Below are 447,042 nucleotides of genomic sequence, written 5' to 3' on the forward strand. Positions count from 1 at the left end.
ACATAATACACTATGTCCCTCTTACTTAAATCAGTGCTGGCAAAGATCTTAGCACTAATTTAATGCTTTGCTCACTTGCCTTGGAGAGACGTGTGGATTAAATATTTCTCAGAAGAAATGTGAAGCCCCATGATCATACCACTGGGCTCCAGGTCACTTTTCAGGGAGAAAAGCCAACAGGAGTAGGAATTGCTGTCCAGGACTACAGGGACACAAGATTTTGTGGAAGTAGGAGGGGAAAGAAGAAACAGACTTTGAAAATAAGGAGAACTGATAGCCTGTCAGCAAGACAAAGAATTGTGGGTTTCAAACAACTTACAAGTCCAATGTTTTTCAAAATCCAACAAACCCACATACATGAAGATGAAAAGAGATTTAAAGAGTGTGCTGCAGCACAGGTTTTGAGCACTAGTCAAACTACAAACAAGCCTGCTCAAGGCATAAAGCACTGGATAAAGTTTCTTAAGATGTGTGGACGGACAGTTAGGGCACTCCAGTTCTCACTATGCAACAGAGAAACACAGATTTCTTGCTCAGTTTTTTCACACAAGCTGATTTTGTAAGGTAGCCTAAGCTATAAAGTGTCCAAAACTGTTTTCTGCTAACAGTTTAACTGAAGCTTAAATTTTTACCTCATCTTGATGCTTCTATCCCCTTTAGGGTAATTAGACAAGCTCAACCCAGAAAGATTAAGTTTATTGAGTACTCTCTGCATTTGCACCTCCGCTTCAGCAAATTTTCATCTGTTCATTGCATTACTTGTCTGTAGCCCAAAACAGTAGTGAAGTCATTACAAAATGCTAACATTTAAAATAGTGTATATGACAAACCTAGAGACACATCACTGACACCAGTACCACTGACCCATCCCTGTGAAATGGTGCCTCTCCACTGCCTGCCACTAAGATCAAGAAACTGCAATTAACAATTAGGACTGGCCTGGAGAGTAAGTTTCTTTTCAACTCTTATTAATGGTTGCTTTATGTCACAGTGTATTTGCCTCTGAAAAATTAGATTATGTAATCCTTTTTGCATCTAATAAAGTTTGGTGGTTTTAAGTTACAGCCTTTTTCAAGGCAAATCTCTCAGCACTAATAGTAGCATATGTATACAATGTGGCATAATTATGTATCACACAACAAAAACTTTTTAGTATACTGGTGTTAAAGCATATAGCTTTAAACCATGAAACATAATAAACCAAAGGACTTGGTTTAGACTCCTCTGAGCTAATCAGTACATTTGTTCATGTCGTATCTTATTACTATTTACTAGTTGAGATAGTCCTGCTGATGATCCTCCTACCAATTCATATTATTCACTCTTTGTGTAAAAAATTTTTGAGGTATCTTAAGATCACCAGAATTATACACTAAACCACTTCACCCATTGACAGCATTAACCTTGAAGTATTACTCTATTCCACTCTTTCACTTTCTGGTGTTCCAGTTTCTTCCCTTTGATGCTGCTTTGCACTGAACAAGACATTTAGCAGACACTTGATGACAAACAAGTACAACATTTTATTGCTCCTAATGAAAGCATATTCACATATGCCACAGTGGTGTGTTCACTCAATTCAGTCATAACTGGGCCTTTCTGTTGAATGCTTCCAATTTCATTCTAGGACCTGAAAGCATTTATAAAGTCTCCAAATGAGGTTTATTAGGTCATTTTGGAGAATCTGCATTAAAGGACTCTTTCTTGTTCCTTCCTTCCACTGCCCCCCACTCTGGGCTAAGACAGAAAATAGGCTTAACTATTCATTCTGTTCTCTACCTTTCTAAATATTTTTACCTGCTGTGAAGCATGCAGTTCTGTCTAAATGGGTGGCATAAGACTGCATCATTTTTCCATATACAATGTCATATACATGTACGAGATATCCACCCAGCTACAGATAGGGCTATAAAGAGTGAGATGGGAATGCTGCAGCAAGAACACCCCAACACCTGGCAGCTCTGCCCATCTTTTTGTTTTTCAATGATCAGTCTAGTTTGGGGTGGGTTTGCATGAAAGTGCTAGCAAAAAATCAGAATATGCAAAGTTGAATTCTTTGAGAACTTCCCAAAGATGAGAAAGGTGTTAGCAAGTAAAATGCAATTTTCTAATTTTATCTAATAACCAAACAATAATGGGAGTTGAAGTCTTTCACTGTCAGGGACTAAGGTGGGTGCTCTATCAGCTACACATGTCCCTTTCTGCACAAATCTACCAACTGCCCTCTGATCTTGCAAGTCTTGTGAGGAGTTTAAAACATTTAATTGCTAACTCTGTTATTAAGGAATCTACCCTGTCAAACTGCAGATCCTAACAACATTAAGTCTCTTAAAGCAAATCAGTTTTGATACTGATGTTTCTCAGAGGTGCAGCATTTAATCCTCAAATTACAACACAAGTTTTAACAGGCAGTTTCTGCCTGTCACCAAGATTTAGTATTGACAAAAAAATTCAAACCCCTTTCTAACACTAATGGTTTATCAAAAGAATACCAGTAATTTCAGTCAAACCATTCTGATGAACCAGGCAGAAATACAATGGGGAGACAGACATGTTTATGCTATCTGATTGAAAGGGCTGAGACAGAATTCCAGAGACTTGGTGTTGTCATAAGAGGAACAGTCAGGAACCACGATTGTGCCCTGAGGCCAAAGGGTGTGACATTGGGCCAGAGGTGTGTCAAAGTCAGAATAAAATGCCTGCCATAAAACTGGTAGCCACTTACATTCACATGGTTAAAGACAGTTGGCAATGTAACACCTGAAACAGTAATGTTCTTTGTTCTTTTTTCCCCAAAAGATGATGAATCCTACCAATACAGAAGATCCTTCACCTATTCTATGGAGATTTGTATTTATTTTCAAAGCCTCCAGCCTCTTCCTTCCTTTTGGTTATGGCTTTGTTTTTTATTTTCTCCTCTTTTTTCTGTCCTTCTTGTTCTGTAATACCAGGTAGTGGTTTTTAACCGTTTAAACCACGGCATATAATAACTGATGAGTAACACAGCGGTAATACCAGTGGTGGCAATTTTGTTTGTTTCATGGGAGTGTTAGAGTATTAGAGAGATGACTAGGACATGTCTCAGTGTCAGACTGATAAAATGAAAGATGAATTTTCCCTGCCTACAGCTCTTGCCAAGTTTTAATCGTAAACATCAAACAAGTTACAGGACACATTTTTCCCAGGCAATGAAATAAAAAGCAAACAGTCTGTATTTTTTAAACAAATTTTGGATAAAGAATTCTTGCAAAAAAAAGTCACTAATTTATCTACTCTAGATTCTTTTGCAAGCTCATCAGCTACAAATTTCTGACCAGTTGAGTTTAACAACCATACTTAAAGTACTGTTGTCTCTATGACAATCAATGCTTGTCATAGAGGCTTATTTACCAGGTCTCCCAACTCTGTTAAAGACTTTTCTTACAGCTTTATGCTTTAACCAAAACCTTAATTCTCAGTTATCTTCTCATCTACATACTCTTTTAATTGATTGGGAGAAAATTTCAGTTCCTATTTTACGGTGCCATTTCCAAGAAAATTTCCTTGAAAGCATTACCCATCCACCATTAGTAGATTTCTTCAAAGCTGCCTCTTTTACTAACTTACTCCAGACATGTGCCTGTTCTTTTTATGTCTAGAATGTGTTAAACTTCTGAAGTTTACCCAAGAGTGAAAACAGAAGGCATAGCAATGTCCTGGAGTAGCATCTGACTACCCCCTCCGACCGGGATAGCACATCGATACCAGGATGGTTTGCAGTGAGCTGTTTTTAATGGACAGCTCCCAGGTGACACCAGACACTGCTGCAGCAGCAGCCGCAATATCATACATCCTTGATTGAACTTTGATTAATTTTCCAGACTTTCAGAGCCTGTGGCAAAAGGATCCACAGCGGTAGCCGCAGCCATTAACTCCATCTTTTGTGATTTCTCCTTCTTCATTATGTTTGGGTCATGATTGAACTTTGTTCCAAGTTAGTAGCTTTTGGCTATGGACAAGGGAGATAAGACTTTAGAAATGGAGTGCAGAAGGATAGTATGTGAGAAACTTGCAGTGAAAGCTGCCCGGCTACTTGATGGTAGCTTTGGATATACCTTGATGATGTGAGTGGCATTAACAAAAATGTTGGAACTCTGGCTAACACAAACCATCACTTTATGCAGTCACAGTCCAAATGTCTTCCAACATTCATGCATAGCAGATGCTATTTTATTATGCTGAACAAATTCAAAGTTACTGTATTCACATATTGAATAAAACTACCATTCCTGGTCAAAACTGTAACTCTGCAGAAACACTTGTTAAAATAAATTAACAGTCCTAGTCGCCTCCAAAGATTATTTACAGAGCTTGTTGTTAAATTGTGCAAGCAACCATCCACTATTGGTATGGTTAATAGGAAAATTTTATACTGTACAGTCAACATAGTGTCTGTTAGATTATCATATCCTAAAAAACAGCTTAGCAACAGCTAGGACAAATCCTACTGCTACTGGGGAAAAATTAAAACTGGTAATATTTAATTGAAAATGTTACACTGAGTTTTTCCAAAAGATGCTCCAGTGTTTTCATCACATTTCTGCCTCCTTCATTTTTGGTCACAGAATGTCTAAATACTTTGTTAGCAAAGGGACATTTCAATTCCAAGATCACAAAAAAAGAATTCTCATTTTCTTACTCTTTTTACAGTTACTGTTACATTCAAATCTCCCACTGTGATACATTTTCAGAATCACTTATGTCTAGTTTTACTCCCTACTGTTGGTATTTGCCAATGATGGTATATAGAAATTGTATGCAAAAGTGGCTGTAGTGATCTACAGAAATTTTTGCCCAAACCTAGAAAAGCCCTTTCAAAGCCCCTTTCAAAGCATGAAAACTGAAACTTACTGATGGGAAAAAATATTAAACTATTAAGGGTGATTCAAAATCCACTATAAATCAAAGATATACATGATGTTTCCATAACATCTGACACAATGGGGCTTTGTCCCTACAAGAAGCCTCTGGGCTTTCCTGTGATATAAGCTATAATAGATTTGTCTCTGTGAAGCTTTGAGTTATTGTGGCACCTCCAATAGAGGCAGCGTCTGAAATAATTTAGAACCTGGAAATAAGAGAAACCTTTAAAAAATAAAATACATACATACATATATATATATACATACACACGCACATATAAAAATAAATATAGCTTTGCCTTGCTTTAAGCTTTGTATTCCTTGCCAAGAATAGCTGGCTGAGGAATTGGCATCTGCCGTGAGCTCTCATTTATTTTCCGATGCTGCCTTGCCCCATTGCCCAGGCAGCCTCCGCAGTTCCCCTCCTCTCATCTCCTCACCACTTTGCCTTCCCCTGAACCCAGGATACAGAGCAGACTTCCAGCACAGAGCCCTTCTCTGCTTACAGGCTTTCCAGCCCCTTTCCTCCTTCTGCCAATCCCTGTCTCAGCTTTCTGACAGGAGACTGTATAGAAAAAACAGAACCTCTCCTACCTGGTATTTAGGCAGCATTAACAACAGACTTGCATACTAGAAATTATCAGCTTAAATGTGTTCAGACTGGAGCTAAACTGTCAGCTCAAGCTGTATCTATCTGGGTGATCTGGACACTAGACTTGGTTAAGTGGCTGGGATGCCACAGACAGCTAGCAACTTTGGGAAGTAAATAACTTGTGGGAATATTTGAGTGTTGCAACACAGAAAAGCAATTGAAGAAACACAAAGCTGATGTGAATTATGTATTGTATTGGCTACCGAGTCCCTTAAATTTTATCACTGATGCCTCTTGAAATGCACTTGAGCAAGCACATACCTATTTTAGGGTGAAACCAGAGCTGCCCTGTTAATAATTTTCAAGCCCTAGACTGGTTATCTGGGCTTTCCCTCCATTAATACAGTGGTTTAAAATAATAGGGAAGCATGCATAGCATAAAAAGTGGAAAAGAAGCAAAGTGCTCCAAGACCAACCACTTTTTAGTGCACGTTTGGGAACTGCTTGGAGGAGTGCCAGGGCTAGAACAAGGTGCGAAATCATACAATTATTAGAAGGGTGGCAGGTGTAAAACAGAAGTCTCTTATGGAGCAGGGGTTTGGGGTAAAATATCTGCAGGAAGCTGACTGCCCGACCAACACAGAAGTGATTGAAGGAGGAGGCCTGGCAGGATTACCACAAGGAAGTAACGAGCCTTCAGGTATACTAAACACACACACGGTTTGTGTGACTTTTCACAAACCTCCTTTGCTCTTTTATGTTGTCCTAGTGTTAAAATAAACCATACCGTGGTGGTGAGAAGGAGCCTGGGGCTCCTAGAGAGAAGAGCTGAATGGTCACTGCCCTATAGCACGTAAAGGCTGCTACCCTGCCACAGCCCTACCAGAGCAGCATGGGGTTAATGGCAGCTCAGGATTACTTTTGATGCCTTTTTCAATGGCTGGGACAGGTGTCCCCTCCTGCTGAGGGTGTCCACAAGCTGAAAGACTTTATCCTGCCTTTGCACAGCGACTTGTGTCGCTTGCTTGAAGTGAAGCAGGATCAAGCCCTCCAGCAGTAAACTGTGAGACATTTTTATTAGTCCAGCCACATGCTTTGCTCCAAAGCCCCTAGCTTGTCATAAATTTTTCTGCATTAAACTCTTCACCCAGATATGGCTCTAACATAAGCTCCTTGTCCAACAGATTATTAAGAGAATATTCTTTTTGAACTGTCTCTTCAACAAACAGGAGATGCAGCTGGCATCCAGCCTCTGACTTCTGATTAAAGGAGCACTAAAACTCCACAGACAAAAATCTGAAGAGGGAAGAAACACTAAATTCAGCCTGAGCATTTAGTGCTACCTTCTTCTGAAATCCCTCATGCTAAAATGAGGCTGTGGTATTGTCAGCACAACCTCTATTAAAAGACTGTTACAATTTCAAATAGAAATTAAATACTTGGTGTGATCTTTAATTTTCACTATAGTAAAGAAAGACTACTAAAGAGGCACCCTTTTATACTCTGAATACATTCAAATCCTCATTGCTATAAATCTGTTTAGTTCCCAGAAACACAATTTATACCAGATCTGTAATAAACTCCATATACCTCTAACACCATTCTTTTCAAGTAATTTCAACACATTTTATTTAAAAACCCCACTAATAAAACATCACAACGCTCATTGAAAGCATGTTCTCCCTTGATCCATAAGGTAAATCTGTGATTTACCCAAATTTATACAATAAACCTGGGACAGAGATAGCCTGTCATTCAGTCAGTTTTGTAGCTTCATCCTCTTCCCAAGAACAGGACTTTTTCCAGAGCTCCATTTTAGGAAGTGAGTGGCAACTGCTGCTTATAAAACCAGCAGAGTACAGGTATAGTCCCAATTGCCTTTACAAACTCTTCCTCTATACACTTGGAAAAAGATGTCTTTGTCCTGAGCCATCATATTATACTGGCTTGTAAAGAGGAATAGAAGAGCCTACACAATACATCTATTTTAAAAAATAGGCTTCTTTAGAAAGCTCTAAAAATTTGTTTCTAGCCATAGAAATTTCATATTCTGTTTATCAAGATGCTTTCTCCAAAATACATTACCTGGATGACATTCACTGTGAAGTGTTAGCCTCACAGAACGAGAAACACGTGTTTACAAGGAAGGGGGGATGCAAGCTACTTTCATATCCACATTTTGTGATGTAGACAAGTAGCTGGAAGGCCAGTTTGTGATAATGCCACTATTTAGAGTTTCTTTAATCTAATTAGGAACTGCTCAATACAGTACAACCATTAACAATGGAACATGCTGCTTATTTTATGTACCAATTAAAGTGTTGCATCGCACCTAGCCAGTTATCAGAAAAACTGGCCCAAGGAGTCTATGGAAACAACATTTGTGACCAGGAGTACAGTACAGATACCTGCTTTATCATCTCTCTACTAAATAAATGCAGTTTGAAACAAGTGTTTACCAAAGACCTGCAGTTCTTGCAAATCTCAGGTGTCTAACAACCATACCCAGGACTGGAAATTACCAAGCTCTGAATACTCAGATGGACTTTGAAACATGACTGACAAATAAATGAGTTGATAAAATAACAGTGATCATGTGAAAAGAAAGACATCCATACTAAAGAGCATTTGCTCCTCCTCTCTGAAATCAAAGCCCAAGCAACACTCAAGCACACATGTAGGGAACATGGAGGGGACACTAGGTCCAGCATCCTGCTGTGCTGCCTTAGGCAAAACTGCACCCAATTAGCAAAGCCAGTACCTGGCCCCAAGCAGCTACAGCAGGACTGATCTCCTTCTAACTTGCCTATCAGTATTTCAGATGAAAAGAAAATTATTATAATTACATTTTTAAGAACAATGAATTAGACTTATATTAACAGCAAAAAGATAGACAAGTTATTTTCCAGTTACAGTTTGGAAAAGGTATTTGAGCACCTCTTCATCAATTTATTTTGGATCAAACTGCTTCATTTTTGTGAAGAATATTTTATTTCAGATTCAGATGGTTTCTTTAAAGCTAAGTTTATGCATAAACATTGTTAACATTTTTTAAATACGTAATTGACTTGTGTGTCGCTTTTAAATTTTTACTTTACAGATGAAACTGCATAAAGGATGCCATTGAACCTGAAATTAAAACCCACCTGAACAAATGTAAATAATATGAAAGTTTTTCTCTACTTCTTGCAAAAAGTTCTCTGGCTACTCATACAACAAAATCCACAGGGCCTATGATAGCACAAGCAGGTATTTTAAAATTATGTCTTATTTTAGCTATTGAGGAAAGGCATCACACAGACATTTTGAGGGGCCTGCAGACAGTGCATGCTTTCCCACCCTGTCCCATCTACCACCCAAATCTTGCCCTGGAAAGCCAACCATAAGAAAAATGTGTTTTCTTTTCACAGCTCACTCAAATCCTTGTTTTCCCTGATCCTGTTGAACACGATTCCATTTATCAGGAAAAAATAAAAAAAATCCAAGAAAAAAGATGCAAGCTTGAGCAATGTGAGAACTAAAATGAATCCATACGAGAACTGAACTGAGACCAGTCATCATTACTGAGGTTAGAAGAACTCAGTAATCCATCCCATTTTAGTCACTTGCATTATGTTTTGCAAAATTCATTCTGCTGTGCAATGATCTCATGTGGAAGAGTGATGAGCCACAAGTTCTCTGTAGAACAACAATGGATTTTATTTGAGGAAGATGTATTTCATCTCTATGTATTGCAACACCAATAGACTATTGGAACAGATGTCTCATGTTTGTACACTTACACAGCCATGCAAGGGGTGTTATGCACTTCTTTTTACACCTGGATTGCCAATGATCTATCAAAAATAATCAAGAACAACAGGAGGGTGAACTTGAAAGTGAAGCAAGGCAGGTTTTGATGAACCTTTGTGCTTATGCTCACTCATTTTACCATCAGTAAATTACTTCCATCACTTCCATCAGTAACATGGTGAGAGCATCAGCTTTTTAATGTCTGGGGACAGTAACTGACACTGAGTAGAGGAGTACACTGGAAAAGGGACACAAAGCACTGCGGGAAAGGAATTACAACAGTGATGCATTTGACTTGCAGGTTTGCTTCATTTATTTATTTGGGAGGTTTATTACTTGGGGTTTTTTTAGTAGTTCCTGGATGCCTCAGTCCAAGCTCTTTTTGGTTTTATGTATGTGCTAAAACACATACAGACATGCACACACATTCCCCTTTTAAGATGGATGTATGTGCTGCAAAGCACACCCTTGGGCAGCAGTTGGTATCCCAGAAGAGCCTGCATTCCTCTGACCTCCCTACTGTGTCTGTCAAAGGCCACTGAAAGGGATGGGCACCTATTTTCATCTGCAGTGCCACATTAGCAGGCAGATAGTGTGCAGCCATAGATCCATTCCTCAGTGCCTGACAAAGACAGGAAACTTTATGAAATAATCTGACGGTGAGTCATTTCACGTTAGCTACAAGAGATTGGGGTTTTTGGCTGGAGAAGTGTTTGGAGGACTGAGCAGGAACACTGCCTGATATACATATGCACTACCTATTCTTGGCTTGAGGGTTTATATACAGCAGTGCTCATCTAGAGAGATGCCTGTTCATGGCTGGGGAAGAGACCCTGCCGATTCACCTTGCCTTGGTCACCTCTGTACAAGATTAATGCAGTGCATTCCTCTGCGCTGGGCTGAAAGTAGAGCAGGTGCAGAAAAGCATCTGTTTTCCTCTGGAGCAAAGAGAACCTCTGTGAGCAGGCAACACCTGCACATTGCCCGGTTGCTGGGCTCGGGTGGCTTCCTGGAGCCATTCATTGTGTTACAAAAGTTTCTTCCAAGTCCTGTGTAGTTCTAGACTCACTCCTAAGTGATATCCTTGCACTCAAAGTACTGTCACAGCTATTAAGATCTGCCAGGAAGCTCTTGCTCTAAGACTGAGGTAAGACCTCCTGGGACTGGCAGGCTCTCAGCTAATAGTCTCAGTCTTTGAAATTCATTCCCTTTGGCAGCTTCCCAAAGCCAGATGCTAATGACCTTAGGCATGATGCAAGACCTTTTTATTGGTGTAATTTAAATTTTTTTTCTTTTTTTTTTAGTTTCTGAAGTAGCAGTGAAACCAGACTATCTCCTCTTCTGAGAAAATGTCCATTTTAGCATTGCAAGTAAACACCTAACTTTTGCAGAAACATTATCTGAATCCATCTTACATGTGAAAATGTAACTCACCTCAGCAGCAGTCAACTACAAAACTTTTGGAATGGTTCTCTACATAACAAAGGAAGAATTTTTAATGCAAGTTTAAGCTCAAATACCTTTGGACTTATTTCTATTTATTAGACAGTTTTCCAAAGGATTTGGCCTAATGAGCTGAATGCTGACTTTGGATCACATTTCCAACCTTCTGCCAGGCAATTATGTGACTACAGGCAGGGATACCTCTCTCCACCCTACTGCCTGTGTGGGGATCTGCCCTATTGCAGAATCAAGAAATACCTTGGGCTGCACTAAGGGCTGTTTCAGAGCCAGCTAGCCTCACACTGTTGTGCCATTACTTAACTGCTTGTAAAGTTTTGAAAACCATACATTGAAATGAATGCAACTTGAGTAAGCTTTTTTTAGGACAACAGTTTCCTGACTTCTTTAACAATTAGTAAGCATCAGCAGAGGATATTCTGAAAGTTTATTCTGTCCAGGCTTCCTCTATCTGCAGGGCAGAGGGAGAGGCTCCTTCTGTGGGTGTTTCAAAGCGGGAGCCTAAAGCAGATATTCTGCCTAGTAGTGCACAGGACTCTACAGAAATGTTGATACATGGGGGCCTAGGAAGATTAGCTTCAGTAAGCATCATCTTTTCTCCCTTCTCTCTTGCCTCCAGACATACTGAAGAAAACACTAGCAGATCAAGGTAATAGCATAAAACTTCCGATTTCTTAGTTTAAATTCCCTTTCAAACTTATTTAAATTTAGCTCCTAGTACGTTATCAGTGCTAGAAGTGGCAATAGTGACTGTGTGCCTACACAAAGACACAGTAAGTAATAACAAGACAGTGTTATTTTGTGGTAAATAAATTTTAGTTTGAGACTTAATTATTAACTATTTTCTTGGATGGGTATTTTATAACAAGTCCACAAATGCTACAAACATTAGAAATTCTAAGGTTTGCTTTGCATTTCAATAAACTGCCATAAATGTAAGAAAAGCATATGTAACTCACAAGAAAGTAGACACAATAAACAGGTTTTTTTCTCCTACTGCAGGAAACTTCAGTTTCTAAACAGACCAGCTACCAAGCTAATGTAGAACAGACAATGAAAGACTCATCTATGTGTAAAACAGCTCTGCAATTTTAATCAGAAACAAATTCAGTCATTTTCCTTTTAGTTTAAAGCTGGCGAGCAGCAAATTGTTATTTTTGGGGTGCTTCTACATCTCAGCATTAGGCCATCAGTGCACAAACCCTCAGTGGCAGCACTACAAAGATGCTGCAGCACTAATAGATGAGCACAAAAAGGAATGCTCCTGCAATCAGGAAATCACTTTCAAGACCAAAGGGGAGGAAGTAAAATATGTTTACAAATCTTCATCTTTAGAGATTTGAGCCTATTGACAAATCTGTATTTTTTTTGAATGGGAAATAATTCATTCAGCAACTTCTCTCTCAAATTCAGTGGGCTGCATCTGTTCATCTCCACCAGGAACCTACACAGGTATCAGTATGGAGCTCCAGTTAAAGGTTTGGAAAAACAGCCACCACATTAGCTGTTATCTGGAAATGAGGTAAGATCACGAGCTCTGCAGCTGGAGCCAAAGGATGGAGCCTCCCGCCGCATTCCAGTGGCAAGCTCCTGATCTCTGTGCATTAAAGAAATGTAACCTCAGCTGAACACTGGGGTTATGCTGGACTTCCTGTACTTGACTATGAGAAGTACCCAGCACAGTTTGCCACACTAATGGTATTTAAGCTCTTTGCAGAGGTTGGTCCCCAAGGATGTGACCGGGGACTTTTCCCACCCTGCTTTTATGCTGGCTGGAGGAGCTGGTGTTGCAGAGGAAGGCAAGCACTCGCTGTTAAATATTCTCTCCCTGACAGGCACTGCTGCAGCACTCAGTAGGATTCTGATCACTCATACTGCTTTTAGAGTTCAGTTGTGGATACTTTCAGAGTATTTCTAATGATCTATTATTAATTGCCAAGAATTACATTCCAGTCTTAAATTCAGAGAATGTGCAACTTTCAGCTGTCAAGGACAGTAATTCAGTACTTAAATTGTGTCAAAAACTGTAAGTGGACTGATTTATACTAATTTGAACAAGCTTGTTCATCTAGATGAAAGAATGAAACAAAAGCAGGGAAAAGGCATTTGAGTAACTGGTGTCACTAAACCAGCATACAAGTGATTAACTCAATGAAGTATGCTGGTCTCAGTATTTCAGTGAGAAATGAGGACTACAAGCTGACCACAAAGTGTAAAGAAAATTTATTTAGAAAAGGTCAAATAAAAGGAAAAATTCAGATTTACAAGCCAGATCTTTAGTACACCTCAGAATGGTATAACACCACTAAAGTTAGTTAAACCATGCCATTTCCCACTGAGTAGAGATTTTGCCCTGTGTTTGTGCAAAAGAAAATTATGTTGTTAACTAATTTGTAAAGTAAAAACCTGGCAGATCTGCAAAACACTCTGTTGCTTGACTCTTTGGTTAGGGTATGTATTCCATGGCTGCATAAAGAAAAGAAGAAAAAAAAAAAGGAAAGCAAAAAAAAAAGAGGACTGGAAAATCCACCTGGATGCTATCAGTCTTGCCCAAGTAAACAGTACTGACATTAGTGCTAGCCTGCTGAGTGGTACAGGTTAGAAAGGGTCACAAAGGCAAAATGGTGACCAAACGTGCCTTGAGGTAGAGATGCTCTGGAATCTGTCACAAAAGGAGAGAGCTGAAAGCTCATTTTATCTAGAAGTCATTTCATTTTAGAGTTCAAAACAATTAAAAGACATTGAAAGAGTTGTACAAACATGGATTACAGCAAGACAGAAACAATCTCCTTTCTCATATAAACATGCCCTCAACTACATGCATACAGTGTGATGTGTATTGTTCTTGAGATAACAGTGCAGCACACCATAAAATGACAAGGGAATGTGTAAGAAGGATAGCAAAAAATATAAAAAGTTTTCCTCATAATATTAAACAAATACTCATACCCATAACATAACTAAAAAAATTTGTATAAAGCAAAGAAAAGCAAGCAAATGCCAAAGAATTTAGTTGTGATGTCCCAATACCTAAATGAAGTTTTTTTTCTGAAGTCCTTTGAGATAAACTTTCTTTTGCCACTAAACTTGTTAAGTTGCACCTAAATTTGCAAACTAGAGAAATATCTATTAGTATATAATAATCACTTACCTGTTAGCATAAAATAATCACTGAGTTGTAATAATTTTTTTTATGAGTATTTTTTTCATGTAGCTTTACATTCACTTGAAAACATTAAGGGAAACAACCTACAATAATTACTTGAATTTTCTAGTTTTTCTTTCTTTTTTGTCTACAAAAGCAACCTTGAAACCACATCTGGAAGTCCCATCTCCCAAAAAATAAATTTTTGTAAGAAAAACTACATAAATGAAGGATTTTTTTAAGGTCACTTCCAGTTATCTCTCAATGTTTTAGTCCATACCAAGGAAGCAGAACAAAGCATAAAAGATACTTGCACTTGGCATTAAGCAACAAGACCCAGTCTTCACAGATTTTGACAACTGTACAAGTCCACAACCAGGCTGAGAGTCTATGGCCCACTCAGAAATGAAATGGTTAATAAATCTTAAACACTGATCCTTTTCCAGGCATGTTCAAATAGCACAGGGAAAAAAAAAGCCGCAACAGTAAAGTGAAGTTCTGAACTAATTTTACTTCTCCTACAGCATGCCAGGAAGCGTATTACATGCCATTGGCGAGATACCAAACCTGTGACTCTGGGGGGATGACTGAAGGAATCCTCACAATTCTACATCTTGGAAATAAATTCTGTGCTAGAAGGAAAAGCTCTGTAACACAAGCCATCTAGTACCCTTTGCCTTCTTTTTATGAAAAGGGAGAAAAGAGAGAGAGAGGCTGCTTCCTCAAGTATAGACCAAGACAAGGTGGGCCAAAACCAGCTTGGGGTAAGAACAGCAGAAAGAGCAACTCAGCTGGTGCTTTTCTCTCCCTGTTGCATCTCTGCTGAACAGGGCATTTCCCTAAGTCTCAGTATCAATCTCAGTTATCTCAGATGCAAATCAGGAAGCTTACTATAATAAGTGGGAGTGTCATCTGGCCCATTAATTGTGGGAGAATAGCACCTAATTGTACTGTAAATGGTAAAGGTTATGCTGAAGCCATTATATTGCACTGAACTCTGCTCTCAGCTATTGCATGATTCTTCCTTTAAAATATTATTTGTAATGTGTCATAAGCAAAATCCAGAACTATGCTCAAAATTTAAAAGCAACTATTTTATTTAACTTTCAAATAAGTAAATAAAAGCTCAATTGAAATCAACATCGTATCATATTCTGAGAATCCAGATGAGAAGCAATTACTGCTTCAGGATTAGATTACCAAAAGGATAGCTCAGTAATTCTTAGAGAAACACTTTCTTTAAGTAGCAGAGAAAAATTCAAATACAGGTAAAATGCATATCCAGACAAGCAAATACTGTCTACCATTCATTCCCAGTGCCCCAGTAAGCTGTCCTAACTCTTCTTTATCCTTCTAGGAGTTAAAGTAGAAATGGCTCTGAGCCAGCATGAGTTAGCCCCAAGGAAATTCCTGCAGAGTAGCAGGAGGCATATTGGGGACTGGCTTGAGCTTTTCTGCATTCCAGCTCTCTCCAGTGGCAGTAATGACCCAGCAGAGCCATCTGCAGCCACATTTCAGTTTGGGCAACACCCAGGCTGCTCTAACCTGGGGAATGGGCCGAAGTACCTCATCTGGCTGAGCAAACGGGCATTGAAGTGATACAAAGCTCCTTTCTGTGGATACAGACACTGCACTGATACAGTGATTTATCTGGGTCATTCCTTAAACTCTTGTAGGACTTGTCCCATATAACTTAAAGTTAGTGTTCAAATCTCATGAGACAAAGAACACGATAGGAAATCAGCAGCATAATAAAAATCAATAATTTATATTGTAAGACCTTGTAATGCAATTGTAGCAGCTAGTTCCACAATAAGGCAGTAAAAGCTATTAAACAAGCAATGCTTATTTATATTATGTAATATAAGCAGTTTGTATCATATCTAGGGTCTATTTTCCTCTGAGTGCAAATATTTAACTCCCATTAGTGTTAACAAGAGGTTACCTAGCATGTACTTTGGCAAGAGAATAAAACCTGAATTTTAACATTAATCTTAAGCAAGCTTTCAACTTGAAAGAATCTTGAGAGTACCTTGTATTAACACTATCTTAATTGCCCTGAAATCTGGATTTTGCGAGAAGCATATACACAGATAAAACTAACTTGTGTTAACTTTAAATTGCACATTTTAGGATAATGGGAAATAACTGTGTCACCTTTCTGTAAACTGCATAGCTTGCACTGTGAAGGCACTGTTAGCAGAGACAGTGATAACATCTTTGAAGAATTCTCACAGTTTCAAAGACTATTTTTTCCCGAGCTTTGCTCCCCAGCAGAAAATTAACTCACACTATTTTTCACAGTAATAGTGGGGGAAATTCCTACTACATTTGCAAATGAAACAACTTTTTGGCATTCTCTATTTACAGTTTGGGGAATCTCCTTGTTCACATTCACACTCTCAGTGAGGACAGTGAGGTAGCATAGATACATAGCACGAGTAGAATCTGGCCCTTTTCATTTTGTGAAACTGCTTTGATCATGATTCTCTCAAGACATTATTTTAAACTCGAATGCAATTGACCGCTATTGCACCATATGTTCCTTATGTGTGAGCTCTGTCTTGTTCATTAATTTTTATGCCACTACTGTTGGAATTCAGCCAGTGTAATGTGGAGGCAATTAGCAATGTCAGAGTGTTCATGCCAGCATATAATGAGAGAGAGAGAAGGAGAGAGAAATGGGGAGATTATGCTTCCTGCTACAGGCAAGGGTCCTTTTCAGAGGCTTTTTCTTTTTGAAATGTTATTTGAAAACTGAAATATCTAATAAAAACTAGTGTCAAGAAATAAAAGTCTTGTTACAGAGGTAAAATTTACTCACTTATAAAAACTCTCCTACAACTTCTTAGTATGTTCACCTATTTTCAGAGAATGAAACTGAAGATTCCCTGTGGCCTGATGACCTTGTCTTTTAATCTTACAAACACTGTGGTCTGCTAAAACTGTATCAAAATGTTCAATTTTAGCCTGCAAAAAGAGATGTATGCATATACTAGAACAGAAACGTGCATTAAATAATACATGTTCCAGTGACATGATCAAATCTTGGCCATGGCTTCTTGTTTTCTTACCAAATCCCTACTACTGCAAATCTTGCAATCTGAGATTTATGCCATTTGCCATTCTTGTTGCTATTTGTGTTCTTTAAGTTCACAAGATAAAGTATGCCATATGTCTGAAGTCGCAGGGAGTACTGGAGACCGCACTAAAGTCTCCACCTTTTCCCATTCTCAGTGTCACACACACAGACACCCCCACCTTTCCTTACAGTGAGACAGTTTCTGAATAGTTTTTGCCTATCTCAGAATACAAATGCAGCTAACAAAAACTACAAAAACTCTGCAGTACTAGAAATCTTGTGCCCTTAAGTCTAGAAGCAGGACTGCACTAGAATTCTCTCTCACAGTATATTCCCATTGAACTCCATATTATTCTCCCATGAAAGCAAAGACAGAAACCACTATATACACAGAATGCCCTTCATAGAGCAAGACTTGATGGAAATTTGTTATTCTTGTGTAAACATCTACAGGTATGTTTACAAAACAGGTAATTCAAAAACCTGACTAATCAGGAGAATGGCTCAAGCTGAAGAATCTAGTTCTATATTCTCCAATGGTTCCTTCCACTTCACATTGTGATTCAGACCCAGGCTTGGCTTTCACAGTCCATTAAGAAGACAGACAACTTTGAAGTTCGCTGGGGACATGGTTCTCAGTTCTGTAGTGTTTAATGGTTTAATTATCTATTTGCCTGTGAAGTCATTAAGCAACTCTGTACTAATATGGTTATTAAGAGATACCTCCCACTGCAATCATTTAAATAACAGTTACAGTAGCATAGTGCTGTCTGTGGTAAGGGTCTTGTGACTTAATGGCAGCCCCTCACTTTTGAAAGCTTGGCAACTGTATAAAGGTAGTTTGACTAATCCACCTTAACTTGTCTCACATATTTACTCTCATCACAAAAATCACAGCATCTGTCCAGTTTTGTAGTGTACAGTCATCTTTACAGAACCTCAATTCAGAGTTCTGCAAAGGCTTTGCTGCCCCTGAATTAAGGCACAAAGAACCTGCTCCAAAGCCCATGGAGGTCCAAGTCACGGTTAATTGGGCTCAGAAGACATTTATGCACTTTGGCAGCATGGCCTGCCTAGGATCCAGCTACTGTCGTTTGTCAACTAAATTATCAAAGCAATACAGTTCAGCTAACAGGAGTGAGCAAAGCAGTGATATTTGAAGAGTATGTTTCTTACTTCCATGTTATTTACAGTAATAATATAGGAGAGTTTCATTTTAATTGCATGTTAAGAATAGAAAAGTAAGGGGAAACCTTAAAGAGCAATCACAAGGTAACTGGATTAAGAAACAAACTCAAGCACTACTGAATAGCAGGGTAATTCTTCAGTGAAACATCATTAGAACAGCTAATGGAGTCCCTATACTGCAAACTAATCCAGTGATTTTGGTTTCTTCTGTTAAGGTTTTTTAAGAAGTTGGTATGTTTGCATGTTGTATGCAAGACCAATTTAGACAAAAACTTCTGTAGCTTCACAGAAGTCTCACATTAGCAGCTAGATCTAACTCATCGATCATATTAGCCAATGGTGTCTCAGGCATGTCCACCACAGTTTTAACAAGGTGTCCTCCAAGAGGAGCCACAGGGAACTCTGCTCACTAAGGCTGCACAGTTGTGTGCCTGTGGCTTTCCCCCCTGGCACTCACTGCCAAGGCCCTCCTCCCCTCAATGTTCCTAATGTGCTCAGACACCCAGGATGCAGGGAGAGGCTGTGCATTCAGCACAAGGCATGACAGAAATGCCAGCTACAGTCACAAACTTGCCCCAACCAATTCCGCTTCCGATATAAATTGTGCGTCAGATGCAGAGTTGGCAGGAGGCAGTTTCATAGGGAAATGGCAACAAGGACAGCAGAATTTTATTTCTGAAGCTAATCTCTATTTCCTCCTGTCTTTGTCTAGGGCTCTCTCCAAACCCAAAGAATTCACACAGTGTGAAAGGCAAACTCCAGTTTTTCTGCCTCAAAATCTAAGGAATGTGCTGCATGCTGCAAAATTGCAAGTGAGCAGAAACAGTGCAAGGAGTCTCTGTTTCTGTGGAGACCCAGGCACAGATAACATTTGGTTGCCGAAAAGACACCTCCGAACATGTAACGTATAATCCTCTCAAACCATGTATACAACGTGACACTGGCACCTAGTTGGGACAGGACAAGTCTTCCCAAGCTCATACTTAAGGGTATTTGATAATTAATTGAGGATTGCTTTCTAGCTGTAGATTTGTCAGCACAGGTTCCTTTGTCCTTTCTGAGCCCCAACCAACACATGCACAGCAGATACAGGGTATCTGTTCAGACAGGCTGGCTGAATTCCGACCACTTCTTTCCACTGCTGGATTTCGTGGCTCAAGCCCTCAGTAGCACTGGACACTGCCAGCAGCACACTGAGCAGTGCAGGTATGTTCCAGAGCTATTGCCTATGAATCGCTGCTATGGAAACTACCATACCTTCCAAATCTATTCTCAGGAGGCATTTTCAAATTTTCCCCCTCAAAGCAAAGACCAAAAGGACACTCAATTCAGAATATGAACTGAAATTCAGAAATAATCAATCAATTTCAAAAGAAGTCCAAGGCACAAACTTATCTAGTTGCACATTAATGTGATTCACAGAAGCAGCTGGCAGAAAAAATCCAGAGGTCATCCTTTTGCCCACAGATTTCAGAGGAAGGAACTGTGGTATTTACCATCTAGCTTAGTTCTGAAATTAATCTGCTACACACTTTTGAGCACACCACTTAAAATTTCCATACTCTTCTTTTCTCATATAAAAAATAATGGATATTATCTATCATCTGGTCCACTGATCAGGTCTGATTTCTTTTTTATGAAGAACTTGAGATCCTTTGGGTTAAGGTGCTGTATAGGTGAAAACTATTACTACTCTATTCTTGTAATAACTCCAGGACAGCCCAGGGAGTCAAACAGCAAGGCTGTCCCACTAAACACAAAAACAGCTTTACAAGAAGTAACATTTTAAATAATAAAATCTGGACATTCAGGAGAATTAAATAAGAGACCAGCTTGTAGTTTTCAAGTGCAGTCATCTGAGTCAGCTCTCTAAGGAGTGCCAAGGGCTAAATTCATCCCTGAGCTATGCCGGCTTCTGCCAATGTAAACCAGGACACGCGGCCTCTGCCAGCAAAGCAGGGAGAGGCAGCAGCAGTGGAAAGCACCCAGTGCCTTCCTCTTTGTTGGGGGTCTAAATGCAGTGGCAGCAGCACTAAGAGAGGCCTGGCAAGGCAGGTTCACAGCTGTGGCAGCCCAAGGTGTCATAGTGTATACATGGGAACATCTTTTACTCTAGGCTCTGTTACAGCGGTTTAAGAAGATTCTAAAACAGTCTTTGGCAGAGCCTGCTATAACCAAACCTTTTTCAAATCAAGGCAGGGGCTTATAATGGAAGTGTCACTGACACAAAGAAGAGTAAACCCTTGAGAGGAATGGGATTTTGTCCATCTTCAGATTCCTCTGTGCAATTTGTATCAGTGGACAAGTTTGCCAGTCTGTGTTGCATAACACAACTTAATGTACAGTGAGATTGAGTCTGTGATTTAACTGGGAAACAGCTGTGTGACTCAGATGTTTTAAGGGAAAGGCAGAATACTGTGTACAGAAAACTGTCCTCATTCCCCTGTGAACAAAGAGTGGCAAAAACACAGGCACCTCCAGTATGCCAGCTGCAGTGTAGCAGTCCTCACTTGGCAAGATATAAAAAAGAAGATTACCAAGTATAATAGCGTTTTACTGTGCTCTTTAGAGTGAAAAATCATTTGTATGTTACCACTACTGATGGTCCAAAACCACAATGCTGAAACCAAACAGACCATACAGATCTGAACCTTCATCCAAACCCCACCCTCAGTTCTTTGTTAGATCCGAGACTGGAAGGTACCTATTTTTTCTCTTCTGGAGGCTGGTGTTTTGCACGGCCTCAAATTCATATGCTTCTCAGCTGAAAAACTTGAGAGAAGCTCAATCTTGATTGCCACAAACTAGACTTGCCAACCTAACTGGTAAGCCCCAAACTAAGCCTCAACCCAAAGCATGCACCGCTGCCCAGTCTTTCCCAGGCTGGAGCTCTGCCAGGAGATGAGGCCAGAAGCCGCCCAGGTATACCTTACATTATGAGGATGGCTCCAAGTATAATCCAGAGGAATATACAAAGATTTGGCTTTATGTAAAGGCTAAGTTGTGACTGAGTGTCTCATCTTGGTCCCCGTTGGAGCTGAGCCCAAAACCACCACACGCTTTGGCACTGTTTGTTGTACTTGGCAATCCTCGCTCAAGCTAGGTGGGTGCATTGGCAGCACTTGTGAGGAACCCCTCCTCTTTAATTGGTGGGAATGTACCTGTAAGGCTGAGCTGTGTTTGGTAAGGCTAAGTGTTCCCGCAAGGGAAAACGACTCGAGACAATGCAGTTGGTGTTTAGAGTAACAAGACAGAGGATGACTGAGGCACTCTTTCATGTTACCTGGAGGGCCCTGTTAAGCTCTTACTGCTTTCTGTTGTTTCACCATGAAACTGTGTCCCTTACTTTAGTTAAAGGGAAAGCTGATGAAATAGTGAGACAGCCCGAAAGAGTTTTTCCCCAGTATTTGAGAGAGGCCTAGACCACATTTAGCTTCAGTCACTATTTTGCTCCATGTCAGAGGTTTAAAAACCACAAATACGGTTTTTTGTCTTGAACAGTCTAAAGCAAAGAAATTAAAAACTACAACTGCTGCTCTTTTTAATTGATTAAAATAATTTCTTAAAAACTGGAACATTACATGAAAATTAAACTTTGTTCTGCTTACAGGCTGCCTAGTGCTTTGTTTTGATTTTTTTATGTAGAAGAATTGGTGACATTTCCTAAAGCAAGCCATACATTGCATGCATTAACTTGAGAGCTATTATTTCTCCATGCACAAAATTATAAGGTGTTTAAATGGCGATGTGATTTGAACATTAATAGGAGTGTTTTCTCCAAGCTCTGTGCCTTTGCATTACATGACAGAAGGCTGTTTATCACTTCCTGCAAAAAATAAAAGATGTCCAGAAGTATGTGACCTCTACTGTCTGGTCTAATGGAGTCTCAGACACCTCAAGACTGAAATTACTACAGAAACAGATAGGTGAAAAATCCTCTCTCCTATTCAGTAGAGGGCAGTGGCAGATAAAAGCCGTGCACGCCTATTAACCTGTGTAAAGTCCTGTCTCCAGGCTGGTTGGCTGCCATGAATCTAATGGCAGCAAACACACCAGGAAGGCAGAAAGAAAATGGTGGATTCAGTGCTTTTGGTCACGATCCTTCACTCACTCTTTCCCATCTCCCCCCTTACCCTCACCACTCTTATTTTTTCATTCTGCAATGAGCGTTATCATCAAGACCAAATGCCTTCTACAAGGTGTTCCCCCTGAAAAGCCGGCAGGAAATAAAAACGCTCAGAACCTTATGGGATCAAGTTCTTAATGGCTCTAAATGAGAGTAAAATAAACACATGCACATGTGCATGCATGCACACACACACCCAGCACCTATTTGTCAGACCTATTTACCAGACAAGGAGAACACAAGCTGGAAAAAGGCTGTTGCCTAGTGGCAAAAGCACTCAGAGACATGGGAGAGTAAGTTTTAGCACAGTCCTTGCACTTAGCAAAGTAATCAATTAATTTTTACGTTTATAATTAAATGCAAGTGCCAAGAAATACAGCAAAAATGTTACATTTTTCTCCATTACCTTAAAATTACACATGCAGTGTCACTTCACAACCACTCATTTCTCAACCTGTGCAACTGAGTAAGAAAAAGAAGCATACATTCATTGTTAATAGCATGTACTGTTGGACATCTAAATGCACACATGAATATATATGAACAACTGTATATATCCCAACCTTTCCTGATCTAAAATAACTTACCTTGACAATCTTAAAGCATACAAGAAAAGAAGGAAAGCCCTGTTGTATAACCAAGATTCCAAGTTTGAGCGCAAGACCAAAAGAAAACAGAGGCCAGGTAGGGAACACTGAAAACAGGAATTCTGAAACAGCTCTATTTGTTCTCAGAGAAAATGTGCAGTTCCACTTCTTTTATTACAGGTACAGAACAATTCTGCTACAATGGAGTGTATCTTTATGACTTATTACAATTATCTCAAAGAGAATTACTTGAATGAATGCAAGAAGTACAGCGCTTGTATGTCTTTACATTCTTGTGTAAGCTGCTAAACGCTGATTCATTAAAAAAAAAATCCCCCGCACTGTAACTGGTGGGGGGAAAAAAGGCAATGACTACTACATGGACAGATTGTCATAAGTGCAAGTCACTGCAGCATTTCTAAAGATCAGGCATTTACCTGTCTGGCTGCAGAATGGACAAGACAGACGAGTGGCACTCGGGTCTGCCTGCCGAGTGCTGTCCTGTCAGGCTTTGCCTCAGCATGCCTCCACCTGCATCCCCTCCTGGGCTCCCTCTGGCCTACAGCCTTCACAGAGACCTATCTGCAACTGCCAGCCTTTATAACTGCCAAATGACACTTCCTATCAGCAGCTACTTAATGAAAGAGGCTTTCCAAGAGAAGGATCAAGTGTCAGCCAGCTTCATCCTTCTCCTCTTCTGGAAAACCATACAGGTCCAAATGAGAGCCTTTTTAGCTGCCCTGCCACAGGGCTCTACTGCAGTGCTTTAGATGTGGCCCAGTTTCATCACTGGGCTGTCAACTCTTCAGCTGGAAGGGATTTGCTGGGGGAAAGTGCAACAGCCTTTCCTTCAACCCCACAGCACTGCTGGGGGCACTGCTTGTGTTTGGGCTCACTTGGAAAAGTTACAGCTAAGTAGCTCTGCCAACCTAAACCCAAATGATAGCTGCATCTATCCCTGCTCTTTAGAGCTCCATCCCAATGCCTTCACCAACAGAGCTCATGAGTCAGAAACATGTTTGGGAAAGATTCCAAGTGTGCAATGACTTCTTAAAAAATAGGCAGATTGTACTTCAGTACCCAAACAGTGAAGTACAGCTTTGCTCTCATTTCAAGCAGTCAGTATTTTGAGCTAAATTTAGCTGCAGAACTTTATTTGCATTAAGAAACAAACCCCATCTTTACTATGCTGGATGATTCCATTCTGCTTACATATGTACTTGTATATAAACAAGAATATCATTCACTTTTTATCTCCAATAGGCTTTGAAAGAAAAAAAATCACAAAATGAACAAATGCACACTGGTGCAATCTACTGAAGCATACTCTGAAATAAAGTACCTATTACAGCAGTAAAGAGATAAAAAGGCATGAAAATAATACTGAACAGGTAAAAATAAACCTTTGGGTTTTAGCAAGGTACAACTGTCAGAGCCCCAAAGAAGATTGTTGTTAGCAAGCTGGGAGGATTTGAAGTATTATATCTTGATTAAATTGATAGCTAGCATTCATTGCAATCATTTGAGGCTATCTTAGAATCCTGTGCAATTTTAACTCCTCCATAAAAATATCTGGAAGAAAACCTTTCAGGCTTACATTGACTCAGCTGCTTGGTGACCAGCTGCTTTGCTGTGGTAGCAGTAAACAGCAAAGTCCTGTACTTAGAGAACACACTAAACACCAAACCTTTGTTAAGTACAGAAACAACACACTCAGCAACTATTTATTTGCCACCTTGTCTCTCTGGGAAAAGCCCTGCAACTTTCTCATAGCCTCCCTAGCCAAAGCCCTGCATGGATTTCCTTCTACATGATACATAGGAACCTTTCTCAGGAAGAGCCATAACTTGTACTCTTTGCCCAGATTTGTACATCCAGACATGGGGCTGGGGCTTGGCAGTGGTCAATATGCAAAATGCTCCCACACATCTAACCTCAGAGGGAAAATTCATAGAGAATCCACCCTGTGTAGCCAGCAGAGGCAAAGCACAGCTGTCTGCAACCATCTGAACATCTCAGCCTTGGTCATCTTGATCTTTTTAATGACCCCGCGTATCAGCGGAACACAGGCATCTGTTCAAAAGAACCTCGCAGCTCCTGACAGAGCAGAGCACACATCAAAGCCGAGTGGGTCAGATTCTGCCCTCACTAGATACATTAATTCAGAATAACTCAAATGAAATCAACAGAATTACCCGTCATTAACACTACAGTAACCAAGAACTAAATTTGCATAGTTGTCTTTGCACTGTAACTTACACAGATGTGCTACTTTTTGTACTTCAAAATACCTATATGCTTTTTCACCTAAATATTTTTCATTTTCCTCTGGCAAAATAAAGGGTAGTTTCTAAAGAAGATGAGACTGATGATATTTCTATAAGAATTTTTTGTTGCTGGCAATACTGAAATGACAGCAAATGCAACAGATCTATAACACATCTCAGGGTACAAAGAGTTAATCTCCTTTCTTACAGATCATCTGTATCAGTCCAGATGTTTGGTTGGAAGGAAATATAACCCAAGTGCCTGGTCTAGTAGAGCAGACTAAAGAATAAAAATATTTTTATGTTCTGTGCTTATAAAATATTCTATTTGCTGTGTAGTACCAGTCATGTTTGGGATCTCCCTTTAAAGATTTTCTTTTCATATTGAGAAAATAGATCCATACACTCCTTGTTAAAAAACACCTCTGCCTAAATGCCTGACCTCCACTGTGAAAACTGATCCTTTGGTGTTGGTCTGCATCTTTATTGTGCCTTCAAACTTAAACATTAAAATAAAACCAAGACAATAGAAATCACAGTAAAGTGCCACTTAATGTAAAGTTTATAATCCTATGCAGTCCATTCTTCTTTTATGCTGTTGACAAGTTAATTTGGCTGATAAAAGGGAAACAAAAAGCAAGGAAGTAATCCTGTTTTACAGAATATTATTCAAACAATAATAACTTCCCTTGCATAACACTTATTTCATTCCATCATTACTACTATTATTACTACTATCTTAAGCTATGACAGATTGTGAAGGGTCAGAGATAATTTTTATCAATCAGCCTCCCTTTGTCTTTGGCAAGTTTAATCATGTCACTTGGAATGTAGCATGAGGGGCCTGATGAAATTGGAAAAGCATGTGAAGATAAAAATCACTCTCAGATGAATTCAGACACTTCCTGCCACTCTGCAGATGCCACAGTGCTGCAAGCCACCCTCCCAGGAGAGATGATTCACCTGGAAGGAGGGCCAGGCTCTGCCAGATGTGTAGGAGGCTGCCTGAGACCCACATGCTAACACTGTCTCAATTGTATGAAGCATATGCTTTCAGTCAAGGGTGAAAAATGCAGGCACCAGCACATGCCAAAAGTCTTTCAAGCATGGCCCACCAGTCAGCCTGAAGCTTAATGCACTGATCCATCGAGTCAGCAGATGTGTGTCACCACGGTACAAGTTGAAGCTGGTTAAAACTATAAAAGAGTGAAGTGACCTAATCCAGACATTCAAATCTCACAAAGAAAACCATATTGTTGTCACTTTGGGGGCCTTAATGTGGGACTTTAAGCACAAACACTGAAAGCCTTCTTGGAGTAAAAAGGTATGTTGCTGCGAAAACATAAATCCCAACCCTAAGCTACACTTGTACTGATTTCAAGTTGATCTGATAAAAGCATAGCACAGCTTTCCTTTTTAGTACTGCACATACAAAAAAGAACATCTGCAGAATTTTATTGCTAGAGCCATAAATGCTCCTTATCCGCTTGGTTTGAGGCAGAAGTCCAAAAATACCTTGATAGAAAGTTTATTTGCAGAGTACCAAGACGTACTTGGTAGAGCCAGTGAGTTATACAACATATTCTTCCACCCCTGGTTAAGTGCTGTCGGTGTCAGCTAGGAGTCCAGCTGTAGAACCTGGCTCCATAATGCCTGGGAACTCCTCCCTCCTTTCCATTTAATAATCATTTAGTGGGTACAGTATTTCCCGACACACTCAAGTCAAAGCACACTTTACAATGAAAATATTCACCTTGTTCACATGCAGAATGATTTGTTTAAAGAAACCAGATCTCCTTAGCACTCAGAGATCAACCCAACACTGGACGTGTGCAAACCCACTTCACTGTCAACACAGTTGCTTCAAACAGCTTGTTCAGAGGTGGGTGATAAGATGTAGTTCTCACTGGGCAAACACAATTAGGCAGACAAAGATTTTTCTTGAAGTCTTTTCTGTCTATCATCTGCAATCCGGTCTACAGATCTTTCTTAAGTATTCCTGTCTGTAACAGCCAGGTCTCTGAAAGAATACTGATGTTTCACAATGACCTCATTGTGCTTTGACACAGCTTTCCCGAGCTGTGGCCTGTGGCAAACGCACACCTGCTCTATTTATGCCCAAGAGGCCAAAAAAAAAAAAAAACAACAAACCAACCCAACTTCAAATAATATTCAAGTTCAAACAACAAGCAGAGTTCTCCTGCCTTAAGAAAAGGCCATCTTGCAACCCACTTTGCAAGACATGATAGCTGGTCATTTAAAAGCTAATTCTTAGGAACCACTGGAGATAAGAGCTATGAAAACTCATGCCAGATTAAAGGGGGAAAACAGCCACAGTGCATCTGAAGTTTTGTCACAATCCATTCCCCCCCACCCCATTTCTCCATTTACAAGTGTTGCTTATTACCACTGATTCATAGCAGGGGCTTCCCTGCAATGTAGGACTAAGTGTAGGACTAAGATGAGACTGCATCAGGAATCAAACATCTGCATCACAAAAGAGAAGGTCACAAAACTAAAATCTATGTAAGTACAGGATGAAAGGCAACAAGAGACACAGGGCACAGATGCCAATGCCAGGAACTGAGGTAAAACACACAAAAAAAAAAATAAATTAACATAAACAGATACACACACGTACTTGTGCCCTCTGTATTAATCCTATCCAGATAATGAAAAATGTTTTAAATTATGTTTATACAAAAGGTTTTTAATTAATTGGGTTGTGTTTTGGGGTTCTTTCAGTTTTTTGATTTTTTCATTGCTGTCCTCACATGGAAGTTACACTGGGCTAAAAAAGACTTCTGGCAACTACCCTTACACTAAATACCTCCTGCATATCAGCTTTGCAATATTTTGCATCATCCATAGTCTTCATTAGCAAATTTGCCCTTTCACCTCAAGAGCACCCATCTGACATTTCCATAGCTTCAGAAGCTTTTCTTCCTCCACCAAAGCATGTTTTGGAGTGGTTTCAGGGCAAATTCTTTGATTCTGGTACTGAAGCATTAGTGAGAAAAAAAAATAAATAGGAGAGAACAATTGAATATTCCAAGAGAAAATGAATAAGACACAAGTAGAGCTCCAGAACTACGGTTTTTCACAACTCCATTTCTCATGTCTTTTGTGAAAAAATTGCTGCATGCTAGTTTCCGTACTCAAAAAGCTTTTACTCCTCAAGAGGAATAAATGTGCTGTGACTCCAATGGAAGAATAACTAAGAGACTAAGAGAGGAATGAAAGTAAAGGGTGCTCAAGACATCCCTGGTGGTGCTCCAAGGTTTTGTCTTTGGCTGCCTGGGTAAGAGTGGGCTCCACAGGAGACAAAATAACAGTATCAATACTTGTGCAACCTAACAAAAGTGTAAACGGAGTTAGAAGGGAAAAGACAGCAGTGAAACAACAGAACACAATGAAACAGCAGGTATCAAATTGAGGGGTTTTTTTTAGTCTAAGACAAACTATACCTCTGCACTACCTAAATACCATTGAAAGCTCACATGATAGCATTTGTTTTCATGGCTTATATAAAACCATACATGCTGCCTCATATAAACCATATGAAACCATATTAAAATGCCATAGAAAACCATATTAAAAACCCCACATAAAACCATATAAAGCCATGTAAAACCATATGCCTCCTTCATTATTAGCTAGGGTAAAATTAACTTATTATTCATTCATAAGATATTCATCATTTTTCTGTACTATGTGCTATAGAAGCATTCACTGCTCATTTCTTTCTTGGGACTAATCTGGAGAGCATAAACTAGAGCTCTTCAGGCTTTACAACTTCTTCCTCCCCAAGTGAGTGGACATGAGGAAGCATCACAGATATACTGCTATGACCCTGCTACCAGCTCATGCTCATGAAGAACTTAAAATAAGAAATTCTGTGAACAATGAAAGTGTATTGATTGAGATATGTTCAGGCCTTTCTTTTTTTTACAAAAATAACTGTTATTAAAGAGTTAAGCCACTGTATGTGTGGGCGAACCACTTTTTGTAATTGCTATCTACCTACAGATCTTGAGAGAGATGTTGATCTTCTGAAATGAAGGGTGCAGACACAAGTATTTTTAAACCAATAAAAATACCTACATTTAAGTGGGGTTTTTTTTGCCATGAATCCTTTGTATGCAAATCACTCAGATCAGATAGACAGAAAATTAAAGACTTCTCCTTGGACACAACATTGTCATTTGAATTTGAGAAAATATATGATTGCCAGAAATCTAAACTGTATTTGACAAAGTTCTTCACTTTCCCATCACAATTTCACTGTATGATTTTATTTGCAATGTACACATGTCAATATAAAAAAAACCAAACATATCTATAATTTTCCTGCTTCTTCAGAATAAGCCATTCTGTAGCACTCAGTGTGTTATATCCACCAACAAAATCCTCTAGCTCTGCAGTGCAAGAAATCTCCCTCCAACCATGAAAAAAAAAAAGTTCTTTCAAAACTTGTCTCTTGCATCCCAGTCAAAACATGGTGATGTGTGTACACAATGCTGCTTTATTTCAGAGGGCTCTGAAATATCCCAAATAAATAAATATTTTAAGGGCTTGTCCTACTTGTGGATGTAAACCAGTATTTCTACATGGCAATGGAAGAGCTATGTAGGAAGAGGTTAAAGACTGAAATAAGACCCAACTGCTGCCAGTTTTGGAACCTCTCAGTGCTCTGTTTTCCAGAGCTTTTCTTCTGTAATGCCATATTCAATACAACTTTGGTGTACATACACACTTGATAGCTTATATTCAGTGTGACCACAGTTTCCTTTTCCTGTCTTTGTGCTTGATCCTAGCAAATGTTTTCTTCCATAAGTAACTGTTGCTCACAAAAGGTGTATCATGGAGGTCTGCACTTGTATAGGCACAATAGTGCTGAGGATGTAATTAGAGCACAAATGTCAAGCAAACAACTGGTGGGATTACTCCTGCAAAATAGCTCCTTGCCCATGGACTCCACATAAATGTTAGCTCATGTCAAAAGTGCATAGTAGTGCATGGAGCAGAGTGCTGACTCACACAGCAAGATTTCACAGAGCTCTGCAGACCTTTCTGCAGGTACCAGTTGAAGCCTGGAAGCAGTAAAGTCACATTTGCATTCAGTCTTCCTCATAGGGTTTAAGCCAGGACAAAACTATGCAAGGGTAGCTCTGCCACTTCCCCAAAGCAAATCAGCCCCAAACTGGTTCAGGCAGTGCCAAATATCAAGGAGCAGTATATTGGTATTCAAATTTAGATTTTATCTATGTGTAACTGTGCAGAATTTTGTAACTTTGCTGTAAGTGGTCCTTCTACACGCCAGAACATAAAGCAGATTTGGCATCTTTGGATACAGACTGGTGCCTGCAGCTTGCAATTCCACGGTTTGCTTTGAAGCTTCAGCTTCTTCCCTTGCGGTGGTTTGACAACGGTCATGATTCAGCACATTCAACATGCTTAGATCAAGATGGCTTTTCCTTTATCTTATAGAATGGAAAGAAAACAAGGACTTCTTTTAGCCTTCTGTCACATTAATGGGCCAGTCAAGATTTTACAACCTTTGCACTCTTCCAAGGACACAAACTAATCCCTGCTCCTTTCTTGCACCCCAAGAGGAGTGTTACAATCAGATATAAATACATCTAATTTTTCATCCAACCAGAACTACTAAAGTAGACAGAAGATGGAGCAACACTTGTGCTTCCCAGGAATGTCAGTATTCAAACAACACTCAGCAGAACCACCCTGAGGGTACTCTGCTCCATATTGTTCCCAGCACCAGACAGGCCCCCAAATTAACTGTGATCCGTTATTTCATTGAATGTGACCATGAGGTCAGTGGGAGTTGTCAGGACCAGCTTTCCTACATTTGTGGAAGGAAATATTTCCTTTTCTTTAATACTTATCTCTCCTACCTGTATACATAACATCTGCAAGAGGTTGAATCAATTAATTAGGAGTATTTCTCTTAAAACCCACATTAACTCACTGACTGGAATCTACTGATTTTCCAAATACTTTATATGTTACTCTTTAGATTCAGTATATGTTACACTTTAGATTTTTTTATTCCTGCAAAATGATCTGGATGTGCTTGTAGCTTTCTGACAATCATTTACTCCACATAGGGCACAGTCCCTCAGAGTGTGATTAATAACAAATTGATCTGAGTGCAAATAGTCTAGTACAGACTCTTGGATTCTTTCACTTCAAACTTGAGTTTGAAGTGTCACAACTGCAGTGTCACAACTTTGCACAGCTGTAAAGAAGATGAACATATTGCATATTTCAGAAAGGACTATTTATGCCATAGCACACAAGTTGCATTAAGTCCTAAGAAAGAAGCTGTGACCTCACAGGGTTATTTTAGGGAACCTTCTACACTTTTGAATGCTAGGGCTGCACTTAGGCACAATATATATTATAGTATTTCTAATACATTATTGGCCTCCTTATGTACATGCTGCTCCCTCAATTGAATTGCAGGCAACAAGAAACTGTCTTAGATATGCTCTTGTAACTAGAAAGAATCTGTGGAAGGAAACAATTCAGGGAGCAGATAATGGTTTGGAGGCTTTTACAGTGGTCTAGGGATCAGTGTTTCAGTTTGACTTGCATTTCACTTAAGCCTTTACAGTGTCCTTCATGACCCAAGTGCAAACTGAGTCCTCACAGTTATGTTGGTCCCATAGCCAAGAAAGCTATCTCGGCTTTGAGAGAAAAGTAATTTTTTTCTCATATATGTGATGAGGTACAAGTTTTGAAGTCAAAGCATTATTAGAAAAATGCCAAAATTGACTTCACTCCCTGCTGAATACCGACCCTCCAGGTACATTCAGCAACTGCTATAACTAAATGCAACTGGCCATAGCTGGCATGCCCTGATACTACATTTGTTCAAACAGATATTCCACGTAGACTGGTGCCAGAACTCACGCGTGTTCCAACAGTGAAGGCTGTGAAACATCAGGTTGTGACAGCTGGCTTTAAAAGAAAAACTGTCCAATGAAATATATGAAAACATAAACAAGAGGACTCTTGTTAGCCCAGAGAATTCAGTCATTTTCTCAAGGCTAGTTTTAAGTTTACTACATTTATCAAATGTATGCCTTTAACGCATACATAGTTCCACCAATTTATATAGTGAACAGCTGAGTACAAACTGAGGAGTACCTTCTCTGCAGAGAACTAAAAGATAGTATCTCTCAGCTTCCTCATTACTGTAACCACTATAACCTGCAGAAAGCAAGTAAGAGGTCATGAAAATGCTGTGGCAGTGCTCCATTTTCATATTACAAATTCAGAATTTGGAACTTCAAGGTCAAAGTGTTCACTGTATTTCAGCTTTTCTCACAGATATCTCCTTGCACAAACCAGAGCAAGTACAAGACATGTAGTCATCTATAATTGTAGAACTACAAGACACTAAGACAGCAATTAAGAGTTGCATTTTCTAGAAACATTTCACCTGCAGACAACCTAGAACGCAGCTGCTCCTCTGATGCAGAAGGATCCACAACTCCAGTTGCTTTCACTCTAAAATCCTCTTCTATGTACTAATGAGAAGAAGGCAGATAGGCTGAAAGTTCCTGCCAGAGCAATCATGACTACAGCTAGGAAAACCATGACACTGCTTGAAGGCTCTTTAGGAAAAAGGGCTCCAGTTTTCCAAGGATCTCATTTCAGCCTGTGAGATGAACCAGATCCTTCCAGGGAATACCTACACACTACTTCTAAATTTTGAAATATCTTTGTTGATATTTAATAATTCAGAATCACTTTAAAAGTAATGCTGTAATTTCCATTAGATGCCAAAATTACCTCTAAATTTTTGTCTCTAACGTAATATTTCCTGTGCACTGTGTTGTAGACCATTGAGTGCTGTAAAAAAGCTCAAACAGCTCTTCCCCTAGGGTGTAAAAGACCAAAGGAGAAAACCCACCCAAATATCCTTTCCTCTACAGATGAATAATAATTGCAAAATGACATGCTTAGGCTTATGAAGAACAGTAGATTCAAAGGATAATTTTATATAATTTACAGTCTTTTCATGATTATTTTTGTCTAAAGGTGGAGCTCCTCTAGCAAGGAGGGTGATCATTAAAGAAGAATTGAGAGAAAACTCTGTATAACTACTTTTTCTGTCTTATAAGCTCCTTTAGCACTCATTTTTCCAGTCATGAAGTGTCTATTTGATCTTTTTCTTCATGTGACATGCAAGAGTGCTTTTTCTTGCCTTACAGCATCATTCTAAATAAACCATCAAGCACTATTTGATTTCTCACCTTAAACAAGAAACATCTGCATCTCAGTCTTCTTCAGCCTACAAAAAACCCTCATTACACAGCATCCTGCAAAAGCTGATTCAGAGAAATAATCATTATTTCCCGTCTGGCCCACGCCAGTTATTGCTATTTCTTTACTGTCATATCCTCCACTCATATTCTGAAAAGAAATACCTACTTGAGGAGCCTTTTTTTTTTTTTGGTTGGCAATCTTGAGGAAAACCTTCATGAGGAATCTACAAGAAAAACCTATTGTTTGTGAGTTTTAATTAAGGGTAAGTTACACAAACTCTCAGTTTGAAGTATACAAGTGGTTTAGATTTTTGGAAGGAAACAAACCCATTATGTCCTAGGAAACAGTTTAGTGATTGAATTGATCCAAAACAATCTTTTCATTAAGTGCTAAAATTTCTTCAAATATAAATCTTATTAAGATTGCAAGCTTTGTTTTGTATACACAGTCAAGTATTACACCTGTATTCTGTAGGTACAACATTAGTCTACTGGAAAAGATAAGATACAGGTTACGGTTCCTTCCCAGAGGAAAATGCACCTGCAACTCTGACTGTACCAGGGGTATGAATAGGGTAAATGGTCAGAGTTAGCTTATCCACTCAACAAGCTTGAGGGCAAATGTCTTTTGTTTGGTCCAAACCCACAACAGGTTATTTTCACTGGCAAAGTGAACTGCTCTGGACCCACTGTAAGAGGGACTGAGGCAGGCTGGGGCTAAGCTGCCCTTCCCCTTTTGGGTGCTAGAGTCACCTGGAAAGGCAAACAACAGAGGATGGATGCAGTATTCCCTAAGGAATACTGCAGCTCACAGAAAGCCCTGTGTGAGGCACCCAGGTGGTAAAAGAGCCTGTCTACAAAGTCCCCCTTTACATCTGCAAAAGATTTAGTCCATGTCTGAGAAGCCTTCACTGCAATAAAGCATTGGATACAGCAATTCCTATCCCTGATTTACATCAATACAGCTTTGATGACAGTGGAGATACTTGTGCTTCAAAACTGAGCACTTTGACACAAGACCTCTACTAGAGGTAGAAGCACTTAGAAGCACTAAGATAGACTTAATGTATATTTTACACTCTACTGTACAGCCCATTCACTAAACAGTACACTTAGAAAACCTAGTTCAAAAAAGGCTTCTCTAACTTTGTAGTACCAATTACACCATAAAAATGCACTTATGAGAGATGTGAAAAACTAATTTTTAGACAACATTTGTTAATATGTATTTTAGAATAGCCAATGTTTTTATAAATATTTAAATTACATCAGACATCACACAGTCGTTATATTTTTTACTTTGAACTGCCCAGCCATGGCATGCTTTTGTCATTGTTACAGCAGAGCGAGTCTGGTATTTCAGATCAAACATGGTATGTAGTCCAGATGTTTTAGCTGTCACTCTGTGAGTAAACATTTCTGATGGACAGTGTGTTAACAACAGATTATTACTCATGATGTTGCATGATGGTTACAAAAAGTTAGCCTGAGTGTCAGAGATAACACCAGTGAGAACTGCTGGTGGAAGTGATGCAGACTGGTATGTTTACAATCATTTTTGTCATGTGTGCCCCCCATTTTCTCTTCAAGGGAAAGCCAAATATGGTTTGAACAACTCCCTATGGGGATGATGGTGGAAATACAGAGCTATTTGATATGAAGGGCAGGATTCTTACTGCAAAACTATCAAGAATGTTAGGCAATGCAATATTAAATACATAATTGTGCAATTGAACTATTAAATACATGCAGATTGACCTGAAGTGCTAACCACATGAATTTATACTGTCATTTATGAGCCCTTTTAAGAGGGTACCTGTGGGTTATCTTAGATTAGCAGATGTTAAATGGCAAAATATTTATCAGTCCCTACAACAAAAGCAGTACAAGCAACAGTATCTGCAATTTTAGTTTCTCTTTGCACAGGCAGACCTCAGTCTGGGCCAGAAGAGACTCTTCCAAGACATGTTAACAATTTATCATCTGCAAACACTCACACATCAGCTTCCCTCCCGTCACAGGGAGAAGGGGTGTCCAACTGATAGCACAGAATTGTGCCTTTGTGTCCCTGGCACATCTCCAGAAAAACAGGATGGAGGGTTGGGACACAGCATGGAGATGTGCAGATTCCAGCAACTGTGCAGTGGGCATCTCCTGCTGTGCATGTACAGCCCAAACAAAGCCAGCTCTGCTGGACCTGTGCTGGCTTCACAGGGGGCCAGGCTGGGAGTGTCTGCATCTTGCTCCTCACACTGAACCAGTGGTGGCAGAAGCTTTGCTGGCAGTGGCAAAGGTTTATAGTGACAGAAGTGCAAGGCAAAGGTCAGTAGACCTGGAAAGCATGAAAGGTGTTTTTTCTAGCCTGGTTAGACCTCAACTAATTGAGAACAGTTAGCAGAGATCCCTAAATTGTGCTCACAGCCATGACTTCTGGCTGTTGAGCTGAATACAAGCCATTTCAAAGGACTTTTTCATCCCCCCCAATTTTTAAGATATGACTGTTTTGATACTCTGCTCCACTTGTCACTCCTGACAACTGAAAATAACAGGCAGTATGTAACATGCAATATGTGCCTGCCAAAGACCTAGAATCCCAAGGCTAGATGTGTTACACCATAGAGAATTACAGGTGGTTATATAAAGAATTGCACATTCATATGCTAACAGGTATCATGAGACACACATGAGAAGAGAAGATGACACTGGTCTATTCTCACCCAAATCTGTCACTATACAATTTAAAATTTGACTGGCAGGATATTGTGTCCTTGGGACTACCCAGCAGCTCAGGCCCTCTAGGTCTGATGTAAGATTACATAGCATTTTTATTTTTCTTCAACAACCCACAGAAAGGATAAGTTGGCATGAAATGTGGTTAAGGAAGCTGCTCTTTTTTTTTTTACTGAAAGATGTTTCCTAGTACAAAATGTGACTGGAAATTTCAAGACACTTTCAGTATTATTGTACATAAAAAAACAAACCCAAAACCTATCAAACATACTCATCTATTCCACCTGAAAAAACAGAAGCTCCCTACATGTTACAAACACACTTTTAAAATTTATTATGCCACTCTGTCACCTCAGGCTAATCTACACAGTACCACTGCCTCCAACTGAATCACTGCCTTATGCCAATTGTAGATAGCCCATCCTTAATGTGACAAACTGTAATTCTCAGATTTCTCCAACATTGCAGAAAACTGCAGGAAGCATAAAGTCCACTGCCTAACATACTAGAGTATAATTTTATTCTTAAAAATGGCAGCAATGTATGCTTCTGCTTGTGGAGGTGTGCCAGTAGTGCTACAATTAGGGTTGTGCTGTCACTTCAATTATAAACCTGATTTTTTGAGGGTGTACTGAAACTCCAGATTAAACAGAAAAGCTTGCTGCAGGCTGAAATGTTTTGTATAAGATCTCAGCCAGGGGACAACTTGTTTCCAACATTTTGAAAAAATTAATCAGGTGCTTCAAATGTTAAAATTTAAATGTGCTTGAAGAAGCAAAATACTAAAAAAGAACATTTAGTTATAAATTCTCAGTGCAAAGCAAGTTGCTTCCTAGTTCCTATCAGAAATGCTATGCAGAAGAATGTCTGCAGATTAGGCAAGTAGAAAAGAGGAATGCAGAGAACAAAAGCCCATATGTTTGGGGGTGTTTTTGTACTGTTTGGGTTTTTTCCTATTTTTTCTTTTTTTTTTTCCTTTTAAAAAAGCAACAAGCAACTGGGATTAGTTTGATCACAAAGAGACTTATCTATGCAATTTTAGGGATGAAGGAAAAACCACCTTTTAAAAATGAGAAGTAGGGCAAGGACCACAAGAGCAGTACAGGCTTCCCTCACTGGACTGAGGGATGAGGCACAGGTGTGACAGTTTTCACACGTGCACACTGTATTCCATGGGATTGGCAATGAGCGTCAACACTCCTCAGACTAATCTTAAACCAAAAACAATGTAGTGGAAGATGCACAAAGCTGAGTGTGGGTTGCAAAATTCAAGTGAGCAGGCAGATTTATAGTGACAAGGTTATCTTGCCATGACTATCTGAAAATGCTGTATCTGAATAAAGCAGTTCTTTAAAGCCAACCCTGTTGAATCTGCATCCCTGCTCCTGACTGCAGCAAGGGCACACTGTCCCAGGCTGAAGACCTTTAGTTAAACACAGAAATGGTATCACACATTGCATAGTCGTGGTTTCTCCATGCTGCCTTTGCTCTCTTCTACAAACACTTCTTACAGAGAAGGGATATCTTTTGCCCTGAAAATTTATTCCTTGATCTATCATGCTGGCAGAGTGGTGACACTGACACCTCTTTGCTATTCAAGTACTATAAAACACATCCATGCAATATAAACAGACCCTTGTTTCTGCATCTCCTACAGTTTAGAAAGTTCCAGGTCCCACACATTCATTTTTGCCAAATTGGCAGTTGCTAGGAAGCAAAAGAAAAATGCTGGCAATGGTTCTGTGGAACTGGGGAACATGCAGACAGTTTTCCTGCAGCACAGGAAAACAGACAGGAATTCTCAAATGACTTCTCGGGCTTGAGACATCCAGGGATGTCTACTAATAAGAAAAGCAAAGTAACTTCAAGGGATGATGGGAATGAGCTAAACAATAATAATGCAATTTTTGTAATGAATTTAAATTGGACACTTGGATTTACTTACCTACTGTAGCTGAGGAGTCTATAGAGGCAGAGAAGTTACTTCAATACTAGGAGCCTGCACATCTACACTGTGCAGCAGAAACAAGTTTTTAAATAGAAAGTAGTCAGCCTGAGCTGAAATACAAAGAGATAAATTGCAACCAATAACTTTGATTACCCTCCATTAATAGATGATAAACAGTTTAAAAACTCTTCAGAAAAATAAAGTAACACTACTGCTGCTACACTAACAGTAACTTTTTGCAAAGTTTGAAGTGGGACCAAGCAGAGGCTGTTAGAAACCTGCAAGGTTAAAAGTATACCAATAAATGGAGAGGTCAAAAACCTATTTTTACAGAGCACCATGCCTAGCTATTTATTGCTTTGTACTTTTGGGAGAGGGGGTTGTGAAAAAAAAATAAAAATCTGATACCAAGACACAAGATCAAGCAACTGTATCGACTGCTTTTCCAAAATATTCTTCTCATGCAATAATGAAAAATTGCATGGGCAACTGCGCTGGGGAGCAAATGAAGTGCAATGGTTTCTGCCCATTAAAGCTCATTGCAGTGTGTCATAAAGGTGAATTCCTGCAATTTAAAATATAAGGCTTAAACATAGAAAAAAAGTATTTTAAGTTCACATTACATATGCTGTATATAATATACTTTTATCTTTGATCAGATCATACAGTAATTGATTATACCTAGCCCTCTACCAGCAGGAGCCTTCATTCCAGCTGCTTGATTCTTGCAAGAAGGTCCATCAGGGCTCTCAAAAGCAACCATAAGCTTCACACTCTGCCACAGCTGAGATTTTGCTCAGGGTGTTTAAGATCTGCAGAATTATTTTTCCCCCCGCTCCACTTCCTTCACAGTGCTCATTTATAGTAAAATAGGGAAAAATGCTGTTGGCAAGAAGATATAAGAATGATTTCCTTCTCTTGCTACTTTGATGATTCCCCTTAGGGAACACAGAACAAAGAAAATCAACATTGGCGGTAGTGGGGAAGATCCAAAAGTCTTTTAGGGCAAAGGACACAGGTTGTGAAACAGCTCCCTTCTTCTGGATCTATTCAATACAATTCAATTGTCAACTCTATGCACCTTCTTTTATGTTGCTGCAATGCCTGATGCCTCATGCAACAGGGCACTACACAACCTCTACTTCTGACAGGCAACACAAGAGATAATAAACAATACCCCCCACCCTGAAAGGAGAGTTAACTACAGAAGAGGGAATTTTCTTCCTTCAACAAATACCAATATTTTCTTAAATTCTGGGATGTTTGTAGACATTCACAAAGAACTGCTGTCTCTAGTGAAACTTTACATTTCAATGCTGCAAGCATTGAATATCTTTCTTAACCCAGGTTTAAGATGACTAAGTATATACAGGCCATTTTGCAAAAAGCAACAAATACCTGAAATGCACACTGTTTTCTTGTTAGTTGTTGACTAGAAGACACTGCCTAACAGATAACATGGGCAAGCTCATCAGGAAAGCAGAGTGATTCGTGGCACCTCCAATCTCAGAGTTCTGTATTTGCCACACTTCAGGAAATCTAAAGCCTGGAAGTTCAGGAAGGCTGTCTGCTGGACTTTCAGCTCTGTGACCTGTATACAGAAACACTGTACCACAGCTGACTTCTGAAAACTGTGATTATTTACTACATACACTGCATAGCAACAAGTCTCTTCCAAAAAAGACAAGAAAAAATTAGTTTTATAGTTGTCAGCTATTTAATTTTGAGCACCAACACAACACTCAATCAACCTGCACCAGGAAAGGCCAGGCTGGGGTGAATCATGCTGCACAATTCCTGATCCTTTCGGGTCCTCAGTGAGATACCCTGAGGTAGCTTAAACTGTCTTCATGAAGTCAAAAATGGGCAAAGTATTTCTTAACAATTTTAAGATCAAAGATGCTTGATCCAAGACCTTTCACAAGTTTTGAGACAAAGCAAAGCTAACTGAAAAGCTGATCGATACAATAGCATTGAGTCAGATACCCCACTTCATTTAGAGTGCTATAAATGCAGAATGAATAATTTAATTGGGAAACTCATGCCCTCACGGCTGTTTGTGTGCACACACGTATACACAAGCATGTTTACACACATCAAAAATGAGTCCAAGACATAGGGCTACTTGACTAACAAAAGAATATTCATGTTTTGGCAAAATACTACTTTGCTTTTACTGGCATGTAAGCCCAGGCTGCACTAGGCATATTTTAGCAATAATGATCAAAGCAAAGGCTTTCCCTGAAGATTAATGACTGGCTAAGAGGATAGTTTGAGGTCTGTTTACCCCAGCTGGTCCTTAATTCCCAGGAAAAGCATCTGCAAGGCTTATTATTGCTATAAACTTAAGATGGAGGGGGGGGTTATGCTGTTTCAAATGATACATACAATGACTTTTTAGAGACTTAATGTCTTGCATATTAGCCAGAATGTTTAACCCATCTCTTTAAAAACTATTCATCTTGAAAGTAAATAACTTCAAACTTCCGTAGCGGCACACTTCATGCGAGCACTGCAAACTCCTCTACCAGCAATTCATTACCCCCCCCACCCCCCCAACCACTTCTATGGCAAGGGAGGAAAGAGATACACAAGGATCACTTCCCTCTTCACTGAAATACAGATACATCTGCGTGGAGAACAAGAGCTTTTTAACAGCAGACAGAACTCCTACGTAATATATAAGACAGAAAGCAAAGAATACCACCTTTAAACCGAGGAGGATTTAGCCACAGAGAAAGCAACTGCTTGACTGAACAGAAGCTAATGTGCAACACTCTTGGAAAATATGCATGTGGTTTTTCAGACAGATTGTGAATCTCTTATCCGACACTCAAAGGAGTAATTTCCCTGATTCAATGGAGGAACAGTTCCAGTTTGAGTAAGTAGTTTCCAACCTGAATCTTATTTATCACAGTGGTCACGAACATCATGGCTCACCAGAAGATCCCAAAAGCCTGCACTTAAGTTCAAAATGTTATCGCTTTAAATGTTATCCCCTAAAATGCAGAATTTTCAGTTATGGTGAAGTTGCATCTTAAAATACAAAACCCCAAAAAACCAAACATAATATGTTCATCTTAAATTTCCAGCAAATTTTGGATTATTAATAGTAACTGGCCCAAGGAAGGTCTATGGATTTTAGATTATTGTAATGTGGCAACTGACAGACAGGTTAGATTCAAATCTTGAAGGTGTTTCATTTCACTCTATATATGCTAGCAATCATGTTTAGACTTGAAGTAGGCTATATACTATACTTTCCTGTATACTTTCCCACAGACGTACTCTAAACAACAACAAAACAAGTTGTTTTTAGCATCATTATGAAAAAAGAAAACAAAACTGGATGCTCCAAATTAAGCATGTGATTCAGTGTCTTTATAAAAAGGATGAATAAACCAAACAGGATTAATTTCTTAGGACTCAGATGATCGAAAGCCTATTCACAGCCAGCAGTAATACTTGTGGTCTTGAATGGGCTTTGCATGAGAAAAACCCATGTTCTAAAAAAATTTTACATTCCTTGCACAAATAAAGCTGCTTTGCTAAGTAGAGCAAGATTCAGAGATGTGTGCAATATTTTTAAAAATTAACAACTCTTCTCAGCTGTCATCCTTCTGAAATTTTCGTATCTGTATGAAGATAGGTATAAGAATTAAGACACCCTCACTTTAGGTCTATAGATCCTTCATTAGCAGTGTGTAAGGCAGTGAGTAGACTAAATAAATAAAAACAACTCAGTGAAAAATGATGTACAAATGCTTTTCTCATAATCTGAAACTAAGCTCTTAATAAATACATAAAACTTCCTCAAGAGGTGTACTCACTTTGGAAATAGGTGATTTTGAAAACATCCAAAGACTTTGGAAACCAACTTCCAACATGTCTGAATTTCTGTGTTTGCCTAGATCCTTTCCTATAATTAAAATGGCCTTTCAAACTGTTAGCCTATAGACTTTCTGTACCTATCAGGAACAATCCTACTATCTATGACAATTTTTAGCTTGTTTCAACATTATCTCCTAAATGAAGCCATCCATATGCAGAAAGGAATCTGATCTAATTTTTGCAGGTAGGTATGATGCAAAACAGCAGAGAAGCCTGGTTGTTAGAAACCCATACCTGTATTTAACAGGAAAACCCTCTTTGGACATGAAAAAGGGCAACTGACTGATCATGACAAGACATGAGTAACAACTTGTGTCTGACAGACAGTAGTGCCACTCATACACACAACTGTGGAGACACCAAAGGAAGCAGAAGACTCTGCTGGTACAGGGTTTCTCAAACTTTTACTTTCATGCAGACAGCAAGATACCAAAACTAGGACTTCTGTTTCTGAAAAATGCCAATATTTATGTTATTATAAACACACTGTGTCTATGAGAGATGCTGGGTAGGCTGACAGTATTTATTAGCACATCATTGTCTGATCTTACAGCTCATCACTCTGTTCACTTGGTTTATGCATATATAATGAATCCATGTAGCTGTCTTATTTTCATTTAGCCTTGTATAGCTGAGCAATTTTCTCTGGCTTCAAACTCTCTCCAGATGTCCTGACCAGTACAAACATATATTATTTTGAGAGAATACCTACAATACTGTGATCCTACTTTTTTATTTTTACAACCAGTACATTGTTACAAGAAAATCTTACTGGCTCCATATTCCACTATTCCAGACTTCTTCATACAGTTACAGCTGATGAGCTCAGATGGTACTACATGACAACAAAAGAAGGTAAAGGTAAGATTATACAAAGATCCCAACACGCTAACTGAAACAAAATGACCTGGTAACCCAAACAAGATTCAGACTGCAGAGATATTCAGAAAGATAATTCACTGAGTAACACATATTTGATACCTAAATCTTCACTGCCCCTCAGCTTCTATTGCATCAGCTAGATCTGTGCAAAGTTAATATAAAGCAATGACAAGACAGGCTAATGTATAAAGGTACCAGAAAAGCAGCTACTTTCTGCTTTGAAGCAGGTTAATGTGGAACCCCAATGCAATTCCAGCTGTAGAACTTTTGAGGGAACACAATGTCAGCAACATTTCAAAACACAATCCTACTCCAAACCTCAGAAAATTCTGCAAATTTCTTATACATATTTGATAAATCACGTCTAAAGCCAGTAGTTCCACAGATATTCCTGAGTGTATAAACTGAGCTGTAGCATTTTTCTCATACATCCGGGTGCATTAAGATGAAAACAACTTCCCAGCTGTCAGTGTGAGGAAATGTCTCTGGCAAAGATCCAACCAATTTAAAATACATCATTAACAGCAAAACACTACTTCTGTCCTTTAAAATAACTGCAAACTCAACAAATCAGATGACAAAAAAACAAACTACAACAAAAAAACAGGAAAAAACCCATAAATATGGCTTTAAACAACATATTGTTTTATATGTTACACATTGTATTTTAAAAACCTAATTCATTTTTTCCTCAACAGAAATTTAGCACTGTTTTTTCTCCCCAGCACAAATACCCTTTATTCCTTTGGTCATTCATACCTGAATCCAACAAAATGCATTTCCTAATCTGGAACTTATTAATCATGAATTTCTGCATCAACTAGCTAAATTACAGCTTATTCAAGCATACATTTTACATTAAGATCTTAGATATTTTTCAAAAAAGTGCTGTTTTAGAAACTGAATTGCAGAGAGCAGTTTAATTCAAAATAAACAGCATTTATTGATAATAACAGAATTATCATCCAACCAAATAATACATATATTCCAAAAGAATAGAACTTCACCCATGAGACTTTATACACATCACATCTGGTGTATCAGAAAATGTTTTACATGCTAGATATGATTAGTTGATACTTTAAGTTGACACTTAAGTATTAACAGCTTCTATGACTAAGACATCTATAGTCTACCATTATTAAAGTACAGTCCTATGCATCATTATGCTTTAAGAAAGTGAAACAAGAAAAACAATTTTATGCAATAAACTTGTTTCAGTTAGTTAACATTTATTACATAGGGATACTTTGACAAAAAAATCCACAGTACTCGCTTTGGTCCAACTATTGTAATTACAGAGTATTTACCTGTGTCAGATAGAAGAAAGTAAAGTAAAAAATCAATTTCATTATGAAAAAACTGCATGCAAATTTTTTCTGAACCTTAGCTTCTTATCAATGTCAGATTCAAAGAGATGCCAAACCATGAACACGATATCGTTATATTTGAGCTCTGTTAATTTATCAGTTATTTATCAAAACTCTCTTTACTGAAGACAGTTAATTCCTTATTTTTTCATCTACTGTTCCTGTTATATTTATTTGCAAATGAAAGACCAGAAAGCACATTTATTTAAATGTTATTTACAAGCACCTTCAATGTGCTTCCAATGTAATATATCATCAGCGCAGTCTTTGATTTAATTGTTGCCGTCACTCATTTTTGTGCACTAACACATGTAAGAGTTCCAAACGCCAAAATATTCTTGCCTTTTTTTTGTGCTACATACCAGATTTTGTAACCTGTGTCAAGCTACCTCCAATGCTTACAACTTGTGAACAGAGGCCAACAATGAGCCTCCCCAGACACTAAATCATAATCTTCATGTTTTTCGTATTTCACATTCTAGCCACAGTTTCAACATCCATACCCCGTGACATTAGGGAAGGATAAATCAAGGAGGATGACAGCTCCCTTGTAGAGACTGGTACGGCCCTGGGATCTGCCACACCCAACACCCACAGCTTCTGCCAGATGTCTCCAAAAGTTTTGCTGCATTAACCCCTTCAGGAGTAACTGAGGACTTTGTGCTGAACCTTTTTTTAAATAATCGCTCTACTTTTTTTTTTTGTTTGGTCAGAGGGAAAAAAAAAATCAAACTTTTCTTCCAGGAACTTTGACTAACTAAAGCACAGACAGAGGGCTATTAGTGACAATTAGCAAATCCATCCTTGTTATTCCTTAAAGACAGGAATTAGAAGTTAAGGGTTAGCATCAGATAACATTCCAGTTTTCATACCATGCTGTGGTCCCATACCTAACATGGCACAGTAAAAACTTCTTAGCAGTTTTATGTTCACGTTTTCAGACCCAGGACACCGCTTTACCCTCTTGGAATCAGAATACCCATTAACTGCCCTTCAGGCAAACAGGCTATTCAGGCCTTAAATCAACAGGATTTCTAATCCAAAAGGCATACGGCAAACTCCACAACTCTTTCTCTGGGTCTGATCTGGCCCCAGGGACATAAATTTGCATGCAGCTTCTAAGTTTGTGAATAGTCCCTGGGCTCAAAGTTGCACATGTGTTTAAGTACTTTGTTCAGTCTGGGTCTAAACCAGCTACTTTAAAATAAAAACAGCAGCCATGCAAAAGAATAACATAGTTAAAAATATTTTTCCTCTGTAAATATCATACCAAAGGGAAAAAATGCAACAAAATAAACATACTGATTCCTAGAAGCATATACTGACCTACCAGTAGTTAAACGGCAGCTAAAAGCCATCAGCAAATATAAATGCATGCCGCTTCATATAAAAAGGCAAAACCAATTTTATTTCAAAATAATAACAATAGTAGATGTCAAGTGTATCAAAGATTCTTTGTAAACTACTGCAGGTGAAAGCATCCATGGCTATAAGCAGCAAGCAAATGGTCATGGCCCTTAGGGTAGGACTGGCCCCTATTCTTCACCAGGTTTATTCTGTGAATTTGAATGCAGCTTTATAGGCATTTGTTACTCCTGTGCAAAATGTGTTCAAATTTCCAGTTTGTGTGTGGCTTTTTATAAAAAAAAATGAAAGCAGTAAAAAGTACGGCAAGGCTTGCACTATCAACAAATGTACTTATGAATATTGCAATTCCTAAGACTATTTCCAATTTGCTTTCCACTAGGTTAAGATGCAAGTTGAGTATCAGTATTTCATTAAAGGGTTTAAGGAATACACTTTAGGTTTCCATCTGTGGAAGAAATCACACAGAGTAATACAGTTATTGCAGCTCTTGTTGAAAACAAATATACAATAATCAAGGTTGGACTTGGGCAGAAAAGCCTGCAACTATTTTTCATTTGGGGAACATGCCACCAATAATGTTAAAAACACTTGAAATAACTATCCACAGTTCACAAGAAACAAATTCAGATGCAGTTTTTATAAATTAAATAAATTGCTCATAAATATCAGCAGTGATGGGATGAGGGTTTGCTCTCATGTACAAGCATTTCAAGACAGAATTAGTATTTCTTCTTGAGAAGGATTTTTTCCTCCTGTTTGTCCTTCATACACGTGCTCACTGAGTTAAAGGGTTAAGTAACCATTATATTCTAAAGAGCAAACTGTTTGCCTTAGGGCCATCTCCTCCTTACTCCTGATGAATTGCCTGACACTTCATGTATCATACATTACTTTTCATTATGAACCAGCATTTGTTTCTAGTCATGGTGTAAGATACTTTGGAAGTATGAAGCCATGTTGGATAGACCAAAAAAACTGAATTACATCATGATCTACTAAACAGTCTACACCAAAATAATGATACATATAAATATGCTTGTACTTAAAAAATAGGCACAGAAGTATATATAAAAAAAATTCTATGCATACTAAGATGAATAAAATGCCAACTGTGAGAATCAATATTCTGAGTAACAAGACACTTTTCTGGACTAAAATGAAAGAAATGCAAATGTAATTGAGTGCTTTGCACTAGAAGCATTTGTTAGATGTAAGCTGAACACATGCATCCAAGCCCCTGGCCCAGTTCCCTCTGTGATCTTAGAAAAACTTGTCTGTAAGACACCAGGGGTTTCATGTGCAGGTCCTGCCAGTGCTTCACACCTCTGACTCATCGGTGCACCTTCCTCTCTCTCTTCTCTGTGTGGGAAAATGAATACTTCCTTACCCCAGTGGTAAAGCAAGGGTTAAGTCAAACATTTATAAAGGAGTAGAGACTGCAGAAGCTCTGGACTGCAGGGTATGCTGTGACTGAACATAAATTTTAATCAAAATACTTCTACTGGCTTAAAGAAGTGGCCAGTGTAACAACAGGTACCAGAACAGAGAGGAGAATGAATGCCTTCACACAACAGATTCAAAACATTCAGATGGTGTAGAAGAAGAAAAATAAATTTCCTTCTGCAAGTTCCCCCCTCCCTGGAGAACAGAGGACAAGAAACATACTTGGGTGACAGATTTGAAGGGACAAGAACAGATGGGGGCCAATGCAAAAGGGTAAAGAGCTCAGGAATAGAGATTTCTCAAACAAGTTGTCAGCAAACAGCTACAAAACCCATTTACAAAAGAGAAGTCTGCTCTCTCTCCCTAGTTATCCTTTCAGCAGTCTGTTTTTTGTTACCAATAAGCCCAGTGAAATGAAGATCCAATGTGTGATGTTCCTTCAATAGGCTCTGCCCTTTGAATCCCATCATATTCCCAAGGAGTATGGTTCTACGAGTTTTACTGAAGTATTTTCCTTGTGTGAAAAATAACATCAAAATACACATTGAAAAAAACTCCACAAAACAGGTTGCAAAACTGAAACTTCCCATTAAGAAATGCCAAAGGACTTGCATGTATCTGTGCACCACAATTCAGTTTAATGTCTTACAGTATGATTATCTGATTATCCCATTACAGAGGGCAGAAGACAAACCAAAGATCTGCAGTAAGTCAGCATTATCCTTTTATATGAGATGAGCAAACCATGTCCCTGGAAAGGCACATAATGAGAAAAAATTAAAAGAATTCCATAATACAGAAGGTAACAGACTCAAGATTGTCTAGGCAAACAGCATTTTTAACTTGAGAACCAGGTTTTGCCGCCTTTTGCATTTGCCTTCCCTCAAACAAAACTTTCTGCATTAGCAAGATGGTCATTTATTTGGAATGGTCTGTGGCATTCACAAAATGCTCAAAACTTACATCCAGTCTTCTTTCCCAACTAAGAATTCCCTTCATGGAAGGCCTCCAAAGCTGTCTTTGTCATTCTGACTTCAAACAATAGAGTTTTGTGATTTATCTGTCATAGGCTCTTGTCCAGCTGTAAGTCTGCACATATGACTATCATACTGCTCTATTACCTAAATTCATTAAATCCTGCACATGCTTGTATTTTTTGTTTGCTATTGCAGCTGGAATTAATACTATCACACTTAATCTATTTACAATGGTTTACAAATAACAAAGAATTAAAAAAAAAAAAAAGAATGAAGACAGCCATTATACACACCAACAGCTGATTAAATATCTTTTATCCACTCCTTTACTCACATGTGACTATAAAGGAGTCAGAGGAGTGGCAGTTTCCCCCTTTTTTGTAGAAGCATCCCGAATCCCTGAAAGATTAAAAACACTGACTATTTCTAAACTGTCCCTCAAAGCAAACATACAGCAACTGAAAAACTGACTAACAGAAACATACATCAAATGAAATGGTATAATTAAGACCATCTATTTCACAGATAAGCCATTCATTTTTTGGAAGGTAACACGTTATCCTCGATTTGGCCACAAGAAGAATCACAGAGAACATTCTAAGAGCAAATGTACTAGGATGTAAAGGGGAAACAAAGATATTAACGCATTTTTGCACATCCTTTAGAGCTGCCTTTTTGTAGACATCTTTATACAGGACAAAAAGTCATATTCACCTGTAAGTAATAAGCATTATAAGAAGGCTTGCTCTCAAGAGCTCTACTGTGTTCCAGCCTCTTGGTAATTGAAAAACAAAAGGCACTACCAAACCTCAAGACGGTATGTTGGAATGGAGGAGGAAATCGACCTTAAAAAGTTAACTCATATGACACAAAAATACAGTTGGTGTATTTCATTGAAAGCTCAAGAATCAAAGCCAAATCTGAGAATTTACCCTAAATAGCAGAATGAGTAAAATGAAACCAGAGGATCTTCCAGAAGGCTTCAGATGATACCGTGGTACTACTGTCAATTTCTCACTGATCTTGTAAATATACGTGTTTATTTCAGTAAGTTAGTACCACGGAAACACCTCCCCGACTACTATCAAAAGCTTTACAAGGCAGCAATTAACCATCACCTAAATGCGCAATGCCCAAGCTTAGTAATAGAAAGGGCAAAAAAATCGTGCCCCCTGGTAGTTACGAAAAAACCCCAAAACACATACACACAAAAAGTCAAAAAGTTAAGGCCAGAAGCCGCCCCGTGCTCCCTGGGGCTCGGGCAGGGCCAGCTCGTCGTGAGGCGCCGCTCCCCACGAAGCCTCCCCGCTGTGGCGGCGCTGCCACGAGCGGCCGGCGGGAGACGGGAGGCCGCGGCCGATCCGGCCCCGCCGCACGGGCCCCTCAGGAGCGGGGGACCTCCAGCAAGGCCTAGGGCTCCAGGGGGGCTTCCTCCCATCCCAACACCACATAACCCCGAGGGGTCGAAGCCGCCCGCCGGGACGGTACTCACAGGTTCCATGTCCGACGGGACCACAAGGCACCCGGCGCTGGTGCGAGCCCTGAGGCGACCCGAACCGCCGGCGACGCCCCCGGTGCCCCAGGACGGGCAGCTCTGCCCCCTCACTATTTAACGCTGCCGCCCCGGGCCGGCAGTCACAGGTGGGCTGTCACGGCTGGGCTGTGACCCCGCTCCGCCCCGCCACACCTGGGCAGCGCCCCGGGTCCGCCCCGTCCCTCGGTGTCCGCAGCGCGGGCTGAGGGCAGGAGCCGCGCCCCGGGTGCCCCGCCAGGCTTGGGGGGCCACGGTGCACATGGAGGCAGCGCTCCGGCCTTGGAGGAGGCCGCTGCTCCGGCACCATGAGGAGAACAGTCCTTGACTGCTCCAAGAAGTCAAGAGGTGGCCTTTCCTGTCAGTATAGCAAGAGTTCGATGGAAAGTCTGAATTGGACTTCTAGCTCTGTGGAAAGGGGAAGTCATCCCACAGCAATGTGCGAAGCTACATCAGTGTAAAACTTGGGCAAGTGAAAAGAAAGTGAACCTTTTCCTTCTCTTTTTCTAGAAGCTTCCACAGCTAAGAAGAACCATCAGTGAAAGAATCAGAAAATTTAATAGTTGTCTGAATTTGATTTATCTTCCCAAGAAGTTAAAATAATTTAATAGTGACTCAAAGATGCAGATCCTACAAATCACTCTGTATAAAAAGAGACTATGGTGTATTCATTGTGTGATATACACAAACTATAATTGTGCATATTATACACACAAAGCACAGGGAAAAAATACTTTAGTACTTTTTTTGCCAAAATAGCTAGTATCTTTTTGTCCAGGCTAAAAGGTTGTTACGCAGTTCTGGAAGAGCAGTTTGAATAGGTGTGGTTACAGCCTTACAGTTCCATTATTACCACTGTATATTATTTCATATAGCAACAAGCAAATGTAATTAGATGCTTATATGATGTATAGAACTTGAATCCTTTAATCACTTTATGTGCTTTGCAATCTTATTGAGTCTTAGTGGAAGCAGTAACTAATGTCAACCAACTGTCCGCAGTTAATCACATAAAAAACTGTTTACAGAACCAACTTATTAATCAGTTCAAATAATTAAATAAATTAAGCATGTTACAACGGGCAATCTGAGAACATAATATGAGGTTTTGGTATCTATAATGTCTATACTGAAATTCTATAGTGCCAAGTGTTATAACTATTAAGAAAGGAAGCACCTTTGGGGGAAAAAACATCATATTGATTTAATGCTACATGTGAACTTATTACTGCTACTTTTTATTTGGTCTTGCAATAATAATGTAGGAAATACAAACAGAAAAAGTCTCTTAAATGAATCTTTTGTAAATGTGTAGTGTACAATTACCAAAATATTGAAGTAAATATTGCTTCAAGTAAATGGTTCTTTTCAAATTCAAAAGGTTTAAAATATGTATGAATAATAGAGATCTTACAGACAACTCATTTTACACACAGCTCTCCTGTTTTATGTCATGATCATCATGATTTTGAAACAGAATCAAAGAATCTTCAATTCTGTAAACAGGAATTTGAAGACACATTACTTTCCTCTTTGAAATGTGTTGATGCTCTAAAAGCATGGTGCTGAAAGGCTGCCAAACTAATAGGCCAGTGAGCCCTAGGAAGAGATTAATTTTATACCTTGATTCAGTGTATACAGTTTCCATGCTATTTAGTGAGAGGGCTGGAATGTGAACTAGTTTCCTTCATGGTGCAATGTAATGTTAAACCCTGGAGTTATGAGCTAGCCTCTACAACAGAGAGTCTCAATTCAGCACCGGGACCACCTACAGATGTTAGTCCACAAGAAAGTAAATCAAAATGGGATGTTTGAGATGCTTACTTGCATTTTTTTCCCCCAGTGTTATGTTGAATACTGGTGCTGTTATGCCAAAATCAATGTGAATATTTGGGAATGCAAATATGTTATGAGCAGTTCTGTTTATTTTGAAACAAGCATATATTAAAATGGAGATGTGTGTGCTAGCTACCACAATCCCATCACTAGAGAGCTCTGCCTGAGGTATAGCCACAGTTGCAGTCTCCAGGTGTGTTCTTTCTACTTTTCAAGGGATCCTGATCAATAAAAAGAGACAGAGTGAAGGCAAGACAATGGATCTACTTCCACAAGTTTTATTAATCAGCAGTGATTAGGAGAGGACACTCAGAGTTCCAGACCAGTTTTGAAAACTGTTTCTTTAAAGGTTTTCCAGAAAAGTTTTATTAAATTAGCTTTTGCTTTCCTGTAGCTCACTGTTGACTGTTCAGAATGGATTTCTGGAAAAAAAAAAAAAAAAAAGAAATGTACCAGCAAACAAAAGCCAAGCCTTTTTATTATTGATGACTGTAAGATATTTTGGTCCAGTATATTACATTTTACTACCAGAATCTGCATATTGGATCATCCTACTGGGAAAATTCCAATTTGTCATTCATTGTGAGGAAGATGACTTCTCCATGCCTTTTCTGGGTCAGCTGGAAAAGAAGCCAAAAATTTGCAGTATGCTGAGTTCAGTCCAGATTACTGAGCAGGAAGAACAATGATGAAGGAGGATTTTTTTTCCTAAGCAAAACTGTGAGTAAATTATATTCCTGAAAAAATTATCACTTCCTAAATGACATTCTTAGTCAGACATAGTTGACATAGGACACCATGAATATTTGGAATGTGAAAGAATGGTCAGAAAGAGCAAAAACATCTTTTATTTTATGCTGCATGTCACGAGAAGTTGCTACCCCAGACAGAAACACACTGAAGTAGGTGACCACACCTTGAATTCGTATGAGAAGAGGCATTGAGTCATCCATTTTGTCCAAGAAAATATCCACAGGCAACAGTTACAGCTGTTGATATAACATAGTCATACACCTAGAGACATGCACAAGTAAACAAATTGACTGCTAAATCAAGAAATTGATAAGCCAAAGAAGGCCCATTTAAAAGTATTTGAGAGAACAGCTGGGCCTAGTGGAGTGCTTAACACTCAATATCAAATAAATAACCAAACTTCACAGTTCATTTTAATATTTGGCTGAGGAGGAAATATGAAGAACTATACTCACAGAAAGTTTCATCAGTAATCACTTAGAACCTTTTTCTGTTGTGTTGACGTTCAAATTACGCAATACTAAATACAATCCTGGATAAAGTATTCTTTATTTTTGGGGGTCTTTGAGTTTTAAGTATGACTAAATACGACTTTGAAGTAAAAACACAAGGATATATATAAAACCTAAGTCTAGAGATTTCATTAGTTTGTGTTCAAATGCATTGCCTTTTATTCTTACTTTTGTTTTAATTCATTCATACACTGCCACTGCAGACCCCAGCAGCCAAGGAGACCTTCTGGATCCTAGAACAGATAATTTTCTGACTCCATTCACCCTCAGGTTATTTCCTATTCTCCAGCTGTGATGACTTTGCTCAATTATAGCCACTCAGATGCTATTGCATACTGCATATGGGAGAAGAAACATTTGTCCATAATTTGTTTAGAGCTACTTTAGAAAAAAAAAGAGTTGTACTTATCAGAAGAATAAAAGGCACAGGGGTAGTTCTGTTGGGAATCAGTTAGCCTTATCATGTAATAATTATTGTATTGTAACTTCATGATAAACTTTAGCTATAGCATTTGATAAGCAAAGTTGTGTTTTGTATTCTAGAATCTTTTGAAAATGCATCTAAGAGTAATTAATCACAGTTCTAACCACTAGAACTTTTCACTAGGGAAAAAAATCATGTGATCTATGCCACCTGCACGTTTTTGTTCAGCCACTGAGGAGTCTCCCTGCATGAATCTTTGGTTGAGGTTGGATTTTTATCATCTGTCAGTATATAAATTCAATAGAATGAACAGCATGTCTTTCTTTTTCTTCAGTAAAAAAATTGACTAGTGCCACAGTGACCTCATACAGCTATGTTTTATGCTTTTGGCATTTTGGCTCAGCTCAGTAAGTAGATAAGAAGGATACATGTCCAGTTGTAAAGAAATAAGCAATCTAATCATACTGCTGAAAATGATATGGTTCTGTTTCACTTCTGGTTCATCTTGTTTCCTCTTGTACCTCTGTTAAGGAGTGAACATGTCAGGCTACGCTATCATTCATCAGGAAGGCCATGCCAGCTACAGTCTCTGTCTTGAGCCAGCTGAGAGATTCTTCTCTTTGTGAGACCATTCATGTGAGTGGCAATGGTGAAATTGGAATTGCAGGAGCACAAACTTTTTGTTTGTATTTACTTCAATATTTAGTTGTTGGCAGATGGAATACTGCATCATACAGTGGACCATATAAAGTGCAGAAATAAGAAGAAAATATGAATGAATGGTACTTTTCATTAAGCTGTATGAATATATTCTTTTCAATGATATTAATTTGATTTTGCTAATGTCAATGGTGTATTAATCCAGAGGAAGCAGAAGGCATTTTGCATTTTTTTTGCTGACTCTAGCGATTAGTTTTGTGGGGAACAGGTTTGTGGCCCTTTTCCTTTCTATTGGCTATCTCTGTAACAAAGGTAGCAAACAGGAGTACTCTGCAATATTGTTTTCTTCAGGTCATATAAAACAATTGAGATTCCTTGGGGGCTTCTCTCTGCCCAGGCACTCTGAGTGCTCCTTTAAAGGTGGCCAGGAACCATTGCAACTCCAATGTTTAAAAAGACAGAAGCAAGTTTGAGTCCTTATGACATGGTAACTCTTTCTGAGGCAAATGAGGACTTTTCTGACTATTACATCTCAACAAGCAGTGTATGTCAAGCCCTCGCAAATTACATGCTCTTCTCTATCATTACTTTATTTCACTTTAAGCTTTCTTTAATAAAGATCTTACCATGTGGCATTAGACCAGTTAGGCTCATTTCATCTGGAGGAAAGACATTTGAAAGAATTTTAACAGATTAGGGGAAGGAGTATCTTGTAAAAGCATCCTTCAGCCTGATTAGTTGTATACACATGCTTTAGGGAAAAAAAAAAAGTCATGCTTCACTAGCCTTCTGGAACTCTTTGAAGATAACGCTGCCAAGATAGAGTATAGCATGGACATTATATTTTTAGATTTTCAGGAGTCATTTGACAATGTTTCACCCAGAGATTAATGCTTAAAGAGAGGGGAGTGAAGGGGCAAGAGAAAAGTTTGCTCATTAAATTGAAAAGTAGCTCTAAGCAAGAGCAATGAGGAGCTAGAAGTGTCATTTTTAGAGGTGGGGGGGAAGTAGAATTTTTAAGGTTGCAGCACCTCAGTGTTTCAAGTTAACTTATTTACATAAATGGCTTGGATGGATGTAGTCCTCTGAAACTATAACAGGCGTATTATTATTCATTTACTGCACTAAGAAACTCTTAACAGAGTTTGTAATCCCACTATGCTGAACACTGTATTTTTTGAAACTGTCTCAGCCCCCTTCTAGACACTGTGGAACAAAAGCAGAAGGCAAATGTTGTTTTCCTGATTACACAGAGGAGATTCTGAGGCCTGGACAGACTTGATCCAAGCCACAGAGGATAATCAGTAGATCTGAGGAGTGAATGTGTTTTCTTAGTCATAAGATGAGATTTCTGACTGGGAGATGATAGTTCATAGGAAACAGTAAATTCCAAAAATCAGTGAAGTGATGAATAGCAAATATTGCCAGGTCAACAAATGTGAAATGCATCTCCAAATGCAGTCTAATTAGAAAAGAAATTTAAAGTTTATTGTAAAAGCATGTCTTTTAGCATAACTTATGTATCTGTAAGAAATATTATTTTATATAGAAATTACTTCAAAGAACATAGAAGAGTTCTCTCTCCATGATTTATTTAAAAAAACCTTAAAAAATGGTGCAATACTCCTAATTAAAATTTGCTTAGTTCAAATATAACTTAATAAATTAAAGCTCTATCTTAATTATTTCTATCTGTTACAGAAAAAGAACTAAGCAGAAAGAAGCACTTATTTTGGCCCATGGCATATATGTAATGATACAGTAGTGACAAATGGTGTGTGAGCACAACCGTGTCTACTACTTTGAAATATTAAGCTTACCAAGTTGTGAAAATGACCGCACACATCAAAAGGATGTTCCAAGATGCTGCCCACCTCTTTCTGTGCATCCACTTCCCAGGATGCTAAGCTTAAACTTGTAAGTGGTAGATGAAATTTTTGAAGGAACTACCTATACTGTAAAAAAAAATCTCTTTTTAGATCAGAAATGTACCTTGCATTTCTATATGTCTCTCCTCGTTTAAATATCCTCTTTCACAAAACCAAGACCCTACCCTTCTACTTTGTTTTTGAGTTCCTAGAAGTCTTACCTGACTGTACTTCCAATACAAGATCTGAATTTACTCTTGCAAAGGAGGCTTCATAAGACTCCAGCACAGGTAATACTGATTTACCCAGCTGTGAAATGGAACAGATTGAGATATTTCATTTTAAAAATGTCTCGTCTCTCTTCCCATTCTGCTTATCTCCCTCAAAATTTACTGAGGGTTCTTGGAACTACTCAGGGCTCCTCTCTGCCTGTTTATAGGCCCTTGCTTTGTGCATATAGAACTTAACTGGAATGTAGCTGTAGGAACAAATTTGTGTGAGGCAAGTTAGGGTGGTAGTTTGTAGATGTGATACTGCATGCTTAATAATTAGGGTACGTGCTTTTACGTCTTGGTAAACATAAGGTAAGTTCAGGTAGTTTGATGGTCAATGGAAGTGGGCTAATCAACCTTGTACCCACCACAGGAAAACAATGTGTGCATGAACAGCTGCCATGGATTACGTAATGCAGTCATTTTTACCGTCTCTTACTTCACTGTTTATGCCTGGAAATAACTTGTTCTGGTTGCTGTATCTGACTTGTTGAATGACTGAGTGACTGTAGGAACTCATCTGTGTATTACCTATAAAAGCTCTTGAGCTGGAGTTGTGCATGCTAAGGATTTTTATCTAAAAGACAAAGGCTCTAATCCCTTTATTGATGTCATTAAAGTAATTATGTATGTTTGGGACCACCATATTCTTTATGCAAGTTGGCTGTGGTAGGGTCTTTTATACTAAAGCTCCAATACAGACCTTACCCATGCCTGGGTTGGAAGGGCCACACCTCTTAGATGGCATAAAGAGGTATCTAAGCTAGAAAAGCTGCTCAGTGTGCTGTTATTGCTTGTGTTATGTCCTAAAGGAACATGAGTCAATCAATAATTAAGCCACAAAGTACTGCCTGTTGACATGGCAACATGTTCACAGATGTGACGTGAACTTAATGTCCTTCTTTCATGTCTCCTGTGAAAGTAAGAGTCTCCTAAACTCAGTAACAAAGAATTGGAACAGACATTGCCAGGGGAAAAGGAGAAAATACAAAAATTAGATTATTTGTTTTATAAAAATGGATGCCTTGGAACCCTTTCTCTCTCAAATCTACTGTAGTAAATGGTCTCTCTCTTTTTTTTTAGTACAAGGATCTTTCCCTGATCAAAAAAATCCCCAATTCCTTATTGCCAAACCCTTTTAGAAGCAAGAAATGAACTTCCTTATGGATCGCTTTCATGATTGCTTCTTTCCCATGTATTTCACCCCACCCACATTTTTTAATGGAAGTGAACACACTCCTTTAGGTTACTGCTGGTTAGGCAAGACTCTGTCTAGCTCCAAGAATAACATTAGCTGCCGCACCACAGATTAAGGGTTGGCATGAAGGTCCAAATGTGAATTTGTCATCGTCGGTTGGTGCCTGTTGTTCTGAAGACGAAAGAAGCACAAGTCTGTGTGACATCAACTTCCGTACGTTGGGATCGGCTGTTTCTGCAGTTTCCCTGCACGTGCTCCCACTCTCACACTCTCTCTGCTTGCCAGTTACCCTATTCTCCTCTTGGCTTGTGTGTATTTCTTCCAAGCTTTCTGCAGCAGATGTTAATGGGTCTCGCCAACACGTTTTGTTTGCCACATGTGTTGCTACCTGTGTCACAATGGGTGAGGTTAATTTTTCTTTTTTTCCAGGGCATCTTTTTGCTTCTGCTTGAGTTGGTCTCTTGATCTTTCACACATTAAAAGTTTACTACACGTTCTTTCCTTTGGGAGCTTGGTGTCCTCCATGCAAAGGACATGTCCAGTCCAGCAGAAATACGCTTTTATAAGATTGCTTCAACACTGTTTGTGCAACCACTTTGCAGAACTTTGTTATTCATGATTTTATCTTGCCACTTGATATGCATAATAGCTTGAAGGTGCCGTTGATTAAATTTTTCCAATGCTTTGATGTACCAGCACTAGCATTTCCACGTTTCTCAGCTCTAGAGTGAGGTAAAATTTAGAACACTACAGAAAAGCCAGGGTTTGGTCTTATGTCTAATAATGTACTAATTCCAGATTTATTGGATGTAATTCTCTATCTCAATATACAGACACTAATTGATGTATAAAAGCCAAATTTTTTGAAACTCACATGAGGAAGAGACATTGGAAGCAGGGTTTAAAATTGTTGTGTATTCCTTGCCCTTTAAGAAACCAGGTAACAATTTTGATAACTTAAATTTTATAAAAGTACAAATCTCAGCTGCAGACTACTGGGCAGCTGGGCAGTCTGAATGTTTTGTGGACCCTACACCCTTCAGCAAGTATTTAATCCTAACCTTACAGACATAAAATATGTGGAAAAGTAATACCTAAGTACAGTGATAAAAAGAGACAGACAAGATTGCTGAGACAGCAGGGTGACCTCATACTTTATGAAATACATCCCTTCATTTCTCCTTGGCTGCTTTCTTTTTAATGCTTTTCTTCAGCATCCTATGTGAGTTGAGATCTCTGAGCAGATGAAATTTTATTTTTAAACAAGAAACTTCTTTCTGCTTCTATCACTTCTCAAATCAATTTTGATTAAATAGTGTACTCTAGCAATATATTTTGATAGGATGAGGAGCAATCCAAGAATTTAAGGTCCTCAACAGCATCTTTATGTTTAGATTTGGGCAAAGTCTGCAGCTGAATGACATGTTTGCTGTGCCCTTAATAAATAAATTGCTCGCTGGCCGTGCTGCTTGCAAACAGACAGCCTTTGGGCAATGCCCAATTGTCCTTTGTAATATTTGAAAGGCAGGTTCAGTAGAGCTGGAGAAAAGGGCCCAAATCTCCATTTTAAAATACTGACATGCTATTTTCATTTATTGAAAAATAATACTCTAAGGCTCTTGACTTGGAATTCTTCTGTGAATTTTTACACGCAAATCAGTTCATAAACCTTACGATACATATAATTTACAAACAAAAGCTAGACATTTAATGGGATTTCTGCAGGCATATTGTAATTATACCTGAACAATAGTCAACAGGGAAGGGAGTGATGGTAGCACCATTAGGAAAAGAGAAGCATGACTGCTACCTCTGCAAGACTTAACTTGATGGGAACTCAGCTATTCCCATGGCAATTCAAAACACTGAAATTATGCTGATTTAATACTTGGTGTGCATTTATGACACATTTTTGTCGAGTTTTTTTTTTTTTTAGATCTTACTTGCAAAGTGTCACACTGATATAAGTGGACCTCACCACATGCAATAAAATTCCACCCATACAAAAGAAATTAGTATGTGCAATACCTTTGGTTCACTCTCCAGCATATGCACATGGAAAAAAATACAGTAAATTATTGTACCATTGACTGCATTCAGATCTCTTCTAAGCTGTAAAGTATACTTTATTCTGACCTTTAGTACTCAGAGACTTTCATTAATTTTGCAAATTACAGTGTTTCTCTGTTTCATTCCTGTGACTTTAATAGCCCCATCTGCTGGCTGAGCACCAGGTACGAGAACGAGCATGTACCTTTGAAAGCCTCTTGTTGTAACAGGGCTTCCATAAACTTGCTGCTGAAGTGTTCTGGTTTTTTCCTAAGTGGGACAAAAGAGAGAAAATTGGAAAACTGCATTTTATAGATGCATATTATCTCACAATGTTGTGGAATTAATTTTGTGTTTGCAAAGTTCTTTGTTTCTGCCAGAGTCAGTCTGCTTTGCTAATGATAAAGGTTCGCTTTTGTTGTTGTGGGAACTTAATTTCCTAAAACAATTTTCAGTTTGCTAAAGTGTAAAGTCAGGAAACTGTAGAAACTGGAAGAAAATATGAGATTAAATGTAAATGGCAATGCTCACTGGGAAAGGAGCTAATCAAAGATTGGCCTTCAGAGGCAGTACATCAGCAGCATTGAGACTGTTGTGTTCTGGAGTTTGTCTCATTGCTACTCTTCCCTCGGCATCCATTTGTGTACAAGGAAGGATACAGGGCAGGAGGGACTCCTGATGTGGCTCAGTAGGCTCATTTTCATGTTCTAGTGTTCTTTTAATGGAAATAGATGTGACAGATCTCCCAGAATTGAGAGAGGCTTGATTCATCCCCTCATTCTTTAAATGGAACTACTCTGTACTGCTTTTTGAGGGAAAGCTTTTCATGTTCCATGTACAGCCATGGTACTATTTGTTCTACATGGATGTAAAGAAAGTAGTGTATAAGATAGCTAAAGAATATGAGCACATGTTTCCTGTACATCACTGAAACTGACACAAATTTGATGTTCCTTCTGCAGATTGCCCTAAAAAAGTGTTGTTACTATAAACCTGTGATTTATCTGTCTATTAATACAGCAAATGACTATTAGATTTCAGTGATATTTAAAACTATTTTCTCTACAAAACCTGTCAAATGGCCTGGGAAAGGAAAATCCTGAAAATAACAATGTTGGAGGAGGATATACATTGGAGGAATATACCAGACATCTGATTGTGGTCACTATGAAGGAACAAAAACTTGAGGAGGAACGGAAAAGTACTAATGAATGTACAATGAATAAGAGCCTAAAATGTATTACAATTTTGATGCTGTCCATTGCAATAAAGATCACCTTAATTCTTTTGCAATGTTCAGTAAAGAAAACTATGCTGAATAAGAGCAATTTGTCTTTTTCAAACTTTAAGACAGTGACTGAAGACAGAGAGAATGATTTAACAGAGCTTAAACAAGCACTAACAGAAAAATAAGTTACTACAGCCATCCTATTAATCAGTGGATTCTCTTCTGATAAGGTACTTGAGTGTTTTTTTAGAGCAGTGAAATGTACAAGACAAGTCAAAATCACTTATGATATGGTGGACTCACCAATATAGCAATCTGCATTTTCTTATGACTGAAGATGTTCAGTAAGTCCTTACAACGAAATCACAGTGAAACTATTACTGTCTTAGTAAATTAATGTTTACAAATCCTCATGAGCTCAAATTGGTAAGTAAGAGTTATCTTTTCTTACAGCCTGGTCGAAAATGCAGAGGGATTGAGTATCAAAAATAAGTAAAAGATTTATTTCATAAAGACTAAGTACAGGATTGTGTTCATGCTTTTTTAAAAAGCTTGTTCAAAACTCAGCTGCTGAAATTTTCAAAATATTTAAGTGTTTCAGAGGAGTTTTACTGAAAGGCTAAGGAGCTTGTGGTCCCCATTCACATAATTGCTTGGGAAAATATCAGCTCCTATCCTACTTCTATAATAAATAGCACATGGCTTAGGAGACCAAAGGAGAGCTTCCTGCTGAAGATCATGCACAAATACTAGCATACCATGGAAAATTTTCTGGTGGCGTCAGTGCAGAAGATACAACACAGGATGCCTTTAAGCGCATTAAAAGAACACAGATGATTTTAAAAGGAAACCTGGGAAATACATCGGTCATATGTTCAAGATCAGCATTTTCCAGTTAGTAGGAGTGTTCCTGTAACGTCTTTCTACTTGTGCTTTTTTGCCTTCCAAATGCATTTAACACAGTGATCCAAGGAAATCCACCCTGCTGCAGCTTTCCCAGCCTCTGTGCTGCTCCTCTCCTGCAGAGGTGTTCTTTAATGAGCACATGTTTCTCGGTCACAGGTAGTCCATGTTATGCCTGACTGCATTTCTTTACAGGCTTTAAAACCCTAAGCCTGAGGGCACAAGTGCCATATGTACACTGGATGGAAGCCTGATCCTTCAGTGGACAGCTCAAGTGATTATGAATTAGTCACTTGTGAAATCCTAGAGTGATATAAACAAAAGGACTGGTGAATCATTAAAAAAACCTGATTTTTGTTTTTAAAACAGTTTAGTTCATTTTATAATAAAGTTTTAAAGTTAGCTGAAATATTTCTAACCGATTATCCTGTCTACCTTGAGAAAAAAAAAAAGTATATGTATATAAAGAGCTTACATAAATAATTGTTACCTTTTAAATACTACATAAAGACATGTAGAGAGGTAACCATCAAAGTAAGTGTTACAAACAGCAGACCCTAAACTTTGTTTTGGTAGGATTGGCAGCTAACACTGACCATTTCTGCTCAGCAAATATCTGGATCTGTCTTTTCCTAAGACCAGCTAATCCGTGCTCTCTTCTTCAGGAACTACACTCGCATCTTTCTGTATCCACTTGAAGAACAGGTGGCTCAGATCAGCCAAACCTTAATCCTAGCAGACCTTGAACTTACTGGAACACTATTGCTCTTGAATTGGCTTAGAAGTTTTCTTTTTTTCCCCTGCCATTACTATGATTAATAATGATCTTGAAGCACAGACACAGATGCACTTATATATACATTAATAAACACAAATAGGAAACATAATATGTTAAGATATTTAAACCAGAAATCAGTCAGGAAGGCTAACCAGCAGGTTTTTTTTAATGTGATAGGCAAAAAATCATATTTTTGCTAAACAAAGACAGAGTTAGTATTTTAGATAGTCTTACAAGTAAGAGACAAATGCTCTTCATTATCCATTGATTAAAGGAAAGGTGGTTTTCTATTCTACGTTAATTTACTGAACAGCTGGACAAATCTCCAAGACTTAAGAAAGATTATTACCAAATGTTTTGAAATATATTGTGCTTCGCCTGTCCTAAATCTGAATGTTGTACAATTTGATGATCTGAGATAACCAATTTGTACTCATAGTAGTACAGAGCCCGTGACAACACACCTCTTGTTATTGTCTGTACTTAGTAACTGTTTCTAAAATCCTAAACTGTCCACTATGAGCTTGGAGTACTGAGACCACTTACAGACACTTTTCCAAATTATGACTCATTATGTTAAGCCTTCTTTTCATGAAACTCTGCTTAACTGTGCATGTGCTGATTGTTTTCTTTGTCATCTGACTTTCAGACTGGTTACTGATCTCCTTTGATATACTGTACATGACATCCTAACAAAACCAAGTCTTTAATCAAAATGATGAGGATTCAAATGTGTGCCACTGTCAGACAGCAGGGTAAGGCTAACATGCAGCAGATGTGTACTTGCAGGTCAGATGGAATGAATGGATTTAAGACATACAGTTGGTACAATATTTAGTTTAACCCTAGATCTGATTTTAAAATCCAGGCAAAACATTTTCACAATGAGCTATGTTGGTTTGAACTGCCAGCTGGCAAAAGACTGGCACAAATATTTTATACATGGATAGTCCTGACAAGCCCTGATTGTCACAATCTAGAAAGCAGCAGGAATTCATTGCAGAGAAAGAGATTGATGGCTCTTGATGACAAAAAAACACTTTATGACAAAAATCACTTGCATTAGTAGTTCTGTGTCAGTATTTTCTCTTTCATGCTGCTAATCTACAAGATCAAGATGTAGAAAAGCAAAAGGCAGGTGATTACTTCTAACAGATTTCATTAATACAAACCCAAAACACTGAGATTGCATAAATGAAATCTGCAGCTGTGTATCAAAAATAACACTCAAGGGTCAGGAGGCTCCAAGAGGAAATACGTCAGAATATGATCTGCTTTAATATAGTTTAGAAAAGAGCCTGCAAATTTAAACATTTATTTGTGTGAGCTGAACTTTCCTCAAGAAAACAATATATGTGTGTGGGATAGACTAATCTATTTTTCTCTTACACATATACAAAAATTTAAAACCATGCCAGCCTTACTGAGCTCAGTGGGAGTTATGGTGTTCCATACTTTGAGGAGATGCTTTTGCTGCAAACCAGTTCTGAAGTGACTGATGACACTAGTGTTTAAGCTACAGCATGATTAGTTTTCTTAAGGTCATTACAGGAATTGAATTTACAGTAGTAAAGACTGTTGAAGGCATTGCTATTTATTAGGGAAAGTGTTACCAGATTGTATTTTTATTATAAGGAAGTACAGTAGATATAACTTAATGGACTATAAAAAGAAACAAGTAGGTTATGTTTTTTGTTCTGCTCTGGGAAAATACAGATTTTTGTGCACTGTAGTGATATTTATTTAAAATTGTTGATTTTGAGCTGTCCCCATTGCTATTGGTACATGCCAAGATTTTGTGGATTCAAGCTGAGCACTGGTTAATTGTAAATTCACTGAAAGATCCATGAGAAATGCTGATGGCAATAATAATGCTCAACTGAATAAGCAGTTAAGCACTTCTTAACAAGTTATCTTGTTGATGAACCCAGTAGAAATACTGAGATGGATAAATTAATCAGGGGCTAATTCCTGCTCAAGAGCTCTGAGTGGAATGTGCTGTTCCAGGGGCACAAAGGAACAGAGAGTTCAGAGGTACCTCCAGATGTCGATTCCTATTGTATAAGAATTTTTCCTATACAGCATTTCCAGCAGTGCCACTGGTGTGCATGGCTGCTGATCTCCAGCTGGAACATCAGTCCTTTGATGGTTATAGGTGGAGGGATTGAATTCACAGCAACCCTGACGGCACTCTAATATATACCAGACAATGAAATGGCTTTTGTCAGCCACGAGTTTGGGGAAATGTTACCATTTGCAGACTAATCTTTCACTGAGAATAGTTTTTACCCTGAAAACAGAGGTGAATGAGTCCACTGAGGTTAATGAATTCATGAACATGAGTCAGAGATGTAGATCAAAACTCCTGCCTTTATTCTCTTACTGTATGCTGAAGTATTTGTACAGTCATTGCTTTCCTTTTACATGGAGAAAATAGCATGATGATAACTTTTTTTAAGTCATCATAAGAAAAGTATCCCTGTTGTTTAGTCATGTAGTATAGTGGGTTTACCCATGTTTGTCATGTATCAAAAATGTTTTTCAAGAGCACTCAGAGACTACAGTACCCAGGTTTGTACTTGGGTACCCCAGTCAAAATCAGTAGAACTATTTTCAGAAGAAACCCCTGCATGACCATTTCCTTTATGATAGCTCTGCTTATCATATTGCAGTTCATCTGCAGCCTGGGATCTTTGGGCAAAGAAAATAATACAATTCTACATTTTTCCTCATTCTATTGGGAAGAATTGAAGCTTTGGATGAGAAAGGGTAACAAATGAAAATGTAACTTCACCTTTGTGATCTTAGTGCATTTTCCTCAGTTCTGTTCAGCACACTGAAAACTAACAACTAGAGGTCATGGTGAGAATATCCACGGTTGTCAGAGAGTAAAGAATAGTATGCACAGTGCTATAATAGTTGGAGAGGGGAATTTATTCTTCTCTTTGTGACCCCTGTATTTAGGTTATACAACAAATACCTTAATAAGTTAGTATAGTCACATATTGCTGCAGAGCTATTAATTCCCACAGTGTTTACATCTATATTATCATAGAGCGTTACAGTGGCATCAGGTATACTCTGTTTGCTTCTCATAAAATACCTAGATAGGTGATGTAGTGTAGCTTCAAACATCTGTTTAACCTAGAAGGTAACCTGTGTATATGATGTCCAGCACAGTGAATGCCAGTGGAAAGTCCCTATTTTGCCATTGCAAAATGTTCTAAATCCCAGTCCTGTTCTTGGTGACATCTTTGAAATGGTACAGTTTGCAGTAGGGTTGACATAGCACGGTCAGTGAAGGATTTGCTTTTAAAATGCAAAATTAAAATTTGCATAAATTAAAATTAAAATAAAAACTGTGAAAAATCTCTGGTTTAGCTTATAAATGTTTTGTGGAGAATATTGTCTTAGCTCTCACTGTGCCATCTTTGGTCTCTGCAGTTGCATATAGATGCACTGATTTCTGACTGAGCATCTAACAGATCTGATTCTCAGATATGCATTATTGTCTCAAAAATCAAAAAGGAAGAGTTGCACATTATTGATAATCATAAACTACACACCTTCCTGGTGATGAAGAATGTTGTCGTGAGTCAATGTCTACACTTTTGTCTTTCAATCTTATGATTCTGTAAGGCTCCACAATAGTGACATCAGGTGCTTCCTCTCATGTACCTTATGATTCTTCTATCCCGGACCTCAAATATTCCACCTGTGCTTTCTTGTCCTCTCTTGCTGTCCATACACAGCATCCTGAGGTCTCAGTGCTGTACCTAATTACTAGCTGGGCAAGAGGCAGCATGTCCTGTGGCTGTTTGTGTGTTGATTGTCCAACTGGTGAGCCAGACAAAACAGAACTTTTAAGTTCACGTTGCAGTTTTTCTCTTAATGAGGCCAGTCATCTATCTAGTCATCAGTTTTCATGTAGCTGGGTAGAACTTAATATCTTGGAGATCGCTGCTCTTCTATCGAATTTATTTGAGATTGGCCAATAGATTCAAAAGTTAGTGGGAAAGACAGAAAACACAGTTGCATAAGCTTGGGATGATCAGGTTAGGAACAAAGTAATGCTTTCTGAATGCCAGACCAGACTAGTGCACTATTTAGGTGTGTACTCACTAGACTGAAGGAGACAAACAGATTTGGAGATCAGATAGTTTCCTAAACACTGTTAATAATGCTGTCCCAGGAATGGGTCAAGGAGACCTGCTTGTGTCAGCATATTCACACTGCCTCTCCTTCCACATTCTGCATCATGGAAATGACTTTGACTCTAGAATGGTCTTTAAGGCTAATTACACCAGCATCCAGGGAAAAATTTTGACATTGTGGAGATGTGCAGTGGAATCCTCATATGCAGATCACAAACTTGTAGGTGCCTATATTGAACTCATGGGAAGTCTCTGAGATTTCATGCATCTATTCCTTCAGCTTAGGTTATCTAGAGGCAAAATCATTCAAATGTGTGAAATTTAGACTCAGAGTTCACAGACTTTCCTTTGCAGAAAAAAATACAATGAATTCTCTGAATAAGCCAAGTAATCACATTTATTATAATTATGTTATCTATTATTATTATCTAATTATTATTAATAATATTATTAATATTATTATTATCTAATAACCCAAATAATCACACCAGATTCAGGATGGTGTGCTAATGCTGCTGGATTCCTGCAGGACCAATCTCAATGGGCCATTAATTTTCATTTGCACTTCCTCAACACAAACCATGCTTGATGCTACATTAATGGGCAGCCCAGAGGTTCACAATGTGCTGGGGAGTCCAGGTGGTGCAGCTCTGGTTCACAGGCTCATATAGTTCCTTCCTAGCAGGTCTGCTGTAGATGTTGAGCAACAGAGGGTGAGCAAAAGCAGGAGCAGATGAACTTCTCTGTATAATTTTCTTCTTTAACTCACAGCTTCCAAAATTCTGTGGTTAGGTAAGAATCTCCGCTTTCATTTAAAAATTAAATCTGAGAAGCCATAAAGTAAATCAAAAGAAAAACAAACAGATATTAGTCTTGTGATGTTTGATCCAATTTTGTGTTTTGGGAACTGTCTTCTGGTTTTTGAACACCTGGATTTGGCAAGGCTGCTATCATGCCTGGAACAACACACATGAAGAGTTTTCTTACTATCACTATTCCCCTCCCACTCCCTTTCAGGCAAATGAACTAATTTGGACACAAAATTTCAACACATTTTTTTGCATTGAAGGTGGCTAATAGCCTGCTACAGAAGGAATATATCAAAAAGCCCAAATAAATACTTGAAAAATGTGCTCTTCATGAAGCAAATAATTGAAATCTATAGTAAACCAAAATATTTAAAATTAATTTCTCTACTTACATACCAAGCCTGAGTTTAGGATTTAGTATTTAAAAAATACAAGGGTGGCATAGCTGCTATGCTAGGGGCTATGAATTCTCCTGCTTTAATGAGTATCTTGTCAATTTTAGGACATTTACATTAGAAATCTTTTATATTGTAGTACAGATAACGTGGGAAAGAACTTAGAGTTCATGATTTTGTACTATTTATCATCTTAAGGAAAATAAAAAGCTGAGTGTATACATTTATTTAAATTAGATAGACTTTAAAGACCTTGAATTCCTAGATCTGTTAGAACTAAATCCTAAAATGTGTTCTGGCATAAATCCGCAGTTTAACTGAATTGAAGCATGCATTTGCAATTTCTTTGCTGGATCACTATCACATTAAAGGTATCCTGCAGATTTGAGTCCTTTCTGTCTAAATGTCCTGAGACTTTACAACAGTTATTTACAATCCCAAAATACAAAACAAAAATATTGCACAAGAACCTGAAATGGGGGAAAAGAATTTAAAATCTCATTTTTGAATAATGGGATCTTATTTTGATATTTGCAAACGCCCTTCATTATTATCTTTGAAGCTAAGAAAAAGAAATTACTTTAAAATTTACAGTTTATCTGGGTATGACTTAATGAAGATGTTGAAATGCATTTTCTTCTGTTAAAAAGCACTTGAGGGGCTTCTGTGAATCTTTTTATTTACTGAGCACACCAGAGTGACTCACTCAGAAAAGTTAGGGGCTGCCAAGTAAAAAAGTATTTAGGAATTCCTCTAAATGTTTGTTATTTGCTCAATAGACTGGAGATGCTTCTCTATCATGGTAATTTCTAGTTGCTAGTTTTTTAGCTGTTTTGTATAAGAAGGTATCTGTATGCTGAGAATGCATTATCAGATTGTGAGTGGAATTATTTCATTCTCTGGATGGTGTTTATTGTGGTCATATACCACATATGCATTTTACTGAAATACCTGGTTTAGTTTCCTGATATGCTTTTTCTTTCTTTTTTTTTTTTTTTTTTACTTAAAGACCTGAATGCAGTGGTCAGAGGGACTGGAGAGCTCAGAATGTTAGCAATGAGATATGGAGCCCTTTTCTTCTAGGTCACTGGCATGAATGTGACCCTGGCTAGTAATAACCAAGAGTCATTATCAGCTGTTTGGTGGCCTACGACACACAAGCTGGTGGTTTCACTTTGTGTAATGACCCATGGCTGCATACACATATACACAATCTTCAGTTAAAACATGTGCAAATAGCTCGGGAAATACCATATATCTCATCACTGAACTTCAAAACTCAGGCTTAAAGGTCATCTATGGTGGCAATTAAGAGTGACAGGCTTTATACCCTGCCAGCCACAGAGAACAAGGTGCTCACCAGCATTCACACAGGTCATTTGCTCCTGCTTGGACAGTGGAACTCACACATTTAAAGCAGAATAAAACACAATAATGGATAAGTACTAAATTAATTCTGCACAAGACAAAGTGACAAAGCAAAGTCCTTATAGATAGGGAGTCTGCAAGCAAAAGGAGAGAAGCAGAAAGTAAAGGGGAAGGCAATGTGAAAAAAAAAAAAAGTAGTGGAAAAGGGAAGATAGGGAATGGTGAAACAGAGAATGTAGAGAAATGACAGCAAATACACTGATGGCCCATGCTTCCCAAAACTCCTCTTCTTTCCTCCTTTTCAGAGTTCACCTACTTCCTGTGAAAAAATTACTTTTTTGATAAGATTAAAAATACAGCAGAGTATTTAGGCACATTCTTCACTTCTAGCATGTGCTGCTTGTTTCAGCAGGATGTGTGTTGTTCCTTACAGTAGGTATTTGCTTATCTACCTTACCAAAGTGAAGGTTTATAATTAAGCTGTGTAGACTCAGCAATAGGGTTTGGTTATGATGATGGATGTGGTTTTACTACATCTGCAGCATGATGACCAGGAAATTAGCAAGGAGTAACAAAGAAATAAGATCTCCACTGATGTGACAGGAGCTTTAGAGAGGGTTGGGAGGGCTTTTGGAGCAAATGCATGCTGGGTCAGGATTTTCCACAAACTCGTTCATCCATCTCTACAGTTACTGTTAAATATCTGTGACACATGTATGTTGATTCAATGGTGAAAGGCTTAAAGATCAGGCTGGGTTGACATTTCTTCTTGTAAGGCTCAATATCATGAAAACATTTGAAGTGTAAAGAGCTGTAGAACTGGCTAGTTTCACATGTCATACTGATGCTGTGTGGCTTTGTAAAAGAACTGATACACTTTGACGCTCTGGGCCTGAAGCAAATACAAAGCATAGGACTTCTGAGCATGGCAAGAGACCGTGAAGCAGCAGCACAGAGCACCAGGTAAGATCAAATTCCTGGCTATCTTCCATTTCCCTGTCACACTGTGTATGCTTAATAAACTGCTTTTTCAATAGTGATAGGATATGACTGCCACCTGCATGCTATGTAATGTGTATCCTCTACAGAAAGAGCATTTCGCAGCTGCAAGAGGTAAGTACTTTAAGCCTAGAATACCTGGATGTTCTAAGGTGAGCTCACTGCTTTCTAAGCTGTAAAAATGCTTAATCCCTGTGTCACTTTATATTATTTTGTAGTTAATGTTGTCAGTGGGTTGACAAAGGCTCATAACCAGGGGCAGAATCTGGCCTATCATATTTATTTAGGATGCGATTCCTCAACTAGACATTACAGCCTCGTAGTGCTGGCAGGGCTCATCCTCTGCCTTATTTTTGCATCTGAAATGTGAGGGAGTAGACCTTGACTTGCAAAGCTGTAATTGCCAACTCTGTGACAATTATATGTGAGCTCAGTGCTGTTCATGATAACCTGCAGATGCTAAGACCAGTTTGATTTAAGAACTTTAAACAAACCAAATTGACCACTTAGTAATATATTCTTGTCTGACTCTTTTGAATGACGCTTAGATAGGAAGCAGGAAATCATCTCTTATTTGACAATTTTACAAAGCCCCATTTCTAACTGAATTTTCTACTGAAAAATTAGAATATTGTTTAATGACTTTTTAAAACTTAGAATAGTGCAAGCACTGTACATAGCTTCCTTTAAGTGCTGAGACTTATTAATTGCTGCTGTGTATAAATACCTTTCTCTCTAATTCTCTTCTCCTCTGCAGTCACTTTTTTTAAGCTTTAGTTATATTACCCTTTAGCTTTTTCTTGTTTTGCAGAAGTAGATTCTGCTCTGCTCAAAGGCAAACCTTTGTGCTGTAGTTAGCAGGGGACTGTTTGCATGTAGGTCTTCACCTCCTCCTCATTCTTGCTTCTTGCAATAAACTAAGGATTATTATATTCTTTAGTCAACTTTGTTTTTGTCTTTTGCAGTCCTTCACTGCTATATAAGAAAGCCAAGATTCTTTCACAAACTCAAGAAGCATATTGCTGCTTTCCAATAGGTAACCACAGCTACTTCATACGTAACCATTGATTTTCTATCCAGGGATATGTAGGAAGTCTTACAAAGAGCATGAGTAAGGACGCATCTAATAACATGTCAGACTTTTCCTGTTTCCACACTTGAGTGCTCAGTCCAGAATACTGATCCCCGCACCAGAGAACAACCACAGTTTACAAAGTCAATATATACTGTATGAAGTAGCTGTATAGTTATGATAGTTACCACAGGGAATGAAACCTAAAATTTTTAGATGCAAGCAGAGGGCATAGGCAGGATCTGACTTTTCTCTGAAGTAGGCTCAGCTAGAGGAAAAATATTGATTTTCACCACAGCCATCCTTCCTTCAGAAGTTATTTCATGTTTGAAAGGAATGCATGAGGCTATAGAGAAAAAGAAAAAGGGTGGTATTTTATCTTAATTTATAATTTTATTTTATTTACAGGGTTCAGTTATTTTATGTGTTCTCTTCCTGAAATAAAAGCAAATAAACCAGAAGATTTTCTTTAACTGCAGTGTTTGATGTATACTGCATTGGAAGTTATTAATTAGTATCAGTGCTCAGTCTTGGCAGTCATGATTACTTCCAAGCAGGTATTGAAGAAATCAAACAAAGAAAAGTAAAAATAAATTAAACTTGAGACTTCTATTTGTGTAAAGTACCTAAACATTAACAAATTTCTCTGAACGAACTTCTACATCCTAAATCTCTAAAGTCTGAAACCAGTTTTTCTAAGACTGCATGGAAACAGCCAACTTCAGTTCAGGAGGTCTTTGCTGAAATCAATTGCTTGGCTTCAAAACCCTGTAGTCAATACTGGCTTTTCTGGGAGAAGGGCTGCTGGGCTTGGTGGGACACTGATCAGATGCACAACGAGGTTGCAGTTGGGTGGGTTTTGGTAGAACACATTTATGCTGAAATGCAGGTGTTCCTTTCAAATGGGTGAAAGGAAAAGTGGAAGAAGGCACTGGGCAAGTAGACATGCAGATTCCATTCTGTAAGCCCTCTGGAAAATCTAGTCTTGCCTGAGTTCTTGCACTCATTTTTTCAACGTGCACAATTGACAGCTTGATTATCATGAGTGCTATGAAAAAAAAAAAAAAGAAACAAAATCAATTCTAAACTAGTATCGTATCTAATTCTCATGTTATGGCATTTACTTGAGATAATTTTAATAAAAGCAGAATTTCACAGTGTACCCAAATGAAAATATATTTCTATTTCAGTATATATGTCTATTAACTCTAGTACTATTTCTTCCCCTTTTTTTTTAAAAAAAGAAGTAACTAATTTCGGTTTTTTTAATTTAAACCATTTTATTTTGTATTCTTTTTCCTCATTCATCTGAAGAATTTCTGCCTGAAGCACAGCTACATTACAGTCATAAAACATATCAAGGTATCAGCATTCTCCAGTACTCCAACCACTGCTGTGTGAACAGCTGCGAGTGCATTTTTTTAATATTTTCAACTGAACATACTTCTGTGCTTAAAAGTGTCTAGTTCTGCAAGCCTTCCTTGGCCAGGACACTTCTCAAATATTCAGTGAAATTCTAAACCCAGTAGGACTCCAGATTGAAAATCAAAATCTTGGGAATGTACTTCATGGGTACTTTTGTTTTTTTACAAACCAAAGCAATAAATAAACTTTGAGGGAAAAAAATCCTTTTTGGTTAGGAAAGTGAAAAACAAATTCTTAAAAATATCAACTGTCAAAACCCAGCTCTGTATTTCTGAGAGAGGAATTCTTCATGCAGGAAATACCTGTGTAATTAGCATTTACTAAAGCAAAAGCTCAAACCTGCGCTCTGCACATTCCAATCTACTGCTGACTTCATGCGAACATAAGTGTTCTGAAGTGTCCTACTTTCTTATAAAGAACAAATGTAGATTTTATAATAGTGTAGGGAAGCATAAATATTTCTAATACAATAGCCATATAAAATTACTAATAATTGTGTTAGCATAGGTAGTATGAAATAAGCAACAAAAGATGCTGGTTATTAATAGAAATTCCAGTGGGATTGCAGTGATGGACCATGGCACATTTTGCTAAAGATGTCTGCCTGCAAAGCCAGGGAGTCCAGCAGAGCCAGTTAGGGGCACTGAAGGCAAGGGTATTCATTCCTCAGTGAAATGATTCTGCATGAAATGAATGTACCAGGGTTTTCAGTCACTGATACTTAGAAAACTTAATATTTGAAATATTAAATATTTACATGTTATTAGGTGAGTAAATAGTTTTCTGCTTATTCGGCTGCTAATAGTAATTAAAAACCATTAGAAACAAATATGCTACACCTATCAATAGAGGTATATATACTGAGACTGCTTCACAAAGCACTGTCACAGAGGTACATGAATAGTGATTTGGTACCTCAATTGTAATTTTAAGCATGGCAGTTTGTGAATCCTAAAATTGGGTAAAAATGAATGCAACTGTAAAGAGAATATCTAGACATTTAATTAACTCATAAGTTGAAATGCATTTTGTTATTATTAGTTCAATTTATAAAAGCACCATGTTTAAATTAGTTTGTTTTATGTGTAGTTCTTCCCTACTTTCTATACCTACTTAGCAACACAAGAGATTTTTAAAAGATAATGAGAAAAAGGTTTTCCCTTTCATTTTCAGCTGATTTTGATTTGTGATTACCACAGCAGTCTCATTTGAACTGATGGAGTCATAGGTTGTAAGGTATGAGGTATAGAATGAGATTTTATATTTTCTATGTCACTCAACAGCCAATTACAGCCCTAAATCAGTTTATGAAGGAAAAGAACTCAGTTACTCTTTTCACAGCACACAGAGTAAAAAATGGGTCCAAACATTTTAGATCTTCATATTTGTTTTCATTTCTTGAGGTAATTAATCTAGACAGTTGCAAAAATGGCAGGGGAACGAGCCTTCATATTGAACTCTTGAGTCTTTCATTGAAGTTCAGAAGTTCATTATGGGAACAATGTTGTGATGCATCAGCAGTAGAGCAAAATTGCGTATTAGTTCTTGTCTACTCAGTTATTCATTCCTCCAGCAAATCTACATAATTTTCTACTTGTTTCAGTAGCTCCTATATTTAAGACAGACCAAAAGATGTAGATGTTCAGGGGTTTAAAGCTCCTTCTTAAAAATGGCTCACAAAACACCTCTGACTATGTCTCATCCATCAAATAGCAAACAATGAAAATCTGTGGCATGAAATTGCACCTTGTGGAGCTTCTTGTTGAAGGCAAAGAACTATAAAAGGAGAGGAAACCAGCAGTTTCATTATTGAAACAATTGGAGTAACTAGTCTAAGGATACTCCATCTACTCTTAAAATACTGTTTCTATTCCAGCATAAAATGTAAATCCCCCACTGCTCTATGAGTAAATCTGTTCCAGATTCACATGGCAAGCAGCGCTGTGCTCAGTTGTAGAGTAGTTCAGCTGTTTCTAAGCCACGGTAATTTCAATGCCACAAGGAACATAGACTATTAAGTAAGTGGTAGAACCTGGCTAATTCACATCAGTAGTTCAAAGCACCAATGTCTATTACTAAAATTTGTAAATTAGTAAGTTATCAACCAGCATAGCCCATTTTCACGATTTTCCCATGAGCGTTAATGATATTTGATGTTTTCCTAAAGTCTGCTCCTGCAGGCTAGTGAGTAGATGCAAACTTTAGCTTCCATCAAAAAAGAGTTCTCGCCTTTATGGTTAGAGATAAAACGTGAAAACATGAGCCAGCTGAACCCTGGAGTATCAAAAACCAGAAGGCAAATAAGCAGAGCCCAAATTTTATTTATTTATTTCTTAAAGATCTGGCAAGCATAAAGCTAATCTTTTGATATTTGATGGACCACTTTATGCTTTTTAAACACCTGTAGTTAGCAATATTGAACTGGCACAGTATGAAACAGAAGTGCTCTCCAAATACCATTGTACCAGGTCCTGATTTTGCAAGTCGATAAACACCATCCAGTGGGAGCTTACGGCACTGTGCAAGTTTCAACCTTTATTTAATAGATGCAGGTTAATATTAATTATTTATTAAAATATAGTGTAAAATATTCTTTTTTTCCTTTATAGAATTAAAGTAATCCTTGTAATATGAAACCTGAGCACAGCTCTCTAATTTAGCACAGCACATAATTATGGAGTTAAGCACGTGTGAAAACGCTGATTCAGCTTTCTTCTTCTGTGTGTGCTGAGAACTAGGGAAGAATCTCCAAATTATTTAAAGTTTTATTTTGTTATTCACTTAAGAAATGACAAAAAATGAAAAGGACACTGAAAGTGTTGGAGGCACAAATCTTGTGACTTTCTTTCATGTGAGAGGTCGTCAAACTCCTCTGAATGCATCCATGAACAAAATCATGAAATAAGTTTCTGTATGCAGATTCCAATTTTTGCAAATGATGAAGTAACGTTTGTAACAGATTTGCGTTTTTGAGTCTTGTTGACCTAGTGGAATATGGCTCATTTTCCTTCAGGATCATTGCAGGAATCTCAGCTAAAATCTTACATCTGCCAGAATAGAGGATTAGACAAATTGGCAGGTGGTAATAGATTCAGAAGTTAAAAGGAAACAAACTGAGCAGCAGGATAAAATCAGGGCAAAGTAATTAACATTCTGTTTATATTTTCAAAGAAGAAACAACAGGAAAAGAAGAGATGCCGGTTCAGATTTGTGGACACTCCCAGGAATTTTTTGCTTTAGGTAAAACAGTAAGAACTGCCCAGAACCCGTGGGACTCAACTGGCCACTCTGGTGAAAGGGGTCAGATTGCACTGGGACACAAGTCCCACAGAAGGGTGTCATTTAATACACATGGTTGCTTCCTGCACAGAACTGCTTCTCAGCTCCAGATGCGCTTGTGGAAAAAAAAAAAAAAGTCACAAGGGAACAACCAGAATTTAGAAATTATAATATAAATTAAAAGTGATATCAGAGCTATTGGGAATTTGTTTAAGGCAAATTTTAGTCTGGCATTTTACCATGGTACCTTAACACACCTGAAGATATATAGCCCAAGAGCTACAGGGGAAAACAGAACAATCATGCAGCAATCAGTCATTTTCTAAAATCCCACATGGGGCATATGGCAGAGAACAAAGATTATTCTGTGCACAGTTCCTACTGCCAATGCAGTGTTCTTTGAGGGGCTGATTCAGAAGTCAGATGATGCAGAAGGGACTGGGTTTATATCAAAATATGTAAGTTTTTGGGGACCTTACCGAAGAAAAGAGAAATAATAAAAATTGCTGGCTCTAGTGAGGACTACTACAAAATTCCCAGCTGCCCAAGGTGGACTAGATTGTTCATTAGTGATTGTGCCCCTGCAGCTTTGCAGAAGTTGAATACCTTCAGTTTCACCCTGTTGGTCACAGACTTGACCTAGTGAGAGCTGAAATCTTTGTTTCTTTCAATAATCTCAGAGTTCTTTAAAACATACACCCGTCTGCAGCCTTTCACCTCTAGTGAGCAGAAGAACTACCTGTGCATCTGATTTTCGTGTCTATACAAGCAACATTAAAATCATTTTACCAGTTTGTTTGAAATATATCAGTAGTTTTATTTAGGCCTGTAAGTATATAGCTGTTGTATCTGAATATCCTAGCAGAGGTGATTTCATGCAGAAAGAGAAATTACTGCTTTTGCTCTGTGTAGCAATTTATACTGAAGTATGATCATGTTCCACTCTAGGGAAAAGATAAAAAAGTTTAAATATCAGTGAAAGGAATTTTGAGGCAAGATGCCTTACAAAATTGTCTCTGCAGACTCAAAAAGTGATAATTGTACCTGTAATTTCACATTTGTTTAGGGTGAAACTCTGGACAAAAGAGTGAAACCCTGTGAAATACTGTTAGGGAGGTGTGGTCTGAACACCAGGTAGGGGCAAATCATTTGGCTTAGGCACAGCTGTGGAACCTGAGAGAGATGTTCAGTACCCATTTCTGAAGAACTTTTGAGGTACCTCAATCCCTTCAGTGGTAAAATATGGATCATATTCCTCAACTACATGAACAGTTAAATATCACATCAGCCTTAACACTTATGAATTCTTGTAATCATTCACTGTGAGATCATAGAGTCTTGCAAGGTAAAATATAATCCAGATACGAGGTAATCAAAGTCCAAGCCTTCCATGCAGTAGGAATAGCTGGTATTACTCATTGGGAATAAATTGCCATTCCAGCCTATTTCAAATGTCCTTGCAATGTTGCTGTTATGCCATCTGAAGTTTCTTATGGGAATATTAATTCCTTTGCAATGGATTTTGTCATGGAGCTAGAAGGGATTCTTGCCTAGAAGAGGGAACTCATTGATTTTCCTGTCTATTAATCCAGTGTAGCACTCATAGCATGGGTTTATTTTACATGAACAGATTTGGTTGTTAAGGTAGCAGAGTGTGTTTGCTGTTGTTTTTCTTTGTTGTTGTTTTAAGATAGGTGGTGAACCATAAAATATTTCAGGACTTTTAGCTATATATTTTATAGTTTAACTGTGTCTTTTATAGTGAGCTAATTTTACTCTAAGATATCATTACATTAATTTTTGAAGTCTTCAAATTTTCTTTTTTTTTAAACAAGAGACATAAAGGGAGATTAAAAGCAAATTTGATTTTTACTTTTAAAAGCTATTTTTTTCTATGTAGATATATGTTATATATTATGTCCATGTAGAATTCCCACTGTGAGGTACATGGGCAGAAGAAGTTTAGACATAAAGCAGAGATTTACATTTCTCCCCCTTTATTTGTTAATATTTTAACTTGTTTTTAGCTGCAGTGTGCATAACTCCATGCTATATAATATAAGAAACATTTTTATTGAAATCAAGTTCCCCTAATTGCCAAGCATACTAAATTAGAAAGACAATAATCTTTCTTTTGCTAACATGATTCTTTCTAACCCAGTGACCCAGATCCCAATGAGTTTGCTTAAGCTCAGAAATATGATTTCACAGAACAGTATGTACATTGGTACTAGTTCTACCTTTTTAAAATTGTTTTCCTTATGGATGGTATTTTCATCTGTTTGGTTGCATATTCTTTCTGTTTGTTTCAAAGCAAAGCTAAGATAATAATAATTCCTAATTCATCAGCATGGCCCTAATTGATTTCTCATCATACTTTTATTAAAATTTTCAAGGGAATTTTAAAATATATTTGTTATTGAAAAATAATATTATGTTAATATTAAAAAATTCTGGGCATCATCCTACAGCATAAGGCTAGATTTAAAGGACATTTACCCAACTTAAACAAGCAGAATAGCAACAGGCAGAAGATATTTCACTGTAAATTGGAAGGAAATCAGTAGAAGCTAATTGATTTATAAAATAAATGATTGGAATGATTTTTAAATAAATAATGAGCAGGTATACTACAGCTTATAAATAAACTCCATATCCCTCTGTATAGGCTAATCTTAGGAAACTAAGTATCAGTAAATCAGAGCAAGGATGCTGTAATATTGCATGCATAGTCATTCCCTGACACTCTTGGCATGTACCAGATGTTATTTCATGTATGGAAACTAAATTTCGGAACAGACAGCACTGCTCTTCTCATAGTGACAAAATGCTCCATGTGCCATTCCAAAAAAAGACGTGTTTTAAGACTTCCAGGGAAACTGCAATAAGCTTCCCACTCGCTGGAGGTCAGGAAATCTAAAGCTGGTGGAACTGCTACAAGTTTTGTACTGAATCAGCTTTTGCAGAAAAGTTTAAACAGTAGGAGGTACCAGGGAGTTCTGAATTACCCCTTTCAATCATTTCCTACTGGATTCATGTGCCGAACAATTTTTCGCCAGTTTACCTGGAATTCTATGTATTGATTCAAGTCATGCTCCAGTAGATGTTCCACATGACTTCAATGGATGAGTGAGTTTACATTTAGGGTTGCTCAGTTTAGTAGCAGGCAGCACTTCTAATCCCTGTGGAGCTGCTATAAGCCATTGGTTGACCTGAAATTCACATGAGTTGGCTTTAATTCAGAGCCTGGTTTGCTCTGCCTGGTTTGCTGCTTTGGGTGGGTTTTTAAAATTTGGACTAGTCACTAAAGCCAGTTTTTCTTGAGTTTTTCTTCTTACTCTTGAGAAATCAACATATTTTCAACAGTATTTTCAAGCACTCCTCTATGATCATGCTATTTCTTGTGCTGATTTTCTTTAGGGCTTGGCCAGAGCAGTAGGGAGGGCTGGGGACAAGAGGATGGGCAGGAGGAATGCTTTCAGTGTGGCCTCTAACATCAGCATGTTTTGTTCCTTGCCTAAGAGGAATACCCTGAGTGTCCAGACAGTGTGCAATTAAATTCCAAAGGTACTGGAGGGAACATTCCACATGTTTTTAATAATGACCCTTAGAAATGTAATGTGACCTTTTTTTTTAGTATCATTTGGGATCTGGCAGTCTAACTTTTGATTAGGTTGCAGAAGGGTTGCATTTTATATCAGAAAAAAAATTGTGTCTGTATTTGGCTCTCAGAAAAGTAGTTGAAATCTGTGTGCAATTCTCAGCAAAGAGAAGTTCTCTTTTATGAATGCAATATTTAACAAGAAAATACATTTCATCTGCTTTTTTAACAATGGGAATATTGCTGTGATTTTAAAAATCTGAGATATTTTCTGGGAGTATTTCTCTATGTTCTCACTACAGATTTCTTTGTATTTATCTGACTGGGAACTACTAGTTGATGGGACAAAATGCTATTGCAAGATCTTTTAGCTTTAGAAGGTCTTATTCAGTGTTCCCCATGTGTGAAAATCTCACTAGCTGGCATTACAAGGGCAGAATCTTAATGCACTTCTTTGGGTTTGTTGTGGAGAGTGTTGGTTTGATGTGGCCTCTGCCTTTTTACTGGCTAATCAAGGTCCACTGGGACTGGAGATGGGTAAGTAGCTATTTCACTTATCTTGTACGTGTCCATATACAAAGATACATGGTTACTTACCACGGAGATGGACAGGAAATAACAGGGAGGGGGGAGATCTTTACCTCATTAGTAACATTACATTTCCTATAGTGCATATTTTTCATATATTAAAAGTTAATAAGCTGGTGTTGGCTTACAAGACTTAAAGAGGGATGTGATCATAGTAAATATGTCTAGAACTTCAGAAATTATTACTAAGGTATTTTAAATCATTTCCAGAACTCTTTCCTTCATATTCTTTATATGTCAAATAGTAGTATTTTTTTATTCTTTGTTTAAAGTCTTAGTGCCTGCAGCTACCATAATAAAATTAATGTTTCATATTATATTGGATATAACAGTTACAGTTTGAGCCCCCAGTCTTGACTAGGGCTGCGGAGTAGCAGGGGTGGAGCAACACCCATAGCAGGATAGCTCCTCTCAGAAGACACTGAAATGTGCCTGGACACGACTCAGAGAAGTCCTGATGCATCCCTTTTATAGATAAGGAATTGATAGATTAAATTATACACTAAATTAATAACTAAGTTACAACAGAAGTGAATAAAATCTTCTTTGGAGAAAGCTCTGTTTATCATTCCTATAGGTACTGTGTATGTTTTGCAGTGGGCACACTGTCAACCAAAGCTAAGTTTAACATACACATAAAAGGTACTTTGCTGGCATCTTTTCATTGCCATTATATCAAAATTACTGTAGCTCAGATGCTGTGGCTTCAAATTGCTTCTTCCATATATGAACAGAGTGCTGCTTGCAGGAACAGATAAGAACCAAGAATATAGTTGGCACTAAATAAATAATACTTAATATTTTCATCCTTTTATAAATAGCTCCCTTGCATTCTTCTCTCAAGTTTACACACATACCTGGATGGGGATTTGTTTAACATAGATATTTTTTCCATTATTTTAGAGAAAATATATCAAAGGGAGAACTTTTTAATTAAGTGCACATACTCCAAGAGTTAGAAATGTAAGTCACTTCTCAGGAAGCTTTGGAACTCCTGTAAAATGCTTCTATATATTTATGTACTTGAAAATATGATGCAAAAGATAGATCAACAAAAATGTTGAGAAAGAGAATTGCTCAGAGAGTAAAAAAATAAGGAAAAACCCCATCATGGAAGTAAGTGGCATCATCTCAAGCCTAGTTCAGTGTGGGAGACTGCCAGCCTTTGCACACTGACTGCATTGCTCGTTTCCTTTGTGCAAAAGGTAATTTTTGAGGAAGTTTTGGAGGAAAAATCCACTGAGGTGCAATAGCCTTTGTGTTATATTCAGAGTATGAACAGCTAATATTGGTTATTTTTGTTAGTGCTTAGCATGAAACACACTTCTTGAAACTACCTGGACTGAGCTCCTTGCAGAGCATCTGACTGTGCAGTCCGCAGCTGTGATTGCTGAGAGGGTGGTGATGACACTACTCTCCTTACTGCCTCTCTCTAGTACAAAACATTGAGCATAAATACAATACATAAATAAAATACATCTCTAGTTTTGTGGCTGACTTTAGGTAGTTTGGCATAGAGGTGATAGAGCAAATTTCTGCAAAATTTCAGCATGCAGAACAAGTCCCTGATGAGATGTCTGATAAGATTTTAAATATCTTTTGTAGCCTGTAGAAATGCTACTTTCACAGTTCTTTGATAGGTCTAGAAACTTTTGATTTTGCTGCAATGTTTTTAACACTGAACAGAAAAAAGCACTGAACTGATTTACTGAAAAAAGGCTTTCTTGTGCAATACCCATCAAATTTACAAGGACTCTAAATTAACCTTTTCTTCTTAGTGTTGACATTGTATCTTGCCTTATTTTTACACAGTTCAGTGGAAATTATGCTTGCAGCAGAATTCAGGCTCTTTCTGCATGCCAGTTTTGAAAGATTTTCACTAGGCAAAACAGTTTGAATCCCAAGAATAGGAGATATAGGCTCACTACCAGAGTAGCTTTACACAAACATTTAATTTGTTACTTTTCTGTTATCTTTTTTTTTTTTCCATCCTTTTTTAGACTTAATTTATATAGTGACTGTATTTGGTCTGCAGAAAAGTGCAGAAGTAATCAGAATGTTTATTTTATCACCAAGTTTGTATGATAACGTCTGCTATAAACCAATTGTTTTAGGTTCCAAGAGAGTACAATTGATTAGATGCATATTTTCTGCATTATCCAACAGATCACACCCAGCTGCACAGCTTTCCTCAGGTAAGTAAGCTATTATATATTCCCCTTTTTCTTCCCTTCCCCAACTCCCTTAATTAATAAGAAAATCCAGACATCTATCTGCATGAGGCTTGTTTTAAAGTCAGTACATATATCCATGGAAAATAAATATCTAGTTACTAGGATTTATTCACTGGGGCCAGCTCTAATAATGAATTTGAAATAGGATTTCCTTACTACAGAAAAAAAAATAAAATCCTCAGACTCAAAGATAAATCAAAGGGAAGTGGCACCCCGGTGGACCAGACAACCCATTGGCAGCACAGTCACATGAAAGCCTCAGAGGTCACTACCTCAGTATCAGCAGAGCTATTTGTAGAGCTCACTGTGGAGTTTCACATAGTGGCTTAATCAGAATACTTAAAAACCTGGCACCCAAATTTCACGTGTTGCCAGCCTCAGTCCTTATGTGAGGCTTCCTTTCACTGCTTTGGAAGCCTCCCCTTTGAGCTGTAAAACATGGATACACAGTCCTAGGTTTTGACAACTCCAAAGAAATTAATTTAGGACCAGCATTAAGAGACTTACTGTGTGGATGTACAGGTAAGTGAATTTTATTGCAAAAAGCATGCTGGCTACATCTACAGTAGATACTGTGAAATGAGAAGGACAAGATAACTAATAAAATCTTAGATACATGCTTTTCTTCCAGTCTATGATACAACTAGAGCAATTACAGAATTTTCTTCAGAAGCCAGCATTTTTAACTGAATCATTAACAAGATCATTAACTGTTTATGGGTAAAATACCTGTTTTGCATAAATATTTTTTTCTTTTTCTTTTTATTTTTTTTTTTTTTTTTTATTTTAGGATGCTTTGGTTTCTTTTGGGGGAATGGAAATGTAGGTCAGACACTCAGACATTTGAACTCATTCCCACACACATTCTCTTTTCTACCCATCCATTAATTTTGATTTTGAAAAGTTGTAATGGGATTTTCTGAAATTTCTGAATTTGTGTCTCATGTCCCTGTTCTAATGTAAGAAGAGTCTCCCCAGCCAATTTGTATCTCCCAGAAGCCAAAAATACTGGAGTAATGGCCTGTCCTCACTTCGAAAAGAGACTGTGGTGCACTGCAGGAGATGTAGTTCGACAGGAATGTTCAATCTATACAGCAGATCAGGAGCCAAGAAATACTTGAATAGAGCTCCCACGGCTAAGCAGGGCTCTGAGCACCTCACTTCATCTACAGCGTGACCACTCCCCACCTGTAAATTGACACACACTTCCTTGTTTCACAAAGGCTTCAGAAGGATAAAAATCTGTGAAAGTTATGAGATTGTCAGATACTGTGATAAGTCCCAGGATAAACAAATGTTGAATGCAAAACAGCAGCTTGCATGGTACATATTCAAGGGCATGTGGAATGAATTAGAAAGATTAATAGAGGGAGCAAAAGAATGAGAATGGGAAGAAGCAGAAGGGAGGAAGGATAGACAAAAACACTGCAAGTCAGGCAGTGTCACTGGAAGCTATGGCAGAGTTCCACTGAGTCCCTGCACACTTTGAGTTCAAACTGTGAATAATCTTGGAAGTAGATATAAAGCAAACTGAGCCAACAGCTCACTAAATGTGTTTCTTGCAAAATTCCAATGTTGACATTTTTGTGAAGGGACCAAAAGCAACTCCCAAAGAAGGGATCTGTGTGTATTTAGAGCATGAGTAGAGATATTAAACCTAGGTTTCATTTAATATCTCACAATTTTCTTTTTTGGATGGAGAACAATGTAAGCAGGTGAAGAATATGAATTTTCTGTACTGTGCCCTGCCAGTGGTGTGAGGGAAAAGAATGGATATAGACATGTGTGGATCTGTAAATAATAGGTAATAAGGCCATACACAATTCCTTAGCTGGCCTTTTTCTTTTCTTTTTTTTTTTTTTTAGAGAATGCATAATATGAAACTACTGGAAACATATTAATAGATTATTTTTCTGACAATGAAATATAAAGATTAACCATTCACTCATTAAAAAAATTAATTTTTAGAACTGCAGTTTAGCAATATGACAGATCAGTTAGAGAAACTCCTGCTGCTTTTCAAAGAACTGAAGAGTGTAGTCAGTAAAGAAGAGAAAAAGCCATTTGGCATGGCAAGAAAGAGGTGACAAAACTCAGAGGAGAAAATGTAGGATTCATTCATAGAAAGCTTTCATACAGTGATGCCAGGTAGATGACTTTGTATTACTACAGGAAGGTATGGAAAGCCTGCCATTGGGATGGAGAGTGTGTCTCCTTTTTCCTCCAGAACATACTGGATGTGATACATTCCTGTGCAGAAGGAAAAACTCCCAGCTAAGCTTTCCAAAAAGGATTTAGGCAATGCACAGTAATTTATGCAGGCTTTCTGCACTAGAGGTCAAAATTGCCACTGGTCATACTAATGACAAGCCTCTGCTCGACTGCAGCGAAACAACAGTGGCTGCAGATCAGGTGTGTTGATATTGCAAAATCTTTCTGCAGCAAGGAATGAAATGGCTTAGTGTTAAATAGAAGGGCCTGAAACAGAGAGTTGCTCATGATTTGCTGAGGAATGTCTCAAAGTCACTCTAAGCTATCTGATGCTCATACCATTTACACTAGGCTGGGTTGCCTTAGAAGCAGATGAGTATTTTGGGTTTTTTTTTGTCTTTGCAGTGATTCACTTTCTACTAAAAACAATGGCTCTTAAGAAATAACTGGCTTAGGTACTTTGTGTCCACTGTGCATATACATGCAGTGTAGGCATCTTCATCCCCACAATACCCAAAATCTCCTTGATATTTATAAACTTCAGAAGCAAATTTTAAAATGCTATATAGACGGTGTTTGAAATCTTATTAAACATCTCATGTGCATTTGTGTGTCTAGATTCCATTTAAAATCTGATGCTAGAAGCCCATGTGACACTCGAAATAGAACTTTTAAAATGTAGTTTTTATAGTCTGATCTTCATGAAAATATTATATTTTGAAATTCTTTGGCAGAACTGTTGAGATAAAAACAATCCATAACTGAAAATAGTGACTTTATGTTGTATTTTGAAGATTATCTCTGCTGGTCACCAAGCATGTTAGATTTTGAGAGGCAAGATTGCAAGATTACTGAAATTAATAAGATCTCTTGGATTTCAGTGAGCTTCACATCTCACCCTTCACTGAAGTATATCCAGATAGACTTACACTGTTTACTGCATTTTATTTGAATGAAAGTGAAAACTAATGCAAGTGTCAAGAGAAAAACAGCTAAAAATTAAATGGGTAATAGACCTGCTGAACAACTGATGAAGGAGGTAGCTAAGTACCCAGAGGGGTTTGGAAGGAAAACAGCAGGTATTATTTGAATAAACATGTTTAAAATAATGAGAAGTGTATAAGGTGCGTACAAGAAGTCCAGAAAGCCAACAAAGGGTTTTAATCATAGATAAATTTCAAAACACAGTATTCTGGAATTTATTCTCAAAATCCTTTGGTACAGAAATTTATAGATTATAAATGGCATGACACATCTTCTCATCACACAAATGAAATACAATAAAACATATACTTTCCCATACCTTATGACTTCTCTTCCCCACATCTGTTTTGCACAGTGGTTTTTAATTTCAGGATTTCATCACCGCCACCATTCCCCCTTTCCTCCTGAAGCAGGCAGTGGGAGATCACTGCCATCTACAGATAGAAGATAGTATCACTAATATTAGAGCAAATTGTTGGAACGGTTTCATGTTGGAACATCTTTCTCTTTTTCCCTTGAGCACTTGTCTCCTCAACCCTGCTTTCCTCTTCAAAAAACCCCACAAAGTCACCCAACACAGGCTGTCATTTCTTTGGCACCATGATCATAATCACCCTCATTAAAGAAAAAGCATGGTACTTCAAGAATCTTAGAAGCTCTGTAATATTTTAAGTCAAAGTTGAAAGAAAAAAAAATAGCAGGATTCACAAATGTGATTTCCATTACTTATAATATTTTTCAGAATTAAGTAAACATGTCAAAATTATAAATGGCTTCTTACAGCTTTCTCAGGAGGCAGCCGAGAGAAATAACAAACTCTGTGGACATTTGTATAGATGGACTGAGTGGGTACCTGCTTTCCACGTATCACTGCCTGGGTTTCAAGATGACACATCAGGAAAGACAAGCAAGTATGGCACTGTAGGAACAGCACAGATACAGCTTAATCTCAATTTAATCTGTCTTTTATTTTCTTCCTCCAAAGAAGGGAGTAAGAAAATTGATAAAGCTTCATGTTATTTTTATTTTTTTGTAGAAGAACCACACATCTGCAGCCTATCAAAACTGATTACAATTACTATAACTTTAAAAATGAAAAAGAATAAAAGTCATAATCTCCATTCTGTATCTTCTGTATTTAAATAGGAAGTTTTTAATTGTAACAAAAATGTTTATCAAACATGCCAGATATCCATTAGTAAGATACAACAGCATTATTTTTTAACCTCTTCCAATAGCTGCTGTTTCACTGAATTTTTGAAATTACTGCCTTTCTGACAACATTAAAACATATTAGAATCACAGATTTGGCAAATTAAAAGCAGTCCAGTGTCCCCATTAAGGGTAAGTGATTTGGCAGCATTCATTTCCATTTCTGCCCCATTATACTTGATGGAGTAAAGAAACTGATGGGCAGAACGAAAAGGAACCCAGTTCCCTCTGAAATACCTAGGTGTAGGATTGGGCTAACTGAAATTATTTTTATCTATTAACTTGAGGATTTAAGTCTGCAAGAGATCACACAGCTGTAATATTTAGGTAAAAAAAAACCAACCAAAAACCAAAAGAGAAGGCTATATGCAGTAGAGTTAAAGTAATTTGTAATTGTAGGGGCTTTCATTTGCTGTCTGCCCAAATAATCTTCTTCATGCACTGGAGAAATGCTTCTTATCTGCTTTCCAGGTGAGAGAAATTCCCTGGCTTGTTTGTCCTGCTGTTTGTATATCATCCTAGCAGCCAGAGTAGAATTCTGCTTTGATTCGGGAATCCATTGCAGCATAATAATATGATTGTTTCAAGTAATATATTCCTGTAGTAGCAACACCAAACAAGTCTATTTTTGGACAAGTAGAAGGAATAAAAAAAACAGTTAATCTGGTCTGATACTAGGGAAGGGGAGATCTCTGACTCTGAAAACCTTTACCATCATTGTTTTGCAGTTTCCTCTTTAAAATCCTGTGTCCACTGTGAATTGCAGAAAATATGACTGGTTTCCTTTAAAACATCTAAGTTTGAACCCAGTTCATAAGAGCAACTTTTAAAAAATACTGGCTGAAAGTTTAGGCCCCACTGAAGTCAGTGGCAAAAGTTCTGTCAGCTTTCAGCAAGGTCAGATTTTCATTCCTGATATTGATTCAGCTGCTACCTTTAGATACAACAGTTTTAAGGTTGTTTCTACAGAAAGTCAGTGTCAGGTGTGTTTATTATTTTAAACCACACCATTTCTTTAGAAAAGTAAATATCTGAGTACCTTTGCATTTCACTGAGCAAGATAGGAAGTCTGACAGGAGGCATGCCTGTGTTTCACACACTTTTAACATATATTTAATTGAAATGGCTTTATGGAAACTACAGAATGAAAGCTGCTTTTATTCTCCTCTTCCTCTGAAAGGGTGTTTCTATATGTAACCAGGAGGTGGCATTCCTGGGTAAAAGTTAAAGAAACTCAGACACAAAATTTCTCTTTTGCATATGAGAGAGAAAAAGGTTTCTTACTGTAGTGGAAGTTAGTCAATTACCTGAGGCTTAAAGTAATGCAATAAATTTGCTTTCTGTAGTCTTTGTTTTATGAGAAGTGGCAGAGTTATCCAGTAGTAGACATTAATCTTCATGATGAGACAGCAGGGATCTGGCAAGTTATATTCATCTTCCTGTAAAGTATTTGATAGTAAAAGTCCTAGTCTTCAGTTATGTCGTTTTGTTCCTCCAAATAAGCCAGTTTGCAATAATTCATTGACCACAATAGTACCCACTATAATACTGTTATAAGAACAGTTAGAAAAAATGAGGGGGAAAAAAACCCAGCTGAATTTTATCCAGTCAATGAATCTTAATCAGATTTTTCAAAGTCTGATCATTCCCATTTGTGATCCAGTTGGTCTATGGAGTATTGCCATATTTAACATCTGTGTCACATCATGCCTTTCCTGTTGCCTCATTGATCAACAGACAACATGTGATGTTTCCCAGATGTTCAAACACGGCAGATCCCAAAAGACCTATTAAATTACACTGAAAGCAAAACAACATCTATGTTGTAAAAGTTTTCTTAAATTCAGGTATGCCTGAATATTCACAAACTTGCTACAAGATACTTACTGATATTCAAATTGCTTTCAAAAATCAGTCAAACTCTTTGAAATGTCCACATTGTGTATTATATAAGGACGTCGTGTCACAGAGTAGATAAAATTTTCTGTTCTGCAATATAAATCAATTAAAATAGAATTAAGCATCTACTTACCCATGGGATAAGATAAACCACTGGAGTTTTTACTTAATTTTACTATTTGTCTCCTCTCAATACATGCAATCTGTGTCCTTGCAGATTTTTACTCAGATTTCTTGATGATTATATATTTTTTCTCAGATAAAGCTGAATAAATAAAGATTTTTAAAAGCTTGTGCATTGCATTTTCCAAGCAAGGCAAGGCAGTATGTGCTGTTGTTCAATGTGGTCTTTTTCCACTGAAAAAAATCATTATAAAGATCAGGACTTACTAAGATGTTACTTAAGCCTTTGTTCTGTACATGAATAACAGTGACATGAAATTCTAGATTGGATTTCAGACAGCAAATGTGATCCAGTTTACACAAGCATGGTACGACATTCTGCTTTGAAACTGAATGATACAGTAGTTTATGATACAGTAATTTTAACATTACTATGAATATCCTTCACACCTTTCTGAAGCTAGTGCTACTCTTCTAGCAACATTACAAATTCAAATTTTGTGCAAGCATTTTCAGCCATGACAGTCTCAGCATTTTCTGATGAACACAAGCAGCTGTATGCAAAAAATCAGTACCTTTATTTTGTCACCTGTGAATCAGCAGCACAGAGAACTCAAGTGCCATCTGTTTAAATTAAAGCAACGTTTCCCCACATTACTATGACTCATCAAAAGTTTATTTTGCCTTACTCTTTAATATGAAGGAACATAGCTTCTTTAGAAAGGCCACCTCAAAGAGAGATGTTCCTTCCGTGCTTATTGATGATACCATCAACATTTGTTTACAAAAGATTGGTTTTTTCTTCCCCAGAAAAGAGGTTAAGAAATTTCAGTTCAGAAATGGCCAGACATTTCTTTTTGGTATTTTCCAGTAGCAGAAGGGTTTGTATTTTTCCATCCCAGCCTTTCCTGGTGGATTTGTTACCTTGCTGTACCCCCATGAAGCAGCTCCTGCTGGCACCCAGGCTCGGTTCCCACTGCTGTGCTCAGACTGCAGCTCCCACGCTGCTCCCAGTGCAGCCCCACGCAGGGGGGAATGCAGTCCCTGGAGACAACACATCCACAAAGGGATCAAACAGCCACACCAGCTGCTTGTCTGAAGTACTGCTGCTTCACTGACAATGATGAGATTTGAAGTTTAAGTGATGTTTTCTCTGATTTGGTCAGAAAATAGAAATGTTTCCATTTAGGGCAATAGATTTATATAAAAGAAAACATCTTACAGGTTTTTTCCAATGGTTTATCAAGTCGAAAACTGCAAGTAAGGAGGAAATAAAAATGTTCTGGGTATCTTGGATTAGTAATGCTCCAGTATTTTCAGGTTTGTCTCCACTGTGGAGTAATTTTGTGGAGTCACATCTTTATTTCAATTTATATACATAACTAATTTTTGTTGAGTAGTCTAGCATCATCTGAGAGCACTGAGTGCCAAGTATATGTTAATTACAAAACTATTTTTTTTTTAGTAATAAGAACAGGAACAACATAGGCACCTAAAAGTTACAAGACCTCCAAGTTGGAGCTGTCCAGGAGTCCATCCACATGGTATAATTTGCAAGATTAGGATTGCTAACTTTTAGAAGCTTCAGAATGACAGAGCTGCATACACAAAAAAGTAGGTTGTAGAGTTTTTAAAATTAGAGTATCTACTTATAGTACAGGCATATGTAACTTAAAAAAAATCTCTGTCTAGATTTTGAACTCACCTAAATTGTTTATATGTATTTTTAAAAGAAATACATAATTAGAACCATCTTTATTACTTAATGGCATAAGACCTAACAAACTTTTGTTTTGTTATTGACACTTGCAGAACAGTCAGAGATTTAGCAAAGTGAGGACAGAAGGTATGTGCAGTATCACGGAGAAGCATGTGGAATACAAACACAGGAAGGAGACAAGAAAAGCAAAGATCTGGATAATGGTAAAGCAACGCATATGGAAAGTCAGCTTGAGAAGAACAGTCACATATGCCAAAAATAATTCACTAGCTACATTTAGTTAGAAGATCTGGGGAGCAAACATAAGCATCCTAAACAACGGCAGTAGGTTAGCCAGAGTGTCTGCTGGCCCCAGGGTCACATATTCCTGCTCTAACCGCCAGCAGAGGCTGTTTGGAATGAGGAGCTTTCCAAGTGCTGGCCAGTGCTGGCTGTGCAGAGAAAACTGTCTGTTCTTTTCCGTTTCTCATGATTTCTTATGAAATGTATACTGCAATGTAAAGCCCTGTCAGAAATACCTGAGCCAGTTGATCTGTGCAGAATGTGCTGATATACAGAACTGCTTGGTTGTGTTCTAGAAACAAAAATGTACTGTTTGCCTTCTGCACTTGAACATATCTTCATATCACCAATTCTTTTTGTTTAATTACAAATAATTATTTCATTTAAATATATAGAAAGGCTGCTAAAACAGGCACATGAGATATCCTTACTATCCTGGGCATGTTTTGCAGGAGGATTTTCTTCTGGTTATTGGGGTCATTTGCTGTTTGCATTGCTTTCACACTGTCAGCTCCCAAGTTTGTTGTGACATCTGTAAAATAATGAGATGGATGACATTTGGGACTAATTTCACCGAGTCTTCTAGTCTTTTGGATTTCACTCTGGAATACTATATTTTATATTACATCATTTGCTTGGATCAAAACTTAAGAATCAGTGTCGATTGAGTTTAGTAACCCCTCTTTTTTCTAGGATTGTCAACCTAGATGAATCTGAGCCTGCTTTATTCTGAAGGCTTCCTGTAAGTTTGCTCTGGTAGAGTGGGTTACTGGCCAACTGTTCTTTCCAAATGGCATAGTTTTCCTAGAGGATCATCTTTTCAAAATGCTTGTTTTCTAAACAATAATTTTCAAGTTTCAAGTATGTTCTCTTGCCACAATTTTGATGTCTAACATGAAAACTAACTAGGCAATCTGCATTTTCATTACATACTGATAATCCTTACAGACCATAAATGGATATCACATCACATCTGATTGTCTTGGTCATTGCTGTTTGTAGTTGCACTTGTCCTGGATGTCCAGGTGAGTACATCCAAAGTCTCCTTCTAATGCCTTGTGTTGAAATGTATTTCATTACTGATGCACTGAAATTTATCTTTCCCTTAAGGCCTAAATATTAAAAAAAGTGCTTTAATAATGTAGTCAGCATGGCCCAGAATAAAATACAATAGAGTCTCATTGTAAACTCATCTTTCCTCCCTTTTTTATGTTTTCTTTTATGGCAGTAACCACCAAAGACCTAGATTATATTTCAGTGACAGTTTTCATTTTTTCTAAGAGACATTCAAATGAATGTGGAAGTAGTTGGCTTCAAATTCTTAGTAATTTCAAATGCTAAGATGCTTCTAGAGAATTTTAAAAATACTTCTAATTTTTATTTTGCTGGAAACCTAATACTTCGTGTGGCTGCTGCTGCAATTTCAGCTGTTCCAGGTAAGATGATTTGTTCATTGAAAACCAAACACCTATGAGATTGTTTGCCATATCTTTAGATTGAGTTTCTGATGACAGTGTTTTTCCCATAGTATTAGCTACACTGAAATGCAAGTGAATTATAAATTTAACCTTTATCCAAGACTCTATCTTGTTTGAATTTTGCAGGACTAACTTTCAAGCACAGTATGCCCATGTAAGTAGTCAGTGCATGTTTTCTAGTCATTACCTTGATCTGAGCCCCACTAGGAGTTCTCAGTTTGTACAAATTCCATTGTCCATTTTAGCACACCTGATTCAGTAACGTGTTGGAGCCATTAAGAATTCCTCTCATGCACTTTAATGTTTCCTGAGTAGTAGAACTGTAATTGTTGTTTAAATATCCAGATATCTAGAACTTTTGCCCTGAAGGCCCCCTCTATGAAGCATTTTTCACTCTGTCCTTGTAGTACTATGCCCTACCCTGTCTCCCACAACTGTAATAGAAGTTTTTTTTCATCATATCAGCATTTATCTGAATCACTTCCCAAATTTTTTGCAGTATTTCTCATTTCTCTTATTTTATAGACTAAATCACTTACTTTGCATAAAACTTAAGGATTATCATCCACCAATAACAATCCTTTTTTTTCCCATGAGATATAACTATGTGATTATAAAGCCTTCTAGACATTCCTCAACCACTATGTATTGCTGGCTACAAGCTATAACTTTTACTTGTATCTGAACTGAATACCAGTGTCTTTAAGGGTACCTCTACCAAGACATCAACACCTGGACTATGCAAGTTGGCATTTAATTTAATTAGATTTCCACCTTGTCTGTATCATTGAGCAATTAGGCTATGAAGTGAAGTTTCCACAGGGTATTTCCCACTTACAAATTCTTGTACCACTTCAGCAGAGACAACATGGCTGCTATCCTCAGGCTACAAGCAGGATTGTTAAAAAACAGAGGTTGTAGACATACAGCCTTACTAAAGTTCTTTATCTAATCCAATTTTACAGCTAACAGCCACAGCAACTCCATAATCCATTCATTCCCCTCCACAGCGATTTATTTCAAACTCCTTCCTTCTTTACTCTGGTCCAGCCGTTCCTAAAGCTGAAGATTAGCCAAAGCTGCCTTGTCTCCCTAATTCCATAGCACAGTAAGAGCTTGCTTTAATTCCTTTTATGGTGCTCCAATATCCCAGTTTAGGCCTTATTTCCTCACCTGAAGTGTCTACAAACATGTCACTAATTTAAGCCATAGCTAATTTGGCCCTGACAGTTAACATCTTGCTGCCAGTTTCAATTAGTGAGGAGAAACAACTGCTGAAATCGGGTGTCTGTGACGTAAACATGTTTACTTGTAAGGAGGCCAAAAATGCTCTTTTCCCTAGACACAGGTGGCACTAGATAACATGGTGATAGCAGGCTTCTTTCAAACATTTCCAAAAACCTGAAGGTCTTCACCTAACAGTTTGTCTACCAGAGCAAATGTTGACTGATGCTTTCCCCTTTGCTTTCTCTTCCACCTCTCCTCTACAGAGAGTCCTTTGTCAAGTAACAGCCAGATCCTTAACTCATTAATGTGTTTGTCTTTACACTTTGTTTCTTAGTGGTATAATATTTTTTTCTAAGAAGTGGGAACAGTGATTCCTTTCTCCCAGATTACAGTGTAACAACCAGTATGAAAGTTCTTATATTTTTTTCTTCTAAAGAAGTAACTCTAACGCACTCTGAAAATATCTTTCCCAACCCAATCAAAATGCAGTGAGCATGACAGTGAGTAACAGAGAGCCCTGCTGCAGTCAGCAAAGCTTATCTATGAGCTGCTCCCCAGGTCCCTGCATAAGTTTCAGCTGAATCATAACTCCCAAGTATCCTTACAGCCAGGATCAAGCAGCATTATCATAGAGCTTATCTTCCCCAGAATCTAAGCATCGCTTGGCATTGCTTTACCATGAGGGCAGAACCACATGTCTAATTTATATTAGCACATTGCTGATACACAGTCATACTTCAGTATATCATCAATAAATCCCTCATATAACAACCAACCAAACAACTACAACATCCTTTCAGCAGAGCTCTTTCTAGCCTATCTGCTTTTCTGAGTGAGAGACTGTGCCCTTTGGAGCCCTGAGCAGCATCACTGCAGGTATGGGGCCACACTACCAAGTGGATTTTTTCTGGGGCACAGCACCAGCCAGGTGTGCTCTGGACTGCAGCAAGAGCTCTCATGTTTGAAGAGCTATAATTAAATTACCACCTTCAATAAAAGACCTGAGGTTAATGAGCTCAGACAGAGAAGCTACGTTGAACCACAAGAAATGAGACAGACCCATAATGAGACATTTTCAGCTTATTAGAAATAAGACAGATGAAACCAGGCAGCTTTTGGTGCCGGAGCTGTGCTCCCCACTGGCAGGGTGCCCCGTGGGTGCTCCCCGCGGGCAGGGTGCCCCGTGGGTGCTCCCCGCGGGCAGGGTGCCCCGTGGGTGCCCGGTGGGTGGCCTGTGGGTGCTCCCCGCCGCCGCCGTGCCCTTGCGGGGCCGGCGTTGCCCCCGCCCGGCTCCCGCCGCTGTCTCCATGCGACAGTGCAGCGTGGGCGTCTCCCAGCGCTCTCATTTGCATAGCCCTGCGAGTGGCCAATGGGCGGGCGCGCTGCCGCTGCTATTTGCATGTGGCCGGGCGGCGGCCAATGGGGCGGCGGCGGCCGGGCGCGCGGAGGGCGATGCTGCCGGCGGCGCGCGGGCGGCGCAGCGCGAGGCCGGGCCGGGCGCGGGGACCTGCCGGGCGCGGGCGGCCCTGGGCCCGGGCGGCCGCGGGGCAGCGGCGGCGGGACCATGTCGGTGGCGGGGCTCAAGAAGCAGTTTCACAAAGCCAGCCAGGTAGGGCGGCGGCCGCGGGGCCCGGGCGGGCTTTGCTGTTGATGGGCGTTTCGCCCGGTGCCCGCTCCCGCACGAGGCGGCGGGTCCCTCCTCCGTCTGTGGCAGCATCACCCTGGCACCTCCGGGGAGTGTTTCCTTCGGCGTTACCTCCGGCTGCCGTGCTTGTGTTTTTGCCTGTCAGCTTTCTGTGCTGCTCTCACAAGAGGAGGTTGCCCGCTCCATTCTTTTGCTCGGGGCTTCAGGTCTTTAGTTATTAGCGTTTGTTATTTAGTGATGGGTTCGCATTCGTGTTTTGAGGCCTCATTAAAGCTACCGCCTGTCTGGTACCAGCTTTCTCCTAAAGAGCTCATTGTTTTGATCTTCCACGAATTGCTGGTTTATTATCCTACCTGGAATGCCATGTATTTGTCCTGTAGAGGGTATCAGATGTTTCTAGAGTTTTCCCTCCTTTTCTGGATGCTGTACTCTTCATCTTCTCTAGAGTGCATCTTCTTTTTCTTCTGATCCCTTTATCTCTTTTCTCTTTTGTATGTGCTTTGCTTTAATAGTTTATGTGTTTTTTTTAAAGAGAGAAACGCCTTTCTGCCAAGCAGGTAGACTGGTTGAATTCCATGGCAGGATGGTGCCAGCACCAAACCCTGCATTGATGCAGGGGCTTCAGGATGTGGCTGCAGTGGGATTCTTCCACTGAAGGTTTTTGGAAGTCTCAGCTGCTATTCTTGCTCATTCCAAGTCAAAGAGATACGTATTTCTGCTGGCTGTCATTAATAATAATGGTAATATCAAAATTAGTGCTCCTGACCTATTCAGTAAATTTTGACAACTGCTCTTGTCTTGATGAGAGTGAAGAAAATAAAGGTTCATTGAGTACTTGGCTGTCGTCTTTCTAGGTCTTCTTTCAGCTGTGTAGCTTGTCAGCAGCCCAAGTGCAGAATCTGCACTTTGTTTGGATACAGAGATGCTAAATATTTGTATCTAATGTTTCAGCAGTGTACTCTCTTTCATGGAATGTCCTGATCCTGAAAAATGTTGTGAATTGGTATCTTTTAGTTAACTTTCACTGTTCCTTTGAGAAAATGTTGGACCTGTAGAGTAAACAAATTCAAGGACAATTTATTAAAGATTTTGGCTTGTTTTGCATCTTATTGCTGGAAAAATGATGCAGCCTTTGCTCTAGTGAGCTTGTAACTCAGGAAGCAGAAGATACATAACTGAGGAAGTTCAAGAGGTAACCACAGCAAGAATCCTCTTGTATAGCAGCTGGTAACAGTGCAGGTTACTTAATCCTGCCTAGATGACAGGTAAACAAACAAACAAAAGGATGGATGTGATCTGATAAAGGGAGTAGCAATAGCAGAAAGGAGCTGTAGAATATATTGAATTTTACTGCATTTATTGGAAAGTTGTGGTATGACTTCCAATATTCAATACAGTAAGGAACTGCAATGTATAACTCATAAGAATATTCTTCTTCTCAGGGTGGGTCAAAGGTAAAGTTTCAACTTATTTTCAAATGCAGAAATGAGCAAGAAATTTTAAATCAGTTGATTGAAAAAGCCTGTCATTATGGAAATGTATTTATTAGGAAATTAAAGTTCAGGAATATGATACTGGAATTTCTTTTCTTTTTTTTTTTTTGTACATAAAGTAACATAACACACTTCTTATGAGCTCATTCTATAAGAATTCAGACAAGATGTTGGGCAAAATAAAAGTGGGAAAATAACAGAAGAAATAGCACATATATATATGTAGTGGATCAAAACAGCCATGTCTGAACAATGAAACTGTTTATCTGTGACACACAGAGACACAGTCATGCCTAGATATATAAAGTTGTTGAACTATCAGAAGTAAGGTGGAACATGAAAAATGGTGATACTGGGATTCCATCTTTTAGGAGAATTCTTCTACAAAATGGTAAAGTAAGCAAATGCTGAGGGTGAGAGGTATTTCTCGACAGAAGACTCGTTTAATTTCCAAGTTCTGTGGGATCACTTAAGGAGACGTGGACCTTTGTGTATTGAGTGGATGAAAGATGCCAGTGGTCACTGTTAACAGCAGAGACAGGCATTGCTTGGGGGAAGAATGAAATTAATTCCTTTAGTGTTCCCAAAGGAGAATAGGGGCAGATGACAAAAACTGGCAAATGTCCCAGAGGACATTGAGGAATACTGGAGGGAATGAGACTACTGTCAGGACATGTGATTAAGCAATAAGAATAATGCTTGAAAGCTGACAGAACCAAAGGACAAAAATATCTGAAGGCTGAAGCAAGTGTATTAAGACAGTCTGTATTTAACAGTTCATTCAGAAATATGAATAAATATCAAAAAATTGACAAGATATATATACTATTTCCATGCTAAAATATACTTCTGTTCAGTGGAAATAAGTTACAATTCTAAATGAAATATGGAGTAGTAAAGATTCATATAACTCATATAACTGAATAACTCATCAGAGTTATTCTAAACTCTGTTTACTCTTACTGAGCTTTTTTTGTAAAAGAACTGCATTTCAGGTTTTTTTCTTGTAAAAAGCCTTTGTGTCTATGTACAGCTTTTGTGTTGACTAGTGGTGATCATCTTTGTGTGTAGGTCTAAATTCTAAGTGCAGGGAAAACAAAAATTGCTTATGATTTTATACATGTAGTTGAGGTTTCTGGGATGTTTGTCTGGTGCTTTTCAGCTTGGTTTGTCTGAAGTTACACTTAAGTAAATGAATGTTTGCTTTATGAAAGGTCAGTAACTAACTTTTTATGGTTACTAATGCCCTTGCCAAAATCAGGCATGACAAGCTATTGCAGACTTGGTGTAGTAAAAAGTCACCATGGTCTGTCTGTTTGTAATCCAGTAATTCATGAGCTGGAATGGTGAATTCCATTAATGAAGTTTGGATGGTTTTCCCCTAGAATTTTTTTACCCAATTGGGTTTTTTCTCCCACTGAAAATTGCATGTTTGTTGGTTTTCACTGAAGTGTCAGGCAGTGAGATCTAGAAGGCAACTCTTGTGTTATTGTTGAAATTACTGCAGTGAGGTTTGTACCCCAGAGGGAGTAGAGTTTGAGCTGTTTTTCTGTACATTCCAGTGTACAAAGCTGCAGTGCTACTCCATTATCTGTCCCCTAATGATTGCTTCCCCTGGTGTCATGGAATGGATAAACCCGAAGCTTGGATGTATCTCGAAGTTTGTGTGTCTGTTAGGTAGTGATAACACCCTTCATGTTATAAGAATTTCCTTTACTATGCTTTCTTCTTAGGTTATAAGTTTAACTGAAGTTCTTTAGTTGAAAGTGCACTGCAATGAGGATCACTTCCATTCTCTCCATTAAATATCAGTGATGAATCCTTGAGTATAACTCATTTGACTCATGAAATACCAAGCACAATGTATGAAGTGTCTTACCACCTCTCACTGGCTGATAAGCGAGGGCAGGTTGTTTCTCAGGGCTGATTAGTTCATGTCCAACTCCCATGAAATTCAGCTTTTTTTTTAATATATATTTTTTCAGATATAATTTTTAATTAAGTTTTGTGGAGTTGTTTGCAATGAGAGTTTGTGTGCTGTTACTTTCAGCCTCTGCCAGATCTGATCTGTTTTCCTGTTTTCAGTTTGAAAGCTTTTGATGTAGGTGTGTGTGTATCTCTTTCTGCTGGTTCTGCAGGCCTTGTTCTCATGGTGGCTGTGCCTGTGGGATAACCCAGTGGTGGGAGGACTGCATCTTCTGGTGCATACTGGGAGTGTTTTTAGAGTTTAGAAAAGCAGGAAGTACAGAGAGTGAATAAGAAAGCCTGAATAGGTGTTGGATGCATTTCTAGATTCTGCTGTGCTCTAAAACCACAGCCAGGCTGGGATCCCTGTGTAAAGATGTGTGGTTTTTTCAAAGTTCTTGGAGGCTGGTGAGCTCAGAACCTCACTCCCTTAGGGTGTTTTGAAAGCTCAGCCATGATACTGGCATAGGAAATCTGCTGTTGAGTTTGAATTCACACATTTTTTCATATATATTTTTTAATTAGTTGTAGCTGAAGGCTGTGTATAGAAGCAGTTTCACTCTCAACAGCTTATTAATGTTGTATTTCTTAGGCTTGGTTTCTCAGAGGTAGTAGAAAGTAATGCTTTTCTGAGGAAACACAACTGGCAATATTCACAATTATTGTGAATGTCTTATTTGTAATGTGGTCATCAACAGCTACTGTAGCCTCAGCAGACTGGGTTCTTAAACCTTCTGCTATTGTCAGTGAAGAAAGAGGCTCCAAGAGAGTGGGAATCAGGAGCTGGTTCTATTGTCTATAGATAGAGCCTAAGGGGAAGTAGATTTTCTAACCAAAACAATCAAAATCTGTTACTATTTTGCTTTCTGAAAGTGATTTAACCTGTGTAATAAATATATTAATAATATGCTCTTTGTTTTAATTTCTCATGTATCCTGAATGGCATTTCTCTTTTCAAGTGCTGCAATTTTAAGCAATTTTAAAGCAATTTTAAATGGCCTTTTTATGTTTTTTATTATTTTTTAAACTTTCAGCTATCACCAACAGTTGCAAGAATGCTGCTTCCTGTGTCCTAGATTTTTGCTTTTTCTCTATTGATTTATGTGGCATCCAATCTGTTGGAGTGAAGACCAGATCAGAATCAAGACCACCTTGTTCCCCAGACAGAATAAGTTGTGTGATTGGATTTTGTTGTTAGGTAATTAGGGGTGGTGGTGATGTATTTTGGTGATTTTTTTTTTCCTCTCTTGACTATTTGTTTTCTGTTGTAGATACTAGCCTAGACATAATATTTAAGCCTTTTTTAAAGTCTGTGTTGACATGGAGTTAATACACAAAAGACTTCAATTACACAAATGCTTGATAGGAAAGGAAGTGCTTTCGTAAACTTTATACAAGGAGAACTTAAACTTCACAATGAGACATGAAAGGAAACTTTATTGCCTACATCCAGCTATATTTATTTCTTAGGACTATAAGCTGTTATCTCAGTCTGTTAGAGATACTGTCCTTTCACAGCCACTGTGAACTGGGCATGGTAAATCCATGACAGTAGTACAGAGAAAGCTTCTGTCCTGTTCCTAGTTTTTATTAGATAATTGGATTTACTTCACTTTAAATATTACAGAATTGTGGAAGAAGGACAGTGGTGAAAAGGACATTAGAATTTAGTTTCTTATCTAATATGTTTTAAAATAAATAAGTGTACTTCTACAGTTGTATTTATCAGCTTTTAGGTGGCCTGGCAGTAAGGCAGAAGTGTAGCAAAAAAGAAACTGAGTGCTTCAGTTAGCATATCACAAGTTAGCAGAAGGTAGAGGTCATGTGCTCTGCAGCCTTTAACAATGCAGCTCCCAGCGCCTGCCAGATCATAATGCAGTAACTTGGAAACCTAGCAGAGATTCAGATGCAATTTGGTAGGAGGTTATTTATATTTTACAAATAAAATATTTAATATATGAAAGTCTGAATGGTGTTGCAAAAGAATAGAGAGTGGCATAATATAATGGGAGCTGAACTTTCTCCTTGAATTCATCTCCTTTTATAGCTTCTTGGCTTTGCTGTAGAGTTTTGCACAGGCATCGTGAAGTTCGACTGAGAGCTGGCACTCCATCCCAAACTCCTGCTGTTGCCTGAGTCACTGCGGCACATGCTGGGTAATACATTGCAGTGCAGGCTCCTGAGACTCCTGCAATGCTGAAAAACAAACAGCCAAGTGGAGCCCAGCAGCAGCACTGCATTGAGATTTTATTTAGCAGCACTTGGAGTTGCTTGAAGTTGTAGTGCACCTGCGCTTTGTGTAAACACACATGTAATTCAAATATAAAATGCATCCCATTCTTCACAGCTGCTGTAAAAACCATCTAAAACCCCAAGTTGGTCTTATAATGATATTGTTGAGGACAAAATGCTTCTGTTTATGTTAATGCCACTTTCACCCCTGTTTACTGCCATAGTCTAATTCTATATTGTGCTGAGTTCTCATTGTTGGTCTCTTTTCTGTTCAAGGACAGGAAGGCAGTGCTGGAGTTTTATAACTAGTTGAGAGTTGAAGCTGTGGATTTTAACAATATTTTTGACAAGTTCACTTAGAGAAGAGCTATTCAAATAGGTTACACCTACAATTTGATTTTCTAGTGTCCTAATGTCCTTTCACTGTTTCTGTTATCAGAGTTACTAAGGGTTTTATGCATTGATGGGAGAATATACCAGTTAATTTCCTACAACATCTCAGATGGCAGCGGCTGTGCACGTGAAACACAAAAATAACTTGGCCTTACATACTTGCTATTCAAAGGACAATGCCAAGCCTCTGAGGAGAATCAATTCTGTTTCTTTACTACCCTAATTAAGGTGCATTTTTGATACTGTACTTGTGTTTGATGAATGGTAATGACTACAGTGAAATTAGGCTGGTTGACAGCTGAACATGACTTAAGAATCCAGGACTCAAAGGAAATCAAGGGGATCTAAAATTCTGTTTTCAATGATTGCCAGTGTTTATGTTCTTATGCAGTCATGTTACAGATCTAAGGTGAAAAAGAAAAGGTACTTTAAATTTTTTTTCTTATCAAGCAAAAAAAGAAATTAAATATAAAAAACAAATGTTAATGGTCCTAGGTAGTAACAGCCCCTTTATTCCCTTGTATGTTGCAAATGCTGTTAGGTCTTACTGTTCTCATTCTTTTTCTTACAGATGCCAATAAATATGGTACTAGAAAGTGACATAGGATAAAGAACTGGTCAGTGACAGAACCAAATTAAATTATGTGCTTCTAGACTGGACAGATGCAATGTTCAGTCACTGTGGGTTTGTTGTTTTTTTTTTTTAATATTTATTGTTTTTAAAATTTATTTTGCATATGCATTGATGAATGCAACATGTAGATATGAGTTTGGCTTAAAGTTTCCATACAAATCTGATGTAATTTCACTGACTGAAAGTTTGGCAAAGCTGAAACATGGTATCTTCAATTACCCTTACTGTATTTAATACCCTTCTAGAATGGGCAAGAAATCTTTTAGAAACTGGGATTTTGGTGTAATAGTATCTCCTCAGCAGGGAATGAGAGAGTGTGTGTGTGTATGAAATGTTCTTTGTGCCATAAACAAAATGTTGGATTTGGAGTCACAAAGTCAATGTTTTGAGTCAAAATTACGATTTTGTCTTTTGCAATCCTGTTGAGAGAGCTAGAAAGTGAAATTTGGTGCCTGTGCCATCTGTATGGTCAGAGAATGCCACAAACACGGGAACGCTTTGTCTTTCTTTCCCGCAGAGAACGTAGCACCTGCCAGCTTGGCATCTGGGTCACAATAGATGTGTGCAGGGTGAGGGGGGAAGGAGACCCATTAAATGAAGAAATTGGTAATCAAAGACCTTTCATCAATTCAGAACCAGCAGTTCCAGTCTGCTCTTCTGAAATTTCTTCCAAAGAAAATAATATTTTTAAAGATCTTGGGATGAATTCTGTGTTTTGTGTGATCTGCTCAGATGACTGCCTGAGGCACTGGAACATAGCAACTGTTACTTACCTTTAAGATTAACTGTTTATCATTTTATGGCTTTAGCTTCTGAATAATCCAAACTTGCCTTTTTCCCCTGTACGTTGTAGTAACTACCTAGGATTCAAAGGACCATATCTACTGCTTTGTTTTGTATGGAGAATGCAAGAATCATGGCATTTTCATTGTGAGTTTGATGATTAAGAGTTTCACTTCAGTGATCTCTTCAGCTGGGGTTGAAGGCTTCTGTTTCATGGCATTTGGCTTGTTTTGCTACTGATGGATATACTGCCTTTTTTGTAGGAATTTCTTGCTGCAAAGCCATGTGCCCCCCCCAGAGGAGGACAGACACTTTTAACCTCATTTGCACTAGTGATTTCTAGCTCTTTGGGGAATTCTGCAGGGGTCTGTATTTTGTGTGCAAATTATACTTGGAAATTATTTCAGTTTTCTCTGTCTTTTGTTTAATTTGATAACAATGTAAGCCAATTCTGGATGCATGCTGAGGGAAGTTATTTTCTGCCCCCATGGATGAAGTCAGTGGTGCATTTCTGCAGTGCTGCTCTTACTAGCAGAAAGACTTGTGCCTTGTGGAGATCCAGGACAGTGTGCGTCTTTCTTAGAAATGGAGTTGAGGAGCCCTGTTATCCCCAATTGCATTTGAGTTTGTGGTGTTATGTGTAACAATGTCTTGCTGCCTAAAACCACTGGCATGTTTTGAAATGGAGTTACGAAAATAAGGCAAAAATGTACAGTGACTTCCTTTCCAAACTAGTCATGGTGAACAAAGTGATGAAATAATGGTTGTGGGTTGTTTTTCTTCACTTTTCACTGTGATACATAGAGGTTTTCTATTAAGTGAATGAAGGGAGCATGGATTATTAAACTTTGTGATAAAAGAAAGTGTTTGAGACTTGTTCCCTTTAGATCTTCCAATTCATGATGAGCATAGGTTGCATTAGCAAAGAGTGAGATATCTTAAGTTCTTTCTTTTTTCTCATGGGAAGTGTTTCTAAGGGCCTCCATGGATCCTAGCTAAGTGAGCAGTGCTTCTAGGAGCACATAGATGGATTTTTCAAAATATTTGAGGAATGAGACTTTTAAGACCATTAAAAATTCAGTTGCATTTGTAGTAGACCCTGGAATTGGAAGCACTACACAGTGCTCTTATACTGGATGGGAACTTAGACTTGAGAAAACATTGAACTAAAATGCCTTAAAAAAAAAGAAAAAGAAAAGAAACAAGAAACCTCTCAAGCAGTGCAGACAATATGCTTGCTGATTCAAAGGGAAAGTGTGCAATCCAAGTACAGCAGAACCAGGTGGATTGCCTTGAGTAGCAAGTAATGGGGGCTGACTGTGTGGCAGAAGAATGTGGGTGTTTCTCACTGTACCAAAAGCACAGGAAGCTACAGGACTGGCAGCTCAGATAAGTAGAAATGATGCCATTTAAATCAACATAGTGTGCAGTAAAAAGTAAGAATAGGAGAAGGAGGTCTTGGTCCATTTTATAGTGATTTAAAATCCACACAGCTTGTCTAAGTGGTAAAACACGTAAGCAGCAGTTTAATAACATTGAAGGACAAATTTTTGACTTGATTATGTGGAATGGAATTCTGTGAAAATTACTGCTTGGAAAGTAGTTTCTGAAAGAGCAATAAACAGATTATTTGTCACTTTTCATGCAGAAAAAGTAGACTTGCTGATAAACATGCAGCCGTGGTGATGAGAAATAGCATGTTAATGTGAGGAGAAGTTAATTGTAAAGCAAATCAACTTAAAATTACAATTTTTGACTGTTGGTGTATCTGGCTGTGTACAGCTTCTGTTGACAGTCTTACTCTGCTTCCTCTGCACAGCTTGCCTGGGGCTCTGTAGTGAATGATCTTGACCACATTTTTGCTGGTAATGGATTCACTAAAACTGTCACTTTAAAACTATGGCACTGCCAAGGAAGTTTTTCCTTTAGATAAATATGTGGTTGTATAGTAACTTTTCAAACTAATGCTCCTAAATATTTGCAACATATATTTTGGTATTGAGCTCTTGAACTTTGACAAATTTAAAAATATTTGTCCCAAATACATAAGCTTTGAGCTTGAAGCTGTAAGTCACTATTAGAAATGCTCACATCTTGTCGGTGTTATTTCTCCTGTACTTAGTTTGCACTGGTTCTTAAAACTATTTGCTAAGAAATTGCTAAGACTCAAATAAACTGCTTTGGTAATGAATGTAAATGAATAGGTGTGATTTCAGCAAAGGTGATGTGAATATATTCTGGCTTTACAGAAATCAAATTAGGTTATCCATGACTTTTTCCTGCATTTTGACAGGGCTCTCTGACATCACTTGTGTGTAAGTGATCTTTCTAATCATGCTTGGTGTCCTAATAAGGTGGTCCAATGTATCCAGCCTAAAAAAAAAAAAAGTAAATTAACTTTTGGATCAGCTGATTTGTATTTAAATGGATTTTCAGTAAAGCCATCAAATAAGCAGAAATCTCTGGTGGTGGGAATGCAGGAAGGAAGTTGGATGGTCATGAATTATGCAGTGCAGTTACATGTTTTAAGAAAAAAATATTTACATGTTTTAAGGATTTTAATTTCTTATTCTGCATATGCAGGCTATGATCTTTGTGTTGCTTGATCTCTCCTATTTGAAAAACTAGGATTTTTTTTATTTTTTTTTTAAAGAAATACCAACAAAGCATGTTACTTTCACAGATAACTGGTGCAATTGGTATTCTAGTGCAACTCTAACCTAGTCAGACTTCATGCAGGACCCAGGTACAGGGTGCCATGCTGGGTTATGGTTACAGTAAGTTGTGAAATACTTGTACAGCTTTACATCTGTGGATAGGTCTGTAACTCTTGATGTGCTGAAAGCTGACTGGTCCCTCCTGAGTTCAGGCCTGTGCTACAATCAGTGATGTATTTAAGGTTAGTTTGTGCAAGAGTCAGTGAGAGCCATCTTCCTAAATAAGCTAGAGTAGTTTAACCTGAGAACAAACAGAGTGAAGTTTCTGGGTTTAATTCCAGGGTGTTGTGCTGGAACTGGTCACATAATGTTCTGGGAACACAAAGTGTATTCAGTTCCTCTTAGGAGCTGTGAATCAGAGTAGTGCTCTATTCCAGAGCTATGACAATATGCCAACATTCTCTAGAACAAGGCAGAGTGTAGATTTTCACTAGACTGGTGGCAGTTGCAGTTGTTAAGTTAGCAGAAATTAAGAGGTATTGAATGGACAAGGTAAAGTAAAGCATACTGATTTAGAGCAGAGAGGTTGTTAAAGAAGTCAGACCCCCTCATTGTACACACACCTTTCCACTGCATGTGCAGGAACAATGTTTGTGCAGTCAGCTTTAACAGCTGGAAGCCATCAGATGCAGCATAAAGTTCCAAGGCAACTTGTATCACGCTAATTCTAGGTTTTGGTTGCCTTGCTCTACCTTCAGGGTAAGGTCCTGTCCACCTCCTTGAGTCAGCTCTGGGTGTTTGTGTGATCACACACACTAAGCTGTTAGAGGCAGCTTATCCATCTCAAAATCAACCCAGCTGCAATGTGTGAGCAGCTTTGAGGTGGATTAACCCACTGAAGAGCTCACAGCACACAAGAGTTGCTGCTACCAGTGCAAGGGAGGTGAAGGGAATGTCTCTACAGGGTTGAAAAGGTTTTAGAGAAGGCTAAGCAGCTATGGAAAAGTACCTTAATGATTATTAGCATGTTTTGTTCAGAAAGTAGAATAAACTCTGCTTATTCTACTTTCTAACATCTGCTTATTAAGGGATTTGTATCTCACTGAAGTTCTGAATGACGAGCCCACAATGACTCTCCCTCACCCCAGCTTACCCTGGGTTAATGGTGAATATTGAGATTATGATCACATATCATGTGAGGGCAAAGAGCTCTATCCCTAATGCAGCAAGCCCAGAATCCAAACAGGACAGTTGAGTGGTTTAGGTAAATGTTGATCAACCTGGATGTAGGTAAAAGCAATGTTCCTGATGAAAGCAGCAGCTCAGGCTATGTGGGGGTGTACACAGTGAGGTGTGAGAGGCTTCAGTGAAAGGCTGAGAATGCTGTTGGAGAAGGAACACATTTCTTCAGTGGAGGAAAGAGTGCCTTTATTTCACCTGAGAAGAGTGTCTGGGGAAGGAAATTGTGCTCAGCTGGGTAAGTACTGCTGAGACAAATGATGTACAGCAGAGACACAGGTTAGGGTGATATTAAAGGTAGCAAGAGGCAAGCTAATCAGTAAAAAATGTGGTTCTCTCAATACTCTGGGCAAAAGAGAACATTTTAAGGAACTTCTATGACAATTACTTATTAGCATCTGTAAAAGCTATTTTTAAATACAGTCATGAGAGACATTCAATGTAGAAACAAATCACACAGGAGTGAGGAGTAAGAAGATAAAATGAAAGTTTCTTATATTATTTGGAAAGGAAGTGTGTAAAGGGGTTATTTAAATCTCTGATTTTAAGGATTTTGGTTTCTAGTAGTCACCCTTTCTCATCTTTATATTGGGTATATATGAGTATGTCAAAAGGAAGCCACACCTTCCTTACAAGCACAGGGAACAATTTCAGAAAGGGGGATTGTTTTAAGGCCAAATCAGAATGGTATTGCTGCCAAGTGAAATTTTGCACTTGGAACATGTGGAGGGAGGAAGAAGTGTTAATGTGGTAACAGCCAGTGGAATGCATGCAGTGTGTAACTTGTCATTCACAGCTCCAACTCCTCTCCATGCAGAGCAAACAGGATGAAATATTGCCCAGTTGTACCTGAAACAAGATGCTGAAAGAGAGGCAGAAAATGGTTCCAACAGGCACTGAGGTGCTGCTTTGTCCTCGTCACCCTGGGGAGGATGGGCTGTCTCTGTGGGATGCACCCACTACCTCTGCCTGTCTGCAGTGCTCTTGCACATTCTGTCTTACTATATTGGCTGGAGAAGCAGCTGCCAGAATAATGAGATGGAAGACCATAATTTAGAGTAAAAAATCCAAAAATTTACTTTTCAAAGAAATTTAGAATTTTTTTTTAAGCCAAGAGTTTGGAAGTGAGTGAGGGGTCAGTGAAATTGAAAAGTGAGGAAGGATAATCACTACAGGTATCCTTTTATGGCCCTTTGCTGGTTTTAGATTTCTCTTTTTAGGATATGCTCACCTTCACAAACAAGATTTTAAACAGATTAGGGAACCACAGTATTTTAGATTTGAAAAATGAAATATGGAAGTAAAAGTGGGATTCTGTCAGCATGGAGATTTATGGTTTTAGGTGTGTCATTGTTCTTGGCTATTTGAACTCTTACGTCAATTAATCTAAATTACTGTGAGAGACTTCAATGTAATCAGATTTTCTCATTAAAGGCACCCATGTCTTTTCTTCTGAAAAGTGGACAGTCTTGTCTGACACTTACATTTTTTTAAGTAAACTGTCAGAGCAAATAATGTGTTTGTGTCCAAAAATTTAGATAGGTTAGTTTATTACATTTGAATTCTTACAAAGATGTTTTCCCTTAGATGTGTGTACAGTAATGATGACTTCAAATTTCCAGATGTATAAATGCATGTGTAAGCATCACTGCTGAGTTCTTTAGGAAACAGTGGAAGTTTGTCAGGAAGAGTTCAAGGTTTTGCAGTACAAAGTAGTTTTTATTGTACAATGCATGGGCTAAAGAATAGCTGTAGCAGACAAGTTGGACTAAAATGCTCATTAACAGTGTGACGTGTCACTGCCTGGTGCAAAATGAGTCACTCTCTATAGAAATGCAAAATCACATTATAGAGTCTAGAGTCTTGTACTTCATTCATATATGAACAAGACTGTCCTTTGTCCATGATAATGGTTTTCTTCAATATCTGTATGCATCTAATTTAAGCTCTTAGACAGCATTTCATTGGTGTATGTACCATTTAATGCTAATGATCTGTGTGATTGGTGCCATTTGCCTCCATTTTCTCAGGGTTCAGAATCCTACTCTCCTTTTCCAATACTTTTTTAGATCTGATTAAAGACTTAAGTATAGTCAAACTGGAGTGGCTGTTTTGTCATATGTAGAAATACTCGCCTCAGAGCTGTATTTGTTTGGACTTGCTTCAGAACAATTGTTTATGTTCTGACTGAACAGTTACAATAAGTAGGAAAGATCACTTAGTGCTGCTTGGAAAAGCCACATTTGAAGTCATCAAAGGGCAGCGGGAAATCATTCTGTGCAGAGAATTGGAACAAGTCTGGAGAAAGTATGAGAGAGTTACTGGAGCTCTGTGGTTTATACAACGGCATAGAGATGAAGGGTGTATTTAGGAATATGATTTTTGTTGTTGAAATGTGTCTGGATTTTGCCACAAATTGAATTTATAGGCAAGGAGGAATAGGTGGCTTGTAGGTAGCCTGAAAAATTGAGTTTGCCATGAGATGGACGCAGTTTCTGGCAGGTATTTCTCCGTGTTTTTGCTGCCTCCAAAGTTCAGTAGCTGCCACAGGCATCAAGTGTAAAAGCACTGTGGTTTAGAAGTGCCTTTGTGAAGCCTGTGTTTCTTACCTTTTCATCCCACTGGTGTGGTCAAGCAGTTAAAGTGAAAATTGCAGTGTTAGTGGGTGCTCTCAGAAAGCCAGTGTAGTTACCTGGGAAGGATGCCAAGTTTGATAGGGATTTCGAGTTTAAAGCATTTAAGACTTTAGACAATCACTATGTGTCTCAGAATTACAGAGCTAGAAGCAGTGGCTGTGCCCCAGTTCAGCTGGTTTAAGAGCCTGTAGGACCCAGAGGTAAAAGTCCAATTTCAGGATAATGATATTACTTCAGCAGATTGTCTGGGCAAGTTCATAACAAGTTCCATTAATCACTGGGTGAAGAGACTGTGAGGGACAGAGGGAGAAGAATTGTATTGGAATTGCTCTTTATTGGAGCAAGTGCTGGGCCACTGCCATTGAGATGTTCTTCTTGGTCTCTGTGGCTGGAATCAGGCGTCTGCTTTATGACAGCTGCTCTTCTTTCCTCTAAATGTACAACACATTTCCTTTCACATTCTTCAGTGGCTAATGTGTAAACTCTGTGCTAGTGGTTAAAAAGGATAAGGAATGCGTATAATTAGGAAGCAGAGAAAGCTGCTCTATATTATGGAAAGAAATAAAAGACACTTTTTACAACTACAGTTGAGGGTCCTGCCATAATGATCTGCATGTGATTATTGATTGCTTAATATTTTTCTGTCAAAAAACTTTGTAAAGAAAATTATCTCAAAACAAATATTGTATGCATTGTAAGAGAAAGTACTTAGCCCTTTAGGTTTATTAAGTGGTGGAATACATTCCTTTAATCATTTTCTGCTACAATTACATTAAACATTTTGTGTATTTTTAGCTCATGTATTTAACATTGCCTGGTAGAGCTATAGGTCTCACCTAAAGCTTAAATCAAAAAGTGTTTTGTTGCTGACAGGCCTGAAGGCAGGAGGAAACCCTGTACCTCCTGTACCATCCCATGTACAAAGTAAAGGGTTTAATACATGCTGATGATATTTTGTCTAAGTGATAGATTTCTCTTCAAAATTTTTCAAATGGTGCAGGTGGAACTAAGGTGTATTGCATTTTCTAAGCCTGGCACTCAGTACTTTATAAACCATTTGGCAAGTGTTCACAGTCAGTGCAAGTGGTGATGCTTATCTGTTGTGTTCTTAAGTTCAGGTGTCCGGGCATCTGAGGGAAAGTGTTTTTGCAGTTTGAAGGCAGAAGGTCAAATTTAATGAAATGTGGAGTCATAAAGGGTGCATATCTTACCTGTGATAAGAAGAAAAGCTGATAGAAAGTGGGTTTTCAAGGAAAGGTTTATTGCAATCCTCCTTGAAAGCAAAGGTAGTTTTTATCTCTTTCTGGCTGTTTTCTTTCTGCTCCTTTTGTTATTTTCTGCTTCTCAAAATAACAGCAAGTACATGATCTTCTCTGGGCTGTTCTCTACAGTATTTCTGTCCTAGGACTCTTTATTCTTTTAACCTTGAGTTGAAATTATAAATTACCAGGATAAACCAGCCTTGTACTTTGATAAAAGAACATGAGAGTGTACCAATAAATGACTCCTGAACAGAGCACTGAAGAGAACAAAAGTATATGCATCTCTTGATAGGAAAAGAGACACTATCAGGAAAAAGGGAAGGAGGGGCTGGCTTATGAGAGAGAATATTTAGGATGGAAGATTGAGAGAGTTGTTATCATCCGTAGATGCACAAAGTAACTGGTCATTCTAAAATGTTTCATTTCCTGCCTAAGTATCATTTCTCTGAACAATTTATCAAGCCACTGCTCCTAGCTGTGGGAACATTTTTTGTGACACTTTATGCAACAAAAATGGAACAACAGCTGGACAATTCTGGTCTCTCTGAGTTAGGCTGAGTGTTGGAGCTAACATCATGATTTGACCTTCTTCTGGAAATAGTGTGTGTGTATGTATGAGATTTGCTCAGGTTTTGAGCAGGCCATATATCCAGCAGAGGTGGAGAGAAGTGTGTGTTAGGACAAAATGAAAACTGAAAGAAACCTAAGGCAAAGAGAGGTAAGTGATAATGAACAGTGAGGCAATTGAGAGAGAAACTAAAAGGAAGCAGTACTAGTGAAAAGAGACTAAAATGAAAAAAGAAAGGTGCTAAGGTACCAGTGATGAGTAAATGAGGAGAAAACATGCACAGCTAGCTTAATGTCTCTGTGAGAGAGAAAAACATACAAAGCTTAGTAGAAATACTCAAGAGATGGGTGACAGTGACAGCTCTGCACTCCTGTGCTGCAAGGTGAGCTGAGCATACCCAGAGCACTGCCAGGAAAGCCTGCAGGTGAGCTGGGTGTGATACAGTCAGTGGCAGTGGCAAAGTGATTTCCTTGCTCTGCCCTTCCCTCCTTCTTGTTTCAGTTTTTGAGCACCAAGCCAAACTCTTCCCTTTCTCAATCTCAGAGATGATGATAGCCTAACAAAGAGCAGCCTTTGTCCTGGTGTTTGAACCTGTGGCATTGATTTAACCTTGATGGGACAGAGGAGCATCACTTTTGCTGCCTCTCCCAGGAAGGCAAGCAATGTTTGTACTTCAGCCTTGCACAGGGGCTTCAGCAGTCTTTAAATTGTTACTGGTTCCCTAAGTGGCTGCTTAGGGAATGCTCTGAGTTGCTACACCCCTTCTTGCCAGAGGCATGTTCCATTCCAGCTCTTCTCCAGTGTCTGAGCTGTGATGGTTGGTATGTTTTCAGGCCACCTCTCATCACAGGCTCTGAAACTGGGATCTTCAGGCTGAAAGAAGAAATTGTAGAAAACCTCTTTGAAAATAGAGCTAAATTCAAATAGGTTCATAAATGAAATACAGGAATTTTAAGTGCTAATGTTTTAAATAGGACTTGGAATTAAACTTTTATGGCACATTCAATATACTACTCTTTCAAAAGCAGTAATAGCTGCCATGGTTACCTTTAAAATTTCATTTTTGCAAACTCTGGCACTGGTCATACTGGTGAGAGGTGTGCCAGCTTGAGCTAATTTTGGAAGTGCAGAGAACTGGGATTTAAGAAGTAACAAAAGGAGGCATATAGTGGACTCCGGGAAGAAATCAGTGCATTCATTGCAGAAAACAAAATGCTGTAAAAATGGGACTTCTGTGTATAATTTGATATTATTACATGTGCCTTTTGGGTAGGTAGGATTGCCATTGCTTTGCAAATAATCATACAGTGTTTCTTTGCAAAAATTATCTTTTCATTTGCACTGTCAGAGCGCTGCCAAGCCAGGAGCCATCAATCTGAGCTTGTGCAAGTCTGCCTTCTTTCTAGAGCATTCAACTTTTTGTGTACTTTTTAAGTATCTAGCTCATTTTTGTGAAAAAAGTATTTGCTGATTTTCAGAATTCATAATCCTGTGTGAAATGTATTAGGCCACAGTGCTGTGGATCTTGCCATATACATTGTAGTTTGCAAGTGATGGGTCCAAAGATACACAGGTAAGTCCATAGCCAAGCAATAGTTTAAATATTGGCAATTTCTCTAGTGTTCTCTTTGTGATAACTGTAGACCATACACAGAAGCTGCCCTAAAGAAGCTGCATCTTCCCTAGTCATCAGTAGATAATTCTTTGAGTTGGATGTATAGATTGATTAAGAAAACACCCACAAGCTCTCCGGCAATTATTTTTGAATGTAAATAACAGAAGCCTTTGCTCTGCTGTGCCAGATGAAACTCAAGGACAAAATACTTCTTGAAATGAAGACATTAAGTGATAGTAATGCAGTAGTAGTAGTTTAGCTGCTCTCATCTGTTTATGACTAGAATCTGAAATGAAACAGAGCTCATATCTTGGCAGTGTTGAGCCCTGTGTGCTTTTCTATGAGTCTCTTGGGTTAGACTCTTAAGAAATATTTACATGCCCAGATATTTAGATAAGCACTTAGTGGGGTGTTCAAAAGCATCCAGGTCTCGTGTATGTGCACATGTGTGTGTTGATTAATTCTGTCATTTTGAAGAAAAAACACATAAAATTCAACAGGCAATAGCATTCCAAACACTGAGTTATTTCACAAATACCACTATGCTTGTATCTTCTTTTCCTATAATTTTTATGTTCTATTCTTGTTTTTCATTGCTTGCCTGTCTTTGTTGAAGCAAAAGTTGTTAATCCTTGGGCCTTCTGACCTGCATGGAAAAGAATGTCCTTTGACACATCATTTTGCAGAATTTAAGTGCTATCACTCAAAAGTTTGAAAACTTGACCATCTAGTCATACATATTTTAACATGGAAAATAAATATTAACACTTAAATTAAAAAATTTCTCTTGCATAGATTGTACATTCATCTCTTAATTTTGGTGACAAAATCTGGAATTACATTCTCAAAATAAATTCTATTCCCATAATAAATAATTGTGCAACTCACAATTTGTGTCCTGTAAACATAATTTGTGTCCCATAAACTTTCCCTTGTTTTGCCTGCTCAGAAATGCAGATAGAATATTTTATTTAAGACTGCATTCCTCAGGGCAAAGAGTGAAGATCTGGGACTCTGGCACTCTCATTTCAGAGTTAGCAGTTGTTTACTCTGTGGCCAAGGACAAGTCAGTTTAACCCAAAATAAGTATTTAGTCTTTTACTTCCTCCCTTACATTAATGTATTAGGAGCTTGGATGTGTGGTTTCAGCCTGTGTGAATTTGTTCCCCATGTTTCCTGAAGCATCCAAAGCTGTAGCAGCGGCTAAAAAGTGGCTTTTGCTGAGAGCAGAAAGTCTGGGATTCAGACATGGAAAAACAGCACAAGTAGCACAGGCTTGCTTTTAATGAGACACTTGAGACCTTTGGAGTGTCACAGAAAGAGTGAAGCTGTCCATTACATTGTGAGGATAAAATATTCTGAAATATGCTAACACCTTTCAAAGGACATGCTTGCTTTAGAGCAAGAGACAGTGCCCTTCTCAATGTGCAGACTTCTTTGTAAGTCTAGATTACACAGTCTATATTTACACATACTTTGGCTGGATTTGGTTAATAAGGTTAATTTAAAAGGCTGCATGATTGTGTGCAGACTAGATCAGCTGGGTACAGGATTTTGAGTGTTGACTAAGGAACATCAAGTGCCCAGCATTCCTTACCCTACTTAAAATTCTCTTTGTGGTGTAGACTTACTTGTAGAAAAACTTTAAGTGGTATCAGAGCTAGAATTCAGTGTCTGATGTTTCTGTTACTAAATTAATTTAAAAAAACCACCCAAACCAAGCCATATGTAATTTTGTGCCTAATTCTGGCAAAAAGTTACATACAATAAATAAACTAGGAAGAGTACAGGAATCATATGTGGTAAGTTCTCAGTATCGCTGTCAAAAAATGAGATTTTTTTTTTTTTTTAACAGATATAGTAAATATCAAATTGATTAATAAATCTTTCAGGAGGTGTTATTATCGACTTTTATAAAATGCAGGACCATGTCTGGCATATTGGCCTGTTTTTACAGATGACTTGGCTATCAAATGCCAGGTACTTCATCTTACCTAATTGATTGTAGACCTTTTCTGAGACCAAGAGGTGTTACTGTATCTTTTGCTGCTTTCTTGAGAGATGATCGCTTTCTAAAGTACATGCACAGAATTTTTCAGTCTGTCAAGACCTTTAATATACTGAGGTCTGTTTCCTTTTTGTTTTCTTTTTCCTTGAAAAAGCAGGAATCGAAAACTATTTAATGCATCCTAGAGTTCCTGTCAGCAGAAAGAATTGCAAGGATGCTGGGAACTTAGAGCTCTGGTCAGACACCCACATCACAGACATTGTGTGGCAGATCTGTTTGTAAAGCCCTCATTAGCTTGGTTAAAATGGCCACCCTTCTCTTTTGAAAAATTTCTGTTGTGATAATCCTCCCACATGGCAGAATCTTTTGTTTAGACTATGTAAAAGCAGGCTGCTCAACTAATAACAATCTAAACTATTTTCTTCCTTTTTTAGTTGGATTGTGTAAGTCCTTTTCAAGAAAAGCCACATTCCTCAACCAGTAACCTCATTTGTCATGTTCTTGGGGTCTGTGCCTTTTCCTTTTTCTTTGATGGGGTTTCCCAAGCAAAGGCTGTTAAGTTGATTAATTTACATGTCCCCAGTTGTCTTCAGCAGTCTTATTCATACAAATTGATCTAAGTTAGGAGAGTTCACACTAAATGGTAGAGCACAACTGTTTATAAAAGAGTTGGAAGCAGCAGAAGTTCTTGTCTGCATAGGTATGAGTGTCCCACATAATCAGTGGGAAAGCAGAACCTCCAGCTGATGGGTTGGTGAGGGGATTTTGCTGAAAGACATTTTGGATTGTGAGGTGTATCTGGATTGCCTGCTGAAACTCCTCCATCAGTGGTGAGTGCTGTCATTGCTCAGTCTTCCTGTATGTGCCAGGGTTGTCAGGGCTTTCTGTAATCCAGAATACATGGATTGCACTGTTGGAGCTTCTGTTCTGAGCAGAACCAAGCAGAACTTGTGAGCCTTTGCCAGGGCTGTGCTGTTGTTACTCTCCAGCTGTGGCTGTTCATTGATTCCATGTGGGAGCTGCAGGCCTGATGTTCCCTGGTGTCAATGGGCACTTTTCTCTGTGGGAGCATACGGGGAGTTGTGATGGACTGGGTCCATTCCTGTTGATGCTGGCAGCTGAGGGTTGACTGTAGAGGTCTCAGCTGGTTGCCTGGCTGGGCTTTTTAGGGTCATGCTTGGCTCTGAAGAGTTTGCTCCATGTTGGAAAGTAGATTGAATAATAATGCTTGGTGTAGAGCTGCACAGGACCCTTCAACAGTGAGGTCTTGATGCTGAGCTCGTGTTCCCCTGGCAGCTCAGAGAACATCTCCATGTGGGAAAGATGTGTTTGGGGGTACCCTTGGATCCCCCTTCCCAGGCAAGCCACGTTGCAAACCTTTCTTTCTCTTCTGTTCCTCTCTAGCTGGCGTATCCTTGTGTAACTCAGTTCATCTGTCTTCCTAAAAATAATATTCTGTGATCTTGGTGCTCCTGTTTGCCTGAGAAGTTACAAGTAATAAAGTAGTATTGGGTTCATAAGTATTAGTGAGATAGGAATGTTCTTGTGAATGTAAACACTCTGGCAGTACACCCATGCATTTTCTTAACTTTGTTTGTATGATTCAGAGTTCTCTTGGTAGAAAAAGTATGTTTTCCTTCTTGGGAAACAGGCTCTTGAGATTCCTAGTGTCCTTTAGATGGCCTGAGTTTTGGTTTGTTTTTTCTTTTTGTGTAAAGGAATTTCCTACCAAAAACTGGGCTCTAAAAAATGAGATTGGGCTCAATTTTTATATTTCTTAGGTTGTATGAAATTTTAAACATGAGAAAATATGTAAAAAATATTTTAATATTTATCTTGGTGTGTCTTTAAATGTAACACATTTCTCTACATATATTTAAAATCCTTACTAGTTTACAAAAATAGTAATATTTTTTGTATTTTAATTTTGTTGGCTGCTGGGACAAGATTTGCTATTGGGTCCATCAGAAATCCCTAAGGAAGTTGATAGTATGAGCATAGTAATGAGGTGTCTTTGAAGTACAAGCATGTCCCACAGTTCTTTATGTTTCTCCTTTAAATATCTGAGAATAGATATTTTCAGTGAAACATTAGGATGTGAATTCCTCTAACCATGGATGTATTTTTTTGTAGTTCTGGTTCAGCTGCTTGTTATAGGTAATGAATTCTGGGTGAATCATCCAATTTTATGCAACACTTCTTTGTTTCCCTGAATTTCTATAGACATGTACTCTGCCATGGATACTGACAGAATGCTGCTTGAACTGTGTGTCCTCAATATGATTATAATTTTTAATGTGTTTATGTCTCACATAAATTCCCAAATGTTTTTAAGTTTTATACTTATGTATGAACTGTTACCAAAAGAGAAAGCTACATTTTTTTAAATACCTGTGCACACACATTATTAAATTCAGAGATATTTTTAGCACTTATGCAGCCATGGGAGCAATAACAAGTATTTGACTTCTAGGGCACAGCTTCTTACACACCATAATTTTGATTAAATAGCAGTAGGACCCAATTCAGCTGCTTGATTAATTTTTTCAAAAAAATCCCCAGTTCCCGCTGCTGCTGTCAGAAATCTTTTCTACCATTTTGCCAAATGCTATGGGGAAATCTGTGCCACTGTTAGCTGAAAGTTTAGTAGAAGAAAAAGTTACAAAATGCTTCATATGAAGGTGATGACACTCTGAGCTTGATACTGTGAGGTGCTGAGCACTCGTGGCTTCATCCAGAAAAGCACTTTAGTACCTACTGAGGATGAACTTAAATGATTTGGTGGAGGAGAGCCAGAGTGCTCTGTATTTGTGTGACTGAAACATCTGCACTTTGTAGTAGACCTTTTATTTATTTTGGAGAGCAGAATAAATCTTTTTCCTTTAAAGTACATCAGAGCAAGAGAATTTTTGTTTTCTTTGAAAACACAATGTACTGAGGTGACTCCAGAGTTCCTGCCATCGTTGAGTGCTTAACCTCTAAAATGAGGGATTTGTATTTTCTCCAAAGCATTAGGATAGAATGAGCTATGTCAGTTTAATTAAAAGAAGAGGTCCAAATACCAGTACACTTTCATGATTTTTTTCCTTTATTGTTGTAAGGGTATTTTAGGAGAAAATACCTATTTAGGTATATATTACCCAATTTCCTTTGCAGATGATTTTATACCCAAGGTCCATTTGTTTAGATCTATGTTTGAAAATGTGCATCTTAGTTTCATTTCTCAGTGTGGGGTGCTGCTTTTTCTTCTGAGCATCCAGACCTTTAGAAAATCTCTAGAAGTCAATCATAGGGCTGCCTAATAGCTGCCCATTTACCTGGTTGGTAAAGAAGAATATTTTATTCTTTTTTAAAAAAAATATTTTTCTATCATGGTGGCAAACTTTGTGCAGCTGGTGCTGCCAGTGTGTATTCCTTTAAAGGGTTACTAAGATGCAAGACATGAAGCTGTAGTAGTTGTGTAAGTGTTGTAAGTCAAATTATTGGTGGTCTGCAATACGTGAAGTAGTGGGAACCACTTTTTGAGTGTGAGAGTTAGCAATTTATATGAAATATAGCAATCAGAAAAGAACAAAAACAAGTAATATGCATAGCATTGTAGTAGAATTTTGAAGGACAAAACAGGGAATTGCAGATACTTGAGGTTAAACTATTTTTGATCAAGAAAAGAAGATGAAATGTTGGTCTGTAATCTGATAGATCATTCTGGAAGAGGACAAAGAAGAAAATCTCCCCCTCCCCTCAGGATGCTGAACATTGCAAGGAGATTTGATTTTGTCTTCCAGCTACCTTATTCTTCCCTTTGTTTATTACAGGCTTAAATAAGATCCTTGAGGAAGCTGTTAGTATTGTCACATTGCATTAAACCAAATCAAACACTTACATGGCAGCAGGGAAATCGCTGGAACTTTTAATGATTTATTAAGAGAAGTGTAACTACTATGCGTTAACCATACTGGAATGTAGTATTTTGTACTAGGTACTGTAGCTAAGCTGTATTTAATGCAATTGTGCAGTTTGGCCCTGTTCTGTTTCTAGGGGAAACTTAGCCATCCAGTTACATTATTTCCTGGCTCTCCATGTGTTAACTTTGGGATGAATATATTCACTTTCCCAGTAGATTGCTTGCTTCCTTTTTAGAGAGAGAGGGAAATAAATTTAAAATCTTTTCATAGCCTTGGCTTTTTTTGTCAGAATAAAAAAATCTAGGTTTTGCCTCATGGGTTTGACAGCGTGCATATTTATGACAAATGTAGGAATTTTCTACCCCATTAAAGTTTCAACAGATAATTTCAGCAGCTAGTCCTTCAGAACAAAATAAATGCTATAACTTTGTAAAGAGTCATTAAAAGCCCTTAAGCCTTTAATAGAATATGATACCTTTCATTCAGCCTTTAAATAGCATGGGCTGATTTCCTGGCCAGGTATGTACAAGAGAGTTTTGCTGGCCAGCCACTTCTTTCAAGTGTAGCTGAATAACAACAAAAGAACTGTGATTGTTCAATCCTTGTTAGTGAGTGTTGCAAAAGAAGGGCAAAAAACAGAAGGTCAGAGCATGTGTGCAAGTATTGGCTTGTATTATGAAATACCCAGTGGATATATTAAAAAAAAATAGGGTAATTGTTTTGAGAGTTTTATCAGCTCTCTGTTGATCTGGGATATTTTTGGCAGCTTCTGATATTCAGTAACCTTCTATAGTGAAATATGAAAAACTAGTGTAATTTACTGGATATGATATGCAAAGCATTAGTAAAATATGGCATTTTTTCTGAAGCTTGTTTGTTACAATCCATGTAACAATGGGGAAATGTACTATTCCTGTGCAATAGGGATAAATATTAGTATTCTTAACATAATTTTTCAGTATTTTTATTTTAAATCTTGAGATATTTTTAGTTTAGAGTTTTGGTTGAGCTGTATATTTTACTTTAAAGTATGGACAGCTTATGTTCTGTGTTCATGGAATCACAGAGTGGTAAGGGGCTGGAATGGACCTTAAAGATCATCCAGTGCCAAAACCCCTTGCCATGGACAGGGATACCTCCCCCTACACCAGATTGCTCAAGGCCATCGCCAGGTTTTGAACACTGTCAGGGTTGAGGCAATGCTTCATCGTAACAAAACACATCAAAAGAAAATTATATTAACTGAAAAAAAGTAGAATAACAAAGAACTATCATGAGAACAAAATCTCAGTATTAGATTTGTATAAAAAAAAATTCTCAGAGAATTTCTTGGAATATAAATGCCTTAGCAGATTAAATATTTAGTCTTTTAAGACTGTAACAAAATTGCAGGTCACATTTTGAATTGTAGCTGGATATACAGAACTAACATAGAAATCATAATATCTGAAGGGGTTTCTTTCAAAGCCTATTTGTTTTATTCCACATTTTTATTCATATAAAATTCTACATAAGCCCACCAGAGACTTTCAGCTTGTTTATAATACAACATCATATTTAATTTTTCAGTTTTAAAAAGAACAGTAGGATCTAGCAAGAAATAACAAGCAAGGAGCATTTGTGTACAAACAGCAATGTTTCTTCAGGCAAAAAGGTCTCCTATTATATAGAGGATGCAAGTTTTACCACTGAAGGTAGTCTGCTATCATATGTAACTTGAAATGATAGGTGATTATACAAATGGCTGATTTGAAAGTATTTTCATGTTCATAATTTAGCTTTGTTTCTTTTTTTTCTTCTTCTCACTAACTCTAACATAAGTGTGATAGAGGGAGTTGAACAGGTACCTGACAGGAAGAAATCTTTCCTATTGCAGCTGTTAGGAGTGCAGGTTTTGATCCAGAGGAAGCCTAGTTAGCTTTACCAGAAGCAGGACTAATGAAAGGCTTTAGCTTCTGACCTACAGTGGGATCGTAAAGAGGTGGTGCCCCCCTGGTGGGAACTGGTTTTTTTCATAGCCATGAATTGTGGCCCTGTCTAGTGAAATGGTGCTGAATCCATGGTGCCCAGGTTCTGAATTTGGAGGTGAAGGATTCTTCCTGTAGAAGGAATTCCAAACTCCCTTGAAGTACACACCTTGTGTGCTGGCAGCAATTTTGTCTTTGATGGGGTGATTTGTGAAGCCTGATAGATATTCCCACATAACTACACAGCCCCTCAGCTGGACATCCTCTGCTTATGTTCAAAGCATTTTGCAGCTTGATATAATGCATGTAAACGATGCTCAGCAAATTGTCAGGGAACTAAAACTCAGCAGCTGTCTCCTTTGTGCATCCATTTTCAATAATTAATTGGCTATCCTGTGACTTTTAATTGTGAGAAGGGTGATGCTAGTTTTACAGCTCCTAAATTCAGTATGATCAGAATAAAAGCTTTTTTGTTCCTAAATGCGAGACTAATACAGCTATTCCCAATTATACCAATATGAAATAAACTGTAGAGGTGTAAAATTTAATTATAACCATTAGAACTTTACACCAATTTTTAGTGTTGGTAGCTCAGACAACATGCAGACTTTAAGGAATCATTCTTTATGGAGCGTTGTTTTTCAAAGGACATGAGAGCTTAGGGTAAATGTCATTGAAGTGTGTCCTTGGGCCAGAAATTGCAGTATCATTAGTGTTTGCATAGAATTGGGAAAGCATGTTAAAATATATTTTTTTTTTATGATCAGTTCTTTTTTCCTCAGGTGTAGGTGTGTATTAGGTTGTCTTCAGAGTCTGTATGAAATGGTATCTGCAGATCCTGTGGCTGGCTCTGAGGAGTTCATCCATAAGTCACTGTAAAATAGATTTAGAATTTTATTATTGATTACACTTTCACAGTCAAGCAATCATGTTACTTCTTCAGGTTTATTTTTTACCAAAAATTCAATTTATTTAAAAAAAAAAAATTATTTATTTTCCACCAAATGGATAATCTGTAATGGGGCAGCTATGGGGTGCTGCTGAATGTGGCTTTTGCAACTTAAGTGTAATTCTCCCACTGCACTCAGCCTTTGAAAAGGGTTTTGGGAAACCACAGATCTCCTCCTTGCCTGCTGGAGAAAGAAGACATGTGTGAAGCTGTGGAAAATGGCTTGTTTTGTTTTTTTCTTTGAATTAACAGTACACAGAAAGGAGACAGAAACTGTTGTTGTATAGGAGCTGCAGAATTCCTGATAGGAATTCCTGCTTTTCATGCTGCCTTGTCATGTACCTTTCTCCATCTGCTCAAGGACTCCTCAGACATTCCTGCAGAGACCAGGGCAGTGTCCTGTTTTATGTGTGACCTCAGGTCACTTCTCTGCTGTCATGTCTTACAGCAGCAAGATGATGACCCACAGGAACTCACTGGTACTTGGGCTTCTCCATCTGTTTTATCTGCTTTTGTGCTCGTTCTCAGTGCTCTGGAAGAGAAATGATCCTGACAAGTGTGTGTGCTGCTTGGCATATTACGCATGAAGATTGTGAGTGCTGCTGTAAAGCCAATGGAAATAATTAGCTGTAGGTCTCTCTTTGAACTCACCTTTTCCCTTAAGCAGGACTGTTCTCTGACTGTGTGGTAGCGGTGATATTGATGCAAGGTCAGCCACTGCTGAGCTCCCAGCTCTGCTTCATCAACTCCTTGCTGCTTTTTGGCAGGGCAGTGTCCTCCCCCCACACCTGTGCCGTGCAGGCAGTGACCGAGAACAGGGAGCCATTGCACTGCTCAGAGCCCTGACCCATTTTCAGGTTATGCAAGTCCCCAAGGCCCTTCTAATTCAGTGAGATGAATTCCCTTTTAGAAGGTGCTGAGGACAAACAAAATGCTTTATTTGGAACAGGTTTGGGGACTGGCAGCAGTCAATGAGCTAGGCCTGGATTTCACACTACTCTGTTACACTTTCAGTGATTAAAAACCAATTAAACCAGAGAAATGTCAGGTATTTTTGAAGGAATTTAATGTTGAATATGAGTTAAATCACTGTTGTAGTGGAGAGATGCTTTCAAAGGCTGTTTCACACTGGGTGAGGATCTGGCTTTCTTTTCATGTTGTCACAGTGCAGGTACCATGCACTGCAAGAAGCAGATGGCTGAGTCCTGCTCGGTGGCTGATTCCTGGCCATGATTTACTCAGTGAGGACCACAGTCAGGTCTGACAGCCTGGAGTTCTCACACAGAAGTCATTTAACTTTTAGCCTTTTCAGAAGGTTTACTGAAATCCATCTGAAACTGGTGCTTCTAGTTTTTGAAGAATAGCTGGCATTCTTGTTTTGATGATAAAGGCTCTCAGTCTCACAGGTGAGTCACAGTGAAGCATTTTTCACAAGTCTGTTCCTTCCACAGACTTGCACACAACTCCAGTGGCAGCAATGGGAGTTACATCCCTGAGCCTGCTGGTGCACAGGGCAGAAGGTGCTCAGAAGCACAGAGCTGCAGAGACACCTTTGGAAAGGTTCCAGTGGATTTACCTGCAGCCAGACTCTGTGCTGGAATCTGCAGTGTAGCTCATGCCAGTAGAGTACAAATTCTTCAAGCATGAGAAATCATTTGTTTGCTTGTTTCTTGAAGGGAGTGCTTCACTTCCAAGACTTTACTTTTGTCCTGCATTGTTACCTCAAATGGATATTTTCTGATCTGGAGTCAATTCCTGTAACTCTCAGTTATATTTATTCTGTAATTAAATAAAAATACCTTATTTTGTGTGTTAAATTTATCTTTTTACAGTTATTCAGTGAAAAAATAAGTGGAGCAGAAGGAACAAAGTTAGATGAGGAATTCCAAGAGATGGAAAGGGTAAGAAAAGTCATGTTATTTTATTCAATATTAAGCTATTACAGAATCAAAAATATTTCATGTTCCAAGTGATTGAAAGATAATGTAGATTTACCTGGGGGAAGAAATCCTCTAATATGCTTTCAAACAGAAAGATAAAAGGAAAAATAGAAATGTTTCCTTAAACCTTGTCAGCTCAGCCAAGGGAAAAGAGACATCCACAAAGGCTGTGTGAACAGAGGGTCAGGTTCCACTGATACCTCTCAACAGGAAAGAGAAATTCCTCCAAGAAGGGTGCAAAGCATCAGAAGGAACCTTCCCCTGCCTGTGGGGGAGTTTAGAGAAGTCTGTAGTGTTAGTGAGGATTTGTAAATATCACAAAGCCTTTGCATCTGATAAAATTTATGATAGGTCTGACTACGTGGGCCAGATTATCTCCTGGTAAAAGATTCTGATTTTTAGTTTAAATCCATGTTCAGAAATTTACATTAAATTGACTGATGAGTTGTGTTGCAAATTAAACAATGTTACTGGCAGTTTCTGCTTTTACAATTATTATGGTTTTTTTTTAATTGTCCTTGCCTTTTTGTATATTTTTAACATTCATAGTAGACTTACTTTTCTTTTTCAGAAAATTGATGTTACTAATAAAGCTGTAACAGAGCTTCTGTCCAAATCCACAGAGTATCTTCAGCCAAATCCAGGTAGGATAGGAACAGTAGGTGTTGGATTTTGATGAACGTTATTTTATTACTTGGAAATTAATTTTATGTAAATAAAAGCTAATTAGGTCATTATTGTGATGTTTCTGTGCGGAGTTCTACAAAGTTCTTCTAAGCAAGAGGGGGAGAGAGAGAGGAAGTTGCTTTGGCTGTTGCTTGTATCTTGCATTTGCTTTCTGCAATATTTCTAATCAAGGCACTCACAAACAGAACTATTTAAAGGAATGTGAGTGTTGGTGAATATTTGCCTGGAGAAATGATGCTTTTTCAGTTGGGAATAAAAGCTAGTTTCATATGACCCATATTGTTGAATGGGATCTTATTTCAGCTTTGGACTATGGGTGGACTAATTGACTAAAATGACCAGTCTGAGATGAGCTTTGTGACTTTGCTTTTGAAATGATTTATTGCTTTAAATAGATTAATTTTAAAACTGGTTTTATGACTTTTTAAGATGTTTTTATTTTTCTATGCTCCTCTTAGCATACAGGGCCAAGCTGGGAATGCTGAACACTATGTCAAAGATCAGAGGACAAGTTAAAACCACAGGCTACCCCCAGACAGAGGGACTCCTGGGAGACTGCATGATACGGTATGGCAGAGAGCTGGGCGATGATTCTATGTTTGGTGAGTTTGTGCATCTCCTCTGCCAATATTTCAGCATAAAGTCCTTTGCAAAGTATTACTCACTGACATAACCTGTGTAGTTGGCCACTGCAGGTAAGAGGGAAAGTTAAGTGTAGGGATCAGGGGGTGATTGATACAGCTCAGAAACAGAATGCTCCTGCACGTTTGTCTGCCTCTGTTGCAGGTGGGTTTGATAATACTGTTACTGATGCTGTCTGATCATCCCTGTTATTAAGCATTTTGGTTTCTAAGATGCCAAACCTAAATAATTTAGGGTGATTCTTAAATGCAGTTTATTTCTTTTAACCTTTATATAAAAATGGCTATACTCAATTTGAAAAGTAAACTAAGGGGAAAAATTCTTGTAGGAAGAAATAAACAATAACACTGAATAATTTTTATTTATTTTTTTTTTAGTAATGACCTATGCAAATACAGTAGGGAGAAAGAAATCTTTTCCCCCGATATCTGGTCGGGGAAAAAGAAACTCCAAAATGCAATTCAGAACAAAAAATCTTCTAGTTCCAGTTTTGTATAGAGAACAAGTATAGCTTGCATTATTTTCTTTTTTACTTTTCATGGGACTGCAGCAGATACAAAGATACCTATTTGAAAGGGCTGTTTTAAAACACAAATTTTCTGCTTTTACATATCTTGAGATATAAGAGCCTATTCTTTTACCACAGGCCTTGCACTGCTGGATGCTGGTGAGAGCATGAAGCAAATGGCAGAAGTGAAGGACTCTCTTGATATTAATGTCAAACAAAATTTTATTGATCCTCTACAATTATTGCAGGACAAAGATTTAAAAGAGATTGGGGTAAGTTTTCCAGAGTAGAGCTTCACTTAGCAATAATCAGAGTCAAATCAAACCCTAGTTCCCTGAGATATTTTCCTTGAAAGCAATAAGGTAAATAAATTTTATTGTAATAGATTTTCTCTCTAGCAAAACAGTGATAAAATCTGCTTAGAATCAATGCCTGACTATTTCTCCTTTGTCTAACTTACTCAATTTGCTATATTGCTTACAATATATGCAGTACAATCATAGTGAAAAGAACTATATTCTTTATTTTTCTGCTGTTTTATTTTAATGAACATTTTTTATTAATGCTTATGAACACATGAGTGGGCTGTGATTTACTGCTAGTGATTATCCTACCTTACCATTTCTGTCAGCCTAAAGCTGTTTATAATGGAGAATTAATATAACTGTTAAAAAAGGCTTTTCAGGGCAAACACAGAATGATCTGAATAGTGTCATAAAATGTTGAAGTGCCATATGCCACTATAGGAAAAATAGAGGACACTACAGAACACATTTTTAACCTTTAGAGTTAAGTTTTTCAGTGTTTTTGTTTACAAAGTGACAATTCAAAGAAATCCAGGCAGTCTTATTCTGTTGATTCCAATGAATTTGGGTAATAAGCAAGTTAAAACCCAAGTTAAAGGCAGAAATTAAAGTTATTTTATTTGTTTACACATAAATGAATGTGGAAAGCATAGTGAAAAGGTAGCAGTAATGTCTGTAGCTGTCTTCTTTGAAGCAAAGCTGTTTTCAGTTGTGTTCTTCTGAACTGATGAAAGGAAATTGTTTGATGTTAGCTTTAATGAGCATTTTGTACTGTCACTTTGAGTCCATTCTGTGAGTCTCTCAGTCCCAGGATTTTTGGCAACAGAAAAGCTTGCATAGTTTTATCAGATAGAAGTGTCAAGTTGATACCTAACAAGGATAGCAAGAATACATGATACGTTGGAGCACTGCTTTATGAGGGGAATATAACCCTTTGACTTTTAGTTGTCATATTGCAGATAATTCAAGATGTAAAATTGAATTGCATGTAGAATATGGGAACACACAAATATTTAGGTTGGATCCTGCATCTCTGAATAGCTCAGAGAATCTGTGCTGTTGCACATTTAGTGAACTCTGTGAGGTGGATAACTTAAGACAGGTAAATCAAGGTTGCCAGTACCCCAAGTGCTACCAAAGGGCACTTTATTTAAAATTTCATTCATGTATGTGGCCCTACACTTACCTGCTGCTGCCTTGGGTAAAAGGGATGGACTATACAAGTCCCTGAGCCTTCTGTTTCTTTAAGTCTTCATATGTTTGCATCCATCACTGGTATTTCCTTAGATCACAATGTGTTTGTTTGGGCATGTCCCATTTGGTCCTTCTCATAAATGTTCTGTCTCTTGTAGCATCACTTGAAGAAACTGGAAGGGCGCCGCTTGGATTATGATTATAAGAAGAAGCGTTTTGGAAAGATACCGGATGAAGAAGTTAAACAAGCAGTAGAAAAATTTGAAGAGTCGAAGGAACTGGCTGAAAGAAGCATGTTCAATTTCTTAGAAAATGATGTAAGTCTGTGCTGCATCTTTGTTTGCTGCAGTACATCCTGGAGGGGCAAATGTGTGGGATTGGTTAAAGCCAGTCCCATCCTTCACAGGACAGAAACTCTGCCTCTTCCCACTTCAAATCCCCTGTCCAAGAAGAACATGATGTACAGCAGAGAATGTGAGAACTCTAGAATTTGGGGATTTTTCTGGAAATACAGTGAGTCAGACAAGATGGCCACAGTGGTCTCAAGTAGGACTAGCTGAGAGTAAAATGAAGTTTGGTCAGTGAGAGGGTGAAGGTTGGGAAATCAGTATAGGCAAGACCTGCTGCTGAAAGTATAAGCAAGGGCATGTATCCTCTGAGCTTTTTGAATTTTAGCTCACTTATAGTCAAAACTTCACTGCTCATACGGAGTCTCTGAACGATTTTACCTCGGAAAATCATTACTATTACTCTTTGGCTCTGCAAAGTCCATAGAGTGAATTTGTGGCTTGGACTCAGGTATGTGGGCTTTGGCTCAGAGTCCAAGTCCATCATGAAATTGTGTCTGAATATGGAGCAGCTGTGGCCATTCAGGATAATCCTCTCTTCTGTCCACACACAGAGGATTAGGGGGATGTGCTTTCTCCTGCACAATCATGGGGTTGTAGGAAAAGAGAGCTGGGCCTATTTGGGCCTATTCCAAAGTTTTCTCTTCTCATGTGGATGCAGCATCACAGAAAACACACAAAAAAGTGTGCTGCCTTCTGTTAGCAAACTGCAACAGTGAGGAGCTGTAAAGTGGGAATATTTAACTGCAAGCAGCTTCTCTCTTATGCACACCCAGTTATAAAGCAGCCTGTAGCTCCTGAACTGTTTGTAAGTGGGACACATTTGTTACAGCAGTGTATAGTGTAAGGCAGTTACCCCTCTTGCTGTTTTACCAGTGTAAGTTAATGAGGGCAGCAAAAGCTGGAACATGCTCTTATCAACAATTTCAGCAGTGTTCCACTCTAGGCTCTACCAGTTGCCTGGTTGCAGTGGATGTGTGTTTTAGAATTCTGTCTTGCAGGGGCAGCTGAGAAAAGTTTCAGGTACTGTTTATCATTAGTCAGAGCACCAAACTGAGGATAAAAGAGGGCAGGAATTCAACTGAGCTCAGCCACCAGAAGAGGGATGAGTTACATGTTCTAGTGTAAGTAATTCTGCCTTTGGGAGGGGGTGAAGTGGATATCCCTCTGAAGTTTTTTCTGTACCCATTTCCTATTGTTTCTGTTTGAAGAAAACTCTGTGCTCTTTCCATTTTCATGCTACCCAGTCTGTCTGTCCTCCCAGAACTTCTCATTACCGCCTTGTTGTCTAACCCCAAATGGTCTCACTATGTGTGCAGAGATCTTAACTGCAATCACGTCCTTCTGATCCTTTCCAGTTTCCCAAGTGTCTCCCTCTCTTGGTCTTCTTGCCCTGAAGTCTGTTCTCTGAGCCCTGGTTCCCAGCCATCTTGCCAGGTGCCTTTCCCAGGCTCAATCCGATCCCCACCTTTCTCAGGTTTTTGCACAGCCAGTTCCAGACCTCCCACATCGACACTTGCATGCACTTCTTATCAGATCCATCTTCCTGCCATTCCCACACAGCCAGTCCCAGGTTCATCTTCCTAAGTAGCTTTTAGTCCCTCAAGTTTCTCTGGCTCTTTCCCAGTCTCTCTTCTAATCCACAGTTCCATATTTCTCCTGGCTCTTAGTTGTCTTGTTTGGACGGTCATTTATCCATTTTCTCTGATCACACATCCAAACCCCAGGCACTCTGTGTGTTGTCCTCAGCTGTTTATATTACTCTCTTCTGACTGTGATGGGATTGTATCAGCTGTTGGTTTGGTTCTGAAATTTCATTTCTTTGTGCTATGTGACAGTGTTTGGCGCTCTTGGAGTCCTGGCAGAATTTTTAATGATCTTTCTAACTGAGTAAAAGCAGACAAAATATAACACAAAACTGCCATGGTTCCATAAAACATTTGTAGAAAGTTTACTCAGATATTTTCTTATGATCCAATGTCTGAAGACATCATGATGGAATGGAAAGATGTCAGACTTCTTGGGGTCTGTCTTCTTAACGTTGTCTTGAGGAAGACAGATATCTGTTACTGCTCCATACCCCATACAGCTTGAACTTTTCAGCTTGTGTTAGGGGAATGAGATTATTTGTTACCTCATGAATAAAATTTTTTGGTTTTTTCTTTCTCCTTCATATTCTCCCTTTCCTCATCATTCATGTTTTTGAATGATTGGCTAATATGTTTTAAATCCAAGTAGATAAATCATGTCTCATTTATCAGTTTATAAATGCTGCCATCTAGTGAGGTAAATCCAGATCATTTCAGAGCTGCACTTTGTAAACATTGATAATAAACACTAATGGGTCTGAGTCATAAGAGCTGTCACAGTATAATTTCTTCCAGCATTGATCAGAAAAGCTCCACTTTCACCTGCTAAGGGGTCATGTCCTATTAAATGTTTTGGGTTTGGGTGTTGACAGACAGCTGGCTTGGAAGTTGAAAGCAGAAGGGATTTGCACATTGTGAAAGGAAATGACTCAAGGACCCAGCCCCGAGCTAGTGAACTAGAAGTTACACCTCAGTTTTGTTCAGTTTCCAACTGGCAGTTTCTTTGATAGAATCACATGTGCTCTTTTCCAATAACCTCTACAAGGTACTGTGGTCTTTTGAGATACCAGGTCTGTTTTAAATGATCTGTTTGTTTATCCTTCTGCTGAATGTACTACAGTGCCCTTACAGCTATTTTCCTCTCTGTCTTTCAGGTAGAACAAGTCAGCCAGTTGGCTGTGTTTGTAGAAGCAGCACTTGATTACCATAAACAATCCACAGACATTTTGGAGGACCTGCAGAGCAAGCTGCAAAACCGGTAAGATGGAGCCCCTCAGAAAATGTTGAACCCTTTTTGCAGCCGAGGTTCACAATGTTGGAAAGTCACTGAAGCAAGAGATCTTGTAGCACCACCTCCCAGATGCACATTTGCTGTGCTTTGTGCCAGACTGAGCTCCATGGCTTTAAACTCCTGCCACCTGGCAGCTTCTCGCTGTGCTGGGAGACTTTAATGTAACACAGGATCTGCCCAGGGAGCTCTGAGTGTGTGCAGAGTCTCTCCCATCTGTGGAGGTTAGTGGGGACAGCCTCCCTTTGTTTAGAGGTTTATTTCAACTTGCATGTTACAAGTTGAGTTTTGGAGGATTTGCTTGGCAGTTGGCCTGTTTTTATTGAGATTAAGGGGTATAACAAAATTCTGCAGCGCAGTAAGGAACCAGCCAGCTGGCCAGGAACAGAGCTGTGATGTAACATACGTATGAAAGGCCCAGGTACTTTGTGTTAGCCTGAAAAAAGGGAGAAATGCTGTCATTAATGTGTTACTCAGAGAACCTGAGTGCCACTGTGGTGTAGGCAGTCAGGAGAACTGCTTGGGGGCTGTCAGCTCAGGGTGGCCATGGCAGCTGTGAGCACGGGATGAGGGCAGCTGTATCTGCAGACACCCTGTGCTATCCCAGCTGGAGAGGGACTGGGAGGACAAGGAGCTCTCAGCTGGGGCACACACAGCAAGGGGTGCTAGACAGTTTTGCTGGGTAAATGTTTTTTTCCTGTCTTCCCTAATAAAAAGGCCACGTGTGAGATGCAGTCCCTGGGCCTCTGTCCTGGATGTGTTTTTCCATATGTCATTTGCAGTTAAGCTTTCCAGAGAGCTCATTCCTGCAACTTGTGCTGAGCTCAGTGGCAGCCGTGGGTGCTCATCACTTCTCAAACTCAGGCTGTTAAGCTTTATGCCTTTGCCAACAGGAACAAAGTATTAAATAAATTAGGGACTTGATGAAGTTCAAGTATTGCATGAGAATTGAGCAGCTTTTAGTAAAAACACACACTATCCCCAGAAAAACTCAAACCAACCAACCAAAAAATCCAACACTATCAAACCAAAACACAAACTGACCAAAAGAAGCCTGAAACCAAAACCAGCAGATTTTCTTACTCTACCTTTCAAACAGCAAAGCAAATAACCTGAGCTTAATTTTTGTAAGTATTTGTTCCTTCTTTCTTCTTAAGTAAATCTCTTGCTGCTCTTCTCTGTGTTACAGAATAAATGTAGCATCTAGTCGGCCTAAGCGTGAATATAAGCCAAAGCCTGTAATAACTACAACTCTGGAAATTGGTGATAATCAGCAGCACAATGGGATTGCCTATAGTTCTTCCATAAAATCATCAGGTGAGTCTGTCACCACAGAATTAATGTCTCTAGATGTTTAGCCAGATTTTTACTTGAGTTATTTCTCCTACCGTGAGAACAGTGGATCCATCAGGCGTAAGTATCTGTACATCTGACTCCAGATTGTTTCCCAGATTTGAAAACATAATTGTGAAGTAGGGTTCCTCTCAACAGACTCTCACCCATCTGTAATTTAGGTGTGGTATTCTCCTTAGTCTTTTAGATCTCTGAATTGCCACTGAGGGTGGGAGGAGAGAGAGGGAGAGGCACTTGCAGAAAACAGTTCATTTAGTGCAAAGACAGATGCCTACAGTGGGTGTGTTAGATCACAGGCTGGACTATCTCCAGGTGCTAATTTTTCTCCACAGTCTCAGAACATAAATGATCTGTACAGGATCTCAAATATTAGCTATGTAAAATTCAGAGACATGACTCTCACCCTTACTGGTCTTAACATCTTTACTGTCCCCTAAATCATGCACTGAAGTCTGTGCATTAATGAACAGAAGTACTTCAGGTACCTGCTGGTGGGGGCTTAGGACCCTTTCCTTTGATTAGGCCCTGATTTCACAAAAAAAACCAAAAGTCAAATTTTGAAAGTTGTGCAAATAGTAATAACCAGTAATGTTACACTACTTATTGAAACAGCTTTTCCTCATCTCATGAATAAAATTATGTTGCCCTGTCTCCTTGATAGCTGCATTGTATGATGAGATGAGCCCAGTTTAAAAACCAAACCAATAAACTCCCCCTAAAAACAAAAAACCCCAAACAAAACCCATATGATAATATGCAAAGAAAAGAGATTTTCTTCTGAGATTTTTCTAGAAACATTGTTTGGAGGGAAAAGAGAGGAGAAGTAGTAAGCCAAAGGTTCCCTTCTGTGCTTGGCATGGCATCTAGGATCTTTTCCTGAAGGTTTGTTGGTTTGTTTTTTTTTTTCCTAACTCTCCAATTTCTTTTTCCCTCTAGTCATGTTCCTTTTTTAAAGGTTGTTGGGAGAGAAATGAGAGAACTAAAAGTGAAAGAATAAAGCTTGGAGCTGTAACTTCATGCTCCTTCTAATGTCTTCAATTTTCTTGCACTGTGCTAGAAGAGGAAACCATTAAACAATCTATACTGAAGGGGATTTTCAGCAGTTTGCAGCATAAATCCCAGTGCAATCTAATTCCTTGATTTGTTTGAAGTTCCTTGTGCTGCCTGAATGCTAAGATGAGCTTTTGTGTTGCTGTCAAATGTGGGATGGAGGGAGACAACCCCCTCTGCACATTCTCTCAGGTCACACCAGTCATTCCTAAGACTTGTGACACAAGGTCACATTTCATCCAAAGCACTGGAGATGTTCGCAGGGATCAGTAAATTTGGTATTTTCATCCAGCACATCTGGATGAAAGTAGCAAAAACATAGCAACGTTATTAAAAACCACCATAAAACTTTTTGGCCCTATCAACTACTTACCAAGTTATATAGGGGTTTTTTTTGCCTGTTTTGCATGTGCAGGGGAGAAAGGAGATTCAGATTCACTGTTTGTATATAAACTAGTGTGTCAAACCACATTACAGTGGTTATCATTGCCATCCAGCAGTTGTTCCAAGATGTCCTTTAAGGATAATCAATCCTGCCTTTGGGAGAAAGACAGATGATGACTTCTCCAGGTTGCTTCCAGCCCACTTAGTTAAAGGAAAATCTCAGCTGAAATTCAGTGAAAATGGGAAAATAAATGACCCCTGGTCACTAAGACAGGGAAGGAATGAGGCACTTCCACTCAGTGACTCCATTCATGGACTGTTGCAGCAATTGTTTGCATATCACTAAATGAGAGGTTGTCACTGCTTCACTCAGTGCTGTCAGAATGGAAAAGAAATAAAACCACCATAAAAGAGATGACAAGGAGAAATAGTATATATGTAATACTTGTTGCCATACTGAAGTGTTACTAATAACATTAGAAAGACAATGTATGCTTGTTTTTTAACTCCTGACAAAGCTGTGGATGCTGTACTTAACCTCCCCAGCAGGTACAAATCATCACTGAAATCACTGTTCATTCTCTTTTCTTTTCCTATTCCTACTCAAATGTTGTCCATATGCATATCTGTGAACTGCAGTGGGCTCAATATGCCCTGCTCATAATTGGGATAACCTTTCTGTCCCTTTTTAAAATTAGAATCATGAAACAGGTTTGATTTTTTTTTTTTTTTTATTATCTGTGATTTAGATATGAGAACCAGGCAGTTCTAAGCAAAGCTGCTAAATGTCTTAAAGTCTCCATGAGATGGGGAGATAGCATTTATAATCACCACCTTTTTTCTTAGGAAACTGAGCTTCCCATCCTACACAAACAAGTACTTCCATGCTTTATTTTCTCTGCTTCCATATTGACCCTATCTAAATAAAGATCTTTTATTTCTCTGACTGTGTCCCTCAGGGTAAGTAGTGTCTTGTTATTCAGCAAACCCATGGTGATCTGCAGGACAGTTCAAAGCAAGATGTGACACATTCAGCACAACTACCATGGTACAGTTCTGAGCATGGAAATTACTTTTCCCATGTTCCACAAAAGTTTTTCAACAATCAGCTTCTTGGACCAGAATTAGTATTTTCCTTTGTATAGTCTCTAACATGTGAGGATTATTTACTACTTATGACTTGCACACATTTGCAGGGCTACACTCACATAAACCTAATTTTTTATGTTGTTGTGAGTTTTTTGGCTGCTTCGAGTAAATGCAGATAAAAAAATCTCTAGTTCTAATTCATTGTTATCCTCATTAATGAGCTGCAGCTGTGAGCATCATCTGGCTCATTTTAGAACTCTTTAATTGCTGTATTACATCATGCCTTTCACTCAGTTTGTTTGTCAGGTTTGACTGTGATATGAAATATATGGATCTGCTTGCCACATGCTGGAATTTAACATAAACATCTAAGTGTTTACTCACTTCAGCAATGAGGGAGACTGGGATTAATTATCTTAGCAAGCTTCCAGTTTGTGATTATTAAAGTACAGTCTTGCTACCTGATGTATACAGCATGGTATAGAAGGCAGAATAGATGCAAATACAGGCAATAGCACACTCCCTTTGGGGAAAACAAACAAAAAACCCAAACCATCATTAAATGGCATTTTGGTTTCATCCTGTAACACTCCAGGAATCACAGACAGCTTCTTGCTTACCCTGATTATGTGCTGTCCAGATCTGAGTGGTTTGGAAATTAATGACAGTTTTTTTGACTGTGACAGGGAAGTAAACTGGAGAAATAAAGGAGGTGCATATGGAGTTGCAAATTAACATAAACTCTGTTGGCAGAAATAGAAGAGTGCAATTTATTTAGCTGAAACCTCTGCAACATTTGTGCAAGGAGACAGCAAAAGGCTGGAGTGGTGCCAGCAGTTCTGTGATGTTAAGCAGTGTGTGTTGCAGACTGTCAGGCAGTGCTGCCCCCTTACCTTTGTCAGGGAAGCTTTGTCTCATTGGATTACACAGTAGCAGCAGCTGCCTGACTCTAATGAAGACTTTGACTGATCCTGCAGCCTGGAGTGAAACCGGTTGTGCTGGCTGTGGCCATTATTTAAAAACCTTTCCAGGCTGCCAGACGTTTCTTTGCAGTTCTTTGGAGCTTAAAATGAACCAAATGTGATCCATCTCAGATCAGGTACCTCACTGTCAGAAATTAACGGGTTTGCAGTAACAGATTAGCCCCATCAGAGCAGCTGGTGAAGGCGAGGAACTCTGTCAATTTTTGCAATTGCTGCCTTCTGCTGTTGACAGTTCCGGAGAGCTGGTACCAGTTCTACCTTGGCAAAGGCTGAAAGTAACTCGGCTATTTTTAAACACAATCAGTCCATCTTTGGTTTCAAACATAAGTCCATTTCTGTTGGGCAACTGGCTCATCATCTCTTTTTCTGCTTGGAGTCCTTCAGCAAATATACGACAACCAAGCTTTCACCTGTACCAGTGTATTAGAGTGGCTCTAATTTAGTTGGTTCTTGTAGGACTTTGTCACTACCCTGAGCCTTCCACTGGGAGAGGATGAGTCTGACATTGTGACAGTGCTGCTCTGGGAAGGTTTGCTTAGTCTCTGTTGGCACTTCTCTTTCATTGTTATAAATAAAAGCTCTCTTCTGTTGCTATCAAGGGTAAAATGTACCCACAAAAGAAAAAATCAATTCCTGCTTTCCAGTTTTAACACCAGATATTGCCCCCAATTGTATTATTGTCAATTAAAAAGATGCTTTCACCTGCCTGTTCTCACTAAGTGATCACCACTGGTTCTTACCTGGTTTCCCTTAGAGACTTCTCCTAATTTCTTTATCTAGAAAATGCCCAAGCAGTTAGTTTTTAATAGTTTCCTATGCATTACCATGATTAACAGATAAAAATCCATTTTTGCCATTTTAGCTGTTAAATCTGTATTGCATTATAAATTGCATTCAGGTTTACCCAGTAAAAAATGATAGCTGGGAGAGTCAAGACTGGAATATTTGCATGTTGCTGCAATGTTCCCAATATGACAACCTGAATAATTTAAGTACTAGTGTTCTAGAAGTGTCATGCTATAAGGTGTGGTACTTCTCTTTACAAGGCAGCAATATTAAGTCTTTTCTCCAATTCTTCATTTATAAATGTATGTCAAATTACCAGACCTGTACTTGGATACATTACATATGTTGTTAAAAAATCTGTTATGGCTGAACTACAGTTGAACCAGGTCCTTGACCACAGCTTTGAGCTGTACAATTTGAACATAAATTATTCTAATATATTCTAATTATTCATAAATATGAATGCTACATATACATTGGTACCACAAATCCAAGCTAAATAACACTCCTCCATGAGAATATCTTTTAAAAAGTTATTTACTGCATTAACAAGATTCATGTATTTTTTTAATGTTTAAGTGTGATTTGGAATTAAGATCTTTTTTAGGATAAACAATTTAATCACAAGAACAGCCAGATACTGTATCAGAAAACTGTTTTCATCCCTAAAATAATTTGACAGGTGCCTTTGTTCCTGCCATAGCCTTTGCCTTTGTTCAGATGGAGGAGGTGTAAGATAAAGGTCTGGGGCACACGAGCTCAGGGAGCAGTAACCCAGAACTGTCACTGCTCAGGTGAGGGTGGAGGCCTCACTCCTGCCAGGGCACATGTGGTGTGAAAATCCAAGTGTCTGCCTCAGGCTGCAGGGCTGTGTTTGTAGGACAGAACAGGGGCCCTGCCCTCTGGGAGGTGTTCCCACAGGATCAATGTGCTGCAGTGCCATTTGTTTAAAGCATTCCTTGTCATTTCCCCTGTTGACTCTTCTGCTTCCTCAACTCCTGCCCTTCCGATTCCTCTGGCAGCTGCTTCACAGAGAGCACATGGGTTTTGACAACTGATTACTCAAACCCTCAGCTGGAAATAAACATCCTTTTGAGAGGGAAGGCAACTAGGAATGAGAGGAGTAGCATCTGAACTTAAGGGACAAACAATTAATTATGCTTTAAACTTATTGTCAGTAGTCTTGTATTTTATATGTAGAAGCACCAGATGTTAATGAATAAAAGCAATGGAAAAGCTGTTGCTGTTGACATGACAGCAGAGCTACATTTTTGACCCCTTGTTTTGTGCCTAGTGGATGGTGGGATGCTGTGAAACTCAAATTAATGTGGTTGTTTTTTCTGTCACTGGGACAGGTTCTTCAGTGCACATGGATCAGCCTTGCTGCCAAGCTCTCTATGACTTTGAGCCAGAAAATGAAGGCGAGCTTGGGTTTAAGGAAGGGGACATCATAACTTTGACCAATCAGATTGATGAGAATTGGTATGAGGGGATGTTAAATGGAGAGTCTGGCTTCTTCCCCATTAATTATGTTGAAGTGATAGTTCCCTTGCCTCAGTGATTGTGTCATTTGAGCTGTGAACATGATTTCATGACTGAAATGGATTCACAAATGTTCTGTCAGTGTGGCATTCTGTGAAAGCCTTGCTGTTTGACTGACTTACTGACTTTTGTATGCGTCTTTTTAAAATGTATTTATTTTATATTCAAAAAAATTTCACTTTCCCTGATTTGTCAACCTGCAAAAAAACCCATACCCAGTTTTTTTGCTTTGTGCCTTGAAGATCACTGTATGAAGTGTTTACTGGTAGCTCACTGTTGCTCCAAAAATGCATTTCCTTGCTATTATTGTATGTGGATTTTTTTTTATCTTTGGCTGCAATGATTTTACTATTGAAAACCATTTTAAAAAGTACTGTTAGTGAAGCTAACTGTAACCAGTTCCTAAGTTACTGATGTCATTGAGCTGTTTTCATCTATCACACCGTAATTTATTGTGCACAAGTTAATTCATCTTTTGCATTGTATGTTGACAAAAGGCAAAATGGTTGTTGTCAATATTAAGATGATGTTGTACTAAGTACAAGTTCTCAGCATTGAAAATTGGTATAATTTACTGATCAAACTGAATAAATATTTCTGTGGGATAAGAAGAGTGGTTGCTGCTTCTCTACTGGTGGTGCTGGCACTTGTTTGAGCAGGAGGCCACTTTTGCTGAACAGATCAGCTTTCAGTGACAAAAACAATGCCAAGTTAAAAAATACATGAATAAGGAAAGTATTAGTTTGATGACACCTTCTGCACTGTAATTTTAATAATCTTGCTCTTTTTCTGTTGATAGTTTAGCATTTATGTCTGTTAACATCTTTTTCTAGCAGAAGAGGGACATTCCTTGGAATTAAGTATAAACTGCTCCTAGTTCCATAGGGTTTGTATGGGATTCCAGTGAGAGAAAGGCACTGGTGCCTGCTGCACACAAATGAAGTTAGTACATTTCTATTTCTTATATTTAGTTGAAAGGGATGGAAAGGAAGAGAAAGGGAAGAATAGGCAGTGATGGAAAGACATGTAATAACTAAAAAAATACTAGAAAAGCTTCAAAATTAAGGAAGAATTCTGGCATCGGAAGTACTTTCCAAATGAAGATAGAAAAACAGTGATTCTGTTTACCATCTCTGCTTTGCTTTGTAATGGAGTAGTGACCAAAGAAAGTGAGCAGCCCTGGAGGAACATGTAGCCTTTTGCTAATTGTTCTCTACATAAGACAAATAGATGAGAAATTAATTCTTTACAGCCACGCTTGCTACTGAAGATTCCTCCTAAGCACATAGCAGTTCAGCTCCAGTTCCAGTATGTGATAAACAGGAGAGCAGAGTGCATTGCTGAACATTTCTTCACTCTACAGTCTCTAAAATTACCACTTTTACTACTTCACAGTATTTTGAACCACTCAACAGAAATAAGTGAACAGACAGACCTTTATTATTTAATCTACAAATACTTAAATCCAAGACTGCTTTTATATACATGAAAAATATCTTTAATAGTTAAAAAAGTTTTAAGAAATAAAGATAAATACAGCAAAGTTAGAGCAGCAGCTATTTATATTGTTTGAGGTGGAACAACAATTTGGATCTGCTAAAATCCAAGTCTTAAACCAGCATCTACTCTTGATGTCTCAAAATTAGAATTTTTAAATAATGTAAGAGTTTAAGCTAGCATAAGGATAACCTCACCTTAACACCTGCATCCTAACACAAAGCAGGTCTTGAATTTGGAACTGAACACTTTGGCAAGTTAAGAGAATCAGAACACTATTCCAGCATTGAGAGAAAGCTGCAGGCTCAGCTGCTGCTCAGCTGCTCCCCTCCTGCTCTCAGGTGGAAGTTTACTTCATGTGGCTCAAGGCCCTTTCTTTCCTCCAGGGCCAGCAGGGGAGCAGTTTGGAGAGACAGAGTGACTGCAGTGGCCCCGAGGCTGACTGTCCCCTCCCAGGGGTTACAGGACAGGCTTTCCATGGAGCACAGAGCTACCAGAGTGACAGGGAGCTGCAAACTGGCCCATAACCAGTTTTCCCCAGCAGTCCCATCAGACACAGCTGCTGCCTGCATGGAGATTTAGCACATAAGGGCTCCCAGAGCAAGGAGTTTGATGTTTTTCACTGAAGTTGGGGCTTTCTAGCTCTGATTTTTTAGTTAGCATATTTTTCTCTCTAGCCCCTTGGAAAGCTGTTTGGACCAATCAAACAGTACTAGCAGCACTGGTCTCAGTACCTGCTCTGTCAGAATGAGATGTTTTTTCACATTTCCAGGATACATTTTTCCAAGTTAAGGCTGGCACAGCTCTGCTGTGATACCCTGCATCTAGGAATATATAATACTGAAACAGGGACTTCCAGCTGCTGGGCTACAGAAACAGTACATTTAATACCTTTATACTTTATAATTTTATAACTTGAACTTTTGAATATTTTTTACAATTTGCTTTTAATTCTAAAGTGTTTCACTCTAGGAAGTGATCCAGACCATGTAGTATGTATTTCTGCATCAGGAGCTGAGCAGGAAACATTTCAGACACTCATCACTCTTCTGGACAATGTTTTACTTCAGAATTGCTCAAGGTGCAAGGGTGTGATCAGTCCATGTTTCCCACTCAGGCTGGAAAGAGAAGTTACCTTTGGAGAACACCCTATCAGAATATTGAGAAAGCTGAGGCAGCCTCATGTTCATTGTCAAGTGTTTAAGATCCTGTTAGGGCACATGTTTAGAAGCTTTGTAAACTCTGTACCCTCCACTGTTTCAGCAGGTCAGAGAAACCAGATCCTTGTGTAAAAGTAAAAATAAAAAATAACTTCACATGGAGCTTGTATTCTACTGCTCTTTGTGTATCAGTGAATCCAAGGGCAGGGTCCAGTATCAGAAGGTAGGAAATTCCATCATGTTATGGACAATGCTTCTCAAAGACATCAGATGGAATATGTGAATTCCAAATTTCAGATATTACAGAAGATACCAACACACATACAGTCTATGTCACCTAGCACTGAGAGGTGTTTTCAGATGGTTGTCCATGTTACATGACAGAACAGCTGGGATCTTCATTTTGCTGCAGAGAGAGAACATGAAAACGTTAGGTTAATTAGCATGTGTACAAACTTAATATTTCTTGCTGGTTACCTACTTGATCCTCATATAGGCAGGAGGGTTTTTAGCACTTTGTAGGTTTAGTTACTTATTAATAAAGCAAAGCAGATTTTCAAGAGGCAGTACATGTACCGAACTACACAAGTCTAAGTCCATGCAATACATGAGCCTGTGCCTTCATTAATGGACGGCTGTCAGACTGCCCATCACTCTCTCACTTCCCAAGCATCAGGACCCAAGTGGCATGCAGATATGTGCTGCTCTCATTAGGATGGTAAAAGCAGAAGCAAAACATGGAAACACTGCCTTTCTTTAAAGCACAGCATGCATTCTTCCCATTATTTTACTGCATGCAATAAGTTAACTTCTGTTTACTAAGCAGCCATTTCAGTACTACCAAGGCAACAGAAGCATATAGGTACTAATGTCAAAAGTTTGATAGAAATTCAGCAAACAGGAATTACATTAAAATTTGATTGAAAGTATGAGAACTGACTCTTACCATAAATGGCACACAACTGTATTGTAAAGTTGCTGATAAAACAGATTAGAAGTGTAAGGAAAAAAGTTACTTTTGCTTTCCATCACTGATTATTAAAGAAGTCATAAGTGAACTCAAAAAATGCCTTTTAAAATAAAAAGAAGCCACCCTTGAGGAGAGGCCCTACTCTGAGCATGAAAAGAAGCTTGTATCACTAAGAGCCCAAAGGGCAGAACAGCATTATAGACCTTCTCAACAGCCTGTTTAATGGGGTCTCACCATCCTAAATGAGACTGAAAATATTACAAGAATGTGCATGCAAGTCAGGAGACTGATAAACATCCTTTAAGCTACATGATATTGTAGTAACAGATTTATCCAGATTTTCTGTTTGAAAGGACAATAAAATAAAAAACCAGCAGGCAGTAACTGCCTGTGTAGGTACATTTTTTTCCAAAGGTACTTTTAAGTTAGTTTTCAGACAGATACATTATGAAAATATCTAGGAAAGGGTGGTGGGGGCTTTAACCTAGTTCAGTAAGATATGACTCCTCCTTGTAACTGTGTAGCATCAGTTTTTGGAAGAGCTGTGGTAGCTGAACATTTGTCAGCAGGAAGGACAGTTTTTAGCTAAGCATCCCCTTGCTCTCAGGCTTTGGAGTTTGTACTATAGTACCATTTCAGGTCAAGACACAAACCAACTTGAGTCAAGTACAGTCTATAATTGTTTGGTTAGGACCAACTTAAAGCCCTTATTAATTGGTTTAGACTACATCAGCAGTTAAAGATAGCTAATAGCATATAAAATACAGTAGGAGCATCCAAAATGCATCAGTTCAGACTTGTATTATGGTCAGTCAAAAGCCATTTGCAGGGGCTGGATAGTCTTGCACAGGGTATTACACCATGCAAGTTTGTAGCCAAAAGTTTTTAAGTATATTGACCTTAAGTTCACACTGCAATCATCTTAAAAACAAGCCAGGGACACTGGAGTGTAAAGTCATTTCATCCCAGAGATGTAGTTAGTGTTTGCATTCTGTTCTGGGATGACAGCTTTAACCCACAGTGAGATATTTAGATGAAACGGACATTAAAGGTTCTATTTCCAGTGTGTCAGTAATAAGATCTTAAATAATTAATGAGTTTGATCATACTCAGAGAATTAGCAAAACTTTTGTTGCATTTCTGATGCAAAGCCATGCAAGCTACATCCTACGTGGGACAAGAGACTGCAGCACTACTGATGAAGCAAGTTTTCTATGAGGTGACAAGCATGATTCTCACCATCTCACCTGCTTAAGGATGCTCACAGGAACCACTATCATGAAACCAAACAACATTTCTTTTTTCTTCTTCTTTTGGTCTGACATCAAGAAAAACATTAAGAGTTGCGGGATGTGAAGAGTACTTGAAGCAGTATTTTCATTTAGTAAGGAAAAGAAGTGGCCATTGAATGACTGCTGACAGCACGTATTTAAACTTCAGGCAGCTTACCTGAGATGCAAACTCTGCTTCACTTCCAGTTATGTCTTCATAATCATCATCATGCTCACTTTCTTCTCTGGGTACAAGCATTATCTTCCTCTCTGCGAGTTCCTAGAATACAATTGAATTGCCATTAGGACCCCTCAGGAATGAAACACAGACAAATTTAGCATTAGGACAGTATAGAAGTGTTCTATTGTTTCACTTACCTCACCATCATCTGTGATGAGTGTAACACCAATATTATCACCAGTTCCCCAAGACCTCTGAGACTTCCAGACCAGATCACTAGGACCTGGGCTTACACCAGCAGCTGCACCCCAGATCTGCAACAGATTTACAGTGAGCTTCTGAAGAATCTTTTTCTGTGTTAGATTACAATTCAGTCTAACATAATAATTATATAAGTATTTTAATACCAAAAACAACCAGTAGGAGAAACTGAACCATGTAATCCCTGGCAAGTTAGTTCTTTTCAGGGCTACCAAGAATGGTGGTAAAGCTTTTCCCAGCTGAAGACTGTAAAACAGAAAAGGCTATCAACAGCTTCTGTCCAATGTAGAGGTAGCCCTGGTTGGCCATACAGAACATCTGAGTCACAGAGCCAAACCACAGTCACAGACATGCTTGGGGCAGCAACTTGTGCGTGCAAGAGCCTCTCACCTGGGATCACTCAGATCTGTTGAACAAACTCCTCCACAGTTTGGAGCAGCAAGTATAGAGTTCACTCTTTGATCATCATCTACATGTACTTGGAGTATAGAGCTTGTATGTCGCTTAGTACTACAAATAATGAGTTCAGCATTGCTAACCTGGAGTAGACTAAAGACTTGAGTAAGAGTGTGAGTCTCTACATAACTTTTATCAAATTACAGGTATATGGGAAACCCTAAGAAAAATCTAGAAATTTAGAATACAACAATTCTGTTTACAATTAGAGAACACTCCAGTCTGGGATTATCCAAGATTATCCAAGCTTTAAAGGAAATGTAATTAGCATTTCAGATCAAGTTGTTTTAAGGATTTTCCCCATACCTATACTGAAACAGGGACTCTCCATACCTATCTCCACATAAAAGCTTTTCTTTAGACACTTGGAGTATCTCTTTAGTTTTCCATATTACAGGAATCTCTACTGACATGTAACATATGAACAGAGCTCTGAGGAAGTTTCACAAACCCAATACCTACTGTAACTTCTTGGCCTGCCTGAAGAGTGAACCGTGAAGGAAACTTGTAAGTAACATCTGCCACGCTTCCAATTCGTCGTCTCAGCACCCAGCCATGTAGAGGTTGATCCTGTGAGACAAGAAATTTCTCTCAGCATTACAGAGCAACACTATATAATACAAATACAAGGTTCTCTCCAGACTCATGGGCCAGTTTTAATCCCACTCATGTAGCATCCAAGTATCTTGACAATTTTGAGGAAGCAGCTGCATTTCCATTAAAACCTCCCTGTTTTCTCCCTATACTTTAGGATTAATCTTAGTCAAGTTAAGCCACACCTATTCTCTTACCTTCCATTAATGGGAGGGTCATGGTACTCTTTACCAGAGAGATTCTGAAATAAAGTTTGCCGTGGCCACCTACCAACTATACATATAAACACCTTAAAACTTCACAGGTCATTCTGTATTTCAGGCTGAAATGGCTAAACTACAATCCATATGTTTTGAAGTCCTGATGATGAATTCTAATAGTTCTGGATTTGCAAACTAAACTAGTGGAAGAATTAGCTAATTGGCCAGATAAACCCTCTGCATAGATTAGATATCACCAACTCTATTCAACCTTTTTAGCTGCTTTAAGTATTTTTGACTAACACAAAGCCATCATTATCCAATTTACTAGAGCTCCCTATATAGTTCATCAAGGGTAAGCAGTAATGCTGGTAGTGCTAGCCTGAATCTGATGACAAACTGCTGAAGGTGTTCAATTTCTGCATAATAGAACCCTCTGCGCCTCCACCCAAAAGCACCTCCAGACATCCCTGGGAACAGAGCACCTGCAGTACCAAAAGGTCTGTCACTAAGCTAAAGCCATCCCCAGGCAGTCATACATTGCAATGCAGTCTTGAAAATGGAATTACCTCAGCAGAGTGGTTTTTAAGCCTGACAAATTTCCCATCTGCATCAATCTCTTCAATAGATATATTTCCAGTAGCTGAAACATGCTGAATAGTCTTAAATGCAGCACTATGCTCTCTCTTTTTGGTTTCTTTGATCTTCCTTTTCTTCCCATGCAGGAATCGTCGCCCCTGACTTGCTGCTTGAGTTGCTGTGCTGTGTGAAGATGGACTGGGGGACAGCTTTAGCCTAGAAGAGAGTCATTTATAACATTCACCTGAGTGAGCACCTGATGTGCTTTGTTTCTTCTCATGCCTACCCTCCCACTACATCCAAGCCTAACAGCTTTCTATATCGAAGCTTTCCATGGGGTCTTGAATACAAAATTTTACCTTTTTTGGCACGAGTAGCTAAGTAGTTTCTTAAGTTTGGAAGACAGCCTCAGAGTTCAGAGCAAGCTTATATCGATAAGAGAAGATTCACAACTGCACTAAGTATTCCTTTAAAGTCTCAGCAGACACAAACTTTAGCAAAAGTAATTTTAACTTTTTGACCCTTCTTAGCATGTACTGAGAGTTCATGTTCTCACCATGCATGCAAGATACCACATCTTGATCCAAGTTCCCAGCTTCATTCTTGGAACTTGAATGCTCTTTAAGATGTAGCACAAAGCTTTGAGAGAGTTGAGGAATGTTTAATGGACCTTTTGAGTTTTATCAGCTGGATTTATGAAGCTACTTCATCTTATTATACCATATGGTAGATATGGGATATAAATAACATTTACAGAAGATGATGCTTCAGTAACTGAATTACTATATTAATTACATGCTCAGTGTTTGTTTCTTGTCCCCCCACATTCTGAAGGATAAAGAGTTAGAGGTCTTGAATGAAGCAAGTTCTCATAATGAAGGTCTTGTCATAGCCTACCTCTGTTCCTCTCCTTCCAACATCTTTCTGTATGCATTTATTTCCAAGTCTAGAGCCAGTTTCACATCTAAGAGATGCTCATACTCTTCTAGCTGTGCTTGTGCCTGCTTCTGAGCTTGTGCCATTTCTTCCTCCTTTTCAGCCATACGCCTTCGATGGAGATCACGATCATAATCCAGCAAATTCTGTAGCTCCTTTATTCTGCTCTCCAAAGCAACATTCTAAAATTAGGGAAGGGGGGGTGGGAATAAATAAATCAAACCGTAAGTGAAGATTAGAGGGAAGAGGCCAATATTTTGAATTAAGAGTAAATTAAAGTAATTATAAGGTTATACAAATAAAGACAGAACCTGGCTTTGATATTGATTAACTTGAGACACCAGAGTATCAACTCTCTTCTGTGTTTCCATCAGCTCCTCCCGAGCAGCATTGGCAAACTCACTGTTTCTTGCTGCATCTAGCTGGGCATTCTCCACCTGTGGATAAGTCACTGTTAGTTCTGAGTTACACATTAGCATGTATTATAAAGGAGGAAGGAAAACCAAGTAATTTTCGCCTTTTACACCTGGAAGTAGTTATCTTTTACTGAGGTGTGCAGATACCAATAAAGTCCAGGTCAGAAAGTTCTGCATTGCTCTCCAGGGAGGTTTACACAAGTTGGACTTTTTTTTCTGAAAAAGTCAGCAATAATCAGGTAGTGAAAATTTCTGGATTAGGCTATTTCAGTTAGTAATGTATGAGGACTGTGTATGGATATTAAGTAAATTGATTCTCCAGAAGACCAATGGAGAATATGTTTAAAAGCTGCTTGTCAAAGCATAGAGCTGCAGGATATTGGGTGTACAAATCAAACTATTATCACTCTTCTCCAAAAGGTCTATTAAAGAGTTCCTGCATCTTTACAAGCAGCATTGAATTGCTCTACAAATACTTCAATTCTGAAATGTCCCAAGAAAGGATAAAGTGTTCAAGAGGCACTTACAGAATTTTCAGTAGAAACAGCAACACAGTCATCCAAAGGAATTCCCTGAGTTGGCATGCAAGTTGGTGTGTAGGAAAAGTTAAGTTTTATCCAAGACTGAAATTGCTTAATACAAACAACACATCTTGGTCCTGAATTTGTCAGAAGTCTGAAATATGATCAATTTCTCTTAATCACTCCCTGTAGTTATGCTTGAACCAGTTTTGTTTGGGATCAAAAGTTTGCAGAATCCTACTGTCAAGTTTGACACTGCTTTGAAATTCCTTAACTTATGCCAAGAAGCTCTGCAGTGAATGCAAGGCTCCATCCATCCGCTGTCTATGCCACTGTGACCTTAATTATGTCAAGGTGCAGAGAACTTCAGTTTTGTTTTACTGTCATCTGCTACAAACTCACCTTTGCATTGAATGTTCGCTCCATCTCCTCTTTGTAACCTTGAATTTGTTCTTCGTGTTGTTTTCTGAGGCCCTGCAGAGCATCTGAGAGCTTACTCTCAAATTCCCTTTGACGACCAGATTCTACTTCTGCTATCCTGCTTTCATGGACTCTTTTTGTCTCTTTGAGCTCCTAGGAGGAGAAATCTCTCAGAATAAACAAGCCAATACAGTTTGAAACTGGATTTAGTGTACCAGCTTCACAAGTCCTTTCCTGTTGAAGGAGATTTATCATTGAGTACACAGTAATTCATCTTTATGCATATCGTACTAATTCATTAAATCTGGTACATCCACCTTGCTGCCTCACTATTGTTTTTCCACCTCACTGCCAATATTGCTTAAACTAATAAATGTAGTAAATAATTTGTAAGACTGATTCTTTGAACTACATAGTTTGTTTTTTTTAAACTTAGAACACATGCATTTACAGTTCAGTTTCTTCAAGCACTGTTACTTCACCTATTCTTGCTTTATTCAAAAACTAATAGCAGTTGGATAGAAAAATTAGAATTATCTATCAGGCCATACACTTTGAGATTCCTACCAGCGAGAAGGAAGTTGGTTTACAATCATATGTAAACTATTCATTTAGTTGTATGTATCAACTTCTCTCCCAAAGGTTACCAGACACCTCTGAGAAGTGTTAAGGAAGTTGGGAAAACAAGCTGCTTAAAGGAGATCTAACTTCTTCACTTAATTTAGGCTTCAAGTAAACATCTGGAATCATTTAACAGTAACTAATATATGCACATCACTTACACAAAGTAATATATTTGGATTTCAGTTATCTTTAGAAGAGCAGCCTAAGAAATTTCTCATATCCCAGATACCTATTGGTACTATCCCAGTTAACATGAGGTTGGGTACTTTCTTGAGCCTTCCTAGTTAGGTGGATGTTATGAGCTGATGGGCTGCCATAGGTTACTAGTTACCTTTTTAGAGACAATAGCAATGTTAAGAAGGGCTTTAAGTGCATCCAGGGATCATGGACACCTAAAAAGATGCCATGTTAATAAGCTAAAACATACATCTTCATGAAGGCGCTTCTGGAACGTCATTTCTTCCTGCAAAGTTTTCATATGGTTTTCTAGGTCCACCCTCCTCAACATTTCGCTGTGGAGATGCTTTTTAGTATCCTCCAGTGACAGATTCAGCTAGAAAAGACAGACAACAGGGTTATCAAAATTAAGAGGTATTTTTTTCAAATTAGGTAGCCCATTTGTTACAGGTCATTCAACTTAATTACAGTAATCAAAACACACTGGTTGAGTGAAGTAGGTTACTCTGTGTAAATTCTTATGTCATGGGATCAAAATATCAGCAACAGATAGAATCCTATTTAATTGTTATGTACCAGATTTCCCACAAGGCAAATGTAGAACAGCCCTTAATCCTACCACCTATATTGGAGTCCTCAAAGTAGACTTCTGATGAATCAATTGTACTATCCATATATATTCCTCCCCTTTAAAACTGTAATTATTCCAAACTTCTAACACAATTTTTTGATAATTAATCTTCCAAATACACCCTATGTTGACAAACTAATATACACTTTCAGTATCATACACTTCCCTGATATGTCAGAGAATGCTACAGGGACTATAGCAGTACATTTCATCTTGCTTTGACTTTAGAACAAGAAACATTACATCCAATGGTCATAGAATTAAAGGTACCTACAACAGGTAGAAGTTTTAAGGAAACCACCATCAGCAGCATTTGCTGTCAGCAAGATTGTGGAAATCTGTCTACCTGTCACTGTCATAGTTGCAAGGCTTTCTCTGCTTTTAAATATCAATAACTAATTGAGAGAAATCAAGCAAAAAAACTCCAGGAGCAAAAAGCAAAGTTCAGCTTCCAATAGCAAGCCTTACACTGAGTACTTGATCCTTTAATTCACGGAGCTCATTCTCCAAAGTCCGGTTCTCATTCAGGGCTGTTGCTAAATCAGCTTCCTTTGCATTTAGCTGGGCATCGAGGTCTCTCAGACGAGCCTGGGCCAGGTTTAAATCACTTTCTTTTTTGGAATTCCTACAAGGGAGAGTTTTACGCTGTTAAGTGCAGCTAGTGAGGGAGAGTTTGTTCTAATGCGTTTCCCTTCAGAGGGGTCTGCGGTTAAACACAGGAGAGGTTTGTCAGGCTCACGGTGAGAGCACAAAACAAACCAGACAGGGCCCTCCGACAAGCATCATTTGTTATACCAGAGAGATTCCTGACCCATTTTCCAGCTCGTTCTGTGCGAAGCCCATGCGGAAGCCAGCTATTTTCCACGGCATTCCCAGAGGGAGAGGGAAGGGACGCCACAGGCCCCCGGCTGCACGGGGAGGGCCGGGCACGCTCAGCGACCGGGGCCGGCCGATCCTTCACGGCCACCCCCGCAGCAGAGGCGGCCCCAGCCCCGCAGGAAGCGCCTGAGGGCAGCCGGGCCCCGAGCCCACACGCCTCCGGCAGGCCGGGCCTGGCCGGGCAGGGCCGTGAGGGCAGCCGGGGCCGCCGCGCCGGTCCCTGACGGGGCGGAGCGCGGCTGGGACTGCCGGCAGTGCCGCTCCTCCTCCCCGTGCCCCGGGATGTCCTGGCCGCAGCACACAGCAGCTTTGTCCCAGCCCGGGGAGCTGCCCCGCTGCGGCTTTGCCTCCTGCAGCCCCTTAGCAGCGAGCGACTCCCTCCCTCCCTCCGCCGTGGAGGAACAGGGTGAGGGGACCTTTGCTCTCAGAGACGAGACCATCCCCAGACCAACAGCGGGGCAGTGGAACCGCAGGTACCACCTGGATGGCCAACACTCTTCAGTTGCCATTGGCCCCAGAGTGGAGAAGTGCGAGAAGAGCCCACAGCGAGTTCCTGTCAGGAAAGAAGACTGTGATAATCCCCAGACTGCTCCAACTTTTAATGTCCTTGCAGTTGCCTGCCCACTATCCAGAGTCTGAATCTCTGCTCAAAACACATATTTGAGATTACAAAGAGTAAAGGAAGTTCTCCATTTTGGCCACATCAGTTCTGCCAAGTGGCAAAGTTGTGTCAACTCATACAATGAGTTTTCCAATGGACAACTGAGACCAGTTGGCAAGAGTCCAAAGTAATTCTGCAGAATTGATCAACTCTAGAAAGCTTGAACTGCAAGGAAAGACTGGAAAATACAAAAGGTTGTTTAGTCTAGAGAAGCGAAAAGTGACAAGAGACAGAAGCATTTTTAAATATGTGAAGGACTGCTGCATAGAGTTACAGAATGTGTTTTCCATGTCTATTGTGGAAAAGACAGGAAGCTTAAATTGCAGGGAGGAATACCTGGGTTAGATGTTAAGGAGAGGAAACTGACAGTTCACCACTGCCTAGGGGGGGATATTCTGGAATCTCCATCATCTGGAATTTAAAATAAGGGTTACACAAATCTGCTGGAAGAGATGCAGGTATGGCTGGTTCCAGCACAGGCCTGGGGCATGGGGCAACGTCAGGTGCTCGCTCAAGGCCTTTTCCAGCCCTGCTCTTCAGAGGCATTTGTTGAATGTGTTGTGCTAGAAGTTATTTACTCTTTACTCAGACTCTAAGAGAAACATAGCTCTGCTAACAGTGAAAAACAAGATAATGCACTGTAGTTTTAGTGTTTATGGTTTCTTTTTTTTCTAGGTACTAATTATTTACCTTCCTTTTGGGATCTCTGCTACCGTTTACTATATTACATATGATATTAATTATGTCAATAACACTATGTAATATTGACTGTTTCATCCTACAGTAAAAAAAATTTCATTCTGCAATCAGAGTGTGTGCAAAACTGAAATTCCATTAGTATCTGTTTTAACAGTTCACTTTCCAATGTAAGCATCTGACAGCCAGGCTCAGGTTTCCTGGATTCTTTCCTGAAAAATATCATTTTCAAAGAAGCCTAGAATGAGACATTTCATCTTTAAGAACAACAATGTAACAAGTATGACTTTGACGAGAGCATTTACTACCCTTTTAATCCAAGTTTGGGGTTCAGAACACCACTTTACACCCCCATGGAGCAAGCAGTGACAGTTACAGTACCCTGCAACATTCCATATACCAACCATGCCAGAGCTAAGTGTGGCCTACAGACTATCAATTACAAGCAAAAACTTTGAGGCACTGCCAATCATGTTCCTTGTAAATCAGGATGTCACACAGGCTTGATCTGGAGAATTTAAATAACTTTACCAAAATATTTCAGGTATGTTTGAAACAGGCTCCTGTTTGTCAAGGCCAGAGGATGTCAGCAGCAGGTACAGAATCCATTCTTACAACCTCAGCTGCTACACTGTGTGTGGCACATTCAGGAGCAAAATGTACATCCACACTAGGACTCAGAAAGGAACTGGTCTTGTCTTTCTCTGCTGTGTTAGTGCAGTTGCTTTGACCTTCCTGAGGCTGTGAATTCAACCAATATGCTTATCTACAACTTCTCCTCCTCAAACATCTTTGGCCTGCTTCCAGTCACCATTGTTTAAGAAAAAGCCAAATGCAGTTTATTGTCAAAAACCTTGAGTCTCTTATTCAGTTATTATTAAGAGCCAATAGTTAATGCTGTTGGGAAATTATCTGGTGACATTTCATTCTATAAGAGTTAAACAGCCACCAGGTTATTTAAAGGGTGTATATATCTAAGGACACGATACCCTCAAAGTTTGTTCCAAGTTATCTGAGACATTTGCAGTTAGGCAGCCCAGATACAACAGACATTAATATTAGGACTTCAGTCTAGTCCTTTCAGAAACCAATATGTACCATGTATCATTTCCCATAGGCTGTAAATTTAACCACTTCTAAGACCTAGTTACTGTAAAGGAAAAAAACCCAACCCAACAGTATAGAGGATTGCATATCTGCCAAGTCTAAAGCTTTACAAACAAAGCCAGAGTTATACAAACACAGAGCAGCAGAAAAGTCTTAGAACAGGCATTACCCCTCTCCTCACTGTCCACTCAAGTGGCTGGTTAGATTTATGAAACATATCTCTGAGCCAAAACCCAGCACGACAGAGACAAGCCCAACAACTATGCAGCTGAAAACAGAAGCTTACAGTAAAAACATGTTTTATTCCCAACTAGAACAGCTACTTGAGTCCTACTGAGTCTATGAAGGGGCAATACTTCCTCCAGGCACTAAAAGAAGCTGGTGCCTAAATTTCCTCTGATACAGGTTTATAACAAGATGTAAGCGGCCTAGACAAGAAAGTGGACATCCAAATTATTACAAGTCTATAACTGACATAGGGGTACAAAGCAGTGCTAGAAGGCTCTGTATTTCTATAGAGGAAGCTTGTTGGGATTGGGCACTTGTTCACACATCTCTTCCTTTTTCTGGAGGATGGGGCAGCACTTACAGTACCTTTGCTCAGGCTAGATAAGATGATGATTCCAGCCTCAAGATACACAGCTTACAAGAAAGTCAAGCTAAAACAGCAGGCAGCTCTTCTCAGGCTTAAAAGCAACTACAAAAACTTCTGAGCAGCACCAGCCTAGACCAGGTAAGTCATGCTGCTCCCAGAACTATCTTCTCTCTGTATTCCCCTCTGGGCAAAGTCTGAACTAAACAGCCAAAAAAAGATGCACTCTGACTCCATATAAACATTCTCCATAACTTTCTAGATACTTGCCAGCATCTTGAGTGTTTGTAAACACAGATGTGGTGCCCAAACCCATACAGCCACATATTCATAGCCCAGAAGGGCACCCAGGCCCCCACGTTTGGCAGGAGCCCCATGCCCATCAGGCAGGTGCTGATGTGACCCCATAGCATCAGAGGTACTCGGTAACATCGCTCCAGAACACATTCGGCATCCAGACGTCTCCTAACCCCAGAGGGCAACACCTTCGGGGTTATCATGCCTGCACGACCTGGACATAAAACCGCGCGCTCCTCCCACATCCCAAGGGCTCCTGCCAGAAGCATCCCCTTCCCCTCGCCCTGCAGGAGCCCCGAAGAGGCGGCTCCCCGGGGTGTCCCCGGGCAGGGAGGCCTGCTCGGGGCCGGAGCACCGACCTGACGTGCAGCTGCCGGTGCTCCTCGCCAATCTTGCCCAGCTCCACCTGCAGCGTGGCCCGCTCGATGGCGATGTCGTCCAGCGCCCGGCGGGCGTCGGCCAGCTCCGCCTCGTAGCGGAGCCGCAGGCAGCCCAGTTCCCGGTCGCTGCCCGCCTGGTGCTCGCTCAGCCGCTGCTGCAGCGCCGACTTGTCGGCCTCCAGCGCCCGCACCCGCTCGATGTAGGCGGCCAGGCGGTCATTGAGCTGCCGCAGCTCCTCCTTCTCCTGCAGCCGGCTCAGCCGCGCCGGGCTGAGCGGGGACTCGGCGGCGCGGCTGGCGGAGCGGCTCCCGCCGGCCGGCGCGGGGGGCAGCGCCGTGGCCATGGCAGCCTCCGCTGCGGGCCCCGCCGCGCCGGGACCGCCCCGCGCAGGACACCCAGCGCCCGCCGCCGCCCAGTATAAATAGCCTCCAGCTGCCGCCGGCCAGCGCCCACCGTGGGCAGCTTAAAGGGCTCGGGCCGCACCTCGCGGCCGGCCCGGCCGAGCCCTGTACAGAACTCTTATTTTTTTTTTTTTTTTTTTTTTTTTTTCTTCTCTTCCCTCTCTGCTTTATTTTAAGATGCCCTGCTGCATCTTATCAGTCCAACGGTGCTGCCTGGAGAAGGCGGGGAAGGAAAAGCCTACCGCAGCCCTGCGTTCTCACAGGCCGGTGCAAGGGGTCGGGGCGAACCCAAAATCGCAGCTTTAGGAAGATGCATGACAGCTGCAGTGATGCTCGCTCTCCAGCATGCTGCTGCGTCAGGCTGTTGTGTCTGAGAATTATTTTTTTTTTTTGCAAATCGTTCAGCTGATGAAAATAACCGATTTTGTTCTGCTCTTTGTGGGCGTTTTTAGCTTTCCTATCAGCCATCCCACTTATATAGTATTCTGGTTAAAATCTGATGTGTGAGTAAAAGGAAGAATAGAGGTAGAAAGAGAACCTGCATGAAGACAAATGTATGAAGCAGTCTTTAAAGCCTTACACTAATTACATTTAATAAAAATCAGTGTTTAGTAAGAAGGTTGCTTCAGCACTTCTTTAGTAGTGATGAGAAGAGTGATAATTGTCAGTTTTCTCCACCAGCTAATTAATTTATCTTTTTTTTTACTTCCATTTTTGAGCAGATACTGTAGGAAACTCATTCAGTATGAGCATAAAAATCTCTGAATGTTGCTATAACTGTAAATTACAGTGTTGTAGCAGTTAGAAGAAATGCCAATTAAGATCTTGTCTTAAGCTGCTATTTTCTACACAGAAAGATAATCTTGGCATCCTCTTAGAGTTTTTTAAATGTAAAGATAGATTGTGATGAAGACTGTAGGCATAAATTCAAGCTCTTCTTTATAGGTAGACAGTCAGGTAACACAGGAGAACAACATAGTTTGTCCCAAGAGTGTAGCTCTGGAGTTTAGAATTAAGTCATTTATACCTCTGGATACAAAGTTCCAGAGTAGATAAAGATACAGACTAAGGTGTGAATCCACAACAAAGATTTTTTTTTTTCTGAGCATCTTTACACAATTTTATGAAAACCCAAAACATAATTTTAAGATTCTAAAGCTATATGCAGCATGGGAGTGACATAGAGCCAGATTAAGATACTCTGGTTCTTGTCTGAGCAACACCACCAGGAAATTCTTTCCTGCAGAGCTGTTCCAGCATTTTATTTTGATATGAGTACTTGTTTGTCCTTCGTTGCCAATAGACAGCTCAATTCAAGAAAAATAAAAAGCACGGTTTAAATCTGAACATGTACCTCTAAGACCTGAAAGGTGTGTACATCTGAGGGTTTATTTCAGCTTTGAAACCTCGGTCATCTACAAAGAACACTGTGATTGTGTGTCATTGCCATGCTTGATCATTGCATGTTACTGGCCAGCTGTTCAAATACATTGTATGGTTTTGGAACAGATGCAGGACAAAGCAAGAAAGCTGCTATTCTAAGAATACTTTTTCTTGTCTGCCAAGGCTTTGTAATAGTGCAAACAAAAACAGCTGAAAGAAATAGTTCAAAAATAGTCCAAGCTAGTTTTATCTTTTGTATTCTTTACCTACACTCCCTGTGTGAGAACAGAAGGAGGCAACTTAAGAAAAGCATAATGGAAGTATGTTGCTGATTCTTCTCTTTGTGACATTTATCTTCTTTGATAGTCTGTATTGCTTAGACCACAAATATAGCTGAGGAATTCCTGCAGAGATAAGTCTGTGCCATCCTTTCCTACTGTTTCATGTATAAAGATATAAGGAATGTTCCAGGATTAAGAGATGGGGGGGGGGAAGGAATGTGGGAAAAGGTACATATCCCAGAATAAATCACATTAAAAATTATTCTACAAGTAGTACTTTTACAGTAAAATGTAGATATGGGAGATTTAAATGGTATTAGCAGATGCCACAAAGTTGGAATAAAAAACATTGTGGTTTTTTTTCAAGTATCTTAATAAGTCCTTGATCTTGAGTTGGTGAAATTAGGTGGAAAAAAAGAATACAGCAATGAAGTAGTCCAATAAAAAACAGAAAAAAAATCATGTAAACTTTTTGTTAGCTTTTTCCATAAGTATCTTCTAACTAACTCCAGCCAGGTGTAAGCAATGTGTCTGTATTGGTCCCAAAACTTAGTCAGGGCTCCCAGGGTGCTAACAGTCATCAGGACCTTGCCCAGCCTCAGCTGATGCTTCTGCCCATGCTGCTGCTCAGGGCTGCAGGAGCTCCATTTAAGCTCTGGCCTGGCCCTTTACCTCTCTTTTGAGCTCTTTGTTGCTCTGCTGAGCTGTGGGCAGTGGTGGCCCATGTACTGACTTTCTGGTTTGGTTTGTACCAGCCTGGTTACTGAACTTTGCCTGTGTTCTCTGCACCCTGACTGTCCCCTCTAGCCTCCTGTGTGTCTCACCTAGGAGCAATGGGACAGTGGCTCCTGCCCTGCAGCCTGCCCACCCACTGGGCTCTCTGTCCCTTGGGAAGCAGCTGGACTTTGCCACTCCTTGGATGACAGTTTGTTAGAGCCATGACTGCTACATACTTCGGTAAGGTGAAGTTTATTGATAGTAGTATCTCTTTTTAAAATTCCATTTTTGTGACCCAATACAAAATGCTTGAATTCATATCTACTTTTCAAGGCTTAAATGCAATTGGGGCGGTACATAGCAAGCAGTCAGGCTTGACTATTGTGACAATATTGTGCTGAAAAATATAGGCACAGATGCAGAATCAGCATAAACAATGGAAAATTGTGTAGCATTCTGGTGTTTTTCTCTGGATATTATTCTGCTCTGAAAGTCATGAGGGTCTTTTCCTAAACACCCACCGGAAGCATATCAAGATATCACTGGGCAGTATAATAATACTTTAAGTACCTACTACATATAGCAGTAATACTGTTTCAAATGCTATTACCCTGAGGTATTGGAATGTATTGATAAATACCTTCCTAAGCAGTCTGTTTACACAGACCTGTTAGTGACTCATACATGACCAGAGCTAATGAGGACAAATTGAGTTCTGCTAATGGCTGCCACGGTGCCAGAGTAGGTAGTTTTCCATGATAAAATTAGAGATCACCCACCAGAAAGGTTAAAGGGCAGTTTCTGTGTCATTGGTGGTGGTACATGGAGATGGGAAAGGCCTTTGCAGGGCACATCACTGCACAAGTGCTCCCTCTCTGCACTACTCCAGCCTATGCCTCTATTTGCCTGGTTAAATTAAGCAGGACAAGTCAGTTGGCTTAGAGTGGCTTTTGTCTGCTTTGGAACAACAGCATTCTATAAGTTGGTAACGGGAAAAATTTATTTGTGGCCTTACCTGATGGAAAAGTAAACAATAGATTTTGTTTGGTAGAATATGAAATGGATAAAATACACTTGATAATAGCCTGTAGGTGACACTGGGCAAGATCCTTGCTTAGGCTGTCCTGGTTTCCCACTGCCAGTGCCCAATCTCAGCTCTTGGCTACAAACACAGAAGCAGTTGCTATTCCTGGCCTGGATTGGTGCTGCTGTGCCCAGCACCCAGCTCGCTGTGTGAAGGTGCACAATAAAGTGTGCATTCATCTTCTCTTTCCACAACCTCACTCTGTGTGCCACTAGTATTCATCACAATGATGTATCAGTGTTTCTTCCAACCTTTTATTTTTTCTATTCCTTCTCCCTGTTTGCTCTTTGCTTATGTTCTCTTCCATTTCCACATTGGTGTGCATCATGGTGGATGTTTTTGTAGTCACCTGCACAAGCCATCTTGTGGCCCACAGGCCAGCTGCTTTGCTCTTGCTCTTCCCCAGTGAGCCATTACAGTGAGGGCAGGTCCTGCTGACCTTTGTCTGTTGCTCATGACTTGCAATATAATTGATTTCCTCAGAGCCCTTGTTTATTCACCAAATATTGCCTCTTCTACATAGCACTCAATGACATTTTGTTTTCCACAATCACAGAGGTAAGGGCCATCACAGAAGGAAGAAAACAGGTCATTGTCACTGGTGCATGAGAAGAAAATGGCAGACAAGTTCAGGATTCAGTATGCCATATCCACAGTCTCACATGGTTATGTCATTTTGCAAGGTAGAAAGAATATCTTTTAACACATAGTTATTTGTAGATAAAATATTTTACCTCTGCAATAAGTTTTTAATTTTGCCTTATCTGCATTCAACCTTTATCTATACAAATTCATATTTTCTAATTATACCCAACATAATCACCTAAATCCTTTTGAAAATATATTTTGAAAACCCAAAAAATGCTTGTGTAAGTGTATTATAAGTTTATTTAAAAATGTTGATTCTAACATTTTAATTAAGGCTGTGAACTAGGACAAAAAGTAAGTTTGTGCCATTTGAAGAAGTGTTAGTTTGCTCCTACTGTATCAGATCATAAATATGCAAATGAGCCACAAGTTGTTTTGCTTAAGCACCAAAAGGAATTTGAAAGACAAGAAAGAGCAAGTATTTATTAAAATACTTGAACTAATGGCCATTTGAATATATTGTTTTGGTTACTTCTAGAGTCATTTGACCACAAACCAAGAGGGAGATGGTACTTCTATAATGTTTATATCTATGCATAAGTAGCTTTTCTTTCTGTTAGCCTCGAGGATTTTTTTCCACTTACTATATTGATGGAGCTGTTTCCAAAGCCCAGGGCAAGGATCTACATGGAATACAATGGGTTCCATAACACCAAGAAATAAAAGACAGGGTGCTGTGGCTGAACTTTGCACCTTTATACTCAGAGAGGCTTTACTCTTTATAGTGTATAACATACTTGTGAAGGGTGACAGTGTGTGATTGCTCTCTGCCCTGGAGGGCTTTTTATTTCAGGGTAAACAAGCACCCTGTGCACATACAATGCAGGGCCAAAGAACTGATTAGACTGTGTCAGGGTTCTCATTACTCTAGTTACAGAAAATGTAACATTTTGCTTTCATTAATCAATCAGGTGCAGCTCTATTACTGATAATGTTGAGACACTGAACCAAAACGCAGTTTCTGCATGGGGCCTCTGCAGGATACTTCCAATTTTGCTGTAAGTTATTCAGAATGCTGATTTATGAGCCAAATATTGTTCTGCACTGTTTCAATTGATTTTAAATTTGTTATTTTAAATTTAGCCAAACATATTTTCTCTTGAGCAGCAAAGACTTGTGATGAAAGAATGGCCTCCATGATCATCAGATTTTCTTACTGGAACTTGTTTTGGGGAAATGATTATATATGAGTGGAATCTGTTAAAGAGGTATGTGTACCTGCATTTCAGGACAAAGATAAAGAGAGAAGTGTTTGGTTTCTCTTTTCAGTAGGAAGGTTTTCTATTAATGTTCAAGGAGTGAAATTTTGTGGTTATCATGTGATTTAACATAGGCTTTTTGGTTGCCAGACCAGAGATGATTTTTTTTTTTTTCAGTTTGGCCCTTTGGCAGCTGTATCTTGCAGAATCTTTTTTCACTGCCACTTCTGCCTGTACTGTTGAGTACTGTACACTTGCCTGTACTGTGATAGTTGAAATTTTCTGTTACAATTGAATATAAATCAAGAAATTACAAAATACTTCATGGTTATGTTTGATAGTGAAGACACATGTCTTAAGTCTGTGTAAAACAAAAGATTATACCATCATATTTCCAACCCTCTTCCTCATGAGAGCCCATGCCAGCTGTACAGATGGATGACATTGCTGTTGTGTTCAATGAAATAATAATTGCAAATGCCCTTATTTAACAACTTTATGAAGAGTAAAGGCTTTAGAGTTGTCATTTTCCATGTAATTTAAATTATACATGTTTCAGAGACCAGCAAAAACAAAGCACATGTGGAATAAAAAAGCCTTGCTAAAAGCAAAAGACAAATACAGTTTATTATTCAAAAATCTTATACTGATACTGCTGGGCTAATGTGGCATGAATTGGAATTAAAGACTGTGGTAAAAACTGCTCCTAAGGTAATACCTAAAGCACTTGACACTGGACCAGGTGTGTACAAACATAATGTAATAGGCAAAGAACAGAAATTCTGCCTTGAGGAGTTTATAATCCATACAGACAAGACACAGTAAGCAAAAAGGAAGTCAAAGGTTTCCTTAAAAAAAAAAAAAAAGGTTTTATTTTAAATTCAAGTGGTTAATTAGTTTTTGCAGAGTTGCTGATGAACTTCTCCAGGTTTGAAAACCAGGCAACAAGAACCTTTAAATTTGTGGTCCTTTTGACTTTAGGGTGTGTGTTAAGGAGTCTGCTGTGGAGCTGCGGGTGCTGTGAATTTTGAAGTGCTTCTTTTCAATCACATCTTGCCTGGATACCTGAATTGCATTCGGTTTTTGCTTGGCTCAGCAGAAGAGGTTATGAAGACCTCCAACAGGAGTCAAAATTTCAAAGCTTCCAGATTCACTGGAAGTTTGGAGAGAAGAGTAAAGTTACAGGAGTGTGTAGTGAGGCTGAGGTGAAAATATTAAATTGGATAGAAAAGATTGAAGTCAGCATTCAATGAGAATGAGATTCACATAGGAAAATGCCCTGTTTTCACATAGAAAAGTGCTGTCCAAAACCCTGTACAGTTTCTAGTATTAGGCTAAGGCTACTTCTATGCTCCAAATACTGTTATTTTCTGGGTGCTCATCTTCCTTGCAAAAAGGATGATTTCAGTGTAACATAATGAGACACATGGATTATGGGGGAGAATAGAATTAGCAACACTTCAGTCATTTCAGCAGTTGGGGTAAGACCTTCCTGATCTGTTTTCCAAGGTAGGTACCACGAGTTAATTGTGTTGTTTACTGTAATGCTGCTTTCTGAAATCTCCCTGGGGGCTAATGCTTGTGGGTGCTTATCTCCAGTTTCTTATGTGCTGTAAAAATTCAGACATAGGATCTCTAACCTGGGACCAGGACTACATGAGGAATTACATATGTGTATGAACAGCAGCCTCGCTCGAGTTGATGGATCTGATGTGAGCTAATCTAGCTAATCTACTGTTTTCTAATACACAATTTTTCTACACTTAAATTTATTGCAGATGGACAAATGTTTATAACACTTGCATATATTAATTACAAAAGAAAAGATATTCTAAGTAAGGATGGTGCCAGCTGGGTACATTCCTAAGAAGATAGCAGGTTTTGAGAGTTTGCTTCATCTCCGTGGTTTTTGCAAAGGAAAATGCACTTTCTACGTTAGATGATCTAATGACTAAATTCTGGCTTTAAAATCACCTGTGATCAAGTCTGAAGTATATGCTGCCTGCATAATTTTGGAAGATAACAATTGCAGGGTTAGTAGTTAATATACTTGTAGGTAGTTAACAATAGCTGATATCATAGTTAAAGGACTGCTCAAGTAACTGTGGCAACTGAAATGGATGGAAAGCCAGGCTTTACAGGAAGCTGATACACTTTCAGCTGAGCCGTATTAGAAAAATAGAAGGTCGGGCCCTTAGCAGCACTCTTGCCTGTTACACAGCCTATTGCCGTAATGTACAGACTGGGAAGAACAGCTCGCCTCAGGGCACAGCTGGCACAGAGCAGGCTGTGAGCTGCAGCGGCACGGGCAGCGCTGATGTCTCTGTGAGGAACCAGCGGGGAGGCTCCGCTCCGCTCCCGGCCGGGCGTGCGGCTCCCCCGCCCTGTGTGCCGGGCTCTGCAGCCTGCGTTCAGCAGAGGGCACTCTGTTCCTAACCATCGAGGAGCCGCCTTCCCGTGCTGGTGAGAAACCTAAACAGATTGGAAAAGTTTCCAGTGCAACATATTTGAACAAACTCTTCATCGGTTATGTTTAGTTCACTGGAGCATATTTTTAACTTCAGTGGCAGGGATCAGAGCCCTTTCTCTACGTGCTGCTCTTAGCGGACTCGACGAAAGCTTGGAACATCAGTGGAAGCCGTAGTGCAAAGGTAGAGGATTTTGGCGTTCCTGCTTAGCAGCTCGAAGCTCAGAGGGAGAACGAGAGCAAAACTGTCGTACGAGACATATTCGCCAGATTTACAGTAGGAAACCTAAAAATATTGTAGAGGGCAACATGATTAAAGACCTACTCGGTGTGCGAGCAGATTTGCAGCTGTATAGTGAGAGTTGCTTGCAGATGAGACACAGGATGGTTGTGGTTTTGGAAGCTGCTTTGCATCAGATTCGGGGGCTGACTTCACGGTAGCTTTCGCCCCTCGGGGGAAGACGAACCGCTTAGTCCCGGGCTGCCGGGGTCTCGGCCCCCGGCATCGGAGCGTCGCCAGTGCCTCGGCAGCCGGGGGGGGAGGACGGGCCCGCTTGGCCGGCAGCCCGCTCTGGCTGGCCGGGGAGGCCGGGGCTGTGCTGGGGGTGCCGAGCCGGGCCGGGCCCCGCAGGTGGAGGCGGCTCCGGCCGGGGCCGGGCTGCGGCGGGCGGGGGCGGCCCGCTGCCAGCAGCCTGTAGGACCTTGGCTGAGGCGCGGCGGTGGGCTGGAGCCTGGCGTGAGGGAGGGGCCGCGGCTGGCGGGGCAGGATGCTGCATCCCCGGTGCCGTGACAGGCGAGGCTCTCCCCTGCGCCGGCGGTGCCCGGCCCGCTCCCCGCCGCCCTCCCGGCTCCCCGGCGAGCCGCACCAGGTGGGTCAGCTCCGGGGACGGGGCAGGGCAGCCCCCGAGCCTCTGCCCCGAGCGGGCTCCCTCGGCCGGGGCGGTGCTGGGCGAGGGTCGCTGTGCGGGAGCGTCCGTGAGGGCACGGAGTGAGGAGAGCCCGGACAGCGGCACCTGGGAAACACCGCAGCCCGATGGCTTCGGCCCTCGGGGCGCTCGGCACTGCCTGGACAGGCGAGGGGAAGTTAGAAATCTTCCTTCTTTTATTATCATAGTTATATTATATTGAATGACAAAAGTATCGGGAGTGCTAATGGTTTTGGGAGGGAGGGGAACTTGAGGATGTTTTTGGAGGGAGGGAATAAAACGCTTCTTTCTGTAAGGAATTTTAATTATGTTCAGTTGACAGGTGCAAGAGCTGTTTGGATAGATAGTTTTCCTTGGGATGCCTGCTTTTTTAGAAAGGAGCACTTTATTTGGAGGAGAAGTTTGCATTCGCTGTGGGACTTGGCAAACTTGTGGGGTGTTGGCTGAGGGGAGGGCTGTTTGTGTGTATCGGGGTGCATAAAATTTGCACTGTTTTGAGATCACTCTGGTAGTGTATAGTATAAGGTGATAAAGTGCATTGACACAAGGAATTAACAGAATTAGTAATATTATTACATGATAGGGTTTTTGGCAATTTTAATTTTTTAAGCCCATGCTGGCATTGTAATTTTGATGATCACCACGGATTTATTTATTTTTTTTCCTAAACTCTGACTAAGTCCTGATTGTTTAATCACTGAGCTTTCAAAGGCAGTGCAAATGACTGCTGAAATCCCAGGTCTGGGCTTTCATCTTTGAGTGGGTGAAAGTGCTGGAAAGTACATCAGAAATTTTATGCTCCTTGGATTTTACCTTCTAGAGATCAAGATATCAAAGATTCCCAATTTGATAAATTCTTTTACTTTCAGGAGATACTCAAACTTGTCCACTGTTGCCTGCTTCCCCAAACCTCTCATTTTGGTCCTATTTTGTGCCCTAATTGGAGCTGCCTCACCCTGCAGGCTGTGCTCATGGCATGCGCTGCGCTCCTGCTGCTCTGGCCAGCACAGCACTCCGGTGTTTGCATTGCACTGCTTCCAGCGGCCGGCCCAGTTTGCTTTAGTCATTGAAATTCTGGCGGAGCCTACTCGATTTTGTTTGTAACTTGAAACAATTTCTCTCAGCAGAGCCCCGAGGCATGAGGATGGCCAGCCCTAAAACCCCTGGGCTGTCCTGGGAGATCACTTGGCTTGCTTTTGCTCTCTATGCTCATCTACAGGTAGGTCATGAACTTGTTGCTGTTTTCATTCCTGGTCCTGCATCAGGTGATCTTCCTGCACATTTTACATTGCTGTTTTAAAACAGAAAACTGCTGAAGGAGCTGCTCTGTAATGAAAAGTCTCCCAAAGGGAGCATTTTCCTTTTACCAAACTTTCAAAGGCATCCATGTGGGAAATGAATATTCTCTCCCTTGCTCAATATACTGTACCTGACTTTACCAAAGGGTGACCAAAGGGAGATCTTGCCAGATGTGTAATGCTGTGGGTCTTTCTAGGCAGGACAATTGTTCTTTGCCCCCAGGAGTTTAAGCACCTGATAAATGTTAAGGTGGTGTAAGTGACAAGGATTGTAGAAATACCTGGGTAGAAATATCTAAAGCATTAGAAAGTGGGAAGGCAGGGGAGGTGGCCCAAAATGGTGTTTGCTCCGTGTTCAATGAGTGCAGGAATGATAGAGGAAAAACCATAGCTGCCATCTGATCTATTGCCTGACACATGAGCCTGATCAGTTCCAAGAGGTGAGTACTTCAAGAAATATGGTGTGCTGGTGTGCCATGAAGATGTTGTTGCAGTATGTCATGCTCTATACTGAGAGTTCCCACAGCACAAAATGTTTCAAGGATTCTTCAGTCTTAAATGCACACAAACCCATAAATCCTTAGGAAAAAAAAATGGCTAAATAAACTGAGATTTATTTTTTTTAAATGAATAGGAACCTTTTTTTGAAGCACTGTAGTAGTTTTCAACAAAAAAGTAAAATCTTTACATAAAATCAGTGTTGTGTACTGCTGGTAGTATTGCAATGCTGAAAAAATGGAGCCTGATGTTCTGGGCATTATATACACATACATCCTGAAGAATTTTGGATTGAAGAACAATAGAGAGGGCAAAAGTAAAACCAAAAGGAGTATGAAGAACTGAGATAAGTGTGATCAGTTTATGGTGGACTTTGAGGTTCAAGATAGTGGGAATGGGGCTCCAGTGCATCCTCAGAGCTGAGTGCTCTGTATGCTGTGGGTGATTTGGCAGCAGGTGAACTCCTCTGTGGATTATGCTTTCAGCTAACCAGTACACTGGTTACTTGAGTAAAGAACTTGCCATTAAAGTAGAAATTTACATCTGTATTAATTATGCAGTAAAACACAGTGCATTCAACACATGTCTGAGCAGATAAGACCACAGTGGGATCTGCTTTTTGCCTGCATGTTTCTTATGCAAGGACAAAAATGTTACAGATTTTCTATGCCTGTTCAGCTTGTATTTTTGTGTGCAAGCAATTGAGTGATGCTATAATAACCAGCCCTGTAAAACACTCAGAAAATAGTTCATGAAGTTCCGTTAATAGTTCTGTTCAAGATAAGAATAGAAGCTCAGAGAAGGGAAGTGTCATTTTTGGTCTTGGACCTCTTGGTTATGAAGGGACCATTTTTCTTGCTTTTGCAGAATTTTTTGTATATTTTTTCTTTCATATTTTTCTTATTGCAGAGCTGGAACCAGTAGTGGCATAGTTTCCTCTTCTCCACAAATGGTTTGGCATAGCTTCACTTGTCTCTTTATAATAAAAACAACCCAAACACATTGTAGTAATCAATTTGCTATTGTGAGTAGCTTTATGAACACTTCAATCCAGGTCAAATTTTATGGTCTTAATTGTCCTTTAAAATACTGTAATCTGTGAGGCGTATTTGAGTCATTAGCACTTAACCCCAATCTTGTAGGAGGCCTTTTTGCTCCTAAGTTTTAGATATTTTATCACAATTTCAGGCACATTAAAGATAGTTTATATTATTTAGCATAACATTTTTGGTATCCAATAACCATTAATTCTTTAATTGGTTGCTTGGGGCCATACTAAATGGACCACACACAGTCATTTTACTCTAATATTGTACCATAACTTCCACTTCTGTTGTTTTTGGCTATTAAAGTGCTTATGTCTGGAGCTAATCAATTAGAAACAATTGGATGCTGGGCAAGGTCACAAGTCTATGTCATATCACTTATGTGCAATTGATTAATTTCATCCTGCTTGAGGCAGGTACAGAATGAAAAAATGACCATTTAAAAAGAATGTGGTGGGAATGTGGTATGAATGTAATGCAAAGAAAACTTTACCACGAGAAGTTGTGAAAAAGAGGTTGCTGTTCCTGAGAACCAGTGGAACTTAGCTTTGGTTATAGGAGCCCTTTCTGATTCTTCTCAACGTGGTAACAAGCAGTGTGATGTTCAGCTGGGCTCCAAAATTATCTGCCCTTGCAGATGTGCTGTGTCTCAAATTTGACAGAATTATTTTGTCAATGGCAAATTAGTTTTTGTACCAGTAGGTAAATTAGGTTTTCTAGCATAACGCAGGGAATTGTTTACCCCTGAGCATTGTTGAGATGCCCAATTGTTAAATCTGGTCTGTGACCAAGAGCAGTGGCATAAATCACTTGGGAAGAGATCACTTTTGAGTAAGGCTTGGCCATGTTCTTTTGCAAGTACAGAGCTGACCTTTTATTGTATGTGCCAATATAAATGAAATTAATGGAACTACATTAGTCTAAAGCCAGTGGTAATACAAGCAGATTATGTATGTATCTTTTTCTTGAAAACAAACAAGCTATTTGTCTATCAAATGGCAGCAGCATCTTGGAGTAACTCATTGTTTATAAAGATTCAAATGATGACTCTATCCAAAGAAATTACTGTATTCTACAGATTGTGTATTTGGGAATGTTAACTACATCCCTAGCCTTGATTTTATTGCTAAATATTGTTTAAAAGGCTCCTCATTTTTCCTCACATTGTAGCAGGAGGGCTATTAATTCTGCAGATTTTTGGAGATGGTTAAGCTAACAAAGTAGAAGTGTCCAAACCCTGTTCTGCTGTTTTGAAGTGATCTCTTGAGTAAACATAGCTTCATATTGGTAATTGAAAAGGCAGTATGTTCAGCCTGGTAATCAACTCTTTCTTAACCTTGTGATGATATTTTATTACATCATTCAGCTAGATGCTGTTATATTTGTTATGAAATGTATGTAGGACTGTATATCTTTATAGTCTTACTAATGGATTACTGGCAGGAAGAAATGATGGCTAGCAGATTTGTATGGGCAAATATATATCAAGAATTTTACACATGGATTCATTTTAGATTTATTCTCTGGTATGTTGCTTTCAAATCAGGAATATGCTGATATTTTCTTAGGTTCCTATAGTCCAAATTAAACACTCTACAAGTCAGTACATTTTGCCCCCAAAGACCATGGGGTTGGTAATGTGTGCAGAGGGAGTAACAGCAAAGACACCATGTCTGGATATTTAAGAAGCATTAGGTCTTGGTTTCTGTGGGAGAGAAGGTTTCATAGGTCATATATTCATTCAATAAACTGTTGGTTGCTTCCATGATTTATGTTCCTGCAATTCCTGCCTGCATTATGGTCTTTTCTATCTGTGATATTTTGGAAATGAAGGATATACATACTGAAAACATTATTGTCTTCAAAATGATTCTGCCATAACCAATCTGCCAAAAACTACCAACATAGTAAATGTCTTTAAAAAACTAAGCTTTGCAAGGCCAAAAATCTGATGTCCATTATATGACATAGTGGACTTGGAGACCATCTTTGTGGAAAACCTTTGGATTATTGTTTTACAGTCTCTGAATGTATTGCACACTGATGTCCAGAAAACAGATTATGAACTACATGCCATACAACGTTTTTAAGTCTTCAGTAACCTTGATCAGAAGAATCAGGGTGAGATTGGCAAGTCCTGATTAAATCTGAAGCAGTTTTCTGTTTCTGTAGGCAGGTGGCAATTCTGCACCCATCTGGAGTTTTACCATCAGCCTCAAAAGGCCTGTGGTTTTATTCTTAGTGTGGAGATTGAGTTGCTGCTTCTAAAGACAAATAACACATCTGAGACTCTGTACAAGTATTCTGACTTAAAATATTCATTGCTATTGACAAGGTTGCAACTCAGTGACTGCATTACCAGAAAACTTGTTTAAGTTTCTGAATGTGTTTTAAATTTATGACAGATAATGATTGCTCAGCCAGTGCTCATAGAATCTGAACTGCTGTTACCCTCAGTTTACAATCCAATAGTGGAATTGCCTGAAAGGTTGATGCATGTGTCTTGTGACTTGAGACACAAACTATGTATCAATGCTTGCTTTTTAAAATGTGTCATAAAAAAAGTCAGCTATGGGAGAGGACCAAGAGTACAGATGTCATCAGTGAAGGTACCCCTTTACTATCGAAGTTATTTGTTACAATGATAATTTCTTGTGAAGTTACACTGAAAGTTGGACAGAAATTCTCAGATCAGTTATGTGTAGAGCTGCAAATTTTTTGTTTCCAAAACCAGATATCTGTGGGTCTGGTACGCTTAGAGAAGCTTCAAGAATAAGAATTATTTCTGACAACTGCCAGTGACTTCTAATTTCTCTTGAAAGAGTAGTCAAGAAACAAAAGAATGGCTCTTCGATGATCTTTGGTTTAGAAGACACTTGAACTCTTAGTCACTGATAATTACTCATTCAGGTCTGCTTGGTGTGGCTGTATCCTTCATATTCCTTACCAAACTGGGCCATAAATGGCATTGAGGTGGCAGTTTTGCACAGTGCACCAAATTCCATTCGTCCCTTTGTATCACAGAAAATACACGATTGATTGTACTGATGTTTAAGTTCTTACTCTTCATCCAGAATTCAAGACTTAGCCATTCAAAATAATGCATTTTGCTTCAAAAGAACATACATTTTAAAATCAGACTCCTTTTTATTGTGCAAATATTGTACTTTAGTCAAATCTGAGTGTTATTACAGTTCTGTACAGTTAATAATTCTGTGGCTGTGGGCAGTCCAACACAGTCACACTTGAACAATTCCAGTAGAATTCTTATTAGGCAAAATCTCCGCAGAACAGGGACAGTTTGTGCATGGTTAAAGAATGGGATTGTTTTTGAAGTACAGTTTGATAGTGAGCACAGCATTCCAGAAAGGACACTGGAGATAGCCATGGCAGCTGCAGAGAGACTACCAAGAGCCAGGTAGGAACCATACAGCACTGCACTTCTGGTATGCTCCATGCACTCACTTTACGGCAGGTGATAGAAAATAGCTGCTTTAGGTTTTGAAATCATTCACATAACTTTCTTTCCTGTAAGGGGAGGACTTCATGTTAGCTGAAGACTGTGGACTATCAAGTGGTCCTGCTTTTAAGAGTCAGATTTTCAAAATGCCCTCACTCCAACTTGGAGGAGGAAGGACAGTTTTATCACTCCATATTGGATGGTGACAGCCACACAAGGGTGCTAAATTAATGCAGATAGAGCAGCATTTCCAGAAGGGTTTGTGGAGTCTTTGTTTTGATGACTTTAAGTAAGACCTGAGTCATTAAACACAAACACTGTTAAGTACTCAAATGCATTTGTAAGTGCTGAGCTGGATTTTTCAAAGCAAGGTAAATTTCAATTAACCTAATGAGAGCCAGGCATTAGGTGCCTTAGGCACTTCTAAATAGTCTGGCTAAATATTTTTCATCATATTTAGCTGATTAAACCAAAACTTTCATCCTAAAATTCCTTTGAAATAATAGGTTTCTGGTGTGTAGGTTCTAGTACTCAAGTGCATATTTGATAATATTTGAGAAGTGCAAGTACAAGTGTCACGTGTTTACAAAAGGAGGGCAGTTTTTGAGAACTTGGCCTAATAAATCCCTTCCAGACAGCATATTACATAAAGTGTTTAGCAACAATGTTATTTCTGTTTCTAATTTTGTATTTATTAGATTTAACATCATTATGGAGGGAAAATGGGAACAATATTTTCAGTCTGTTTTGAGAAATGTGGTTTCCAAGAATTGTCAGTTTGTCATGCTTCTGGATGCACTGGAAACACAGTGAATTCAAGTAAGCTCAACAAAATTGTGAAACAATATTGAAACTGCATTTATGATTGCAGTTACTAGATTGTTGCTGTATGCTAATGGTTGTCATTGGTGTCCTGGTGGGAGGTCCCAACTGGTTAATAAAGCTGATTTGTAGCATTAAATAAGTGGGACGTTTTTCTGTATGTAGAATCATGTACTTCTGTGTAATGGTGTTTTTCTGTCATCAGATTCTTTGCCAAAAATTGAAGCTGCTTAAAATTTCTAGGACTCAGTCACCTGTTAGTGCATGCAAGCAAAACAGGGCAACATTTACAGTGTGTATATTGAAAGGACCTATAGAGACTCACTGCATGGTAAATTAAGGTGTGGAGGAGAATTTTGGTTGACTCATCTTCTGCCTTTTAGAACCAATGAAATAAAGTGACATGGACACACCTGTGCTGCTACAGAATGTGAAGAGTGAGGGATTGTGTTTTCTCAGGCTCTGGCAATAAGTGTTTCCTAGCCTGCACCTTGCTGAAGCTCTGAGAAGATTGCTGGCTTTAATCCCAGCTGGCTGATTCAGCAAGAAATTAACCAACTGCAACCCCCCTGTTTTTGTTGCATTTTCCCTGCTTATATACGTGGCTGTTCCAGGCTGTCTGCTGGGATGGAGAAATGTGAAGGGACAAGTTCTGGTTTTGATAAATTCAGATTTCCCTCTTCTGATGGATATTTTCTTTCTGACTACTGCAGCCTCTTGTGGTGTAGCAGTGGTGTGGAAGCAGAAGGCTGAACAAACTCAGGGCTCTCTGTGGATTTATAAAGAATGAAATATGCTAATATATGATTTGTCTTCCTCTCCTGAGAGTCCTCTCTTGTTAGATGCTTTCAAGGTCTCATTACTAATTTGGTGCTTTGTTTTCTCGAGTATTTAAATACATTTAAACAGTTCCCTGGCTGAGTAATAGGGATGTGGGCTGAAAAGCCCAATAGCACAGTAATGTCTTGAGTATTGTCTGCTTGCTAGGTAATATCCTAGTTGTAAACTGCCAGGTACATGTGGCATAATATGGCTTCTTCAGCTGGTCTCATCAACACTTGTGTTGAAAGCAGGACAGAGAATACATCTATCCATGGAGAGGTGGGCTGTGAGCTGGATGCTATGGAGGGGATTTTGCTAAAGCCACTAAGGGATGGGACTGCTTGAATGGGCTCTGGTTTTGTCCCCTGATTTTATAACTTTATTTATATGAATATTAGGTGCTTTATGTGACTAACAAATTGCATGTTTCTTCTAGACTGGTGATTCTCAGGTAAGTCTTTATACAGAACAATAGTTAACAGTGCTAATTGAACATTAGGAATTGATGTGTAAGGGAGGTGTAAGATAAAGCAAAGAGCATCATCCTTTCACTGTAGGAATTCCTGGTTTGCCTGTGCTGGTGCACTGTATACAGTTCAGATCCCTTTATGAATGGGGTGAAAAGGTTAGGCAGGAATCAGCTGATGACTTCTTTCTTTCAGTGTAAGATCTGAGTGCCTTTTAATAAAAGTACTAGGAGGGAGATGGAAAACAGTGAAATGTGGGTTTCTTCCATGTAAGGATAATGATAATTGGCACTCCTTCCCATACTTTTTGAATAGAAGGTTCCATGGATGTCAGGGGAGACAGGATGTATAGTGGGCAGGTCCCCTTCACAGTACTATACAGATGAACTCCAGCAGGCTGGGAAGGTGAGTCCAGGAAGGTGTTGCAGCATTCTTGCTCTGGAAATGCTTTTTTGGGTGTCCAGTTACTGGCTGCTGTTGGAAGCTGATAGACTGGATGGTTCCTTGGTCTGAATCAGTTCAGCTGTTCTTAGGTCATTTTGGTGTTCCTTGGGGCTACACTTGAGCATCGTTGAACTAGAACCAGTTCTGAATTTACTGGCACTTATGAATCGTCATTTAGAAATTAACAAAGAAATACATGCTCCAAACTCCAGGAGTATCTGGATGATTGTCCTGGATGTGAGAAATTGCTCTAAACTTAAATGGGTGTCTACATTCTGAGCTTCTTTGTGTCTGCTGGGAATATTTTTTTATTTTTATATTGTTATTAATTTTTTCATGTGAATATTTTTTTGATATTTCTGATATATTTTCAAATGTTAGAATTTTAGAATGATTTTTCAAGCATGGAAGGAAATTCAGGCTTAATTAGTGGAAAAAAAACTTTTTATTTTTAAACCAACACTAGTATTTTCTTGAGGAAGACAAATAGAGAAACAGCTTCTGATATTTTATTAAATATGGCTTGGCTTAAGTTCCACTTTCATTATGTGATCAGTTCTTCTGTAAAACACAAATACTCCAGATATTTTCTCTGCATGAGAGAGCACTTGCCTTCCCCTCAGTGTGAAACTGCACACCCAAATGCTTTTCCTGTTTCCTTTTCCTCCCTCTTTCAGTTAAATTTGGAACACAATAGGTTGGTTAAAACTATAAGGAAAAGCTCCAGAATGCTATCTTAACATATGGGGTTTTACCATGCAGCTGTTTATCTTCTGCTAGAAGGGAACTATAAATGTATTTTTAATGCCAGGAGCTGGGCTTAAAATGCCATTAGTTATCTGGTGGGAATAGATTTGAAAATTAGTAAGCAATTAGATCAGTGGGCAAATACATTTTACTTAATATTGTAAGTCTCATGGGCCTTTCCAATATCCTGTTAGCATCACCTGTTCTTAACACTCAACCTTTTAAAGCTTTTCCCTTATGCAGTGTGACAATAAAAGGGAAAACTTTGTTTAACTCCTAAGTAAAAATTAAGAATTTAATTTTAATTTTAAAACCCCCAACCTGCCTGGTTTCTCCAAGGGAAACAGAGAAGTTCTTGGAACACTAAGCTTTTCTTGGAGAAAATTTCTTCCTGTAGATAACCATCTTGAGAAGGGCCTTAGTTGGGATAACAAAACATGTGGGTTTTGTTCTGATCTTTTGAACTTGCTTGAATTATGTCCTTAGCAGACACTGGTGATGCATTTGTTTGTAATTGCATATTTTTCTTGCTGAATTTAGACCTGTGTGAGCCATCTGTAATGTGTCACATGGGTGCCACTATTTAGAAATGGGGGAAATGTAGGAATTAGAAACTTTTTTTTGCTATTTCAAATATAAAGGCCAGTCTTTGAGAACACTGAGGAAAAGACCTAGTTCTCTTCAGCTGTCCTGTTGAGTGTCTCATCATCCCTTCTCTGCCAAAAGCTCACTTTAAGTCAGTGATAGTATGAGGGCTCTTGTACTCTAGGCACTACAAGATCTCAGGTCTGAAAAAAAATCCTTCATGAGGTTGCTGTGCCACAAGTGAGACCTTATTTTGTAAAATTCTGGCTTTCTACTTCAACAGTACAGTATTCTGCACTTGAGTAACAAGTGAAGTCTGCAGACACTGCCTGAGACATCAGTGGGAGTTTTTCTGGAGTAAGACTTGCCCTTAGGAAACAAACAGAGGCTGACTTTTATTAGTGCTAACTAGCTGGCTATCATATTTCCTGTTGTGTGGTGTGAATCAGTCCATCTCTTCATCATAAAGACAGATGGCATTAAATGTTGCCTGCAGCTGCTTTCTTGAAAAATGACTCTATTTGTATCTCTGGAAAAAAAAAACAAAACCAAAAAACAGAGATAATAAAGATAATTTTCTTGTTGCTTATAAACCTTGCAGGACTTGAAGTGATTTCCACTTTTTTACATGTCACTTTTTTATTTTGTGTCACTGAAGACCATTTTATCAGGCATTACTCTCCATCCCTGTTGGCAGGGATTCCTCTCAACTGCTGTAGAGGGAAACATCAAAACTGGTCCTTAGAGCATGTGCATTGTTTTTCAGGAGAACTGAAGCAGAACGTGGAAACTCTTTTTAACAATCAATGCAGGTTTTTGTCAGAATTATTATCTTCAGAAGATGTCTCTGAATCTTTTAAGGGGTTGCCCTCTTCACTGCATGGTGCAGAGTGAAAATTGAGACACAAGTACACCACCAGTGAGGAAGACAGAGCTGATTTCTACATGTAGCAGCATTTTGTCTGTGCGTATGAAAATTGACATCATGGTGTAGGAATGTTGACCGTGTTTTGCATTTTGCTAGCTGCACTTACTGGAAAGCATGTGTTTCAAAGGGAGTTTTCAATTTTTATAAGTCTTTGCTTCCATAATAGCCCAGTCTTATTTTGAATGTAGACTTGAGCTATGAATAAAATTTAACTCATGGAGTAAGATTCCTCTGGCACAAAATGTGAATGAATTATGCAAACGTTAACTAGTAATGTACATGTCTGGGTCAGAGTAGTCACAGCCAGCCTTTAGGTTCTACTGTTGCCACTCAGCATTGTCTTACTCTGTTCAAGAATGCCTTATTCTCAGAGTAAGGATGCTGAGTTTGGATGATCTTCTCCCAAGGAAAGTGTGTGTTCCCAAGAAAAGTCTGCACTAAGTGTGGAGAAAGCTTAGCTGGCTGCACAAAACCAACCCTTTGGTTGTGGGAAACTTCCACTAATGTGATTTCTTAGTTCCAGATGAGTCTGTGAAATAAATGAGCTGAGAAGTGAAGAAAAAAAAAGACTAGCAGCAATAAAAAAGTGGCACTAGCTCTTCATCTGGAGACTAATCATTCAGACAAAATTAGCAAAAACCAATTTGATTATCTTTCAATAATAGGCTGGCCTCTCTCTTTGACCTTCATAATCCAATTAATCTTCCCAGAGTTATATACTATGTAGAAAGTTGGCAACCCAAATTTCCCATGTCATCGACTCTGTCCAGTCTCCTGAGAAAGTTTCCTAAGTGCAACATCCTTGCACCTGCTAGTTCTTCCCCAGCTCTTCCCAAAATCAGACTGCTCTGAACACCTTCATGAATTTATTCCATGTTATTGAAGCAATTTACTGACTTTAATAATGGGATTCCCTAGCTGATAGGAGACAGGTCCAGTTCCATTAACCTGTTCTTTTATTGAAAGACCCAATTCTTTTTTCAGTGTCTGGGAGAGATGGATTTGAAAGAGTTAGACATCTGCACTCTGAGAAATTACATCTGTGTCTTTAGGTGAAATCAGAAGTACCTAGGACCTGTCAAAGAGTCTATTCCTTCGCCTGCAGAGAAAAGTTAGCACATCTTTTCATGAGGGACATTTAACAACCCTAGAAAAATACAACTCTCTGTTTCAGGTGTGCAGTGTCTCAATTCACTGCTGAAACTCTAAACTTTGTTCCTATGTGTATGCTATATGGAAATACGTGCCTGTGTAGCATATGTGATTGCACTAACAACGTCTCAGGCAAACTGAGATTGTCTCTAGCTGGATTTTAGTCTGAATCAAGTGTTAGAAACCTGCAGGTTCCTCATGGACTCTTCCCTATGTATAAGTTACAGTGCTGCTGCATAAAACAATGATTTAACCCAGCATTATTTTTAGTTGAGAAATGAGACACAATCAGAACTTTTTGAACAGCTGAGTAAGAACATGGGTTGAGAAAAATGAGGACTGATGCTTTATATTAAGGGTGATGCATTTTGCTAGGCTGAATGCCTGCTCTGGGTCTTGCAGTGGCATGATAACTTTTGTAAAATAGGGGCCTGCTTGCATCGTTTTGTGTTGGAAATGACTCTTTTAATAAAGTAGCTTAGAAAAAAATTCCTGTTCAGAGCTGCATAATTAACACCAGATAGGTCAGAAATAATGTATGGAGCACCTGAGTAGAAATAAAATTTAGATTTCTGGGGACATTCTTGATTCTAATGGGTCTTGCTTTCAGCAACTTATTACTCTGTGCAGGTATTTGTGTTGAAATTTATCCAGTTCTCTTCATTGATACTTACTCTGTTCAGCTTTTAAAATGCTGGTGTAGCTCATCTGTGTCTACTGCTCTTTTTGGAGAGCTGCCCTAGCAGTGCAGCTCCTGTGGGCTGTCAGTACCAGAGGATCTCTGCTGCAGAAGGGATTTTTCCCTCTGTGGATTTTGGTGAGGCTTGGTGTGGTACTCAGCCCTTCCCCAAGGCTCTGGAGCTGCAGAGAGCTCTCAGTGGGGTCAGTCCTGGCTGCTCTGAAGTTTTTCAGAGGCATGTAAGCCAAACTGCAGGGCTCTCAGCTAGCTGATATTGATATCCTACATCTTGGTAATTTTTACTCGATTTTTTTATTTGCCAACTGCAAAGAATTTAATGATTACTCTTAATATTTCATCAGAACATTTCCACATAAGCAGCTGTATTTCAAATATATCTCAAATGTTCAATTTGTAATTGTCATTATACCTACCTATGACTATAATTGTTTATTTCTAGAATCTGATTTCAAGTAGAGCAAGAACTGTACAAGCTTTATTGTTAGGGGTGAAATTTAAACTTTATTGGGATTAAGTGTTTAATAGTATAATTTGCTGCATATGTTGCAAATACAAACTGCTATGAATAGATCCTCTGTAGAAAAAAAAAGCATTTGATATGTTATATATGGACTTAAATCCAATATGTTGTTATCTTTAACTAAAGGAAATTATAAGAAGAGATTTACAGAGGAGGGTTTATTCTATTAACTTTAATTTCTTTAAAACTTTTCTCAACTGAACTGAATTTAGTTTCTGTATTTTGACTTTGTTTAAAATGTGCTGTACATAACTTCCTCTGTTCCTTGAATATTATTCTGAAAATAGTACAAATTGGCTGTTTTTCATCTACATGAGAAGAGAAAAATATAATTAGTAGCAGTAGGTGGATTATTTATTTAAGTGGGGTGCCCTGATTTTCTGTTTGTCTGCTCACAGTAGACTTGAGGATTTAAGCACAAGGTTTTCTGTTACATTACTAGATTTTTTAAGATGTAATTTCTGTACCTTGCAAATAACTGAGAGGAAGACTCCCCCTTTTCTACATGTCTTTGGCCCCTAGCCTCCCAGAAAGTAGTAGTACAGAACACACTGATTTAGAATAGATATTGGTTTGGATTCTTATGACTTTTAGGTAATTTGGAATGACTCTGTGTTTGTAAATATATTGCAGAAATATAGAAATTTACTTTGAGATTTAGAGACCCTATTCTTGGCCTAGAACTTTTGATTTAGAGATTTAATTATTGTCCCACACTTCCTTTTAAAGGGTGTAGCTGTTTCTTAGAGGGTTTTATATAAATAGGTAATCAGGGTTTTTAAAAACAAAATTGGTTGTATTTTTTTATAGAACAATTTGCAGTCAGTACCTTTTTTATTGAAGTACACACAATTTTTATTGGAGTAACACAAAATGTGGGAAATTGCTGCATGAATTATCATAACTCTAAGAAAGAGCAATCATATAGGGAAGGGATAAATCTCATTCAGTCATATTTAAATGGTTTTCTGTTAGAGGGCAAAAAATTTTAGACCTTGTGTAGGATTTCCTTCAGCCTTTCCACCAGGAACTATAAAAAGGTTGTATAAAGACACAGAATAATTACAGCCTGAGTCAGGCCAGCAAGTTGGCTTTTTTCACTATAATCACAATAAAAGAACATCTATCTTGGCCAAAAGAACTGGGCTCTGAAATAGAGATGTTCTGGACTGATAATCCCAAGTGCAGCCAATCTTGCAGAGAAATACACAGGTTAGTATTTATATTTGGTTCTTTTTATTTAAAATGGATGCTGTTTAGGCTTCTTACAATAGCAATTTACTCTGTGTAGGGTGCAGAGGAAACCAGGCCTGTAAAACATGCAAATGAAAATAGGAATACTGCCACAGATAACTCCAACATGGCTTAACAGTGAGACTCTTATTGTTTTCAATTTGCAAAGCAGTGGAGAATGTGAAGAAATGTATAATTATGCAGGATAAGAATAGATCAGCTGAATCAGTAAGATCACACTATCTCACACCTCTGCAAATTCACCAGGTTGTGAAGGTTCCAGCTTCAGTAGTTACTTGTGTCGTGGTTGTCTTTAGTCTGAGAAGTTATAGATGTGTAGGGCAAAAGCAATCTTCTACAATTAAAAAAAAAGGGCAGATGAATTTATTTCCCTCCCTTTGCACAGTCCATTGTTCTTGGATGCTGTCTGTATTTTGAAAAGTCTTAGAATGCTAAAGACAAACATATGAGAATCTGGAACCATGCTAAAGCTTTAGATACTGAGCTGTTAGGGTTGGCCTCCGAGCTCACTTTAGCTTGTACTGGCAAACTAAGAGCTGACTGCGGATAAGAAAATTCAGGGGAGGTTATTGCCATGGATCCTTCCAAAAGTGCTCAGGAGTAGTTGAAAAATATTCTGTAGGAATAGTGCCCCTCTGTAAATCTTTAAAATTAAACTATGCTGTCAGGAATTCTGTTTAACCTTAAGTGCAAATGCTGGTGGTAAAAGAGCAGCTGCTAGATACACAAGAGTAGATGATGTTTCACCACTGGTTGGGCATGAGGCATGTATGAGGGGACTCGACATTTCCTCTGGCCTTTACTGGTTTTAAAAGTAGTCAGCAGAGTATCCCATGTCCCACAAGAGGCATGAGTTTTTTCAAAAGACAAGGTCAAGGGGAAAAACCAAGATTATGTGTACTCGTTAGAATTCAGTATCTTTTTGAAAAGCTTTTCCTTAGTAGTCATCCTACTTCTGAGCAAAATAGTGGTGTTTTCCACTTGGCTGGAGCAGGAGAGGCCGAATGAGTCATCTTGTAAAGGATGTCCATGGCACTTAGAGCTGATTGCTTGTTTTGTGTGAAGGCAAATGTGTTAAGAGATTTGACTGTACCAGCAGCAACAGCAATAAGAGTCAGTCCCTCCACAGCCTTTACTGTTCAACCAGGAGGGTTTTCCAGCAGCTGAACTACAGTGCTTCGTATTCAGTTGTGGATCTCTACGTTTCAGCTGCTGGTAGGTCCAGTGAAATGCCAATATCTTGGTATCTGCTGGAAAGTTATCACTTCCTCCAGTTAGTGTCTTCAAACTGCTGGCAACGAGAAGGAAATGACCATTTATCCTACTGTCCATCTGCTATGCCATCATAAACTCCAGAGCGATATTCGGAGTCAAATTATTCTGTTAAATTTCCTGTAGAAAGATAATCATAATTGGAAAGCAGTGCATGACTTATGACATGTCTCAGTTCATCTGTCCTGGGAACTATCCATTGTACACACACATCTGCTTCTGTACACCCACACAGGATGGGAAGATATTCCTCCACAGGAAGGTCTTCCGTTCCCTCAGAATGCAGGTGGTATGTATTGGCAAATCACGTATTGTGGATGTGGGGGCCAAGTTCCCAGAGCAATGCACACAGAGTGAAGCAATTCACTCAGCTGCTGGAATGAGAATACAAGATGGGTGAGTAGGAATACAATTGCAGGGCCCATCTTCCCCTCTTCCTTCTGTGATAACTGTTTCACTCACTTCTACTTGCCACTTGTTGCATTTGAAATATTGATCTTTGAAGACTAAAATTACTATATAATGAGATCAGTCACAAGGAAGACATGGCGCTTAAAATATTTAAAGGAAATGCAGCGCATTTAATAGGGCATCATACATTTTTAATTTCCAAAACTCTAGACAATGTCTTGCCTTTGAATTACAGATGTTCCTAAGTGCTGTCCATTTCTTATCCTTTATCTATTCATTGAATGTCTTTCTGTAATCACCTGGATCATTTTAAAATTGCTTAATATAATTTCTTTGCTGGGCATAGAAGACAGGTGATAGAGTTGTAGAGTTGAAGCTATCCTGATTAGAGCAGGCACCCTGTTCTGAATTAGAAGTTTCTATTTTCATTTTATGTCTGACTTGCTCAGCTGTGTCTTTTAACATTTCAGCAATTCTAGTTCATTCAGAGGATTTATTTCATTCTTTCCAGCAGCAGGGTCTGTGTTTATCTTTTCTCACCCCAGTAAGAGCCCTTTCCCCTTCACCATATCAGTCCTCCAGCATTACTGTACACATTGTATAGAAGGACAAAAATGAGTCATTAAACTAATGACCATTAGTCTTAACAGTTGTCACTGAACAGAGGCCTGCAGTGCCTGTCATGTGAGCTTTTAATTGCTCTGGGGTTTGCTGCTAAAGCAGAGTAATCTAAGTGGTGGCTTATTAGTGAGTGTACACGTGAAATGCTGTCAGTTAATGCTGGTAAATGAGTTGTGACCAGGAAGGGAACAATCTTCAGATTAATGGTATGTCCTCTTACACTGTTGCATTATTGGGGTTTTTTTCAGTTATTGAACCTTTTTCTAGTTAGTTTAATTTTTAATGCTGCGTAGTGTGTCTGGCTCGGTACAACAGAGTTAAAACTTTGCCCTGCTTGAGATGCTTTCACTGGCAAGAGAGAGAGATGAAATATACTTGAACAACCACCCTTTCTCCCTTGCAAAAAGTGAGAGGAAGCTGAAAAATGGATGGATTATAAATATCAAGACTGGCATCGCTGAAGGAGCAGTTAAGCTGAGATTTAAACGTAGCTAAATTAGAGTGCTTGGAGAAGTGAGTTGCAGTGTTTGAACAGTGGGCCTCAGTCTGGGAAACCATTTCAGGTTTCCCAGGTTTCAGCACATCAGGTGGGAATGAAGATACTGGAAGTCACTGTCAATAATCTCAAAGTGGCAGATGAATGATAGGACAGAAGTAATTTCTTAGGGAAAAGTGGTTTACTGTGAAGTAGCATACTTTGCCTCATGGTTGGTGTATCAGAATTCCTGACACCAGTAAAGCACAGAAAGCTTAAAACCTTTAGAGTATTTTCAGAAATGTGTTTGAGACTTAGAAACTGCGTGCTATGAACAGTTTCTTTCGGGAATTTCTTTTTAAAATCATGCTGAAACAGGTGTGCACACGTGGAGGGAGCTTGGCTGAAAGGCATTCACCTCATGTGCCTTATTAATAGCCTTAAACCAACATTCCTACAGCAGAACCATGACCATTTAACTGCTTCCTCATTGTGAAAATGTGCCTGACCAACTCAATGTGCAAGGCTGCTCAGTCCATAAACCCTGCAAAGGGACTTACTGCAGTGGAGAAAGAAGAGTAGACAAAGAACTGGGTTAATATCACTAAAATTATCAGAAGTAGTGGAAAACTAACAGTGGAAAAATCACATTTTCCTCACCATATGGTGAACGCATTCATGTGCTGAGCTTTTGGAAATCCTAAGTGATCCTGGGAGTGAACATCTGGCTGGGGCATTTCTCTACAGTCTGCTTTCTTCCAGGTGAGAGAGGATTTGTCAGCTAGAGGTAACAGGGAGGAGAACCACTTTGATTATTTACACTCTTATTCGGGGTGGTCTGTCTTTTTAAGTAGAATTTTGGGATACACCCCTCTCTGCAGCCCCTTTTAAAAAATGTTGACAAGATGTAGCACTCGGTGCTCTGCTGAGAAAGGTGGATGAAGAGCAGTGTTAGTCCAAGCTCTCCTGTGGCACTTACAGGACTATTCAGTCATTGAGAAACTTTCTGATGGTAGATGTGGATTATCAGAAGCTTTCTATCTTTCTGACCTGTCAAAGTTGCTTAGTTACATGCCCTTTGGGTTCCCCTACTTGAGTTTTGGGCTATTAAAGAGAGTTGTGCCAAAGATGTGTTTTCTTGCTGAGAAATGATTCCAGGTCTTGGTGGCTGAGAGTTTGCCCATTTCCAGGTCAATTTCTATTATGAGAATTTGTAGTCATTTACAGTAGCAGAGCAATTCCATCCATTTCATCTACCTGTTTAGTTCATGATAAACACCACACTGTTGCTGATGACAACATTGTATAAACAGTATGCAATGAAGAAAAATTACCAGTTCTAGGGCAGCCTTTTCTGGGGGTTGAATGCTGCTGATTTTTCCCTGCCACCTGAATCAGAAGCAGATGTACAGAGATTGAGGGCAGGGAGAAAACTCCCTGTCATTAGCAATGAAAGGCATGGCAGTGCCCTGCAATGTATGATGGAATCACAGTTCAGGTTTCCTCACATGACAAAAGTCTCTGGTTTTAACTGCACTCATGAACAACTTTAATGTCAAAATCTTCAGCATTTAGCTCTGAAGTGTATAGCGGTTTAGGATTCTTTTTTTTCCCCCTAAGTGCCGTGGTTTTAATACCATTCCATCACCCCACACATTTCCCCTCTTTGTGTTTTCATTATGCAACAGGAATTCTCTTAAAAATCTGGATCCACCACTACTTCTAGCAGGTGTTTGGCTCCTGAGTGCCAGAGATTTTTTTTTTCTTCAAACAGCTTATGGATGAGAATTTCACTGCCCTTAGGCACAATTTCAACTGAAGTATATGAAAAGCGTGTTACTCTGTCAGTTCAAATTATATCACTATTAAAGAAAAAACTCAAAAGGAAATTAAATATAAATAATCATACTAACATAACATAATATTAATAACATTAAGGTTATAATTTAAATTAAAAAGAGTTGGGAAAATGTGAGTCAGAAGTCCCAGACTCTCCTGAGAGCAGCCATTGTAAATGAGGATATTGACAACTTTGAATCACACAATATGTCTTGATGAATAGTACAATAATACTGGAGTATATAAGAACTAAATGTATTTTTTAGTTCTGTATAATATACTGTGTGGGAAATAAGTATTGTGTGAAGTCTTGTATCCTAATTTCCCTCATCCTTATCCTGTTTATCTGATGGTGGCTAACACTCTTCTGCTGTACCTCACAGTCCTAGGTCCCATTTTGCTCACATATAAATATACAAATTGCTACCACCTGTATTGCCTTCCTTGGGCTGTTGAGACCTGCATGAAGAAAAGTTGGTCATATGTAGTGGATGGTTTTTTTCATTAAATCCTGAAATCTGCTGTCACACCAGTGTGAGCATGTCACTGTAGCCAGGTGAAAACCAAGAGGCATTTTACAAGTGCTGTGCAGAATTGTTAACAAAATGGTGCCATGAAGTTTCACCTGCCCAAAATTTTTGCTTCATGTTCATTTTTAGGAGGATTTTTGTTTAACTGTAACTTTTTGATACCTAGGAGCTCTCACACCTTTCTTGTAACCTTTCTTCAGCATTATCAGTTATCCAGTCTGGATACTGGGAAAGGGGATGAGGAGGAATTAATTTATTAGGGAAGGGTGATGTTGGTCTTGCAAGTCAATTTGGTGCTGTTTATCTCACTAGGAAAGGATTAGAGTTCCACAGCCTCTTGTTCTTCTTATGAGGCCTCTATTCAATATTTTTTGGTGGTGGTGTTGAGTTATCCTGAGGTCTCTGTTGATGCATGGCCTGCCAAAGCTACTAGGGTGTCTTGTCCCTTCATGGTGGGGGTTTCTTCCACCCATTACAGGAATGACCCTGTATTCTTTCTCATTTAATTTCATCCTTTCCTTTGCTCCTTAAGCAATGTGAATCTTGCATGTGTTGATTTGTTGAGCTTTATAATCCAGCTGTCTCTGACAGTGATCCTACATAGCCTTAAACCGTGCTTCTTTCTTGCCTTTTGTACAGAGATTTGCAGTTCCTCAAAGATTGTTCTTCCAGTCTCCTCCAGTGGACCTGCAATTGTGGTCATAGACAAGCAGAGTTGTCACTTTCCTGCAAAGGAGTGCAGGTGTCAGCAGCTCGTCAGCTTAACAAAAGAGAAATCCTTTACCATGTGCTGTTCATGATAAAGGACACTAATAAAATGTCCTGGATTTGGCTACGTGGAGTTAATTTTCCACCTGCTAGCTGGTATAGTGCTGCATTTTGGATTTAGGATGAGAACAGTGGTGCTGTGGTCATTGCTGAGCAGCACTTTCTCTAAGTCCAGGACTTTCCCTGTTCTTACGCTGTCCTGCCAGCCAGGAGGCTGGGGGTGCACGAGTAACTGGGAGGGGGCACAGCCAGGAAAGGTGACTCCAGGTTCCCAGTGGATGTCCCATGCTGGATGGGGACACACTGAGCATTAAAACTGTGGAAAGTTGGCCAGGGGTGGGTGGCTGATTCTCAGGGACTGGTCAGGCATCAGTCAGCAAATACAGAGCAATTGCACTGGCCATCCCTTGCTTTGTATATTCTTTTATCATCATTATTATTGTTTCCTTTTCTTTTTTTTGTCCTATTAAGCTGTTTTGATCTCACACCAAGTTTCACCTTTTTCCTGATTCTTCCCCCCATCTGGCTGCAGGGATGAGTGAGGGAATATCTGGGTGGTGTTTAGCTGCCTGTCAGGTTAAACTGCAACATGCAACTTAAAAAAAAAAATAAATATTACAGATTATCCTGGTTTCTCTGCTAAGGATGCTCATAGTACTTCTGTAGCATATTTTTTTTCTGTGGAGATCATGAGAACCCTTAGAAACTGTCAATGAATAAAAGATAGAGCTCCATGAGAATATACTCCAATAATACTAAAAGGACTTTATTTAGGACAAGAATTTTACCAATTATTAGGTTTCTTAATAAAGAATACAAAGAAGATTTTGTCTGGAATAGTGGAACAGATGGTGGAAGAGGTGATAAAATCTTTTTAGACTTCAGTCACCTATTTCTGTCTTTCAAGATTTTAAAAAGAGGTTTAAGTGAAATAGTATTTTCTGTCTCATTTCCAGATATTCCTTCCTTTTACTGTTATATCACAGAGGCAAGTTAATAAAGATGGTAAAAAAAGAGTGAAAATATCCCCCAACCCTTCCCATTTCCCCAAAGCACAAGCTTTGAGGAACATGCAGGTAGAAACTCCACTCACCAGCATAGATTGTTTTATCTATGCACTATAAAATTGCTTTTCTGTTGGATCAAAGCATGGCTGTGCCCCTTCCCCATTCCCCAAGGCTAAGCTAAAGACTTGGGGAAATAATTGGGTATTGCATATTTTGAAAGCAGGATCTGATCCACAGTCACTAACTTTCTGACAGTAATTGGAAGTGAGCTGCTCTGGGGTTATCTTGTCTGGACACTGAATTTTCCCCCTTGGCTCTTACTGGTACAAAACTAGAGAGAATTGAGTAAGCAGCGTTGCTCACAGACCTAACAGTGTTAAATTGCAGGGGATGCTGTCCTGCTGCAGCTGGATTTGGGCCCTGGTTCTGGGAGGAGGTCCCTGGGAACTTTGCCACTGATATCACTGGGAGCAGCTTCAGTCTGCTGGTACTGCTCTTTTTAGAGCAAATTTTAGGCACATCTGATCAATTCTTGGAAAGAAGGCAGAGTCTGCCTAACACAGAGTTTAGAAGAAGCTTCACTGGAAGAAGGAAAACATCAGTGTTCATATATCTTTTAGGAATATGAACCAAAGCAGATATTTAAGCTGGGTTTTGAAAGTAAATGAAGTTTTGGCTAAATCCTACTGCAGCCTTTCAGTGAAATGTTTAATCTTTTAGCCAGACAATAGCAAGAGAAAACATAAGTAATTGTTGATAAATATCCAAAAGCTTAATCACTAGTATAAATTTTAGAGGGTGCAGAAAAAGATTTCAAAATGTGTTGATCTCAGCCTGCAGCCCAAGCTATGCCAAAGAAAATGTGTTTACATTTAATCAAGAAAAATGGTGGTAGAAATGTCTGAAAGATGGGATCTTAATTAAAAAACTAAATGATCTCCATTGTTCTTCCTGTTTCAGTGTTGGCTTAAGGTTGTACAAACTGAGAGGCTGAAGAAAAGTTTAGGCTGAGCACTTTTGTTCTGGTGACGTGATCTTAAGCACATTCCAGTCACTGGAATGACTCTGAGTGCTTGAATGGGCACAGGATGGTTGGAGAGGCAGAGATGATGAAAGTAGTCACTTTCTTGCAGCTGTGTATATGATTATAGTTACAGCTTAGATTCAGTTTTCAGTGATAGACACTTCAAACAATAGCTGGACTATCAGTTTCTAAGTTGCTTGCTGGCAGTATTTTACTCTGTTGGAAAAATGGTGGCTTTTCCAAAATATTTAAGAATTGTCTTTTGCTTATCTTTGCATCTTCAACTCAGAGGCACATTTTCCAAAGTTGTTTTATTTCTTCATGTTCATGCAGGCCTAGAATATGAGATGAGAGGAAAAGTCATTAGATTTGGGCTGAAATCAGACTTAAAGTTTTAAGTCTGCTTTTAACTAATACAGAGCATGAAACATGGAAGAAAAATCCTTGAGTCTCCCATTCTCTGTCCTTATGAGAGCTTTTGACTCAGTGGTTCAGATTGTCTCAGTTGTGACCTCCCTGATGAAATCTGACAGCCAACAACTTCTTCCAGGGTTCTTCTATGAAGAAGTGCTTGACTTCACTTCAGCCAAGTCCTCCTCCATTTTTTCTGGGAGAAATGACATTTATACTTTAATTCTGATTTGAAATGCTTGTCTCTTAGTTTAATATTAATAATTAAATAATTGGCCTGGTCTGCTGAAATGCTGAGCTGCTGGCAGTTTCTGTGGAAACTCGGCTCACTTGCAGGGTCTTTAAATGTTTCAGAGTGTCTAGCATTAGGAAGCTGTTTTTGTAGATCTTGGCCATGACAAAAGCTAATCTGACTTACTAGATATTTATTTGTCAGGATTGCTTGCTCTGGAGATATCCAAAGTTCTGAACTGTTGATGTGACATTGTTTATCTGCAAATAGACTTTTTCATGTGATGAAGCTGGAGTACTGTGCTCTATCTGACATTTTTGTATGGGAGTCCTTGAAAATCCATTAAACTAAACTGCTACTTAGCTGGTATATTACTTCCCTGGGGCGTAAATCAAATGCTGCAGCAGCTTAGGAGACAGATATTTAACTTGAATTAAATAGGAATACATGCATTTTGGTATATGATTGGACTTGCTGTGCATATTAATCTGACAAGCATGTATTTATTATGAATGCAGATAGTTTTTCTCATTTTGCTTTCCCATCTTTTTTTTTGTTTCCCTAAAACAATGATTTTGGAAATGAACACTGCCCATTTTCCACTTCCAACAAGAACTAATAAAAAGCCACAAAACTATGGAAAGCAAACTGCCTTCACTGTATTTGTCTTTTCTTTATAGAATTTACTTTGGGCAGGGTAGTGCAGTTGTGTATAACTGTAAAGCTTTAGTTGATTGGACCTTTTGTCTTTTGTCTGTGTTTCTTTTTAAAAGCAAGATATTGAGGCAGTTTCAGGAAGAACATGGCATTTTTCATTTTCAGCATTTGGAATAAATAATTTTGGAGCTTTCATCTGCATTACTCCAGTTTGCTCTCATTGTGCTCCCAGTTTTAGGAAGGACACAGACTTAGTTAGGGAATGACTGATTTAAGTATAAGTAATGTTTATATGTGTTAAATGTACATTATAGCAGAGTTGTTACTTTTCTCTTGGTTGTGGTCCTTTGCGCCAAGAAGCTCTAAAATTAAATTTTTTTCTGCATCTAAAATATTAATGTTTTGTTTCTAATTATGCTCAAGTCATTTATTTGAGACATTACATCTCTGTTTTCTTGTCTTGTCGACCTTCACAGCTCAGATTTTGTAGAAGAAAGCTTTCTTTCTTAAGCTGCTGCTGTCTATATATAAATATGGAACAATTACTTTCAAGTCCACTGGTGGTTGTGATTAAGTAGAATAGTAGCATGCAATTACAGGGTTTGATTAAGCTTTGTCTTGGCCTTAGTATCAAATTATCTCCAAGAGTTGTAGACTAAACCATATCTTTAAAGTTTATCTGAAATGAAAATACCAATTTAAATCCTTGGATGAAATTGTTACTCTCTAACTTGGAAGGAATGACCAATGATTAATATTTATAATTTTTAATAATAGGAAAACTCTACGTTTTAATGATTTGATAATTTTAAGTGAGCTGACACTCACTTGGAGTGGAATGGCAATAGTTAACGTGAATCCTGGGTATCAAGGAAAAAAAAAGAGCAGTTAAAGTACTTTGCATTGTGTGGTCATTTCAGAATGTGCCAATGGGATTCATTTTGGATCAAATGGAACCAGAAGTTGTGCCCCAGCAGTGCCTGCTGTGCTCAGTCACTGGGAGATGCTCGGCTGTGTGTGGGAGTTCAGCCCTTCTCAGCCTTGCCACTTGCTAATGGCAGTATTGGCTGGGAAGCACTCAGTGACCATTCCTCTTACTCTCAATAATAAATTGAAATAAAACCATCAAATCCAGCAGCTCAGGTGCTTCTAGTCAGTGCTCTACAGAGCAATGGAACTGGGCAGCAGCAAAAACAACGTGCAGCTCTTGATGGAAGAGATCTAAAAACCAGAGGCTTTGGATACAGGCAATTCTTTGTGTCTTGTGCAATTGAAGGTAGAAGAGTAATTTGGTCTTTCAGCACTCAGGTGGGGAGTGGTGAGTGAGGAACCAACCACAGCCTGAGATCAAAGCTGTGCTCCAGCCCAAGGCTTGAATAAATCCCGTGCCATTTCAAACTTCCCACTTCTGCTGATCAGGATAGCTCTCTTTGATCACATACGTAGAAAAACGTAGCATGGAAGACCTTATTTTTTTCAGTTTCTGACTAATAAGTTACATGTCCTAATTGACTAGAAAGATTTTCAAACACTGAATTGTGTCCAATTTTTTATATTTTCGTTTTTGTCAGTAGGTAATACATACTTTCTTGCTACATGATGTATTAATTTCAATGAACTTTATGTAGTGATTTGTGTTATATCTGCTTTGGCTGCGTTATCACCTTCTACTGTCTTCGTATACTTAAGATCATAAAAGCTGGTTTAAAATGCCTGCTTTAAATCTTAAGTGTACTTGTAACTTGACACATTTAATTTAAAGCTATTGAGATTAAACTGGCCATTAAACAGACCTAAAACACTAGTATGAAATGTAATTGTTTTCTGAAACTTGCACTTATAGTCTTTACTTTAAAGCATGAATTTATATCAGATTAGCTAAGTCATTCAGAGATGATCTCAAATATACTATAAATCCACAGACTGTTGAAATTTGAATTACGTTTAAGCCAAAGTACCCATAGAAATATAAAATCCTCATAAGGAGCACTGGTAGATTCCTCAGTGGGGAATAAAATGGATAAGTGGAAACATTGTATTTTGTGTTCAGTACAATGTATGAATGACAGTGCCTTGGGAACATGCAGTTTATCTGAAGGTCCCTGCATCTAAAGGGTAAAAACGTTTTTTGCTGCTTTGGTGAGTGGATACAAAAGAGTTCTTTGAACATTTGAACAGTAGGTTTTTTAAAAATTAACTTCTCAGTTTGGGTTTTGTTTATCAGATGAAATTCATTGGTTTCAACATTAACAGCTGATAGTATGTTCTTAGTGTTTGTTTTTTATTTTTAATTAATTGCTTGGCTGTATTCTTTCTTACTCAACCTATACCAGACAGGTAGCAGTACCTATTGCTGCAGCTGACAATCAGTTTCCATTGTAACCTCATGTGTAACTTTACAAAATAGCTGCATTTTACACTGAATTTTTCTGTACTTGGAAGCCAGATTTTGCTTGTCTGAATCTAGCAAGCATTTCTCTTGCTCCTCAAGTGCCTAGCTGCTCATTAGCTTTTCACAAGAAAATGGAATGTGTGTTGGAAATCCCTAGTTTTTCTTGTTAATTGCTATTTCAGCTCCAAATACTAGTGTGTTTATTCAAAGCATAACACTGATTAATGTCCAAAGACTTTGTATTTGAAATGTTTAAATTACAAAGATGAGAAATACAAGCAAGTTTATTGCTACTGACAATTTGTTTATGAGAAATTAGACAACAGTGTGATACATACAATTAGCTGAGAAGTATGGTGGGGTAATTTTGATTCTCTTTGGCCTGTAAATGAGGCAGATCTTCCAAATATATTGTTATAAAGCACTAGCACTTAACAGGATTATTTCCCAAACTATTCTACAAACATAAACTAAACTTAGCAATATTAAGATAGGTCAGTAGATGTTGTAATTGTTTTACACCTGGCAGAAATGAGAAGCACTTTAAACAAGGCCACTGGAGATTTAGAATGCATATCTCTTATCCATTAGGCCTGTGCTGAAATCATGGGATTACATCACTGCCCTATTCCCTGACACAGGATCTATCGATAGCCCATTGAAACCAGTGGGGAAGGATGCCAGATTATGTCAGCCCTTTTCATGTCTGGGTTATGCCTCACATGTCAAGGCTCACATCAGCTGCAGCCAGCTCAGATTCAGCAGGAAGCACAACTATGGACCTCTTTTGGTGGCCTTATGGGGAAACAAACCGTTTTTACCAAATGTAAATTTGTTCTCCATATTTTATTGCTTAATTATGCATAAATAAGATCTGTTGGCTGAAAGGTAAAAGTGAGATCTCTGCTGCAGTAAGCTTTATAGAAATGTAAGGATAATAGGGTGTGAATGTGAATCACTCCTATGTAGGCCTCATGAAAAAAATCCTCTTTACAATCTTGTTCAGTCTTGCATGCTGAAATATGACCTTTACCCTAGTCTAGACATGTCCTTTGCAAGCTATTTCTAGTTTATATGAAGACTGCTTGATTTAAACCAAGTATGTTAATCTGATGCTGTCATGACTGATGGGGTTTGCAGTCTGAGAAGCTGACAGCTCTCAACAGAGTGAGCAAAAGCACTGTAAGCTTCTCCAGACCATCCTGCAAATGATGTACCATCTGCTTTTTATGAGATAAGTTGAGAGCTTCAGAAGGTGAACTTACTGCAAGAAAGTGCAGTCGGTCTTACTTTCCTTTTCCACCACAAACTGGTTTAAATTATGTTGATTACTTTAGAAATCTCTAGTTAGCTGGCACCTATATTTGGTACAGTTCTAGCCAAGTCTAGAAACTGGGTGATGGCATCTGCCAGCTTTCATGTGAAATTGCTGCGTAAATGTCAAAATATACAGTTTAATTACACCTATTTATTAAGTTTATTCATTGGTAAATGTCCAGCAGTAACGTGCACATTTCAGGCCTCTTTCTTCTGCCCCAAAAGGTTTCAGCCTTTTGAAAGGTAATGTTCATCTCCTTGCCCTGTCCTCACTACATTGCTGGACTCAGTATTCTGCATTCAAAAGATGATTGCTTATTTTCTCTAGTATGCAAACCAGCTGGCTTCTCAGGGCAGTGTTGAATGCAGGAGGAATAAGGGCAGAAGAGTCTGTGCAGAACATTTTCTACATTTCTGGGTTTCCTGAGACACCTCCAGTGCAGTGAGATGAGTGCTCGGCGTGTTGAGCACACTTCAGGTGCGCTGTGATTGCTGACCAGGCACAGATCCTCGAAGCAAAAGCTGTTTCTCTAATCAAAGCCCGGGTGTCAGACAGCCCAGCTGGAGGTACCAGCTATGATTCTGACAGAATTAATTCCTCTGTAGCTTGAAATGAAGCCTTTTTTTTTCTTTCCCAGCGTGCTCTCAAGTGCTCTTCCCGAGTTGTGAATAGCATCCTGAACTAACATGGAGCACTGCCTGTGTTCACTGCAGTCATTCCCACTCCCCATTTTTCTTTGCAGTCATATCTTCCTGCAAGATAACAAAGTAATTCATAGCGTCATGGCTTCACAGGTAACCCTATTGGACTAGGTGGGACCTCAAGATATCTTCTAAGCTGAGTTAGTCTATGATTCTGTCTTTGTTTCTTCCTATAAAAATAAATACATTGTGTTTAACCAAAAAGCTTGTTACCTGCAGCAGCCACTTCTCTGGTGAAGTGTACAAGGAAAAAGGAAGTGTAATGTTGCTTTTTGAATGTCTTTGATCAGTGATGTTGGATAAGCCACCACTCCTTTGGTTTAGTTGCTTATTCTGCTATTGAGGCAATATTGTTTTGGTTTGAACCTCTGCATGTCTCCATCACAGCAAAATATCCACCCAGAAATACCATGCATTAAAACACAACACTTTTTTTTTTTATTATTTCCCCCAGAAGTTAGATTTTGTAATTGTATGCATAGTTTTTTTTAAAAAAAAATTACTTGTGTTTGTAGTAGGTATAACATGACCTTTCTGAATTTCTTACAGACAAGAGCAGAGCAGTCCCAAGGTGCATACTTCTTGCCTGAGTTTGCACTTTCTCCACAGGGGAGTTTTCTTGAGGACACCACGGGGGAGCAGTTCCTCACTTACCGCTATGATGACCAGGTTAGTGTGCTATGTGTGAAAATTACAGTGATGGATTGAATCATGTAACTCTGAGACAAAGATTACTGTGAAACAGATCACGATGGAGAGTTATCAAAAGATGTTATCTTTTGAAGGCACATCAAATTTGTAGCAAGCTGAATGATAACACACCATGCAAAATCCAATTTTAAGGAACTTTTAAGAAATATTAATAGATTGTGATGGAGGCAAAACCAGCAATATTTTAGTGATGTGTTAATAGATGTTTATAGTTAAATCTGCAAAGTGTGTAGATTGTCCTTTCTGTGAATTGCTTGACTTAACTTGTTTTATTTAATGAAAAAATCTGTGTTAGGCAGATTTTACATTTTCCACCTTGTGAAAATCAGAATATGGTATTAGTTTATGAAGTTTTTGAATGGGGAAGTTGAGTGAATTATAAAGAAACAAATAGAAATGTAATAATGGATGGAACAGTGTTTAGAAAGAAACAATTTTTTCTTTTAAGTTAAAAATTTTTAATGCTTTCTCCAGACCCATAGAAACATTATGTTAAACATGGAATATAGATATAAATGTAAAGAAAGCAACATGAAAGAAATGCTGTTAATCTTGGCAAAAGATCTGAAGTAAACCTAGGAAATGTGTAGTGTGCTGTGGAAATTTACTCATAACACAATGTGTTCCAGGAGTCAGTTGAATTTCACATCAAAACTGTCTGAATTACATTCATAGACACTTACAGTACATTTCTTAATGTAAGAGGAGGGAATTTGTTAGGAAACACTCCCTGAAGAAGTGAGAGAAGAGCCAAACTTTCCCTGCATCACAAGGTATGGCTCTGTCAGTGATGGACAGATTTATTTTGAAAGATGGGCTCCTTGCAGGAGCTACTTGAAGAAAACAGTTTGCTCATCACAATCCTAAAAGAGAGAGCTGAGGTGAGTTTATTTAAGCTTTAAATTGACAACGTTTTTAGATAGATAAAAGGAAGCAGAGAAGCTGCAATAGAAGGCATGCTGAGCCACTGTGAACTATTTGAATTTAGTTTGATTGTTTACAATAATTCATACTTTTGCTTCCCTAGAGGGTCTTGATTATCAACAGAAAAAGTTCTTGGATAAGACCTTCCTTGGACCAAACACCTGGGAAAGCAATAACTTATAGGACAGTAAAATGCAGCTGCAACTCAGGCTGCATTTAATGACAGTAGTTGAAAAATACTGTAAAGGTTATACACTTTGATCAAAATAGTTTCCATTTAATGGAACACATTTTCAAAAAGATGATAAATCAAATATAACAGAGGCTTAGTCTGAGTCTTTGACTAGACTGTTTGGACTATGTGAATAATATAGCTGATTAAAAAACAAACAAAATGAATCCCCTTGAAAAACCCTCAAATACCAGCATAGCTCTACACAGAAGCCAGTTCCAAGCCCAATTCCATTTGATGGAAAGAATTCCATTTGCTGGAAAGTTTTTCATTAATTCCATTGAGATCTGAATTGGATCTAGGATATGGCCAGCTTCTGTTCTTTCATAAATGTGATTTAGTTTTGAAGCCTGCTCTTCCCAGACACTTAGCAGTATGAAATTAAGTTTGAATTCCTGGAACTGAAAGTGGTGCTGAAACATCAAAATGTTGAAAGTAAAAGCAACTGTATTAGCAGTAGTTTCTTTTGAAAGAAAATTCAGTCCCTAAGCATTATTTATTAAAAGTTATGAATACATTGAATGCAGATGGGAACTGATCCCTATCTCTAGCTTTACCTTCCTGCAAGTAAACCAGGATTTCTTTGGTGAATAGAAAGATTTTCCTTGATTTTCTAGGAAAGTAATCATAAGTTTGTAGTAATATACAGTTAGAATTATACTTTTGCTGAAATGTTAATACAAAACTCAATTGTATCATGGTCAAACTGGGTTAGAAAACTTGATTTTTCTGTGTTATATGCAACTTTCTTTTGACATTTACTGGCATGAATAGATGGAAGTCTTAAAACCAGAGGGTGAATCATTCATTGAATAATCTCTTGAATTTTTATAAGCTGGAATGGATATGTTTGACACTTGAGAAATGTGATAAGAATACACAGGTGAATAAAAAGAGGGGAATGTGTATACATTGAAAGCTCATTTTAACCTATCTAGCACAGAAATTTAATCAGCACTGGAACTTTACCACATAAAGAATGCAGCAGCATCTTCTCTCACACCTTAATTCCTTAATTTAGTTTTAGCAATTCATTTTCTGTTTTGTCCTACTGTGAAGGGCTGCTGGCCTATGGGAAATACATTCCTTCACTTTCCCTGATGTCCAGAAGTGTCCTCTGGGCATCCCTACAGAGTCCTCCTGGTGTTCTTGTACATCCCAAATTACACCTGAAAATAGGAAAATTGAAGTAACCTTGTGCACTGACTCCAGTAAAACAAGGGATCAGTCTGATCTCATCTGCTGTGGAGGCAATTCCTCCTCCTGTGTCCATGGAAGGGAACAGAATAGATAAAAGGGGAGAGAGGTCCCTGAGACTGTGGTATGGAGGTGGAGAAGAGGGTGGCTCACAACCTCTGTTCTTTTGGCTAACCAGTGTTGAGACACCTGCAGGAAAACCATCTATCCCTGTCTTCCCAAGTGTGCCCTTTTCCCCCTTGCACTGTTCCTTTCATCCAGGCCAGTACAATTTCCAGGGATAGATGGATAATATTTTTATATAGCAGCATCATCATCGTCATGATCCAAGATTAGTTTCCTTACATCCTCCAAACTCAGGAATGTTTCAAAGGGGTTTTCTTTGGCTGTTGCGTGTGATATTTTTCAAGCAGGGAGCCAGTTTAATCAGAATCATTCATTCCTTTGTTAGTAAGTAATCTCAGTAAAATAGAACTAGCTGTTACTTGAATATTCAAAAGTATTTGCTATCTGAAATGACAAGCTTACAGTTTGAAATGAAAGATGAGTAAATATTAATAGGAACACACTGTACTCTGCTCTAGCCCAGCAGAATTACACACAGATTCGTGTTGTACATGCAAGATAGTACATTTTGTTCTGGTTTAATCTGGCAAGACTGTGCTCTCATTTTTGTACAGGACTGCACTAACCTCTTTGCATATTTTGTTGCTCTGTGTGTATTTAAGAATTACATGCAGATGAAATTCTTTGGATAGATATTTTCAAAATTCAGTGACTATCTTATTTACCACTTCTATGACTATAGAGGAAAATACCTTTGAAGATCTGATTCAGTTCTGACTCTCATTCACTGGGGTGACACCTGCATAGAGTGGGACATATGAAGAGTTTTGACACATTTATTGCTGTATCTTCAGGGAAAAACAGTGATTCAAAGCAAATACTTCTGAGGGATCCCAAAGGACAGAAATGTAGAAATGTTTAAATTGAACCTTTTCTGAAGGCTCCTGTATTGTTCACCAAGTGATGTCTTGTATCAGTGCATTGCATCCTGCATTTCTGAAATTCTGCTGAGTCAATGCAATTTAAACCTGACTTGGTACCAAATAGATTATGGTGCATAACCAGACTTCAACTGCTGTTAGAAATTTGAGATTAGAATAAGTCTCCTCCTACCATTCATGAAAATAATTAAATAACTGAATAAATACATGAAAAAAAAGAAATTATGAAATAAATATACAAGTAATAGCCCTTTCTCCAACTTTCAGATACATGTTGAACCTTGCCAAAAGGAATTGTTTCCTAGTATTCTTTCTGATTTTTTTTTTGGCTTTTCACCTTTTAATCTATTACAAGGAATTTTTTTCCTTTTCCAAAATACTAGTAGTACTGGAAAGCTTTCTTGCAGAAATAAAATGTTCTTGTTTTCTGACACTTAAGGTATTGCTTCCAAGTATTAAAACCATTCCATATGACGGACCACCAAGAAGGACAGCAGTGAAAACTTGGTTGGGTTGAATGTGTTTGAAGTACATTTCCACTTTGATTGGCTGGCTGGGAGTTCTCTTGGGGGTGTGGGTAAAAAAAGGGAAAGAAAAAAGAAAATAAGTTTATCTTTCAAGTGAGAAAATGTTTGCTTGACCAGTTAGCTTTCTAGTTGATCTTGCTGCTTCTAAATTTTATGATGTTTACAAGTTTAAACTCAGAGGGATAGCCTGATTCTGAAATTAGATATATGGTCCTAACTAGTTCAATATTGGCAAAGAAATCTAATGTTTCTAAACAAATATTAATGAAAATCTGCCCTATCAGACTTGTGTTTAGCTATGCGAGGTAAGGTAGAAACTGTTTGGTCTGTTTTCAACTAGATGTGCAATACCTGTAATTCTGTATCATTATATACCTGTAATACCCAGGCTGCAACTGCTACACCTCATCTAATTACTAGTCTTTCTTTGGGTTTGCTAGAAAAGTGCCTTGTTATAAAGTGAATGCCAAAATTGGGAAAATAAATATTCTCATTTAAGCTTTGTCTTCCACAAATAGAAATAGTCTGTCTTGGCTTCTGCTTTTTCAGGGGAAAAAGGAGCATGGCATTTAAATTATTAATTAGAAAAAATGCAGTGGAACCCAAGATCTGAATTCCTTCAAAAATTAATATCAAAATAAACTGATGGAATCTATTACTTTTTATTTGTAGTCGGACAGCAAAACCTGTTTGTGTTTGTCCTGTAAGTTTTTCATATTACACCAAGGAAACTCTTGTGTGGACAGAAGCTGTTTTATGGGTGCTGCTGGGCTGACAGCCATTTTCCCACAGTTTCCTTCATCTCTTTCCCCATTCCACCTGCTGCTGATTGCCACCCTCCAGAGCAGTACCTGAGTCACAGCCTGCTTTGGAGAATCAGCTGCTTGCTGGCTTCTGCCTCTCTCTCTCAGCCTTTTTTTTCCTTTGCTGGGTAGTTTGCATCTAAATCACCAGAGAAACGGAGCCACATGTTTTCAGGCATGTGATGATGAGTCATGTAAGGGACATTACTGCAAATTAACACGTCAGTGAAGACAAGCTCTAATCCTGAGAAGGGAGGAAGATTTGTAGTTGGTGGCTCACTTGCTACCCATGCACATAAAGCGTCAGTACTCTTCATTTGAGAGGGAGCCTGAAACTTGTGTTGTTCTCTGACAAGCCATTTTTGTTGATACCCTGAAAAATCTTTCAGAACTATTAAAAAGACTTAACATCTTGAATCTCAATGTCTAGCTCTTCATTTAGAGATTCTTTCTTTGAACAAACAAACTGTTTTCAAGTGGCCACAAACTATTTCAGGCATTCTTCTATAATGAAAACATTCCAGTACCGAACACTTGGTGGTTTCATTTGTGTATTTGGACAATGAACCGATAAACTTAATTTTATCCAAGCACCAGAATTGCAACCACTAATACGTGGCTGTGGGAATTTCAGCACTGGGTTAGAAATGCTCCTTCTCTGCTGTGTGCAGGACTGACCTTGCAGTCCTCGCTCAGCCAGTCTGCTGGTATTAGAATAACACCCATTTCACTGACTTGAATCCTGCAAGTCATTCCGTTCTCTTAGCTGGGACAACTTGTGTAAGTAACAAATTGCTAGATCAGGTTTGTGGTACTCCATGCTAATCCCACAGATGTCTGTAACGAGTTTTAAATTGTATTTAAGGAGTTTACAGCCATGTGTTTGTAAGGCTGTGTGAAGATAAAAGGCATCATTTGGTGTTTCTCTGAAAATTTAACTAAAGGCAATGTTAGGTGCTACCTAATATTTTTAATTCTATTCCTTTTTTGTAATATATATATACCTTTATTTTTTTTGTTCACAGGTTTAATTTTGGTCCATATTTTTCAGGTTATGTCTTTTGGTTGTTTTTTTTTGGGGGTAAGTAAGTTAGCTCCATAATCAAGTGAAATGTGTTTCTGATTTGGAGTGGAAAGGAGGCAAGGATTAAGAGAAAATGAAAACCACTTACAATTTCAGGCAAAACTACTCTTAGAGAAGCTGGTACTGCATAAGTCAGGCATGATCCTATTCAAACAATACTTTTGTTTAGGCTAATTACTGTCTGGAAGTGTGTGAGCAGCATATGCACGAGTAATTATATCATTACTTGTGTGTGATAGGTTGCTTAGTGAACTGAAAACTGGTTTTAAGTACTTTTGTTTATTGGCAAACAGAATGGGGAACTGGCACTTATTAAACACTACCATTTGTAGTTGAGAGTTTTGTTGTTCAGAGAAAATAGTGGAATTGCTGTTTGCAGTCCATGTTTCTTTGTGCACTAAGAATTAAAGACTTTCTTGTTTTCTATTACTGCCTCAGCCCCAGCCCTGCCAAAGGTCTCTGTGTGTAAATCATACTTACAGAAGCCAGCAGGTCTTCGCCTTGTGCAGTATTACAGCCTTCACAGGGAATCTGTACAGTTTCTGCAGAAAACACATTTTATATCATTTCAATTTGGGTCAAATACATTCTCCAAGGCTGTAATCCTATTCCACCAAATTCTGTGGTGAAACTCACTGCCCTGGGCCCGTAGCCCTTCTGTGGCTGTGGTGATTCTGACCTCAGCAGCTGGCAGAGGACTCCCCGGTAGCAGAAGTGACCCCTCATTTGCAAGGTCATCCCCCAGAATGATTTCTCAAGGAAGAAAGGAGAACAGACAAAAACTTTTAGTTGTTTCCCTTATTCTTGCTCCCCTGGGTGCTGGACAGATATTGAAGCTGCTCTGGTGGATGATAAAAGGCTATGCAGGGGGTACTGATTTTCTTCCTTTTTTCTTAGACATACTTCTGGGGCCAAAAATTTATGTTTATTCTGTTTGAGGTTGAGCTATATTGAAAAATCCACTTTAATACTAAGTACCTTGCTTTTCTAGCACCTCTACCGTGCATATTTTTCATAAAAGATTTGAATTTTTAAACTCACATTCAGTGTTTCATGTTCTAATGTTTACAATTCTAAGTTTTCCCAAATATGTTCTTCAGTTTCTAGCAATAGATTAAATGTATTTTTTGTCTTTTTTTTTTTTTTTTTAACTTTCATTTTCCAAGGAGCAGACAGAAAGATGTGTTCTTGGGCAAATATTCTGCTGAAAATTCTTTAACTCAGTTCTGCTACCCTGGACTAGTAACAGGACACCTGAAGAATTAACATAATACAGAGTAGGTGCTCATTTAACCTTCTTCAGGGGAGCCCAATGATTAAACCATGAGAGATTGATACAATGCCATGTGAATTTCACACTGACCTCCTCATGCCCCTAGTGAACCTCCAGAAGTTGGCACATGCTCTTATCCAAGAATTTTGACATTGATAAAGGCTTAGGTTCAGCCTTCTAAATTAAGACTGAAAGGTCTGGAGCTAACAGAAATAATCCCATGCTTACACAGCCTTGACGTGGTGCTGCTATCATCTATCAATAAGAGTTCATTGAGATACAGTGGAGAAGTGCTTCTAAATCAAAAAGATATATTTCAAGTACTGTGGGAAATGCAGTGCTTGGAGCTGGAAAGTCATTCTTCAGATATACATGGATGAGAGGATGTTTCAGGCTGATAAAGCCTAATGGTACATTAATCACTTTGCTTATACACCACAAACATTTTGAAACCATGTTTTTTCACTGGTCTTAATCAAGGAAAGAGCAGATTGTATTTAGTTTATTCAGCTAAATTTATTGAGCTTCTTATTTTATTGAGCTCCTGTTAATTTTGCACAAATGAGAAGATAAAATTGTGTTGCTGAATTTTTCATGAAGGATGAATATGATCGATACAGATTTTTTTTTATTTCTGTGTCATTTCTGCCACAGATAACATTTAAAGCCCTATGAGAGTTTATAGCAGCTTCTTCCATGTAACACAGCCTTAATAGAAAAATGGAAGAAATTTCAGTTTATACGGTCCCTAGAATAATGAATAGAAAAATACTTGCTTGATAAAATGATTAATCCCATGTTAAGTTGTTTCTGCTAGAATTACATTGTTTTGCAAAGCAGTGGGTAATTTAAATAGGATTTATATTGTTGAGCATGTAGATAATATCCCACATATCCTTAACAGTCATCTTTCAGGCCTGTCCAGCATAGGAAAATTATTTATAGGAGAGGTGGAATGTCACAAGGACCCTTTTAGTAGAGATATACTTGAACCTAAATTTTTTTGGATTTGTATGCCACTAATGTAGAAGATGAAGTGAAAAACCTTCTTTTAAAAATCTGCATCTTTTGGCTTTGTTTCTAGAAATAGATAAAAAGGTTCTTGATATCATTAATACTTGCCTATTGACCCAGGCTTAGGACAACTAAAGAACAATCTCTTTACTGGTTCCAACAGTTATTTTGATCTGTACTGTTTCAAAATAACTGTCAGCATTGCCAGTGAAACCTAACTTACTTCTACTAGTTATTAGACTTCAAATGCTATTTGCTTACACAGAAGAAAATGAGAAATATTAATTATCGATTTTTGCAATAACAGGAGAAAGGGTAAATGTAGGTTCATTGAGAGGATCACTGCTGACAACTATATTTTTGATTCTCAGAGCTTAGAATGTGTTGCAGGTTGTGGTACTGTAGGTTCTGAGGCATTTTAATTCTCTGAATGGGAAACACCCTGGTTCTGTCCGTGTCAGGAGCAGGAGTAGCTCCCCACCAGCACTTTTGCTGAGCCTTGGCTTGGAGGCTTAGGGGTACAGAGGGTGTGCATGGCTTTGAGAAGCAGAGCTGGGAGAGTTTGTATTTATAAAAAAAAAAAAAGGGTATGGAATTTGTTACTCATTTTTTCATGTTATGGAAGCTCTGATTTTTTTTCTTCATTCTTCTTCTGTTTTATATAAAACAGTTGCTTGCTTTGCTGATTGAGCCATAACCTATTGCTCTTTACAAATCCCTTTAAACCATTTCCCCCAAGAAAGCACTGAAACTTTGGGTGCTACTTCCAGTGTGCAGGATGTCCTGTGAATGTCACTGGATTTTTTTGCATGTCTGAAACTGTTTACAGAAATAAATGCTTGCATGTGATTTGAGGCAATAGCTGAAGGTGCTCACTGCTTGGTTGAGTGTTTAGCAGGGTCTTTGATAAAGAGTAATGCTGTATTTGAACATTAGCCTTAAGTACTGTAATGTACTTGACACGAATTGTAGGTTCCACGTTTTGTGGAATGATTGGCAAATCAAACATTCCTTTTTATTCCCTGCATTTTCCCCCTCACTTTCTTATAGATGCAACTCTTATGCTGATTCTTGGTCTGGAAGGAAAGGCAGTCAGAATTCTGAGAAGTGGAAACAATTTGGACTTTTTTTTAATACTCTTAAGACTGTAAAACCTGACCTCTTTCCACTTGAGCCTATGTAATCTAGCTTTATAAAATTATCTCATTGGTAGTAAACTTTTTTTGTTTGTTTTTGTTATAATGCTGTAAGATATTTTTGTGCTTTGATGGTATAAGCCTTTATTCATTTGACATTTTACATTGCATAAGAGAAGAAGGACTTTTAAAATGGCACCAAACCTTTAACTGATTTACAGGTTCGTGAAGCAGACTGGAGTATTTGCACATGGGTGAGAAAAATTAGTAGTAATAGGCTGCTGTATGATGTGGGATGTTTTTGTAGTTTTTAAAATAGCCCTTGGGAGATGGTTGCAATTGTAAATACAAGATATGTTCTCCTTTACCTGATTATTTAGGCTTTGGTCCAAAAAATCATAGTAATTTCAATAGACTTTGGATCAGCCCTTCATTTTTTTTACTGCAAAAAGAGATTTGCCATTGATTTCAGGCAGATTGCAATCAGGTGCCCCAAAAGAAATCCTACAGACTGTTTGATCAGGAAACTACTGGAAAATGGGATTGATGCTGCAAAGCACCAGCATCATTCCAGCCTCAGCTCTCTGCAAAAAGACAAGTTCAGTGGTGTTTGTTTGTTTGTTTCAAATCTGGTGTCCAAATGATGTGTGAAGGTTTGTACATTGAACTTTTTTTTTATTTTACCCAGCTTCTGGATTTGGTGAGGATCAGAGAGTTTTCTGTGATTTATACAAGCAAACCTATTTACACACCATGAATGTTGAAATGAATCCTGTGTTCAAAATACTTGATCTGTTTCAGTAATTATGCTGTGATCAGATCACCTAAAAAAATGCTGACAAGATGTAGTTTACTGCTCCATTCTCAGGCAAAATCTTTGCTAAAAATACACATTTTTTTTCCTTTATGTGTAGCATACAGGTCAGTGATCTTCCTTTGTCTAAGTAATATGATTGTATAAGGTATAAATCTGAAGAAACAAGCTGTAGTCTTTCAGGCAGCTCACAAAATGTCTCATAACATCAACACAACATATGGCAAAATACCTTTTTTTACTGTTTGTAAAAAAAGGGCTTGGTATGCATCAGTTTCACTTAAAAGGAAAGTATTGTATTGGCTTGAATGTTTTTTGATATTATTAATAGATGACATAAAATATGTTCAAATATCAGACTATAAACCATGAAATTTTACCACCTTTTAGTGCTGGCTCCAGTGGTAAGTATTCAGGGCAATATTGCAGTCTAATGTATGAATCACAATTATATCTGAAGTCTCTTATTAAAATACTAAGTTTTAAACTTGTCCTGCCCTTTTTATTCCATTTGAAAAAAAATTTGTTCTTTTTTTTTCGCAGGTATTTTTATACTTTGCAGTGAACTTGCCAGTTAATGTTCATTCTTCTCTGCTTCTTCAATATTGAAGCTATAGGATAGTCTGTTTTTCTCATACTTTCAGCTCTGCATTCTAATGAATGTGAGGCAAAGAAAAGGAAATTCTTAGAAATTGTCCTTTTTCAATGCAGTTAAGTGACTTCCTTTAAATGAAGGCTATTGCCCCAAAATTAATTTTAAAGGGGATGTCTTTAGAGTGTCAAAATTGATTATCATCCTTGTAAGGTGTAATGATAATGGAAATACCTCCTGTACTTTGCTGTAGAGACCAGGGCCCTCCATGCTGAGGGGAGGCTCTGTGGCAGCTCCACGAGGCCTTTCTCAGAATTGGTTCTGCATATGTTTGCTAATATTCTGGTGTGTGTGGACAGGAGATTTGGGACCCTGTCTAGCACAGCTAAAATAGATTACCTCTTGCACAGACCTTGGAGTCTACAGCCCAGCACTTAGGCACAAGAAAACTTAATTCTTGTGAGGACTCCCACATACGTCAGAACTACCCTGTGAGTAAAGGGGCCACACGTTCCAAGGTGTCAGCAGGATCAGGACCTCCTTTACAGCCCTCAGCTTTGAAATTCCGTGCTTAAACTCCTGTGAGGACCCCAAAGAGAGACAGCACTTCTTGGGAAGATCTGAACATCTCCTGCTCGTATTGCAGTGAGTGGAAGTTGAAATAATTTGCTCTAATATGATGGGGCCAACAGGTCTTCCCCTTTCATAGCTCAGATGTGTACTGATTTAATAACTCCCATTACTCCAGCCTTGTCATAAAGCTTACCATAAATTGCAATCAATCTAGTTTACATTTTAACCATTATTTTTCTTAAATGAGGGACTCAAAACCATTTTTGCAGATTGACAACATCAAAAGATTTTCCATCTTAATGAAAAAATCCAAATGACCACATAATATTTTCAAAGAACAGACTGGTGGAGGCTGGCCTGTAGTCAGAAAAATAGTGTAAAAATTAACTCTGCTACATTGTGATTTAATTTAAAATTAACTTATTTTTTTTGACAACATTCATATTTCATAGAAGAGGTGTAGGGTGCAAGTTTTCTGTATTTCCTACCATGAAGAAAAAAAGAAAAAAACATTAACTCTGACATCTGTTTTTAGCACTTTCCTTCATATTTTTGGATGAATGCCTGGCAAAAGTTGGAAAGCGACTAAGAGATCAACCAAAGATGGCCTAAGGGCCTGTTCCCAGCTGGTACGACATCTGGAATGTTATATATAGTGGATAAATTCAGAGTTGTAGTTTAATAAGATTGGTATTCAAGCATTCGGCCTACAGCAAAGGAAAGGACAGTGAAGCTGACAGCATGTATGGTGCATAATATGTCAAGGTGTCTGAAATATAATTTGCTGGGTTTTCACTTTCATTTTGGCAGATCCCCTATGCTTACATATAAACTTTCATCCAGTATTGTTTCGAACCCTTAAAAAATAAAAGGTGAAGTCATATTGGTATTATATCCAGAGTCTTATCTTTTCACTAAGCTTAGAGTATGTCTGGGTTTCTTTCTTTCTTCTTCGGAAAAAAGTGCTAAAGACAGATTTTTATGAGCTGACTAGAAATAACTTAAGCTGCTACCTTTGCAAATTTCAAGTATATGCAGTCTTTTACAGTGAAGATTTTACAGAATAATAAACTATTCAGGAATCTGGACTTGTGCTCTATGGAGCCATATTTGCAAGATTTATGTCTCAGAAGGCCTGAGTATTTTTCTGTTTAGCATTTAGTTAATCTTTGGTCATCTAATCTCCAAATTGTAATTGAATGTGTTGCTAGACAGGCCCAACAAAGCTGCAGGCAGGGATCAGGACAGAGCCACCTGCTAAGAGCAGCCCTGAGCATGGCAAGAAGGTCTGAAAATGGGCTGAGGGCATGCTCTGTTTGCAGCCCTGTAAGTGCACCAGTCCCACAGAGCACTCACAGGTCCTGCTGCTTTCAGATTGCCTTTGTGTGTCCCAAAATAAAGTTAAGCCTTGCCTGTTGTGCAGGCAGCCCAGCCCCGAGGAGGACAGGCTGCTGTGTCCTGCAGCGGGCAGAGCCCTTCGGGTGCCTGGGGACAGGCCACGGTGGGAGGCTGCAGCCAGGAGGGAGGCTGCTGAAACATCTTTGTGTGGGGCTGTGCTGCTCTGCACATGTTCCCTTTCTGTTTTGTGGCACTGTGGGCTTCTCCCTCTGATCTGTCTCTTTCCTGTGGGATGCTGGAGTGGAGGAGTCTGAGAAACTGCACTTGAGATTGGGAGTGACAGCATGGGCAAGGGAGTGTGCACTGGAGGGGGACAGGGTGTGAATTGTGACTGGGCTGTAATTGATGGAGAGGGGTGTAATCAAAGGTCTTATTCCTCCTTTTTTTTTTTTAGAAAGGACTTGGTAGTTCCTCAGCACGTTGTGGTCATTTCTATATTATTTACTGCTATGTAAGATCTTGTAGGTGAAGACAAGCAACTTGAATATGGCTTGGAAGAGGGCCAACAGAATCCAGGGGAAGATGGACCTAGAGAGGGAGGACAGATGACTTTTGCAGCTGCATTTTGGTAGCAGTTTGGATTTGGAGGTGGAAAGGCCAGATCTGAAATGACTGCAGCTGACAAAGAAAGCTGATTTGTCTGCAGGGTGGTGTCACTAATTGTTGTTTAGCTGGTGGGAATGACAACAAAACCTTACTATAAAGTTGTGTGTGTGGTGCAGATGTCTGTGCATATGGTGCAACTGAAGCTTAGGAGGCTGAGATCATAGAGAACAAGAACAGAATAATCTGTTCTTTCCTTGATAGCACTAAAAGTATAGAAATATTTAATAGTTATAAATAGGAGAAGAGAAAATAAGCGATTGCCTTGTAAAACTGTCTGTCTCGTTCTTATGTTTTCTTTTGCTTAGCCAAACTCTACTTAGTGAGTTTGGGGATAGCCAGTGAAATCCCTACTGCTATCTACTGCTTTGCTCTGGTATGCAAAATATTAGTAAAAAAATCTAATTCTAGGTAGTGCTTAAAAAATTAACATATTTGAAAAGAACAGATATTATTGTGAGAGGAACTCAGTACCTCTTGTCACAGGATGTGATCTTTTCTACTTTTTTCTTTTCCCTTTGGTTTGATTCCTCTTCTGTGGTATCTGCCATTACAATACTTTCTAGTAGTGCTCTGAAGAGATTCAGTCTCGATGGGTTGTTAGCCAACCTGCTCACTTTTCACTTCTCTCCCTATATATTGGTTATAGGCTATTAACAGTTACCTCGAAGTCCTTCAGGCTGAATTTCTTGAGTAGTGCTTTGCCTTTGGAGTTGCTGCCATTCTTTGGTCTGATCTCAGTTCTTCCCTGATTCTTCTGCCCAGCCCATGCCACGTGTTCTGCAGTCAAGTCTTCCAGAGCTCCAGTAGCCTAATGGGTCTCCCCAGTAGCAGACAGCTGTGTTCCTACTAGAATAATTTTCACTTTTTCCAGACTATAAGTAAAGCATATTTAGAACAACAAAGTGTCCACCTAAAGCAAACATTATGTTAAGGTGAAACATGATTTTAGCACCACAGTCTCAGGTGATTTGCACAGTAACATGTTGCCCAGTTTCTCACTGCTGTAAATTTAAAACTGGAATATGATGGAAACAAGCAAGCAAAAATACAATGGGATTTAAAAAGGAAGGGGGGGTGTGTCTAACTGACAAATCTTTAAGACTGCTAGCTGTCTGCATAAACTACTGCTTATTTGGGGTAATATCTGATCCTGTGCTTGAACTGCAGACTGAACTTGTTATGTCCCTCTAATCTGTACAGTTGGAGATGATGTGAATTCAGTTAAGCCATATGGAGTAGATACTTGTTTACATAAATAGTGTGGATTTAGTTGGAGGAATATTCTCAGATGTAAAATGAAGGATGTGCATGGTTCTTGGTTGGAACATAATAATCATGTTAAAACAGCTCTATGCTTTCTAGAAGAAATCTATGATTATTGTCAGCTCTATCTGTTGAAGACCATTTTGCATAAGATTTTGTAACATTTTAGGCTTTGGGTAAGAAATAGTATCAGAAACAGAAGGATTTTCTCTTCCACTCCCTATTTAACTTCCCTATGTATCTTTGGTAAATGAGTACTGTGCAATATTAAAATGATGTTTCTAGATCTAAATACTTTGTACCATGACAAAATGTTTGTGTGCCATTTGTATTCATTGCACACACTTACCCAGATGCTATTATTTTGAAGTGAAAAGCTGTCTTGTTTATTAAGAAATACTTGTTTACTTTTAAATGAAACAATGCTAGTAGCAATCATGTAAACCACTCTGTAAATCCAATTTTACCAGGGTATAATATGTACTGTTGTCTTTGGGAATTGGTTATTATTTGGTATCATTCAAAAAGGTGGCAAAACTCCTGCAGCTTCAATGCAGTCACACTGGGGGTATCTGATGAGAATTTTCTATGGAATTTTGGAAGAACTGCACATGAAATCATGTCTCTAATAGCAGGAATTTTTAACAAGTCTATCAAAATAAGGGTGGTCCCAAGTGGCTATGGAATAACTAATGCGGTATGGAAATACACAGGAGACAGAGCCAGGAACCTGTAGTGGTGTCTGTCTGATATTAAGTGTATAAGGCTTTGGAATGCTTTTTAATTAACAGAAAGGTAAGTAAAAACTGAAGAGAACAGGTTTTTCCTCTTTGGTTTGGTTTGGTTTTCCTTAAATGAGGGGAATAGAGAGGCCTCATTTATCTAGACTTTGGTAAAGCTATTTGATATAAGGCCATAATTAAAATTACCTTAGAGGAGATGTGATATCATGTGTGAAGTGGGATATGAATAAGGAATGGGAGAGGAAGATGATAATTGGCGGTGCCAAAAGAGGAATATTAGCCTAGAAAACATTACCCACACTGTTGCCTGAGACCAGAGTTTCAGTAATGTGTTGGACAAAAAACAAAACCAAACAAAAATTAGGATTGGGCTCATTATACTTCATATAAATGAAGATAAGATAAAATTGGGAGGAACTGTCAACAGAGAATATGTATGAGAATAATACAATAATAACTGCATGACCCAGAAGAGAAGAGTGGTAAGACAAAGTGCATGGTCATGCACATAGGGGCCACCAGCAAATATTTCTTGTTGGAGGTAATAATTGAAACAAGATAATGTAGAACTCAGTTTTATCTTACTGATGCTTCTGAGGTCTGGTACAGAAAAAAACATTCTGAAAATAATGGAGAAAGTTTCTCAGTCTAAATGGGGAAATGAACAGTTTCTTTTTTAAGAAGTTGATTTTTTTTGTAGTGGCTGAGGAAAGGACTTCTGCCTGTCACTGTCTGAGGCAGGGAAAGGAGAAGCAATAGTATTTCAGGACACTCTAGGCACACCACTAGCTGTGTTGGCCTTCAGTTAGTGTGGAAATCAGAGACTGGTTCTAGGCACAGTTTGAGTGAAGTCCTGCAGCAGCAGCACTGGGAGGGGCAGCAGGCTGATGTCCCTCATTAGGATGCACAGTCACTCACAGAAATGTGACACTGTCACACATCTGTATTTGGAGCCTCAGGAGCTCCAGTCCTGAACTGCATTGTTTGGGGTACCAGCTGTGGGGAAATACATGCCATGCTGGTCATGCACACATATTTGAGGTGTTTAACACATGGACAGTCAGAAATGGTATCTCCAACACTTAATGAGTTTTTGTGTGCCTTAATAAATGTTTATTAAACAATATATGAAATTGTAATAGATTCAGGGACATCCCTAACCTGTATTACTTGCTGAACTACTTGTGCATTGCTCATTTGGCTGTTTTTTCCCTTGTTACAATCATTTTTCTTAGCAATTCTTATGGTTATTAACCTATTTGTTTGAAATAAAATTCCTTCCATTTACCCAGCATTTCATGGACGACTTGCATAGATGAAGAAAATTTCCAGCCTTTTTTTGCCAGTGAGCTGGAATGCAAATGCATCCATATACTGTTCAAGTTGGTTTGGCAATAGCTCTGTAACTTTATAGGTTTATATGCTTACACTAGGACGGTTCCTGCTGTTTTAAGTATTGTCCAGAGGATATAATTTCTTAAATGAAAATTGCTTGAAGCCATTCATTTTTTGTGTGACAACTGAAGGTATCAATTACTTTCTCTTTTTCCCTGTATGGAATAGGAAATGTTAATAAAACTCAACTTCTGAACCTCCTGATTGGTAAATTTTTGACGACCATGTTGAAAGATTGTTGTGGATCAAGAGAATGCTTATTTTACTCTTTAAAGGTTACACACAGGACACAAAAATAGGTGAGCATTAAAAAGGGAAGGTATTGAGCATACATATAATTTATTAAAATTAAATTCCACTTTTCATTAAGGATGGTATTATGCATATCTATCCACTCCCTCCTTTTGTCCATCTCTGTTGTTTTGTCTGGCCTTATGTTTTCTGTCTAAGGATTTGGTCCCAAATACTGAAAGTTAAAAGCATTGGAGGTGACTGTGGAAATGATTCTGCTGACTTCAATGGGACTTATTTAAATAATGAAACAATTTTCTATTTCTTTACATGAAGGTCTGTTGTTTTATAGCTCACAATTTGAAGGCTGTTGCACTGCAGCTTTGATATGTGCAGTGATTACAGGATTTTGCCCTCAGGAGTGTGGAAAAGCAGAGTTGAGTTGACTCAGTTCTGCCTCTGAGACTGGATGCTGAAGTGAGGCACTGCTGATTTCCAGTTAAATTAGACTCTATTAGACACATTACACTTTTTGATGATACTTGGTGCCATGAAAGGTTTATATCAGGTATAAGCTGAGTACATTAAATTTATGCCCCCATGTATGTTTGAATGTCATTTTTGCTTTATGCTTAGGGTTTTTTTCCAGAGGGTCTCAGGGCTTGTTTTTTTCTTTCTGAGGTGCAGTTAAGCACCAGGTTTCAGGCAGGAGGGTGACAGCTCATAGCCATGGGACATTAAAGCTTAGCTGTGTGTCAGCTGAATCTGACTTTTTGTGAAGAGTGATTAAAACAGTTCAAATATTTTTGCTGATTTGAGCTTGATGGAGCGTGGGCAACAGCTTTTTCTCCTAGAAAAAGCCTTTTTGTTCTTACTTTGGAAACAAGTTTTGAACAGATTTCTGAGGTGGAAGAGGTCCTTGATAACACTGCAGGGAGACAGCATTAGGCATTCATTCCGAATTACCTTGTCCTGTGCAGGAGCTGTTCTCTCTACTTTACCTGGCAGTATTTTGGCCTAAAGTCATAACAAAGATAAAAGGTAGCACAGAAGCATGGAAGCAAAAAGACTTTTGTTTATCTTAGATGTTTTGCCGGTGAGTTGCTCTCATATAATTCTGACTAGTTATAGGAGTGATTTTGGTATTCCCCATTTCTGCCAAGGAGAGAATCATATGAAAATAAACATTTTTTACTATTCTTAATGCTTTAATATAACTTTATAGTTGTTAACACTTGTATTTCTTTTTAATTGGAAATAGTTATATTTTTGGATTATTTATTAACTAACTCAGAAACTTATTGACCTGTGCAACATTCCCCTTCAGAAGAAAAAGGGATGATCCACTTGGCACAAGTAGCAGAACTCCTCTGCTTAGAAATCTTCACTTTGTAGATAAGGTTATTTGAGCTACTTTGTGGCTGCTCACATTTGAGCAGAAATCACTGTTAAGGCTGAACTGAGGTAAGAGTTTGCCAGCCATAAAATGGATGGCTTAAAACTTGGCCAGCTATTATGACTAGGTTTTATCTGTGGCCTGAAGGAGGAGTGGGTTTGAGACATCTTCTGTGTGTTTGCAGATAAATGCCCAGGGCTTTCACATTTGCTCTCAATGGACAGAGTAAATTAGCTGGGTGACTTCTCTGGCTCTGTGCCTCACTGCTGAGATCCTTTTTGAGTCTGGACTCTTACTAAAACTTAAAAACTTAAAACTTAAGTTTCCCTCATGTATTCAGCATGACCCATCTCATGTTGATGCAGAGCTTTGAGGGCTGGATCCTATGTTATGTGATAAATGCTAAGCTTTCCAAATTTAGAACCAAACAACTGTAAACTGTACTCTGCATGTTTTAGCCTTGCAGGACTTCAGGGTAGGGAAGGATTTGTTAATCCCAATCTCCTCTGTGTAATTAGATAGTGCTTTTGTAAAGTGCTGTGAGATGCTGGGCTGGGTGAAACATCACAAAGTTAATAGATTGCTTACATTATCACAGAATACTTAAACCATTCTCTGAAGACTGCCCTTTGAAGAGTTCTAGAGGCATATGCCCCATTAAACAAAAATGAAGACAATGGAACTGGTTTCTGTGTATTTGTTATTTTGACATTATTTTAAGGTTTTTAGTGGGTTATATTATGAGAGTAAAAACATCAGTGTATATTTCTTATTATAAACCTGGAAGTGCTGTGGTTTCTAAATGGCAGAGTAATGGACTTGGGAGGTCTTTAACTTTTCTGAAACTGATATTTTAAAAGATTCATATGTATTTGTTGGAAACTTTAATGAAATATGTCAGATTGGTACTAGATGTCAGTTAGAAACAGATGTGGCATTAACACACCCCCTCCTGCCAAGGTATGGTCTGATAACCAAAGAGTTCAGGTAATACTGAAAGGAATTGATGTCAATCTGCTTGGATGCTAAGTTCATTTCAGGCTCATGTTAGGAGTCCTTGATGGGAGACCAGAGGCAGTGTATATGCATATGTGTTTTTAGGGATTTGCAGCAGTTGCAATGACAAATGTTTTCGTGCTGCTTTGTGAGAAGACTTTTGTTAAGGCACAACTAGAAATGTAGCCCTCTGACTGATCTGTAGGAAGCTTTTTAGAGCTACCTTCCTTTCTTGCCAGGGTATCAGTCCATGGCAAAATTAAATGGGGCAGTCTTTTGTTGGTAGTATGTTTTCATAAGTAGCAGGCCTTTATTGCATATGAGTGATTATTGGGTAAGCTTTGGGGTTTGTTTAATGCAGTGTTATGAAGAAGAAAGTACATAATTGTTCATGATTCCTTTTTAAAGAACACATTTCTCTTATCTCTGTAATTTATTTTTAAAACTATCACCTGGAGATAGTCTGACTTCATTGGAAAATAAGAACTGACTTCAAGGCAATAGTTGTTCACATATTTGTTCAAAACCACTCACTAATGGGCTTCAGTTTGATTTATAAACCAGCTCTCTCTTATCGTACAAACTTTAATAGTTAGCTTTTGTTCATGGAGAACTGAGTGAGTGAAGTCAGTTTTCACTGAGACAACACTACTGAAATAACAAAATGAACAAGCTATGACTGAAAAGAGTCTTAAATATAAATGTTGTGATTGTGACTAGGCTAATGTTTGAATTCATAAAGGAATTTAGATAAGCAATGTGATGTAATGCTTTCAGAATTTAAAAGAAAATAATTTGCTTTTTAGACCAAAGGATTCTGAGTAATTGGTTTGAATATGTGAATGAGAACATACAATTTGGTGTGAAAGAGCTGTAGAACCCCAATGTGGCAGTTTTAAATGACTGGGGAAGTAGTATGTATAGGCTCAGGAATTCCAAAGTTAAAGAATTTTGCAGCCTTTGGGACTTTTATGATCATTGTGCATTTCTGGATGTTATTTTCCTGCTTGATTTTCACTTGACAGTGGGATTGCAGGGGTTTTCAGCTGCACACATCCCTTGTGCATGGATACAGAGTGCAGGGAAGGTTCCAGGCTGACAGTTTGTGTCCTGGCTTTTGGGTTCTAAAGTCCATGTTCCAAGGTTTGTAGAGGGAGATTCCAGTAGGCATCAGCTCTGATCCAGCAGCTGAGATCAGCTGCTGTGCTGAATTTTGTGTGCTAAGGACCTGGGGTTTCAGGGGAGAGCTGTCCTTTGCTCTTTTGCTTTGAAAAGTAGCTTGAAGTTTAGGGATAGTCTCTATGTTAACTGGCCTGAGTAGGTTTCACTGGGTGATCCTATTAGCTTGAGCAGATGTATAGAATTTGCCTATATACATGGCATATATGGGCATCAAACCCTCACAAATAACATCTAAGATAGTTGCTATTTTTCTGCCTTGGTAAGGAGCAACTGAACACTGAAGTCATTGGTAGTAACCTTTGGAAAATTGGCTTTTGTTGATTGTGAAAGTACTTTAAATTGCAATGTTTACACACTAATAGTAAGTGTTGTCAAATTGGTCCTGGTATTTCCAGAGACAGAAAAATATTTCTGCAAATTTCTAATTCAGCTGTAATTCCTCTGTATAGCATAGGATGTTACCAAAGACTTTGGAGTGAAAGGAAGGCATGGATCTTTGAGGGCTGGGGATTCTGTTTTGGGAATAATTAAAATTGTATGAAGTTACCCTCACTTGGTACAGGAAGAGGTTGTTCAAGGAGTTCTTGCTCCTTGCAAAAACAATGCTTTTATCTACATTTCTGCTTAAGTAGGTGCTGAAATAAAGATTAATACAGGCAGGATGGAAATGCTCTGTATGTGGCACCTCTTCCACAGGACAGGAACAGTGATCCAGCTGTAGGATTAGGGACTGATACTGGGGTCTGGGTACCTGAAGGTTGGGTGCTGCTGCTCCTGAGAGAACAAAAATAGCCATTGAAATTAGTGGGAGCTCATATTAAAGATTGTAGGATACAGATCTATATTTTTTGATTCTGAAGGGTGACAGGGTTTCCTGCAATATGAGAAGACAAAACTGTTCCTCTTCCAAAGTCCATTGACTATGGAGCTTGGAGAACTGTGGTGCTAGTACACCTATAAAAATACATTGCAGGGAAATTAATCAAGATGTAATCTTTAAAAAATAAGTAGGTTTTGTGGAACCTTTCAAAGGGACAATGGAACAGGGGAAAAATCCAAACCATGTATTGCACCTAACTGCTGAAAAATGTGGGTTGGGAAGACTCATAGTGATAGGGATTAATCTTTTATTCCAGAATTATTGGTTCAAAGTGAGTGGAGATAGTGTACTTCCCTGAATGAATTGGAGGAAAATGAGGTAGTGATTTCTATCCCCTTAGATGCTAAAAAGAAGAATCAATACTAAATGTTTTATGTCACCTTAGAGTTTGTAGACTTCTAAGTTAAAAGAAATAAGTAAATAAGTATTCAGTATGAAACTCGAATTTGCCAAGATTCTTTAGGACCCTGTGCTCTTTTTATGTTTTCCTTGTTTATAGTGAAGGGTGAGGTAACATAATTGACTTCAGCTTATGGCATCAAAAATTTTCTCATCTTATCTTTCCCTTTGGAGAAGAGTTTATAGTTTGTGTCTTAGACTCACAAACATATAAAAACGTATCAATGCTTTTGGTTCACTTCACAGAGCACATGTACTAATAGGCACACCCTTACTCAGACAGATATCTGTAACAGATTGCCACCAGGCATAGGGATAATAGAGCAGTGCACCCATAAAATGGGTACATGTAACAGCAGAGCAGAGAGAAGGCAAAAGAGCTTCTCACATCAGGTGTTTCTGTGCATGGTGCAGAACATTCTCGAGTATTTTTGCTGCATTGAGTAAGGGTCCTTCACTGCTACTCTCTCCTGGCTTACTGGAGTATCTCTGTTAGGAGGCCTGGCACCAGGCAGGGCTGAATGGCTTCTCCAAATTCAGAGATGAGATGTGCCCATGTTTCATTCCTGCTTTATTTTTATATATGCTGTTGTGTGTTATAGGAGAAAACAAAGCAGGAACCATCCCTGAAACCCTTTTTTTTTTAAAATAAGCTTTATCCATGACATCATAATTCACTTCTGTGGGGGGGATTTAAAAATAAGACTACTCCCAAAATGGCTTTTCTCATGTGTGAGCAGTGATGTAACGAGAGCACAGGGCTTTTAAAATAATTTATCATGCAGTAATTGTCATCATTCCCATGCTGCATTTTTCTCTATAAGATTAGGAAGCAATGGCATTCTTTATGCTTAATGGCACAAACAATTATAGTACTGACTTGGCACTGGTTTGCTGCTTTGGCTGGCTCTGATGCTGCTGGTTTTTAAATTGGCTGCAAAGCAGCCGGTGGGACCGATGTATAATCAGTCGTCTGTTGGCACGTGGTTCTGGATAGCATTTTCCCTTTGACTCATCTCTGATTGCAGGGAATTTGCTATTGGCTGGAGCACATTGGAGAGTATGGCTGTATGCAAGTTCCCTGTGAGCTATAAGCAAAGTCCCTTTTATGGCAAAAGCAAATAGTTTCACATATAATAGGAAAATATGCACCATCCTAATTTACTGTTTCATTGCTCCTTGGGCTTTCTTTCTAAATTTAATATTACAAACTCTTTCAAATGTTCCAAGTTCAAAACCTGTGTGACTGGGTTTTGCCAAATAGTGCTTATAGTGTGCTTAGACATTGTGCTGCAGAAGTTGAGGCTGAACCAAACTGAGCATCCTTGAAGTATTCTTCTGTGGCTGAAATGACTTCAACCTCTGTAAGTGTTTCTTGGGGAACATAGTAAGAGCCCAAGCAAGGAAATAGGAGGAGACAGGCCAGATCATTAATATTGTAGTGCCTTCCTTTGTGGTATATTTATGGTTCCCCTTAGGCACAGACCATTGGGAGTTGGAGAGTCCGTCAGTTTTGGCAATTACATTTACTTGGAAATAGAGATATTTGCTGAAGGAGTTATAGAGAAGTTCAGTGTTCCTATTTGACCATCTGAGAATGTCAGTGCTGCTCCCTGAAGTGGGCATGGCTTTGTAAATTTCTGCTATACCAACATCTATACCCTTGAACTGTCTGTGTGTGATTATAAGTCACATTTGGCTTATCACATCTGTGCAAAGCATAGTGCAAATAATTATGTGTTGTAATACTTAAAGCACAGTGAAAAAACCTATTTCTGTGCTGGAGGGATGGAGGGCTTACCTGTAAGATGTAGGGCTGAAATCTTGGAATACTGCACTATGGCTTGAAGAGCAGAAAAATTTGTGCAGAATAGGAAAAAGCAAGAGGCTAATAGAGGCACAAAGCTATCTGTACAGTCAGCATTCGTAAAATCTTTTCATTTGCCATTTTGTTATTTGACTCCTCTGCCTTGATACCTCCTCTCTGAACATGTATGAAACTGAAGAAGCAAAATCTGTGCACATCTAAAGATGTACCAGGAAAAAAAATCACCTCCTCTTCTGTTTCTGTGATCATCAACTTCAGTCCAATTTTTAAAATGTTTTAAGAGCTGTTAATATGGTGGGAAAGATGCCCTTCCAGTTGTACTCACTAACTTATCAGCTTCTCCAAATATATATCCACTTTTCCCTTTCTGAATTTTTGTTTGCCCTGATAACAGTGTTCTGCATCAACGCTGGGCTTACCAGTGGAACTGGTTGCATTTTTTTCTCTTGCTGTCTGACTTCTGCGGTATTTAAAAATAGCTTTTCACCACTTTTAGGTGTTGATTTCTGTCAGCTTAATTTTAATGAGTCTTGTGTCAATATATTGTGTCATCTTTTGAAACTTGTACAGGTCTTTGTAGTGAATGCTTACCACAGATACAATTAAACCCATGCAAGCAAAAAACTTTCAAATTTGAAGAATTATATACTATTAATTGTTTTCCAAGTTAATAACACTATATATTATTTTATGTTTGGAATAGCCAGACTGGAATTACAGAGTGAAAGTGGTTGAATTAATGGTATATTGCAGTGTGTTTAGGCAACCACACAGTGGCTGAGGAGGATGTGTGGGGTATGCTGCATCCAGAACTGCTTAGGCTTTTTGCTTAGGGATGACTGTATTGACCTATAATGATTCCAAAGCTGCAATTACTGCAAAATGAAAACAAAACCCTTGAAAGTTATTTGGGTAGATACTTCTTGTAGATGCTCTGTGGACTGAGCTGTTACTACAGCCTGGAAGTTCTAACATGCACCAGTGTTTAGCCATGCTGTGTATTAACCAGCTTATTGTATCCATTTTCTCCCAAGTGCAAGAGAAGCCAAGAAAACTTTCATTAAAAAATGATCCTGCTAATTTAAGGTGGAATGAACTAGTGTGAAGTAATAATTTGGCTTTGGTTTGCTTTACAGTAGTACCTCCTGGAAGGACCTGCTGTCAGGTTGTGCAGGAGCTGGAGCTACCGGTGGACATGTGAGCAGTACTTTATTAAAAATGAGTGGCAATGACAGAAGAATCAGTGCTGCTAATTCAAGCTTATTATTTTAACTCTCCAAGTGCCTTCCAGAACATGGACTGCTTCTGGTGCTGTCACACTGCCCATTAGAGCAAGAGCTCTTTAATAGTCTGAGCAGAAATCATTCTGCTTGCTGGGTGTCAGAGGAGATCCTGTTCAACACTGCCGTCTTATCACTCTCTGATGTGGTGGAACAATACTTCATCCCAGTCAGGGATGTTTAAGATTTGAATATGGTCAGGAAATTCTTGAAAGTGAAATGCAGGAAACCTTAATTTTTGTTTTTGAGACTAGAGATCAGATTTCACGTTTCTCTTCTAAAATGAATGTGCCTGAAGCATGTTGTTGTAGTTGCTTTCATGTTGGTAAATTATGGTATTTTCAGAAGACCACAAAATACTGAGGATACTGGAGGGGGGGAGCCCTAGTTCACATAAGATTTATTCCCAGTGAAGTGCCCCTTCCTGCTAGCTGCTCCTAGCTCTGTCCCCAGGCTGGGACACAAACTGCACGTGAGTGGAATAGCTGTGCACCACATCTTTTCTGCAAACACCTCCTGTAACCCACTGGTAGCTGCTGAAATAGCCGGAGTAAAAGCTGCATTCCTGCTGTGCTCAGGAAACCCTTGTTCCTTCTAGTGACCCCCATATTGCTCTTGTTGTAGAATTGAGCCTATATTTCTGTTTTTCCTTTCATCTGAACTGTTTTCATCTTCTATTGATGAAATGGACTATAGCTGAAACTGTATTTCTGTCTGGAATGCTGTTTAATTAGAATAAATGATCCAGTGTGTACGTAAGATTATTTTTCTTTAATAAATCTTTTCTCCATGTGTATATTCAATGACAAAACTAATTAGGAATGACAAACATGTAATTTAATAGGTTAGAGGGAAAGATTTGTAATGCCTCTTGTACTGCTTTCCATAGCCAAATTGTGGACACTGTGGGTTCTTTGTTTGCTCTGTCACCTTGAAGTTCAGCTTACCAAATTTAGCTCAGCATTCTTGTGTTTTTGTAATTTGTGCTGTTGGCCATCTCAGGGTTCTTATTTCAATTACATTTTTATCTCACTGGTTCTTTTTTATTAAGTTACCCTCCTTATAAAAGTTAATTTTAATTAACTCTAGTAATAAAGAAGTTATGGAAGCTGTAACTAAGATATGGTAACATAAATTTTCACTAAAATTTACATTTAAAAGAAGAATGGAAAGTTTTTCTTTTGCTATTTAATTAAAAGTTAAGAGTCAGATGTGCAAGCTGAAGTGAAAAAATATAACATACTTAATAGAATTGAAATGAAATATTCTCTACTCTCTTCATAGTTTTTTGGTTGACGTGTTGTTTTCTTGTTGTTTTGGTTAGACTTTTTTGGAGGATTTTTTTGTGTTTTTTTGCAAGTTATATAACTTTACTCATCAGGTTTTTCATTCTTTTCTGTCTGAAGTGATGCATCACACCTGCTTCTGAAGCCAGGGACAGCTGTTTCTCATTTTTTTCCTTTTAAGAAACAAATGTTGTTGTCATTGGAGTCAGTTGTGAAACTTGTAGAGACTTTCTGGTATAGGTTTAGGCTTTTGGGAGTCTCAACCTGGCAATACTATCATTTTCCTTAATTATTCCTGCAAGTTCTAATACTCACAGCCTTGCTGGGACATACTCTGACCCAGACACTCCTCTGTCTCTTCTGTAAAGAGCTGTTCTTGTTTACTATTTTAAATATCTGTGTTCTTTTCCGTCTTCTCACCATTCACAATGGAAGATAATTCAGCTTTTTATATAATGCCCCTGATTTCCTTCTCTGTTCCCCCATATCAGATGCCACTGATGATGAGGATGACATTGGAGTTGTCACTGCTGACCCAGGTATGGTGTAGTGCTGAATGAGCAGGAGGAGCCCGCTGCTGTAAAAGATGCTCTTTCTGCTCTGAAAGCAGCATTAGGCCAGAAGAGTTGCTTTGTCCTTGTGCCAGGACTGATAGTCTTCCCTCTCCTGGAGTTTCTTCAAGCCTTTCTTCCCTGTGCCAAGAGCACCTTTGTACATTCCTCTACAAGTACAGTTCTTACAATGAGACCAAGATACCTTTCATGTTTGTGTCTAAGTTGGACCTACCTTAAAATCTCCTGCAGGTAGTAAATCAGTTCAGCTACCCCAGTAAATTTCTCTGGAGAAAAGCCAAGGGAAGGAATCAAGGTGGTTTATAAACTTTCAAAATACATACTAAGTACTTTTTCCCTTAACTTGGTGATTTACTTCTATTCATTGTTAATAAGTTAATGTGGAGAAACATTGGGTTTGGTGCCAAAAATCATCAGGAACATAACCCAGAGCAATTTTTAAGGGCACAGCTTTTAAACAAGCTTCTGGAAGAAGCATTATTTGACAGTACAAAAGTGAAATAACCCAGTTTGTTATTTTAATCTCGTATCTCCACTTCTGGTGCTCTGTCTTGTGGATGATTTGCATTCAGCTGAGGCTTTGGCTGATGGGTTACCATAAATGGCTCAAAACCAGATTGTTCCACTTACATATAGCAATTTTTGTGTGTAATTAGAATAAAGCCAGGCAACTTTCTGAAATACCTCTTTTCACCTGATTAAACTTGGAGTCATTGTTCCTGAAATAAAACAGTTGGCTTTTTAGAAGTCCGTGGGCTTTTTTTGCCCCGCGAAGGATAGGAGTCACTGTTCTTTGGAAAAGGCATTTCTTGAATAAGAATGCTTTTTTAAAAAAAATTAGATAAATTCTTATAGATGGGAATTTGAAATTAACTGGTTTTGTATATATATATTAATAATATTCAATCCCAAAATATACTTTGAAAAGAGCAGCCATGGTCTTTGTAAAATGGAAAAGAAAAAGATTCAATTTTGCTCTTGCTTACTTTGGTGAATAGGGAGAGGCTTTGTAGGTAAACTGATTTTTCATTGAAAACTGAATACCATGCTTGTACAATTTTTCTTCTGAATGAAGAAATATTAGTAGACAACCTTGGTAACTGACTCAGGAGTTCAGCTGAAGTTTGGGAAGACTAAGCTAATATATTCTGGGTGTATGCAGAGCAAGAAAACAAATAGCTTTTTGGAGTAGTTTACCCTTGTCAAATGAAAAGAATGTACAGCAAACGAACTCAACAACACAGTCCCTGATGTGTGGCTCACTGCACAAGCACAGGAAGGATTATTAGAGGCTTTCCTCACTGAGCCTTTCCCAGGGAAAGTGTCACTAGGGTATTACAGCCCCTACCTCACACATGGAGAAAACACTTGTTGTTTTCACCATCTTGCAAGACAGTCGTGGTGCTTTATTCTTTACCAGTTTGCCCCAAGATTGCTGCTGCCAAAGGCCTCCAGACAGGCTAAGCACTCGGGTCTGAGAGGCTGCAAATCTCTCTCACCTCATTACTATTGCAGAGGAAAATGTGGATGATGGAGAGCAGACCTAGCTATCCTTTGAGTGTGTTGTTTGAGAAATCTCCTTTTTTGGCCTAGGATAGGGTCTTCTCCTGGCCCAGAAGCATGAGTTAGTTAAGAGTGAAAACCAGAACAGACAGGACTTGTAAAAAGATTTCTACTGTCTGCTTGTTTCCCTACACTTCTGGTGAGGCCTCACAGCAAAGTCAGTGACAACTTCTTGTGTGCCAACCCTCATTTATGGGTAAACTGGTGTTGTATCACTGTATAAAGTCCTAGAAGAGTCTTAACAACCCAACAGCTTTGCTCTGGGGCTGTGTGAGCCTGCTTGTGGTGGCTGCAGGGTAGCAGTCCATGATTGGAGTGCTGAAAAATGAATGTCAGAATAATTCATTTTCAGAAAATGTAAATTAATCCAAAGTAAATCAAGTTCATGGAACAGAAATCTAGGTAGCAGATAAGTGATAGAAATTTCCTGTGGGATTCCCATCTCTGTGGGAGGTTGCTGTACTTTGTAGAAATAAAAATGCTTTTTCTTTTTTGTTTTTTTCCAAAAAAGCACATAAAAAAAAAGGTTGAAAACAGTTTAAAGAAAATAAGAAACATCTGTCTTCCTCCTCACCCTTTCTTGTGTAGATTATTAGCCACTTGCCTGCTAAAACAGATTATCATATTTTACTCTTCTTTATTTTATGTGTGTGTAGGTTTAATATGGAAAAGCACTGGCCAACTGCAAGCTGTTGCATTTTGATTTTTGTGTGTGATAACATTTGAAGAGAAAAATGAAGACCAGAATCTTACTCTTTAAAGTTTATAACCAAAATCCAAATCTCCAACTAGGTTACTTATGACAGCTTTCTTTAGATTTCTTCTCCAGCTATATTCTTACTGCCCATTTCAGCTGCAGTTAAATATTTCCCTCTAGCTGATGGTCATCTTGGAACAGGCAGAGGATGTTGCTGGAACATGTCTGAAGGCAAAAGAGAAGAGCAATGAGGCCATTCTACCCCGGGAAACTCTCCAAAGGAAGTATTACACACTTGGCTTTTGTGCCCTGATATGTGAGACCTTGTGATTTGACTACTTGAAGTGGTAAAACTCAAAGTATGATTTGAGGTACAGTTGGTTTTGCATTGTGCAGCACAGACTGTGTTAGCTGTAAAGGATATATTGCAGTGATACTATTTAGTGTCTAATTAACATTTTCTCTCAAAGATTATTAACTGGACTATCTCCAGCTACCTCTCAGGTGAGTGTTATCTCCACATCAACTTTTGAAACACAAACCTGCCTTGCAGGTCAGGATTAGCTGCACATAATCTCACTTGTGGTTTGAGAAACTGAGTCAGGAAGTTATTTATCTGAACACTTGTAGCTGCTCCTCATCAGGCATCGGAGTAGGTGCCTGGATCCTGGATATGTTGTCACCTAAAGGCAGCTTCCCTTCCCCGGGATATTTGAGCTTTACTATGCTTCGATGCCCTCTGCTGCTCCGTTAAAATACTGCTGTCTCCTTGCTATCTGAGGAGCATGGATAATTTTGTTCTACACTTTTTTTTTTCTATAAATTAATTGGCCCAGTAGTTCCTCTGCTGAGAAGTTGCTAGTAACAAGGATTAGAGTAAGGGACTAGACGGTACTGAAAATTATTTTCTTTGAAGACGTTTTTTCACTTCTGAAATTTTGACATGATTCAGACTAAGATCATGGGGTTTTCTTGTTTTATGTTGTATGTATATATGTACATACAACTAGTTTTTATTGCTGTTTTCTTAAGTTTCTGCCTAGACAACATGTAGGATCTGATATTCAAAAGTAGAGAGCCTGATATAAGGAGCTATAAATTTTGATTTAGAATCTTGAAGTAGTTTATGAAATGCATTGTAGATGCTTGTTCTTTTCCTGTGGTTTTGTTTGTTTTAGTTTTTATTTTTCTTTATTTTCTCCTCCTCTAAATCTTTTTGCTTTATATCAGTTAGTTTGGTAGATCCATCCCCTGGTTACTCATGTTCTTTAGAAAGTAGCCTTAAGGCTGAAAGCCATTATTAACCTATGCATTTTGCTGTGTTGGGGGCCTGTTGTTGCTGTTTGGTCCCAGCTGCAGTGATCTTTGTGTTAAAAATCTGTGGATTAAGATTCCTTCCTGCAGTTTCAGTTTTTTCAGTGGTTCTTTCTAGCTCTCAGGAACACCCATAATAAAATGTTACATTAGACTTGGTTTTCCATATTATTAAGATAGTCACAGAAGTTGAAAGGAAAATTACTGTTACTTGATGCTTGTGACCTTATGTATATTTGATTAATCCAGTTTACCTTTGCCTCAAGACAAGCAGTTGTTCTTTGTGCTTAATGTGAGAGTTGTGTGCCCAGTGTCTCATTTGAATTTGTCCAATTTCAGCTTCCAGTGGCTGGTTTGTTAGACTGTCTTACAATTAATGGATGTAAATAAACTTCTAGAAACTGTGATTTACTCGTGGGAAGATATTTGAATGCTGTAATTCTGTGTTGTCTCTGTTCATGAAGGCCCATAGGTAAGACATCGTCTTAGCCCTTAGCCATTTTTATTATAATTCAAAAATTTATAAAAATATAACAACCAAAATTGTGGAGGGCTTTTCAAAATCAATTCTACCATTTGTAAGTGCAGTTGTAATTATTTTCTTATTCTTACTGAGTGCACACCTTAGCTATTTTATTTATTAATTAGTAATTGTACCTACTTCCTAGTTCCCTTTGTTAATTCCTTAACAAGAGTTACTTGAAATCTGCCACTCATTCACATTAATTTATCATATGAATTATAGATTACGAAAATCTTGATTTTAAAGCTGTGCCTACCAGATCAAATGCTCTGCAGAAGTTAAATTGTTTCATAATTGCCCTTAAGCCTCCCAGGCACACCTGGTATCAGAGTGTGGCATCAGGTTTGTTTGACAGGACTGCTTCTCTGTTGGTGTGCACAGAAAAGTTTTCTTGGTTCCCTGCTTATGCTCTCCTGTTTGTGAGAAGCACATGATTTCCCTTATCTGTATGGAACCATTACTTGGCACAGAAAGTGAAGGCAATTTATAATTCTGTTTTTAAGATAGGCTGTCAGCAAGTCCTGTCCTGACCACTCTTGAGAGTATCTTATACAAAAAATAATTGTTCCTAGATTGGTGATTGATGTAGCAGAACTGATAAAAGTTACATTGTTTAAAAGTGTTTATAAATCACCCTGTCCATATGTTCATTTCCTGTAATCTGTCATTATGGTTTCAAACATAATTGTGAGAGACACAAAACTGGCTTCGTAGCACTCAGGAATGAGGTTTGCTTCCATTTGGTCTACGTTGAAAGGTGGCTCAAAGCAAAAATTATAATCCTGGAATACCATGTATGTTACAACAGGATATCTTTGCTCTGTGGTTTTGAATTACTGAAGGGCGTAGTCCATCTTTAGAGTTTTTCCCCTAGCATTGCTGGGATTTATGCAAAGTAACTGGGCCAGTTAAAGGGATTGCTTGGCAGAGAGGACCATGTTTTTTTAAACACAATTCTTTTTCTCACTTGGGAGGTTAACATTATGACAAGCTGGGTTTACAGTCAGTGTTGAGTGGGGATTTTGGCTCTGTCTGGCACAGATGGACTACTAGAGCACTGTGTGGTATGATCACAGCACAGAGATCTCTGTTCTGTTCCTGAAGATGCTTCCCAGTTTCTCAGCTAGGCCCAGAAACTGAATGGGGGAGCAGTTATTGCAGCAAGAGTGAAATCTGAAACTCTCTCTTCATGCACAGGTTTTTGCATTGCAGGGGATGGAAAATTAGTTTTGGAGAAGCAGTCTAACTTTTACTATTATTATTTTACTATTTTAGTTTTTTGTCAAACTCAGCCAGGAACATGAGGGAAGCAGAGGTTTGCTCCGTTACAAAGTGCCCCTACTCCAGGGTCTTGATAAAACAGGAGAATTGATAGAGCATAAACATTTTTTAAACTCTGTTTCTCCCTTGGGTACCCAACCATGACTGGTGGCGAGGTCACTGGCCTTCAAACTGTGCATGTTTTTTCCAGTTAAAGATTATTCCTTTAAAGAGGTAAAATAACTCACACAATATTGTCCTTTAAAGCTGCCACAGATTCTTGCAGAAGTATTATTAACTGTCTACACATCCTAGCCAATTTTCTTTAGTCACAAGTCTTGTTAAGGAGTATGTCCTTTGCCAGGCTCCATCAAAATATACGAGCCTCTTATTCTGCATAGTGGACAAGGACAACATTTGAATTGAACATGGTAAAATCAGGAAAGTTTTTTTTTCTTTTTTTCTTTTTTTTTTTTTCTTTTTTTGCTACTTCTTTGTTATCTGGGTAAATTTTCAGCTCTCTCACTTTATATAAAGGTTTTGTTAAGTAAAACACTTCTTTACTGCAAACTTGTTTGTGAGGAGCAGATTTCAATGAGTTCATAACTGTAAATGCAAAAAAATGTGTCATTTAAGAGACAAATGCAAATTGTACTGAGTGATTGATTTAGTCAAGAACTAAGGAATAGCTTGGGTTCTGAATTAGGATTTGGGGATATAATAAAAATTTTTAGCTATGCAGTTGAAAATATCCCTTAACTCCAACCCAGGATGTGTTTCTTTCTCTCCATTTGAAAAACTGGAAAAAAACCCATATTTGAGTTGTGTTGCTCAGTAAAGCAGGAAGAGGAAATTCTGTTGCTGCTGTTGTAAGAGGTCAGAGTACATGATCAGCCCATCTTTTTTCTCAAACAGCAAATCAGTGCTTTATTCCTGTTTTCCAACAGAGAATTTATTAGATGCTTCAGGTGTTATGTTTGTGCATTGTATCAAAATATGGCTGGTGTGATGATACATTTCAGTACTCTTTTATTTGTCAATCCCTTTATTAGCATTTTATAATTATAATTTTAGGAGAGATTTCCTTTAAAAACATGATAAGTTTTACTGTTAACTGAGGAACTTCCTCTTACTTGGGAAAATTATTGGTAGTGTCTAAAGAGTTATATGCCAGCAAAATTTGCTTTTTTGTATTTTCCCTCAACGCATCTCTGACTTAGATTTGTATTCGCTTTGTATGTGTGCAGACACACTTGAGATCTGATTTTAATTACTGGATAGGATTTACAAATCAGAAATGCAAACACAAGCACACAGCTTTTTAATCATACGTAAGTCACCTTTCAAAAATTGTCAAGGAATCATATTTTTAGAAGCCTATTATTTGTATAGACACAAGTAATGCAATAGCTCAGTCTTTGAGATTATGAACGCGCTTATGATGAGAATATTCTTGGCATAAGTCAGGAGTATTATATAATAAGGAAACAATGTCTTTTTATACTTTTCTTCCAAAACATTCCCTAGTGAGAACTAGGCGAAAAAAAAACCCCATAGGATTGCCTATGAATAGATCCCCTTGCAACATGATAACTTCAGCCAAATTACACAAAGCAGATTTAAGATCCTTCTCATGTTTTCATAGTTATGTTTTTAAAACCCTCTATTGGCATCTAATATGAATTCTGATTGTGTAAGACCCAGACCAACAATGTATAGATGGTATTAAACTGTCCCTCTAGCAGTATGGATGCCTAAAAGGCAGGAGACCCAGTTGTCAAAAGCAATAAACTATTTGAGTGACCTGAAATAAAAGCAGTGGGACTATTCCAGATTTACCTGGTGCCCCAGAATGTACAGAAGAGCAGTGCTGAGGCTGAGGAAAATGTCTTTGGCCCAGTAGTGCTATAGGTTTATGATTGCGGACACCACAAATGTATAGCCTAACTTAAGGTCAGATCCTTTGTAAGGCAGCCTTCAGAAAGGTCAGTGACCTGCTGCAACAAGAGGTGTCAGAAGGACAGGGGAGGGATTGGCCCCTACAACAGCTCAGATTCAGGAAATAGATGAGTGGTAGGTGGTTACCCCTCTTCACTCTTTCTGCTTCCTCTGGGGCTGTTGTAGCTCTCTGGCATCACACAGAATACAGCCCAATACCTTACATGTGGCCACGTGCAAATGCTGAGAGCTCAGGTGAGGCAAAGTGAAGAAGAATGTGCTTATAGCAACTGTTGTCTGTGTTAATGATGTTTCCTAGTGTTTCACGAGTAGTTTCTAAAGAAAGCTGTTAATCCGTGGTGGCCAAGAGAATGAGAAAATATATTGGTACAATAGGTGGTATTTATAGTGCAAATGAGGATTTGGGAGTTAAGTTAATGATCTAAATGGGGCAGGAACTGTTCATCAGCAAGCTTAAAAGCCCCCAAAGAGAAGTAGTTTTTTGGGTGTGCAATACATCTGTTTCCAGACAGACCATCTGGGAATAGGTATATATAGCCAGCCTCCAGAAGACAGAAAACTTGATTCAGCCAAGCTGCTTTTATATTAAATAAGAAACACAAAGTTGATTTGTGATAAAAGAGTAGAGCAAAACAGTAGTTAGATGATTTGAAGGATGCTGCTTAAAGTGGGAAATATTTTGTGAGATAGTGTGTTTTGGAAGTGGCCTCCCTCTGGCAGGCCTAAACCAGGACACACATCTTGGAAAGAGCAGATAGCTGAGTGATGGACCTTGTCTCTGAGCCAAACATGAGACATTGCAAGGCCTAGGATTAAAACAGTGGAGGTCTTTTGTTAGTTTTTTGTTCTGAATTCTGATTTCTTCTTCAGAGTAGCTGTACCTTAGCCCTCCTCCCCCACCACTGTATCTGGATAAAGGATAATGGCACTGGAAGACACCGTGGTCTGTAATTGGCTTCCATGCAGGATCAAATCCAAGTGAACTGTTCCTGGTGGAAATTTGTCTAGCTTTGTTTTTAAATCTATTTGTTGACCAGGATTGCAAAGCCTTCCAAACCCAGCATTTCCTTATTGTTGTAGTTAGCTTCCCTTATTGTTTGTTATTGTTCTCTAGCTGCTGCTGTGGCTTTGAACACACAAAGGGGAAAGGAGAATGAGATCACCAGCCAAATTTATACTTTTTACCATTAGCTATTTGTCATCTCTACAAAGGCTGAGAAGCTTGTTATTTGTTTTTCACCCCATGAGTTGCTACTCAGATAATTTTTAATAGAGTTGAATGATGTCCATGGAAAAACTATGGAATTTATAGATGTAGTGCATCAGTGAGGAAAAAATATGGGTGCTGATCTGCCTTTGTGCTTGGCAAGATAAATATGATAAACTAATTATGTTGTGGTCTTTGAGTTGACTGATAAATGGTGAGCAAGATCTTTTCTTAAGGAAAAAAGGCCTCTTTTGAGGATCTATTTTAAGAAGAGAAATAAGTAATGCCATAAAATGTGGAACATTCAAAAGTGTTTGAAATTTGACAGTGGATAAACTCATATAAAATCTGTTAACTGTGTGTTGAGGACTGCACAGCTCATTGATCTAGTTCTCTGGAAAGCTTCACTTAATTAATTGAACTTTATATATTTCAGTGGAAAAAAGATGTGTGCAACCAAGCAGGAAGTTGTCTCAGGCTTTCAAAATAAATTTGTATATGGAATATGGGAAAAGACAGAAAAGATATCTCTCTCTTTCATGGCAAAAAAAAAAAAAAAAAGGAACTTTGCTATGCTAAATATGTTGAACAAAACACCATTAAAAATCTGTGTGTGTGTGTAAAAATGTATGCTTAAGTGGATCTTTTTTGAGGGTATTTGAAGAAGCATAATTCTAGACTGTAAACAAATACTTTATAGTCAGGGGAGACTGGTAAAAGAAATGAAGTGAGGAAAGAATGCAGGAGATTTTCCCCTCTTCTTTGATCTTTATCTGCCCATATGTGTAAGAAATCACATCCACGTCTATAGTTTGGCTGTGTCTGATATGGAATTCAGGGGTTCTTGTAGGTCCTGTACAAAACCCAACAAAGTGAGTGAGATACTTTCCATGAAATTCAATGGCTTTTATATCAAGCTTTATTCACTAAGTTCCTGACAGTGATAGTTTGGTTATCTTTCATTTACCAGAGCATATAGAAGAATGAAAAGCAAGAAGGGAATTTATTAGTTAATTTATTTACACACATTTTCCTTAAGTCCAAATGCTAGTAATAAAACCCAGAACCCTCAAAATCCCCCCAAACTCCTCCCTTCTCCAAACTCTTCAAATACAAGCAACTAGGGAATTTTATAAATAGATATTCTTACCTTTACTACAAAAAATTCATGCGGAAGTCCTATCTTGGAATAAGCTATTCATTAGTTGGCTTGGCAGAAGGAACATAATCCAAATGAATGAGCTGCCAAGAGTATTTTTAGTGGTTTTATATGTTGCCCATTCAAATCTTGGAAAATTTCTTCAGAAAATTGGACAAACTGACCACTCATTTTTATGGGCTTTCACAAGATCTAAAAGTGAAAAACAACTATTGTATTTAGCATCTGTTAATGGAGGTTTCAGGCTACAGAACTTGAGAAGGTACTGCTGGGAAGCTAATACAATAACCATAAAATATTGGACTGATAATAGGAAACACTGGCACTGAACAGATATGGAAAGAGTCATGCGAATATTCCATATCCAGTCCTGCTGCCCTGTGCCGAGTGCTAAAGATACTGTGGTGAAACATACACAGTAGTAGAGATCTGGAACCAAATCAGAGTCAAACTCAAGATAGATGAAATTGTCTTTTTCTCCCATGAATGCTATTCATTGGATAATTCTGTCTTTGGAGAATTAAAAGCCAGGAACTTGGACACAGAAGAGAAAGCAAGTTGTGCTAACATTTTTCCAAGTGGGGAGATATATGTCTTTACCCCACACGTGTAATTAAGCCCTTGTCTTCCTATATTTGAAGTCAGTGGCTTTTGCTCTTGCTTCTTTGGGAATTGGATCTAGACCTGTGCTGCCATTGTAACTGTTCCCCAGACAGGTTTTTTTCTCCCCAAGCTGGAAGCTAGAAAATCAGTAAAAGGAAAACTATTCACCAGATATCAAATTAGTTTCAGTGGATTATATTTTATTTGACTTAAAGTGGAAAGGAATGACAAGAGAATATTACATTTTTAATCCCACATAAAATACATTTCTGGGAAACTTCTCTGCACATGGACCTTTTTTTTTCTCAGCAGCAGTCTTTTTTTAACCTGTATGTAACTTACATTCAAAAGCTGCCCTCAGAACTTCTGCATACTGAAGTGCTCTGCAAGATGGGATATAGGCAGGAGATTTTAATGTTTGGGAGCTTTTTCGGTTGGTTGGGGTTTTTTTATTTTATTTTTTAATTATCTAAAAAAGAAAACCAAAAACCCTTCCTAACAAAATTTAAGTCTGTTTTGCTGCTTGTGAGGGAACATAGCTGGAGGAAGCTTGAGATGTCAGAAATGGTACAAGCTTTTTGACTGTGAATAACCAGAGATCAAACAGAAGTTACAGCTTAAGGCAGAAGCAGCTTAAGGACCCATTTGAGTGGTGCAGGTGCCCACCAAGGAAGGTTCCCAACATCTTCAAGTCAGGCTGCCCTTGTGTAAAGCAACCCCTTCCAAACAATGATGGAACTGTTCTTCAAGGGCAGGAAATCAGCTGGAGCCAGTGGGGCTCAACAAACTTAAAAATTGAATTTGTCTCTAAGTGGAATAATAACAAGAAACACTGAAATTATATTTTGATTTTAGATCAGTTATGCCATTGCTTAATATAACTCAAAGATCAGCTCAAGGTTAAAGGGGCAAGAACTGCTTTCTCTGAGAAGAAAACTCATCTGGGTAAATTTGATTTATGCCACAGTAAAGAGGCACCATAATCAGGCTGACAACTTTTAAAGTTACTCTGGGCAGAATTTCAGACTACTTTTCAGTTAAAGGCTTAGTAAATCTTATCCTTCAATATATTAATTTAAAATGGCTCTTCAAAAAGTGATATCTACCTTAAAATTCAGGGTTAACAAATACATTAGCATAAAATAATTCCTTTGAAACTCAAAATTTATGAGTTTGTCTCCATTTATAGAAATAGAAATTAGGGTTCATATAATGGCTGTCATCTAACAATATGGATTTAATATTTTTCCTTTTGACATTTGTTCTGTTGCCAGGCTCTATCTGCTTATGGTCTGTGATCTGCTTTGCATTAGGTTTATAGAAATATTACCACTAAAAGTGCTACATGTAGTATTAAATAACAGGGAGAGGCAGGAGACATGAGTAGAATCACTTGTTCACAAATGAGGAGTTTGGATGCCTCATATCAGCAATAGGGTATAAATACCCATAATCAAATCATTGGTCTGGCACTATGGATAATCCTGGTATGAAATTGAGGCAGGCAGGAGTACAATATCCCAGTGTCCAGGGTTATGAATATTGCAGATTATTCATAGACAAAATGCACAAGAAAGACTTTCCTATACTGGCTGCTCTTGCTACAGTTTATTCTTCTGTCAGTATTTCCCCTGTAAACTCCTTTTATACGTGGGCTTGGCAGTTAGCCATAAAATTTTGCTTCTAGCAGGGACTTGGCAGACAGTGTCTCGAGTCAGGAAAATTATTTTAAACAAATTTTTAAAATACATGTATTGGGGCTCTTTTAAAAGTTAGAGGTGCAGTAATTTTATTTTTTTTTTCTGAGAAAAAGGGTTGGGTTCAGTGGGTTTTTTTCATTGCAAATTCTCTAAACATTTTCCTAAAAAAGGGGGAAAAAATGTTGTAACCAAACAGTGAAAACATGACTTTTCTTTCAAAAGCGTGTGTCTGAAGGTACTGTACATAAGTGTCAAAGACTTGTGTATTTTTAAGTGATGGTTTTTAGGTATTGCTTTAAATCAAATACCTCATGTGACACTGTGATGGAATAAAGCTTGTTTATGATATAAACTGTTGAGGAAATAGTATGCACCATAAGTAATTTTAAATGCCCACACTCCCTCTTGATTTACTTTTCCATAACCTGTCTGTAAGTTCTGTACACAAGAGTCTTGGAAAATCAGCCCTTCAACAAGTTCAGCATAATGCAATAATTAATCAGGTTGTGTGAGCAGGTGGTGCCGTTGTGTGGGGGGAGTACACTCGGGTTTGTGAGCATTCCTGGGAGCAGAACAGCCTTTCTCATACTTCAGAGTAATTTGGGCAAATGCCACCTGGAGCACCACAAATCAGCAGGAGAGATTGTGATGGTGATTGTGGTTCTTACAGCTCACCTGTAGGCTCAGAAACAAGTCTCCCTGTGCTCTCCCCTGTCACTTTTCTCCTACAGTGAAGTGTCACTTTGCTGCCTTGTTGATTTTAATCCAGAGGTTCAGCAGCTGATAGCATTCCTGCCATAGCTCTCCTTAGCCTGGAATGACTTCCTCAAATACTGTCAAGTGTGTCTCCAGTGAATGAACACATCAAGGAGGACATGAGGACTACTAAACTAGCACAGGAATTTTATCAAAAGGAGATGAGTCTGTGATAGGTACCTGACTCTCAGGAGAAATATGTAGGATTTCTTCCTGTTTTTACTGGCTTTTTACATGGAAAGCATTATTTAAAAGCATTGAAAAATATATCATCACAGAAGTAGGATTGCAATTTCATATGACAGCAGAATATGGGAAAAAACTCTGAAAAATAAGCCTCAATGGAAAGATTTTGCATATTTGACACCAGTGTGCCCTTGTGTGATCTTTGAAAGCTGCTGGTCCTCTCCTTTCACAGACATAATGCCCATCCTTTCCTCCATGTTACTTTTGTTTTTCCACTTCATGCGTTGAAGTGAGACCAGCTTTAAAAGTTGCATGGTAAAGCAGTTAAAAGAACCTTCATTTGGATGTTTGCAAATACATTTAATAAGTTATTTCATAAAAATAATTCCAGATATACTTCCCAGGAACTGGAATCTCTTTTTCTATTATGCACCTGAGGCATTCTGCATGTTGGACTCTGGCTGACCTGTCACACTGTTTGTGCTGGATGGGGAACATGTGCTGTGCTGTGTGAAGGTGGAAAAATCCACCGTATCCAGGTGCAAATTTTGAATATGCATTCAGTAAAGCTTTAGTGCATTATTACTATTTTATGAACTCCAGGAAATAGACTTTTATATTGTGTTAATGCAAATTTATAAGTAGGCCCAGAGATAATTAACATGTCAAAATGTCTTGAAGATTGTCTTCCCCTTCACGCTTTGTACCTACTGTAGATAGATGCCCATATTTGAAAGGGCAATGTTGAGAGTTGCAAAACAGGAGGGGGAAGAGCTCTATGAAGGGCATGAAAATCTGCCTTTGGGCACTGAGATAAAATTCTCAGCTGTGCTGCTCTGACAAAGCACTTCATCCTTCTTCCTGAGGTCAGATTCTCGTCCGTAAAGTGGACATAATGCATAACCTTAAAAAGCTGCAGAGAAAAAGTTTAAATACTATTTATTGTATTTGTACTATGAAAATGCTCTCATTGTGTCTGTGCCAAGTTTTCTTTGAACAGCTGTATGCAAGGGCTGAGTATTTAAATATCATATTGTGTAGAATGTTTTCTAATTGATAATTTATAAATTGTTTTATTAAATGCTACGATATAACTTTTAAGTTCTTCATTGGGAATGTTAATGTAAACAATGATTTTTTTAAAAGAGAATATCATGTTTCTAATAAACTTTTTAAAGCATCCCATTCCTTCTTTTTTTCCCATTTTAAATTTCTGCCTTTATCTCTTTTTCCAAGCTCCGGCGACTATTTGCCTCAGGCTGGCTACTGAGAAAGTGGTAGAGTGTGCTACAATTTATATTGGTTTATTGGTTATGTTTCCTTTCAGAACCTCTGTGTGTTTTCCAGGGTCTGTGGCTTTTGAGCCATTTGCCAGCTACACGTGCAAATATTCAACTTCTAATTCTCCAGACCGCTTAGAAATGGAGGGAATTGGAATGATGCTAAACATTTCTCTGTGTGGTTTCCATTTCAGATGGGGCAGGGGAATGGATATGCATTGAGAGTTCAGATTTATATATTTCCATCTATGTAGTCACATGTACTTTTAAATCTTGGAAGACGTGTAAATACTGGAAACTCAGGGACAAGCTTTTCATATTTTTCATCCTGGGCAGCTGTCCTGGATGGTTGGACCTAAAAGCTGATTAGAGACTTGGTCTGGCTCCCTGACTATCCCCAAAGTTAGTGAATAGCCCTCCTCTCTGTTCTCAGGAGAGTATCTTCTCTATGTTCTAATGCTGGTCAATATGGGACAGTATTTACCACTGCAGATGTGCAGATACAGGGCTTGTATGGCTCTGGTTGGACAAGCATGACTGTAAACCTGGGCAACTAAGTCTAGATTTTCAGGTGCATTGCCAGTGATGTAATGCACCAGTATTTGCAGGATGTGCTGATCAGGATTTTAAAAAGGTCCTCTCTTTTCTAGACATTTTTCTGTTAAAACAGTAATTTATGGAATATCACCCAAGAAAATAAAACAGTTTGCTGTTGTTCAGAGAGGCCAGAAGCAAGTGCTTCTCTTGTCAAAGTCAGCAATGGAATAAAAAGGTACCCTGGGACTCTGGTGTAGGTCATCAAATCTGTCAGCAGCGAGTGAAATAGAATTTGTGTGGAGTTTTAGTAAACCCATCTGAACGCTGTTGTTAACTCAGAAATTGAAAAATAGCAACTTAATTATGCTTGAAGTACTTCAATACTGATTCCTCTTCGCAGGAATGTGTAGGTGCTGTCCTTAGATGCAAAAGAAGCTATATGTGTCAGGTATTCTACTGCAGTTGCTTTCTACTTGGGCTAGTTTGTGGATGGATCCACGATTTCTTCTCCATGCCCACAAATTCCATGTTCCCTCTCTTACTGCTCACAGAGAAGGAAGGAGGGGATACAGACCCTTTTCAGTGCCAAAAGCCTCAACTAGCTCATAGGTGCCAAACAGCCAAGCAACATTTCATCCCTTCCTGGATGCCAAAAGCCTCAAGTATCCCTGTTCCACCTGCCAAAACCTCCAACTCTGTCCTGACAACTCCTGCAGAGCAGGCCTGGGCTGTCAATATGAAATTTTGCAACACTCTGACAACGGAAAAACTTGGATGCAGTATAATACTGAAAAACATGCTGAGATTCGCCTTCAATTTAGTATGAAAATGAATTATGCTGTAAATATTTCCTGTGACACTTGTGCATGCTTTATTCTCCAAAATTTGAATTTAGTCAAAACTTCTGCAGAATTAAAATATATTGCAGAATTCAGCACTGAGAGGTCTAAAGTCCATCTGAGCCCCCAGATGTATTTTTTCATGTAGCTCAATAAGTCCATCGTTTGCCTTTTGGCTGATTCCTTGCTGGTGATTCACCTTGTTACTGAGCTTTACCAGCTTGTGTTTCTGAAATGTTGTTTTGGGGCACAGGTTCCATTTTGCAGTGAGTTTGCAGTGCTGAGGCCAAGTGGAAGGAGTAGGTAATGTAGCTGAAATAATGTTAAAAATTTTAAAACTAATTAATTCTAAACATCTGCTTAAAATAGCTGCATTTACTCCCAGGTGTTTTTTATCGGTCTAAAATAATGATGCATTGTTTTTTCTCCAGGATTTTAAAATTCCAGATATGTTCTTTTTAACATACTGAGTAATACATAATTTACTTTGGTACATAGAAGTAAAAGATTTATTAAACTCAATGACCTATACAGTGAACAATTAGGTAATATATAATCCATTCAGCAATAGTAGAATTATATCAGGAAATGTCTTGAAATCTGTTTTAAGGAAACAAGAGGAGTTTTTAAGCTAAAACCAGGCAGTGCAAGTTCTTTTCATAATAATTCCTATTTGTCTGGAAATATGTTTTGACTGTTCTGTTTAGTCGCTGCTACAAGTAAAATAGTTTTTTCCTAGATCTGTAACCTGCATTCTACACCTCACTTAGAACACAGAATAGAGGTGTAAATAATTTTTGTATGTGACCTTAGCAGTGAAAGAGATTCTTGCAAAGCTCTAGACATAACAGCCAGAGTTAAAAGTGAAGGATACAGTTCTGAGGCTGAATAGCACATCCAGTGATTATCTGCAGGTAAATACTTGTTCTTTCCTGCTCATGGATACAGTCATCAGTGCAATTTGATACCTCTTCCACCAAGTGTAGTGTCTGGAAACAAGAATCTGGGAAATGCATCACAGAGCTACTCAGGCAGGATATTTTCCCTTCAGTGCCATAATTCCTTGTGCTACCTCCTTTTGGAGCTGTTGTAGGTATGAGGAGAAGCAAATGGCACAACACAGTGCTGCACATGAAGATTAGTGAAGAGCAAAATAACCTTGTGCTTTGGAAGACTCTGAAAGTCAGGACAGTGTTAAAAGTATTTATGGGTTGTGAGAGTGGGCAGAAGCAATGAAAAGGAAATGCTTCATCTCTGTTCAAAACACCATCAAGGATGAAATTCTCTCCTGGGAGAAAGGCCAGCATGGAGCTTTGGCTATTGCTTAATTTACGCCTTCAGTGGTACAGAAGTGATGTTTATACTCTTCAACAGGTTCCATCCCTTGGATGAGTTTAATCCAAAGAACCTGAATTCTGTATGTAATTATAAAAAATGCATTATTAAATAGCAATATGCTATAACTGTGCCTTATCTCCTTTTGGTGTTTCTTTTAGATTTGGCAAGCCTTAGTGAATTAATACAAACCACTTTAATAACCAGTTGTGAGAAAAACAGAGGCACTGCCACCCAGAGAGCTGCAGTGACACTGGCATAACAGCAGGTGTATTGGTAAATATTCCTCTGTATCCTAGTCCTTACATGAAATAACAAAGGCTTATTTTCACATCACTTTAACTGTTTGAATAGATTTTCGTGTATCCATCGAGCCCCAGGCATAATCAGTGTAACATTGCTTCATCTGCTGCCCAGAGGTTGCACTGAATCTCTTCTGGAACCTGTCAGAGCTGTGCTCCCTGCCCTGGGGAGGTGCTCAGGGGCTGTCACAGGGCAGGATTTGTGTTGATGTGTGCATGGCAGAGGGACTGTCACCTGGGCAGTCTGGCAGAAGAAACTGTGTGCCAGGTCTCTACATTTCTTTCATTGCACGTACTGCTGCCATAACTCTTGTGTCAAATACTATGGACTTGCCTTATGTTTGTGTTTAAAGAAAAATTGTATGCTAAAAACTCTAAAACAAACATTTAAGGTATCAGGGAGCTTCTCTTGAGAAGCTGAATCTTTTTTACGCTGAATGCTAAACATTTACATATCCAAGCCTTATGTAATAGATGTCTGAATAATAATAAAACTGCATAAACTGACCTTCGTTCTCTGGCACCACTTCTCCTTTGAAGTCTGCATGACCAAATTCAAGACAATTATGTCATCCTTCATAACAGCCAAACAAAAGTTTGGCCAAAAAATCATTTTTTTTCTCCATCTGACAGCACTGTGTTTGATTTTTGTAATGTGTGTCAATGTAGCTGTTGTTATTTACTGGGTGCTACAAGTGACAGTAAAAATCCCCTTGTTTTGGAGTAATGATCAGCCCTGTTAACATCTGGATCTCATTTCTTTTACCTCAGTGCCCACTTCTGCTATACTTGGTTACTTGGAGCAGAATGTTGCAAGGAGAGTATGGCCTGAGAACATGCATGAGAATATGCACACCAGTAATTTGCAGAACGTGGTGGTGCAGTATGTGCCCATATGTGACAGAAGCGAAAACAGAGCCCTGGATGGAAACAGGGAAACTGGCACTAACACTTTCCTCTCTGTTCAAATCTACCAGCTCCACACTCCAGTAAAATTCTCTGTGGACAGCACTGTCAGCTAAGGGCTGTCAGCACAGAACTCAGATTGCACATTACTGGTTCCTCAGACCTCGAGGAAGCCTTGACAAACTGTCATCCCAATCTTTGAGACTCTGTCACCACGTGATTCAAAACTCAAGAGTTTATTTTCCCTTACCCCCTGATTCAAGTAATCATTGCCCAGGTCTATGTTTTGTGTTGTGACTTTTTTTGCTTTCAAAATGAGTTAGATTAGGATGAAATATTTTAAGTCTTACCTTTATCATATACACTGTATTTTTCCAGAAAGTTTATGTGGGTTCTTTTGCTCTGACTGCAATGTTTGCATCCAGCCCTGCGTTCACGTGTGGTACAACTCCCTTCAGTGATGTGTTTTCCCATCCAGCTCTACGTAAAGAGCAGCAAACCATCTAGGTTGTGTTTATAGCTGCTTTATTTTATCTGGGCTCACTACAGCACTTGTGGCTTTATTGTGTAACATCATGGGTGCACGTGTGCATGTCCATGCACACATTTACATTTGTGCTGATACATAAATTCTTCCACAGTGAATATGCAGATATGTGTCTTGCACTTCATCTGTTGTAAAATTAAGGTAAGGCACTAAATGAAAAAGTGTTCTAATATGGTCCAATGTTTCACTGCTGAACTGTGTTAGAATTATCACTGAAGACAATAAAAACATGAAAAACTGAAGTTGAGCAAGCTGGGAATGCAGTCGTGACGTACAGTAATATCCTTCTGTGTCCAATTGCAATTAGCTCTCCATTTAATTCCAAAATGAGTTTCCAAGGCTTTGTTGGTGTAAATCATGATGTTGGTGATCTTTTCTTTATTTTACTTCAATTTAGTACCATGGTGAAGACAAATGTAATGTGTAGAGTTTATGAAACCAGACAGCTAGTAAATCAATATTATTTTGGTAGTAAATTACTAAGTCAATGCAAGCTGCTTTTAACTCTTTCCCATGGGACAAATAGCTTGAACTAGCTGGAGCTTAAATCAACACTGTGGGCACTGCATTAGTCAATGATTCTAAAGAAGGCTTTGTTGGCATAAAGTTCTGCTTTGATCGTCACAGTATTTACAGCTTTTTAATTAGATACAGTTCAGAACAATGGCTTCTATCAAAGCAGTTTGGGAAGTGAACAACTGGACTTTGTTTAGGGCTTTAGATGACATTCTGTCTGTTAATATCATGTGGCTGGTTTTAATACAATGATGAAGTTAGGATTATTTTAGGCATTGTCACTGCTTTGTCAAAAGAAACTAGCTATTTTAAAAAAGAGTGGCATGTGTTGCTTTTTTATTATCACAAGTTTTTTTCTATTTTTAATATCACAATTTCTCAACATGCTAAACCCCAATCATTTGCTTTGGGCTTGCAGAGAACAAACTAATTTTGCACCCATAAATTTGAAAGGAGTGGCTGTTTTGTTCATCTTGATTTATTTTTGTGTGCGGAGTGACTTGTTGGGAAGTGCTGAGATTTTTTTGTCAAGACTGAAGGCAGTTGGTTCCATTTTCAGTGTCAGACATTTCAGACTTGGCTTCTGATATAAAGTAAACCCAGCATCAGTGTGAAAATTCCTCGGGGATCTTGGCAGAGCTGGGCTCTATCGTTTTTGGAATGGTAGATTGGCCTAAGAGTGCTTTTAAAGCTTTACGGTAAGTGTTGTAAAATTTGTCAGTTTATAAGAGCAAGAAAGTTAATAAGCCACTGATGTTTTTAGACCAGCTTCTGCAATTCAGAGTTCAAATAGAGATGTTTACCCTCTGATAAACAATTCCCTTTTTTTTTTCTTTGACAAGCTGACCACTGAAGTCAATGAGAATAAAAAAATTGGCTGGAAATTGAAGTTTTATTAAAGCTTGAATTGAGTTTTCATGTTCCCCCAGTTGTAATTCTTTTGGGGCAGAGTAAATATTGGTCAATATTCTCTGCCACCTAAGAAAAGTAACTCACTTTTATCCACAATCTGTCTTTCATAATGATACCAAAAGCCATTACTTTATGTTAGTGGTATTTTTATGTGCAAACTATCACCATGGTGGTTTGAGAAATCAGTATTTTAATCTTAAGATGGGTGTAATATAGGATTCTAAAAATCTTAGTTTCATTGTAACAGGCCCATCATGTGTTTGAACGTGATGCCTTGTCTGTGTGCTTGAGACTGTTCAGCTCCTGCCCAGCACATTGTGGAGTTGGGAGCAGCAGTGTGTTAGGGCACAGCAGTCCTTTGGCAGGAGGCAACACATCATATCCACTGGATCTTCAAACACTCTGCTTTTTCCCCATATAATTATTATGCATTAAAATAGTAAATTTGAAATATGGTAAATAAGCAGCAAAGTAAGATAATAGGTAATATTAATGCCAAGCAGTAAAATATATTGTGAGTAATTTTTTTACCCCTCCTTTCCATCTTCCTTTTTTTTATTTAGAACTCCAGAACTACCCGCTCAGATGAAGATAAGGATGATTCCTGGGATGCCTGGGGAGCCTGGAGTGATTGCTCACGGACCTGTGGAGGGGGAGCCTCCTACTCTCTGAGGAGATGCTTAAATGGCAGGTAAGCCACGTGCTGATCTGTGTGGGGGCTCTTCTGCAGCTCTGGCACATTTCCAATCCTCTTCTGGTTGCTTCTGTTTCTGAGACCAAGTGCTGTGTAAGATAGATCAAGTGTTATAAAATACTGCTTTTAATACATGTTTGTAATAGACAAATAATTTTGGCTTTAACTCTGAACTCTAACATGAAATACAATTGTGGAATAGCAGGAATTATTTATTTAGTATGGTCAAATAGAGGGCAGAGTCCTTTTCACTGTAATACAAATCAAATGGTGAGTTACCTGTGTACAAATCAGCCTGCACTTGGACATGTCTTGACATAATGTTTAAGTGCCTGCTGCTCATATGGATGTATCAGGTGCTGCTTTCCATTAGGGAAGGACAGGACAAGAGGCCATAGTCTCAAATTGCTCCAAGGGAAATTCAGGTTAGATGTTAGGAGGAATTTCTTCACAGAAAGGTGATTAGACACTGGAATGGGCAGTCACTGTCCCTGGAAGTGTTCAAGGAAGGACTGGGCCTGGCACACCATGGCTAAACCACGGCTAAATTGACCCAGTGGTGTCAGGTCACAGGTTGGACTCGATGATCTCAGAGATCTTTTCCAACCAAATTGATTCTCTGTTCTTCCCTGGCAGTTCTCTCTATGCAGTGGTCCTGGTAGCCATATGTTTTCATGTATAAGTCTTAGTGTGTCTTGGAGAGATGGCATGCAGTGGAAGCCTTTAACCTCAGCAGTAAAACTGGACTAAAGTAGGACTTGTTGGTACAATCCTTAAAGTTGGAGTAATGCATTAGGCCTGTAGTCAGGCAAAAAGAGATCCCAGCCAGCTTTGAGGCATCTGTACTGGCATCCATAATTGCTTGTTTTACTTGAATTATTCTTAAGCATTTTTAAAACTGATGATTGTGTTTACATTTATATTTAGTTGAGATTTTTTTAAGTTAAATGTGGTATCAGGCAGGAAGTCACTTTTTCTTAAAGAAGGCTTGGAGTGTGATGTGCTACTTAAGGGCAAACTGTATGGAATACAGAGCTAAAGAATATTGAGTAAAGCACTGCCTGTTTCTTATAGTGAAAAATGCACAGAGATGTTGGAGAAAAGTAATAGTTACAGCAAGAAGCCTTGATACTCTACCAATGTGTTAGGGACTGTGAAACAAGCTCAATAAATTGTAGCAGTATAAATTCCACCGTGGTTTTATTAATATTTTTAATGTGTTCCCCTGTGAAAAACATGTGTTTTCCATTCCTTGACAAATGCATAGTTTAAAAGGTTTTTCTATGTTTGATTTTTGTAATAATGTCTGGGAAGCACACAATTGTGAAACAAAGTTTTCACATTTGTGTGTATCATAAACATTTTTAATTTGCGTGTTGTGATGCAGTAAGTCTTGGAAAAGATTGGAAATTTGAGACTTGTAATACCTTGAGCTTTAACAGTTCTACCTTCAGCTGAACTGAATTCTTACTTCAGGCATCCATTTATTTTTCCTTTTCAAATGCTATTTTTCAGTCCCTCTCACACATTATAAAAAAAATAAATTATCAATTTTCATGCAAGAAGAAGGAAACTAAATCCAAGAGGTGCCATTTATCAGTTATATGTTCACACATTCTTTAATGTAAGGCACATCTTTTTGGTATGAAGGGATTATTCCAAAACACTATTCCTGATTTTAGAGAAATCACTAATTACAATTTCTTGTCCAGTCATTTGAAATATGTTTTAAGTTCTTTCAAAGGCTTGGTATTGCCATTTTCAACATAGAAAAATATCTGATACTGTGCAAAAGTGCTGGTTTGTTATTGAGAAGTTTGGCAGAGTGTATCTTTAAAAAAAAGTGTGAAACCCAACCTCCCCAGATTTATGAGACCACAATAAATAACCATGACTCTATTACATGCCTGTTATTTCAGCTACTAACAACAGACTGAGGATCTGAATTGCCTTGATGTCAGGATTCACATACATAGGGAACATTTGCATTCAGACTATGAGAATTCTGTTTAATTTAAAATTATGTATCAGATAATCTGATTTTCTCCTCTAGGTCACATCCCATTTATTAGAAGTAACTTGATTGCAATCAGCATAGATCAGGCTTAGAGATGCCTTTTTCACAAAATAAATGTGTTTTTCATAAGGTTTGCAGTAAATTTGGCTTACAGGGAAAGTCACACGTTCTTTGCTGAAGGGAGACAGCAGTGTAAAGAGTTGAATCCCCAGATCCCCTTTGTATTTAAACCTTGTATTTTGAGTCCAGATTATGGTAGGGCAGTAGCAATAAAAGTCTAATTTTTGAGAGAATAACTAGCTGTAAAACAGGAGAGGTTGTGTTTTGCTATTGTACACTGTAACCATTTTTACTCTTTTTTTTTTAGGAACTGTGAAGGTCGGAATATTCGATACAAAACCTGCAGTAGTAATGTGAGTCTGGCCTTTAATCCTGTTCAACTCATTCAAAAAATGTGTTAAGGTTTAAGAAATGCTGCTTCTTATTTAAAACCTTATGGTGCATAATTTTCTTTCCATCATTATTACCATTTTTAAACATTTCAGTCTGCATGACACCATGAGGTCTCAAGTTTAGACTTCCCAGATGGACATTTTTCTTTTGAAATTATAGTGCCAACTGTGGTTCAGAATGTTTTATATCACTTATTAGGAGTTACACATTTTGGAGGATTAACAGATCAATTCTCATCTTAAACTAGCAGGTGGTTTTCCTGGGGGTGCTGTCTTGTAGGTGAAGCATTAAACTGAGCTCTGGATCGTTTGTGACCTATATGGTGACACTCTTCATGTGAACAGAGGTGCCTGGTCCCTGTCAGATCTTAAATAGACTAATTACTCCTTGTATTCCCTCTGTTTGCCTAAACCCAGATCTTTATGTGTCTGTGTGCAAGAACATGCACATTTAGGTGCACTGGCACAGACCATCTCCATGAGGGAGTGTGAAGCTGGAGTTTTGACAGTACACTTGCTGTTACTGTGATGCAATTGCATTCATTTTTACAGACACGTTTTTATGAAAACCATTCATGTGCAGCAGACTTCATGACTCGTGTTCCTCTGAGTTGTAGCTGTGCTTTGTGCTGCTCACACTGCTGCCCTTCAGCCCAGGTCTAGGCTGTCCAAGCTGAGCAGCTCAGGCAGGACTTTGTGGCACTGCTGGTCTGTATAATGTGTGCAGACACAGTCATTCAGGTTTAGGGTCTGCACTCACCCCCTTGCTTGGCTTACCTTTCAGTACCTTCCATATGTCCTACTCCAGAAAAGACAGCAGGCAGATAAGTAATTAATAATGATACTACAAGGTGAGGCCTGGATTTCCCTTGGGTTGGATGACACCCAAAGGTGTCTGAGCTCAGGTGATGCTCAGTCATCAGCAATCCCGTAAGTTTTGCCAGCAGCAGGCAGCTGTGGAGTGTGACACGTTCTCCTGTGAAGTTGCCCAGTAAATATATTGAATTAGTGCATCTCCTAGGAGAACTGACCGTTCCTGCTTTTCAGTTTGCCACACCTCCAGTGTCTGCTGTGCCAGTTGGCTCCTGCCCTCTTTGAGAACAAGGCTTGCTCACACCTTGGGTTGCTCCACACTTCATTCCTCAGGGTTGGATGGATTTCCCACCACAGCAGCTCGCAGCCGAAGTTCCCGTTGGCAGAAGCAAGTGGAAGTGATAAATGAATCAGTCCCAGGGCATGCAAAAACCAGATTCTGGAGACAAACCCTGTCCCTTGCCCTTTCAGAAGAAAAGGCCCATCATCTTGGTGTATGATGGCCTGAGCTCATAAATAGAAATGCTACCTGCAAAGATTCCCCGATGTTTAAAAGCTGTGCGGTAACTTGGCAACTTGCAGCTAGTCAGGATGTAAGCAATGAACATATGGTCCCTGAGTGCTCCAGTGCTTATCTAAATGTCTGGTTGTATGCACTGGGTGCAGTAACACCTCTGATTTCTGGATGCTAGGACTTCCAGAGTGCAGCTTCCTCCAGGAGCACAAAGAGGCCACCTCAGGGCACCTCGTTCCTCCAGCCCCAGGCCTGGGCAGCTGCCCAGTGCACAGAGTGAGGATGGTGAGGTCCATCTGGGCATGTTTTCTGCTGCCATGCACAGCTCTATATGCTTTTAGCATATCAAAGGACAGCCAGCTGTGGATGCTGTTCATTTTAAGATTTATGCAGTAAGAATCTGATGGAAATTAAGGCACTTTATGCTTCATCATAGAGAAAATTAAGATGATTCTCATATCCTCTCTGAACTCCCAGAGAGTTTATCTGAAGTCACTGGAGCCTGTTTTCTGACTTCAAGACTTGTTTTAAGTGATAAGTGGCAGGAGCCTTGTATGTGAATCTGTTTGAATTTATGATGACTCAAATGTTAATTTCCAGACAGGAAACTGCCTTTACAGTTCTGCTTTTGGGGCATGTCTGAAAGGGATCAGGTTTCCATTTCAGCTCAGATACAGTGAGAATCTCTCAGGAATGGTTTTTCCTAGATTATAGGTCAGATAATGAAGAACTCCTGAGAAAAATATATTTAATGAGATTTCCACTGTTAATATAGAGTTGATCTCTGAAATTGGCATCCCTGAATTCAAAACCCAATTTAGATCTGAGTTAACCTTGAAACAGGACCTTACACCTAATGTAAATCTGATACTACTGGGCCAGTTTAGATTCAAATGATATAATTTTCCCAAAAGCATTATTTCTAATCAAGGCTTCTCACTTTAGGAGTGAAATTGTAGTTTGAAAATTAGGAGTTTATACTAGCTTCTTTCCATATTAATAGGTATTACTGGTAACCACATGAGACATTTGGTATAAATACATAGTGTAAAGCTGTCTGCAAATGTAATTTTGCTACATGATACATTACACCACTAACATCTATATTGGGGAGTACAAATGAAGCACAACTTAATATGTGTGTCATTCTAATGAAAAGAACAAGAATCATTTTACCAGAAAATTGGTTTCATGTGGATTTGTAATGGAATAGTAGTAAGTTCATTGAACTCAAGCATAGCTCCAGAATAATATTAATGATATTTCAATAAAAATTAATTCAAGGTCTTAGCAACAAAATAATTGCTAAGATTAAGGCTTATGTATAGCCTGCTTATCTTTCTATCATAACTGAGATGCCAGGTGCATGATTTCCTAAACCTGCATGTATGCTTTCAGCCTTCCATATAGAGACTTTAGAGAAATAAACTATCCATTGTATGTTGTTCAATGAGATTTTCAGTCTTTCTTGCCCCCTTCTTTTAAATTTCAATTTTTGTATATAGTGTTACATTCTAATGCTATGATGTGCACTATGTGGAAGTGTTTAAGTTAATCCTTTAGGGTCCTATTCACAGAACAAGTTATTTGGGCCATTTCCCCATAAATTTCACATTCTTGTGTGCCAAAAAGTCACTTATATTTTTGCCAGAGTGATTCTTTACAGTCAGAAAAAACACTTTTTTTTTTTTGTAAAAAAATAGCCCTATGTTTAATTCCACTGTAAACTTTTACTATATGCAGATAATGCTCACACTTGTTCAACACATTCATCTATAATTGTCCCAGCCTCCACTTAACCAGCTAATTTATCCCATTCAGAAAATCTTGGCTGTACTATGTCTACTTTAGACTATAATATTTCACCTTGAGTTACATAGTTTCTCTCTAATCTGTTCATTTATTTAGTTTATATTTATAATGCTGATGTACCATAAGGCTCCCTTGGCTGGGGTGGTTTCCAGCTCAGGTGTCTTGATTCAGCTTAGAAGTGGCCTTAAAATTGTGTAGGAAAAACACAGAACCTGAAGCTAATTACAAAAAGAAAACAAAACAATGACTTCATCACATTTGGCTGGATTTCAAGAAAATGAGATTCAAAGAATAAAACTAGACAAAGGGCTAGACTTTCTTTGGTGTCATCATTTTTACTGGGAATTTTCTTCTCTTTTGTGCTTTTTTCAGTGGAGTAATTGTTGGCAAGAGTCACAGGGTCTGATGCAACCTTCATATTTTGTACATGAACATTGCCTACAAAGATACAGATTTCCCAGGTCAGCTTTGTTTTCAGAGGCTGAAGGTGCTCATTGCCAAAACTCAAAGATACATTTCATAAGAAGCCAGCCCTTGGATGCAGTAGCTTTTAATCATCTGTCACCAAAAAAATGGGAATATATATATATATATCTATATATGTGTTTTTAATCTTCATGGTAGTCATGTCTAAAGCATCTTTTTCAGATCTGTCTAGTATGTTCATAAGTCATGTCATAAATACATTTCATTCCACTGCAAGGTCTGGGTGTGATTATTTTTGCCAACATTTTCATGTGTTAGACCTCATAGATATGTCTTCAGCTCCTTATGCAGTGTATGAACCTACAAATGGCCTGGCCATGGTTCAGTGGATTGAGTGTGAGACAAAAGCTATTGGTGAAATTAAGAAATTGGAGAAATCCTGAAATTAGTAGCAAAAAAATTTAACAAGTAAGAAAAAATGTGAAATATTGTGAGGAAAGAGGGAATGGTGGAATGAAGTGATGTCTGAAATAGATTAAAAGCAGAGACACACAAACAGGATGAGGGCTGGGTCCCCCACACTGTTGTCTGATATTATGACCTTGCCCACTTCCTGAACATGGTTCATCCTTGCCTACCACTCACATGTTTGCTCTGCCTTTTCCTTTCTATTTTTTAAGCTCCCTTTCACTTTTACAACACACTCTAATGGAATTAAACTGATGTTTACAAGTTTACTTGTTGTCTTGATTGCGTTCATTCTGTGCTTAGTTGTCTTTCTCTTTAAACTCCTTTCATTACAAAAATATTTATTGTTCCCTGGAAGACTGGGATCTGGACTTGGTTGCCATCCAAACTCTGATATAATGCAAATGATAATAATTTCAGCTCTTTGATACCCCTCTGTGATGCTCTTTTTATGCTCCTGCTTTTGAACAGAGCTCAAACATAAAGCAGGTGGAGCTGGCATGTGAATCGAGCTGCCAGAATCACTTTGGGTTCTTTGAAGATGCCAAAAGAGAATAGGGAGATGAGAATTCATTTGCTCTGAAGCAGCCAGGAGGCAAGTGGAAGGAAGGAGCTGCATTGTGTTGAATCAATGAGAAACATACAGTAACCAAGGGTTTGACATCCTGACTTTGTGGTGTTTGTGTCTTGGCATCGCATCAACACCCTGTGATAAAGGATTGTAACAACAGCCCGTCAGACCTCAGCTGAAGGGCGTCACTCTGCCTGCTCTACAGATTATTCTTTCATTCTTTGTGATGAAAATGGAGCTGTGCATGGCTGAGTAACACTGCTCCCAAATACTGCTTTTAACTTTACCTGAATCTAATGTCCACTTCACATTTTTTGATCCTTAGCTGCTCCTCTGTTTGCATCGGTGGAATGGAACCATATGGTATCCATATGAACTCTGAAGTCCTCTCTGCTTTTTAGACTTGCTATTGTGGAAAATGAGAGGTGACAGATAAGTCAGAGCCAAAATTCTGCTCTCATTTACACCAGTGCAAACTTGGTGAATTTCTGGGGAGTGACACTGCTGTAAATATGTATGGCTTCTCACAGTATTTACTTGATGTTTGTAGAAGCTCTCACTTGAGGGATTTTGCAGAGGTAAAATACTCCATGTCTTATTCCATCACTGTATAGTTTAAAAAAATATGGCTAAAACTAGCATTATCCCAGATTAAAAGTAATACAAAATGTGTTAGTATCATTTTGAATTATTGTCACTGTAAGGTGTAGCATTAGACAGAGCTGAAAAGTTTTGCTGGGGAAGTTCAGTGACTGGCTCACTGCTCAGCTGCAAACGCTCCATGTGTTGGTCAGTAGATGTAATACTGATTTTTAGAAGGTATTTATGTAGATTACAACCAATTCAGAGACAGTTCTAGGCTACTGTTTGCCATGGTGAAAAAGAAAGCAGAATGAGTGCAATATTGTTGAGGGCATTGGGCTGAAATTCAAAACTTTCTCCTGTGTGTTTTACTCTCCAGTCCTGTATAATGCACTTAGTATTTTGTCAGCTTTATTTGGGGAAGGTTCGGTTTGCTGATAAGGTTGAAGCTGTGCTTGGGATCAGTGTTGTTAACTAATACTTTGTAATAAGTTCCATGAGTTCGCCTGACACATCAAAATCTTTCAATCTTCCATCCAATGAAAACAAAACTTTAAAATCAGCCTCACATCTGGCTTATATGTGCAGTTGGAATTCTTGGAAGAATATCCTTTCAGTCTGGTGTATGGACTCCTTGACACTGGACATTCTTTCAAATGAAGTCTGCAGTGAGGAATTGTTTGACACAATAACTCCTTTGCCAGTACTTTACCAAAGTTATTTTCAAATCACTCAGTGTTCATCTCCATTCCTGTCACCATAGTTTAATATTAACATCATTGTTTGGGTGCAATGCTTTATGTAGAAAAAAATATTTTAGAACATTTTATTTCAAGCAGTTCTCATAGTTGGTCTTTCAGCTGTGTGTGCTGAGGCTCTGTGAGGCAGAACATAGGGAATTGTCTCATAAGGACTGGAAATAAACAACCAATTGTTACCTGTTTGAAGTTTATTTTATTCCAACAAAATAAGCCTTGCTGCTTCCGTGAGGTGAAGGTGTTTTGTAATTAGACTAAAGGACTAAGTACTGAAAGTTCTGGTGTTTCCTCCTAAATCTTGTGCTTTTTTCAAGCATTATTGAACAATTAATTTGACACATTTTATTTATTTATTTATATGTAGCATTAATACCTCTTTCATTATTCTGACACATGAATTGATGAATGAGTATAGAGGCCTCAGGAATCCTTTAGTGGGAAGAGCTACTGAAAAGAGAAATATTTAATGTATCAGATATCACCTTGTAGTTACTTAAAAGATATAGATTTCTTTAGAAGCTAATTCTTACTATGGAACCAGACTTTAACTGTACTACCTGGTGTCATAAAAATTAACATTTTAAATTATCATCTCATGTAAGTTATGTTGTTATTGCTGGAATATGCATTGTATTCTGTACTTGCACTCCAAGCAATGAATTAAGCAACAAATCCTTTTAATATGCACGGTAAAACTTTGTAGTGTGGCATATTTGTCAAAGCACATCAGTTCTTGAACCAAGCCTGCCTGAAGAGCTTCTGTGTTATTCATCAGATAAATTTAGCCTAGTTTAAAAAGAATTAATATTTGGTTTGTTTTCAGGACTGCCCTTCAGATGTTGGTGACTTCAGAGCACAGCAGTGTTCTGCCTACAATGATGTCAAATACCAGGGACACTTTTATGAGTGGATCCCTGTGTATAATGATCCTACTGCACCTTGTGCCCTGAAATGTCAAGCTCTGGGAAAGAACTTGGTTGTGGAGCTTGCCCCAAAAGTGCTAGATGGTACTCGTTGCAATATTGAATCCTTGGATATGTGCATCAGTGGAATTTGCCAGGTATGTTCACAGTGTAAATCTAAATGGGGTCTTTGTTGTGAGGCACTTTGCTCTTCAGCGGGCGCTTTGGGATGGTTTTTCATTCTGTTTATCATTTTAGATGTATCTGAAAGTGCTGTCAAATGGATTGTAACTTACCTTTTCAGGAAGACACAGAACCTCCTGACTGCCTTAGCCATGAATGTTTACCTATATAGATAAAAGGTCAATAAAATTCATTCACTCTTCTATTTATGCATATAAAAATTAATGAACCTAGCTATTGTAGCTAAAGCTTTCCAAAATATAGTACATCTGTGAGGATGTGATGGAATTGCAGAGCCTTCCATTTAATTTTATTCATTTTCTGAGTCTCGTGTAATCTCTGTTAAGGAGAAAATTGCACATTTTATGGCATCCAGCCCAAAATGGCAGGTGTGAGTGTATAGGCCTGTCTTGTATGGGTGAGTGACTATATGTTGTGGTTGCATTAACTTATTGTTTGAATCTTTAAATGGCAATATACATATCTAGGTATATTTATTATTTATTAGTTATGCTATTGACTTTACACTGTTAGTATAAAAGCAGACAGTTGTAATATTTGAGGCTTGCTTGCCTTGCCCATGTCTCATTAACAAAGCAATCTTGCAAACTTGTTTTATGAACGGAGCAGTTTATAGAGAATGGACATGTTATTGCAATTAGTTTCTTTCTCTGCAAGTGGTTGTTGCTCTGTTAAATGTCTACAATGTGTGTGACTCAAAAATGCAGGATATGGCCCAGTGAGAAAAATAGCTCTATTATAGAGGAAAATTTGACACATTTGGCAGAAGACTGGTGCATGGATTATAGCAACATTAATATATGATCTGGACCTTGCTGTGGGTTTTATGTGACTTCTGTGTATGCTGCAGTTCCAATGCCAGTCGTGTCAACACATGGTGCATCTGCTGCCTCTGAAACAGAATTCCTCACAGAGAGACTTTGATTGTCAATAGAACTTCACTGTGGGATTCAGCACTGTTTGTTGCCCTCTATTTGAAATAGGATATACCTCTAGAAACTCTGGGAGCACTTGCCAAATAATATATTTCTTGTGTCCTGTTCTTTGTGATGCTTCCTATCCTAATAAAAAGGATTTTAGCCAGGAGGATTGCCCAGCCTTTTCTAGGAGGTGTGTTTACAGCAGCCTAAGTGTCAGGCTGGATCTAAGGCACCTCTGGGCTTTTCAAGGGCTTGGGGTTGCCAGTGTCTCCCACAGTGACTTCAAACACCTTTCACACATGGCATAAAATTCTCTTTGCCCAGAGTGGATCTAAGCTCATGAAGAAGTTGGGAGGTATATTTAAAAGGAGTGTTTTCAATGTTTCTTCTTAGCATTTTGTAGTATTCATGTGTACATAAGATATGAAATACTTGAAAATGTAAATAATTAATTTTTAGAATAAATGAAGAGGTGCAGAAGAAATTAATCTTTCCAGAAGCAGGAACTGGAACCCCTACATGGTTGATGAGAATCATTTTATTTTCTTTGTCTGTCATTTGTTTTTTTTCATTATTTCTTCCAATTTCACAAAAATATTTTTCAGTGTGTGGTAACATCTTCAGGAAAAAAGCCTAGAACAAACATGTTTATAGTGTGTCCTGTGCTGTAACTTATTAATTTTTTTTACTTTATTGCTGAAACTCATAAAGAGTGAACTGTTTTATCTTTATGTTCTTGAAGTTACTGGCCATTCCTGAGATGTTTTTGCACAAATGGAAAATTTTTGCTTTTTAAAGTATATATTTGATAATTTAGTGTCAGATAATATTATTAAGGTAAAAAAATGAAGTAGAATTCAATAAACTTAAATGAAGATTCATTTAAAAAGCCTTTTCCACTTTGCAAACTCTTTGGGGAGCAGAGTGAAAGATTTCTTACCTGTGCAAGGAGCTGTGGGAGGTGGAGTCTTCTTCAGGAACCAGCACAGAGCTTTGTGCTACTCCTGTTTGAGCAGGAAAAGAAAACAAATTGATTCCTAGTCTTTCCCAGAAGAAGATGATTATTTAGTCAACTGCTCTTAAGAGAGGGACAGCATATTGTGGTTTTGCGCAATTGTTGCTGTAGGATCTGTCTGATGGCTTCTGACATGGAATTGGCACAGCCAGCAAATTACTTGGCAAGGGTTTTTACAGCTAACGCATCTAAATCACACTGCTGATGTGGGTATCTTCACTTCTGTGCCTGGGAGCACCAAAGACTTGCTATAAAGGAGACTGGTGCTGGTTTTGCTCATTTACTGTCTCTAAGTTGGCTCAGCTTCCCCTCCTCCCCAACGTGATTTCACTTTCATCTGTGTTCTGGTTCCTGCTAAGGTAGGGCTGCATCACCAATTCTGCCTCTTGTTCAAGCTCTCACCTTGGCAGCATCTGAATTTACAAAGATGGTGAATCCTTGTTCTCCAAAGTTCTGATCTTTTGCACTTCCCTTATCAAGCAAATCAAGCTAAATAAGCTCTATCAAAAAAAAGTTGTGGGATAAAAAAGCTGCACTCTGAGTAGGAGGTGTGAGGAGGTGAAATCTAAAGATGGTAGAGCAGGAAAGGGTTTATTGGGAAAGTTAGTAAGAAATATTGGGGTTTCTTGATGCTTAACTCAGTCAAACCATTTGATCATCTTTTAGTTTGCTACTGTCCTGCTTCTGTTACCAACCCAAATATCTGGGGCTGTTGTGTTAAATGGGGACAGGTCAAAACTTCACTGCCAGGATTTTCACACTTCTGATATTTTTTCTAGTCTCTGCATAACTCCCAAAACATTTTTTCATATTATTTGTTCCTGCTGTGCCCATCTGGATGTGGGTGGAGACATTCAGAAACATCTGCACGTCAGACACATATGTGGGCAACATTTACCCAGTTATTCCGCCTGCTTTGGGGCCCTGCCTCTTCTTGGGGTTTGTTTTTAATTTGTGCAGACCTGCTTTTTTTCTACCAGAATGCAGAATGGGGTGTTACTTGTGCCAGCACCTGAAATGGTTACAATGATAATTTTCCTAATATGGAGTAATGTGTTTGGACAGCAAATACACGCATCACCCAAAAAATCTGGAGTCCTAAGGAGCAGCCTGAGTAGTTCTGTCCTAGGCTGTCACAATTAGGTCAAGGATGATGTAAATCCTGCAGTGAACTTTCCATTTAGTGTCAGCAAGTTGTTTGTGTTCCAAAAAAGGCAGACACTGCACTGTGCTTTGTAGCATATGGCATAAATTTAGCTGACATCAGAACACATCCCACATGTCAAGTGCAGTGCCATCAACTTCTGCCATGCCAGTTCTCTTCTGTCACATGTCATCATATGGCGAGTAGGTATCACTCACCACCAAAGCACTCTCATGCCTGATGTAAATATCTGTCAGTTTTCATTGAAAACAGTTTCTGTAAGCTCTTGGAAGACTCTTGCGCTTCTTTTTTTTTTTATAAGGTTTGTTTGTGTTTTAAGTTTAAAATTACAGCAGATTATTAATTTCTTTGAATCTTGACTCCTTTTATCCTGAGTTGCTTTCTCAAACTTCTTGTTTTGTGTACTTTCTCTTTTGGTTCCTGCAGATACATTTTTTCCTGTAAATATGTTCTAAGACAGCCCAAGATGCACAGGGATTTGGTGTGCAGAGACTTAGAGAGGAAGGTTTTCTTTCCATCCTGTGTTACTGCAGACATGTTTCTAACACATGTTCATCTGAGTAGTTAATTCCTGAATAGCTGTTAAAAAAACAACTTTTTTTTCCCCAAAACTGATTCTTACTCTTGATCTTCTTCTTTAATACTTAAAAATTAGGAAAAAAATGTCTGTGTTGCCTTTTTCTTCTTTTGATCCTTTGAGTGATTCATAGGAAGAATTGATTTTGAGGTAGCTCTGTGTCAAGCCAGCTCTTGTGTTAAACCTAGCATTCTTTCCTGGGTACCACAAATTAGCACATGCACAGAGTAAAGTGCATTTTGGAGCATGAAGGAACCCCTGCGTAGATGGCTGTATTCTGTCTCCATGTTAACTGCACCAGAGCTGGCAGGCTGGACCCTGCCCAGAAAGACTGGCAGTGACTCAGGGAGATCCAACAAAACTTTCTGGCTCTCAGAGCTGCATATGAAAAACTTCATGTGGCTGCACACGTGTGACAGGGGTGATAAAACTGGGAGTGGGGAGCTCCAGCTGCAGCTCAGCTGGGAGATGTTGCTGGCTCTCCAGAAGTCCCACTGGAGGATGAGGCTGGGCTAAGGAGGGGCTGCCACATCCTACGTGTCCTGTCACCCTTCCTAGCTTCAGGGGCTGGTTTCTCATCTGTGGAAGCTCTTGGCAGGCCAGCAGATGATGGAGCCACCCTTCAAAGGCTGCACTTGCCCCACTCTGAATGCCACTGCCCACCTTGGCCTGGTGGTTCCCTTGCAACATTGCTGGCAACTCAGTGCTGGACTTTTACAAATAAATAATTAATATAAATAATAATAACTGGGTGCTCTCAGACACTGAAAAGGTCTTTTGGGATCACTTGTTTTTATTTTGCAGTTTCCCACTGCTGCTAGAAACTGGTCTTTCTTTTCTCTTATCTCATTCTCTCTCCTACTGTTTCTTATGGAGAATGCACTCTATAGGGATTTCTTACTGTGGAAGTTTATTGTTTCTTGTCAGATGAGTAGTGGGTTTTTTCTGATCTCCAGTTTCTTATCTATACTTCTTTGGTCTTAAGTGGTTCTCTGCCAAGTTTTGTTTTGTTTTAGTGAGCTGAGTGCAAATGTGACTTTACTTCCCAGGCTAGCAAGGATCTAAATCATGTGAGCAGTGATAGCAGAAAAACTCATGATTTGGGTGTCATCTTGAAGTAGAGCCTTAGTAACTTTCAAATCTCCCAGTGCTAACTTCACCAGGCAAGGCAGATTTGGCTGAACCCAGCCAGAAAAGGAGCAAAGTAGTTTGATTTCATATACTGATTTCTTTTTTGAAAGCGTTCTCACAAACAAGCAGCTCACTGGGAGTTTGTGTCCTATCCTCTGGTTGTGTGTATGTGTGTTTTTTTTAAATGGAGACCATGTGGGAAAGGGCACTTGCTCCTGCTGGGTGGTCCTATAATCGCTCAGCTCCTCTAGCATGTGACAGATCCTGTAGTAAGAGTTAAAGGTTTTGGAAACACTTTGTTTTATTTGATGGAAGTGGATTTACAGAGTTGTGGAACACTCTTTAGCCTCTTGCCTTCAGATATAAAATGTCAGCAGAAATATGTGGAAAGTCTTTTTAGGAGCCTGTTAGTATGCAGTGAATTTTATGCACTGTATTTTTTTATTTTCTGGGGGTTTTTTTTATTGCTTTACATTCTTTTCCTCCGTATGGATGGCTCAGGAATTCGAACATCATGGAGCGTCTCCTTTTGCCCATCATTCTGAGTTATTTTACACCTCCCTTCTGAGGTTTGCATTTTGACACACTTTGCCTTTACTGCCTGATTTCTTACCTGTGAGGAACTGAAAATCCTTGAACAGAGGAAGTTTTCCTCCTCCCAGCACGGCTGCTGCCCGTTCCCCTTGGCAGCCAGGGAGGAGATGGGCTGGGGTGTTCATGGCTGGTCCTCAGTACGTGCACAAGGTCCCTGGAGGAGCTTTGTTCTGTTAATTAACACATGCTGAAGCCTGTGTCAGCTTGTCTGGGCTGCTACTGTCCTGGGCTGGTTTGATTCCAGAGATGTGAGAACTCTTGCCACAATCAGTCCTTTGTTAGCTCAGACATAACTGAAGAGTTATGAGACAGGACCATGTGAGAAGAAAATCATGACTCAGACCAAGATAAATCCTCAGTGAGGATAAACTAGGGTTTGAAAGCACTGTTTGCAAGCTAAGGTTCCACACTACTTTTAGAAGTAAATTTAAAAGAAAAAAAAGGAAGAAGTAAGTTGCTTAATTGGAGGGATGTTCTGGTATCTCTCCCTCTGCTTGTCAGAATCAATTACTTGTGGATGATGATCATGGGAAAGAGACAGTGTGAGCATTTTTCTTTATGCTCTCTCCAGGGACATATTTTATCTGTGTAGGAATAAAGTGCTAGCTGAAGCTATCACAAAGTGAAGGATGCGAGCAGAGATTGCAAAATCCATGAATAGATGGGCTTTGAATGACAGAAAGGTTTTACAGCAGGGCAAAGAGACATGAAAAATATTGACTAAAGGAGAGCAAGATTTTCACAAGACAGTTTTTTTATTCATGTTTTTATTACCATGAATTCCCATAGCCATATTTGAAATTAGTTGTTTGTTGTGTAGATAGAGTCAGTCCTGACATCTGCCTGTGCTGAATTCTGTGCTAAGACAAATAGAGGGGAAAATGCAGCAAATAGCTGACATTGATGCAATTGATGCAATGAGATCTCTGTACTATGAACATGCAGTGAAACACAACCTTAATTTATCTGAGTTTTGGATTTTGTGATTGTCTGTGTTTTTGGAAATAGAAATATCTTTTCTCTCAGCAAGACACAGAGGATTTCAATTTTCTCTACTGAGTGATTCTAATAAACTGCAATAAAGATTTGTCTTTTTGAGCATGTAAGGGTTTTTCACTGTTTTCTTCCTTTGCTACTAAATGCTGAAATAAAACATGTCCTTTCTTAGTCAAGGCACAAACTTGGAAAAGGAAATTTTGTCAGAAGTAATTTGGAGGTTATATTGTGTTTTGGGCAATGCTGATAACCTTTAGAAGTATGTAGATGTTCTTATTCCATTTTTATCTTAGTTTTCATCTCTTGTAAGCCTGAAATAAATAATTTGTTTTATAGCAGTCCAAATACTGCTATCCTAGTGGCTGGGCAGTCAGATCACTTAATTGGATATGTTTGGTGTAATAGTTTACTTTCTCACTGTATTTTGCAAATCTTGATGAATTTTAAAGGCAGTGGAAAGCACTTGCACCTGGAACACAAAGCCTTTGCCACCCCTCAGCAGAGCTGCTGGTGGCCAGCTTGAAAATAAAAACCACTGGACAACATGTACTGAGATAATTACAGACTGTTCAGCCCTTGAGGGGAAGGATCTCCAGTGCAGTAACTCTATCACATTCATGTGAGAAATACAATTATCATCTTCATTTGTGCATTCTGCAGAGCGGTTCCTTGCTCAGCAGAAATACAGTACTTATTTGACATTTTAAGCACGTCGGGCACTTCCCATTAAATGATTTTCTGGGTTTTCTGCTTCAGCTGCATTTCACTAAATGCCATCTGTATGTTTGTGTTGAAATTCCACTTGCAGGTTGTTCCTGGAGTAAACATTTTGTGCATCCTTTGAAATAGCAAGGCCAATGGAAGCACACAAAGGGAAATGTACCCAGAGTAGCCTTCAACCGGCTTTTCCTGACAGCTGGGGGTTTGCTCAGCAGCTGTAGAAGGATTGTAGTTATGTCATATTGAGATATTGTTGAACTGATTTTCTATTTTCATTTTATTAAACCAAATCACATTAATAAAGGGCATTACTCCCTGACACTGAGCTGCCAGTCCCTCTAGTAAACATAGAACACTGCAAAAAAAAAAGCTTACCTAATCATTTTAATGGAATTACTGATAAATGAGAGTCTGTATCAATAATAAATTTATTAGTAGAAGTAGAAAATGATTTAGTATTTATAAAATACATTTCTGAATATTTAAATGGCATGTCTGCTAAAGAGCTTAGTCTAAGACACAGTAGATAGAAAAATAATGGCGCTAGTGCAGCTTCAGTTTTAATGTTTCATAGAATTTATGTATTTGTCACAAATAAAAATAGCAGTGATTTATTCTTTTGTGGCTGCTTCTATTAGGAGAACTTAGAATATTTGTTTTCTCTGGCTGTACCTGGATCTTTGGCTCCAGAGGACCCTAGAAGGGGGAAAGCTCACTTTGCAAGAGAAATACTATTTATCATTATTTATATTGCTGTATATGATTTTATGCTTTTGATAGTAATAATGACACTTAACACTTATATGATGCTTGTTATGCAGATGTCTGGTTTTATTAATCTCTGAAATATTTTTATTTTATAAAGTGTAGGTATATCTTCACCTTATTTATTTGAAGTATATAATCTTGAGTCATTGGCATTCCTGAAACCTCCTTGAATAATTGAGACGTGTATATGTCAGTTTATAACTGACAACTCACTGCTGTAGAATGAGTTCTACAAAAAGAGTGCTGTGCATATTTTGGGAGTGCCTGCAGCTGGAGGTGGGTGGCCAGCTGAGCTAATGCCACAGTTCAGGGGGTCTAAAGCAATGGTCTAACAAGCAAATGCTGAAATTTTAAAGCTGGATCCTGTATTAGACTCTGCACTGGCAATTCTAATCCATGTTTGTACTTGTATTTATTAAGAGAAGTTTCTGGAAGGAGAGAAGGAGGGCATGTGTGGGATCTGCCTTGTGCTTTACTATGATGCTTTTTTAGCATATTGGAATTTTAGGTAAAATTCTGTCACTTGCAGTCCTGTCCATTTCCTTATCATACTTAATTATAAACATCTTAAACAAAGGAATCTTGAATTTAACAGATTATTCTTGGACCTTCACAAATCAAAATTAACATGCTACATTAATTTCTTTGTTTAAGTCCATTTCCTCAGCTGAAGCACTACTAATTGGATATGACCTAAAGAAACAGCTTTACATGAGCTTCTGAGTGATTTTTGGATTCATATTTGCAAAAACATTTGTAATGTTCCAAAGTCACTTTTAACATATCAGAAGTGATTTCATTCTTCTCTTTCATCTATTTTACTGTATTTTATACCCTGACCTTTTGCTCTTCCTTTGCCTTTCTGAACCTACATGAACTATTTTAAGCATGCTCCAAGTATTTAACACCCTTCAGGATTGTCTTTCACAACAGCACTGCCATGCTAAGGTTTGTTGAAGCAGATGAGTGGTTTTGTTCACTGCTTAACCAGATGCTTGCTCTCTGAGCTGCCTGTAAGAGTGCCTATTTATAATTCTATAAACTATATAATTCTTTCTCATATTTGTTTTTAATTTTTTTTCCTTTGTAAGAACAGACAAGTAACATATTCAGGTTCTGTCCAAAAATAGTAATGGATTGGAGACCTGTTTCTGAAAATACCCATATCCAAATTCACTGATACCCCATCATGAATAATTTTATAAATTCACAAAGTCCTCCTTTCTTCAATACTCCTTTTATATTTAATTTCTACTTGTTGTTTGAATATGTAACTACATATTGGTGAATATTCTCCCTGCTGTCTGTGGACTCAATTACAACCTGGTCATTACAATACCTGTATCATTTTTTGGGATGATGATATTTATGATAACAAATTTCTTAAATTCACAGGGTCCCAATTCTTCAATTACACAGTTTGTGTTATCACTTGTTTCGTTTATTCAGCCTATGTTAAAATCACCTAATATTCTTTCTGACTATGCCCTAAAAGCCTGCAGATGTTTTCCCAGTCTGCCTGTAACATTTATAGCTGATCCCTTTGCTCTGTAAACAGCAAGCAATGTGGGATAAATTAATCCTAGAAAATGCCTTAATTGTGAAAATCATCAGCTCCTTTGGCTGGCTGAAGTGGTGGGTCAGCAGAGGAAGGCTGTTGCCATTTATCATTTTCTTGTCCTTGTTGCAGCTTTATTTGCAAATAACCATATTTACTGTCTTCAAAATGTTTCATCAAATACCTTTTTTTTTTTTTTTTTTTTTTTCCCCCAGTAGTTACTGGCCAAAATATGAACACCTTGAATTCATAATATTTGGTGTCACAATGCCATATATTTTTGAGACCCAGTTTCCCAAGCTGGAAACTTCACACCTTCCTCTTCTGGTGAGATCTGTGGCTGTTCAGCACACCTGAGAAATTGCCCATCAAGGGTTTACAAACAGATAAAAAAGCCTGGCTGTAGTCTGAGGTTTGAAATATGTCCCATCCCAGTGTTCACTCATTAAGATTCTTTCTTGAATTAGCTTTAAATCTGTGGCTTGTTACTAAAAAACCTGTGGAATTTTTGGGTACTTCATGTTAAACAAAATCTGGGATTCTATGCTAACTTCAAGTCAAAATTGTGATTATAATTTGAGTTGTTTTCTAAGTTGTGTTCCCAGATATAATTGCTTGATATTCATATTTGCAACAGCTGATGTAAACATAATCTGAGAAGGAAACCTGCAGAGGGTGAATGCATCTAGCTGAACAAACCACCTTTGCTGTCAGGGGAGCTGTAAACCTTTTCCCACATCCAAGTCCCTTGCAGCTAGCACTCCTGTTTTATTTCTGTGGCATTTGTGTATTATTAAAAAATAAGCAATAATACTATATGAAACAGTCTTCTAAAATATGCTGCTGTGCTGATTATCTTCTCTTACATTCTGTGTGGGACACAATAATGCCTTGTGTTTGCACAGTTGTGTAATTCTTGTTACACCCACAGGGAATTTGTTTTCACAGGGGCTGTGTGCAAGAGCCCAGTCTGGATGTTTGTTATTGTCATGTTGGGCCCTGATGGGCTGGTCTTGCTCTGCCTGCTCAGTGCCCTCCTCCCACTAAAGACTTGCAGCATCTTTAGCCTATATGCAAGATACAGGCTATGATAAGCAAATCTTGCTAAATATTCAAGAGCTTAAACTAAGAAAAATAGCACTTTTCCACACAGGGTATCACTTTGTGCAACTTATTTTTTCTTTTGAAATTAATAGATGAGTGGTAAACAGTTTTTTAATATTTAGAAAAGGAGATTACAGTATGAAATGGAGATGTGTTTGAGACATTACACTTGCAGTGATAGAATTTACCTCCATGTTCTCATAGTATCTTTGTGTGAATAAGGGCAGGAGAATTGGTGAAGAGCAGTAACTACTTTTAAAGTCTTCCAAAGAGAAATATGGACTCTCTCAACCACTGGTGTGGTCTGCATCTGCATGCTTCACAAACTTTAGGAGATTAATTCATGCAACATCTCTATCAGCTGGGGATCTGCAGTTAGATCCCTTCCATGGACTTGAATGGATAAGAACAGGAGTTTTCAAAGTTGTGGAGCTGGGAACTGAAAGAGTTGTCAATGCTGAGGTAAATATGTATGAAATTTTATGTCCTGATTCACAGAGTGGCCTGGTCAGTTGCTGTTTCTTAAATGGTATTTTCATTCATTTCTCAATGTTAATTGCTTATAAAGTGTGAAGACAGACTTTTTAAAGTCATCTGTTTACAACCTTTTTTTTTTATATTCTTCTGGATGTCAATAATGAACCTGGAGCTAAAGCTCAAGACAACTTCAAGGGAAAATACTTTAATCCATGCCTATGTTATAGTGCAGTGTTCCCACATGCTTTCTCTGTGGTAAATAAGCATCTGTTCACACATGTTTAAATTTGCTTTATTTTTACAACTGAGTTTTTCTTAAAACGGAAATGATTTACTGGTAGTGCTAAGTGGCTTATTTCTTTTTAAAATTAATTCCTTGCTGGGCTACATAGGATAAAGATCCCCTTCAGCTGCAGGAATAAAATAATTTCCTACTGCTAATGTAGGTTTCTCTGGTAAATCTGAAGTCCTTAGCAAGGAGATGCCTTCACTGCAGGTCTCAACTGAAGCACTGTAAACTGTCCCCATTAATGCCCTCCTCTAAAGGGAATTCAGGCTGTAGGGAATTGGGAAAATAAGGGAAAGGGGCAGCAGGAGGAGGTGGGGCTGCTTTGTTTTCTTTTCCACAGACACGTGAAACTTTAAGATTGCATTTCTCCGTGTTTGGCAGTGGATGTGTGTGATTTGTGTGTCTGTGTTAACTCAGACTGGAAGACCCAGCCCTGCCTCTTACGTGTGGACTGGATCCTCACCTCTCCAAGGGGATCGTGTGTCAGTTTTGGCACAGCACAGATGCAGTGGATCTTGGCAGCTGAGACTGCCCCTTCCAAGCATTTTTATATAGGAAGAGGTGTGTGCTGGCCAGCTTCAGAATTCTAGCACTGCTTTTTTAACTGTGAGTTTCCAGAGGGTTTTCTATCCATTTGTCAGTTTGGATTTTTGTTAAAAACGTACACCCATGACAAATTAGCTGCCCTTCTCAGGGAAATGTGAATGTAAGAGGCATGTAGGTTGACTTGAGAAAACTTGAAGCTGGAGATCAGCTTTTTACCACATCGTTCAGCATTTGCTACTCCCTGAAAAATTCTTCTATGAAATGGTGAAGAGTAAGATAGGTGAGGTCAAATATTTATCTTCCATTCATCAGGAAGGTGCTTTTAGTCAATTTTGTCTATTGTTTGTCTTTCCATTCTCACTCCCATCTTTCTTGTGGAGTTGACTGATATGCAGAAAAAGAAAAACCCGGAAAAATGTTTTCATTATAATTTGGAGGGTTTTCAGTTGACAGTATTGGGTTTTTTTAATTTCTTTTTTTGAATTTTTGGCAGTGTTCAAGTTTGGGTGTTTTTATAATAATCGGTGGAAAATTTTATAGAATGGGTCTTATATTCATAAACCAGAAAAAAATCAAAAGGTGAGGAGCGAATGGTCCAAGTTTTTTAAAAGCTAGTTAGGAAATGTGTATGTAATTGACATTGATGTAAATGGCAAATAGATCTACAGAAGTGCCAGTTAAATTCTGAATGGCCAAGACACTAGAATGTTAGCACTGCCCTCAGTTCCCTGTCCATGAAGCTGGAGGCTGAGTGCCCTTTAAATTTTTAACTTGGGTTATTCAATTGCATTTATCCTATCTCAGACATAATTAAACAGGTGATGAAAACCAAAGTGTAAATAACATAGTTATGCCTTGGGTTGGAAAGAATAATGCTCAATGGTATTCATTCACATAAGTAGTGGGAAACAGATTCATGTATTTCCTATGCTTGAATAGCTTAATATATCAGTTGTTGTGGTTCATCATTAAAATCATGGAAATGACAGCATGCTTTTAAAATCCTAAATGGCAAGATATGCTTTGATAGAATGAGGCCAACTCATAAAATCAAAAGGATAACATAATAAATAAAATTCCAGAAACCTGAGCATGTCTACTACAGCTTTGCCCTCCTTCTGACTGTGGTGTTGATGTTGGCAGGCAGTAGGCTGTGATCGACAACTTGGGAGCAATGCCAAGGAAGACAACTGTGGAATCTGTGCAGGAGATGGCTCAACATGCAGGCTTGTGAGGGGACAAGCTAAGGCACATGTCTCACCAGAAAAAAGTAGGTTGCAAATTGATGCTATGGTAATTTCTCCTTGACTGTGTTTTCTGCTTGTATATTAGCATGCATATTGCAGTGACCTTTTAACTGTGTACTTGTTTGCAGTTTTACAAAGCTACTTATTCTACAGTCTGTGCTAGATTAGGCTGTTGAAATTCCGTGAGGGATACCACACATTAGGGTATAGCTAGGAAAGAATTTGAGATATGCATTTGTTTTTTATAGAGCTACTAAATTCTTTCTATCAGGAATAACCATCAAGATGCACATCTTATTTTAGAGGGTATCCTCATGTTGCATTATATGTGATGCTGGAGCAAAGTTTTTAAATCATGGAAACATCTTATAGATGGTTTAATGGAAATAGTGGCCTGTATTTGAAAGTAGCTGGTTTTCAAATTAACTTTGATTTTAATATATTTTTTTGGTTGTTTATTTTCGGTTTTTGGTTTGGCTTTTGGTTTTGTTTTTTTTTTTTGTGGTGTCTCAAGACAGTTGAACTTCAGGGGCAAGTTACTACTTGTATAGTACAAAAAGCACAAAGTGAAAGGGACTAATACTTCCATCTCTTTTTTGTGTGTTTGGCTCAAATTTCACCATTCTTTCTCAAAATAATGAACATCTTACTGGGAGTAACTCTGTAGGTCTCAGTAATATTGAAAATATAAAATATAAAGGAGGAAGAGTGTTAGAATTAGGTCCTTTACTGGAGTCTGAAGAGTCTTCCATACAAAGTTTTCCATACAAAGACTCCCTTCTGACACTGGTGCTCTCCACCCTCACAGATGATGTTCCCTGGAATTTCACAGCATATGTCCCATGTGTTTATCATATGAATTGTTGCCTCACATATCTTTTTCTTTTCTGAACTCACAGTATCTATTTTTTCACGAGCATTTGTCATGTGGAGATGAGTTCTCTGAGGTTAACTGCCTTCCTGCAAAGTCACCAGATAGAAGGGTGCTCTTCAAGTCAGTGCTCAAAGTTCAAATGCAACCAGGTTTTCTTTCTAATGGATGAAGCACCTGCCTCTGACAGCTGCCTATCTTAATACTGTTGTATTTCAGCCTGCAAAGATTTCACTTGTGCCCTGATTTTGAAAGAGCTTTGTACATTGAATCATGCTAAAATCTTATTGCAGTATAACTATTCCCATGGGGTTTTTAATGCCACTGTTTGCAGTTTGGTTCAGTTTGGATGTAACTTGGAGTAGTTTAGTTTATTTGTTACCTCAGTGCTCATTGCTTTGCAGTGTGATGTCTGCCTGTGGTACTGCCCTGCAAGGGTGTTGGGTACCATTGTGCAGGTGCATAATTTCTGTAATTCAATGCACTTGTATAGCAAAGACAACCTAAATTAAAAAGTGACTGGTTGTGTAGCAGCAAAACTCATAGGATAATTTTTACACAGGTCAAAAAGCCTCATTTACATATTAGATGATCTATCAGTGTTAGCCTTTGTCTTGCTTTTACTAGAGGTCTTTTTATTGATGGAAGAGTGTAGTTCAGTAATTCATAAAATTTCTCATCATGAAAGGGTGAAAAAATGTCTTGAATGCTTACAATGAGCTGAAAAAGAATTTTCATGGAGGGCCACTTTTTATTTATTTTCCATATCAAAGACTCAGAGCTTCTGGTCAGCATAGAGAAAGCACTTGTAAAGCAAATATTTTTGTAGTGTCTCCAAGCTGTATTTGTTTGGTGTCTATATATAGATAGATACAGATATATAGGCACAAAATATCCTTTCCCTTTCTGATGTGAAGGTCAGCTGGAATTGAATGGAATTGCATTGTCTATTCCAGCTTTACAGCAACAGAGATTCTCCTGGAGAAGGATGATTCCTGGGGACACCACAGCTAGTGCTAAGGCAGCCCAAATAAACTTATTGGATTGGTGACTCTGATTGGATAGCTCATGATAAATGAAATAAAAAGTTTCACATTCAATTGCTGCTAGTATAGTAAAGACAAAGTAATAAAAGGGATCTGGTTTTGAAACTGTCATTTTGTGACAGAAAATATTAATTTCACTTGTGGTATTCTGGCTCAGGTAAGAGTTGACTACAGCTGACATCACTTGGTGGAAGGTCTCCCATTGCCTTGAAGTTTATGAAGAATTCCCATGGTTCATTGTTTCCTCTGTCATAATTCAATATCTCTTTAAGAGTCTTTACAGTTAAAGACCAAGAAAGACTATTCTGAGGAAAGATGTCAGTTTTGCCAAGTTTTGGGTTTATCTTGCACTGCAGTAGGCTGGATGATATGAATGAATTACCACTGGCATAAGAAAAACAGTACACATGCTACTAAATTCAGAACTTGATGTTTTTCTTGGTTATTGCGATGGTGCCAAAATATTTTTTTGGGTCAAGTTGTTCAACACTGTGCATTGAGTTCCATATAATCATCCTGTGTGTGTGAATGAAATAAAGTCATCCTTTCTTTGTGGTAAAATATCAGTGAAGGGAGGCACATTATCTTCCAGAGAGTCGTTTGGAAGCTTTCAGAACCAGTGTTGAGAAAATACCGACACATGACAGACATGTATTTAAGAAGGAGCTTAAGGCTGTGCGCAGGATGTAAATTTTACTGTTCAATGAAGCAAATTAAAGAACTGGAAGGAAAGCAAGAGCCAAAGATTTTAGTATAAAAAAGAGGCTTAAGGGAAAATAAAAGTGCTTGGTTATCTTAGTCTGTATTTTAAAACAAAGAAATTTGGGCATTGATAGCAAATGATTTCTCATGAAGGACTAATTTTGTTTTATTATCTTTTTAATATATTTTTACATTAAATGAATGTCTTTGATCAGAAAGTTAAACAGCAGTGAAAGGGAGCTTACTGTTTTGCAAATATGAAATGAACAGTTATTTCAAAAGTTTATTTTTTCCACTAACACTTAATTGCCTTTGAAAGACAAAGTAAGTTAAACTTCTGTCAGCAAGCCAGGTTCTAACATTCTGGTAAAATGATTAAAGGTTTGACTAACGATATTCAAACAAAAAGTGTAATAGGTTGTAAAATGTACCATCCCACTGGGAAATGAGATATCATGGGCCTGAAGTTTCTAGTACTAAATGCATGGAACTCCCATTAACTCTGGTGCCCTTGGAAATCTTGTAGGATTGGGCCCTCATATCTCCTTTCTGCACCATTGCTGTCAAGAAATGCTAGGAAAGTGTTCTGGTTCTAGAACCAGCAAAGAAGAAAAGATGCTGGTTCAATGTGGGGTGAAGTTGAAGGCATGGACTTGTCCCAATCTGGTTTTATTTAATTCCCACACAGCAAGATTTTGCAATTTATTTGCAAGATACTTGCAAGTTTTGCCTTTCTTAATGTTTTGCTAAAGGGCTTCTTATGAAAGCTTCCACTGGTGATGGCTCTGTAAGTGTTTGAATTTCCTTTTGCTGTGGGCTTTATTTCCTATGGCACTTGTGTAATACACCATTGGTCACTTCTTCTCACATGATATATGTCATCATCCCCAAGCATGCTTAACCAAAATCCTAACTTCTCTTTGGTCATTTATCTAAACAGAGGCCTTTGGCACAGCTCCCTCTTCTGTGTCATCAGCCAGCTCAACTTTGTAACAACTTCCTGTCTCACATTTTTTTCCCTCTTTGAAATCAATATACATGAACCTAGCAACCCCAATTGTCTGATACTTCATTTTATATGAAGGATTATTTGCCAAAATTAGACAGTTGTGTCAGAAACTTCTCATGCCAGGTGCTATGTGTTTTGGAGAAAATTCAGCCAAAACAGCTCAGCATATTCCAAGGATACAGAGGAGAAAAACATGTTGTTTCCCACTGTCAAAACATTCTTGAAACCTTTTCTTTAATATGTTTTAACATCCCCCCATTGTTGGACTTGATTGCAGATCAGGGATTTGAAATTTGGCAGGCAATGGTCTTCTGGTCATGGATAAGTCTTTTGCAATGTCTTGAACATCAACACATATTTTACTACAACCTTTACAAAAACCCCCCAACTTTTTCTTTAGTTTCTGTGGAATCTTCTTGGATGTTAACAGCTTAAATTTCTGAAAAGTTATCCTTTTAAGCGTTCTCTGGATTGTAACAAGTTCTGACTGCAAACAGATCACATGTGTGCAGCCTCCTTAGAATACATTAATGTGTTGCTCTTCCAGAAATAACCTATTAAACTTTTTCCTTGAGGTTGCTCTTGCTTTCTGCTTTACTGCAGTGTGGACCAGGTGCCACGGGATGACCTCTATGATACCTCCTACCTCACATTCAGGCATTCAGAAGAGATTTTGTGGAAAACCTCCAATCTCCTGAGCTTCAGACTTATGACAGGGAGTGATGAGATCACATGAGGAGAGGGAAAGATGAGATGAGCTGAACAGAAAAATTTGCCATTAGTTCATGCAGTGAAGGAAGCGCAGATGTGAGAAGGTGGGTGGAGGATGTAGGACTGGCTGGACAGACACCCTGAGTCAAGGAAAAGAGGAAGAGAAGACTGAGATTAGATAAAGAATCTGGGTGGGAGATTGTCAAAAAGACTTGGAGAGGAAGGGGAAAAATCAACTATGTGTAGAGCCAGAAGAGGGAATTGGAACTGGTTTGGCAGGAAAACTGTGTGTGGGGAGGGATAGAATGCCAGTGTATTAGTGTTCCAGGATGGATAAGGAATATGTTTTTTGAAGCAAATTTCATCATGGCCCAAACATACTGTTCAGCAGTTAACATCACAGAGATGATGGTCTTGGAAAGCATAAGCTGGAATTTTTTGGATGAAGGTAAACCAGAAGATCAGTTCCAGAAAAGCACCTGGTGTTCTCCAACAGCTACAGGATATCCAGTCCCTGGGATCAGACTAGAATTAGTCCCAACAAGGCACCCGCAATTTTAATGTGTGGATGCTGGGTCTTCAACACCAACTGTTTCAGTCTAGACATCCCTTTACTTTGTTTGGTTTACTTGGGGCTGTTAGAGGTAGCATGAAGCCTCCTTCTGAACTTTCATGGCCCCTTTTGTCTTGAAGAAATTTCTGTGTAAGAACATTGGCTATTTCATTACTTATTTTGCACTGCATTTCCTTAAGATCCATTCTCTTGAGGGCCTGTTTACTGTATGCCTTTTATGTTTTCTCCAGTGCATGTATTTGGCCTTCCTTTCATTAGGCAGGTCAGCACAAAGCCCAGCAGCAGTGCCTTCTGAAATCATGCCTGGTGCCAGAGTGGATGAAGGAAGTCACTGCAATAAGATTCCAAATATTTTGAGATTTTTTGATTCCTGTGTGCTGTAGTTCCTGGATTACTGTTTGTACTTTGAGAGCACAAAGGTCTTCGATCAGAACCAGGGAACCAGCAAATAAGTTCTGAGCAAATACACTGAAAGAAACACTTTTTTATAGACCTGAAATAAACCCTCTGGCCTGCTATAAGAGGAGAGAGGGAAAAATCCCAACTGGCCCATATGTGAAACAGTAAATGGGTCCACCATGGCCCACATGGAAAAATAAATAAAACCTGCTGAATTGGATTGAGTTTAGGAATGTGGCTCCTTTATTTTGATCCTGGGGATTAGCTCCCAGTCTTACCATAGCAGGGAGTCTGATCTTGCTCTCATTGAGATCCAAAATCTAAATCCACATTAACACCATAGAAACAGGATCAAACCTTGCCATCTAAAGTAAAAGCAATCCAGGAGCTTAATCAGCGAGTGCTGTGTGTAGTGTGCACACATTTGCTGAGAGAGTGTCTGGGTGAGAGTGGAGGGAGATGATTCACTTGCTGCTGGGAACCCCTATGCTGAAAGGAGTGTTGGAATAGAGAGACAATATCTCACCTATTTCTCAGTTTTTTAAGGCTCAGGTGAGCCTTAATCTCAGCTCAGATGTTAGTGTCTAGTGTTTCTGCACGTTCCAGATGATTTTGAGCTAATTTGTTTTCAGCTTTAGACAAAGGTCAGCAATTAACCTTCAAAGAAATACTGGAAGGGGGAAAAAAAGGGTAATCAAAAATTCTCAGTATGGATATCAGGGTAGCAATTTCCCCTTATGCTTTTGTAAGAGTTCACTGCTTTTAGCAGTGTGGACCCTACTGATTTAATGGGAAATGTACAGCAAAACAATTTTAAATGGGTTTACAGAGCCTTGTGTTTCTTTAAGAATATGAATTACATTCAGCTGTGAACTGGAGAACTTTGGAATATATAGTTTTGGAGCCAGACCTGGACAACCATGACTATTGTTTCAAAGATGTCCCTAGGAGAAGGAGGAGTCCTTTATGGTCAGTTTGTTGTCCCATTTCTTCCAAACCTTCATTTCTGTTCAGAAGTCAGAAAACCTTTTATTTTTTTATTTTTTTTTCCCCCTATAGTTTACTTCATCTCAAGGAAAGACTGCCCTAGGCCATAATTATCTCAGTCAGGTTACAAAAATCTCCTGCTGTCAGACTTCTTGACAGGTCTGTGGGCTGCAGAGGTTGACTGCTGCTGTGGTGGTGAGCTTAGTCATCTCTAATGCAAATAAAACACTTTCTGGTAATATTGTCTCTGCTGCAAAGAAACACCAAATTTAGCACCCCCATGAGACTTTTGGACCATATCAGAGAGTGCTTCGGTGAGGGTGGAATGTCTGTAGTACTGCTAAAGGAATGTGAGGCATCCTGGAAAGGGATCTGCAGGGTCTGCCGGGGCGAGCGGAGCTGCCTGTGGGGAGGCGCAGGAGGCACAGCAGGACGACCCTGGTTGTTCTCCAGAGGAGCAGCCCTGCACATCTGTGCACATCTGCACAGCAGGGCTGTGGCCGTGGAGCACGGGCTGCCCTTGCTTCCCCTTCAGAGCAGCAGTTCATGCATTCTGAACTGGTCATAGTCTGGTTTTATTTGAGGGTTTGTGCTGTGACTGATTGTTGGTTGTTATCAGGATGGGATTCAATTCCCCACCAAGCAAGGACAGATGGGCCCCTCAAACCTGCTTTCCCTCAAATACTGTCGAGCACATGTGAATTCAGTAGTTATTTCCTCTAAAGATATACACACCCACTACCTCCTGGCTATCTTTAGCAATTCCTCTGATGAAAAACCAAGATGCAAAAAGATATTAAGTGGTTCAGTAGTTAATGTTTTTTCCAGGACTCCTTAGTTGTATTATTGTTTTACTGTAGTATTTTTCACTCTGGTGGAATACACAAGAATGAAATTAATAAAGCTCATATTTTATTACATCCAAAATAAGTTGTTATATTTAAATGTCCTTCCTAGAAATTGACGATATAAAAACTGTAACATAAGAAGGTGTTTATTTCAGAAAAAATAATTGCAGTATTTGCTTGAAGTATTCTGAACATTTGGCAGGAAATCATACTTATGCTAAGGAGATGTAAACCAGAAGCTGATAATTTAGCATCTACTATAAAGGGGTCCTGTTTAAAGTGGAAAGAAACATTTTTCAACTATTTGTTAGTTAAAACTAAACTCAACTATTCTTCCTCTAAATATTTTATGGGTAGTTCTGGAGCCAGTGTATCACTGACCTTCAACACACATTACTGTTTGAATCTGCAAAATGGAACTTCCTCTGCACCAGGCACTGAATGTGCATCAGTTCCATCACTGAGCAGAGCACCTTGTGTGGGGTGTCGCTGCAGAGGGCACATGTGGCAGGGCCTGCCTTGCAGAAGAAACACAGCTGGGCCATGATGGAAGTGGGTGACAGCTCCTTGGATGCTTCTCTCTTCCTCTGGTGGATATCCCTGTGGATACCCTTTGCTGAGAGCACTGCTTTTGTTGGAGTGAGGGTCTCTACCCTGTTGGTTTGATTGGCAACTCAGTTTGCAAGGGCAAATCACAGATTTCCTACATTTGAAATGAGAAGTAATAACTTTCTGCCTTTGTAAAATGCACTGAAGTAAGTGTGTTGCACATTTATATGTGAGGAGGCCTTTCAGGCAGCCCAAAGCTGTTTTGTATTGACGTGTCCTGTTGAGGGCTGGTTTGGTTTATAGTTCATTTTAAATTGAGCCTCTTACTGGAAGAAATGATCTTATATGGTAAGTTAGATGCAGACACTGTTATAACATATACCTTATAGCTATTATATATTTTCTCTTAACTGGTCTGTAATTGGTTAAGGGTTAGTGTTAAGTAGATGATTTATTTCCTGTAAGTCCTGCCACTTATTGAAGTTGTGACCTGCAGCAGGAAATGAGGTGTGGGCAAAATGAGACTGAACAGCTGCAGATTTTTGTAAGGGGGAAGGACTACTTAGCAGATTCCTTATGTCAATTCAGTGATTAGAAAATAAAACTAGGACAAAGGAGTGTAAATATGTTCCTAATACACTACTGACATTTCAGTTGTTATTGTTAAGAGAAAATTATTTTCCAAGAGAAGCGAGATTTACAAGTCCATTTGTAGGTCTTAATAGTTGCATAACATAGCGAACAGACTCGGTACACTGTACTTAATAAAATAGCTTATTATTTTTAATAGAAAAATTGTGAAAGCTGTGAAATATTTTCTTAGACACATTTGACAGTTTTCAGTCTAATTATGTGATGTACAAATTCCCTGATGAAAGATAACTTCTAAAACAGTTGTTTAATTTTCCTAGGGGAAGAAACTGTGATTGCTGTACCACATGGGAGTCGCAGTGTGAGAATTACCCTGAAAGGACCAGCACACCTTGGTATGACTGAGCCTTTTTATGTATTTATACATAGGCAGAAGATAAAAACAGAACCTTGTATCCAAACTCATCCAAACTTTGGAAAATGTGGATAAGATCATGACTTTGATACCTTGATTCCTCTTCCCATCTTTAATATCCAGCCTGGATACCGTCCTAGAGAACACTGGAAAGTTTTCTTGGTAAAACGAAATAGAATACCTAGTGGTGGTTTCTATTCCTTCCATTTTAACCAAAATAAGGCATCTCAATTACAGTACACTCTTAAACAGCATGCAAAAAAAAATCCTTCCAGAGGATTATGTGTGGAATCAACAATCCTTGCATAACTCAGCACCAGATTTCAGTTGAAGCCTCTGACAAGTGATCTAGATACAAATAAAGTAGGGTGAATGACTACAGAAGTCCTATTTCCTTGTCATTCTCTTAGTCCTTACATACCACCAATGAGAAACAGTTTGTTATTCTGTAAGACAGTTGTTTTCCAATATTTTCATACAAGGCTGATGCCAGTATTTATGGTGATTTCTTTATCCATAGGCCTAGTTTGCATAGGGAAGGAATGGTTTCAATGGTAAGTGGTGCTGCCATACCAAGCAATGAAATACACTATTCATTTAACTTTGAACAGTTTTTTATTTGTAGAAATGGCAGATGTAGTCTGGATTATAGAAATAAAAAGAACTTCAGCTCTGAGATATGTAAACAGAAATAAAAAACGCATTTTATTCAAAAATTGCTCATCAGTTTGTTTGCTTTCAAAAAATATACTCACATCCTTTCAAAGAAAAAAAAACTGAAGTAAAACTCACTCTTCAGAACAACTCCAGAGTGACAATAACTTCTAGATATAATACTTATATAAAAAATGTACAAAGCTGAACTTATATTGAAATAAATAATATTCCTTTAAAACTGATGCAGGGGATGTGTGAAAGAGTGATCCTGACCAGTTCAGGTCAGGATTCTTGGACTTTAAGTAGTTCTGCAGAAGGAAGTTGTTGTTTCAGCTTTGTATGAGGAAAAAGTACTAGATGGAGTGGCTCCTGGGGGATTTCTGGAAAGCTCCTGAGGAATGCAGCAGCAACTCAGTAACTAAGTACAGAGCGCTCCTGGCTTCCTACCCAGGGTGGTTCCGTAAAGAAGCTGTGGCTTGGCATTACCTTTGTTAGTTCACTCTCTAGCTGGAAGAGAATTGTGAAATGTTCCTTTAACCACTTCCACCAGCACATCTGTTTGCAAATCTGCGAGGATTTAGACATTTGTTACCTATAATTAAAATTGCAGAGGTAAAAAACAACTGAGAGCTGTGGTGGGGAGAAAGGTGACAATCACTTCTGGCTTCTTTGCCAGGTCTCCCAGAGCTGGTGCTCCAGGGGTGCTTCTCCACCTTCCCACTGTATGTGTTCATGGGTGCTTGTCACTTTACAGAAGCTTCCAAATGATCCTTTGTCTGTAGCTTCATCAACTTCAGTGTCAGTGTGCTGGCATAATTAAAGCCAGAATTTTAAAAACAATCCCCTATTATTACAGGTTCCATTTGCCAGAGATGTTTTTCCTGGCTTGCAAGGAGTTGAATTTAACAGGTGAAGCAGAGACTATTTATTGTTAACATTTTATACTGCCTCCTGTTGCCAGTATATATTTGTCCTTCAAGTAAAGTCAGCAGCAACAGCAAAACCTTGAAGAGCACAATGGAGTGTCTGGCTCTTTTCCCTTTATCTTGTGTTCAGCGGTGCTTCATCCTGGGTTTATGATCTGGTCTGGTTCCAGGAAAGCACAGCTGCTGGACTAATCAAAAATGGAAATGTGGTTGGAGATGTAGCACATAAGAGATTTGGAACAAATGCTCTGAGCATTGTTTTGCAACCAGCAGTTAGTGTTTGAGTAAGGACTGTGTTTCTTTGTAGCTGGTTAGAATAAGTACTTCCTTTGTGTCTCCGGCACTTTAAGACAGGCAACAGATTCATCAGAGAGCCAAGATGTTACTTTGAGTTTTCAACAAATATGGCCCCCCTGTACTTCTGCCTACTTGGGTTTGGTGAAAGATTTGGTGGAAAATAACCAAGTAATTAGCACAAAAATGGGTCTGAATAAAATGTGTTTCATTCTGTTGATTTTGTTTTTGATTTGGACTGTATTATGACTTTTCTCGTAGTTGTTTTAAGAGCATTAGAATCAAAAGAAAGACTGAAAGTTCCCTGAAATTAATCCTCCAGCAGAAGAAACAGGAAAACCAGAAGCTAATATTTTTACAAGTGGCTAATGCTAGATAACTGAGTTCGTGAACTTAGGGAGGTTAAACGTTACTGAAAGGAACTGAAATGTTTTTCTTTTTGTCAATTTTTTCTCTGTTCACAGCGATTTGCATCAGGTGACAGCATTTAGCTGTGGTTTGTGCACTGCTCTGTCTTTGACATGCTCAGAGGAGCATGGTGTTGCTTGTTGATTGCAATTTGAAAAGAATGTTTTCTATTGTGCTACCTACAAATGAATCACAGCAAAGAAACAGCTTTTGGGCACCATACTTGCTCTTTAATGCACTGGGAGCAGGAGCTGTTTCCCTGGGAACTCTTCCATGCATCTCTCTACACAGGGAGGTACCTGCAGTGGGTTTCCTGTGCCACACTGCCCTGCTCCTTCCTGCCACCGAGGGAATGGGAGGCTTCAGCCATGGGGCTTCTGTCCTCAGCTGGGCAAGGCATTTGCCATTTCTGTCAAGGGAGAGGAAGTAACTAAACATGGATAGTTACAGGTCTGCTGATTGTCCTGTTGGGCACAGAAACAAGGGAGCACTCGAGAATTCCCTGTCCATGTGACCCTTCACAACCAGAGTCTCAAGGAATTGATTTAGCATGGGGAAGCTTACTCCTGAAGTCAAACTTCCCAGGTCTTTAGTATAACAGGACTCTGCAGAACAAATACATATTTGTTGAATTATTTTCTTAACCTTGTCATGAAACCAGTTGATCAAACCTTTGTTCTCAGTTACTTCTATGAAATCTATAAATGAACAGTTTTTGAGGGAGGAATTTCTCCCCAATAAGCATCGTTATGTTATGTATGTTAAATGCACCAAATGCTTGGTGTTGCTCTGTTTTAGAAGCTGTGATGACAAGCACTAGATACTGCTGAGCAGGAATGTATTGCATCAGAGGTTATCCTTTGTGCTGTGGAGTAGCTCCTCATCTCCCTGTGTGACACAGGAAAAATCTGAGCAGCTGTTCTGAGCTTCAGAGGTGTGACCTCCAGAGATACAGGCCATGGCTCCATAGCTGGACCTTGCAAATAAACACATGATTTTCATCTACATCTAGTGTATCTCTAATGTAAATGTGTGCCAACTCTCAGGGAGTTACTGTCTCCTCAGTTGCTGAACAGTATTCTTGGTTACTGCTTAGAAAAACATAAAAAATATTTTTATTAAGAAAATTAGCAAAAGGACTGTTCAGAAATGCAGCTGAGGTCACCAAATAAACATTTTCATCATCTTTTTGCACCAGCTGGATGCCTTGCCTTGTAATCTTAAATGCTAGTTTCAAAGGGGTCCTGTACTCCCCACAATCTTAATTTATTTTGAGTTGGAAGTACTTGAGATCTGACTTTACACTTATTTTAAAAAATAAGATGATAACATGCACCATGCATTATTACTCACTTTTAAGCAGTGTTTGTGATCAAGCAGTAAGTTTGGGATCAAGACTTGCAGAAGCTTAATCCAAGAATTCTGATTTCCATATATTGTAAAGGGGATATTTTGTAATGCAATCAGGAAAGGACACTTCCATAAAAGTGACAACAGAAATATGTAGTAATCATCTAAATACTTGTTTTTTTCTGGGATTAGTTTCTATTTGTTCCTAATGGAAATGTGTTGGGCAGTGGGGCACATTGATTCCCAGAGGTTTGTATTTTCTCTTTGACAGAGAAGATTTTATTCACCACTAGATTCATACCCTGTGATTAACATAAAGTCATTTCCTAGAAACAAATCCTTCCTGAAACTTCCTTCCAGCCATGTATGTGATCTTTGTTATACCTATGAGCACAGTGGAACCTAATGCTTATAAGCTTGGGATAATGGTGGTACCTTTTCAAGGAATTTAATTCATTATATAATTTGTTTATTCTCTTTGTTGGGGTGCTCCAGAATGCATGTTTATTTAAAAAATATGAAGGAAGAAAACAGTTAATGATGGATGGCAGCATTCAGAGCATGTTTTCAGTGCAGGTAAAACCAGATGCTTTTAGCCTAAATGGTCTAGCCTGACTTAGGTAACTTTGTTTAAAGTACCAAAAAAGGCAAGGTAGTGGGAGAAAGAGGGTATTTATAGCTCATCAAAAGATTCCTTTTAGCTTGGCCTGAGCTCATCTGAGATTCATGCTTTTCTCATGCAGTGCTCTGGTAGATTGTAACCAGACCAGTGTATTTCAAGTCATGCATCTTGCTGTGCCTCTGTGCTGTATTACACAGAGCCCAACATTCTACCTTCGTTATGAATATCTTCCTTTAGCTTTGTCCACTTACAGTTCAGTCAGTTTGCTGGAAGTGATTTAACCTTAAAATGCTTCATCTGTCTTCTGGAGGCTGTGGGCTGTTAGTTTAATCTGTTTCCAAGGGGTTGAGAACAATTCAGAAAAGGTTTTCATCACCACCTGTTCTGGGAAAGGGCCATCCCTCCCCCCGGCCGTGCTGCAGCTGCCCACCTCCTGGCCCTGCTTTTTCCTCCCATGGGAAATACCCAGAGCCAAGTTAATGATCTTGGTACAGTGATACAGGTACTGAGGGGAGTGTCAGGTGGGTTTGGCACCGTTCAGCCTTCTCTGGAGACCGATTGCTCAGATTGCTTGGCTTTTGAGCTGCATGGAAGTATGAGGTATTTTTCTCTGTATTGACTCTATCAGTTTTGAGTTTCTTTCAGCTTTTCCTGCTCAAGCTACTGCTTATATCAAGTGTTACAGAGCACTTGGAGCAGGAAAAGCTGTCTCAGAAGTGCTTATGGCATGAAAGAATAGGGTGTTCAGACAGATATTCCTGTGTTGACTTGTCTTGCAATTATCTATCAACCTATAATCTGGAGCAGTTAATATTCTCACAGATCCTCTGGGTGTGTTTTTTCTGCATATTTGCAGCTGGTACTTGCAAGGCAAAGTTGTAAACATTTCTTAATGACTTTCTTGAAAATAAAAACCTGTTTAAGTTTACTAATTGCATATTTCTTCTTTAGTTATAGAGTCAAAAACACTACAAGGAGAAAAGGGGGAACACAGTTTCAATGCTCCTGGAACATTTGTCATTGAAAATACAACTGTTGAATTTCAGAAGAGTACAGACAGGGAAATCATAAAGACCCAGGGGCCTCTTGGAGCAGATTTCATTATCAAGGTGAGGTGTATGAATGTACAAATCTACAAAGTTATTGCAAGTAGGTGCAACACTGTGGTGGCTGTCCATCAGTTTGTAACAATACAAAAACCTTTTGGCTAGCAAGTAAGAAATCCTAATTACAGCCCAGAGATCATTTCTGCTAAGCAAATCCAATCAAAATATTATGCAATTAATGTCTTTCCTCTGTGGAAAGTACCACAGGATCTTTAATGGTAAAAATGGGCAGGATTTTTGTTTTACATACTGCTGGAAGAATAACAGTGTGACCCTGTGCAGTGGATTGAGCTAATCCAATTGCAGACTGCCACCTACTGAACCTGAGCACTGCTTCCAGCAGCACCCAACCATCTCCCTCAGACATTGCCAATCCAGTCACTGACCATTTCTAGCTCTTCTGAATTTCTTTTCTGTCCAGAACACACACCAGTGGCTTGCATCACACATGGAGATATTTATAAGTAGAAACATGTCAATATTTGACTGCCAAAGGAAGACACTCATACAGTTTGCCATTGGAAGTGACAGAAGTTTCAGTATTATCAGACCACCTGTCTTTACCTGTCACATTGTAGAAATAGAATTTCAGTAGTTTTCCTTTTGCATCTCCAGTATCACGTCCAGCTAGACATGCCTGACTATGAGTCAGTGTGCTTGGCTCACTTACAGACTTCTTTCTGCAGCAAATTTTAAATGTTTTGCTAACAAAGAGATAAACCAAAAGAATACAGTTGAGAACTTTGCTATTTGAGGATAGATAATCAAATGGTCACATTAATGCCTTGAATAATTTGAAAAACAAAGCAACATTCAAGTGTTTGACTATTGGGAACTTAAATTTAATGGCTACTCCAGACTTTCTATAGGTTTTATGTCTGTTATCATCTTACTCTGTACTGCTATTATGTATGAACTCTGTTTTGAAATGGCATGAGCAGTAGAGAATAGTGTACACATGTGTTGTAATGGAAATTTCTTCAGACCAGGTACTCTGGATCAAAAGAGAGTGTGGTTCAGTTCTTCTTCTATCAACCCATCAGTCATCAGTGGAGACAAACAGAGTTCTTCCCCTGCACAGTGACGTGTGGAGGAGGTAAGTAACATCAGTTCTTCAGGAGTGATAACAGCTCAAGATTAAAATGAGCTGGTTTACAACCTTTGTTCTGCATTTTTAGTGATTAGATGTTTGTGTTTCTCTGCACATTGGTAATTCCTCAGCAAAATAAATGAAAGAGTAGCAGCTAAGCAGGTTGGTAAAGCTGGTATCAGCATTGGGGTTTTTACATGTTGTTACTGAAGTCATGGTTTTCCATAACAGATTTTTGTTTGAGTAAGAACATTGACTAAGAAGTAAAAATGGAAAATTGCAACTCATAGTGGATATTTGGGAAAATTAGGCAAATAAATATGATGAGATTTTAAAATAAGAAAAATCAAGAGATTAAGAAGCATTTCTTTCCTCAGTAGTATGCATGAGAGAGAGTTTTTGAACATTTAATTGAGAAATTAGTTATACTGAAAGCAGAATAAGTAAATTGAATTTAAAGAACATCTGCTAGCAGTGCCTTTGGCTGTCTGATCTTAGACATTTAGTCCTGATGGTGGCTAGAGCAGCACATGTGGTACTGTAGCATCTAATCCTGGTTTAAGCACACAGCTTAGATGAAGTGTAGCTTCACTCTGCTACAACTCATCCAGCCCAGCCCACTGCTTGTCATGTCTGATTCTGCAAAAAAAGTGTGAGCTCATGGTAGGAGGAGTGTTTGACACTGCAGATAGCAGTTTCCCTTCAGCTAGCATTTCCCAGGTCACCTGGAAAACAGACCAGGATGTTGGTGATACTGATGTAGGGATTTTCTGGAGAGTGCAAATATGGTTTAAATAGTTACTTGGGACATGAATAAAGAGAGTGAGAGATGTTTAAAGTACAAGCAGAGTCTGGGGAATCTTTTGAAGGACCATCCGTTTTGGCACTTGCACCTCCCTGTAATCTGAAATGCAGACAATATATGGGTATGATAGGCAGTCCCACAGGAAACTACTGTATCTTACGAGATACTTGGCCTCATGAAGTGTGATTCTTGCTGGAGCTGTGAGTGGCAATGCATATCCTCTGATGATTCCATCACACTGTGTTTATAATTTTTTTCCTTAACTTGTCTGACAAGGAAAGAAGTATAAAGCATCACAGTTACTTTTGAGGACTGCATGTAAACACTGGATAGCTCAAGGGACATATTTACCTTCAAAGGTATTGGCTCAAATCCAGCCTTATTCAGACTGCTGTTATGGTTTGAAAATTATAGCTACATGTCAATCTTTTTGAAATCATCCAGGGTGTTCAAAGCCCTCCTTTGTGGCTGCTTGCCTATGATATAAAACTGGTACCTTTATCAGAGAGGCTTGGCAGTCCTCAGGGAGGACAGGAACTGAAGAAGAGGAAAAAGGAGCTGCTCAGCCATGACAGTAGTAGTGTTAAGAACAGCATGTTACTGAGCATGCAGGGAAGATGTATTGCAGCTGCCTGGCTTTAACCTGTTATCTGAAAGTGGATTTAGTGTCCAGATTGTCTGCTTGGCGTCTGATACTGGCAGTAAAAGAAAAAGTTCCTCACAACAGAGATTTGGAATTAGTGCATTGCCATTCCTCACTTGGATGCTGCTTCTATCTTTAATTCTGTTATCTCCATGTGTTGGAAGGGGCATCTCAGAAAGCACAGTCAAGCTTCAGTGAACAGGAGTGCTTAAAAATTGTTTTTCTTGTTTGCAAGTGACATTTCTTCTGGGTCCTTTCAGTACTCACAAGAACTGAAACATAGATGCTGTGAGCACTGGAACTGCTTAGTTCTTTCTTTATGGTTATCACTCTCATGCATGATGACACTTTGGATCAGCCAAGAGACACACAACTGAAGCCACTGATACATGATACTTAACATTTTCAGTAGGCACTGGGACTTGTGCTGTTAGTTTGTTGACTTGGTTTGATTTTAGTTCTTGTGGTCTAAAACTTTTTTTCTTTGCACATACCAGAACATCCTCCTCCTCTCCTCAGTTTAAGTCCAAGTAAGCTTTTTTGAATGGTTCTTTTTTTCTTAGCCAAAAAATAACCTAGTGGTTTATAAAACTCAGATCCCTTCTTGCAACCAGTCTCCACACATATTTTATTATTTTTTTTCACCAAGTAGTTAGTTCAAGTCTTCTTTAGTTGGCTCTTCAAATCGGAATGTTCTTGAACCTATTTCTTGGTTTTCTGCAGTTCTTTAGCAATGTTTTTGGATCTCATCTTCAATTCCTCTGGCTTTCTGTCTCAAGTATTTATTTCTTTTAGCATGAATGACTGTGTAATGTAGCTCTCCAACGTACTGGTAACTCCTCCTTGGAGGAGAGAAGTTATAAATTGTGGAACATGTACTACAACCATATGGCTTCATAGTTTTGGCTTGTGACAGGTGAGCTGGTTCAGTACAAGTATTCCTGCATCACAAGGCAATATGTGTGCCTTTATTCTTAGAATATTAGTAGAATAAAGAGCTGGAAGCTCATCTACAAGTTAAGACAGGTTAGTATAATTGCTGTGCTGAATTTCCTTAAATAAAGGTCTGCTTGTGCATTTTCTGCTCAGTGTTTCATTCTTTAAAAGCAAACCAAAAAACAGTAAGACAGAAAATAATTCCATGGGGAGATAAGGCTGTTTTACTTTCTCTCCATTCCAAAAATTAACTTTGCTTCTGCACTAGGTTATCAGCTCAATTCAGCTGAATGTGTGGACATTCGTTTGAAGCGCGTTGTTCCTGACCACTACTGTCATTATCATCCAGAAAACAAGAAACCAAAGCCCAAGTTGAAAGAATGCAACATGGATCCCTGCCCTTCTAGGTCTGTATGGCAAATAAATCTGTGTATGACACAGGCAGTTAATAAGGAAGAAGGAATTGTATTTACTTAATTTCAATTCTTTTTGTCTTTAATGTTACTTAATCCTGGTTGGTTATTGCATGTGTTAAAGGCTGATACCTCTGCCAGTAGATTTGTGGCACTTCAGTGTTGCAGAAGAGAAGATTTTGCTTATACAGAAATATTGTAAATATCAGTTTGTTCAAGGGCTAATTCTGCTTTGTCTATTGCTGAGTAGTAGAGCACTAGTATGAGGATCTTGTGAGGTTGTGTGAGGAGGACAGAGGGTTTGCCTACTTTGGATTTATTGATGCTGCCATCTCAACAGCCAGACAGAAGCTCCAGTCAGTGCAAGTTTTGCATATAGTTTAACTTGATTTATTTATTTACCTACCATGAAAGTTTGATTCTTCAGCGGTACAGTAGTGTTGGCAATTTAATAATTAAAGCTTGGGTCTGTTTGTTTGGGTTTTTTAAAACTAGGCATTGAAAAAAAAAAAATCAAAGTAAATATCCTTGTGGTACAAATGCCACAGGATATTAATGCCAAATTGTAAAGGCAATAGTACACATAAATTGTATTGAATTGCACTACGGTATTTCAAACTAACTTTTGGATTGTCTGGTGAGGTTTCCTGGCTGTGCTAAAGAATCTTAAAATAACATCACAGTATCAAGTCCCAGAACCTCACATTAATATGCCAGCTGGCTGAGCTAGAGTTATACGCAAGAAAAGGAAACACTCTCAATGGATTTCATTTCCTATAGCTAAACTGTCCATTTCCTTTCATTCCTGTTGGACATAATCGTTGATAGTGACCTCTAACAGTTATAGATGTGCAGACTTTCAAGAGTTTTTCCTGGAGAGCTGATCACTGTACGAAGTCGAAAGACTTCACTAATGCTTGATGGCAATGGGTGCCAAATGTTCCAAAGCTGGAATGAGAAAATTAGGGGAAAGAAAAGGCGTAATTATATTTTATCTTGCAAATTTAGTTTATACAGCCAGGAAAAGGAAAGTACTACTGGATATAATACCATATTTCCTAGCACTGGAAGTAAGGCTTTATGCTTGCTCTGTGCTATGCAGTTCAAATAAACAGCTCTAGAAGGGACCTAAGCAGTGTTCAAGACCTATCTAGGATGAATCCTGTCTTGCATTTATTTCACTGGCACTCGTGTCCCTCAGCAGTCCTTGTTACAGATACAAGTAAGTGAATATTTTTTTGTTAATGAAGTCACACAGACCTAAAGGGTCACCGATAATAAATTTCTCTGCTGGAGGCTTGCTCATTTAATATTTTATGGTGGTATAAAATAGAGAAGCTGTATGGTGAATAGTTCTTTATCCATGCAGAAAAGGTAAGATTATACAAGTCATAAGGTTTGCCATAATGCTGATGTGTAATGAAGTAAGATTCCTGCATTTCACATTGGGAAATGCTTACTTCAAGCGTGATCACATAAAAGTATGTACTTGATGTACAGTCTTGGGTATGAGAAATAATGATGCAATATTTATTTTTTTTGACAGTGATGGATTTAAAGAAATCATGCCCTATGATCACTTCCAGCCACTTCCTCGGTATGTATAATCAGGATAGCATATGTGTCAGCTTTAGCACATTTTCACTGCAAATACACCATTTCAGTACTAAGATAATGGAACATATTTGGATTTTTTTTTCTATACAGGAGAGTAAGTTTACAACAGTCCTGTAAACATCTCTGAAGCTTGTGATTTATTTTAGTGTGCTCTGGATGATTAGCTTAACAGTCAGAGGTTAATATGCTCTTCTTGAAAATACCAATGTGAAGCCTTTAAAATAAACAGTTGTCCCCCTCAGCCTTCTCTGGCTGTAGTGCTGAGAAGAACATCATCTTTAAATGGCATATGTGAATTCTTGTGTTGAAAGATTTTCCTTTTGACAGTGTATGAGATTTTATAGAACACATCTTATGCACAGGATTCTGGGAATTCTTTTTCTCTTGAGAGGTCTGATCCTTCTCTTTAGATCTACAGTCTTATTTATTGACATCAAAGATGACATGTCACTTTCAAGATACCAAATTGTTGGAATATATGTTTTCTTAAATTATATCATCAGAGAACAGTTTGTAACTTTTTTTTTTCTTTTTACACCTTTATCAATTACAAGGATTTAAAATTTCTCAGAAACCCTTAGATGCCTTATAAAGAATGTTAGGATTAAACAGTATTGAGCCACATTTGCTTTTAATATAAAGAATTATAGTTGATGAGTTAGTTGCATGTTTATCTGAGTTGAACCTCTGCTTTATTATGTCATGTAATGAATAATGTGTATTTTTCTAAAGAAGTAAAGATATGAAGTAATAAGAATGAAATCATAGACTTGCACAGCTCAGTGGAGCTACTGATTACAGCTTATATAAATGTCATAGTTTATTTCTGTAGCAATTTTTCCTTGTGGATCTGCTGTCCTGTTCTTTGGCTTTCATGCATAAATGGGGATTTTTTTTCTCTACAGCTTTATCCTGTAGAGTTCTCTAATTATATTCTGTGTCTCTCCCTTTCCATTTCTTATGCCAATGCTTTTGTACTTCAGATATCTCCTGGAACTCAGCTTAATGTATTTACAGGAGTATTTCATCTTCTGAACCACTTAGGTCTTGGAGACCACTAGGAAGAGAAATTTAATCCCCCTTTCTGTGCTTTACTGTGCTCAGCACGTTTGCATGACACTGTGGTCAGATAGATTATGTCTGTGATAAAGCTCTGGGCAGGTTCTGTTGTTTCAAACACTAAGAACTGCAGACAGAGGCCCACCTCATTTCAGCACCTCGGTGTGTTCTGTCAGAAAGTATCATGGTCTTCCTGGGTGATGCTTCAGAGTAAGGAGTGTAAAACAGCAGGCAGCCAAGCAGGGCTCAGAGCTGGTGCCAGCAGGAAGGAGAGAGGAAATGGGCTGTGTTGTACTGGGAGGGCTCGTAAGGAAACACCAAAAAGATGTAGAAACACCTTTTCTTGCAGGAATTGCTGAAGGAAAACAGCAGCTGAAAGTTGGTTTGCCTGTATCAGGAGATGACTCTGGTCCAGTGTGGATGCAAGCCTTGCTTCAGTGCTGCAGGACTTGTCTGTGCTGTTGCCTGGCAAGGAACTGGAATGCATTACCCTGTGCTGGCTCTACTTTCTTTTCTTACCTGTTTCTTGTGTGCTGACCCAGGATTGTTCTTGCAAAGCGGATGGAAAACCAAAATATTGGATGTGTACTGGAGCAAAACTGTACAGACTCCTTCACCTGGACCAGCAGTCCCACATCACACCTCCTACATAACAGGAGGGCCATGTGGAGGCTGCCCTGCAGTCCTGTGGTGTTCACCGCGCTCTCCCATTCACACGAGGAAGCTGTGGGAAAGTCGTGGTGCACACTGCAAGATCTTGAAAGAGTTCTCCTGTGGCTAGGGTTGTAAATGCCCCTCTGAAATATTTTTACAGATGGAGAATTCTTTTGAAATAAATAGAAAAATTTCCCAGGATGAAAATTTTCTTTTAAAGCTTTTGGAATGCCTCCATTTATTTCAGACTTGTTGGACTGTTGAGGATCCCTTGACAGCTGTGGGTTCTGGAAAGTATCTCCTTGACTGCTTGCCCAAGACCCCCCTTTTCCCCAGTAGCCATGGACCTCACTCCATCTTGAAAATGCTTGTGGGAGTATGGGATCTGGAGTGTGTTTGAAACTGATGAGATAAAGAAAAACAACTATAAAACTTCATGCTATAAACACTTTCAAACCTTATGTTACATACAGCACAGTGAGCCTTACATATATAAATCAATGAGCTGCTAATTCATTAGATAGTTAATTGCTCTTTAGTTCCTGATTTTTTAAAATAGAATTAGTTAACACTGGCCAGTCATTAAAGTCAAAGAAGAGTATAGCTCTTGCTCTTCAAATGTGTTTTGTTATGATACTATGATATGATGATATCAGTATCTGAGCATACAGCTTTATTCAGAGTGCTTTTGAGTATAGACTCCATGGTTAATGTCCCATGGCTTGCTCTGTGTTTCATACTCATTCTTCTGTTCAGCTTAAGCATGATTAATATGTTTTTGTGGGCAGCTTAATGAATTGCTTAAAATAGGAAGTGTCCTTAATTTACCTGCTGCATCATAAAAAGTAGATTGCTTAGATTTACCCTTGTAAATAGGCCTTTGCTTCATTGAGTCTGATATTATGACTTCCTTTATGATAGCCAAGTTGATTACGCTTGATTAATTTACTTTGGTGGGATGTTATAGTACTTGCTGAGGCCCTTGTTCAGAAGAGATATAACTACTTTCATAATTCTTTCTGAGCCTCTGCAGGAATAGAGATAAGGTTTAACTAACAAGACACTGATGATCCTTAAGATGTACTGCAGGATTCAGTCATTTCTAAGGGCTTGGCTTTCATTCAGGAGGGTGATGGAAAGAAAGCAAGAAATAGGAGGCAAAGGGTGAGGAGATATTGTGTGTGGGTCACTGGAACCCACAGACAAAAGCTTTGATAGAAGGTTGTTACCTCTAAATGTGACAGGAGCAGGACATTATTGAAATTAGGTTTTTTTGAGAGGTGATTGCTTAAATGTGCATTCATGCTAAAAGGTGAATGAAATTGAGTTTGCACCCATGTTATTCTCACTTCAGATGATGCAACATTTTCCATATTTATTGTAGTTAGGTTTAAGATTGTAAATAAATGTGCATTTGGAGGATATTTCTTCCCAGAAGTTTATTATCTCTCTGTTGGAGGCTACTACCCTAGAGCTCTGCTGATTCACAGGCTTTTCTTAATCCTAAATTTTCCTTAATCTGTGCATTGCCCTGCTGTAGGAGCAATCAGCTGAGTTAGCCAAAACAGCTGAGATGGATGAGCAGCTGCTTTTTGCTCCAAGCAAGCTGGAAAGTGTGAATACATGGTTGTTTAATGGCATTTTAATGAGGGTGGAAAACTCTTGTAGAACTGCAGTCGTGGCCAGCCAAATGGTACCTGCCACAATTTAATTTCATCACAGACCTTATAGGTGAAGTTAGTTTGGTATGAAATGGCTGGGTTGACCCAAATTATTAGAAATCCCATAAAAATTCCTTCAGGAGCATATTTTTAAGTGTAATCTGAGTGATGGGAGCAGTGATGAGCCTGTAAGTAATAACACCCTCAGTCAGGGCAGCCAGATTTGTCTCTGTCTTTCAGACTTCACAGGATCTTAAATACAGGGGCTTCTTGGTCTCTGACAATGGTAATAAGTGTCTATGTGATCATGTAAATTAATGATCAAAAATATTCCATTTAGATGATTTAGACTATTTGAGAGTAAATTCATTCCAGTAATCAAACTCAGTATATTCACTGTTTCTAACTTATGTATGAGAATAAGAATTTCAGTTATGTTTAGAAATATACTTAACATTTGCAGTTCTGCTTCTGATTTTGCACATGAATTTAAGCCTTGAATAATGCAAGATAGGTCTGTAAGCCAATGCTTTTGCATGTGGTTAGAATCCAGCAACCAAACTACCAGTGAGCTTTAACTGACACTAAGGTTGGACTCAATATTTTGCATTTTTAATAGATGGTAGTGGAATAAGAAAGAGGTTTATGAGGTTTCTTTTCCAGGTGGGAACATAACCCGTGGACTGCATGTTCGGTGTCCTGTGGAGGTGGTATTCAGAGGAGAAGTTTTGTGTGTGTAGAGGAGACCATTCACGGAGAGATACTGCAAGTGGAGGAATGGAAATGCATGTATGCCCCAAAGCCCAAAGTCATTCAGACCTGCAATCTGTTTGATTGTCCTAAATGGGTGGCAATGGAGTGGTCTCAAGTAAGTTAAGAAGTAATTTGGACCTTCAATCTTGTTTTCTAAAGAAAGCCTCTGGTCTTGTCTTACCATGTATTTATTAGCACAGGACTGTTAGAAAAGTATAGCCCTGAAAGATAATCAATAGTACTGGGAAAAATTTGCTCTAAGCAGTTCTGCCTGATAATCAAAACATTAATGTGTCTATGTGGAGACAAATGCATGTAGAATTCTTTGTACTGGTTGAATTCCTGCTTTACATGGAAGAGAAGTTGGAGACAGAGGTCAGGCCCCTTTGCAGTCAGGTCATTTATGTCTCAGTTCTTGATAAATGTAGTATTTCACTGGCTGTAATAGTTAAAGGCATGTCTGTCTCAGGGGCTGGCAAGTCTGCAAGGGTGATTTTCCAGCATTCTTACCTTTCATTATAGTAACAATAGCATAAGCCAGCTTCTCCTGGCTGTAGTTATCCGATACAGTCAGATAGGTCAGCACTCCTGTAATTCTTTAGTTCATCTGGATGACATCAGTGACACAAGAGTGTAGAAAATGCAGGTCCCCTGACCCAGCCTTAACTGAAAATCACCACAGTGAGACAGTGCATTCTCAGTACATAGCCACTTCTGTTTCTGACTGCTGCCAATCAGATAAGCCTCACAGAACCCCAAGAAATCTCTTGCATTCCCAACACTTAGACTTTTATTCCAGCATCAACCTTTTCCTTACCCACCTAGCAATGCAGGGACAAATCCATAGGTCTCTGTGGGAAAACTTTAGCGCACAGCTCCCTGTTGCCCGTGCCATCCTGTGAGCAGTGTGTGCAGGTGCAGCAGGGTGAGCTGGCTGTGCTGTCTCCTGCAGTGCACCGTGACCTGTGGCCGTGGGCTGCGCTACCGCGTGGTGCTGTGCATCGACCACCGCGGGCAGCACGTCGGGGGCTGCAATCCACAGCTCAAACTGCACATCAAAGAGGAGTGCATCGTGCCAATACCGTGTTACAAGCCAAAAGGTAACTGGAATTTTGTCTGGGTCTGTTATTGTTTTACATTTTTGTTCAGAGTATTAAAAGCCCCTGGTAACCTTTTTCAGAAATGCCAGAAGCTGGAATTTACTAGGACTTTTTTCAGTTTTGGCAGAAACAAGCACTTTAATTATTGGTGCTAGGAAAAGTGCCCTGCTGATATTTTTTGCTGATAATGTGGCCAGACTGTCATGAGGTGAGTGTGCCAACTAAATCTATATAGTCTGGTCAAATTGAGAATACCAGAATAAATTACCTTAACACAGGGAGGAAGAGTGGATCAGTAACACGAAATGGGAATGAAACTCCATGTGACACTTGGGATGTTCTTGTTTACTTTCATTAAATGTGTCAGCATTCTCAGTGTGACTCAGCAGCTCATTAAGTTATACTCAAACTACTTTCCTTTTTCCTTCTCCAGTTCTGCATATTTAAAACAAAGAATGGAGCTCAAAAGCACGATGAAGCTTTCTAGTAAATTTGTTTTATTATCCTGTACATCTACAAAAGCGTTTGATCAATAAACAATGTAAACTGTGAAGTTCTGAGGTGACTAATGCTAACATCTACATACTGCTTTGATTTTGGAGAAATTACTGAATGTTTTGGGTTTTTTTCCTCTACCAGAAAAAAGTCCTGTGGAAGCAAAATTGCCATGGTTTAAACAGGCCCATGAAATGGAAGAGACCATAACAGTCTCAGAAGAGCCAACGTAAGTACACTGCCTTTTAGAGTGAAGAAACATTTCCAGTGTGTTTTGCAGATCTCTGCAATGATTGTTGCTGTGCAGTTTGCTTTGACAGTTGGCCCTCCATGGGTGATGAGTCCTGTGGTGAGCTGTTCCTGATTTCACATCTCAATAACTTTGCTTCTGGAGCTCCCGTTCTGGATGACAGAGCTACACTATTACAGTGCCCCTATATCATTCAGGAGTTCAAAGGGGTCTTGATTTAGCCTAATTAAGCCCTAATTAATGCATGTGGAGATGTTTCAGCAGAAATAAATTAAATAACTTTAGTTTTATCCTGGTCATAGCTGTTACCTCAAGAATGTAGCGGTAGTATTAAAGCTGAAGAGGTGCTTTGTAGGGTTGCCAGGATTTCCTTGGGGGGTGAGACCAATGCATAAAGTGAGAAAAACCTGCTGATCTCTGTGCTTAGCCACATCTATGGGGGTAAGTTGTGCTATTTTACATGTGTATATGTGTGAAATAACATCTGGATTTTGTGAGTCCTCTTAAAAACTGATGAGGTTAAGCCTTGCAAGTCCCAGGGATGAAAGCTTAACTTAAATCCAGCTACACTTGTTCCTGACCCTTGTATGTTAGGGCACCCACACAATTCCTTATTTCCCCTGTGTACATTTCATACACACACACACACACATTTATATGTGTAATATATTCAATAGATAGGCATTAAAGTATTTAAATTTCTAAAAAGTATTAACTTTGTATACAGTGAGATTTTCAACAGTATTTTATTGTGCTTTGCTGAATTCTGCACTCTTTTGTAGTAAAGTCAGCTTGAAATCATTTAGATGAGCTTAATGAAGTTGGGATTTATATTGCTCTGATAGTGGAGTGTACCTTATGCTTATTTTTCTTCTTCCATCAAGCTATTCCTGATTTTTGGCACACATGCAGCAACAGGTGTGACCATGAGTAATAAAATCTTTACACCTGCAATGACTCACAGAAGAAACTTCTTGCCAAACAGGTGTTTATGTAGTTATGGTGACTGTAGTTTAAAATTTTATTGCTCTAGCCTCTCAAGTCAAGTGTCAACCTACTGTCAGTGGTTATTTCACTCTCTGAATAAGTGGCCCTGAATTCAGGCAGGGTAGTAGCAAAGATATAAAAGCAAAGTGTGATTGTCAAAGGAGGATGATGCAATCAAATGTGTCTCTTAAGTGTCAGAATAGCAGCATGAAGGTATATGAGGTCACTTCTAGAGAGGATTCAGCATGAAGCTATAACGAAAATTATCTCTAGCATTAAAAAATCCTGCTGTGGCAACCATGAGCTAATGCAGTTTCTGGGTTTTTAGGATCCTTCAGCATCAGTCTGACAGAACAGTCAGGGAGGACAGAATTGCTGGTTCAGGGGGTATGTAGAATGTAACCCAGCTGAGCTGGAAACTTTGTCATGGGCTGCCTTGTGCCTTGTCCTGACAGCAACAGCAGTTATTCATCCCTCCCAGCTGTGACCCATATATTCCACGGTGGCCTTTTTCTTCTCCACTTGACTCTGGAGGCTTAGATGGTTTTCATCTTTGATTCCTGAGCCTCATGCTGTCCTTAGACTTTCCTTCACAGTTTCCAGAAGCACCTTCACCTAAGTCTGAAAGGTTTCTCCAGCCACCTCTTGCAGATGACTCCTCTCTGTGCTGGGGCACTGTGCCTCCCCTCTCCTGGGACCCAGCTCTAACACTGTAGCCACATTCCCCATTAGTTTCATTTTACTGTCTTCTGCTGCCAACTGCTTGCTCTTTAGTCTTCTAAGGAAGGTGACAGGTAAGGAGAAATGACAAGTGATGCCTGACTTCATTTCTTTTTGTAGATTGTCTGTTGGTCATGTGGATAATAATGGTTTGCAATCAGAGAATTTCTCCATCAGTGCTTTAAACCTCGTGCCCAAACAGCTCTGGTCCCTTCCAGCTAGAGTCAGATCTTTTGGGTCAGGGATTAAGATTTAAAAAGAATCTGTGACAATAAATTGTTCCTTCTCCCAGAATAAATGATAACAAAATTTCCCTCTTGTTCAGATCTGATTGTTTTCTGTATTTTAGACATGGCACAGTGATAAGTCATAGCCCACCTTTGCCTAGCAGGACACTTATGATTTCCTTGGTGAAATGCCATCACTTTTAATTTAAGTTATTCTGTTGTCATCCAAATTTAAACCACAATATGAAGTCTCAACTTCTAGACCATCCTTTTATGAAAACTTTCTATGTTTTTGTGTGATATTTTAGTTGATAATGAATAAGAGAATAAATGCAGCTGTGTTTTAGAGCCCAAAGTGATGCATATGCCAAAAGTAGCTTGTGGAAGATAAATAGTTCTGCCTCTGTGGTCTACCACTGCTGGTGTCCTGAATTTACATAGAGGGGCAATGTTCAAAAGCTTCTTTTTTATTATTATTAGCAAAATAAAAAATGACTGTCCTTAAAGTGAGGCCAAGAAAAATGTACATCTGACCTTTTTAGTTTTCAGTTGTGGAATGTGATGACAGTTGATACCAATCATTATTTTAAATGTTCTTCCCTCGAGCCTTCTTAATTACAGGGGGATTCGCAGAGAAGCTCCAGCAAGTTTTTGCATCCTTTTTATTACTTGTAAGTTAAAGAAATAGGCACCTCAGCTGCCTTTCTCTGTCATTGCTTAGGGAAAAACAAAAATGCTTTTAAAAACATATATTTTTTCAGCAATATGAGCTAAGAAGTGATGTGAAATGCAGTGTTTCTCATGGAAGTTCTGCTCACTAACAGCCAACATTTTAGATGCCTCTTTAGACTTTTATCCAGGACCTTGGTGCATTAGGACTGCACTGGAAATATTGCTAGAGCAGCCTAATTTTTTTCATTATTTAGGCATTTCCTGTCTTAACTGAAAGCAAGGAAATGGTCATGAGGAAAATAAAAAACTGACACCATGTTCTCCAAGTCTTTAGTCAGCTGCAGAGGACTGCACTGAGTTTAGTTTTCAGTTCAGATTTGATTTGGTTGAGTTGGACTGCTCTGTCCCAGTTTTGTCATCAGTAGTTTAGGTCACTGCTTCATTTCCCAGGTCATCCTACACTTGCTTTTACAGCATGTGCCAGGTGAATGCACATTTCCATTAGTGCTGGACTGATAACAGTGCAGCATGGACATGCCCTCTGCTGCAGCTGTACTGTCTTCATTATTTATACCTGCTCAGATGAGTATAGGAGCAATTTAGTTTAATGTAGCATTGAGAAGAATGACTGGGTAAAAATTCTGATTATAAAAAGTTGTACCTGCTCAAATTTGCATTTTCCATTTTTTTTTAAAAAAGAGGAGTCTTGTCTATGTACTTAAAGACCTCAGAGAATTTTCAGTTATCACTATCCTGTCCATTATAAATTGCTGATGATCTACAAAGGATTGTGGTACAAGTACTTTGATGCCCCTTGATCCTGACCTGAGATGACTCTGAGTGTGTGCCCAAGACAGAGTGAGTTTACTTCAGGGAAGTATTGTGTCCAAAGCATTACCATGTGTATTAATACCTCACATCTGAGGCTGATGGAGTTGGCTTTAATGACCTGTCACAGGCTTTGGTTTTGCATGTTCAAGATAAGGTAAAAATAAAAAAAGCCCCATCTGCCTGAGCTCAAAATGTAGATAAAAATCAGCTCTCTCAGTGTTCAGTCAGCTCCTTGCTCTGCTTTTAGCAGTCTCCACTGGCATCTGTTGAAGGTACTTAATGTGACTTGAACATGATCATCCTTGGAGAAGTTTTATAGTTTAGGATTTCAGTAGGTAAATAGTCACATGACAAGTTTAGCAAATGCCAAGGTACAATAAAAAGTATTTTTTGTGTTCATTTTTATCTTGCACTTCACTGAAAAAATACCAGACACTAATATTCAACACAAAAACCTCAATTCTAATATAGCCTAGCTGTAAGTCAAAGAAAAAAATGCTTAGAATTTTCTGATTTTCTTTATAAATCAGTTGGTTGCTAAGTGAAATTATTTCTGTGGTTCAAAATTTCCTTTAATTTATACAAGATTTCAAAAGAATGTTTTTGAAATACATTATTTTTTAGAATGTTTAAATGCACTCAACTAACAGTACACTAACACTAATTTCTGGTATGATGCTGTCATGCTTTTATCAAGAGAAGTTAGTACTTTCAGACTATAAACTTAGGTATGGTTAGAAGACCAACCAACTATTTTCAACTATAAATGTCCATCCATTTTATTTTTCCAATTAGGTACATAAGTATAAGTGGACCTAATTTTATTTTTTTTTTAACACAGAAGAAGAAAGTAATCATTCTGTTAAGCCTATGCAAACTGGCCTTGATCCAATAAAGCACTTAAGCACAAGTTTCCCTCTGAACACATTGACATCCTGTTGACTTCAAAGCACAGCTAATATGCTTAAGTTAGGCTCATCCTTCAGCGTTTCATTGGATGAGGGTGATCTTGCCACCCTAGGTAGTTTGCATGGCTGTCTTTGAAAAGACTGTGAGCTCTGATGTTCTGGGATTAGGCTGATTCTGCCTGTTGGGGTAAGAGAAAGCCTTCCTTTGCAGCTGTTCCCACAGAATGGCCATTAGAATTTATATCAGAAGCATCTGGACATTGGCTCCCACCAGCTGTGCCATCGGACTCAGCAGGCTGTTAGATTGTTCCTGACCTGGCATTTGCTCAGATTTGATCACTGTAGGACACAGACATCCATTGTTAAACAGTATTTTGCAATAAAAATCAATCTGGCCATGTTGGAAGGTGCTCAGACTTGTGAAGGGATGAGCATTAGGAGCTCTCGGTGTCAGGAGGAGCTGGGGATAGTGTGCCTTTTCCTGAAGCCTGTTGTGAGCTCTAAACAAAAATTCTGAAACAGTTTAAGGAAACTTTGATGGGCTTAGATATATTTATCTTTGTAGCAGAGCTGTAAAGCTATTTAATTGACATCTCCTTAAAGAATAACCAGTTAATCTTTTAACCTCTGTTGGAAACTCTTTTCCACAGGAAAAAGTCTCTTTTGGGGTCTGTCCCAGTCATGGCCTGGGTGACTATCCCAAGGACTGACTTAGGGTATCCTTGCAGGTTATCCAGCCTTCTATTCTATTTGATTCTTCCTCTGTGTATACTGGCAAAAAATTATTGGCAAGATGATAAACTGCACAGAATCAAGCCACACTGTTGATATTTTTCTGTGCTTACTGTGTATGCAGTGTGTAAATACTGATTTTTGTCTTACACAACTGTTCTTTTTTTTGTAAGGGCAGTTTTCATGCAGTAAGGAAAGAATAATTCTTTACCCAAGATAAGGGCCAAATCTTTGAATCAGAATTTGGATCTTTCTTTCCAAACATTGATCAAATTATCCTCCTGCTATTGGTCAAATATCTCCTGCTGGTGTTTTGATCATCAGCTACATTTGGACACATAATAAAGAGCAACTGCAACCTTTTCATGGGGAAAAAAAGTTCTAGGAAATTCTTTATTTGATTTCTTATAAAGTACCCCCCAGAGTCACACAGGATGACTTTATTAATGAAATTCAACCCCTTGGCTCTAGTGCCATTTTGAAAATTACTATCAGGTATTAATGTGACCCTCAAAGTCAGAGAATATTATAACAAATTCATGACCTGTAAAACAAGATTTTACTGTAGTTCATTAGGATCATAAATGCTTTCTAATAAAAATGATAAACTGTAGCCTGGTAGACCTCTTTATGGAAGATGAGAGGCTGTTTGCAGGATTGAATCTGAAGAGAGCCTGCAGCGGTGTGCAATGGATATGGTTCCATTTGAAAAGTGCTTCTCTTCTCTCTGGTTGCTGATTATTAGTATGAAATAAGGTGAGGACCTCTCAGATTTAAGCAGATTGCAAATATACTTTTGGCATATGCCCAAGTCTGTGTACCTGGAGAGCTGTTTTATATTGTATGGATACATCTTCCTGGAGTCTCTTCTTTTTTCACTGCTGGAGGAGACTGAGAGAAGATTTAGGTGTTTTTCTTCTTCCTCAGAAAAGGATACAGCTTTCCCTGTTCCCTGTGATTCTTTCTCCTCTTCTCCTACATCTTCTTGTGTGAATTTTGGTAAACGGTCTGGGATGAGAGAGTCAAGTGAGCGACTTAAGATACTTGATTATGCGTTCTATTTAAGCGTCAGTATTATGTATTGTCTGCTCTGTATATAAACACACATTTATGTGTGTTGGCTGTGCTTCAGCTGTGCACACACATTACATGGAATAAATGACAGTGCTGTGATGATCTGCAGGTTTATCCCTGAGCCCTGGTCTCCATGCAGTGCCACATGTGGCAGTGGCATCCAGGTGCGAGAGGTGAAGTGCCGGATTCTTCTTGCGTTTACTCAGACCGAGGTGGAGCTGCCCGAGGAGGAATGTGAAGATGAGAAGCCAGCCACAGAACGAGTCTGTCACCAGGTGTCCTGTGACAGTGATCCTGTCCCCTACACACCAGAATTTCCTCATGCTGAAGATGGCAGTGTGATTTATGACTGGGAATATATTGGGTTCACTCCATGTTCAGCCACGTGTCTTGGAGGTACCTTTTATTTTTTCTTAATTTATCCTGTGTTGTAAGAATTTGGCATTGTTTGGCATTGTTGCATCTCCTGTTAGCATTGCCCTGAAGTCACTATGTTGATCTGTAGGAAAACCCACAGCTACAAGCTTTAACATATTTTTGGCTATCAATAGAGCATTTCAAACCACTTTCTTTCCTTCAGCAAACACTCACTGGGTTAAGTAAGGTGCAGGAAGTTGATACAGCAACTTGCTTTAATCTTGCTGCTGCAGGAGTGCCAGGCTGTCTGTGGTACCACTGCATTTAATGCATCAGTGGTGGAAATGTTTAGATGAGCTACCTTTTTCTAGGAACCAAAATTGTGTGATTTCAGAGTAAAAATTCCCATGCTTATTCTTTTCTTCCAAAATGCTGCCATTTTCTGCAGAACAGTAGGAATAGAGAGCTGTAATTAGGGATACTTGCTTCCAGCCCGGCCGGCGTGAAGATCAAACGGGAGCTGGTTTGGGTCTGGGTGCACTGTATCACTGCAAAGGAACTCTGTGCCATACATCTGTCTGCAAGTAGTTAGGCACATTCCTTCTTGGATGTAATCGAATCTCCCTGTCGTAGTAAGTACATGTTACCAGACAAGGCTGCTGGTGTTGCTACCACTTACTGTACTTTGGGACTGAGCACAAGTGAGTTATGAAGTGTTAAGTGGAGGCAGTGGAATTGTGAACACACCTATATATGACAGGATTGCTGACATCAGTGGGAAGTGAAGACAGTTGTACCCATAGAAGAATTAAAAAATGTAGGAAAAAGGGAAAACAGAAACAATTGGAAGTGGAGAGCGAGATAGAGCTTGCAGACAGCAGCCTGCTTTGTGCTATTCACCAGCTCAAAGCTGGAAGACAGAAGCTGGGAGGGATGCCCTCAGCAGGATGGTAAGTGACTGATAGTTCCTCCTTTATCTTTTAACACTGCTGCTTACCGAGGGGGTTGCTCCACAGGAACAGCAGCACCTGTGATCACAAAAGCTGGAACATCCCATTCCCTGCAGTGGGCGTCATGACTGACTAAGGAGGAGAGACTGTAGTCCAAGTATGTTTGTAGAAGCATGAGATGGTTGTGACAGCTATTGTGGCTGTCTGTTTCCTATTTTAATAAGAGAAATGTTTTCAGAAATAAGGAAATTGTACTGCAAAGCAGAAGAAAACTTTCATTATTTCTAAATCTGTAGTTCTGGTATCTCAACTGATTTTTGTAGCATACAACCATTTTCTTGCCATCTTAAATCCACTTTACTGATTTTTAGCCAATGTCATTGCCAGAGGTGTTCTAAAAGTCCAGGGTTTTTGAATTTTGAGGATATCATGAGATAAGTAGTCTGAAATAATCTCTAGTCTTTGCCTGCTATTTCACATGTACATGTTTGCATTCTGCATCTTCAAGGGTGTGTTTGTCCTTGCAAAATCATCCCCATAGAAATTACACTAGGTGTGCTCGCTGATGGTAATTTAAGGAGCCTGCACTAAACACAGCAGTTTGATTGGAAGGAACTTCAAAATGACTGATGAGCAGAATCTCATGTTCAGCTTAATGTTGTTCCTGAGGGAGCCAAGTATGAATTCTGTTGTTGACTTCTGACCCTTTCACGGATTTGTGAGGTTCCCTGACCCAGAATTGTCCTATAAGGTGTTCAAGTAATCTAACAATTTTTTTGCTATGCAGTAGAAATTACTCACTTGAATAAGTTTGAAAGAAAATATCTGTTTGTGTTTTTAAGACTTCTGTGGTATCACTGGTACTGTGTCTAGACATTTTCCTTACATGATGCTCCTGGGAAATGTGGGAAGTTGTCAGGGTATTTTATCAATGAGCAGCTTCAGAAGCCCCCATGTTGCTGTGCTAGTTAGGTGATTTTTCCTTTCTATCAGCCCTGGTCTTCTGGCTGCCTTGGCAAAGGCTTTCAAACAGACCAAAAATTACCTGCCGATAAATAGTTTTAAGGGAACCAGACATCTCTTCTGTTTCCAACTCACTGCAATGTACTAACTAATGATCTCACTGTCTACTATTTTTCCATTGTGTAGTTCAAAGGAGCTGATCCATTTCTGCTAAGTTTTATGTTCAAATCTCATTTCAATTAGATGAACTCTTTCATTATAAGAAATAAATGTTGTCTGAGTTTGGAATAACCCAGTGCAATGTAAATTATATTAGGTACATTTTCTCTAGTATGTATGCATCTAGCAGTGGCTATTAAAACAAATTCCTGTGGATTTCTGTATCCTCGGAACTCCCTACCCCCGTTTCTTACTGCTTAACTCTTTCTGAATGAGGGAAAATTCTGCAGGGTCTAAGTAGGCTGGAAGCTTTTCTAGCCACTATTTGAGCAAAGTCCGAATCTCTCTTTCAGAGCTTGTCACTTGCACCTTTTTTTTAATCCTCACACAGACTAGACTTGTAATTCAGTCTCCTCTGGTCCCTCTGCAAAGCAGATGAAAAAATGCAGATGGAAACATTGGGGTTTTTTGGGTATTAGGCTTACAAAGGGTGATTTGCAAGGCGTTATCTAAACCTCATCTTTCCAGTTCTAGAGCAGCAGTCCCACCAGTCTGGGGTCACTTGTGTGCTTTCTGCACCAAACCTCCGTGCCTTCCCACGCAGCATGTGAAGAGCCAAACTAGTTGAGGTTTTGAGAGCAGCTGAGTTGTTTTATGCCTCTTAGCATAATTAATGCTTCCTTCATCAGTCTTTCCATGAGTGTAAATAAAAGTTGTGGAGGCCTGTTAGTCATAGGCAGACATCACCTTTAATACTCGTAGGAAGCTCTGTAACCAGTCTGAAATCTAAAGATCTGGTTTTTTATTCAGTGCCTGAAGAAATCCCAAACTGAAAACAAGCCAGCTGTGTGCTTGGGGATCACAAAATTTGCCTTCATTTTCCCTGAATGTTTTTTTGGGTTTCTTTGCTTTTGTTTTTGTTTTCTTTTAAATCTGAAAGATCTAATTTCTTCTAAAGAACTCTGGCCACCATGTGAGAGTCCCAGCTGTAAATTCAATTTACATAATATCATCAGTTGGGAATCAATGATCATTATGAGAAAGAAGAATATGCCTGAAGAGAAATGGGTTTTTTTTGCAGTCTATAGCATTTCTTTAGTCTTGTCAATCATTTAACTACTCAACAATATTTTAAAGGGATGTTTTTATTTTAAAAATCACTGAACATTTTCTTGTTTAGATATACCTTTATTTGCAAGAGGCAGATTTTGGTTGTTAAATGCAATTATTATTATTATTATTATTATTATTATTATTATTATTATTATTATTATTATTATTATTATTATTATTATTTACATCCCATATTCTTCAAAACCACCTAAAGTCATTACATTAGCCTAAAAACGATGAGATTAAGCAATAAATAACATATGCACTTCCTGTTATTTCCTCTATAGCCTCTGTGGCTTTGATAACTTCAGACTGCAGTCGTGTTTTCAGGCTTTTGTCTGGACCATAAGGGCTAAAAGTTTACCATTTTGTTTATGAGAAACCTGAGATTCTTAGAATATTAGTGGATTCTAGCCAAATTTAACGGCTCTAAAAAAAAGAATGGCAGTTCAGAGAGTCACATATAAAGCTGAGAGAATTTGCTCTCAGCTTGTGTTGGAGTCACCTTGATAACTGGTCACTCCTATCATTTGTTTCATAATCTGCAGATGTTCTTTACTCTCAGAGAAGTATAAAACAGATGCACAGGGAGGCTCAAGGATATGCAGAATTTGGCATTTCTTCTGAGTTATTTTCAGCTTATAGTACATATTTTGAAGAAGCCACCAAACTGAGACTGTCTGATGTAAATAAATGTCCTTCTTCTTCCAGGTATAGAGAATACATCCACCTTCTTAATGTTTGCACAGCAGCTTTCCACCCCCATTTTCTTTGTACTTTAAAAATGCAGGAACAGAAATTCTGGGCTTAATTCAAACATTTTGATCTTTTAACACAGCTTCAAGCACTGTATATTTCATTGCACAGAAAAGATTGTAAAAGAATGTAAATGTATGTGGTTTGAATGCTGGGTTAAAGTAGAAAATATTCTGTTTCACTGAATAGTAGGGTAATTACTACAATAGTGCATCAGATTACTGTAAAAATACTTAATGCTCCCTGCTGCATACATAATGTTTTAGTTAAATTATCTACTATGTTTATTTTATAAGCCAAGAAAGTCATACATGTAAAACTTTGCTTGTTTGAATAATAGATTTTTTCCATTTTCCAATTGACATAGAATAAGTTTATCTGTGATTGAAGTTCCCAGCTAATGGAAAATTATAGTTTGGGGTGAGAAATCTGATTAATTGTGAAGACATTTTGACAGTTAAGTTCAAGCAAATTTAACATCAATTAAGTGCAGTTATTTATTGAATAGAGTTCTTGAACTGAGAATGAAGGAACGGGAAGGGACTTCGTGGTAGGTTTTTAACAGCCCTTTAGTATCCTTTTTGTACTTACAGCATCAAAACAAGGTGCAAGTTCACTTTCATTGAGGCCCCTGTGGGGAAGAATTGCTAAAGCAGTTTGTGCTCTGTACTTCAGTCAAATGAAAAACACACCACATATCAATATTTTCTTCCCTTAATGTGATTAAAGCTCTGCTGGTCCTGCTGCAAGGCAGGAATGGTTTAATGAACTTCAGGTGGCAATCTGTAGTCAGACCTCATCACCTGGAATGGCATGCCTTTTGTTCATTTGGCTGGCCAATTCAGCTTATGTAACACCAAGGTAAAAAGTTCCCATGACATTCTTGCCAATTTAGATGGTCTGAGGTGAATTTCATTTCATTCCCCTCCCTTGTGTGAGATGTTAAGACGATTCTTTGTGTTGCAGCCTGTTCCAGAGCAGAAGCATAACCTTGGTTTTCTCACAGCAACACTGGGAGGTCAGGAAAGCTAAAGCTTGGCAGCATAGGGTAGATTATGACCTAAAATATAGATTATGTGGATGCTTGGCATCAACTTGATTACTTGTCTAGTAAGGCAAATCTGTTTCTGTCAGAACCCAACTCTAAATGCTTCCTTCTCTCCTGTAGACAGCCAAATGTGCATTTCCTTTGTAAGGGGAAAGGGAAGCCACTCCTGTTAAGCAAACACTTGAGAATTGACTGGAACAACAGCTTTTGATTCCCCTACTTATATAAGAAAAATATTATGTTTATTGTTTTGTCATCTTTGGGCATTTTCATGTCTGTATTACAGTCATGGTATTTGTTGTTAAATATCTATTCTCAGTCTGACTAGTAGGATTGTTTTCCCACAATGCACGTGTTCTATGTTAATGGAATTATCAATACTTTGATACAAGAGAACTGAATAGGCCATCAATCATTTTTAAAGTCAGGTCTTTCATTCTATAAAAATTCATCACTTTGTAGATGTAGTCAAAACATTTATATAACAAGGTCTTTCTGGGCTGTAAATGATTCCCAGAGGGGGTCTCAAGGTGTACCAGAGAGCCTGGAAGAAATCGGAATCTGTGTTATTCTGAGAATCGCTACTGCTTTGCCCCTGCTGAGGTGTCTGAAGCAGCTGGACTGGCTCAAGTGGGATTGTGGCCTGGGCTGGCCGATACACTGGACTGAGGCAAAATTGTTTAGAGATGGAGGGAACATCTTTGGTTTATGAACAAAATGACAGTGCTTGTGTAAAGGAGAGAAATATTGGCCTGGGGTGGAACCTTCTGTGTCGGGTATTCCAGCCCACTGGAATCAGAATGGCTGTGGTCAGCAGTGTCCTCACAAAATCCCTGAAGATAAGTGAAAGATATGAAAGAAAGGAATTTCCATACAGTTCTGTGATAACTTTTCAAGAGCCATTTTTACCTGGAAACAATAAAGGTATTTTATGATTTCAGCTCTTTGGTTCTATAGGATTTGGATCATTAGCACTGCTTGTAGAGAACATCCCAGATACACAGAATCTACCAGGCATATCACAACCATCTTGTATTTTATGTGCATGTGAGTGAGCTTTGAAATTGAGCAAGGCTTTCATACTAAAAAATATGATATAAAAAATTGGATAATTGCATAAGTTTAAAATAGAAGTAGTTCACTGAATGTGTACTCACTAAGCTGTCTTGTTCTAAAGGAAACTTATATTACGTTTCATTTTGCTCATAGAAATTTGAGCATTAGTAATCTTCCATGCTTTAGTAATAAGATCCAGGTAGCAAGAACTGCAGATCAGAAGGTGCCAAGAATGGTAACGAGTGAGGAAAGCTCTAGGCTGAGTCAGATTTGCTGCCTTCAGCAAAACCATTGCATCTCTTGGCCACTGAGAATGGCTGACTAAACACAGAACGTTTCTCCTGACTATAGCTTTGCATTTTTATAACAATTTTTTCAGATCTTTAGCTCTTTATGGAAGGCAAGGTAAGTGAGAAGGAATCACTTTTACCTCAATTTTGGCAATGGAGGTAGTAGTTGGTTTAGGATCATTACAGAGCCAGCAGATGCAGCCTCTGGTAATAGCCTGACAGAAAAACCTGATTTTCTAATTGGTTTTCAGAGTAGTAGAATATCAAATCAAGACTTTTAAATATCACAGAAGTAAAGTTAAGATATAATTCACAAATACCATCTGAGTACTAAATATGTAAACTGTCTCTGCATTCCTTTTCACTTGAGGCGTTACTTTAAAGCCTGCTATCTAATTCCGTGCATTTTTACTGAGTATTATTCAAGAGCAAGCTTTACAGAAATCTGTTCCACCTTCAGTGTTTCATGGGTGCTTTCCTTTCAAATGCAGGCACACAGGAAGCCATTGCCATGTGTCTGCACGTGGACACAAAACAAGGTGTCAATGAAACCCTGTGTGACAATTCCAAGAGGCCACCCCCGATGACTCGGACCTGCAACACCAAGCTCTGTCCCCCAAGGTACCCTGCAGTAATGGAATCATGTCTGGCAAAGGAAGGGTTAATGGGACTTAAATAAACATTGGCTTTCTCAGAAAGGGTTCAGATTGCAGGACTGTGGTCATGCTTTTGGGATGGAATTTCACTTTTTCTGTTTTCAACAAGCTTTTGGGATTGGGGTGTTTTTTTGGTCTTGTTCACTCCCTTTCCACTCTTCATATCTCACTGATGAAATAGGGGACATTTTCTGAAATAAATCTCTTCCATGTTGAATATCTGCCAGGGTTGGAAAAAGAGCTTTAACTCTCCTAGTGGTAGAAGGAAAATGTTTAGGATATTTCAACAAAAAAAATTTGAAGGTATTTACTTTTTATCTTTATTGAATAAAAAAAAAATATGAAATTATGATTTAAAGGCATCTTAATTTAATGCTTTTTTAGTAGCCCCACATAGTTCTTATGTTTATTTGGAGATTCTGGGGAATGAACAAATCCAGTCTAAATCCAAGAAAAACTCTAGTTCATTTGATCACTTGAAAGGGCCGTATGTGAAATTTTGATGTGTGCTGACTTATTTGCCCATTTCTGATCTCTGACGTCCCAGATCCTTTTTTAATTGTTTCTATGTATTTGCAGAAACCTGCTCTTGTTAAATCTAGGGAAGACGTTAACAGGAACAGGATGTTTTATAGAAAGTATATATACATTTAAAGGAAGTTTTGTAAATATGAGAAAGGTCTATTTACATATTTACATTTATCAATGTAAACATCAGCAGGTTGCCAACAGGCTCTTTTTAAGAGGAGCACTCTAAAGGTAAATACTGGAGTTAAACTTGTCTGACAATGACAGTTTATTGTTAATAAATTCTGCATTTGCTTGTTACCTGCAAGTTTATAAATCCAATTTATACTTTCGTGCTCCAGCCAAACCCAAGGGGTGTTCTAGCCATTGACCAATAACTGCAGCTGTGCTTTTTGCTAGGCTCTGTTTGGATAAGACTGTTCCTTCCCCAGTCTGGGGGTGTTGCTGAAGGTGAGTTTTGGCTGTGTTTTTGGGACAGGTGGCAGAGCGGTCCCTGGAGCCGCTGCTCGGCATCCTGTGGGGTGGGGATCCAGACAAGGGACGTGTCCTGCCAGCAGCCCGGAGCATCCACCCCTGCCACCCACCACTGCAAGGACCCAAAGCCTCACTCTTTACAAGCCTGTAACCAGATCGATTGTCCCCCTGCTTGGCACGCTGAGGAATGGCAGCAGGTATGGCTGGGTCACAGAAAGGGTTTAAATGTGTTCTTCTGGCCAGGGTCGTGAAACTCTCCAGCACAGAAGGCAGCTCCCGACCTTCTGTGTGTGTTTCAAATTCCAGCAGTAGAACAAACCAACCCAAAAGCACTGCTTTAGACTCCTGTGGCAATGGGTAGTCACAGGATGAGGTGGAAGTAGTTGTTAGGATTTCAGAAGGCTGGATACCTGTTATTCCATACATCATCTCTCTCTCCCTGTGCTCTCTAAACACAATAACTTGCTTTTTTTTTTTTTTTTTCTTTTATGTATTAAGTGGTGAGGGACATAGATTTGTGCATAATATGTATGTATTTCTCTAAGATTTCTACTTCTGTGCATTCAGGTGATATGTTTGACATTTGAACTCCAGTTCTCCTCATCTCTAATATGTTAAATATTTTAACAGATGAATTTTCCATGCTGCTTGAATTTTCAATGAAAGTAGGTGTCATTTTCCCGAGAGCACAGATGTCCATGCAGGTGTAAATGCTGTACTTAATTCTTGTCCTCCTTAGTGCTCACGTACCTGTGGAGGAGGGATTCAGACCCGCAGAGTGTCCTGTAAGCAGCTGCTGACGGATGGAAGCTTCCTGAAACACCCTGACGACACCTGCCAGGAACCCAAATTGCCAACTAGTAAAGCATGTGCAAGAGTTGATTGTCCTCCTCAGCTGGTCTTTGGAGAATGGTCCAAGGTGAGCAAACCTCAATAATGGTGAACCCAAACCCTCCATTGTAACAACAGCTCTGAAGGTTTCTGCCTGTGAACGAGCTTTTGGAGCTGCCAGGGCAGCTGGAGCTGTCACAAGGCCTGTGCTGCACTAAACTGTGCATCCCTGCCTGCAGCCAGACTGATCACAGCCCGCTCCTGGGCAACGCTTCAGTCACTGAAGGACACTGCGTGCTTTCTACCAGACATATTTAACTATCAATAATTTCATGGTGCAGCTTCTAAAAAGCAAATCTCTGCATTATTCTGGAATATATTCTTCTCCCTTCCTGCTTAATGCAAGCTTGCTACCACTCCCCATTCAAAATTAATTAGAAAATTGAATTTAGAAGCTGCAATTACAGTTTCATGCAATAGAACCTAAGAGAGAGGGTTGAGAGACTTGGCAGAGACTGTTTAGAACCTGCTGAATTGTTTCTGTCAGGTACCAGATCTCATTGCTCTCTTTTGCCCATGGCTAGGCATAAATACTGTCATGTTTTTTTAATTCATGACTTGCTTGCTGGAAAAACTGTCCATCTTATATTCTTATTGCCTGGAAAAGTGGAGAGAGTTTCATAACTAATATTAATCTAACAACTAGATAACACAAGGATTCCTAATGAAGCAGAGTGTGTGTACTCTTTCAGAATTAAAAAAATTAAAAAAAAAAAAATTAAAAAAAACCTACCACAAAACAAACTAGTTTAAAATTAGCATGTGTTGTGTGGAGCACCAAGTTTAGCTTGACTGCATCCTTCCTTTCACAGTGCTCAGTAAGCTGCGGTGTTGGAATCCAGAGAAGGAAACTTGCCTGCCAAAACCTAACAGCAAAGGGGCAATATGTCACATTAAATGGATCAATGTGCAGTGGTCTGTCTCCTTCACTGCTTGTAAGGTCTTGTCAGATGAATGCCTGCAACAGTAAGTATGTGACTTTATCTGGTTCCTTGCTGATTTGGAATGATCTGTTTATAAAGAGAAATCTCTACACACATTAATTCACTCATCTCCCTGTACTATCACAACATAACAGGCACAAACTGAGTGTCCACTATTAACAGGATCGCTTTTATTTTTATTTCTGCCATTCAGAAACAAAGGTTATGATCTCAAGAAGTAGTTTTTGAATATATGTTATGGTACATATCTCTCACCCTCACTGCTACACACAATTTGATCTGATTTTTCCTTTATCATTTACACTATTCCAACTGGGAAAAACAAAGAAAAATTCATAAATTTAACATCAATTACAAAGGACGTTAGAAAAGATAAGGATCCAGTGTTGCTGCCTTGTCTTTTCACTGTACATTTGTATTACACTGGACATTTTGCTTAACATGGTGGAATTCAAAACCTGGAACTCTGTGCCAGTGATAATTTTAGGTATAATTTATTTCTTTCCTTGTAAAAATTAGAATCCTGGCCTCATTAGCTGTAAAGGGAGTGGTGACAGTACAGATATTCTTTAAAAATTCTGCAGTTTTATAACTGTCTATATAAGAATCTTTTCAGAAGGATTGTCTATGGAAATCGTGCAGTTTGGGCACAATTGGGTTGTGATGCTGATGGTAGGTACACTTACTGTGAGTTTAACAGTGATGGAAAAACCTCTCTGATGCAGAGAATGTTCAACTACACACTTTAGAATAGGCAGATCTAAACACAGATTCCTTATGTCAGAACCTGTGCTCCCCTTCCTTTATAAAGGAGAGTATTGGTTTGCAGGTTTGGGGAGCAGGGTGCTGAGAAGACAGGGAGGAAAAAGAGATTTTAGTTTTGAGCTGGGGAAAAAAAAAAAGCCTTTATCAATGGCCTGGTTCTGAGCACAGGTCAGACATAGCCATGTTTTGGCCCAGCTCATAGTGTTGTGAAGAAATAGCTACTTTATAAATTTTGAAGCTTTGCTTTAAACATTATTCACAAAACAAAATAAGAAATAGAATAATTATTGATTCATACATAATATGAAACTTCTTTTCCTGGCCTGCATTTCAGACTAGCATGCCAAAATCCTGAGGTTCAAAACTCCACTTAAATAAAGCCCTGTGGACTTTCAGGAATGTCCTTGGCATAAGGTTTAATAAAATATTTTGAGCTGCATATCTATCTGAATTTAATTAATTGTGGATAGTTGAATGGCAGTGGAGCTGGTTTGCAAATTGCTTAGCTCAGACTGATATTAATGTTACCATGTCAGCTTCCAGCTCAGTGCCTAGAGAGCAGCGCAGGGGGCTGCAGAGGGAGCACCATCGGCCAGAATGGGTGCAGATCAAAGTCATAAAGAGAATCACTGTCCTCGCCCTCCATTTCCACCACCCTTTGGAGCAAGGAAGCCTTTGCAGCTGAGATCTGCCTGGTGATTCTCTGACAGTGCAGCAGGAGGGCAGGGGAAGGTGTGAGGCTGGTCCATACCTGTAGTTCCTGTTTGGGTCTTGCAGAAGGAGCCAGGGCTGGGACAGCAGCAGGCTTTGGATTCCCAGGAACATGCAGGAGACATCTCCTCCTCCTGCAGTGGGTTGAGGCTGCCTTGAAGGGGGACTGAATAGAAGGTAGGAACAGAGCGTGCTGTGAGGGATGTGAAGGAGAGATGTGGATGGGTGAGGAGCAGCGTGGTGTGAGTGCTGTTGGGGGTTCTTGCCTTGGAGAGCAGTTTCTAAATCTGCCTCCTCAAGGTGATGCTTCTGTGGCTCAGATGAGTGCCTTTTTTACTGTCTCATGACAATGCTGAGTCATTTTAGTCTTAACCTTTTACCCTGAGGCTGGTAATCGTAGCTGTTTTCTGACTTAGTAGTGCTTATTAAGTAGAAACAGTCCTGACTCTGGGCTCTGAGAAATAGGAAATAACACCAGTCTAGCCCTGAGGTCAGCAGGATCTGAAACCTAGCTGAAGCTGTTCAGGACCATTACAGGTCACAGATACAGATGGATTTGTATCTGGTGATAATGAGGTCCAATGGCTCCAGCACATATTCCTTAAGATTTGCCTTTACTCTCCCAAACAGTCCATTAGCTCAGCAGCTGCAAGACTGAATGACAGTAAGGAACTAGAGAATGCATACTTACATGGCCTCATACATTCATATGACCTTATATATTTATATGGCCTGCCATCCACAACTCTGAACTTTGTTTCACTCTCAGCCTTGCTCACCAGTCACCAGTAAAAACACACACACCCTTTAGTGTTGAGCTGCTAATGAGAGTTAGTGGTCTGTCTTTTTTAAAGAAATGAAATGGATGAGACTTGTTAACATATTTATAAGTACGCACTGGGTTTAATTCTAAGTTGGAATAACTAGTGTAAACAGACCACAGCCTGAAGTATTTTAATTTGTGTGTTTAAAGTTACACTTACTGTGTCTGTAAGTTGGATTTTGGAAATGGAAGATATAAACTGGAACACTTCCCTGAAAATAAATATTTGGGGCCAAATAACTTATTAAAAACAGGACGCTACTTTAATAATTTTAGTAAACTGAGTGCCTAAAACAATTTAATTGTTGTACCATGTGAAATGGTTGAGAGAACCTTGTATCTGGATAACAAATCCCAATTTAAAAGCTGTGTAATTATGAAACCATGATATCCCCACAGGTCTGAACTCATTACCCAAAACATTGAAAATAACCATTTTGTTTTATAAGCATAAGAACGCACTCCAGGGTGTAGTTCCTATAGTGAACACACTTATTGAATGCTCCAAGCATTTAGCTTTTCACCTATTTCTTCACAGCATATTTGGAGCACATGTACATGCAGCTTTTTTGGGTATCATTTGTGTGCCATCAGTGCAGTTGTCTTTTTATTTAAGTAGCTCCCAAGTGGAAAGCAGTGCTGATTTCAGGTTCAGATGAGCTGAGCAGTGGTGTGTGATCTGTGTGTCCATTTCCTGTCTCCTCAGCTCGTTCTGTGGGCTCTGAGCTTTCCCTCTGTCACATACCAAACCGCTGGGTCACCGAACACAGCTGGGCTGTTCTCTAGCACCAACATCATTGTTTCCCGACTCTTCCCATGTGGCTGACTGGACCTGGCATGGAAGGGCTGGGGGGTGCTGCCCTCGCTCCCGCAGCGCTTTCTTCCTCCCTGCCAGATTAGCTCTGCTGATCAAAGCGGGCATGGTGCTGCCAGCACTGAGTCATCCAAAACATTGCCGTGCCCCTGTGCCTCCCCAGCTCTGCTGGGAAAGCCTGTCTGTGGTGCTGTTCATCCTGGCAGCTCCCTAGAAACCTTACAGCATCCAGGTGCCTGCAGTTCAGTGCAGGAGGAGCTTCATAAAACCCAGTGTCTCTATACCCAGCCTGCACAAAGCTTTATGCTGTTATTGCCTTCTTTCGTAATTTATCTGGTCACTATATTCAGCCTCTCAAAATGATGCCTTATTTCTCTCTTTCTTCCCTTCCCTCCCTACTTGCTTGGCACAACACTGTCAGCAACTCATCTTTCAATCCTAATGAATTACCCTCAGCCTATGATTACAGAGTGTCTTTGCCTGTTGCGTGTACTGTGTCTTCACTGACTGCTTCTTTCACCTCCTGCGCTGCTATCAGTTTGGCTTGACTCAGGCAACCAGCACAGCCAGCCAACATTTTAAATAAGAGTCAAGGGGAACTTTACATTTTGGATAGATTTTGTTTAATTTAAGTCATTCTGCACTCAACAGTGCTCAAATGTGGGGAAAGTGATAATGTGTTCACATTTTTTAAATTCAGCTTTTTCATTTCCAGCATGCCTAGCTTTTCTGAGGCAGCAGTAGGAAGTATAAGCGTAACAAGAACATATATATGAAATAATATATGATACATGTATATATCCTTTCATATATGTGTACGTTATCTACGACCTTCACGTAGGTATGTGTTGCCTGTATCCTTTTATTGTTAGGAGAGTTGGGGAAGAAGGAATAGAATTCTTGGCCAAAGCAAGGGAATGTTATGGTTTCATGTTGTTCATACTTTTGCGTTTTTGTGACTCAGATAAAAGCTCTGTGTGTTGCAGTCTGGACTTGAACAAAGTCAGGAAAAGCTGTTTCAAGTGTTCTGTGAAAAGCAGATTTTGTAAGCATGACTGCCAATGACTAGATGCTTTTCAACACATTGTTTTCTTGCAGAGATCAAGCCCAAGCTTCCAGCAAAGTTTTCTGCCCATGGACCTCAGATTGTCAGCATTCACCGAGTTTATATTCAGACAAGGCCAGAGAAGCGCATTAATTTTACCATAGGAAGCCGAGCCTACCTACTCCCAAAAACATCTGTGGTAATTAAGTGCCCTGTGCGAAGGTTCCAGAAGTCCCTTATCCGTTGGGAGAAAGATGGACAGCACTTACAGAACTCCAAAAGGCTTGGCATCACTAAGTCAGGCTCTCTGAAGATCCACTGTCTCGAAGCCATGGACATTGGGGTGTACCGGTGCATTGCGGGCTCTGCGCACGAAACCTTCGTGCTCAAACTGATCGGCACTGACAACAGGCTCATCGAGCCCCCGCCGCTTCGGAAGCAGCCCAGCGACATCGGTGACCCGGATCACAACGAGGCCAACAGCCTCGGCGCCAAATGGCACAAGATGAGCAAAATGTGGCAAATGTGGAGCAAGAAGAACGAGCTCTACCTGGGTGACAGGCAAGTGAATGATCAGCCGCTCCTGAGGAACCTTGAAAGCTTTGGGAGCAATTCAGCAGAAGGCTTTGGCTCTCGTGAGTTCAGGAACAAACGCCTGGAGGCTGCAGCTCTGCAGGGCGCCTACAGCATGGACACCGCACAGTTCGAGGAGCTGATAGGGAACATGAGTCAGCTCATTGAAACTGGAGAAGTCAGCGATGACTTGGCGTCCCAGCTCATCTACCAATTGATTGCTGCGTTATCCAGGCCTCCACAACCAACTACTGAAAAATGGAAAGAGGCCCAGGATGAGAAAGTTGCCTCAAAACTCACAGGCAAGTCGCCAAACGAATCTGAACGTTTCAGCACAAAAACGGTTGATAAGTTAATGTTTGACCAGAAGGTTCCAGTTATTATGAGGCAAAAGGAAATTCCTCAAGTTTCCTTCAACAAAACAGTAACTGTACGAATTGGAAATACAGTTTTTCTGACCAAGAATACTCATGCTGTCAATCTACTGTGTGAAACAGCTGGTATTAGTGAAGTGAAATATACTTGGACAAAAGATGGCGAGACATTAAAAGCCTCTGCAAAGTAAGTAAATAACTTCTCTTTTACTTTTGAATGACTTCTTATGTTGCTATTGACGGAAAAAATCCACCCTCCTGTGCAATATTAGAACATACTGTTGTAAAAATGAGATAAGCATGGCCACTGGGCCTTCCATCTTTTTAGCTAAGTAATTTATTTTTATTCTTTCAAGTATCTGTCACGTTGTTTGGCTTTACTGACATCCAAGTGTTTGGACATTTCCAGGATACTACATAGGAGGACTGACTATTTTTATAAGGTGAAGTGTTTTGGATGTCCTGGCCATATTTTTTGATGTGCTTTAATCATTTCAGTTATGTCAGAAAAAGAGCAGATTTATCCGCAAATTAGAGAGGCTATTGGGTTCATTCAGATACTAAATACTCAGTGGGAACACATTAAAAACATCTGCCATGGTATAGATGAAAAGAAGTCTTAGCTCTTAACTCATTTTAAGAAGGGAAAATATCACTGGTACCCCCATTCTTCAACACACCATTTGGGTATTAGTGGAGCTGCATAAGTTCAACTGAAAAATTAAAATAAGGAGCTTTTATGGATGTTTTTCAATACTTTAAAATATTTCTATTTAGGACAGTGAAATTCAAACTAATAAAGAACCTGTATTGCCATCACATTTGAGAGCTGACAAACGAGTACAGCAAGCTGTTACAATCAGATGTTTGCTCAAGACTGAACAAATACTTCTACTTGAGTGCTGATAAATTAGAAACTCACCTGGTAATATTAACATTAACTTTGTGTGTGAGCCTCTTGGAATTATAGCTAGCTCTTGAGTTATGAAAAAACCGGTTCTGAAATGATAAAGGCACTTTTGGATATTTCTCAACATATTTAACTGATTAAATGCACTGCCAAGAAAAATATACTTCTGCAGGGCTATCAATTAAAGCAAAGACACACAAACTAAGCCATTTTAAAAAGTGCAAATGTTTTTGGAGCCATGTAGCTCCCACCAGTTATGTTTACTTTATGAAATGCGCATAATTTTCCATTAATTTGTAGTAAGTGATACTTTGATTTTTGTGGATATGGTGGTGTTTTGTTTATTCACAAGTATGTTTGCTTCCTAATTTTAGTCCAGACTGATATTCTCGCATTTCAGGCATATATTAGGTTTATTTCCTAATTTTTTTCCCAGTAAGGTTTCTTATACACAAATCCACATATATGTGTGTAGACTCAAAAGTGATGTTACTAGAATTGCATCTGAAAGAGTGTGAGGAGGTAAATGGTCTTTATCTGTCAGGTTTGTAGAGAAGGATGTACTTGAGCCATGCATGAGGTGGCTTCTTTTGTTGAGACACAAGTATTTTTAATATTATTTTATTATTATTTAGATGTACTCAGTGTGGGAAAACACCAGCTGCAGGTTTTTGGGATGTGCTGAGTGTATGGCAAGTCGTGTCACTTAGTGCTGAGAAAGGTACCAGAGCAGGAAAGTTATTTTCAGCCTCTTCCCCAGCCTGTGATGCTGTCTGTAATACCCTGCCCCTCAGAGGGCAGGCAAGGTATTCAAAACACCTGTGAGATTTTGCTGGAAGATTTTAGCTTCAATGATGATATTTAAAATAAAAAAAATAAAAAAAAAAAAGCCCCAACAGCCCCAACCCCACAGTAATTTGAAAGTCAGATCAGGCCACAGATTTGTGAATTCCCCAATCCAGCTGAAAACCAAGCTTGCTCTGGAGAGATCAATTTCTTGCCAAGCCTAATACTTTTAATTGTGGTATTCTGATTTATTCACACTTTTGTTCCCAGGGGATCCTGGTTTGTGGTAGCAAATGCACTGTCCTTCAAAGGGCTGCAAGTAGGACACAGCCCTGTAGGATCAGGAGATCTGAACAATCCTCCCTGTGTGTATCCCTGAGAGCTCCCCTCCTGCCACCAGAGAGGAGGCAGAGCTGTGACTGCTCTGGAGCTGCACACTCCTAAACAAGGAGCTTTGCTGCTGTAACTCTTGCAAGGGGATTGAGCTGGGTTTGTCCCAGGGTACTAACCCTTCTATTTCCTTGGTTATTGTGCAGGGTGGTCCTGGACAACACTGGAAAAGTGCAGATTCGGAATCCTACTCAAAAGGAACTTGGTACCTATGGATGTCTGGTTGTTAATGACTCTGGTTTTGATATGGAAACATCACTGCTGTTGCATGCAGGTAAAATAGTGCCATTTTATAAAATCAGGCTTTTACACACACACACACACACACACATGTACATACACATACATGCACACATACATATATATGTATATAAATACATGCATATAAACACCCATGCCCACTGCAGTGTGAAATAGTTTCTTTTAGTGGCAACCCATGAAACTCTGCCTGATTTAATAGGCAGCAGTAAGATGGTCTTGCTGCTCTAAAACCACAACAGGTGTGAACTCAGTCCACCTGTATGTGTCCCACCTGTCTTTTTTGGCTGCTTCTTTGCAGACTGAATTCTATTCCAAACATGATAAATTTAAATACAAGATCTATGTTTAGAAGTTAAATAAAGCTTTTAAAACTTACTATCCCTTTAATTTCAAAGAGGTGCCTGTCATCTTGTCCTCTGTGTTAAATATGACAAATCTGGAAGCCAGAAGTTTCTCTGCAGTTGTTGGAGGTACAATCGTGGCAGGAATTGGAGCAAATGTTTTGATTGAATGTCCAGTGAAAGGTAAGTAAGAACTGCACTGACGTTGCTTGTAACATTAGAATCAGAAATTCACCTTATATCTTGAAATAAATTACCCTTGAAGGCAGAAAATCATTGATCATTAGTCTTTTATTAGTCATGTCACCCACATCTATTTATTTTCTGCCTGTCACTTCAATTTAAATACACATCTGTGTGTTCAGGATTTCCTTTAAATGGGCTTTCTTTCCAAGAAGTGGTCTAGGGCTCCACTACAGAGCTTAAAGCCCACCAGAGTGCAGGGTACTTTGCTGAAATAGCGAGTGTGGCCAGCTGACTTGCTCATCAAAGAACTTTCCTCATCCCTGTTGGAGATGCACATCTGTCTAGACTATTGTTAAAACTGAAAATGAAATCTCCAGCCGTAGCCTAATAGAACTTTAAACCTGGTGGTGAAGTAAACTCACCTTTTAGATCCATCAGTCTGCAGCTGCAGAAGTGCCGAGCTATGAGAGAATACACATATTTTCTGCCTCAACATCTGTGGAGGAGGAATAATGTTAATCAGAATTAACATGCATTAAGCAGTTCACTGCTTCATTTTATCTTCCTAACCCTTTGCTGGAAAGGTACCTATTTTCTTTTTAATCTTACCATTTCTATCTGAAGTTTAAAGTGTAAGATTTCAGTCACAGCAGCAATATTCTGTCAAACATTTAATAAGCTGAGCTCAGCCTTTTGTGAAGATGATGTGTGAAAGTGCAAATAACCACGAACGTTGCAAGTGAGTGCACAGAACGACCTCAGAGCAGCCCAGTTTGCTGCTCACATTTATGTGCTGGGAAATGCATATCAGAGGGTGTTGATACTGAACCAGGGTAGTGATAGAAATATATATATGCAAATAGCTCTGCATACAATAGTGGCGCCAGGCTGACATATATTAGGACATGTGGCTCTGCTATTCACCGTTGTACCAAGGCTAATTCTTTGATGAAGTAATATTTTCCAACTATAGTTTGGCAACTCTGTGCATAACTGACCTACATCTCAAATTCAGCAGAGAGTTCATGTCACACTGTTAATATTAATATTGTTAGGATGGGTAGGCAGTTAGCAATTTAAATATAAATTAATATTTTCACATGGGACTGTAGATTTCCAAATGCTTTAGAATTGTATATATTGGTGAGCCAAACTTTAGTTATGCTGAGACACCAGTGTTGACTTAGAAAATGATTTATCTAATTGCTTTATTTCCTGTCATTGCTGGGGAAGTAAGTATTACTGTTTGTGAATAAAATAGAGCTTTCATGTCTTAAAATGTCACTAAGTCTAGAAGCAGAAAAACTTTTGCAATGATGTAAGCAGAGTTTTCCTGTTCTCCTTTCCTTAATGGAAAGGAATAAACCACTGACTTCAGAAGATTTAATTTAATAGCACCTTATGCTGATACGTTTGTCAGATAGGTGGGACACAAAAATATGTCCATTTGCAGTGTAGGAGGATGAGAACTCCATTGTGAATGCTGGTAAAACACAATGTGAATGATCAGACCTGCAAAAGTAATGATGAGAGAGCTCTTCTTGTAGAGTCAGGGAGACCTTGGCTGGAGCTGCAGCACCTCTTCCTCGCTGCCCTTCCTGGCTGCTCTGCAGAGGATGTGCTTGCCCTGTGAGTTCCACTGAGTGAAACATCACTGGATGAGTCTTGGTGCTCTCCACGTTCTGCCAGGAGCTTTTTCAGGATCCTTCCACACAGACATTACTCACACAGATTTCTCACTGGTGTCACATCTGGTCTTTGAGGCTCCTGCTAGCCCCCAAAATAGTTCTCCACAAGAAGAACTATCTAATGAATAAAGAGTCCGTGTGTGTGAAGAGTATTAGGGCCATGTCAGCAGTAGAATTCTTAAATTGCTTTTAAATTTCTTGGTTGCAGTGACCTCTGAGAATTTTTTTCTGTAGAATGAATAACCTAAAAGATGTTTTTAGAGTTGTTCAATCCATAGTTTCTTCTGCAAAGAAATTGATCTATTGAAGATGCAAAGTTTAATAATTTGTGCAGCGTTGGCCTTTTCTTTTTTTCTTTTTCAAATTTTTTTCTTTTTCATTGTTGCTAATTTGGTTCTTTTATCCTTTTGAAAGCCTTTCTCTCACACTCTAAAAATCATATTGAGACTGAAAAAAGCCCTTTGAATTGCTGAAGACCAGTGTAGCCTAGTAAACAGAAGTGCATCAAAGAACAGAATAAAAAAGTTAGCTGAACTGTACAAACTGATGGTATCTCTTTCTTTTCCCTTTTTAGTTTATAACAAGACTATTTTTCCACTAATTATAATAAACTCTCTTTTATAGCTCCCACACGAGCATAAGTTAGAAGATATTCATACATTTGGGATAGATTCATATTCCATTTCTTACAGCCAAGAGCTTTTCAATCAACCCACATGGTATAAATATCAATACTGATTGCTCCAAATTGCTCTTGGATAACATTTATTGTATTTGCAGAAAAAAACGTCTTGTGATTATTGCTAGAATAAACTAAAACTGTCAGACTCCATTTATTGAAAAAACTTTGAAAGTTCTAAGTTGAAGCAGAACAGAGGAAAAAGTGGAAATATGAATAAAATGTGCGTTGTCTGCCCCTTGCTGGAGAGAGCAGGGAAGTGACACACACTGAGCTGAGCTTGTTTACACTTCTCTTTGCAGCTCTGAAATGTCTTGGCACACAAGCCTTGAAAAGTAGAATCTGCACCTTCATCCAAATTCTGCATTCCTATGAATACATTTTGGCTCTCTAATAATAACATACTGATAAAAAATTGTGAGAAACACACGAAAACTGTTGTATCTTTTTGCACAGAATTTTCACAAAGGTGGACCGAGTACTTGCTGTCAGTGTTGGAACTTGAAACAGATCCAGAAAAAAATCGAGAATTTGATTTTCCATCTGTTGCTTCATTTACCCACACTATTCCAAATGTAACGGTGATGCTGTTCTTTGTATTCTATGCTTAACCCCTTTAGAAGACATGAGTGAAGAAATATGGAAGTTTAATGCATAGGATTTGCTTTTTTTGTATGTTCTAAAGGATATTAATAATACATTTCAGATGTTTAAAGAAGTGTGTACAGATTTATTTTATGAGGAAGGAATGACAGTATTTATAATTAGTATAATAGAAGGAAAATCTTTTGCTCTTGTGCTTTTTACAGTAAGTGCATCTTTATTAGAGTTTTTGTTTGGATCAGGCTGAAGTAGGAAGGACTGCAAGATGTTCAAAAGCTTAATTGTGCTTTGCTTTGTGTCTTGTAACAGTCTGGGGACCTGAAAACGGAATCCCTTTGGATATAACTAAAGTGAAGGGTGTGACTGTACCTGATTCTTTGCCAGTACTAATGGGCACCATGGCTGAGGGTCCAGGCAAGACTGACTGCATAGTCCAAAGCAATCCTCCTCCAAACACATTTTGGGTATCTTTTGGGACGTTGGTACCTACTAGGTCTCTATAAAAACACATTCCTGATGCCTTCCACTACTTTCTGAGGCAGATAGAGCCTCGGGGAGATGGGAGGGAAATCCATAAATTGAAATTGTTTACAGCACTGATTTTTTTTTTTCCTCTCTCACAGCTTTGCTAAAGAAAATAAATTTGAAAATAAATTTCCTTTAAATTCCTAGTTCAGGAGGGGTTGAGATGGATTGTGTTAGAGGAAGGTAAAATTTCAAATACTTCCTACTTCAGTTTTCAAAAAGCTGTTGAGAAGTTGCCTAGGCAAAGTTTAACAAATTCTAATTATGTTAAGGCAGAGGTTGCCTCAGTGGTTAGCACCTGCTTAAATGACTGAGAGGACCAAGTGGTTAAATCTACAGTGAAGAAAGAGTAGGGTGCCCCAAAGGCTGTTCTGGGATTTGGGATGCTCAACATTTTTATAAGAGTTCTTGAAAGGAATGTGATCAGTCAGTTGACTAAAACTGTGAACAAAGAAGATTTATAAAGGCTAATGTATCTAAAACTCCTTGTGAAGAGTTGCAGCAGGATGATCACACAAGTAACATTTAAAATCTAGATGAACTCAAAGGATGTTCAAAGTTGATATTTGCAAAATAAATGTACATATAGAACAAATAACCCTAAAGGCAGCCAAATGCATGTGGCTGTCCCTGAAGGACTGACAGTCAGAGGAAGATCTGTGCAGTGGTGGTTCAGTTCCACGGAGCACCAGCTGGGCACTGTCCAAATCAAAACTAATGGCAGAGGAATGGATGAAATAATAGAAAATATAAATTGGCCATTCTTTAAAGCTGTGGCAAATCCTGTTTGCAATCTGCTGATCTCATCTCAAAATATGATATAGAAGAGCTAGAAGAGGTAGAGAGAAGAGCAGTGCAGGGAACAGGCATGATCTAAAGGCTAATTCTGGTCCTGGAAGGTAGGAAGGTATGTTGAGGAAGGCTTATTCAATAAGTGCCATGATTTTTGTGCTCTGCCTACACATCCCCATGGGCCCATTGTTCGATAGAAAGTGCAGAATTTAGTGGACTTGATGTCTAACTAAGGATAGCAATTCTTGATTTCTGACAAAATGATATTTTCAGAGTATATGTGTATGGATCTGCTTTATGATGATGAATGCCTGATGATAAAAGTGTGGTCCCTGGTGCTGCAGAACTGTTATTCAGTAAAGTCAAAGTATAATTACAGCAGCTGGGTAAACCAGTCTGTGCTAACAGTGCTGAGTTGTGGAAGTGTCCTAATGCACACCAAACAAGTCTTTGTTGGGGGTCAACTGCAGAATTCACTCTAGCAGTCATTAGTTGCTAAATACAGTTGCCTTATTTAAAATGCCTGATTTTGAAAAATATTAGTCTTAAACTTCTACAGCTGGAAAAAAGATTAAGTTCTCTTTGACAGCCAGAGAGCTAAGCAGAATCCGACAGGGCCATAGCAAGAGTGGGGTGGGAAGGGGTCTTGCTTTGGGAACCTGTCTAAGGAGGTGGCCAGATGTTGGTAAGAATACCAAAATCCTGCCAGATGCTGCTACCACCTAGGAAGAGGGGCTGCTGCATGGCTGGTAGGAAGCAGGAGAGGTGAGGCTTTGAAAGGCTGCAGGGGAAGGGGCAGTGTCAGAGGGCAGGTAGGGGATCACACCGAGTGCCAGAATGTCTCGCTGCTGCTGCTGCCCTGCTCAGGGCTGTTACTCCTGGTGAAGCTGGCAAGATTCACGTGGGTAATTTCAGTAGCAGCAGGTTTAGGCTTTTTAGGGTTCACTAGGAGTCGATTGCCCAAGTATAATTCAGATGACTATAAAGGCAGTTTGAGAATTCTGCTGGAGAAAATACGAAGGTGTAGCAGTGGAAGCAATTGCTTTGTAGGTTATGCTCAATGCTCTGGAGGTGTTAGTGGGTGTAGGGTAAATAACCATCAGATGACATTCGTTGTGTGTATATAGCTGACCCAGAATTGTTTCCTCTGAAAGCTGACATGCAAATTTCTCCTCTGAAATAAGGCAAAGTTCTAGTGAAGTGCAGCAAAATGTGCTCTGTGCCAGCACAGTTCTGCCTTGCTCTTGAATGGGGAACTCAGAATACTTTATGAGATTCTACGTAGCTGGGGGAAAAATTTCTGAAGACATATCCAGTGTTTTAGAGCAAGTAGTTAGTAGGCCAAGGTTTTTATGGTGTGTAATATTTCACAGGGCTTTCAAGGTTGGAGGAAATTTGTTTTTGAACACTGAATATTTTAAGGGCACCCTATAGTGCAGGTTCCTTTTTTTTCTTTCTTAAAACACGTGTTTTGCAGTCCCATCCGGAGCTACAGTTTTTTTCCATAACATTTGCTGTCCCAGGGCCACTCATGGTGGAAAATGACTTTTTTCATGGAACATTGAGTATTGTAGAGCCACTCCAGTGCTAGTGGAAAATAACCTGTGTTTGAGGTCAGAAAAATAGATTAAACTAATTTTAAAAGTTTTATAGCCACTTAGGTCTATAGAAGAACTTTTAAAGAGGATTTAGATCCGTTGCAAGAGTAAGATTTGCATTTTCAAGGTTTTTCTAAGACTAAGAAGGTCTGAGTTCAGGAATGCATCTTTTTTCATGAAGGACAATTACAGCCATCCTGAATTTTAAGTATGTGTTTAATTATATTCCCTGATTGGGATGGATTTAGTCTCATGCCTAAGTGATTTCCTGACTTGGAGCTGTAGGATATAATTGTTTGATTCTGCTACTCTCTGGATCCAGTGATAGATCTCCCATTTGAATCCCTGGGATCTTTACTGTCCTCAGGGATTCTGAGCCTTTGGCAGTTTGGGGGAGTTGAATCTTTGGGCTCATCCTCAGCTGCATCTGCAGGGAGATGGGGTAGGAAGGAGACAAAGGTGGCTACAGGCCATCTCTTCCCTCTTCCTCCTTCCCCTTTTCATACTGTCTGGGGACCAAACCAGGAATTATTCAGCTTTTAAGTGTTCTTGCTACAATTCTGTAATGAAAAAGGCTCCTGAAGACAGTGTGAAAGTTATTTTTGTTCATTTAGAGTCCCTGTGCAAGTCAACCTTTAAGTCAGTGAGAGTCAAGCATCTGCAGTAAAATTCAACCTTGTGCAGAGGACAAAATCCTCCATGAAGTCCTGCAAATATGCCCCAAAGCTTAAGAGTTATTTCAGCTCGTTTTAGGAAAAAAAAAAAAGTTGCAGCTTCATTTTGGCTTGTTTTTGCTTAGTTTCATTTCTATTTGGATGAGAAAACTGCTTTAAACTCTTGGGCTTTTCTTTACTTGAGTTCTAAAGGGTAAAACAGGTTTTAGGCCTTAAATACTTGCCTAGGAAGAAAAGTTGAAGCTTTTCTTGGTTTTGATGGGATGCTTGAACTCTGTCCTTCAGTTTCTGTGTAAGAAAATTGGTGTTTTTCACAGTGCGACTGGAAGAGCCTTGTTGCAGGAGGAATGTGGGAATTGTGTACTTTGCCTGCTCTCTCCCAAGAGCTCCTAGATGAGACTCAGCTCAGTGTGCTGTGCTGTACCTGTAGGGAAGGGAAATCTTATCTCAGGAGCAGTAAATACAGAGTCTGATTTCTAAAGAGGAAGCACTGAAAATCTGCACAGTGGAAGGTTTTGCACCTGAAATGTGCTAATGCTGACTGTGTGCTGGGGTTGTGATGGGTTATGAGATGGAGTTTTATGCAAAGTACTCCTAAGCAAAAAAGTAAATGCACACCTAAAACTAGATTTTCTAAGTGTCCTCTAACAGTAAGGGTTTCTCCTGATAGGAATTCCAGAAATGAAAATATAAATAAGAACTCTGTCTCTCATGAGATGCACAGCAGAAAAGGATTTTTCACTTGCCATATGAACATACAGATAAACTGAAGCTGTCCAGAAGAGCTTGAAATGCATGTGCTGCTTTGCCCAAGAATGTGAAGGAGCTGGACTACAGGGATAACTTTTTCTTCAGCTTTATTTCTTTAATCCATTTCTAGGGTGTCTATTAGGAGATAATCAGCCTTTTTCCTGAGTGGTTTCTCTACTGTGTCTGGCTGCCCAACTCTGGAAGCTTTATATCACATTTTTGCCCTCCAGTTTTTGGGTTCCTCTGAAAGGCAGGGTTAGAGGCCCTGATTTCTGGCATAGAGCTGTGTCCTGGCTGGAGGGAATGCAGAGTCCTCCTCTCTTTTCCTCTCTTCTACTCCAGTCTGCAGTAGGTCCCTGAATTCTTCTCTGAAGCAATCTTTCTTTTTTTCTCCTTAGTTCAGGACTCAGTCTGAGCATTTGCCTTAATACTGTTAATGGCAACCTAACCAAAAGCCAGTGAAGAGGTCAGAGAAGGAGCTTGATTACAAATACCAGTTGTTAAGCACACAGTCCAGTATTTATTAGTATCACTCTCAGATAATGGATTGGTTTCCATGTAATACAAAGGCTGGGAAAAGAAATGGAACCATGAAATGCAAAATCTTGAAGGGTCCTCAAAGTGGCTGTGAAGAGGGGTTCATCACACAGTTCACATAACAATAATTAACTTCTAGATAAAAATCTTACTCCTTGATAGTTTGGAGGTAAAATACAGTGCAGGAGTGTTGTGATTATTCCCACTGCTGTTTTGAGCTCAAACAGCTCTCCTTTATGGGTGCACCCTGAGGGTGTCCATGTAACATCAGCTGCTGGAAAACAGCAGTGTGCACTGCCCCTGTAAAGCAGTGGTGGTGGTTTTAGTGTGATCTGTTTAACTGCTTCTTTTCCATGGACTCCCCCTTACACACTTTTTATCTCTTGCTGCCAGCACCCCTAGGATGGCTTGGGTGGATTCCTGGTGCATGACAGCTGGACTGGCTGCTGGCCTGTGGTGCAGGGCTCTGTCTGCACTTCTCCTCAGACCTACAATTTATGTTTGTGTGCTCACATTATTCACTTGAGTAATGGCCTGATTTACTTGTGTGTGTGGTATTACTCACTTGTTTTCCCTAAAGAGAAACAAATACAGCTCTTTGGAGAAAGAAAAAGGAATCATTTGCTATAACTTGAGTTTAAGGTGTGTGACAGATACCCAGTTTTGAACTTAAAATGAGTGGCAAAGCTATTCTGCAGATGTCTTCTGCAAACTGAACTCCAGTTCACATTTTAAAAGGCTCTACATGTCTCTGAATGAGGCACACGTAGAAGAATAGAGATGGCAATTTTTCTGGGATAGCTCTAGGATATAAAACGTTTGGAAGAAAAATATTTGACTTCAGTTAAATCCTGAGAATGAGATACATTTCTAAATGCTGTCATGAGAGCAGAGGGAGGACTATCATGAGGTGATACTGCGCTGATGTTTGATAGAGGCTCAGGTTAAAAGTTTAAATTTGAACCATTCCAAACGTTTTTGTGTTTTGTGGAATTTGACTTTAAACCTTCTTACTTCAGCCCTATCTCAGCTGTGCTGCTTTGGGCTTCTTTTTGGCTCTGCTTGGCCTGCTGGGTTTTGGTGCCAGTGAGGGCAGTCTGGCTGCAAACCTCTAGGCCTTAGGGTAAAACAGCTCAGATCCTCACGCCACCTCTTCAGCCCATCTGCAGAGTAAGGATATATGCCTGAATGGCTGTGGAAAGTACACTGTAAAGGAAAAATGTCTGAGAATTATATACTTTAGCCAGAAATCTGGGTAAAATGGAAAAAAAGACCCTTAAACCAAGACCTTATCCTAATTCCAGATGGATTTTTCAAAGTGGCATAAAGCTTCTTCTAGAAACTTGAAAAACAACCTGGTTTTTGGACCACTGTGCACTCTGCAGAACTTGTTTTATGCAGCTTTATTCAGTAAAGCACAATTCTACATGAATTTAAAAGCACAGAACAGCTGCTAAATTGTCTAGAATAAAATCTGTGATTAGGCAGAGTGTTTCTCTTCACTGCCTTTCTAGACAAGATGGCGGGGGGAGCTTTTTCCTTCAGTGAACTAGCAGGTTCCAAAAAATATGTCTGGTTCCTATTACAGCAAAGGAAAAACTTGAGGTGTGCATTGGAAGTGCTAAGCCAGTGATTGAAATGTAAAAGTTGTTCCTAAAGGCCATTCCACATCATGAAGACATCATCTGTAAAGTAATACTGCACAATGATCTGTGAGGAGAGGAGACTGAATTAGCATTCAGTGTGGCTGGAGCTTCCAAATGTCCCACATTCAGGTCAGCTCCTGTAGCAGAACCTGGTTGAGGAGCCTTCAGTGAGCACTGACCAATTTATTTAGGGAGAAAAAGAGTTCAGGTGAAAGAGTTTTTTTCATTTGTGCCCTGTCCCATCCCTGCACCTTTGTGCCTGTCCGTGGCTGCCCAGTGTGCCACAAATGCCGACTTACCCAGTGACTTCCCCAGGATTTTGGAACTTGGAAAGAGCATTTCTGCTGCAGCAGCTCATTCAGAGCACATCAATGAGGTGTCTGATTTGCCAACTTGCAAAATCTCTTTTTAGAGGCGAATATTTGAGGAAAATAAAACAGTTGAAGTTTTCCCACTGGTAGTGTGCCAGTGGAAAATAATTTTATTAAAAATAAGCATTCAAAGTAATTTATTGATTAAAACTGAAAATGATGAGTTATCTGCAAGAGCTGAGGCTCTCAGAGTTCAAGCACTATAGCAGGAATGAAGGTAGCCCTTTGGCTTCTGTACCACAGTAACTGAGATTGCTTAACAAGAAAACCCCTCTTTTCATTGTTAATAGCTCTTTCTGATCCCTTCCATTCACCCTCTGTCACTATAAGCTGTCCAAATCACATCTGCAACTTGGAGAAGTTGTCACAAGTGTTTTGGCATAAATTGGCCACATGTAGTTTCCAATCTATTTTTTCCAAGAGAAATAATGTTGCCCCAATTTTTTTTTCCTAATTTTTGATTAAAAAAAAAATAAATCTTTCTTCCTCCCTTCTGTCCTTCCTTCCTTGTGGGAGGCAGATTGAATGAAAAGGAAGTGTGCAGATCTTTGCATCAGCTGGTCCTGACTGGGTTTAGGAGTGTCACATCTTTCAGTGAGATCCGTGAGCACATTGCTTTGTAGAGCTGGTAGCAGTCTGTAAAGCTGTCTGAGCTGGGCTTGCAGTAATTAACCTTTGATCTTTGCTCTTAGTGGGGTACTGAATTATTAATAGGACTCACAACTGAGAGGTTTTCTTCTGAGTGTGAAAACTGCTTGTTTTACTGCAGTGTTGCTACTTAGGTTTTCACACTCTGTGAAATGAGGAAGGAGCTCAGGATTCTTGCTTGCTACAGTAGCAGTTAGCAATATAAACCCTATGGATTATCTCTCACAATAAATGTTTTAAATATTTTCATTTTCAAGGTGTTCCCAAACCAAATGTAACATGGTTGAAGAAGAAAGATGTTTTACAAATCAATTCTTTCTTGGTTTTGAATGGTTCTTTATTTCTGAGGAATGTTTCCTACGGAGATGCAGGAACATACACTTGCAGAGCAACTAATGCTCTCGGAAAAGCTGAGGCTGCATCTGTTCTCCACATAACTGGTAAGTGCTAAACGAGAATTCCTTACTGATAACAAAAGTCAGCCAATTTATAATCAAATTTAACCATAAAATAGTTGGGGCATTTTTAACACTTTATTAGAAATTTGAAAATTTTGATTGCATTTGGATCTGTTCTCTATTCTGTGTTTCCTGGAATGTGGATCTAGGTGCAGATGGTTTGATTTGTGACTTCAAGGTTGTTCCATCTTCCTTCTTCTAGGAAACAAATAATCAGCCCTTAAACCACCTGCCACATTAGGAACTAAATCCACTGTCACATTACAATGGAGCCGGTGCTTCTATCTAGAGACACGGGGCAGGCTTGATATTCAGAAAATCTTCAGGAAAATGCAGGAAAATGAAAGCAAAGGCTGGTTTTAGGGCTTGGCCTTCATTTTTTTTAATTACACAGGCCAATAAAATGTAGGGGAGTGGAAAAGAAAAAAATTCTGATTATGAGCTCTGAACTCTCAGAATAGAAAATGTAAAGAAAAACCTCTGTTTAAGTAAATTAATAATGTCATCCTGTATAATGCAATTCTGTATAATGCAATCATGCCTTGCAAATCACTGCAGTCAATGGATCATTTGGCTCTAAGATGAGTTGTCTCACCACTTTGCTGTGCAGAGTGCAGCACAGCTCTCTGTGACCAGTCCTGCTACAAAGGTCTCTTTCTTGGGCACACACCTAGGGCAGGCTGTGATGTTTGGGTCTCTTGGCTGAGGAGGACATTCTAAAGACATAATAGGAGCCTCTGTGTGAGGATGAGTGTAGACTGAAGCTGTCTTCCTGGTTTCAGTTTTCCTGGAGTACATCAAAATGTACTTCGGATGTTCCAGAGAGGAATATTATTATAATGACGTGACTGGAAGATTGCTCACAGGAGTCTAAATTTTGTTTCTATTCCTGGTCATGTGACATTAGTTTAAATAAATCTGGAGTGGATAGGAGAGGGCCAAATTCTGCAAGTTCTTGGCTGTGCAAGACTGTAGTGAAATGGGAGGACTTCTGCTGTCAGGACTTGCAGATTGCACTGGCTCAGTGTTGTCTGAAACATCCCATCAGATTTTTGACTTGCCTACAGGACTTGCTGCCTCATCAGGGGCAGTCCAGCAGTAGCACAAAGTCTGTGCAGCCTTTCCAATGAAACTCCCTAAGGGCTGACCAGGCAACCTCTCCTTTGCCTGTGGAGCTGGCCTCTCTGTGGTTTTGTGGAGACATTTTTTGTCCTGGTGTTTACAGGCAGGAGACTTCATTCAGAAATGGCACACTGAGGAAAAGTGTTGAGCCAATGTAAAATGACCCACAGAAGTCAGAATACAGCAAAAGATTTAAACCCTTCTGGAAGGAGAGTCGTAGATGTTATGTACATTCATTAAAACAGAAATGTTGACTAAGTGGTAAGAACTGTGTGTTACTGACAGATTGCCCACATTTTTGGCAGTTATTCTGCCAGCATACGATAAAAAGGAGGAGTTGCTATAGTGATGGGCATTTGACTCTCCATTCATTATGCTATCTCTATGCATAATGAGATTTTAAAAGATGTTCTTCTTTTTTCTAGTGTAACACTTCGTCATAATTCCATCTAATGGAACAGAGGAATTGGTTAGATTCCATGGAGAGAATTATTTTTCTTACAATTTCTGCATGCAATGAAATAATACATAATGTTGTCATGAAAAACTTGTTTTTACACTGTTACAGGATTGGTTTTTTAACAAACTCAATAAATTTATTGATTTATTGATTAATTCAGAAACTTGAATAAACATAATTTCTGTTTCACTGTACACAGGTAGTTTATTTCTTAGACAGATAATTTAACTGCATAAATGAAGTTGACCCTAAAGAATTCCAAACTGCTATATTGCCCTGCTGCTTCATAATTAGCATGCTGGATATTTTGATATGAAATGTTTTTTGGCAACATGATTTAATTCTTGCTCAGAGGAGATCTTATGCACTGTGTTACAGAACAAAGACTTACAGAGAATAACACTCAATTATTGAAGGGAAGCAGAAGAAAGCGTGTCCTGATGGCATCTGGGATTGGTACAAATGTCAGTGTGGTACCTGGAAATCCACTAAGAATAGGTGTGTTGTCTTTTCTGCTTTTTCATTAATAATATTTATTTATTTTATTTAAATAGAGGGGCCCCATGGGAAAAGTGAGTGCAATTCCCAAGAGTCCAGGTTTGGTGACTCCACCTGGATTTCTTAACTCTAGCTCAGCTCTCAATTACCAGTAAGGAAGCCTTAGATTAAGATATGCAGATATCATATTAAGATATCATATTTCTTTTATTCAGCTTTTCAAAAAACAGCTTTCCTTAAGTCATTGTGAGGTGAATCACCCTGACACTAAAGCCATGTAATTGCTCTTTGAGCTTTGCTTGAAAAAATGGAAGGGATTCAGCTTGGCTCTGTGTGGTTTTTCCCAACTATATGAATGCATTTATTTCCATCCCTGCCTGTGCCCTGTGGAGTGAAAATGCAGCAATTTCATTTAATGTGTTTATAACTCCTTTCCCAAACAGATAGAAGAAGGTCTTCAATTATGGACCTATTTGCATATTGTAGAGTCTGGGATGTAATCTTTGTTCCATTTAAATCATTCTTCCACCCTTTCACTTTGTTCCTATAGAAGTTAAATTTATAGGAGATTACTGAAAGGGAAATTAAAGTGTGGTAAGTACACATCAGCTTAGAGAGCTCCTACCCCTCAAGGGGCAGTCAGGATTTTGGGCCATAGCTTGGACTTCAGTGGATTTATGCATATTCTTGTTGTTATTTAGAACAGTAATGTCCTTTATGTAGAATCACTCACTTGTACACATTTGTTCACAAATGTTTCAGTGTGTTGAGAAAAACCTGCTAAACTGCTGTTGCTTTTTAGGTTGCCCAGTGCTACCCAGTCACAGAAATGCAGTCCAGTGGCTCTTTGGAGAGAGTCCAATTGAGGAAGTTAAGACCTTGGAATACCAAACCCTGGTTGGGGGTCGTATCCTAGAGGTGAACACCAACTCTGGTCAATTTGCTGGACAATTCCAATGTCGGACTTCAGCTAGTGCAAAACTAATGTCAGTTTGGGTAAATGTCAAGAAGGAAGGTTTGTTGAAAATTATATGACAAATTCTTGAACTTTAAAATATATTCTTTCGCTCTGTAAAGACTTTCCTGATAACTAACCTTCTTTTCTGTGTTGAAAGTAACTCAGAAATACATGTTTAGCTTCACATATGGGAATGGTCTTAAATAAGTCCATAGACAATGCCCATACTCAGAGCTGGATATGGTAATTAATGTGTATCCAAATATCATGTGGGGGTTCTTATTGCTTGCCTGTCTATCTGAGCAGCTGAGAGAATTCATCTTTCTGCTTAAACAGTTTTAAATAAGACAGGTTTTATCAACTTCTCCTTCAACAAACTTCTCCATGGTAGCCCACCAAACTGAAACAACACTGACTTGGAGGTCATCTTTGGAAATACCTTCATTATAATAGAAGTAATTTTAATGTAATTGTCATATTTCAGGATCATCACAATTAATATGGTAATGATCTCACTGTAAGCACCCTTAATCACATCAGTATACTAGAGCACACCGCACACTCAGATTTCCATGTGAAATTCTCAAGAATGTCTTGTAAGGTTCCCCAGCATAATGCACTCTCACAAAACCACATTTCTATCAGTAGGTTATAAAATGTGCAACTGAATTTCAAAATGGATGAATTTTAAAAGAACCTTGTATATGCACCAGCAGGACAATCAGCTATATCTGCAAACATTTTGTCAAGCTTTAAACTTTTTAAGTGTTTAGAAAATAGTTATGTTCTTTTTAAAACCCAATTATAATTAGGAACTCAGATTTAAAAACAAGCATCTGTTGACACTGTAAGCTTTTCTGCATGTTTTATCTCTTCACCTAGCAGTTTGATTTGGCTTATGACTGATCTGCAAGGGACTGAAGCAGTAGGGTCAGATCCCCCCACTGTGTATGAGGATGTTCTCGGTGACTGTTCATGGTTGGGGAGGGTTCTGGAGTGCCTGAGGTTATGAAGGAGATTTCATTTGCAAACGAATCTTAATGAGAAGCAACAGTTATCAAAACTTTTACTTTTAAAAAATCAAACATAAATCAGAAAATGTCCTAAGAGAATTTTTCAAAATCTGAGTCCAGCCCTAGATCCTTATCTAGATCTCATTACAGTTAGAATTTCTGCCAGTTATTGAACTGTCCACCTGCATCTTCAGCTGGACTGCCTTTGGGTTGCCCAATCCCCTCTCCAGTCAGGTTGGGCAGTATTTTGGGGTGATTCCATTTTCTAGATCTGAGCTTTAACTGTGACTGACACTTAAGTAAATGTTTCATCACTGCCATACCCATGCATTTGTGAGGCTGTAAAACCTCCCTTGGTGGTTTTTGCACAGTAGGCATTTTGAGGGCACTTCTGAGCAGTGTCATCCTAGTTAAACAAACAATACAGTCTCTCCATCATAGCTGCAGTCAGTAAATTTAACTATTTCTACTTTGAAAAAGGCCCTTTTGTATTATTTTAAGAAATCCAGAAGTAATAAGGGAACATTGAAAAACAATAAGTTAAAGAATTCATTATGTGCTGCAAGAGTGAGTCTGTGGACACAGCTGGTAGCTATCAATTATTCTTGGTTATTATAGAAAAACCTGACTCCTTCTGTGATCACATAAAAATCTGTCAACATTGCATAGTACTTCATCTTTTACCAAGTGTCAAAAAAAATTGTGGAGGAAGGGGTAAGTGTGGAATTTTGACTAAATATAAAGGTAGTAATTGTTAGAGGTGATCGGTTTTTAATATAAAATGCTCTTTAAAACAAATTCCTTTTTCATCTTGCCAGATGCCTCAGTGGCAAATTATTTTTACATTAAATAATTCTCTGTAGTTCAGGACAGGATTTTCTTAAATCCTGAAATTATGTGAGGTGTCTGGAGTAAGATGAGTTTTCTTCAGGATAAACTTGCTGTAGAACAGCAGGAAACCTAGAGAGCCTGATTTACAATTTCCTCTTTTTAATGCTCATTGTATAAAAATGTTATGAAAGTTTTAAAGGAAGCTCATCAGTTCCTACTGTGAGCCAGGTTTTGCCCTTCATGTGCTGATCTCATTTGCCTTCTAGAGGGCTTCATGCTCGTAGGTAAGGGAACAGAACTAAATTCTACTTTGGCTTATGGCTCCTTTTCACAGTGCTGAAATATTTGCTTTTCTACAGAGGATGTGGTGTCTGTCCAGCCTACAGAGCATGCTGCCAAATCAATAAAAATGTGACACAGTTCCAACGCACAGTGCCTCTCTCACACGGCTTCCAATCGTATTTCTTAGATTACACCTGGGAATATGCTGAGTGGAGTCCTTGCTCTGCCACCTGTGGGCATTCAGGAACCCGCTCCAGGAGCCTGCAGTGCATGAATGCAGAGAAACAGAAAGTAAATGAGTCACAATGCAGAGAGCTGCCAAAGCCAGTGGTTATTTACCAGCCCTGCAACAGAGAGGACTGCCCTCCAAGGTAACCTCCCTTCTGCTCTCTTTCCATGTGCTCTTTATGTATTAAAACACACTCACCACCTCCTGGAATTGTTTCTGTCTTTATGCTCTGAGTGTGAAATGTGGTGTTTTCTTCATCATGAACCTTAAAGCATGAGAGATGTGGAAGTGGATCACAAGAAAGTAGGGGAATGCTTGATTCAGCTGAAAAAGTAACACCTGAGTTGTCTCCATGCTGCTGCAGCAAATGTGGCTGCTACCACAGCACTCCTCAGAAGCCAAGCTGGAGATCTCTGAGACACTGGGATGTGCTGTTTTGTGGAATCTGTGCCCCACAGAGGGAAAACTTGTGTTTAGAGTGGCCAGGGTAACTCTGTGTCCACCTCCTATCCTTTGTGCCATCAGAGCTCTGAGTAAGATGTTTTCTGTGCAATGTCTCATTTCTCTCTAAAGCCCCTTAGCACAGTGCTCCTTGAATGTTCTTCCCTGCCAGTTTCCTCACTGGGTCAACTGGGGATCAAGGGGCTGAAAATATTTATATCAAAGACAAGTGCATCACAATCTGATTCCAAAGGCCAAACCCATACCTTTAGACTGTTTGAGTTGCACTGAGATTCCAGCTCAACACGATGTTTCTCCAGGTTTTCAACAGGAAACCTCGCAGAATCCTAAAAACAAGTGGTTTTTTTGATATAAAGAATTGGCCATCACTATCAGCAGAAATCTGTGAGAGATACACACACTTTGGAGCTGTCCCTCACTGGAAAATGTTGGCAGGGAAGTATTAAGACCTTAGCTGACACTGTGAGAGTACATCTTGCCAGTACGTTCTAAATTCTGTTCTAAATGCAGAAAACTTAGCAACAGATATGAATCAGGAGAAATTGTTTATATTTCATTATTAGCAGCCAAAACCAGATAATCCTAAACTGTGAGACTGAACTCCAGCCAGCCCAGAGAAAGCTAATGTTTTGCCAGTAGAAAAACACTGAAATCAAATTAATAGTTTAGTACACAGGTTCAGCTGCAGGTTTCCCTCTTAAGCCTCAGCATTTGGAGCAGATGACAGGAGGGTGCAGTTGGTCCTGGGGCAAGGTCATGCCTTTCAGTGCAGGGCATGACTAAATATCTGCATATCACTGGCCCTGGAGTATTCACAACATAAAGAAATTGGTTATTTCATATGGTTAAAGAAAATGGGATCTGAATTGTCTTTTTAAATGCTTAGATTTGTTCTGCTTCTAATTTGGCTTTATGTAATCACCGATGGAAGGCAATCATGTCTATACTAACATAATTAAATCTGCCTTGAGCCATAGGTGTGTGCTAACATATAAATTGGTCTTCTTTTATGAAATATTCCATGCTTTCTATACAGGAAGAGCATCCCAGATGCCTGGAAAATAGCTCTGTATCTGTTTCTTGGTGCCACTAACCTCTCTCTTTCCCTGTAATTACTGACCTGGGAGGGAAATGCAGAATGTCCAGGCTTCCCTTCCCATTTTCCCACTTACTGATTTCTGCACAATCTTCTCATCTCAAGGTAGCTCTTTAGAAAGTATCCATAGAATTATAAAGGCTTTAGATGTACAGTCAGTGGCACTGGACCTTAATTATTCACAGTGTTTTGCATGTTTTTAATCACTTCTCTCCATCACAGGGGAGAGGTACAGTTAAGCAAATATGGGCTTGAGTATGTACTTAACTTGAGCTTTCCTGGGCATGCACTGCACCAAATGTTTGCAAAAGTACTTCAGCTTTAAAAGGGAGAAAAAGACAAGGGTGCAGACTGTAAAAGATTAATCCTTCTTGAATGGATATAAGCTTTTTGTGTGTAAGAAGATGAAATAATTGCTGAACAAAATAGCATTTTTTCCTGTTATCACTGTTGTGGTACACATAAAGTCCATTTTATATTTCTAGCCTAGATTTATGCAAAGAGCAAGTCAACTCGATTGTATTCCCACCTGCTGCCTCACCAGTATTGCTCCTTGCTTCCAAGACAGACTAAATATTTGCAACTTTTAATCAAGAAATGACATGTTCTGCTTGAGCCATAATCTGGTGAGATTTTGATGTAATAAATTTGGATGAATTATGGCAGCTGTCACTTCAGTACCAACTAAATTGGTACCATCCACTTTATAAGTAATGGAAAAGTACACTCTCCTTCCTCCTGGAATGCCACATCCAGCAGGGTCTGTGGGGCTCACCTAGCAACAGATTCTGGTAACAAGCATTGTAACCTCTGTTAGCAAATGTGCTGTCATCAGTTAACCATGTTCAGAAGACCTTGCTCAAATGAAGCTGATTCTAACTATTCTCATGTCTAAAACTTGTGAGGACAGCTTCTTTTGCATTTTCTTTGCAAACAGTTGCTGCCAACTACCAGCAGGACTGCAATAATTGCTATAAATTGCTATAAATGCAATGTCTGTGCATCCTGTAGGTGGGTAGCTGGGCCGTGGTCTGAGTGCTCTGCATCTTGTGGCAGTGGATTTCGCCTTCGGCAGCTGTCGTGTCACCAAGCCAAAGCCGACGGCAGCGCCCTGGCCCTGCTGCCGGGGGCCTGCACGCACAGGGACCGGCCTGTGGCCAGGAAACCCTGCACGGGGATCTCCTGTCCAGAGGGGCCAGCACAGCCCAAAACACGGGTAAGGAACAGCTTTTGTCTGGAACTTCTTATATTATAAAAGTGGGACAGTGCTGTCGTGACACTGATTGAACATCTGTCCTCTTGTGGCTGAACATCTGTCCTCTTGCACAAGGGAGGAGCTCTGTGGCTGTAATTATCTGTCAGACCAGTCAATTAGAAATTTTGTTTCTTCATTTTATGGTCTCTGAGCAACTTCTTTTTGTTGAAGACGTGGCCTGAAACCAGAGTATTAGCTTCAGTGTATTTTATAAGCTAAGCCATTATGATGTATTCCATTTTCCAAGCTAGTTTATTGCTTTTATTGCAGTCATATTAGTATACAATTTGAATAGCTGTACTTGTCAAGACCCTAAAAAAGATACATGAATGTGCTTCAACAGCACATGAAGAAGTTGCTCAATTCACAGAATGCACAGAGGTCTGTTTTCCTATATTTTCTGTTTCTTCCTTCATGCAGCAAACTTGTGTTCATCTTGATACATGATATGTATATTATGTATTAATATGATTTGTATTTATTGTTCAATGTGTAAAATAATTAATTAGAACTGCTATTGCTGCATTTCCAATACAGGTTATAGCAAAGCAAGTTTGTAATGGGCAGAGCTACAGAAAGAATTCTGTAGCAGTAGGGATGAGGCATGATGAGAGAAGACAATGGGTTTAGCTCTAGGAACAGGAAGGAAAGTTAATTCTTGGCGAAATTGCACAGAGAGAACCAAAAATATGTAAGCCTTATCCAAACTGAGGTGTGACGGGACTGAAGAAGGCAAGATGAAAAAAATTATGGCTGGGCTGTGTAGCTGGGTAACTCCCTAGGAAGCTAATTCTCTTGTTACTAACTTGGGTGTTTCTTTTTCTCTCCCCTCACCCTTTTCTCTCCATTTTCAGTGTTCTGGTCGCTGTGTAGGTCGCCCTGCAGGTTCACAGCACCATCAGTTTCTTCAGCTTCGGAATGGATCTTCAGTACCAAACTCTTCTTATGATGAAGGAAAGAGGTAAACAGTGTGAAGAAGTTACAAGTTAGATTCTTTAAATGATCAGATTGAAGGTACAGGATTGTCACTGCAGTACAAGTAACTCTTGCAAGCAGTGACAAGTACAAGCAAATTCTTTGGTGTCAAACAAGGGAAAGGAGGTAGAGACAGTCGTCCCTTTGTGGACACTGGATGAATTCAGGAACCCAGGAGAGGTTATGCCTGAAGAACACACAGCATTCAGTATGCAGTGTTTCAGGGTCAGTTGAGTTTTCTAAAAAATAAAATACCTTTTCTATTCCAAGGTTAAGAAACTGGTTTAAAGAAACTCATGCTTTCTCATGAGTGAAAAGGCATGATGAGTGAGCACAAAATTAAATAAAAGGAATTCAATTTAAGGAAAAATGGAACAGATTATCCAGAAAGTTGTGGTGTCTCCATCTTTGGAGATGTTCAAAACACAAACAGAGACACTCTTAAGGATCCTGGTCTAGTTGGCTGTGCTATGAGCAGGGGTGTGGGGGCCGGTCGGTTCTATTGTTGTGTGAATAAGGGTTTAGCACAAAAGCAAACATTTATCTGCCATTTATTTCCCTGCACAGCCCTCCTGCCAGAAGGAACTGTTCCTCAGGGGTGTGTGATGTGTACTGGCGGACAGGCCCCTGGAGGCCCTGCAGTGCGGGCTGTGGCAGTGGGTTCCAGTCCAGACGAGTGGCCTGCGTGCACAGGCACAGCAACAAACCCGTGGCTGAGCAGTTCTGCCGAGGGAGGAAGAGACCAGTCACCTGGCAGCACTGCAATGTCACATCCTGTGGCAGTATGTAAATGTTTATTTAAATATGAGCATAGTAATAGTTTGTAGCAGTTATATTAGAGAGTGACTCGCAGTTGTACACTATTGATTCTACAAGCATTTGATTGTACATCAAAGGTAAAACTATCCTCTCCAAGGAGCACTTCATAATCCTGGGGTTTCTTTTCTCTAAGTAGGCCAGTTTGATATTAAAGCCTCAAAAGCACTTTTAGAAACAGGATATTTAGGAAGCTTTTTGCAAACTTCCTTACATGACTGTGCCAGTTGTGACTCAAAAGTCTCTAGGCGAGCTGTTAATGCCTCCAAGATGGGATAGTGTTCTGAAACAGACAATGAGTCAATGAATGCATTGAGATCACACCTCTCACTTGTGACCTTGCTTAGCTTTGAATCCCTTGCTGCCAGAAATGCACACTAAAATAATTACAAAGCTAGCAGGAGCCCATCAGTTGTTTACAATTACTATGGCAAGTTCTGCTATTTCTCTTTTCCTCATTATAAAGCCTTGTAATGTTTAAACATATTTTTCAGAAGGCGAATGCAAGGATACAACTCACTACTGTACATTTGTAAAGCAGCTAAAGTTATGCTTGATAAACACCTACAAAGAAAGATGTTGTCAATCATGTCAAGAAATATAAGTCCTGTATGGCAAGTTCCCGATGCTGCAGTGAAGAGATGAGAAGAGAGGTTCATTAAACTAACCTGCCTGAAGTGTGTTCATGTAAATGAGACATTAGTTGTAACAGTTAAATGGCAATGTGGGGCCAATGAAAACACAGTATTGTGGATTGATGTGCTGGATAAGGTATTGTTTCTGGGAATTCTTTGCAGTGGAACTTCTAATGTTTTAAACATGTCTGGATTAGCAAGATAATATCATGGCATATCATCTGCAAAATTTTGCAGACCATCATTTATACTTTCATCAGTGAAAAAAACATTACGTAAAAGCAGCAATTAGCTGTTACTGTCCTTAACTTATGAGGAAGAGTCACAAAAATACTTCGAAAAATTTTGGAAATGCAGCAACTATTGGCTCCCAGGATTTTAGTTTGGGTTTTTTTTCATCATATTTAACACCATTTTTAAATTTATAGAAGCTGTGGCTTGTAGCTGTAAAATTTTGGCAGCAGCTTCATTTTCATAAACAGCTTGAGCTTAAGGGTTGATCTCACAGGATATGCTTTATGGATACTAGCTCTCAGATGGATACACAGAAGTACATTGAATTTTTCCTGCTTGTATTTCTGTGTATGCAGTAAGAAACTATAGATCCTCATACAATTTTCAAAGCAACAATAGATCTCTTTTGAATAAATGAGGTGTCATGTTTTATTGTTTCTATTCTAATTCCAATCTCTGAAGTACAATTGAAGTTCTGGCATGATTACACTTTTGTACTGATACTAAATGAGACAGAAGTTTCCTTGTCAGAGCTGTGAACAAACACTTGTGAGCACTGTTCTCTTGCACATCAAGTCAAATGAAGAGCCAGTAACTGGCCAAAATAGCTGTCAGATTTCTTGTCTTGAATAATCATTCCATTTTTCTCCATTAATGAGGAAAAATGTCCAAGGAAGAATTACCAATTGTGAAGATAGGCAAGTGCAAGAAATCTATTTTGAGCATTTTTGCATCAAGATTTTTCTATCATGACCATTAACTGAGTCATTTGCAAGTTAATAAGTTCTTGCCATGGTATTCCTGGGTAAATTACCTTCCATACTGCAGATTGTCTGACTAGGGCTTTAAGCAAAGAGGAGCCCACAGGAGGTAGAAAACAGATGTTTTTTTCTTTTGTAGTTTCCAAACTACTGCTCATATTGGAGGTCTGAATGCTCACTTTGACTTGGTTCTTGTGTTCCATCTCTGAGCTGTGTGATGGGTGGAGGGCTGGGAGTGCTGTGGGGGCAGTTCAGACACAGCATCCTGCACAGAGGGTTTGCATCACTGAGAATTAGGGTAGCACTACTGTATAGAAAATGTTTAGGGTGGATTGTCGTGTCCAAGGCTGACTGCAAGGAGAGGATATTCCTGATCATTACCTTTCTAATCAGCAATGGGTCTTGATTGTTTAAGCAGTTTTTTAAATTAAACATTTGTAAGATACTTTTGTAGATATTTATTGTCTGATTTAAAAGTGCAATATTTTTTTTGTACAGTGTTTAATAAAGATTTTTGGACATATATTTTTTCTTATTACCAAAATTTCTTATTCATGTTTTTCCTTTATATTTAAAGTTTTCAAATGTTAACACATAGCATTTTTTGTTGCGTTAACTTTGGTTAAGTATGCATGCTGTACTGAAGCAGTGCTGTAAATGTTTGTGACTGCAATTGGCATGACATTCCTCTGTAGATTATTTTATTGCTTCTCCAGTAACTGAAGATTTTAGCTTCTTGAACGTAGTTTGGATATTTCTGAAATAAAGTATAGTTTGATTATTCAACACTGTGATTACCCTGAGACTGTTTATTACCATGATTTGCAAGGTAATTGTGCTTTCATTCTTTGTTATTTTTTCAACCTACTTTGTATCTAATTCTGGGATTTTTTCAAAGCCTCAGATTAGTTTTTAACAGTCTATCAGACATATTGTCAACTTCACTGCAGTCTGCTTTGCACTGCTATTAAGAGACAACATAGATGTAACCTGACTGAAAAAGTGGGAAGATAATTTGCCAAAATCCAAATGTCAGCTCTGATTCACTGAAATCTAGAATCAGGATTCTTTAAAAGGTGTAATAAAATTGCATTTCTTTTCTGGGCCTTCACCAAGCAGAATCCATTTAGATCTGACAGAACAGCTCCATGTTTTGTTTTTAGTGAGATATGGGAATACCTCCTTGAAAAATAAATTGTTTCAGAATACCCACTATATGTAAATAGTCTTTAGAAATAATAGTCTAAGAAATAGTATGAAAAATAAAAGCTTTAAAAAAATTTATTAAATAGAAAATAAATGTCAGTTTAGTTTATTGGTCAATTTAATGTAGTGGTGGTGTTTCAGAGTTATCCTAGATAACAATATTGGCAAAGGCTTAATTTTCCTTTGAATTGCATAAAAAGTAGCAAAGGCTCTGTACAGCAGTGCTGTGGAGCCTGCTGCTGGATGGCAGAGTGCACAGAAAGCACTCTCAGAATAGCAATGGAATCCATGAATTACTTTCCTGCTTTTACATCTTGGTTTAGCATGACATCATAAAATGTTTTTTTAACAGCTGTTATTTTGGAAAAAAAATATTAGACAGTTTTCCAGCTGTCTCTTCATTTGGTCTGCATTTCAGTCATTTGCTGCTTATGAAAAAGTTGACGTCAGGTATTAAATAGTGTCTGAAGGTTTATAATATCATTTGATGCTTTTCCTGGAAGCACAATCAGTGTTTTGGGGTTTTTTCAATTGTGGAGTAATAAAGGCTTCTCTCTTTCACTATTAAACTTAGGGGAAAACATTAAGGACAAAATGAAAGGGAATATGCCCCTCCACCCTAAAAAAGCCTTCAAACACATCTGCAGAGGAACTGTTAAATGTATCCGAATATGCTCTCCACTTCCCTTCCTCTCAAAATGTTTGTACTGTGCTGGTAGGTGGCAGCAAATGACTTTCCATAACTTAAGGGAGGGAAGTGACTTCAGAACTGAAAAAACAGCTGTGAAAATTTAAAAAAGCATCTAGGCTCCCTCACAGACCCAGCAGAAGAGCCATTTTGAGCAGAACATGCAGGCATGTGTAACTTCATGAATTCAGACTGCATTTCTCCCTCCCTAGAAAGGAGAGCTGCAGGGCATTGGGAGCTTCTGTAAATGGCCCCAGAGGTACCAGGACTGTGTATAGGATGTGGACCTGGGTAGGTGTGACTGTGAAAGTTTTGGCTTTGTTTCCTCAGCTGTGGCATGACAGAGAATGAATCAATGCAGTGTATTTTCTCTTTTGTGGTACAGGAAGTAATTTTCAGACAGAAGAGTAAAATTGATTTTCCATGTCATTAACAGAGTAAGTGATACTACAAAAACACAGTACAAAGACAAAAGTTATGTAAAAGTGACTGATGCTCTAATAATGTCTGGATCCCTCTCATGCAATGCTTTTGTGCACAGCTGATTTGCTCAGTTCATCTTTCTTGCTTTCATATGACCAAGTTCCTGCTTTAAAAATGTTCCTATCGTTGATCTTAGCCCTTTTATAAGAGACTTTGTTTATGAAGTACAGCCACATGATTCTGCAGAACCCAAATACTGTTCTACACCAGTGGGTACAAGATATGCAATACTGAGAAGAAAAAAAATCATATTGGAGTAGTGTGATAGAGTATGACAATATAGTTAACTACTTAAATTTGCTTAAATTGCTTAAATCATGACCAAAATAAAACTTAATTGATTCATCTGGATTTCTCAAAATCAGCTAAATAGACATAGAGAAAATACTAAATATTTCAAACAGAGACAATTTCATATAAAATTTCTGTAAAAAAATTTGTGTCTGTGTCATTGGAACAAGCAATACTTGGTAAAGCAGACAGACTGAAGCCAGGCTGCTGATAGATTCCTGCATCTCAGCTGGTATTTCTTTTTTAACCTGACTTTATTTTCTGTAAATCTATGCAGTTGCATAATGAATTTGACTGAATTTGCACACTGGGCTTAAAGATGACTCAGCTGAGGAGGACACATGCACTGTGTCAGTGTGTCCAAGCTGCATCACTTTCGTTTTCTTTGGAAATAAGGCTGAAAGTGCACAAACAGGGAAATGAGGAAACAGAGTCTAATGACCTGCTTTTGGTGGTTGAGTGGTTTCAGCTATGTGTACAAAGAAGGAGCAACGTTACTCCCTGTTAATTGCTACCAGAATTTAGTGGGACCTTTATACTCAATTCAGATCTGAATGAAGTTAAAGTAGTGATGACTAAAGCTTTTAGGTTTTTAGAAATGCCTAGGTGTCATGGCATGCTACCTTGTGATGTGGACAGTAAAATACAAAGAAAAAAAATCTTACAGATTACTGAGATTATTACTGATTTTTAGATTATTGTAAATAGCATTATTTATTTACTGTGTAAAATATTTTATCAGCAAAAGACTCTATTTCTATTGTATTTCACAAATACAATAACTTGACTACAGAAAATATCAAAGAATTACATATGTTAAAAATATGCTTGAGATGGAGCACGAAGAAATCTGGGGAGTCAGAAACTAGAATGCACAATCAGAAAACGGACAGATGCCATGTAGGGAGTAGTGTTCCTTCAGCATTTGGCAAATCTTTATTAGCCTTGTAATAAGCTTTGATTTGGCTTTGGTTTGGCTTTGGTTTTCTTCAAATTTCTAAAAGCAAAAAATTTCAGTATTTAATTTGCTTTTAGTGTTATTTTACGAGATAATGATCAAGCCGGTTTCCAATTATTTTGCCAAAGTGCTTGAAATATTGCATGTAAGTATTAGGAGGCAGCAGGTACGTCCTCCGGAACAGGACTAGAGTCTGACCCGGAACGTTCTGGAGACACCTGGCGGTAGAATTTGTGACCCTGAGAATCTGTATTTACATAAACATAACCCAGATGCTCTGGGTCATGTCCTGGGCAGACCTCTTGCTTCTTTGGTGTATATTCAATGCGATACAAAGTTTCATCTTTAAAAGGAACTCCAGTAGATACAGCATGTACAGGTTTGAAACTTTGAGGTGGACTGGCCTGATGTGGTATGTAATGGGACCTGAATGTGGTTAAACTAGAAAATTTTCCTGTGGGTTTTTGAATTTCTGGTTCTTTCTTAATAAGCCCTTGGGGACAAACTCTCCAGGGTTGATAGTCTTCTTTTGTAGTAGTCTTCCCTTGAAAAGTGCCAGTGTTTTTTCTTCCAGTAGCTGGTCTTATGGGGGCTCTAGGAGCAACCTTGTGTTTAATGTAATCAAGACGGTTTGAGGACTTGAGGTCCATCTTGTCTGTGGGTGGAACGTACTCTGTTGGTTTGTGGAACTCGGGCGCTGTGACCAAATACGGCTGATAGCGGTCCTGAAATTCAGTCGTTCCTTTAAAAGGATCATCAGATCCAATTTTTCTACTTTCAGGCTTGCAGCTTTTTGCTAGTTCCCCAGGCATCCCTTTAAAATCTCTCTGGTGGGTTGTGAGATCTTCAAAAGGTTGGTCGCTTGGCTTGTACTCTTCTCTTGGCCTTACGAACAGGGGCTCCATCTCATGGACAACGTACGCGGTGCGATGGATGGTGTTGCCATCGAAAGGCCCCTCTGCCAGCTTGGTTTCACAAGGTTTACAGCTTTGGGAGGGATTGGGTTGCCTAGGGATGTAGTCATCTTGAAATGTAGAAGGATTTCCAAACCTCTCAGAAGGTGGCTCGTATGCACGCTCCACCTTACAGGATTCCGTTCTTTCACCTTTCCGTAACCTGTAGTCATCTGTAAGGCAAAACCAAAATTCCACCATACAGGTGTTATTACTTCAGACCATTCCTTTAAAATGAAGACCAAGTCTTCTGGTATTAAGTCTTGCAAAACAAAGAAAATGGGTGTAAGTGAAAATGATAATGTTATATGCATATTTGTGATCAGACAAAACTGTCTTTTATTTAATGTGTGATAAAAACAGACTCCCAAAATTGTACCGAATGCTCTATTTTGACTATTTGCTCAACAGAAACTGTACAGAAAACAGCCTTGTACCTGTTTTAAATACAGTATCTTCCATTTTACTTAGAAGATTAAGCACCTTTATGCTGACCATCATAACAGAATCATTTGTGTCAAGACAGGTCATCACTAGGATGATGTATTTGTAAGCCGTACCATGCACAAGCAGGAGCCTAAACTCCACTTTCAACCTACTCTGTGTAAAAATAAGTCACATGAACTACCTGAAAAATACACTGCACCTTAATTTCCATCCAGTTTTGCCTGAGCTAGCCCAACCAAGTGTATGTTGGAATTTCCTTCTAGCCAAGCAAACATCAGAGAGGGCTTTTAGTTTAGAATCAATAGGTCTCCCCTCACCAACTGGAGTGCGGAATGTTTTAGGGTATCTTCACCCACTTTCTAGTACATTTTGCTCCCTATCCCAAACCAACAAATCCAGTTTCTAACAGGTAATTCCAAATGCTACCTTCATCTTGGTTATTTCTCTTCCTCTAGGGAGCACATATTATTACCTCGATAGGTTGGGATGGTATCCACTTTCGCCTCTGAAGTGTGTTTCCTCTCTTGAGGCCTTGCTAATGTCACTGGTCCTACTTTATGAGGACTGTAATCTCTCCGGTATACGGTTCCCAGGTCAATCTTCCCCGACTTTGGTCTGTATTCTGCTTGTGGCCTAGAAGGTCTCGTAACTTCATATGGTAAATAATCAGATCTGAATTGAGGAAAAGAAAACACTGGTCAAAAAATCTTTTCCTCCTTCTAACATCACTTTAGTAATTTTTCCACTACATGGAAAAAAATAAAATGTTTACTCTGAAAAATCTATTAGACACCATATATTGGAGGGGTAGCCCAAAGGAGAGAAAACCACAGTACACAAATCTACAGTCTCTGATGCATTATGGAGTCTTTACTCAAAGGCAGATGGTGAAGTAAGTTTTTCAACATGCTGAGTCCCATTCACAGTTGCTATAATTTTGCAAAGAAATGATCAGAAAGCAGAAGCAGAGCAAAGCTCAAATTACTAAAAATGGTAGCACTTACTGATTGCATGAGGAGAATGGAATATAATGAGAAGCAGCATTTCACTCTTTCTGCATGGACACATTACGTTAAAAGGACATATATATGTGGGTGTTAAATAGTCCATACAGGCACATGACCAGTCTGGCAGAATAGCATTTGGCCTGTTTATGTCTCTCTTTTTTTTTTTTTTGATAAACAAAGAAATTTCACCAGATGCCCTCACAGCTTAAAAGAAAAACAATAATGGAAAAAGTAAAAGCTGTTGCTGCTGTCACAACACTAACAATGAATATTTTTTTCTAATTCTTTGAAAGATGCTCTTTAATTATGTAAACTTAAAATCAGTCTGTGCACAGACAGCACAGTTTTCTTTCTTAAAACTAATAATATTCTTAAAACAATAATCTGAATTTTAAAAATCAATAAAAGAATCTCTGTTCTTTTTTCTTAAGATCTCATTTTCCCACTATCTTGACATATGCATCACAGAAAGTTCCCCAGCTTGCCACGGTTTCCATAAGACCTAAATTTCCTGACAGGCTGAAAACAAGACAGTTTTTGATTCTCTTTACAGGTTAAAGGCTGCTGTACATAAAGCAAAGCTTGCTGTATGCGTGCTTTGCTATTTTTATGAGAATTTTGTGGTAACTGTATTTTTACATTCAAAATTAAAACTTTAAATATGCAAAAAGTGCAAAGGATGCAATGACTGCATTTTGAGAAGATTGCAATACAATGTTTAGCCCCTGGATAAAAGACAAAGAATGAAAAACTTTACAGACTAATTATAAAACACTGTTTGAAAATATTTACTTGAATGTTGTGATGCCATCCATTCTCCCCTGATCCTGTTGGAGCTCTGGTTTTGGCTTACAGCTCTCGGGAGGGCAGACGTTGCCATAGCCGGGGTAGTTCTCCAAATACTCAGTTTTGTGGCTTGGCTGTGTTCCATCATCATAAATCTTTGTGGGTCTATGGCAGCAGCGATGGCGTCTGGGTCAAACACATCAGAACAGAGAATTTTGTTTCATTTAAGAGGAAAACCCATACTCTGTCTACTGGAAGTAAATAACAAATGGGGAAGATTGCAGAATGTCAGTAGATTTTGTTTAAAATCTTTTCTGAGTGATAAAACCACAAAATATTGAGCTGATGGCACAGGTCCTAGAGCACATCATTCTAAAACAGTAATAAAAACTCATCAATAAAATATCAGCCTTGGTGCAGAATGCAAAGGATGGACAGAGTTGATCTCAGTCCTCTAAATGATGCTACCACCAAGATGCACTTTCCTATTGTCTGTAATGTTTAATGGTATTACTCGTTTTATTTGGAAAAGGAACTACCTATGCTTCATTTCTTGTTTCATGTTGTCTCTTTTTTACTGCTATTACCTTATCACTTATCTTTTTACTTCTGTATATCTCACCTATTTTCACCAGTACTGATTAACACTTTTTGATTAAAATTTTAGTGGTATGAAATCTCATGTGCATTTCTAGTGCTCTGCAGGCCATTTATGGTTTTTCAACCCTTTTATTTCTCCACAGACTGACTAAATTCTCTATCCAAGACGTGTTTATTTGAAAGTAATAACATCTCTTTTTATTAATGGATTTTATTTCAATTCCTCCTGCTTTTCATTGATGCCTCTATCAATGACATCATTGTGTAAAAACGGGTTGGGAGGTACAAAATGACAATTATTTATACCTTGTTGTTTTCAGTTAATGATCCATGAAATTTAAATTTTGTTATTGTTTTGAAAATAATGTTGCATTAATTCCAATTTCCACAATGCACATCTGTGGAAATATATAATGACAGGTTTTCTTCCTACTTATGGCTGACAACTTGCAATGTAAAGAGAAAAAACAATAATTTTTCAAATAAACAAGTATTGTAAAATTCTGTAATGAAAAGTAAGAATATCTAGACCCCAAGAAGGGTAAAAGTGTACAGCTCTTAGTAAGTACAAATAAATTTAAGTTTCAGGAAGCTAGGTATCCAAGGACTATTTCAAAGGTCTGCAGAGAATTTTAGCTAGCACTGAATATCATAAAGGAAAATAATAAATTAAAGCAAGGTAAAACAGAATTCAGAAGTAGACATGAAGGACTCCTGCTAGGAAAATAAAAAAAGGGAAAATTAAAACAACACTGAAAGAAGTTCTTGGAGACTGGACATCCTAAAGCTGCTATTAGTTTGCTAATAAAAAAAATCCTAAAGCTGCCTGATTTTGCCAGATCAGTAGTTCAAATAATGAGAAATAAAGTAGCCCTGTCTAAAAATCCAGATCCTTTCAGAGCCTCAGGTGTTTACTCGTTTTCAATCAAGTCAATTACAACCATTTCAAAACATAGCAAGGAAAGGAAAAAGGAAGAAGAGGGAACGAACAGGAAAGGTAGGAAAACAAGGAGGTAAGTGTGTGTTTTTTCTCACTCCAGTGTTTGCCTGTCATTACATTTGTCATGAAATTCACTTTCACCTTAGTAATGTTTTTTTCAGAAAGTACAAACAGCACATGCTGTGTCACGTAGCATCTAAAAGTAACAATCTATAAGCAGAAACAAAAGACATTGAATGGAGGGTTTGAAAGCTGGTTGGAACACAGGTAATCAAATTATCATGCTCTTCACGTATTTTTTGGCATACCATTCAAAGGAGTTGGAAACAAGCATTACTCATCTGCAAAAGCTTCACTTCAACAATCTTCAGTTTGCCATAAGCTGGTCTGGAACACCAAGCACCAACCAAAACACCTTCTGTGTTCTGGGATCACCATTCTTTACGGACTTAATTCTGAATATTTTTAAGCAATGTTGTGAGTATATCCCATGTATTGCTGAATGGACATGCTACAAACTGAAATAGATACTAGAGAAATACTGTAGAGTGAGCCTGCAGTTCTTGTTAAGTACAAAACAGAGGTGAAAGCAATCTACTCTTACCTCTCCAAGGCAAGAGAAGGTTGCAATTTTATTAGGATTCATTGTTGATCAAAAATGTCCTTCAAACCACTCATTTCTAGTGGTTAAAAATAATTTCTAGTGTATAAAATAATTCTGAACACACCCTAACAGTGCACAAAATTACTTGGAATCAGATGAGATTGTTGAGGAAGTTCCGACATCCTACTCTGTGTTGTGAAAGTGCTTTCAGTCAGCCTGAAGGGTAATGTAAAATTACCTCATGAATTTGAATTGGAGAAGAAATTAGGGTTTTTTTGGTTAACTGATAAATCTGCTTTAGGATGTTGTCAAATTTACAATATTGCCCAATTGCTAAACCAAAATTTTCAATTGAGATAATAATTTTATAAAACTAATTATATAAGGCATCACAATGCTAGGAATCATCAGAGAAGACAGATTACAGCTCTGATAAATGAAATATGTTGCTCAGAGTTTGGCCTGTACTCCTTGAGACAGTTTATTTTTAACTTCTTCCTTGAATTTATCTTAATTTCCACCCCAGAGTTACTGATAATTCAAATTGATTTGGTGAGAATCCCTTTTCCCATGCCTGACTGGCATTGGCTTTGATGGATTATTATTCTTTCCCTTCTTTGTGGGAGACTATCTCGTGTCTTGCATAAGGTTTGAATAGAAACTCAGCTAAATAAAAGTGACAGTAGATCAGCTCTCTTGTGCCAAATGCTCTTGTTCTGGTTATTTTTAGTAGAATGCTGGAGATTTTAACTTATTTAAGGCCTGGCATACATACTTCTTTTTTTTATACAATGCTAGTAAGACCCTTGAAATTCTACCACAAAGCATTTTCCTCCCAGAGAACTAGACTATTAATGAGAAAAGCTTAATATTTGTCATAATAGAAAACTTACTACCTTTCCACAAACACAGCTCAAAGCTTTTATTTTTAATTTCTTTTTATTTTTTGCCAGTGCATACATTATGGTCTGGAAGACAGAAATGATGGATGGACACTGTTTTTGAAAGTTGTTTACATTCCTGTTCTTGATAGGAGATCTGGCAGTTTTTACTGGGTTTGTATTTATATGTGGTCAGTATGATGGCTTAAGTAACCCATATTTTAGAGAAATCTCCTTTCAACTTACATTTATTCAGGAATATAGATTTTTATGATAATAATAACAAAAGGGCAAGTAATGGGGGAAGGCTGACAAACTGAGGAGATAAAGTAGTAATTTATTTTTGTGTCTCAAAACAACTTTTATACTTTTGTAGGCTGTGATTATCTTTTATAGCAGACAAGTAGTATTCCTGAGCACAGAAAGTTCATCTACCACACAGGCTTTATTCTTCTTTGGAAGTCAGATTTAATATTCTGTATTTCCAAAAGCAGAATGAATTCTGTCTTACTGGCTTTGCTCCACTGTGAGTTTTTTCAGTGTTTTTTTAATTCTGTTGATAGGGGACATTGTTTCCTTCTATTTTATTTTTTAGAATTAAGCAGTAATTATACCTCCATAAAATTTCCTGCAAAGAGCTAAATGATAATGTCTACAAAACACTAGATATTTATAGCTGCTTTGAAGTCTCTGCTAAGCTGTGTATGCATTCCAGTGTCCAGGTAACACTGCCAAGTGACCAAGCAGCCTTTCCCTGAAAACAGAAACACTGTACACTGAAGCAAACACAATGTGCTGCCTAAACCAATAATGGCTCGAGGTTTTATTGACTGTAAAAACTTCAGTGAGGTTTATTTTAAACCACAAGCTTTATGCACATTTAATTCAATTATTCATATTATTGAACTCAGTTTTTGGATTGAGAATTTTTGGTTGAGTTGAACCTCATTTTGTGCTTTATCACTGTGTTATCTCATCATCTTTCTACTTGAGCCCAAGCCAGGTTTGTTATCTCATGAAAACAATGCGTTCCAACTCTTCATTAATCTAGGACATAAGAAATTTATGGGGAGAAGTTCACTACAGGCTTGGCCAAAAAAAAACATGAGGAGCTTTACTCAGTGCCTGCCTCACACCTCTGTCTACAGATGAAAAAAAAAGTGTCTGATGAACAGGTAGACAGACTTCCCACACAGAAGCACATAGAGGGTGCCTGCTCTGCAGACCTTGATATGACACTTGTGGGTCATGGTGCACTTTGTAACCATAGGGTTTGCTCTATACTTCCAAAAAACATTGAGCACACCTCTGTATCCTTATGATGACTATTCTTGTATGTAGTTGTTAGATTTTATTTATTTATTTTTTTTTTTAGTATGAACTGAATATTTGAATCCTAGGGTGATTATTTTTGTGATTCTTTTAAAAGTGGACAGACAAGAAACTGAAAATATTAACAGCTGTGACTCCAACCTGTAAATATGTATGTCTGAAGATTGGAAGGGACAAGTCCCTTATTATTTTGGGACACCTGATTTGTGCACGGTTTTTTCCACCTATGGCATTGATAATTCTGCTTATAGACTTGTAATAGCAATTTTCCATGAAACATTGCCTGCTGTACCCTCTTGTGCCAGGCAGTGCTGAGTACAGGGGGTGGCCACTGCCCTGGCCCCGCTGGCCACGCTGTTCCTGACACTGGCCCGGTGCCATTGGTGTTCTTGGCACAGGCTGGCTCACGTTCAGCTGCTGCTGCCCAGCACCCCGGGCCCTTTTCTGCGGGCACTTTCCAGCCCCTGTGCCCCAGCCGGTAACGCTGTGTGGGGTTGTTGGGACCCCAGGGCAGCACCCGGCCCTTGGCCTTATTGAACTTTGTGCCGCTGGCATCATTCCATGGATCCAGCCTGTCCAGATCCCTCTGCAGAGCCCTCCTACCCTGCCGCAGACAGGTACTGGCACCCGCTCGGTGTGCCGGGGGAGGGCGGCGCTGGCTGGCTCGGCGCTGCCTCACTCACCCGCAGGAGCAGATCTCGCAGATGCAGCGCGGCGGCCCCATGGCCGGCCCGCTCGGCCGCCCGGCCGGTAACCAGGGACGCTGCCGCGCGCGGCCCGGCCCGGCTTCCGTCCGGCGTCACGGGGCGGGATCGGCAGCGGCCGAGCGGGGCGGGCGAGGCTTTCCGGGAGCGGCGGCGGAGCGGGCGCAGGTGCGTGTGCCCCGCGCCGGGACGGCCTGGGCAGCGGGCGGGCCCCGGCGCGGCCCTCAGCCCGCGGCCGAGCGTGAGGGCAGCGCTGCGCCCCTCCTGGGCCGGCCGCCGGCCGTGCCCGCTCGGAGAGGCGGAGGGGAAGGGGAAGCGGGGCCGGGGGGAGCCGTGAGGGTTGTGCCGCTGCGGGCGGCTCGGTGTTCGCTGCCAGCCCGAATGCGCCCAGCCGGGCTCCCGAGCCGCGTTCAAAGGGCAGGCACGGCCCTGGTTTCGGTGTCCCCGCGGTGGCGGAGGGTTCGTGACGCGCTCCACGTGTCGCGGGAGGTCTCCCCGATGAGTAGCTTTAATTGCAGTTTGCGTAATTAAAAAGCAAAGCCTCTTCTCAAGCTGACTCCGCAGTAAAACACTTGGCTCGCTTCGCAGAATTAGCCAGCCATGGTGCTCACAAGCGTGGGAAGGATGGTTGGCCTCCAGAAGAAGGCGTCGGGCATCAGGAATATCTGTATATTGGCCCACGTGGATCACGGTAAGGCAGGTGGCTCCTCCTCGGCAGGAGACCTGTGTGCTTGAATGGTGACGAGGTACTTTGTTCACTGCTCTAAAGTGGTAGGTTTTTGTGGATTTAACTTTAAACAGGCTTGAACATGATTCAGGAAAGTAAATCTACTTTATGCACCTTTTTCTTGGCCTGATTGAGCTTGTTTTACATAAAGGAGCATCACATTATAATAATTTGAAGCAGTTGAAATTGAATGTTTTCTGTGATGGTGAATGTTGGTAAGAGTTTAATATATGTTTGAGAGGCAGAATAATGTTTTTCTACGTTTGTTAATAGAACAAGTTTGTTATGTAGGTGGAAATAGTAAGCACTTTTTTCAAACACGTATTTTGTCTAATTGCATATTATAATGAGGTTCTGATATACTGTTTGTCATTTCAACTGGTCTTCTGGTCATGACAGGTAAATTTGCATCCACTCTTCAAAAATAAATTTGTTTGCATGTAACAGGAGTAACTGGATTTGTTTTTTGAAAGTTTAATTTCTGCTTTTCATGGCATTTTATAGTCTTCATTAAGTCATGGCATTTTATAGTCTTCATTATGTTGATATCTTAGAATACTATATGTTGCATCTTTTGCCAACATTTGTATTTATTTAATCTAAGTAATTTATTTTTCTTTTCAGGCAAAACTACTCTAGCTGATTGCCTTATATCTAGCAATGGAATAATCTCCAGCCGCTTGGCAGGAAAGGTAGAGTTACACTGTCATTTTTAATAGAATTCTGGTGTGTACATGCTGGGATTGTAAATTCTTGATCATTAAAGAAGTTCTGTCTATAGTCTTGCTAAACCTTGTTTTCTCACCATCATACTCTGATAGTTGATAAGTGAATTGTGAAGATATTTCTACAAACCTACTATCTTTTCTTTTGCTTCTATACTCAGCTGAGATACCTCGACAGTAGGGAAGATGAGCAGATCCGAGGAATAACAATGAAATCTAGTGCAATTTCACTGCACTTTGTGAAAGGTAAGTTGCTGATGCTGGCATGTATAAATTTTAATGTGTATTTCTGTTAATTTTCCCCATCTCTTCGTTGTTGCTGTTGTTGATTTTTTTGTGCAACTTTTACTTTTGTGTTTCTCAGTGTTAGGCCGTAATTCTGCAGAGACTTAGGCAAGTGAGTCAGCCAAGATAACTGAACTCCATATCAGGGTCGGGAAAAACATCTTCAATTATGTCTTCAAGTGGAGGCCATGAAAGTAGTTGCCTTATCTTCTGTTTTAGATATAAATATGTGTATTTTGATGTTAAGTCTGGAATTAATGTCACTTAAAGGCAAGACTTTCTTTCAAAAACTCCCAAGTTTTAGTACAATCTTACTACTTTGTTGAGGTACGTGTTACACTGTGCTGTAAGGGTTTTTATAGTGTAGTTAGTGTCAGGACATTAAAAAATAATAGCTGAAGCAGTATAACTGGGTGGCTGGAAGAAATATCTTTGAAAACTGTTCTGAAATATTAATTTATTGTTTGATCCTAGGTGATCAGGAGTATCTGATTAATTTAATAGACTCCCCAGGGCACGTGGATTTTTCTTCAGAAGTATCTACTGCTGTCCGACTCTGTGATGGTTGCATCATAGTGGTGGATGCTGTTGAAGGAGTCTGTCCACAGGTGAAATAAAGTGTATTAAGTAGAGGAAGAGGGGAGCAGGCAAAGTCTGAAGTGGGTTATATAGAAATAAAAGATGAGCTGTCTAAGAAGTTTTACGAAACTTTTAATAAATGACAGTGCAGCCTGAGGTATGAAAGTGAGTGGTAAAAATCATAGTTCTGCTGGAAAACTGGACAGTGCTGGTGAATGGGTGTGGAGATGCAGTGGGTATGCCATTTTTCAGAGAATGGGGTAGTTTGATAGAGAAAACTCTTAAGGGAAATGGTTTCATATTGTTATGAGAGCTTTCAGGGTATGGAAAAGAATATACAAAATAATGAGGTTGGTGTTTTTCATGGCTTTTCTAAATAGTTTGTTTTTTGTTATTATGGGTGTTTTTGCCATGAAATCCAAACATTCTGCAGAATTCTTTAACAACTAACACTGTACCCCCTGGGAATCAAATTTCTAGTTTGAGTGTCAACCTGTCCTTTGTGTTTATTAAATTTTAGATTTATATTTGATGTTATGTTTTGGGTTTTTTTTAATGTTCTGTCTTTCTGATGCTGTCAGGCTTTCTGTAATGTTTTTTTTAAAAACTCTTTCTCAGACTCAAGCAGTCCTGCGGCAGGCATGGCTGGAAAATATCCGTCCAGTCCTGGTGATTAACAAAATCGACCGCTTGATTGTGGAGCTGAAGCTCACCCCTCAGGAAGCATATCTGCACCTTAAGAATATCTTAGAACAGGTATTTGTGCTGAGATGTCATTTCACACAGCAGACTTTGTGACACTATATAAAATCCAGTCTGATTTTTAATATTTAGGTGCATCTTATTCCTGGTTGGTTCTGAGGTTCATTCAGAATGTCTGTGGTGGAGAAAAGAGTAGTAAATAAATGCCTCTTGACAGGTCACCAGGAAAAGTCTTCATTTTTTGAAGTAATATGCTGAATACTTTGTTCTTCTGTTAAATTGCTTAAAATTACTGGAAGTAGACAAATGTTAGACTGTTTCTGATATTCATGGGTTTAGGTAGGAATAAAGTTTCTTAATCTTTTAAATTGTCTTTTAAGTTGCCCTCAAACTTCTTTCCCCCCAACCTCTCTTAGGAGCACATCTCTGACTGGTTTCCCTTTGCCCTCTGTTGTTGCTTGCTTTGTTGGCAGAAACAAGTTCCTATTTCATCATTCCTTGTTCTGAGAGACAAAGTTTGTTACATATGGTACTTTGATTCAGTACTGGTGTGGCTGACTTTGAGTTGGAAACTTCATGGTGCTTATGTCAAAAATGTCAGTCTCAATCTCCTGTGTAGAATGTGTAGAATTAGGTGCATTTTAATTGCCAAGTGGATCACAGGCATGCTACCTTGTTAACACAACTTCTCTTTTTATGTTTTCAAGGGTGAGAAAATTACATTTTAATTGCCAGGGTTGTGAAAGAGTGAATGAATCTGAGGGTGTTTTTACATTTTTCCCTAGATCAATGCAGTCACTGGAACACTTTTTACGTCTAAAGTATTAGAAGAAAGAGCTGAAAAAGAAACAGAAAATGAAAGTGTTTCAGACATGTCACCAGGGGATCAAGTTTATGACTGGAGTACTGGATTGGAAGACACTGATGATTCACATCTCTATTTTTCACCAGAACATGGAAATGTGGTGTTTGCCAGTGCAATTGATGGCTGGGGTTTTGGGTAAGTTTGAGATTTAATTACTGACTTTTTTTTTTTAAATTTATTACTGCCATTAATCTTGAAGTATTTCAGTTGCATCATGTTTCTAAAGATGTTTGTTAGATTCTCCTGTGATATGCAGCTGTGTATAAATTATCTGAGTGACAGGGATCCCTGTTTTACTTACACAAGAGCTTCTGAGCCCACAGTAGGGTCCAGCCTAGCCTTGTAAACAGTATTTTCTTACTTGCTGCAGTTGGATAGACTGCAGCAGATAAGGCCAGAAGCTGCAGCCGGGCAGGAGCTGGTTCAGGGTACATACACAGTTCGGTTTGGAGGGCAGCAGGCATGTGAGGAGTGCCCGTGTTCTGGTCGCTGGCCACGAGGTGGAGGCATTGTCTTCATCCTGGAATTGTAATTAAAGGGATACACTGATGGTGACACAGGGAATGTCTTGAGTGCTGCAGAGCCCTTAAAGAAAATCATCTCCAGGATTTTTAAATCAAAGTATGGTGTTATATGTAGCTTGTTGGAAGTTCTCCCTGAGTTGCGAGTTCGGGTATTTTCTGAGAAAAAAAAATCTCTTTGGGCTTAGTTCAGAACTCACAGCTTATGTGTTGCTGACATGGAGGTAATTTTTTTAGCTGTGTAAAAACTTAAGAATTCTGAATTTCAAAGAAAATATTATCAATAATTAGCACTGTTCTGTAAACAGGATTGTTACAGCTGTGTATTTTTCTTTCTGCATGCACAAGGAGCAAATATGTGGAGATGTTCAATGAGCAGTAATAAAAAATATTTTCAGCAAGGAAACCATAGCGTGTTGAGGTCTCTCTCTCTGGGCCTAAGCAGGCTGCTTTTGCTAAGTCATGGGGACTGCTGAACAGCACAATTGGCTTTACAACACAGTTATGGCATTACAGTTTAGTATCATTTCCTTGGGTTTACTCATTATTAAGGTAATGGTTCAAACTGCAAGAAGTGGTTAATTAAAAATAATTACCACCATCTGATGGCTCAAGTGTGACTCAAAGGAATGCTTGGTTTTTAACATCATCTATTCTGGTCCTAGACCATAGTTAAATGTGTCATGGGAAGCCTTTCAAAGAATAAGTTCAAGAGTCATCACTAATGTATTTGTAAGGTTTGATTATGCTTTTGAGTTTTTGATGAGGGGATGATACACAGATGTTTATTTCAAGTAAAGCCTTGAAGCTGACTTGAAACAAAACAAAGCCATTCAAATACTGTTGATGTGTTTGGTTTGTTATGACAAAATATTTTTGCAGGTGTAAATGTTAAACAATGAACTAAAGCAAAGACAATTGGAAAAGTGGGAGTGAGATTTTTGTGTGATTTTCACGTAAGCTGTTACTGCAAAAAACATTACACTTCCATCAAGATATGTTTTCTTTGATTTTAGAATTGAACATTTTGCCAAACTGTACAGCCAAAAAATTGGAATCAAGCCTGCAGTACTTCTGAAGACTTTATGGGGAGATTATTATCTAAATACAAAAGCAAAGAAGATAATGAAAGGTGATCAGGTATGGAGGGTGTCAAAAATATAATGTGATTTTTATTTTGGAGTTCACTTTTTTTCCTCTTATTCTGTTCCTCGTAGTGTATTCTGAAACTCTGCCTCAGTGCCTGTTGACTCAGTGTTACTGGAGGTATAAAGTCACCAGGACAGCCTTGTCAGGTAGCCTTGACAGTCTTCTCTTGGAGCACAGAACAATCCAAAATTGACCACTCAAATGCTGCTTGGAGGAAATTTCATCTAACAGTGCTCATTAAATATGGGACATTGCAGCTTCAGGGTTTCAGCACGAGTGAAACACACAAGATGAAAGGATGAATAAGAGTGTAGAAACAAGAGTAGTGAGTGGCTCCTCTGTGAAGAGCTCTTCCAGAGCTAATGGTTTAGGATACATACACATCTATCTCGGGATGTGGGATTTTAAAAAACTTTTTTTTGCCATTGGGAATTTCCATTGAGTGCTGTACTGAAGCCTTGGTGTGAAAAGTACACTTCTCTAGCATTAGGCATTTGAAGTATTATGCCATTAAAAGTTAAGGAAGGAGAGAGTAATTTCCCTGTTTTTGTGTCATCATGACTTTTTTGCTGTTTACATAGGTGATGATTAATGGTTAAAAAAGAGGTGATAAGCAGGCTCAAGGTAATATATATGCCATATTTATCAGGTTCTTTTTCTGAAATTAAAGCCCTTGTCCTCCACTTTTAAATTTCATGTTTATTTTGTGCCTTACACTATTCTTATAAGACAGACTTCTTGATTTTGAATAAAGGTTTTATATTTTCCTAAATGAAAAGTGCAGTCTTAAACCTATTGAAAAAGTGAGGAATTTCTGGTAATGAGCTGTTTTTATCTTCTACCAGTCAAAAGGAAAGAAACCTTTGTTTGTGCAGCTGGTGCTGGACAACATTTGGAGTCTGTACGAGGCTGTTATGAAAAGGTGAGAACATCTATAAAGTTTTCATGGCATCTCTTTCCATGTGCTTTGGTGATTTCTTTAAGTACTCAAAAATAATAGATACTAGTTATATGTTGCTTCTGTGGGTTTTTAATTTATTTATTATTTTCCTTACAGAGACAAAGAAAAAATAGAAAAGATAGTCACCTCTTTGGGATTGAGAATTGGTGCCCGGGAGTCACGGCATGCAGACCCAAAAGTTCATCTAAATGCCATTTGTAGCCAGTGGCTACCAATATCTGATGCAGTTCTCTGTATCCTTAAAAAAGATACTTTTTTTTCCTCTCTAGGTGGTTCTCAGAATTCAGAGTTTGGCTGCATATTTCAGTGTGTGATTTGGTATAATTTGTTTTGTTTTGTTTTTCTTTAATGCCTGTGCCTAAGCTAGTTGGACCCATCTTCTTGCTTATAACATTACAAATTACATATCTACCATTACTTCTACATTTCTGCCAACTTTGTGCTTTTGTACATCTTATTTTTAGGAAACAGAGTTATGAAACTGGAGGTAATTTGATGATGTAATTTTATAGTCAAGTTGTAGTGGTTTTCCTGAAGTAGAAACTGATCTGTTTATAATAGAATTATAGGTCTTCTGTCCATGAGGTTCTGCAAATGTCTAGTGTTACATTTTAGGCATAAAATTTCTTAATTCAAAAACAGCTTTTGCTGTGTGTCAGCTGTGCCCATTGTTTATAATATGATATATCTTCTATTGTGGTAGATGTGCACAATTTAATGTATACATACTAATTACTTCTGTAAAGCTTGCCCCAGTTTTGCAGTTTTTAGCTTCCCAGCTGCACTTAGGGTGGGCCACCCCTCCTTAACTCTGCCCCTGAGGAATGGCAAAAATTTGTTGCTGACCTGAATGAGACTTGAATGCACTGTGACAGCAGAGCTGGATTTTGGATCTGCTGCTGCTGCCAGTTAGTGCATGATGCTCAATTAAAGAAGCATTGAAAGCATTTGTGTTGCTGTTGGTTGCATTCAGTAAGAAAATACAAATATGTGTCCTTAACAATGTGTTCTAGCCATGGTGTGTAATAAAATTCCCAGTCCTCTGGACATCACAGCAGAGAGAGTAGAAAAGCTGATGTGTGTTGGAGCAAGAACATTTGATTCTTTGCCTCCAGAAACTCAGGAACTGAAAAGTGGTGAGTAGGTGTTATCCCATTAACATGAAGGTTGTTCCTGTCCTGGTGGTTTTGCTTGTCTTTGGACTGTAAGATGTGTAGTAACCTGTATGCAAATTTATAGATATTCCACTTCCAGCAACTTGGTTGATGTTTGTCATTGACATGTCATAGTTTTATGGCCATGCATTTTTCTTCCATCCCATATATTCCTGGGTTTTAGACATCTTAAGCTGCAGGTGATGTCAAGTCCAGGACTCTGAAAATGGGAGTTCTACAAGAATACAAGGTTAATACTTGTTTTTAGTTCTGAACAGTAGAAATTATGTAATTGAGAATTGAATATTTTGCTAACTTGTGTGTTAAAATCATTAATTTTTAGGCAGCAGTGGTTTGAATTCAGATTTTTTTTGTGAGTGTATTGATTAGCATTTAGTAATTAATTATTAATTGAAGCACAATGTTTTGAGGAGAGCTGCAAGAAATCTGAGAGAATGAGATATCAAATGTCAATTAAAAATGAGATGTGAAAGTCATAGGCTGTTAGGAATTGTTTCCCAGGGGTAACAAAATTGGCTTTTCATCCTTTATTGAACATTTAAAAACATGGTATTATCCAGACAGTATTCAACACTGTATTAGTGTAAGTTAATTGGAAGAAATTTGCCTCTGTAAACTCGGATCTTACTGCTCTTGGTTATGAGCAAGTAGTGGACTTGCACATTTAATAAATATTTTGCTAATTTTTAGTAGTAGTCTTGTGCTTTTGTTTGCCTTAGCTCTGTGGTCTTTTCCTATTTCAGATAGACGGGAGAAGTGTGGGAGAATATGATTCAGTTTCTGTGTTAGAAGTTTTGAGTGGCATTGTCTGGTATGAATTTCATGTGATTCAACATGAAAAAATTGGTTTATGGGAATTTCCTACGTATTGAATGAGTTTTGTGTGAATCTTTCATCTTTTGAGGAGTATCTGTTGTTGCAGTGAAGTTGTTAGGATTTTGTGAGCATCTGGATATTTGCAGGACTTCCTCTTAGTATGAAAGGAAGGAGAATACTTTGAGGTACTGAATAAAATAGTGTTCAGTCTTAATCCTCTGCTGCTCTCTGTTTTCCATTATGATCTAAATCAGCCTGTAAACTCAGGTTGTTTAATTGGGGTGTATGTATTTTTTTATCAAGAGTTCCATTTTTGAAGTCACAGTGAGTGTCATTCAAATGATCCTGTTGATTTGTCCTTAGCATGTTATCTATTGAAACTGGAAATAAACAGTAATGCTGACAAAATTAATGTAAAGTCATAGCTTTGTCCATACTTTTGGGGAAAAAGTGTGAAAATAACTTTCATTTATGTTTTTTTTCCAGCTTTTATGAAGTGCAGTAGTGAAGGAACAGCCCCAGTTATTGTCTTTGTTTCCAAAATGTTTCCTGTTGATGCAAAGGCATTGCCACAGAATAAACCACGGTAGGAAAATGTAACATTTTACTTTCTGGTCTGTTAATTACTCCTGGGGGAAAAAATATGTTGAAGGCATGGATAAGTTGGTTTAGACCTGAGAAAATAATAAATTCTTGAAATGCAGTAAAGTCTTTTCTGCAGGTAAAGATTTTCTGAATGACTTCAGGGAGTGATTTGTTTAACCATAGCAGTTTTAGAAGATACAATAAATCTGTTGGAGAACAGTACTGTTGTTCAAAGGTATCCTCCTAATCCGTGCAGTGTAAGCAGTCTCAGGATGTCTGGTGGAAATGATGGAGTTGTAAAAATTCCTTGGTTTTTCAGCAAGGTTGACATGATCATAGCAGCTTGTGTTTGTACCAAGGAACACTTCCCATCATGGCCATAACAGCTCAGTGATCATACTGTCCATTGCAACAGCAAAACAAAATGGGTTGATTAAAATTGTCCAAATCTTGACTGACGTTTTACAGTGATCTGAAGAGCATTAATGCACTTCCAAAGATTTCTTTTCTGGGAGGTTTGGAAAATTTTTTGTTACAGCATTTTGTTTTTTAATATCCATCCTATTTTCTTTGAGGAGTAGGTCCATCTATATCTCATTTTTCTGGCATACTTAAGTGTACTACTTTAACCACCAGCTTTTTCTTCAGAAGAAATGTACTTTTCTGGTGAGTTTACAAGCATGAGGTTCATCTTATTCATCTTAACCTTTCATCCCTCTAAGCTTCTGAAGCATTTTCATAGGCAACTTCTATGTTAATTGGCCATTTTACATTTTGGAGGGGATTGTCACAGTACAGCGAAGTAATATAGAAAATGATAATTTTCCTGCTAAATTAGACTGTGCTTAATCTTTGTGTGAAAAGCAGTTTTACTATTACCACCTTACCTTTTTCTCATGCTTGCTAGATTTATTTCAATTTTTTTTCTTACCAAGATTAAGGTACTACAAATCTTCCACCAGAAATCTTCCTTGCACTGTTTTCTCTCGGGGAAAAGATGCCCTGTGTGCATGGGCTGAGCAGACACTAGATGGTGCAGTTTTGCTTCGAGTGCTGTCCTGAAGTGTCTGAGCTCTGGCTCAGGTGTGGCACAGCAGCGCCATTCCTGCTTTGTCTCCTTTCCTGGGGATGGGCTCCAGTTATCAGAGACAGTGCACTCAGGCCATCACTTTTTAGCTGTTGTGTCATTGATAATGACCTGGTTTTATATTTGTTGAGAGAATCAAGAGTCTTTGAGGTGATCAGTAAGTGAAATAGGGGCAAAGATGGTTTTTACATATGCCAGACACAGAATTTTTCAATATTGTAGTTATTATCCTTTCTCCCTGTTTATTCAGTGCATTGAAAATTTTAGTGTCTTTCTCTGTAGTTTGTGTGAAAAGTATCTCTTGCTGGCCCTTGTATTAAATAATTCAATTAGCTACTGATTAGCTAATATTCAAATGAAATCACGTGTGTTTTCCTCTGAGAGAATTGGTCATTATTAGTACTGTGTGATTTTTGCTAATTAGGTAGCTTCTAACATTTGTTTTGAAGTGACAGTTGGCTTCCATAAATTGAAAAACAGCAATAGAGCTGAATGTGTATTTCTCAATACTTGATTGGTTAAGATTCTACAGGTAAGCAGTTCTTGAAGAAATTGGAAAAGGAGGTTAGTTCTAATGAGGGAAAGCAATCTCCATGAAACAAAATCCAAGTGTTTTAAATTAAAACACAGTATTGTGTACCTGGGGTCCTTGAGGATATTTTTAATTTTATCGGTCATTGTGTGCTATTTACAGTTCCTCAGTGAAGATTGTGCTTAACAGAATTGAGTGATGGTTGAGTGGAGCATGTGAGATCCAGTATTTAATCTGGCTTTCCATGAGGGTGCTCCATAAGAATGTCTGAACATGGGGTGAAACAGAATATCTACACTATATCTATTACCAGTTGGTTCACATTTTCCTAGTGAAGAACATTAATCCGTGTTGTGTGTTTCACTTACATGTTAATTTTGAGGAGCCATAACTGCTCTTATGTATCTTGATGTTTGACTGCTGGACTGACATACGATTATTTTCATCCCTTGGGAGTGGGGAAGGACTGACTTAAGCATGTTAAAGCATGTAAAAAAATCTAAGATTTTTTCCTCCAGAAAATTTTTTGCAAGACTTGTCTTCTACTTCCAGAGGAGAAAAAATGTAGATTTATGTTAGTGTCTCTTTTGTGAGGTAGTATTGGGTAAGGTTACCTTTTTGTAACTTTGTTAGAAGATTCAAACTGACTTTGTCATTTTTTATAGTTTGCCTTATTTCTGCCATCTGCTTGTAATACTTACTAAGCATAAGTTGGGAAAAGCAAAAAGCTCTTCTAAGTCCAGAGTGTACAGTAAATGATAACAAAGGATGGATTTTTAATTAAAACAACCTCCTTTGAGACTGCTGTTGGCAACTAATATCTCCTTGAAGGTCATTTTAAATTTAATAGATTCTATACTAAAGCTGGTATGATTTTGCATTTATTGCTTAAATAGCAGAATTCTTGAGAAAATTTTTCATTGTCAGGTTAAAGCCGGTTGTCAGCTTATATTTACCTTTCCTTGGAAAGATCTGAAAATTGTCTTTTTGTATGGTACCACTATGTCATTAGTTTTACCAGGTTGTGTAAAGAAATGAGAATTGCAAGTGTTCTGTCTTCTGGCTTCTTCTGTCTGATCTTCTGAAATTATTTGCTAATTCCTGCCAAGTCAGGCAAAAATGTAAATTGTTGGTTGGGCAGAGAAGATGAACCGATTAGGGCCCTTCCTCCATTTGCTTTATGTAATAGTTATTTGATGATGCCTGTGGTTATTTATTCTAAAGTATTGCTGTGTGCAGTATTAGGTGTTCATTCAGCATATGCTGCTTCTTTCTCATTTCTACTGGTGTGTGACAATGAACCCTAGTCTTAGACTAGACAGAATGCTTGGGAGTAGGTGTAGAAATAAAAGCCAAGCTTGGCATTTAGGTACAGGGCAGATAAATGTATCAGTCTGCTTTTCTTGAGATTCAGAATTCTGTCTTTATATAACCCAGAAAAAAAGAGAAATATTTAATAGTTAATTTCAGTTGCTTCCAACTAATTGCATTGTAAAATGTTAAGAAAATCTAAGCTGAATATTATGTCTGTTGCGATGAAATCATCTATTTACTTAGTAAAGCTTTATGTGTTAATCTTGCAGTGATGTAATGCCACATGAGCAATAGGAAGCAAACCTTTTATGTTACCTTGAGTCCATCTTTTAATCCTGAAAAATATAAATAAATATAGTGTACTGAAGAAATTCTATTTCTACTTTCCAGTGGTAATAAAGAAAAGTCTATTGAACATAGTGCACTAAAATTATATTTCATTACTGCCTGGGGGGGATATAAAACCTCTAATATCTCTGCTATTTTCCTCCAGATAATATGGAAGGTTCTTCTTTCTCTTCAGTCAGCTTGAAATCAGGAAATCAGGACTGTTTTTTTTTTCTTAGGAGTCACCCTGAAATAGATACTTCCCCATACAATTCTGCATGGAATTATGGTGATAGTTGTTTCATTGTTTTGTGCTACAGCTTGTTAGCATGTCTTAAGCAAACAGACTGTAGTATGCTTCATTTGTTTTCTTTCTAATGTTTTATGAAAAGTGTATTGGGAAAAAAATATCTTGTGATTTGTGCCAGATCTTCAGCTGAAATGACATTGATCAAAATGAGAACCTGTATAAAGCTCCAAGCTCTGTAAGAAATTACTGTCTTCTTGCAAGTAAATTAATTTTTATGTTTAAGGCAATATGACTTGCAGCAGCTTCAGTGTGATTAGAACCCACCATCTTCTGTTTTCATTAGTAGCTTGTTCTAAATTGTACTTCGTGCATTAGAAATGAATGGGGAATGTGTCATCTGAATGGGCTGTCAGATTTACAGGTTATCATCTGAATTTGGCATCCATTTGCAGAACTAATAAATGCTTTTCAAAAATTAAAACCCCTTTTATGGTTATCATGAAATAGATTTCAGTATTAGCACACATTTGAATCTGGCTAAGACCTTTGCAGCTGATTCAAGAAAGAAATACAGAGTAATGGTTGAAATTTGAATCTCTGGTGTTGGGGGTTAAGATTGAATAAAGCATGTAACATTGTGGAAGAGTTTTGACAAGTTTCCCTTTTTTCTTCTTTGCAAATTCAGCATGTGAGATGAATCAGAGGTCACTCTATCAGTCTGGAGTGTTTTCCCAGGCAGAGTGTGACAGCTTGGGATTGATACCTTATTTCACTACTTGTCTCAGAATGAATGATAACTGCTAAATAGTGTAATACAAACAGTTGAGTATTCCCTGTTGAAAGAGTCCTGTAAGACTGTTGTATGAAATTTTATGTATGTTGTGATTTGGATAATTTTCATTTGCTCCTTTTGTGTTAACACATTTCTAGTGTGAATTGCATACCAGTCTCATTGCAGTAGAGCTGATAGTAAATGGTTTTAGTAGATGTACATTAGTTTGTGAATGGAAATTGTTCCATAGACATTGAGTAGTTTAATCCAGAAATTGGTGAGCTTGTAAAGGATTAGGGACACCACTGGACATACACAGTGCTGAAATGTAGCAAACTGTGCTTTACTAAGCTGTCCTTAGGGATGTTGTTGACAGGATTCTTTGAGTGCCAGGTGAGCAGAGCAGCAGCCAATGATTTTACTAGAACTTAATTGTGAAGAGCAGAGCCATGAATAGGATTCTCTATAAATTACATGGATTTAAGGACGTTATCAGGAATTACTCCATCCACATCTTGTGGAGTCCAGTGTCTGTCCATGAGCTCATGCAGTTCAAACTGGAAAAAGCTGTATGGAGAGAAAGCATTCTCAGAGCTTGAAAACCATTGTTCATAGCATGAGAGATGCATCACACACACTTGTTGGCAGGACTGTTAGTCTTCTGGAAATCTGTTGATATTTTGACTGTGGTGTTTCCTTTTTAAAATGGTCTGGAGGTTAAAAACATAAACATAGCACTTCAATAATCAAAGACAAATTTATCTTTGGCCGTTTTGTTCTGATTATTCACTCTGAATTTTTGAATTGCTTTGGATTGAAGTCTTTGATAATGTGAAACAGTAGAAGAGCTGTCATGTTCAGAGGATTGATTGCATGAAGTTTAGTTGTCATTCAGTTTGAACTAAATGTATTACTGTGGGGGAATGTGGGGATCATAGAAGTAGTTGGCAGGAGTTTGCTTACATTACCTGAAATCTAATGCCTTTAATCAGTAATCTATTAAATGTCAATAGCGTGTCTGTTATACCCTTTCCAGTTTTATTATTTCCACAGCATTTGTTTAACATGTTTGAGTTTAGGATGAGTTGGTAATGATGTGGTCACCCTTCTGTACCAGCTCCATTATTTGTGCCAGGTTCCCATGTCTGGGTGCTGTAGCATTTCTCTGGAGTCAGGGAATCTCTCTTTCTGCTACAGAATTTTTATTTGCTGGTTTTGTGTGACTGCATGTTGTCAGTTGTTTTTTTTCTGTCAATATTATGAGGCTGTTGTTCCTTTCCAATGGAGTGAAAAAGGAGAAGGGGGAAAGAAGAACCAACCCTTCCTTTGGTCTGGGCAGCTTTTGTTCAAAGTTGACTTTACTTCTGATTGGTTTTGCCAACTAGAGAAATTGAATAAATCATGGTATCATTTGAAGCTGCTTTTGTTGCAGATTCAGTGCCTTATGTGCATTAATCTTGTTCTGTGTTCTGCTTGATTGTGTTACAACTGTATATAAGGATTTATTTGACAACATTATCTTGCTGTAGTTTCTAATGATACTACTGAGAATGACTAATTTTATAGAAATTGATGGTGACAGAAGCCAGCATGGAAGTCTAGGTTGTACCTGCTAGTTAAAGTCCCACCTACACTCAATCTGCTTTTTTATCAAAATGAGAATATTAAATGTGTTTATATATATTGCAGCTTAGACCAATGCATTCAGAATCTGAAGGTACTTTTAATATTTGTGGTTAGGGCTATTTGACACCTAAATATACTGATACTTTGAAAAATATCATATAAAAGTAGAAAAAAGCAAAGAAACTTTTTTTTTTACTCTCAAGATTAGATACAAAAGTGACAAGTATTTTTGGACAATCAGATATGTTGGAATGCATACATAGTCCCTGTATGTATACTATGCCATCATATATAGACTGTGTTTATGACACCCTTAGCAGTCTGATCTGTACTTTCCCTATCAATCTATCTCCTCTAGAAATTTTTCTGACATTCCAAACCTTTAAATAACTTTGAACAGCTGCCTTCAGAAAAAAAAAAAAAAGACATAAAATAGTTTTATTCTCCACCATCTGCTTTGCATTTTGTATTGTTAAGCCTCACTTTCTTTAGCAGTAAAATAAACAAGCCAAGCAGAAATACCACAGTATTTGAAATTTTAGAGATACATATTCTTAATTCTGTCATGACTGTTTAGGAGACAGTTGTTTGTTTTTTTTAAAAAGAAAAAAACTAAGTTGCTAACAAATTTGAAGTGGTGATTTTATCTTCCATTCTCCTTTTCTATAACGTGCAACGTGTCTGTCCCAGATTCTGAGTTCTAGAAGTCTCTGCTTCCAAATGTAACATTTTATCCTGGGGGCCTCTCTTAGGTAATTTTTAGAGAGATTTTTAACTTGGGTATAGTTTTCTTACTCTTTCAAATTGAGCATTTGGGTTCAAGATAAGTATGGTAACTGTTCCAAGTGATTTCTTCTAGTTTTGTGAAGAATTTTGATTAATGAAATGTCTCACTTTTTAAATTAAATCTCTTGCAGAAGAAGTGTTATATGCAGAAAACCATCCTGATTACGATATAAATAAAAATCTTACTGGCAGTGAGTTGGTCTCAGCTATGTAATCTGTTCAAGACTTTCTGCCCCTAATTAATCCAGTTAAGAGCAGAGGAGGTCACCAGTGACTCTTTTCTACTGACTGCACATAAAACCTTTGCCCTGTGATTAACAGGGTTTTTCCCTGTTTCACAGTGTGCAATAGTTGATATGGCAAAGTGAGTCCACTTTTCTGTGCTTTTTTTAAGTAGAGATCATATTTATATGGTTCTTCTGTAAACAAAAATGACTCTACTGCTGTAGTGCTTCCTGTGGTTTTCTTCCTCTTACCATTCATTACTGCTGTTGCTGTTCAGGAAACCTTGACCTGTGTTTGTAAGTGTGGAGATTGAAGAGGGGAAGTGTCTTGTCCAAGCTATTTAACAACCTAAAACTACTAATGGGGCATTAATTCTGTGTTCTTGATGCAGTTGATTGAAAAAAAAATCCTAAACCATCTTAACACTGAGGACTGTTGGTTTTGTCTCTGTTGTGTGAGCAAACACAGGACAAATTGTGTAGGTGAGGTTTTGCTGTGGGATTATGTTACCATGCAGCTGAAGTCAAGGTCTAAGAGTTGGTAATTAGTTTTAGAATTGGTACTCACTTGTGTTATAGAAATGTGTATTTTGTGATAGAAAGACTTCTGTTCCTTCTAGAATTAGGATTTCACTAAGAATACTAATACATTATTAAGAATATAATGGCTATTACTTTGGAAATTTATTAATGCTGAAGAACAAAATACATGTCCATTGCTCCCAGTGCAGAAAAAAAGACAAAACCAGCATTGAGAGCATTCTGGTTCTATAAAAAATAATAAAAATTTGTCTACATAACTTAATTATTTCTTCTGCTTTTAAGTTACAGCACTAAAGATTATTTTTTAATGTATGCACATAACAGCACATTAGTTGAGAATTTGTTGATACTGGAATTAGTAAACAGAATAGATTATTCATAGAAGTATTTGTAATTATTAGGTTCCCTCATTTACATGGGAAATTAATGGAAACAGAGTAATAACTGAAAAGAGAAGATGACTAGTGTCTGAATTTATTTTCTGTCTTTAGAATCATTAAATTAGAAGATAACATTTTTATTTAGGGCCAGATTTAAAAACAAATGGACAGTTTTGGGCAATGCTGTTAGATTTCATATATGTGTAATGAATATCACTTTGCTGTTTGGAATGCTTGCATTGACAAACAAGTCTCATCATATTGCCCTTCATTAAGAATGTTGATAATATTCTTTATCTTTTATTATTTCTTGGTCTAAACCACACTTTGAAGCCCTTTGCTTTAAGACAGGGTGTACCAGTGAGTAGATGGATGCATCAGACTATTAAAATTATTTTTTATTGTTGTCCATTTTAAGTCTTTTTCCTTAATGGGCTTATTCACTTTATGAAAGGGAGTTTTAACAAGTGAAGACTTACATTTGAGCACTTGCTGTAAAGATTACCTTAAAGTAATAAAGATAACACAAGTAATTAAAAATGACAGTATTTGATCTCTGTGTATTTGGAAGAAAAATTAAAGTCTTAATATGGTAGAGGAAGAGTTTGCTAATTTTAGCTGGCTTAAAATTACAGTATTGGGGGACAAAAGGCATTCTTCATGAGCTTTTTCTTGACAAATATAGTATTCTAATTACTGTTATTTAATTTATTTTAAAATAAATGACATGACCAAATACTGATGTTTTAAAATACGATGTAGGCCATTAACTCAAGAAGAAATTGCTCATCGGCGTGAACTTGCCAAACGAAGGCATGCAGAAAAATTGGCAGCAAGTCAAGGGAAGGAGCTGTCAGAAAAGCCCCCAAGTGAAAACTCACCTGAAGTAACTGGGAACACTGGTGATACAAAAGGTGATACCTTAATGCCTGTTTTTCTAGGAAAATGTTCAGTAGTAGTGCCTTGGCATTGCCACGGGGCACCTTCACAAATCCACATTGTGAATCATCCACGTGACAGTCCAAAGTGCAGTACATGGGGCTGAAGGAGGAGTGAGGAGGGATTTGTAAGAAAACTGACAGTTCATAACTGGAGAAGTAGTGCCACAGATTGATGTTCCTTGGCCTGAGAATGTGCTTGATCTCGGCTCTTTGAGTCATTGAAAGGAGATGATGCTTCAAGGAGACACTCTGCTGGAAACTGAGTGACTTCCGATGCTAAAGAGCCAAAATTGGTACAACAGTACTGGATTATGGGTAACAGTTGTGGAGGTTGGTCTTTTCTCAGAAGTAACAATTGGTAGGAAAAGAGGAAATGTCCTCAAGTTGTGCCAGGGAAGGTTTAGAGGAAAAATTTCTTGACCAGAACTATAAAGCACTAGAAGAGGCTGCCCAGGGAAGTCATTGAGTCTCTATCCCTGGGGATATTTAAAAAATGTTACACTAAAGAACATGGGTTTGTGGTGGACCTGACAGTACTGGGTTGGACATCAGGATCTTAAAGGTCTGTTTTAACTGGAACAACTCTGGGATTCACCACATGTGGCAATATAATGTATAATTTATTTTTTTTTCCTCTAAATGATGAAGCAGAAAGTGTTTTTATGCTTAATATTTTTTATTTTCTGACTGGTTAGGTGAAGAGCAGCAGCTCACTGGTCAAGGAGATAGCATGACCTCAAAGGCAGCGAAACAGGAAGCAGACAAGGAGTATTTCATTGCTTTTGCCAGAGTGTTCAGTGGTGTCGTGAAAAGAGGGCAAAAAATCTTTGTTTTAGGACCAAAATATGATCCTGCTGAGTCTTTGCATAAGGTAAGAGGTGACTGTGAACTGTTGCAATAACTTGGGATTATTTTGAAACACTGATGACCTAACTTCTTTCATTTGTCTCACTCAAAAGAGATAAAGTTGAAGTGAATAATTCCAAAAAGTATCAAAGTAATTTAGGGAATTATGCTAATAGCTGATTGTGTGTGTTAACTTGTATTAAACTGTAACATCTCCAAAATAGTTTTAAGTACAGTGTTGTATTAACTAACCATAAATCCAGTATATATGTGTATATTTTCTTTAAACATACATATTTAATTTTACACACATATATGTGTGTATTTTGTTTTAAAAAAAAGTGAAGGAAAAAGCAATTCTCTCTGCACAATAGCATTGGGAAAAATTGGTGTTAAATGTTTTGAGATTCTGATCAAAAAGGTTCATCCTTTTGAATTTACTTCAAAACATTGCTTTTTTCAGTGATAATAAAAAATGAGGTAGAAATAATACAGACCTAAAATTAGCCAAATAAAGCATTATTTTTTATCTTCTTGGTAACATTCACGTGTTTGCCTGAAGTCTGGATTTTTGGGAGTGTATGTTGGTTTCTAATATCTAAGGTTTGAAATGAAAATGCTTTAGATTGTATTTTTAAACTTTGGAATGCAAGGAGGTTTTGTGGAAGAAGTTTTTATCAGAGCTAAGTGATAAATATCCAAATGCTGGTTTTGTGCTCTGTGTAGCTGTCATCCCAGTGCTCTGCCACAGATGACCTGCCAGCAGTCCCTCATATGACGTGCTGCACTTTGGAGAACCTCTACTTACTTATGGGGAGAGAGCTTGAAGATCTTGAGGAAGTGCCTGCAGGAAATGTTCTGGGTAAGAACTGGGATTTAATTTCCTAGAACTTGAATCCTTATGTTGTCCAAAATACACTGAAATTGGTTTGATGTGATTAATAAATAAGAAACCTTAAATCCATGAATATTTTTAAGCATGTTGTATGTGCAAAAAAGGAATGTAGTGTAATTAAATCGGGATTTCTGTACACTTTGAATAGGAGAAAAGTAGGGATTACATTAGCCTATTATCTTCAGCTTGGATAATTGCCAGTAAACATTGCTGCCAGGAGTTGCCAAGGGCAGTAGTAAATTCCCATATTTCATAGATTTCAAGGATTATTTATAATATTTTCCCAACAGTGGAAATTCCTTAATGTGACTTTTCTAGTGATGTGGATGAGTGTAGTTTTATTTATGGGTCTGTTTGAACCCTGGTGCTAAAAATTACTTCTTTTATGGCTGTAGCAATTTTTTCACTTTCTCCATGGACAAAGTTGTAAAAGTCAATCTTATCATTGAGTTATGTTCTTTTGTGTCAGATTCTGAACTGCTCTGCTATAGAATGAGTACTACCTGATATGTAGAAATTTATGGTTTATATACACAGTAAATGAAAAATAGGTGTACTCTGTTAAGGTTGAAATTTTTTTTATTTAGGCAACTAACTATGCTTTATCTGCTTTATCATGGGCCTAGCATTCAGAACATAAGCAGCTGGTGAATTTTATTTGGAAGCTTAAGATATTAAAATTCTGAATTATATATGATTGTAGTTGACCATTTGCAGTATGAAAATGGTGAGTGAGTGTATCTGTGTGTGTGTGTGAAAATAAATGAAGTATATGGTCTTTTTGCTTCAAAAAATGATTAATAGTTTGGAAAAAATAGAGAAACCCATCCCAAAACACTTTTCAGTAAAAGTGAAAGGATGTAGTCTTTGTGTGTAGCAAACAGTAAATACTCCTGGAGATGCCTTCAGCAGAAAAAAAATATATTGTGAAAATTTTGTTATGTCTTTAGTGTTAAGAGTTGGACAAAATTTTAAGAAAGGTTTTTGTAACCATCACCTTCTGCCAGAATATATTGGTAGTCTAGTGCTGAAGGTTGCTCTTTAGTGGGGTCTAACTTTTCCATAAAGAAAAGTTCACTTGATTAATAAGAGTTCTAAATGGTCATATTTAGAATAATTCACTAGAATTTTAAGATAAGAATTCACAGTCCATTTTAGCCAGACTGTTTGGTGTTTCATCTTTTATCACCACATCATTATAAAGTGATGACACAAAGCAAGTTTTCGTTTTTACCTGAAGCATTTAAGCTCTAATCTATATGTTGGATTTTTACATCTAACGTAATTTTAAAGGTTTTTTTTTTTAGCATGAAATTCCTAAATGCCTTTCTTTTGTTTTTCCCATTTTCCTGTAAGGCTGCACTGTTAATTTACATAAATTCAATAAGCTGTTTAATGATTTGGCGATGATTTATCACACTTAGGAAACAATGCAATGCATTTATATGAAAGGAATGTATAACAATGGTGATGCAAGACTTGTATTATTCCAGTTAGTAACAGTGATCTCTGTTTGTAAGGCCATTTGTCTTCCAGCTTTAGTGCACACAGCAGTGATTTCTCTCCAGCCATATAAGGAGATTGCTTGTGGATTATCCAGTAAATTAAAGAAGCTTTTCTGAAAGCTCTGTGGTTTCACTCTGTATAATTAAGTTATTGCCATAAGGAATACACAGTTAATCATGACTGCCTATTTCCACTTTAAGACTCATAATATAGCTTTTTTCAGATTTTTTTCATCAGGGTTTGAGCTTTTTGCTATTACTTATGTGTTGTTTATTACAAGGGAGTATCTGCTTGGTCCTAATAAGTGGCCTTTTTATCCTTTATACTGGCTTATGCAAAGGTTTAGTGATCAAAGACAAAGCTTGATACAGAGGTTGTTTTACTGAAGATGGGAAGATTTAATACCTTATTCCTTGTGCTTAAATAATATTTCCTTAAAATACTACTCTCCTTTTAATTGATGAAAATCTGAGATTGCAAAACACCCAAAGCTGAAAGGGCAATGAAGCATAGTGTGTTTGAACTGTGCAAAAGTGCAAAGCTGATACAAACAGAATTCAAAAACATCAGGTTGGAAAGAGGTACTGTGTTCTTACATGTGTAGCCATTCTGGAAACTTTGGGAAGTGATTTTCTGGTATTATTTTGAGTTCCTGAAAGTTAGGAGAGACAAAATGTTTTGCATTGATTAATTTGTGTTGCAAGTTTGCAGCTGGACTGTTTAGCCGAAAGCATTTGTCCAAGAGCTTGAAGCAGTATGTCATTTTCAAGTAATATGGCAAATACAAAATAGAGACCCTTCCATATATCTGTTTCTAAATGAGAATTTTTCTTTGTAAACTTGTGACTACTATGCATTTTTGTAGGCCTTGAATAGGAGGTGAAATATGATTGAAACCAAAAAGTTCTTCGGGACCAAGGGTAATAAAGTCTTTGTTATGAATCTTTGTCTAAAAATTATTTGTCAGACTATCCTTTGAAAATAATAAAATCCTTGTCTTAGACAAATACACCCAGTTTGTAGAATCTGTAATATAGAAGGATTGTTGTTTTCTCTGAGAACTAAAAAGGAGTCTGTGAATAAATTGTCCTCTGAGAAGAGAGTACTCTCTTACTTTTCAGCTTTTTATTTGTCACCTTTTTCCCCACCAGCACCTCTGTGAGACATCCTGTGCCAGCAGACAGGATATTTTACTTTTTAACTGGCACTACAAGAATGTGCTTTGTACTCCTTTGAATGAACAGAGACCTTGCAGGAGGAGAATCTTGTTACTGGAGCAGCAGATGAGGTTAGATTAGATTAGGTATGTGCCCTCAGGTTCCAAATGGCACTTGCATTGAGTTGAAACTGCTGAATGAAAAACATGATAGTCATTGGAATGGGCCATGAAGGTATCTTCAGGTTTAGATGGGAAAAATGGGAAGTGTTGGTCCAAAAATCCATCATGTGCCTTGGTGCACTGTTTCAGGAATGGCTTATTTTCCTCTCTCATGTCACATGCCTTTGCAGGGTGTGCTGAATTCAAACCTCCCTGTGGGCATCAGCTCTGAGAGTTCTGGGAGTGTGACCCTGCTCGTGCCAGTGGTCCACCTGCATGTCCTGATAGCAGTGCTGGCTGGCTCTGTGTCACTGTGTCCTGTCTTCAGGGCCGTGGCAGTTTCTGTGCCAGCTTCACTTGGGCTGAGGCCTTGTTATCTTAACAGAAACAGTGTTCTGCTCTGTAAATGCTAGCTAGGTATAGCAGAACCATGCTTGAATTCCAAATGTGGGAGTACTCTGGACTTGCAGACATTAAATGTGACAATTATGTGTGCCACCCAAATCCCTGTCTCAAAATAATTGATTTTTGATTCCAAGACATCTCAGGCACAGTTTGTGCTCCCTCTTTAGAAAACTGCCTGAATACCCATTGGAAAGAAAGTCTAGTGTCATAGACCTTGGACACAATATGTGCTGTTTTGAAAATACTGTCCTTCTGGAACTTTTAGGAAAGAAATGGTACTTAAATAATATATTCCAAAGCCTGCTTGTCTGATGTATGTTCTTAGTGACACTAAAATTAACACTTGTCTTTGTTTCCATAATATCATCTGTGCAAATAGCAAACTGCTCTAACTGTAGCATGCTCCTTAAAGGCCTGTTCTTCTTTCCTACAGCAAAAATATAACAGAGAAAGGAAGTCTTAATGCAGACAATCATTGGGCTATCCAAAGGTTTTAGCTTCTTTAATTTGGTGAGCATTATCATAGTTTAGTTTCTTTCTGGAACACTTCCCTGGGGAATATCAGTGGCACTGGAGGTTCCTGCTGCCATGTAGACATCTCCAGAGGTGCTGTATTTGACAGGTGAGCCCTGGCTGTAGTGTGAAATCCATTGGTCTTCAACTTGATTATCATGGCTCTTCTTACTAGTGCTTGGTTTCTCTTCTAAACAGGAAAATTAGAAATGGTTCAGTTAGAATACGTTAATTGATTTAGTTTGGATGTTGTATGTAAGACCTTCTGTTTGCTAAGTAGTGTTAATTGTTGTTTAACAAGCTGTAGAGAGTGATAATGCAAGTACACAAATAGAAGAATTAACACTACCATAAACAATTTTTATTTTTCATATTTTTGTTAATGAAAGTTGTGGGGAACAGCACTTATTAGATCTTTCCATGAAAGAAAAAGATGTTGCTTGTTTACCAGGAGGCAAAACAATAACTTAAATTGAAACAGTGTTGAAAGCTTCACAGAGTTGATTATGATATGCAAGTTTTAAATAATTTCAATTATGTTTCTATGTTAAGAAAATTTAGTCTAAATTAAAACTCTGTCTCACAGCAGTAAGTGTTTTGAACTATTAATAAGTCTGAATTAGGAAGAATGCAAGAAGATGGGATGGTTGATTTGCTTGTTCCTGTGCAAGAATCTCCCTCCCTTTATGTATATAAATACATTTATTTATTTATTTACTTTATTTCTTTGCTTTAACCAGTCAAAGAAAAAGCACAATTACAGGAAAAGCATCACTTTGTAACAATTGTGAAATTCTTGTGGTTGAGGACTATAAAAAGAACTGAGTGATCCCTGAAGTGACAAAGGAAAAATCATGAGGCAATATGTGAGGAAAAAGTAATCTGGGCTCATAAGTAAAGATTTAACAAGTGCATGCCCTCCAGATGCTCAGAATAATGCTTCCTTTTTTCTCCCTTTTTTTTTTTTTATTTTTCTTGCTGCTGTTCCATAATTGAAAACAAAATGCCTATTTTGTTCTCTGCAAAAAATAAAAGGTTGTTGGAGGTAGTGTAAAAAGGTAAATACTTTAAAAAGTATTTGAAAAATGGGGGAAAAGAGATAGTGTTTTTCTATCTATAAGTGATCATATAGTGCACAGATGAAGGGCTTAGCATTCCTATACTGGATATTGATTACCATTTCTAAGTAATGTAAACAAGTGCTGATGTAAAAACCAACACACATTTTTGAAAACGCTGTTTTAGGTACTTGTGTAAGTGAAAAACCATTTGGGACTTTTTTAAAATTGGCTCAGTTCCATGTTTGTACTGAATGAATAATTGAAGGATCATTCAGTGATACATGTTCGTTAATTGGAGTAAAATTGTCACAAGGCATGTTGTGCATGCACACACAGGAGTTCAAAATGACATGCATCTGAAGTTACTGATCTGTGTGCTCCTTTTCATCCACAAGTACCATAACAATGGACTTGTGTTTCCTAATGTACAAAACCTAGATTTTTCTTAGAGCTGTCTATACGACTATTGAAGTGCTTTTTGTGTCTTGTTGAATACTGTTAAAAGCAAAGCTTTTCCCTTGCCACTAGATTTGTTGTGCTTTAGTGCAGGGCTCATAGGAGGCTAGACGATTTCCTGAATGTTTTCAAATGCAGTTAGCTATGTGAATATCAAGTGTTCTACCAAATTGGGAGCATTTTGTTATTGAACATACCAAATGACATTGTTAGAAGCAGGAATCTGGAAGTCCCTCCTGTTGCCAGCTCACTGTTAAGACTTCCTATATGACACACTGTTGTGTACCTTGGTGTTTCCATCTCTAAAATGCTGGTTTTCCCATCCAGTGTTCTTTTATGTTTTAATTATTTATAAAGCACTTACAGGATTCTTGACTTGGGAACAGTGTGGCACAGGAAATGTGGGTGATGATGAATTCATAGCTCTGGATTTTTGGTACCTTTCTGAAGATGGATGCCATAGAGCTGCAGTAGCATGGAGAACTGGTGTGAAGGAGTACAGCTAACCTCATTACAAGGTGTCTAACAAGCATTTTATTCCTTTAGGACTTCATTGAACAATTTAGGAGCTTTTAATAAGCAGCCTCTGTTAAGAGCAAAGAGCAGCTGCAAGCAGCAATGCCATTTTCAAGGCCCAGAATGGCTTTCTAGGCCTGATGCCAACTAGCAGGCATTACCACCTTCTGTGAGAGCACTAGGAACAGGCCTGCTGTTCACCAGCCTTGTATTTCTGTGCAAACATTTGGTGGGCTAATTTCACTCTCTGAATCACTAATGTGATTATTTAAAAAAAAAAAATAAAATAAATAAAATCACCAGCTTGAAGTGATTCCAGCTGCAGGGGCTTTCTCATCTCAGTCTGCTGTGGTCAGTGAACGCAGGAGGGCAGTCTTCCTCCAGAATATTACTGAAATTAGCCCAAAATACTGAATGAAACAAAGAAAACTCAAACCTTTGTCTTCAGTTTTGGAATTCTTACAGTTTTTATCTCTGCCATCTTACAACGTCTATAAAATAGCCTTTTAGGGCTAAAAATAGCCCTTTAAATTTGATTTTAGTAATCCAGCACTGTTGAGGAAAAGCTATATAATTGAATGTATTTTATTGTTGAATGATATTTAATCTCCCTGGACTGTTGCATTTACCTGACACCATAGTATTTATATTCTTTTCTTACCCAGTTAGCGTTTTATTAATAGTTAAATTGTTGAAAAAATTGAGTATGTTCAAGTCCTTTCTTTGAGCTAAAGACATAATAGTTAATCTGTTGTTTGGCCTCTTTCAGAGCTGGAAACTGAAACCATTTTCTTTAACTCTATTTTTGCCATAGTGATTTTAGTGCCTTTGCTGTTCCTGCTCTTTGCTGCGTGTGCTTCTAACAAGGCAGGCTGAGAAATTTGTGTTGCTTAGAGGGCAGCATAACATGACATAGTGCACAGCTAATGAACTAGCACCAAATGAAATTAGAAGTGTATTTTGCTGATGATCTGCTGAGTTTCCTTTTCCCTGTTTGCCATACCATTTCATGGGGTTTATTTTGGGGGCTTTGACGTGACAAACTTTATTGCAAAAGAAATAAGTGATTCATTATGTTTTCTAATTAATATCAAGATCTCACTTGAGAAGAAAAAATATGCAGTGTCTTGGGTCAGAGTTCTAGCACTGTGTCTTTATTATGTCTTTACAATGTGTCTTTATTAACTCAGCTAAAGTTTTTAGGAAGGATATTTTGCATGGTTATAGTTTCCTTATAAAGCACATTTTGTTTTGTGTTTTTTTGGTGAGTCTTTGGTTGAGCTTTTTTTTTGAGAATTTAAATTGCTTTATGAGTATCTGTATTTTTTCTGTTTTTCTAACTAAACCTTATTAAGACTATAAAAGGAAATTGTAAGTGTCGTAATCCTTTCTGAAGAAAAACACTTCTAAATTTTCTAGTACTTCTGGAATGTTCTCTGCTCTAATTGTCAGGAGTTGATTATGAGGTCTTACAAATGTTTAGTTTTGCCACTAAAATGCAAGGGGATTTAAAATCATATTTAAAAATTTGAAATGTATAAGACTATTTAAGCTAAAGTCATAATGCTTTCATCTACCCAACAATGCCTGTAAATTTGCTCTTGACCCCTGCTGGATTATTATGTCAAAAAAATGCAAATGATTACATTTTTGAGGAAAGGGGAGAATGCAATGAAACATTCCATGTCAGTTTTATAGCAGCTTTCAGTTTTTATAATCTCTAAAAACTGAGCTTTTGTGTGAATGGAAATTAGGTTTCTATATAATTTCCCTTATACGAGGCAAGCACTCCTGATTCTTTGGGGTTTGTATGCAGACAGCCACTTGCTGATGCTTGAGCTTTCCCAAATAATACCAGGAGGAAAACTGCCCAGACTTGTTGGTGTTGGTTGTTGCTGCTTGTGTGCCTGTGAGCAGCAGTGGGACTAACAAGAATCAAGACAATTTCATAGCACTGCTGCTTGAAGGAGCTCAGAGCACAGCAGCAAGCACATGCTCTGCAGCTACTTAATATAAACATCTAGAAATAGAGTGGGCACAGGGTCTGAGATGCAGGCAGTTGTCTGTTTATCATCCCAGTGTTTGTTGCAAAAGAAAAGGTGATTCTTGGCCATGATTTGTCCGATGCCTATTATCACACTGCTGTTCATTGTTCAGAATTCAGGGCCAGTGTTAGGGGCCTGACTCCTCTTGTGTCAGAGTGGACAATTGACTCCTGGACAATTGCCCTGGGGGGCAGGTGTTATTCAGCCTTTCAGTAGCTCACTGTGGGTTTAGGTCAGATATTACCTGGCTTATCTCCAAAATCTCCAGATCTTCTGTGAGTGGTTGGATGGATGTAATTTTGGAAGTCTGTTTAAAATGAAAAGAAAGGGATTTCCCCCAGTATTTCACACTTACTGTCTTTAAGTCAGCATCAGTGTACTATTTTCAGTCTCTCCCTCTATGAAAATGCATGTAAAAATAAAGGGAGAACAGTTATCTACAGAAATAGCCATATTTATTACTTGCCTAATAAGCCTCTTTTCTTATACTGTATGAATAGAAGAAGTTAAAGCAGTTAATATCAATGTTATATGGTAAGATAAAACTTAAGGAAAAGTTTTGAGATTATTTGCTGAGCTCACATCTGCAATGTTGCATTTGGGATTTTTTACAGCACACTAAGATACCTCAGTGATCATTTTGGGAAATGACCTCATGTTTTCATTTGAAGAGCCTGAATGCTATACCCCTCAGTCTCCTTATAAAAATTGCTTGGAGCATGCTTTTTTCCTTTGGTGTGTTGTATTTTTTTAAAGCCAGTATCCTCTTTAAAACTAGAATGTCAGCATTTTTTAGTAGGTGTCTGTAGTGTAGCTGTTTGCTCCCTCCTTTCCTCTGTTGTGGTTCTAAGGCAAACCATCTAACTTGCCTTGATTGGTGGAAAATCTCTAAAGAGACTTTAGTATCCATTACTAAATGAGGATCTATATTAGAGGAACCACAGTGATTTCAGGTTTTTACTCAAAGTTAATGCATTCCATTTCTAAGAAAATCCTGCCTGTTGGTGCAGCTTTGAAATGCTGTATCAAGAGTGGGAAACATCAGCTTGGGACATCAGGGCATTAGAGTGAATGTCCCAGAGATTCAGCAAACAGGAGTTAGTGTTTGAGGCTCAGTTTTTAACAGAGATTATTAATCAGATAATTTAAACAAATTATGTGATTTAACAAGGCTCTGTATTTAGACTATGTAATTGAACCTTTTATCCCCCTGTACAAAATGGCATTAGGCTTTTCTTCCTTCTGAATTAAATATGCTAGAGAATTGCCTTTGCAGAAGTTGGTGCTGTAGAACTCAAACTTTCAGAAACCTGTTGTGAAGGATCATTTCCTTTTTTTAATGTGACCATGGGTTTTCTCAAATTCCAACTGAGAACACTCAGTGTCATTTCAGAAATAGGTGCAAAATAATCACTTTAAGCACAAATGAGTTTGAAAATACATTTCTTTCTACATGTAAATTCATATATAGTCATTCAGACATGAAAAGAACACCATAAATCACATCTGTTAGGAATGTGTCCAATTACCAATGCAGAAAAGAAGTTCTGTTCTAAAAGGATTTGGGGTTTTGCAGTGTTATTTATGGAAAATACTGTGATGGTGTATGTGAATCAAATCCTGACATCTTCAACTGGCTATTCCTTTATCTGTTTTTGGCAGATAAAGTTCAGTTTCTATCAGATGAATGAAATTGCAGCTTCATTACACAGGTAGTCAGTCCATGTACTAAAAGGTAGTTGTGAAATGTGGACATTTGTCAGTATCAAGTCATAGTGTAGTTGGGGACAGGTAACTAAATACAATTATAACTGGAGTACTGCCTCATAGGTGTCGTTTAGGCTGGACTTTTATTCAAGTGTGCAATTGCAAAGACACAGAAGGGTGTAAAAAATGACATTAAATCATAAAGTTATCCACGTGGATAATCGTTGTTTTCTGTATCATAGAGATGTATTTCACATGTGTGTGCACTGCTTGTTGCTAACACAGCTTCTCTCTTGCCATATCTCAAATACAGTCCTGCTCCTTTATCCCTTGCAGTCTCTAACAGGACACCTAAATAACTGAAATAATTGTATTAATGATAGAAAATACTCTCATTCCTGGTGTTTATCACTGCTGAATTATGCCATGTGTAACACTTGGGGCAGGGGAGGAGAAACCTGGATCTAGAAATTAGTTTACTTGTTTCAAACTGTTATCCTCTCTGTGCCCTGAAGTGATGGACAAATAAACATGGTTTTATTAGGCTTTGTTAGTTAAATCTAGTTTGTTGCTACTTTTGTATAGTTCTTCACATCTGAGCATTTTCTTCTAAATCTTTTCCTTTTTCGGCTTTAGTACACCAGGAAGCTGTTCTCTATATATGCATTTTTTAGCAATAAAAAATTTACAATTCTCTTCAATATCTAATCTTCTCTGTTTCTGTATAAATTTTTTTCTAAGGTTCTGCAAAATTGAAACTCCTTTATGTGGATTTGATTGAATAAGGCTTTTTCCCATGGTTATACTTTGAACAAAACAATTCTAAAGAACAAATACAGTGATTTTCTGTTTTTCACTGAGTTTCAGTTTCTTGAAATGTATGTACAACAACATGTCTGACAAGAATTATATTTTAATTTCTATATCAAATATCTCAGTATTCAGGGCATCTGAGTTATGATGATTCCTTGACAAGTTAGGGTAGTTAGAGAATTGTCATGCAGTTTTCCATGTTTCTTTACAAGATCCAGCTATACCAGTTAACTTGTTTTATCCTTAAACTGTTTTCTTACTCCCATTTAATATGAAGCCAGAGGGCACTGTTTTTCATACAATACAGAAAGTGCTGCTGTTTCAACTTTGTTCAACTTGTGTGAAGGTCTCATATGGATTCACAGTACTGTTGGTGTAGTGAAAACTTCGGATTATGGTTTTTAATGTGCATTCCTTCATGCAGAAAATCTACAAATATGTCGACTCTAAATTAAATCAATCTCACCAAGTAGTCTGAGAGCCAAAAATCTGCAATCAGCATGGTTCCTACTTATTAGCTCAACTTGGAAATTTACAGGTTTCAGAGGCAGTGTAATGTTAAGTAAAGCCACTGCCATGAAAACAAGATTGTTCAGCTTTTTTTTTTTGACACTTTCTTTGTCCTGAGAAAAGCTCCTGTTTTATATGAAAAAGAGCTCCTCTCTGAATGTTTCTTTAACTTTTGTGGCTACACTAATTGCCTTCTGCTCAGAGTAATAGCTGGACTGTAGAAATTAGGCTGGACCTCCCTCAGCTGTTTTTGGAGTGTTAAGGTGGCTCTGAAAGTGACACTTTTTCCCCCTAAGCTCCCTGGCCCAAATCTTAGTATTAAGCTCTTGTTTTCCCTTTCTGTTCCACCTTTCTCTCTGTATTTGTTCTTCCACCTCTGCTTTTAATTTGTATTGCCTTAGTTATCCCATGTCAATAAAGTTAGATGATATGAGAATATTTTAGTTAACCACAGCCTAAGCAAAGGAAAAAGCTCTTCTTTTAACTGGCATTGTTTATGCAAAACCACTAATCTGAGAGGGCATTTTCCTTGAATGTGATTTAAATTCCTGCTGGAGCACTTCCTAATGTGAGCCAGGCCTCTGTGTAAGGGGTAGAGGAGCAGGATACCTGGATACCTGCTTTCACACCTGCTGTGGAGGAGTGTTCCTCTCATTGTATGGTAACCCTGGTGCCTGTAATGCACAGCATCCTTACAATAAATACCATCTGTGGCTGTGAAATGCCTCTACTTCTACATTCAAACTGGCCACAGAAGCCTTCATTTATTCCTTTGGGTGTTTCTGCCTTGCTTCCATTGTCTGTTGTTACCAAAGCTTCTTCAAGGAGGTCAGAAAAAGCAATGAGGGGTTGCACTGAGAGCACAGGAGTCTGAGTGAGTTTGGAGTCATTTTTGCACATAACCCTGCTGAAGGAACGTGACTCACAGAGAATCACAATCCCGTGTAACAAACGGGAAGGTTAAAAAGTCAAGAGACTGTTAACAAATGCTGTGTTTTTATGACTTATTTTCTAAATATTTTCTCAAAATTTTGCTGTTGTTTCATGTCTCAGATGAAATTGCAGAAGTGTTGTGAGGGTTGTTTGGCCTGTGTCAGGCTGTGAGTCATGGAGCTGGCTTTGGGCTGTGAACTGTGGGGGGGACTTAAGGCAGAGCTATATTTAGGATTATCAACTGATGTCAAACTGTGGAGCACTGCTAAACAACAGTGTTAAAGGGGCAGCACTGGATAGCTTAGGCTCAAAGTTTAGATTGTTTGCAGTGCTTTTTGATTTAGTAAATAATTGGAAAAGGTGATATTTACTAGAAGTATTCTGCAGTTTGCAAACCAAGCAGTGTAAGTTTCAACTCAGTTTTTACTTAGCTAGTAAAAATTATTGTAATTTCATTGTCAAAATGGTATGGTTTGAAAAGAGCAAGCCTATACAGTAGTTCTAGTTTTTATGTGTTTCAGAATCAGAATGGGTAAGAACATTATGTATAAAAAATTGTTAAATTCCAGTTATAGATAGACAAGAAATAATATTTGAAGGGCTGTTAACATTGAGCTTGTCTTAAGGTGCAGAACACCTGCTTACCTTACTTGATTGTATTTTGAAATTTTGTCATTAATGCCTGGAACCAAATTTAGATACCTTTTTGCATCTAATTAAGACTAAAAGAAGTTGGGTTCTTTTCTAAACTTTATTGCTGCTTACTACCTAATTCCCTTCAATAAGGGCAAAATTCAAGAGTGATTTTTAGAAATAAAAAGTTATATTTTCCAAGGCTGCTCCTCTGTTGTGACTGTGATGGACTGTAGCTGATGGTTTATGTGGGGTTTTACGTTTGGTAACCTTCCTTTGAGTGTGCATGTTTTGGTAGATAATTCACCTATTTTGGTGAAGAGAATTTTCTATTGTAATCTTTGCTTCTGGTCCTGTCTGTATGAAAACAGTGAGATTGCAGTAGGGAAACTGCAGGAAGTGTAAAGACCCCAGCTGTGATTTTCTGGACAGAATAAGAGGTAATTTCATCCCAATAAATTTGAAGTTGGGAAGTTTTTCTAAGACATTTGATATTGGTTTAAGTGCACTATTATGTGGCCAGACCTGTGACAAGACAATGTACTGGTGGGAAAATTCTACTCTGAGTGTGTAAGTTCTACATTTGTTTAAGTTAACGTATGGGACATAAGTCACTCTATCTGTTACTGAGATTTTATGTTTCAGTGAAATGCCAGCTTTGATACAAGTCTGTTTCAGTGACTAATTGAATTTCTGAAACATAATATTGAGCAACAAATACTCATCCAAAGACTTGATGTTTTCCAAGTGTCATATGTTAAGATTTGTACAATATTGAAGTATTAGGTCACCAAGTGGTGTGAGTTGCATGGCTGTAAACCCTGTTACTATAGATGAAAATTCAACCTGCTGGTAGTTCTTGTTCCATCACTTATGGCACTTACATAAAGACATCCATACCTATTCTCCCCTTTTTAGCCTGCTGGAGCTGATGAGGAGCAGGCAGTTGAAAGCACACACGATTGAGAAGCTCTCAAAATGGGATGTAAAACGTGTGGAATCCTGATGGTTATATTTTTCGGAGCTTTTGCACAAAAGACTTAATTGTTTTGTCATGTTCAAAAAGAAAGTTCTCCGAGCAGTGTTACTAACAAAGCCTGGATTCCTGTGGACTGATGTCCTTAAAATCCTCAGCTCCCCTCCAAGCTGCATTTGTGTCCCAGTTGGCCGCCGGGATGCGCGTGCTGGTCACCAGGCAGCTGCTTCCAGGCGGGATATAAAATGATCGTGTTTTGCCTGCCCTTTCTTCAGTGAGATCACCAATTTTGGTCTCCCTTCAGTACTTAGCCATTGATTTTACATAACTTGTGGAAACTTAATTACACCTGAACCCTCTGCTCTCTCTCACTGGTGAACTTAGTGGAAGTTGACAACATGTTTAAAAGTTGTTGAGAGGAGCCTGTGTGATTACAGGAGTTGCGTTTACTTTGGAAATGGGACTAAAAACTAACTCCATTTTTAACAGATGCTTTTGTGTCCGCAATCCCGTCAGGAAGTATGACATACTTTGTTGAAAGCCTTGCCTCTCAACCAAAAAGAGTCATTTCAGTGCTCAGGCATTTTTAGCAGAAATGCCTCTCATTTTTAGTAAAAAAGGTTTATCTATCTGGACCTCTTCCAAAGTGTTTAAAGCTGATACAGAGCAGTGCCAAATGGCCACGTTACTTCTGTTCAGAAAAGCAGCTGAGATATTTTTTTTGTGTATGTTTTAGGGTTTTGCTTTGTCTTGAAGCAGCAGCCGAGCCACTGCTGTTGCCTGTGGGTGACACTCGATACCCCTTCTGTGGGCTCTGCTGCTTAGGCAGCACAATGTCAGCCAGCCTGACCTCCTCTGGGAGGGCACAGAGGTGCAGCATGGAGACAAGTTCACTTTTTGCACACCCTAGAGGTGTTAGCTCGCCCTCTACATATATGGGAAAGGGGGAAAAGGTCTCTCAACTAGTTTTTGGAGATGCTGGTTTTTTAACCTGGTGTTCTGGTTGGTGTCATCGTGCCATTGGGGTTTCACTGGGTTTAATATGTTGAGTTGCCTGTTCTTGGACAAAACGTCAGAAGCAGCCTCTTAATGTGTTAATAGTTAAGGGAATGCAAATTGGGTGACAGGGAAAATTGCTTTTTATTTGATTAGTTTTACTGTTTGTTTCGTATCCTGAATTGTCTTACCCAGAGTCTGACAAATGCTGGTGCTGGGGAGCCAGAAGTGGGGACAGGGTTTGGTTTTTCAGGGGCAGCTGGCTGTAGATCATCCCAGCTGAATTTGAGATGGTGTTCTCAGACTGCCTTTTGGGGTGGGGTCCCTTTTCCTTTTATCCTTGAATGCAAATGAATTGATCAGTGCCTGGTGATATTCCTGTAAAAAAGGGAATTAGAACACAGGGTTTTCCAGATGTGGAAGTGTTACAGCTCCAAGCTCCCTCACAAGTATCTTTGGTCAGTGTGAGGCTTGTGCCTGTTCATAGCAAATGAAGACAGCTGTGTTGGGGGTGTTCTCAGTGCATATAGACTCATGTAATGTAAATAAAATTACATCCTATTGGTTGTTTTGTTTGGTTTGGGGTTTTTTTTCAACAAGGTATGAGAAATCAAGATTAGTTCTATTTAATATCTTCATTTTAAAACAGAGGAATGCTTTAAAGCCTGGTTTAATGATGTGGTCCTCGGCACTAGTCTTAAGAATTCTCCTGCCTTAGATCTATGTATCTTTTTCCTCATTTTTTCTTGTCCTAGAGCTAATGGAAGTTAATATGTTGCAATATTTTAGGAAGTCAAAATTATGCAGACTGCAGATTACAGTAATAACTCTCAATGATACATTAACTGAAGTAATCAGAAATTAGGGTGAAAATTAGAGTCTTCTTTCCTTTAAGGGAAAAAGATTTGTGGGGATAAGGAGGATAAATAGCATTCCTAACTTTTAGGGTATTTTTATGTCTTAAATATACTTGATTTTGGTATGCTTAGTTTACTCAGTGGCAGACTGACAGTATTACTTAAAGAGAAGCTGACTTTTAAAATCCATTATTTCACTATATTTTGTGAAAAAAAAAAGAATTCTTTTCAATCTGAGGTCAGCATTAACGGCCCCATAATAGATTTTCATGTGGCAGCAATTTTATTAGTTCTTGTTTTTTTAAAAAAATAATTGAGTGCATTTTCTGTTTATTTTTTAATTAGTTTAGCTATTAAACTGGAGCATGTGATAAATAACTCATTATCAATAACTTCCTAGGCTGCTGATATTACAAGTGTATTTAAGACATCCGTGTTCCTTCTCATGCCATCTGTTTTACACCCATTATGTCAAATAGTCCTAATCTGAGACATTTGAAAGGTGCTTTATTTGGTTAGAATCCTTCTGATTAATTATTTCCCAAAATATTATTGCTTGTGTAACTACAAATGAGCTTCTTAAAGATTTCTTTTAGCTTGAAGTAAAATTTTATATTCTTCTTTATCCATCTTGAAAATTACTGTATTTAAAGTAAACATCAACTTCTGCATAATGCAGACTGAAACGGTCCATTATTCATGGTGCTTTGGAAGACTCAAAGCCATATTTCCCAAGGCAGCCAAGTCAGGTGGCATAAATCACTTCTAGACAGATGTGTTGGGGGGTGGGGAGGTTGCCTTTTAAAGAGAGCATTAGGCATTGGGTCAGGTCTTGGAAAATTGAATTTTAATTAGTTACTTGCATGTCTTACAAGTTAACAGGATAAATGGTCAATGGCTTAAGCATTTCCCACAGGATGTTGTACGCATTTGGTAATCAGTGTGCTGCTTCTTCCTGTGCTATCTGGAATATCCTCATAACTGGTTAGTCTGTATTTGCATTTATTTGATATATTGAATGATAAAGGCCTTATGTTCTTTTTTAAAGTAATAAAATATAAATCACATATATTGGGATTCTACAGCTAAACATAAGTCAGCACATTTAGACAAAATTTCATGAGCTTTTAAGCAAACTGCCATTGTCTTTTGTAATTGACACTTGTAGTGTAGATTCTAAATTCCTCATGTACCTGGGATTTGTAATGTAGAATTTGTAGGAATATGTTCATGTAGCTTTTTCTAAGCAAACATGACAAAACTTCCAAGACTTCTACAGATTAAAATTAATTCTTTGCAAGATCAGTGCCTGAAGGCCTCATCAATTTTAACACCACTTATAATTGATTCTGGGAAGTAACAGATGTTAGTTATATTTTACAATCATCCGTTTAAGAAAACAGTGTATATGTGAATTCTGTCCATTTTTAGGAGACATTACTAAAACTGAATAAAGCCTGAAATGGCATTTGCTCTTTGGGAGGTTTGTACACTATGCTGTAACTAGTCTTATTTATGAAGAAATCATTTGATGTTATTGATCTATTAGCTGAGATTAGTTATTTTGTTGCAGGAAGTATTTGATCAAGAAATTAGAAGAATTTAGTTTTCTGTTGTGCTGAAAACCCTAATGAACTTTAGATCTTTTTCCATTTACATCTTGGCTCCACTACTCATAAAAATAGTAAAATATTGTATGTGAGTTTGTCTTCTCATTGTCTACATAGAAATAAATGTTGAACTTTCCTACTTCAAGTAGAAAGGCTTTGCCTCCATCTCCTTTCTTTCAATGTTAAACAGTTTTTATGCTCCGTTGGATAGAGCACAACTGATTGTATGCTTCCCTTCTCAGGCTGCTGCCTCCTTCTCCTCTGCCTTCTGAATATCTGTACCTTTAAATGTAGGTGAAATATTTGAAAAAAAACATTGAAATAAATCGAGAAGGGATTGTTTTGATTAACCCTTCAGCTGTCTATTCTCTTCACGATCCTGTAAACATGATCCTCTTTTAATAGATTACCAGAATTGAGTATGTGCACACAGCTAATGTTTTGATGGTGGTCCTGCAAAGGATTGTTTTACTGTTTTCTAATGCAACTAGCCAGAGAAGTAGGTTTTAAATAGCTTTCTCTCCTTTTTAAAGTTCAGAATAGAAATATCAAATATGTCTTTGCTAAATGAGTGCTGGAGATTTGTCTTTTTCTTCTGCTAGCTTGAGGGAAGAAATTTGGATCTTTTGGTAAATGTTCCGTTTGCAAACTTAGATATTCATATCAAGCCTAAGTCTGAAGTATTTTACCAAACATTTCAGTGTTTTCTTGATTTTTGTTGATGGATGAGGGTTTTGTTATTGTTATTGTTGTTGTTTGGGGTGTTTTGTTTTGTATTGTAGTTTTCTCATTTTGCCAGTAGGAACCAGCAGTAGATGGCCAGCACGTGTGGACAGTGCAGGGAGACCTCCAGAGCTACACCTGAAACATTTCTGATCTTCACAGAAAGATACACAGAGTCTTTCAGAGAGTGTAGTTAAAGCTATGACTAGAAGACTTTCTTTTTTCTTAGAAGATTGCTGGGCAATTTCTCCCTGCATAGGATGCTCCAAAAGAATTCAGCTGATCTCTTTTCCAGTACAACATGAAATTTCATTTGTTTATTTATAAAAGCACATTTACTGTTACTAAATAAAAACCCTCAACAAAAAATCAACATTTCAAAATACTTGTAGATTATCAAAGTAAATATGTTGAAACAACTATTCCTAAATTCCATTTGTTTGGGACAGCAACCATTCTGAACTAGTGCTGCAATTCTGGTAGTAATATTTTAAAAAAAAATAAGTAAATTCAGATGTGTTGCTGTCAGGTCAAATTAAAATAATTTATTTAAAGTAATTATAAATCTAAAATTCGGTTTGTGTTTCAGAAACCCTTGCAGAGTTTTGTATGGTGCTAAATGCTTCCCACATGCAGTAATGGAAGCATTAATTTGACATACAGGCTGTAGCTGAAGTGAGTTCAGTGCCTGTGTGGTCACACTGCACAAAGATCTGTCCACATGTTTACTGTTGTTCAGTGTCCCTGCTTTCAAGTGATGTCAAGTTGAGCTGGTGTGTGGAAAGGAATTTTAATGTGTGAGCTTAGCAAAATATATTACATATATACTGCTGAGGACAGCTACTGACCATTTTATAAAACCAAAAAAGGTGCTGCTCAGTGCCTTTATTAAGAATGCTTTACAGTTAAATGGTTAAAGTGGCTTTAATTGGAGTAAAGATTTTTTCCTTTTTTTTCCCCTGTGGAACTACAAGTGCATTGATTTCATAATACATAAAGATGGATGGGGCCTATTACAGATCTAAGTACAAAATTCCTGGGTTTCTGTGCTAAAATGACGCTTAAATGTAAATGTTGAAAAATTGGGATAATTTCCTTTAGTCTTGAGCTCCAAAAACTAGTATGGCATGATAAATGAAATAATTGTGTAGCATAAGAAAAACATGATTATTTGAAATACTTTCATCTTCTGTAGTTATTGGTCTCATTAAGCAGCTTAAGAAAATCAATATTTCATCTTGACTACAACAGTTTGTAAATCCAGAAGCGAGATTTGGAATGTTAACTGATTTTGGTTTAATTCTGTTTACTTTAAGGCAAATTTGTATTTTAGCAAGCAAATTTCAGACTCAGCATTGATCTCAGCTTTGTCATGCAGACTGAATGCAGGTAGAGCTCAAGCCATTCACTGTAACATTTTAAAGATGTTACTGTTTAATGTAAAGGGGATTTTTTTACAGCTCCTTGAAATTGTAGTCTGATCTGAAGAAGAACAGGAATGTTCATAATCAGAATTGTCAGCTCAGTCAACACTTAGGGAATCTGTGTTCTCAGGCAGTCTAAGGGCCTCATGAAATAGGTGGTATTTTTTCCCCGAAGACACTCGGCAGAAGTTAAATGATGCTTGCTTGCTCATTCCATGTGTTTGCAATCCTTGTAGAAACTATAATCTAGCAGTGGGATGTTTTAGTGGAACGTGCTGTTAGACTGTATTCTTGCTCTCCTTGCAGCTCTGAAAGCAGACAGCTCTGTTCTTTGAACTGCTGGGTTTTTTCCTAAAAGAACTCAGTGGGGTGCTCCAGCACTTTTTCATCTTGAAGATTCAGTAGTGAAGTACTGAGTTGCTCCTGGTGTCAAAAGGTGCTTATTGCATTCAGTGTCTTACCAAATTGTGCCCCGTGGGGAGCGGGAGTTTTGTCGTGGCATTATTGGTTATAGGGCTGAGTTTAATCTTATCTAATCAGAAAGATAGGCTCAGTTTCCCCTGCAACTGCTGTGAACCAAAAAGTAAAATTTTTATAATAAAATTACACCTGAACACCTTTGTCTTGAGAAACTGATTTCATGTTAATCTCCAGTGCATACGCAGGTAGAACTTGTGGTTTTGAAACTCAGGAAGAAATTGGGACAAATGGTTCTACAGTCTGTCTGACACTGAGGATTTTTAGAGATTCAACTCAAGAAAAAATTGGGAAAGCTGGAAAAGAAAATGTTGAATTAACTTTTCTGTAAGATGATTGGAACTGAGAGCAGCTGAAACCATGCACATGCCTTACAATATTCTCTTTTCCATTCAAGCACTTTCACTTGCCTCAGAAACAAATAAGAATTGAGGGTGCACAATTAGAGATGAGGAGGCTCACCAGCAATCTGTGCTAACATGTGGTGTGTATTATGGAAAAAGTTGATGAAATCTCAACTAGAATGTGGTCTGTGTCTTGATTTACATTCCCTTCACTTCGAGAAACAGTTTCTAATATAGAAAAAATACAAATTTTGCCCTCAGATGTCTCTTCGCAGTGCCCATCAGATTCAAGAGAAACATGTTTAAAATCTGAGGTGATAAATGTATTATTTAAGTTATTCTTAAGCTTTAGTAGCTACCTGTCCCTACAGTTACAGTCATATAATCCCAGTGATTAGTAAAACCTTTTAAGATTGCTCTAATGTAAAAGGCATACTATTGTAACTGAGTTGACTCCTACCAAAATCCACTTTTCCCGTACAAAATACCTTTCCTTTTTTATTTTTTTTTTTTTCTTCTTTTTAAATCAGGGACAGTAATGAAAGGCTGGAGGTGGATGCTTAAAGTCTATCTGGCTACAGTGAACCAATATTAATCAAATAGGTAACAGCGTGCTAATGGTATAATCTTTTGTAGTCTTAAGCTAGATATTGGGAAAAGGAGAAATTTTTGCATAGATTTGAGGAAGAATGATGATTGATATGGAAGCATTTTCCTTGTTTTTTTATTATTTTAATATTATTTGGCAAATACAGTTTGTTCTTCTGTTTGTTTTAGCTGGTCTTTAGCCTATTTACTTCAAGAATGAACTGGAAACATCTAGAGCCAATCATACTTTTAAGGTGGATTTGTGAATTTATTTTCTCATACATATTCTTTAAATCACCTTTTAAAGATACTTATTTTAAAATGTCTCTTACAGGGCATAATAAAAGTATTTGTATTACTGCTCAAAGAAAATTATAGAGGTGTCACTGTGTTTGTACAGTCCCTTTGAAACAACAGGCACGTGCTCAAATTGAGATTTCAGATTGTGGGGTTTACAAAAGTTTGCATCACACCTACATAATTCTCATGAGTTATGTAGGAGCTTTCATGGTCTTCATTGATACATATGTGAAGTGCATGGAGCATTTAAACCAGAGGTTTTACATATTGTAAGGTCCTAATCTTGCTAAGGAGGCATCATTGATAAGAAATGATAGATTTCAGTGGAGACAGAACCTTAGTGGGAAGATTAGCATTAGCTTTCTTCTTTACTTAGTTCCTTACTGTGCTAGTCCAAAGCTTGACAAGTCTCCATTCCAAAGCAGCCCGGGATTCTTAAGTGGTGATATCATCAGTGGGAGAAGATAAAGATCGACTGAACTAATGTGCTGAGGCTAGTAACAATGTGGCAGAAGTTAAAATTTAAACAGCTTTCATTCTTCTTTGTTTGATTTTTTTACATTGCAAACTAAATTATTCCCTTATCTGATTAAAAAACTTCAGCATGGTGGTGGTGTCTGCTTCATTTTTTTGCAACTTGAAAGAACATTAAATGCATAAATCTTTCTACATCAAGAGAAACTAATTTCATATACCTTGAAGTTGATCTGTTACGTGTTCAGATCTTTATAGCTGAATTGAGCTGGAAAAGCATATTTTAAAGGTATCAAAATTATTGTGTAAGGTGTAGTGGTTACCAGCAAGACATAGAAATGAAAAGTAAATTGAGCTTGTCTTAGAACGCCTACTCCTTTTGAAAATTTCAGTCATGATGTTCTTATCTCTTTTTACCATTTAGCTTCTACCCTATGCTAATATCTGGTGATATAGGTAGGAATATACTTGATTTAGTGTTCTTATCTTCTAGGGCAAGTCAGAGAATGGACTCAGTAAAGAGGAACCTTTGTAAATCTTGTGTTTCACCACCTGTGTAATAATTCTCCCTGAACCATAATTTGGTCTACTTTTAAAAGAACAAACCTCTGAAAGTCTTGCCTTTATCTCACAGAATTTTATTAAGGCTTAATTTTTGGAGTTGTTTTCCTAAGACCTTTAAAGTAACATATTGATACACATTTGAGATCTGTGATCTTAGGTAGTATGTGCAAATTTCAGTGGTCTGGACAATAAATAAGTTTATGTATCATCATAATTAGAGGAATTTTTCCATTGATATGTCATGTGGTACTTTGGAATTGGTTATGTTACCTCTTCCTCTAAAATTCAGAAAACACATTAGCAGTTATTTAATAATCACATGATGCAAAAAGAGTATCCAAGAACCTTTATAGATTTTTTTCCAACATTTGTTACTAAGAATTTTTAAATCAAATAGATTCAACATGGCTGGACACTGCTCTATGCTAGCTCACACACTTCAGCAATTAAAACACTCAGGTTGTCAACCTAACAGATTTTCATGAGATCTGACAGAGATTTTTATTTTTAGTGCATTACTGGTGCCAGATACTTATATTTCATGTATTTTTACCTTCAAATGTGAAACGGGAGAGCAAAAAGCTTCAGTTTTTCTTTATGACAGTAAAAGTACAGGAACGTGTTAAGGAAAGAGTGAGTCTGTCTGAAGTAAGAATTGGTAACTTTATTTCTCTGGTTCACATTACACTGTGCAAAGAAGCTGTTCACCTCCCTTTCTAAATCATTTTCATTTTACCAGCTGGAGAAGATCAGAATAAAATGGACCCATCCCTTTTCTCAGTCCCTGGTGGTGATGATGATCCAGCATTTGTTTTTCATTCAAACCACATGTTGAATAAGTGAAAAAGAGGAAATACATGCTGGTCATAGGTCAGGTGCAACACAGAGTTTATACAGATTTATGTTCTTTGTAGCATCTGCAATCCTGCATTTAAAGCCATTGAGTGTTGTTCTGCTTCCAGTTATTTTTAGGCAGGTTTTCCTATATAGTGACATTTTGGGTTTTGGATTACTCTGCTGGCTAGGCATCCAGCCTCCAGAGCTGGAGGAGCAACCTGATTGTGCAGATGAAACTGCAGCATACTGGCTCTCCAGAACTCAAACTCTTGCATGATCTCATAGGGTGGAAGCTGACCCTCTTTGTTTCTGGCCTCATGATGAAGAAAATGAAGAAACCTAAGCCAAAAAAAAAAAAAAAAAAAGCCTGGAAAAGTATTAAGGTGATAATGGGGAGTGGGGATGAAGAACTCCTCGGGCATGTAGGAGAGAATAAGGAGGAAGAAGCAGTGCAGTCTACAATGTGAATTTAATTTTTAAGCAGATATAGATTATGAGCTGAATGTTTCAGTTCTCATGTAGCATTACAAGTTACATGCTCATTTAATTTATACTCCATTAGAACTGCACTGCTCATTGCTTATGATTGAAGGAGCATCAGGAAAAGTGATTGTATAAATTGATATCAGCTTTATTTGTTGTCTTTATTATTCACACACTTCTAGTAGTGTTTTAATAGCTTTGACTGAATTATGAATGATGTGCAGTTGCTCAGGAATTTGAAGGTAATAATTTCACATTCTCTTAAATGTGCCAGCCAGCCAAAACTCAGTATGCATTTACAGCAGCTATTTTGCAGATTTATAGCTAATATTTTGTTCTATATTTTTTCTTATCACTACCATTTAATCTCACTTTTCTTCAATTTGTCAGCATTATGATGTATACAGAATGAGAATTAATAGCTTACAATGGGATGAATTCATTTTTGCAAGAATTGAGTTAGGAAAAAAGTGAATCCCAAATGGACATGAGGGGTAAGAAGGAAAAATAAAGCATTCTTCACAATAATGCTGTGGAGGAGGTTGCCAGCAGAGGCTGTGCAGTCTCTACTGTGATAAATGTTTAAACCTTGGGTAGAGAAGGTCCTGAGCAACTTGATCTAATTGTGAAGCTCACCCTGCTTTGGCAAGGATGTTGGACTAGATGACCATTGCAGGCCTAAATTTTTCTAAATCCAAACCACCAGAATTAAGTCTGAGCTGTACAAAGGCTTGGACATATTGGAAGGGGAAAAAAGTCCTCATGTCCTTTCTGTTCTCCAGAGCTATAAACATGCCTTTTAAAATACTGAGAGAATGAAATGGGAACTGTGAGACTAAATATCAAATGTCACACCAGACTTAAGAACTCAGTTTATGGACAAGTATCTTAACAGATACTTTATATGAACAGTGAGGAGTTCTTGAATCCACCTATTGTAATTAGAATTTCTCCTTTTCCTAACTTCATGATCATGTTTTTTGTCTCATTTAATATGACAGTTGGTGATCTTTTGTTGTTTTGCCCTTTTTTCCCCCCAATTTCTATCAGGAATAGGAGGCCTGCAGGATTTTGTGCTGAAATCTGCAACACTGTCGACATCACCTGCTTGTCCACCATTTACACCTCTCAACTTTGAAGCTACCCCGATCGTGCGAGTAGCTGTCGAACCAAAACATCCAAGTAAGCTTCAAGGAGCATGGGGTTGGTAACACCAGCTCAGTGTGGCAGCAGTGCAGCTTCCAGTCCTTGGTGATTTGGCTATTTTGTGATCTAGCCACTGAATTGGAGACTTGCTCAATATAAAATAAATGTATAGGTTGTCTGGAGGGCAATGTGAGTTGTTCCAGCTGCCTCACTCCTGTCCCGGTAGGTGAGGAGACCCAGGAGAAGTTGTTGTGCCCTTTTGTGACAGCTGTTCACCAGTCAGACACTGCTGTGAAGGTGAACAGATCTGTGGCTTCTCCACATCTGCTGCTGTTCTTTTATGTGTCATTAAACTTGTGGAGCAGATTTGCAGTACTGCTTCTCCTTGATGCCCCCACCCCACTTCCTGCAAAACAGAGTGGGGTATCTCTGGCTTTATTTGAATTTCAGCCCAATTTCCATTTGTTGTTGTAGCATTGGTAGAACCAAAATAACTGGCTTTATGTTCAGTTGCAAAATACTCTTAACACTAAGATTACATGTTTTACGTGTTTATTTAGAGAGCTACTGGATGGTTTGGCAGCTATTTGTTTCATGTTTTGAGTAACAGATAATCATATATTGTACATCCTATGTTGTTAAAGCAGTTTTGAAAGTATTGGAAATTACTGGTTCTGATGAGTGTAGTATTAAGTTCAAAATATTAAAGAAATGTAATTCTAGAACTACTGACCAGTTTGGGGTAATTTTTTTTTCCTTAAGAAATGAAGCTGGATCATTCTTGCACACCATTACTTAGTTTCTCCTCCTCAGTAATTTCTGAATTTATGATCTGAACTAAATTTTTAGGGGGACAGAAGCCTGAAGGGTGGTTATACATGCAGAAGTTTCTTGAAAATCCTGTTTCTTGAAAAAACTGTTGCTTGCAATAACACAAAGACAAGCAAAATGTGACCATTGCAGTTGCCCAGAGAGGTTTGTGTAGTCTTGAGGTGGCCCTCACACATTGTCACATTGCACTGCCACATTAGACCTGCTTCAAAACTGCATCTGCTTATGTGAAAAAATGGCTCATATAAATGATTTCCCTATGTACATTTTGCAAAATTACTGTATGTCTTCGCACTCATGTCAAAATCTTCCTGTATGATTGCATAGGCTCCAAAAGAAAAAAAAAAAATACTCATCACTCTGTGAGCTTAAATGCAGAGACAAAGTTGAAAGTCTTTATTCAACTGTGTTGGTCATGTGAAATAACTCTGCAGTTTTTCTGCTTTTCATTTATTTTTTTGCTTGTTTTTCAAGGATGCTTTTCTATTACACCTTTACAAGCTCAGCAGTAAATAAACAATATAATTTCTTTTAATAGTCTCCAAGTGAATGACAACTTTAATGTCACTCTTCCTTCTGAATATGAATATATATTCCTGGAAACCCCTGGGGTATTCTCTGCTATGTATGTAAAGTAAAAAAAGAATTCATAATTAATTTCTTTAAATTGTGTTCATTATGAAAGGCTGCTGACATGAGGTGTTTATGCATAGCTTTGATGTAATCTAGCCAAATTTGACTCAGCTGTGTTTGTTCATTCTCCATTAACTTTAAGATAGCTCTTTTTAAACACCTTCATTTTAGGGACAGCTGTGATTTGTTCACTGAAAAGCTCTCACATTCCTGATTTTTCCTCTTTTCAGATTTTAATTACTTTAAAGCTTTCTAGTGGCTTACAGCTACTTCAAAATCCTTCCTGTGCTTTATTTGCAGTTATGCCTTCTGAGTAATCCATATGGAATACTTTTATTTTTATTTTAGTAAAGTTAATGTTATTATTCATGTATTTGGAGCATTTTAAGCTTTAGAAATATAGAAGCTGCTACACTTAGTTATGAAAGATTGCAAGGAAATTATTTACTCAAAGATGACTTTAAAATGTTGTAATATATTAGAAAGGTTATAATTTGATAATTTGTGAAAATGTGAAATTCTGAATTTTTTAATCACTTTGTTTTGATAAAATTCAGGGGTTTTATTGGGTGTGAGCTGTTCATGAGCTGAAGTTAATGAGCATGAAATTAATTGTGTATGGGAAGCAACATAGCATAGTCATAGTCAATAGGTGACTTGTTCTACTAAACCTGCTGTAAAGCTGTGTAAACAAAAAATGTGCAATCCATTGAAATGTGATGTTATATGGTTATAATTGTATGATGTGAATTTTGTCATCAGTACATAAATTGTTGGTGATGAATTCTGAGTGCAGCTTATGTTTTCAGTTGCTGCTCTTAAACCACGCTGCTCTGTGTGACTCATAATCAGAAAATTGCCCACTGAAAGTTTTTTGCATGCTTCTAAAATACTTATTTGTGTTCAGGCTTCCATAAAAAGGAGTGTTACTATTTTTCAGTTTCAGTCTATCCTATTTTGAGTATTTCTTTCCCAGTATTCCTTTGTTAATAATCCCCTGTTTTGCCAGGTGATATGCCTCAGCTGGTCAGAGGGATGAAGCTTTTAAACCAAGCTGATCCATGTGTGCAAGTTTTAATCCAGGAGACAGGAGAACATGTGCTGGTGACAGCAGGAGAAGTTCATCTTCAGCGCTGCTTGGACGACCTGAAAGAAAGGTTAGAGGGGCAAGGAGGAAGAAATATTTTTAGTTCAGTAGGTGTCTGTTGTATTTCTCTGTCAGATGGCTATCTTTGATTTATATTCTGGTAAAATAGAGCTTTATCCACAAACAGTTTTTAACATTGAGTCATAAATGTGCCTTTTTGTAGCTATAAAAGTATCTGCACTTGGGCAGAAGCCACTAGCTTATCACTTCTATACATCTAACACACACTTGGGGCATGTTCTAGAAATTCCAAATTGCAGTACTTCCAGAAGTCTAATTAAGAGTGTAATGTGGCATTTGTACAAAATAAAAACTGAGGGCAATCATGTCTTATAAATGAACTTTGAAAAATTGCAAAACACCAAGACTAAAATTGTATGTGCACACTCTATCCTGTGCCTTTTCTCACCGATTTTTTTTCAAATGTTAATCTATTCTCATTCATGAGTAGTATTTTTTGCAAGCACACATGAATATATTTAGTATCTTCTAATGTTTCTTCAAATGGCAGAAGAACAGATGTCTGAAACAATCCCTTCCTGTAACTTCATTTACTAAAACATTTCTGATACTTCTGCCACATACATTTACTGGCATTTTCTTTCTAAACCAAAGAGCAAACGTGATGAATGGTTGAATGTTTGTCTTACTGTACCATAATTATTTCAGTTAATATCAGAGAACTGTAATTTCTTACGAAAATTAGACTGGATCACTTGTAAAACTGGATGTATATTTTAATGGTTATTCTCATTACAACTTAGCACGACATATTTTTACCATTTTTAAAAATATAGTATTATTTATGGATACTTTTGCTCAATTTTCATGGGCTTAAGCACTGCCTGTCTTTAGCTGCACTTTGCATAGCAGGATTGTATTATTGGCAGTGGTCCAAATCTGAGAAAAAGAAATGTAAAATAATACTCCAAGACAGGGTAGTAGGATTATAATGAGCAGCTAGTAGGACTGACTTACATACATTTATGTACATTTGCATTCCTAACTTTTTGTTTCATGTACATAATTTTGGAGGTTTTTATGAGTTGTCTAATTTGTGTTTTGTTAAGAGAACGGTAGCCTTTCAAAAGTGACCATTTTGTATCCCTGTACTTGTGGCATTGTGAACAGAAACAAGAAACACCAGGAGACACCAGGGGAGCAGGGCTCCCACCATGTCCTGCCTGACTGTGGTTCATGATTTCTCAGTTGGGTACCAGCTCCCAAAAGGAGCTGGGAACAGGTGTTCACTATGGAGCTCATGCTAGATCCCTCAGGATTTGACATATTTTAATTTCCATCCCTCACACACCAGCTTGTGGTGATGCCTTGAGATGCCACCTAGAACAGAGGCTGGACAGAGTTAAAGGAATAAAGCAGGTATTTATTAGAAAAGCCTTCAAAGGATACACCTTGGGGCACTGCAAGAGCCTGGCCAAGGCTACACCCAAGATGGACAATTGGTCACGAGTTTTCACACTTTTATGTTTTGGTCCATTTCCATACTGGGATTAATTGCCCAAACTCAGCTTCAGGCTATGAAGTCCCATCCTCCCAGACTGCTCTCCTCACTTCACTGCTGTTTGTACTTTTTGGGCCTGAGCTGCAGTGGTGTCCTTGGTTCTCGGGCTGGAAAAGAATTGTTTTGTCTGACAGAACTGTGAGGAGAACTTGCTAACACTTTATATGAAGTTCAGAGTTATATACTAATGCAGTACAAAACCTGGAAAATATGAAAGGTAAAACTTAAGGTATCTGTGGGACAAGAGCTGTCCCTTCCTTCTCTCCCCATTTTGTAGAAAATAAAGTCTAGAATGAGATCCTTGTCCTGTTCCATTCCTCATGGATTCTGTGTAAATTCTGACAGTGCTAAACTGTCATAATAAATACGTATGAAAGTATGAAGGGGAGAAGTTGTGCTCTGAAATGTTAGTTTTAATTAACTCTCTTTGTTTCTGTATAAACGTTTAACTTCTAAAGTGCACATAATTTGGAATAGCCAGTGGTGAACTAGGGATCAAGACAACATATAACAGTAGCAAGAAATTAGACCTTGTAACTATGAACATTTTATTTTCTGCATTGTAAAACTGAAATTTTTAGAAATTTCTGTCCCAGGAGCATTTCAAATACTGAGCATGAGGGGATTAAGTTACCCTTTTCAGAATGAGAAGCAAAGAGAATTAAGGTAATGGTGGCATGTAGGTGGGTTTGTATTTGGATTTTTTGTATAATGCAAATCCTTGAAAGAACTGTAAAAAGGATAAATCTCCTTTGGTTCTGACTCCCATGGAAATAAACCTTACAATTGTATTTGCTTTTCTTCTGCAACTTTTTTTATCACTGCCAAAATTTACCATAACATAGGAAATTTTGGTCAGTCCTTTTGTTGTCATTTAATGAACCTGCTCAGAACTCATGGATGGGTAAGAAGGATACACAGCTCTGATCTTTGAATCTGTTTTTTTATCTCTTTTGAGATAATAAATAATTCCTCCTTTTTTTCTTGCCATCTTTCACAATATTTGACATACCTAATACGTTTCACTTGACTTTAAAGCATCCCTTTATAGCATTAAGATTTTATAATAGTGGTTATCAGGCAAAATTCTGTTAAGCTTTCCCAGTGCTTCATCTTCTCTGTGCATCTCCCTGTGTGAGCAGATGTGCTGGTTCACACCAAGTGTCCATCTCTGTGCTGTGAGTAAGCAGTGTGGCCAACAGCAGGGACAGGGGGAGTAAAATTGGAGTAACTGATGCTTTCCCAGGCCTCTGTCATTTTCAGTCCAGAGCCCTTTGTGGTTTGGTTGTCAGTTAATCCTGGTCAGCCTTTCCCATGCCCCACATGGTTTTGTAGGTCTCTGTTGCACACTTGGAACATCTGAAGGCTTCTTGTGCTTCTGTTCCTTTGATCATCTTTATTTTCAGTTTTTTTCCTAGTTGTGTTTTGTTTGAGAGCAGAGAACAGCAGCACATAGTTTCCAAGATGTGGGTGAACCAATGATTTATGCAGAAGCATAGCAATGCTTTTGCTTTTATTTTCTTGAGTTCCTTTCCAAATATTTCTGAAGACATAAAAGGCAGTGCTTCTTTTTAGAAGTACATAAAATTTGAGTTTGAAATGCATTACCTAGTAATCTGTGTTGCAATCAGATTTCTTCATGAACATCTGTTCCATATTAAGGCTATTATCCTACATCCCACCCTTAAGTTTAAAATTATTTTCAAGTTTTTAAACTAATTCTTAAACTTCATTTTGCAGGTTTGCAAAGGTGCAGATTAGTGTATCTGCTCCTATCATACCCTTCCGAGAGACCATAACAAGACCTCCCAAAGTCGATATGGTGAATGAAGAAATAGGAAAACAGCAGAAAGTTGCTGTCATACACCAAACAAAAGAGGACCAAAATAAAATTCCTGAAGGAATTCAGGTTGATTCAGATGGGCTTGTTACAATTAATACTCCAAATAAACAAGCTACTCTCAGTGTAAGAGCAATGCCACTTCCTGAGGAGGTAACTCGACTTCTTGAAGAAAACAGTGATTTAATTCGAACTATGGAACAACTCAACACATCTCTGAATGAAGATAAAAAAACACATGAGATCAATCAGAAGACTCTTGATAGAATCAAAGAATTCAAACAGAAGTTGGAGAAAAGTCTTCAGGGAAGAAAGTGGAGAAATGCTGTTGATCAGATCTGGTCGTTTGGACCGCGGAAGTGTGGGCCTAATATTTTGTTACATAATTTTGGGGGCTATAAAAGGTCTGTGTGGCAGTGCCTTGGGAGCTCTGTGAAAGAAGTAGGTAAATACAGAGACTTTGACAACAGCATAATAAGTGGATTTCAGCTGGCTACACTTTCAGGTCCCATGTGTGAAGAGCCTCTCATGGGTGTTTGTTTTACGGTGGAAAAATGGGAGATAAGTAAAGCTGGAGATACGCTGTCAAACAGTAGGCAGGATTCAGGGGAGCTTGATGCCACAGAACATCAGCAAAATGAAGATGATACTCCAGCAAGCAGTTGCACTGATGAAGGTCCTGGTGCAAATGAGCACCAGGACAGGAACCAAAGTGGCACAGACTCACCTGAGAAAATGAGTAAACACAAAGGAGAATTACTGCTTGCAGATTGTTATGGCCCTTTCTCTGGGCAGCTGATTGCCACCATGAAGGAAGCCTGTCGTTACGCTTTGCAGGCAAAACCACAGAGACTCATGGCAGCAATGTACACGTGTGAAATCATGGCTACTGCAGAAGTTTTAGGTAAGACCCAGAAAACAAACCTTTGCCAAGAATTTGCCTTCTGAGTCCCAAGGTGAGGTTTTATAAATGAGGCTGAATCAGAGGGCATAACTTCATTGAAGGTTTTGTCAGGAGTCTTTTATAGTTCTCCAGTAGATTCTCCAGTGACTTTCTAATCCCTGTAATATTGACACTATTCTGAATAAGAATTCAGCATTCTTCTTGTTTATCTCAACCATAGGCATAAAGAACAATGCTACACCTTTTTAAAATGCAAGATACAAAATGGTGCCTTTCTATGAAGTGTTTGTAAGACCACTTTCAGTAACCATGAGTATCAACAGTGTGCCTCATAATTAAGCATAAGTTCCATGAAGAGACGGGATACCTCTCCTGTTTATTAAGGGAGTGCAAGATCTTAGCAAATGCCATATCAAGACATTTTAATACAATAATACAGAAATAAAATCAGGAAAAGTAATATTAAATTATCATTGCAGTCCAGTGGTAATTTTGTGTTTTTAAGTAGCATCTGTATCCTGGTATGCAAGTTGCTCAACCCAGTGCATGCCAAATGGTGTCACTTATATTACCTTACCACTTACACCTACTTAAACTTGTTTTTGTGACCTACTTATGACACCACTTAACTGTAGTTGTTCTTGGAGTTTTCCATGGGAGTTGCTTGCATGCTGAATCTAATCCAATGCACCAAGATTTTCTTTCGCTTCCATTGCATTCAAGCTACCAGCAATTTTACTTTGACTGTACTGATCATGGCACAAATTACAGCATATCCTACTTAAAATAATTAAATACTTGGTTGCTTGTAAAAAAAATCTCAGCTGTTGTGCACACAGCCATACTGATAGCAGTCCAACAACCAAAGATTACAGCTGTAATGAAAAGAAATGCCTTTGAGTGAGCAGCTGTCTTGTGCAGATTCATGGTTCTTTTCTGGAGGTACCCTGTAGCAGGCCTGGTAAAAGGTGTGCTGCCATGGGCTTAAGGGCACATTACCCTAAACATCCCCTACTGTGGCAGGGAACTTGGGCATTTCAAACTCTTTTCTAATGTGTAAGATTAGTAATAGTTGTCAAAACTGGACTGTGTATTGTTCCATGTTGCTGTTCCAGAAGCACACTGGCACAGTACTTCTGAGTCTCTATATCAAGCTTATAAGCAAGGTACCAATTTTTAAACCTCAAAAACACTGTATAAATTGCTGTTTTCCAAAATACTCAGTACCCAAAACCCATGATTGTTTACAGTGAAGTTATAAACATGCATTGGCTCATTAATTGTGCCGTAAACCCAAATGGAAACATAGCCTTTTAATGCATATATATATATATTTAATGAGTGTAAATTAGGATTCAGACAGGCAAACGAATTAGTACAGTCTAATGAATGTGAATTGTGTTGTAATAGCCACGGACATGCACTTAGTTCATTACAAATTCATGGATTTAATTTTTATTCTGGAAACTTAAGTTAATAAATTGCAGCTTCATTAGGAGGAGTGAAAAGCAGACCTTCTATCCAGTCAGGCTTGGCAGTTGACATGTGTCAAAACCACTGTCTTTTGTATCTTTATTCTTTCCTTTGGCATTCCATACACTGATACCCTGTGAAGTTTAATGTATCTTCATATTGATCAGCTTCTTTCTAAGCTGGTAGCTTCTGGGAAAGTGAAGTCTTCTGCATTCTCATAATAGAAAAGTTTTTCCATCAGACTTTTCTGACAGTGAAAATAATTCAAACTGAAGTAGAGGAGAGGAACAGGGAGAGGTGAACACTATGTTTTTAATGTATTTGTTAGTTTTTGTCTGTGAAATACTTTTAAGAACATGATACCTACTATGAATTAGTATTGTTATTAGTAGTATTATTATGTACTACCATACATGGGCATTTTCACAACTACTATCATGACATACACCATATTTCAGTAGTTTGAATATTAACTTTGGAAAGAAAATTGAAATTATTATGTCATTAAAATTAAAAGTCATTATTATGACTAACTTAAGACTGAATTTATTAACAAACTGATTGAACTCATAAAGCATAATAAAAATGTAGTATTTCAGCTAAATTAGTGTTTTGTGGTTAGAATAGCACTGCACTGTCTGGGACAAGTACCATGTAGGGGTATGGTGATCCAAGCAAATTTCTAACAGTAGCTTAGATACAATTCCTAAACCACAATAATATTTCTTAGTAATGATTCTCAAATATTTGGTTATAAGAAAGAAAGCAAGTTAGGCTACATAATCTGGCAAAGTACCTTTTTAAAACAGTCATATGATTGCATGAAATGGACAGAGATTAATTCATCCAGCAGTAATAATATATTAAATGTTATGCAGATGGTTCTACACATTATATGCAGAATATGTTGTTTGAATTTAGTGTGTCCATTTAATTGATTGACTTACAAAAAAGGATTTTAGCCAAAAGAAGTTAAGCATTTTACTTAAAGCTGAACTTTCCTGAGCAAATATTGATGTATTTCTCTTCATGTTGCAGGATGTGAATACGTTGGTGAGCTGATCAGAATTGTGTCTCTGCAGGTCGTGTGTATGCTGTGCTGTCCAAAAGGGAAGGCAGAGTGCTACAGGAGGAGATGAAAGAGGGGACGGATGTGTTTATTATTAAGGCAGTTCTGCCAGTAGCAGAAAGCTTTGGCTTTGCTGATGAAATCAGGAAGAGAACCAGTGGCCTGGCCAGTCCACAGCTGGTGTTCAGCCACTGGGAGGTAAAAATATCTATTCACTCCATCTGTTTTGGTAATCTATTTCCTGTAGATGTGGCAGACTGGAATAATAAGCAAAAAAGGTTAAGTTTTGGTCAAACCATTTGATTAATTCCTTCTTGAAATGAGGAAAAAAGCCTTAAATTGTTTCTTTTTGTAGATATGCTGTTCAGAAATGTATTTATGTTTTGTTTAGATGGGATGCTTTTTTATTTCAATAGAAAGTGAGTTTTTCATAAATGAAACTGCTTCTTTTTTCTGAATTTATATGCCCTTTTTCATGAGTTCTCTGGTAAACTTGTTTGTGGAATGGGAAAAAAACCAAAACCACAAAACAGCCCCAACCTGCCACTAACAGAAAATGAATGTATCAGTAAATCTAATGCATATGAAAGTTAACCTCTTAAGGTCTAGCAGGCACCTTCCATATTCCAAGCCAAATTTTCATGCATAAAAGGCAAATCAAATTGATTTAATTCTTTTGAAATTAAGTCTCTTGATAGTAACTAGTTGTATCCTCAGAATCATTCCTTTTGGTCATCCTTGTTACTTAAAGAAATGAAGAGTTGAATGTGAAGGTGTAAGGCAAGTAGGAAGTGGGAAAACTGATCAGGAGTGTCATCAGCTGAAAGTGCAGTTTAGTTTGTTCCTATGATGTGGAGAGTAGATCTTCAGGGGAAAAAAAGAAAAGGCTGTAAATCAGAGCTCCTTGTTCAAGACAAACACACCTGTGTTGTTGGGCTGCTCAGAAGACTCCACTGATGAAGCTAAAAGTGGCTTCAAGGGCAACAGTCAGTGGGTATAAACTTTTCACCTTAAATTTTTAGAAGAACCTCAAAGTCTACATTTTTCTGGGTTTGGTTGGGGGTGTTTGTTTGTTTGTTTTGGTCAAGTGTTCCTTTATTTAGTGTTAGAAAACAATAGAATCTTTTGTAAATGGATGAAAAAATATTTGTTTGTTTGATCTTGTGATTTATTTTGTCACCTCAAATGACAAGTCTCTGAGTACAACCAACTGTAGATTTTTGAGGTCAGTGACACTCTGTGAAGTTGCCAGCAATGGGCTGCTTACCATTGTTTCTCTGATGTGCTGCTTTGTTCACGTGGTGTGGATTCTTCATCCACATCTAAGTTGGTCCCCCTAGGTAGTATCTGTAAAATATTCCACTAGCTGTATTTCTTTGTTAGTAACTGTGGTAACTGTGTCAGGAATTTTATGTGGATGATAATTGAAAAGGAGGATCTCTGCAAACTGGCCACATGCAAGCAAAAGAGCTGGGAAGAGTGTTTGAAGGAGTACTTGAAACAGTACACTTGGCAAAGTACAGTATGTCTTGTTGGCAATGGTACCTTACTGGTGTTAGTAAATGCAGGCACCAAGGACTTAGTTCTCCTCCCTTATATTGATTTATTTAATCTTCTTGTAACTAAGTCTAAGTTCACATAGAAGCACAAAAGGAAAAACAGCTGTACAGAATGCAAAAAAAAAAAAAAAAGAAAAAAGACAACTCTTTACAGATGGTGTACACACAAAAAAATAGATAAACTGTGTCTTTTGAGTATAGGGAACTTGGTTACAGCCAGTTACAGTTCAGGTACCTCAAACCAGTGAGTATTTGCTGTACTGTGTACAGTAATCTTGTCACTTGTGGATGGTCTCCTCTGAAGTGCAGCTGGTGAGGTTTTGTGGCTTTTGTCTGAACCTCTGACATCAGTGGCCTAAAGGAATATTAGCCAGAAGGATGTCAATTCCAGCTGACCATTGCTCTGTGCCAGTTTCTTTAGGATTTGTAGCTCCTGTGCTGCAGCACTAAGCAAAAACATGAACCCTGTGGCTCTCAGGCCTCCCCTTCTTTGTACTTGGCATGTACATTCACTCTCAGATGTTAGGAATTTCACATAAGAAAATATTCACACATCATTATAGATATGCATAGGACAGGGAGATTTGAACAACTGGCAGCGTTTTCTAAAACTGACCTCTGAGAGAGATTGTAATTGCAGCTGGTATGTTAAATGCATTGGGAGTAGGAAAATTACTGTGTAAGCCAGTCACCTTTCCACCTGGGGAATCTGACAGTGGGGGAGGGTTGGGGTTTTTTGTCTCCATGAAGGCCTTGCTCACATATTTTTGTGATAAAATAAGCCTTTTGCTAAGCTACTAACTAAATGTTATCTCTGTGCAGTGATGGCAGAAGGAGTGTGTGTTACTCTTACACCATCAAGACAATTTCTAAATAAATATCATTTTCAGAATTTCCAGTGTTAGTATGACAGAGAAACAATGAAAAATGTATCTCAGCTCCTATTTCTTCTTTTCTTTGAATTCTGCACAAAGTTGCATCAGGTATTAGGTGTGACTTTGACTTTGTCACTTTACTGATGAATTATGGTGTATGTATCTACATGATAAACATGAATAATTCATCATTTTATTTGAATCCCTACTGTTTAATGCATTATAATTAATTTTATTTAATTGTTTAAGATAATATAATGTGAACTTCGTGTAATCTTAAAATGGTTTTGCCTTAGTGTTAAAACTGTGTTACTGAGTGTGTGGCTGCTGCTTTCATTGCACACTCTCCAAACCCTTCCTTGGCATTCTGAATGAACTCTGTGCTGCTGGTGTTTTCTCATTAGCTGAGTACCTGGGACATGTATTTGTCTACACAAATTCCTTTAAATGTGTTGTTAGCCCCATTGTACACAAAGTGAAAGAGACAGTTTGGGGGATTTTTTAACTTCCAAACACTTCATCTCATGGAAATCACATGTGTAGAGTATGTTTAAAGAATTGAGGTTTGAGTTCACTCTTTTATTGTATTTCATTACCATGATTTGTAGACTCTGAGCACAGGAAGGTCAGTGATAGAGCCTACATTTAAATGAAGCCATTATGGTCTCTGTGGAAATGATGTTGCCATATGTTTTTTTTTAAAATTCAGTTAATGAATGGATTTTGTGTAGTTCAGATTGCTCCAGCCCCAAGGGATGGAGCCATACATATATCGAGGTCTATCTTGTCAGGTACTCCTTTTTTATTAATTTCTTCTGGCGTGCTTATGCAATTTATTCCTGCCTGTAAAGGACAGCACCAATTAACCATTAGTGGGAGCTTTTAGTTTAGTCCCAGCTTAAACAAACTAATTCTAAAAGTTAAGCAAATGTTAGGTGTGTTGGGTTTACTTGGCAGTACTTCCTTAGATTTCAATATAAACTTTCTTATTTAATTATTAGTTTAAAATATTTAACTTTGGGATAATTATGAACTGGTTGTATTTCTTTAAACTTTGAATTAATAATAGACCTTCACTTAATGTTTTTGTTTGAGCCTGTTTCTTTTGTTTTCAGTTCTTTGCAGTTAAATCTTTTACTCAGTCATGTTATTTTATCTTAATCATAGAGTTTTGAACAAGAAGGTATTTGTGATTGCACAATCCTTAGAATAATGGAACTGTCACCCCATTTGGGAAATCTGTGTTAAAAGCAAAAAAAAAATAATGCATGTGGCTCTATTCAGATGGTGATTGAATTTTCAGCAAAAATTGTCAAAGACATCTACTAGTTGTAAAGTTGTGAAATGTATAGTATTCCTGTTAAATCACATCTTTTAAATTGCATGAAGATTAGCTTTAAACATACTTTTATTCTTGAGGGGGCATGAGTGAACTGTAAACACATTTAATCAGAATTCTTTGTCATTATCCCTTCTAAGTAGAATAGTGTCTAGAATGTGCCTCAGGGCTCTGGAGAAAGGGAAGAGAAGGGCTGTGTGTAATAATTGCTAAGAATATGGGACTTCTGAATGTGGAAGTTTTATACTCTGAATTTTAATTCATGCCTTTCGAATTGTAAGTCATTTTACAGCTCAGAATATGGGGCTTAATATAGAATTTGCTGGATGAGATTGTTAGGCTTGCATTAAACAGGAAGCGGGCTGAGGTAATGAGAGAGAATCTATTCTAGGTTTGAACTGTAATTTTACATACATTATTGCACCAGTGACAGTTTAGGCACATAAATGAATTCGAGGACTAACCTGGAACCTTTCAAATATGAAAAGCTCATTGTTTTGGCAAGGACATCTGAAGCTAATTGAAACAGTAAATAAAAGTGGTAGGGGTGTGGCTTTAATTATCTTTCTCAATACATGTTTCTTAAGTAATAGGAAAAAATGCAGCAGTAGAGCCACACATCTCCTTCTTTATTTCCAGTTACCAAATTCCTGTTAACAACTCCTGGCTGAAGTCAAGGCTAAAGTTTAGCTGTTTGAGACACAAACAAGGATGATGCTCCTGAGCCAAAATAAACTTGTATGAGTTTATTTTATAGCTAACTGTGTAAATGTTCATTATTAAAATATTTCTTGGAAGAGGAGTTCTTGTATCTAACCAGGCATTTTCAGGTCATGGCAGTCCCCATTATGTATTGTGAGTGGAAGCTCTGAATTATGGGATAGTTTTGGATGCTTCTTTTACTTGCAGGGTATCTACACACCCAGTACATTCATGTAGGATATTCTCTGGTCTGGAAGCACACTGCAAATACCCAAGTGGCCTTGAATTTGCCTGTGCTCAGTACAGAACCAATTGTGCAGCATTACACAGCATCTTACATATGGTTTTCTTGAAAAACAGCAGGTGACTATTCACATACACCTCTTCAAGGTTCTGCTATTTTACCTGAAAATAAGTTTACCCAAAAAGTTCTTATTTCTCAGGGCCACTTCAGATGTGCCTATCAGCTGTACCTTTTTCAGTTGCATAGTCTTTGTCTATGTTGTTGCCATTACCAGGTTATGGACACCACTTGAACTGTAAATGCTCTTGAAATACCTTTTTGCCATCAAATTTTCAAAGGTAGAAAGGGTTCTGATTCACTGGAGAACATAATAGTTCTTTTTATTTTTTTTTTTATTATTTTTTAACACAAAAAAGAAGTTCTGGTCATAATGTTTTCCCTGACTTGCTGATGGCTGCTGGTGGTAGTGCCCAGTCACACTGAATTTAGTGTTTCTTGGGATTTCTTACTGAGCAGTTCACAAAGGCCATAATGATGCTTGCTGATCTTAAAATCTCCATCAGATAATGTAAGACTGCTCTTTCTATTCATGTCCAGCTAAAGTATTTTCCACATTGATGATATTTGGCTCAAAAGAAATTTTCTGTCTTCATCAGACAGTAAGGACCAGTAGGGGAAATGCTACCAGGAGCATGGCTGTGTTCCCAAGTCTGCCTGACCTTTTGGATGAACTAGGCAGATCCCTTCTGTTTGCTTTTGGTGCTTCTCTCAACCTTGTTTTGCTTAATTAGGCTGCCTTAGGCAGAAACTGTTTCTTACCATCATTTTGTGAAATACACTAGACAATGGGACCAGGATCACTATTGGAGCCATCTGGGTGACACTGAAATGCAAATAATAAATCATCCTCAAATTAAGCCTTAAAATTTCAAGTCCTCTTGAATTGCAAGTGGTCTGCTCTAAGTCATGTCTTACTGAAAAGCTTGATTAGCTTACATAATCATTTTCAGGATTAGTACACACTTGATCATCTATCAGTATTAACATAGTATGCTCATAGTATTTCTATTTTTATTGATTATCATTACAGGTATTCAGATTATGTCTCTCATAGAGATACAAGCATTTATAGCTTGAATAATTAATGTGTAGTTGTTAAGCTAAAAGAGAGTGACATCTGTTTTGCCTGTGCTACTCTCCATGCTCTTACTAAACAAGTCTTATGAGACTTCATTGTTTGGGTGTGTTAGTTTGAATAGTTGTTATATTTAATGAAACATCTTGCTTTAGAATGGTTTCTTCTTCTAAAGAATACCCTTCAGTTAGAATATTTGAAGTAATGTGTTTACTTCTTTTGAAATACCTAATCCCAGCTGACTACATTATAAACAGTTTTATTTATACCTAGAGTGGGTTCTGCAGTGAGCGATGGGGCACACTTCTTGCATTTCACTGGGAGTTTTTATTTTTCTTTTAGGCATAATGGAATTCTCCGGGTGTGTTCATACTTTAAACAAATTATATCACCCAAGACTTCTAGAAAATAAACCAATGAAGATTAATTTAAAATGTTCCTTAACTTCAATGCTCCTTTAATAGGAACATTTCCATTACTCAGGCATTGTGTTAGCAGTAACAGATTTAAGAACTGTATCAGCTGCTGTGCACTGATTCATTTTCCTGTGTTGCCTCTTATATGGCAGCATTTAGAGAAAATGTTTGTTTTCTAATGGAATAAATGTTGGTCCAGTGATCCACTGCACAGATCTTGATTCATAGTTCACTTTTTAAAATGAATGTCTTTTAGAAGAACCTTGCAGATGTATAGAAATACTCGGTTGTGTTAAGGAGGAATCACTTTGTTGTGTACACTTAGAGGAGTAAATTGTGTTTGTGCTGGGCTGTTTGCAGTTAAGGCTGATGTTGTCCCTGTCAGAGAATTCTGGTGTTGAGTAATAAATAAGCACAGGCCACTGGCTAGTTCATGCTGTTAAAAAGAAAAATTCCCAAGTCCTAGAAAAATTCTTGGAGAAGAGATGTGCTGAATTTTCCAGTTACCAAGTCACACACAGTATGGTGGTATTTGAAAATGTACTTTATCATAATGGTAACAATACCATAATATCATCTGTTTAACAGAGTTTTAGTCCTAATATTAGTGCCTCTTGACATCTTTTGCCTGTTATACGTGGGACATAAGGTTTGGCTGTGGTAGGTTTTTTTTCCCCCCCTGCTCAGTGGTTCCCAGACACAGAACACTGGCAGAGAGCAGCAGACCTTTGATAGAAGGTTCACTGAATTGCTTCAGTCACTTAAAGATTTTTCATCTGTGGAAGGTATATTATGTTGAATGTCTGGTTTTCTTTTGATTTTAGTTTTTGTTTAGGAACCAAAAAGTGTTGTCAAGATGCTATCACACTTCTGATTTTAGAAGGAGTCTTAGGCTATATGTTTTAGGTTTTGTACTGCAAAAGTGGTATATGGAAATATTTAAAATCATTTTAAATTAAAAGTGGCATGCAACGTAGAATAAATTATGTATCTGGATGTCTGTACTGCTTTGATCCTGTGGATCTTTCAGGATCCACAGTAAATGCCCTCTGTGAAATAACTATACCATATTCCAGAAGGAATGGTCCATTTAGAATCTAATTCATCACTGAGGGCTTCATCCAGACAAAAACTCAATTTCTGTTACAAATTCCAGAACCATCCCTGTGTGGTTCCCATGAATACAAACAATAGCTCAGGACCTAAAAAGCTTCTTAGCTCTGATTCCAGGAAATCCAGACCCACCATTCTGACAGTTCTCATTGTAAGGAAATTGATGACGATGCTTTGGGACCGTTCTCCTTTCGCATGCTTGCACTGTATTAACAGAGCATGGGGAATGATGGATGCCACCTGCTATAAACATTTGCCTTGATGCATTAATATGAAATGAATAAAGAGGAACAGTCTAGTTTGTGCCTTTACCTTCATTCACAGAATCTGTACTTTCAAAAAAGAACAACTTCCTACTTTTTTGTTTGGGTCAGTGTGTCAATAACACCCCTGTGTGTCATAATAGGGTTACAGTGACTTCTTAAAGATGATGGCCCAGGTTCCTCTTTCCCACTGCTTACCACAGCATGGTAACACACATGTTGATTAACTCATCTTTTGTAGTGTATCTACACCATTTAGGTAGCTGTGGTCCTCTAGCAGAAATACTCTGATGCCACCAGCTCTTGCTCTAGAAGCAGTGTGTAGTGGCTGAATTATTTAGACAGGTTGATAAGCCAAGCTAGCTTCTGAGGTAGTTCTTTGAAACCTAATTAACCTCTTTACAGCACTGCTCTGCATCATGTAGCAGTACAAGGTTCACTCAGGATTCTGTAACCCTGTACTGAAATAGGTTTACCCTTGCTGGCTAATAAATACTAAATAGTACATTCAAACCTGCTGGAAGTCAGTTATGCTGACTTCCCTGAGACCTGTTGAAGCATAAAGAATTCTTGTCAGTGGAAGAAATATACAGTGAAAACTTCAGTAGAGCAAGTCTTCCATCAATTATTGAAAGAGCCAGTCTGTCAAACCTGGGGATTTTCTTAGACATCCATCACTACAGTATCTAAATATTTACAGGTAGATTAGATCTGTAAGTTCAGTTTTGTATACTTTTGGACTCCTCTGTTATATTCATTTTTCAAGAACCACTGTCTCAATGCTTCTTTCTGGGCATAATTTCTGGGTGTTACATTTCTTGTCAGTTAAAAAAAAAGTCATCAAAGGGCATAATAACAGTCTTTAATTTAGCAGTTTGTAGGTGTATAACCTCCCTCAGTAGTACAGTCTGAAACAAATCCACTGAGCATGAATCACCTTTTCTTCTTCATGTGTGGAAATTTTTGGAAATTTTTGTTCAGCTCTTTAGGTAGATCATGAAAGGGGAAGTCCCTGGTAGCTTTCATCATTAAGATAATCAGTCTGAGCATCACTACATCTTCATCAAGTCAACATGCAATATTCACTGCCCTTTTTCTGTATTTCTGGTGCATAAATTAACTGAAACTTTCAAACTCTCATAGAGTGGGGACCATTCTTTTTTTATTGATGCAAGCTGTCAGGCAATCACCTTTAAGTTTCTGTGCATTGGTTATGAGGCCCTGTGCAAGACAGGGTATGACTCAAGCAGATTCTTCTGTGGTTAGACAGTCCTTACATTTATGGTAAAAAATAAACACAGAGAAATTTGGAAAGCTGAGTTTCAGACTGTTTATTTCTAAGCTCTACTTGCTTTTGGTTTTCAGCCAGACAGCCCTGTGTGTAGTCATTTCCCATGTAAATAATTGAGATTGGCTGTCACTTTCAGCACAAGCAATACCCACTTAATTTAACAAGTTTATGCATGTGCTTAACTGTAGCAAGCTAGAACTGTTTCTGTTGGTTTAGCTTTACATCCCATTTTTCCCAGACTGAGCCTACAGTACCGCCTAATACAAATTAGACTGCCATAGTCATTCTCCTAACTCCCCATAAAGTGTCATTTGTGTGGTTGTGTTGGGAGTTATTTAAGATGAGGTGTTAAATTAGAACTCCACAATTGGTGATGTTTCTGGGGAAAATCGTCTATCTTCAGACATCATTTTTTAATTCCCCTTCTTGCTAGTTTGTGTAACCTGAGCTTTAGGAAATTTTGCTTGGGTTGAAGTACCATACAGCAACTGAAGGGATTTTTCAGAAGAAAAAGTTTGCAACAGTAAAAAAAGCTTATAGCATTGAGCTAAAATTGATAATTCAGGAAAATTTCTTCTCTCCTTGTCAGTTCTTAGTGCTAGTGCTAATATTTCAGAAATTATTATAGAGTAATGTGCTCAGTTGTTAAAGCTATCATTTTTGCAGTAACTAATACTTGTCTGGACTGCTTTTTCCATGAGGATTTTGTTTAAGAAATGAATACAGTATTACCTTTGGGTTTTTTTATAAAAATATATTACCTGTAAGTGCATCTTGGGCGGAAATCTACAATCAAGTAAAATTATAATTTTTGAAATTTGCAATAGAACCTGTGTAACAGTATATGGTCAATTCCATCTCTTCCTAATGTTCATATTTAGGGTTCTTTGTAGTACCCACTGTGGTAGTCCCAGAACTGTGGGGTATGCAGGATAAACTGGAAATAAAGGTATGTCCAGTTATCCTCTGATCATGTTAGGTCTAAAATCTGTTTTAGAGGAGGGCTACAAAGCTCCAAGAACAGCTCTGCTAAATACGTTAGAAGCAGAAACAGTGATTTTTAAACCATCTGTCCAACTCAGGATTGGAATTGGAGAATACAGGGCACAAAAATGAGCGGAATCTTCAGTTCTGACAAATTCTAATACAATTGTTGTATGATAATAGTCTAAATAATTAGTTCTCTCTTGAAAATTGAGAATTTTCTGAACATTATTTGGCTCTGTTTGCTGATGGGCAGTTGAAATTGCTTTTAGAAAAAACTGTAGATAATTGCAGCTGAATTTGAAAAGTTATTGTGGATTTCTTAGGGCAAGAGCTGCAGAATGTATCTTAACTCTTGTTTTCTGCTTCCATAGCTGATTGCAGACTTTCCAGACAACTTGATCTGCTCTACTTTTGTTTCTCTACGTCAGCAGTTGATTGCTTGAAATATGCTAATAAACTTCTGTACTACTTGACTTTATTTTGTTTGTTTCCTTTTGTAGATCATTTCGAGTGACCCGTTCTGGGTCCCAACGACTGAGGAGGAATATTTGCACTTTGGGGAGAAGGCAGACTCGGAGAACCAGGCCCGCAAGTACATGAATGCAGTGAGAAAGAGAAAGGGGCTGTATGTGGAAGAAAAAATCGTGGAGCACGCTGAGAAGCAAAGAACTCTCAGCAGGAATAAGTAACTGTGTCTGCCCCCTTTGTGTCCTGATGCAGCTAAGTGCGGGTGGAGTATTTTATATGCAGCAGATGCAAAATTTCATCTGGACTTTGTTCTTTGATACCATTTTTTCTTACATGCTTTGTCTGTGGCTTATGTTTTAATAGACTTAAGCCTTTCCAACTTTTGTACAGAGAAAATAGTTTATTTATTGAAATAAAATAGAGGTGTATTCACTGCAATTGGTCTCAGTTTTTAAAATTTAATGCCCTATTGAACGTCCTGTCACAAGGATTAGGAACTCCCAATTCAATTTGTTTCTTTCTGATTTGTCACATGTAGTTACAGTAAGAGCTGGTTAGCTAGCTTCTTGCAAATAAACCATGCACTTAATTTAGCTCTTTAATGGTTCTGACTGTTTATTAAATTAATTTCTGTAATTTTTTCTTACCCATACTTTTCATAGTTACTTATATGTAAATAGATGTAAGCCTATTAGGAATTTCTAAACTATCTGTTTTACTCCATTCCTCATGTAAGCAGTTATTTAAAGCAGTAATACTCTTCTTTAAATCAGAGGGCAAGAATAGCATTGTGTGGAAGACAGCACTGCAAAGAGTTGTGCAAGATTTGTCTCATTTTCCCTCCTTACAACACACCTTATTAAAAACTTCAGTTTCCACAGACTAGGTGAGGGGAGTATCTCCACTATAAATGAGAAACTGGACATCCATTTTCTTCCACTACTTTAAGCAGGAAATAAAGTACATTGTACTTGAAAATTCTGGAAGTAAAACAGCACTCTTGATGAGAGAGGGCTTCCTCAAGTCTATCTGTCTGAAACATTTTTTCATTTTTAAACCTAGTGCCAGACAAGTGCCTTTTACAGATGGGACTAGAAGCTTGCAGGTCTGGTTAAAACCTCCCACAGTGAGACTTGGCAGCAGAACTTGAATTGGGAGCTCAAGTGACTTTTCTCCTGGCCTTGATCATATCAACCTAAATTCTTCAGGGAAGGTATCTGATAGTTTTGCTTCTTTTATTATAGTTTCTCCCTTCTAACTTCAGTTTGGTTTAGAATGCTGTGTAAACTTTTCTGTGCTTCTTGCTAGTTTCCTTTGGAAGCAGAAACAGAAGAGCCATGTGGAGGAGAGGATGTGAATGAGCTGGAATATTTTGTCAGCACCGTTTTTTTTAATGCATAGTTTGAATTCTCACACAGCTTCTGATTCATTTTGGTTCTTGTTCATGCCAGACTGCCTGTGAAAACCAAGAGTTGAAACCAGGCAAGAGTGTAGTTTTCTTTGTTGCATCATGTATAGGAGAGGGACAGTCATGAAAGCAGGGATAAGGGCTTTTTAGTACCTCTTGTAATGTTGGCACATAGTCCTTTGGCATTTATAAAATGTTTTGAAATTGGTCCTTGGAGTGGAATCTCTTATTTTAAACCACACATAGATATGGAATAATGGGATAATGATAAAAAGTTTGTACTTTTCATATTGTGTTATTTTTCACCAGTTTTTCTTCTGAAATCTGCAGTATCTGTGATGTGCTGCTTCAGTACAGCCCTGAGAAGGAAAACACTTCCACTGCTAACATGAGTTGTCTGTGTAGGCCTCGCTGATCTTACTGGTGTTGAGACAAATAGTTTACATGCAAGATAAAATATTTACATGTAAATACCAATTTGATTTAGCAGCGTGTCTGAAGTTTGGTCTCTTAATCTACTTGATGTGGCTTAGTCATATCCTCTGTTGTGGTGTGTGCTTTTTGATTTGTTTTTGTGCTACTTCGGATCTACTCAAAAGTAGATAAGATAAAAATTAGTATTTATTTTTTAGCATCTATTAATAAACTGAAAAGGTTTTGGTTTTTTACAGCTGCATCATTCCATGGTTATAAAACTCCTGCAAACCATGACTAACAGGAGGAAAAAATAGATACCATGAAATAGTGTGGTTTGGGCTGTTTGACAGATATTTTCTATTTCAACAGATGCTGTTTTCCTACAGGAGCTTCACTTATTTATTTATTTGTTTGTTTGTTTGTTTCTTTGTTAATTTATCCTTTCTTCCCTTCATCCCTCCTCCTTCATTTCCTATTTTACCAAAGATCCAACTGTATAACACCCCACCCTTTAGAGGAATATTTTTATTATCATCTTACTTCTTTTTACTGAAACTGCTTCTCTTTGTAAAGACTTGCTGATCCTAGAATTTGAACAACAAAAAAAAAAAAGCAAAATTCAGTAGTGTTTTCCTGTTAGCATTTTCATGGCCTTGTAAAAGCCTTGTCCTTCACCCTTACAAAATGACATGTCTTACTGTTCTCCAGTGATATTATCTGGATGCATTTTTTCTCCCAGAAGAGCTGCTGGTGTAAAAGGGTAACAATAAATGATAATTTTCCCAGGCAGCAAAAATAAAACTTCAGTCAGAAGCCCTGTGTTTTCTATGTCTTCATACAGGTTTGCTCCCCACCATGAGGAGGAGAGGAATTCAGTACTGTTACAAGATTTTTTTCTTGAAGTGGCCACAGAGCACAGCTAAAATCTGCATCCTCTCAGGTGGAATTATAAATGGAAGGCAGATTGTTCATCATCATCAGTTCAGTGCTGGTTTTTTCCCATCTGTGGAAAGTTCTTTCCAGAATTTTTCATATGGTTCTTTTGCACTGTAATAAGTAAGGTAATGAATAAATCCCTGTTACATCACTGCTTCCTGAATGATTTATGCCAATGTGAACTGCTACCCTGGAGTATTTTGTTGGGGTTTTTTTGTTTGTTTGTTTGGGGGGGTTTTTTGTTTGTTTTTGCTATAGCAGAGGCCTCAGAGTTAGAGACAAGTCTTAAGAAACTTCTGGACTTTAGTGATGATTCCATGCCAGTTACATGGTTCATTGTCCCCTCTGCCATATTTTCATGAAAACAGTAATTCTGGCTTATAACTTGCTTAAAATAGAAGAAAAAGCCCACGGTGTTAAACTAGAAAGGTAGCTGTGGAATAAGCAGCAGGCTTTTCAGAGGAGTAGTACAAAATGATCCCTGGCCTTTTTAACTCAGTGTGATATTTTTATGGCATTTGGAAAACAACATTCAGCAGTCTTTTATGGTTTATAGTTTGGAGTGGCCATTGTGAAAGGCTGCCTAAATGCTATTTTCGTGGACCTGTAAGAAGGTTGATATGAGGAAGAGACATACTTAATTATGCTTAAAAAGGCCTTGACAAAGTCCATGACAGCTTCAGGAATTCTAATCCTTTTCTGCATCTGAAGGCAGTGTAACTTTTTGGCTAGACTTGTCTCCTGAGCACTCTGAGATATTATTCCTGCTTTGTTCAAAGGGGAGGATGCAAAGACAAGGTCAGTCATGTGGGAGTAGAGACTAAGATGACAAGAATACCTCAAAAAATTTTTACGGCAGGACTTACACAGCCTTTAAGTAGTGGTTTTTGATTGCCTCTAATATGTGTCATGGGTGTGACTGTAAGTCCTGGGGTTTTTATCTTAAATCTTTCTAAGGCTCCTTTAAATGATGATTTTGTAACAATCAGCCTAATTTCAAAGGCTGGTTCATTTGCTGGGGGACACAGATACATCAAAAGCCGACTGGTGCTGAAATACAGTAGCAGGCATGCTATGGAGCATTTTCTGCCTTTCATCTCTTGTCATGGTAGCATTTACCTTTAGGAGATCAAGAGCAAGGCTCTTCAGTAGGAAAACCTGGCATGGCTTCTGTGAATGACTGACAGAAGGAGCTGTGGTAGCGGCAGCTGAAGCTGCGCTTCCCCTGGAGACTCGGCACAGCGTGTTCATGACAAGTGCTGCTACCACTGCTTTGAGGATTGAAAGCTGATCCTATTTATGAATCCATGTCTTCTCCTTGTAATGTTGCTGTCTTGCAGTATGAACAGCTTAAGAAGGTTATTTTAAATTAACCTTCCTGTGTTAAAACAATGTCTAGTCTGTTCCTATCACATACAACATTGCAAGCATCAAGGCCAGCGAGTAGTTTGACTGCAGCTGGTGTGAAAGGGGAAGGCTGGAAGAGTAATGTAAAAATGTTGTGGAAAAAAACCCCATCACACTTGCATAGATGCCTTTATAGAAACTGTTTTCATTGCATAATGAGATTGCTTTGTGCTCTAGAAGAGTTCAATAATAGATAATGTGCAAGTGTGCTCCATGGAAGATAGGCTGTCTTGACAGGCAGAGTGTATTACCAGTCAGAGCAGCCCTTCTGTGTAGCCTTGCTTCTACAAAGGACTCTGTGAAAAAACAAGTCTCTGTCTCCTTCACTGTCCTGTAATTTCAATAAAAAGACTGTGGCAGGCTCATCATTTTGGGGGTCTGTTGGAAGGGAGCTGGGCATTCCCAGCAGCAGCAATTCCCTGGATACCAGTTCACTGACTACAGAAAGCAGCTCTAAATAACCTTTTTAATCCCTTCTCTGCCATGACCTCGCAGTGAATCATGGCTTCTGTTGAATCTTGTTGTTAGGACAGGTGGAGCCTGAGGAACTGAATGGAAGTGTATTCTGAGATCCTCTGGGGATGCAGTTCTGAGACTGCCTGAAGGTGGGAGGCCCAATATCATGACATGACAGAGTTTACTTTCTCAAGTGAGAGAACATTGTAAGGGAAATTCCTTAATTATTCTTTTGTTCTTGTGATTCTTGGTTGAGCACCCTAGAGCATTTGAAGAAGCCTCTGCTAAACTGGGCTGGCAGAGTTTGGGCTGTAGAAAATGGAAGTACAGTAACCATCCTTCTCTCTGATAGCTGTCACTTGTATTTGAGCTTATCAGCATCATTTCTTCCAAAGAGAAAACTCTAAAACTGTGATTAACATCACCGTGTCACAGTTACTTAACTGTAGACAAAGAGCTGGTGGTTGACAAACTGAGCTCTGCTTCTGTTTTGGAGCTTGCAGGCAACACATTTCTATGGTCAGAAAGAATTAAGCTATGCATTTCTTCATAGGTAACTAAAAAAAAAGTCAAATAGCTGCATCTTCTAAATATGTCTGAAAGGTTTTCTTGCTTTTGTGTATAAATAGATTTAGTGTTGATATTAGGGGTTTGGACTTGAGCAATGTTGTTGTCATATGTGAATCACTCTTAGACAATCAAAGAAAGAGCCACATTCCCCAGTCCACGCTGTGGGGTTGTGCTAACCCCCAGAGGATGTCTTGTGAGGCAGCCACAGGAAAACAGGGGCCAGAAGAGTTGGAGGTGGATATTGACTTAAACCTCAGCTTGTAAGGAGCAAAGGAGCTGTTCAGTGAAGGAAGTTGCTGAGCAGTTGACAGATCACTGAAGAGTATGAAAATCACACGTGCAGTGTCAGAGACCCTCAGTGCAGCCATGGACTGGTGTGGCTCTGGCCTTGGCATGGCATCCAGTATATATATATATATATATTGGATATATAAAGAAGTGTATATCCCTCCCTGTGCTGCCCTTTATGTGGAAGTGCCCTTTGTAATACAGCCAAGCCTTTGGTTTTTAGGACTCTACAGTTTTTTAGGACTTTCTACAGAGTTTTAGGAGCAGAATCTCATTTTGTGTAATTTGTTGTTTATGTGACTGCAGTTGAATCCTGTTTGATTTCTGCCAGATGAGGATCTGGGTTTTGTGCCACTTTCGTTTTGTTCTTGGCTTATAACGTGACAGGTATCTGTGATAATTGTTGCTGAGCCTTTTTTCTTCCTAGGTTTGTTACTGGAGAGCAGAATTATGTCTGCAGACTTGTGAGTGCACCTATAAATAGCGAGGAACTGTACATAAGATTGTTACTGTTGCCAACCTTGTGTTTTTATGACAAATCTTGTGATACTTTGTTTTTCCTAAAAACCACAGGTCTTGTATTTCATCAGAATCTTGGTTTTCATTAAAAAAAAAAAAAAAGTTTCCAGTTTGATGTTGGCACCAGCTTAGAGAAAAACATAAAAATGTTTGCAGCTTCACCATGATGGCAGAAAAAATCAAATGCATACAAGAACCCCCAAATATAGTATTTTACTTTAAAAACAACAAACAAAAAATCCCAAACCACCAAGTAAATGAAAGACCTGTGGTTTTGAGGGACAGACTCTTAATGTCTGTGTTGTGGTCTTTTACTGTAACTGTAAAAATGACTTTTGTAATACTTTTTATAAAGTGGTGGTGTGTTTTTTCATTGCAGATAAGCTTCTTGCAAAATCCTTATTGAAAAAGAAAAGATGTTGCATCCTTTGGAAACACTGGTCACTTTATAAAACAAAGAGCTGCTAATAGTCCCTGAACCGATGCCTTTTTCCCTAGATCGAATTCTTGATCTGAGTCTGCATGATCCAAAGCAGAAGGGATGGAGGCTGACAGAAAATCTGCTAAAATATTGAGCTGTTGTGGAGGGAAATGCCAGTCTTGATTCTTCCCTCTTTGCTCAGTGTATGCTGAATTGCGCCTGCTTTTTATCAGGGTAATGTTTAAGGAAAAATATGTTCTATTTTCAGTTTTAGACCTTGGATTTCACTTTTTGAAGATTTTCTCATGATACAACCCTCTCTTAACCCCCAGTTTGACTCAGCAAACCAGTGTGTGTGTGTGTGTGTGCTGTGCTTTTACTGGAGAAGTCACAAGTCATCACTTCCTTGAACTGCTCAGGCTCAATCTCTGTGGGTCTGGGCAGGGGATACCAGATGGGACTGCAAACTGAACTGGAGCTCTCCTCCTCTCACCGGCTCCTGTGAATTGACCATTCTTCTTTTCACAGAGAGAAAGATTAAATGTTTAAGTCTTGCATAACATAATTATTCAGCACTCCAACAAAAGGGAGAGAAATGGCATGTTGTTGTGTTTGATATTTCAGATGTAAAAATCAATTTGAAATTACTCTAGATCAGATTTAATCATCCTGAATAAGTAATAAAAGGGCAAAAAAAGTCATTGGATAAGCTTTTCACTCTGCTTTTGTTGACAATAAATGCTGTTGCAGTTATCTGGGCTGAAGAAAGATGATTACTGGATAAATGGGCAAACTTCACTTTCGAGAGTTGTGCAACCAGAGGTAGGATTATAGAAGAGAAAATAAGAATTTGGTAAGTTCCAAGGCCTTTTTGCTACAAGAAACATTATTTTGGAGTTGTTACAGAGGAGGTTAGAGAAATAATGATTTTCTGATACTTAAGGGATTGAAATTTTGCAACATTTGTTAATTTTGAAATCAAAATATATTTTCCATTACTTGGAGTTACATTGGTTTTATGTTGTTATACTCTAAAAAGCTTCTTTTTGGAATTATAGCAAAGTAAGGGGAACTAGTTTATTTTCTATCCCTTTTACTCCATGGATTTAATCAAATCTCAGGAATTATAGTTATATTTTCAAGGCAAAGATGGAGGCTTCCTCAGTCATGCCATATTGCCTTTTCTGTTGTTGCTGTGTCAAACTTCTTGGTGATGATGCTCGTCACTAACTTCCAGTGACACTCTCAAAGAGCATGCTGCTTTTCTCTGGAGGTATAAAAATAGGGGAGAACATCCCAGAAACTCACTAAGTCAGTAAAAAATGTATTTTCTCTTCTCATTCTGCCCTGGCAAATATCTTCCTGAACACTACATATTTTGCTGTACAGTGTTTAAAAAACGAAACACGTACTTGGGGAAAGTGCACGATTTGTGAATCGTGTAGCAGTGGAGAAACTGGTGGCAGAATCTGGGGTGTTTTTTCTGTGCTGATTGCTCAGGGATGTATTATATTATCTAATCAGAAGTCATTACCGGTCTGTGCAGCATTAATTCATGCAGCCTTCCATACATACCCTCTGTTTGGTCCCTCAGGGCAGGATGGTTCTCTAATGGATCACATTCCCCAGATCAGCTGATAGGGCTGCATCCCTACCCTCACAGATGAGCTACCCAGGCCAGGAGTCCAAAACTGATTTTCTACACTCTCATTCCAGCTAAAGAAACAACCTTGTTTTTTCTTTGTTTATTTTAAAAGAAAATAAAAATAAATTATCCTGGTGTTCTAGCAGACACACCCGGAGTCAGCAGTTTTTGTAGAGGATGGTTTCCTCATTTCTTCCAGCACACCCATGTTATTAGTGGAAAGACCTGATTTTACAAACTCAGGATTTCTGTGCTGGGGTGTGTGATGGCTTCAAGGAGGGCTTGGGTGTGAAGTGTGTCTGCCATGGAGCACTCACCCTGAGCTCAGTGTGCCTCGGAATGTTTGCCAGGCACAAGTGTTGGAGTTCAGGGACAGGGCAAACAGAAGGAGCATGCGGGTTGCTGCTCAGAAAATATGGGAGTTCAGAGGTGGGGCTGATTTTGTTGATGTGTATAAAAAGAAAGAAATAAGTTAATAATTCCTCTTTTTAAGAAGGATGTTTTGAATACTGAGAAAATCGTTCTCCACAGCTGTAAGATGTATTTAAATCACCCAGCGGAAGCACTGATCTATATTCATGTAAATGTGTTTTGATGTCCTCTTAAAAGTTTAAATGGAACACCCACGTCCAGGAAGCTGCTTCTCTCATGTGGGAGCACAATTGCAATTCTTCATTAAATGTACTGATAGGACATCTTTTTCTCTTCAGAAGCACTGAACTTTGGCAATTTATGTTTATTTGAGATGAAAGAGACGAGCTTACAACTTGACACCACTTCTAAATAAGAGGAGACCTTGGTTACAAATTCATTTTAAGCCTACTTAATTTTTGATGAATTGCTCATTCCTATTGCAGATGATTAGCAGCCCTCTCTGTTCTTAAAGACAGATTTTCTTTTTACCACAGCACAGCAACTTCTACCCCCCATGTCCATAGGAAAATGTTGCAGAAGGTAGAATGATAAAAATGTGTATGTTTTCTCAGATAGTGTAAACTTGTGTAATTTTCTTGTCTTGGTAGCTAGCATTAGTTAGCTAGTGTTGCAGCTCTTGTATATCAGGAAAGTTTAAGTATTTATTCTGGATGAGGGTCTTTAGGGGATTCTAGTTATGGTGTAGATTGGGATCTTGAGCAACCTTCAGAATTTCATTGCTGGGAAGAACTGTGTATTAAACCATACATGAAAGGTCAAAGGCAAACTCCTTTTTAATTAATGAGTCCCTTTATTTAGTTCTGTGTAGGTATCAGTGCTTCTATTTTAAATGGAACTGGGTTTTTTATTCACATGTGTGTATAACATTTTCTGTATCATGTTTCAGGAGAATAAAAAAGGGATTGAGACCCTTGCAGAGTAAGTTTTTTCATGAGTGAAGCTCAGAACAAAATCTACAGCACTCTGCTATATTACCTTGGGAAAATACTGCCTCTGTAGCTTTTATCTAATGCTCAGCTTAGGCTTTACATGTAGGTCTGTTTGATTATTGCCCCTTGGAGCAGATAAGTGCATGCGATGATCTCACTCTGTTGTTACGATAATTTCTCTTTGGGGATTCTGACCTTCTTCATATTTCAGTGACATCATCCTTTCTGCAGACTGTAAATCACTGATGTTGACTCCTGACCTTGCTAATGAAACCTGCAGAAATACAGTATGGAATAATAGAATGCTGATATTGTGAGATTTGTAGCTACTTTCAGCTGCTTAAAGCTCCTTTTTAAAGGTAGTAAACTTGGATAATTATAGATAAGCTTGAATGTGTAACCTTGAATAATTATTTTTTGTTCTTTACATGTCTGTTCTATGCCAACCCATATAGTATGCACACGTGTATCTTCCTCATATGCAACTTCAGTGTTTTCTTTTAATTCTGTGATCTAAATACCTTTATTAATTACCCTGAAACACAACAGCAATGGGAAATACTTTTCCACAGTGACCAACTTTTAAATTGCAGAAACACTGTAAAAAATAGACATATCACTTTAGCCACAGGAAAATGACCTTTATTCATAGAAAAGGCCAATTTTGCATGAACCAACAAAGACAATTTTCTCATTTAACACAGCAGGGTTTTAGTGGATGCAAGATTGCTTGCTTGCAAATGGTTCTTTCAAAATATCTCAGAATGGTGCCTATCAGTTTCTCTAGTAAATACCTTCATGTCAGCATCCAGGGTGTTGCAGGGGGTGCAAGATTGTGGGAGCTGCAAAGAGTGTGAAGAATTGAATATTCTTGCCGTGGTTTATTGCTGGATTGAAGCAGAGAAAGCCTCTCTCCTTTGTCAGTCCTTCCATGTGTTGATTTTTGTTTTATCTTTTGAGCAATCCAGGTCTTCTGTGTTGTTGGTATTAATTTCTAATGCCTTGTATAATGGCATTAAAATAACCAAATCAGAGCAGTGTTTTCACCTGTTTTGTGTGTCTGAGAGCAATTTGTGTACAGTCACTTTCACTATTTCTCCTGCATGTTCAGACAGTTTCCTGTAACGTTTGTGTGGCTTTTCACATGCAAAAGGAAAACAGTTCCTAAGAAGATAGGATTGCAAAGTACACACACTAGATAGTTTGGGAACGACTTGAAAGGATGCAGAAATTACTTTTTACTGGTTTTTATTTTATTTTAGGCTGGCACATGTCCTTTTTGACTTCTGAATGTGGTCTGTGCCCTATCCTAAACTAAAGGGCAAATGGACAAAAATTGGAGCTGCTTGGCAGTAGCTGTCAATGTGTACAGTGATGTGCAAATACAATTTCTGTGAAGCTCCTATCCCTGGGATACGTTTGCACAGGAAAAGCATAATTTCACAAGCCCCGCATTTGTAATTGCTAATCACAATTTTAATAACTACATCTCCCCTTTGAGTCATGTGTCAGCTCCAGGTCCCCAGTGGTATCATAAATGTTTAAAAGAACTTGACTTAAGTATCAAATCCAAGTGAAACAGATGAAGTTTGGTCCTTCCCTTTCCCTTCCCTCCATCTGTTCCTCCTTGTCCATTCTCCTTTATTCCTTGTTTCCTTGGGAAGCTCCATAGCTGTAGAATGTAAGTCAGAACACCAGCAAGATTGCATGTACCAGTGTACCCTGTATTGATTTCTTTTCAGTACTCTCCCCAAGCTAAAACTAATCTGAAACCATCATTCTGCCATTTATATTTTTAATGTCATTATTTCTGTTTGTTGTTCCTGTTCTGTGGGATATATTTGCCAGTTTTAACGTCTTTTAATGTTTTTAAGGAAATACTGATAAAAGCCTATCTTTGTCTAAAAAGGCTGAAAGGAAAGAAACAATGATTTTAATTTTTTTTCTCATAAGTCAACATTTCCATTCAGAATTACATTTCACCTCATAGGTATATTTAAGATGATCTGGAAAGTTTGTTTTCTTTGTATTCAGAATTACATGCTGTAGACAGTGAGTCCAGGGCCTCCTAGAGCTGCAATCAGAAGGCAAAAGGGAGAGAAATATTCTGAAAAAGGAACCAGACTGGAGTGTGTTGTGTTCTTTATGTACTTCCCAGCTGGTTTTGCTTCTAACGTTCAGTATTCCTCATGGGACACTGATGCAAATCTGCACTCAGGGTTTTTTCCCCCTCTTTGTGTATAACACACAAGACCCTAAAGTAAAGCAGTGATTTGCAATATTAGGAAATGAGGCTCGGTGTCCCTGTCCCCAGTGTGAACGTGCACATTTAAATATGAATGCAAGTGGGCCAGAACCCCCTTGAAGCCTGCAGTTGATGCACAGACTGCCTGTTCTTTCCGGTTTAAGTACTGTACTTTTTTTTTCCCTTTGCTGAACAACAGCTACCATATGGGCTGAGCTTCAGCCAGTCAACTGCTAATTTACAAACACTCTTTTGACTGTAAATTGAATGGAAAAGGATGTCAGTTATCGCTTTCCTCCCGTGGCCACACCACAAGAGCACCTGCAGTAAAAAACTGGCATTCATGCTCTGAAAGGCACCACATGCTGCTATTGTGAGCTGAACAGGATCTAACCTTGGCTTTGCTTACCCTGCTCCTATCGCAGCGAGGAGATGGCAGAGATAAGAGCCTCACTTCTGAATGTGAATTCACTCAGAGACACGTCCCAGCACTTATCCACCCTATTTTGCTTCCACTAAAGGAAGTAAAAATCTACTTAGGAAGATGGCTATCAGTGCTATCCTTCAGAGAGGAGTCTTTGACTTGGGCACGTGTTTACCATATTGATTTTAAAGTTTCTTGTGAAATTATAAATGCTCTCTGGAAGCTCCTCACTGACCAGTTGAGCTCACTCACAGGATTACCTGGTCTCCAGCCTGAATGTCAGAACAAAGCTACTCAGGTTTCTCACCTGAGCAGAGATGCTGTGGAACAGGACCATCCCTCTATGCCCAGGGCACACTGGAACCATGAACAACACGAATATGTGCAAGGAGAATTGGGGCAGGGGGAAAGTGCTGGTGTCTGGAACTGGGCAGTCCCTTACAAGAGACAGCTGCTGGGCCAGGAGGGCTCCCTGTGTCGGGACATGTGTCCTGACATGAAATGTGGCAGCTGAGCTGGGAGCAGAACAAGGCTGCAGCTGCTGCTGACAAGGGCCTGCCAGCCCTGGGGTGCCAGGAGGGCCAGGGAAAGCCCATCATCTGCTGTGTCCATTAACTCTTCTCTTCCTAGACAGGTAAATGTCATTACTGAACCAGCCCAAATGGTTATTCACTCTGTGATTTCAAATTATTGGGAAGAATAGGCAGTTTAATAATTCAAGTATTTCCTTACATCTGCTGGAGCCTACAGCTGCATGACTGGCTAAAGAATTAGTGTTTCTGTTGAGTTCCCCGGTGAATGATGCATTATTTATCTGTCTTACAGCTTTTGCTCAAAGAATCCTTAAAAGTTCAGCACCTACAAACATAAACCCCACTCCTGAGTCACTAAGGATAGTCATTAGGTCAAGGCTCAGTGTACTGAAAGAAGTAGTACAGTGCTAAAGAATTTATGGGGTAACCAAATAACATTCACAATGTTAATTTACAATTACTGGTTATGACTTAAAACTGTACTTTTGGAGGTTGGAGGCCTTGAGCATTTCTGCCAATGTTAAAACCCACAATACTTGAACACAACCAAATAATTCTAGCATTAAGCTAGCTTTGTGATTCTGGTAATTATCTGGCAGCATATAAGACAAAAGAGGTCATGTATTTTTATATATCCTGATGTGTAGTTGTCCTTCTCCCCAGAAGTAAGTAGGTGAAAGATGCTACTGCTGTTTGAATAATCTCAAAACCAAGATGCAGATGTTCAAAAGTTGTTTTTAGAACATGCTCTGTATCTTTAGAGGGTTTTAAAATGCTTTCTTTCGAGATGGTAAATGACACCTTAAATAATGAATACCATCAAATGTTTCATCCTTGGTTCCTCCCCTAGCTCTGGGCCACCTTTTAGCATTCATGCATACTATGACTACTTTAACATTATAATATGTTTATTAAGCTTAAATTAAATGTCATTTTTGCTGTTTTTTGGATATCCATTGGTGCCCTTTTTTCCTACCATCTGTGCAGTGCTGCAAATTAACAGCCCACATTTCCATTACCTGTAACATTTATGAATGTTTAGCCTTCACTCTTTGTTTCAGATTAGAATAATTTTGTAGATAAATCAGGCATATGTATAATATTCGTTAATTTTTAATAGAACCTGTAGGGTTTTTTGTGTGATTCAAAAAAAGACTGGGGAGATGCTGTAGCATAGCTGGCAACTGGAAATCCTGTAGCTGTTTCACAGTCCAAGTTCCATCTTGTCTCTTGCATTGATGAGCTTGTTTTTCACAACTTTCCTAGATTCTTAAAAAGTAAATATGAGATGTCTTCTAGGAAGGCAAGTCCAGGGTTGGGAGAGGTACATGAATTTTAAGCAGCGTGTCTGCTTTTCAGCATTTCCTTTCTGACAGTCTCCCCATGGGTATCTCCAAAACGTCTTGACAAAATTCCCACTGATTTTTCTTTGCTTTCCATGTCTGAGTGGAACTCCTGGTGAATTGTAGCCAAGTTGTCTTCAGGGTTCACCGACATGGTAAATACTGTTGGGGAATGGAGAAAGGGGATGAAGTGGCTGGACATCAGAACAGGAAACACTGGGGAAAAGAGGTACAGGAATGTGCAGAGGCAAATGAGGGCAGGAGAGTGTGAAAAAATGTCAGTGTGGGTAAAATGCTTGGTCTGTCCTCTGTCACCCACAGTCCTGAGCTCATACCCAGAGAATCAGAGAGTGGTTGTGGCTGGAAGGAACCTCTGGATGTGACCTTGTCCAACCCCCTGCTCAGGCAGGTCACCTGGAGCAGGCTGCCCGTGGCAGGACCATCCACAGTCAGGTTTTGAATCCCTGCAAGGATATCTCCAAAGCAGCTCCAAAATCCTTCAGAAGGGAGATTTCTCCAGAGAGGCTTTGTAAGACCTGCTGGACCACAGAAAGTCCAGGATGTGTATCTTAGCTGAGGGATGGAAGGGGGCAGAATTCCTAAATAAACATAGCAAAAAATGCCTGTAGGGAAGAAAGTGAGGAAAGCAGGTGTAAATGCAGACATCTGTTAGGTCTGGTTGTACTTTCAAATAAGCTTCTCCTGTTAACAGGAATTCTTAGACCTTGGAAAGTGTCTGAAACATGCAGTTGAATTCAGAAATTCTTGTATCTGCTGGAATCAAAGGTGGGAAGCATTATATTTGTTTCTTAAATGTGCTGTAGAAACAATATTAAGAGAGATGACAACTATTCCTCTCCAATGTCTTTTGATAAGGTCAGCGTGAGCTTATTCTTAATTTGCTTCTGCTGAGGAGTATTTTGGAGTTCTCAAAATTTGGGTTTTATGTGTCATGTGTAGCCATCACTTACCTTAAGTCAAGCAGCTGCTTTTATATCTTGTTTTTCTGTCTCTTGCTAGCTCTGTGCCTGGTATGGGACATCTTGCTGCAATCCTCCTGCTTTGGATGTGCCAGTTATGTAAACAGAGAGTGGGGATAGGTGTAGCTTCCTCTGGACTGAAAGTGGTGCTGGCAGCAGAGAAAGACTTGGGCTGAAGTAATTTCCTTTCATTAGAATAAAAATCTGAAAATAAAAGTCTGAACTGCATCTAGAGGTAAGCTGACTGTTTCTTTCAAACTCTTAAGGTATGGATCCTTCTTCCCTCCCCAGAATTCAAGAAAATATGATTTGTCTTTGAAAATGGATGGTTTGAGTTTTTTTTAAAGCAAATATTTTTAAATGGGTGGTTTCTTTGGTATGCTGAAAGAAAACAAATACATTCAAAAGGCCTGAGAATTTAATCCCAAGGAAGTGCTAAAGAAAAGCCAGACAAATTCCTGTGCTGACTCCAGGAGCCCTTGGAGTGGCAGGTTCAGCGCTGTTTGCTCAGTGACACCAAGTCATCACAAGGCTCTTTAGGCTTTTTGCAGGGCTGTTCTGTGGAGCCAGAGCAGAGCCTGGCTGAGCTGAAAGTCAAGAGAACCCCCTGATTCAGGCTCTGCTGCCACGGGAGGAGGGGAAAAGCCAAGCCTCTGACAAGTTACACCTACGCCAGCAATTCCCACAAGGCTTTGCTTTTGCTTCTGCTCGCTCTCAGGGAGGCTTTTCCTGCCTTTCAGTCATCAGCCCCTGAACATTTTCCTCTCTGGCCTCTCCAAAACACCCCCAGCTACCCCAGGGAATTCTAGCAAGTAAGTGAGCAGCCTGCAAGGGCCCCTTGCCAGGCAAATCCTCTGGCATTTTAACCAGATGTTACCTACATCTCCCTGCACACAAGGATGTGGTTCTCCATTTGTTTGCCTTTTTTTGGGTTTTTTAAAGTGTAAAATACAGAAGTGGAAGGAACACTAAACAATTAATGAAATAATTTGTATTTAGTCTCTGCTTTGTACTGTGCAACTCAGGAGTTGTCTTTAACTTAATGCTTTAAATAGGCTTATATAGCTTTTCTTACAAAACAGAGAGCTAGCCTTGGAAAGAATAAAAGAGGTGGAATGGATATGGTGGCATAGGAGGCTCTAAACTTCCATGTTTCCTAATGTGACATCATTGTTTCCTCAAATCTCTTCCCTTTGTGTTTGCAGTATTTCTCCTGACTGCTGAGAAGAAAAGTTTCCAAGGGCTCAAGGTTTTTTTCAGCAGCACCCAGAAGTCTGGCACCTTACCCTAGCCTTGTAAGTCTGCAAAACTGGCCTGGAAATTAAATGGAAACAGACTCTCTCTTGGGAGTCCAGCTCCCTCCTACTCCTGATTGGTCCAGAAACACTGTGAGAACAGACAGATTTTCTAGCAGTATCCTGGCACTTTCTTACCCGTTCCTGGCCAAAACCTGAAAGTGTTTAAAAAAAAAAAAAAATATATATATATATATACACACACACACACACACATATATATATATGTATAGGAAACAGGAGGAGAGGAAAGAAGTATATATTTTTAAAACACAAGTCTCATCTAAGTTTTGAGAAGAGAGTTTTGGGTCACTTATTTTGTCTGACTGGTTCATCTACCCCCTCTCCTAATCCCTGTGTTTACTGCAGAGTTTTGTGGTTTCCTTCCTCTGGTCCCCTTGGTTATCTGCATTGGCACAGAGCCCGGGTTCTGCTTCCCTTCCTCCCTGCACACCTTCGTGTCCCCAGCCACTGGATCCTGCAAAGGCAAGTCTTAATTCTTCACACTTCATTTTTTGTCATTTGCAGCTTCTCAGGGGCGCCCTTTGCAGGCTGCTGTGCTCAGCCCTCGCTGCTTTGCCTTCAGCTTGGCCTGTGGTTTTTGGTTTCCTCCCTTTTTTTTGTTGTTTTTTGCTTTTATGGCTACTCTCAAGTGCTCGAAGAGCTGCTGACAGCCCATGGAAAACTCAGCAAACATTCCATACAGACCACTTGCTTTACCATCCTTTCCTGTGCCACGTTCATTTTTACTGGGGATGGCTGAGAAAGCAGGACTTTTGGGCTTTGACTGATCTGCTTGTGCTGCTTTCAGACAACATGCAGGTCTGGACCTACCTGCTCTTGCTGGGGCAGCATTTCTGCTGCATCTCACCCAGCCTTTTAGTTGGATGACTGCTTCCATTGGTTCCTCACCAAGAACTTGCTATTCAATCAGCTGTACAAGCCAAGCCCAACTGCTTCCAGCTTTCCCTGGTTCTCTTTCTCACCCCAGCTTATCTAGACAGCTAATCCCTGTCTTTAAATTCAGCTGCTTCGTTTTTATGGTTCCCACTGGCTATTTGTTCCTTTTATCCCTTGTTTTGAGAGGTCTGGCAGCAAAGCCTCAGATGTTTCATCACTCAGATGATTGAGGATTTTGCCTGATAGGTAAACAGTGATTTTGTAGGGAGGTGAGGGGCATCTTCTTACATGAGCATTGCTTGGTACTTGCCCAGCTCCACCTCTAGGTAGTGTTAAGCACTTTACTGCAAACCACAGTTAAAGGCATTTTGCAGTTCAGAAAAAGGTGACCTAAAAAGTTGCCCCTGCCCTATGTCAGGCTACCTTGTGTGACAAGCCAGAAGAGGGGGCTTCTTTCCTTCTTCAGGAGTTTCAGAACTCATCTTTCATTAGGAAGTTTTGCTAAGTTCTCTTTAGCTGCAGTTGTCACAAGCAGCTCAGTGTGGCCTCAGGCAAAGACAGCATGTGAACAACAGAGCCAACTTTTTAGATCCTTCCAAATACTCTGGGAGGTCATTTTCAAGAGCTTGCTCAGCATCTGTGTTGAGTAGGGTGAGGTCAGCAATCTGGAAGTTTTGGAAATCTTGCCCCTGATTTCCTGGAACCACACCAGGTGCAGGTACTTGTGGATGCTTGATTTGGCCACACAGCTGTGAATCCCCGAAGTACCTTGCTTTAAGGTGCAGAGATGTCCCTTTATGTCACTTCATGTTAGCACAAAAATAGCCTGAAGCACAAGAAGGCAGTGCAAAGGTGCACTGGCAATGATTTCAGAAGTAATTTTCAAAATGAGGAGTACTTTCTTTGAAAGCCAGTGCGTCCTTTAGATACCAAACTCAGTACCAGGTGGCTGCCTCTGCATTTCTTTCTACCTTACAATATCTTCATGCACTAGAACTCTGCTCTTCAGAGCTTTACAGCAATGGTAGGACTTCCTTGATTCCATCGTTAATAACTGTTGGATTTTATTTTGGAAATGTTTTCTGTATGTGCCCCCATCTCTCAGATTTTATTCCAAAACAGCTTTAAGGATTGCAACCCCTGCAGGAGTCCCTACAAATTCTGTGACTGGATCTCATAACAACATCTTCTTCAATGTTGTTGATTAATCTTTGTGCTCTTGAAGGTTAGGAAGTTTGCACAAATAAGAAAGGCCTCTCTATTACTCAATAACCAGCCCAACTTACATCCTGGCACTTCAGTGGAAAATCTGACTCTTGTGGGCCAAAAGAATCTAACCGTGTTACCAAGGGCGTTATGCAAGAATAAATGAAGTTTCATTTTCTTCAGACTATTCAACTCTCTGCATAATTCACATAGTATTTTAATTATCTTTTGAAGAGTCCTTACTTTCTGAAAGGTCAGAAGTAGCCTAAAAATAGTTACTGTCATCTGATGGCTGCTTTGCTGGATATGAGCCTTGATTCCCAGTGGACAAGATTTTCACGTCATAAACCCAGAGTTATCCTGGCAGTAATTAGCATCCTCGTGGACGGGCTGATACAGAAATGCAAATCTTCACTCTGAGCTTTTTGCTTTCAGAAAGTGCTATTTATATGGAAAGCTCTTTGGGGCAGGGACTGTCTCGTGTTATGAATGCTTCATACAACTGAATCTTGAATTGGTTGAGGCCTGAAGGCACAAATGTAATTCCAAGAATAGTGTGATTGAATGGCTGTGGAGACTGAGCAACTTTCTCAGTTCTAGACATGACGTCAGAGCAAGATTGAGGTGGAAGTGGTGGAACTTGTACTGTGCAGGGTATCTGCTCTTCACATGGGAACAGGACTTCATTCTCTGGGCTTATCAATGCATCTCTGTTAGTGAGGGCTCCCAGTTCACTTCAACTTTGAGATCTCTCTGAGTATAGAAATTGCTCTTAAAATCTTGAAACAGCCTATTTCCTTTTTTTAAAATACCAGTGAGAGAAACCTTTTCCTTGCTTTGACTCTGCAGTGGATGCTGTGGTTGCTGCTGGTTGTTGGTAGTGAGGATACATGCAGTAACAACTGCCAAGCTTGAAGGTCACTGTAATCTTAGGATTAAGACATGAGAAGACACTAAGTGAGCCAGATCTGTTCACTGGAAATAAAAAACTTTTTTCTATACTTGTTTTGACTAAGAGAATAAAATCCAATCTTATAGAACTCTTTGTTCCTTGGTCAAGACATGTAGGAGAAATGAAGATAGACTTGGCAGGCAGCCTTATGAACATTAATCTCAAGAGTTGAATGCCCAGATGTGAACTGAATCCAGAAAAGTGATATGTATCTTCCTGCTTTAAAACTGAAGTGTGGTTATTTCTATTGGCCAGGATCTTACTGTTCACCCATTACTAGGCAGAGTAGAGCATTAGTAATGAGGAGCTAAGGTAGCCACAAACTAGAAAGGTCTCTTGGGCTCCCACTACCATTCTGCACAAATGCACCTCAGTGTATTATTCTTTGAAGATCTTTGCTAATGTCCTCACAAGCTGAAAGCTGTAATCATATTTCTGATATTTATTACCTATCCTCATTCTAAAGATGCTGTTCCCTTCCTCTTTGTTTGTGCTCAGCTTGAAGTGCGGTAGGAGGAAATCAGGAAAACCACCTAACATGTTTTTAATCCTGGCCAGATGGGAAAATTAATGCCCTGGCTCTGGCAGCTGACCTGTTTGGTTCAGCAGCCTGCTCTGACAGTTATGCTGCAAACACCCAGTGGGAAAGGCACCTTTCAGCAGGGCAAGCAGCTGTGCCTGCAGGGAGTGCGGGAAGAAAGGTGGAGACTGAGCTGCTCACAGCCCTCTGCTCCACCAGCCCAGCTGTACTGGGACTGCCACAGGTCTGCTTGGGCCAGCATCTTGTTTCTGATGGAGAACAACCACTTTTTTATATATATATATATATATGTATATATAAATAGTTCCTGGAGTCAGGCAGAATTTTCCCATCTGCCCATGATTTCTATACATATAAAAATATATTAAATATATAGATATATATATATAAATAGAGTCAGTTTCCTAGCTCTTGTGTCTCTTTTATATCTTCTTAGCAGAAGGAGGAAGGTGAGATGATCTTGTCTTCCAGTCCAGCCAAATACTAAATGAGGATGTACAACCAGAATGAGGTTTTTAGCCATAGATGAGTTGTTTATGCAGTTTGGGTCATTGCTGTGGGGAGCTGCCAGCACTGGTGGTGACACAGCTCTAACAGAGACATCACCAGCCAGCAGGAGTAGCTGTAGAGAGGTAGTTTGACCATATAGGGACAGATACTTGTTACTGAGAATGTCTTTAGTACAGTGTGTACATCCTTGAATTAGAAATTAACAAGCTTGTGATTGGATTTGAAGAAATAATGTGTGTGTTTATGGTAGGAAGTTTGGCCTGGCTCCATCTCCTGCTCACCTACACATACAGCTTGTTGTACCTGTTCAGTGTCCCTTACTGCTGTCACAGGCTTTATTAGAACCACAGCATGGACATTTTCTGTACTCTCACTCTGTAAAATAGGTCATGTTTCAAAATGTATTAGTACCTGTGGGTTAATGAGCCTCCTCTCCTTTCTAGCCGTGTTCTGCTTCGAAACTCATGCTTTTTAGCACTTTAGAAAAATATCTGCCTACACCTGTCTCTTGGCTCCCCTCCTTTCTCAGGAGGATCACAGTACTTTAACAGAGCTGAAATAGCAGTACATTGGGCATAAAATTGGGTTTAATGCTGTGTTTGCTTCCATGTTTGGTTGTGACCTCTCCTAGTCTGGATGAGACCTCAGTGAGAATGGAGTTTAATAATAAAGTGAAATTACAGAAAGATAGAGAAGATGCCGCTGTAGGTAATTTTTGTGCTGTGCTTTCATCTGGGCAGGACTGAATATAACTCTGATTCCTATTCCTGACAGCCTGTTTGACATTTCTGTGTCCTGCAGCAGTTAGACAGGTCTGTACTCACACATTTGTGTAATAACTACTGTTCATTTTAAAAGGAAAGAATAGATAGAAATCCTTGATGTGCATCTAAGCAATATCTTCCTCTCGAAGGCAAACCTTCCTGGCACAGGTCACTGGTCCACACCTAGTGTTGGGTCTTGTACATGAGCAGCATTTAAAATTTACACAGCTTTTCATATGCCCTGAGCCAGCCAGTTTTCAGTGACATTCATGCCTGCAGCTTCTCTTTGATATGCAGTGCTTAACCCTTGTGACAGAGCCTCACAGTGCTACCTGTGCCAGTGCTGCTGGGCGCTGCCAGGAGCAGATCTGCTGACACTTCCCAGGGCAGGAAGTCAGCCACACACTCAGCTCTTTGTTTACTTTTGCCTTCTTGTTACTGTTTTAATTGCCATTAGTGAGGCACAAAAATATTCTTTCTCAAGTTTTTTTTTCATGGGATTTGTCATGTTTTAGGGTACAGGGAGATGGTTTTTTTCCCCTCTGCTCTACTACCATGTATGAATGGTGCATAGGTATGTCCCATTTCTCCTGGAACCATCCAACTGAAGGGAGCTGTCAGCACCTCTCCAGGCACTGGCTCCAGCTGGTAGTATTATGGGCATATTTATCTTCATTTGATGCCACTTTCACCCTGCCCATCCTGTGGTTTTTGCTTGTTTCCTTGAGAAAAAGAGCTGCTCCATAATCTTGGAGGTTCTGCTGTTGCTGTTGTTTGGCAGTATGAGGGGTTAGAAGGGTCTGAGAAGAGGTTGTCAGATGAGTTAAGCTAATGATCCCCTAGTAATGATCCCTAGCAATCTTGACTCAGTTTGGCAGTGGAAGCAATTTAAGGAGTGAACTGCTTATTACAATGACCTTTACATCATGTGTCTGTACTCAGTAATTGATACAGATTAGTCAGGAGTTAGTGTACTATTTTATAATGGATTAATCCTGGAAAGCTGAATTTTATTTTTTTTTCTTGGGGGCAGCTCAGAACAAGTGTGTGGTTGCTGCAGGCTCCTCTGTTCTCTGTCCTCTGCAACATCCCCTTAGACCCACTTCTTGAGGGATCAGTGCATACAAGATCTCCTCTGCAGGAGACATGCCCTGTGCAATTGCAATGGTGCCTTTTAGCAGAAAATGCCCTCAAAACAGAGGCATAAACCAACCTAACTGTTTTAAGGGCAAAACAGCTGTGTTGTTTAGAAAAGGGGATCTTAATTTAATTTTATTCTATGCTGTATGTGTGAGCACATGAGGACAGGCACACACATGTTGTCCAAGGAGCAGCAGCAGCTCTCTATGTAAGACTATTCCATTTATGAGTGTTAATGTTCCTAGGAGTGCATGCATGTACCAGCAGAGGGCACGCAGACTTCATTAAATGGGGGCACGTGCTAATTGATAAATCTCAGAAGCAGGTAGGAGTCTACCTGCCTCTGTGTCATTCCCAGACAAAGTGCTCATTCAGCTGTGCAGAAACTGCCCGTTCCAGCAGGCTCGTGTTATCTGAAACAGGCAGGAAGTGAGGGGGCATAAAGCATATGTTTGAAATTACATAATCTGTAGTCAAACTGTGATCATGTTTCATGTTCATGCTTAGTCAGACTGTGGCAGTGATTAGGGTTGACTAAACAGTTACTGTAGCTCCCATTTTTTCCATTGTGTGGCATCTGCTAGCTCTGTTCATCGTTAAAGTCTAATTCCAGGCAAGTGACACAGAGTGTGGATCAGCCATAATGAACTAGAGAAAACCAGGGAGAGAGAGTCAGCAGTTTTTATAATATATTAGCACAGGATTATTGGGAAATGTGAACTTAAAAGGAAGGCTATCTGCATTTTAGAAACTGAATCAAACCTAAACTGTACAGTAGACTCCTCTGTTCTATCCTGCCTATGCACTTGCAGTACATTCATAATCTTCATAAAGGAGAAAATGAATTGGTGAAATAGGCTGTTTTATGATAATATCCCATATGTTATCAGATTCATGCAGGCAGAATCACACTAATGAAGAGAAATTGCAGTTTATGTAGGGCTTGCAGGCCTCACTGAGGCGGATTAACAGTGGTGAGGGTAAGAGGCAGCACAGTGCCTTGGCAGGCTGCCCGAGAGCTAATCAATGCAGATGGAGTCAAAGGGACTGCGAGCCTGATTCCCAACAGTTTCATCTCGGAGCAGGAATGACTGTATCCATCAGTGCTCCTTGATAAGACAGCCTTTAAGCTTGTGGTAAGAATGAACCCATTTGAGGAGGCAGAGGCTGAGCAATACTAAAAGCGATGACTCCACATGCGGTGCAGGGGAGAGGTGGGTGTTTAATTTTAGCTGCTGACCTGATTTCATGCTGAATGACAAGTATCTATAGGAATCCTCAAGGGCCAATCAGTTGCTATGCTAGTGAAGCTTTTGGAGAAATGCATTTAATTTTATTCAAGTGATGCCTTTAAGGAAGCAATTACGATTTTAGCTCTCAGACGTTCGGACTCCTTCAGGTTGATTTCAGCTAGTGCTAAGCTGAACTTCTTTCATGTTTCATGTTGCTGAAACTGAAGTCTAACTCAGGTGTTTGTTTAACATGGCACACACTAATGTTCTGAAATATCCCAATTTTCCTCCACTGTTCCATCTTTTTTACCAATATGAGAGCAAACTTGGTGCAGAATCAAAACAATTGATGTCCTTTTGCCATTTGCATGCACATCCTGAAGCAAGGCTTAGAAGATAAAGAAACAACAGGAATTTAGCATCAAGGAACTCCTTTGCAGAGTGTTCTTCATGCCTCTGTGCTTGAGGAAAGTGTACTTGTGGTGACCCGGAAGAGGGCTTTCATTTTTCAAGAGGAAGGCTGGCAAAGATCTCTGTCCACATATCATCAAGTCCCTTGTCATAGAAGACACTCATGAAAAAAAGCATATGAGAGTTGGGCCCACACATGGGGCAGATGCTTCACTTTTCACTGGTGATAGAATCCTGGAGCATTAGTGACTTGGAGTCCTTCCCTTGGGGCAGTGTGTTTGTGATCAAAAGTGAAGATTGCAGTCAGCCACGAGCTTAGAGTCAAACTGTTCAGTATTATTGAATGTTTAAATATTAAGAAGTAGGGCTTTAAATACTATTGATAACAAGTTAGGAGCTCAGTTGTGTTCATACTCTGTTCTGCTGCTGTTACTGGCTTATGTAGGTAGGGTATGGATCCAGGTTTGGTACATGCCCATCTTTCCACATTCATTGAAAGTTCCTGTTTGAAGATCACTTTGCATTATTCCCTCCCCAGTTTTGACTTCAGTGAAAAATGGCTGGACCCAAATGCCAGGCTTTGTGGATGGGATTTGTTTGTTTTCTGTGGCTAGTTGCTGACTGGAACCTCATCTGCATGTTTGTATTGGCTTTTTATTTTCACTTGTCGCTGAATCTGTCCAGTGATTAGTTTGTTGACAGATGGCTTTTCCCTTGAATAAGATACAGTGACTAGATGTTCTGAATGTCCCAGAAGGGCTCTGGCATTTGTCCTCGGGACAATGAAAAACACCCTGGCATTTTCTGCCTTCTCTGAATTTGCCTTTCATTTGTGCATTGTATAAATTCCTCTAAGGATAAGGAAAGAAAAATGTTAAAATGTGGTTATGACAGGCAAAGTGACAGGTCAAAAAAGCCTTTTCCTCAGTGTAAGGATGAGGATTTTCTTGCAGTTTCTATGTATTGCAGTTCACACTTCCTTGCTTCAGTGAATAAATGCAGGGTTTACCACCTTTTGAGGTAACACAGCAAAAAGGAAGGATAGGTTTGATTCCACTTGCCTTGTTCTGAGTTTCCATCCCTTGCACCCATGCAAATGGTTTGAGGCTCTGGGGTTACACAAGCAATGCAGACAGTGCAGTGGGAAGACATCAGGGTTTTCACATGAGTATAGTGGGAGCTGTGGGACATTTCCTTAGTGCAGGGAGAAAAAGAACTTAATCCAACCCTGTCTCCAGTTTGAGATTGGAGATGCAGGGTTGGCATCTAAAGGAGAGGAGGAACCCTCTCTATGTCTCTATGTTGCCTGGTCTTGAAATGCAGTCACTGAAACACCCTGAAACCAGGCATCCTGTGGTGCTGGGACTGGTCCCTTTTCCAAAAGGAAAAGGATCTCAAAATTATAATACTTTATTTATTCTCTTGATCACAACTTTCATGAAACAAAAGCCTCCCAAGAGCATCCTTCCTTCAATAGTTAGAGATGAAAAAGCCTCATCTGAGCACTGGTTGAACCCTTGTGCTGCTGCAGCTGGGTGCTAGGGACAAACTCACCCTTTCTCCATGGCAGGGATGTGCAGAAATCCACAAACCCACCCTCTGCTTTTTCTTTTTCCCTGCACCAAGTTCTTCAGTTTCATAGCATGTGAGTCAACTTGTAAAAATGACTCACAAGCTCATTCCAGCCTTCTGAATTGGGAGCCCAATTAAAATACTACTTGCAATGCACATATTGAAGAAAGGAAAAGTGTCTTTTCTGAGTGTCAGGCATTAGCACAGCATATCTGAAGGCCTGTCTTGAGCTAGTCTGATACCTGCCAGCAGGAAACCTGGTGTATAATTAGAATCACAGAACCACTGGGTTGGAAGAGGCCTTCAAGATCATCGAGTCCAACCCATGCCCTGACACCTCAACTGAACCATGGCACCGAGTGCCACATCCAGTGTTTTTTTAAACACATCCAGGGATGGTGACTCCATCACCTCCCCAGGCAGATCATTCCAGTACTTGATCACTCTTTCCTTAAAAAATATTTTCCTAATATCCAACCTATATTTCCCTTGGTACAGCTTAAGACTAGGATTCAGCTAACAGAAAAAAAAAATATTTTGAAAATCAACTCAGGTTAAAAAAAAAATCTAATTAAACTATAAATTGTGTTAATTGTAAATGTGTAAAAGTTTATCAATTTTGAAATGTTGATTTATTTATATACCTACAATGTCATTCTTTAATAGAATGGTTTATTTATAAGATGCTGAAAAGGTGTTTTTCCTTCAGGGCTGCAACAGCTGGCAATGAGCTTCTCCTGTTGCTGGTTTGACTTTTGAGTAGACATTGTCTGGGGTTTAACTTGGTGTCATGTGGGCTGGTGTCCTTAGAACTGCAGGGGCAATTCTTCTCTATCTCCATCTTTGGCCTTCAGGGAGCTTTTACATCAGGGCCAGCCAGTCTTTGTGACATTGCCACCCACATACCAAAATCCTCTCTGGAAGCTGATCTCATGCAAGAAATGACAGCAGCAGCGCTGAGATGGAGTGCACAGCAGGTTGGAGCATGACTCAGTGGAGTTGGGCCTGGCTTTCCTGGCACATTTTCTTTTTGGTGAGGTGAGGGCTCAGTCAAGCTTCACATTGACATGGTCCCAGCATCTACTTTATATTCAATCATGATGTCCAAATCATGTCATAATGAATGATGTCCAAAATTAGGCATCATCCACAGCAGCACCACCTCAGCAATCATGCAGAGGTCTCCACTGAGAGCATGGAGGTGAAAAACATCACCCAGCTCAGCCAGGGTGATGTGTGTGGTGTGCACATCAGGGGCCTTTAACTGACACTTCTTTCTTTTTAAATCACAGCACTTTTACCTCCAGGATGTTTCTGTGGCATTGCTGTGAACCTTAGGGCAAGAAGGTGGGAGCTGCAGCAAAAGGTGGGGAATCACCCAAGGAAAAGATGTTTCAGTGTCATCTTCCCTTCGTCTTAGCTCCTCAGTCCAGCCATGATCCTCCCTTTCTGAGGCTTCTGTGTGGTTGGGGCAGAAGAGTGGTTGTATCCAGGAGCAGCACTTGCCCTGGTTTTCCTCCCTGGTCCCATACCACCACTGTAATAATTTATGCCCCATTTCCAGGACAGTGGGTGTGAAATGGGAAGATCTGTAAGCCTTGTGGAACCATGTTACCAACTTATGGATGAGCCAAAAAATCCCCATATTACATTACTGGCAGAAACAAGCACCTTAAATGGGAAGAGTTTCACTGAACAGCTATTCTGGTTTAAGTTCTTATTGAAAAGAAAACAATAACTAGTCACATGCTGTGTGGAACTACATCCACAGGAATATATTTTTCTTCAAGTGTAGTAGTTGTAAAGATGAAGAATGATCTTTGTTCTAGCAAAGTTCATGCAAATCAAATGTGCACATATTGTTGCCACTTACCAGTATGTAAATAACATATATGAACAATTGCCAGTAGGTGGTAGTGTGTGTTTTTCAGAGAAGTTTGTGACTTAGCACTGCAAGTGTTTCATGTTTGAGGTGATTTAGAAAGATCCTGTCATCTTTAATGTATGATCTCAAACCATCATTGCTTTGAATTTAGTCCCTGGTTTCCCTGACTTGATAGTTTTGTTTCACAAACATCAGCCCATCTCAGAGAGACATATTTTGATTTTCCTTTTCATGCTTATGGACAAACCTAACTGGAAACATTTTGAAAAGTGCCAATTACTGTGAGCCCGGAGAATTCAAATGCATGTCTTCATTGGAATGCTTGGATTGCTCTCTAGTGTTTCATTTTAGGAGAAAAGCTTTTGATAAATAAATGCATTATTCTAATGATTTATAAACTTAGAATTGCTCTGTCATAGAAGGTGTCTTGAATTGAGAACTCCTGAAAGAGCTCACTGGAAAAGGAGCAATTCAATTACTGGGTGTCAGATTCTCTTCAGTACCTCATTGTGCTTTGTAGAGGAGGGAAAGAAGCGACCCTTTGGAAAAGACGAGGGGTTTTGCTGGAACCCATCACTTCCCTGGCTCCTGTGTTATTCCTTGCTGGGAGTAATCAATACAAAATCGATGCTGTTCCCCAATTCAGCACACAGGAAGGGATGCCCACGCTGCCTCCTGTGTGTGCCTGGGTTGACACTCGTCCTTCCCCAGGTGAGGACCAGACCACTCCTGCAGCCTGTCTGGTCTCTCTTCCTGCCTTTGCAGAGCTCTGGGAAGGGACTGCTTTCTTGTTTGGCAGAAGAAGGGGATGCCAGTGGTAAAGATTCCTTCTGTGGTGTTGCCTGCCAGGAAGCAAGGCAGAGGTCGGGAAAGGCGCTATAAATATTTCTGCAGTAACTCAAAGGCAGTGAGTGTTGTGGTTGATTTATTTTTCCTGGGGTGTGTGAGACTGCTCTCCTCTGTGCAGGTGTCTGATTCATGTGAGGCTTCCTTTTTCTTTCTTTTCCTACTTGTTTCCTGCCTCTGCAATTGTTGGTTGCACTTGCAGCACTTTTACTCAGCCCGGCAGTCCCACAGAATGCAATTGGGTTATTTGTGCAAATGCTTTTCATCATGAATACGGTCTGCAGAGTCAGACCTTTTGCTTCTTCCTTCTGCTTCTAACCTGTCCCTCCCAAGTTTCCTTTCTCATTGTTTTTCCTTTCACTTATGTCTGCCTGCTGTTAGAGCAAGTAGCAGAGAAGGAAGTGGGGGAGGGCTGTTTCTGCAGGGGTTTCAGTGCAAATAGCTGCATGGTTTATAATTTCATGAGCAGATTAGTCTGCTCTTGGCATGCACTCAGGCTGAGGGAGAACTGCCCATTGCCAGGTGAAGTTAATGTGTTTGTGCCACCAGTGTCCACGAGCTGCAGTGGCAGAATTGCAGTGATCAGTACTTGGCCCTTCCCAGGAGCAGAACTGGTGATCCCAGAGGAGCTGTGCAGATGAGATCTGTGTCTGAGTCAGGTTGAACAGATCCCCACTGAGCTCAGGGAGCTGTGGTTGTCCTGCACGTGGAGAAAGGCTTGGCCATACTCATGGCAAGACCTCCAAATCAGAAAGCTTCCATATCTAAATGAGTCCTGATTTCACTTTATTTTATTGCACTTTATTTCACTTTTCTATTTACTTCTTTAAGTTGTTTTGGTTTGGTTTGGTTTTGTCTCAAAGTAATACTTGTCTCCATTAATGAAAGAAAATGCAAAGTGGTAGAAATAGGTGTTGGAGGTGATCACATAAGCTTGCAGCCTGCTTCCAGTCTCAGGCAGCCATGTCCAACCACTCTAGGACAGAGGTGAAATGTATTTAACCTGCCTTGTTTGCCTTTCTTTGTTATCTGTTCTTAACCTGCTCCCTTGAGATCCAAGTTGACTGTGTAAAAGGTGGGATAAAATCTGATTTTGTGAAGAAATAATTTTTATGGACTGGAAGTAAATGATATCAAGGAAGCCATCCAAAGCTGGAGCCCATTTGGAAAATGCTGAGCTTAATATTTCTGTTCTGCTTTCTGTGGTTTAAATGGCAACTGCTAGAGGCAAACTCAAGTGAGAGACATGCATACTACCCACATGTGTGTCCTCCCTGATTTATAAATATACCTGTGAGTACACTGATAACAGAAAGTAATCAACAGATTAGTGAGAGTTGGTTTCATTCTTGGAGCTTGAGTTTCATGAGAAATGTAGATTGAAGGGAGGAAATCTCAGGGTCGGAAGCTGGTTGTATCCTGTGGAAGGCAAGAAACCACAAACTTGGTAGTAGAGAAGCACTGCAGAAACAAGAACAGAGATGTTAATTTAGCAATTAAAATCAGACATGCCAGAGACTTCTAAACTGGGTTTTATTTTTATAGAAACCAATAGTCCATCCTGGAGCAACAGGGTCTCTGGACACTGAATATTTCTGTTTCATCTTATGAGGTGCCCTGGTGACAGCACCATGTGTGGTGCTAGGTCCCAAAACTCCTTTGAGTTTTCTATTTGGAATTAAGGGGAGGAGTGGGAGGCAGCTTTACATAAGGGCATGCAGTATATAATCTATGAATGAATACAGAATGGAAGCTAGATGGGACATTGTTCCTGGAATAAGACCAGCACATCCATGCTTCAGTACTCTAAGTACTCAACTCAACTTCAGTACTCTAAGTTCTCAAACTACATGGGTTTGTGCTTAGACATGTACCATATCCCAAACACACAAATTCCCTTGGCTGTGGCTGAGCTGCCTTTGTCCTGGTCTAGATAGTCCCAGACTGGGGCCCAGTGCTAAGGATTTTCATCTGACTCTCAAAGTGCTTTCCCTCTGGATTCAGTTTTCTCTCTTGAGTTAACATGGTCTGAAAAAAACAAAAACAAAGACCTTGAGAATTGTTATTTCCATCTTCCTTTCAACGTTTTCTTCCTGCTAGGAAGCAGGAAAAGCATGAGGATGAACACTTCAGTTCACACTCTGACTCCAGCTGCCAGAGCTGTAGAAGCTGGGGGGTTTTGACAAGGCAGATTTGGTGAGGCTGAACTGGGGCTTGTTCCATTACGAGTTCCCACTACAGCTGTGGGGAAAATCCTGACTGGAGATCATCAGTTTAACACTGATGGTGATGTGCAAGTCAGAAGGATGAGGGCAAACCTCCAGCTCATTGTCTGGAAGAAAGAAAAATAGTTTTATAAATCCCATCAACTTTCTCCCAAGACCTTTGCTTCCTGGTGTAGACAGTGCAAGTTAAAAGTACAATTGTGGGTTTGGGTTCTTTATCTAAAGTACAATTTTGACTGGGAGTTACTAAAAGGCAGTAAAAAAGGAAGCATATCATGCTTTTTTCAGAGTCCCTTTTTGATGATTGTCATTTGAGGGATGAGGATGTCGAATTTGCCACGTTGCACAAAGTTATGGCAGCTGTTCCATATTGCTAGATTGGAAATTAAAATGGAGATCTATTCAAATTGTCTGACACTTCCAGCAAGCTTGAAAGCAATGCTTTAAAACATAACAGAACTCTAATCTGGGTCCTGAGGGGTAGTCAGTAACATTAAAAGCAAATGTCTTTTTCCAAATGGCCTTTAACTACTTTGTGTCTTTTCCTTTTTGTTGCTAAATTCTGCTTTTCATGGCAACCATTTGATGAAGTGAACAGAATTTTTGAGCATGTCAGAGACCAAATCCTAAGTGAGAACATTTCAGCAGGTCCAGTCTGTTATGATAATAAATATTTTCAGGAATGTTTAAGCTATGCTAACCTTTAAAAAAGAATGGCTCACATTTCTATTTTCTTTTTTCATAAATGTCTGGTGCCTGAAACCTCTTAACAGTTTCTTCATCTAAAGATAAGACTGGGTTTATCTCTGCATGTAAGAGGTAATGCAGTCTCTTAGTTTAGGAATTTCTAGAACCTTTGCCTGTCAACACACAATCAAATCTAACTTTTGATCCTAGTGCTGCTGCTTTAGCAACACCAATTTTATATGGACTAGAAAAACTAGAAAATAATATAGGAAATTGTTCTTTGAATCATGCATAATTCCAGACCTGTGCTTCAGAACTCAAAATTATCCAGTTTGATTTGTTGTCACCATAAAATGTTGGTTAAAAGCATTAGTGTTTTTATCCAGTAATTCTTAATCCACAGAAAGAATGCTCTGTTGACATCTCTGCAATTTTTGTTGTCCTGAATATGCCAGTTCATCTCACTCATACTGAGCATTAATCACTAAATGTAGCTTTGAGAAGTGTTCAGGAAATATTTGAGGAGGCTTTATAAAGGCACACCATTAAAAAAAAAAAAAAAAAAAAAAAAAAAAAAAAAGACCAAGTAGATAGTGTTGTTCTTTGTGGGTGAAATTCACCTGCCTAAAGCTGAAATAAATACACGACAGACTCTTCTGCTAACGCACCTCCAATTCCACTGCTCCCTGTGTTCTGTTTTGCTTCCCACACAAGCTGTAATGACGAAGGTACTCTGCTCTAAAATACCATTTGCATTTCCAGGGGGGCATCCTGGAAAGTCTGAAGGGCATAAGAGACCCTGGAAAGAGCAGTGTGCTATTGATTAATCTGTCCTCTAGATGAACCCTGGTAAAAACCTGCGTTTCCAAAATTCTGAAATAATCTGTATACAAATAATGGCAGGAGGAGTTCTCTCTGGGATTGTATGACTATGTAAATAAGCAGTTCTTCAGTGCAGCATGTGGTTTTCTAATTTCCAGTAAAATGGAATGAGTCACACATGACAACAGCATTGCCACTAACCAGTGTGGCATGGCATCTGAAAAAGATAGCACTGGAAGGGTGTGAACTGCAGAGCAGATGATGGGGCTTGAAACATCTTGTTTGCTTTGGCAGAGCAACCAAAATCTTGATGCTTTCCCACAATCTGCTCCAAGGATATAGGTTTTGCTGTGCTGTATCAGATTATTGCCCTGGGAGTTTGTGTGTCCTGCCTTTGCCAATGGACAGCTCTTGATGCTTCAGATAAAGATAAATGCCCAGACTCCCCACAGGGGAATTCCAAAGTTAGATGGTGTATCTTCAAGTACAGTTTGCATTACTGCAGATTACCAGGGGAGGGTTTTTTCTGTCTGGTACCAAATCATGAAGGATACATCTACTCAGGCAAAAAAAGGCCCAAGACAGCTCCCAAGTCCAGGCTCACATGCCATACATATTATTTATATGTAGGTACATGTGCTGGTATGGGCCTTAGGCTGAGTTTGCTCCAGAGGGAGAGTCTAGCCATAGTCATGTCTTAGCACAGGCCCAGGATTTTCTTCCTCATGTCTGGAGAGTTTCTGCTTGGCAGCACAGCTGCACGGGAGCAAAGCATCCTGTGGCTGCTGCTGCCATTGGACCCCAAGTCTGAGAGGAGGTCATGCAGAGTCTCAAAAGATGAAGGCCCAAATTAAAGGGATTAAAAGCAAAGCCCTTCCCTTTATATCTGCACCTCTGGAATTGGGGATCAAATCTTCTGGTGTTAATAAATTAGAAACTCAGAAAATTTTCAGTTCAAAAGCAAAATGGAAATGACCTAGCACTGGGTCCCTGTTACAGGGCATTAAGGTTGTCAACTTTATAGTCAGGAGTGACTTCTGCCTTTTTGGATCTATTATACGAGAGTGGTGTCAGACACTTTCTCCTTTGAATGTTTCTCTGAAGGAATGCTTGTTAAAGGTGGCGTGGGAGGAGGGTACAATTAATTCTTTTTCTTCTCCTGATATATCCCCAAACACAGGCATATTTAGGAAGAGTTAATGGTGATGTTCTAGGTGCCCAACATTACATTTTCATTGGTTTATGTTGCTTCCTTCCTATCAGTATTGTCCACACTAAGGGCTCAGGGAGTACAGTAGTTTAAGCTGCAGTTTAATTCCCTGGAGATGGAGATTTGCTGTGACAGAAATGCCTGCTGTCCTGGCATTCTCTCACATCTGCTGGAGGCAAAAGAGTATGTCAGACAATAACTCGGCCAGCAGATGTGGTTCTGTAGGGACAGTAGTGTCTGTGGTACGAAAATTCCCTCCCAAAATACAGATCTGTGGGGACAGTGAGCGTCTGTGTCAGTGACAACTTTATAGCATCTGCTGGGACAGTAATGCCTGTGATACGTAAATGCATCTCTGCATCTGCTGGGTCAGTCAGAGAGAGATGTATTGTATAATATCCAGTTTTACATGTGAAAATCTCCTTCTCTTTACTTCGGGGGATTTGTTTGATTCCCCTTCCCACAGAGTTAATAAGAGCCATTTTATGTAAGAAGAGCTGAAGGTATTTGTGAGTCTTTTGCACGTAGGACAGACATTGCCACATTTCAGCTGCCAAGAAATACTGCTACATTTTCTCCTACCATGGTATTAATCATTAATGGCTTTGTTCTCAATGAACAGCCTGAGTATCTTCAATGATGCTCTTGTGAGTGCTAATGCTTTGTGGTTACAGTGAGAGCATCACATGAGAAATGTGTTTGTTCAGAGAGGAGGAGATGCACCACAAACACAGCTTTCTGACCCAGACCAGATTTCAAATATTCCTAAGTACAGGTGTGCACAGATAAAGATTTTTAATTTGGCCTCATCTCTGGGTTAAGCACTGGACCCACGTTAGGAAGGATTACACTGGGGACTGTCAATTTTCCAGCAGCAGCAGCAGCTCCATTCAGATGTCAGGGTATTTTGCTACAACAAAGGCTGATGTTGACATTTTTTCTTGGATAGAGACAGATGCAAGAGCTTCTGCCTCAAGGTTATCCATTATACCGTATATTAACTAGATGTTTTAACACGGGGCTTCCTGCAGAGACAGCAGTGAATGATGATTAATACTTATCAATTAAAATCTAATCTTTTCCCATGTGTATTTATATGCTGAACTTCAACCTACAAGGCAATTCCGTGACAGGAATTAGATATTCTTTTGTTGGAGAGCGCTGGAATTATGGTCAGGGATGTATTATTCACTTGTTTATTATGGGAATTGCATTTGTGCCTGGTTTTTGCCTAGGCATTGTATATAAACATAGCCTCTGTGAAAAGGAGTTTATAAACAATTACCATTAAAGGGACAATTATTTTCTCTTCCTTCATGTAGCAGCTCTGAGTAGGAGGTGAGGGATAGAGGAGAGAGGAGGTAAAGGTCGTACATGTTTTACGACCATAATTACAATTAACTGTTTGAGAGATTAAAATTATATTAAATGTTAATTATAATTTACTATTTCAGAGATTAAAACCGATTAAAAAAGACTCAAGGTTATGAGGTACCTCACAGATCTATAAGTTATCTAGCTCAGTCTAAACATACAGATATAAATCTTTTTTTTTCTTTTTTCTTTTCCGTTTTCAGTGCAGCCCCAGTTGAGCAGACAGTGCCCACAAGTGGGTGCCTGGCAGGCTGGAGACGCCAGTGCTGCATCGCAGCCGCAGCGCTGGCCCACGGGCCATGGCAACAAAGAGCTCCAATCCCGCAGCCGCCGGGCGGGGAGCGCTCCGCTGACACACGGCGAGAGGAGAGCTGCTCGCAGGAGCCAGCAACTCCAAACACGTCGTGGGAGAGCACAGGAGAGGCTGAAGGGGTTTTCATTTCGAGCTCTGTTTGGCGCAGTTGTTAAACACCACTTAATTCAGATACACCGTGCGATAGCCCTGGTTCATGAGCGGGAGTCAGGGCGGAACAATAACTGAAGGAGGCCACTCACAACCCTGGTGGAGAGCCTTAAAGTGGGCAGGTGATCCGGCTGGTTAGTTCTGATTTATTACAAAGGCATCTTTATGCTTTTTGAATTCCCTTCCATCACTCACGTTAAACAAAACTGCATTTTTATAAGGCAGTTCATCCCCTCCATGCATGCACATGCTCATTGCTCATGTCACACTACCAGCAAAGGCACATGAGGGAAGTGCAGTTACTTGGTGCCTATTACAAAAATCTTTTTTGTTTTATTATACTGGAAACAAGCACTTTAGCAAGGCTGCTAGGAACTGGTTCAGGTTTACGGCACTGTATCAACATTTTAAGAGACTGATGGTGACTGTTAAAGGTGTGAGACTTTTTCTGGTTTGCAGCAAAATTGCTTTTCACAACTTGTCCCAGAAGATCTTTGTTCTTAAAGAAATATTTTGCAAATGAATTCTGTAACAGGGAGAGGTGTGGAATTGGGGGGATGAAAGTGCATGTGGAAACATCATCTTCCCATTCTGTACTTTTTGATGTGACATTCCTTATCAAAAAAGAAAGAGGCACTTCTGCAGCTTCCCTACCCCTGAGCCTCCTACCAGCTCAGAGAGGCATCACAAAGCCACTCAATACTCAATCTCCATTTTATTTCTTGTCGTTTGTTAACACAACCACACTGTTTGGAGAGCTCTGCCCATCCCTAAGTAAAAGCATTCAAAGTGGCTGGAACAACTGGTAAAAAAAATGAGAAACGTTTTCAGCTGAAATTGGTCAGATTATGGATGAGTTGTTTATAAACATCTTGTCTAGAACTGTCAAGAGGTGGAGCTAACATCATTGAAAGATGATAAATTCTGACACGGTGCACTGAGATTTCAATGCCACCGAATGTAGGTTAATATGGGATTCAATAGGAAATCTGGCTTGTGTATTGCTGCATATTACAGGAAACGAAGGAACTTGTCATTTGTCTGCAGATTGCTAATTGCAGTTTATTGCACATGCAAAAGGTTAATTTGGGTATGTTATCACAGTAATCACATGCACTGCCTCAGAATAAACCATACCCCTACACTTACTGATGAGCTGGCCTGTGGGATTTGGGACATTATTTTGTAATATTATGGCAAATAAGAATTTTGAGTAAACGCTGTAAGAGTGGGCAGCAGTGTCCTTAAGTATAAAAAAAACCAGAATAGAGCAGTTACAAGTCTCTGGTATGAAATACTTTCCCTTAACCCTTAATTTAATTATTCCCTGAGATGCATGTAATTTATTCTTTGTGATAATCAAAAACAGAAGACTCATCTATTCTAAATGAAAATTATATCCTATTCTTATTATTGTTAATGCTTTGTATTTAGAGGAGTATTTAAAGGTCTGAGATGAATTCATGACCTCTTCATGCTGGGTGCTGTATATATATATACACACAGTAAGCTCACTGCCCCAAAGACCTTACACTTTAATTAAATAAAGGTTGGAGGAAGGAAGTTTTATTACTTCTGTCACAAATGGGAAATGATAACAGAGAGAAACTAAAAGGACTGAGAATTACACTCCTCCTGCAACGAGTCCTGTATTTGCCTGTAATATATCCTCCCTTCCTGCTTTTGTTAAGTTGCTGTAAATTGCTAGGTAGATGGTTGGTCTCTCCCCCAGAGGTGGATTTTAATTCTGTGCATGCTTCAAGGTTTTATGGAACGAAAGGCGTTCTGTAGATAGATAACACTTTAATTTAGACCTGATTAAGTTATTCTGAAGCAATACTTTTGGGGAGGGAGTAGATTTGTACGGATCTGGTGCACGTTGCTTGTTGCCATATGAACATACTACTGCATAGCTGCTGTGCTCCCTGGGGGCTGCGCTGTTGGTGCATGGGGGTTTTAAGGTACATCAATATAACTTTTTAACTGTTATTATTCCCTGTAGTTTGCTCTTAAATGTCTTCCAAAATAGTAAAAACATAATAGTGCTTGAGATGTTGGAGCATTCCACAGGATTCATGGGGCTCTTGGAACACCAGTGCAAGCTTAGTTTCCCAGAAATGCATCTTCTTCTCCCCCTGCTCCCTGGAAGTATCGTGCTCATTCTGAAATGCATTTTAAGCATTTTTAATTGGTGCTTCTAGCGTAACATTAAAAATAAAGCCAACTCTGCCTGGAATCCTTCTTTGGGAAAATTTTTTTCTAAAGGAAACATAAACCTGAAGATAACTTGTTTCCCTTTTTCTCTTTGTTCAGTACAGTAGGGTGATTGGTTTAAGCAGATGGGATAGGAAGGGGAAGGGAGAAAAAAAATGGTTGTTAGGTGAAGAAACAAAAGAAAGAACAGGTAATATCCAAGCACAACCCAATCACTCTCCTCATATCCTTGCATTTCAGTATTTATGACTCTCACTGTTGGACTCCAATACTAATTCTCTACACTGATGTGTCTTTCCCTCTTCTCATCTCATCTCTGTCCTGTCCTGCCCCTGTCTGGTAAATGTTTACATGTTTTGTTGGATAGTGTTGTTCTGTCTCACAGATTTTAGACTCCTTGAATTAAAAAGATTGCAGAGAAGCAGACTTTTTTAAAAAGTACTATTTTATTTAATAACAAAGATTATTATTTTGTTGTTATAAGTCTTATGGATCCTTGAGCACTTATAAGTAACCTCTTGTTTACCCAATGGAAAGCAGCTGCCCATAGAAGTAAATCTGTAGACTAAGTAATCTTTTAAATACAAAAAGTTTCCTTAGTTGATGGGACAAGCTCAGCACTTAGGAAAGCACATCACCAGTGTGTAACCTTGCTAGAAAACAATCCACTGGAGCTTTGTTATACAATATTCAAGCACCCTGACGAAGTGACAGTAATTTGCAATAAACATTGTGTGTAAACAATTACCTGTGACTTGTTACACTTGTTTGTACAGGCAGCTGGCTAAACAGATCTGGGTGCACTTGTAAACGTCTGTCCCTGTCACACCTGATACTGGAAAACAATTGCTTATTATATGATTACTCTGAAAAGTCAGTGTTTTGTACCTGACAGCTGGCAAGGACTGAGTATGGGTGCTTACAGAGGCATGGGAAAGAGCCAGAGAAATCAAATGTGTTGGTGGTGGTTTTATGACAACGGTGAGGGCACTTTCATGTCTAATCCTCCCATGAAGGGAGGACCTTATGACAGAGTATTTAAGGAAAAAAAAAACCACTTCTGCTGGTTGAAGGGTCCTGTGGTGGTAGAGGTGAAAGAAAGTCATTTGGTCATACAAGGTCCAAGGAAGAGGCGATTTATTTTCTAGTGGTTTAGCAAGACGGGTGTAAGACACTGGTGACACTACGCTGGAGCAGCTGTGCGGGAGGCGTTCCCACCTTTCGGGCTCTTTATGAGCAGAAACGCGGGGAGCCGGGACCGAGGTGTCACCGCGCTCCGGCCGGAGCCGCCCCGCAGCGCCGGGACCCGGCTGCGCTCGGGTCACGGCCGTC

At 38.7% G+C, this 447,042-nt stretch overlaps 5 protein-coding genes and 1 long non-coding RNA gene across 15 annotated transcripts; 4 read left to right on the top strand and 2 right to left on the bottom strand.

Annotated features, from left to right (window-relative positions):
- Positions 1-94,621: 94,621 nt before the first annotated feature.
- SH3GL3 (SH3 domain containing GRB2 like 3, endophilin A3) lies at positions 94,622-137,368 on the top strand. Its single transcript, XM_015639121.3, has 9 exons — positions 94,622-94,728; positions 122,903-122,971; positions 123,582-123,654; positions 124,156-124,299; positions 124,986-125,119; positions 126,505-126,663; positions 129,437-129,540; positions 130,760-130,887; positions 136,571-137,368. The coding sequence occupies exons 1-9, from the start codon at positions 94,684-94,686 to the stop codon at positions 136,774-136,776; spliced, it is 1,062 nt and encodes a 353-aa protein (XP_015494607.1). The 5' UTR covers positions 94,622-94,683; the 3' UTR covers positions 136,777-137,368.
- Positions 137,369-138,175: 807 nt separating this feature from the next.
- LOC107209405 (lamin-L(III)-like) lies at positions 138,176-152,607 on the bottom strand. Of its 5 annotated transcripts, XR_001523594.1 has the most exons (13): positions 152,243-152,607; positions 148,120-148,276; positions 147,271-147,396; positions 146,202-146,372; positions 145,174-145,299; positions 144,824-145,044; positions 143,917-144,142; positions 143,016-143,123; positions 142,034-142,150; positions 141,834-141,935; positions 141,632-141,702; positions 140,361-140,392; positions 138,176-139,820 (listed from the first exon to the last, which is right to left on the bottom strand). XR_001523594.1 is itself a non-coding variant. In XM_015639115.1 (12 exons), the coding sequence occupies exons 1-12, from the start codon at positions 152,605-152,607 to the stop codon at positions 139,748-139,750; spliced, it is 1,824 nt and encodes a 607-aa protein (XP_015494601.1). In that variant the 3' UTR covers positions 138,176-139,747. The 5 variants fall into 5 exon arrangements, 4 of the variants coding, with proteins under 4 accessions (XP_015494601.1, XP_015494602.1, XP_015494604.1 ...); XM_015639115.1 differs by lacking the exon at positions 141,632-141,702; XM_015639116.1 differs by lacking the exon at positions 140,361-140,392.
- Positions 152,608-156,695: 4,088 nt separating this feature from the next.
- ADAMTSL3 (ADAMTS like 3) lies at positions 156,696-333,772 on the top strand. 3 transcript variants are annotated; one of them, XM_015639396.3, is made up of 32 exons: positions 156,696-156,813; positions 157,690-157,776; positions 162,498-162,589; positions 190,321-190,440; positions 237,778-237,905; positions 240,293-240,338; positions 247,145-247,381; positions 260,431-260,557; positions 269,142-269,216; positions 274,445-274,602; positions 275,584-275,695; positions 278,342-278,480; positions 280,033-280,083; positions 284,141-284,345; positions 285,183-285,330; positions 285,970-286,054; positions 292,336-292,622; positions 299,410-299,539; positions 300,581-300,773; positions 301,316-301,495; positions 302,280-302,433; positions 306,623-307,703; positions 309,749-309,876; positions 310,259-310,387; positions 321,159-321,341; positions 323,320-323,439; positions 324,242-324,454; positions 326,711-326,894; positions 329,322-329,526; positions 330,420-330,526; positions 331,108-331,322; positions 331,851-333,772. In XM_015639396.3, exons 3-32 carry the CDS (start codon positions 162,509-162,511, stop codon positions 331,958-331,960), a joined length of 5,331 nt encoding a protein of 1,776 aa, XP_015494882.1. In that variant the 5' UTR covers positions 156,696-156,813; positions 157,690-157,776; positions 162,498-162,508; the 3' UTR covers positions 331,961-333,772. The 3 variants fall into 3 exon arrangements, with proteins under 3 accessions (XP_015494882.1, XP_015494878.1, XP_015494877.1); XM_015639392.3 differs by lacking the exons at positions 156,696-156,813; positions 157,690-157,776 and adding an exon at positions 160,412-160,628; XM_015639391.3 differs by lacking the exons at positions 156,696-156,813; positions 157,690-157,776 and adding an exon at positions 161,186-161,313 and having other exon boundaries at positions 162,495-162,589.
- A 2,790-nt stretch (positions 333,773-336,562) lies between these two features.
- SAXO2 (stabilizer of axonemal microtubules 2) lies at positions 336,563-344,954 on the bottom strand. Its single transcript, XM_015638863.3, has 4 exons — positions 344,846-344,954; positions 339,812-339,991; positions 338,485-338,684; positions 336,563-337,738 (listed from the first exon to the last, which is right to left on the bottom strand). Exons 1-4 carry the CDS (start codon positions 344,884-344,886, stop codon positions 336,765-336,767), a joined length of 1,395 nt encoding a protein of 464 aa, XP_015494349.1. The 5' UTR covers positions 344,887-344,954; the 3' UTR covers positions 336,563-336,764.
- Positions 344,955-344,983: 29 nt separating this feature from the next.
- EFL1 (elongation factor like GTPase 1) lies at positions 344,984-411,419 on the top strand. 4 transcript variants are annotated; one of them, XM_015638861.1, is made up of 20 exons: positions 344,984-345,034; positions 345,455-345,557; positions 346,218-346,285; positions 346,480-346,564; positions 347,078-347,211; positions 347,801-347,938; positions 348,670-348,884; positions 350,287-350,410; positions 351,265-351,341; positions 351,477-351,613; positions 352,394-352,516; positions 353,858-353,957; positions 362,560-362,711; positions 363,434-363,609; positions 364,311-364,446; positions 388,599-388,730; positions 391,168-391,315; positions 394,568-395,571; positions 398,127-398,311; positions 408,538-409,098. In XM_015638861.1, exons 2-20 carry the CDS (start codon positions 345,467-345,469, stop codon positions 408,724-408,726), a joined length of 3,414 nt encoding a protein of 1,137 aa, XP_015494347.1. In that variant the 5' UTR covers positions 344,984-345,034; positions 345,455-345,466; the 3' UTR covers positions 408,727-409,098. The 4 variants fall into 4 exon arrangements, 1 of the variants encoding a protein (XP_015494347.1); XR_004498835.1 differs by lacking the exon at positions 344,984-345,034 and adding an exon at positions 411,172-411,419 and having other exon boundaries at positions 345,211-345,557; positions 398,083-398,311; positions 408,538-409,718; XR_001523546.3 differs by lacking the exon at positions 344,984-345,034 and adding an exon at positions 411,172-411,419 and having other exon boundaries at positions 345,464-345,557; positions 408,538-409,718.
- An 11,128-nt stretch (positions 411,420-422,547) lies between these two features.
- On the top strand, positions 422,548-426,515 carry LOC117244907. Its single transcript, XR_004498836.1, has 3 exons — positions 422,548-423,696; positions 424,667-424,756; positions 425,126-426,515. It is a non-coding gene; the product is annotated as an uncharacterized LOC117244907 (long non-coding RNA).
- Positions 426,516-447,042: the final 20,527 nt, after the last annotated feature.

This window comes from Parus major, chromosome 10 (genome assembly GCF_001522545.3).
Source record: "Parus major isolate Abel chromosome 10, Parus_major1.1, whole genome shotgun sequence".
Classification (NCBI taxonomy): domain Eukaryota; kingdom Metazoa; phylum Chordata; class Aves; order Passeriformes; family Paridae; genus Parus; species Parus major.

Excerpts from the sequence above, each read along its gene's own strand:
- SH3GL3 (XM_015639121.3), top strand. The coding sequence starts at position 94,684 with ATGTCGGTGGCGGGGCTCAAGAAGCAGTTTCACAAAGCCAGCCAG. Across the intron at positions 129,541-130,759 it reads CAGAGCAAGCTGCAAAACCG|AATAAATGTAGCATCTAGTC; the intron begins GTAAGATGGAGC and ends TCTGTGTTACAG. Across the intron at positions 130,888-136,570 it reads TTCTTCCATAAAATCATCAG|GTTCTTCAGTGCACATGGAT; the intron begins GTGAGTCTGTCA and ends TCACTGGGACAG.
- LOC107209405 (XM_015639115.1), bottom strand. The coding sequence starts at position 152,607 with ATGGCCACGGCGCTGCCCCCCGCGCCGGCCGGCGGGAGCCGCTCCGCC. Across the intron at positions 147,397-148,119 it reads TAAAGGATCAAGTACTCAGT|CTGAATCTGTCACTGGAGGA; the intron begins GTAAGGCTTGCT and ends TGTCTTTTCTAG. Across the intron at positions 141,936-142,033 it reads TCATCACAGATGATGGTGAG|GAACTCGCAGAGAGGAAGAT; the intron begins GTAAGTGAAACA and ends ATTGTATTCTAG.
- ADAMTSL3 (XM_015639396.3), top strand. The coding sequence starts at position 162,509 with ATGAGGATGGCCAGCCCTAAAACCCCTGGGCTGTCCTGGGAGATCACT. Across the intron at positions 299,540-300,580 it reads ACCAAGCTCTGTCCCCCAAG|GTGGCAGAGCGGTCCCTGGA; the intron begins GTACCCTGCAGT and ends TTTTTGGGACAG. Across the intron at positions 321,342-323,319 it reads ATCTGTTCTCCACATAACTG|AACAAAGACTTACAGAGAAT; the intron begins GTAAGTGCTAAA and ends ACTGTGTTACAG.
- SAXO2 (XM_015638863.3), bottom strand. The coding sequence starts at position 344,886 with ATGGGGCCGCCGCGCTGCATCTGCGAGATCTGCTCCTGCGG. Across the intron at positions 339,992-344,845 it reads TGCGAGATCTGCTCCTGCGG|ACGCCATCGCTGCTGCCATA; the intron begins GTGAGTGAGGCA and ends TGTTTGACCCAG. Across the intron at positions 337,739-338,484 it reads TACCATCCCAACCTATCGAG|ATGACTACAGGTTACGGAAA; the intron begins GTAATAATATGT and ends TTTGCCTTACAG.
- EFL1 (XM_015638861.1), top strand. The coding sequence starts at position 345,467 with ATGGTGCTCACAAGCGTGGGAAGGATGGTTGGCCTCCAGAAGAAGGCG. Across the intron at positions 351,342-351,476 it reads TACGAGGCTGTTATGAAAAG|AGACAAAGAAAAAATAGAAA; the intron begins GTGAGAACATCT and ends TTTTCCTTACAG. Across the intron at positions 364,447-388,598 it reads GCCTGCAGGAAATGTTCTGG|GAATAGGAGGCCTGCAGGAT; the intron begins GTAAGAACTGGG and ends AATTTCTATCAG.